Source organism: Colius striatus, chromosome 5, assembly GCF_028858725.1.
Source record: "Colius striatus isolate bColStr4 chromosome 5, bColStr4.1.hap1, whole genome shotgun sequence".
NCBI classification, from domain to species: Eukaryota; Metazoa; Chordata; class Aves; order Coliiformes; family Coliidae; genus Colius; species Colius striatus.
The window spans coordinates 52,315,167-52,891,882 of NC_084763.1; the positions used below are offsets into that span (position 1 = coordinate 52,315,167).

Genomic DNA, 576,716 nt, shown 5'->3' on the forward strand with positions numbered 1-576,716 from the left:
ATATTCCTACAAAGCCATGAAGGTCATCCACAATAGTTAATTGATGGAAGGATTGGCAAACTTTGCTAACATGTGTAAGATCTTACAACTAAACTAGTTATTTCAAAAGTACTTTGGAATAAGCCCAAATAACTCACGAGGAGGAGGGGGGACTTTCTGTTCTGGAATTTCAAGGCTTTGATTATCAGAGCTTTCAGTGCATGATACAGCCTGTGCTGCATGTCGTGGGCAAATGGCAGAAAATGTCTTTTTGTCTTTATTCTGACTAACTTTTAACTCTCTTAATACACTTGTCACTTTTCGATTCCTTGCAGTTTATTGCACAGGTGTAGCCAGACAATATTTTTATCTGTAAAATACACATGATAGTATAGACATTCCCCACAGGGAAGATGGTTGCAGAGCTATTCTGTTAAAATTAGATGACGTGATAGGGATTCAGCTTCTTAATTACTCACCTAATGATGTCTCTAGTATTAATCTAAGCTTGCACTTTGCACAGCTGCTTAGGGTTTAGTGTGAATGTGGTACTCAAGGTTTGCTGCTCAACTTCCATGGACACATTTGTCACAGTGGACAGCATGCTCCCTCCCTGGCTGCTTTTCTGTGCACGCCCTCAACCCGTGTACAGCCTCTGCACAGGCTGCCAAACTCTTGTGCTGCTTTTATAATACAGATGCATGTGGGTTGTTGGTAGGTAATTTCTCAGTAACATCCCTCAGGACATAAAATGAAAGCTTCCAGTGAACAAAATCAGCAAGATCTAAAAACCTCCTCCACTTCTGCTGCTCCAACAAACTGTTCAACAGCTGAAGTGTTACTTGGTTAGGCTTTCCTCTCTTTCTTCCTAAGAGTTCTGGACATGCTGAGATGTGACTTTCCAGTAAGTATACTACATTTTAAATACTAAGCAATGGTATTGTGGAATTACTCCTGCAGTCCCCTGCAGCACTGTTCTTTAGCTGACAGTCTGGGTCATCTTCATACAGCTACATAGCAGAGGTTTACGAGGCTCTGCTGCTACCTGTGGGCATCCTCCTCATCCCAATCTCTGAAGGCAAGAGCATCCCCAGGCTGTATAACTGGTGATATTTCCCTCCTGCCTCTCTGCATCGGTAAGGGTGATTACCATTGCTCTTTGTGGAGTTTGCTACAGGGCACACTGTGTTTGACAGGCATTGGCTGACTTCAGTAAGCAGCTGAAGCACCTTGTCTTGGTAGAAGCATGTATACAACAATACATAGGAAAAGAGTATCTTTTCTGTTAAAATGTTTTCTCTCACTTGAAGAAAACCTGAAGGCAGTGATGATATTCCAGGTAGGAGATCCAGATGGCTTTTCATGCAAGCACTACTGCAATAGAAATGCTTAAATTCAAAATTCTTGGAAACGGTATTTTTCTATGTCAACTACATAACCTAAATGCACAACTTGAATCTCCAGCTCCCTCCCCTGTACTTACCTCTGCTTTTCCCATGTAATACTAGTTAGCAGGCCTGTGCATCAAGTGGGATTGTTTCATTCTGACCGTCTCAGACCTTATCTTTATCCAGCTCTGTGTGTGCTGTCTGCTTGGTTTCTTTATACCCTCATGTATTTAATAGTTGGGGGGGGGGGAAGTAAAACAGATAGCAGTGAACTTTAAGGAGAAATCTGCCTCATCTCCTGCTCTCTGCCCTGATTTCTCTGTCAGGTATTGTTTCTGGAAGTCATCATATCCTTTACAGTGCAATACTTAGCAAAGAGCAGAGGCTGCATAGACAGAGCAGTCTGCTGTCTTTAATCAGGGCAGTGATGCTGGTTTACTCCTGCATGAGACTGATCTATATTCATTCTACAAGGCAGTGTGCATGAACAGGCATCTTCAAGTGGGAAAGGCAACTTGTGTGAGATGGAAATCGCTAACAATAGCTTTACTAAAGCTGTTAGAACACAGGGATGGAGAGGACTTGACGAAACAGTTTCGGTGTGTCCAAGAGCAGTTCAACTGTGGATAAACATTGGTGAAAAGTGGGGTAGTCTTTTCCAGGGAGAACAGTTCCATGACTTCTCTGTGCTATCCCTTCCCACACCTTGCTAGCTGTATCATTAGAAAGATTTTTTTTCCTAATACCTTACCTGACTCTACATTACTGCAGTTTAAGCCCATTAATATTTGTTCTATCTACAGTGGACCTTGAGAACAGTTTATTCTCTTCCTCTTTCAGTTTCTCTTAATGTGATCCTATCTCTGTGTACTGAACAGTGTAAATATTAGCTTTTGCACATACTAAATTGAATATTCCCTTTCCTTATTTAACAAAATAGTCAGAATGGTTAAAGTGAGGCAGAATGGCCTATTTTTTGTAAAGCCTCATTAAAAAAAATTATTTCAAGTGGTGCTTCTTGATTGCCAGTCACACTATAAATTTCTGTCTTGATAATTTCCTAGCCATTTACCATCTAATTAAAAAAAAAAGTCATAATTGCTGGTTTTTTACAGAATGCAGTTTCAAAGTAAGCACATAGCTGCTGCTTAGCTGTAACTAACTGCAATCAGACACTGCTTTTCTCTCTTCCCAAAGTAAACAATATCTTGATCTTAGCTTTCCTAATAGTATTCCTTTTTCACAGCTTCTAGTCTTGTCTCTGTCAGTGATAGTGACATAAAATAATTATTTAGTCATAAGAATTAAGATACAAAACATACTTGTCTGGGTTGGCATAAATTCATTCTTACCCAGCGCTCTGAATATTTGCAGGTGTTTTTGTTACTGCCCAATATGCTTTGAGTTTAGAAAGAGCTCCTACCTTGTTCCCACTCAGTCTGATTCATTCATAGTGACTCAGCTTATTTAGCGTTGTGTATCCTATTGGAAGAAGTGGAGCTTCTGAGAACCTTGTGTTTTGAAGAGGTGTGGGACTTGCACACAAGCCTGGAAGGTGAGTTAACCCATTAAGTTTCTCCACTTCTGCTGTTTCACTTTGCTTTTGCAGAGGAAACCCAAGGCCAGGGCACTTTCTTTTATGTTTTATGTATTTTGAATTGTATACATAAAAATATCTTGCTACAAGAAGATGTCAGTCACTGTGATGTCTCCAGCACATTTGGTGTACCAAGGCAGGCAGGAGGGCTAGCTGCAGTTACTGGGCTGACAACAATTCTAGTTTGCCTTCCACCATCTGAGGATAACAGGGTTGTATCTGATTCTGGTTAAGAGAAAGTCCCATGTTTCCGAGATGTGCCTGCTAATCCCAGCAGCTCGAATCCAAGTGATGCATAACAATCCTTTCTGCCCAAGTAGATCTGATTAATTAGTGCCTACTTTCATAGGGCACATAATGCTAAATTGAACTTTAAACTCTGGGTCAGGGCCCTATCTCCCTTCATGCTGTGTAATTGTGTAACAAAAACAAAGTATTTTCTGCCTTGAAAGGCTTTACTCCAGTATTTTCACTTTGTTCAGTAGCCAGTCTTAGATAGAAGACTGGTTTGTACATCAGCTGCACCAAAGACTTCATATTTGGGATGGGAGGCTGTTAAAATATCAAGCTGTACTGTGGAATTTATGATCATCTCTTTGTGGGGTACAATAGGAAGAATCTGCTTTTACTTAAGCATAATGAGGAGCATGCCAGCAGTTAATACTGCTCTGCTGCTTCAGTGGTAGCAAAGCTCCACATGCAAGAGAAAATAATAGTTTGATCTCATTACCTTGTAAAGTGCTCTAGAGTAGAACTTTCCAAGCTGTGTTCCACATGCCTCAAGCTGCAGCATCCCTGCACTGGGCTGCTCTTTCACACCAGGGTGCAGGAGAGTGGGGTGGCACTGGGTCTGTTGGAAGAGGAGAGACTGGGTATACTTTTGTAGCCTGGAAACTGGACCCAGCTGTGCAGTGATGCTTTTGGGAGGCCCAGTCTGGAGCGAGAAAAATGTCCATTCTGTACAAGCTAGGAAGCTGCAGGAATTGTGGTGTTTGAACTGCATGCTGGATTTAAATAATGTCCTTAAAAAGTCCCAAGTCACTCCTCCCTGAATTTCCTGTCAGTCACCAGCCTGACACAACTGAAATGTAGCTCCCTTCTTGCCCTCTTAGTTTTGCTCTGAGGCGACCAAAGTGTATAATGGAGCTGAGAGGGCTCCTGGGGCTGCTGACCAGTGGAGCTCCCACAGCATTAGCAAGTACAAGAAAGTAGATGGCTTCTCCCTGTTATTTAAATGTTTTCTAAACTGTTTCTCATACATTATGTAGCCTGCTGATCTCCCACACCACTCTCAGCTTTGGGCACACACCCCACAACCACACTTCAGGAAAATGCGCATGTGGCTTTATTGTCTCTGTGTGTATCCCTCTGTTCTCCACCCTGTTGTTGACAGGTAGACATGTCTTACTTGCCACCAAATCTTCTCAGACAGTACAGAGAAGATATTGAGAGCATACTCTACAATATCCCTGAGCAAGGCATGTTTGCTACATGTTCCTGGGTTTGGCATTAACGGTTCTAGGGTCAGGGAGGACAGTCCCATATGGATTTCTTTTAAGCAGAGAAAAATCTCAGACCATAAAGATTATGATGCAGAAGGAAAGGCATAAAATACTGTGTTGACAACACCATAAAAGCATTTTATAATAGCCCTCTCTCACCTGAAGTAATGTGAAAGGTGCTATGGTGTAAGATTAGACAAAGAGCAAAGTGGAGAGGAGAACTGGTCAGCCTATAGGGCAGAATGATAGCACCCCATTAAAAACAATCTCCACACCATCTTTAAAAGCAATGCAATAAAAGCTTCAAGGAAATATCCATGCAAAACATAATTCAACCCCTGGGCTCACATCATACCGTAGTATGTTAATACAGAAAAGACTGAGTAGGAGGATGGCCACGTGGAACATTTTCATCATCAAAAACAAGCCTGCTCTGTGACCCAAACCAGTCTCTGGAAACACTGTTTATTTGGACAGGGTTTTCTTCTGACACACCCAGAAACATTTCCTCATACATTATGTATCCTGCTGATCTCCTGCCTTCTTAATACAGTCTCTTCATCAGACACGCTCTCCACAAACACACCTTTTGGCTTCATTCAGAATGCTAAATTGTCTGGCCTGAAACAGTTGTTTTCACATTTACATTAGGGCAAGTGGGAGGGAGGGCTAATCCAGGAAGAAACAAGCTTTTCAGATGAGAAGATGGATGTTAAAAGACTTGTTGTTCTCTTAAGGTCCACTATGAAGCAGCCTCTGCCTTCTCGAGGTTTGGTTAGGACCTTCAATCCAATCTTTAGGTTATGAAACAGAGCTCTAACTGGTGCTGGAGAAGGTGCATCAGCTGTCTCACCAGCCCACCAGATGCAACCACTGCTGCAGTGAAAAGCTGGCTACAGCTATGTCCTAGAAGTTACCCAGTCTGGCATGTATGTGTTGCAGTCGTAGGCTCGTGCCTTGAACGTGTGGGAGATTAGACTACACGTGTTTTAAACACAAAATGCTCGCTTAAAATGGATTTCTGTATTTGCAAGCCTGAGAACTGTTGGCCTGTACATTCCTTCACTGATGAGCAGGGTTCATTGTCCACATCCTCTCCAAAGACACAATGCCTTGCATTACCACTGAGCAACTGCACATTTATTAGCAAGATTACTGAGACAGCATTCGTTGGATTCCTGCCAAATGTGGCTTCAAAGAAGGAGGTAACAAAGGTACAGAGCTGTTGTTACTAATCAAACTCCCTCATACACTGAAAATCAAAAGAAGCTGTTTCAAAAAAGGTGAGAAACAAAGCAGGTTGCACCCTAATAACAATGAGTATACATCCTAATTTAGAGCAAGAGGGTGGAGAATATTACAGAGTGAACCATGGCCATCCATAGATGCCCAGAAGGTGAAGGCTGAGGATGATCTTCAAACATAGCAAAGCTTTAAAAATCACACTCATCAGTTTAAATTAACCCATGCTTTATAGGCAGCCAATGTAAGGAATGAAACTTGAACATAATATGATCGTGGTAACTCAAGTCAGAGAGTAAATGAATTGCTGCACTCTACACAAGCTGTGAGTAAAACAGAAACCCTGGTCAGAGAGAATTGCACTTGCTGAGCTTCATGGGCATCAGGGCTCTTGCAATGCAGCCATAGCCCAAATAAAGACAGGGGCTGCGCTCTAGAGCAGAACCTTACAAGCAGCTCTGAGATGTCTGGGAGGAAGGAGTGGTCAAAAGGAAAGCCAATGTACTTAAGCTGTTATGATGTTTCCAAACATATGTTCTCTCATTACGTGGGGCAACTGAAAAAGAGAGTCTGCACAGTTGTAGAGCTTGACAGCTCCTAGAAAATGTAACTTCACAGTCAGACGCAACCAGAGGGCTACATTTCACAGCTCATCCTGAAAAATGAAAAGTGGAAAAGTCCAGATAGTCCAAATAAGCCACCCAGGGATCACACACACACATACTTCTGGATGTTTTCTAGATTTTGTGTTTTAAGGGGATTTTGGGTTCAGCCTTACATCAATACAGATACTGCCACAAAGGCACAGCCAGGAAATTAGTTTTAGATGTTAACAAGCAAACTGTTTAACTCTCATTGTTGCTTTTTTGCTAAACAAACTGATTTTAAACAGACCTCCCATATAGCTTAATGTTGTGCATAAGCAAGCTGCTCACAATAAGTGCTTTAGCTCCTTAATTATTCCACAACTTGCAGCGTTACCTTTGCAAACTGATTCACAGCCTAAAGTGCACTGCTCTGGTTTTTAATCACTGTAGCAGAAAATGGCCTCACCTGCTTCCCTTGCAATGCCATCTCTACAGTCACAGTCAGATTTGGCTTTAACTGTGACTTTCCTATAGCAAAGATTTAGAGTGTTAACAAGTAAGTTGTACTGTTCCTAAAGTCCACTCTGTGAAACACAAGCCATTCCTTCAAACCCTTATTCCCATTCAACATATCAAAAGAAAGCAAGAGGCATTCGAAATATCTTGTAACTTACAAATACCTGAAGTTAGAAATCAAAATTTGACCCAAAGCCTGGGAAAGGCTCCATTTAAATACAATAGGTATTGAACCAGGTTCTTCAAGCATAACCTTTTCATCATCAGTGAGTCACACAAATCGGTTGCTGTGAAATTAAAAGGTAGTGGTTTGAACTCTCACCACAGATGTGGATATACCATGGTAAAAGTATTTTTGTTGTTAGCCCATATTCCAGTATTTATTTAGACTGCTTACTGAAGTACATTCTGCTTTGTACCAGCCTATGAAGTATGACTGTACCTGTACTTGTACTAAAAGCTTTACAGCATAACTGCAGCTGTAAAAAGAGAGTGTCAAACTTCTCATCAAAAAAGTGTCAAACTTCTCACTAAAAGAGAGTGTCAAACTACTTCTGTTTGGACAGACCTTCTTCTGAGCAATGTCTTCAGTCCCATGTGTCTAATGCTCCCATAGTACTTAACAGCCAGCTCAAACATCTCATCAACTGTCAAATGAATTCCCACAGACCAGATGAGTGCAGAACAAATCGAGCTCCAGCACACACACAGAGTACGTGCTGGCTCTCCTGCAGCATAATTGGTACCGTATAGCTGCTCTGTGCAGCAGCATAACTCTATCCTAACCAAGGGAAGGGAAGGGAAGCTCATACTGTCTGTGTTAGACCTTCTCAACTCCAGGAGAAGACAGAGGATTAAGTACATGATTTAAAACACAAGCGTGAACATTTCAACTTTGAATTGGCTGTAGTAAAATGATGCACTTTGTCTTGGGTTCCTCTGAAACGTTCCTTGAGTAAGACATGGCAGAAGCTTGGCTTACCATTAGACATAAAAGTTTTAATATCATGAAAATATGGGAATAACACTTCTTTCACAAATGTATATAATATAAAACCATTTTGCTCAAAGGCTTTTCAATACTATTCATTTTTAGTTGAGAAAGAAATACCACAAAATCAACTCAAAAGACAAAACTGGGGGGCAAAAAAAAAAAGAAAAAGGCATTGGAGAGCAGACCCCAGTTCTAACAATGTCCATGTCAGTTTGCATCACTGATGAACCTGTTCCTTTGATAAGTATCTCATCTGTAACGTAGGCCTGCATCAATGCGTTCTTCCTACATGTTCCAATAGGAAGAGCCTGCCCAGGTGTTGTGCTGTGCATGGTAAGGATGGAAAGGGTGTCAGCAGAATGATAATGACACATTTATGAAGATAAGAGGGAACAAGAGTCTCGACTATTCTAAGCATCAAACTTTTTACTCACCAAATTGCATCAGGGAAATGAATGAAGTATGTGGGAGGTGAGCAGAAGAGACATGAAGGGTGACAGCTGTTAATGTACTTGGACAACACACACCAATGGATGTTGTTAAAGAGCAGAATGGTGTCAATTCCCATTTTTGCAGCTATGGCACACCCCTTTATTCACACAACACATGATACACAATTATCCTGCAGAGGTCACAGAAGTCAGCTCTCCCTTTCATCTCATTCACAGCAATTAGAAGAATATGCCAGAGTTTACCAGGATGGATTTTTTTTAACTTTTTACGGCAGTTAAGGGACCGATTCTTGACTCCAGAAGCTCACAGCATGCTATCACGTCCTCAGGGAGAAAGCAGAGTCTGCCAACAGAAAGAAATAGGCAGCTCTTCTGGAAATAAAGTGGAAAAAAAATTAGAGATTCCTTTGGGGCAGGTGCCAAGGAAATGTTATTAAAGATGGCCTTGGAAGTCACAGTCATTCTAGAGAGAAACAGTAAGAGAAAAGGGATGGTAGTGGCCTGACTTGAATTTAAGGCAACTATTTCATTATCTACAGCCTGCTGTTTGCAGGGCAGAAGCACCAACTGTGCTGGTCCTGGGACAGCTACCAAAGATTGTGCCCAAAAGGTCTATTCACAGCAACAGTATTAACTGTCAGTGCATGTTTCCCTATGTGATTACCTTCCTTCTGCCCTCTTGCTTTTGTTTGGGCTTTAACCTTGTAAGTAGTGCCAATCTTCAGTGTTTTGTTAGAAGCTCATCCTCAAATCCCCTCCTGTCCTCTTCCAGGCAGCTTTCCCTAGCTGCTTCTCCGAGATGCCCTTATGCAAAATGCATATTCTATGATTCTATGATAATGAGGTTCTGGTATAAGCCACTGGAGGACTGCATGGGATACAAGTATTTCTTTGACATATAAGTTGTAGCATAATATTCAAAACCATAGATACACACATACAGAAAATTTAGTTCTATAAAGCTAACAATTTATTTTCAAGCTTCTTTTTTCTGTCACTACCCTTGACTGTAAAACAGAGCCCCTGAATGAAAACACGTTGCATCAGATGCTCCTGTGCCATTTTAGGCTATCACCTCATCAAGAGAGAAATTCTCTTAAAAATAGCCTCCAGACTCAAGACTAGGCAGCAAAATTATTCCAAGTGAGATTAAAAGAAAATAAATAATAGTAATTCTCCAGCTGATTTGTCAAAACAGGCAAAGCACATGTACAGTGAGGCAGCAGCATGCTTTGCTTTCATGAGGTGAACCAATCTGGACTCACACCTGTGGCAGTTCCCCCCCAAATGCTGCCTCTCTGGGAACTCCGTGTTCTCTACTCCATCACCGTCTCATATACAACTTATAGGAAGATAATGCAAAGCCACAGTGAAGAAAATCCATACCTTTTTTTTTCTGACCTTATACAGCCATCTAATCTCTCTACAGGAGTTTAGTACAAGGCAATTTTCACTTTACAGAATAATAAACCTACAAGACAAAGCCTGGAGTCTGCCCGATTGCCAGAAGGCACTGACTTGCTCTGCAACAATCTGCACTGAGGTGCCCAGTCCCAGGTCTCCCCAACCATGTCCCCTTTTCCAGCTACTTGTTCAGAAATGCAGCTCATTTCTGAAATTCTTGTCCAGATCAACTGGGGCAATGGCTTTAAACTACAACAGAGTACATTTAGATTAGATATAACAAAGAAATCTTTTACAGTGAGGGTGATGAGGCACTGGAACAGGTTGCTTAAAGAGGTTGTGGATGCCCTATGCCTGGAAGCTTTGAAAGCCAGGTTGGATGAGGCTTTGAGCAACCTGGTCTAGTGGAAGGTGTTCCTGCCTATGGAGGGAGGCATTGCACTAATGTTCTTCAAAGGTCCCTTCCAACCCAAGCTATCCAGTGATTCTGACTGTACATGCACACACCGTATGGCAGACACTGCCTGGAAGCTTCAGATTTGCCATTAAGAGACTGCATGGCTGATTCACACATTCACAGGAAGCCCAAAACACTCCTTGGATGCCAAATTTCTCACACACTTGCAGTGAATCCAACAGTTCCCAGGCTGATTGCACATGCTATGCACTGCAAAAGCATGGCAACTTCTGTCTGGGAAGTACCCTGCACACAGCAAGTGGCTGTGGTAGCCTTCACCTGGCAGCTAAAATGAAACACATCATGGCAGCTGCATTGCTGATGGTGTTGGGCCTGGGAGACACAAGGAGACTAAGCCATGTGCTTAGACATGAAGCAAAGAAAAATACCTCTCCACATAATTCTCTACATGCCGTGCAGGATCATGCATTAACCAAAATCACTTTTCATTAGTGGTTGCAGCTTGACTTCAGGCAGCAACCCTTGAGTTAAAGTCCAGCATCCTGCATCATGCTTCTGTCAGTATTTCTAGCTGCCTTCCTAAGGGAAAAGAATCTCCCTGGCTGGCATAAAACTATTGATATTATATACAATTGTTTAACTGTAACTGTTTCTTCCTCTTGCTTACCAAGAATTATATCCTATCGTTAATAAACATTAACCTCAGGATTTTTATGTTAATATAATCCCTCATCCTATTAATACATTTCATTGTAACTAATGGAAAAGGCACATCAGCAGCCAATTGAAGTTTTGCTCAGATTTATGATTATCCCCACAAGAAGTTTACCATATGAGATTAATCTTCCTCAATTAATAAAACTACCTCTCAGCTTTCCTTTCCACTTCTGCCATTACACACAATCTGGTTTTGAAAGTGCACTCTTCAGACTGTCGTGATAAATTGAGCATGTTAGCAAAGCAGCTGATGATTTTGATCTAAAAGAAACACATGCAATTAAAGCAAAAGGTTTCTTTGCACAGCAGAGACCGAAATTCCCTAACACCTGGAAGAATGTAAAAGCTCTCAACCATTAGGCTACAGAGTCTCAACAATTGCTAAAAATTACATAGATACTCAATACTGTGCCACATTTCTAAAGCTTCAGTGCACTAATCTATGAAACATGCTCTTCCCCTAATTTGTTTATTTTAGGCAGTATATGCACTAAATTGTTTTGGAAAAGGTATGCTTCAACATAACCTAGCACGTGCAACAGCAAGGAGATTTTGAAACCATCTGGCAATTAGATTTCTTAAAGCCTTTGTTTTGTGAAAACAGATCAAAACTGGTTTAAAAGCTGAACTATGAACTAGGGTTATACTGCTTGTCCTGTAAGGAAATAGTTTGCAATCTCCATCATCCAAAGAAATACCTTTCGACTACCACCGTGTTTAATTTTTTTCTTACCCCCTCAAAATTTCTATTATTGGGGAAAAACAGAATACAGAGACAAAAATATTTCCATTGACTGCCAGAAGTCTTTTATTAAACTCGAGAGGCAAAGAAAACACATAACACCTGGAATTCTGATGGTAAGAGGAAACTGGAATTATTTTTATCTCTTTCCCCTCTACACCTTCACTACATTTCTTCAGCCGCTCGTTAAGTCATATGTCAACTTGGGAAGATTCTCTTTTCCTCCAAACTCCCTCAAACAATGCATTAATTCTGTAGCTCATTTCTGCAGCACAGGATTTTTTTCTCTCACATTTAACCTTCTTAGAGAAGGATTTCACCTTTTTGCCCAAAGTACTACGTTCACACGCACCTCCCCCCCTTTTTTCTTAAATTCATCATTAAAATGGTATTCTGTGCTTCAACCAGGTTAATCTGAAGTGTGCACCACAGACATTACCTCATCTGTGCAGCACATGCAGTTCAGTACATGCAATCTCCCTTAAGTGACGATCTCTTCAAGACTGCAAATTATCATTTCCCTATCAGAAACATGAAAGCATTTTTCACATTATGGAGAGAACGATGGCACATAAAGGTGCCATCAAAAGTCGCATTATCTTTAAAAGACAATGAATGCAAGGTTAAAAAATAACCCAACAAATCCACATGTTCTTGTTCTCTTGGAGTCAACAACAGTGTCATTTAGTTTTATAAAGAAATCACAAAGTTTTTTGGTATATGTGCACTTTCTTTTTCTTCTGTAAAACGTTAAAGGCTGCAGACTTGGCTCTGTGTCCTAGCTAATAGATATTCCATTACACCCAAAGGGATACCAACTTCAAAAATTCTGCAACTTATGCACATAACAGTTGTTCAAACTTAGCTGCTTGATCCAATACTAAAACAGTCAAACCTGCACTAAAGAACTATTTTTAGTGCTTCGTGTTTTGGCATAAATTATTTATGACCCAGGATAGCTGGAAAATTATTTCCACAACCAGCTTCTTTTCTTCTTTATTTTTGTCATTTCTCCTCTAAGTGCTGAAACTCACCATAACCCATATGTACACTCCTTTATATGTGTTCTGCTACTGATATTCAGTTCACTTTTGTTACTGTATTGAATTTGTAGCTGCATAAATTGCACGTATTTCAGTTTGCTAATTTTGAAGCATTTAAGGCTCAGTCCTATTCATGTTGGTAAAATTCTCCTGGATTCCCAAAAAGAACAAAACAAGGCATTCTGAAATGAGCTGGTCTAGCTTGCCTAAACCTGAAGCTATTATGTTACATATGTTATTTTAAAGGAAGCTTCATAAAGTGTACATGTTCTTTTCTGTCTTTGAGAAATCAAAAAACTGATGCATTTGCAACACTTGCACATGATTTTGTTATCTAGAAAACAGACATGGACTAAATAAAAATATCTCTAAACCCACATATATAATACTTCAAAATCTCCTGATCTAACCAAACAGTTTGCATTTAGAGTCCACTAACATCTCCACTAACGCCACAGTTGCATCTGGATCATTACATTTAATAGCCCTCGAAGGACCTACCCCTCCCTGAACCCTTTAATACCTTTGGCCTCCACAAGTGTTGCATGTATTCTTACACTTTTCTCTCACTGCAGTCCTAGGAGTTTGAATTAGCTGTATTGGCAGAAACCTCCAGGAGGTTTGAATAGTGTGTTTGGAGGATTAAAACAGTCAATACTCCAGAGCAGAATAAAATGTCCCTCTAACACAAAAACAAAAGCAAGCACTACCCAAAAACAAGAAGTAATTTTTGTCTTTACACTAAGAAATCTTTTTGGTCACTTTAAATATAAATTGGAAAAGAAGTCTGGAGAAAAAAGAAAATCTCTGTACCTTCCCATCTCACTGATTCTACCCTTTTCCTCTGATTATTCACAGCAAACTCCAAAGACAACAAAGAACTGACCTTAAGGCTGATCTCCATCACGTCTTCTATGTTGCTTTTAAGTTCGACTGGATCTAGACAGCATATAATATACAGCACCAAAGCTCAAAGAAAGGGAGAAATTTCTACATTAAACACAGATAATGCCTATATTACTTATTAGGAGACATAAACTACATCTTTGATAAAAGATAATTGACGTGGTATTTCCAGGACTGTGCATTGACAAAGAGAAGGGTGCAAAACAGAGAATTGTAATAAAATGTAACTCAGAAGGGAGACTGACGAAGTATGTAAGCCTTAGCATTCATTAAATCTCACATTTCACCAAGGACAAAGAGGGAGAGCAAGTACAGGGCTGTGGGGACATTGAGGAAACAGCCTTCCCAACAAATACCCGGGAATTGCAATAACAGCCCACTACTTCATTTCCAATGTAAAACTGCTCCCGAACTCTGTATTCCTCAGCCCAAGAGAAGCTGAATAACACAACAATTTTCTGCCAAGGCTGTTCAGATGTACAGATACAGTCTGCATGAACCCAGCAAACAGGCACAAGCACAACAGAAACATGCAGGTAACCGTAACCAAGAGTTTTGTTAAGACACAAATCCTGCAGAGTATAAAATATTTATCATCGCCACAGGTGGTGGAACAGTTTGTTGTGCAGATGCTCACCAGTCTGTCTATTAAATCTATAAAAGGAGCAGGTTTACCAGCTTTACCTGAACTCAGATCAGTGACTGAAACTTAAAACCTTTAGGTAGCAAAGAGTGCCCAGACTCCCTTCTCTTTGGGTGACTGTCCTTTGCCAAACTATTCTTAACAGAGACAACTATTTCTGGACACTGACATTGCCAGAATATTGGTAAGAACTGAAAGAGATCTAAAACTCACGGCTGTGAATGTGCAATTGGAGCTGGTGTCAAAGCAATTCAGCTGTCTGTCCTTCTTACAGAGCCTTGAACTCTCACAGTGCATAGGCCCATGCCCAGAGCAAGCCCAGGTATGCTGGGGAATACTTCGGGGCACCTACTCAAAAGCAGAAAGGCCAGATCTAATTGCAAAGACCCAGGACTACTAAATCAACCAACAACCAGATCTCCAGACCAGACTCAAGTCTCCAGATGCTCTTCCTCTTTTCATTTCCTCTCTGAATTGTTCTCTAACATCTGTGTTTCCTTTTAAATACCACGTTACCATTCTAAATGCATTTGTAAAATATGTTAGTTTATACCAGGGTAGAGTTCCAGTGGATATATACAGGGGTTATGTGTAAGTATATACTGAAAGTATGGCAGTACAAATGCCCAGAAGGCAGTGTCTCCTGTTTATGGTCTCTCCAGGCAGCATCTCCTAGGTCCTACACATGCTCATCTCTGGTGAAAGTTTGCCTCAGTTGTTGCTGTTTCTTGTGTCCCCACTCTGAGCTGTAACGCAGCCTGGAGAGCAACACGGCTGCTGAGGAAAGGAGATGTTTAAAAGCTTGCTCTTGAATTACACAGTCTCTTTCAAATCAAGTCCCCTCACCTTTAAATTCATTTTCAGAGTCAGTGAGTTTTCAATTGCATGTGTACACAGTGCTGAGCCCTTAGAAAGCAGAATCAAGCAGAAAGACAACAATCAGGAGCCGTCTCAGCTAAAAGTTTTTAAACCTAATCTGAGATACAAAAAGTCCCAGAGAAACGGCACAAAAGCCTGCTGCTCCTGCCTATAGCAATATCTGCTCCTACTCCCACCTCATTAATTGCTACTTTTCCTGATTATAGAAACAGCTTTTTCTGCCTCTGAAATGTATGGCATCGTGCCATTTGCATATGCAAACTGACATACGAACAATGAACCAGTTGCAGAGTTCCTTAGAGAGCAACAATGTAGAGGATTTACGACATGTATATGGCAACAGGGAGGCAGTGGAGTATGGGGAGGTGGACATACAAAACAGCTCGTGATGTTCTTGGTATTGTTTTTTTTCTGATAAATAGTCTTTCAGGCAGTTTCTTGAAATATTTAACACATTAGTGGATTACTGACATTGGATTTGGGAGAAGAACTAGAGATCTACGTGACTTTGCTTTGCCCCCAGACACACACTTGTCCATCAGATTTTAATACATGATCTCTGATTACATAATCACACTCTGCTCTACCACAAGATCTCTATGTTATTCAAGGCAGAGAAGACAGCATTAGTTTAACAACCAGAAGCCTAACATTTTGTTTTCTTCCTGTTATTCAAGTTATCATCTGAGACTTTATTTTTACATGCTATTTAAAATCTACTATCTAAAAAGAATCACTCATTTCTATAAGGACATACATATCAAATGCTTCACTCCTTTTTTATAATTTCCTCCTAGGTTAGATGAGAGACACCATTTTTACTTCTGTTTTACATACCATGAACTGAACTACAGATAGATTAGGGGAAAAAAAACAAATAGTAATCTGAGATGGCAGCAGTCTGCTTTTCCAAAGCACTGGGTGTTCTGTCAGACTTCCTAGATTCAAAGCACAGCTCTCATCATGTCAGTTCCACCTTTAAGTGGCTATCATTCCTAGAAATCTTTTTTTCACAAACATGAAAAGACTGATTGCCTAGAGAAGATTTGTCTTACATAATCTGACCAGGAAAACGTAGAGCCCTGTAGCAATGGCAACGACAGGCTACAATTTTCCAGAACATCATTCAGTTGACTTAATCATGAAATAATGGTTATACCATCTCGGTGACAAATGAAGACATTTTATCCAAGGCAAACCCAAAAAAGAGCAGAAATTATATCACATGAACTGATGCTGAACCACAAGGCTCACCATCGAGGCTGACATCCTTAGTCCCACCACAAACACATCTGCCACTTGTGATGAGAAAGCAACTGGCAGCAGGAGTAGGTTGTTACATCTGCATGGGCCAGCACTGGAGGGGAACACAAGATACAATGATTGGAAAAGAAGGGTGAGATTTAGGAACCCTAGGTCCTGTCTCTGCTTCAAGCAAGAGCGTGATTCAATGAGCACAGACTTCCAGTCTTTCTCCTTGAGCTTGCCCCCTTTCTGCCCCATCCTCCACAGAATGTTTCAGGCCCACTCTCAGCCTTTGGTCCCAGCACAAACTTATCACCCTAAACTCTGCTTGGACAATACCATTTCCCTGGGCAGTACCAGAAAATGCCAAATTGTTCCTCCTTAATTTAAACTACAGAAATTCAACTCAGAAGATGTGGACTATTTTGTCTGATGCCAGTGGACAGATGAGTAGAACACAGAAGACATCTGCACCAGTACAGTGTTGTTGGATCCCTCCCAGGTGTCTGACTTGGAACCACACAATAGGTAAAGCTTCCTTACATGAAGATTATAAGGCATATATAGATCAAAAACCACCTTACTGAAGAATATAAAAATGTAATATGTAGTTTAATGAGAAAATATCTCTGGAACTCCGAGTGAAATTCCTGGGAGTAGTTTTATCTTTTTATCTGTTTGTTGAGAGTCTATACGATGCTGTAAGAGCTTGGTCAGTAGAGCTTTTACATGGCACTAAAACCAAGAGCTTCAGAAAGTAATGAAGGGAATATGTTACTCTATGAGCCCTGCTAAATGGTCACAGCCCTAGAGGATATTTGAGAACAGACAAATGGAAATCAGAAACACAGGTGATGCTGGAAGGACAGAAGACTACTTTGAAAATCGGTTTCTCAGAGGGAAGCCAGAGAGCCCATTCAAATAACCACTACAACACAAGCTTGTGGCATTAGGTGCAAATGGAAATATTGAGTGAAAGGAATTGATTTTGCTACAGTGCAATTCACTCCCAAGAGCGCTCCTATATGCAGCCCTGATGCCCACTTCTCTCGTCTTCCTTACAGACAGTTGTACAGAAGTGATTCAAGTTTGAAAAACATGTTGTAAAAGTGTAAGCCAAGGAACAACTGCATAACCAGGTTGGGCTGCATAACTGTCGTCCTCTCTGACCCTGGAGCTGGTTTTCAACTCAATTCCTTTATAGACACTGGCTGGGCCCATAAGTTTTGGAGCTTCCCACAGAGACAGCTATTAATTTTCTCAAGTTTTGCATTTAAGTTTTCCACCACTGAGTACAGGAGTCATAAATGAAGGATTTCCTCATGCACACAGATGTAATAATTTGGCTTCTGATCTTAGGAAAAGCTACAGATGTCATTTTTAACTTCATTTCCTAAAGAAACCAAGACACATAGGCACCATGTGTCTCTGTATGCATATGACCCAGTAATAGTCTAAATTTTATGTCCAGCTTTAATCACATTTGACAGAGGAGTACAGATTGCTTTGAGCTACAAAGTTCCTACATATTTGCATGGGAACATGAGTTTGAGTAGAAAGAGGGACTTGGTAAGCACCCTGCACAAAGAAAAGTGGTAGCACAATCTCTCAGGGTGCTAAATGAGACACCACATGAGTATCCTCTTCACAGCAAAGTTTCTCTCAGAGCTCACAAATCTCTAGAAAGTGCTGGAAGGGGAATAGGCAGATTAACAGCATTACTTGTTTTGGCTCTCCTCAGGAGTAGCAGAGCTTGGCTTCAGCTACAAAGGTAATGAGAGGCCAGAAATGAAGGGAGGGGAAGACAGCCAACCCGCAGGGCTCTGCCTAGCACGGCTGCCCAAGCTTTTCCAGGGACACAGCTGGACAGACTGGGGCAAGGTGTTGCTGCCAAGCCATTGTGTAGATACCATAGGGAGTGTTCATCTACCCCTACACACTGAGCTACACTTGCAGGAATTGCCAGCCTGTACCTTCCCTGCTCAGTACCCTTTCATCACAGACACCTGCCTCGTTGGAAAACAGATTAGATTAATAGATTATAAGAAACTCCATCTATTAAAAGTTCTTGACAGATTCTTCTTCATTTGACTCATTGACTACTTAAAAACACAGTCACCTAAATGTAAATGAAACCTCTACCAACTGAAATGTATCCTTCTGTGGTAAAATATATATAGAAGTGCTAGATACATAGAAAAATCCCCTAATCTGCAGAGAAAAATGGCACCAAACAGAAACAAAATGAGGAAGATTGCTTTGTCTCAAAATTTTTGTTGGAATTCTAACTACAAGAACTTCTATTAAGGCAGTAATAGTGCTTCCTGGCAGCTCTGGAAACACTATTTGCCCTGTCACTCTCTTTTCTTCCTTATTCCCAAGGACAAACATTAAGCTTTACAAAAGAGCAAGTGATCCTTATATAACATTGTTACTGTTTTACTCTTGTTAACTTCCACTTTCATCAACATAATTTGAAAACAATCTGTATTTCTGTTCTGATGTCTTCAGACAAATATTAGAGGTGAAAGGTTTACAAAAATCTAACCCTATCACAAGTGAAAAAGCAAGTGCTCAAGTACCATCGAACTGCTTATTCACCCAGCTGTACTTCACAGAGATGACACACCTGAGAAACAAATGTTCCTAGGGTTAGCTAATCAGTTCTAAGACCACAAAAACAGTTTCCTTGCACATATGTATTTAATATCAGAGGATGATTTTCTATAAATAAAACAAATGTTTTTGCTTAGACAGTTATAATATTTTCAGCTGGAGAAGTCTTTTATCTACAGGCAAAACCTTTTGGTTTTTAATTGTGGAGAAATCATTACTAAAGCTATGAACTTTAGCACTAGTATAATCTGACAGGATTTCTAAAACAGACCGATGTCACAGCAAGTACATATTCCTTTAAATATTTTAAGTGGAAAAAGCCTCCAGAGGAATAAGTAGGACAAACATGTTTATGATTATTCAGCACTGCAGACTGCTGAACTGGTGATGTCAGCTGTACAAGGCATTTCTGCAGGGAAAAAAAATAAAAACAAGCCAAAAAAACCCCAATACCATTTGAATGACCATATCTATGTCACCACATTGAGAGCAAATGCCTCATCCTGCTGGCCCAGAATAGGCGAGGAGGATCTGCTCCTCACAGATGTAAGAAAAACACACCAAAAGCAACATTGAATATATTCAGCTTCCAAATAAATACATTTCAAAGTTTTATGTATCAGCAGAAAGTATTCTGTTCACAATATGGTTTTATATTCAGTGCTTTTTTTAACATTTTGAAAAGGTGAAATTAACCTGTTCTCTCAAATTGCCGGTGCTGGATGTTTAGCAAACCCACCTGCATCGCGTCCCTTTTGGTGAGGGCAGAAGCGAATGTTGTGTTACAAGAGGACAGAGGCTGTGTCCCTGATGTGACCTGGGGCTTCTTTACCAGGCCTTGCTGTCACTTAGCATGGGAGCCATGGAGCTGCCTCTCAGTTCAGCATGGCCTTGGCTGCTGTTGGGAGGGCTCTGTGCTGGCTTGGCGCATGGAGGGCTGCTCTGGCTGGCCACTGCCTCCAGGGCCACTGTGGCCTGGAGCTGTTAGCCCACCTAAGAGAGCCTTATATCAGCACAGAAATAGACTTTTCAGAGAAAAGTTTCCTCTGGAAGCTTAACCTCACTCCTTCTCCTCACCTCTACCAAGCAGGCCAGCCACACCTGCATGCCATTTCCATCTCGTCAGACCAGCTCCAGAGCCAGCCCTCCTGCTGCTCTGCCTGCCTGTCTAGGGCAAAGCTCAAATTGAGGGTAAGGGCAATTATACTTGCATGGCAGAGCATTTTAACCAAATTTACTAACAAATAGAATCTGAAAATTCACAGATGGTATGTTTCTGGAGGTGTAAGTAGCATTCCAAATCATTTTCCCACACACAACTGAAAGCAAGTTCACAGTAATTCCATAATATTAATATTGCAAACAATGTTATGAACACTACTGCAAACCATGTACAAAGCTAATAAAATATGCAGCAGGTGATCCTTCTTCAAAGTGATTGAAAACTAGTGATAGCACAAGACTTACTGACTATACCTATTCCTAAAAGATTGACATTTAATTGAAAACTTCCCCTTTAAACAAACTATGGTTTCTGTAACATAAATAAAACACTTCTCTGGCTCAAGCCCAGGCAGCATGTTGACCCATTTACACAATCAGAGTTTCCTCTTCATAGGTGGTAATTATGACATCTGTGTTTGCTTCTAAAACTGGAATTTAAAATGCAGTTTAGTTTACTCAAAACAGGGACAGTATCTGCGGGCTCAAGGAAACAGCTTTCTGTAAGGCTCACCAAGTCCATACTGACCTTGGCTGAATTTAAAGAGGCAAAAGAATGGAAAATATTTTTCCCCATGTGAAATCCTGACTCTCATGGAGCCAGGGAAAAAATTCTCATTGACTTCAATAGGGACAGAATAGTACCATCTTTGCCCCCATACCCACCTTCAGCAAGTAAAATTTTGGAGGAGGGGAGTAACAGGCTCTGCATTGAAAAATATTACAGAATGTAATATTATGTTCAGTTCTACAGAACAGCTAACATGCCTGGTGACTTTCAAACAACCTTTCAGTTTTTAAGCAGTTTAGCTGCTCAAGACAACAGCAAAGATTAAAACAAGAGGCATCTAGTTCTTCTCTCCCATGTAGTTGCTTTAAGATGGGGTCTGCTCTTGCCATGTTCCAGTGTACAGTCTCCAGCCTCTCACTGTACCAATAGTTTCAGTGTGGGACTTTCTCTGGCCTTCTCACCTTCCTAGCTTGTTTTGTTAGAAATACTACACTTTTTGCACTACATCATTACGAGGCAAGGTGGCATTATTCTCTTAGTTGTATATCCAAGAGCTTGGAAGACAAAATTTGAAGCTGAGCTGTTAGATCTCTGCAATGGTTTTCACTAAGGGAGTAACAAGGGCTGTCTGCTCCCTTAAGACCAGCAGGACAAGGGCTACATCGTCACCGGGGTGGGGACCGACAGCAGTAGGCTGGGCTGATGTGGGCTTCTGGCCCATGGACAGCATGGGGAGGCCAAAGTGAGGCCGGGCAGGGATATTTAGACCCGTTGGTGCCTTCAGGTTTGGATTTCCCAACTGGAAACACTGGGAGATGAGTCTTCTGATATCATCATCTTGTGTAGTATTTCACACATTCACGGCATAGTTCCCAACAACTTAAATCAAAGCTTTTCCCAAGTCAGACCCCCTTCAGCTCAGGGCTAAACTGCTCTCTGAGGACCAGAATTAAGAGCACAAAATGGCCAACTCAGAAGTTTGTTACAGGGACCAGCCCAGACGAGTGCTGCAGCAGAGGCAAAGCCATGATCCCAGCCCCACTTGCAGGGTTTTCCCTCCCACACTGCCCATTCCCACTGCCCACACCACCACACAGCCCACATGAGGGAAGGACAGTGACTGAAACACAATCTGGACTCTCTTGCAGGCCATGAGGTATCTTCTGCATTAAAAGAGAAAAAGTGATGTAAAAAATCTCAAAATCAAAATGGAACAACAGCCTTTTACATTAAGGCCACATTAACTTGTAGGGAAAAGTTTCATCCTGTCATGTCCTAATTTCTGAGTGCTTGATTTTGTACTTAATCTTTTGATGGTATTTTGCTGTGTGAATTTTGTTGTGTACTCAGGAAAAAAAAAAGAGATCTCCCCCTGTGAACACTAAGCATCATGAAAAATAAACTTTCCATTGGTTATAATTCTATCTGTCCTCCACTTCATCATCTGGCTTGGGACATCAGAAGCTGCAGGTGAGTCCTGTGTGACTTATGGTGATGAAGTTAGAGTGTAGGAGTGTACTGAAGGAAGGGAGGTGCGCCATTTCTTGGTAGAATTCAGAGTTATTAGACCTGGGGAGGGGAAGGAATAAAAAATAGCCATAACAATTCTTCAGTCTATGTCACAGCCACACAGTCTGCAAGTGCAGCACAGCAGGCAGCAGAAGGGTAGGGAACGAATAAACTGGAGATAAGAGGGGAAAAGGTCCCTGTCCCTGTGCAGCCTTACCACCAGATGTGAGAGCACAACCGGAGCAAGCAGCGTCTCCTCCCTGGCTAACAACACGGTGGGCTCATGTACTTAGTGCTGTGACAGATCACTTCCTGAGCACTAATTTACAAACTTGTGGTTTTAAGCAGTTTTCTGAAAGCTTGACACCATGTTTCCTTATAAAATGTTAGTTCTGGCCCTTTCAGCCTGGAAGGCAGCACACTGAAGACTTCACAAACAGCAGCACTAGCAGCCCACATGCAACTGGACAAGCTCTAGCACCAGACATAAAGGCTGCTTATGTATTTGGTATGAGAATTGCTGCATGAAGTACATAAATCTCACACAGAACAGGCTCCCTCCATTCTGGCAGGTCCTCAGGACAGACTATGGGCTCACTTCTTATTTGTTCTCTTGCTGACTCAACAAACCTGATATTCCTTTCTGCATAGCACCCCAGCTTCATCCAGAAGGATGCACACCCTTCAGCAGGAGTAGTGCTCTCGGCTACCCTCAGCCTGGGGAAAAAGACAAGGCTTATCTCCTGAGCCAGAGGAAGGTTCTGGAGCCCAGGTGCTGGTTCCTTGGCTCCAGGTGGCAGGGAGTAACACTCTGCCTGCTCCCCAGACAGAATGTTGAGGAAAGAAGAAGGAGTACAAAACCTTTTTTGCACACCTTGGTACTGCACTCTCTGCGAGCCTCACCTGCGGCTCAGCCACACAGTTCCAGGCGATGGGCACAGACCGGCGTTTGGGCAGCACACGTCGGCTCTAGCAGCACTGATAGAAGCCGGCCCCTGTTCCACACCCGGCAACCCGCTCTGCTCCTCCGGCCGTCGGACACAGCTGGGGCGGGCGGCAGCGTGCGGGGCGGGACCGGGAGACGCGGAAAGGCCCCTCCGCCCCCGGCACCGCGCTCGGTTGGAGTCGGGATAGGGGGGCGGGGAGCAGTTCAGCGAGGGGAGGTTGCCCAGCGCCTGCGGGGACGGCAGACCGGTGGCCAAATGTCTCCAGGGACGCTGCGGACGCCGGTGCGGAGCGGCCGGAGAGCCGCGGCCGCTCATCGGCTCGGCTGCGGGACCGGCCGTCCCCATGCAGCCCCTGCGGAGCGTGTCGCTTCCAGCCGAGCCCTTCGCCGGGAGTCGGCACGGGGGGGCTGGTCTTTCCCGGGGGTGGGCTTTCCCGAGCAGCACGGCACAGCATATGGTTTACATGTTGCACTGCTGCATACAAGGACTAACATCCAGCTCAGGGATACACTTGACGTTAAATGAAAAAAAAAAAAAAACAACCAAAGAAAAGCCCTAATTACAATAATTTAGAGGTGCCTGGATGACAGCAGGCTCAATTTTTGGTTGAATTTACAATTAAGGGAAGATAATTATGCCTCGCGCTAGCGCAGAGTATTAATATTTATGGTACGAGCCAGAGGCTTCTCTGCCTGGGAGGATGCGGCAGAGCAAGGGTTGAAGCCCGGCGGTATTGGGGAAGGGAAAGTTTGGAGCCCCATAAAGCACGAAGACCGTGGCTGCCTCCACCGTGCTGATGGAATCCAGACCTCGCCAGAGCAGGCAAAGATTTATACAGATCCTTTTTTATATATTTATATCGCCCGAGATATGGATACTTCCTCTATAAAGCTTTTAGCATTCAGCAGGCACTTCCTTCACCTACTTCGTTTTCACTCCCGACTATCGATCCCGGGGGCTTTCCATGCCTCATTAACAGATTGGTGACTAAATGAGTAGAATTAATTTTTAAAACCCTTTAATTTACTTTATTAATTACACACATGCGCCCTTGACTACCCTGTGTGTCCGGCTCCCTCGGCACGCAACGTGTCGGGAAAACAGTCACATTTGGGTGGGAAGGGGATGAAATAGGGAAAGAAAGGGGTTTCAAACCTCCCCAACGCGTGTCCTCTCTCCCAGCGCCGGGGCTTCCCATAGCCGGGGCATCACCCGCCAGCGGCTTTTAAAGGCAATTTCCCATTCATCGAGCGACGCCTTCGCCGGTGCCCGGCTCAGCACAACAAAGGCGAGAGACCGGGGCGGGGGCGGGGGCACTTCCCCGGCAATTTCGGACCCTTGAATTCGGACAGAGAAGAACGAAGACGCTTTGCAAATTAGCGCGCACACCCCCGAAATCTCACACACCCCCACCCCCGTTCCTGCAAGCGGGCGGCTCCGGGAGCGCGCAGGCAAGCCGCGGGGAAAGCCGCCCCTTCGCTCCCCTCCGCTCCCTCCGGGGCCGGGCAGTGCCCGGGAGCCGCAGCCCGGCGCGGAGCGGTGCGGTGGCGGCAGAGCGGCGGCCCCGGAGCGGCGGCGCCGGTCCCATGGCAACCGGGAGGCCGAGCCCCGCGCCGCGGCCGCGTCGCCCCCGCCGGGAGCGCTCCGTGGGGCCGCGCGGGACCCACGCGGGACGCATCCGCGGTGGGGCCGTGTCTCTCGGTGCCGGACAAGCGCTGCTGGCGCGGCGGTGCTCCCGCTGTCCCGATGAGCTCCCGGGGAGGGAACGCGTCTCCGCCGGTGCCCGGTGTCCTAACGGCGGGCACGGGCACGGGCACAAGCGGCGGCTCCTTAGCGTACACCTACGAGATGGATAAGTAAATGACTCCAGACGTGGATGCTCCCCCGTATTCATAGATGTCAAAATCGCGTTGCCGCTGGGAAAGGCTCATCTGTCTTTCTCTATGACAACCCCCACCAATTGAAGGAGAAGATTGGGAGTCAGCAGCCGTAATTTGTTTGGTTTTTCCCTCTCTGAGGACTTCCACTGTCTCGCAGTACAGCGAGATTCAAACAGTTAAATTCTCAGCCCTCCGTTCACATGCAAGCAAATTAAAGAAAAACACCTTTATTTATTCGCACTTATCCTTTAAAGAAATCATTTTAAAATCCTGGCTGATTTCGTGACCATGTTGAAATATTATCTGCATTTCATTTTCATAAACTAGAAATCAGACAGTGTAAAGGGAAGTACAGCTATGAACAGTTACATCACCGACAATGAAAGTCAGAGGCATGTTATACCAGTCACCATCGGCTTTATACAGCTTGTATCCTTTTGTATGCCTTGTCGTTTACTGAATAAACTGCTCTTTTCAACGAAGGGGGGAAAATATAAATGCAGATCAGTTTTGAGGGGTTTGGAAGATGAGTATATATATTTGTATACATTTCTACACACATACCCCCACACCCCTCCCCATGCAAATATATTGTCTTGCTAGCAGAGCTGGCTGTGCCATTCAAACAGTTGATGCCAATAGAATGATTTATTAATGGAGTTCGCACGACGTTTCCCTGCACTGCCTGCAGAAAGGCATCCCAACATCATTGTAAACTCATCAGCGCTGCATGGCGAAAAACAATAGGGTGCTGAAACTGCAACTCGATGGAAGAGAGGAACGTAGGTGGAGAGTCTTAAAGTATCCTCCAGTGAGGACAAATCCTGCCCCCCAGATTTCCAGATGATGAAACACTTCAGCCCGAAGGACTAACAAGAGACCTCTGCAGCTTTTAAGCCTAATGCTGAGAATCTATGGGATTTAAATGATTCACTGACTTTGTACCTGTCTTCCTACACACAATTTAGGATGAATTTTTATCCATGGCTAATCCTATTGACTTCAAAGGGAATGCCTGCATGAGTGAAGTGGTCAACGTTTATTAAAGATGTGAGGTCTTATATATGTTTTTAAAAAATTAAGCAGTTTTGCCATTTAGTTTCTAAGGTTTATGCTGCTTTGATTCTGTTTCTCAGGAAGACCAATTTTAAATTTCTCTGTAATCTGAGTATCTCTTCATGAGATTTTTGGACAACAGTCAAGCAGAAAGACTTCATATTGTTCAGAATCCACTTAAAAGTGAAATAATGGTACAACCAAGTCTGGACTCAGAGAGGCTCATGGACAAAACATATGGTTTTTGGTTTGGCTTGTAAAAGCACGCCCTAATTGTGGTGAAAACAGCACGGTCAAATTTTAGTTAGTGCAATAATGTTTGAAATAATGGAAAGAGAAGATGTATAAACTTGTTCTTGTCTGCTTTTCCTTTTCACTGCTAATTTCAAGAAAATCTCTAATTCAGCCTCTACTTATCAAAATGTTTCTCAAGACAATTTCTTTTACAGTAATGGAGATTCCTGTTCCTGGTAGTTGGGTTGAGTCTTTGATGTCTCTTCTCTTCTGTTAAGTTCAATGTTTCCTGGTCTTCCAAGATCCTCAGATGTTAGCCGTTTTGTTTATTATTGGTGTCTGATTGCAATGTCATTCTCATCTCCCTCAGCCAGCCTCCTTTTTCTAAAATAACTATGAATTCCAGAGCTGTCAGCTTGGTCCAACCAAACAGCAACCAACTCTGTGAGTGGTTGTTCACTGACAAAGAATAGTTTCCAGGCTTGCCTATAGGTAGATAGACTGTGCAGCAATGTAACATCCTTTAGAATAATACCCTTGAAACTGACCATTCCTAAGTGCAAGAGACAAAAAGCTGTGCTGTTACTTTAAAATGCAAATAAAGTGTACAAAATTACAGGTTAAAAAAAAGAAAGAGAAAGAGAAAAAAAGCAGCTTCTCCAGAGGAACATCTTTCACCATCTATGGATTATCATTTTTTTAAGACAAGTGAGCAAGAAGATAAATCAAGCTGCAGAGTTTATCTGATGAATGCTGTCTTCGTATGAGGTCCTGTTTGGTCTTTATCTCTTAAGCAGAGAGTGACTTCAATTGCAGTTAATATAAAGATTTATTAACTTGAGAAGTAAATATTGACCAAGGTGAAGCCAAGGTCAATGTTTACCTAGAGGACTAATAAATCTTTGCATTAACCTAAATATGGAAGCTGGTTGGCCATATTTTGCTCTCAAATCAGTATCAACCCTAAATTAGCCCAAGTAAGATCAAGTTATTTGCACCATATGTGTTCAGTATTCAGACTTTTGTAACATACATTCTGCATGGATTTGTCAGAAATAGAAAGATTAGGCTTTTATTCAAAGGATAACTGATTATTCCTTCATGTATGAAAATCTAAAGAGTATCAGCAGATGGCTGGAATAATTTTCTGCTTGAAGGTGAACGGTGTTTTAAGTGAATATAGGTGCAAGTGAAGGTTTTGTTTTTCACTCTGAATGGTAAATATTATATATTATCATAGAGATAAAAGGATATTGATTTGACGTGACCGATTTCAAGAAATCACAGCTTTTCACCCTCTTATTTATGGCAATACTAGTGCCAGCCCCTTCAGAACGTGAGAGCTGCCTGTTCTAGGTAAACCAGCTCAAATGTTCACCAAATCTGCCAGCCTGCCTTTCTACAGTGCTTCTTGAAATAATTTCCATGCTACAGAGGTTGAGTGGTTTTTGTCTTTACAACATTTAATTTCTAATCCACACAGCTGTGCTGTTTTATTGGCCCTCGTAGATTTAGCTGTTTAGCTTATTTCCTAAGCATTACCGGGCCTTTAACTTGTAAAAATGCCAAGAAATCACCAATCATTTGGACCTACCTCAAATTATTCTAGTATACCCTAGTTTCTATGTGCCTTAGAAGAGTATAGCCTTTATAAACCTCTCAGGATGCTTCATGAATTTTGACAGAATTAGTATAAATGCTTTTCTCTTTTGTTATCTCTTTAATAGATTTTTTTTTTCCCCTGGCTTCTCTGTCTCAGTTGTCTAGTTGAAATGCTGCTTTCTCTATTCTCAGGAACAAAGAAATGACTTCTGTTTAACTTAATCAAATACTCTGGTCTCTTTCTGATAGAAAGAATAGTGGTCAATTTACCTCCAGCACTATTAAGTCCCCAACAGTTTTCCTGTGTTTGATTTCTGTATGTGCTTTCAGTAAAGCCTTTATTTCCCTACCCATTTTCCTTTGTCTCCCTCTCTTTAAGAAGACTGACACAAAAGAATATCTTACCCATAACATATTTTTGTTGCAAAATTTAGTACCCTTTCATTAATTTACTTCTTGACATTTATTTGCAATTAAATGAATTCTACCTCCTGCACGCATAAGGTTTCAGTAAATGAAAGCGTTGCTGCTCCAAGTACCAGATCTTTCTATCTTTGCTTTGCTTAGCCTTTGTGCAGCAGAAATCCTGTTGGCTGTAATGGAAAAGCAAAATATTACTGACTTTAACAGTCTTGCCTGTGTGAGAAATGAGTCTCGAGTTTTGTCTGTTAGTAAAGGTGTTCTGGATCATATTTCACAATCTGACTTTCATACTCTCTCTGCTAACATTAGGTTTCTAGGCTCAATTTTTTAGTTGCACTTCCCATTCATCACACAGAATAACTGATCCTAGAAAATGAATCTGTGTTGGATGAAACAATAAAACAAGCATCCAGTCTCTGCTGCTCACTTTTCTCATGCAAGTGGACCCCTCGAAATCAATAGAATCATTCAGGGGAGTCAGAGAAGCAAGAGCTAACTCAAAACAGGTACTCCGTGCTGCTCAGAAACAAAATGCTTCTGTCTTCTCTGCCTGTATGAAATATAGGTGCCTCAGGTTGTATGAAAATTATGAAAGGAAACTAATTTTCTAAAGAATTGTGTGAAAAAGTCTGTTTAAACGCTGATGTCTGGCTTTCGCATGCAAAGAACAGGGTTTAGCAGATAAGCAAAAATGCCATGATCAGGAAATGTTAAGTGACTTATTTTTAAAGAGCTGCACACCGTGAGTAATGCACAGTTAAAGCTTTTCTGCCTTGTTTGGAATAGCAAATGCAACCTCTAAATTGCTCCTTTTTTAAATGGTTAAGTGTTAAGGCAGAAGGCTGGGAACGTCTGAGAATGATACTACAAAACAGTTCTGCTGTTTAATTAATTTGCTTTCACTCTGTTTGCATTCCTTTTGTATCCACTCTTATCAAATGTGCTTCAGAGGGACAAAATATTGACCAGTTTTCCCGAGGCCATCACAAATAGAGTCATTTTTAATCAAAAGTGAAAAAATATTCACAGAAAGGGAATCTGGAATTTACTGCAATGCGTGGTGGAAACTCAGGTTTCCTGGGCTGTGTTTCAGGGAAAGAAACATTCCTTGGGGTCCAGTCAAAATACTTCAGATGTCTACAGACTCATCAGAAACGTCTTGTGAAGAAACTGTACACTAAGGTTTACTTGCTTATATATTTTAATATAACAAATGTAATATTTCTTGATGTGTTTTCACAGATAACATCCAAATAGGAAAAGAGACTCATTTTCTTCATATAATTGATGGAGCAGAAATTATGGGGTTAATTAAATACAAGTTGTGCTACATACCACGTTTCTGTGGCAATGAAAACCTGGTCAGTCTGATGATCTTTTTTTGTCTTAAGACTTGAATCTGCAGTTATTTTCAAATAGTTCTTTTAACTGTAGACTCTTTCCATCAGTAAAGCTCTACATGTGTTTAGGCAGCTCTAGTTTTACTGTATTAATCATGCTGATCTAAACATTTACAAATTGCCTTCTAATTTCTACTATATCATGCTAATTAGAATCTTTACAAATACTACTGTGAAGTCAAAAGCCTGGCTAAAAGATCAATTAAAACCTTAAGTTATGTTACTGCCAATAAGTGGTCATTAAGGGCATGTGAGGGCAACCAGCGTTTTTGTAGAATCGGTTTCTTAGGGGTTGGTCTCTAAAGCAGCTGGTTTGGTTTTGTGTTTTCCTTCTTTAAGTTATTTATGAAATACTGAGGCAACTGTAAGGACAATAAAGATACTTTTAGATATCAACAGTGCATTATGAATGTAGAGTTAAGCTTTTGAACACTAAGTTTTATTATTGACAGTGCAGGAAAAATCCCTGATCTGTGAAATGAGAAGCATTGCAATAATATTGGTGGTTTAGGAGAATGATCACTATGTTTTAACAGAGAAAAGAGGAATGAGCAGCTTCCTCTAGTGTGATCATTCTCCTGCAACACAAGAAAGGAATTTCTTCAATTATAATCAAGGAACAGAGCACAATTTTTTCAACACGTTACGATTCCTATTTATTGAGAGGATATGACTAATTTTCAGTATGTGCTATAAAAATATGGAGTTTTTAAGTCTGTTCAATGTGGGTTTTTTCCCTTTACTATGCCATGCATAGCTGAAATTGAAGTAACTTTTTCTGATGAATTTGTGCTTTTCTGCGTGACCTGCAAACTGCAGTATTTGCGCAAAAAGAAATATTACTGCTAAAAACTCTGTTCAAGAAGAACACTTCCAAATGGAAATAGTTAATTAAACAAACCTCAGAGTAGGTGAAAACTGCTAATTTCACTCACCTCCTTATTCCAGTATCACATTGCCACCCTAATTAATTTAATCTTTGCTGAAAATGAAGTATAAACTCTTGTTTGGGAAGTAATAATCACAGCATGTAACAGGCTGAAATACTGTTCTTAGTCAACCCCAGCTGTTTAGCTTGAGGTACTTTGTGGTGTTGAAAAAGCATTTAAATTATACAGCAGCAGTGGACTTTTAGTGGAATATCTGTTTCCACTCAGTAGAAACTTTTCTGTTGAATCTCAGTATGAAAGAGAGAAAAGGACGGGCTCTCACCTTCTTCTTTGTCAGACTTCCACGTGGAGTGGGTAAAAGTTATAAAGCCCAACAATGTAAGGAAAAATTAGCACCCTTCCTGCACATGCAATAAACTAGATTCTGAACACAATTTCTTTTGAAAGCTAAACCACAGAATAAACAGGAGTTAATGGTAGGTTTATGTCCAACAAAATGACTGGGCAATCCAGCATGTCTTCTGATACCCTCGGTGGTACAGCACAGAATAGCTTTTCTTGTTTCCTTTCTCTGAAACTATTTTCATTCCAGCTGAAGAAGTACAGAGTTAATGGAATGGAAAATTCAGGCAACCTCATGCTCCTGATTTATGTATGACAGGAGAAACGGTTCCTGTAGATTTCTGTGATAAGACGCTTTCCTTTTATTACAATCAAATTCTTTGCAGTTTGTTTGCTCTTTGCGGGGGCAGATGTTACTCATCAGAAGTTAGACAGGGCACAAGTGCTTTAGAGCTGCTACAGGGTTCTGCTGGCATAGGTATGTAGGTCATAGTGGCTAATCCCCTAATACAGATGAAGTTTTACCAATCTAATTTTCTCCTACTTTTTTTTAACCAGTACAGTCAGTGGCAAGCTGTGTGGCACACGGTCACAGCCATAGTGCTTTGCCAGCAAGTTATACCGCTCTCCTCATTTTTGTAGCATCTTCCTAGTATAGGCATGACAAAAATATCTCCCCTAGCACTGCCAACGTAAGTGCAAGCAGCTCGAACAGGTATAAGTCAGGCATCGCACAGAGCTATTTGTACATTCAAACCCTGACCTGCAGTGTGTTATTTGCAGCCCTCCACCACGTATCTACATTTGACCCTTCAATGTCAACAGAAATGTCTGACTACCAGAACCTAGTTGCCATCTCCTTTCATTATCACAGGATTTTCTTGGGCCTGCTTCTATTCTTCATATTCACAATGCTAAGCTTCCATATTAATTAAATGTCAACATTCACTAGTCTGAGACTATGTCATCCAATAAATACCTGCCTGAAGCCAACTACACAAAGGGTGGAACTTGCATGATTTTTAATACAAATTATTTGTTCACAATGTTTGATCAAATTAATCAGTGGTAGAATAAATGGGAACTGAAACCACAGCTGAGAGGGATTTGAAAAAAAATATTAATGCTGCTGTTGTAACTCATCTCTCCACTTTGCCTCCGATAGCCTTCCTTTTGGGGGTCTTAACCTTCCTCTGGGCCAGAGCTGGGTTGCTTCCCTGTATGCACAGCTAAACAGTTAAAGCAATAAGGAAGCTTCACACAAACATGGTCTTATTTAGAGTCAGTGGAGGGGTTTTTTCCTCTTCCAGGTCTCACTTTCAGTTCACTTATTTTTTTTATCAGTAGAAAAGAAAAACAAAAAAGAAAATAATCCTGATGGGAAACTTAACAACACACAGCCCTTTTCTCTCACTTGGTTTGACAATTTTAGCCCCTGGCTGTAACCCATGAAGCTCCCACGGGCAGATATTAACATCCGAATTCCCGAGACAAGGAAGCTGAGTCACAGGAGGGGAGGGGGGAGCTGCCTGACCTCCCAAGACTGCGCAGAGAGGCCTACTTCCAGGGAAGCCCTGCACTTAGGCTGCCTTTAATCTGCAGAGATAAAAAGCACCTTTTGGCAGGTCAGAAATAGCGCTCGCTTGGCACAGCCCCGCTGGGAGCCTCAGGCCCGTCTCTCCCGCCGCCCGGGAGCTGCCAGCACTTTCTCGCCGCGTGGCGGGTCAGATTCTGCTCTCCTGCAGCCGGGAGCTAATGGCTCAGGGATGGCTTTGGAGCAGCAGAAATGATATTTTCCACAACGGTGCTGCAGATGGAGCTCCAAGCAGCTGTCAAAAGCGCGGGGACTTCCACTTCCTCAGAACTCGAGGCAGATTTAAGCCGGTGACCTACAAGCAGAGGGCTCTGTAGCATTTCCCCCAGCCTCTGTGCAATCCAGCCCACTGCCAGCACGTTTTAATCTCGGCAGCCCCATTTAGGTTGTCACAGCGATGGTGAGCCAAGGGTGTGCTGCAGTGCTGGAGGTCTTAGCTTCTTGTCAGGCCCTTTGGGATTTCTAACCCTCCACATGCTAGATGCTTTCATTTCCATGGGATTTGCAGCCCCAGACAGCGCCTGCTGCCCCAGCAGCGCCCCAAAGCGTGAGGTGAACAAGGTCCTCCATGTGTGGGACCCTGCAGCATTCACAGCCCTGAACCTCCTCCTTATCTGAAGTGGGAGAAACTTGTTTAATTGCTTGTTAAGGACGACTCAGCCTTGAGGGAGAACTGTATGTACTTCAGTGCTCTACATGAATCTAACACCTCCCTTGCTCCTCTGCACCATCACCATCCTGCCTTACAGCAGGCTTCTGCCTGCTGCTGTTCTCCCAACTTGGGTGAAGGTGGGAGGGTGGCAGAATCTCATAAACGGTGGTTCAAAAGCCCTTGGAAAGGACCTGGGATCTCAAAACAAAATGCTGGCACTGACAGCACTGCACCATTTTAATTACAATTCCATGATATCTGTATCACAAAACCTGGCAATTTTAATGACAAAGTACTGCAACGCCACAGAATATTTTTAGAACTAATAAAACCTCTGCAGAATATTTCCCTGGAATGTATTAAGATCCAATTGCTGCATTCATTAGTAATATCAAATAGCATGTGGAGGATGATTATTTGGAGAAAATGCATTCAATGTAAATTGATTTTGTATTATCAGGAATAATGTGGAGAGAGGCTTTTCCAGCATCTTCAGGCTTGAGCCATTCCACTGCCTGCTGCAGTTTATGCCCTAATCTTGGGAGATTTACATAGCATTTTAATTTTCAGTCCTGCCTGCATTTGCCAGCTGAGGGATTCTTATTAGACTTTACATTAATTCTAAATTCACACCATAACAATAACAAAACATCCAGTACTGACAAAAGCAAGAGGCCAAGCATGACTCAATTAATATATCACGTATCACTATTAATCACCTCTGCCTGTCCATCTACATTCCCGCGGCAGTGCCCCTCTCTGCAGGGACAGCACCAGTGAGTAAAGCCAGCTCTCATCCCTTCACTTTCCCCTCCTCCTGCTGCCTTCCTGAGGGAGGACAAGGAGCCAGGGAGAGCGGGAAAAAGCCTCTGCAGGAAGGAGCCTTGGTGGGAAGCAGCTGCTCATACTGGCCACCAACCTGAGAGCTCAGCCTGTGGTGGCCAGCAGCCTTGTGCTGGTGGCTGTGGCCTCCTCAGGTTTGTGGAAGAGCTCGGCTGGTTGTCAAAACTTAACACTTGGCATGATTATTAGCAGCAATTTTACATAAAAATAAGGCAGGACCAATGACAAAGAACAAAAGCAGACCAGTAATAACCACTCTCCAGAAACTCCCCTGGTAAGCCAAGCAAAAAGGGCAAGGCTACGGTACAATATGCCACCAGCCAGCCATCGGGTTAGTAGGAGGCTGATGAGGGACAGGCAGTGACAAAGGAGACACTGGAAGCTGAGGCAAGAGGCCTGGCCCTGGCTATGACCTCCCCAGTCCCTGCCATGCTCTGTGGTGCAGCAAGTGAGCTGATGTGAAGAAACACGGTGAGCTTTGGGGGGAGGGTCTCATAGGGCTCCATCTCTGGGTAGCTGCTGCCAAGCTGGAAAACGGGGCGGTGAGCTGGGGGCCATTCCCCTTGAAAGCAGCTGACACACTGACAAGCCCAAAATCTGCTGGCTGCATGGCCTCACCTGATCCCAGCTGTCGTGAGGGCCAAGTTTGACGCCAACCACTTGGCTCGGTCTCTCCCCTCTTCTGTGCTTTGTGCAATTAGTGGCATTTGTTCAAGGTGGGAACAAATTACTGGATCAGGCCAACAGCAGCCCTATGCCCACACAGACTGCAGGGATCCTACTGCAAGAGAAAGCTCTTGTGCAGTGACAGAGGGTAGGACTGATGCATGTCTGCTGAAATGATGCAAAAATGCAGCCCCACATGCTGCAAACTTGCCCCAATGTGATGTTGAAGGTCATAATATGAGGCTGGAATTGCAGTGCCTGTCCTTGAATGATCTTACTGCTGTCCTGCATCTGTCTAGCCAAAGGCAGGTTCCTTCACCCAACAAATGATTCAAATATAATCCAGGGAGCTTCTCTTGAAAGAAGATTTGACAAGGTCTCAACTTTTGATACAAATGGACAGGACCATGTGTGCAGGAAGCGATGTTGTCTTCTGCATCCCTCTCTTTTTCCAGATAAGTCCTATATGTGTCAGCGTTACCCAGAGCCTATAGCACAGAGACAGCAGTCAACAGAAACCACAGACAGCTTGGTTCAAAGGACAGCAAGGAAAACCACGCGACGTTTACAGTAAGCATACGTATTTGATCTGGCCGTGCTAGCTGCTCACAAAGTGCTCCCAGCCCAGTGCCTACGGGCTCCACTTCATCTGAATAAAAACACTTTGGGTAGCCATGGAGGAAAAGAAACAACTTGCAAGAAGGACGTGCTAGTTTCACAGGAGTAATCACTCATCTGAAACTGGTTTAAAAAAAAATGTCCCTGTAGCCTATCATCAGACTTCAGCTTGACTAATTTGTGACTGGTTATCTCTTTGTTAACAGTACGTTGAATCAAATTTGGGGAAAAGCGGCTAGTTAATGAATCAGGCAGTGACATCAGCTCGGAGACAAAGCTCGGCATATTCTTTAACTTGGGACTGATATTTGTTGCAAAGAAAGAACATTTTTGCTGAAAACATTCTGAGCCAGGCAGACTCAGAAGTGTTTGCAACAGAACCGGGCTTGGCTGCTTCTCTGGGTTACTGCTGTGCCACAGCTTTCCTCTACCGAAACAGCGACACGAGGTGACACGTTGGGCACGTTAATAGTAAAAGAAATTCTTTTTCTCTCCGTTCTCATTGCTGAAACTGCTGGGAGAGGCATTTCCGATTTCCTTCTTCAGTAGCAGCTCTGGCCATCATGTAGTTTATCTGACCTTTGGCTACGCCGCACCATGAAATCAGACACCGCCAGGAGGGGGGCCAGAACAAAGCCTGCAGAGATTAATAAGAGCATTATTTGCGATGTGGCACAGGGCCATGAGTCACCGTGCAGCCAGGCTGCTGCACCTTCTGGCAACAGGAACAGCCCAAGTTCTGCATCAAGCATTCTGCTTTTAAAAGAGAAAAAAACCCAAAACAAACCAAAACCCCAAACAATATTAGAATCTTCACTTCTGTTCTTTTACATAAAATCCCGGTCAAATGAACGAATGGGAGAAGGAGGAAGAAAACCACTCCACTGGAGTGGAAATAAAACATTAAACATGAAATTAACGTGTGACTTTCGTTCAAAATAGCCTATTGTTTGGGGCTTCAGGGGTTTAACCAATAAAGAAACAATTTCTTCTTGTTCAGCCTGTTGTTAATGTTGGTGTGGTGCTTTCATTAGGATAAAAATTTGCTGACATCCCCCTCTAGCACCTCCCACCCTCACAGCCACAGCATGCCAGGGTGCAAATGCAGGGTTCCACGGCAAACACAACTTCGTCTTTCGATGTCATCATGTGCAAATGTCTGGTCTTGGAGAACATGAGGTTCTGTACAGGTCCAGTTCAAGGAGCTTGAGGTTAAAGAAATACATGTAATTATTGCTATTACTGTTCTACACCAAGCCCAGATAATAAGAGGAATTAGATTTTTTTTATCTTCAGCTACATTTGACTGTAAGGTTAGAGATCAACAACACCTTGATTAGGAATGAACTAAGAGATTCAAACTGAATCAAGATGATGTGAACCACAGCAAATCAAACATGAACAATATGAGTTGTGCTTCGTGTTAACGAGCACCCTGACTGTACCAAGTACCAGCAGGAAAGCCAAGCTGGGGAATTGTCTGGGTGAGGAGCAGAAGGGACAGTCTCCCTGGAGACAGAGCAGCCTCTCACAGGGAGGAGGCCGTGGACTGGACTTCCTACACACAAGTGGTAGAAGTGTCCTTCTTACCAGCCTGGATCTTTACAGAGGTTTTCAACTGTCCAGGCATCTGCTGGAAGGGCAACAGAACATTGAGCAGCCAGTCCAGGAGCTTCTTACACTGCGCTAAAGATCATTTCATCATGTGAATGCTGGAGGAGACAGCTGGGGATTACACTCTACTTGCCAGTGGTGAATGTGGTCATATTATCAGCCTGGGCTTATCTTCTGTCACCATAGCTGAATTCAGTATCTAGAAGGCTGCTGGGAAAGTAAGCTACAAAGTTATGACTCTGGATTTCTGAAGAAACTTCAGTTTACTGAGGGATTTGCTGAGTAAAATCCCCTGGGATGCAACCATGAAGTGGAAATCTGTCCAAACCTGAATGGTTTTTAAAGAGATCTTAATGAGAGCTCAGGAAAAAAATGATCCTGTTGTACAGGAAGATGGAATTTTGTCAGACCTGATTGGCATCAGGAGCATCTTTCTGATGAAACCAGATGAAAAAAGCATACAAGAGATGGACACAAGGGCTGGCAACCATTTCCTGAGAGAACTGGCCACTGCGATTGTGAGACTGCTGTTCTACTGTCTGTGACAACTGCTGGGAAAAGCCTAACGCTTCATCTTTCTTTACAAAGGCAAGAAAGGAGACTGGGGAACTATCTGTTGATCAATGGCATCTCAGTCACTCTTGGGATCCGCTTCCAAAGTCATGAAGGATAAGGAGGTATCTGAGAAGAGTTAGTATGGATTCACTGATGGCAAGCTGAACTTGACCAACTTGTCTGCTTTCTAAGATGAAATCACTGAATGTGTGAAGGAAAGTGCTGTATGTAATCAACTCTGACATCAGTAGGGCTTTCACACCATCTCATCGCATCGCCATGTGGAAGCTCAGAGGGTGTGGGCTAGAAAGACAGGCTGTAAGAGGGGCTGAAAACTGGTAGATCATGTCTGGCAGGTCACCAGCCACCAGAGGTGCACGCAAGGGATCAGTACTGAGATCCACATTGTTCAGTATCTTCAGCAGTAGCCTTGATGGTGACACCTTGATGATCAGATTTGTTGATGACATAAACTGTCTGGACTGACAGACAGTAAAGCTTCAGTGCAGTGGCTTGTTTATAAACTTGAGATCTGGGCCAGCAGACACTTTGTGGGGTTCAACAAGGAACGCTTACAGGCGTTCAGCACCTTGCTGAGGAGTCATCCTGGTGAAAGAGAGATGGGGATTACAGAGGGCACGAGGCCAAACATGAGTCACGAGCATGCTCTCATCTGAACAGGACATGACACATCCAAGGCTACATTATGAAGGCGGTAGCCATAAAACTGGGGGAAGATATTCTATCTCCTCCTATTCAGCTGTGCACCCAATCTTTGGGTCTGGCAGTTCAACAAGAGCATGGATAAACTGGAAAGGGTCCAGTGGAGGGTTACTGAGATGACCAGAGGCCTGAAGTGATGTGAGAGGGGCTGAGAGATCTGTGCTGATCAAGGGGAGGGTAAGGGCTGCTGAAACAGCTGCCCACATCTCTTTGAAGGGTGGTTATGCAGACCAAACTTATCGACTTAGTGCTAGAGGCTGTAACAGGGGCCAGTGGTGACAAGCTGAGGTCTGGACATGAGAAGACATGTTCACCAGGAGGGCAGCATAACCCTGAAACAGATTGTCCAGAGACGCTATGGAACTTCTGCTCTTGGAGCTGCATCGCATTTTAGGTGGACCATGGCTGATGTCATCCAGCATTGGTGACAACCCCACTTCAAGCAGGGTGTTAGACTAGATGAACTCAAGGCCCCTTGATTCTATGGTTAACTAACTGAAAAAATAATTGTATGAAATGATAACAAAACGTGATTATAAATAAGACTACATGGATATCTTTCCAATTTGCAAGAACCAGCTGGCTGAATATGCAACAGTTTTGGGAATTTTTTTTTTTTTTTGCACTGCACAGTGATTCCTGAGTAAAGTTTTTAAACCTCTGAGATCCGGGGAACAGTAAATAACAAGAAGGAAAGGTTGTAACTCAGAGTCAACTTGATCATTTGCGTGGGCATTTCCAATGCAGCCAAAAGCAAGCTCAGGCACTTACAAGGATGAAAGATTTACAGCAGAAGAGATGCCATGCTGATGAGCAGAGGTTAAGGAAAGAGACTTGAGAACACAGTAGATGGATTTGAATCTGCAGAGCATATTGCTGTCACAAAAAGATCTAATACACAAAGATTGGTGCTCTCCAACACGGATGAAAGGAAATGCCAAGTATGACGCAGTAGGTTACATCACCTCTGACACTGGCCCTCGTGGGCTGTTCTGCTGGCCACCTCCTGAGCAGAATACAAATGAACAGGAGACAGTCCTAGAGGGTACAAAACATCTCACGGTGAGGGACTGAAATACATCAGCTTTTCAAAGGTGAACACAATGGAGATTTCCACACTGGTTCCAAGACAGACGGCATAGGGGCAAAATTTAGCTTTGCTACCTCCTGGTTGAAAATAAAAGAGCTTTCACCGGCCCTTCATTGTGTTTTCCTCCACTTGCTACACACAGGCAGAGCCAGCAAGCCATGCAAGCCTGTGCCAAGCCCTGTAAGACCCCGCTCCTGCCTCTTCCCCAGCACTAGGGTTTTGTCTCCACAGATCTGGTTTGCCACTTCCAGCAATTTTCTGCCTGGAGCATCTGCCTGTTCTACCCTCACCCAACACAGGCTTCAGTCTCTGCATATTTAGACAAGGAACACAGATTCAGCATCTTTTAAAGCTTTCCCAGAGATTGGAAGTTGGAGCTAGATGGGTTGAAACAGGAAGCAAGCCGCAGTTATGTACACAACGTGTATATGAACTAAATAATAGTCGTTAACTATCAAAATAAATTACTGGTGACTGGCGAGCAAATGCTATTAAATTGAGTGTATGTTTGTCCCAAAAGCTGGTGTTTTCTGCAGCTATTAGGCTTGAAACATGACTTATCCCTGGGTTAGCTAGGCGGGAGGTCAGCTAGATGATCCTGCTGAGTCTTTCCGGCCTTAAATTCTGCGGCTCTGTGGAAATTATGTGTCAGAGGGTTTTTCTCATCGTAGCCAGACTGAGAGCTTGAAATCCACATGGTTACTGACAACTCCCAACTGTCAGTAAAGCTGTTTCACAGAAAGTGTTACATGACTGATGTCTCTACAACTGCACTTTTCCAAACAGATGGGAGGGGGAAAAAAAAAAGGCACTGGTCTCTGGTCTCAAATCAAATTAGTCTTGATGGATTACGCAAAAGAAATTTAACACATGCTCCACATTTTGAGAAACTTCTAAATATAACATCTCCATTGAAAACAAAGTGTATGACGGTGCTGAAAATATGTAAATACACAGTTATAAAACTACCTTCACATTCCAGAATGAGGACCACCATAAAGGGCTGGGAAAATGACATTTTCTCGATGCAGGAGACCCATGTCAGGGTTGCCACACCTTGTTTAACCTCAGAGATAAGCTCATTTTTGAAAGCTCACTGTTTGACTTGTAGAGGTTTGTCTCTACAGAACACAGGGCAAAGATAAAAGTGTTCCCATTGTAACTGATGGTGTCATTGCATTTAGAAATAAGAAATCTGTGCCATTGTGGGAAAAAAATAAAATAACCCACAAGGGAAAATGTGATATTTAAATTCTATTGCAGCTGGAAACATACTGTAATAATGAATTAACCGGTGAGTCTTGGGCTACACCCTGATTTTCTTTCATTATAATTAGGCAGGGTGCAATTTTATTTTACCAGAGCAGTTATACTGGTAAAACATTTACTGCCTGTGCAATTTTACTCACATAAAGGTATGATGCTTTAGTATATGTTATACCACCACTGCTTCAGGAAAGAGATACAGCAACGTAACAACAGCACACTAGTACACCTACATATCTACCAAGCAGTTGTACCGGTTCAAATGGAGCTGTGTAGTTAAGGGAACATACTGTATATGTTCACATTAGTACTTGGGAAGTTAGAGAGCAATATTCTGAAGATGTAAGTCTTCTACAACTACTCCTAGGAATCGGTAATAGTAGAAAAAGCAGTCTCAGAGACAGAATTAGCACAATAAAAAGGCAGAACTGAGTTTTGCACAAACAAAAAAGAGAGGGGTTTTTTTCTGAATAATGTCAAATTACACAGGTAAAATAGAAGTATAGCAGGCAGCCTCTGTGTAACAGGAGTCATTTTCTCAAGCAAATTACATTTTAATTCATTTATAGACACTCTGGTGCTCCAAGTGATAAAAAGCAAATTGCATCTCTAGGTTCTTTATTCCGGGTAGATCCTGTTTTGAAAAAAGAATAATGACAGCTCCCTAATTATGACTTTTAAGCTAATTTTTAAAATAAGAAAAAGAATCTCCCATGTAATTATCATATCCTTTCAGAACTGCAGCAAAAATTTGGACTGTCACCTCCTACCTGGTACAGGGCCAGAGAGTTTGCTTTGGTAAGACTGTGGCAGGCAGAAGAGGCATAAAAACCATTGCAACAGCAGACGTTAAGAACATTAGCACAGGGGACAATTTTGTTCCAGTTGTCAGTGAACACATATAAGATCATCTTACTTGGCTCAGTAAAGAGCCGTGTGTGTCTGTGTGAGGGGCAGAACATCCGTTTCTCCATGAGAAACCCAGCACACCACTACACAAAAAGGCACTTATCCTCTTTGCAACAATAGTTAGAACTGTAACTGAGGGTACTGAAAAGAATATTAACCAGTGCTTAAGCAGGGCTTTTTTTTTTGTCTTCAATGTATTTACAGGCTTTAATTTTACTTCAGCCCTGGTTCATGCCAGCTTGCAGCAGCAGCAGCCAGATGGGGCTCGCTGCCCCACCAGGCACCCACACGTCTTTGCAGGGACGTTGATTATGGTGGGAGGTGCTGCCTGAGAAAGGATCTTGTTCAGGCATGTGCTGAGTCAATGTATTTCTCTGGCAGCTCGTACTGGCAGAACAATTATAGTGGCCAAAGTGTTATTTATAACTGTCCTCCCGCAACAGGATTCTGGAGGAAGGATGTTGGTACGAACACTGCTACTCCGTGTACACACATGCACACACACACACAGCAGCTGCATCTCTAATGAATGCAGAATACTGTTCTGACATAAGTCCTGGGTTTGTTTTTTTTCCAAGGAGGTCACTTGGATGGGGGGGAAAAAGGACACAGCTCCAACCACAGTCAGTCTGCACCTCATCCAAAAGCCTAGAGGCCTCCCCACAAATTGCCATAACTTCTTCATGAACTCATCAGAACTGACAGCATGGGTAAGCCTCTGACCATGCAAACAAACCCAAACACTAATGTGGCTTCACTCTGGCATGCCTTAGGCTCACCTCCTCTCAGAATGAAGCCACCATACAGCTTCTGAAGCCCATGTGAAGGTGGGGAAAAAAGAAACTTATCCTCAAAATACTCAAGGGGTAATCACCCCACGGGAAAGCTGACCCCATAGGGCACAGCTGAGCCTCACTCCCTGCGGGCTGCAGGCTCTCTCCTTGCTCACGTGGAACAAGTCACAAAGTCAGATCATTGCTTAAGAGATTTAACCAGTAACCTACCACAGGTGAAGAATGACCTTCATAGTATTCTTACTTTTTGTACTCTAGGACATGGATGAACCAGGCAGAAAAACGAACTGATGTGAAAATGCAACGGCAAATGCCTAATTTGCAAAGCATAGTCGTATGCACGGGGCCTCCACGCAGCAGCATGCCTTCCTTATTGTACTGGCTGCAGGCAGGTTGGTGAGGAACAGAAGCAGTCCTTAGGCACTCAAGAATGTGTGCCTGCTAGCTTATTTTCTTTGTTTTGCAGTTTCAAATGCAAGCCTGCCTGTCTGCTGTGAGAAGGCTCTGCAGCGGAGGAGACCTTGCATCCCACACTGAGGTTTTGTAGGTTTTCCCCTCCTGGCATTTCCCTGTACAGGGGAGAAATGTGCATTTTGCTCTTTGTGTACAGAAAATATAAAGAAAATGGGAAAGAAGGAGGAGGCTGTTCACTAACTCTCTCTGCAAGCCAACAGAACGGTAAAGGAAGACCGAATGCAAAATCTCCGTGAGAGAGAAAACAAAGCCTGTCTCTCTTCCATCTTGAATCTCAGGGTCCTGCCAGGCAGGCAAGATGCTTCACACATTTAAAGGTGCAAAGCACGTAATAGGAGCTACATCACAGGAGAAAGAAATACATCTGCATGTATGTCAGAGGAGGTAGGGCTGGAAACAAACAAACTAAATAGATCACAACCCTTTCTCCACTATTTTTCTTTGCTATGCAGATCTGTGTGTTACCACCTACCACAACAGCAGAAGGAGGTGTTGCAAAAGGGAAGCAGGCAACTGATTCCTGAATCTGGATTTAAAAACTCTGTCGTGCAGCACAGAAATTAGACTACAGAAGTAATCTTTTGTACTGATGGGGCTGAATGAAGAGGCTTTCATTCATGATTATTCCATGTTTATTTCAGCTATACACACCCTGGTTTGCTTTGGGGGGGTTCAGAGGAGCTGGCAAGATTCGTAACACCACTGTGTCAGTTTGACAGCTGGTTTTCATTCCAGACAATATAAGGGATATACAGAAGCTATCAAAGTGCCAATATCAAAGAAACAGCAGCGATGTTGCCCTTCACAATTATTTCTATTCAAAGTCTCATGTGCTTTGTTACATTTTCATTTTTTAAAAACAGAGGGAAAGGGAAAAAAATCCTTCCTAGTGGCACTAAAATTAGTAATGCCAAGAATAGATACCAAAATCATCTTCTTTCCCATTTATTTTGCTCAGATGTGAATGACACCGCATCAAGCACAGCAAAGGAGTATATTAGCCTCATGCTGCTGGAAAAACAAGCGTGTGACTTTGCTGAAATGTCAAGTTTCCACCATGTATTTGATAATCGATTGTGTGCTCGGTTTCTTGCATCCGTCGTAGCAGCTCACTGAAGATATGCCCTGCATTCGCCAACAAACCAGCCTGCCCTTTGGACTGAACCATTCCAGCCAGCTGTGGCTTTATCATTAGCCCTCTGAGGTGTGGCCTGGCCTATCAGATGGTTGTGTACTTAAAAAATAGTTAATACTTTCTTAACAACAGACTCCTTCACCTGATTGATCTTTTCCCTCCTTTCTTACCCTGGGATCTTCCATCATGTACTCTTCCCGTAAAGATTTTTGGCTACCGTAACAGGTGAAAGGTCACACCTGGGCATCATCCGTCACAGCGGCGCTTGCTCCGCACCGCGTTTGCATGGGAGCTTGTTTGTTTTGCAGGCTGCAGCGAGCAGGTAGCAACAACTCCAGCCAGAAGGGTTGCACACTGTCAGTGCAGGTCCCCAGATGACTTCTATCATAATTTTCAGGCTCTGCATGTCACAAAATGCCCTGACATTAAGCTGCAGTCTGTTTCAAATTATACCAAATGCCCACACATAAATCTCACTGGGAGCGTTCCTCCTCAGACACAGGCTGTGACAAGCTCAGGGTGCAGAGAGCTACTAAACTAGATATGATTGCTATATCCTAGTTATCATTTAAAGGAAAGAAAAAATACTTAAGAGTACCTTCCTTCAACTCCCTCACAAGAAACTGAGACTGGAAAGCATCAGTGACCACACATATCTCTGAAAACTCTGGAGAGAAACCAGCTTCTAGAATTCTTTTCCCTTCAGCTGCAGCTTTTGTGCAACCTGCTTGTCTTCAGAATCTTACACTGGTAGTTGAAAGAGCCATGCTGTCAGCTGCCCAGTTGTAGACACACACTGGCTGCAGGCTAGAAAATAAACATAGGATCAGTACCCAAGGGATGGGTGCAGAGAGAGAGCCAGAGGAGGAGCAGAAGGAGCCTGTACCCACGAGAAGTAACCTGCCTAAAGATCCCCCAGTTGCTGCCTGCTTTTCTCCCCCTGCCTTGCTCCTGCCTCACGTGGTGTGGGATGCCACATTGTGTGGGAAAGGCAAACTGAAAAGCAGTGCAGAAGGATGACAGCAACATACCACAGGGAAGGCCAAAAGTAGCAGTGGGGCACAGAGAAGCTCCTAGCTTGATGAAGGTATAAAGCACCATAAGAAGATGAGATAGGAAAATGGACAAATTATTTTGTGGTGAAAACAGCTGGATGAGCATCTCTGGGGACCGAGAAAAATCAGAAACAGAATGGAGAGATCATCATCATCTGTGCATGCTTGTAACGATGACAGATATGACGGCTCACCCAAGCCAATCGTTCCCATCCTTCTGTGGCATTTTTTCTTCCTGGAACCAAGCTGCTCAGCGGTCATTTTGAGCCCAACAAAAAATGAACACCTTTTACTGCTGCTGCCTGTGTTTTTATTTACTGTTCTTTTCTTTCTTTTTCTTTTGTATTTTCCTTTTGCCCATTTTGGTGATGACCAGCAAAGAGCATTACCTACAAAACTGCACTGTCTATCAGTGGGCAGAAGAAAAGGCTTTGCTGCCTTCCAGCCTCTTTCCCAAGCTGGATCCTCTCAGAGTCTCCTTACAGGCGTTTATCCATCATCAGATGTCATGTAAGAAATAGTTACATTTAATACTTGGGAAAAAAAACCTTTGTGTTGTGGTGTTTCTCTAGCCCAAAGGGTCTGTATTTGGCTATATTCTTCTTAGCCTGTGCTTATTTACTCTATTAAATCTTAATCTATATGGTTTCAGTGTAGTTACAGTCTCTTTTCCCCCCATTTACACCAATAAACTGCCAATGCAGATATTACCATCACACCATAGGGGATATCCCACCAACTGACAATTATATATCAATAGCAATGTGAGACCTATGATAGAAATTGTATTATCACCTAATCTGTATACATCTTCTCTGTATTTTGGAGATCACAGTGTGAGAAGCCATGTAAAATGCCTTCTCCCTATAGGGAGAAGGGCAGGAAAGAATAACTGGCACCTGAGTACTCACTTCAGAAGTTGAGCAAATGTGTTTTGAAGTTTAAAAACGAGTTACTGCCAGTCCTCTGGATGGTGGTTTCTTCTCCTGAGTAAAGCTGCACTCTGTCTCTGACTCCTGCCCATGCTCCCTTCTCAGCCTCAGGCTGCATGGGACAGGACATAACCCAGCACAGCAAGCACCAGGCTGTCAGAGGGCTGGCAAGCTGCCATTGCAATCCCAGCTGCTAAAAGGACTTTAGAAAGGGCCATGCAATTGCAGACCAGGAAGCTTGCCACCCATCCTTGTTAATGCCAGTAGGGTCTAAAAAAAATCAAGTCACCGTAGATAGGGATACACATGGTCTCTGGGGAACAGGGCAGCACGGCTTCTGCAGAGAGAAACCTTGTTCATCAACCCACTGCCGTCCTTGGAGCCTATCAATAAAGACAGAGAAAGTGAGTCTAGCAGACACATAACAGTCTGATTTTGAAAAAGCTTTTGATGAGGTTCCACATCAAGGTTATCAGAGGACTAACTTGCCACAGGATGGGAGGAAAGACTCTTACAGACAAAAAATTGGAGCAAAAGATAAGGCTTAACAGTCACTTTGCAGAGTGGAGAATAGGCATCAGCCAAGTCCTCTCACTGTGAGGTTGATGCTGTGACTGGCTTTACTCAACATTTTCAGTGAGTACCTGAAGAGAGAAGGGCACAGTGAAGTTCTCAGATCTGTGTGTGACACTAAGCTCTTTCAGGCAAGTAACTGTAGAAGGACTTCATATAACTGAGTGATTGGGCAATGGGTCCATAAGCAGATACTAGAAGAGTTAGGTGGTGACGAGCCTCTAACATCCAAATTCAACAGTGGAGGATGCTGAGGAAGTACAGAGAGGATGGGCCACAGGACATCACCAGGCTCACCTGCCCTCTGGAGGTAGCACTGCCTCCTGCCACTGTTGGAGACACACTCAGGGCTGTCTTATCACATCATTTGTGTGACAGAGCAGTTAATGTCTTACTTTCTTAAATGTGCTTCTGCACACCATCCCAAGATGCTTCTTACTTTATAAGTGCAGACTCTAATGGAGTGAATTCCCAGTCTGGCACTAAGTTTGAGATGTAAAATCCCATGGAGTTCAATTGCTTCAGTTCCCAAAGCCAGTACTGCCTGCCCTCCACATCTTCCTAGGAGCTGACCTGCTGGCGAGCTGACCTGCTAAGCATGCTAAATATAAAACCCTTCAAGGACCACAAGACAGCTAAAGAGAGAAGGAAACAGGCTTTGCAGATGTGCTTTCATACATGTGCACTCTCTCACTTCCTCCTTCTCCATTATCAGCCCTTGAAGAGTAAAGGTCCATGCAAAAAAGAAACAGTTGACTGGAAATCCCTGCTTTCACTTCCACACTTTTCCTTGCATTTCTCTGGGGTTTGGAGAGCATCCTTTCAAAGTCCAGGATCACTCACCCATCCTCTTCAGTATGCTGATGCAGACATGTCCACCCCTGTGCTGAAGAAAGGCCCTGGTCCTTTTAAAGGCTGGGTTTGCTTATGCTGGTTCCTGCCTCATCCTCTACAGATGGAGCAAGTGACTGGTAGAAGTCAGTTGCTCAATCTGCCAACTCCACAGCCACACTTCTGGTAGCCAAAAGCGGCTTGATTCAGTTCCAAAGCACAGTCTGCCCTGGACCATGACAGGGATATCTTAATCCATGCAGAAGGTCACTGTCAGAAATACTGTCGCTGAGAGGAGGCCGAGCCCCTGCTGCCTCGCAGCACTCACGCTGCCCGGAACACAATCAAGGGCTGGGGAGGAACTGAAATCAAGCAAGCATGATTTAGCAGCTTATGTAGTCTGCTAGCCCTCTGGGCTATGTGGCTTTAGCAGTGACAGGTAAAGGCTAAATTCTCTGTCTCTCACCGCTCCTCCCTCTTCCCTGTTTTTTTCAGTTATATCCTGAAGCCTTTCCTGCATTACACCCCCTTTTCCAACACCCAGATGCACGATCTCAGAGGTCCTGAGGTCACTTTACTGAGGAAGGACTGATGGGCCCAGCCTGGTGAAAGACCTCTGCTACCACTTAGAGGATCTGCATCCCCATTCCCCCTCCCCCAGCCTCTTCACCACCACCCACACAGCAATCCATCAGCATCACCCATGGAGCATCTGGGGGCAACATGTAATTAGGAATGATGCTCTCTGCCATTTATAGACATACTAGTGCAAAGGAAAGCTGGTGCAAGTAATACCCACCATCAGACATACCTTATATTGTGCATCAAACACTAATGGGGAAAAGGAATGGAAAAGTGAAGGAAAGATACGCAGAAGGAGGAAGGCAGTAGTGTACTCCACACTGCTTTAAAACAAAGGAGTCAGTAAATACATGCTCAGAGTGGTCACAATGCAGTTGTTTGATAAAACAGTTTACTTCAAGCAATAAATGAATTATGTAAAGTAAGAACACCCTATCTTACTGGATAAACAGAGCTGCATTTGCTCTGTGATCCCTTCACTGGGATACAATCCAGCAGATACTGTGCAGGCACCCACACACTACATTGCCTATGCACAGGACATCACAGGGCACATGGTGTTTTCCTTCCCTCTACAAGATTTTCACTGCAAGAGATCATCTTTGAGATTTTCTTCAAAGCTGATACTGTACATCTAATCTCAAGCATGCCTGCTCCTCATTTTGGGAATACTTCCTTTCAATTATTTCCTATTTTTAATCTCCACCTTCATTCTTTTAAAGGATTTTAATAAATTAGTTGTGCTTTTCATGACACTGTAAGCATTTAATATTCAAGCCTGTGTGCTTGCTTTCCAGGCATACCTCAGCCTATTGTCACAGCAAAAAAAGCAGCTGTTTGTGAGATGCTGTAACAATTCTGCCAAGACTCGGTAACAAGCCTTGGAAAAACCAAGGTCAGACAAAAGGAGAGTGAACCCCAAGCAATGTGTGGAGTGGTAATTTAGAAGGCTGAAGGAGATGTGAAGAGTATTAGCCAAATAAACAAAAACACAGGACAAATTATTAAAGTGCATCACAACCTGTAATCAAGGAACAGATAAGAGTACCTGAGGTCTGGAAGGCATCAGAAGGAACTAAAGGAGAGATTCTCACCTTTCTGCCACAAAGTTATACAGGATGTATGTGCATCAGAGAACTTGAATTACAGCAAATGAAATAACTAAAAAGCTAGAAATGAGAGCAACAAAATGAAGGAAATGGAGAAGAAAGTAACTGAACTATTTTATTCATCAGGAGAAAGAGAAGGAAGGAAACTGACCATCTGCCCACTCAGGGCAAAACCACGTGGCAACAGAAGAGAGCAACGGCCCCAGTGCTGCGCTTTTGGGACTATGGAAGATGCTCTTCTAATGAGTTTTTCAACTGCATTCAAAGCCAGATCCAATCTCTCCATTCCTTTGTTCTTTCACTCGGTTTGCAAATCTGCAGCAGTGGAACTGATGGCAGTTAAACGGGATGGAATTTATATAAGGCTTAGAAATTGTACTTGCTGACTATGATTTCCCTGCAGATCTGCTTCAAATTACAGTGCACTTGTGAGAAGTTGCAGACTTATGTCATCTAACCATTCCACCAGTCCAAAGCACATCACGGGAGCTGCGCTGCCATCATCTGACCACCATATTCCTGGGCCCAGGAACCTTCCTTCAGTGCAGAGTCACCCTAAAATCAAAACAAGGCTTCGCCTGGCTGAGGGTTTTCAGGACCAGCTCCCCAGACAAGCAGGATGGCCTGTCTGTAGTACCAGGTAACCAGCATCCACATCTTTTACATATTCTTCACGTGTCTGTCACCCCAGGAGCCCAACACATCACTACATTTAATTCATCTGCAACAGACAGGAATGAACACTCGGATGACATTTTATTGGCTTACTGGTGATTTTTCCCAAATTACCTTTTAGTTTTGTGGATTTTTGTGTTCTTTCACTAGCTGTTGCTAGGGGTTTTCACACTATGATCCTGACAGGCAACTCAGCTGTGTAAGGGTAGTCCTTTGGACTACTCAGGTTGAGGGGAAGGGAGAGGTATATCTCTTCCAGATTCAAATAACTTTCATTAAGATCACAGAAAATTACTCATGGTCTCCAAGGAGCAGGAAAGATCCAGATTTAACATTGCTTTTGTAGTTCTGTGGTTTTCCTTTAGGTGTGCAATGAGGTAGCTCGCTCTCCTTTCACACAAAAGGAATCCAGCTGAGAGCACATTTTATTATAACCCCAGATGATGTTGAAGAGGATGAAAAACTCATCTTTCTCGGGTGGTCAGAGAATAAGTCTCAGTAAACTGGTGTTATTTCCTGTCTCATCTGAATTCTGCAGAGTATCTCCAATTCTGTATAAAACCATTTCAAAGATGTTTTTTAAAAAATAACCACACAAAATTCAAAAAGGAGAGAGGAAAGCCCAGGACTTTTTCACCTTTTCAATATACTTTTCAGTCTCTTAAGAACAGTCATTTAGGTCTCAGAGAGAAAGCCAAGTTTCTAGCCTTGCTGTTAGAACAGGTAATGTATCATAGGTAGAGCTGTAGCTTCTGAAATGGTAACTTCTTAAAGCACTGTCATCAAAATGGTGCATTTTCTCCACTTTAACCAAGAGAACTACCCCAAGAAAACGAGGTAAGGTCAGCTACACATTGATCATATCAGTAAACAGACACCATGCTTGGTGCTCGTAGCAGTTTTCAACCTGAAAGCACTGAAGAACAACACCCCTGGGATAACCTGAGAAGGTGGAAGCCCTCCCTGAGTCAGACCCAGACAGGCCAGGTTGGTGTACTACTGCCCAAGGGATGGAGGAAGGAAGAGGGATGTACAGTTACTCTCAGCTCTGTGGGTACATGCTGTACTCTGCCTTTCCTGAGGCAGGGTGGGGTCTGAACCCATACGGTTAAGGACAGGCTGAGTTCAGCTCCATCTCTCCAGTGGGATGGCATACAAGCAACACAGGCACAAGGTGTGCTCTCCCTGAACCCTGCCCAGCTTCCCACTGACAAATTGCCTGGTCTCTGGTGTGCCTCAAGGCCCTGCAGTCTTCAGAGACAAGTTGGTGTAGGATTTGCTTTAGAGTGACCGAAAGCAAGAATGTTTCATGTTGTTAAAGTGCTTGTAAAATGGCTGGAGTCATCCCCCTTTCCAAACACATCTGTAGGAACCCTGACACACAAGCAGCACTTTCACTGTGTCATCAATTGATGCAGCCACCTGGCCCCAAAGCAGGAGGCCAAGACAAGCTCCACAACCAAACTCAGAGATGGCTCCAGTAAGGAGGTATTACTCATAAGACAGAGAACAGAAAGCTTCCTTAGATGTTAATTTCCCAAAGCAGGTAATAGCAGTGTGCTGATGACTCTTCTAATCTCCTGCTCTATCTCACTCCCAGCACAGCTAGGGACTCAGCTTCCCAACATAAAGCATGAGCTCTTCCCCAAAAAAACCCCTCAGAAATATTTTCTTGCCATTACCTCATTTGAAGTACCCCTGGGGAATCAAAAAAAAAGACAGTCATTTATGGCTTCTGCTTTGTTTCCAGAAAGAAGCAAATCTGTTCAGAGCACAAAGGAGTACAGGTGCTGCAGATCCAGTGCCTGAACCTCAGTGTAATGGAAATCAGGTGGGTGCTGCTGACCTTAATGGAAATTAGTACCATAAAACTGGCATCAGTAAGCAAAGACAGAAGTCATTATGAGTACATTTTGGTTGACTGTGAATGTGTATGTAAGTGGGAGGGGTTACAAGAAGATCAGAGCAGACTACAAACAGGAGCTGCTCTTCCCAAATTTTTATACATTGCCTGAGTCATAAAAAATTAACTTTGCCCAACTGGGTAAACTCCCTTCCCTCTTTGTTCATATTCATTCTAGTATATCCATCATTTTTGATCCTCTACTGATGTCCGTTGTTGGGGCTTTTCTGTGACTTAAGAACCTGAAATTATGTTATATATCTTTGTAGTTCATTGAACTAACCAGCATTTATTTTAATTTAGTAAAGAAACATTTGGTTGGGTGTGACCAAATAAATACTGTGTCTAAACCAGCAGAAATATGCTTTGCACACAGCTATAAACCTGTCTGAGAACTCTAATGATATTGCAAGTCAATGAAGCTTCAGTGTTCTCATTAACACGATTCCATCAGACCTTTATGTTGCATATTATTAACAATAGATTGTAGTACAATTTATAGCACTGGAAGGCAACAGAGGCTGAATCTTGGTAGCAATCCAACCTTTGATAATGACTTTAACACTGATCCAATATTGAAAGGAGAACATCAGAGGCCATCAGACCTAAGTATACACAGGACAACAGGGATAAAACATAGCACTAGCCTGTACTGGTGAAAACAAAACTTTCTTGAGAGCAAAGGGCACAGACCTGGTCACAAGATTACCAAGACTTTTGTTGCTGCTTTGGACACAAAACAATCAAAAACACTCTCTTTAAATAAAAGGCATAAACACATTTCCCCTCTCTCAAAACTTAATTTTTGTTATAAAAGGAAGAAAATACAGACCAGCTCATGTGGGCACCTACTCTCCAACTTCATTTGGAGGTAGAAACTAGTATCAACAAGTATATTTTCAGGAATAAAAAGTGAGCCTTCAAAATCTCTGTGGAAATCTGTTAAGATGATGACAGTAGTACCCTCACATTGTTTCTCTCCATAGTTTGCTGATGCATGACAGGGAACACAACCAGGTTCTGCTACAGAGATTGGATCACAGCCCCCAGCACTCAGCTGAGCACTCAGGGAGCCTGGCAGTCAGGCCTCTGGGTAGGAGGCAACACAAACAACTACCAAATGTGTTTAACTTAAGAAAGAATAACTTCTCTTGAAGCAGCACGATGCCATTTCCTGGTTTAAACTGCATTTTCATCATCAAAGTATGCTTCAGTATTGCTTACATGTATCTTCTAATTCAATCTTTTGTGCAGTATCAAGAAATAGAGTACAGCAGTAATAAGATAATTAGTATTTTCACTAGCTAAATTATAGAGCTGCCTGCAGAACACAGCAGAGTAGCATCAATATTAACAGTTTAGTATTATACAAAAATGACATCAATAGTTTTAGTGTAGTCATGAGAAACATTGTAATTTCCACTTTCTCCAAGATCCCTTCAAATTGTCAGACGAGGAAACTCCAAAAATCCACTGGCTCTTAGTTCAACTAAAATCCAACATCTCAAAAGATTTTGTTGGTAAATTTTTGTAGATCCTGAACAATATTCCTTTCTGAATGCAGTACTAGGGCCGAAGAACTTAAGTTCTGCTGCACTGACCTCATACAAATTTATTTTTCCCAGAACTTCTGCAAGTTAACAAAGGAGTATAACAGATGCCCGACACTGGAGACAATGATACACAAAGATTTGTAATAATTATCCACAAAAGCAATCCTATGTCAGTGCAAGAAGTGGAACCACTGGCTTTGCAATCTAGGGCTATTCTCTATTTCCTTTCTAACCTGGTCATGTGGTGCAATGTAAGACTCCTTAACCAAGGTACTAGGCAGCAAGCAGCCATTAAGGAAGATACTGAGACTAGCATGCTTTCACAAATTGCTCACCTGAAGGGACAATAGCCAGCCACCCCTACATGCCCAGAAATCAGAAGACTTTCATTTACACCAGAGGCTGAAAGCTATCCCATGGCACTCTCCATGCCTAAAAACTTCCTTTTGGCCAAGCTAATTTACCACTCCTTAGACCAAATCGAGAACACTGAGAATCTACCCACACCCTCCACTTTGTAATGACAGTAACTATGCTTTACTTGACAAAATGAGATCCATTTCTTCCTTCACCAGTTCCATTCAGCTTCTTGAACATTTTGTTCATTTGTTTGTTAAGATGCAGATCTCCAGCAGATTGATCACTTCAGATGAGACAAAGCAATCCCTTGGTAAATCCCTCTGGAAATGCAGAACATATTACATGCACAAGAGTCGAACTCCTTGAATTTCCCCTTTTCAGATCCTCTTGGTTTCCAGTCATTCAGATAAAGAATGGAGCTTTTGTAGGCCAGTTAATCCATCCACTGAATGAAATATGGTAAAGTTTTACACATCCACATGTTCTTTCAAGACTCTGGTTTACATCTGTAGATGTAATAATAGCTGTAGTAATGTAGATGAAAATCGTGGGTCAGGCCTCAGAGAAGATCTTTGAAGACTTGGGCTGAAAAGTCCCAAAGCTGCAGTCAAAGCAACTGGGAAAACGATTTAAGGGCTGTCTCCGCTTACACTTATTTCTGCCAAAGCACTAGCTTAATTTTCTTTGTGTTCCTTAAAAAGCCACCTCTGTGAGAGTGACTCTCTAGTTGAAATGCTTTTATGTCCTCAGCTCAGAAGTAGGCACTGTTGAGTGGTAAGCAGAGACAAATATCCAAAGGTGGTGTGAGGCTTAAGCTCATTTGCCTGCTCATCTTTTCAAGAATCACAGTCACAAACTTGCATGAAAACAGCATTTACACAATGAATTAAAATGCAAAGCTACAGTTTATTCTATGAAATTGAGACAAATGCTACACACTTGAAGCCTGCCAGAGAAGCAATTAGAAGCATTAATATATTTGTAGATGATGACTTAAGCCAAATGAAAGATGGAATAGAAACACTGTATATCAGAGCTTGTGAAACACTAGAGGAAAAAGCAACTCTTGCTCCAGCAATGTGAGTCTGAAATAGCAATAATTCTGCTATATAGGGCTAGATGTGCCTTGTGCAGACATGTACCTCCAGGGAAGCCTCCAGCCACAGAGTACGTACAACACAGAGAAGCTGCCTGCCAGCAAAAGAGGGTCTCAAGGTACATGAGAGAGGACTTTGCATTGCCACAGCCTCAAGGGATGTGGCACCATCCAGCAGAGTCATGCAACAAGAGGCCAAAGAGCCACTGTCCAGTACAGAACGGTCTAGTTGCTGTAAAGATGCATTTATGCTAGGTCTGATGTAGATTGTGCTCTGCACAATCAGATCGCTTTGAAGGTTTGCCTTGTGCAATCATTTCCTTTGTCGGGAATCAGAAAAAGACTGTGAAAAGACTGTGAACAAATTGTTTAGGCATTGAAATTTAACCCTGTGGAATCCTTACAGTGTAGCACAGTGTGACACAGCAGGAGCACATTTGTCAGGGGACTGAAGCCGCTTTGCTCTCTCCGCACAAAACATATACATTAGCATTGTGTGGTGTGGGTGTGCTCCCAGGCACGGGATGCAGCCATGGGCACACAGCTCTGTGCCTACCCTGCCTCCCAGCTCCACTGCAACTGCATTCAGCCCTCCACCACTTCTGAGCAAAACAAAGGCTTCAGATCCTTCAAGGCTGTCTTGGAAGCCCTTCCACTAATTACTTGTTTTTTATCATCTAGAAATTGTACAAGATTTTATTTATAAATATCCATGAAGCATCTGAGAAAAAACAAGGGTATTGCAACAATCTTTTTAATAGGCCTAATGTTTTCCCACTAGTGTCCTAGCACTAATAATGTCAGAACATAAACACCAAAACAAAAAGGCAGTTGGCAGAAGCCAGTCATTTCCAAGACTTTTTCACTCTGATGTGGGCTAAGGAAAGAACGCAGCTGGTGTGGTTTCTATACCAGCATTCATGACATCAACTGTTTCCAGCCCAGTTAGGCTCCATACAGCAAGGTACCATGTGTCCTCTGCTCCTTCTGAAGAGCAGAGTCTGAGAGCACAGAGCACCTTGCCACAGGAGCACAGCCCTCTGTAGCATTAACACAAGAGAGCTCATCAACATTTTTGTGAACTGTTGAAAAATATGCTGACAAGAATAAAAGAAAATAAGTTACTTGGATTTTGGCAGAGAAAAGCCACTCTAAATTATTTCCAACTGCAGTAAGTCTTTGCTCCTGTTTTATGAGCAATAGAAGAGACTATCCCTGTTTTATAAACTCATTCAGTTAATGTGTTTAAGAAAGCAGACAAGCTTCTCTCCTGCGGGGGTTTTCAAATATTGTCTTGCCTTGTGGCTGCCGGTATTTCAACATCCCGTTCCAGAAACACTGTTTATTACCCTTTGGGAACCAAAAACAAGCACACCCAACAAAACTGCTGCATATGAGGAAAAGAAAAATGGTTATAAGAACAAAAAATGGTAAATCACAAGTACATATTAGGGAATACTAAGGGGTTTTATGCTGCTCCCTGCTGCTACAGTACACCAGAGGAGTAAGTGGAATGCAAAAATCTTTTCACCATGCTTAAGAAGGCAAAAGTATTTCTAGGATGTTCTACAGACAGGCAAGAGCTCATACCTTCAGTAAACTCAAATTCAACTGTGGTCTGTCACTTCAATACTAAGTTCCAAGTGTGTTTCAACTCAATTTTGCAGCAATTTCAACTCTTACAGAAAAGTACCGAACGGCCTTAGTCTTATCGCTCAAACCAGTGGGACTTGAGCATCCTTAGGTTTCCCCTGAATGTGCTCAGAAGTTTGCTAACTGTTCCTGTAACCAAGCAATTCTCCTGTCTTCTGAAAGGCACTAATTTGCCGCTGACACAAATGGAGACAAACCTTCCAAGCTCCTTCCCTTTGTGCTCATGGAAGTTCTAAGTTCACTCCATCCTATCCAGAGAAACAATGTATACAACAAAGCATATTGCTCCTTCCTTCCACAGTGAATCCTGCCTTAACTAGGAGGACTTTTGCAGAAGATGTATTATCTACCAGGCCAGGACCACCACACAATCACATCATGCAGAATTCTGCCCTTTTATCATCATCAAATCAAATTATTTCTTTATTTAGCAGCTACTAACAGGTTTGGAAATGCAAAATCGCCTAATTTTACTTTCTGAAAGGTAGCAGTAGGAGTTCTTGGTGGAGAATACATTCCGTAATTAGAAAAAGCACAGGGGCCAGCTTTTTCCCCCTCATCAAGCTTGGGAAGCTCTAAACAATATGCAAAGGCGAAAGGGGAAAATGGTTACAGTACTGAGAAGGCTAAAATTTGAATGAGATAATAACAAACCCTTCTTGTGGAAGGAAAAGGAAATGACTGATTCTAAAAAAGCTTCTGTGATAAATCATCACCCCTGCATGAAATTCCATTAATAGATGCTGCAATATTGGTAGTAATGTTAAAGAAAAACAAAAAGTAACAAAAACTTAGCAACAAACAGGCTTATAATGAACAAAATACAGCTTGCTGGAATTGCTTTTTTCAGGAGTTCAGACAGTAGAAGGAGATTTCAGAATCAAGAGTTTCAACAGCTGTATTTGTATTACAGTCATAAAGGTGTAAATGTGAAATACAGCTCTAATAAAAAACTGAAGTTTATAAAGCTGGCTGGTAACTTTCCACCCTTTCCAGAAGTACTTCAGAATATCCAGGGGAATAATATCTGAAAGAGAAACATTTTGGTTGTGCATTAGATTGCAGGACATCTTCTGTGCTAAGTAATTAAACACTATTCATATTTTATTGTTCAGGAAAAAAAAAATCTTAGCATCCAACACTGGTCAAAGAATTGTACAGTTATTCCCCTACCATGTTTTAGGAGCCTGCTTTTGAACTTCTGTGGTCATTTATACTTGGAAGTCAGGCTTTCAACAATATGTTTAGCTTCTATTAGGGCATGTAGGTAAGTGGCTAGTTTTTAGGACAGGTTCAGCAGCCACAAGGATTGTCTTTACTGAGAAATGTAGATGTTAACTTCTTTTGAAATTATGGCCTTTAATAAAAAAGCATGAGTTTACACAGAACCACAGGCTGCCAGATGACAATAGTCTACTGCTGTTCATCAAACATAAGCACACACCCCAAAGCTAATGTGAAGTCTACATCAATGTGAGACATTGATTCTGGAACAAAAAAATTTATCACAATGACCTTCTGTCTCTATTGCCAACTCAAGGCCAGAGATTATCCAATAGGTTTTCATTAGAGTAGGACTCTATGGTGCCATTATTGTCCTGCTGTCATTCAGTTGGTTTTCCACAATGGACCAACTACATGCTTCCAATCTGCAAGCACCACCAAAGCCGCATTTAGTTCTTGTTTTCCAGGTTAGGAGTATCTGAAATTTATTACTGTGCTATTATAAAAGATGTATAAAAACATCCATCTTAGTACATTTCTGGCTCTGCAGGCATGTAAATTGCAATCTCTGAGCCCTGGAAGCTTTAACTACAGAGAGAGAGGAACGCACTTCCCCTAATGCATGCCTAAATTGTATTCAAGTAGAAATCCACAATGTTTTCACACTGAAGGAAGATCCATTTACCTTGTTGATTTTCATTTTCTGGATGATTTCTGCATAATGTAACTCTTTTTAAAACTTATATTAGTTCTCTGATTGTAAAGCTAACTTTTCAATGCATTATTCTATTCAGTCTGCAGTCTAAAATAACAGATCTCCAGGACAAACCCAGAGCTGGAGTCTATTATAGCAGCTGTGCCTCGGGCAGCACAACCAACATCAGGCAGTAGCACAAAGAAGCGAGCAGGAGATGCTCGAAGGGGCCCTTTTCTTTATGACATCACAGCCCACATAAGTAATCTTGTTTCATTTACAGAGGGGAAAAAAGATGGCTGTCACAAACATTAATTGTATCCAGAAAAGCATAAGCAAATGTCCTCTTCCCCTCTGAAGTATTAGCTGCAGAATAAAGTTTATTGTTTTGCTTTATCCATTTGACAGTCACTGGCTCTTCCTTGTGGAGACAAACGGGGCTTCGTTTTGCCTGACTTAGCTCATAGCTACTATTAGCTGAAGAACTCTGTTGCTATAATTAAAATTGATGATGCAGATTCTCAGAGCCTGTAGAGGGAGTGCACGAGTACAACATCCTTTTGATGTGTTGATGGAGTGAAGGACTGGTAAATGGATATCTAGAATCCAGGAGGGCATTTCTCTCATTATTACAATTTAGGATGGTGACATTTTGACTGTAAGCTATTTAATAGTGTTTCTGTATTCATTAAGGGCAAAGTTCAACTTGGTGCAGACAGCTGGTGTATGGTCCTTTTATGTAACACTTAAGCCTCATGATGAGGCTGGGGGAGGAAGGGCAGCTGTGGGCAGAGCAACTGTGCAGGAGAGCTTCTGGACCCTCTGTACATCAGAGAAAGTTTCAAAGGAGCCTCTGAATACACCAGTTCAGACGGGCTCAAGGATGCAACCAAAGATTCACCAATACCTGTATTTTGGAGTCTGAGTAATCCATAAATAAGTTAGCAAGACAAACTAAACGTCCCATAGACATTCATTATTATGAGAGAGGTTATGCTGAAGACTCTGAGTCTGGGTGGGTAGCACAGGACTGACTTGACTTCCCAGTTTCCTGCAATGAGGCTGAATATTTGGGCTTTGTTTACAGACAAGGAAATGTTATTCTAAAAACAATCAGAAAAGAGAAACTCTTCAAAAGTATGTGTCTGGTGGTTGTGTTACCACTGGGGTGGTTAACCAAGTGTTATACCGTTTTATTAAAAGCAAAATTCATGTCATTTTCCCTACCTTACTATTTCCTCTGGATAGCAATTGTTAATAGTGTTGATATATTCCTGAAGAAGTGACCCAGGTTCTGCTTTTATTTCTTGAACCTTTTTAAGTCCACCAGTTGTTACAAACAGACGACGTGCTTTACTGTCATGTGGTAACACCTACACATAGAAAAGGACATTTAAAACTAAACAAATCTTTTAAAGGCATCTCTATGCTACTAGGCTCAAACATTGCTTATCTGTTTTTAATTCAGAGGACAGATAAAATGGAACATCAGAGATAAAACATCTGTAATGACTACTGTATTTTAACATCCAGTTGTACAGAAAAAAATCCTAACCCAGCCCTTTATGGTTGTAACATAATTTAACACATACTTTACTATATAATATGTATACAAATAATGAATTGAATATTTATCTTTACATAAATAATATTTCTTGAGTTACTCCTATGGAGACAATAAGACTGTGGAGATTAAGTAGATAATAAAACTAGAGCACTAACATGAAATAACAACAGCATCTGTTCCACTTAAACCAAGTTATTCAGGTCTTTTATGTCAATTCCCACAGTTTAACTGTAGAGCGGAATTTTATATCATTATAATGATCTAGTATAGATTAGTGAATGAAAACAATACTGAGAATTGTTGCAAGTGAACAATGCAGCCTTGAAGCATTACATGCTACTATTAAACTCCTAGATATTAAAATCCTACAACACACTGTGTAGCCATGGAAGCCTTTTACAAAACACACACACAAAGCAAAAATGTGAAGTTTCTGCAGCCAAAGGGGACGAGAAGCAGAAATGATCAGACAATACATTCTGGGCTCCCTGAGTGATGCCAATATGCAGCTCTGTCCAGAGGAGGGAGGTGGGGGCTGGGCCAGGAGAAGGAGAATGACAGCATGTAGTCCATAGGCCCACAGGGCTGCAATAATATTAAAAAAAACAGGAGGGGGAGGGAGGAGGCAGAGAATTGAAGACGTCAGCTGCCTCTACCACTAAAGCAGACAGGTTTAAAACCAACTCTCAGAGTTTGATACTATGCGAGCGAAAGCATTTTGTAAGGCTTCACACAGGTCAGGCAAATCAAGCCATAAATTTGACTATGTCTCTGTAAAATGAGGCTATAAGGAGGAAGGGATTGCCTAAAAGCATGAAGGAAAAGAAGGATGAGATTTCTGCCATGCGTATAGGCAAATAGGCTTCACATCACTGTCCTTCTAGGCTGTACAAAATCAACAGACAGGTGAAGAAAAAAGAGGGGCACAGAGACTTCTCTCTAGTATATGCTCCATAGAAGTGTCAAGAACAACTGTGATCATTTTGCTGTGAAATTGTAGAGAAGGCCATTTCCAACTGTCTCCCATAACTGCTGAGGATAAATCAGCCAAGAGACAGGATAGGGCCCTTTTCCTGCCTTCCTCCTCCACACTGTGACCCCCAGGCTGAATAAGACAGCAGAAAATTCTCTCAGAAGAGGTCCTAAAGACAGACAGCACCTCTGAGACACAGTTCTTTCCCTCAGTCTAACTGAGACAGCACAGAACTGCAGAGACTCTGAAAATGGTAATGCTATAATCACACAGTCCATCACCAAGAACGGATAGCATCCCTCTCTAAAGCACAGCTCGGAAATAAGGCTTTTACTGTGCTATAAATAAGCCCACAGAACTTACACACCGCAGCTCTAAGAATAGGAAATTCCCAAGCTAAGGTACAGGAGAGAAAAATGGTTTTACTGCAGAGAACTTAATTTTAAATGTATACTTCAGAAGAGGAAATGCTAGAGAAGCACAATTTGTTTGATACAATGTAGGAGAAGAAAAATCAAATCAAATCAAAACATCATCTGATATGAAAAGCACTTCAACGGCAAATAACATTCAAATCTATAAACTGGGTAGCCAATTACTACACACTCAGCTCATTAATAGCTCCAGTCAGCACACAGAAGCAAAAGGCACTGGATTCTGTGCAAGTCTCTAATCTTCGTACAGACTTAGCAAGAAGATAGGACAAACTTAAGTGTGGCAATGTAATCAGGAATCTTCCAGAACTGAGTATTGAGGGTCTTTTACTTGGTCATTTCTAGAAAGAACATCTCATCAAGAGATGCTGGTAACTCCAGCTAACAGATTGCACTGCAGAATGTTGCACGAAAGAGACAGTGTGTAGTTGCACAGCATTCCCAACAGCTGGTGAACCTTGCACACACTGGAAATCTCCTCATTAGTTAGCAATTGTTTAAGAAATTTGAAAAATTTTTACTAAATCATGTGGCCTTTTACATCCTGTGCTCAGATCAAGAGTGTAACTAACAACAAACAGCTTAAAATTTTGAGAGGGATGAGAAACAATTTGGGATTTTTACACTTAGTTCATTGAGACAGAAAATTAATGATGGTAAAAGTGGTGAAGCCTTTATACTCCAGATTATTGTAAAATACCTGACTTAAGTCACTCATGTACAGACAGCTTGTACTTTATCCAAAACAGATGTGACTGGGATTTATGTGATACGTTGGCTCAGCAAAAATATTTGCACGTGAGTTAATATTCCACTTAATCTCAAGAGCCAAAGAAGACAAAAAACAACTTGATTATAAGCAACTGTTTTCTCAGTCTTAGCATGAATTATAGCAGATTTCAGATGAAACAGTATCCAGCTTGATCGCACAAAAGAATGGGATGTTCCAAACCGTTTCTGCAGGGGCTGCTTGAGGATCCTGAGAAAACAACTGAGATCTTTAGAGAGACTTCACCTTTGGAAAGATAGCTTCCTTGCTAAATGGAAAACAATCAATGTATTACTCACCTAGAAGAGCCTTTTCTTACCTTACTAAACTGCCCAATAATGTGTTTCATAATATTGGTAGGAGCATCATGCAGCAACGGTTCAAGTGCTGGAAGATATGTGCATTTCTGAAGGATGCTCTTCAAGGCTTTTTTAGTCTATTGAAATGCAAAACAAAATTTCTCTAGTAAGACATCAATGAAAACAAAAAAGAATTCATGTTATATATCACTGAAGTCTGATCAAAAAAGCAAATGGATCGGAATTGTCAAGGAGTATCGTCTCAATAAAAACTATGATATCTATCAGGTCACTTAATGAAGAATCAATTTTCTACTTCGAATGCTTAAACCTCAAAACCTACAGTGCATTGTATTCTTATTATGTTACCTACGGTCAAAGTAATGGCAACTTTCCTCTGACTAAAATGGAAGCAGGAGTAGATCATTTAAGTAAATTGAAGTACTGTAATATAAGAAAGCTAAATCAAAACACATTTTAAAAGAATGTATTTTAGAAGTGGCTTACTAGGACAGTCTGCTGGTTTGGGACAGCAAAGTGCACTACTGTCCAGGCAGAGAGGGAAAGAGAGTGATATCCTTGTACATCAGTGCTTAGTTTCTGAAAACAGACTCAATGTTGACTGCTACAAGCAGTAATTACATCCTTGGGTAGGGTTATAGTTACAGATAATTTGGACTTGACATTTCAGTTGCCATTGAAAATGACTATGCAAAAGTTCTTTTACAGATATGGAATGTCACACTTCAATGAAATGTACAGAACCATAGTAGAACATAGGAACCCATGCCCTCTCATATGACATTCCTCAGTTGGTTCACCTACTGTTGCTCAAAAACACACTTCACAAAACTGCAACTCTATTAATTCCCAAACAAGGAAGACCCCTGAATGTTTTCAAGAGCAAGGCTTTGAGTATTTGTTACAGTTTTATTATAATAATAATGTAAGCAAGTATACTACAAGGACAATAATATTTTATACATGAGCTTATACTTAAAAAAAAAGAGTAGGTAACTAGAAATTAGTCACTCACAATGAATTACAGTATTTATGTGTGTATACAACTGATCTAAATTGGGAAGAAAACGAGGAACTAGACTGCTGTGCCTGCATCATGTGATTTAGTATGCAGCATATGCACACCCATTAGAACCAGCCAGTCTTAATAAATGACACACAGTCTTTAGGCAGCCTACACCCACGACATCTGTGACTCAATGAACATTAATAAAAGCACATACCGCTTAGTAGTTTTTAAGCAGTTATACCTGTTGATTACAATAAATATCTCTCTCATACTGCAGACACTACAAGTATACTTGCTTTCAGCTGAAGATCTTCTGAACTGTGTGTGTCCATATACAGAGAAAGCAGTGTGGGCAGCACATTTGCTACCGCGACAGCACGTGCATGAGCAGGAGTGTGTCTTCCGACCTGTCCCAAGGCCCAAGCAGCTGCTGCCTTGATATGATCTTCCTGTTCTTCTATCAAGCAGGCACACAATGGTGGTATTCCCTGTAGCATTAATCAAAAGCACAACCTTTACAAATCTATACCAGGGAAAAATGACTTGAAAATTACACAGATTGTTACAAAATGTTTCTCTGTTTACACTCTTCCTCCAAAATAAGCTGTAAGAGAATGCATGCTACTGGTGTCATATTTATGCAACATCATGACAAGCAAGAATTTTTAATAAATCTTAATAAATCTAGTTAAACAAAGAGTGAAACAAATGTAATATTCCAAGTCAAAAGACAGTTTGAGCTAACACATAAATTTAAGAGATAAAAGGAATACATGACACAAATCAGGCTCTACTAAGAGTAAAGGTTTCAGTTTTGCCAGACTGAAAATATTTTGAGTGTTTATGAATCTATGAAAGCAGTTTGAGACCAGAAGGGCTCAATTATTGAGTCTTTGGGGGTTTTTTTATCCAAAGCACTAGATTTCAACTCATCAACTTCTTCTTAAGTCCAGTAGTTCATGTTTGAATCATTCAGTCTGTTCCAGAAAGGTTTCAACTTCTGAATTGAAGATATCAAGAGATGGAGAATACTTCACACTCATTCATCTGTTACTAAAGCTCTTCTGGTTCAGGGTCTATCTTTATCACTTCTCCATAGGACCATGGAGCTACTTAGTAGCTGGTATTTCATACCAGGATGCTTCAGTAGGAATCACTTCATGCTACTTTGGAGAAAGAAAGGATACTAAACCACTAAATAGAAAAAACCTTTTTCTCCATGCCATGTCTTATTTTTCACTCTTTTCTGCATACTCTTCAGATGTTTTCAAGATCTGTTTCAAATAGAGACAACAGAACTATATGCACTAGTACTATGGATACATTAACTTTTTTTTCCCCAATAATGCCTTACTTCACATTCTTTAATATCACAAAGGAATTAATTATGGTGGGGGGTTTTTTGGGGGGTTAGCACTGCACTGCAGCAGACCACCATAATTAAGTGGTTGTAAAGTATGACTCCAAAAACCGTTTTTCAAAATTCATCCTTTCCAGGATACAGAACTGCAGAATGGAGCTATCACTCCATATCATGACATCCTAGATGTGTAACTGCATTGTGGTTATGTCACAGTGCACTTCTTTCAAATGACGCCAGTTTACCAAGCCCTGTCCTCAGCACTGTGTAGCACTCCACAAGCTTAGTTTTCTTTGAAGCAATTTCTTTTTTAATGCATTTTGGGTTTATTTGGTTTTTTTTTCTTGATCATTCATTAAAATATTCAATTTCTGAAGTGTCTGCACGGATTCCTACAAAATCTCTCACTGTACTCCCATTATGGCAGCAATCATTATCACTCTTCAAAAATTCCTCTCTTAGGTGCTTCCTCATTAACTTAATTCTGGAGTCATCCCACTTATCATAGAATGGTAGGGGTTGGAAGGGACCTTTAGAGATCATCTAGTCCGATTCCCCTTCAGAAGCAGGGTCACCTAGATCAGGTTGCATAGGAACATGTCCAGGTGGGTCTTGAAGACCTCCAAGGACGGAGCTTCCACAACCCCTCTGGGCAGCCTGTGCCAGGGCTCCCTCACCTCAATAGTGAAATAGTTTTTTCTTATATTTAAGTGGAACTTTTTGTGTTCCCTCCTGACATCCACCCTTTAGATATTTATAAATGTTAATAAGATCTCCCCTCAATCTCCTCTTCTCCAGACTAAACAGCCCCAGTTCCCGCAGCCTTTCCTCATATGAAAGATGTTCCACTTAAAGTCAAGCATTCAACAGCAAGAACATATTTGCTTTGAGGTAGCCCTGAAAGTGGAGAGACAGGGACACATTCAGAGAACAAGGGTTTCAAGAGAGAGGGCAAGGAAAAAATGTCTATTTCTTTAGTTTTCAAACACAGAAGAGCATTTATGACTACTCCTATCTTCCCTGCATACTTATCAATGTTATGTTGTAGTAATTTCAATTTCTCAATTTGCATTCCTACTAGAAGATATTTCTACTCCTCCATTTTTATTGTTTCCACTCATACAGTGTATTGTAAATTACTGACACAGTGTGAAGATAGGCCAACAACGCTCAGTGAATTGACTTCTTTCCTCTTGCCACTAGTTAGCATTAGTCACATGAATATTATGTCAGGCACTAATTTCACCTATTGCAAATACTGCAAATTCTCTGCCTTCTCTATCATTGTGCAGCAGAATTTATTTCAACCTGAAAATGTATGGCTTATCTCATTTGAAAAGCCACTTGCACAACTGAATCCAACCACACTACGTTAGAAGCTGAAGTCTTTTCAAGATGCCTGTTGCAAGACTACTCTTAGTAGTACCAGCAGAGCCATGCTAGTGACATGCACATCATTAAACGCTCTTGTTTCAAAAAGGAGTTTCATGTAGCGATAAATATTCATTTTAAGAGGAAACAGACCATAGATACTCAACAGCTTATTTTCTGTACACATGCAATCGCAGCACCATACGAAAAACCATGTACTATAATACAAATGCATGCTCACAAACAAATACAGGGCATTTTATAAAAGGTTCAACTTCATAAAGACACACTTTGACCAGGTTACCACATCATTTCAGCCGTCACAAGTGGCAATATTAAGAGAAAGTGCATTTGTCGACAGCAATTATATAATTGTGTCACAAAGTACATTCTCTGCCTATGTTAATTTGTATCTCTTTTTTGGAATACCACTGAAGAATTATAGGAAGACAACAAAGAGATTACTAACCTTGGAGACAATCACTGCCATTGACAGGTTCTCCGAATGAGCTGCTACATAACCAAGCATCATGATGCCAGGCAGTCTGACAGTCCCTCTGCAGCTGCCAATACAATCAATCACAGCAGCAACTCCACCTGCATTTACTATAAGCTGTGAAAGCTGAAAAGATAAACAAAAGAGATTAGATATTGTGAAGTATCAGTAGCACAAGTACAACATTAGAGAAGTTTCTAAATGTGTTGCTCCTGATTTACAAAATAAAGCTGGAATGAGAATGATGTATCATACAGACTGTTGGGTACTAAGTACAGTATAAAGTTCTCAGGAATTATGCTATTTGGCTACTCTTGTTTCTGATTGACTTCAGGGCATGCAAGACTCTGAATTCTTGATGCTGTACTGCAGAGAATTACATATTCTCAGCTCCCTTAGTGGACACAAAATAAATGTGCAAATGACAGCCTAATGCACAGATGCCTTTGGAGATGTAGCTACTGAGCCAGATACCCTTCCATATTAGTGCCCACTCATTCCCAAGCCAACATTTGTATGTTGTGTGCAGGGAGAGAGGGACAGGCTCACTCCTCTCACCTGCATTCTAGATAATTTCTGCGGCATAAAAGCCTTTGTGGATCCCTCTATTGAGGCGTGAAGCCAAAGGCAACTGTCACAGATGTGCAAAACCCACTTGGACTACACCATTCTGCTATGTTAAAGTACTCTGAGGAAGGTGTCCAGGGAACACACTGGATGGGCAATGCAGTTCGCTCTGCAATGCCAAACTATATAGCCTTGTTTATAAATGAGAATTAAGCTATGCAATATGTTTCTCTCCAAAAGGTGTGGTTTGTCACATCCCTTGAGGGACAGTAATAAAGTATGTATGAAATCAACAAAGCACAGAAATTACAATCATTTCATCTTGTGACTATTTGCTTCTGTCTTGTTAGATAGATCCTATTTTTCTTCCAAAGATTCCAAAGCAAAAGAATCATGTTGTTAAAAGTCAAAATTAAATGAAAAAAACTGGGGCAATGTGAGTTTCAAGTCCAGTCGACTCCTATACATATGAAATCTACCTTTGCTTTAAAGTCTTTAAGAGGGGATTGATTTATTCACAAAACAACTAGATGCAATTTCAATTTATTTAGAACAAACCGTTCACACAACTGTCAACTACAGCCAGCAACAACTGAGTCCTACATCTGGGCACAGTCACAGGCATTTGGATGCAGAGAGCTCCTGCACAGACACACTTTCCAGTGCTGTGACCCTCGAGCCTTGCTGTTAAGTGTCCCAGATCCTAACTTCACATGAATTTTACTGTATATGGAGACGAGATGAGGTCCAAAAGCCACAACACTCACGTGACTGATGAAGCCAGCTCCTCTACAAGTATCATCTGGCAGTCTATCTCTGCTGCAACATGTGTTACTTGAAAAATGTTGCTCAGAGATGGACAGAGATCACTTTCCCTCTGAAGCTGAATGTGGTTAGTGCCTTCCCACTGGAAGTCACCAAGATAAGTCCTACAGCTTCCTTTGGAGAGCTGCTAGAATTGCCAGTTCCCTATGCACGGAGGATCCTGTGACAACAGTTCTGACTTTACCTGTGGTCTTGTGAGTTTGGGCTCTGGTTTCCAACTCTGGTGCTCCCCCCTTTGATAATGATAATTTTTTTCCCCTTTTTTAAGAAAGTGAAGTTTCACTGCTCATGAGGTGCAGAGAGAAAGCAGGAAACATGACACAACTACAACCTTTAATCACCAGCAGCTTAGAGCCTAGCAGGCTGAAGAAACAGCACAATAGTCATGTTTCAAAGATTCTCAATTGTTAAGCTAGCATCATGATTTTGAAATGACCACACTCAGTGTGTTCCACAAACATATTGCTTGTATTTTATTCCAGAGTCAAATTTAGAGGCTTTTAAATAACTCTATGATCTGACAGACTAACATAGTTAACAATTATTTGGTTTTCCTATTTACTTTGTATTGACTTAGCCAAACATCCCCATCTTCCTGTATCAATTATTGGCAAAAACTTTGCAAATACCAAGACTCAAGTTACAAATTCAGCTAATAAAAGAAACTACCATCAGTTTAATGACAAATAAGAGAATTTTTGACCTCATTATCATTGGAAAAATGATAATAAAAATGAGATCCCAGCACCCAGATGCTGTGTTTATAAAAGACACACAGCATCTATTATTCTTACAGGACGATCTTGTCATTTATTAGCTGGCATCACGACTTCTGTAAGGCTTTTCTCATGATATTTTTAATATCTAGGACTGATATTATTGCCAGCCTAAAACTCCCACTCTGTGCAGATATCTTATGGAACGAAGTAGCTAGGTATACGTTATATGATTCCCAGTTTCCTAACCAAATTCATATTCAATACACATCTCCTCACATCAGCAAGCATTTCCATATTTTCCCAATGAAGGTGCCGAGCGGCTATTTGCCCTCCCTTTCCAAAAGCAAATGACAGAATAATCCTGTATTTTATTTAAAGTGCAAAAATCTAACAATATGACCTTGCATTTGCATTCTCAAGGCTTTACCTCAGGCGTGTGCTTTGCTATCTCTCTAATTAAAGTTGCGCCATTTTTCTTGACATATTCATCTGAGTCCTTTAGGCATGTCAGCATAGCTGGGAAAATCTCTGCTTCAACCACCAGCTCTGCAAGATCCACCGAATGCTTTGCTATTTGGCTTAGAGCTGAAAGCACCTGACGCTAGGAAATAAAAATTGTTATCAAATCAATAGTATACAAACATCCCACAACACACACTCCTCCTGCACACAAAAATCTATTGCATCGAGGAAAACAAAGTAGGATAGGGAAAACAATCACAGCTATTTTACAATTCACTGAGTCAATTCATGCACGAGTATAATGGCAAAGAACATTCACTGGTTCCTGAATAAAAGTTTCTCCCTTGTTTTATCCCATTCGAGCTTGTTGTATATTAAAAAAGAAAACAGATATATACCATTTAAAACTGTAATCTAAAATGTAGTGAAATCTACAGAAAGTATCTTTACTTGCACAAGTTTCATCTTTTGGACCCTATATTTAAGAAAATTCGTTTGAAGTGGTATTTTTATGTTGTCTTCTGTTTCTGTTTGATTAAGACAGAAAAATTATACTAAGCAACAATTCATTAAGAAAATTTGTTTTGTCAATTAAACTCTAGTGATTAAACCTTCAACAACAGCTATTCACATCATATCACACATTCTAAAATACAATAATACATTTAATATTAACTGGTTTATATCTTAAGTATGCAAAACCTTTTTTGTAACTGAATTGCACAATTTTTTTCTGTTAAATTATCTGTTGCATTCTCCATATACCATATAACTAAAAAAGAACTCACAAAAAAACCCATACTATTCACTTTAAAGATTAGTTCAGCTGTTTCTCATAGAGCAGTAGTTTTTATCCAGTAGCTAAATCTGTCCATATGCTCAGAACATTTTGTCACTAACTATGTAGTTACATTTTTCTAATGCCCGAAACAAGAGTTTCCTAGATAAATATGCACATCACCGTCTTTGATTCAATATCAAGCCATGACTGGTATAACAGAGATTTCTAAAAATAATTGTTAAATGTACCTTCAGTTTAGCATCAGGGTTCAGGATCATCTGAGCTAAGTGAGCAATAGCTCCTGCATCCACTACTGTCTGTGCTAACTCTGGAGAATGCTTTGAAATATCACTGAGAGTTGAGGCAGCAATCCTTTTCAAAGCAATTTCTGGCTCCTGGATACAGAGCACTAGAAGAGGAACAGCGCCTGCATCCACCACAGCTTGTGACAGTTCTGTAGGTCCAAGGAAAGTAATTAAGTGAGTATGGGTGACTGACCCTTGTGCAAGCCATTTTTCACCCTGACAGATACAGCAAAGGAAAAAGGGGAGGGTGTAGTTCACTGTCTCGACATCTGCATTTCAAATCAGCCCTCCTGGTTTCATAAACCGTGTGGACCAATCCACAACTGAAAAGAATGCAGGTCAATAGATGGACCCCCATTTACATGCACACATTTGAGGTAGATTAGGCTGAAATGGTTTGTTATTCTGTTTTCTTTTTCTTTTTTTAAAGTAAGCAGATGTCAGCTGTTTAAACCCTGGCTATTCTACACTGATCAATAGGAAAGCATTTTATGCATGGCTAACAACAACACAGAAAGCCAAAGTACCAAAATTTTACCAACCACCTAATTAGAGTGCATTTTACCCTCTTTAAATGATAAGCAGATATTAGCATAGATCAAATGCCAAAACCAGAAATACAAAAAAAACTATACATAAAAGATTTCTCTTACATAAAAGATTGGGAAAATAGAACTTGCTGATCAAAACTCTGCTTTGCTACCATACATAGGAAAAGACAGAATTTATATTTTAATGGCACAAAAATGTTATCATGCAGAATTAGACAAAAGAGAAATATCATCAGTGGGAAATGGTGTGTCTGAGATTAGCACAATATCCTTAACTAACTGCACCTTGAAAAAAAAATAAATCTGAGCATATGATTAGCTGACACAGACAAAAATTACACTATTAGAAATTCATTAGCTCTCTCCGAGTATGCAGCATTAATCACAGTCCTAAAAGAAGAATTATTGGATATCTGAAGCAAAATTTGTACTACAACCAATCTGTAATATTTTAAAATAGTGTTGAAAAAGTGGTAAAAATCATGGCAGATTCAATAATCTATTAGGTTCTTAGTTCAGTTTTGTTACACCTTATTATGCATATCCATTATTATCTTTAACATTTATCTTGACTTACAATACCATGGCAACATATGGCTGTTGTATTTCAAGACTCTAACTTAGCTTTTGATTTATAGTCCATCCATAAAGAGATTTTCATACTAAGACAAATATAGCATACTTCATTAAATATACATAGACTAATACAGTTTTTCATGAAATCTGTAAGTCATATCATCATTACATTGCTAATATCCAAATAATGCTCCTGACCAGATTTGTTTTCAATTAGTGAGTTATGGTCACACACTCCCAATACATGTGATAAGTCAGATATTTACACTGTATGTTATTTTATGATACAGTATTAAAGAAAGTATAAATATAACCTCATGAAATTATAGCAAATAATGGAGTAAATTTTAAACTAATAAAACATTAATCCTTGAAGTTTCATTTTGCAAATAACTGGTTGACTGAAAATGTCCAAATACCCACAAATCATAAGATTTCAACAAAACCCAAATGCTCTATCTTCGGTTTTACAAACCTGAAATGAAATGCATCTGAAAATGAACCTGAAAACTAGCTAATCAATATAATTGGAATAAGCTACATCCAGCTTTTCCTGGAAAAAATAAACCCAAACATACTTCATTTCTTCAAATGGTATTTTGCTGCTGTACACTGACCAAGTGGAATACATCATGAACTACTGACCAACAGTCCAGATGAATCCATCAAACTGCCTCATAAGCAACTTCAGAGCGACCAATTCTATTGCCTACAATCTTCCAGGAAATGCTAAGATCAGGAAAATCATGTCAAGAGAGACAGGATCCCAATAGAAGAATGGGTTTCTTTGATGTCTTATGAGCTGAAATCATGGAGTACAAGTAGGGAGAGAAAGATGCAATTCTTCAAGGTAACTGCTATGCCTAAGCATGCAAAAATAACCATAAAAGGTATTTTAAAAGAGTAAACTAGATCTGATTCAATTTAGATCAGCTCTTGCTGTTAGAAGTCTGATATCCTTTAAATACTGACGGTTACTGTTGGTCATGGTTAATTAAACGGTTGTTCTTCCAGTGGTGTTTATAAGGTTCATGGTTAATAACGTACCCCATGGAGGGCTTGACCATGTGTCAAAAGACAGAGAGCAGTAAACAGACTGTCAGAAAAACATGGAAGCTGAGGCAGGGATAAAAGAAAATATAGATATTCCCATCACATTCACCTACATTCCCCTGCAAACTCAGCCCAAAACTACAATCCTAAGTATTAATGATTCTATGATAACTGTAAATCTTTCTTCTCAAAAAGAGGCTGAATTAACTTAATTCAGATTATACACCAAAGGATCCATGAAACTTTGCCATTCCATTACAAAACACAGAGGCAAAAAAAAAGAAAAAAAAGAAAGCTGAGGAAGAGTTAAAGAAGAAAATGCAGCTATCAAGAAGATTCAAAAAACAAACAAACAAACAGATATTCAATAAAGACATTAAAAGAGCTGCAACAAATTACAGATAAGACAAGACCAGTAGCTGAAGAGGAAGAAGAAGGCAGCTAAAAACTAATTTATGGACTCATTTAATTCCACAGAAAGTTATGAAAACCCTGGGCTTGGAACTTCAGTTTGGGGCACACCTCAAGGAACTTGTCCAACCACAAGATGATAAAGTAGGACTTTTCCCTGCATGAGTGAAACTGTGAAATGTTACTCCATATATGCTCAGAGACAAGAGAACTAAGACTCAGAAGGCACCACAAATTACAGAACAATACAGAACAATATGAGGAAGATTTTAGCAAATGGAGATACTGCAGCCATGAAGACAGACTAACACGGAGGTAGAAAAAGACTGGTAAAGATTTTGGAGCTTAAGATGCCACCAGTTTAACCAATAGTTGTACTAGACTTGTATTGATTTTGTTAATACAAAAGTACTCATCAGGGACTAAGAAACTAATTCTGAGTAAATTGAGGCCTAGTCAAGATTTTGTGATCAGAAAGAGTAGAAAAGGAATGAAGAGGAGTCAATAAGATCCTGACTACATAGCCACTGAAATCAATAGGAAATCTTACAAGATTGATCTAAACCAGTTTAATGTGTTTAAAAAAAAATATCCATACTAACATTAACATGTTGGCAAAAATAGCATGGATAAGGAGAAAAGATGAAGGTGAGAATGCTGATGTTCAGTAAGTCCACAGAGAAGGAAAACCAGCTCTGAACAAATGCCATATTCACATCGTGAAGCAGGAGCAAAACATTCCCTGCTTGGAAGCAAATCCACGTTTCAGTTCAGAACAGAGCTCTCAAACACTCTCTGCTGTGGTGGCAGGTGTATTCACAGTAAATAACAGGTTTTGACCAGACAACTACCAGTACAGTATTTTTCCAAGAACTATGTGATCATAGAAAGGCCACATAGGAAAACCCTAACCTCTACAAGTAGTCCAAAGGCTGCACTTACAGGTTTATGCAGACCACTACAAACACAGTGCTAAAGATTCCATTAGAACCAGCGGGAAAACCTTTCATCGGGAGAAGGATGGAGGTCATTAATTACAGGGCATGCTTAGGTCCTAGAATAAGACAAAGTTACTGCAAGACTCAGGTCACTGAAGAACTGAGCAATCTGGTCTAACCTTGTAGCTGACCCTGCTTTGAGCAGGAAGCTGGACTAGAAACCTCCTGAGGTCCCTTCCAAGCTGAGCATCCTATGATCCTAAGAGTACCACTGTATGACAGAAAATGCCTCCGCTCTCAGCAATGTGCTTGAGTACAAATAGTGTTGTTTCTTTCTGTTTGCCTACCAATTTACAGTATGCTGAAGCAGGTAAGAGACCATTAATAAATCACACCTTTTATGTAGGCAAAGCAAATGGAAAGGTAAGTTATTTGCATATATCAAACATAAGAAAGCTGCATTTTAAAAGTTACTGTATATGGTGTAAGTTAAAATTTACAAAATACTTTTCATGGACCCAGTGGTATTTTGCTGGCATTTGAAACACTTTTCAAACACAAGTAGGAGAAATAAAGAACAGCAAAATTAGAGCACACTGATCTGTATACTTTGGAGTAAGATCAGCATCTGAAATTCAGCTTAAAGGGACCTTCAAAACAGAGCAAAACTGCTAGAGCTGTTCTCAAAATTTAGAATATGACCTGGAAAGGTTTCTAGTGTCTTGAAATCTCGGGAGCTATCTGTCTTGACCTAAAATCTCAAAGGTCTTCTAGTGACATCTGTTCACAGAACAACTGCATTTTAAGAGATGGTTGTATGAAGACAGTAGGGAACTTGCTAACCAGAGAATGCTTTCATCACAAGAAACAAACAAACAAACAAAGTTCTCTTGATGTCTCAAAATGATGGAAGTCTTCTTGTGGGATGGAATTTATGATTAAAAGCAGGGACTCTCCCATTGCAAACATTTACTGCCAAATGCTGAGAACCTTCACTTGCATTCAGGGAGACAAAGGTTCACATCCTGCCTAGAGAGATCAGGACTTTAATCTGTCTCCCACATACATCTCAGACATATGCCCTAATTAATGAAATTTTCTTGCTGGAGCAAATAAGCCTCCCTACCCTCTACTCCCCCATCTTTTCAGAAGAGGAAAAAAAATCTTGTCTTAAGCTTGTCCCAATTTGGAACTGAAACAATGTTTGAAACTGAAAAACCTTTGATGCGTGGGGAAAACCATTTCACACTCAACTCTATCTTTAGAGTTTAAGCTGCAATATGTGTCCACAGTGACAGAAAATCATAACTGCCACATTTTGTTAACACAAGCATGTGAGTCTAATCCAGAGTTTCTTGAACAGTAAACACCAGATGTTGACAAGAACAGGTCCATCTATCTTTGCATCCCATCTCCAACAATATCCTGTTGTAAAGGCATGCTTGTAGGAGTGTAAGAAACAGCATGCACTGAGTGATCTTTCTTCAGTATAACTCCTCTACTTTCAGTCATCATTTTAGAGATTTCCTGTGACTGTGTTAGAGAGGAAGATAAATCCCCCAAATTAGCTGTAGCTGGGCAAAGGAAGAACATTTTTTTTTTCTTTTGCTTTGTTTGGAGGTTGGGGTTTTTTTAAATGATTATATCTTGTGATTCATCTACGTCCTGATGCCTGCAGCTTGGTATCACACAGAATTTCAACCTAATTTCTGAAAATGCTGTTCTGATTGCTGGCATAAATTGGCATGAGACATGAACCCATTCACTGTCACTTAATAAATAATTCATAACCGTGGAATAAAAATTTGCACAAGGAGTTTGTTGTTTTCAATACCCCCACATCACCTCCATCTTCGCAGACAATGCCACCAAAGAGTGAACTGGATCACCCTAAAGATCACCAACATTCATGCAGTGAATAGCATGAAGGACGACTGACCTGAGTCAATATTGATTTACTGATACAACAAAACTACAGAAATGTTTATATTGAGAGTAACATAGACACACACTTACACTACACACACTTGTACAAACACACGCTTTCAAATGACACTTAAATAAATATCTTGCAGATGGAAGCAACTATTATTTTCCACCAAGGGTGGGATTCAGACCCAGTAACCAAAAGATAGAAGAACTTTACCACAGAGGTGCCCCAAGAATGAATTTGTTCCCCAGAAAATGCAGTCTGTTAGGAAGGTGCTGACAGCTTTGGAGTATGTCCTGTGGAGTTAACCCCCTCTCTAAGTAGGAAGGGGAAATCCCTCATGTCTTCTGCAGTCCAACACTCCATATCAATTAAAACAAAAAAAAAGAAGAAAATAATTTCTAAATGCAGTAATTTTAGAGACAAAACCAAACAGAAATGCATGGGTTAACGTTATGATCCTAGAATAAATTTAACAATATGAACACAAGTAATTTCTCCCACTCTTTCCAGCCAGCAGTTTCTTCCTTCGATTCTCTGATTCACGGCTCTAAACTTTTACTTGAACTGTATAAATAGCTGGTAAAAGAATTATGAACCACGTGGATCAGCTTTTAAATAAGAACATGACACTACCAGAGAGTTATACAAGTGCCTGCAAAGAACTGCTCCATATCAGATTCCTAGGATCTATTCCTGACTCTCAGAGAAGAGTGTAGTCTGCTGGCTAATGATAATACAGTCAGTGCAATGAACTTGACACATTTATCCTGTAGGCACTGCTGTAAGCTGCAACAAACTTGGTTCTGCCTAGGTTTGTCCTTATTTATTCTTATAAAATAAGAACAAAGCAAAAGCAACTTAGTTCCAAAGTAACAGTTAAACAATAAATACAAATTCTGAAATTTCTTCATGAAGGAATAAAGCAAGAGTGTCACTTTCTGGCCACAGGTTCAATGCCTTTCCTCTTACAGCACCTCTCATAACTGAGTACTGTTAATGTCAGATATGACAGTTTCCCACAAAAGGTACAGCACTGTCAGATTGGTATAGTTAAGAGTAGATTTTTATTCCAGTAGAGAAGAAAAGGCATCTTATTTTATTTATGAACATTACAATACTGTTTATGATAACTCACATATCATTAAGCTGAAAGATAACACATGTGAAACCTGTTACCTGCATTGTGGCGGGCAATGTACTCAAGTGCCCAAGATGCTGCTTCTTTTACTCCAGGGTCAAAATCCTCCAAGCAAGTCACAAGCATTTCCAGTGCTCCACACTGAACTACTGCCTGAGCTAGCTCTGGAGAATGTTTACCAACTGCTCTTAACACAAATGCAGCTGCTTTCTTGTAGAAACGCTGTACAAATCAGAAAAACAATTTTTAAAAAGCTTTTACTAACGTTAAGAAGTTCAAGTCATAATACAGTACAAATAGGCATAAATTAGATGTTTTTAGTAGCAAAAATATCTCATACAGATACAAATCAGTACCACCAGACATCACACAAATAATGAACCTACAGTCCTTCTTTGAGACCTAATGATCTAAAATTTGCAGTAAGTGCATAAACAAACAGAAAAAATGAGAGGGCTAAGAGGATATGGGGAAAAGATAATAGTCTAGATAAGTCTGTTTATTTAAGTGAGTAGTGAACGATAAGAGCTGCAAAAACAATAGCTCTTAACATATTTAACCAGATCACACAGGTTATGCAGGGCAAGCTCCAAAAATAATTCTACCCATCTGTGACGCTCGCTTACAAGGTTTCACAAGGCCTGATGTATATACCTTCACCACATGTCTGAGAAAACATGGTTTACATTTACAAACAGGTAATGTAGACACAGAGAATTAGATCCAACAAAAAGGTTTATGATCCGAATCCTGAAATAAATACTGCCTAAGCCCCAGTACTGAATGGCCCTTGGATTTGACAAGGCAGACAACAATTCTACTCCTGCATGTGTCCAGAAACAACTCACTTTCAACAGGACTGTGCACCTTGACACCTCTGTCCAGTTCAAGCAAAATCCAAGCATTTGTCTCAGTTCTACCAGTTTCCTTCAGTGCTGGACCAACTACATGTTTTGAGCATATATAACACACATGATGGGGTTCCACATAAACTGCAGTGGTGGTTGTAGCTTCTTCTAAAAGCATAGTTAAAATCTCCCCCCTAAAGTCACATTTCAGTCTTTTCCTGCAGTTTCAGAACTATCGTTGGGATGTGGAAGCTGAAGATTCATCTTCTCTCTTGCATCAACAGATTCAAAATCCAGAGCCCAGTTAAAGTACTCTGGCCAGAGATAACTAGTCTGTTAGTTCCCCTCCTTTGTGACTCCACTGTGCAGCAATGAGTGCAAGATTCATCTGGAACACAAGTATAATCTACTGCTATGTCCATGTGCCCAGTGTATGCTCTCCAGCCTGGCAGTTGACAAATCATCCCTGTGGAGAAGCTCCAGAGGGCTCTCTCCCTGTGTGTCAGCTGGCTTTAACCTCATTCCAAGATGCTTGATTGTCCCCTGCTCTGCTCAGGCCCTTTAACAGCGCTTCGTTCCTACTGTCAAGGCAATCAAAACTCAAGCAATGCGAAGACCACATCCCTTTTGGATCAAGTCCAGAGAAACAAAGAACCACGTGAGTGCTTTTGTGCATGCTGTAAAGTGCCCAAACATCTTCAAAAGTCTGATCTGAATCACTAAGGTATGGCAACAGAGAAGTATTGTGCAGTGGCTCCACAGGAAGTAAAATGGAACTGGGTCTGCTCCCTGGCCCTGAAGTGACACATCCACCCACCAAAACTCCTCTTTCCTCAAAGCACAGTGGCCTCATCTATACAACTGGAAACTGTCCCTGCCTTGTGCTAGCCCCTAAATTATGTCCAGGCATTGCCAAGTAGTTTTATGGTTGACACTGCCTAAAGCCACAGAGAGCACATTAACGTTTAAAGAGCACAGACATCTTCCAGTGCTCAACACATGCCCTGACTCTCCGTAGTTTACCAGCATTGATATAATTCCTAATGCCAAAAATTCAGTCTTCTAAATTAAGGCCTACAAGAAGGTATACTAAATGTAATTTACAAGCAAAGCAATAAACATTATTTAGGGGGAGCAGAAGTTAAGGGCAACAGTACAGACAAATGGTCAAATCCCTAGCTAATGTAAGTTACCATAAGTTTGGCTAAACTCAATGGAGCTGCAGTTGTTTACACCAGTCTATGTCTGTGTAAATATGCCATTTCTGTTAAGTACTTATGCTCCTGACAAAGAAAAAAACACTTCTTTGGTTTTATTATTCAAAAGTCATTTATTTACAAACAGATTGTATTCACAGGCAGTCAGACACACTGTAAAACTGTATTTTGCTCAGTTTAATTGACTGAACATTGATCTAGGATGTGACCCTGTAACTGTTCTCCATAAATCAGTAGAATCGGTATTTATTGTGTGCTCAAAGAATCTGCTCCTTGAATATAGATGTTGATACACAAAGACCGAGTGGAATGGAAACGTATCTGCGGGCTGGTTTTTGCCTATGGGAAGTAACAAACTGCATGCATTGCTAAACTCTGCATGAACTGGATAATGAGTTTCCTTCACTTGCCCTCAGTCACTAAGGCATAGTAGGCTTTCCATGACCTCACACTAATCTTGCTGCTGCCCCAAGTGAATCTGAATTACAGCCATCTCGATGTAATGACAGCACAAGCAGTAACATGGAAGAGATAAATCAGTGTACTCAAGCTAATTTAGTGAGGGCTTTGAGTTGTACCAGGGGGCTAGTTTCCAAACCAAAAGAGAGGATAAAGAGTTTTGTTCCACTTCTTCCCTTAAAAATAGAAACAAAATAACCAAAATGGTTATAAACTTGTTATGAAAACCTTAACTTTCTTTCCTTACTATACCAGTATCTTGACATCAAGCTTTTTCTTCAGAATTTTCTAAGATTAACTGTACAGGTAATGACCTATGTGCACACAAAATATGCAATGAGTACTTACATTTTTGTTTTCCTGTAAAGACTGCAAAAGAAATTATAGAGTTTTACAAATTGAATTTCCATCAAAATCTTACTTCTCCTAAATCTAATAAATCAAAACTACAATCCAACTATGGCTGTGATATCAGTGCACTTAACTCTCAGCTGTCTCTTTTTCCAGTTATTAGGAAACTTATTTGAAAGTATTTCTCTTAATCTAGGTTAGGATCACTGGGAAAAAATCAAAGCTGGAATATACACAAAACCTGAAGAAAAAATAGCAAGAAGGAAGAAAGAGAAACCACCGGATTTATTTGCACTGCAATTGTGACTACACTTTGGTTGGTTGGTTTTGAGAAATATGAAGATGAAAACCTTTTGGTGTATTTTCCTGTGCCAGTGGAAATATCTGTGCCAGATATTTCTCATGCTACAGATTTCCAAAAGGCCATATCTGGAGATAATAAATATTTCATTATAGAAGTTCAGGTTTCTATATGTACTTTACAAGAGTTTGGGATTAATGAGAAATAGTAGTCAATTATCACTACAGCTTTCAAACTGTCTCATTTTTAAAGAGGGAGCTTTTACAAAGCTTCACTCCACATTTTAAAAGCATTAACAGTGCCATGAATCTATTTCCCATAGTGTACTAAAATGTAGGATGGTATTTTAAAGTCAAGCTTATTTGAAGTCAAACTTAGGCACACAGTACACACTGATCTCTCAGGGGTTCAAACATACATGCTGTCTCCGACCTCAGTACATTTATCGCTATATTAGAATAACAGCAGAGAGCTGATGCAGAAAGACTTCCCTTTCCCCGTGCAATAGTTAAAAAAATGATTACTTAAGAAAACAAAGATGCCTTACATTCTGCTCAGACAATGAACACACGAGCTGTGGAAGAATGTCTCCCTTCACGACTGCCTCTGCCAGGTCATCGTTATAATTGGCAAGTCTCCCAAGAGCCAAAGCAGCAGTCTGTTGAATAGCTGGGACGACATCCAGCAAAAGGGGTCTCAGCAAAGTTATTACACCTGAGTTATATCAGGAAGAGAAAAGCACATTTGGTAAGCAGAAATGTTTCTAAACATTTGCCTTTTCATAAAAACCTCATAAATTACTCTTCCAGGTAATAAGTTGTAGGAAATTCAGGTGTTCCACTGAAATGAAGTCAGCACTTGTATAGCACTGCTGATGCATAGCAATGTTTCTGACCATTTTTCATAGGTACAAAACACTTCTGAAGCATACCCAAAAAAGCGCCATATGTAGAAATAAGCTATATTCAGACATCTATAAAACATATGTCAAATACATACTCAAGAAAATAAGGTATATTCAAACACATATAACATGCATGTATTAAAGTATGCACAAAAACCTCCATCTGGAGGTCTTGGTGAGCTGATATTGACATGTCACTCATTCAGCATGCCAGCAGAACATCTATGTTGAATACACTTCATCCATTATAAGCAATGATTGATTTGGGGACCAATATCCATAATATATTACACTTCAGATAGAAGTGTTGAAGATTTTCTTACCATGTTATTATTTATTACGTGTTTCCACTGATGAGTACCAATTAAAAATGAAAGAATATGAAAGTCTATTCTCTAAGGCAGTCTTGCAACACATACTTGAAACTACAGGTGAGGTAAGAACTTGTGACATGAATCATTAGCAGTTACAGACTAAGAAAGTCCTTCAGTCAGACAAACATCTGGTTAAAAATAGGAAGAGTAAACTTTCCATTCTTGCAACAGCAGGGAGGAGGTCAGAGTGCAGTTCTGCAGGCCTCCGTACTGGAACATGTGCCATTCAGTACTCCTCTATGATCTGGAACAGCATGAACAGTGAGGTGAGACTTTGCTGGTGACTCATAAGGTATTACCAGTAGGAGAAACTATAAGGAACTAGAGACTGAATGACTGGATAACAAAATGGCAAGTGAAATTGAGCACAAACAGGGAAGCCAATCCCAACCTCACATATGCAGTGATGGACCCCAAGCAGATCACTACTACCCAAGAGAAAGATCTTCATGTTACAACAGACAGTTTCATGGAGATACCAGTTCCTTGCTCAGTAGCAAAGAAGAAACTTTACCCACAGAGTGCTTGGGATTATTTGGAAAGGAACAGAGACCAAAGCAGAGACCACCACAATGCTACTGTATAAGTTTATCCTACATTTAATACGCTCTCCTACACTACAACTGAAAAAGGTTTGGTGAAAGGCAATGAGCATGATCAAAGATGATCACTCAGCATCCAGAAGCTCTTCCTACAGTTAAACTAAGGCTCTTCAATAGGAATACAAATGAGAACCACATAGTTAAAAAATATATATTATTTGTAAAGTCTGGAAAGGGAAAATTACTTGTACTGCAATTCTTTGAAAGTGCTGTCCCTGTAACCATCCAGCTACATGAATTAATAGTGCTGGGCTTCATACCTCAGCCAGAAAGCAATGCTCTCTGAAGATGCAGAAGTGCTACAACAAAACTCCAAACACCCGGAGCTTCACTCGGAAATCTACCTATCATCTCAGTTCTTTCCACTACAGTTTTTTGCTAATAAAGTTAAAGATTTAGCTGGGTAACTATGGAAGGAAGCAAGTCTTCCCTTCTCAAGGGCTTGTACAGTTCCAAGCAGTGAACAAAGCTCTTTTGCTGCTACAGTCCCACAGCAGTGGGATCACTGCCTAATGACAGAAGATGCCCAGGTGTTGTACAGGAACACTGTAATCAGGTGTTGAACAGGAATACTGTGACCAGGAAAAGCTGAGGGTCTTAGAAAAGCAATAGTCGAAAGGGATGGAGGATATAACAAGCTATAGCCATAGCATACTTCTATATAGAAAGGCATTCTGAAAAGGAAAAAGTTGAGCAGCAGCAAAATTCTCACAGAGAACATAAACATGAGTTGAGGCCAACCCCATATATTATCTATAGTGAGCTATCTTCTACCAAGTCATCTGCACTCTCTATGGGAAGGCATTTTCCTGACCTTCCCTCTAACATCAATTGCATGCTCAATTCCTGAATTGAGCTGCTGAAATTCCTAAGGGAACCTCACACTGTTCTGACTCCTTTTACATTGAAGGTATTTCAGTAAAGCAGGAAAACTTGGAGTAGTACTTGTATTTACTATACAGTAAATACATTTGAGCCCTTAACCTGAGATAATATAAAAATTAGATACTTCATAAAAAGAGGGAAATAAGAAAAAAATAGTTTTACAGATAGAAAAAAGACTGTCTAACAACAGTTGGGGGAGGGGGAAAGAAATACTTCACTGTGCAGTGTCCTGACCCTAGAAAAGCTAAGAGCCTGACAGGTGGGACATTCAGTCAGGACGTGGCAGACAGTTCAATTCTGGTGACAGTCTCAAACTCCAACAAAAATTAAACAAGACTAGAATCACTTTACCCAGGAAGAACCCATGAGCTAGACCCAGACCATGTGACATGTTTCTGGCCTGCATGACATATGTAGACACCACAAAATGTAAAACCACATTTAAGAAAGTTTACATACATATGTGCTTTGAGCTGTCCCAAATATGAGATTTATATTACCTGTATTTTCAAGATTAGCTGATACAGATTTCACTTTAAAATAGGCTAAAAAGCCTTGAGCCTGAAAATGCTTCCAAGCAGCACACCTCCCTGTGACCAATACTATTCATGTCATGATAATATAAACCATGTAAAGCCCAGTGATGAGATTTAAGTATCATCACAAAATGTTCTACTGACAATTATGTCAGCTGATTAAACTGAAGGTGAAGAAAGAGATGAGAAGTAAAATGGGAGTTATGTTTGAAGAAGGGACACAAGATGCTAAAACAGGATTGAAAAAAACACTGAATGGATGGAAAAGATTCAGAAATAATAGAAACTGTGCTCATCCTTGAGACTGTATTCTCCCAGAGCAATGTCTGAAGGTGAGAAGAGACAGTGAACAAATAATTATCATGACAAGACCTTTGGAGGAACAAGAAAAAAAGAAAAATCAATTCTTGTTGATGTACAAGCCTTATATTGACATCAAATTGAGAACTGGGAGAAGTGTATAGGCCTAGATTATGTCTGTACATTGAACATTTGATGAATTAAAATCTTCTACCTCTACTTCTCACCTTCTTTAAAACTGGTTTCTTTCTCTGCATCAAAATGCTATCCATCACCTCTGACTACTCTGCAAGACCAACTCTTCGAGTTTTCACCATAGTCACAATTTTTACATCTTCAGCAAAGTAGTTTTCATTTCTTTAGAGCACTTAGAAAGAAATAAACAAATCATTCTGAAAATGTGAAAACAGCTACATCAGGATTATAGGGTCTCCACTAAAACACCTATGGGAAAACCAAGATGTCCATCTTTCCTTCTGTGACTTTGAAGATAACGTTGGAAAGGACAGATAGGCCTGACACAAGAAGAGGCTTTCCTGTCCTCGACCCAGCCCAGCTCTCCCAGAGGCAGCTGTATGTGGTGAACTCCTCTGTTTGATCCCTTTCTTACTTTTGACTGTCTTGTCTACAGCAAAGTTTAACCATCTTCTTCAAACAGGTCCAAGCCAGGACTCAGCATTCTGAATGAAACTCAAATTTAGAGCATGAAAAGAGGTAAGAACCTTCCAACAACCTCTTCCATTCACTCAAGTGAAGAGGGCCATGTAGAGCAGGTAGTAGCAGTGCCTGGCTGCCAAAAACTTTAGGAGAAGTCTTTGGTCTTCTTCTAAGTAAGTGTTGTGACAAAAATAGGAAGTTTATTAACTCTAATTCAAAGGCAGCAACACAGAAAGTGAACTACAAAATAAGGCATTTAGACCACTGGACTAGATTTGTTTTGGAAGAGTTCCCACTAGCAACTCAGAAACAGGGTAACAGAGAATTACTGCCAAATATTCTCTCTTGCATCACGGAACCTTGACTGACCTTGGACAAGGAACGATTCCCCTTTCTGTCCTCAGTTTGCCACTCAGATTTGTTTCAAAGAATGACACACTTAAGAAGCTGAATCACTCTTAACACACACTTCTCAAGTGGAGCTGTTGTGTACAGGCCTGATGCATTTTCTTTTAGCAAGTAAGTGCTGGCTGCTGCCTATCTGGAGAAACAGAAGGGGAAAAAAAAGCCACCAAGAAACAAACAACCACTCAGGGCAGCAGCAAGTTCCAAGTTTTGTTGTTCCAAGTTTCTGTAGCCAAACAGTCCCTATTCTGGAGATAGCTGTCTTTGGTCATTTTGATTTCTTGAGAAAAACACACCTAGAAGTCATGCAGAATCCCTCAATTCTCCTCCCATCAAACTCCTGTGAAACTTGACTACTCATAAGTCAGAAAAGCATCCCTCTGCATCTGAACTTGTCTCTATTTCTGCACCTGAAGGTGACCACTCCTACCCTATTCTCCTTCCTAAAAACCAAAATTTATTTCCATTTAAAGAATGGAAATGTGGAAAAAAAGTCATTCTATACCAATGTTGTCTCTGGACACGCTTATCATGAAGATGCTATCCTTTCAATTTATGCTTTGTCATCTCATTTTGATGTGCTATCTGTTAGAATAAGAATATTCACCCGGTAATCATAAGCACTCAAACATTCATCATATCACCTTGAATTTTCAGGGCTCCTGATGTCAAATTCGGCTAATTAAACACGGAAATAAAATGGACATTTATTCTGCTTCAACCCAACTCCCCATCTTCAACTACCCTTTCCCTACAAGCAGCATGGCAGCAAGTTTAAAATAGGAGACTTCAAACAAATTTCCCAGAAGAACAGTAAGAGGGACAACTTTCACGGCCACTCATCTTGACGCAGTCTTTTCCAGAGACAATGTGGTATGCATGTCTCAAGTGCATACTCCTCAAGTGTAACTCAGCCCTAGAAAGGACTCCTCACTGCAACGGTTCCACACACAACACAACTCCAGTCCTTCAAATATCAAAGGAAACTGGTAACAGAGACTCTGATTAATCAAGTAATTCATACAGAAATTAGGAGATGGTGTGGGATGTAATGCACATTCAGTTTGACAGTGGGGCTGGAGATTTCTGAAGAACTAAGAACCAATAAGTTTCTCCTCCCTAAAAACCGATCTGTCTGATCATTTCCCAGAGCCTGTCTCTGCATTAATGGAGCAGAACTAATCCGACTCCAAGAGGACTGAGTTTCTGAAAATGCCTCTCATGGGGCTAGTTAGTGGTCACCACACAATCCATCACGGACACACCAGAACCGGTGTAGTCACCAGGAGCTGCTTCTTTTAAATGGACACTTGTTAAGGTGAAGCTGAAGTTCCTAACAAATTCTGGCTTTGAAATTTTACTTACAAATCTCCTCCAAACAGGCCAGGAGGCTGGGAAGAAAGGCAATCTTGGAACAGCTGAGCTTTCACTTGAGTGAGTTACAAAAAAAAAAAGCCATCCCTCCACCTTTATCATAAAATCATAGAATCATAAAAAGGCAGGGGTTGGAAGGGACCTTTAGAGATCATCTAGTCCAACCTCCCTGCAGAAGCAGGTCAATAATTTTCTCCTTCTCTGTCATCTCTCTGTTACTGTCCTTAACATACAGCCACCTTCTTCGCTTCATCAAGCACTACCACATTGTCAAGCCTCACTCTCCTCACTCCTCACTCCTCACAACAACTCCAAAGATTACCTTTCATGTCATACTTCTCTCTCATTTCTTCTCCCACTAAAGCTCAGCAAACTTTTTAACTTAAAAATAATTTAGAAAAAAAAAACAAAAAAGCATTCTTCATGACAAAAGGTGCATAAAGCCAAGTGTTGAAACTGGCTATGTGGGGACACTGGACTCTTGCAAGGTCCAGACAGGACAAGAACAGAGCTGCTTTAAGGGAGCAGCTCTTTTTCCACACAGAAAACCCAGTTACTCTAGATGATCTTGCTCTGGCAAGGGGTTGGACTAGATGGTCTTTCCAGGTCCCTTCCAACCCTTAAGATTCTGTGATACTGTGACAGCCATCCTCCCTACATACTCTATGCTCCCTGAAGGCTTTCTGGGAGCCTTGTGGTATCAGAGCACATTCTTTAATACTATTTAAAATGTCAAACTGCATCCTGAAATCGCTTCCCAGAGTCTGATCTTCTTTACGCAGAGCCAAGTGTCAAACTGTCCCATTCCAAATAGGTACATTTAAAAATACATACACTAGGAACAGAAGTTGAGAAAGCCATAGGCAGAAAGACTCAACAGAATTTGATGAGGCAAATAAATTTGAAGAGCTTTTTCTCAAAAATAAAGACTCCTAAAACCACTCCAAAGATTTGGAAACATGGCTTTTAAGACCTATCACCAGTGGAATAGCTCTGGAGATGGGAGAGAACCAACAGTCCTGACATCATCCTTTACCTACACAAAAACAGACCATGAAGTAGGGGAAAACCTGACATACCCAAAGGGTTTGTGATGGAGCTCTAGTCTAACAGAGGAACCCTGCCTCAAAGCTATAGTCTATTGCCAAACACAAATTGTGAGGAACAGGCAGAGGAGAAAAAGCCCAGAGGTAAAACAGGAGGAAGAGACTAAGTCTTAGAGTACAGCTTGTATGCTGGAGAATAAGGCCTCAGAAGTAGCTTGACAGCTGGCAGAATGGAAAAGAGACCTGGGCTCAGGGTTGTTGGGTTAATATAGTGGAAGGACAGCTGGAAGATATTCACTGTGAAAGAGTCTTCCTTTACACTGACACTTTGGAACTTCCCTGGAACCCTGCAGATAGGCCAGCAAGTAGGTAAGGCAGAGGAACAGCAGTTTAAGCCCATGATGATAAAAATACCCTGGCAGCAGTGAGAAGGCAACCCAGCTGTGCAGGGTCCCAGCACACAGAGCCCCATGGCAACTAGACCATACAGCTTTGAATTCCTTTCCATGTTCCAGATTCAGCTTTCCCTCTGACTACCAAAGCCCTTATGCTTAAGAATGTGACTAGCCCCAAGAAAGGAATCAAAGAGCTGATCTTGTGATATCTTCAAAGTCAAAGGCTAAGTTGCAGGACTAAACTGTTTTTTAACCCCAATGATATCCTTAAATAACTTGCAAATTAAAAGCAACCATCCCATCACCACAAAACAAATAAAACTTTAATTCACACTATGGGAGAATATAAAAATGAATATAGAGTGCTGCAATTCACAAGGCAGATGAAGAAAGAAGAAATAGGTTGTCAGAGACAAGTGCTCTTAGAAACATACTGGAACCAGTTCAGAATTTCTCCTAAATTTTCTAAAAGACAGAAAACTGCCTAAATCTCTGCCCACAAAAGAGAGATCAAATTCATCTGCTGTTATCATTGAAAATAGACTGTTTCTAGGATTTAAAATTTTAGAAGGCTCAGGAGGCATGGGGCTCAATAACTCATTCCAGTACCAAATTTCATGAGCTGTAGCTGCCAAATAAATAGACTTTGAAAGAGTATGTTTACAAAGTAGCTTCTCCCATCAGTCAGCAACCCACCAGAAACAAGATTCTGTGAAGAAATTCTCTGTCATTGTTCCAAGTATATATCTACTAAACAGAAAAAGTTTAGAAGTTTGAGAGATTTTTTTTTTTACAAGTATTCATTAATTAAACATTCAAGACCCAAATTCTGCTGTTATTATCCATGGTAGTACTTAATGATAAGGGGCAACCTTACCAAAGTCAGTCACAGAGTCGGAAAACACACAGGAATGAGTTCTGACAAAGGAATTTCTCAGTATGATCATTCCTTGCCTTCCCTGCCACCAGAAAGCTGATGAGCTCCCAGGCACTAAACCCCTGGGTTATTTCTGAACACCAGAGAGTTAGCGCTGCTTTAATGTCCAAGGCCAGATTCCAGTTCCCTGGTTACAGCCAGTTTGAGCATTTCTGCTCAGTAGGAAAGACTGAGATACAGAAGCTTCAGAAGAGAGGTGACCTGGCAAAAGGTGAGCTTCCTTTTGGCTCTCTCTGACTACCTCTCCAGTTTGCCAGTTCCCACCAGTTCTCCTTACAAATCATATAAAAGAGTCTCCACAATAATGGTACCTTAAAGTTTCTCAACAGCCAAGCCAGCGTAAGAAACTCTCACCTGCAATCCTGCCCACTTGTTCCCCTCCATGTTGCAGTCTAGTTTGCAACAATACTGCTGCTTGTACCTGGTTTAATAGCATAGAAGCAGGACTAATAGCATAGTAAGGAATTATTTTCTAACACAATTCCATCTTTTATGATGATAGCATAGTGTCCTGAGACACCTCCACAAAAAACAAGGTCTCAAACTACTATTTATTCCCCTCATAATTTCTAAGTATTTCTCAAAAGGACTTGCAAAAGTGGGACCAAATCTTTTATTCCTTTCACTGCTGCCAGTCTGAATTTTGGATATTCCAGCAATTTAAGCCAAGGCAAATTTTAAGGGCTCAATTTTGTTCAAAATCAAGTCACTGTAATCTTGCTTTCTGCTTGATCCAGAAAAAGACTAAACCCTGACAGCCTCTGATCTCCAACCAAAAGGACCGGATCAGCAAGGTGCCCCTTACTCCTAAAGCTAATGGAAAATGACTGCAGGCAAAGACTTTCCACATCTTAAAACAAAGATCTCCTTAAGGGATAGATAATGTTCTTTAACAGATTAAGAAATGAGCCCCCAACCTTTTGATATATGGATTTCTACAGAGATCCATATATAGACAGACATCTTTCTTTCTCAAATCATTGCTTCAGAGCCCGCTAAATCAAAACCATAAAGGGTGCGTCAGCAGTCTGCTAGACAGCTATGTCTCAAAATATTTGCATTAAGTGCTTTAAAAAAGGACCAAATCACATTTTATTTGGTGGAAGGTTTTAAAAATCACTCAATCGCATTTCATTTAGGAGGAGGTTTTAAAACTTGTATCTACCACATCCAGAAAAGTTTAACAGCTATCATTTTAATCATGTAACTGTGAATTAGTTTTAAAGCCACAGGTTGGGGAAGATGGTAAAATATTTGTGGGCCTCAATCATTCTAATTGTAATAGGAAACACTTTATTTGTAGACATTCTCCTCTTTTATAGCATTTGAAAAACTAAAGCCTACAGAAATGCAGCTTAGTACCAGAATGAGCCAGGAAGGATGCACACAAATGCACTTTTCTACATTACTACCCCAGAGCCTGATCACTAACCTTCATACCAACACTAGCTGTGTGCAGAAGAAATTTTCAGGCCTCCAAAGCAATCATTCCTTCTGCACAAGCAAAAAAAATCAGTCCTGAGCTAAAGCTACCAACCAGATTACATCAAATAATGATTTTTAAGGAGAAATACAATATAATTAAAGTTAGCCTGGCACTTTGCTTTCTTAAAATAGAAATTTTCTGTGTTTTTAAAGATGCTGAACTCCAAGGAGGGTGCCAAAACGGGATCTCTCTCCAAGGAAGAAGCTAAAACCAGAAGTGCAAACGGATGCAAAGGAACTTCTTCCTACAAATAAAACATAAATTATTCCTATGGCCAAGATGTCCCTTTGGTAAACAGAGATCATTTGTATAAACTAACACAGAGGCATTAACTCACTGAAAAATGGAAAGGAAACAAAAAAAAAATCAAGAGGCCCAGCAAGGTAATACAAAAGGCCTGTTGTCAATGTGTCCCTCCCATAATCAAAGCAAATGTTTCTTTAACAGGAATTTAAGTGACCCATGTTCAATAAAACCATTTTCATAAACAGTTGTGAATACAACAACAGAAACTTGGAATTATTCTACGTGATTGGTTTTCTTGTTTGTTTGTTTGATCCCACTGTATCTCAGAAAAGACCAATAGCTTTAGTAGATTTGGGAAACAAGTATTAAAAACAAAATCAAGACAAACCAAAACATAATCAATTCATGAATACCATATGGTAAACCAACTACCAATTTACAGCACTTTTTCAAACTGTCTTTAAGGTAATCAATTACTGAGCACTGTCTTTTTTTCCCCTCTTTTAAGCTCAGGAACTCGGGCTGGGCTGAGCGGGGCTGCCAGATGCCAGCAGCACAACAGCTGGTAGAAGGCTCCCGCAGCTCCTGTTTCTAAAAATGCTCAATTTGGTTCACGACATCCCACGACAGCAATATAACAAAACCGACTCCCTCCTAAATTGAGCAAACCTGCTGGAAAAGCAGCATTTAGGAACAACTTGTAAAGCCAGGATAAAAATAGCTACTTCTGATGTAGGCTTTCCTTGGCAAGTCAGCGCTGGCTTCGCCGGGAATTCCGTTTCCTATGCTTCACAAAAAGCTGTATCGGAAACATGAGGAACTAAACGAAGAGTTATACTAAGAATTTTTCCCTGAAATAGAAATAAGCAAGGAGACGGCAGACTGAAACATCTGCCTCAAAACAAACACCGAAACACCCCTGCAGACAAGCCGGGCGGCCCACGCAACGCAGCCGACGACCGTCATTCACTTTCCCAGCGCGCCGCGGGGAACTCGGCAGCCCGTTCTCGCACCGCAGGTCCGGGGACCGGGCCAAACCCTACGGGGGAAAAAGTCCTCGGAAACTCATCGGACAACCGGGAAGGCACGAAAAACGAGCGCGGCGCCGCGCTGCCCCGCGAGACTGCGGCCCCCGCCGCGCTCCCGCTTCCCCGCCGTCAGCCGCCAAGCGCGGCGGCGCCGGGGCGCGGAAGCCGCCGCGGCCGCGCAGGACCTGCTCCGGCGGGAAGGCGGCGGGCGCGTACCTGCGTTTTGGAGAGTCTCGATGTTCTGCGGCCGGGCAGCAAGATCGGCCACTGCCTGAGCGAACTGCGTCCGTGCGCGCTGGTACTGTTCGAAAACTGCGGGCGACAGCGCCGGGGCACCGGGTTAGCGTCCGCCGCTCCAGTGCCAACGCCAGTGCCAACGCCAGTCCCGGCCCCTGGCGCCCCGGCCCCGTCCCCGGCCTACCTTGGAGGACCGGCCTGTAGCTCATGGCGACGAGCTGCGCACCCGCGCAGGGCCGCACTGTGTACCCGTCGCCCTGGTAACCAGGCGGAAGCCGCGCCGCGAGGGGGCGGGGCCACGCCAACGCTGCCCGTGGCGTCAGCGCGGCCGCGCAGCCCCGACTCCCGCTCCGCAGCCCCCGGCCCCGCGCGGGTGCGGAGGCGATGCAGCCCAGGCGGGCTGCACCGGGCTGGCGGCGTGTCCTACACGCCTGCGAAATGTCTCGGTGGCATAGCTACACGGGTATAGGAACCTGGAGATGCGCGGGGGCGAGAGAGCTTGATGCCGCTGTACCACACTTAGAGACAGCGGCGCCCAGATGCCTCTGCGGTTCTCTGTGAACACCGAGTTACATGAGAACGTACGCAGGCAGCTGTATGTGCTCACCTCCACACAGCCGATTTTCTCGGGAGGGACGGGGACGGCCTCAGTGCAGGGACTCGTCCGGGCCGCAGTGGTGGCTGGTCTCTCACCACTGCCCGTGCTGCCCTTTCGCGTCCCAGCTCGGCCGTGGGGACTGGCGGTGGGGTGGCTGTTGGCCGGGCCGGGGCCTGCCCGCCCCTCCCGCGGGACGGCGGCGGGACGGAGCTTCCCGAGGCGGGCGAGAGCCTCCTCTCTGCCCCGCCGCCCCGCGCAGGCAGCCGCTCCTCGGGCCCCGGCGCTGCGCGCTCCGCCACTGCCTCGTCCCGCGCCGATGCTGCGGAACTTGCCCAGGGCCCAGTGAGCAGGGAGGGACGGCCAAGTCCTAGGAGCAGCACCCGGCAGCTCCTCCGGGGTCCTTCTGCTCGACTCCCGCTCCCTGGAGAGGGAGAAATAAAAAGTAAAAAAGAACACCAGCGGCAGCCTCAGCGGTGCCGGCGCTGCCCCCGCGCCCCGTTGCTCCTTTATTCCTCAGGGAGAGGGGTTCTTTGGTTTTGTTTTTTTCTTCCTTTACCACCTCGGGGATCTCCGCTGTCTCCTCACACCGCCGCGCCGGCCCACGCCACGGGCTTTCGCGCCTCACAGGGAATAAACTCGCCCTGCGCAGGGCCGCAGAGCCCCCGCCCTCCTACGGCCGCGGAGCGCGGCAGCGCCTGGGCCGTGCAGGCAGCGCGGGTGCGCAGGGGTGAGACCTTGAGTTACAGCCACCGTGCCTGCCAGGAGCCACGCGGGTTGTGTCACGGGAGAAACGCCGTGCCCGCCGGAGGGAAAGCATTTGCTCTCTCCATCCACTCGCGCAGAAACGATGCTAATTAAGCCCCTGCGCATCCACCCGCACAGAGGGGGAGCTATCCGCACCACTTGGATGTGAGGGTAGTTGCTCTCTCCATGCGGGGCAGAGCAGCACAGGAAGGGACACTGGGGAGTATGGCACCCCTCTGAGTCTGCCAGGCGCGGGTACAAGTGAAGCCGGTGCACTATAAGAGTATTTTTTTTACTTTTTTTTCCAACCGTGCATCATTGTAGTAGGTACGCTAGATACTGCCTCTCACTTTCCCCATCTTGGTGTCTCTGTCTTTAAGGACTATTTACGAATAATTCTGTTCACAACCAGTCGGCCAAGGCACGGTTGCATCTATGAGAAAGCACAGCCTTGGACGTCTGTATAGCAACTAATGCGAACGATGGGACGGCGAAATGGCATCAAGGTTATGAGGATATGAATGGAAATAGACTGTACATCTTCTCCAGGATCTTTTAAGGGTGATTCCCAAGACACGGGGTATTTGTGAACGAAGTTACTAGTTAGCTCTGCTATCGATCAAGCTGCTCCAAGAGAAATTGTGATCCACAACAGAAAATCAGAGTTACCACTCAATAAAAAAATGCCCCTTTCTGCAGCCACCCTCTAATGCAGTGTCTCCTGGATTTCATAGGCTGGTATTTTGTTTTGCAAAGCTGTAAATGTACAAAATCAGATGACTGACACCACCCAAACAGATTATTTTATAGGTAGTATAAACTTTTGTCTCATATCTCGAAGTTGAAAGTCTGAAGTTACTTCAGCCACATTTTAAAACTTTGGAAAAGCATAAGAAATGTGATTTTAACAAATCACCTTTGGGTTTGCTCAGCTAAGAAGAAGTGGGCTAACGTAAAGACTATCATGGTCTAAAATGAGCCACGTGTTTTCAGGGGTATTTAATACTAGAAAAATCTCTCTTTAAGCAAACAAAGCAAGCGATATAGTGCTCTTTTCAAATAAATGAGACCAATTTAATCAGATTGGTGAGAAGGTCGTTGACCACAGAAAATATTAGGGAAAATTATCACCATGTGTAATTGAGAAGGGAACAGCTGTTGAACACATTTCTTTATACTTATTTCTGTTCTTAAGTTAAATGCAAAAAAATAAACAAACGGTGATTAATTACTTCCAGAGATGTTGGTTTGGGTTTTTTTAAGAAAAAAAGAAGCAGATGTGTCGATTGCAGATAAATTGATTTATCTGTCTCATTAAGGTTAATGTTTGGATAAGCTAAACAACAAAACGCACCCTGAGTAGCTCCAAAACTTGCTGTGACATTTCGTTTCTTGATATTGAGAGTCTGCTCACATGGTTAATAATAATAACGAGGAATAAACACCATGCAAATGCGGTCTGCGTAAATGTCACCGGTTTTCGCAAAAAGTACTGAAGACGGAAAATCATTTATGGAAATGACGTAGCTGTGAGACTTCATTGCCCTGCTGATGGGGTGCTCATTAGGAAACCTGTATCCTTAGGCGGGTCGTGTTCGTAACGACTGCGTTACTGCACACGTCATCTTAAAAAGTGAACTATAGACCAGGGGGATACGCAACAGATATCCAAATGAATAAAGTGTATCCACTTTCTGATAGGTGTTCTTTAATCCCAGCCTTTGATTCACTCGGAAATATGCCCGTAGTGGGGCGGTTTAGAATCACTTTTCCCAAGTCGGTTATGTACGACGTTGCTCCTGGAGGGATTTTTTGGAGGGATTGAGGGATACCGCGGAGGCTTCCCACAGGTTTCCACTCTGTCTCGTCTTCGCGAGTGCAAAGCCAACAGGTGGCTCAGCCCCAGCATGAGAGCAGCCGGGTCCTCCGCTAGTCCCCCTACCTGGGAGGGGGCTGAGGACCGCGGCCAGAGCTGGGTTCGCTGCCCCCCGACGGCTCACGCCCGTGGTACCGCGGCTGGCCGAACCGCGGCTGCTCCTATACTACTTGAAACTGCGCGATACTCATTGAAAGGTGAGCTCTCCTTGCGACTTGATGTGGTGGCTTTCACCTGGGACAGCCCACTGGGACACTAGGCCAGCCGGACCGGAGCCAGAGCCGCCTCCCGGCCGACCCCTGGCCATCCCCCGCGCCCTTCTGCAAGGCGCTGCTCTGCCCGATCTGCCTCTGGAGAGTCTTTGGCTCTTCCAACATGCCTGGCAAATTATTCAAGGCTTTGAGCAGATATTTACAGGTTTGAAGGAGTCCAGTTTGTAATACCTTGCTCGCACGAATGAACGTGTTTGGTGAGAAGAGTAACGCGCAAACTCCTCCCCTTGCTCGCGCCGATAAAAGTTGAAAGCGCTGAGCTTCTGAAAGCGGAAGGTTAAGCGTGGAAAGGGCAGTGGGAGTGAGTGAGATATTGGGGAACTGAAGAGCTCTTTCTTCACTGAGTGAGGGATCTCCAACTTTGTGAACAGCCCCTACTAAAATAAAATGTGTGAATCTTTGAGTAGTATGGGGTTTTTTTCAAAGTTAAGCTGGGCTTCGCCATTATCTGATTTTAGCAAAATCTATGTCAAAGGGACCATAGCAGTGGAAAGTCCCCTCTCTTTTTTCCCTGAGCTTTGTCTCGGAGCTCCAGCTACTCACGCTATTCTAGGGTCCCCTCTGCGGGTTTTCAGTGGTGAGTTTAGTTTACGATACCTTTCTGTAGAGTAAATTAGTTCCGTGAGGGGAAGACAGAAACGTCCAGGCACTAGAAAGAGGACTTCATTTTCTCCACCCAAGAGGACGACGCTGGCATCTGAACGGACATTTGTAACCAGAAACATATTAAACGGTATAGATTTGGCTAGTGGAGGTTAGCGCCTAGCCATTGCACTGGTCAAAGACAGGGCAAAAAATTAGAAGGGATAAATAAGCTGGCAAAGGGCAAACTATTTCAGGCTGACTTGCAGGATGAGACCAGGAAACATTAGCTGGCAGGGCTGAGTTTCTTTTATCACGTGCGTTTGGTTACACCTCTGGTTTCCTGCAGAACCGTCAGCGCTTGACAGTGCCATCAAAAAAAATAGACAAATATTTTTAGGACGTTCCAAAACTGAAAGCTGGAGCTTAATTTATTCTGGGGACTTGAAAGGAACGAGGTCTTCCTTTGTGTCTGTTGCTCCGGGGGAGGGTGTGTGTTGGCTTGGCGCTGAACGCTGCCCGCATCTACATATGTAAACCCAGCAGTTCTTCTCCCCCCTCCCATGCCGGTAGGATTGCGGGCGCTGGCAACTCACAACAATGCTGCCAGACAATGCGAAATACGCGGAGCCTGCGCGGCTGCGGCGAGCCGAAGAGGGAGGAGGGGGCTGGCCAGTATTTAGCTCTATCTGGAAGGAGTAAACGTGCGCGGTGCCCGGCGGAGCCCGCCGCCCGCCCCATCATTGTCCCCGGCTGCTGTGCTTAGAGAGGTGGGGACACGCAGCAGCCAGACGACGATATCCTGGTCTGCAGAAGAAGGTGTAACGAGAGGCACCGACAGCAGCAAAGGCTGCAAATCTCTGTCGTGTGGTTGCTATTAGCAACAAATCAGCTGAACAGCCTGCAAACCCCGAGCACCTAGGGCGGAGGTGGCAAGGAAAACGCCGGGGCTGGAGAGGCTGAGGCCAGTGGGTGCTTTCCCGAAGGGACAACACATGCAGCCCCGGGCTGTCTCCCCGGTGGGCGGCCGAGGAGGGGCAGGGAGAGGATAGACGCTGCTGCCACCGCCCAGCACTGCACTCCAGTAGAGGGGAAAGGCAACCCAGTTAAAAGAGACAAAATGGCAGCTCCAGCCTTATAGGCATCCCTCTCGGCGCTGAGTCCCTGCTTCTTTTCTTGCCGGTCCCTCTACTGCCAGCAACTCAGTGCCTGGGATCTGTCTTTGCTCGCCCACCTGCCCCGGACCAGCGTCCCAGCCCGAGAAGCAGCAGCGCGGTGTCCCCAGGGTCTCCAGCAGCAGACCTTCGCCCTCCGCAACCAGTCCATTTAACCTGGAAAATTCCCATCCTCCCGGATGGAACACGTCCGGACCGGCTGCATCGAAGCACCCAGTGCCCATACAGAACCGAGGCTCCGCGCCCGGCGCAGCCCAGTCCTGCCGGGGACCCGCGGAGTCTGCACACAGGCTCCGTGCCCCGCGCAGCGACAGCTGCCTCGCAGGGACATCATTCAAGCAGCATCCTTGCACCTTGGCCTCACCAGCGCCTTCCCTTGCTACACCCTTTTCGAGTTGCTTTTCGGGGTTTTGGGGTTTTTTTTAATTTCTTCTCTTTTTTTGTTTGAGTTTTGGATTGGATGTTTGCGTACTTTTTCCCTTACATTTTCCATTTAAGGTTTTTGAGATTGTGTCTGTGGGGCCGTTGCGGAGGGGTGGTTGGTTGAATATTTTTGCGTGCATCAGCCCATTTCGGAGGCCTTGAACAGCCACAGAATCTTTGGCACGATGTTGTCTCACAGAATAGAAAATGCCTCATCGAGGAGGCAACTCGAGAGCATGCACATGCAGAAGGAGGAGTAAGAAATGCGTGTTCGGGAGCTCTGTGCTCGGTGGGGTATATCCTCTTGGCCTCGGCCTCCTCCACCGGGGATGTGAGAGATACCGGCGGCGCGAAGCCCAGTGGCGGGCGCGGAGATGGAAGGGATGCTGGCTGCCTCTGCAATCAGAAAAGTGCTTCCCTGCCACTGGGGAGATTTCACCCGGCCGCTCCCTGGGGAGCACCAAACCCCCACTGCCGCCAACACTGTTGAGAGCATCGGAGCGGGGAAAGCATCTAGCTCTTTGTCTTTCTAGACGAGGTGCGATATTCAGCTGCGTGCCATGAAAATACAGGCGCCAAATGGCTACTGTGGCCGCCTCTCCTCTCTGAGGGAGGTCGAGGCACACCGGATCCCCGCCTTGCCCTGCGAGACTGGGTCCCTCCGTCAGGGCGGACGGGAACAAGGGACCGTAGCACTCCGCAGCCGGCTGGGAGATGACAGAAAGACACATTCCGGTGCCCTCTTCCCTGCGCGCAAGTCCCCAAATTTACAAACTCGCTGGACCACTCTAAGGGCAAGAAGAGGAGGCAGCGGGGGCGCCGGCCGGTGTCGGGGCTGCGGATGCAGTGCCTTCCGGCTGAGCCGCATCCCCACGCCCGGCACGGCACGGGACAGCGCATCTCGCCGCGGCCGCCCGCGCCGGCGGGGCTGACCGGGCAGCGCGGGGCGGCGGTGCGGAGCGGCGGTGTGCGGAGCAGCGCGAGGCAGCGCGGAGCGGAGCGCCCCGGGGGTCCCCGCGCGCCGCCCCCCGCACGCCCCGTTCGAATCTGGCGGCGCGCGGAGGAAGTTCCGCGGGCGCGAGGCGGGAGAGCTGCGCAGGCGCAAGATGGCCTCTGCCCGGGCGGCGGCGAGGGGGGCGCGGAGCTGGCCCGGCCCTCCCGGCGGCGGGGCGGCCGGCGGCGGCGGCGGTCGGGCCTTGTCCGCGGCACCGGCGGGACCGAGCGCCGCACCTCCGCGCCCTCCCGGGGCGAAGCGCAGTGGTACCTCCACTCCCGCTGGCCTTCCGCGGCTCGGGGCAGGCGGCGACCGCGCGCCCCGGCGACGGGGCGGCCGTGGAGCCCGCGGATTCCTCGCACCGCCGAGGCAGGGCCGCCGCTGGTACCGGCGCTCCCGATCTGTCCACGGCTGACTCTGCCCGCTGCTCCGCGGCAGCGGCCGGAGATGGGAGTCCCTCTCCCTGCACGGCCCCGGCAGTGAAAATCTCCATTTGCCGTGGGAATTGCGTGTCCGTCGTGCTTTATCCATTACCGACTTCCCCCCCCCTTCTACAAGCTTATCACTGTTAAATGAATAGAAACATCATCCTATCCCTAAAGACGGTGAGACCGAAAGTTGCCCCAGTGCCCACTGAGCTTCAACAGTTTTTGTGTTGTTCTGGTGGGACTCTTCTCTTAGTCGTGGGGAAAAGGAGTGAATGAGCCAGAGCTGGAAAAATAAAAAACAACCAACCTCCACACTGCCAGAGTCCTTGGAATTCGTGAATTACTAAAGTACTAAAGCAACCCTGGCTGGCAGCTCTCGGAGCGGGACAACGACTTCGTCCGCAGGCAAGCGGAGTCCCGCAGCCCTTCGGACGGGAGAAGGGGTTCTGCTGAAGGCGTCTTCTCGGCAGGAGACAGGCAGGCTACATGAAAAAGAAACTGTTTGTAGTAAAATAAAGGAAATCCGTTTCAAGTACCCAGAGTAGAAGCAAGAACGTTAAAAATTAACAGCGGAAACAGGAAACACTTATCTGAGTAAACATTGTCTCAGAATTTCACCGCATTAAAATCCGGAGGGCGCAAGGTGCTCGCCGGGGCTGCGGCCACCCGCTCCCGCACCGGTACCTGGCTGCGGGGCCGCTGCCGCCGCCCACCTCGAGCCGGAGCTGGAAACCGGAGCCAGGCACGGCGAGACAACCCGATCCTCGTGAACCGGTTTGGTGGCAAAGATCGGAATTGCAGGAGTTCCTGCGTGGTGAGAGATGAACAGTCCAGAAGTGATGTTTGAAAGGCAGGAGCGCGGGGCGAAGGGACGGGCGACGAATAGGCACGGGAGTGGCGGAGGCGGCTTCGCCCCGGTACTGGCCTTGGGAGGGCTTTCTTTGGCACTTTGAAAATCCTCAACGAAACAAGTGAAAGCTGTTGGGCGGGGAAGGCGGCGAGCGGTACAGCCCTCGGCTGCCGCGGGGGAAAACAGCGACAGCATCTCTCCGGCTGGAAGGATGCCGCCGTTTGCTTTGCCTCCGCCGGCGGCTTTCAGTGTCTGCTTCACTATCAGAAAATCAGAGAACATCGGCCTTGAGCGGAACTCCCCATAGCTCCCCCGGTGCTGCCGGGGCCCCCGGCGGCAGCCGCCCCGCGCTCTCCGCTGCTCTCCGCGGGACGCCGCCTGTTTGCGGGAGCTCCTCGGCAGTGGCCGCCTGTCGGCATCAGCCTCTGGAGGGGCGGTGGCGTGGGCTGATCTGAGCCATGCTCGGTGCGAAGGGACGAGCCGCTCGGCTTAGCAACCTCCTCAGTCCCCCTTCTCTCTCTTTCTGAATAATTCTTCCTACCTTTGCCCTGTTTCTGCCCGCGGAGCCCTCGACGCTCCCTCTGCCTCGCCATCCCCGGGGCTGGACCGTTACCGACGATCCCCCGTTCCGGTCAAGCACAGAAGCGCTGCTTGAAGCTGCGGGCGGCTGAACCAGGGCGGACAGTTCGGTGGGACGAAAGGAGAAAACCACCATTTTCCAGCGGGCACTGACCGCCTCTGCGGATCAGAAGCCTTTGATCAGATTGCTTGTTGAACAAGCACAGCAGACTTCACCTTCGTCCCTCGATTTATATAAATGCAACGTCGGATAATGGAAATATTCATCTTGCATATACCAAGCCGAGATTTATTTCCGAGTAGGGAGGATTAATGTACACTTGTAAGGAAACCCGTTCGCTGTGTATCTGTAAAGGAAAACGTTGTGAAACCGGGAGGCTGACACGGCCGCTTCGCAAGAAGATCAAGATGCTATCTTTGATCATCTTCTCGGTTATGCTTAGCAATATATATGCATCGTGGTGCCATCTGCCCAAGGCCAGCAGCAAAACAAAAGTTTCACATGGCAGCACAAACATCCGCATCGGCTTCTGTAGCTCAGCTAGAGCGCTACTGAAAACGTTTGTTCTTTTTCAGACGGGAGATGTCAATTTGGGAGATGTCGCAAGCGCTGTAAGAGCTTCAATAAACCTCTAAGAGAGTCATCCAGCTCCCGTTTCATTGCCTTATGCTTCATGGACACTCTACAAAGACCGATAACTGTTTCGGTTTGATGCTAAAAGCTGTGATTATCAGTTACTTCCAGTATAAAATAAGTGCAATTTGATCAGCGTGCTAACGTACGAGCCTCTGTTGCCGGTTCAGAGCTAGTCTTTAGGTGAATTAATGCAACCAGTACAGTGTAAGTAACTGTTATAGGTGAGGGACACTCGCCAAGATAGACTGTCGGTCGCAGGGAGAGATAGCTTTACATTCAATTGCATTTAGTCCTACTGAAGTTTTATAAACAACCCGGAGCAGCACAGGCGGCACTGGGCACTTGCCCTCACAGAGATCCCGACGCTCGTCCCTTCCCAGCCTGCACAGTTTAAGGTGGGCTCAGCGAGTCAGGAGGTAAAACCTGTGCCTGACCGGGATGTGCGAATACACCATTTGCTTGTTCTCCAGAATAATCCGAGGTCAAATAAAGAGCAGCAAATGTTTTCGAGGCAGGCGACCAAAACTAATCATGGCGATTTCTAGACTTTTTGTGTGTGTGTGTGATTTTAGAACTCTACTGTTCTGCTCACTGAAATCTTTTGTACACCCAGAAAGACTTCAAATGAGAACAAGATGTTTGTCCTTTAACACATTATCAACAGAGGTAATTTGCTATTTTTCAATGAATTATCCCTTTTATTTGTTTATTTCTTTGATCAGCTATAAATGAAAGTTATTCGTGTATATAAAACTGAAGTTTTTACTGTTGAAATTGAACTGTACATGTTTACTACAGGAAAAAATATCAACTCTTGTTTAACAAGACATTATACATCAATAAGCAATAACCTTGTGGAGGATTTGCAATCACCTGGTCTATAAAAACAAGCAGGACAAATAACAGCAATTTATATGCAAAAGTAATGATTTAATGACTATAAGCAAGACAAAGCAATAAGAATTGTGCTTCTTTTGCAGACTGGAGACAATGAAATGTTTAACTACAATTTTCCCGTACAAACATGAAACAATATCCATATAGAATAAACACCCTCACAAATGTATAACTGATGGGTGATGAACACACACAAAGTTCGACCAAAGCAAAGCACAAACTGAAAAGTGTTCTGGGCTGTTCATATGGTGGAAAAGTTCCTTCTACTGAAAAGAATAATACCTTTAGAAGCCTCTAATAAAATGCACCTATTTGCAAGGCCATTAAGGAGGAGGCAATCTCCACAATTTATTGGAAATATTAAAGTACCTGTTAAATTTTAATGAAGTTAGTACTGTACCATATACATATATATTAAAAGAAATTTAGATAAAATACCTTCATCCAGCGACTTGCTGGTTCCTTAAAATTTATACCAAATAGTTTATGGCTTCTATAATGATTCCGTGTGCTTTTAAAAACACAGTCCCACCACACTAAATAACAAAAAAAAAAGTTAAATCAAACAGGTCAAAGACTTCCGTGTTCCTTAAATTTTTTTGACTTTTTCTCTTTTCTTCACTGCATCACTTCAACACTTGGTAAAGTAAAAATATATTGCTTGGGAAAACAAACAAACAAACAAAAAAAAAGATAAAGACGGTAAAATCCTTTTAAGATTGCCAATTGCCTCCAGGTAATTAGAGACTTGAGTGTGCTTTCCCAATACTGTAGTTCTCACACGCAAGGTGTTTCTGGCAGTATGAGCAAAGCTCAAACAGGCGGCATCTGCAAGGGTCGAACCAGTTTAGAAATTTAACAACCATATCATGAGTGCATGAAACACAATATTTTCTTTATAGTATTTATAAATATATCATACAATACTGTTTCCTGTTATGTCATATACCAATATGGCATTGTACAATAAGCATAATGCCATCTGATTCTTACAAAAGCGAATCATTTAAACAAGTCAGTAAATAAAACGGTAATACCCGCTTTTAGGCATACAGATTGTAAAACTGAAGTTTACTTTTGATCGGTTCTGCGCAGCAACAGAGAAGTAAAAGATGCAACATAAGAATCAAAATGGCTAATACGCAAAAAATTGTTATTCACAGTGACATGGCTACATATATGCATTATTCTATGCATATTCTTTTCGTTTTGTTGGATTTCAAGATGAAAAAGCACTTGCTTTCTACAGATTCACAAAACAGCATAAGAACAATAACAATTGAAGAGAATGCAATGGAGGAGTTAGTCTGGATTAACAAACTACTTCCCGGGATTTGACTTCTGGAGAGACCAGATGATAGAGACTGAAACAGCTCTGGATCACTCAGAGCAGGTGAAGGTGTAACTTTTGTTTGCTTCCCAGTCCTCTGAAAACAATTTACATTTCAATCTTGCGTTTCCATTAACGTCCATCCTGAATGTCACCTAGTCCACCTTTTATAGCCAAGTTCAGTGTCACTACAAAAGAAAGCAATTTGGACGATAGTCACATGGATTAGCATCTATAAAGCTGTAATGGCATGGAAAGATCTATATAAAGGAGGGGCAGGGGGGTCGGTAGCCTAGTTGGCACATCAACCAGATGAAGTGGCTGAGGAGCCATTTATTGATGTTTTCCGTGCTCTGTTGGTAAAGGAGGACTGGTGGTTACTGCTGGGGCTGCTGCTGGTGCCGTTCATGGTGCTGGAGATGTGAGGAAACTGAGGGTGAGGAGACTGGACCGGTGTGCTGGGGCTGGGCAAACAGGAGGAGGTGGAGGGGATGCCTCCCGCTGGGCTGCTCGCCTTGTCGCTCCCTGAGTCACTTTCCAGCTCCCCGCTATTATTCAAGCCTTCCCTCTGGTGACTGATCTTCATCCTCTTGCAAGTAGGTCTGACACGGTATTTCAGGGGAAGAGGCCCGTTCTGCAAGGCAAAGGGGAAACTCCGGTAAGCACCCTCTCCAGGTCACGACCTGCATCGCAGGGGAAGGTGCACAGACCACACTCACCCGTCTCCAGGTATAGATGTAGGCAATGTCCATTAGGGTGTAGTAGTCCTTCAGGGGCTCCTCTTCATACATCACATCAATCTGTTTAAGATACAAATATGCTTGCGTTAAGGAGCAGCCAGGCAGTTACCCCATGGTTTACCTTTGCTCTGAGGTGAAAGTAGCCCTGCTGCTATAACCATCGGAAGATTGGAAAAAACGCTATGCTGAAAGCAGCAGAGGACAGGCAGTTTTCATGTCTATCAGATATGTTTTAAAGGAACACTTTCTTGATGGCTTGATATTTACAGCACTCAAAAATTACCATGTCACCAAACTCTCCCAGTAGATGTTTTTTAAATAGTGTTCATAATCCCATCAATGAACTGCGTACACCAGAAATACTTTTAATTACCACTTGCTGGAACTGGCTGGAATGAGAAATTAAGTGCCAACCAGCATTGGCAGGCTTAGAATAACAAGACTAATTAAAATAATTAATTAATTAATTAAAATTTACTCTTTCCCAGCAAATACCTGGAAAGTGTTAGGTATATCCATTTTACTCCGCAGGAACTTTCTTAGGTGCATCACTGTCATTGCTGCTGGGCAGCGCAAATATCTTTTGTCATTCACCTGATGGCATAAGAAAGAAAATCAGTTTGCTGAGAGCAAGCAATTAACTCCCACCAAAGCCCTACTCTAACATTTTATGTTAAGTTTTTCTTTTTAAAAAAAATAGGAAATATAACTATTGCTGCTGCTTTACAAGGAACAACAGAAATATGTGGTCAATAATAGTTCCCGAAGAAGTAATTAAAAATGCAACTATAATTGTATATATATGACATTTATTTTTATAATTAATTAATGATAGCAGAATCTGACCAAAAAAAATCAGATTGTGCTTTAAATGCAATACTGTAGGTATATTTTAATATTAAAAATCATTTACATATACAGCTGTATGAAGATGTGTGACAGCTTCTGTACCTACCACCACGGCAGGAGGCGTGCCTCTTGTTCTAGGTACACGTAACTACGTACCTTTTTTCAGCTACAAACCTTCCCTAAAGATGTTTGTGGCATTATGCTTTATCTAGAGTAAGGAAAAGTTATTTACCTCTTCCTTTGATTTTTCTTTCTCCTTATTTCCTTTTCGTTCCAGTCTGAGAAAAGAAATTATACAATTATAACACGTCAGAAAAAAATAGCTGCTATTAGACAGGTAAACATTAAATATTTCCAATCTGGAACTTGCCTATTCTGGTCAAAGAATTCAATGGATAAGCTTATTATCTCGTCGTCTGTTATAATTCTTTTGTCTTCATCAGCCACTTCTCCCCTGTCTTCATTAGAGCCATTGGCAGCTGCACAGAAATTTCCACAATCATTTACATTTTGAAATTCAAATCAGGAAGAATGGCAATTCTCAGTAACAAGATTAAAAAAAAATCATCTCCATAGTAAGTTTCTGAATTAAAAGTACCTAAGTGTTAAAAGCAATAAACTTTTTTTATGTTGAATTTACTTATTAAAATCCTGTCACAGTAGCACATCATTCCTAAGTTAAATAAGTAAAGCATCTAGGTTGATGCCACACTTAGCAAAGTTGTGAACGAGAAGTTTTTACCATCAGCCGACGGATGAGCAGCATAAAAATCCCTTCTTCTTTTCATTTCATCTAGATGGAAAAGCACATATTTTTCTTTTAGTACATACTCTGTAACTCCTGGTATTGATATAGGACAGCAGTTCTGGTTTTGGTTTTCTACTCTTCAAGGAAATCCCACGGTTTAATTACTTACTTTTGAAAAGGCCTGGTACTAGCTTGTATACAATATCTTGGAGAGTTTTATCTGACCTGAAAAAAGAACAACCACAAAACACAAAATTAAGCAGGTGAAGCAGTATCACAATCCAAGCAGTGGCTTCCCATTTATAATCTTTCACAACAATGAGTCATCTCTGAAAGAGAGGGAGGCTACTCGTAAAAAGTTAACTCGCAAGACCCTGAAATCAAACTAGCACTGGTCCAAATATTCCAATAAACCAAAACTCATTTGTGCTACCACAATGAAAAAGAACTCCCTCAGACTGAAGGAAGGCCTTCAAAATTACATGCCCTCCCTAGAAAACATGGAGAGCAAAGCTTAACACTGACAAGCACAAATATTCCAGAAAGGAGAAGCATGCTTTAAAGGCTTTTTGCCTCTTAGTTTGCAAAGTTTCAGCAAGAGTTTTCATGACCAAGAGCTCTGGATGGAGTGAAGCATTCCTGGAAGTGGAGGCAAAAAACTGTCAGGATGGTACATGTGAGGGAAGAGGCATTGCATCAGTGGTTGGTGTATGCAAAAAAACCACCAAACCCCAATCCCTAACCCCCAAAAAACAGATCCACAAAAACTTTGTCTCACATTCAGAGAAATGTTCATTTTCAATCAATGAGCAATCTCCAAAGACAGAGCATACAGATGAGTTGGCTTGTAAACTGACAAACCCTTTCAGATTTAAATCGCGGACGAAGAGATAACATCGACGGGACTACTGCTGGTCTCCCCATGTAAAGTAAAAGAGATGCAGGGTGTGCAACGCGCCTTTCTCCTACCTTATATTCAAAAGTGGTCGAGTTTTGTGAACTTGGACATCACAGATAGGACAATACTTGCTGGTCTCCAAGTAACGCACGATACAGGTCTTACAGACTGTAAAGTCAAACACGAAAACCCTTTAGTGTCAGTCGGAGGTGATGCTCACAGATATGCATAGATAAAGGTGCGATTTTCTAAACTATGCAAGCTAGAGCAAATCGTCCATTGTCAGCAGTGTGCTGCTTAAGCTAAACAAATACCCAAATAAGCTGCAATTACCATGAAAAGGAGACGCTTAGAGTACATATATTATTACTTTAACAAAGACCGCAGGACCATCGTCAGAAGAAGTGCACGGCGGCCGGGCCACCTATTTCCCAGCCGGCCAGGGAGGCGGAGGGACGGCGGTCCCCAGCACCTCAGGGGGTCGGGGCTTGTGAGGGGGGTTGGTCTCTGTTTTTCCCGGGATGTCGGGAAAGGTGAGAAGCGGTGTGGAACAACGCGGAGCGCCCGGTCGTACTTACAGGAGTGGAGGCACTCTATGATGGTTGTTGCATCAATGAAGTACCCGCCGCAGAGCACGCACATGAGATGGGGGTTTAGCTCGGTTATTTTGATTCTGGTTGTTCGATGCATTTTGGCGTGGCGAGGGGCGGCTCTGAAAGACACACACACACAGAGGACCGATCAGCGGAGACGAGCGCAGCGACGTCCCAGGTGCCGAAATCCGGCGCGTCCCCTTCCCCCGTGCAGTCGCATCCCCCGGCGCAGGGGCAGCTCAAGCGCGGGAGGCGGCGGCGCGGGGCCCGGCGGCGGGCGAGGGCCGGTCCCGAGGCCGGCGGAGCGTCTCGCCGCCACGCACCGCCCCGGGCCGGCCTGGGCGCAGCCCCGCGGAGGCGCGGTCGTTCCGCGGCACCCACCGCGCCGCTCCCCGGCGGGCGACGGGCTCTCCCCGCGGCGCGGCGCGGCACCGGCCGGCTCGGGCTCCCCGGGCGGTTCGGCGGCGAGGCGGGGGGGGAGCTCGGGGCGGGGGGGGACGCCGGCCGGGCACCGGGCTGCCGGCGAGCAGCACAAAGGGGAACCAGCGCCTCCCGGTGCGGCTGCCCTGGCATTTCCGGAGAGCGGGGAGGGGCGGCGGGGGGAGGGACGGGTGGGGGGGACACGCACCTCGGAGCGGGGCCGGCCCGCGAGGGGGGTCCGGGCGGCTGCTGCTGCTGCTCGGTGCCGATCCGGATCTGCTCCGCTCTCCGAGGGGGTTGCTATAGCAACTTACACTTACACTTGGCATCCTGCCACCGCTGGGAACACACGAGAGCCGGGAGGGGGGGCGGCCAGGGAGGGAGGGGGGGGCGGGCCGGGCCGAGCCGAGCCGGGCCAGGGGGTGGGACGCGGGGCCCGGGGGCTGGCGGAGGGGGTGGAGGAGCCGAGGAGCCCGCGAGGGTCTGGGAGCCTGGTTGCGAGGGGAGGGGGAGGAAGGCGGGAGGAGGGGGCGCGGGCGGGGTCGGGGTGCCGCAGCCCGAAGGGTGCCGGGGCGGGGTGCGGGGCAGCACGGGCGGCGGCCCTGGGCGCGGTGCTGAGCCGAGCTTTGGGGTCTCGGCCCGGCGGAGGAGAGCGCCAGAGGCTCCTCCCGAGCCTCGGCCATTTCGGATCCTCTCAGGGGCCTCTCTCCACGTCGACTCGGTACGAGGAGCTGGTCTGAGATCTCTCTTCTCCCCCTCCGCTCCCTCCCTCCCTCCCTCCGCCGAGCCGCGCTGCCGAGGACCGAGCCCCCCGCACCACCGGCGGGGTACCGAGTACCAACTCCCGCGCTGCCGACATGCCCTCTCCCCTCTTATCCGCTTTCCTCCTTTCTCTCCTTCCTTCCCTTCTCCCCTCCACCTCCTCAACTCTTTCTCTCCCCCCTCCCCGCTTCTTCGCCTCTCGTTTGAAAAGCCTCCCGTGGACGAAGCGAGCGCGGTGCAAAGTTTTGCAAGAGGTGGAAAGAGAATTGCAGCACCAGGGTAAGGTGTTTGTACGGGAGAAAACTAGTCTCCGGGTTCTTAAACAACCCCCCTTTTCAGCAATAAAAGCATACTAGCCGGGGGGGACGGGCGGGGGGGAAATCGACTTTAAACGGCACATTAGTGACAACATGCGAAGGACCATGTGACCAAATCATTTCTAAAGCTAAATCAACACCTTGTCATCACAATGAAGCGACAAGAGTGAAAAACAAATGTCATTTTCACAGTCAGAAACCCGTAAACCTCCGTCGGATGCACTGATACCAACGTTAGATGCACACGTACTATTTAAAATGAGAAGGGATAAGAGGTAAAGTGAAAAGTACACGGGGGGGGGGGGAGGGGCGAACGACGGCGACACGATGACATCTTCAGCCATGTCAATTGCAGAATAAATTATTTTCTGTCAACCAGATCCTGAAAAATGTAACGTAACAACGTTGCTCCAATGCAAGCCATTCATTTCCCCCTGTCAGGATACCCAGCATACCAGCTCCTACCCTTGGTCCCCACTCTTCCTCAGGCAGAGCTTGAGAGCCGCTTCTCCCTGCAGCACCGTGAGAGCTGCAGAAGTCTCGAGACGAGAGGCTCTCCTCAGCCACTCGCAAAGTTCGGTGGTAGGCAGCGGGAGAAAAAAAAAGCCCACCAATCTTTCTAAAAGCTTTGAATTTCGGCCAAACTGCCCAGGGGTACAATATTCCTCAAACAGTGAGCACAGCGCCAACGAGCGACCCCAGCCAGGAAACTTCTCCTGCTCCTGCAGGAGAACCCTTGAGTGAGCAGCAGATAAAACTCCCCAGCATCAAGCCGCAGCCGGCCAGCACACCAAAAAGCAACATGCGAGAAGCATCAAGCCAGACGAGGTCCACAAAGCTGTTCCTAGCCTCCTGCGGGAAAAGGAGACCCCCGCTGCATTGTACTGCCGTTTAAATGTCGCTTCCAGGGTCCCTGACCCTCCGCTTCTTACTTTTAAACCGATACCGAGGACTTGCTTTTCCCAGAAAAGCCAGAGCCGGGGCTTCTGCGCTCCTTTCTGAAGACCTCAGCGCCCGAAGCCGGCGACTCTGAGGTCCCTTTAGGTACTTAACCATGGTCAGACTGCTTTCCCGGTTCTGTGGTTTATTTGTTCAGGTCACTAGCTTATAATTCATAAATATCTGAACCAAAAACCTCAGCAGCGGCCGAGGTCATGCAAGGCGGCCGACCGAGAATTCCTTCCCAGCCCTGCCAGGCTGGAACAAACCTTTGAGGACATTAACACGTTTATTTCACGCAGGCGTAGCCCCTTCCTAAATGGAGGAGGATTAAATTCAACCGTGAAACCCGTTTTGTCGAAGCAACCCCTAAACGCGGATTATTTATTGCCCAAACTTAGAGCATTTTCAACGTGCTATGAGCTATCTTTGAAACCAGTGGTTTTCTCCAGCGAGCTGAACCGGGCGCCTCATTTCTCCCCAAAAGACACCTGTACAAACACACGCACACGCGTGTCTGTGCCCGCGGGTATTTAAGACGAACGCAACACGTTTTACTACAGCAGCCTGAGCCTCGGTATCTTGGTACGAGGGAGACTCTTTCAGTTTTTTCCCTGCTCGTGCTGATAGCACGGCGAATACCAGCACTTCACACAGTCAATACACACAGCCTCTTAACCGGGACAATATATATTTACACATTGACACACGGAACAACCAAACGTAAAATATACGGAGATAATACTCACTAGAAGTAAACACTGCCAGACAGCTGATTATTTAGAGGCCTTAAACAGATCATGTCAAAATAAAGAAAAACAGAAGTGCGTTCTCCTGCTAGGAATCAGCTACATTATTAAAAATCTATAAAGGCAATAAGCTATCAAACCTTGCTGGACAGGTCTCTAGCAGAAGATACATACAGAAAAACCAGAAGCATCTCCCGAGTAAGTCTGTGTACTTTGCACCCATCGCCTCTCTGAAAACTCTCTCATCAGGAATAAAGCAGCCGTCACTCTACATCTTCACCCATTATCAGTCACAGCCACTTTTACTATCGAGCCTGTTATTACTCTTTCGCTTAAGAATGGCCACATATGTTTTAAAGAAGAGACGATGCTTCTTTCTGAGAAGGCACACAGAGCTCAAATACCCCTGCCCAGCTCGCCGCAGCGGGGAAAGACCTGAATATTGGCAACAGAGTGCTAAAGGACGCCAATCCCTCAAATCGCCTCCCTGGAAAGAGGTGAAGGACATCATTTTTCTACTTTAAAAAATACACTAAAATGTTCATTTTGTACTATCTGAGAGATCAGGTAGGTCAAGCCTCCGTGTCTCTGGCAAACTGCAACACAAGTCTGTCTCAGTTTCCAGGGCGCACTGCACAGAGTCACTCAAAGTAGTTTTACTGGACTGTATTTCCAGAATCTCCCTGGTCTTGGCGACAGCCCCATAAAACAAGTTGCTCTGACCACTACAGACTATGCAAAAAAAATCCCACCAAACCAACCCAATCCAAAAACCAACCCAAACCTTTTAACGCCCAGCGTGCAAATGGACTCACATACTCATGTTTTCCTCCACGTTTCTGAAGAGTGGAGGAGCGAATCAAAGTTTGTAGAGGCTGAAAAGTTACTATCTCACTTTTATAGAAATGCTTTTTTTTTTTTTTGCTTATTTTTACCTGATTATTTGCATATTATTTGCAGTAAACAGAGAGAAGCATCCAGCATTATATATTGTCAAGGCCATAAAATTACAAAAACGCACACCAGCAACTTTCCAGTGCTGCCCATAGCAGCACGAGGAGCCCACTCGTGACACCTTTTAAGATCTGACAAAGGATTTCATGTAAATTTACCCTTCCTGAGTTCAGGAGAAAGAAAAAACCCAAAACAACTAAAATTAAAAAAACCCGACCAACCAACAAACCCCAAAACCACAATCAGAGAAAAGAAATTCAAAAAGCCCCCCCCCCCTCCCCGCGTCCCACAGACACATCACCTTTGCTCCAAAGGCTCCAGCAAACCGCACGCCCCAGCTTCCCAAGACGGCAGCCAAACTGCTATCCTCACCCCCCCAAAAAAGTTCTTTCTCGGTGTTGGCCACCCCTTTCCTCTCCCAGCAGGCGCAAACCCCCCAACTTTAACATTTAGAGCAGAAATGTGAGAGAAGACATTGGGAACAACTGGCAACCGCCATCTTACAACCCATCCAGTTTCACACAAGTACTTGTCCAACTTAAGTTAATAACATTTTCTGCTGGGCGCCCCGGCGCCTAACAACCCCTCCAGGAGGATCGCTACCCCCCGCTGGCTCTATCTCTATAAAATGGGTGCGTTATCTGACATTTTAACCTCCCCCAGACACATTTCTTTCGGGGAGGACCGAAATCATTTGACCCAGGCAGCTCCAGATTTCACGAACGTCCCTGTTTAATCAAAATCTGCCTTTAAACAAAGGGCGCTCAGGCCGGGCTGGCAGCAGGGTCTGGAAATATAAATATTCTCCTCGGGGGCCATGTGCACAGAAAGGTTTTAGGGGGCGTCTGGAGAAAGAAAGGAACTAAAATTTGCAAATGTGGGTGCGTAACGCGAGCGAGTGCACAGGCTGCTGCTGCTGCTGCGTGTCTATATGTGTGTGTGTGTGGCTGGAGCAGCCTGTCAGCGCTTTTCCCATACGGAGAGCTCGGGGGACACCTAGGCTCCCCTTTGCAGCCCCCAAACCGGACGAAAACCGACGCCGAGCCCCCTTAGCCCCCCGCCCTTGGTAAGGCGACACCTCGCTTCATACGTACCCGGAAAACGGAGCCGGTGGGTGATGATCGGAGCGGCCAAAAAAGACAATGAAAGTTAAAAGTCGTTCAGCAGAAAATGAATGTGAGCCAAGCGGCCATCTTGAAATGAACTGCAGACGCTGTCAATTGCAATAAGCTTATTGCCGCCGCCGCCGCTGCGCTCCGCTCATTTTAGTTACAAAACACCCGGGTTTTCTCCGCTCGTCCACCGGCCCTTCTCGCTCCCTCGCTCTCCCGCCGAGTTCGCCGCCCGGGCGGCTCAGGCGCTGGGAGCGCAAAGTCTCCCCGGTCCGGATGGGTCCTCTCTCCACCAGCCCATTGTCTCTCCCTCTGCCCCCCGCTCCGCCTCGCGGCCTCGCTCGCGTTCCTTTTATTATTATTATTATTATTACGAGTATTATTGTTGTTGTTATTTCATAGTTGGTGGCGGGGACCCGGGGAGGGAAGGAGGGCGGGCGGGCGGGCGGGCGGGAGGAGGGCGGAGGAGGGAAGAATGCAACGCTGAAGGCACACAGTGGAAACTGACACCGTCCCCAAAATGGCTCGGAGTTCGCCCGCCCCGCCAGCGTCACGTGGGGCGCCTCATTCCTTAAGGGCGGCCTGGGAATTAGCGGCGCTGCCGCCGGGGCCCGGCAGCCTCCCCGTGACCCAATCCCGCAACCCGGCCGCCTCCTCCCCCTCCGCCCCCCCCCCCCCGCGCTCCCTCCCTCCCCTCCCCCGCCCGCCGCCCCCCTCCCCTCCCCCCCGGCCCTGCACACGCTCGCCCGCGCGCCGCCGATGCCTCCTTTTCCTCGCCGCGCCGCCCGCGCGCCCGCCCCGACCCCCGGCCCCGCTCCCGCTCCGCGGCTCCCGCCCGCCTCCCCCCGCCCGCCACAGCCCGATGCCGCCCTGCCTCCTTCCCCGCGCTCCCTCCGCCCGCCCCGCCGCTCCCCGCTTTCCGCCCGCGCTCCGCGCCTTCTCCGCCCCTGCTTCCCCTCCGAGCCGCCGACCGGCCTCCGTGCCTCCGCTCCCACCCGCGAGGTGCGTCCCCCCGCCTTTGCCCGGCGCTGCCCTCGCCATCCTCGCACGGCCGCCGGCCCCACGCGCCTCCCGCGCCCCTTCCTCCGCAGCCCTCGCCTCCCTCCGCGCACTTGTTGCGCGCTCCGCGGCATCCGCGGCCCCCGGCACCCACGGGCCGCCCGGTACGCCCCGTCCCACCACGGGGTGAGAGCCCCCGCGGGGGACCGCGCCACGGCCTCGCGCCCCCGCCGCCTCGTGCGCGCTGCCCGCCGCCCGCAGGCGGCCCCGCTGGGGGCGTCGGGGCGACGCGTCCCCTCGGAACCGCGCCGAGGCTCTCCCGCCCGCAGCGGCGACCCCCGGGCTCGGCTCGCCCCGGCGTCCCCCGAGCGGCAGGGACAGCGGGCGGCGCGGACACCCGCGGAGGGGACTAGGAGCGCCGGGCTCGGCCGAAGCGGACGAAAGGGAAGCGGGAAACTCCCGGCAGACGAGATGTCGCCCGCGATCCGGGTGCGGAGGAGCGAGGCGACAAGAACCCAGCTCCGCCGCCGCGCTTCCTCCGCGGGGCTGCTCTCCCCCGCCGGCAGGTGCGGACGGGCTCCGCGGCGACGAGCGGCTTCGCAGCAGCCAGCGGGGCCGCGGCGGCTCAGGGAGCGGCGGGCCGCGGCCCCGGCGACGGGCGCGGAGCAGCCCCGCGCAGGGGATGGTCGCCGTCGAGCCGGAGCCGACACTCGGCTCCGCGCAGCTCCGCGGACTGCCGGCGAGGTGTGTCGGCTCCATGTTAATCGCAAATTAAATGGGAGTACCTCTCGGCTCCCGCTCCGGGACCAACCTTTGCTCTTAGAGAAGATACAAGAAATAACAAAGCGCAGTGGCGGTTCAGCAAAGGCGCCGCAGCCGCGGCACGGGAGGAAGGGATTTTCGGCTCAGCGCTGACCAACGTTTAGCGTCTTACATTTAGGTACAGCCAATTCACGCATAGAAATTGCGGAAGAGGAGCGAATAAACTTTATTAGATCCCAGGGAAAAATAATCAGTGACTATTCTAAAAATACACAAAATAAACGAGAAGGAATGCTTTAGAGACACCACATTTTAGCAAATATTTAACAAGAGATAAGTAAAAAAAAATCGACACGAGCAAGGAAGACCAACTGTGGTCCTACAAAAATTATTTTACTTAATTAATATCCAAAGACTATTTAAAAAAAGAAAAAAAAAAGAAGAGACTAGTTTGCATCAAGAGATGAAAGACATTTGTCATTTAGAAGATGCTCTTCGGAATGAGATCCCTTCATCTCAGCAGGCTGACACTTTCCTTCAATCACATCTGACTTGCTCTTTCTAGACTTTTTGCAGCATCTTTTAGTTTTCCAACTAAATCCTAAGAGATGAAACAGCGTCTCAGAATAAACGTAATTTTTAAAAGGTCAGCTAGGAGAACGTAGTATTATTTTTATACGGGGAGGCAAGGGAAACCAGCACCTCACACCACAAAGAAATGTTGCAACTGATGAACAATGCCAGCAAGTAATCAGATAGCTCCCTATTTTACAACGTAGTAAGAAAAGTGGGAACTGAAGGAAAACACCTTTTCACATATATTATCTACTAAGATCAGTGTTCTTAACACATGGATTTTATCAGTACCATTACAATGGCCAAGGCTGACATTTGGTCTAGGCTTTGAATATACATTTCCAAAATACTGAAAATATTTTGAGTGCAATTTTGTCCTAGGACCATTCTCCAGGCAAAGGATGTGAGACTTAACCAAGTCAGCAAACCAATCAAAAAGCACTCATTAGTTAGAAAAGGATGACTTTTGAGATACACTTTAAAAAAGCAGAGGTGTGAAGCTGAAGTTTTAATATCTTGCTTTTCCTCTTCCCCAACCCCTCTTCCCAGTTCTCCAGAGTTTGGTCACTTCCAAGCATTACAATACCTCTATTGTTCAGTTACACATTTAAATCGCTAAACAAAGATCAACGTTTGTTTCAGTACATTTCTTATGTGTCATTAACACCACTGAAGAGCCTCCACTTCTGTTCCCTATTTTTAATCGTAACACATTTAAATCATGGAACCAACTTCTTCACTCATTTCTTTAAAGCACGGGAAATCAGAGTTTCAGAAAAATGATGTATTTCCTCATATATATATTACAGTTATGAAATCAGGCAAAACATTTATGCACCTATGTAAAACACTCCCCATGCAACTAAAATCAGTCACTTTGCCACTTCATCTGAGAAGACAGGAAAACTACACTCAGATATTTTTTATAGAAGATTCTCCCATATCCTCCCAGTGGATATTACCAATGGATAGGGGTTTTTTTATGTACCCTCAGATATTGTTATTTTTTAAATAACAATATATGTGACATTATTTTGATTGGCAAGTTGTTAAAAACAGTTACGTCCACAAGTGGAACCAAGCGTAGAAACCACGATGAAGGAAAGAAGTACCTGTAATTGCTCCATCGTACAACTAAATGTAACATCTGGGTGTGATCCTGAATCACAGCTCTGGAGAACAAAAAAAACAACCAACAGTGCCTGTTTTATTAAAAAAAACAAACCCAAAAACCTGAAATTGCACTTTTTCCTCTAAGGGTGCTGGGAGTGTACAGTACCTCTACATTTAAGGTCACCAAGTAGGAAGGCTGGTAAGTTTTGTGAAGTTGATTGCTCTAAATTAAAGAGCATAGAGAAAAAAAAAAGTCAAGTCTCAGCACTGGAACAGGCTAAAGAAATACCTTAATGTGTTAAAATTACCTTGATTTGATATTCCAAGCGCCAAGCCACATCAGTTATATGGAGAGGAGATCTGCCTATGCTGAAAGACACAACAGTTACAAGTTCCCTACACTAAACACATCATTCTCTCAAGTTATTCATCAATAAAGAACTTTTTACCCATCCTTGAACAGTTGTTCAAAAGTTAAAAAAAGTTTCTTAAGAGAAGAATTCCAAGAGGAAGGAGAGAAGTTTCAACAGCTTTTTTTCCTAAAGTTTGCTAAAAATGTACAATGTCTTTTAAGTTTTTTTTCAGTTGTGGTTTGTTTGTTTTAAATACAACAATATTTCTTACTTTAATCACTTAGAGAAAGTACAGGTGCTTTCCAGGACAATTTCAAAGTAGCTGTAATTGAAACTATATATCTGTGCTGACTGACCTACCTTCCCAATAGGATTTCCAAGGCATCCTTGTTTTTCTGGAGGAAAAAAAACCACAACACAACAAAACAAATTGTCTAGATTCAATAAATTCCTATGAGACAAAGGAAATATAAATATGTTAAAATTGTTTCCAAAACCTGATATTCGGTGCAGAACTGCTCTATTCTCTCTTTGTCCAGTTTACAGTCCTCAAGACACGTGCTACAGGGGAAAAAGAACTTGTTAGTTTTCTGTTAGCATCAACTCAGCAGAACAGTTTAATGTACCGACCGCTAGAGAAATGGGGTGGCTTCAAAGTGTTAGTACCTTATAGCAGATATGTCGGCTTGCTGCTTCCCTGCCTCCAGAATACACGTCACAGCTGCGGCATGGCAATGTTTTAATACCGTTGGGTCAATATCTTTCAGGTCTGGATCGTCTAAAATAAATGAATCACTGATGACAAACCTCTTTGCCAAATCCTACGGTATCAAAAGCTGCTGCTTGTCTCTTGAATGGAATCTTTCCCCCATAAAACCCCATTCAAAATGGATCACTTTTTGGTGTTTTAAGAGCGAAAGGACAGAGAAAGGAGGCAAGGTGTGAGAAGAGGGGATGAAGCACGGGCTGAGGCACAGCGTACCAGGCGGGGCTGTCCAGGGACGCGCGCCCTGCCGACCCTCCAGCTCCTGCCCGTTTAAAATAAGGAGAGGGGGAGGGGGGAAGGGGAAAAAAAAAGCAAAAAAATAGGAAAACCTCAATTTCCTCTTTAAGCCCTGAGCGCGCTTCGCCAACGGCGGGGAGCGGAGCCGTAGCCAGCGGCGGGGCGGGGGACCGGGGCTACCCGCCGGCACCGGCGGCAGTGTCATTAACACCACAGAATTAATTGCGCGGCCGTATCTTCTCACGCCGGCGTCGCTTATAGGAAGCGTCCACGCGCGACCACACGGTCGCGGAGGAGCGCCCGGGGAAAACCGCCTCTTGCCCCGCTACACGGCCACGGACGCGCGGGGACCTCGTTGCGGGCCGCTCCCCCCCACCTCGGTATTTTTGCCGGGTTTAATGAAACTTTAATGAAGCGTGCGCGCACTGGCGATGTCACCCCGCGCAGCGGCACCCTGGAGCCGTCCACGGACGACGCGCCGGGTGGGAGCCGCCCCGTGTCTTTGCGGAGGGGGTGGGGTGGGGATCTCGCCGTCCAACGCAACACAGACTCGCGTGTATACGCGATGAGGTGGACCCCCGTTTGCGCGGAGCGACGCGGCCCGCACTGCCTCTCAGCCCACCTCACGCCACGCCACCGCTCCCCCCCACACCCCCACGGCCCTCCGCCTTACCCAGCCCGGCTTGCGGGTGCTCGAGGAGGCTGCGGAATGCGGCGCGAAGGAGAGCGGCGTAGGAGCGGCGCGGGAAGCGGTGGGGGTCCCCCAGCAGCCGCCACCCACCCCGCGCGTACGCCGACAGCTCCATTGTGGGCGCCGTGACCTTCGACACGCGCCCACGTGACGCGCGCGCAGCTGATCGCCGCGCCGAGGCGGAGCCGCCGCCGTGGGGCGGGTGGCGCGCGCGGGGGGGGCGGGGGGAGGCGCCGGTCGCGGAGGGCTCGGGCTCGGGCTCGGGCTCGGGCTCGGGCTCGGGCTCGGGCTCGGGCTCGGGCTCGGAGCCATCGGCGCCTCCTCCAGTAGTCCCTCGCGTGTCTTTTGCACGCGTGGCAGAAACGCGGACCTCACCCCCCCACCCCACCCCGTCCCGTGTCCCTGGGGTTTGAAGCGATGCCATCCCCAACCGAATTTGGGGAAGGATGCGGCGCCTGGCGCGGCGAGGGTTTCTTAGGGCGTGTTGTGCACGTCAGTGCTTTTATTTCTTCGTAAATTAAATCCCTCTTGCGCTTGTATCTCCACGCGCCTTTGAAGTGTGTATATTGGTGTGGAGCTTTAAAGTCCACAAATTCGAGCTATACGTTTCTGCAGACCCGCTGCCTGCTAACTTAAAACATGAGGAATACAGACTTACCCCTTTCCCCAGCTTTTTTTTTAACTTCTGAAACGTCTACCTGAGCGAGATACGTGCATATCGTGGGCTTGGACAGGGATTTTTTAATCACAATCGCCCTCCCACCTCCTGTCATTACAGATCTGTGTATCAAACCACATTAAATTCCCTCCCCCCTCTGGTTACGGCCGTCCGAAATGCAAGCTTAGACTCACAGTAATTTATTAACTAAGATTGCTGTAGCATTTTGGGAAAGCATTTTGCAGATTTTGACGTACATAAATTAGTGATGGGTAGACAATACAGCCTTTGCTGGTGATTCACCAAAAGACGTACAAATGCTGTCTAAAAACACCTCTGTGTTAAGCTAATAAACCCCTGAGACATTAACATCTTGTGTTAGCAACTTATTTTTTACAGGCTGAAGCAATGCTGTAGTACTCCCCAAAATTTAAAAGTTAATATTTTACAACTAAATAATGAAATGACATGTGTTTATGTCTCAGCTAAGGACAGAAATTTGGACTGAACTCATAAAACATCAGTAAAGGCCTTACTATGCCACATGAATTATGATGCACACAACCTTTGGAGTTTGGTTATGCAAAATGCTTCAGACATGACTTTTTTCCTTGTGTGTGCCTATTCTGAATGGGCAAGAATGGCTTGTTTTATTGGATATGAACAGTCCTTAAAGGGAAATTCAATACTGAAGACTACTCAGCCTAAAAGAAATGAGTAAAAGCTAAAGGCCTTATATAACGTCAGAAAGATTGTCCTTTTTTTTTTTCCCTGCTACAGATACGTATCAACAACACAAAGTGCAAAACCACATGATGTGGCAAATTACTGCCAAGTATCTCAAATAATAGTGAAACAGAGCAGAGTGTTTTCCCCTCCAAATTTTTTATGTTACTTGTCTTAAATAGTGCTGTTAATAAAAGCAGATTAGATAGCAGATTAGATAGATATTTAAAATATACTTTAGTATAATATAGCATATGTACACAATATGAGATAATATTCCAGAGTAACTTAATTTGAAATAGTGAGTGTAGCCTGTTCTTTCTGTCACCTGCTGACCTGTGCCACAAGCCATTTGCTGGTTGATGGTGCTGTCAGAGGGGCTGCGCTTGGTACTAGGAAAGAGCGTTGAGCAGGCACGTTTCATTCCATCTGAACTGCTCATAGTAACTGATTGGCAGCTGATTTTATCAAAAAGCTGTTAGGAATTTTGCATCTGGATCCATAGCTCTCACTAATTACAGTCCACCATGTGAGAGCTTGATCTGACTTTGGAGGCCAGTTCAAGTTTTGCAGCAGTAAGAACAGAGTAACCTTTATCACGTCTCACCGTGTCACATTTGATGTTTATTTAAATCACAACGTGTTTGAGCTCATCACTAGGTTTTTTGGTGTGGTTTTAGGTTTTTTGTGATATTAATACAGTTCTTTTATGCAAAGCCAGCTGCCCACTTGGCACCACATGCGTCTCCTTCAGCATGGATGCAGAGCACGGGCAGTCGGATTGTTCTGCCTTCTCAGTTTCCCAGTGCCCTGGGTTGTCCTGTCACTGTATTGTAAAAACATGGCATTGGTATAGCTAGATCTCAATTATTCCTGAGTTAAGGTCAAAAGGAAAAATCATACTGGCTACAGGATGAGGCCCTTAACACACTATATATTAGGCCTCATGGTTGTGTGATAAAGGAATGCTTAGAGTTTTAGTGTGAGAGCCGAAGGATTGTCACTGACCTGACACTTTGGCATAACAATTAATACCACCAAATTGACACACTCAGCTTTAGAGCTTTAAAGTCCTGACTGACAGAAATACTGGTAATTTTTGTTTTGCCAGAAACGGGAAAGGCAGGTGGGATGACAAAATAAGGCTTTCTCTGTCTTTCGGTATGGTTGTCAAATAGACACAATACCTAAGAAAAGACAGCATAAAATGGAGGAGAAGAAAACCCATAAAATGGAGGAGAGGACAAAGCTCTGAGCTGTAGAATTGCAAAGGTAAAGAAACCAAGGCTAGAAAAAAGAATAGTCAGCCCCAAAAGTTAGAAATGTTCACATATGACATGGTGGCACGGTACACAAAATTACTCTTCAACATCCCCTCATTGTTTATAGCATATTGAAATCTATAAATTAAACTCTGGCTTTAAAGGCAAAACAACTGCTGAAAATTCATTACAAGATTATGTAGTACATGTAAGTTTAACTAGTTTTCATCATAAAATTTATCTTTTTAATTCCCCTACCCAACCTCTCAGCCTGACTTTTTTTTTTCTTTCTTTTTCCTTCCAAAGAGAAAATGAGATGAATTCAGACTGTCAGGTTGCTATCCAATTTTACTACTTGTGCATAGTGTACACACATTTTAAACCCCTGTTCGTTGCACTTTCCAAGAGGAAGCTCATCCACATATCGAATAAAGAAAGGATGAGGGGAATGTGCTAACACTTGAATATTAATTAATCAGAGAAACAAACTACCTCAGCCCATGCTGACTTGTATTTTTTACAGCTTGCTCTTTGTTAATCAAAACAAAATAATGCAACTCATCAAAATGAAGGGGAATCACTTAGCATGTCCAGAGGACTAATTCATAAAATTTAAGAGTTGGCATAAATATTTCTGAAAAGTCTATTACCCTTTTTTTTTCCCCATTGTGTTGCTCTTCACAGAGTTAAAAGGTAGTAATTTAAGATGATATTCTAGTGCCAATTTTCTGCAAAATTATTACTGACTTCCAAGGGTTTCTTTCACACCCAAATGGAATGCTCCTAGAAATTTTCTTCTAAGGCAGTATCTAGTCTTCTTTATTATAAAATAGATTTGACCAAATAAAAAGTCTGAAGCAGATAAAACCAGTAAAGAATATGTAGCTATTGTCTAAAAAAATATATTTCTTACTGGATTAATATCTGAAGAGAAACTGTTGTATTGATGTATCAGCCACTGACACGATCATAGGGTCAAAGAAAAGGAGTTTTCATACCCTGAAATACCCAGCAAAATGTCTGTCATGTCACAGACACAAAAGTGCAACGTGGTAAATAAAATACTGCCTTGAACCAAGTAATTATGTGGATTATTTATTTATTGCAATTGCTGTAGACGGTCTTTATAGCTGTGAAATATATCTGGTGAAAGTGCAGCATTTCTCACATATTTTAAAAAATATTTTATACTTTCAGGATTTTTTGCTATATATTAAATTCAACAAACACAGTGTTTGGCTGCAGACTTACTTCACTTGCTCACAAGTAGTTTTGATTAACAGTTAAGGAAATTAGCTTTTGAATTACATATGTGAAAGCACTTGATTTATTTCAACAAAGTAAAACTATAATACATTTTTGATCAGGTATTTAATATTTTTTATTTAAGCTGAGAAACATTTTAGTATTTTTTAAATTGTGGCATGAATTTATTAAAAAAGAACTTATCAATTTACCTTTTAATTAGCTTTATTCTGTCTTAGTTTTAATTTCTATTTGTTAAAACTTCTGATTTTCTTGTCTTAGATGAAAAGAGACATATTATTAGTCTAAAAAAAATTAAAATGCTTAAAGCCTTTCACATTGAAATGACACACTTTTAAGCTATTAATATTTCAGTCCTTATTTAAGTACTCAGGAATAAAGGCATCCAGAGAAGTATCACTTGTCTAAAATATCATTCCTCTGATCTCTAACGATTCAGGAAAATCTTACATATTAGAAAAGTTCCTTTTCCCCCTTATTTTACTAAGTAATGTATCAAATCAAAACTCTAAAAAAAATGATTTCATTTATATTGTATTGTCTCTTGTCAAATAAATATCACAGAGAGAATCTATACATCTATACATTTAAGATCACTCAAAAAAATGAGTAATAAAAGGATGTAAGGGTTTAGGCATGTAAGCAAGCATCACTATGGTGTACTAGATAGACATCACATCCTCCAGGATAGTAGATTTATATTTTTGTGTGTTTTAATGTATTTTAAAGTCCTTCTAATTAAATCAAAGTTCCTCATTTTCTGAGTTTCCAACCATTCTCTTTCTCTCTCACAGAAATAAAGCTATGTAGTTTGTAATACGTTTACTCTTTCTTAAGATAAAGAGTATTAATTTAGTGCCTTTGACTAAATTTGTGGAGATTTACAAATGAGGCCTACAGAAAAGATGCTGCCTTTAATGTCACGTGGAGAAATACAAAGATTCCTGCTGCTTTAGTGGAACTGCTACTGTAATTCCATATCTAGTCCTATGTCTCAGATGAACACGGTTTGTCATATTCACAAAAATGCTAGGAAATGTTTTTAGTGATTATATTGATAGTCTTTCTTTGTAACTAACATTCACTGCTAGAAGCTTTTAAATGGATATTTTTTTGCTACTTTTCATATGACCTGACATCATTTACAGATACTTCCAAGTTGTACCTACTGTTTGTATTCCTCGCTCAGTGCTCTGATGCAGATGTCAGACATAGTACTCAAAGTTCTTTACACTTAGCTTTATTCTTTAGATTTATTTGGAGATATCTAATCTGTATATGCCTTTAAACAATAAATCAAACACATTTGAAATTTGACAATGTTTTAAGTAATCCTTTTTCCATGTTTATACACTCAATGGCAAGATTGCAGCCTTGCTGTTGGAAGCCTGTAAGGAGGATAGATATTAGGCTCCATTGTCAAAAAGCATTCACAGTCTGTTACATTAGTGCTAGAGATGTGTATAGAAGAGTAATTATTATAAGCTGACATCCAGAAAATGTAAGTAAAAATAGATAAACCTCAAAGGAAAATGAGGCTGCATGGTTTAGGTACTATTTGCCTCCAGATGTTTAATGTCAGGACACTAAAGTGTTATTTATCATAGCACCTAATTGGTAAAATAATTTTCAATTTATGTAACAAACAGAAAATGTGTTTTTCTTAACTCTGCACTTAGTTAGCTTCTTATCACAGTAGATAACTGCAGAACTACAAACAATGAGTTATCAGTAATCCAGTATTTAAAGAGAGACATGGTATAACATTTTAAATTCTCTTTATACATCTCAGCAGTACCAAGCAGCAGAAGTTTCTAAATCTGCTAACACAATATCCATTTTTCATTTAAAAAAAATCAGTTGGAACAGATATTACAGTAGGAACAAGCACTACGTTGCATTTTTTTGCTAGAATTAATCCTGCTGTTTCATGAAAGCGTTTGATTCTGGTTATAAAGCAAGGCTTGCATGCCAAAAAGATTGATGCCTTAAAAGAAGCTTTGATAAATAAAATCCTGCAGACCTTGGCATTCACAGTTCCCTTTTGGCACTAGTGAAGAATGGCTGAGTAATAGTTAGGAAAAGGACTTATCAAGGATGGTTTATTGCGTCTAAAGATATTAGGGCTAGATCTGCAGCTAGTGTAAATTAGCATATCTGCCTTCAAACTACTTATATTGCTTTGTGTCAGCAGAGAAGCTGGCCCATATCCATTATCTAGAGGGAATATCAACTACTACAAAGCATACTTATCTAACCAAAAGCAAACGTAGTGTGCGTAGCTCATTGATGTTCCTTGTAACATTCATGTTAACCTTTATAACGTGATAAAAATCTGGCACTGTTATGTATGGTTGCAAATGATCTTGCTTTGATAACATCAACAATTATAAATTAACGTTTATCACTTTTAATACTGCTCCAAATTACATTGATAAAAGCTTAACTTGATATTGATGAGAGGACTAGTAATTTAGGACCTTGCTGTTGCTCTAATTAACTTTTCTGGGAGCAGAATTAGGCCTATTCTCTGAAAGCCTATCAAAGCAGTATAGAGTTTGGATTTTTTAAATATAGCATATTTTTTTGTATTCCCTTTTGGTGAACATATTTCCTATCTAGTGACAACCACATTTTACAGAGCCATGAAGTTTAGACTCCTGGCTTTTACATATGAATGAGCATGTTAAACCCAGTAAAATCACCGAGTGAAGTTCAGATGCAGGCATCTGCAGACTCCAAGTTAAAAGTTTTAGTAGAAGAGACTGTCCCATTCCACATTTATTTGGCACAATTAACAAAAGAGGATGTTTAGGAATTATCAGAATTTTGAGCAGTATACACTGGATATAAGCAGTATCTCAGTTAGTGGTTGAAATGCTGCAACCATCAGACACGTTCAGCAGCCGTTCCAGCAAATCACTCAGAAAAAAACTTGCAGGCAAATCAGGGCATTGAAGTACATGGAATTTACACGTGGTGAATAGTCTGCATTGTTTAAATGACATCAAGCTTCTTTCAACTGGTAGAGATAATTTTGGCAGAGGAATACAGTTGTGGTTTCTGCCCATTTTTAAAAGGCAAACTACATGATGGTCAATTTGAGAAAACAAAGAGGAGTGCTTTGGTGACTCTAAATTTGACAACACCACTGAAAACACTGAATGTCCATGTACTGTCTGTTTCATGCAAGATTTATTTGTTGTGAGAGAAAACCCTGATGGTTGGTTAGTGAATTAGGTCAATAAGCAGTAGGATAGTGATAGGGGAGATTCTATTGCTCTTGGGGATTTAGGCTTCCTAGCACGACATTTAAATCAATAGGAATCATCAGCTACCCTAATCTGCCCATACCAAATATCATTGAGCCTGAGGTGGTGGAGAAAAATTGCAAGAGACCTTGGGAAATTACCATTTCTTTTTTTTTTTTTCCTGCGATATGTGTTGTGTAGATGCTTATAGAAATATTTCTTCTACTTTTACTATATGTGTGACTTTATAAAAAATACAATGTGTTTCTAAATGTAATGCTAATTATCATCATGATCACTCCTTACCAGTGCACTCATATAACTCTTCAACTATTCTTGCAAATGACTCAGTAAATTGTTGAAATATATACAGAAAGAGGCACAAGACAAGAAATTCACATTGCAATACAAAAGAAATGTCAAGGCCCTGGCTAGCAACTGTTACTATTAGTTAACACAATGCAATGTTGATATAGTTAAAACAACGACAGAAAGACAGAATCAAAATTACAAAGCCATGTAAAAGCAATATGAAGAAGTGTAAGAAGTCTATATTTCGTAGATAAAGTGAACACTTTTTCTTCAGTAACAATTCAAATGACTGATGAAACAAACCCAGAATTAAATAAGGGCATCGGTGAAATGCAAGGATAAATCTACATTATTTTCACATCCTATATTTTCACAGAGTACACAGGAATTTAAAGAGAATGAGTGCTGTCATAGAAGAACTTGCAATGCTGGGAAACAATCTTCTTCTAAAAGAAAGTTTATTTTCTTGATCTATTAGAGCAGGCAAATGTAATTTAATGTCGGTCAATTTGCTGTGTTAAGGAGTGAATAGTATCTGCCATACAGGTGATAATAATTTTAGACAATATATTCTAAACGGTTTGTCACTGAAAAAAACTTACCTCCTCTTGTGTTAGAAAACACAAGCAAACCCGTTCTTTGTTTCAATTGTTATGTTTAGTAAAAGGATCTTTTTAGACAACAGACTTTTTCTTAAGACCACCATTGGACATAAGCATTAGATATATCCCCTCATCTTCACTATATGCTCACACATGAACATGTTAACCTTGGAGAGTTATGTCAGCTTGTAACACATCCGCTGATGCCATCATTTCTGATTTTGTCAGCCAGGAAGCCTGCTTGCAGCACCTAGATGGGATGCGTATTTGTTCACTCAAATGTTGTTGCCATTAGACCATTTTTACAGCGACAGAGTTCCATTGAGGCTAATTAAGAACTATTGGTGTGGAGAGTGAACAACTAATTTCAAAATTTGATCCATCATTTCTTGGCGATCCAACCCCACGCCCATCTGTTCACATGGCAAACAGCCCACTTGCAAGTTAGCTGGACCTTTTCCCTAAGAAATGAGTGACAGGCAAGAACAGTTTAGTTACTCTGTGAAACAATGGAAACATTTTATTTCTTCTTCAGGAAGTGTGGCCCACTATCTAGGAGAGGTGGACAGCATTTGCCTCCATTCACTTCATTGGGTTTTTTTTACATGTCCATTGTTAGAAACGGTTGAGTAAAGGAGGAAGGAAAATCAGGGGCTTACTGGTTGCTGCCAAAAAGCCAGGTTGTATTGGAACAGGTGCTTTGAAAAACTGTGAAAGCCAGCTGAAAGGTGTCAAAATGTGCATAACATGAACCAACAGTTCACAGACATTTTGTGTGAATTTGGTCTCGTAGCAGGAAAGTTCAGAAGGAACTTAGGAAGAGCCAGCCAGATTAATAGGCATGCTCCTGTCTGCTCAGTCATGGTGTGCATGATGCTGTCGTGCAGGATGAAAGACAACGAGGGAAAAAAGTTTCCTCTTATTACATATATATCCTTCATTATCTTTCAATTGTCAAATCAGGGAAAAAAATATATAATCTGTTCCTAAAACACATTAAGCTGATCATGTAGCCTAAAAAGAAAAGTAGATCAATTGAAAGTCCATAAGCTCTATTGGGGTGATTAACCACAGAGTGCGTGCAGGTAAAAGAAAGAATGCATGATCCTTTTTATAGTACCGGTCAAACTAATGCCTGTGAGCCACACTTGTCCCTTGACCTTGTTAAATGTGGCCCACGTGTTGGAGGGAGTACAAGCAACTTTTCCGACACATTCCCTTCCCACATGTTTTTCCTGCAGTGTGCTACTGTAGATAGTTCTAAAACACGTGGGAATACAAGTGGCTTCTCCATGTGTATTTAAAACCTAACAGAGCTACATCAGTCAAAACCACATGGGAACAGAAAAGGAGCATCAGGAAAAGAAAATGCTTTTCTGCTATTTGTGCTCATGTTCTTCATGTGCTCAGGGAACACATGGGAGAGCAAGAGCAAGACAAAAAAGACAAGGGAGAGAAAAAGAAAGGAAGAGGAAGAAAGCAGCAGACAGAAGCAAAGAAAAGGGAACAAAGCAGGAAGACAGTGAAAAGAAAAAAGGAGATAAGTGAGAAAGGAGAAGGTATTGCAAGGAAAGGACAGGAATTGACAGAGAAAAAAACCCATAGATAATATAATTTTACTGCTTGAAGGGATAAAACCAAATAAGCCTGATTGTGCTTTTCATTTAGGCTTTGTAGCTTGTGTGTATGTTTAGTTTTAACAAACGTAGGAAGAGGCATCTTTTGCATGTTCCCCGATGTCATCCCTCCTTTTGTTTTGTTTCCAGATACTGCATCTTTGTTTCTGCTTCGGCTTTCTGTCTCATTCCGTCTCTTGCTTTCCCCTCCCCTTTTCCTCTGCTCTGCCTCTCACAGGCAATGAATGAGATGTAGCATATCATTGTATTAGCAGAGCCAGTTTTTTTCCCCAACTTGCCTTAAAAATGGAATGCCAGTGAGTATATTGTTAGTCTTTCAGACTTCCCCCCTCCCCCCCAACCCGAGAAGACTTCGTTGAGACAGCCTGAAGTCATCAACATAAACCTAAGTGAGCATATGGATGAAATGTGACTTTTGTTCCATGCTAGTCATGGGATATGGTCATAGTCTTGATTTCAAGGAGCTTTACAAGGAGGCAGTGCTGAGAAAGTTTTGGCTGTAGTTGGTGAAGTCCAAGAGGAAGAAATAAACAATCTCCCATCTTCCTCTCTCACACTTAAGGTCACATGTCTGCATGCACAGCCTCTCTTCTGGGCTTCCCTGGTGCGGCGCTTTCTGTGCACACCACTTGCCCTGTGTGCTGTCGTTGGGAAAGGCAGCTTTGTATATTGCACACTTACAGGAATACCCAGATATTATGTTATCTAATATTACACTTTTGATGTTACTGGGATTGGAAGAAAATTTACAGAGCTTTGAACCCATTTTTTGTTGTATTATCATTCGATAGACCTTGTTCATCTCAGGATTTATTCCTTGATTGGGGGATGGAAATAATACTGAGTGTTGGCATTGTGTTTAGATGTCTCATTTTTATGTCTAAAAGCAAAAGAAGATTCTTAAAACATGTTTATACTCTGGTTTTGCTGCTGCTTTCTTTTGGTTCTAAGTCTTCTACTCTATTTTTCTTTTTCACGTTGCTGACTTTATTTTTGTACACCAGGATCTCAAGGTTTCCAAGCCAGGAGCTCAGGAGGATGAACAGCTTTCAGGAAATGGTCAACAGCTCTCAGGGTGCAATTCTAAAGGTCATTTGTTATCACATCTGTTCCTGTCAAGGCATCCTCTCTGAGGTGAAGCCTGTCTGAGAGCCTGGAAACCTTGGGAGGTTCTGTGGTAGGATTTTCTCTCCTCTGCTGTGTGATGAGACTGAAGAGAGTGCGTTCATCTGTGGAGTTCTCCCAGTGTCAGGGAAAAATGTCAGAAACCTTTTTCCTCTGCCCTATTTCACTGTATCTTCATTTCACAGCCACTGACTTAGCTCTAAAGTGCAAAAAAAAATCCCCAAACCCCAGTAAACTTTTAGATTGGTCAGATTTCTCCTGTATCTCTTGAGGCAGGCTAAAACTGGAGACCCTCATTTGGCAGAAAGTCCAAGATTTCATGAATGTGTCTATGAAGAACAGGAGTCAGGGGAGAAAAGAAGAATGTTGGATGACTTGTCAATTTGGCTGGTGTTGGAACTTCCCAATTCTGAAAGCTGTTCATGCCACAGAAGTCAAAGAGATGATAAGGTGGGGAGAGTCATGCTGCTCAGGCTTGGAGGCAGAGTCCTGCTTTGTGCTTCCCACCATCTATCCACAGCACTAGGATCACTGTGCCACATTCTATCAGAAGAATGACATAAGGATTTTGCATGGAGAAATTAAGTCAAAGGTACACACATTACATCAGTAATGTAATTCAATTGTTTCAGTTGGTATATTATCATGATATTACAGTCCTCTGTAAAAAAGTAAAATAAAACTCAAAAAAAGATAATTTAAGACTATCCTGTGCTAGACCCAAAAGACTGTTGTCTAGTCCAGTTTTCATATAGTCTTTGAGTATAGAAAAATACCAGATTCACTTAAAAAGAGTTCCTATATCAAGTAGATAATATGTGCTTTAAAATATAACCACATACCAGAGTACTTGTTCACTTAATCTATTATTTACAGAAAAATGTATTAGACTAATATTATGGGCCAAAGTATCTCCTAGCACAAGCCCTGTTGGGATCTATGTAGCTGTGTCAAATACACCAATGAATAACAGGTTTATATTTTTCTATATTTAACGGATAGACTACTTAAATTAACTAAACTATGGCACGCCTCTGCTCATGTTTTGGAAAAGAAATTGTTTATGTAATTTAAAGAAAGTGAAGATATAGTAGCTGAAACTATAAACCATTTCTAAGCAGAAATAATTTCAGACAAATTCTTTACATGCTCTAAGATTTCAGCTCATTTTTAACATCTATATTGCTCTGTGATGGCAAAAAAAAAGGAATTTTAAGTGCTATTTTGTGGCAGAGGCTTTTGTACTGTCTACAAAGAAGAGGTGTTGCAGAACTGTTCCACATTGTATTTTACACGGCAGACAGAGGGCAAAAAATGGTGAATTCCGCATCTGTCACTATTCTACATCTGTCACTATTCTACATCTGTCACTCAAGGAAAATGCCCCTTTCCCTTTTTGGAAAAGTTGGCTAAGGATGATGGGATATGGCTGATAACAATAATCCATATTTAGGCAACCAGAAGATTGTGACAACATTAGGCAGAGTAAGGGAATGTGGACTTAAAATCAAAACATCTGTTATGGTAACTTTCATTTACCCTGTTATTCCTAGATGTTGCAGTGTCATAACTTAGATTCCTGCATTGTCTTGCCATAAAAATATACGTTTAGCCCTGGAACTCAGCACTAACTTTAAAATCATTTGCTTTAAACTTCATGTCATAAAATTAATATTACCGAAGCCCAGCAGTTCATCTCTAGACATTAATAGAACAAGTAAGTGATCATCTACTAGATAGATTGCAAAATGTGTTGTATTTTATCCCTGATTATGAGAATAATTTGATTTGCCTCAGCATAGCTATTAAATAGTTACATTGATTGTAGTGGTATGAAGGATTTCACCATTAATAGCTTTATGAGGGAGATTCAAAATATAAACAGATTTAATGGCTATTCTTAACCAGAGTATCTGAATATAAACCCTTCCTCCCTACACCCCATGCTCATCAGCTTGCCATGGAATCCTCTTTCAAAATAGAGTCTTCTTTGATGCTTCATATCACAACACATTGCTGTACTGCAGCACTATAGCAATGAGGGCGTGGCTGCAATGAACAAAAAGAGGTGCAGTAAGTGACGAGCCTCATCCTGTTACATGACAGATCTCAGTCGGAAGATTTCATACTGTTAATTTCAGGGAGGATCAGTCCTATCACTCCTGCTAGGAAATGTCGGTATTGATTCTGATTCTGTATACCAATCACCCTTCTAATTCTGAGCAAGACCCAGAGCTGTCGTGTAGCTTGAATGTAGGAGCGTACGCAGGGTCTGCCAAATCGCATTGCTTGTCCTCTGTTCGCTCACTGTGGCTGCTAGAATAACTTATTATGATACTGGACTTCCAAAGAATATATTAACTTCCTGACTCTCTATAGTAATACCATACAGCTGGTTCAAATAAACATTCCAAGCCAGTGCATTTTTCATCTTGAAAAAAACAGCAATCCCAAAGAAGTTTTGTATTTATTCAGTGCTTACTGTCATTGCCTTTGACACTGAGCACAAAATTAATAGTTAAAAAAACTGGAGTTACTCTCTAGGCCTTTGCATTGATTCTCTTTTTGTTCTTAATTTATTTTGTTGAACATTGCAGTCAAAAAGAAAAGAAAAACTGCTCATGGCATTAATTTTCTTGAGTTATTGCTCTGTTCTGTCTCACTAAAACGCTGTTGTTGTTTTCTGTACTTTGAATAAAATGTAACTGGGTTTATCTGAAGCAGAATCCATATAAGGATTCAAATTGCTCTTGACTTTACCTTCCTGTTCTGAAATTTCATTGACATTGATACAAAAACATGACTGTATACCAAAGTTATCCACATTGAACTTTCCCGTGCTATTGAAAATATATGACTTTGTTTCTGCAATGATTTAATTGTCAGTTGATTTATTAATATTGCTTCTATCAACAAAAAAGCTGCTGAATCATTATAAGTGAGAACCTCAGGCAAAATCACCGTGTAAATAATGTGTATTTTGGCTGTGTAAGGGCTGAAGATTTGGTCATATTTGATTGGGCTGTTTTTGTAGCTGTATTATTATAGGTGCACCGAGTTTTGGCTTCAGAAAATGTACACACGATTAAATAAAGACAGATTTTACTCCAAATACCACTCGTCAGTAACATACTAATTCCCACCAGAGACGATGAGATGTATCACAGCACAAGGATCTTCCATTTCTATTTCATAATGCCATTTATTAAGTAATTTTCTAATGAGAATTTCTAGATGTGCCAGGTTTCTGAGCTGAAGTCTTGTACTCTAAGCTGTAATTATGGGAAAACTTATGTAAGGAATTATTTAAATTATGGAAAATACTGTGCATGTCCATACTTCTCTGAGTCTTGCTTTAATTCTTTTAGGCAAATTATGAAGGAAGAAATTTTTCTTCCTTCTTATTTCCAATAAGCTGTGGAACAATCAGAGTTAGTCAAATATACATGGTGCCTGTTTCTATGGGGTTTTCAAAAGCTGGACGCTAGTTTTGATGTCTTATCCAACTGCGAGGGTTGTAAATGGGAATGTGTCCCTGATTTCAATGGGAGCAGGAGGAGGTGATAGTTTTTCATTGTTACATCATACACGTGAAAGGCGATTGTGTATGCAAGGCATACAGTGATGTCAGATCCACATTCTATATGTTTTGTTACAGTCCGTGAATAACTGGACCACATGGATATAAATCTGTCTTTGATTGAGATAGATTATTCTGGTGTCCCGTTAGAAGATTATTTTACATAAACAGAGTTATCATTGACAAGTACAGAATCATTCTGATTTGTAGTGCTTCCTGAAAAAACACACACATCTGTGAAAAACGCTAACCTACGGCTCAAGTTAAGGGTTAGATGCAGATTCTTTTGGTCTGCCTTTGCATTGAGGAAAACTGTTTTGCCTGTTACAGGTTCAAATAGTCATGGAAATTTGCTTTTATCAGAGATCTATTCTTCATAATTTACAGACAAGGTAAATCAATCCATAGTTTTACGACTGGAAGTGAGGGAGTATTGTAAAACTGCAGTATTAGGCAAAGTACACAAGATCATTCTGAACCCCCAAATGCTATATTAAGGTCACACACGTTTTAAATTAGGAGACTCTGTTCTCACTCATAAATGTCTCAAAGTTTCAACTTCTGATCTGAAACTTTTGCTGGTTGAATATTGTAACAGTAGCCACTGGAATTAGTAGATACTGACCCTTGTGCCACATGACAGGGCATATATAACTGTTTGTGACCCTGACCAGGTTCATGTGACTGGGGTGAACAAATTAACTTTAATCTCTTACTAGAGTTCCTGCATGCTAAAATTTTGTTGTAAAGGTGACTTTTTTTTTTTAAAGAAATGAGTCTATCAATATAAAATACACTTATGCAGAGAATAGTATTAGTTTTAAAACACTTTGTCCCCATTCGCATGACATATATCACGTTGTTCATAAGCATGAGGAAAACAAAAGATAGCTCAGTCTCACTGCCTTCAAATTTGTGATTGCTACTAGTGAGTGCCTGAACATTTCTCTTGTCTGTTTTCAGCATAGATTTTTAAAAATCATTTGGGGCATTGTTTCTCTGTTGTTTTTCTTCTGTTGTTATTATCTGCAAGACATGTAACATGACAAGCATGGAGCATCTATTTATGTGGAATGTTCAAGGAAATGGAGAGTTATAAATATGTATGTCTGATGATAATATGTAACTATGACAAATATATTCCTGCCTATATTTTTTGGAAGTGTCCATACACAGCTATGGCTTATCAAAACAAATAGTAAAATTATCATGTTAAAAATGTACTAGTTGCATAAATACTCAAAAATCAAACAATGTGTTCTTAGTCCCAGGTAGAAAAGCTCCTCTTTGAAATATTTGGAGACAGATGTTCCTGTGTCTCCCTATCCCTCAAGATCCATTTTCTGCAAAGCTCTTTTAAATGTGAGAGAGGATAGAGTTTCGCAACAGTTTATTGCTAGATTTACAATGCTGGCGACAAAGTCGTTTTCAAAAAATGGGATAGACTTCTCCCAGGAATTGATCTCTGGTCGGGTTAATGGATTATATGGTCCAGACTGTGACTGTGACTAGCCCTTACACAGTAATGCTGCTGCGGTCAGCATGTGAGGTCTGGTCTTGTAGGAAACTTCTTCTGGGAGCCCAGCACTTCTACCCTCTGGGTAACCTCTGCAACAGAGCAAGAATAAGACAGGGTCACGCTTACACCTCCACATTGATACAAAAAGCAGGAAGAACAGTCACTGCCTTCTTAAAGCTGCTGTAAACCAGCAATGTCCCAATGTTGGTTTGACTAGAGAAAGATTGTTCTTTTTGCAATTAGTCATAACTTGTATTGTTTGAAGCAACCATCATCAAGACTCCTGGTCAGCACACAGAATGTTGATAATTTGCCTGTGTATTTTTATATTATTGATTAGGTGTTGTAATGTTCTTTATTGTGTCTTATGTATTAGCTGAAATCAGCAGGATGCAAAATTGACACTTCAGATTTCATTTTTAATTATTTTAGCATTTCAAACTGTTTTAAATAATTTCCAGGAGACTCATGTGACAGCAAAAGGCAAAAATAATGGCTGAAATGGTTTGGTGCATTAAACTGGGTGAGGTTTTTTGTCCCTGCTGAGTACAGTAAGATTGCTGTGTCCCAGAGTCTTCATCATAACACGTAACTGGTTTGTGAAACCTTCTTGTTGTGGGCAGCTTGGTTTTGCTGCTAGCAACATCGGTGGCAAAATCCTTTTGTTTTAGTCTTTGTCAGAAGGAGGATTAGGCTGCCCATTGCCTGCAGTGTGGCAATTCTGTGGCTTCTCATCACTGCTGCAGGTATATGGGGATTTGCATCCAGGGCTGCTCTACAGTGCTAAAACTAAAGCAGCACAGAGTAAGAGGAAAGCATGTAATAACTTTACAAATTCACTTTTGAAATGTAAACCCTTTATAAAAGGTTGCAAGATAGCAGCTATTAATTTTGGCCTGTCTTTTTGGTTAGTAACTGCTTTTGAAGTGGCTCTAGCCTTAGATCAGGGTAACTTCAATACGCATTACTTAGCAATGGCTATGTTTTGCTCACATAAATGAATACATTTCTTTAAGAACGAAACAAAGAGATGGTACTGCACAGATGTAGAGCATGTACGTGCATACATACATGCACAGGGTACTTCCTTCCACATTGTGAGCTGCTGGTTTTGGGCTTGTGGCAGCCCAACTCACTGTGCCTCTTGGAATCTCCAAGAAGAGGAATCTCCAAGGCAATTGCCATTTGCCCAGTGCAGCAGCCTGAGGCTCACCTGCCTGCTGGGGACTCTGGTAGAGGAAGGGGCCTGCTGCAGGAGGCCACTGCTTGCATGTGGGGCAGATGAAGAGGCAGGTGAGGAGGGGTCTGCCCTGCTCCCCTGGAGGACCTTGAGGCAAAGAAGACACTGCCATAGGGTGGCTGAGAGGCGGAAGGGTGGAGGCTGAGGTTGCTGTTCTCAGGTGGAGGCCGTATTTTGAGGAAAGAAGTGGGACAGAACAGCCATTGCTGCTGGAGAGCAACCGATCCTGAGGCAGGAGGTGGGTGGAAGGCCGCGATGGAACAGGGGGGTAACATGGCACCTGTGGAGAGGAGTGGGAAGGAGCACTGCTGCTGTGGGGGGCCTTGGGGGGCTGCCAGGGTGGACTGAGGGCAAGGCTCCCTGGAAAGCAGTAAGGTGTGGGAGCTGGTGGGCCTGGGTGGGCCGGAGTGGGCCATTTCCCCCAGGGGAGGCCAGTGATGGAGGCTGTCAGAGTATGTTCCCAGGTGGGGAGGTCGCTGCCGCCATGTCAGGACTGGCAGCTCTGTGTGTGGGGCTCAGGCGTACGTGGGGTTCATCTATATACCTTTTTATTAGCAAAACGAGGAAGTCTGGGAAATTCAAACCCTTTGCCATCCCTCCAGCTTTCTACAGGTAATTACTTTAAAAACAATTACACAAGAAGTTACCTCAGGCAAATCATATAAAATTAAGAGTACAGTACCGTATTGTCAAATTTCACATCAATAGGAAGTTTTAAAATCCACAGACTTCTGGAGTTCTGGTGGTTCAGTGTTTGTTCACGATATATATCGGGGGAAAATGTACAGTAGATAGTCTCATGCAGAAATAAACGTGACTGAATTCTGTTTGCTTTCAAATGATTGCATTTATTTACATCAGTTTAACCTTCATTTAAGGTGTCATGCATATCTCAGCTAGTATAAAGCTTGTAAAAAAACAAGCTTCTGTGGGAATTGAGTAAGCATTTTGTTTTGCTTGCAATTAATGGATTCTTACCTAAAGCAGAAGTTATAAGTAAAAATAAACTAACGGTGAGTGGTAGTTTGCTACTGTCATTCAAATAGTGGACAGTTGGGTAATTACAGACCATCAAAGAACTACTGCACTGCTGATTATTATCTTTTAAGGATTTAACAGGCTTTCATCATTCAAAAGAAACTTGCATTGAAGTCTTTAAATATATGCTATTAATAAAATAAACCTATTAAGTGTCGTGATAGCTGGTATTTACAGCTCACCCAGGAGAAAAAGTCATCTTTCCTTTGTTGCTTTGTGTGGTACAGAATGCCACATTGTGAGATTGGTAGCCAAATCTCATTTATTAAGCACATGTACCTGCATGTGTACTGACAGCTTACTTCTGAAAACTTGTAAGTAGTTTAGCTAAGATGAGAAGCTTTGGAGCAGATTTGAACTCTACTTCTGGATAAAGTTACTAGAGTCTTTTTGAGCGTTTGTAAGGCCAGACCCTGAAAATGTCAGAAAATCCATGTGCAAACCTTTGAACTGAAAAGAAAAAGTACTAGTGAGGAAGATGCTAGCAATAGTTGCATCTGCTCTGATCTAGAAACGTGTGTAATTTCTAACACATTTTTACATGTATACTTATTCCATTCCAAAACTCCATTTTGTTATTTAAAAATCCTTATGAATAATATCTTGATACATATTTACAGAATCTAATGTTCAAAATGGAAAAAGTCACTAACCACAGAAGTGTTTTTCACAGTTGTGATTCTCCATTTGTTTAATATTAACATGAAGAAAGCATAAATTTCCATGCTAATTTTAGTTGAAATCTGGATGTAGGATGGAAATGATGTGTTATATATCCCACTTTCCCACAGAGGTAAACCTGTATTTAATACATCCTAGGCTATGGTCTTTGTATTGAGTAGTATGAACATTTGAACCATAAAAAATGAGAAATGTGTTTAAGTACACAGTGGTGCTGGAGGTGAAAACTTTTTGTCTCGTGGGAGGAGTGGGTACATACAGTGTAGAGCTGATTGTGATATGTTTCTATCAGAAGTGCTCTTGGAGCTTGTCAGGAGTCTGGATTCAACACTGCTGTGTTCATCTGCCTATAAACCCTGTGCAGTTAACAAACATGTTGCCTCCAGTAAGGATGCATCCACTGCCTAAGCTGATCTCTATAGTTCATCTACCCATTTTTCTTGTGTTGATATCGGAATGAAAGAATCGGTCTTGCATCTCTCATTCAGAATATGAGATTTGATTATTCATCTGAGTAAGAATTCCATGATAGGGATCATAAACCTTTGTAAATAGAACACTGAAATTGTAAATAATATAAACCAAATGCTATTTGTTTTCTGTTATTGTATTCTTCAGTCACTTTCATTGAGCCAAAGTCTAATAATCATTAAGGCACGTAAAAAATATAAAGATATATGGTTTACAGAAAAGGTCAGTTGCAGTCCACAGTTATTTTTAATTCATCAAATTGTTTTCAGCAGACATATCTGTATGTAGCATAATCTCTTGCCCATTTTCAGCAAAACATCCCGATATTCATCATAGATGAAAACAGAGCTGGAGGAAGAGGAAATGAACAATTTTCCAATTTATGTAATTTAAGAGAAACATGGTGGGGGTCTTTAATGGCCATTGGCTGTATGAAATACAAATTATCTGTACCTACCAAGCTGCACAAGCCTGCTGAAGATGGCAGAAATGCTGCTTTTAAAGAGTTCTGTAGTCTTGGGAGACTAGTTTTCTTATAAATCAGTTTGTGTGTCATTGAATCAGACATCCTTATTTGTAAAAGACCATAAATACATTTTTTGTTACTAATATCACAATTGAACATGTTTCAGCTTCATAGTTTTGGCATAATATTTTAACAAGCTCTAAACAATTACTAAGTTAAAAACAAAGGATAGAATTTCAGGGAATGATCTGGTTTGAGGTTACTTGTCAGTTTAATTGAGAACGCACCAATTTTAACCATTAAATTGTCTTTATTATCTTATTTTTTAAAAAACAAAAGAAAAAATTGACCATTTCCAGGTGCATTGACAGATTTATGCACACCTCTTTTGAGGTTTTTTTGCATAGTGGTGTTGGGTTTTTTTCTTGTAATAAACTGCAAAGAAGAAACAGGTTAAACCTTTGAGAATCTGGAAGTACCAATTGCCTGAATACATAAGGAAAGAAATTGTTAAAGTGCTCTGAGTGTTAGCAGACTTTTTTAAAGCTAGTTAATGTTGTAATGATGAGACTAGGAATGGTTTATAAGTCTGAAAAATATACTGTGCTTAATCACATGTTTATATATTTTATATTTACACATAGGTAGTTACTTGTGGAAATTGAGCAAATGTAGAGTGTATTAACATAAAATGTGAAAAAAAGTGAAAAAGCTAATGGTACTGCAATTACTGCTTGGCTGCATGAAAAACTGACAATGCTGGATTGTGTTCTTTTGAAAAATACATACTTCTAATGTGTTGTAATGCAGGATGATTAGGAGTCTCTTCAGTAGCAATTGGGATATGTTGCAGTGTGTATTAATATACCATTTTTTTCTTAGAGTTTCATATTTATAGATGATGTTCATCTGGAGGCAGTAAACAATTGCAAGACAAACTTGAGGAAATCTAGAAAGGCTTTTATGTAACAAAGGAAAAGTGAGAAAGGAGAAAGGAAAAGGAACAGTTTTAATCCTTTCAGGCCTAGAGGGTTTCTGGTCAGGGGAAATAAGATTTTACATGTTGTCTAGCTGCTCTTGGACTTACTGTTCAAACCCTACATTGCAGCCTCAAGGAGAAGGTGGAGGACTTCGGTGTTGTCAATATGCCGCTGTGCACAGCCTGCATTTCCCGTTCCTGAGAGGATTATGCTGTGTGTGATTGTCAGTGTTCTGTGTAGCAGTAGAGGTGTCTGAATGGAAGATCCATTCCCCCAGGGTTGTCACATCTCAGTAAGCGTTCTGGTCATTTGAGTCAGGGACATTTTGACCAAAATGTATTAAATTTCAGAGATGTGATCTCTTCTGTTCTCGTGTGTTAAGTACTGCATGGGATTCTTTATTTGGGGGCAAGTTGTTTGCATTTTATTCAGTTACCAAATTGCATGTGTGTGGAAAGGGGGAGGGAGATTCAGCCTGTGTATGTCTCTGAAACAATTTATAACATGGTTAATAGTAATAACAATGGTTAATAACAAAGTTTATTTGAAGTTCCTTCTGACAAGGACAATGGCAAAACAGGATTGTGGCTCCTTGTAACACCCTTGCCCTGTCTTACCTTTTATGGACCAGCTTAAATATATAAAATGTCCGAACAACAGTCTTTGTACACTGTGGTCATACTTTAGACATGTATCATGCTTTTATTTTACCTTTGATTTCTTTGGCACATGGTGCTATAGGGAATTAAGATAAAGTGCAGTCATCTGTCCAGTTTCCTTCCTTTAGCCATATTGCATATTAAACTCCCAGGCCACATAGTGTTCTGCAGGAGATTACCCAAGAAATAATAAATCCTTGGTAAGAGCCATCAAAGCATCATTGCCAGTTTGTAGCTGCTAAAAAGACCCGCACATCTCTCTCACTGTCACTGCATTATTGATTAACTTGAGAAATACTGAAGCTGTATTGATTGCAAATATTTAGGGATGAAAAAGGAAACATTGTCCTCGAAGGTATTTGCAGTCCTCTTGTCTCTGTTAAAGGGATCTTTCTTCTCTTGTCTTTCTCTGTCTGTCTTCTGCCTATTATAGGCTGCAGGCTGATGTGTTCATCCGAGAGTGCTGGCAAGATGGGCAAGTGGCTGCCTCACCGGCTGCTGGGGCCAGTAGTCACCAAAAACCTGAAAGAGGGCAAGTGAAGGACAATTCTAAGATAAAGATTGCTTGATTGGTTCTGCACACAGATGCATTTTGACAGAAATTATAGGAAGCAAACCCCATTTTCCATTTGGCTCTGTCTTTGAACTAATTTGTTTTTAAAATGATTTTGATGATCCAGGCAATCTAGGCCATGGGGTCTGAAACAGTCCTGCCTAAGACAGCACATAACTGGCTGATATTCTAGTCCCATTAGACAGCATAGCTGATGGAATCCTAGCACATTCCATCTCCGATATTCATGGGTTCTCCTAATCCAGTTACAGGAATACCCTGTGCAGCCAGGCTAAAATATAAGACCTGAGAAAAAATTTAGCTCGTTGATTCATTTGGCTGAAGTCTGAAAGGGGACTTTGCAAATGAAGAACAGTAAAATACACAACAAAACAATTCCCTGGAAATCAATCAAATCACTTCTCATTGTCTCTTCTCCAAGAAGTCTCAGCTTAGCTACGTTGGCACATGCAGGTGGTTTCTGCCTGATTGGGGTACAGTTAGTTCTGTGCCTGGTACTTAGGCTGAAATCATTAACATGTGTCCTGCGTGTTACCTGAATGAAAGGCGAGTTCACGGGTTATTATTGCCCATTTTTTCTCTTTGCTCCTGCACTTCCCTGTTTCGATTACAAATCCCCCTCCAGGCACAAAGCAAGCTGGACACCTACAGTGCAGCTAAAGAGTTATTTGTTCCCTAGGTGGACACTAATGAATGACTGCAGTGCTGCCCTGAGTGAGGGGGTCCCCACTATTAAAAGTTTAATAGAAAGATCTGAGAAGCTGGGAGCCAAGAGGAGGAGGAGGGGACGGGGAGCTAGGAGTAACTCACTAAGTGCCTTCTCTGTTCCTTTGCGGTAGAGGAGATTATACTGTCTGCTAGGATAGGAGCAACTGGAGAGAGGTCAGTTCCCTTTGCCTTCTCCTTTTTCCTTCATTCTCACCGCCAGCTGTTGAAACTGCAAAAATATGTTGGTTCCTTTCCACTGTAAAATCTCTGAAAGCAGGAGGAATATGGCCTGTCTGAAAAATAAGTTAATTCAGTCATCCTTTCACTTTTCTGGGTTTTTTATCCTTTTGTTTTCTGCCCACTCCTCTTTGTTCTCTTTTTTATTTTCTCCCTAAGCTGTCTATCTTCTCTTTGCTCTCCATACTCTACCTGTCTTCCTCTACCTCATGCTTTTAAACACTTGGCATCAGGATACATATATTTGATTTAGGAGCTGGAAGGTTTTTGTTTGGGTTTTTTTTAATGTTCTTTTCAATTATTCTTTAACTATTTCAGCACCCACATGAATGCCTGTCTATGCTAAGTGACCATAAAGTTTCATAGAACAGTACAAATACTTTGTGCCTTATTTCAACTGAGCTAAGTGTAAACCTCTAAAAGTTTTATCTCTCCCACTTAATTTTAGGAGAGTGAGATCTAGTTTTAGTTTTGCTTTTATTTTTTGATCTAGGCTCCACTACTGTAGCATCTGTCCATGTCTGAGACCATATGAAGAAAAGAGATTGGTTACAATAGAGATATGTATCCTTTAGTTTCTCTCTGGTGTGTATTGCCAAGAATATTCTGAATATCTCTTACATAACCCTTATAAGGAATATGATAAATCTCTTGTATAGAATCCCTATTGGAACTCCAAGAAAGAGGTTTTTATTGCACGTTCAGGTCATCAACATATTTGGTATACTGGGGTCCTGCAGGATGCTGCTCACCTCGCAAGGGACAGTCAGGGAACAGCAATGGAAGGAACTTCCCTGCACCAGAGATGTTTGAGAGAGTTAGCATTCTGCTGGAGCTAACTGTAGCCATAGGAATTCGAGTTTGTTTTCATGGTGAGATATGCTAACTTCCCTCTATTTTGGCAATAGAGTTCTAGGATAGAGACCTCTGCTAATCTTCTGATATCTGGTGATAAATGTAGCTGGAGGAACTAAAATATAATGTCTGCTTCACGGCTCATTGGAGTACCTGTGTCATCTTTCACACAGAGCTCTTCTGGAAGGGAATGCAAAAACACTTCAAGCCTGTTAAGGCATCTTGAAAGGAGCACCAATGCCTGAATTTGATGCCTGATCTCTTGGAAACAATCCGACTAAGAAGTCTTCCATAAGCGATGTTTCCCATACAACATGTCAGCACAGGTTTCTTAAGATTTCTGACTGTCCAAAAGTGTCATATTCCTGTTTGGAAATATCTGGAGTGGATTCACAAAGCTTACCTGTGTTTTCCTTTCTCATTGCCTTGCCTTCAAACCTTAGTGTTCTGGCTGAATTATAGCACTTGGGCAGATCTAAAGCTGACTAGTGTGACCACCTGCAAAATAACTTTTAGAACTGAGGTAGATGTTTTGTGGTGAGACTAATTCAGGGAAACGTGTTTTTCTGAGCATTGCAAGGATACAAAGGTTGTATTTTTCTAGTTTTTAACAATCAGTGTTTTCAGTCTGCTCTAAAATTTGTCTTTTTTTTGTTTCTTGAACATAACCTTTCTAAAAAAACACTTTTCTACCATGACAGTACATTTGGTTGTACTTGAAGTCAACACATGCTCTCATATTGCTCTGAATACAGTTGCTATCCTGAACCGAGGCCTGTGTTTAAAACATAAATCTGAATCCTGGACCTTCAGAAAATGCTAAAAGAGGTTGCTGCTTCTGAAAACACAGGCTGGCAATTCTGCTGCTTTCCTGTGTGTTCCGGAGAGACAACGTCAAAGCTCATTTGCATAAGACTCACTCTTATTTTCATGATATTCGCTATTATTTTAGGAAGTCTTAAGCATTCTTAGTAGGTACAGTATAAAAAACCTGCAAGGACGGGAAATGTCTCCCTTTCTTACTGTGAAAATAATAACTGCTTGAGAGAATTAAGTGCTATGTGAGGAGCAACATTACTCTCCTTAATGTTCTGCTCACTTCTTATGCTAGTAAAATTTTCTCCTTTTCACTTTTCTGAAGCACTATCTGAAGATTGTTTTTGGTTGCTTTGGGTTTTTTGTATGGAAACTATTAAACTGACTGTCATAATGATTGTACTCTTTTCAGTGGTCACTCATAGCAGATAGATTGCAGAGAATTGCAATGCAAAATTCCCCTCATGGGATATCAGATGAGATCTGAAAATCAGTATTGAATGTAGTCCTCCAGGTTTAGTTTGGGTTTGGGTTTTTTTTTTGTTTCTACAGCTGCAGACTATATTCCAAATTACTGATAATGGCTGTTCTAGAACTTTGTTGCAAGTCAAAACAACTCCTTGTCTCTCCTGAATATAAGTGCAACTATACACGTTGTGATCTGGAACCAGCCTATGTCATTTCCTTTGGGTGAACATCATTACGGAGACTGGGAGAACAGCTGAATTGTAGGTTACTCAACAGCCTACAGTTAAGAACACTGGCCTCTCATCTGGCCTTCTCTGTGACTTGCATTATAAGAGAAGCCAGAGTTAAGTGAACTGGAGAGATCAGTAAAATACTATTGTTCAGTCTTGTTCTTTGCTTTTAAGGTATGTTCATCCTACTTTCAGGGGTGTCCTTTCAATTGTAACAGTTTTTTTGCTTTCCTAACAGACCTAAGAATAGAAGTTTTTAGTTAAAGTCTTTAAAAGAGTACAAGAAGCCACCTTTGTATCAGAAAACCAGTAAATCTATATAAAAACAACTGATTAAAACCCCCTCCAAATGCATTGTATTTGAAGAATGAGAAAAACAAAAGTCTTGCAACTGATCAATTAAAATTGTTTATACCTTCCAGCCTATTGAATCCTTCTTCAGCAATAATACCTTCCATGGTTTCACGCTTGCAGCTCCATAAGCAAAAAAAATTGCCATGGAAATCTAATTCTCTGCTTTCAATAATTTTAATAGCACTGTTGAATTATATCAGTTGTCCATTTATTTTAATGTCCTGATTCTGGTAAGGACTAGAGTCATATGTTTCAGAGGAAAACACAAGAAAGCTTTGGTAAGCTGTGCACTCACAGACTTTGGTTACAAAGTAAGCAATCAGAAATATGTTTGGGCAGACACTGAGTAGCTGGTCTGAAATTTTTCATGACTATGAATTTTTGTAGTTTGGGCTGAGTTGTAACTCAAGAGCTGACAAATAGCTTACCAAAAATGACACATAGAATAATAAATAATGCTTGTTGGAAGGTAAACTGTGTGTGAGAAATTGTAGAAGCAGAGTAGTTAATGAGTAATTCCGCTGTGTAAGTGGGGAGATTATTTTGTTTCTGTTATATCCTACTGAATTGATTTTAGGAACAGTTCTGAGTGAATTACTACTAATTTTTCTGAACAGAAGATGTATATATGGTATGTTTCTAAAACTCATAAACAATACCCTGTATTAACTCTGACATTCAAGAACCAAAGCCTGTATCTGAAGAAGGTCACAGATGTCATAGCAATGAACATGTGAGCTCAAAATAACAGTAAAATAATGTTATTAAATTAGGAAACATTAAAATATTTAAATTATTTTATATTAAATATAATTATATTTTCATGGATTCCTATGCAACAGCTTTATATACATTTATGATTTTATAAAAACATAAACCAAAATAGAATTCATTACCAGTGAATCCAATAATGGTATTTAATAATATACAGTAGATACTGAAAAAAACCTCCTGATAAGGTGCACAAGAAACAGTGGAAGAGAGCTGTCCTGAAACAAAGAACAAAACACTGATAGGGAGGACGATTCATGTGAAGTAGCAGCCCTTTCTGGTGTCTGAATACCTTAAACAGCACTTGGCCTCTTCCTTTCTGCTGAAGGTACAGTTAGAAGCCTTCTCTAAGGGTAGGTAGTTAATCTTTTCCACTTAGGGAGCAGTGACAGGTAATGTTGCTCTCTGGTATGATCTCTTGCTGTTTAGTGCTTCAACAGTCAGAGAAAGCCCTCCATGTTCAGATCTGTTGTGGGTTTCAAGCTGAAGAGGTCACATTTGCTGTTATGTATGATCCTTTAATTTTTTTTTACTTTGTAAGACTTTCAATGAAAGAGTCCAAGTTTAAGTGGGGAAGAATGCTGAGAAGAAAGGTGCCAAGTGACTCCATAACCTCACCTGCAGCATCCTCACTGGCGCGTTGCACCGAATATCCCATTACCTTGGATATCTAATGACCAATCCTGTGTTCCTCTCAGACCCTCAAAGTTAGAGCTTGTGCTCAGTATCAGCAAACCAAAGTCTCTTTTAGATCTGTCCTCTAGACATAGTCAAGTTTACATTCATTAAAATTAATGTTAACATTTATGTGTATAAAGTACAATTTTTCAGGGCCCCAAATCCATGTCCAAGCATTCATCCACTGGTCTATGGGTTAGGCCTTTGTTCAGACTGAAATCTGCAAACTGATTTTTCTGACCCTGAGAATAGCACAGGCCTGGGTAGGAAAGCACGATGCTCCAGAAGCAATCTTTAAAATAAGTATTTATTACTGTTGAGGGCTTGAATATCTTGTCTTTCTCCTCTATGTTTTAAAAGACGGTCAATAAGGTACCAACAACACACAATAAAACAATGGAGCAGTACCTTGACATTTTATGTACTTCTTTGACACTTATGTACTTCTTTTCAAAGTATTGGAAAGACTGAGCTTTGGGCAGCAAACAGAAGTTACTGACTGGGCTAAGGAAGGAAGTCTTGTAGTGTTGCAGAACAAGGTGTTGTCCAAAACGTGAGAGCCGGGGTAACATGCTCTTGCTCTAGCTCCTGCTGGTGAAGACTCTTTGGTTTCAGGAGTGAGGTGGGACTTCTTGGTCTTGAGTGGGCAGAGTAGGAGGTAACCAGTGTCTGCTTGGAAAGGAGTCAGCTCTCATCCTTGTGTAGGTGGGTGTCATGTGCCTGTAAGTCCAAAGGCCTTCAGTGGACAGAGAGTTATCAGGCAGAGCTTCATGGAGCCACAGGGAGAAAATGAAGCAACCGATACTGTAAGATGTCGAAGAGATGAAAACAGTGTCAGTCTGCAAAAGAAAAGGGGAAAGCTTTTGCTCAGATGTGGGTATGGAAACTTTGTATTTGTGGACCCAACGGTATAGATTTACTGTAACGGGAACATTAGCTTTCTACACTGCTGTTTTCAGTCACCTCTAAAGGTAAATACAATTGAGGTACATACATGCAGAGGGATGCTGCCTGTTTTAAACAGCCCAATTCTTCCCCACAGTCATTTAAAATTATATTTTAAACACATTATTAGAAGTATTTGCAAAGATATTTGGGAATTACGTTTTTGCTTACATGTGTAATAGGTGAACTAGCTGCAGACAAGAAGGTATTTTCACTCTGGCATGTGAATTATCCCCCAGAAGGAAGAAGCTGCTGTGAACAATGATTTGGGGAATTAGTCTTTCATATTGTCTAGAAGAAGGAAAGCAATGTTTTTCATAATTTTCTTAGACTTTGAGCATTTCTCAAGCCTCCTTATCTAGGAGCCGGGTTTTGCATACACAATCAGAATGAGCGACGGCTCGCTGGTTGCCAGAGCTCACAGCAGCTGACTGGAGGTGGCGGGAAAGCCCCAGCGTGGGTGTCTCTGTGGCGCAATCGGTTAGCGCGTTCGGCTGTTAACCGAAAGGTTGGTGGTTCGAGCCCACCCAGGGACGGCATTCCCCTTTTGGCCCGCCTGCCTGCCCCGCAGCCGCCTGTCGTTTTGTGCGCGCCGGGGGAGGATGTGCGATTACCGCTGGCGGCCGTGCAGGCGCCGCGTGCTTCTGGGCAGGGGGGCCCGCGGCGGGGAGCGCGGCGCGGCGGCAGCTCCCGCCGGGGCAGCGAACGGTTCCGCCGCTCCAGGCGACTGCGGGGCGAGACGGATCCCGGCCTGCGCCGCCCGTCCCCGTGAGCCGCGGGGTCGCGTACCTCCCGGCCATCCCGAGGCTTCATCCCGTCCACGCCGCAGCGGCTCCCGGTCGCTGCTGCCGGCAGCCGAGAGGGCCTGGGGCGGGCAGCGGGGCTGCGGCGGGCGGCTCCTTCCGAAGGCTGCCCAGAGGCTCTGCGAGGTTTTCCGCGCTGGAAGGTGTAAAGGCAAAGATTTTATTAGAGCCGCATCATGGTGATTAGTGATGATGCCGAGATGAGGGGTTGCTTCAGGAAGCGCTGCGTTTACGGCGCTCCGGTACTCGCGCTATCGCCATCGGATAACGCGGGTCGGAGCCGAGGCTCTGGGGTGTTTGCGGGTTGTTACAGTGACCGCTGTGTGCGGCTATGTCCGCTGTAGCCAGCGCTCACGGGTGCAGGGGCGAACACGCATAGGCGGCGATCCCGTCCCTCCCCGGTGGAGGAAAGCAGCCGGGCTTCCCAGCCTTCGCACATCGCCGGGAAGAGACGACGCCGGGCGCTCTGGCAAGCGGAGAGCCGGCCGCGGGGCGGCCCGGACCGTGGCTCCCTCCCCCCGTGCCCGCCCGGTCCCCTGTGGGTCCCTCTCCCGCCCGGAGCGGGAGGTGTTTCCAGGCCCGTTTTCTACTGCCAGCCAACGCCGCCGCTCCGGGCTCGCCCTGCCCGCCCGGAGCCGCTTTGCATACATGAATGTTAACAGCAATTACGTTGGGAGCTTCGCCTAAACGTATCAATTAGAAGTTGGCACCTTCGCCGCGTCTGAGCCCGTGAGCTGGTTCCAATGAGCGTTCCGGCCGTGTGAAGCACGGCTGCCTTCCAGACCCACCTCTGCCAACTCTGCGAGGATCTATTTACAGTTTATAGAAAACAGAATTCGTGTGACAAATGCCCCCTTCCCCAGTGAAGCTGTATTCCACAGATGTTTTTCAACTCGCTTGTTTTGAACAAGGGATACAGCCCTCTTAAAGGTCAGGCTATGCCACGGATCTACCGCTGATGACAAGATACGGCCCTCACTGGCTACCACCCCGGTGAACAGCCCTGTATTTAGAAACACCAAAGTCATAGACCCTAACTCGTTGCTGTGCTGTAGTTGCAGCAATCCGCTGGCATTTTTTTCCCCCATCACCCCTATCCTTGACATTTCAGTAAAACCTTTTGGAAAAGGGGGCAGCCGTGTGCTTGGCGTCAGCGTAGGTGAGGTCGCTGCGGGACCCACGGATGAGCCTTCGCCAACACTTCACCCATACATATTTCCTACGGATGAGGAAAGATCTCTTAACTGCAGCCATTCAGATAAATGCCCTTCTTGCTATTTCCGTGTTGGCGGCGGGGTGGATGCAGCCCGGTGGCAATGCACTTGCTGCAGCCAGCGGAGCCTCACGACGGATAGAAATGTTCAAACCTGCATTTGTCCGTGCCTGGATTGCCTCGATAGCAAGCAGACATCAAGAGCTTACAGGAATCAACGACAACAAATTGATCCTGTCAGTATAAGGCATCAACGGCTGGGATGGCAGTTAACAATTTAGGAGCTAAAATGTACCAAACCAATGCTTTAGGAGGATGGACAAGCGGCTCAGCTCCCGTAGAGCAACTCTTGCTTTACTTAGCAAGTCCCAGATGCGTTTTATGGAGGTGATTATTGCTGACCACGCGGTTTCCTAGCGCTCTTGCCAGTTGTTGCACGTTGGTGTGCAATGTCCGCCACTAAACCTGTGAAAGGAGACGGGGCAGTGAGGCACAGGCGCTCCGTACCCGGAGCCGCGGACGGGGCTGCGCTGGCCGCGCACCGTGGGCTCGGTGACACTGAGCGACGCTGCGGCCGTGCGTGAAAAACTCGTTTTGTGGAAGTGGAAAGCTCGCGCATGGAAATGCCTCATCCCATCTGCTCACTAACTAATTACAATTAAGGTCGTGGAAAACGGGAAACCTGATCCATTTTTGGGGAGGAGGTAGATTCTTCTTTCTATGAAGTACAATTTTTTTAGAGGTCAGGGAAGCTTTCAGTTCTCAGCCATGAAAAAAAAAAGCTTCTAGCTGTGTAATGTACCCAGAGCAACCACCCGACCCTTACGTTAATCCCTTTATCTATATGCAGTTTAGAGTAAACCATGTTTTAAGTACAAGAAGGGGCGGCATCATCCAATACTTTAAAGAAAAAGGCTAGACACAATCGAAGCGACTTCTTAACAGATACCAGGTTAAATTCCAGCCTGAATATTTCTAACCAATATTCCCACCAATTTCTAACGGCGCTGGGGAAGAGCCGCCGTCGCAATGTCCAAGAGAACCCAGACCCAGCGGGCTTAGGTCAGACAACCAACACGGCGTTTCTGCGCCCGACGCCACCAGCGCCTGCAGAAATCCCAATCACCCGCACCGGGCCGCGGCTCTTTGTTCCCGCGGCGGTGGGATGGGGACGCGGGGCTGCGGGCAGCCAGCGGGGTCGGGCCGGGCGGCTGCCGTTACAGCTGGGGACAGCGGGCACAGCTCTGGCCCGGTATCCTCCCGTGGGCTGCGCCGGGGGCTTCGCACCTCGCCCCTGCCCGGCCGGCTGGAGGGCTCGCGGGAGCCCGGAGCCTCCGTGGGTGCGGGGCCCCTCCCCGCTGCGTCCGCCGGAGCAATGGGGGAGGGGAGCGCACGGCTGCCCGTAGTGCGGCGCCCCTGGCCCGAGCCGACCCCGGCCTTTACTCCGGGGACACACACGCACACACGCGGGGACAAAAGAATATTCTGCTCCGGCCACGGGGAACCCCAAGGGCGAGGTCGGCCGTGCGTGGAAGCTGCGGGGGGCGGAATCCGTGCCGCCCCCTCCGCGGGGCTTTCCGCGCCCTCTGCCAGCGGGCGGGGCGGTGGCGCCCCGGGGCCGCGCCGAGCTGGGACCCCCCCGCAGCCGCTCCCCCCGCCCCGCCCCGCCCCGCAGCTGCTCGGTAGCGGCCCAGTAGGGGCTGGCGCGGGAGCCCAGGTGCGGGACGCGGGGCCCCGCCGCCCCCGCGTTGCCTACAGCCCGGCCCGCCCCCCGCCCCCGGCGGCGCAGGGCCGGGCCGCCTGCCGGGGGTGTCCCGCCGCGGGGGCCGCCCGCTCCGCCGCCGGCTGCGCCCGCAGAGCCGCGGCACGGGAGAGGCATCCAGCCGAAACGGCGGGCGGAGGGCCGCGGCGGTGTCCGGGCTGCAAATGGGGCAGTTTTGAAGCAGCCCCCTTTGAACTTTCGCCGATATTTAGGAACTCGGGAGGCAAATCAGATGGGGAATAAAATATTCGTAGTCTTAATAAAGGCGAGGACCCGGAATACTTGAAACGTGAAAAACTGTAGAGCTCGCAGAAAGGGTGCAGAAAACAGCCATCTTGAATATTTTAATCTCTGGCAAGTGTTTCTTTGGAACAAAATGGATGTTGGAGGGAAACAGCATAGTTAACATTACTGTAGCCTTCCATTTCTAACACCATCCCTCTCGCAGAATTCAGCTGGCACGGAGCAATGAAACTGGAAGGAACGCCACAGCCTTTCATCTCCGTACAATGGCAATAAATAATCATCATCTGAATACTGTGGTCTGGAAATTTAGTACCTCTCTAAGTGATGGTGCTTTTTTTACCCACGATTTATATTGATTTGCTTGCATCGATGGAAGTCACATGCAATGCTGCAAAAAACACTTCCAGAGCTCATGCAACATAAACAAACAATTGATTTGTATTCACCCCGAACATATTTGTAAATAGCTTTTATTTTTAAGGATACTGTACGATGTTTCTCTCGCCGTAGTCAAAGGAGGTATTCCTACCGATTACCTTGGAAATTAGATCAGGCCCCGAGTTCAGAGTTTGTTGTGTATTCATGATATGAACCAATTATTCTAAGGATTCATTGTTTGGCCATAAAAATCACTCTAGGCTGAAATTAGGCTCAGAAAGTCCCCAGGATTTTTTGCACTTTTACTAAAATGGATTAACAGCTGTCTTTATTTTTTCTTTCCTTTTTTTTTTTTTTTTCCCCTTTCCTTAAACTGATGATGGGGAAAACAAAATACCACATCCTGATTTCAGATGCTTTTTGTTTTCACATAGCTGCAAAATAGCTTTCCGTTTTTCACTAAGAATTGTAAGTCTATTAGTGATGGTTGGGCCTTCCCAAATTTAAAAAATAAATTTTCCTCTATTTTTTGAAAAAAAAAAAAAAAAAAAGAACAACCGACTGAGAGGGGGGAGGAGGTAGTGAGAGCAGAGACAATAAGTCAGTGGTTTAGCTACACAGGCTCAGAAAGGCTCCTTCCCTGGGATTATTTATTTATTTCCTCGTTGCTGTTTGCTTACTTTGGATCTACTCCTTCGCAGATAAGCGCCGCAGAAACAACGTGCTTAAAAACCCAAAGGCAGCTAATAAAAATAATGCAGGGATGGCTAGAGAGCATTGTCTGGAGATTAAAGAAATGGATTGCAGGGCTGAGCTGCTTGATTTTATTTACATACTGATTCTTTAATGTCAATTTGGGCAACCTTTCTAATCCTAACTGCTGAGAATAAGGTTCCTGTTGAGAACTGTATTGTTCTTATTGAAGTTTCTAATTTTTCAAGGAAATTTTGAGGTACTGCATATGCAATTCCTGATTATTTCAGTGTCTTGCTACAGCTTTACTTTCTGCATCTGAACATTTTCCCTTTAATTTCTCAGTGCCATACTTTCCCCCATGGATTGATACATTAAAATATATTTAGTGTCAGTTTCATTGGCATCCTGATGTTTGTACAGCATTTCTCAAGACTGTTTGGATCAAAAGGCACTATGAAGTCAAGCAGCTTCTATGTCATTTTTTACAATTGGAGCACGTAGGAATCTCAAAAGAATAGTATTTGTGAAAAGCAGAGTGAGCAAAATTGCTAAAATGCAAATGACAAGCTCCATCAGAGGCTAAAATTACAAACTTGTGTTTGTGAGGGAAAAAAAATGCATAGGCTAGAAACAATAGCCTAGAAAAGCAGGCACTGGCTTCTTAATGCGCAGGTCTGATTCTAAAAATGAAAGTAACACTCAGCTGAAATTGTTAGTGTTATCTAAGAAACAGGAAGATCTCAACTACATTGAATAATAGTGGGAATTTGGAGGCTCCTGTAGGGCCCAGGAGAGGAAAGCCGTATCAAATTTGTTGAAAGCTTAAGGAACTGCATTTAAATGTCACGAAACTCCAATTTATGTGGGAAAGGTATGTAGGGTTCCAGGGAGGAAACAGGGTGTGGAGAAGGACTGAAGAGCTATACCTCTATATTTTATCTGTCAGAGGTGAAGGACAAAGAAAGTTAGAAGGACTAAATAGAATAAATCAATTAATTTAACTTGTCTGCTTGCCAAAGCAGGTAAGTTAAAAAAAAATCTTTTAAATGATATTTAAAATACTCATTTTGCCTGACAGAAATGCATATACAGGAAGGGAAACAACACTATATTTTTCCTGTAAATAATAAAGCTTTTATTCATAAAGTTCATTTTCCCTAATGCATTACCTAAAGCATTGTTACATGAGAGGGGCTCAGATCTTTTTTTTTTTCCCATGAAGTGTTATATTCCTTTATCATCATCATAGCTTTGGTGACAAAACCTGAAAGCTAGACTGCACCTTAACAGGGAAACAGGCAGGGAAAGATGTGGGAATCCTTCTATCCATGCCTTCCAGAAGGACAAGAAATGTCTAGAAGCTTCCAAGTAACTGAGGCCAAAGGGACTGGTGATTTTATATTTTACTCTGAATGGACAGGGTATTCTGGTTGTTTTGTTTTCTTGTTGGGTCACTGCCACACCAGGCTCTGCAAACAACTGTGAAGTGTTTATTAGAGTAGCGCATATATTGGTAAGGAATAATTGGTTTAACAAGAAGAGTGCTGTTTGTAAGTGTATCTGTTTAAAAACCAGTTAAATCCGTTGCACTGTTTAAAAGATGATTGTAAAGTGGTGCAGTAAAATGGCAGAAAAACTGGAGTGATTGGTTTTGTCTTCTTTGATTTTCACAGATTCCCTGAAACGTTCCTGCTTTTCTCAGATGATGTGTTTTTCAGATCACTTTTCTAAACACTTTGTCTCCTATACCTTGGTAGAGGATAGGCAATGATAGGTAGCTGCTAGTCAAGATTCAGATCTTTGGTTTTATTTGAGGACATTTAACTGACATTGTTTCTGTCTTAGGTGATATATATATATATTCTGAGACTCAAAAATTACCTTCACAGTTACTCTTCATAGTTTGCTTCGCCCCAGCAGAGTCAAAGTGTTACAGAAAAGCCCTGAACCATTACACACACAGTGCTTGGTACTGTTGGGCCTCACAGGGTTGCCCTCCCTGAGGTACTTCCAGTATAAATGAGAGATAAACCTCATAATTAATGATGTGCAAAGTTCTGAGTTTAGACAAACATTTGCAAAATTGTTTTATTCATTTGCCTTTAGTGTTTAGTAATGGATTCTGTGTTTGACTGAGTCTAAGTTAAAACGAAGAAAGAAAGGGGAAAAAAAGTACTTTTCCTCTCTGGTTTTTGTTTGGGCAGTGCAGGTCTCCTCAAGCTGAGGTGGAGCTTCCCCAGAGCAGGAGCTGCAGTGACTGTCCTTGACTTCTCTACTATGAACAGTTCACTCCTAACTTGTAACTTGTTCCGTTGTGTCATATTGTTCAGAGTTTAAAACCCAAGGATTCTGGATGTCTGACAGAAGTATTTCCCTTTTTTCAGTCCTAAGATCCAGCTCTTTTGCTCCTGTCACACTTAAAATCACAGATATGCTTGCTGGAAAGGTAATAATTAGGAGTTTAATGTGGAAGGAAGATAAGATTAGCTGCAGTAAAGATTTATTATTAGAAAATGAATAGCCTCATTTTCAAGATTTAAGAGACTTGTACAAATTATCTGCTGGACCTTTTTTTTCCTTTTTTTTTTAGTTTCCAGTTCACATTAGTGCTGAAAGAATCGTTTGGGGCCTATTACCCAGCTTTTGGAAAGTTTTCTTGTCGTGGAAAAAATTGTAAGGGATTTGGAAATGAGGACTCATCTGGCTAGTAGATGTTCATAAAAATCTTAATGACTTCAGCAGCCTGAGGCTGTTGAGGCTGGGCTTGGATAGAAACTACTGGACTGGCTTACTAGAGGACTCCCTCCCTGATGATAAGGGAAGAGTGAAAGCAGGCTTTGAAATCTTTAAGTATAACTGTGGCTGGGCTGACACTGACTCTTTTAAAAATGATTCTATATTATAAACTGCATTAAAAGAAAAAAAAAAAAAGACTAACTCTAATGCATAGGACAGTTTGGGAGCTTGTGCATAAAACTGTTGGGGTTTTCCTGCAAAAGGCACTTTACAGTTTTCTGCTTGCCATTTTCCTGCTCTAGTTTACAGCTTTTTCTAAAGAGTATATTCCTCTGAACCCAGAGTGTTTTCAATTTAGTTTGTGTTGCTTTGGAGAGCTTTTTAAGCTAAAATCACAATTTATTTGACTTAAAATGATGACATTGCTATATACAGAAAAGCTGCTTTACAGCGTTTCTAGAGGCTTTTACATACTTCAGTAATTTTACTGTTACTCAGACATCTGTGTGCTTTTAACCCAAAGGCAATGCTGTTGATCTCAAGGGTGACTTGGCTTTGGGGGAAATATGCAAGGGAGAAATCTAATTTATGGTCAGTTTGACAGTTGCTTTGAAAAGTGGAATGATACAAAAATAATATTAATTCATTAACACCCCCTCCCCCTTCATAATCAGTTCTAGACTGGTCTGTGTAATATTCTCAGGGCATGATATTGCATTTGGGCCGGTGGGTGCTGTTGGCAATTGGGGATTATCTCTGAAATCCATGCTGATTTTCATTGAACGTATTTAAATCTGCTTCTCTGTAAGACAATGTAGGGGATGTTGTCTTAGTCTCGTGGGGCTGAATGGGTTGGCCCTGAAGGTGAAGAGTACTGTGATGATCCTGCTGGGGAAAAAAAGGTTTGCTACAGAAAACCTCGGCAAATTGTCATTCTCACCAGGAAAAATTCTTTTGTCACTGAGCCGTGAGGCTGCAGTATGGTGCAGCAGGCTGCTACTCTACCAGCCTCTGGGGCATGCCTCTCCTAACATGCTGAAATCCCAGTACTGAGGTGGAGTATCAGCACAGCTACGGAGCTGTGTGTGCCCAAGGAAGACCTGCAAGGTGAGCTGCTGTGACATGAAGTGACGTTATGGCATCGATGAGACCACCGAAGCAGGACGTACTTTGTTACCCTTACCTTTTGGGAGGTACAGGGCTGATGAATGTGCCACTGAAAAAGACTTTTCTTTATGATTGAATCTCATTGAATCCTATTACCCCTCTCTGCCTTTGCTAGGATTCCTCTTGATAGACAAGCAGGTTTCAACTGTGCTATTACTGACCCAGAGGAGCAACAGATTTTTGCAACAGTACAGTGGTCACTCAGACATCTATATGGGATTATTTCCTGGGTTTAGTATTTTGGATGCTCTGCTGATTTAGTTAGTCATTCAAAGTGTTCTCCTCAGTCTTTCTGGAGTATAGACCTAGGTGACCTCTGAGTTTAGAAAGGTCTGCCAGTGTCTTTGAGGGCGTACACAGCAATGTGACAGGGTAAGTATACATGAGCAGACAGCAGCTGGGCTCTGGAGGCTGCTGTGGCTCTCCCAGAGACTCCCAGCAGCTGCTGAAGCTCCAGCCCCACCAGCCCCAGGCAGTCACAGCTCTTAGGGACAAAACTTGTCCATCCTCAAGTCCTGGACTGAGGAGTCCAAAGAAGAACGAAACCAATTTGAAGCTGTTCACCCATGGGTATATGAAAGCAAATCCCTCTCTCTTCCCTGTGATCCCGTCTCCTTCCTCCACTGTGTGTTTGGAGCAGTTTTCCTGGCCATGGGTCAGGTGCTGCATCCCTCCCTTCTCCCTGCCTCCCTGCTGCTCCTGTAGCTGGCTGTGCCACTGGCTTTGCTCCTCTGGAGCAGCAGTTCCTGTTGGGCAGCGACACGAGCGCTGTCTGCACAAGATGAATTTTCTCGCTTGCTTTCTCTGTCCTTCTCCATTTCCCCTTGGTCTCTCTGCTGGCTTTTTTTTTTTTGCTTCTGAGATCACTCACTCCCTTTGGTGTTGTTCTCCCCCACCCCCCATTTCTCTCTTCCCCCCTTTCCTTTCTTTCTTTCATTTTTCTCTTTTCTTGTATTCTCCCTTCACTTATTTTTCTCTCCATTATCTTTCCTGTCCTCCTCTGCATTCTTTCAATCGCAGCAGGGCTCGCGCATACAAATTGACCCCCTCCCAGCCAGTAATGTGATCGAAGCTCTTTGTGGCTCCTACTATCTCTATGGTAACTATCAGGGGGGTCTTGAGAGTGGTGGTAGACCCAATGCACTGGCCCACATACTGTTGTTCTTGCCAGCATTACGTGCTGACCACATGGGCCTGACTGCTCATTTACAACTACTTCTTATTTTAAGAAAATACAAATGCCTAAAAGTGTTTAAATGGGGAAAATGGACCACACGCTTGAGTACAAATAGTTATTGGGTTCTCAGGGGTTTGGAAAATGATTTTGGTGTTCAGAGCTGCGTTACTTGGCAGATCCGTTGTTGTTTTCTAACCATTGTGGAGTGGTGTGTTGGCTGTTTCGTGTATTCTGGACAAGAGTTGCACTGTAATAATTAGTGTCTGCATTGCAAGGGTAGGCAGGCCATGCAGTGGTGATTGTAACTACCACTCCAGGCTTAGAAAGTATGGAAGAGGGGTTTGCATTCTGAACTCTTGCTTTCCCCTGTGCTAGCCTGCCTACTGCAAACCTCCAGGCAACTGCTGCAATGCAGATATTAAGATTGTAGGCAAGTGTTGAGTCAAACATTTATCTGCTTGGCCACATCTGAGATTTGTGCAAGCATAAAACTGATCCGATCTGATGGAAGGAACCATTGCAAAACCTGTGGTGAGGGAAGAAATGGACATGATCCCCTTGGACTGCCAGGCTTTCCTCAGAGAGCTGATGATGACAGTGGGAATGTAGGCAACCAAGAGACTTACAGAAATCTGTTTCTGACCATATAACACCAGGTCCTTTTGCTCCAGAGAGAAGAAACTTTTGACTAATTGAAATTAGTAGTAGAAAATTAAATTCATTCAAATACTTGTGGTAATTATTATTTATGCGGTGCATTCGTTATTAATAATGTAATTCCTGCCAGGACTGTACTCCAAATACTGTGCTGTACTGTTAAATTCTTCAAAACCACCGGGATTTTTGGTTGGATTATTTTTTTTTTCCAAAAAAGGTGTTTCAATTTGTAATATATGTTAATTCCATTAGTAGCATCACTTTATAAGCAGGAAGAATTAAGATCTTGGACAAAACTTTGCAACATTTACCTGTCTTTTTAAAATAAATTCATTTCTCACATAGCTTTGTGGGAACATAGGAAAAAAGTCAACTAGTCTTATTATAGCCTGAAATACCTGTGTATTCCCACATCACTTAGGATGTGCAATGTCCATCCCTTAACTACACTTTACCAGCCTTTCTGCTACATGAAAATGCATGTGAAACCAGCACCATCCTATTTGAATCTCTACAACTCTCAAACATTTTGCTCCTTGAAAAGAATAAACTCTAGGAGGTGATTATTAGATTTTTCAGTTGGCTGCATAATCTATATTCACAGCTTTCTTAATCGTTTAGTCCACTTAACTGTATATCGATTGTGAGTTTTATATCTACCTGCTTGTGGGTAAATCAGCATCTATGAACTGCTCTTTTGGGTGAAATGCAGTCAGCGGTGAAATGGTTAACGCTGTGGGCATTTAAGTGGTCATAATTAACAGTCCATTAAGATGAATGGAGAAAGTTCGCACTTAGCGATGCTATTGTTTAATTCTATCTGTTTACAGACTCAAGAGGACAACAGAGCGGGAGCTTGACATTGCCCAGGGTTTGCACTAGTGAAATTAGGAATCACGTTTGGAAATAAATTATAACCATAGATTCAAAGGGGAAAAAAGAGCAAAAATCCTTTGGGAAACACATTTCCTGCTTTGGGGGATTTCTGTTGTCCCAGTTCACTCTCCTCAATAAGTAGGTTTGATGCTAACTAGCGTTTTAATTTCCACTGAACAAGTCCAGCAAAACAAAGCCCTCACTATACTTAATGCCCTCCCGATTTCACAACGATTGATATAAGCAATGGATTTGGCAGACGGTTATTAATAAGGATACAGGAGGAACTCAGCTCTGCTAACCTGGAAAGGTTCTCCTGGGTCTGATGGGTGGCTGGTCTCTTGCAGTCTTTAACAGTTTGTATCAAATCCCACTGTTAACAACATCAATGTTGAGCATTAAAAATATGAAACAAGACACAAACCCAACATATCTGTGTAGAAGACCTTTGCTGTAAAAACCCTCGGGTTTATTTGCCTTTGGCATCCCCAAGACTTGACAAAAATCAGCTTTCAACCTTTTCTCCAGTGAGGCTGGAAATTTAATTTGCTAAAACGAAGATGATTCTTTTAATATCTGTTTATTCCAAGCTCTGAAGCTTTAGTGAGAAAATACCAAGACCACAGCTATACCAAGACTTGCAAAAAAGTCCTGGGTGTTGCTAACAGTACGCTGCTGGAGAATGCAGCTTTTGCAGTGAATCTGAAGTCAGAGCTCTGGGGAGAGTGGGGACGGGCCCAGGCAGAGAATTCACTCTTTGAACAAGAACATTTTCAGCCAAAGTGCAGTAGTGAAACTGCTACAGAAGCCTATCATTTTGAAGTAATATGCAGTTCTTTTTAAAAGGTCTCCAGTTTATTGGTACAATTTTTTCCTTGTAAATGGTTGTGGGTGTAATTAATTATAGGCAATAAATTGTAAGTGCATTTCATAGCTCCTGTACATCTGTCTGTATGACAGCGCTCAGAAATGTGGTCATTAAACATACTGAAGGGCAATAGAAGAAGCAGTTATCTTCATGAGATTTTATTCTCTATTTTGGAATCAGAGCACCTCAAAACAATATGTCAAATACCAACATTTCTATGAAAGTATTTTAATTATAAATTTGAACATAAATTAGCGATAACTTTTTATAGATGGTTTTGGTCGTAAAGGTCAGGAATGTTTGCTGTAAGATAACCTCAAAATACAGAATTATGTCACCTGTTGTCATTAGCAATAACATATCTGTGAATGAACGTGGTTTTGCACATCATCTACAGTTCATATTTCTTGTGCTTCTTAATGTAACTTTGACATTTAAAAGCACGATGCTTTTTTAAAACAAATGATGTTTTGATAAGGACTCTTGATGTTAATTTTAGCAACCATGTGCTTGGTCAAATTTAAATTAGGCCATAATACCTTACACTTATTAGAAATGCACCTGCAAAATGATCCCTGGAAGTAGGGTGTAGAAAATCTCCTTTTAGCGTACTTTCCTGGGAAATCAGATTTATAGAAAATTAAATGGTGTAATTTAAAAATAAAGTATTTTAAATTACTTCAGCAACTTGAGTCCTGTATGCCTCTGATTAAAAAAAATGCTAGCACTTTGAAAACAATGAAACAGGAAAAAAATTAGTCTGAATTAATAGGAAACAATACTTTATGCTGCATATCCCATTAAAGCTGTTGGTAATTAAAAAAAGGTAAGAATTTATTTCTTTGGTTAAAAATAAAATCCAAAATAATATAGGAGAAAGACTCAGAGTCTAAAGCTGTATTTGAAGAATGGTAGAATTCCTATTCATTAATCAGGAATTAAACCAGTTTTAAAAGGTTTTTGCATTCTTCTTTATGTCTTTGGGCCACTATCTTTATCAGCCTTAAGCAGTGACCTCTAGCAGATGCTAATTAAAGATGGAATTGTTACTGAAAACGTGAAGCCTCAAGTCCAGATCCAGATCATAGATGAGCCGCGGGTCCTGAACACACTTCTGCTCACTTTCCACGTCCTGAAAGCTCTTTGGGTGCTTTAGGAAAGGCTTTGTGCAAGAGCAAACTCTTCTAGGTCAGTGTTTAGGGCAATGATTAGGTTACTCTCCTGGGAAGCTGGTATGAATCCCCTGAGGCTGGCATTGTCATCTGAACTCACCTCTTCCTACTGATATTGCCATGGCTGGACTCTGGCAAAAAAAGATGAGGAACTCTGAAAATTTTAGGGTTATTTCATGAGGGGCACCTCATCCGAGTTTTCTTGACTGGAAATAGCTGTATTTTGTGGTAAATTCAGTGCAGCTGATACCTGGGCAGCAACATGCCTGCTGGAGCAAACTCAAGGTTGGGATATGCCCCAGCCTTTGGTTCAGCCCTCATCACCGAGTGACAGCAGTGCTGGCTGTTCTCAGAACACAAAGTGGATATACCAGGATTTCAGGGTTAAAATGCCATCAGCTGCTTCCCTTCAGGGCTCTGTGAAATGAGGAGAGGGTTTGGGAGCTCTGTGCTTAGAAGGAGGCAGTAGTGTCTTCCCAGGCCTTCATTCGGAGCCTGTGGATGTTGTCCACTTTCCAAAACCTTTGCAGCATGTGTGAGCCGTGCCAAGACCCCAGGCTACTTCTCTTTCCATATGTGATAGCTGAAGTGAGGAAGTGATTGATCTTGATTATTCAGTCTGTTGTGTAGGCGGGTAGACACTTAAGGGAGCTTGCTGATCTTTGTGTGCTATTTAAGATTTGTTTCCCACACTATTGGTTTCAGTAATGTATAACCTTTGTGCAGGGGCATCTTGGTCAGCAGCTTGAGGACAATGTGAATTTTCTCTTTTAAAAAAAAGGCACATTTTACCTCTCCATTTACTTGATACTCAGTTCTTTGGTGATTCTTGATTTGTGCCACTGCTTTCATTCAGCTTTAATTGCAACTGCTGCCAGTTTGACCAGCAAGCTCTATATGCTTTTGGCTTCTCCTTGATTTGTGTCGTAACTGGCCACAAATCCTTTGCCTTTCCTAGAACATAAGCCATTGGTTTCCAAGGATTAGGAGTTGGTTGATTGCAGCATGTTCAGTTAATGTCCCTCCTAAGAAGTAAAACTGTAATGTTGCTTTGTTCCAGCTTTAAAGAACCTGCCACGGTGATACTAGCCTTTAAATGATGATGTTGACATGTCAGTGAGGAAAGTGGCCATGCCTGAGGTCATGAGTGTCACTGATGCAGAAAGCAACTGTCTTTGAAAGTCAGCTGCTGAGAGGAGATGGGCAACTGCTGTGCTAGGAACACATCACACAGGAGAGACACCTGAGGAAGCAGTGCTTCTCCTGGAGACCGTGGGCACTGAACTGGCCAGTGTGCTGTGGGAAGGGCAGAAGGAATGTGTGTTAAATGACCACTGGCTTTTCTTGTAATCTTTAACACTAGGTTAAAAGGGTTGCAGTCAGATTCCATTGACCAGACACATCTGACTTTGTAATTTAAAACAATGGGATTTTACTGAATTCCTTGGGTAGCTGTCCCACAAGCCTTTAAACACAGTGCCTAAGCTCAAGAAAAAACTAGTATGACTATTGATAAATTTTGGAACATGTTCAGAAAGTGACTATTTATGAGAATGGCATAATGTATTTATTCTGAATGCAATTTCCTTCACGTATCTTTTTTTAAACTCAGGTTAAACTTCCCTCCTTTATCAGTCTCTTGTGTTTAGCCCTGCACACTTCTTCAAGTGAGAGGAAGAAGGAGAACTTGTGAGTCTCATCCTTCTGTAGGACTCAGATTTATTGAAGCCAGAGAGTTATATGGCACAGGGCCGTGGATCTTGATCTATGTAAAAAATGCAGTGAGATTTCTGATCGCTGTGGATTTTATGTATATGCTGCTGTATACACAGTTAGGTTTGCTCAGCGTTGATGTGATTTTTATCAAGCTAATACTTCTGGTTTATTAATGTGTGGTGCAGGTTTGCCTGAAAGAAACAGAGTATTTTTTGCAGAACGTGGACAACAACTATGGAAAAACCAGGTGGCTGTTAGGGTGTGCTGTTGAGGAAAGAAAACCACCAGAATGCAAGTGCTTTGGGAGAGGAGGCATTTCCTCCCATGTGTGTGATGACTGACAGCGATCTCTGATCCCGAGTGCTTGGGTGTGGCCTGGGAAATGTCATCCTAGCTTTTGTTAAAGGCAGGACTGTGCTTTGGCCTCTGAGTTAGGTGCTCATCAGCGTCTGCACTCCCTATGTGTGATTTCCTACCAGCAGCAGCAGGTGATGCTGATGCTGATATCTTCAAGAGATTTCAGAGTGTTGGGTTTTTTAAAGAATTATACTAATATTTAATAACAATTTGGAGATACTAGGAACCAACATGTTCTCTGTATGTCAGATATGAAAATTCCAACCCTTAAGTTTACTGTGTGCTACCTACGAAAGCTTTTCTAAAAGTCAGTTTAAGGCACTGAAATGGTTCTAAATGTATAAATGGGTTTTGGTAATATCTATTGTTCTGATAAATGAATCACTGCCTGCTTTCAATACCAGGCAGACAATGGGATTCACCTGAAGGTTTTTCATTTTACTGGATATAAATTAAAATCTCACAGGCTGATACAAGGGGGATTACACTCTAATTTTAGGTTAAATGCCCATTATTTTTTTTGCAAAGGGTAGCCCATAGCTTATGTGGTACCTGCTGCCTGTCTCTGGGACATACCAGCACGTTATGCAGTTGATTATTTCTGGTTTTGAAGGATGAATTCATTTGTCTAGGGCTAGCACTGATTTTTTTTCCAAATGTTTTTGAAATCCTCAGTGTTCTTGTCATAGAATAAAGGAAAGAATAAAATCAATAATTGGTCCCTGCTGAGCAGGAGTTTAATTTTAACTGAGATTTCCTTGCTTCCATGCTCAAGGTAAGAGCCATAAGAGATGCTGTTTGGGAGCCAGAGAAATGGATATTGTTGAGAAGACTGTGCTCTAAAGTTAAGAGAAGCCTATCTTGAGACTCAAGATAGGCAGTTTTTCATATGACAACTTACTCCTTTTTCTTGGTAGAGATAGTGGTTTTTAAAGAAAACCATGAATAATGACTTCTTATCTTGTTGACAAAAAAATAAAGAATGATGATTTAGTGTCATACATTTTTTTCTACATTCATTCTGAACAGAGGAGGAAGGATAGCTTCAAACTTTGCAGCATATCTAGGTTGTGTAACTTTTGGATTTGTAGAGTGTAACCATATGTGAAAGATTGGCCATTTGAAATATCTGATGACTGTGAACGTATCACCCACTCTGCAGGATTTACTGATGGGGTATTTGGAACTCTTTCTAAAACTCTTGCTATGGAAATTTTTGAGGAGTTGATGCCATAGTATTTACTAGCTGTATGATTTGGCACAGGGTTCTCTGCTGGCAGCGCCACAGGACCGGTCCCACCTTCGAATGTTGTGATCCACGTTAGGCCTCGGTGTTTGAAAGTTGTTTGTCTTTACTGGCAGATGCTGGAGGAAGATCAGAGCTGCAATTAACCTATTTACAGTTAAAGCTTATGCATGACTTAGAAAAAAAACCCCAAACTTTAAAACAAACAAGGTTTAGAAGTTATAGAACAAATGACTGAATAGAGCAAATATGGGTTTAATTAACTTTAAAATTGGTTGCAAATGTTTTCAAAAACTTTTAACGTTATGGGTTGGGAAGTTGCTATTTTGGAAGCTCTCGGCAAGTATCATGGCTCTCTGGGGAGTATGTGAGTGGTGGAAAGTCCCCGCTGGCGTGAGTGATGGAACCAGGTCCCCTCCAGAAGCAATGATGCCACTGGCAGGAAGCAGCTGAGCCCAGGACTATGGCTGCTGCGTGTCTGCACAGAGGAGTCCAGCTTGATGGGCCTGAGTGTGTTTTAGCTCCTATTGCTGCTTCTGCTGTTGAACAAATTCAAATCATTTGGTGTTTCCTCACTGAGAAATGCTTCCTTGTGCAGTTGCCTCAGGGCCCAAAATAACATTAGTGACCTCAATGTGGAGCATCCTCCTGCACATCATTGAACAAAGTGCATTTGACCATTAACCTAGAGGAACTGCCTCATACAAATGAGGTAGTTGCCTTCCTAGGCGAGCCCATTATGCTCAGAGACCAGAAGAAAGTGCAGGAGATGGGGTGTTGGCTTTCAAACACTGCCATTGCAGACTTTTGGCAAAATCTTTTCCAAGGGGCTGATTTTAAGAACTGATCCCCAGTTACTAGCTGTGACTGAAAGGGATGACACAGGAAAAGACAGAGCGTTGGTATTTCCAGAGCAGGTAGTATTTCAGATTTTATTCATTTATTATAGAGAAGCATCCAAAGCACTCAGCTAATCCTCAGTGCTTAAATAGCACAGACTGACATATAATGAGTAGAAATATGGTATATATTCCCCAATTTAGGCTGCAAATCTAACTTCTGATCCTTTGCCATGTAACAATGACCAGTATAATATATGGGTTTGTGGCACAAGCCTATGCAAACTAAGGTATTTCTTGAGGAGCTGACTGGTTTAAGAAATTCTGTTACTAACTGGGGAACATAATTAAGTGTTCATTTCTTTCAAAGCTTTAGCCCTTATAGAGAAAAAAAAGCACACACTGTAAAAAGAAAACCCATAAGAGCTAGGCTTTGAAAAATGTTTTAATAATGAAGCTAAGCAAATAATTAAAGAAATAATTGATTCAGTATATGTAAATAATGTAATAACTGCAATCTCAGTTCACAAAAGGGATACATATTTCAATACTTTTAATTTCTCTTTTTAATTGTTATCTGACAGATTAAAACATGTGATACTTGTCTTGAGTAGGAGCTGTAGTAGCAATAATAAGCCCTGCTGCAGTTCTGTGGTGAGATGAGCGTACGGGCGTATCATGGGAGATTTTTACATGTGTAGATTTAGAATCTTTCTCGCGTACGAATTTTTTGCACATGGTTTGTTGAGCACTACTTAGTCCTGAAGGTGTGTGTCACAGTTTGCTGTTGAAGTCAGCAAGCTTTTCCTCATTCATTGTCAGTGAGGATAAGTTGATGTCTCATTGAGTCTCAGCGATCCTGACCCCCTGGTACTGAGAGTTGCTAAAGTGATTTACCTGTCATTAGCACACTCAGGGAACTCACTCCTTGCATCCATGATGATCTTCAAGCAGATACCATTTTTTATTATGGAGGTGACCGTGTAACCTTTTAAAACTATCACTTTGTGCCCAATGTACAGACCCTGGGGGGAAGAAGCTGCACCATGGTTGCTGCTCTGCTGTCTGTGCTGAGGTCTGTGGATGAGTAACTCATGGTCATCGTTGTTGTTTCTCACAGCCTTCTGGTGAAGTAGCAAAGTTATTTCAGTTTTACAAGTGACAACAGAGGCACAGAGTCTCTGCAGTCCAGATCCTCAAAGGCATTGAAATAACTAGTTTCTGTATAGGCATAAAGAGGGACTTGAATCCTGGTCTGCCAGATCCCATGAAGGCTGCTGAAATGCTGGAGTGGGTTGGCAGCTGCAAAGGGTCACATAGTCACAGACACAAAGTTTGGATGGGACACTACAAACCCTCCCTGCTGACCTGGAAGGAAGCAGCCTCCGAGCTACTCTGGGCAGGGCAGGACAGCGGGGCTGCTGGATGGCCCGTGCTGGTCACGGGTACCCATCACCTCTCTGATTCGGGTGGTGCAGATCCTTCCCACCATTCCTTTACAAAAGGAGGAAAATATTTGTTTCAGGGCACAAGACTGAAGTCTCAAAGGCTACATGAGTGCTGTTAGGATTCAGTAATTTTACTGTTAAGGAATGAAGTGCTGAAGGGGAAAATTTCCTTGTAAAGTCAGGAGCTACAGTTCAGAAAACTTTCACTGGCCTAACAGAGTAAAACCATTTACAGAGTAAGCAATAACTTTAATGGAGCAGTTAATTAGTTCTGCTCTTTTCAGACAGGATCATTAGAACGTAATGAGAATTAATAATTTCATAAAGCATGGAAATATATTGCCCTAAGGAAAATACAGTAACAGACATTTCACAAATAGCTATTTTAAATGAATGTGGTGACATTTTCTCATATTTTCAGATAATCTATAACATTTTTGTGTAGTAACTCTAGGTAAGGTATACATTTGGCTCACATTACAAAGGTTGCTACTGTTTTAAGACACAGAGTCTCCATTGTGAATAGGAATATAAACCTAATTACAGTGATGTAAATGTGATTCTTTATCACTGTTGACTCTTTCCTTGAACATTTTAAAGACAGAGTTACACCAGCAACACCTAGAAGCACCACTGAAGAGCAGCAGAATTTCTTCTGCCCTGTGCTATAATATTCTCGTGTCAGATCTATCCCAGTGAGTAAAACAAGCACATTACCTGTTTGAGAATAAGATGTCATAAAAGAAGCATAGGAAGTTTTTATAAAATATGTTTGGAGCTATTTTAGTTATCATCTGACAACATAATAAGCAATGTAACGAGCAAAACACAAGCATTCCATGTAAGGGTTTGTTTGGTGGGTTTCTTTTAGTCTAGAATTTTATGTAAATGGTTAGCTGCAGGTTTTGTGTCTAAACTACTATTCATTGTACAAAAGGAAACCATTTCTCATTTCCAGATTTGGGTCTGGTTTAAATTGGCCTGACTTCCACTGACCTTCATGAGGTTATACTAATGTACGTGAGTGGAAGATAGGGCCCAGACACTCTAATGAAGTCTTTGCAAGTCCTAGAAGAGAGAGGTGGAAATTCCTTCCAGTTTGAGTGCCCAAAGCTATTCTATATGTGATAACTGGCAATGATTCTTCTGAACAGAGGTTTTCCTTTGATGCTTGAATATATAGAAGACATGCTTTATTATCTTGATTGCAAATTAAAATAGTTGATGGATATGTCTGAAAAATATGATGAATACTATGAACTGGCTTTCTAAATGTGGTCTGGACTCACAGGCTAAACAAACATAGCATAAAATAGAGGCAGGTGAAAAAGTGTTGATCCTGACCACCCATTCTTGTCATATGGTGCAGCACAAGTCCAACGCAGTTAAATCAGAATAAAGAGAGTGCAACGGGGAAGGGATTCAGACTTGCATAGTTTCTAATCATTGCTGGAAGAATTATAGCCTGGATTAATCATGTCAGATTGAAGAAGGGCCAAAACAGAGCTCCCCTGCCACTGAGGCTGAGCTGTGGTACCCTATCATTAAAGAACTGTGGGGAGATCTGAATTCCTCTTTCTGTAGCAATACCTAGCCAAAGCACGGAAAGATCCAACTATTCAGCTTTTCATGATGGTCCAATCATTTCATTTTTTTAAAACTGCAGAGCAGTAAAATGAGCCATTCTGACTTGCTGGCTCTTCTGAGCAAAAAAAATAGCAGGAGAAAGCCCTGGCTGAAACTTCAAGCACATAGTACATCTCCCATCACAGAAATGAAAGAAAATTACCCACCAGATTTATTTTTTTTTCAGAAGACTACATGAGAAATGTGATCATTACAGATTTTCACCAGTCAGATGAAAAACTGCTAGCAATAGCCATGTATTAGAAAAAGGATATATATATAGGTTGAAAACGCTGCAGGAGTTGAGTAATTAGAGTGAGCATTCCGAGTACTGGCCACACAAATATGCAACAAATGTATTCTCCTTCTCTCAACATTTTAAAATAAACTTTCACATTATTTAGAAGATTTTCCCCCTCATCCTCTTTTTCATCTTTCAAGCATGATGATTTCTGTCACTGTGACAATTGTTATGTACTGCAGCAGCACTGAGGCACTAGTAACTGCAGATTGAGAGCTACTCCTTCCATGTGACAAAAGGACAATCTCTTGCAGAAAGCTGGCAAACACAGGAATACAAGAGAGGGGAGAGGTGGGAACTACACAGCAGAGAAGATGTTGCAATGGCTCTGCTTACTATATGTGCAACTGTGAAAGGTGAGGTTTGCCAACTACTCAGTAATTGTTGAGTGGGGAGTTGAACAGACACATGATGTGTCAGCATGTAAAAATCCCTGTGGCCTGATGCTAGCTGTGGTATAGCAAGCAGCACGGGCAGCCAGAGACCTGCCCAGTCCTCCTGCTGCTTTCTCTCCTCTGGATCATATGCTGGGGGTTGCCCAGGTTCAGCTGTGATGGTCTTTTTCCATTCCTTTGGACTCCCTAGCAAGAGGGAAGGTGAAGGAAGAAGGAGAGATAACTTCTGGTACTTGATTTCTACCTGCTTTGGAGGGTCTGGTGCCATTCCCCATGGGAGGATGGGCAGTGGAAAGCTCTCCATGCCTGCTGCCTGCCCCGGCAGACACAGATAGCCACCAGCCTTACACCACTCCTCCTGGCTGCCGCTGCTCAGAAGACTGACAGGGATATTCCTTTTCAAGTCTGTCTTACACTGGTCTCCATCTTCACAGGGGTCAGGGCTGTGAGGAACCATTATTTTTTCACTCACATAATGGGTCTTTCCTCACACTAATGTGTAAAGAAAACGTGTGTAGATAATGGCTTTTCTTTCTGGTCTAAGCCAGACCTTTTATGTTATTTTAATGTTGGTTTAGGTTTTAATGAGAGAGCAATCAACATCAGCAGTTGTACACTTGATCGTCTAGCATGTGATCTAAAACCCAGCTACTTGATCTCATAACATGATTAGTATCTTATTGCTGTATTTTGTTCAATATTGATGCCAAAGTTTTCTTTTCAGCATTTGCAAAGCCTTTTAGTCAATTAACAGTAAAATAAAAAGCTTTCAGTGTGGTGAGAGCTGCTGTAAATTATACTTACTTTGCAGTTTATTACCATATGTTTGAAATGTTTGTATGTTTGTATTACACCTAAAAACTTAATTAAAAGGACATTAAAGCTGCAAATGGTAGTATTCTGAAATTAGGAAATGATGGAAGTGTGTTTTCCTGTGCGGCTTTAAAACTCTTCAGGGAAATCAGAAACTGCGTGTTTGCTGTCTGGACTCTGTACATGGTGCATGAGGAGAGGCAGGTGCCCTTAAATGGGATGTAAACAAACCTGTGTGATGATCTGGGAGCCACGTATACCCATAAATTGGGAGTGTGAGAGACAGGGCTCCATCTGGAACTGGAGCTCTCTCCAGAAGTGAAGAACCTGACTGAGGCCGAGAACTCCACAGTTCTGTACCACAGAGAGATTTCTATTTTCTTCATGGAGAGTGTAACATCCTGGCTGCTACAAGGCTGCTTGTGTATTGTACATATGATCACAGCTGGGTAAGTGGCAGAATTGTTGGAGGAGCAGATGCTGTGCTCCTCAGGCATCATCTCCACTGCTAGGTGCAGAGGTGTGCTCTTGGCCACTTTCTGTGGCTCAGTGGATCTTCAGTTCTTTGCTGAACTTCATCACACCTTCAAAATGAAAGGGTTAAATGCCCCTAAACAGATTTGCTCCACGGATAGGAGCTATGCTGTTTGAGCTGCCTTCAGTCTAGGAAAAGTAGCCTAAGTCTGCTGTTCCTGTGCAAGTCCTCAATCAGGAAACAATTTTATAGAAGGGATTACTGCTGCTCGCTGCAGGGGCATCATAAAACCGGCGATCCCTGCTCCACCTCTGGAAAGGGAGGCTGGAGGTGGAGAAAAGAGTTTCAGGCTATGCATCCCAAATGGGCACAGGTACTCACTGCAGCCCCGTGGGAAGCAAGCAGCCAACACAAGCAGCGAGATGAAGAACTGCTCATATCCTCAGTGTGCTTCTCTAGCAGAGGGCTAAGGACTGTTTGCTCTTTAATGGAAGCTCTCATTCTTTTGCACGTTTCAAGAGAGGCTCAGAAGGTGCGCACAAAGCACAAAAACCCTGCTCTGATCTGACCTTCACTGTTCTCCCTTTCTTTTGTTCAGGTGAATTTTCAAATTTGTATATCCTGAAGCTTTTCCACTGTCTCATTCCAGATCCAAGTTTGAACTCTAGGGGGTACCTCTTATGTCAATGCAAAGAAAACTTCACAGTGAGCAAATTTCCCACTGTTCCACCCCATAATGCTATACTGGTAGCTTTTCCTCTTGCAGTGGGTTCCTTCAAAAACTTTGCCTGGTGTCCTGGCTAGAAACTATTGGACCTGATTAAAGTTTGTGGGGCTGGGATCTATTTCAGTAACAGAGGATTATGGCACCACTTTAAAATGCTGTTTTCATGAGCACATAAATTCCATTTAGCAGCATTTTTGTCAAACTGCTACCTTATGTGATATTCCCTACATGATGGTATATGATAGAAGCCTAAAATGTATACTTCAATGTGTTTCAGCCTCAGCTTCTGGCTGAGTTCTTCAGCTGGTGTGGATTCATGCAGCTCCCTTGGCTTTAGAGGAGATGTGAGGATTTACACCCACTAAAGAGAGAGCCCCTCTTTCTAATGTCATTTCCTTGGGTCTTTTTTAATGTGGTGTTTTTCTGTAATTGCATTTTTCATTTTTTAGTAAGAATCTTAAATGTTTTCCAGTAAGCACTAAAAATCCACTTGTGTCTTTGGCATCAAATATAACAATAGAACTTGGTTTTACATCTCTCTGTGGTACAATATAGAGGCATTGCCAAAAGCTATCCACTATCATTACAAACATGGGAATGGAAGACATATATAAACACAGAAGTGTAACCTCTTTCCCCAATAAGAGTTTATAATAGCAACAGTGAACTTGACCCAGTGCATTTCCTGTAGGGATAAGGTGACCTGCAGGGGTTAATGGCCCGTGGCTTTGCCTTGGGCTATCATCTCACCCAGCCAGTGATTAATCCTGGAGAAATGCCCTTTGCTCCCATCATTATCCCTTAAATGGAGCCTTTAGAATTCAAAATGATTTTGGAATGGAATTTACCACTACCCTGCACTCCATTCATTGCAAGGAATTCTACTGTAACTGCATGTCACACTTGCATAAATAACCTTCAGAGCAAAAAGAAACAGAGAAAAGGAATACAACTCCAGTGCAGGCTAGCACTGCAGGTTATATTCCAACAGCAGGGCAATGCAGCAGCAGGAGGGTACAACCTCTGCAAGCAAGGGAAGGTAATCAGAAAGTCCTGAAGTATTTGCCGTGTTTGCAGGCACTAACTGAACCATATTTTCAGGCAGCAATGTATTATAGTTTTGTTTGTTTACTTAGCTGGTTCCCAGGCCTATTCTTCAGAAACTAGGTTCTCTGCATAAACTCAGGACAGCAAGGTCCCTGCTCTAGAAGCTGAAGGGCTGTCCAAGTACTGGGTTGTTCCCTTGGACAGGCTGAGTGCAGCAGTAACTGTGAATCTCAGGGTAGAGTTCTGCATCAAACCCAGAAAGCTCCAGCTCATCTGCTGCACTTGCAAATAGTATCTGCTAGAGGAGCAACTCAGGTACTTGCAGAGCATATTGTTTATATTTTATTCCTGAGAAGGCAGTTAAATCTGCTGTGGTATGGCAATCTGCACACTCAGTCAGTTCTCTGCTCCACTCATAGACTATCTGATGTAGGTTTTACACCTGGCTATATTAAGATAAACATTCCTAGTATAGAAAGCTGTAGCAGCAATTAAATCTACTCACTGTTTTTTATCTTTTAATAGACACAAGTTTTCTCATATACTGTTTCAATCAAGGAATGTTCTAACTAGGAAGTTATTAAAGATTAGTGCTGGACAACCAGTTTAATGTAACTTTGCCATTAATACACAGGTGGCTAAAGTCTGCAATGCCATTCTTGCAGGCTCCCAGGCCACCTGCACTGATGATATCCCCACCTCATCAGGGACCATTCCTAGTGGACTAAGTCATTTTGCATGTGGACCCATGTCACCTGTGGCATATGCTGAGTCTGATGGCAGTAGTCAGTTGGTGTGTGGTTGTATTTGGATCCTAGTCAGGGCCATTTTTATTCAGTAGCATCTTGTATGCTATTTTTTTACTTTATTGTGGATCAGCCTCAGGCAAGGCAACCTATAGTGTCTGCAGAGTGGAAATGTTCTCCAGCTGGTTCAGGATTATCAAAAACAGTGTATGAGATGCTCTCCAGTAAGCTGCTTGCCATTCCTCTGGTGTGTAAACAGCATCCAGCTGAGGGAAACAGGGTTGTCCAGCTCTGGAAGCCAAGCCTGGCTCCTGAACACTGTACCTGTGTGGTGCTTGTCTGCCAGAAGCTGCCTGACTGCTATACAGAACATTTCATAAACAGGGATGGTCATGGTCCTCTCTTTTACTCTTCCAATGAGTGTATCCAAATTAAGACATTCATGGAAACTGTGCCAGCATTCCCTTCAGGCGGTGCCAGGAGTGGCTCCTGGTAAATACGGTGTGGTCCTTCTCTGAACCCTTATCTGATTTGCTTGCCACTGATCTCAGATCCATGGAATGAGAACTTGGTGGATCTGTGGCTGAGTGTACAGTGCAGGTCAGCATTGGAGAAACATATATGCTGAACAGCTTTACCATTTGAAGCCTAGTCCTTTATCAAAGAATCACAGAATCTACAGGATTGGAAGGGACTTCAAAAGATCATCTGGTCCAACCCCTGGTAGAGCAGAACCACCTAGAGTAGGTCATACAGGAAATTGTCCAAGTGAGTTTTTGAGCATCTTCAGAGAAGGAGACTCCACAACCCATCTGGACAGCCTGTTCCAGTGCTCCCCCACCCTTACAGTGAAGAAATTCTTCTTTGTGTTTCTTTGGAACCTCTTCTGTTCCAGCTTGTACCCATTGTCACTTGTGCTATCACTGGACATCGAGCACAGCCTGGTTCCATCCACCTCACACTTTCTCGGTTTTGCTATCAGAATGCTGTGGGAGATGGTGTCAAATGCTTTATTGAGATAAAGATAAACCGCATCCACTGCACTACCACCATCTATCCACCTTGTCATGTCTTCATAAAAGGCTGTCAGGTTGGTCAAACATGACTTTAATTTTAATTTCATTTTTAAAATTAACTCCAGTTCCTGTCCTCCTGCAGCAGCCAGAAGAAGCCATTCTGCTACACTCTAACTCCCTGTGCCTACTGGGCCACCTGGCAACAGGCCCCCAGAGAGAAGTGCAGTTCCTAGGTTTGGGGATCAGCACTCCACGGTCCTTTGCTGCCTAGTTCCTGCTCTCCACCGTGCCAGTAGTTCCTTCTCTCCACTGTGCCAGTCAGACTTGACATAAGGACAGATAATCTTAATGTGGTTCTTGGATTTGCTAGCTTGCTTTCTTGATAAAACTCTCAATAACTTCTCTTGTACCTCACCATTCCTTTGTGGTATCTTGATTAAATTCTAAAATGTCTGGAGGATGTGTCACATTGAAAGATGCAAGACTTCTTGGGATACTGTTGGAGAACTTTATCAACTGGAGGGTGCAATGTGGATCCCAGAGCTGCCTCTGTCTGACTCACTCCTTCACATTTTGAAATATTTCCCCCACGATTTCTTTACTTTTTTTCATATTCCAAAATCAAGCTAAAGCCCTGAATGTGTTTTTGTAACCTGCCTGTTAGGTCAGGATTAATTGCAGACAAAGGCTTACCATTCATCTTTTAAAGTAACATAGAAAAGGGGGAAAAAAAAGTGAGGACTCTATTTTTTTTCCTGTGATTTCTGATGTGGTGGTTTAGCCCTGGCTGGGTGCCAGATACCCACCAAGTTGTTCTATCACTCCCCCTCCTAAACTGGACAGGAGAGAGAGAGAAATAGACCGAGAGTTTTGTGAGTCGAGATAAGGACGGGGAGATCGCTCAGCAATTAGCGTCACAGGCAAAACAGACTCAGCTTGGGGAGAAAAGGTTTGATTTATTAATGAACAATCAAAACAGAGTAGGGAAAATGAGAAGTAAAACTGAATCTTAAAATACCTCCCCCTCCTCCCCACTGGCAGCACAGGGAATGGGGGATGGGGGTGGCGGTCAGTTCATTACAGATGGACTTTGCCGCTGCTGCTTCTCAGGGAGAGGCCTCCTCACACTTCCCCTGCTACAGTGTGGGGTCCCTCCCACGGGAGACGGTCCTTCATGAACTTCTCCAGCATGGATCCTTCCCATGGGATACAGTTCTTTACAAACTGCTCCAGCATGGGGCCTGCCACAGGGGCAGCTCCTCACACCCTGCCCCAGCATGGGTCATCCACGGGAAGACAGTCCTTCAGGTACCAACTGCTCCAGCCTGAGTCCCTCACAGGGTCACAAGTCCTGACAGCAAACCCACTCTGTTCTGTGCTCCTCTAACCGTGGGTTCCATGGTCCTGCCAGAAAGTTGCTCCATTGTGGGCTTCCCATGGAGTCACAGCCTCCTTCAGGCATCCACTCGCTCTGGCGTGGGCTCCTCCACAGGCTGCGAGTGGGTCTCTACTCCCGGGTGGCCTCCATGGACTGCAGGGGCACAGCTGCCTCACCATGGGCTGCACCACAGGTCGCAGGGCAATCTCTCTTCCAGTGCCTGCGCACTTCTTACCTGTCCTCCATTGACCTTGGTGTCTGCAGAGATGTTCTCACATTCTCACTCCCTTCTGCTGATGCTACATTTTAGCAACTGCACAGCAACTTTTTCCCCTTCTCCAATCCATTACTCACATAGGTGTTCCCTCGATCACTAATTGGCTCAGCCTTGGTCAGCGGCAGGTCCATCTTAGAGCCAATTGGCACTGGTCCTGTCAGATACAGGGGAAGATTCTGGCAGCTCTTTTTTAAAGAAGCCACCCCTGTAGCCCCCCTGCTACGAAAACATGGCCCAGGCAAAACCACTACACCTGAAAAAGGCATTAACTGTGTTTGTGGGGTTTGTTTTTTTATAACAAGTAAGATTTATCATCCTGTTTATTTTTATCAAAATTGTAAACATTATAAAATGATGTTGTTTAATTATCAATACTTACATAACTCCAATGCCAGCACTGTTGTTGTGACATCCGTCATCTGTCCTGTTTTGCTGGAGAAAGGAAGTCTCGTCCCCACATTAGGACTGGGAGAGGCAGTCTGGGATGGGACCAGTGCTAATTTGGGGTCATAAAATTGAAATTGTGTCATATTGTTTCCTTAAAGACAATGAAATTTCAGATTGGTTTCATGTCCTCTTTTCTTCTGCTATCTTAGCAGCTAAAGAAATTAAACCAAGCATATGCCTGAAAATAATTTGTTCTGAATTCTGTAAACTCTCCCAGCTGTTTTAATTTGAGCATCAGCTTTAGAGTGGTGTTTCATTGTGTGTGCAGAGAGAATCAGGTATCATGGAACCTGAATGAGATATCTACATTTTATGACAGTATAATTAATGGTAAGAATTTGATGGGGCTCCTTGAATAACACAACAGAAGGGAGTTTGGTTTACAGCACCTTGCCCTTGTCTGTAGGGCTAGTGTTGCAGATTGTTTTCTCACAGGTTGGCTTCTGCCAGTAAGAAGATTGTTAATGCCCACCTTCATCACTGTCTGTGTCTAAAAATCCCAGTTTAATACCTATATAGGATGCCATGTACTTCTCAAGATGCAACTTAAAGAACTTAAATGTGGAAAAGATGTTCTTAATAATGTGTGGATGAGGCCATTGTTTGATAATACATGGGCTGGGACAGAGGGCTAGTCCCAAGCATGTTAATCTGTAAAGGGGACAAAGCCAGTGGCTTGTTCCACAACACTTCTCTGCTGAGACACTGAAGGGTCCAGGACTCATCTAAAATTCCTTTTATTCTGTAAATTAGTTTTCTTTTATTTAAAACAAGGGCAGGGGAAGGGAAGAAAAGAAAAAAACCCCTTCTTAAAACTTTTGCAGTATGATTATTGATTTTTTTAAACAGGACATTGTCACTAGACAGCTCCAGAAGCTGGAATTCATGAAACGTCCAGAAGGGATGGCACACGGATGGCTGTGGACTTCAGACACTTCTGCTGTCTCCTCTTGTCTCTACTCACAAAGAACTTAAACACAAAATATTATTCAGGGGAAAATAAAATAGAAACCATAGTTGGTCTGAATAATGTTTCGCTCTTTCACTTCCAACACTGTAGCTGATCATCACGACCTTTCCTTTTCTTAAGGGGAGGTATTTTAGGACACACATTGTCTTTACTGGCACAACCAGATTGGCTGCTTTCTAAATCACCTGGTAGGCACTTTTTCCAGTGGCAAAGTCCCTGTGCCTGTTCCCTGGTGCTGAGGTCCTTTTGTACCATAGAAGGGGCCAGGAACACACAGTGAAGCTGTGCACCAGCGATCTCTTCAGGGCACCTGCATAGGTAGTGACCATGTGTATTCCCCAGACAACTTTTCCAACAGAAGAAGAGTAAATGATCTTCTGGAGTATTTCTCGTTTGGAGAGATTTGAGTGCAGCTGTCAAGTAAGGGCAGCAGAGCCAGTATTGTTCCACAGAGACTTGTGGCATCATGGCCATGATGCAGCCATTTATCATCAGCCTCTGTCATTCCCAAACTGGGGCCTCTCACATGATAACGCAGAGCGCTGCTGCTCCTTTACTGACTTGGTCCCTGGTTAATCAGTTTGTTCAGGTTTTGAATGCTGTATTCAAGCATATTTTTAACAATGAAAAGCTCTCTGTGCTAAAAGAAAGGTCCTACGTATTTGAGTCACATTCTTTTCTTTCCAATCGTTTCAGGTTTTGTGTCGCTTGATTTGTACTAGCTGTGGCTCATTATGAGAAGTATTTGTCAGTGTGGACACCAAGGCACGCACAGCCCTACATGTGAAATTTAATTATGGGCATGGGAATTTCCTGTCCGTTCCCTTGAAATATTGGTGCTTAAAACTTGATAGAGTGAAGGTTTTGCAAATTGAAAGGGAGAACCATGAAGGGAGATAGACAGACAGGAATAGACAGAGGGGTCCAGAGATGTCTGATGTCTGGGGACTGAAGAAAAAAGCCAGGTTCCCTTAGGAGCAGTGAATGACCTTGGAGCTATTGGAACAGACTAAAAAGAAGACACCCTGAAGGCACAGAGGGATACAGGGCGGAGTCTGATGACAAACACTGAGGGATGGATCCTTGAATTGGACCGAGAGAGAAAAAAAGGGCTTGTAGGGGAGAAGGAAGCAAGGTTAGAGCTGGAGGTAGTCTTCTGGCCAAGGAAGCTTTAAATCAGAGGTTGTGAGCACAGGGTGCACTTGCTGATATTGCAGTGCAAGGTACACTGAAAAGCTATGGGATAAAATTAGCATAATTTTTATTTCATAGATTTGCTGTGCCTCTCCTGTCTCATTAGAGAGGTTTGAGCAAGCGGCAGCTGCATGGCAAAGGCTGAGCCCTGGTCACAAGGGCACAGCTTGACAAGAGACAAGGACTTTGCCTCCTGTCCTCGGAACCTCCCAGTAATGCAGTTTATGTGTCTCTGGTTGAGGGGAGAGTTATACACAGAGGGAGATCTTTCCTTACAGGTGGGTAAGGTATATCTTCATTATCACTTGGGAATTTTGTTAGGAGGGGACTATATTAAGCATTTCTAAAGTATTCAGAGACTCTGACTGCAGAATCCAATCATGCTACAGAACTTTGCTTCATCTTTTGAACTCTCATTTAGGAAAAAAACCCCTGTAGTTTGTAGTTCCTTTGCCCAATTTGGATTATGGCCCGTGAGCACCGTTTACTCTCCATGCCCTCTGTAACCTGCCTATCACAAACCACATGTCTCTCTGTCTCCTCCTAGGCATCACAGCCCTGACTCTTATCTCCACACTTGCTGCTGTGGGGTTCCCCCAATGGCAGAGCATCAGCCCTACCATGAGCATCATTACATACAGGGACAGGGCAGAAACAATTGTTCTTGGAGAGAAAGTGGTGGTACCAGGCAGCACTTGTTTCTGCTACAGTATCACAAGCAGCTCCAGCACTGTAATAGAAAGAATTGAGGCTCATGAGGGGGTTGAGGCTCCCTTAATTATCACCCTCTTTCTCATTGCTCTAAATCCATTCCTGGTACAGATTCAAGAAGGACTTGAGGAGTGCTGATGGCTAACACTGGCATGTTAATCAGAGAAGCCTGAGGTATAGATGCAAACTCCTCAGCTATTTTTTGTTGCCTACCAGTGTGGTACCTATGACAGTTACTCACTGTCTGCCTTGCACTGATGAACATTCAACAGATTTTAACCAAGCTTTGTTATGGTACTGTTGACCCTCATGGTGCAGCTGCAGAGAGCTGAATGTTACCTCCATGCTCCTGGGAGGGAAATTGTCAAAACACTATCAGACAGCAGAGAGCTGCTGCATTGTCTCCCTGAGTCTGCAGATGGTATGAAAATACAGACCTTTCATTTCAGCAGAATGCCAAAATCTGAAACTTAATTATGGCAACTGCATTTGCATTAACTATTTCCACACATGAGCATTTTAGTAAAATATTAAAACCATGAGCTTTTACTGGCCTGTCACTTATCTCTGTCATGATAATGACCTCCAATTCAAAAGATAACTTCCAGCTTCCACCCTTTAACTCCTGATGCTGTTTTCAGTTGCCAGTACACATTGGTGTGTTGGTAACTGAAAGTATAGATACATATGTTTAATTTAATGTTGAGAAAACATGGAGCTTTCCTGAATTCATTATATTGCTTATTTTCCTGTTTAGGATGGTGGAAGTTCTTGCTCCTGTGGCTTAGACTATGGAGAAGAAATGCCAGTCAGTGGCAATTCTTTCTGAGGGTATACCCTGGAGTACTTCTGTACTCAGTTACATGGCTAGAGCTACAGCTGAGGAGCTTGTCAGTGCCACCCTAGTGATGGTCATTGAATTATTGCACAAAGAACACGAATAACTGAATATTCATTCTGCTATGGGGACAATTATGCACCTTTACAATTTAAGATGCCGTTGAATTTTGGCTAAAACACAGAAACATAATGACATTTAGAATCAGAGATAACTCTCTTCAAAGTTAAGATTGTGTATTCATTTCATTAACTCCCTTGTTTTCTTACTTTATCTACAGCCAAATTTAAGAACCTTACAGAAGCCTAAGCATTGTTTATGGAGAAAGTAGGATGTGAAATGTTTGCAATAGGAGGTGTTAGTGTATCCCTCTGAAGGATAGAAATAAATTCATTCAATTGCATGGAATATTTGTCTGGTTCTTTTCAGTGCTATCTGCCACTGGACAGTAGGATAAAAATATAAACCCAGACATATACTTGAAAGCTAACAGCCTTATTTGCAACTTATTTTAAGTTAACACTACCACTATAGTCTCCATTTTTTTTTTGCTGGAGTTGTATCATCTCCTGATGTACAGATAATGTCACAGTCCCAAAGTAATATCTTTCTGTTTATAACACACTGAAAAAACAATTGTTAGGAAATGGAAACTTCAGAAAAGCCTAATCCCTGAGATCAAGTAATGCCAGTACCTTGTTTACCATATCTTTTTAGAATTCAAGAGGCAAAGGTATATTTCATATTTATAGCAAGTTATGAAAGCATCGCTACCAGCTTAGAACTCTCCCATTTTTAAGGGGAGTGAGAAGGGCACCCCACAAGAGAGAGAAACTGGGAAAGAAGACTCTATGGAAGAGGATGTCAGGCTGAAGTAGAGGAGGGAAGAGCAGCTCACTGTAGACTGCAGTAGCTAGTAGAGTGGGGATGGGGTCAGAGGAGAGAGAAGAAGAGACTGGAAAGCATAAAATGGCGTCAATTGTCCAAGGATAATGCTGGGGTAAAATATATAACTGTTAGTGAGAATCTGACAGATTTACAAGCATCAGACCAAACCGACTCACTTCCTCTCAGCTGTGAGTATATAAAGCATTCTGCTCTAACTGAAGGAAATAAAAAATGAATGGTTTGCACATAAAGAGCTAAATTTTATTTTGATTCAACATATGTCCTTTGCCACCTCAGAGAAATAAAGATCTGAAGAGCGTAGGTACGCAAAAAATGTTGGCCAAGTTGTGCATCTTTAGTATTTCCCAGTTCTTCCACAAGTACAACTCTCTCACAGCAGGTCTGACTGCTGTCAGCTGCACTGGTTGCAGAATTCCACCACTGACAGACAGCAAAACACAGATCATTTATGAGTCTCTTTTGCTTCTTTATGGAGCATGGCACTTAGAGAAAGTCAAGTCGTCTTGTTGATATTCATTCAATTAGAAAACAGTTTCCAGGGAACATGCTTAGCTTGTGAATTTTTGGAGTTAGGACTTTTGGAGTTGTTTTGGAGTTGTTTTGTTCTGTGTTAGTGCCAGGTGTCCATGGTCTTTAAACAGGAGTTCTGATTGCATTAATAATAAATAATCTTTAAAGACTGTAGTAATTCTTGATTTGGAGGTGACAAGGAGGTGCAGAAAGTAAGGCAGTCATTTATTAAAATCCAGCTGAGAGTGCTTAGCCTTTTCAGTGCTGAGAGCCAAATGTCAGCTGAGGGGCACCTCTGTCAGTCAGTCTCCGGAGCTTCATCAGAGAAGGGTTTTCCTCCGACACAGGTGGGCCAACAGTTTACAGAGTTAGTGTCTGGGCATGTGGAAGTGCTTGGGAGGTAGTATGCTGGCTGACACAGTCCTGGCAGCCAGCTCTGACTCATGAGCTGCTGCTTTGATCTGGCCTGTTCATTGCACTCACCATAGTCGCTCCATTTTTTTCAAACATGTTGATAAATTTCTCGTTTTCCTCTGTATTTGCATAACTCACATAATCGCTATGAAGTGACTGGGGAGTTCTCTGTAAGTATTCCTTAATCCGTGCTTGGGAGTTGTGTCATCTTGATTAGGTGTGATTGTGTAGGGTCTTGCAGTTAAGGTTTTGTTTCTGTTCCTTGGCTGAATGAGAACTGAGACACTTGAGGCAGAAGTGTAGATGCCAGCAGCACTGCCTTCCTGCCCTCTCCATCAGGGTAAATGCCTCATTTTCAGGTAAAGTCTTCTAAAATCAATCTTCAATATACAAGCTTTAAGTATAACCAAGGCAATGGGATATTAATTACGAGTCAGTATGAATGAAAATCTGTCAGTCACATACTGTAGGCAACCACTTATTAAAGAAATGCCCAAATACATATCACTCAATGGTCTGTTTGCTCTTGTGTAAGAATATGTCCACATTTGGGCTACAGGCTTGAGATTAGCACACAGAAGACATGCAATAGGGTCAAGCAGTACATGAGTGCATACAAATGATATTACATTGTAAAAATTATTCTTCTCTTTGAACTGATCACTTAAAAAAATAAAGGGACAGGAATTTGTAAGGAAATCAGATTTTACAGTCTGCAAATTGTGTACAGTTTGGAAATACAGTAGTAAACTGTAAGGCTTTTTAAATGATGACATAATGAAGAGCAAAAATCCAAGCAAGAAGAAGGGACCCTTATAAAGAGGAACACGTAATTCATAATGCATTCTAAGGTGTGTATGTAAAACTGAGAATTAGCCTGAACCACACACAAGATTCCAAGACAGAAAGACCAAGCTACCTTTACCCTGAATCTATAGAAAAAAAACATTAGCAATCCCTTTATCTACTCGTGGAAACATATCACACTAATTTGCTCTGCTCTGCTCCATCTCTTAAACCACAAGTTTTGGTTTAAAGTTGCTGCAGTTGCTCTCAGAAGCCTATATGGCAGTGATTATCCTCTTTTTTTTGGAGTTATGCTCTGACAGGTTGTACCAACAAGCATGAGACTTCAGGGGAGTGCCTGCCCAAGGACACTGTTCCCGTGTCTCAAGGACGTGAGGCCGTGAACTTCACAGCTGTCAGAAGTAAAAGCATGCCTTGGCTCCCCAGCCAACTGCTTGCAGTCTTACTCCCATCTCATGTGAATATGAAGAACTATAATCATGCCTGTTTATCACCAAAGGAAGGAAAGAAAAAAGCCCTTACTTGTGGTCAAAGGGAGAAATTGAGCAACACATTTTGGCTTTTAATAAGACAAGATCTCAAAAAAGTTACTTGTGTACTTGACCCAAGTGGTTAACCAAAAATCAGCCTCATAAGAGTATTTTGTTGTAATATAAAATTGCTGATGGAATCACTTAATTCTTTGATGCTGCTGTGATTCTTTCCAAAGGCCATGCACAGATAGACCCAATCCCTGAACACAGCACACATGTGACAGTGAGAAATGATAGGGGGTTTTTTTTGTAGTTCTAAATCCTTTACTAGCCCTTTCTATTCTCTGTAAAAAGGGAATTCCTTTAACATAAAAGTCACTTTTACGCAGTCGCTAAGCCTGCTGTGCAGTTCATTTTCCTACTGCATATGTTTGACATCTGTAAGAAATATTGTTGTACATGGTTTGAATATACAGTCCACCGCTCAAGCCACGCAGAAAATCTGGAGGAGATGGCAGAAGCTCAAGATATCTGAACAGAACTTTTACTGTTAGAGAGATACATGGGGTTTCAACCAGAATGATCCTGATTACCTAAAAATGAAAAAAAAAGAAAGTGTTTCTACCTTAAACATCTAATGGTGGGCTCATTCACTGCATTACAGAGAAGCAGCAGTAAGGCTGATTGGCAAATGTTTCAGCAGTGCAATTGCAGTCTCTCAAATGTTTAAGTCTGAGAAAAAATCTGAGATTTCTTCCTGTGCTGCCATGCCTTAGGAGCAGTAGGAAATCATTGATTCAGGTTTTTGTCAGTAACTTTCCCATCTTCTAGTTTAAAGCAAATGAATCAGTTGTTTGGTTCTTTTAATATGCACCAGAAATTCAATCTGTTAAGTTTGTACTAATCTTTTATTTAGGCAAACAATCTATATCTAAATTTTATCCTTTATTGGGAAAAACACCTCCTTATTTTTTTATAATGATAAGACAAAGATAAGATAAAACAATTAAAAATGTACAGAGACAATATAAAAGCAGACAGGGCTACTGCACAGCTCTGCATACATCAACTCTCTGAGTAGGATTCCCTGGCCTGGCCTCAGAGCAGATTACAGCTGCAGTATTAAAGGACAGTTCCCAAGGGTCTTTCCTCCCACATAAATTAGCTGGAAACTAGTGGTGGGGGTGAAGACAGAGGTGGGTATTGGCTGTGTCGAGAGATCTGATCTGCTTTTATCTGGATGGAGTAGGTAAAGAATTGCTTAAGGATTTAAATTCAAGGACACCGTTCTGTAAGGTACTGGATCCTCTCAATACTTGTGTATCTCAACATTTTGTGAAGGAACTGAGAATCTGGAAGAACACCTTGAAACACAGACAGTTGCACTGACAGTTAACTCAGAGCTGACACAGTGCCCTGATCCCGGCTTGATGGCCCCAGGGCAGAGAGAACCCAAGAAGTCTCTGGTCAAGAGACTCACTCACAGGCTGAACACAACCCCAGAGTAGATCTCAGCTTTTGCAGCCAAGGGCTTGGCTCACCCTGCCCACCCTGGCACTGGGCACTGGTTACATCCTATCCTCGGTCTCGATGCCTACCTGCCAGGCCTGCCTTGCCCTCAGTATCTCACTGCTAAGTCCACCAGCTGGTGGATTACATCTCTCCTGTGGTTTTCTATCTCTTTTCCAGAGCTTGTCTCTGGGAGTTGTCTTGGAAGACCTTTTCCTTTCTGAAAAGTTCTTAGCAGGATAATTTTTCTACATGATCAAAACCACACAATCTTGTTGTTGTGACAGATCTTGTGTTTAAAGGTCATCTGGCCAGTGCAAATATAAAATGAAACCCCCGAAGTTTTTCTTCTAAGTGGCCCAGGACCCAAAAAAGTCATCTGGTAGTACAAGACATATATTCCACATTGTAAGGATTTAATGGAGATCAGGTATTACACCCCATCTTCTGATGGATCACCATTTAAAGAGACTCCTGGCAGAGTTCTGCCTTCTCTAGTTAATGCACAGCAGTTTCAGAAATGCTTTCAAACTAGTGAGAGTGACAAAGGCGATACAAAAGTGCATTGACTGCTAAGCCCAGGTTTGTTCCTGACAAAGTATTGCATGGATACAACCAGAGTAAACTAAGCCAACTTGAAATGATAGTTTGCAGGCACCTGATCTTTTCCATTTGGCTCAGTGAGCCTAAGCCTGAACACAGCTGCAGTTACTAAATTGCCACAGATGTAGCCAGAATGACTGTATTCTGCAGGAAGTGAGTGGAATCACTGTTATCAGCACTGCTTTTTTCCCCACTTTTCTGCTCTGACCCTCCCCATCTCAATTCTCTTCTGTGGGATGGGGAAGGGGAAGCACAGGAATGGAGAGCAAAACAGCATAGGTGCCCTGTATTCTTAAGCCTCTTATTTTTCACATGAGGTGCTTATATTTACAGGTGAAATGTATTGATTCCTCTGCTTTGGGAAAAGGTAACCAACAAAAGAGGCTGTTAATTACAAAGAGGTAGTTCTACAGGGTGTACTTTGCAGGATGTAGGTGAGAACTGTCCTTTCTCAAGTGATCCCTGGTTCCATTAATTACAGACTTTAATCTAATAATGTCCTGTGGAGCATCAGTCAGAGATGGAGTCAGAGTCTTCCCCAGACCACGAAGAAGTGGTTCTGTTAAGCACGACAGCCTGTCCCAGGGGTTGTGTGGAGATTGATCTGGGAGGTGAGTCACATATGCTAGTCAGACTAGCAACTCTATTTTAGCACAGAGAATAAAAGAGTAAAGAGAGAGGGAGGAAGAGAGAGAGGATGAGGAGGAGAAAAAGGGAAATGTGGCAAGGAAGCATTAATCAGGTTGACATCTGCCCTCCTGCAGTGGGCTGTGCTCTCCAGAGTCAGTTTGCTAGCATCTGTGAAATCATGTTATATCTTTTGGTTAATTTTTAAAGTAGGTTCTAATTGCTTACAATACTTTCAATAGATCAGAAAGTAGTGGTGGTGTGTTAAACACTCTGGAAAGGGTAAGCAAATTAAAATGAAACGGCTGTTCCCAGCCTCCTAAGAAGATGGCTCAGACTGTAGCATGACAGACACTGCTATTCACTGGTGTGGGTCCAGTGTTTGTGTCGCAGCCTTACATTAGAGTTTGGCCTAAAAGTGAAAAAGCCCTGTTATTTGAATTTCATTGGGAAATGTGGAGTCATAATTCAGGTTTGAGAGGTTTTTAATTAGTAAAAGGTTAGGGCAGGAAATCCAGCATAGCTGTTTCTGCTAAATCCAGCCAGGACTTGGAAAGTGGATGTTCAGCAGCTGGGTGCTTACAGCAACCTTCATCCTTTGAGTGAGGGTGATGAGCACCCTCCAGCCCTCCTGGCTTCCCTGAGAACAAGCATGTAGTCTCTCCTAGCATTAATGCTGTATGACAGTTTAAACTTACAGCTCAAGAGGGTTAGTTCCTGATTGTGACCCTGGACTACGTTACAGCTGTTGACAGGACATCGTATTCAGAGAAGCTTGATGCCAGATGAGATCTAGAGCCATTCTATTTCCCACCAGTAGTTCCATCAGTGTAAAACCACCTTGGGGAAAATCAGAATTGAGCCCAATGTAGTAAAGCTTTCTAGACAGTGTAAAGAGATCATAAGTCTTACTCAAGCTACTTGAGATGTGGAAGTTTTATTCTGGACTTGGTGTCTGTCTGCTTTGGGTGCTGAAGCTGTCTTAAAAATCACCTAAGGGTTCCCTCACGTGAGTACCTCTTGCCAAATGCTTTTCTACCTCTTGATGAACTGCAAATTAACACTTGAAACTGCTGCAGCACAAAGTTTAGCAGTTTGGGAAGTGGTATCTCAGTGTTTTACTACTATCATACTACCAACTGTTTCGACCTTTATCTATACCAGGACTGAAGGGGGGGAAAATAATTTAGAGCAAATATTGTGATTTAGGATTTTCGATGATTTATTCATCCACCAAAAGAAGTTTGAGGACAACCAAAGTTATTTGCAAGCACAAGCTGAATTTGGCAAATAGCTTTAGATTAAAAAAAAAAAGAAAGAGGAAAAAAAGAGAAAACAAGTGACAAAAAAAATCAAAATAGTCCGATGTGGCATTTCCTAAAGCTTTTTCAGACTAGATTCATAGGCATACCTGAGTGCAGCTCACGTAATTGAGGAAGAGGTGGTCTGTTGCAGGGTGACAAACTACTTTCAAGCTGAAGCCTGTGTCTAAGCTGTTTCTCTGATATACTAGATCAGGTCAAATTCTTCATCTGGTCAAATAAGGACAGTTCTCGTCCCTTTTGGAGATACAAGAGGACAAACAAAACAAAGCCTTTTGTTAGATTTGGTTTTAATTCATTAAAAAAAATGCTTCAGGTTAAGTCATGACAGTTTTTTCCAAAGTCAGACAACAGTGATTTACATCTCTGTGCTCAGAGCAGTGTTTCTGAGCAGCTCCTTGGAGCCGAACCGAGCGCACGCACAGCCAGCCTCAGTAAGCGGTACGTCCCTTGGTATGATGGACCATGAGCGTGGATGAGGGAATTAATGTATAGTCTTGTTCTTGATTTGGAATTATGGTAAACATTTATCTACTAATGCAAATTGGATTCAGTTTATGAAGATTGATTTTCATATAATTTGACCTTGTCTAATAAGTCTTCTTGATCAGATGAATTACAGGGTCTTTGCAGTGATTTATTTTTGCTTATGCATAAAGTACTGTGTGCTTGTTCATTTATTATGCTTAGCACATAGACTTAGGAAGACTATATTATTTGCAAATTAAGTTTTGTATGTTCATGTTTTAACACAGACCTCTCTTCAGCTGCTTGACTTCCTATGGCTCTGTCCTCCAACACGAGGAAAACAGAAAACAAATGACTTTGCTTTCTGAAGTCTGTATGTTAACTAATAACCCCAGAACTGTCACTCATCTGTGCATGCTCATGCTATGATAGAAGAAAAAGGCTAAGCAATATGATATTACTTTAAGCATTTTATCTTAACCTGTGTCCACAAATACGGACGTGAATTAACTATAATTATAGTGTTATTGTGTCACTACAGGGAGAATTAGCTGTGATTTGATTCTTATCCTTACTCTGTAACGATAACTTCAAGGTATTTTGGTTTCTATTACTCCCTACATTAACTCCATCCCAAATCCAGAGATTCTTGTAAGGCTGGATCCAAAGTTGCTGACATCAGGGGAAAGATTCTTTCATTTTAAGAGCCTGTTTATCAGACTCTTGATGCCAACAGTGTCTTAAGTTCTTGAATGTACTTTAAACCATAATTACATATGAAGAGAACTGTGTGAGGGGAAGGTGAAATTGCAATCTCTCATATTTTTGTCTTACATTTCAGTTGGAGTAACCCCCACAGTTCTTTCTCCCCCCATCTTTGCTTACATTTGAAACTTAAAAATACTCATAAAAGAAATCATATACTCATTTAATTAACTGCCCTTTTTAGAACATTTATGATTATAGTAAATTTGTTTCAACGTTGACTTCTTCATCGTCTCCCTAGACACCTCTTTGCATCTATTTCAACAAATTGCAGCCTATTTATCATTATTAATTGTTTACAGCCTTTCAAGCCATCCATGATTTATCTCAAATTATTTAATATAGACCTCTCATTTTTTAAAATATGAAGCAGAATTATGTCATTTAGCCAATTATCCAAGCAAATAGGGAGTGTGGTTATTCTGCTCACTGGAAAAGAGTTGTGTTTTGTCAGCTATATGGTTGGACAATAGATACAGCCTCTATAAAACTCAGCTAGTTATGTGTGTATATCCTTACAAGGAGATATATATATATATATATATATATATAAAAATGTATATATCCTTCCAAATAAGTAACTATAAAAACTTGTAATGTGATTTCTATATATATACCCACAGACATACATTTATATTAGAGTTAAGATGTTTTGGGATTCTCCACCTGTAGGGCCATGTTTGTAAGGCTGTGATTCTGAAAATATTTAAGCATGTTACAGCGTGGAATTACAGTGGTGTCAGTTAGAATTAATGTACCTGAAAAGATGCACTTTGAGTGAGTTTAAGCAGCAGAACTTGAAGGCAAACCAATTCTAAATCAGCTTTGCATAGTTCCTCTATTAATGATAGAGTGAAGATTAGAATGGAGGCTATCTCTTATTGACTTAGCAGAGACAGAAGCAAGCATTGAGTCCTATAAGGAAAGTATTTTTCTCTTTTATGGTGATAAAGTTCTAACTTTTAGCCCTTCAACTACTCCTACTTTGAGACTGAAACTTATAATACTAGCAGAAAAATACCCACACTTAAGAGGAAAAATTTCCCTAGAAGGTTGATGAAAAGTAAATATCAGGTGTTTGAAATGCTCAGATGTTTAGAAACTTAGAATTTGCTGAAGGAAAGGGAATTTGTACTCAAAGAACAGGCAATGTATTAAAAATGCATGGAAAAAAATCCATAGGATGCATTATGGAACCATGTGATAAAATCAATTTCACAGTGAATCATGCAGCTCTGCAGCTGAGTGTTGATTAACTCATGATTCAGCTGAGAGTCTGGGAATATTTAATTTTTTTTAAAAACTCTTAAATTCATATGATTACAGCGGGAATTCCAACTTTAATTAAATTGAAGTAAGTCCCTGCCTGCAGAACAACACTACCAGCCATGTTCATGTATGCTCTAAAGACTTAGAAATCAAAAGACAAATAAAAGCAACCTTTAAATTTTTGTTTGTATCGACTTTTATTGCTAATAGATTGTAAATAAGCTTTATTTGGTTCGTCTGGAGACTGCTTTATTCAAAGTGAGCAACAACCTACAATACTGAGCTAAAGAGGGGAATACAGTGAAACGAGACAACCTACAAAGCATTCTGTTTAATTTAACACAGGATTGTAGATTGGGACAAGCTCTATCTTGGTAAACTAAAGCATTAGCAATAAAGGTTAATGAGGTAAGAGCAAAAACGTAATATACCTTAATGCCCATGAAAAGATTCACACAACTGCTGTGTGTTTCCGACTAATAAAATACAATCGACATGCATTACCAGCTGTGTGTAAAAAAACCTCAAGAAATGAAAGACCAGCAGACAAATCGTCTTTTTTCCCTTGTTATTTTTGCATAATGTATTCTCTGACTATACTAAAGAAAGAGAAGGTTTTTTTTCCCAAGAATTACCACAGATTTACTCCTTTTGAAACTTTGGAGTATCTCTTCAGCGTTCACTCTGGTGCTTTCTGGGGACCATACAGGTATATAACACATATACAGACAATGACAGCATTCCTGAGGTTGCAAAATCAAGTACCTCAAAATTAGCAAGTGCTGTAATTGAGGTTTTGTGTAACTCCAGTCTTTTATGAGCTTGTATCTAATCTCTCACTAGCATGGCTAGTAAATCTTAGCAGTTGCACCTAATATTGAAGATTAGTCCATTTAAAACCTAAGGAAACATTATCTGTCCAAAACTTTTTTTCTCCAACCAATATAGTTCGATTTCCTAAAACCTGTGACTGCAAATCTCACAAGTATTCCTGATACAGTCTTTAATCAGTGATGTTTTACTGAACATACATGTGTAGTACTTAGTCACAGGCTAAAGCCAACTAGTCTCTAAATCCTGTCTCTCCTGATTTCCACTCCCCATTTAATCATCACTCTCATCTTCTGAGTTTCTTGTCTGTTCAGTCTCTGTTTCACCAGTCACTGTTTTTCTCTGCTCTGAGTCAAGTGGTTGTTTCTTCCTATGCCTTGTTTGAAAGCGATGCAAGGCACTATAAACACAGACATGACATGCTACTTGTTCTTGATACCTGTCCAGAGCGATTAATGCTGGGGAAGTACAACTTCACCTGCCTATTTTTGGTTGGAAAAAGTATACTGAGATGCACCAGTGACAGCAGATGCAATGTACAGTCACACAGGAGTCCAGAAGCAAAGGAGAATACTTTGTGGTATGGTGAGTGGATGGTGCATGCATTCTGTAGTCAGACCAGAGCTACAAGCAGATGGAGCATAGTCTGTTTGAAAAGTTAATGTTTGGGTTTAGGAGATCTGTTCAATTCCTAAATCTTGAGTTTCACAAAAGTCAAACATACACAAAGTCTTAAACAAATTTGCCCTAAGAAGGTCTTCCTGCCCTGCTTGTTCCCCCTGTTTCTCGATCCCCAGACATACCAAGGCATGAATTCACTTTTTCCCTGGGTTGGGCTAATACAAATGCTTGCATGATCATACTATTAGCTGGCTCATGGAAATTATCTGGTTCACGACTGCCATGGGGTGTATTCACAGCTTTTTGCAACATAGTTAACTCAGGTTTCAACACTGAAGCTGCTTGTGCTGGGTTGTGTCAATTCAAGTGTCAGTGGCTGGGGTGCAACATTTCATTGGGGGTGCTGTCTACACCAGTACTAAAAGAACTGTTTATTTATTTTGGGGGATACATCCCATGATCCTCAACCCTGTAGCATACTCATATAATCTGTAAAAATTTTCCTAAGGAATTGCTCTTTTTGGATGGACGAGGAAGGTGGTAGAGAGGCACAGAAGATTGTACAGTGGAGTGGTTTTGCCATGACATCATAATTACAGGATAGTTACATTAGCAATTGGTGAGTTTTATCATTTTTAAGCTAGTATCTCTTGCTGATCATGGGTCAGCCAATATAAACTACAAATAATTTCATATTTGATTTAAGTTTGCTTTGCATGTGCATTGCATTCAAATCAGGGCAATGTTCTAAAATGTCTGCTTATTCTTGTGTTTTTTGAACATCTCCCATCCTTTCTGTTTTAGTCTTCCTGCCCCTTTTTAACTGCTGTCCCTCACTGCTTGGCTCAGTGCCAGAGTGGTGGTTATAGCAGGATCTGGAGACAGCAAATAGGGGAAGAGAACATGAGAACGTTTCAATACCCTCTGATCTCTTTCTTCTAGAATAATTTCCCTTCTCAAACTGCCCTTGTTCTGGATCTGAACTGAGCAATACTTGCAAGTTATCACTGTACACTTAACTGTGTAATGACAACAAAACCACTGAAAACTAGGTCTAAACTTGTTTGTTAGAAGAGATGAAGCACCAGGGGGTTTAGTGGAGCTGCTCTTGCTGACACAAGGAACGAATCTGGAAAAAAAAGTGAAGTTTAGTTTTGACATTTGGTGCTTTCATTAGTATTTACATTTATTTAGCACTATGGACCTCTGTCTGGATTTCAAGAGCAGATCATGAGACTATATCTCTGCAATCCCATCAGGCAATAGGATTGTTGTGCTTTCTCCAACAAGATTATAAGCTCTCATTTGCTTTCAGCAGAAGATTTACCAAGCATCTATTCATATCATAATGGATTATTGACATAACACAGCAGACTGTTATGAAGTATTCCACTATGTGTAATTAGACAGTATTTAATCTGCATAATAAAAATCCATATGAACAGTTGCTGTCATTTATGCTTAAAAGCTGCTCATCTAAATGAAGTATCTAGCTTGCCCCATAGATTTAGGAATGGAAAGCAGCACGGTGAAAGAAATGTTATCTAAATTTCAGATTGATAAAAAGGTGCTTTTACTCAGCAATCCAGATGTGGGCAGCCTGATTCCACAACCCCCTCCCTGCTTCCCCCAAAGCCATATAGAATTGAATAGCATCTTTCAACTTCCATCTTGGATTATGTTTTTACAGCCATTTGATAAGTCTTTATGCTCCCATTCCTCATCTCTTTGGTAGGATGCCAAGGCAGCATACAAGGACTCTGCTCAGGGTCTGGGGAGGAAGGGTGAGGTAGATTCTCTGCACTAGGAGGGGCATGTGACTTTTTTTTAACACTCCATCCACCCAATGCTCCCACATCTGCATAACGGGCAAAAGGGCAAGCTGGCATGTCTACATCATGTAAGACTCACTAAGGAATGTAAATGAGAGCTTAACTGGGAATATGAGTGGTTCATAGAGTATCACTGGGTGCTCTGTAATGGGAGAATTTTAAGATTAAAAAAGTGAGGGAAGAAAAGCTCTAACTGATAATGCAGCCTGATAATGCTGAGTGGGAAACCAGTAAGTAGGAGAAATATTTTATCCTATAGTCTACTAGAGCTTGCTTCATGAAGAATCTTACTAGATCAAAATTGGCAAACAAAACAATGCTAGCAAGAAAAAACAGCTCAATATATTTAATAAGCTATTAATAATTTTTAAAACTTGCTTTAATAGATATTTTAATGATTTTTTTTTTTACTAAGGAACCTCCTTGAGATCAAAATTAGCCAAAGCTGAAGGATGTTAACGAAAGGTTCTGTTCAGCCACTGCCTCTGCTTGTTATGCTATGGTGAAAATCCATCTATAACTTGCCTGAAAACAGACAAATGTAATGGAAAAAAAAAACCAAACCAAACTCAGAGGTAAAAACCTCAGCTATAATTTTCACATCATCCTTTTACAGTCAGAATACAATACAGCCATTTTGTGGTATCATAAAGAGTTGTTAGTTGTTCTGCTGGTGATTTAAAGCCCTAAAATTGTCAGAATGGTGTAGAATACTGTAATGCACAGAAGAAAACTACACTGCATAAATTCCATAATACCTTTTCATTTTGGCATCAAAATAATAAACTCAATTACTTGAGAAAAGGAATGTGTCGGGAGTACACTGGGCTTGTCATCGCATTCACAAACTGGTGTGTGTATTGAATTATGCAGAAGTGTAGCTCACAAAGGATTGAAAAAATTGTACTGACACATGAAGGTACAGCAACATTCAGGTAAGCAAGTCCTATAAAGCAAATTTTAACCACCTAGTGCAGAACTCTTACGTTTTTTATCTAGAAATTAATATCAAATGAATAGGTAGTAAGTTAATCTGCAATTGGTCCCAATTCTGGTATTTAACCTTTGAATATTTGTCTTCATATCTTGAACAACGTTCCTTAAATATAGCTTCTACTCTTCAAGACATGTTCCTATGCCACCTGATCTAGGTTGACCTGCTTCTGCAGGGGGGTTGGACTAGATGATCTCTAAAGGTTCCTTCCAACCCCTACCATTCTATGATTCTATGTGAATTTAGACATCCAGCTTGATCAATTGCAGGCTCCTCCAGATCACAAGAAAAAGCAAACACGTTTGTGGTTCTCAGATGAAGAGATAGGATTTTCAATTGTATTGTATTTTAAACAAAATAATGTTAATTTTAGTGCATGAAACGCTTGGGGCTATCTTAGAAGAGTCCCAAGATGTGTTATCAACCCAGATAGTATATAGAATTTTCAAGAAACACAACTCTGAATATCTCAGTTTAAAAAAAGGCAAATGAGATAAGAAATATGTTGAAAGAAATTCTAAATTCCTTCATCAGAAGGAAAGAGATAAAAATAATGACACTCAGTAGCTAAAATATACAATCTGTGGAAATCTTAACGAAGCCTAATGACTCATATGAGCTGTATTGTTAAATTTACTATCTCCGTTTTACAGCTCAAAAAAAAAAAAGGAAATATGAAAGCCAACACTAACGTTTTCATCTTTTGGGTGTATTAAATTTTGCAACTTAATCCCTGTTCTTATGAGCTAGTGAAACAGAGAGCTGAGTTCTTATTGCAAGTAAAAATTAAACTACCACATAAAGAGGGCAGAAAATTGTGAGGGAGAAAACTCACATTCTGTCAGGCAGCTAATGATTAGTGACCCTAACAGGGGTTGTTTGCAAGCAAGATGCTGAAAGCTTTAAAAGGCCAGCCACCCATATGTCTTTCCCCTCTGAAATAAGAATGTGTATTTCAACAGCTCTCAGTCAATGCCAGTTTGGTCTTCTCCATCATATGGAGCCTTCACTGAATTCTTGTAGAGCAAGCAGGCTTCCATTGGGCTTTACTTTGTATGTTGTTCTGTGTTTAGTCTTTTCCTTATGTTAGCTGATGATCTTTTGGCTTCTTTATGGTCTCTTCTGCTTTGGAATTTGTAAATACGAGATCTTACTCATTTCCCTCCTTCTTTTCTGTCAGAAACTGTGGCTATCTCCTCCCCTTCTGCACTCTATGTGTGACAAAGACCATCTCTATGAGACAACACTGCCCTTTGAGCCCCTACTTTGCTGTTGTGTATTTTTATATCTTTTTAAACCATAGTGATTCTACTATATTTATAAAAAACTTGCATTTCCACTGTTTTTAGAGGTGGTTACATAAGCAGGTAGCCCTACTGATTTCTGTTAGATATTTCAGGAGATGATGATCTCAGTTTCAAGAATTCTGCTTTGTAATTTCGTTGAGCTAAACACAGTTCACAGCTCCAAGGATATTTTTTTTTAGAACCACCTTTTAACAGTTTTCTACAATTTTCTAATCCATCAGGATTACAATGTGAAAATTCTGTGCTCAATATTTTGGTCTCCAGCATCATGTTCTAGTCTTTCCAGCTTCTGCAGTGGGTTGGAGTAGATGATCTCTAAAGGTCCCTTCCAACCCCTACCATTCTATGACTCTATTTCTCTTTTTTTATTTTGGTATACTTTACCAGTACTTTATGATCTTGTTGTATCTATGTTTTTTGTCAATTTGCTGTGATTTTGGCTTTCTCTTTTGAGTACCTATCAACATATCTCTTTAAACTGCCATGTAATGATGAGGAAGCAAAATTATCCATGTGTGAGGTGTACAAACCCAACCCCATCCTCATTCCAGGCATTTAGTGTTGAAGGATTTTGTGGCCCTATCTTGGTAGCCTATCTGATTTGGTGCAAGACTCCAGATCCTTGTTTAATGTTCTGTATCTATATAATTACTCATAAAAATAGCTTCTCTATAGAATGCATATACACCTATATAGATATGTACATGTATGTATGCATAATACAGATGTAAAGAATATGAAGTATATCTATTTTTTATTCCATATCAATATACATATATCTAGAGGCAGACTTAGCTCAGGTTTTCAGCTTCTTTTTGGCCAAACTTCACCAGTTGTTACCTGCTTCCTTTACTTGGCATAGACTGATGGATTTTCCCCTGGGGAACCTGTTTTTCTACTTTTAAAGGCTGCTGTTTTCTTAACTGCCCTAAGGAAGTACACATCCCTGGCAAGATGATCAAAGTTGGATTCAAGTCCTGGACTTGTGGGGATCACTGATGATATTTCTGGGAATGCAAAAGAGGAAATCAGAGGGTTCCACAAAGCAAAACTGCCTGGAGAACAAGCTGTCTAGTTGACAGCTCTTGGATCGATTTGTGTTTCTACAACCAGAAACAAGCTTTTGACAAAAAGACTGATGGCTCTTAAGATCTTAAGATGTGGTTTGGTCAGATAGAGGTTTACAAAGGTTGGCTCTTCCCCTTTAGTTCAGGCCACATTTTCTGAGACCTCCTGGTTTGGAACAGTAACTCATGAGACTCTCCAGAACAGATGTGACTCTAGCATTTCTGAGATTCACAGCGGTACTCACTTTGTTCCTTCCAGACTCATAGAGAGATCCTTGTAGGCAACATTGACTCGCTCTTCAAATAGCTTCTATTTGTGTCCTAGGGTTTACCAGCTTTCTTTGTATCATTAAGCATTTTGGCTGTTGACAGCATTTACCTTTATAATTTTAGCACTTCTTTATGCATAAAGTCCTGCAGAAGCAAATTCAGAGGATTCAACTCATGAGCTCTTCCTCATCTTCCCTGGGAGCCAAGCAGGCTGTCCTGCCTTTTCTTAAACATTTCTGAAATATTCCATAAGCAAAAAGCACAAGGCAAAGATCATGGACTCCTTAGACACTGACTTGTGCTTTTGAAACAAGACAGAGTAAGTGAAGGAGCTTTTTTTCAGTGAGTTCTGCTTCCATGGTGTTCTTCAAGACACAAGAACAGACCAAAATCTCTCACTAATCTTTATGATTAGGAAGCTGTGTTATGACATTACTCCTCCACCCTAACATGGTCAGAGGAATTTTGTGTGGACTTAGATGTTGGTCCTTGTATAGACCAAACCCCTTTGATCCATTGTTAATTTAAAAGTCTTGCTCTGATTAATAAAGGATACCTTATGTCCCATTTATCCTGGTTGATGATACCTTGATAAACAACAGCAAAGGTTTCAGCAGGCACAAGCAGCAAGTGTGCTGATGTATGATGGTGATTTGAGCAGATTGTTTGAAATGCCCCTGGAAGCTATAACCACACTCAGTCAACAAGTGGAGGTTCACTGAATGTTTTTGAAATCCCCCAGTTTCTTTTCATCAGGGGCTTGCTCCTTGTTGCCTTGTAAACTTGTCTTTGTATCTTTGGTAGGACACTTTTCCAAATCTTGATCCATTTTTCATTTCTAAGTGAAATCACCCTTGCAGCTGTTTTAGTCAGGAGACTAAAAGGAGATGGTAGCCTTTATAAACAGGCTTCTGTTTACTACTTCTTCTGGAGTTTATCCTTTATACTTATCCTAAATGCCTTTCTAAGTAGTGTCGGAATTCTCTCTTAGTTGGGAGAGTCACTTTCTATCAGCCATTCCTAAGCTACATACTTTCAGGACTGAGCTGTCTGGCATACCTTTGATATTGCATCTCTTACACCAAGACAAAAATTTTCTGGCTAAATGAGCTTGGATATAGTTACATTGACAGTATGAATGATATTCAACAACATACCTCAAAGAAAAAGACTTACCTTTCCTATGTTACATCTCTGTTCAATTATCCATGTTGTTATATTCTGCTTTCTCTTTATATTTTTACTTTCTGGACTTGTGCTTTTGTTCAGTATTTTCTTTATCATCTAGGATCTGACATTCCCAGTCCTAAAAAAGATACAGTGCTTCATTTTTGAAACAGTTGCAAACATTAACTTTCCTAAGTTTTGTCTTGCCTTGGCTTGCAGTTCACATTCACCTCAGCACAACTCCTATGAGGCAAGCTTTTCTTGTTTATATTCAACACAATTAGATTTTCATTTCAAAAGTCTTGCTGTAACTTCAAATATAATATTACTTGTGGGCTGTGTCCAACTATAAATAGTAAGTAGTCTTTTCATATTCAAAATGATAATCTAGTCTTGCATGTAGCAGTCTTGCAAAATTTCTGCTGTGTTATGTTCTTTCTTGCTCTTCTTTGTTTATCTTCAGCTCTTGTCTGCAGATTTTTGTTGTAGAATTGTTTTATTTCTTACAAACATAAAAGATTTGCCTGAAGGCTGCTTTGGTCTCTATATATTTGAAACATTTGTGCACTCTTTTATGTGACTTCTTGCAAATCCACTCTGATTTTTTTTCTGTGGACTTCTCCATGGAGTCTTCAATTTTGTTTTGCAATTGGATCTCTTTATGAATCCACAGATAAATACAAATAAGGCATCATATATCTCCCTTTTGAATTTTTTTTATAGGAAACCAATACCTCTCCAACTTTACCTTCATGTAACTGAAGAATACTCTTGATTTCTTTTGTGCTGTGTACCAGCTGTCTTGTTCTTTCTCACCTGCACTATTTATCTCATCTGGTACATATGGCCTGCAGTATTTTTTAGGCCACTTTTTTGTCTTATCAGGAACAGAAAAAAAGTCTTGCCCCACTTTGCTTGAATTTTCTATGTATTTCTGAAAAGTTAGAGACATTGTGTAGTTGTTACTGGTTCCTCTAAGAGAGGCTTTACTTGCTATCTTTTCTTCTACTTGTGTATCTACTCTGATGCTGGTACTACATTGTTTTCTGAGGTGGCAGTGAACCAGATTTCCAAATCAGAATTTAGAAGTACAATAAATCATTATTTTAACTAAACAGAAACTAATGGTGGGGAGAAATTTGCGTGTTTTACTTCATCAGATGGATAGCACTGAGTGTAGCAAGAACTGCTTCAAACCAGAATGCTTCTTAAAGTGCCTTTTACCATGAGTGTTATTTAATGTTCATAGGTGTTATGTACTATAAAACTGTCTCTAAAGTTAAAAGAGGAAGGAATGAAATGTTATATTTACACACCACATTTAAAAGACCAAAGTTAAAAACTGGCCTGTAATCCCTTACCATTTAGAAGCTTTTACATTCAGTTCAGTTATTCAATGTTGTTTTCTATGGAGATATTCCAGAAAACTGCTTTCAGTTCTGGAATGACCAATCTCCTTCTAATTGACTAAAACTTGGCAAGGCTCTGATCTAAAAGAAGCACAAAGAGTACAGGTACAATACTTTGCTATGGAAAAAGATTTAATTGAATACTGTATTTCTAAAAACATTGTAGCTCAGAAACTACCATTTTGTTTCACTTATTGTTCACGAAAGAAGGCAAAATGTAACCAGAAAACAATAAGATCCAATTTGCTCATTCCTCAGCTGCAAAATCTTTTTTTTCCCAAATAAATCTTTATGCTGCTTCTCTCTCCTTCTAACAAATGTTTTGGTGACTTGCTGGTGAAAATGAAAACAGAAAGACAATAGTTTGTGAAGAGTCTTTTCACTTGGGAAATATTACTTTATAGTAACTGTAGCATAATCTGTCATAACTCCAAATATAACAGAGAAGTACAAAAAGAAAGCAACAATGGTAAGTGCCTCCCTGGGTATTTCATGGTAGTTACAGCTCTCTGGCTGAGAGAGCTGATGGCTAAAGGCTATTTAGACCTTTAAACTGACCAGTTTGATTTCTCTCCTTTCAGGTCAAGATCACTGTATTAACAGGCATGTAGGTTGATGGTGTAGCCAAGATTTTTGGGTATTAGGTGTAGTTTCAGGGGACAGCCTTCAAGAATATGGGTAAAAGAGTGACAGAATCAACCATGATAACCAAGCTGTATTTAAATGATAGCCAGAAGAGATTGTGACCACCACTTACATTTTATCTGGGCTATTTTGTACAGTTCTTTATATGGAGGAGATGGAGTGTCTAGTTATACTGTTGCAAAATGTTCACTGTCTATGCTTTTCCATTAATATATTTTTAATATTTTTTAGTGTAAATTATCATTATTTTCAGCAGTGAGCCATGGAGTGAATCTTTTAGAAAGCTGACTACAGCAGTATTTAACATTTTCTATAGAGACACGGCAATTCTAACTCTGGAGAGACCTATTGCTGCACCCATGTCTCTTTCCAGATCAGTTTCATTTTCAATATTCCTATACTGTAAAAATACTCCAGAGGTGACAGGATATTTTGCAAAGACAGGAAGTACCACAGTTATGGAAGTGCCATTTTGGTGAATTTTAGTCCTGTGCCCAATGGGAACAGGAAAACTCATGTGGAGAGTGCAGGCACAGCCTGCTACTGGGCCTGAAGATGAGGCACAGCTGTGGCAAGTTAGCCTGCTTTTAATTGGAGAAAGGTCTAGGTTACATCATTTAATACTCCTGGGAAACCAGACAACACTGGCAGTGACATGTGTACCCAAGGGATAAGCAAAAACCATTCAAAATCAAAACAGAGACCAAAACCCCACAGTTAATCTTTTCAGTGGAAAACCTCATTATTTTTTACCTCTGGTGTTTGAATGTACTGTATTTGTCAATGTAAATCTTCAGCAAAAGACTAGGACAGGATTGTTCCTGTACCTGCCATGGGGTACAGCATCCGGAGGGCTCTTAGAATGGTAGAGATTGTTCTAGTCTAGAGATCATCCAGTCCAACCCCCCTGCTCAAGCAGGTCCACCTAGACCAGGTCACACAGGGACACGGCCAGCCAGATTTTTAAGACCTCCAGAGGAGGAGATTCCACACCCTCCCTGGGCAGCTTGTGGCAGGGCTCCCTCACCCTTACAGTTAAGAAGTTCTTCCTTAAGTGGAACTTTTTGTGTTCCAGCTTATGTCCATTGCTCCTTGTCCTGTCACTGCAGACAACAGAAAAATGTGTTGCCCCATCCTCTGGATATACACCTTTTAAATACTTGTAAGTGTGAATTAGGTCCCCCTTCAGTCTTCTCTTTTCTAGGCTAAATAGCCCCAGTTCCCACAGCCTTTCCTCATTAGAAAGATGTTCCAGCCCCCTGATCATCTTGGTAGCCCTCCACTGGACTCTCTTGCTTTGGAAGGTTACCAAACACTCGCTCCCAAGCTGTGTGGCCTAAATATTTGTTTTATTTTTCTCCCAGAAAAGCCAGAAGGAGTAGCTGTTGGCATGTATCATAAGGGCACAAGAGGGACCCCAGCTTTGGGTGCTGCTCTGCATGTGGATGTGCCAACAGAGACCAAGTTTGCCCAGGTTTGTTCTCCACAGCCAAGGCTGAGGCTGGCATGAGTGCTGGGCTGAGTGAGCAGCTGGGGGAATGCAGAGGGCCTGGAGTGATTGGGGAATGGGAGGGAGAAGAGGCTGTGCAAAGCAGCAGGGAAAGTGCCAGGAAGGGGGAGCGTGGCAGTAGGAGCTCCTGGTGGCCTGTAAAGCTGACGATTTGCATGCTACCAGGAGCTCCCCACACCACCCAGCACAAGGAAGAGCAGGAATCACACTTTTCATCAGCTAGAGCTGAAAGACACTCCTTGTAATACAAAGCATCTAGCATGAAAGATCTATGTCCTGTATGATTGTCATATGGGATACAAACTCTTCTGTACGTTGACAGTAATTAGCCTCAGGACTACAGCTCATTTGGGCATGCTCAGTTTGTCTGCTTCACCTGTTATCTGTATGCTGTGCTGTGCATGCACTGAAGTGTGCATGTGCAATGCAGTTAACTGGGACCATCCTGGCTTTATACTTAGGGTTTCTAGGCCTATATTTGATAGGACTGCAATCACTGATGGCTGGTGGCACATAAATTATCTGTCACTGACATGCGAGTTTGTGGGAGGGCAGCCTGCACCCAGCAGGAGATACTGCAGAGAGAATTCCTTCTGCCCTTTCCTCTAACATACTCCAAGAATAAATCACCTACTCAGCTCTAAATGGTGCTTAAGTGATATAATGGAGTCCTTTCCTGGCCTGTAGACAGAGATAAGAGCACTTTGATCTAGTACTGATTAAAACTCTGTTAGTCTGATGTTTGTTTACTATTTTAAAATAAATATTTTACCACAAAAATAAAGTTGAAAAATGGAATTTGGCTTTAAAAGCAAATCTGGTATAAATGGAATAAAGACAAGAGAGCTCTTCTTCAACATCTTCTACATCCTAAAGGCATGCAATGGACTTTGACATCAAATTCCTTAATATTTGCATAATACAAGAAAATTTGTGAGCTTGTATTATAGGTCAAAAAGTAAATTAATATAAACAAATATTCAAGCCTCCACAACACAAGTAAAATAAGTTAGTGGATCTACAGTTTAACTATCACATCCATTAGCACAGATATTAAAGGTGGTTGCTTTTCCCAGTTTTCACAGTTTAGATTTTGAGAGGATCGTCATGCTATTGACAAGCCAATAAATACACTCTTTTTTTGTCTTGTAACTTTCTAATGGCTGAACGTGCTGAAAGGTATGGCTCGTTAGTGCAAGTCACATAGAAGTGGATCTCAATAATACCACTGTGTAAGTTCCAACTCTGCTCTGCAAGCTACCTTCTCAGCCTGCCAGTGACCAGGAGTATGTATCAGGAGCATTCACTAAGTGATTTCTTCCTGTACATTCCACATGGATGAGAAGTCAATATTTATACCTCACACTTGATAGAATTCATTAAATATATTTTGCTAAATAACACTCTATATTACATATTCCTTGTCTAATATTTGCCCACTGAAGAAGTATTTATTAAGTGAGTTGAATGCCTGGTTAAGGAGAATTAAATGAGTACAACATATTTAATATTTATTTGGTAGCACAACAGAGTAGACACAGGGGAGGTGAGAGAGAATGCAAATACAGGAGGAAGAAAAACTGATTAAAGGGCAGAAGCAGGACATGAAATATTTCTTTGTGACTACAGTGATTCTGAAAACAGAGATCAGTAAGACAAAGTCAGATATTTGGCTTTTAGAATTTAAAAGTGAAATATTTTAAATGACTGTAAAAAGTTAAATATTTTAAGGACTGTAAATGACTATTCAGAGCAGACATGCTTTGTCTAAAAAGATATTGCTTCAGGAGGTGATGCACTTCTCTAAGGTTTGGACCATTTGTAGCTGTTGTGTTTAGGTCACCTTTTATTTTCAGTCACAGGTTCTTAGCATGAGAAATCTTTATTTTTATTTCTCTGTTGTTTCAGTGTGTGATGTAGTAAGTGAAACTCACACCACAGCAAAATCTAATAACAACAAAATCCCATAGTGTTGAGAGCTGTTAAAGCTCTGTTAAAGACTGCTTCCTGGAGATGTTAGTTACAGAGAAATTGCACTGGCTAATAGAATTTTGTGAGAAATTATGTTGCAGAATTTTTGGGGGAAAAAAAGCGCTTTGGAGAGTAATTTGATTCTCTGAAAATAACATTTTATACTTGTAATGAAAGTAAAATGTCTTGCTCTAGTTTTTGAAATATATTCCCTGAGAGCAAATGGACATCACAGCTGTAGAGGAAGAGGATGGATTTTGGCCATTTATGTTATGATTTGAACAAAACTCAAATATAATCTACCAACAGCAAGATGCTGTGATATGTTTCACAGAATCATAGAATGGTAGTGGTTGGAAGGGATCTCTAAAGATCATCTAGAAGTTCCCTGTCTCTCTTGAGCTGAGGAGCCCAGAACTGGACATGGGACTCCAGATGAGGCCTCACCAGGGCAGAGGAGAGGGGAAGCAGAACCTCCCTTGACCTGCTGGCCACACTCTTCTTGATGCATCCCAGGATGCCATTGGCCTTCTTGGCCACGAGGGCACTTTGCTGGCTCATGGTTAGTTTATTATCAATCAGGACTCCCAGGTCTCTCTCTGCAGAGCTGCTCCCCAGCAGGTCACCTCCAGCCTGTACTGGTGCATGGGGTTGTTTCTCTGGAGGTGCAGGACTCTGCATTTGCCCGTCTTTTTGGTAAATACAATCAGGGAATAATCCCACCTTATTCCCTTTTATTGATTTCTAGCTACATACTTTTTCTGCTGTGTGTGTGTAAATGGGATTATCCAATTCAGACTTGACTTCCTGGGAATTCCTTTATGGTATCTGCATAGACTTGAATTCCTCTGGCATCAATAGGTTTCTTTTTCCAATCACAATTAAATGCACTGTCTTATTTCATATGGAATTTGAAGGGTTTTTACAGCATCTTTCTTAGAAAAGCACACGTACACATACCTCATGTTGACGGTCTTCATATGTTTAGTTCTGCTGGTTTTGCAGTATATAACCACAGACTGACAACTCTGTTAATGCAAGCATGAAATGCAAAAACTATATAACTTGAAATTTAACTTTTTGAAGAAAACATTTTAAACATCCTGAGCACATTTCAGAGTATTATCCTCAATTTTGAACTGGACAGCAATTCACCACAACTCCCCCCTCTCCCAACCCTATGATACAGAAACTTCAGTCTTGAGTAAATATTATGGCTTACACTCATCTCTCAGAGCTTTCAAGTCACTTTCTGAATGGAGTCAATCATTTAATTGAAATGATAGCCCACAAACCAATGATTAATTCCTACATACATTTGCTGTAACATGTTCTTCCATTGTACTATTCACACATTGTGCTTCTGGTTGCACAGTCTCTCTGGGCATGGTCACAATGTATTTTATTTTATTATGATATATTTTTTATTTTCATTTTGCCTGACTCTTTATCTCTTCTCCAACATTTCGTGGTGCTAGTATCTTCCTTTCTTGGGAGAGTACTTTAGCAAATGTCACAAACATACATACTTACCATCTTAATAAGTTGGAGATGAGTGTTACGTACTGACAAATGGAATTGTATCATCTTCATAGCAATAAGAAAATACTCTGATGATATTTAAACTTAATTTTTTCATTTTAAAAATCAAAGTATTTTAAAAATTATTCCTAACATCTACAAAGACGGACCAAGCAGGAACAGAACAGCACTGAAATCATTGTGCAGGGAATTCAAATCAGCTGAAATATGATGATTCTGTGATTCCATGAAAAGTGTTAGGATACTGGTTACACTACTAAATGACTAGTTACCTTATTTTGTGCCTAGATGGTTCGTGTTTTTCTTGTACAAGACACAGCCTGGTGTGGGCCTGACAGAGACGTGGTAAAACCACGCACACAAAGAGGGCTGAAGCAGCTCTTATGTAGCAGCCATCTTGTGACACCTCTTCCTGGTCCTCCAGTTTGCTCTCCTAGCTATTGCCTAAATGGTAGAGCAGTCAAAGCTGGTAAAAATGGTAAAGATGTCTCTCAGATTATCAGTTCTGTAAACTTTAAAAAAAATGTTTTTTTCAGTCACATCTGCAATTGCCATGAAGTAGAAAAGGACCTTGGAAGGGTCATGCCTTTATGAAACGAATATAACATGTTCTCTCTGGAGAAATAGTTCTTTGCCCCCTGGTGGTGAATTAATTTGGAAAAATATTACACTTTTAGGAAAATTTACTGGAAATTAAAATGAGATACTAATTGCTTCATTGAATAAAAGTAAAAGTAACCTGCTAAGCAATACTTAATATGTCAAACATCATTAAGCAAAATCCTGTTATGAACGAGCTCCATCCAACCTTGATAGTTGCTGCAGAACAGAATAAAAGGAATCAGCCTCACTGTTTGAAAACTGTATGAGGCTTTCAATGTTTCTATAACATGCTGCTTATTTTGATTTTTCTGGTGCATTAACACAAATGTCTTGAGAACGTAGCATAGTCTTGAGAATCCCTGGTTTCCAGTGTTATTACCTTATGGACCATGGGAATTACATTCCTCTGCACAGCAACTTTAGATATGCCCTTCTCTAGAGATCAGTAATGTCATCTGTACAGCGAGATCTCTCATTCTGGGAAACTAGAATAACATTCCATGGATGGAAATTTTAAGAGCTGTACATGTTTCTAGAAGTTGTTTAGAGGTTTTCAGCTTGCATATTGTTGAACATCTCCATATGTGAATAGAGTTACCAGGATGTCGTTCATGGAACAGTAATAACGAAATTGACATTGCAAGTCAACCATGTGCAGTTTAAGCCACAGATCATTTTGAAAGGTGGCAAGAATACATTGTTTAAAAAGATGGCAGAACCCTTCCAAACATTGATTTTATTTTGTCTTTTAATCCTTGTAGCCCCTGAACTTCTGCCTGGGACAGTGCTTCCTCACCTTGATTTTCTTCAGGAAAAGACATATCTAAACATAATGACAGACTATTGTCATGTCATGCAACAAAACATTATGCATCTGTGCTGCAAAAAGACCATTTATAATGATGAAATCCTTCACAAGTTAGCTTTATACTACTTGTTACTTTGAAGATGAACCTTCTTTTCTTATCGCACAGTCTGTGAGTCATCTGGTATGGTGTTAATACAGCTTCAGGTAGTTTTCCAGCTTTGCAAAATTGCATCATAGGGTATGGCATACTCAGGAGGCAGAGATTGTTTGGGTCTTGGCACTCATGATGTAACACGAGCAAAAAAGAAAAACAAATGTAGCTGAAAGAGAGGACTGAGCTGCTTGGGCCAGGCACGAATTAGCTGTTTCCTAAATCATATTCTTTCATGTCTGATGGACCATAATAGCTTTCTGGTTTTAGCTCTGTTGCTTTTGCTGCTTATTCCATTCCCACATTTTCTTTACTTCCTTCTACTTATGTCTAGTCTAAGGTAACAGCTGGTCTACGCAAATGGCATATTGCTTACAAATCAGTGGGCAGGGTTGCTATAAAGTGATCCTGCTCCCCCTTCTTTTCCCACTGCCACGCTGGATGTTACCTTCCCTCTGTCTCCACTGCATTTGTCTGTGTGGCTACACTCTAAACTGCATCTGCAAAACGATCTGGCTTTAAAAAACACCACCACAATCTCTTAAAAAGGCAATAACCAGACTGCTTGCCAATCGGGACGGAGCACCACAGGATCCCCTGACCAAGCTTGCTGCCGCCTCGCTCGCAGCTTTTGCAGGAGAACCCTCTCTTCCGGTGCAAGTCCTCCAATGTTCCTGCCAGCTGCGAAACAGAATTCCTCCCTCTGCTCTGCTTAGCCTCACAGCTCGGGGAACAGCTTGCTTTCAGCTCTCTGGGTGCAGTTATACAAAGGGTTTTATTTCCAATGAGAAAGCCAGTTTAAGCCCAGCAGTTTCCTGCCTGCTCTGCCCTCTTGTTCTTGCTCCTTCATCACAGTTCGCTCTCCACTTGATTGTGCGAATGCAGCTGTTAGTGGGTTGTGTTCTAAATTGGATCACAGAGATAACTTCTGTGTGCATAAGGCTTATGTGTGTATGTGTATGTATGCAAGTATAAACAGCATTGTATTCTTTTTCTGTTTTTTTTTAAAAAGGATCATTTCAGTGATTTGATTTATAACGTGGCCCACAAGGAATCGAATTAGCACAGTCGAGGAGCCAGCAAACAGTGGCACAGAGGTAGGAACAAGCTGCTGAGCTGGGGGCAGGGTGCAGGAAACTCTTAAAGCAGCTTTGTAACATGGGTTTGTTACTGTATAAACCGTGTAGAGCACCTAAATTAAACAGCCAGAACAGAAAGCTGGAATGGACTGCAGAGTAGTCAGGCTCGTCATTACTGGAGATAAGGCTTTATCTTTAGGAAGAAAAGGGGTGGTCTCTTAATAAGCTCTTTCCTCTAGGTGTCTGCTGTTCATTTGAGACATCGAAATCACAGGCTGTTTAGCTATTCAGAATATGATTGTGTGAATCCTACTGGGCTTATGAAGCATGTTGGTCTTTCAGTGCTAGTAAAAACGCTAATAATAACTGGTTCATGCCTCCGGCCTTGGGTGCTACTGTCAATTAGCATCAGAACAGAGATTTATTTAAACAAATTATTTCTGTAGATGCTTTCCCTTATGGCTTGCAAAGAAGAGCTTCACGACAGAGCATATCTGATTCAGTGATACCTGCCTGTGTGTGCAAACAAATGGCAGAGAAAGAAAATGCCATCCTTGCCTTCATAGCTCTCCACATTCTTAAAGGAGCTGCCGAGCTGTGGAGACTACATACAGAATTATAAGTCTTTCTCTGACCTGTAAGCCTTTTAAATGTCTTGTCTGAGTCACGGGAAAAAAATACTAATACCTCCTAACATGAGTAGTTTTAGACCAAAGTGACAAAGCTGTGTGTCACACTCTCCCTTCTCCTCCACTCAGCTTGCCACACTGAGCTTTAAACTGTCGTCACTGGTCACCCAAATCGCCAGTCATTATGCGTGTCACTGGACATTTCTCATGAGTGTCGTGGCAGGCTCGTGGTGAAGGCAAGCATTGCTGAATTTGATTGCATTTGTTTTGTGCTAGGGCTTTCTCTGAGAGCAGACTTTTAATTTAACTGATACATTTTATGGATTAATTGAAGTGCTGAAGAAGCGGGAAGGACTCGAACGACTCACCAAGAAAAAATAACTCATGACTTTACAGAGGAAAACAGAAGAATGAGAAGATAATAACTGTCATTATTAGCCTGGTGCTTATAGCATTTTAATAGCCTTTTCTTCACAAAATTTCAGTATTTACTCTTGGGAACACAGAATGATTCTAACGGAAACATTTAAACTAATCTCCCAGTCTAGACTTTAAATACAAATCCTTTTTACAAACGTTACATGCAGTATCAGGTCTTCTCTTCTAATGGTTTAAGAAGCAGAATAAAAACAAGTATTCAGATTTCCCACATTGTTAAAACTGATTGGAATCATTTAAGTATTCTGTCTTGAAAGTAACATATCTCTTAAATATGCATGTTAAATAATCATAATCCCATTCTCGTTAGTGCATTTTTAATCTTATTATTCTTTCTAAAGACACATTTCTCTTGACTGAAAGAAACTAATAATTTATCTGAAGACAGAATTCTGAGATTGTTTTTTGCAAAGTAAGTTATCATCTGCTGTTGTTCTCAAAAGGACCAAAGCCACAAGCTACTTGTAATTAGTGGCCAGTATTTGCACAGCTTTTACAAGTCTCAGTGGAATAGATCACCTGTTTTTAAAAGGTTTTGGAAGGCTCTTGTAAGAAGTCTGAGCAAGAGGAGCCAGAGATGGATTTGGAAAGGGATCATTCTTCATAAGAAATTCTGAATTATGAAAAATAAGATCAAAATAACAAATGCTTCTCTTGGAAGCTGATCATTGTATCAGATCAACTTAAGAGGCTTAGAATGGAATGAAGCAAGATGAAGTAGATATGGAAAATGCAGAATGGGTCAGAAGGGAAGGAGAATTTGGAAATTAAGGGGACTTGAGTATTGCTGACCTCACATTCTAAAAAACCTTTTAGCCTGCTTTTAAAATAATACTACCTTATTGAACTCTTCATTTGCCCCTAGTTTCTGGGGATACATTGCATCTTTAAACTTTGTTCTACAATCTTATGAGTAGGCAACTTTTAAAATCCAAAGCTAGTATTTTTGTGCAGTAAATTTTGAGGTTTGAAAGCCAGAATGTAGATACACACGGCAACAAGAAGAATTTATGCTATGAATACTGGTGTGCAAACCAACAGATTAAGAAAATAAGGTCGAGGGAAGAAACTGATCTCTACGAGGTTCAGTTACTCCAGCAAAACAAAGCAACTGATAAATTAACTAGCCCATGACTTTCTCTGTACTTTCTCATTCTTTAGAAGACACTTTTTTTGGCTCTGTGATCAAGTGGGATGAGCATTTTTTAAGATTATCAGAATGAACAATTAAACACTCCTGTTTGAGAAGGGGGAATTAAAAAGATTTCACATCAGATACTGTTGGTTAAGTTGTTATTTCCTGGCAAATGGGTTTAGGTGTCTTTTCAGAAAACAGAGCCGGAGGCAGAATCATGATCCTAGTAGCCCAGTGGGCATGCATATGGGATATGGAAACACGAGTTTAAATATCAACCTAATTAATATTTAAAGAGTTCGTACAAAAGGGAATGGTTTCAATACAAGAGAACACCTAGGACCACTCTATACTTTATGAGTTGGAAAATTGATAATGGTTATGTTAGTTCAAGTCTATACTCTGAATTAAGCAGAGCATATATAAAACCACATCTTAGCTATTCCCATAGAGTATCCAAGGCAGTGCAGTGATTTTGTAAATGCTGCTTAGCTGCTCCTGGGTGAAATCAGGTGCACACAAGATTGGCATTGGGGCTGCTTTTTTTTTTTCTTTAATTGGAAAAACTATTTTCTGAACTTGATTCAGTTCATGGATGAGTGAAACTGTCTTTTCTTAAAGAGAAGATTCTCATAGTGAGTTATCTTCCAGGGAGAGGAAACAGATGGGCTGTTCCAAGGAGCCTGACCGTAGCGGAGAAAAGTGATTTAGCGCTGGTAATTTGTATTGCTAAGCTATTAAGTCTCCATCTAATTTCTCATCTAGCGTACACGTTTAACGTTAATTTAAGCAAGGAAAGAACGAAAGGTCCAAGGGAAACAGCTTAAAAACCGCGTTCATATTGACAAAACGCTGGAGTGATCTCAGGGTGAAACAGGTTACAACAATCAAACCCAGCCGTAAGGAATTAATAACCGCCGCATTCTAAAGTGAAGCCGGTGCGTGCGGGCTCCAGGCCAGCGGCGCTGCGGGAGCTGCTGTGTGCCACCGGCCCTTCCCGCCGCCGCTCCCCTCCGGCGGGCACCACACAGGAGGGACGGGTGACCCCGAGGGCGCGCCTGGTACCGGGTGCTGAGGCGGCGGCCGCCCCTCGGGACCCTGCTCCCCGCCTGAGCGAACGCTGCTCGGGGCGGGAGCCGCACGGCCCGCTCCCGTCCCCCGGGCCGGGGGGCGTGTGTGGCATTGCCCTCAGGGGTTACCGCGGGTGACAGAGGCCTCGGGAAGGGCGAGGGCGCTCTGCGGCGCCGGGCGGCCCGGCCGGGCGCGCGGGGGAGGCGGCGGCAGGAAGCGGCCGGGCGGGGGAAGGGCCGCCAGGCGGCGCGGGGCGGGGCGGGCGCGCGAACGCCGCCGGTCGCGCGGACAGAGCTCGCGCCAGGGCCTCCCGCGCCCGCCCCGCTGCCCGCGGGCCCCGCCGTCACCCGCCCCTCCGCAGCGCCTCCACTGCGCCAGCGCCGGCCGTTGCCGGGGTACCCGACGTCACGGGCTGCGCGGGCGGCCATTGGTCAGGCGGAGGGGGGGGACCCCACCCCCCGGCCCGGTGGGACTCGCTGCCGGCGGGGCCGGGCCTGTCTCCTTCCAGCTCAGTGCGTAGCTGCAGCCGGGGCGTGCGCGGCTGCAGCGGAGCCTCCCCGGCCACGTCCTCGCCGCCGCTGCCGGGGTCATGGGCCGCCCGCGGCCCGCGCCGCGTCTCCGGCTGCTGCCGCTCCTGGTGCTGCTGCTTCTGCTGGCGCCCCACGCTCGCGCCTGGGACAGCGGCGACCTGGAGCTCTTCGACCTGGTGGAGGAGGTGCCGCGGAACTTCTACGAGTTCCTGGGGGTGCAGCAGGTGAGTTGAGAGACCGATCCCCTCCTCCCGCTCGCCGTCCTCCCGTCGTGGGCCCCGAGGCGCGCCTCGCCGCCCCCTGCCCCAGTCCCTTCCTGCGGGCACGGGTCTCGCCTGTCACGCCGTCCCTGCCTCTGCCGAACATGGCTGGCAGTTTCCAAACCCCCTGCGCGGCCGCCGCCCGGCTGCTCCCCACAGCAGTGCCCCTCGCCTTCGCCCCGCCGGCCCTTGCCTTCTCGCCTGGCGCTGTCATCCGCCTCTTGCCCTGGCACGCGTGGCTGCCCGGCTCTGCCGCTGCAGTCTGGGCCTCCCCTCGTGCCCCGTCTCTCGAGGCTCGGGGCAAGGCTCCTGTCCCTTCTCCAGACTCTTTCTTTCTTCTGCAGGAGCTCTGCTCTCTTTCAAGTACTATTCTGTTTTTTTATCCTTCTGACCTCAGCATAAGTCAGCTGTCCCACTGTACCTTCGTGCGTTCCTACCGCCTGTTGCTCTTCTAAATATCTCATTTTCTTCAAATGTACCTATAGCTAGATAAAAGTGTGTCAGGGGCTTCTCGCACATCCTGTACATGTCCTTGGTATGGCTGTTTCTCATCTTTCACTGATTCTGCATAGCTGCTTGTTCCTTATCTGCTTAAGATTGTGCATCAACATGCATTGCACCTCCTGTTTTCTCTCACGCATGCCATGTGGTAGACCTTTTGCTATGGTAACGGCTTGTAGATTGTTGTATTTGTTTACCTGCTGTCTATGTTGGTTATTGTACATGGTTTTCATCTATTAACATTTAAGATTACCTTAAAGCATTTATTATGCACCTTTGGCTAATTTTCATGCATATGTGGGCAAAATGGGAACCCATTCTCCCAACACTTATCCCGTGTTTCTTGGGGTGTGTTTTAGAAGTGTTTGCTGGTTTTGCTGCCACTTGATGTCTTCTATTTGTACCACTTGTCCTGGCCTCCACTTGATGGCTTTCCTCATCTCTAGATGCTGTGTTCTCTGTGTGTGTGTGAGATCTTGCCTGAGCACTCTCTCTGTGCATCTTTGCGATCTTCTCGTCTCTTTCTTTCAGTGTTCCTCACCTCAGTAATTAAGTATGCAATTCTTTATAATCAGTTACTTTACTCAGAGTCCTCAACAGACATTTTATTCTTTGTCTCCTGACACTACATTCTGGTGAGTGATCTTGCTGTTTGAGTGGCTCCCCTGTTATCCTGAAGTTTATTTCCTGATGTAGTTTGTGTAGTTTTGGAGAATAGTAGCTGTATTCGCAGGTGTATTTCATTAGGGCCTACAAAGAGAGGGGAGATGTCTGTAATGTGCAAGGACCCTGTTTTGGAAACTATCAGCTGTGGTTGTTAATAATATTTGGGAGCTTCTGTATCACTTTAATCTCTCTCTTCTGCTTTAAGCTTCTTGTGTCAAATACTCTGGAATACCATCATGCATACAACATAACAAACACTGCTACTAAGCTTCACATTCATGAGTTTCAAAATCTAAGTTTTAATTCCTCAAAAGCAATTTCAGTGTTGGGATACAAAATTTTGTTTGTTTCAATCAGTGATGTTCAGATCTGATCGGCAACTCTTTGTTAATATTTTTCACAGTCCTTTTTTCTAGGGCTGAATCTGTACCTCACACAGTATGTTTAGCAAAATATGATGTTACTTTTAGCAAGGACATATTCCACTAGTTCCCACCCCTACTCTGCTTCTAGTGTTAAGGGACAACTTGAATCACTTGTAACACACGAGCAGGGAAAAGTTGGTGGAAGTGCAACACAAATTGAACAGTTTTGTTAGTTGTAAGTATATGCTCGATACTTATAATGTTGTTATAACCAAGACTTGAAGTGTAGACGGTGTTGGATACTTTGTGCATGCAGGAGAATATACCTGTGAGTACAGTAATATACAATTACAATGTATTACAATATGTAATGTAAATGTATTACAATGTTTATTACAATCAACAAATACAGCACTGAAGTTGAGCATCAGCAGAAGTTTGTAAACACTGGAAAGTAGTGTTTAGGTTTTGAGGTTCTTCCACATTGTATCCTTTGTTCCTGCTCCTTGCTTCTCCAGCTCTGACCTGTACCTGAAGCTCCAAACAAGATACTGTAGCAGGGTTCTGACTTGCAGTAACTCCCTAAGTAGCTGCAGCTGTTTAAGTTACCCTGTGAAGGGTAATTGGTCAAGGGCACTGCACAAATGCCAGGTGTGCTCTATCCTACTTCAACTATCCTAACACAAAGCAGCCTTTTACCATAATGTCTCTTCATGCTATTTGCATCTTTCCTCAGGCTTTCTGCTATTTTTTGAAAAAGCTCTGTGTTTTAATGGAGCTTACTGGTTGATTTGTGTGTCACTATTGTGTTAGTTCAGATGCCTTTGACTGGAATGCTGTGATTAATTTGTAGTTCTGATCCTAGTGGCTTTATTCCCTGTGCTTAGGTGTTTTTCTTGGCATTTCAGCACAGGAGGGATAGAATATGTGTGCTTCTCTCTTATGGAGAATGTAATTTCTGCGTCTGAGGTACAGGTCCTCAGCAATGTTTGTTAACATCAAGGCTGCCAGATTTTTTTTCCTGAATGTATCTTGTGTTTTGGAAAAATATAGGAAATTACTCCAGTGCTTCATTAAAGCATTAAAGCAGCTTAGATTTTGATGGGAGAACTGTGGTAGTGGCGGCTTGTTGAACCTCATACCCAATGTCAGAAGCTGATGTTGACCTTAACTGAGAAGGTGCTGTGGAAAGTCCTGTAGTGCTCTAGAATACTTTGAAGCCTCTGGCTGCTGGATTTTTTTCCCGAGATTGGAGAGAAATGATGCTTTGGTGGTGGTTGTTCTTTTGTTGTGTGTCTTTGGTTGTGGGAGTAACCATTTTGCATCTTGTCTTTTTAGGGGCTCTTGGCATTGTCAGGTAACTGTCCTGTGGCACTGTCAGGGTGTTAGGTTTCAAGCTGCTGTAGGGTTTTCCAAAATTTGTGACAGAGAGGGGATGATTTAATGGAATGGATTTTGGTTGTGAATAGGGAATGACAGAAGAGTGAGATTGTGACTGTCTTGGCTGCTAGAACAACTGTCCTTAGTGCTTGACTTCAGGGAGAACTTAACTGAGCATTTATAAATGCTTACAGAATGGTTGAGGTTGCAAGGGACCTCTGGAGGTCATCTTGTTGAACCCCGGAGTGTTAGGACTAGCACCTAGATATCTGGGGTTTTTTTATACAAAGACACAATCTATCAATTTGTTAATCTGTTATATATGCTATGTTACCATTAGATCTAAGTTTTGCAATGTTATGTCATTATTATTGCTTTTCTGAACAATTTGAGAATTACTCTACCTTCCTGTTCCTTTAGTGATTCTTAAATTGCAGATGTGATGAACTTGAATGGCTCATCTAAAACATTGCTGTTCTCACAAAGTTTGACCTAGCAGAATGTGGAGGTAAGGTAACCTTTGGCTTGAGAAAAGCTTCAATTTCCGTGTCCTTCGTGGTTACTGAAGAAAGTACTTGACAGATCAGATGTAATAATAATTTCAGTGGTCACTTCAGTATAGCCGTTTTCAAACTGACAAGGGGATTGGGACCAAGTAGTACTCTTCTAAAAGCTCAGATGAGGCATCAGAATTAAATCAGAGGCTATGCAAACTCAGTATAAAATTGAGAACATCTAAATGCCAGCTTTTTGGAAAAGTTCCAGGAAGATCTGGGGAACTACAAGCTTGTATGATGGACAAACAAACAGATCAAGTTAATTATGTTATCTCTTAGTTTTCAATAACTGATACCTGCATAAATATGAAATGGTCTTGAGGAATCAACTTGGCATCAGGTGAACCTGTGGATCTCTGTGACAAAAGATGCTTTTGATTATAACTGTTTATATGACTTTAAGGGAATTACCTGCTCCTGTACACTTCTTGACATGCAGCAAGGAATGCATTACAGGCCTCTGAATATCTCTTGGAACTTTGCGATATGATTCTTGGATATGAGCAATCTGATCAATAATTTTTTAGGGAATGTTGTTTGTGAAAAGGTGTTAAAATGTATGAGCTGTGTTGCTAGAATTGGCCTGTGCAGAGCAGTATATGTTGGATCAGTTAGGACCAAGGGATTTCTGAATAAGGCTTTGGCTTCTTCTGGTAATCAAGTAAGCGAAGAGGTTTGTATTTAAAGTTCTGCCAAGCTTGTGTATGAAAGAAAACACAAAGTTTCTCTGAGTGCCCTTTGAGGTAGTACAAGAGGCCTTGGGAGCTCAGGTTCCAGAGGGAGAGCTAACACATGGGTGGGGCTTGCGGGTCAACATTGTGGATAAACATATAACTTCTGAAAAATGTTGAGAGGGATGCTTTCTTCAGTACTGGTTTATGCCTTCCTTGTGGCACTTGAGATTTGTTTTGAACCAGATCTAATCCATTCATGTGGCTTTAGAGAATTAAGAGCATCGTATCCATGTAATTGTTAAATGATGGGTTTGCTAGATGATGCTGCAGTACAAAGTCAGAACTACATGTACAGAACCTGATTTTGGTTCCAGAGCCTCTGAGACACTGCTATGTTAGTGACTTCAAGAAAGTGCAAGACATGAAAACCAAGGAGTCAGATTTCTTTGGCTGCAGAAAGCCACAAGCCCTCTAGATGAGCTCAGTATGTTGGGCTAATGAACTCCTTTCAAGGACACTGGAACAGGGGAGCTGTGTGTACCATGGCAGGCGGGAGAGACTGAGAGGATTGCCTCTGTAGAACAGAATGGTTGATGCTGAGGGGTTGGTGTCTGTGTAGTTTGCATTTCAGGGATGGGGTTTTTCTAGTGCTTGAGCCAATTCCAGGCTGACTGCATGGACTCAATGCTCATTTGTATTGAAGTGTACTATTTGTGCTCCTGGTTTTACATCTTACAGTTAAAGTCTATCCAAAAGGAATTCAGTTCATCCACTCCAGGACTGCTTCAGTGGGTATAGTAAAGAACATTGCTTTACATGTAAACTCCTGATTTACAGTAAAAATATTGAGGTAGCTTCACCTTTAAGACTATAATTTATAGTAAATGCCTGATGCTGAATTTTAACTCCTGTCATCGTCCTGTGAGGACCTTAGTAAGAATCATCCCCATGACAAATTGTGTGGCTTTCATAATATTGCACACCATTATGGGAAACTTAAGAGAATTCTCTGGTTTTTTATGTAGTCTTGTTTTATGCAAATGTATTGACTGATGACATGCAGTGTGTACATCACTGCAGTTCTAGAGCTGTGAATTCATGTTATACAAGTTCATGCACATAAATTGGTAACCTATTTTTTATAAAGAATGGCAATCTCTGAAGCCATCAGTGTTACCTTGTCTGGCACTGCTCTAGTTCTGGTGTTGAGTGGGTCACTGGTCCCCTCAAGTTGGAAGAAGCATGTGAGGGAGAGCTGCATCTATTCAAGGAATGTTCTCAAGTTCCCAGCAAGAATAGCTTACCTTTACCCATGTACATCTTCTGTCTTCCCTGGCAGGCAAGGTGCACATAAGGATGACAGGAGGGGGAAATAAGGAGGGTAGCTCAGAAACTCAGCAGTTTTTTCTTCCCAGTGGCAATCTGGATCACACTCCAGAGACTTATTTTGGTTGCTCTTCTAATGCTTAAGGCTGTTCCTCTCTCTGCTGCATTTTGAGGTTAACATATGTGGGTGCTGTGTTACAAAATTGTAGAGGGTGAATTATCTGCAAATGTTTAGACAAAATGAGATCTAGGTTGGTAATACTGCTTCAGTCTTCCAAGTTTTGTAAGTACTTGATCTAGTAAGATCAAGCTTCACACACATGCAATTATGGCATTACTTTTTCAGATAACTGTGTCAAAACTATGAGCTGTAAGCTTTTCTTCCTTTTTGTAAGATTTTTATCTGTGTGACAACTAGGATACTCCCTGTGACCTTTCAAATTCTTGTGCTGTGAAAATGACATGAAGCCATGTAGCAGCTTGGTATCTCAATTACTTCAAGGAATCAAAGTTCTTGGGATGGTGATTAAACATCATGTCTAATGGTCTGTCAAGAATGTTTTCTACTTGTTCAAAATATATTTTAAGCAAGTCTAGTACTTTCGGAAGGCATTAGATTTTAAAGCACTGTCAATTGCAACATTAGAGTTTTTAGTTGGAAAGGTGAAATACATTTAGACTTTCTTGTTCCAAATTGTTAAATATAGTTAACAACTAGGTGACCTTTATTTGGATGGCAAAACTATACATTTCTTTTAAGTGAGAGATGAGAGGAGGTTCTTCAAAATTGTTTTTAACAGTTCTTCTACTGTTCTGACAGTTACAGCCAAAAAAGAGCCCCCCAAATATAATATCAACACTGAGACAGTAATAGACTCATTGTGCTGCTTTAAACAAAAATGGCATTAGAAAATTCAGATTTGTTTCTAGGGGCTTTAGCTGTAATCTTGGTTCATTCCATAAAAGTAGTTGTATGTTTTTTCTTAGTATATTATTGAGACATAAGTCTCCATCCCTTCATGGGTTTAAACTTCCTATTTGAGTATGTTGCTTCTAAGTTATACATAGAAGTGAGATTTACAGCAGCTCTGGAAACTACTTGTCATAGAAAATGTAAATTATTAAAATAGTGTGAAGTCATTGTTTATGCTTTTGGATCCAAGTGAACAAAGTTGTTCTGAACTACAGAGTAATTTAATTGCTCACAAGAGTCACCATAGAGAAGCAGTTGTCATAACTGCTCAGATTTGTAACTGAGGATGTTGCAGGATATGGGTTTTCATGTTTATATTTTGGTTTTGCCTTTTTTACTAGTGCTGAACTTCCAGGTAAGATGCTGTCATTTTAGAAGTGCCTTGACATGCATCAGATATGTGTAATGTTCCCTGGTGTTTTTGTTCATAGCTGCTGCATTTTTAAATGATCAAGACATCTAGACTTGTGAAATGTGTATTGTCCATAAAATATGTTTTCTATATTGTTTCCTATTAAATTTCTATTTGGATGTTGTCCAAGGAAATCAGGGTTGGTTTGGTTTTTTTTTTTTTTGTTTCACTGTTGACTTCTCTCTTGAAGACACAAAAGTGTTTCAGAATCTATCATTATAAGTAGTTTTAAAGACATTTGCTGTTAACTTTTCCTGGTGATTCATTCATACAATACTTTCCTGGTTTCTTTCAGGTTATATTTTTCTTCTTTCTTGCTGTAGAAGGATATATAACAGTAGGAAACAACTATGTTATTTCCTAAAAGTTCTATGACCTAGAATTCATTGAAGGGAGAAACCAGTTTCTTGGTGAGGACTGGTAGGTAACCTTTAAAGGTGGCCTCTGGTACTCACATAAGGCTATATGTTTTATGATTGTTTCAGATTTCATTATCTTTGCTGAAGTTCTCATGTATATTATTCTATGATTCCATGTGCCAATGTTGGCATCTAAAACAGCTCCATAATTAATCTAACATACAGTTTTGTGAATGACTTCCCAGTGGGCTTTTTACTGCTTGATTGCTGTGGATTTTAGTCATTGTGTTTGTAAAGTTGTGTAAAGAAAAATTTGAGACAACCTTAATTTCATTCCGTTGAATGGTAAACCTTGTATGCTCCTTCTAGAGTCATTTTGCAATTAAGATTAACACCATTTTCTAATCAGATCTAGAGCAAATGATAGCTTTAAGGGAGGTATCTATGGTGCTATTTTAAGTACTTGGTAAAATTAAAAAAAGAAAATTCAGCATATAAAATGTTCCTTAATTGGGTTGGTGCTCCTTGTGTTCTCAGCAGAGCCAGTAACAAAGAGCCTGTGGTGCTGTTACACAGCTGAGCCAGTAAGAATGAGTGTAAGTGATAACAAAGGAGTTTTCATCTATAAGAATAGGTCTGATATTAAAATGAATAAAAGGAGGAAATTAATGTATATCTGAAATGTTTCGGTTTTGCACAGCATCCTACTGTGCTAACGAAATTCACGTGGCATATGAAACCCTGTGGATTTGCTTTTGATTTGCTTGTTAGTGTTTGTGCTTTTGCTTAGCCATATTGCTGTGCCTATAAGGTTTGCTTTTCTCAATTTTGTGTTCCTAAACAGTAGTGTTTGTGGTTTTTATCCTGCATCTAAAATTGTTGTTTTTCCCTAAATAATGAGGAGGTCTGGGGTTTCTGGATTTCTTTTGCTTCTTGTTTGTTTGCCTATTAGCCTTGTTTGTATGTTGCTAGCTCTGTATAAAAGTGATTTGTAAACAGTTATGTGTCAGTGTGTTGTATATTACAGTTATGTGAACAACAACATAGTTTGAAAATAACACTTAAAAACAGGACTGTGTGTTACTGGGCTCTCATCTGATGGATTGCTTAAGTGTAAATTTCTTGAATGACCCAGCTCACAGGCCTTACAAACCGTTCTTCGTGTCAAGCAGTGGAATGAGAAAAAAAAATCATAAGCAGTCCCTCATCTCTACTGGATCTGAAATTCTCCTTTCTCCATGTTAGTTTGGAAAACTTGCAGAAAAAAATCAGAAGATGGGTAGGAGCTGCAAACCTTCTCTGCCTAAAGAAGAAAAGGAAAAACTAGGGGAGCCTTGCATTTTTACTGTAATCCTAAAATGCTTGTATCTCCAACACTGTAAAGAGCTTTTGCTTGTTCAAAGCAGCATTCAGTGCTGAGGAAGGGCATGAGGAAGCCTTATTACACCGATTTGGGATGAAGAGCTGCTCCTCTATGGGACAATAATTGGTTTTACCTACCTCTAAAAATATTGCAACAGAACAATGTCTTATAACATTTCAAACCGATTTAAACTAGCGTTTATATTTAATCACCATTTCATAGTCAGTGATTCCTATAGTGTTCTTCGTGGGATATGAATGTTTGATGGGAGAGTAGAAGAGCAATATGTCATTTAAGTTTGTGACAGTTTGCAATCATATTAGTAATTGTTTTACTGGATACTGTTTAACAGTGGCTACTACAATGTTACAGTAGGAAAAAGTCTATAAAATTTCATCCCTATGGGAGGCTCTTCCCATTTCCTATTAGGAAGTCTGTAACATTTCAATAGAAAGGAAATATTACTCAATTCAAGCACTTCCTTCAGTTAATTAAAAATTTGAAATAAACTTGTTTTCCACCCTGAGTCTACCTATCTGTTGAACAGAAAGTATTTCTTCTGCCAGTTTGTAACCTGTGTGGTTTGTGCATTTTCCTGTATTCCTGTTCCAGTAGCTTTTCAACATTAGAAACAAAGTAGTGAATTCAAATGTTGGACTGATCTATTGAAAATAGTATTTCAGTAGTTGAAATACAGATTGAGGGTATCAGCCAGTGAATTGTCTCTTGCCACTTAGAGTAGTGAAAGAACAAACCTCTTTTGTCCATCAGTTATGTACTCTACTTATAAATCAGATATAACTGACTTGCATGCATGTTTAGTTATATATTGCAGAGATCCCATGCTGAAGTGCACCGGTAGCCCACTTAGTAAATCTTTTTGGTCTTTGTGTTTTCTGGTTGTGCAACACTTGGTGCTTAACCAGAGCTGTGTCAATTTTGAAAAATAAAGTGAAAAAAAAAAATTCCAATCCTCTGTTGGACCGAGAGACACTAACCAACTAATTTTGTCAGTCATGATGGTTTATTCCTTTTACACTTACCCTTCTTACCTACGAATGAATGTACCATCAGGTTGTTTTATCTCTCCTTCACCTAAAATGGACAGGGGAGAAATAAATATAACAAAGGGTGTGTAAGTCAAGATAAAGACAGGGAGCTCACTCAGCCATCACAGTCACAGGCACAACAGACTCAAGCTGGTGAGGACTGGGAGTAAAACTGAATCTTAAAACACATCCCCCACCCTCTTTCCTTTCTGGTTCTCTACCTCCTCTCCCTCAGCAGCACATGGGGAAGGGGGTTAGGGTCAGGTCATCAGAGATGGTCTTTGCCACTGCTTCCTCTCAGGAGGAGGCCTCCTCACGCTTCCCACTGCTACAGTGTGGGGTCTGTCCCATGGGAGACAGGCTCTCACAAACTTCTCCAACATGCGTCCTTTCCATGGGCTATGGTTCTTCATGAACTGCTGTAATGTGGGTTTTATCCACAGGGTGCAATTCTTCATGATCTACCCCAGTGTGAGTCTCAGCCACAAGGAAACAGTCCTTCACTAATGAACTGCTCTGCTCCAGTGTAGATCCCCCATGGGTTCACAGGTCCTGCCAGAAACTTGCGCCAGTGTGGGCTTTGTGTAGGGTCACAGTCTCCCTCAGGCATCCACCTGCTCTGATGGGGGATCCTTCCCCGTGGCTGCAGGGGCAGGGTCTGCCTCAGCAAAGGCAGCTTAACAGGTCACAGAGGAATCTCCTTTCTAGTGCCTGGGCACCTCCTGTGCCTCCTTCTCCACTGACCTTGGTGTCTGCAGAGATGTTCTCACATTCTTCCTCCCTTCTGCTGCTGCAGTTTTAGCATCTGTGCAGTGACTTCTTCACCTGTGCAAATACATTAATTACAGAGGTGTTACCTCCATTGCTCATTGGCTCAGCCTTGGTCAGTTTTGAGTCCATCTTAGAGTTGACTGGCAGTGGCCCTATCAGCTACAGGGAAAGATTCTAGCAGCTCTTTGCTTAAAGAAGCCACTCCTGTAGCCCCTCTGTCACCAAAATCTGACCACATGAACCTCTTAATTTTTTGGTAGAGGTGAAGACCACTGGTTAGTGAACTTAGATTTGAGGACAGTAGTGCAGGTAGATCAGTACCTTGTTGTTTTCCACAGCCCTATGATTCCTTCATTGAAAATCACTTTCTGTCCATATAGTTAGATATTCTTTTTGTCACTGGAGATACCTGCTTCTGTTTTCTTTTAATTTTGTTCTCTTTTCCTCAGTGATGTCATACAGTATAGCTTCTGAAGAGGATTTGTTTTTTTGAACAGACATGTATCAGTTACAAATAATGTGATTTTTTTTTTCCAATTATTTTTTTAATGTTATTTGCAATTGAGAATAGTAAACACCTTTGCATTGCCTTGACTGTAAATGTTTAATAGTAGTCTAGTAGTGAGTCTCAAACAAGGGATCCTGGTGTCTGTCAGGTCCTGTGCGTGGAGAGTGCACCTCTGCATGTCATCCACAAACTCCTTGGGTACCTTCAGGGAGTGCTGGATGCTGCCAATGTGCTTTGGCTGGTTTCCACCCTGGTTAATTATTTATATACTTCTGTATAACCCTTGCACTTCCTAACTAAAAATAATAAAGCCAGTTACAACAGCTGGTGTTACTTGGGGAGAGCATGTGAACCTAGCCATGTTTTGCTGTCTATTTGCCCGTCATACCTCTCAGCCTCCACAGTTTTCCATCAGTAATGTTAAGGTGCATTGTTGGTGATTATCTTTCAACTGGTGCTATACAGTAGGTTTGGAGAACTGTTAGCAGTGTGTCTTGGATTGCTTAATGATTTGTATTCGCCAGCTCCAAGCTCTGCTCAGTGTAGGCATGGTTTAATTTAAGATGACAGTCTTACCTATGCTGAATCTTGTCTCACTTGGTTTGGCATTCCCTTGCTAGTGTCTGGTATCTACCCAAAATGTATAGTGTCACCTATGAACTTTGAGATTTTTCTACTCCTCAGGTTGTCATTCAAAGTGCTGAATAAAGCCAGTCTCAGCATCAATCTCACCAGCAGGAGACCTTTCAGCTGCCTATTCTCTGCTCTGAAAACTGGACCATGAAACCTTGCTTTTTGTATCCTGTTCATTAATTTTCTATTTGTAAGAATCTTTCCTCCCATCCTATGGCAAGTTAATTTCTTTGGTAACCTTTGGTGTAGAACCTTGTCCAAAGGTTTTTTCAAAATGAGACTGTACTATGTCTGCCAGACCTCCTCCCTCTATCCTTATTGGTGCATTCCAAGGCCTCAAGTGGGTTCATGAGGCAGGGACTTCTCTGTACAGAAGTCATGTAACATCTCTTCCATCAGACCACATTTATCCGTTTACTGTGGCTTTATTTTTATAGCCCCTACTGCCTTTAGTAAGGATGGATGATAGACTTTCTGGTTTGTAATTCTCAAGATCTCTCCTGTTGTGTTTGGGGATTTTGTGTGTGAATGGGAATCCAGACTGCCAAGACCCCTGTGACAGTTCTGTGGAGTATTGGGTCACCTTTCTCACCTGTAGATCTGCAGCTTTGTATCTAAATTTCATTCATCAGTCTCAGCTGAAGGCTATGGTCCTGGTGGCTTCTTAGCATCTGTCTGGAGTAATATCTTTCTATATTTATTTCAAGTTGAATTAGCTTCTGTTGACTTGTCTACTACAACAAATGTGTTGGTGTGGGAACGTCTCCAATGTCTGAATGTCTCCATCTCAAACGGGAAAGATTTGTTACATAAATTATTAAATTGCATGTCTGTAGCTTTATTCGTGAATGAAACATTTTATAGTTTTATCATCAAGCAGTCTGTAGCTAATTGGTTTTAATTACATTTAAAAAAATAAAAGGGTTTGAAACATCAAATAAATTGTCACTGTAGTTTGGACAAATGCAAAAGTCTGTAGCTGTACATTCCATGAATTCTACTGGAACTGGCACAAAATCCACCATGCTGCTGTTGTAGTTATTGATCATAAGAAGGAAGAATAACTGCTGTTACACAGTTGTCTTTTTCTGCTGATAAATGTATACGATTAAGCACATTTTTAGAAGCTCAGGTCTTTAACAGATATCTGGAATGAGTTCAGTAACATATGATCTGCTTCTAGTCAATTTGCTTTAGTAACTAGCATTAACTCTTAAAATCTGAGTCTTGGACAATAGTTCTCTTTTTACAAGGTAAAATGGAAGTCTTGGGTTTGTGTTCCTACTGGAGTTAAGCAGAGTTGGTTTGTAGTTTCCCCTCACCTTTTAACTTATGGTTCCTTTATCCCATAGTAATTCTTTTAATTTATTAATTCCCCAGCAAGGTTTTTGCTGTGATGTACTTAATCTTATTGTTTCCAAAACAAGAAACTTACCTAACTCTAGTTATCCTAATTTTGATGGTATTTGTTAATAGCAATGTCTTTGCTTATTCCTGTTGATTTAAAGAAGATTTCAATACTGTTTCAGTTACAAAAATCACTGTGAAAATTTCAATGTCTATATTTTCTATTGAATGTTAACATTGTAAGGAGGAAGAAATGCCCTCACTTCTAGAAGTTTTTAAAAGATAGAAACTTGCCAAAATAAATTTTGCAGCAGGGAACCTGTTTGAAATGCAGAAACTTTTAAGTGAACATATTAAAGTTAAAAGTTGTGTTGAATTAAATGCATTGAATTCCAAGGTTTTACTACAGTTCTTTAGTGTACAATCAATTTTCTGTTTCTGCTTAAATAGAGTTGATCTATTTATTGTGCAGGGACCTGATAAACTCATACTTCTAGGTAATACCTAAAGTAATTAAACCCTATCTCTAATCTTACTCATTGCTTCCATGCTGTGCATGTGCTTTGACTAATCTCAAGAGATGTGACTTTAAGGTAGACTTGGTTCTTTGCTAATACCTACATATGGGAAGTGATGTACTGAGAAATCAAGCCTGAGAACCTAAAGAAACAGTAACTAGGAAAAAAAAAAGCTGGGTAGTGAAAGACTTAATAAGGCTGCATTTTCTAGGAAGTCCAGTTTTGTAGGTATGATATAACTCAAGTGCAGAGTTTAGATGGACAGTGTCATAGAAGAGATATTGGTGGTATTTCCTGTTTTAAGCTACCTTAACAGTTGAACCTCAGATTGTCTCATGTAAGTTCCAGTTTCCAACAATGGATCGAAAAATAGAGACACAAGTAAACATCATTTAAGTTGCAACTGATTTTTATCATACTTCTTGCACAAAAAAATCAAGATAAAGCCAAAACCATCATATTTAATTCTATCAGTCTCTGAAGATGTACATTTGACTAGACCATATTTCAATCTAAAATGTTTAGATAATATAACATTCTCCCTATGAAAAGTACAGACACAAATACACTTGAAGTAAAATTAATACTCTAACAATAGAGAACTTTAATCTTGATAATACACAATCTGATTCAAACCATGATGTTTTAAAGTTCCCAGTACATTCATTTACATGCACTTTGTAGTATTTGAAGTCTACAGAATAAATTGGGACACTATTTTTTGGTTTAAAAGTGTTCTTCAATAGATTGCTGTTTTACATTGCAGATTGTTGACTACTCTTGTAAATATAGTTATAAAAACACCGCTTAACACTGAATACAGAGATACATATTTTCTTTCTAAGATATAATTTTGTCTTTTATGTGTTTGGCTTCCTCAAAATTAAGATTTTAAACAAAAATAAAAAAAATTAAAAGGTATTTAGAGAGCATGATATCTTAAACTTCTGACTGAAAGAAAGCAGGAGGCTGTAAAATGTTTCTTCACTTCTGGAATATATAAGATGTGTTCCCATAGCTTCTGTGCTCTTTTCTAACAGATTAACTCAAAGACACTGTCATCGCATTAACGGTATCCCATTATTATCAAGGTATTGGTTATCCTGTCTGCTGTCATGAGATATGAGTGCCTTACATGACAGCTGGTTAGACGTGATCAGATTGATACTATGGCCAGGAAAGACAGTAGTGGACTAGGATGGTTTCTGAAATTGATTTCTCAGTCAAGAGAGAATTGTATCTTGATCAGATATTCAATATTTTGCAGTTTAGCTAAGACAAATATACAGAGTATTTCCCATTCCAGCTGCAAGAGTAGTACTTGCTATTAGCTTAAAACCCAATACCCCCCACCCCCAACTTGCACAACGGTTGCTTGTGGAGTCCCAGACTGTTTATCTACAAACCTTAAAGAAGTACATACATTGCACTCATTTCCATTCTTCATTTGACCATCAGATTCACAGAATTTTCTTATCATTGTTGACAATTGCCAAACAAGCTCAAGCTCTTATGTATTAAATTTTTAAGGTAAATATTGAGTTGGTGACTTTAGCAAGAATTACTGCATGTGCTCTGGTATAAATGTTCTGAAATTGTTTTTTGTTTCAAGTATCAGTAATCTGGAAAATGTACTGTAGTAGCTACTGTAGCTCAAAGAAAGGAGCTAATCTTCAAAAGAATCATTACTGATCTTTTGATGACATTTGAAGTTTCACCTTGCCTATTATTCTGTCCTTGGATTTCTGTTTAGGTTAGACTTTGGTAGTTTTATTTGAATGAAGTATGAAAGTCTACCTTATTTTCTGACAAAGCCAGGTCCAGACAGTGTTTCAGATGACTTGATCTAATTTGTAGCTCATACCCTTCCTTCTAGAGTCTCAGTGATATTCCCTTCTTGACAAAGGAGGGCAAAGTCAAGTTTCCCTCCATCTTTGACTAGAGAATACCACTTCTGACTAGAATAAACAGCCCAAAAAAGAAAGCAGATTCTTCCCATATACTTCCTCCATATTTTTAGTTGCTCTTCATTATCTCCCTTACCCAGGAAAGATGCAAACAAACTCTCAAAATGAGTGACCTGTGCTGATTTTTTTTTCTCTTCTCTATAATGTCTTCATTCCTCTCTAGACTTCAGAGCAGATCTCTTTAGACATGTGTACCAGATTAGTAGTTGGCAACAGGTTTCCAGTTTTCACTAGCCATTAGCTCACTGGGTGTCATGGAACCTTTTTTTTTCCCCTCCCAAACTAAATCCCTGATTTTAAACTGTAAATCCTAGACTAAAGATAGAGAATGGCAGTTACCTAAATGACTTCTTGTCCTTTGCCATGCATAAAGATTTGTTTGTTACCAAGATGGCATTGTTGCTGGGACTGCTCAGGCTTCTGGTTTGATAAGGGCAATATCCAGGTTCTCTGGTGGCCACTGCTGAGAATTGCTGAGCTGACTGTGATGCTTGAGTATTGTTAGGGCTTTGTAAATACATCTTAGGAACTTTCTTCAGTGTGGTTCATGGTGATTGTCCATGCAAACCTCTGGAGCTAATAATTATTCTCTCTTCTTTGGTGACACTTTTTATGGCTTTTGTTCTAGATTTTTCTTTTTCTGTTCTAACTCTCAGAGGAATGAACAGTCTGCCAGTCTTCTCTGTCCTGCTCAAATACATTCTGCACTTTGTCTTCTGATTCCCCTTTTTTCCTTTTTTGTTCACTCATTTAAGAACTGTAGTCATCAATCAGGGATACTATACAGGGATATTTATAACTTTTAAAGCATCCTTACTCTAGTTATTTCTTTTCATCAGTGTATTTGATACATCCATTTGAGAGATCTGCAGTCAACTTGAACTACATGTAGTTACGTTTGAGAAGAAAAACTATATAGAGATTGTTTTGGGTGGGGTTTTTTTGGTACTTTTAAATCTCCAATGTCTTCTACTTCTGTTTATCACTCTTGATCTTGGAGATTATCTTTCCCTTTATTGTGTGGTTTGTTTGTTTTAAAACATATTCCCGCTGCCATCAAATTTTACTGTGGCTTTCACTGCTCATCATAAATTCAGCCCTTTCAGCTCCGGAGCTAAAGTGATTGTATGCACCCTGGTTAACTTTCAGTTACTTCAGGAACACCCTTTTCGTCTAATCCCTATGCTTTCTGTAACTGAAATGTCTGTCTAAAATTTGGTTTAGTTTTTGAATTGGACCTTGAGATTGATTTGCCAAGCAATGGGCAGTTTTGGATTTTTTCCCCTTTGCTTGTTCACAGATTTTATGCCCTTTCTGTTTGGTGCTTGGTTTCCTCTCGCTTTCCTCATTTCTGAAGATCAATTTTTCAAACTTCTACATGTCAATATCAGTCCTATTCTTTCTTTTTTAGCATTGCAGGAGAAATAGTTGTCTTAAGTTTCATAATAGATGCTCTTATTATTTGTGGCTTTCTCCAATCATTCTAGAAGAAATATTTGATGTGGTATTGATTTCAGTAAGTAGGTGTTATATCAGTGATTATTGTAAAGGAGGATTTTTCACAATTTGAGAATTACTGTTCTAGGAATGAAGTGTCTTTGAATGAGAAGGCTGGGTTCCAGGGCCAAGCAAACACAGAAGTCAGATCTTTCAGACTGACCTTTTCCAGCTGGAAAGTTTGACTGTCTGGAGATTGCTTTTGCAATGGCAGAATTTTAGCGAACTGCTTTGCGTGAGCCTGCTTTGCTGCAGGAGAGCTCACTCTGCTTTGTTATGTGCACGTAAGTGTCCACTCAGTACTTAGCACAGATTTAATCTGTGGACTGGTAGACACAGGATTTAATAGAAGGAGTTCAATCATTCTTTCTCTGCCAATGAAGTACTGTGTAAAATCTCAGGTATAGAGATTTTTTTTCCTATTCATTTTAGTGTGATATTTCTTTTCCTGTTTTTAAATTTGTGTGACAGAAGTTAATTTCTTAACATTGATTTCATTTGCAACAACAAGAAGTCTTTGTACTTTTTCATCTGCCATAGACAAAATACCCAATTAGAATAACTGCTGAAGAGAAAGTATAATGAAGTAAGATTGTGTGCATGGAAGAGCAGATAGCAGTAGCCAGTTTCACTGTATGTATGCAGGAGGCTTATTTTGGAGGTGTTTCTAGTCATGGTGAAGACCTTGGGGGATTTCTGTAATTCAAAGCATTGTATGTGGGAGTAATGGGCCACGGTGGGAGTAGTTCCACCTTAAGTCACTCAAGGGGTTGAAATTGAAGTAATCAAGGTCTTGGAGCCTGGCTTCATTCTGCTCTTACTTTATTGGTTCTTTTTCCTATTTGTTTGATCTAGACAATCCTCCCTAGTTTTTTTGGTGCGTTGTGTGCTTGTCACTATACGTTATGTAGGTCACTTTTGATTGTAGAGCATTAAGACTTCTCATAACATAACAAATGTCCACAGTTGATTACAGCTGTGGAGCACAAAGGGACAGACTGACATAGATGCACACTTGCTACATTAGACACTGCTGAAGAGATGAGCTGCTGTTTCACCCTTTTTTTTGAGATACTGCCACTAGGCAATACTGAGGAGACATTTGTGCTCTTCCTTCTAATTATGTTAGACATTTCCTTCTAATTGCCAAATTCAGTATTTTTGAAGTGTAAAGTACTACAGATATTATTGCTTAAAAATTATGATGATGCTTTTTTGTTCAAAATGGAATGTTGGGGAATACAGATGTAGATTTTTCTTTTGTGCAATTTTAATTGAGAATGAACCCTACAAAAAGAGATTTGAAGCCATTTCTGAATTTATTGGATGAGGCTTTGTAGGACTCTGGAGTAGATACACCAGAACTTCAATGAAAAGAACCATAAAGATTTTCAATATTGAGTAGTTATAATTGTCTCTATAGTATACTGATTATTTAATCTGATTATTGAGTTTTTACATTTTTAAGTTCAGTTTTGGTTTCTTACCACTTGATGGCAGTGAAGGAGCTAGTGTTGCCAGGCAAAGGTTCAGGGCAAGAACCCATTATGAATAACAAAAGAAGAGGTACAAAGGAAGCCTCTGACATTTAATATTGTTCACATTTCTAGGTGATATTACATATACCACAAATGACAGTAGAGGAGGAAAAGCCTCTAGATGGAGCTTTAGTACTTCCAATGGTGGAGAGATTTTTTTTTTTTTTACTCAAGTGGTTTGCTCCTATTTATACTAATTATTTTAAACAACTTTCCCATTTAGGAATGGAATGATACCAGACATAATCAATAAGTAATATCAGGGCTTCTGCTATTATAGACATACTGTATGTCTTGAAGAGCATGCAATTCTGACATTTTTTCTCACATCTTCTGTTCAAATCCTCCAGCCTCTCAACATTCTTAGGAATCCTCAGGTATTGTTAGACATGTCAGCATAATTATTGAAGCTTTTTTTTAAAAGGAAAAAAGGATTTTACTGTTAAACCACAAGGAGAAACCTGAAAAATACTGCTAAAATTGGTAATTGCCCTGCAGTATTTACTGCTTACTGGTCCAGTTCCAGTGAAGAAGTATTTGTTTTAACGTTAAATATTACAATGCACGGATGTGTGTGTGAGGCATTTTATTAGTGAAGGTTCTTTTGCACTTCCTACACCCATGTACACCTCTTGCCAAGCTGGTATGGGGAAATGAACCATATAATGGCCCTGCTATAGTAATTGGCTCCACATGGGTGGACTCCAGTGCATAGACAAAACCTTATTTGAAGTAATTGGTGCTTTGTGTAGGTACAAGGGTCTGTACATGCAGATTTATTTTGGATCCTGGGTCAAACCTTGGCATTAGTAAAGGTTTCAATTTCATGCAGTGTCTTTGACATGTAAGTGATTTTGAATGAGTATCAAAAACATGCATACATATGACAGCGAGTTACTCGATTGAACTGGTTTGTAAAAAAATACAGTTAATATTTTGCAGTTATATTTTTTTAATTGAATACTAAATAAAGATTTTGACTTGTTTAGTGAATGTACAGCATGTTAGTAATTGTAGAAAATATTTAAAAGGCAAATTATAAGTTCACATAATTATGAAACATCTTAATCATTAGCAGCATTGTTGTAGTTCTGTAATAGGCACTACTGTGTAAACTCAGTGTTGAAAATAAATGAAAATTTAACCAGACTTATCAAATACTTACTTTGGTTTCAGATGCCATTAGTTTTAAAAAGCATTCCTATTTTTAAAATGCATTTAAGCATGCTATTTGTAGTATTAGCTATAGCATCTGTCAGCCTAATTGATGAATTACTGTTGTTGGTTTAATATACTGTCAGCTAGAGCATACCCATTGGGAAAAATACAAGTTTATCTTATCAAATGAGTATCAAATACATATTCTGTCTAGTGGTAAAAAGAAAGGGTTAAAGATAGAGTTGAGGAATAGTGCAGTATTTAGAGTCCTCGTTTCAGCCAGTGGAGCCTCATTTGCCAGAAATCCTGTTGTGAGACTGTAACATTTCTTCATCTATAGCACAAGTTCATAATGTGGCATAAAACTGTTGAAACCGGTTTCTTGTCAATACTATTTTGAGCAAGATTTGTTAGAAAACAATGATTTTTTTCTTCATTGCGTGATGTGCATTGGCTGCATTTATTTTAATGTCAGTGGAAAATCTTAGCTCCTGTGGTGCAGTAGAATTTTAAAAGAACCTACTGCAAGCTTTTCCAGTTGCTACTGTTCAATTGAAGGGAATTTGAAATTTGAAAGGTAAAAAGAAAATTCTCAGCATTTGAAACATGAGATCAATTTGGTTTAGGAATTTAGTATTAACCTTGCTCTGTTTGCTTGGCAGGCTGAACAACATAATTGCCAAAAATCAGATTTGTGGAAAAGAAATTATATTCTTCTAGGTGATTGTCAAGAATTTTAGCAAATGCAACTTAAAAAAAAAAAAAAGTTTGATTTGGGGTTTTCTTCCATCCTTTTTTTCTATCTTTCCCCTCACCCAAAATGTAAACTTTTCTAGCTAATGGGCAATTTATTAATTTAGGGATTTATGTTATAAGACTGCATACAATTCTTAATCTTCTGTTCAATAAATAATTTTTTATAAAAAGGAATGAAAAAGTTTGTGGATACAATGAAACTCTTGCACTTCTTGGAAGGTAACTAGTTTGTACTAAATAATTTCTATATCAATCAGTACAGTAATAGCAATTCCCCAAAACACTGTGTTATTTTTATTTCTCCTTATCTGGTAAAGAGTTGCAGATAATAGTAAACATCTCAATTTCTAGGTTTGATCTCCATTACAGTCAGCAAATTCATATTGATCTTTTAAAAATTCTTTTTTCTTTTAGTATGCTAATGCTTGGGTTCATTTTTGTGCTGAAATTGTCTCTTAGTTATGTCTTTACATTAAATTTATCATTAAAACTTTGAGTTTCTTTGTTGGCATGCAAAAACCTTGATAGCATTTTTATTTATCCTTGACTTCTGAGCAAATCTCAATTACTTCCTGCTTGCACTGAAGGAACAAGTGAATTTTTGGAGAGGGCATAAAATGGCACAAATTTAGCAAGCAATATGTGGAGTAAATTTCCTTGAATATTCCTGGATTCACTACTGATGAGTATTTTGATAGAAGAAATAATTCTGTACCTGCAGGCGATACTTTGTCATTTACAATTAAAAGTGCCCTGCTAGAACTGAGGACTCGATACTGTTGTGGAGTTCATTTTTACCTTGGTTTACCTTTTAATAGTGATGGAAGACATTCGCTAGTTAAAAATGCTGCATTAATGAAAATAATCAGAAGTCTCTCTTTTGTGGAAAGAGTCTCCAAACAACCTTGTTTTACTTCTATTATAATCATAGATTTGTAGGAAAAAAAGCTGATAAAACTGCTTATCTAAAAGTGCATAATGTTTAGCATTTCATTGGATGTTTAGTGAGAGCAGAATAAATATTAAGAATTTTTAATTGTTCATAAAATTAAGTCTTTGTGGTTTTGATTTATTTTGTCATAAGAGAGCTTTTCAGAATTAGAATTTCTTTGTGTTGCAACTCATTAATGCAGTGAGCAGCAAGTTTTTTGTTTGTGGGCCCTTACTTGATATTCACCTAAATTTCAGATGCAATTAAAAGTTTCTGGGCATTCATTCAGTAAAGAAAGCAAAAACATTCTTCTGCTTTGTTGTTTTATCCCTAAGCTTTTTAACTTATTATGTCTGATTTTATTTGTACCTCCCGTTAAATAATAATGATAACTAGAACAAATATTCATGACTTACAGTCTTTTTTTTAAAAAAAAGTCTTTTCACTTTTTTTTTTGGTACAAATATAAATATGGAAATTAATTATAGTTGTATCTTGGTAGACTGTATCCCAGTTTCCTTTTGTGGTTTCCTCATTTTTGAAAATTACTTCTCTCGTCTAGATCCCTGCTTGAGCTTATCTAATATTGTTAGTTGAAAGGAGGTGCATGGTATTGAAGACTTTTAAAACATTTTGTTGGAGTCTTTCAGGTGAAGAACATAAAGTATTTATGCATATAAATTATAACCTATGTGTTACGTGTAAAGTGTGTCTAAATTAAGATTATGGAAATTTTTCTTGTTTCAATTTTTCAAGTAACACTTGCTATGCACAAAAACCTTTACAAACAAGACTCTTTCATGCAATTCTAGATCAATATAAACAGAAATTTCTTCTTGGGTAAGATTAACGGTTCTCTATATGTAAAGTCTTGCTTCCAATGGTGCCTGTCATTTTCCAGTTCATGGATATTTAAGTCTGACTCTATAAATATTACTGAATTAAAGCTTAGCGTGCCTGTCAGTTTATTTGGGAGCACAATTCTACCACTGTTTAGGCAGCAGTCGTATTTGAGTCCCATGTAAATACATGTATGAATCCTAGAATTCCTGGAAACTTGTGGAGTTGGAATTTTAATCTTTAAAACAATGTTGTTTTAATTGCATGCAAATTTTGATTGTCCCACATGGGAATAGTATAGTTCTATATTTTAAGTTACTGTTTTATTCTTATGTAGTGCAGGAAAACTACATCAAATATAAAATGCATGAAATATTGTTTAAAAAATATGAATACAACTACTTAGATTCTTGGAGTATTTTTGAGAAAAGGTTTGGATTATTTGTGTTTATTCAGCTTGATGGAGTTTGTCTTTGATGGTATATAAGGCTTTTTTAATTCTCAGTTTTACATTAAACGTGGTGAAAAAATGAGACAGAGGTGATACAAAACTGTTCCAAGTATGTCTTGTATTGATAAATGCTAACAATGCCATTCACATAAGCAAAACAGTTGTGGATTATTTATAACTTCTCAAAATGTGCCTCACAAATTACATTTCAACAAGATGCCAAGTAATTTGGATCAAAAGTGGTTGCAGTCATTTGTGGCCTGACAGTAGACATCTCCATTTGTGCTTCTAGAGTAACCTCATGAGAAGTTCTGCTGAATTATTAAGGAAGAACTTTGTTGTACTCTAACAGAATTGGCAATTTAAAACACTTAGCCAGTTTCTCATGTGGCTTCTATTTTTAGAATCTCATTACTTTCATTATACTTATGAGATTTTGCAAGGTACTGGGTGTTACATTTTTTTGTCTTAGATGATAAAAATATATAAGCCTTGCAGAAAGTGCTTGATAAATACTTGTAGGTCTTTTGAGGCAAAAAGTACACTTTCCTGTAGGAGAATATCAGCTGCCTGGGCACTGTGTTTTAGAACTGTTCTACATCTGGACTCATCTGCTTGTAATATGTGCAGTCTCCTTCTCCTTCCTAACTGATGCACTCACTTTACTGATTTCTCTCTGCCCTTCTAAAATGATGTAGCATATGTTGGGTTTCAGTTTTGTGCAAATGCCAGTCTACTACTGTGTATCTCTCCAAAACTGTACACTTTTGTTGTTTTAAAGAATAATCTTTTTTTGTTTTATTTATGTTAAGATTGTAATTTGAAGTAGGCAAGCTGATAACTAGCCAGATCATTCTGCAATTTAATGGAGTGTTAGAATCAAAATGAATCTTCAGAGAGCTGAGGTTTATTTGAAGGGGAGGGGGGAAGCAGTGCTTGTGAGTGATTATTATAGAGCAGCTCTGCATTGTTTATGCAAGTATTATTTCCTTTTTGAAGCTACTTGTTTATCTTTTAGTACAACAGCCATGTACCTTAATATCACCTTTAAAGACCAGTAACAGATTTTTGTGAGTGAGTACTGTAAAATTAGGGAATGTCAGTTTTCAGAATGTCTCAAATCTTAATTTAGTTTCTTTGTGCCTGTTCATTGTGATGATTTTTAATTCACTACATTATATTCTACAGGGTCTTCACTTATTCAGGCTCAGGGAGAGATCTAGCCCCAGTGCAGCTTCAGGCTTATGTATTGAAAAGGACTGTTGTCTGTAAAAAACTGTTTAACCTGTAGATATTGAGGCTATGTAGAGAGTGGGGGAGAGGATTGTACGGGGAAAAAAATGGTTTCATGGGTAAGCTAGTCAGACGAAAAGTGCCCTTGAGGATTGGATTCTGTTCCTCTCTCTGCCACAGAATTCCTATGTGATGCTAGGCAAGTCGTTTAAACGAAACTTTTCCCAAGTGGTGACTAATTGATTTGAGTGCTCTGCAATTCTGGTTGCATAATTTGAGATACTAGGGGCTTATATGCAGAAATGCTGAGGGTTTGCAGCTGCAGCTGAAGTCGATTAAAGTCTGTGCCCTGAATGTATGGAATGTTGTTTAATAGCGAGCATTTGGAAAAATTAGATCTGAGATAAAATTAGCGCCTGAGATTACCGAAGATTTTACCTTAATCTGTGCCTCATTTTGCAGTCTATAAAAAAGGAAAGTAATGCAGGCTTGTCTCTTAAGCTATTACAGTGGCGAAGAATATTATTGATGAACTCTGATACCATTGTGATGGGCTTCAAAACAAATAACCATAGCTCCCAAATGTGTTTGAACAGCATGCAGCTAAGAACAGATGAGGCCACACATGAACAAATGTGTGAAGAAAAGTACCGAATAGCTGCTCACTGGGTAAGCAGGCATCTTCTGTGTGTTGCATGAAGAGTGGCAGGAGTAATGACTACAGATTGTAGTTTTTTTTCAGGGAACCACTGACTTCTTCCCAAGTCTTTTTTACCTGTTCAAAATGCTCATTGTCTGTAGCATGTATTAACATCATCACAGTTCTCTTATCCCTTTCTAAATGGTAGCTGTATATTTTAGATGTAATTAAATCTTACCTTTTAACAGTTTCATGATTTGTTAAACAAAGCTTCACTTGCTACTTTAAAAAATAAAAAAGGTACCATCCTCTTTCTTGATTCAAAGAACAAAAATAGAACTTGACAAAAGCTTTTATCCTTTTGGTCTGTTTGCCAACAGTGTGCTCTTTGTCGACATTGCCACAGGGTATACAGCTTCCACTGCTGGCATCCGCCTAAAGTTGGCTCAGAGTTTGTGTGGGATTAATTGGAAGAGGGGAGCTCAACAAGGAAAAGAACTAATTTTAGTCCCCTTCTTCCTTTCTTCCTGATTGCTCAGTTCCTTCACCCTACAGTACATATTTCTTTTATTTTGTTCAGCGGTACTTAGTGTGACAGGTTTTTTGGTACGTTCGTTTGTTTATTTAGGCCACTGCTGTTTTATGTTTGTGTGGTTTGGGGTTTTGGTTGGGGGTTTTCTTCCCCTTTTAAAAAAGACAAGTTATGAGAGAAGAAACTGCATCTGATGGAATCCTTTTCATTTCTTGGATTTGATTCCATGGCCGGGGTTATGTGACAGAAGGAAATGCAGCTTTGACCTATTATTGGTGCTTGTAGGATTGCCAGTAACAAAACACTTTTTTCCATGTAGTAGCTTTCAGACTTGCAGTTTGAGTCCTCTCTACCTGTGTCAAAAGTTACCTGCAAAATATATTCTCGCTTGTCTGTTGATCTTTCTTTTAGTCTTGAATTTATAGCTCAAAAACTTGGGGAAAACCCACATTAATATTTATTTTTGCTTTATTCAAATCCTGTGATCACAAAACTTTTTCTGTAGCTTTTGCATTTGAAATATTATACATTGTCAGTGTTTCTACTTGAAGCAGTAGGACCACAGTTTTATCTTCTGACTTTCTCTGTTATCTTTGATGCTGATAATCCTGTAATCCCATGTTGAGAGGCAAGTAAATGAATTGGTAAATAGCCACTGTCTTCTGCAGTCAGTTGGCTGAAACAGATTTCTGGTAGCATAGTTAATGGGATGTAACCTGTGGCAAGTTTTTATTGCTGCTCACTCAACTGCTGATTCTTCTTTTTCACAGGCATAGAAAGAGGCATACTTTTCCCTTTTAGTTTGGTCTTTTCTCCTTTTTCAGTATTTGTCTTGCTACCAGCTCTGCACACCCAACTTTGTAGATCCTGCAGTTGGCTATTGCTCTCTGGCCTGCACTGTACTGTTGCTTACAGACTGATGAACTATTCCTAAAATTCATGTGTCAGAAGAAAATTCTTCTTATATGTTACTTCTGCTGTTGTGACTTTGAGAGTAGGTCTTGATGGGTGGATGAGAGATGTCAGGAGGCGAATACTCTCCATACAACTGCTGCCTTTTAATATCAGTGGCTGAAAAGCTGACCTTACATTTGCCCTGCTACTTATTTTTCTCTCATGGGCAGGGGGCATTTCCCAATGTGTTTCAGTTGTGACTTTGGAGGGAATATTGAGTAAGAGTTATTATTTTGTTTCTCTCAGCCTTCTGATGGTGGTGACAGGCTATTTAACTTCCCAGCAAAAGCAAAAAAAAAGCTTGTTTTTTCTGAATTATTTTTATGTCTGTATAAAGAGAGAAGCTGCCACATACGTGTGTTTGATACCCACCGCCTTTTGTAGTGCTGAGGTTGTTGGGTACTGCACTCACCTAACTGGAGAACGTTTAAAGCAGATCAGAAGTGTTTACTTCATGCTTATCTTCTCAGTTTTCCTTCTTGTGCAGACCTGCCCTCTGTCTCTTCTAGACTTGTCTGGGTTTTCAGAGGATCTGGTTTAGCTGTAGCCTTGCTGTGGGTATTGCTGTGAGAGCAGAAGCTGGGCATGTGTTGTGCCTGTAACAATTGTTGCCCAGGCTGCTTCAGTAGGGGAATGCCCCCTTGTGAGGATGTTCTAGTTTAGGTTGAGTCTGTCTTCTGCTCTTCTTGCAGGCCAAGAGGGAGGCAGTTTATAGATCAGTATGCATTACTCTCCTACTTCCCTGATGCAAACAATGCCTCCAAAGTGATACTGGAAGAGAAAAGCAGTAACTGCTAATGGGGAATGGCTTTATGAAAAGCAGGGAAGTGATCTTTCTGCCTGTCAGTTGGGCCTGTGTGGTTCAGTTCAAACATTTTTATTTGAAAAACATAAGAGGGCAATTCAGGGCCACAGTGTGTAACAGTATCTGCCCACAGCTGCCATAAATCTTGAGAGGTAATTATCTTCCTTAAGGATTATTTGGCTCATTCTCACTAGAAATAATGTCAGATAAGCATTTTGAGTGACCATAATACCAAATTTCCAGAGAACATTGCTGGGGAATGGGAAAGACTGTCTTCAAGTCAGTTCCATCACAAGCCATTGCATGTATGTGACTTTTTTTAATATGAGCATGATTTTTAAAATTTGATTTTATTTAGCTTTCAGTTGATTTTACATTTTCTGTGTGAATTTTAATTGTTGGTTCTTAATGCTAAACTTGATTTCTTTATCAAGGTACCTTTCAATATCAGCTGGCTAATTTATGGCTCATACAGACTGACATGTTTTGTGAATATTCTTTCAGGATGTTTGTGTCCCCTGCCTTCTGCCCTGGCCCTTTATCAGATTTGACATGTTTTATGCCATCAAGCTGTGAGTTGAGATGGTCAGGCAATGCTCATGCTTTAAGCTTGCTTTGTTAGGAGCATGATAACTTTTAGTAAAGTGGTGAGCTATTGCAGTAGGTAATCTGTTATGCCTACTGGAGTTAAACAGAGATTTTTGTTAAGTTTTAGGCCGAGATGTGTCTTACGCTCAGAAATTTTGCTGGCACTGGCATCTGCACTACAGAGTGATGGAGGGCATTCCTATATTCTTTCAAGGAGGCTATGTACTAACTCAGCAGTGAATTACTATATAGGTAGTGGCATGTTACAACCTCCCTGGGGTCTTCTGAGTCCCGAGGTAGTAATAGCTCATTAAAATGGTAGTTAATGAGTATAAAGGGATCATTATGCGACTCTTCTATGTGATGGGGTAGAGCTAAATCCTAACTAGTTCAGTAGAAAGTATTCTAAATAAGGAAGGAAGGAATTTCTTAAATGCTGCTGGTAGTTCTTTATAAACTTAGCTATTTAAAGCAATACATTTGAAAAAAACCCATAGAAATAATTTTTTAATAAATGAATACAGTTTTATAGATGTATTTTAGGGCATTCAGAGGTATTAGTTTCCTATATAACCTCAAAGTTGCCTTAACATAGTCTGCAATGAGCATCTTTGTTAAAAAGATTCAGTGTTTTGCCTCTTCTGTTCAGTTAGGTTTAAAATAAAAGAAAATAATTTTTTCCCCTGCTAACTTAGGTTTGGTTGTTTGATGGTTTTGTTTTGTGGTAGTTATTTAGTGGGAGTTTTGTTGTGAGGTTTTTTTTAACATCTGCAGATTTCTTGACACCTTTTGCTCTATATGCCAAAAATAAGTGATGGAACAATTTCTCCTTGAGGGAGGAGGAGACTAATGTTCCCCTAATAAGGTTTTATTCACAGAAAACATAACCACCTCATGCATGAGATCTTTTTCTATGCCTTTCATTTAACTGTGGTTATTTTCTGGAGAAAGATATTACATATTTATCTGAACTGAAAAGTATGGATTTTGTAGCAGTGACTTGAAAACCTTGATTTCAGCAAATGCTTCATGTCTTCTTCAGACTCTGGAAGGACAAACAAGTGCAAGACTGTAGACTCAGGTACACTTAGATCTTGAAGCTCAAATTCAGTGGATGGGATTATTTTTAAGTGTCCTTAAACTGAGAAAAATAACACTGCTCCTACGAAATGAGGCCTTTTCAAATATTGCAGTATGGTATGGAAGCTAGGTAAACAATAGGAAAAGTAAGGTGGAAGCAAATATAAACCAAACTAAATGAATATGTTTATAAATATATTATAATCATATGAACATATAAATATATGATTTTTGAGAGATACTTCTGCATTCTGTCATAAAGAAATGACAATTGTTGTGCATGAATACGGTTTAGTACAGCTTCCCTACTGTATCCTCATTTTGGTGTGATTGTTGCAGGAATTAAGTATGTATTTACAATTGACCAAATACAGAACATTTTTAAAGGAACAGTTTATTTTTTGAAAACTTCTGATGATATTTGTACAAATTTCTGCTTGCTTTTCTTGTTCAGTTTATTCCTTATTTTCATCTGACATTCTCAAGGAACCCTGTTATCTTTCAAGGGTAAAGCTGCTAACGGATGGAGAAAGTATTCTAAACTCAAATCATGTGGGTGATTTAGTAGCGATTATCTGCTCCAGGGTGACTTTCTTAGTAGTTCAGAGTGGTAGTAGCAGTAGTAGTAACTGTGTAGTAGGAAAAGTAAGCTTAATACCTAGTGGTCCAAGTCTTGGAGCAGGGCTTCACGGGACATCAAATTCCTAGCAAGATGTGTTTCATGCTGCCTCATGGTACTTGCCACTCCTTTTGAAGCCCTTTTAGGTTTTGTGAAAATCTCATTGACTCTTTCTTTTCCAGCACGAGCATCTGTCATCTTCAGTGTGATGAGAGTACTGTCTTTCAGCCAGGACCTTTGAAACTACATAAACAGATGCAGTAAATCCAGTTGGGATATTTTCACAGTAATTATTAATTTGATCATCAAAAGGATACTTAAATTCTAAAATATAGCTATGTTAGTGATCTGCTATACCCTGCTGTGACAGAACTGGTTAAATCTAAGTCATGCCTGATAAATGTATGCAAGACCTGCTTGTAAAGGAGATTTCAACAGTCTCTTCCAGTGATACTTCCAGGAAGTTTTCCTGGTACCTTAGTGGAATCTTCCTCTGCTGTTATCTGTTACTGTTTAGCACTGATTGATGAGACAAAGCAATTACTTATTTTTTCTTTACAGTTACCTTTTACATATTTGAAGACGTTTTTTCCTTGTGTCAGTTGACTTTTCTTCAGGCATAAGTCACTCTTGTTCTTTAAGTTTCTCTGAACAAGATACTATTTTTTTTTTCCTCCCAGACCTCTTATTATTCACATTTATCTTCCAGAGAGGTTTATGTCTTTCTTTAACCACGTTATTTGAACTGGATGCAGCAATTTGCTGAGGTCTTAAAATTGCTGCATGAAATGGCACAGTTGCTCGTTGCCGTACTGCTCGTATCACAGTGGGTTGTGCTGCAGAGAAAGGCAACATCATGCTACTGACTCATGCTCAGCTTGTGATTCACAGATCATTTCTGCCTAGCTGCTTTTTTCTGCCCTGTGTGTGTGTACTTGATGAATTCTGTCCAGATGTAGACCATTAGTCTTTCACTTAGGAGATAATGTCATTTTTTTTTAAGAGCAATTCTCTAATTTGTCTGTATCTTTTAAATTTCTAGCTCTCTTTGACAACATCTCTGTAAGTTTTCCTAGGTTAGTGTTAACTTCCAGTTTAACAGTGATTCTGTAATTCAATTTGCTGGTTAAAATACTGAGCGCCAGACAGACCTCATAAAATCCTATTTGATACACCTTTTCATTTTTGGCAGTTAGATTATTTAACTATTCAAGGTATGATTTCTTTCGTACCTGGAAGAGACTCTTCATGATACTCATGTTTTTGTCATTTGTTGGAAAAACGTTCCGCATTAAAAACGTTACTTATATGGTAACTGCTGGGGAAGTATGCTTTGTTTACACTTTGTTTTTATATTAGAGTGTGTGTGTATGAAAATATATCTGATGGATGTGTGGGGGTGTATAGGCATATAAATTAGTGTCCTTCATTGCTGATGGGACTGAGTTGCTAATAAATAGTTAATGTTTATTCAGAAAGTTGATGCCTGTGGGGATTATTCACCATGTAAATGTTGTGTTGATACATACCGTAATGGATCAATTTTTGAGAACTTCTGTGTTGGAGATAATTGTGTTCTGTTGGCTTCTTGAATGGTTTTATAATATTTTATTTTTAGCCATACATCCTATATCTTATCTCTAATACAGCCTTTCCTCATTTTTAAGACATCAGAAGGGAGGATGATAAATACCTTTTCAAAAATAGGAAAACTTTTAGAGCTTACAAGTAAGTTAAAGATACAGTCACAAAAAAAAAGGACTGCAACAGTTCAGGTGACATGGGAATTCAGTAATTCAGCCCAAGCATTTGGGAGGGAAATAGGTTGGTTTGTTTTGTTTTGTTTCATTTTTAATTTATTTTTATCTTTGTTTATTTTAAGACCTAAGGCTATGGTCATTAGAAATCTTCCCCCTGCCCAGTTACATTTAGGTTGAGATCTGAGAGGCAGTTATTTAAAAAGACAGGCTAGGAAGAGAAGGTAAAGGCCTAGTGTGGATGTAGGCTTTCTGATTCTAATTTCCTTTAATTCTTTATCCTCTGGAAATAAGCTGAAAGTATACTAAAGCTGAACTGTAGCAAGAAAACTTACATAAATGATCAAATAACAGTATATATGAGGCATTACTTGTAGAGAGGGTTGAAACATGTCAGATCCAACACTCCAAAATCTTCGCTGCCATATACTCTACAGTGGTGAGTGTGGACTGCATTCAGCTGCCCTTGGTATAGTGTCACCTCTTGTAAATCAGCTGGCTGTGCTGTATCTAGGGGCAGAGCCACTGAGCAAGCACCGCACCGTAGGAGACATTGCATTTTGCTTTCCTTGCCAACCTGGACTGTAAAAGCAGTGGTCTTTCTTTGTAGCAATTTAGTTCCTGTGAATATGCTGTAGGATATGGAAATTTGGAGGTAATATTTTTATCTGAGAGCTGTATACTGGAAATCTCTGATGCTGTAGGCAGATTTTCAAGAGAATTCTCCAGAAACAACTTCCTTTATCCTGAAAGGGAATACACACAGGTACATCTACAACTACCTATAATTTAGAAAAATATAGAGCACACATAAATTATGTAAACAATACATGTAATATAGAAAATGGAATTAAAATAAGTAATAATATTCCTGGGAAAACGTGTGAGATAAATAAAGGATACCTACTAATTCTTTCCTTTTGAACTACCAGAATGAAAAACTAAATGGAAATAAATTATAGCAGTAGGCAGGAATAGCTTGAATAAGGTCCTCAGTTGTTGTTTGATAACTTTTCTCCATTTGTGATTTGAAATATAATACTGAAAATGCTGATGGCTGGTGAGTGTTCTGTGTATCTCAGAGACAAAGCTCATGTTAGATCATACTTTAGGATTACACATGACAGTGTTCTCTTGGGCAATCTATTTTTTCCTAAATAATCAGTTTCTGAAAATACAAGTAAAAAAGGTAAATGGCTAAAATAGTTTCAACAGGAGAAAAGAATTACATATAAATACTGTTGTTCAAATTGGTCAAGACGTCCTAAGCCCATGTAATTGTGCACATGTGCTGAGGAGAACACTTTTTTTGGTTTCTCAAGCATGAGGCAGCAGAATTTTCATTCATTTGGTACGCTAGGCTGAAAACAAAATGTTCCTTCATTTGACACACTCTCTTGGAAACAAACATGCCAGTGAAGGGATTGTGCCAGTTATCAGAAGCTCGCAGGAATACATTGTGCTGGTTTGTATTCATTTTCATTTCATGAATTGCTTTAAAATTTAGCAACATAAAAAAGCATTAAGATACCTTTTTAGAATTATTTTTAGTTCCTGTGTATTTCCCTGCTGTGCTGTTATTCAGTTTAAATCAACGGAATGCTGTGAGACACATGGCTCGGTTTGCAGCAGAGCAGATCTCTCATCCTGCCTGGATATACTTGGAGCATTCATCTGCAGAGAAGCAGCGAATTTGAGTTTAACTCATTTTACATCCTTGATAAAGATGAGTGTCTTAGAAAGAAGTTCAATAAAAATAAAGAGTAAATTGAACAAAGGTTATGCAGCAAGAAATTTTAGGCAGAACTCAGCCAGCATCTGTTAACTATAAAAGCTCACAGATGATGCTTGGTCTTCTGGGAGAAACTTGCTTTTCTTTGCTAGAGTTATACTCTTCAGGATTGCCAGCAGGTCCTTCCCGCTTCTGGAATTCGCTACAAGACTTTATTTCCTTCATAGATGTTTTTCCAAGTACAAATTTGGCAAACTTAGGTATACTTCATGGAACTAATCATGTCATAGGAGTTTAAATTAGGACCAGGTTGCAGTGGATGCATGTGAAGCAAATATGGGAGAGGTTCTTGTAATAGAGTTTGATGTAGGCAAAGATTCACCTATTTCCTTGTGCTATTACTGCTGTCAGATGAGCAACCACATTAGGTATGTGTATGCCTGCTTTATGTAGCTTTTGCTTTTCCTCCAGATGTTACTGAGCAATTTTTGTGTGTACAAACAGCGTCCAGGTGTGATTTTAAAATTATTTTTAATGATTCCATAATAGAAAATTTTGACACTTTTCCCAAAAGGTGTTTGAGGAGACAGGGATACCTGTGATGGTGCACAGAAGATAGGTATTGCAACACTTAAGGCTCTTGGTATTGATGGTGGGAAATTTTTTGTTTGTTTCTAAGAGAGATCTGTTTACTTTTTGTTTGCCTATTTCATGGGGTTTTGTAATGGAAAAGGTACACAGTCTAGACAAATTCAAGCCATTAACTTACACAGTTTTGGCAAAAAGCTTCCAAAGCCAGAATGACCTTTAAGCAGATATGCTGAACCAGTGAGAGTCTGTTTGGAAGATGAATCACTGCTCTATGGTTTCCACTGTAAGAATTACCTAGAGAAGGGTTGTGGAGCAATAGTGACTGTTCTTCTGTCCCCATATGAGAATGAAACGCTCAGGAGGAGTCACACTGCATTCCTTGATGTTGCTCAAGGAATGAAGACTGTGGATATTTAATTCTCAGACTACAGTCATTTGTGTTTGATCTCTGACACTTATGGATATTAATTTTCTGTGGACTTCACATGAAAACAGCAGGTAGAAAGTGCAATGTTGCCACTGTTAGACAGACAGCTGTATCTTCTGTCCAGTTATCTGCTCCTGCTTGTTTTGTGAATTTTTGTGGGACAGCCTGTCCATGCTACAGTTTCAAATCATGGAAGGAAAATATGTGATTGTGAATTTATAAAGCTTATTTTTTGTTTCTTTTTCTGTACCATTCTGCTTCAACTTTTATGCTTAATGATTACCAAACAGAAAATAGTGACTTGGACCCCTTCTACACAAAAATTCTGAATCGAATACTTCATTGAAGAAACCATTTACATTTGAATTGCTCTTGAATAAAAAAATAGACAAAGCCCAAACACAAGAGTTATGTGTTTGATTTATCATTTGGAAAGGCTGAAAAAGGCCTCATGTATGCCTGCCTGCCCTGAGATTATTTACAGGTATAAGGTTCAAATTTGAAATACAGTCAGCTAGTTCTCTATATGGTTGTCACATATGGAAAATTCTACAGTTATTCAGCAGCATATCAATTAAACAGTTATACTGATGTCACTCTCTTTTCACCTGTTAACAAGTGCTTGGACAAACTGTAAGTGAACAGAAATGTGATTTCTATCTGCATATTTGGTCCTGTGGACCACACACCTTCCTATTGCTAATCAAGATAATGCCACCTATTTGAAGACATTGGCAGGCATATTTAAAACCTAAGATGAATTGAGTACATTTACTGCGTTAGAAGCAGTTGCTAAATTGTAAGCAACCTAAGTCTTGTTGTGTAACTGCATTGCACTCCAGGGAACAATTTAGGTTTTGAATTGTATATGTTGGTAAGTGAAAACTATGTAGACATTGATTATTTTTTTTCCCCTTGACCTAATCACTGTTTGCCTATGGCAATATCTGATATGTTATGTGTTCACCAAGAATTGTCTTGGGACCACAACGAGGTTTTTTTTAGCTTCATTAGTAATCGTAGTTACATTAGGAATAGAAGATGATGGAGTAATATATTTGTGCTCTACTACACTGTTTTTTCTGTATATCGCAAAGGTGGAAGTGAACTCTGTAGGTGGGAGTCCAAACTTGTATAGGCAAAGAAGGAGACCAAATTTGAATCTTGGTGCATTTTCAGCAAGAATTTAGTTTTTAAAAAGTGGAAGGCAAATGCTTAGGTTTTTTTTTTAATAATGTTTTGTGAAAAATTCCTCATATGTTTGTAGTCTCATGAATTTTCTTTGTAATGCTAGAGAATATGAACATGATTCTGAGTAAAGTAAAATTTAATAATGTGGTTTTCATTGTCTGAACCAAGCTGACACAAGTAAACAGTGCAAATAGTGAGAAGAATGTTTTTTTCTTCCTAGGAATCACCCTTTAGATAAAAATTTAGAAATCCAATGGAGTACCAAGACATGTATTTAAATTTTAACATGGTGTTGATTGGGGGTTGGACTAGATGATCTCTAAAGGTCCCTTCCAACCCCTACCATTCTATGATTCCTTCAAATGGTAATATTATGTGCCAATATACTTGTGGTAGTGGAAGGGATTATATGAAAAAGTATAAAGTATAAAAGATAGTACTTGTGACCTCTAGCTAGAGGTCATGTAACTAGACACATGGCACTGTTCAAGAAAGTGTTAACAATTAAAAAAATCCCATAAGAATGTGTACGTGTTTACATGTATAAGAGGCCAAACTCTGACATTTCTTGGTATTTCTGAGAACTAATTCTAGCACAAACCACCTTTTCCTCCATTGACTTATCTACTGTGAGCATTTTTTCCAGTTATGCAGCTGACATGATCAGTTTGTATTTCAGCTTAAAGAATTCATTTTGCATTGTCTTTTAATACAAGTGCTTGTATTCTGCTTTGTTTTTCAAGATATACATGATGGAGTACTGCATTTTTTCCTCTTGAACAGCAGTGACTCATACAAAAGTAGGCTTAGATGCTACATGTGGAAGTGATTGCTGTTGTTGCAGTGCGTGTGGTTCTCAGCTTGTAAGATCTGTTAACTGGAAACGGGTGTGTAAAGAGATGTTCAACCCTCAAATATGAATGGGACAGTATCACTTTGAAAAGTTGGCTATCAAGAAATAGTGATGCGTTTGGTGTTCATATCTCCATAACTGAGACAGTGTGGCAGGGACATTTGCCTTAATTGGTGGCAAAACTGACCAACCTTATGAGGAAAGACTGAGGGAGCTGGGACTCTTCAGCTTGGAGAAGACTGAGGGGTGACCTCATTAATGTTTACAAATACATAAAGGGTGGGTGTCAGGAGGATGGAGCCAGGCTGTTCTCAATGATAGCCAATGACAGGACAAGGGGCAATGGGTATAAGCTGGAACATAAGAGGTTCCAAAGAAATATGAGGAAGAATTTCTTTACTGTAAGGGTGATGGAACACTGGAAGGGACTGCCCAGATGGGTTGTGGAGTCTCCTTCTCTGGAGACATTAAAAACCCACCTGAACAAGTTCCAGTGTGACCTACTGTAGGTGGTCCTGCTCTGGCAGCGGAGTTGGACTAGATGATCTTTCGAGGTCCCTTCCAACTCTTTGAGATTCCGTGCTTCTGTGAACCTGAAGCACAATGTTGGAGAAATCAATGATTGTGCTAGCTGTCTGTAGCATTTCCAGCTCCTTTTGCTGTTAGCTGATATGCTGCTACAGATTTTATTTTTCTCTTCAGAATTATGAACAAAGCCATCCAACACATCTTCTGAGCTTTTTCTTTCAAGCAACCAAAATCTTAGTGTGGTCGTGGCCTTTTCTCTCTAATCGTTGGACTTCTGCCCCAATATATAAAATAATACCTCAGTCTATAGAAAACACTGACTCTTCACTCACGGGTTTGTTGCTCAGCCTTTGTAGAAATGTTACTGAAAGTGACCAACACAGTCAGCTATGAATGAAAGTCTTTTGGAGCAGCTGACTTCAATATGGTAGATGCGTCTGTATTAGTTTGAAAATAATCATTCTTTGTAGCTTATTTAGAGTCATATACTGCTAGTAAGTTCTGTAGTGAGGAGAGGCTTTTCTCAAAAACTTCTGTTCAGGGCAGTCCTAGAGAATCTGGAACCTTGCCTGAAAATGCTTAACATTACCCATAGGTAGCATTAATTAGCAAAATGTTTGGAACATGCAAGATTTTCCTGTGTTGTATTTGGCAGTACTGTGAAGAACCGGTTACCCGGCAGACTTATTGTTGCTTTAGAAATTTATATGGACCAGTTGTAATGAAATTATTTACAGCAACATCCCCTATTTAATTACTTATTGGTATTATTGTCCCCTTTTCAAGCTTTTAGAGGCTTAATTACAATTCGCTGCTATGCTCATAAAGATCACTTTCATGGTTTAGCTAGAAACATGGCCAGTAAATGATTTCCTGATCTTTATTTTCTGTAGTAGTGTTGAAATATTATATTTTGTTTTGAAGACAAGCCCATGTTGTTTCTGAAGTGGCTGACTGGGTGGGTAGATGAGGGAAAACAGAACAACCTCAGAATTATTTCTGGTAACTATGATGAACAATCTGGTTTTGTAAACTTAAAAATTTTTGTTTCACTTCTCAAGGTGAAGCAACATAAATATTTAAGTGACTTTATTCTTTCAGAGTTGACTGAAAGATCTCTTGCTTTGCTTTAGCATGAAACAGATAAACTCCCTTTTTTCCTGGTGTTTTGCACAAATTATTGTGCTGCTCCCAAATAAAACTGAAGTTTAAATTGTTTAGATATAGCTGAAAACACTGTAACTTGTTTTGCTTGTTTGTTGTTTGAAGTAATTAGAATAATACTGTGTGGCAACTTCTTAATTTGCTGTTATCAAGTTTTTAACTGTTCAGCAGGAGTGTTCCAAAAATAATACCAAATGTGTAGTAGAGGAGGAGTAAGATGTGCTTTATCCCACATACATGATCTGGAAGTATGAATTTCTTGAGGTTATCGTGGTTTCAATCCGTAATTTTTAAAAGATTTGTTTACATTTTTGCATTTATATAATATAATTCTTATTATGTCAGCATGTCAAGAATTTAATGTTTGTGTATACTTAAAACAGATATTTAGCCATGTCTCTTCCTTCCCCTTAACCAAGAGTTAAAAATAAACCTGTAAAACAATGGCAATATGAGGAAATTCACTGGCAGTAATCAAGCTGGAAGGTAATCAGAGGAATCAGCTTTGATGTGACCATGTCTTAGAAGTAGTTGTTGGAAAACTTAAAAATGAGAAAATAATAAGAGGACTTTTCAGAAAAAGTCTTCCCTGTGAATAATAAAAGCACCTTGCTTTGGCAGACAAGAGACCATGGAAACTTTGGTCTTGCATTAGAGGATAATATCAGCTTCCTTAAAATATTGTTTCAAAGCTGAATTTTCTCAAATTTTGAGATTTTCCCCTTCCCCTCCATTGGTATTTTTCTTTAATATTCACTACTGGCCCAAACTTTTATACAGCATTATTATAGCCTCATGTTATAAAAATGAAATTTTAAAATTGAAAATAATAGTTTGTAATAAAAGGCCTGTCAGACTAATTACAGTATTGCATTAATTATTGTCTTATTTCAGCTCTGTTCCTCTCACAGCTAATTCAGATCTTGCTTTTGGGCTCTTTTTAATCCCTATTGACACTGTAATTTTGAGAAAATATACAGGGGAACATTATATTTAAAAACAGGAAATAAAAATTGTCAGATAAACAGATAATTTCTAAAATAGTATCATGGATGTATTAGTAACAGAATGCAAGTAGTTCTGTTTAAATGTGATGCATTGTGAATCTTCTGATGAGTGTAACACTTTATATGCTAGATAATACAACTCTTGAAACCTTCCATTTCTGAATGTCATTATAGTAGGTATTAAATAGTCATTAATTCAGATTTGTGCATCATGCAGCTAAGTTAGTAAATCGTTAATGCATTTTACATTGCGTATTTTTTTCCTCAAACAATATGTGCAATTCTTGTAAATATTAAAGGGTAGATTGATGTCAGTGTTACAGTGTAGCTTCAAGACTGCCATTTGAAGCTACTTTAGAAAAATACAATTCTTTAGATACACTGAAGTTGAATAGAAGTCCTATTAATGTTGGATTACACGTAAATAAGGGAAGAGTTCATAGCAAGTTGTGAGTTTGGGAAACTGAGCGTGATAATTTGCTGAAATGATGTCTGTCTTGAAAATGTGCAGATGCAATAATTTTCAGTTTTTATTTGAACTTTTAAAGGGTGAAGAAGATGCCAGGGTTAGTTTTTTAAGCAAGAAAATGTTTAGAAGTTGTGGCAAATATCATACTAGTAGATGTACGGTAATAAAGGAAGTTAAAATGAAAGATGAATTGCACTGAATGAATGTTCAGGCATTTAGGCTAGGCTAGTTTCATGGTTTGGTTGTCAGACATGTCAAATTATGTTGCCTTAGTTTCTCCACTTGCTTTGGTGTCATAACATCATAACAAAGTTCTTGGAATTAATTTCTGACAGTTTCTTTTGTTTTCCTTTCTCAGGATGCTTCCTCTGCAGACATTCGGAAAGCGTATCGAAAACTGTCGTTAATTTTACACCCAGACAAGAATAAAGATGAAAATGCAGAAACACAGTTTAGGCAAGTAAGTGCAATGTGGGGGATTAAAAGTTTTAGGGAAAATAGAATCAGATATTTTTATCTTTTGAAATGACTAAATTGAACAATGAATTAACATTTTTCCTGATGTAGCTCGATTAAAACCAAATATGCTTCTATTTTTAAAGTTGTTAAATAACTCAGGTTTATTATTTATGTGTATATTAAAAAATATGTGAATAGAATACTTAGACTTACACTCTTAAAAGGAAAATATATTTTTCGCTATAGCTAAGACTGTCTGTAAATGTTTCTTTGAAAAAAAATAGGGAAAATCTTTTATCACTTCTCAGTGCCATCATATGTCGGCATAATTTAATTAAAATAGTTATTTTTTATTATATATTTACACCTTTTGAATATTTTCAGAGTGAAACCGTGAGACTTTTAATTTGCTTTGCCTTTAAAAAATGTGTCTCTGATGTCAAAATACAGGCTACTTAATTTCAGTAAGACGTTTAGGGTGAAAAATGATACCTTTTATTTTTAATGTGTAACTAAGACAAGATTCAAGTTTGAAAGATCTGAGGAGAGGGAAAAAAAAATCTCTCCTAGAAGTTGCTTGTTTGCATATCTGATGATACTCTGTATACGAAGTTCATTATTTCCTTTGTATACTGAGTTTGCTTCTCAGTTGTAGGGAACAGTGAAAACTAGCAAATGTCATTAGTTGTCAGGTGTAAAATATGATACTGTATATATTCAAACTTTATAAACTCAATCCTAAAGTAAACTGTTTTGTTTGTTCTTTTTCTACTTTTTCTGATTTAGTTGGTGGCCATCTATGAGGTTTTAAAGGATGAAGAAAGGAGGCAGAGGTGAGTTAATTTGCACAACTTCTTAAATAAAGGATTCATGCCAGTGGTATGTATTTTTGTGCAATATACTGGTTGCCCTTGAAAACTAGTATTTGAAAGAACTTTAAAAGCTAGCTGTTATTTGGAGTAAATTCTTTAACAAAACAATTAGATCACTTTTTGTTGAGTTGTGTCAATTATCATTGCTTGGCTTATTAAAGCTGTGGTTGATAATATAGGCTACTGTTTCAACCATCAGTCATAACTCACTGTATCAATAAAGGTTTGTTGCATGATATCTAGGGATTATTTCCAGTGTATGTCATCTTTAATATTGGTTTCTGGTGCTTAGTTCATTGTTTTTTCTTTGAGACGTAATAGCTATAATACTGTAAACTTTTTATATAGGTAGCTTTTAAAATTTTCTGTTTTAAGTGAATGACTAAAGTAATTATCAAAAAACTGAGACACTGAAAAATTTTTGCTTTTGGATTGGAGTTTAGTAAATCACCTTTTGGACTACAAATGTTTAAACAGGGCTTCATGAGATCTCTTGAAGATTTTTTGGCTTTCTAGATGTTTTGGCAGGAGTCCAGGTTTTATAGTACAGATTATCTGCTTTTTGATAGTCCTCTGTTGAAGTGTCATGAAAATGTACTTTGTGGAAGTCCTTTTGGAAATTTGGAGGTTTTTATTTCACATCTCACAGGAGAAAAAGTTTTAAATGTTAAGTGCTTTAATGTTAAATGAGTTATTGCCAAAATTTTCCCACCTTTTTGTTTATAACGTTGCTTACATAGGCTTTGTGATATTGCCTCTCTGGAACTTAGTTCCAGCATGGAACTTCCAGGAGTTTCCTTGTGACTGTCATAACAGCTTTATGCATGGAGCTGTGATACAGTAGCTTGTAAAAGTCATTTTAAGCCTTGTATACATTATGAATGTGACCCAACTGACCCAACTTGTTTGTGAGAATATTAATTAGTGGGGCATGGTAATTACAAATGAGAACTTAAAGCAGCAGTAGATTGTTTTAGCTTAGGTGGATTTCATGATTAGTAGTTTATTTTGTACATAGATAAAGTTGTCTTTTTTCAATGTGAATGTATAGTTGATACTGTTTCTATAGTTCATTAAATGTCAATATAGTGTGTCAAATAGTGTTTACCTTCAGAGAATAGTCTGGAAATAATGTGCAGAGTTTAGAAATAACATGTAGATTAGCAGAGCTATATGATCTCATTGCTTTGAGAAAACCTTTATTGATCATTTTTATTACACAGTCTAATGATAAACTCTCAGTTGAGCTTGCAAATGGAGATTGGTCTGTGCTGTTTCCTATAAGGTATTGTTGTAGTGTGTCTTTAAAACAAGTCTTAGCTAAGTGTGATAGGAACTGCTTCTCTTGTAATGCTGTTTCTGTTGTAACTCCTGAAACTATACAGCAAGGGGGAGCATTGTTGCTTTTTGGGAGCTTCCTGATGAAGATGTTGATATTTGGCTATGCATTGAATGAGGTGATGGACCTAGTGGAAGAGGCTCAAAGTTTACCATCATACCCATGCCCTGGAGAGAAGTTACGATGCAATTTTTGTCTCTCAGGGCTTACCAACAGAGTTTTATACTGATTCCAGCTTATTTGGGTCTGCTTAACAAGACTTTCTGCTACATTTTTCTTTTTCCTTTTTCATTTTTTCCTTCCTCCTTGGCAGTATGCTGTACAGTATGTTTCTGAAGTAACTCAAAGACCTGATGGGGTGAGGTGAAAATGAATTGATGAGGAATTTTGTCAGTTTAGCTGGGGAATCTCTTCACAACTGGACGCCTGAATGTTTTGGGGCATGGCATTACATGACTTTGAGAAGAGTGAGCTGCAGGCTTCCGCTTCTATGTGATGAAGTCAGCCATACCCACCTCTTACTGTTCATATGAAAAAGTGGTGTAATTCAGCATTGATCCTGGTGTGTGTACAGAGAGTGGAATGAGTAAAGTAAGGAATAAGGTCCTGCACTGTATGAATGACTTAACTCATTTTGAAACAACAAGACTGTGTCTAGTTACATCCTTTCTCCATGTCTTGGTGAATGTGAGAGGTGTAGTTTGTGCAAATGTACAGAATCAGAGTTCTAAAATGTCAGATCTGTGGCCAGCTATATGTAACTGTTTTTATAAAACCTTTGCATTTTCATATTTATCATAGATTATTATAGTTCCTCTACTGACAATTATAATACAGGGCTTTATAAATAAAATGTGGTTTGTTTTTTTTTGAGAAAGTGATATAGTTGCTTTGAAATATACTGATAGTAGTACTACAAATATAATAATATTACCATGTTAGTACTTTTCTCATACACACTTAGATTCATAATAAAAACATTCTAATATTTAACATTAAACATACATGCAGTATTGTTTAATATAGCAGTGTTTAACATTAAATTAAACATTCATGCAGCAGAACATATTTTATATTTTGTATACACCCTGCAGAGTGTGTGAGATTTGACAGAAAAGTTGATCTTTAGGATAGATAAAGATAGGTGCATTTCTTTTAAGGGCATTTATTGGTAAATCAACTTGACAATGATAAATCTTATTAGTCTTTGACTATTTTTAATTTATGAAAAACTAGATCATTTTATGCACTTCAATTAATTGTAATTGGGCAAGAATCTCAGATTTTAATTTCATTGTTTGTTACCATTTTTAAAGAGATTTTTTTACCTGCCAGGCCTATCCTTTGTAACAATGGGCTTGATTATAGGGAGCATTTGCAGAGGAATCAAGGTACACTTGTTTAGTATAAGGAAGGTGTTTATCTTGGCTCTCATTATAACTAAATGTCTGTATTCATAGGTATAAATTGTTCTAGCTGATGCTGCACTGGATGTCTCTGACAGCTTGAGGGGGAAAAAAGCCCCCTAAAATAAAAAACGCCAGTGCAGTCTTGTAGTTCAAAGCAGATCTCATTAATTCGAGGTTATAGTATATAAACTATATCACATCTCTGAAATTATTTGAAATACAAAATGCAGTGGCTCTCTTAAAGGGAAAAGTAAATTATAATTACATTAAAATAGATTAGACTGTAATTAGCTACTACAGTTAATGGGTTTTTTCTTCCAATGTAATTGATTCCACAAAGAGCTCTAAAAATTTTTTTTTACTGCTTTCTATGTACATATGTCTGAGGAAAACGTACTGCACAAGTCTTTTTCTTTTTCAGCTTGCTTTTTTTCCTTACATGGAGTAGCAATTAATACAGTAGGTTGCCAAAAGAAGGATGCTTTGTAATTAAATTTTGAACGTAGTTCTTAATGCACATAGATTAACTATCTTTCATAGTTATTATAGATTCCTATAAATAAATTGTTTAATGAGAAACTTGCTTTTAATTAAACCACATCCTATGTTTGGAAATCAAAATTTAAAACTTATGGGAAGCGTCTGAGTTTAGTTGGATCATTTTCCGGTTGAAAACCTAAAAATCATTGATATCTTTATTTTTCAAATACGGAGCTTAATTACTATTGAAAGCAGTGATTTATCTTTTAACAGTATATATTCTAAAAAGTGGGTTATAATAGAAGCTATCTTCCCTTAAAATGGCCAGTCGTGTGAGCCATAATGCTCATTGATAGTAAAATCAATAGAGCATTGATTCTGAGACTTAATCCTTGGAGACTGTTGTTCAGAACAGCGGACATAGCCTAGTAAATACAGAGTGCTGTTTAAAGTGTTTAATGCAAGAGACTCTGCTGTCTTAATTTATTTTTTCTTAACAGATAATTTATAACACAACGTGGTCACCAAACGTTAGTTTGCAATCTTGTTTTACATATTACTATATTGTTACCATTAGCATGTTATGGACATTATTTAATCAGTGGCCACGTTTTCAGTATATCAATTAAGGCTTGTGCCGTAGTGTCTATGAAAGGCAAATGCTTAATAAATGTATAGTAGTACTAAAAAAATTCTTGCTTGATTCTACATGTGTTTCTCTGAAGATCACAAAGGAACAATATCTTTTGTGAAATCTTGTCATCAACCTAATTTGTTTAAAAATGACTTTGTTTCTGAAGTATTTTGGCTTATATTCTAACAATAAAATGCTTGGCAAATGCATGTTTATTTTTTACATGCTAAAACTTCTTTAACAAAAAGTTCAGTAGAAGTTGTAGTTTTGAAATAATACCCTAAGCAGTTTTTCTAAACAGAGTTTGTGTTAAGGCATCGTTAGATAATTCATTCTGACTTACTGGGAAAGGAAAAAATTACTCAAATTTTACAATAACAGATATTACTCTGAGCATTCACATAATTGTCACTGAAGATGGAATTTTGTAATATGAGTTTTACTTTTGGTAGCATTCAGGACACTGCAGAATCCTGGCTTGTTAAACCTTTTGCATAGAAATAACGATGCCAAGTTGGAACAAATGTTTTCTCAGAAGTCAGCTTTTCTAGATGCACTGAACTGGAGTATATTTTAAAACTGAAAATCATTGCCTCTTTTTGTGCTTAAAAAAATGGATTTGCTCATGGAATTTTTTTTTTGTTAGTACATCTCCGAGGTATCAATTTAATAACTATCAAAGTAGCTAGTGCAGTTGTTGCATTTAAATTGATTTACATGTCAAGACTGGCAGCTTAGCAGCTGCGCTATTATTCCTGGATCGGTCAATTTACTTGAGAAAAACCTACTACTGAGTTCTACTGACCTGCATGACAATATAGGCCCTATTTCTATTCCTGTAATTAGGCCTGCGACTAACTCAGAATATTTTTAATTAAAATATTTTGGTCAATGTGTTGCACCAAATTAGGCCTTTCAGTGCAGATTTAATTCTGGAAATGGTGTGATTAGAATACGTAATGAGGGGTGTTCAATTTAAGATTAACAGGTTGTGCGTCTTGAACATACAGGTTTTTGAGTTTACTGGAGAGATTTTTGTTGGAAACTTTGCTCCAAAAAGTTAACAAATAGTAAAATTTGTTTTGCATGTCTGTGGTTGATTTTTAAAATGATAATAACGTACTGTAAATAAAAGACCCCAGACACAGGAAGATATTTTCAAGACATTTGTGCAAAGAAAAACTGACAAACTGTAATAAAATGATTTCTGTGTGGCTGGTAATGTTAGTAAAATTAAACAGTTTTGAAATAGATTGATTTTGGAGACAGCTTTTCAAACAGAAAATCAAAATCATCTAACTGTGGTGAACTTTGTTTTCTAACATCGAAATCAAGCTTTGAACTTAAATTCATCTCTGACACAGAATGGATGTTAAGTCTGGCAGCATTTTTACCTAATGGTTGTCAGTGTTTCTAAAGGACAAAAAACCACAAAGGTACCTCTCTCCTCACTTTGACACTTGTGATTTTAATTTGTAAAAGAAAAAAAAGGTTTTTAGTGTTTGAGACTTTTGTTCTTTGCTACATATTTAAGAGTTTGTGGATGTTGTTTACTTCTATATTGAAGACCTGCCTGCTGATTACTAGGCAGGTAGAACCCATCTACAGTTCTAGAAGTCCGTTATTTCAGAAGTGAGTGAACTGGGATGGGTGCAGTTGTTTTGTGGATTTTTTTGTTGTTGTGTTGTGGGTTTGTTGTGGTTGGTTTGTTTGTTTTTTCTCAGAAGACTAGATACATTTCCCCAGCGTTTGGTTCTGGATTCTGTTTGTTTCCACATGCAAGCAGCTGACAAAGCAAGGCAGTGCTTTATTTTTTTAAAAATAAATTACTAAATGATCTTTTGTGTATTATTCAAGCTGTCCATGGATTATCATTTGTTTTGTTTTATAATTGGATGGTTTGGCTTATTTCATTTTTAGCTCTCCATGAAAGCCTGTTATATTTGCTACTGTAGGTATGATGATATTCTGATCAATGGACTACCAGATTGGCGACAGCCTGTATTCTACTACAGGCGGGTGAGAAAAATGAGCAATGCTGAGCTGGCATTACTCTTGTTCATTATTCTCACAGTGGGTCATTATGCTGTGGTTTGGTCAATCTACCTGGAAAAACAGCTGGTAAGTATTGGTAATAAATCAAACTTACTTCAATTATTAGTATTGAATTTCCTGCAGAAGTTTTCATGTTACAGGGATCTCTCCCATTTCCCCTGTTTTGAATTTTGATTTTTCATACATTAAAAGGATTAGAGTTCAAATGGTGATAATTGCAGAATGAGATACGCAACGTATCAGAAATAGTAATCTAAAAACTACTTATCTAGAATTGGTAATAAATAGCAAGAGATAGTCCTGTGATTTTTAACTGGAGGGAAGAAGAGAAATAAAAACTCTTCCATCACCCATTGATGCAGGATCATATGTTACTGTAGTCATGTCTATGTTTTTTCTAAATACCATTTAAAAATAGTCAGGTTTTATTCATTTAAAACTAATACTTGCTTTGCCTTTGTTCTTACCTAAATGCTTTTGTTTTATTTGGGTTTTTGTTAACAGGATAGGCATTGGTAAGCAGTATAAACCACATTTTTCTTTGATATTTTACTTTTTGTCATATACAAATCTATTGCACTTAGTAGACTAGAAAAAAAAACCGTAAGCATAACTCGAAATATATTCATACATTAGCATCTATTTACTTTTTTTTTTATTTTGCACTGCATTATTGAAGTTGATGAATGAGAAAGGAGGCAAGTTGAATGCTTTCTTCTCTTAGAAAACTTTGATTGCTATGGAGATACACATGAGTGACAGAACTGGACTTCATGTGTGTTTAAAGACTGGATACCATGGCAACAGTTATTGTTAAGATAGATCATTTTACTTAATCATGTAGGACCCCTAGATACATTTGCATAAACGCTACTCTACTGTTTACCCTTCACAGAAGAGTCCCAGTAACATTTGTGGTTTACATGTTAATGATAACCTGTAACCGTAGTTCTTTCTACACCAAGGATGAACTACTTAGCAGAAAAAAGAGGGAGAAGAAGAAAAAAACAGGCAGCAGGAGTACAGATGAAGCCAAACTTGCTACTCTAGACAAAAACGAAAGGTGGGAAGGACCTCTCTTGTTTTCCACATTTTAAAACGTTTTATCATCTACCGGTTTAGTTCTGTCATTTGCTTCTTGCTTCTTTGAAATGGTATTGGAAAAATGACTGTATTTGTACTAACAGCCATTGTTGATATAAAATGTGCCAGTGTAGATGTGTTTTCAGGTTTTGAAATAAGTGTAGTGTTTATCCAGCAGATCAACAATAATGGAAAGATTAAATCTGAGTTAATGGTATCTGGCTTATAGAAGGATATTATTTCTACAAGTTGATTTTAGAAGATTTTACAACTTTTTCTGTCTTTGAAGATTCTTGTCTTTCATTACAGTTAACAAATTTAAATTTATTTAAGCTTTAGTTTATTACCATACCAAGCAAGGAGTTTTTATGGGGGTTTTAATGCTTGTCTGATTTAATGCTTTTAATCTGATTAACTTAAAAACAAGCATGTTGGTAAATGCTTCTAGCACCATTGTTTGTTAAGACACACATAGAGAAATAGTGACTTTCAGGACACTCCAGAAGATACCACCATTTCTTGTATTGATTCATAGAAAGAAATAAAAGGTTTAAATAGTTCACACAGCAGGGGCATGAACTGGATCAATGCAGGATGGAGATCAGAGACCATTCTGCCTGTCGTCTTTCCTGATGACATCAGTGAGTAATGCTTCAGTGAACTTCAAATGACATTAATTTTTAAGTTATTGTTTTGTTTATGCTACAATCTTTATATCTGGTTGTCAGCACTTGTGACACTTGGTTGAGCCTTGATGTTTTTTCACTTTTGGTTTGTTTGGTTTTTTTTTACTGAAATGTCTACAAATTTATTTCTTGAAGAAAAGAGATGAAAATACAGCAATTATTAGAAGTTTTCTGCTATTTCTTTTGAATGAAATATTCAAACTGTCTTTAATATTATGTAGTTAACTATTTTTGTAAGAGTTGAGAAGTGCTAATCATCTTAAAGAATAATGGGGAAGTTCTGACTTTGTGTGGCAGTAATGGAAAACTTACCACTTTATTTGACTGCAGAGTACTGGACAAACCCCGATGGCATGACTTACTTCCATGTAAGCTGGGAATATGGTTCTGTCTCACTGTGAAAGCCTTACCCCAGCTATTCCAGGTAATAGTAATGACTTTAAATTCTATTAACTTTATTTTTCTTGATGGTGTTATGCATAATCAGAAATGTAGCACTTGTTCTTAAATTTTTTTGACTCAAGCACATACCATATAGATAGATAGACAGATGGGTAGATAGTTGAAAATTACTTTTTGGAGGCAAATTAGATAGCAACTTAATCACAATATAAATAAATTTTAAATCAATATTAATCTGAATGTGCTAAGGAATTCATCATCAGTTCCTGTTAGGTAAAGCTACAAGAATAAATTATTGGAGAGGGGTGATAAGTATACATCTAGTTAAGAATAGCAATGTCTTCTAAGCAATTTGTTAACAAATTATTTTTATCTCAAATAGGCAAATTCTGTGTTTTCATAGCAAATCTTAATATGTCATTTGAATTTGAGAGAATAGTAAAATTACATTTTCTGATTCAGTGAGGTTTTTTTTAATTCTTGGATAAAGGTATAAATTGATACCTGAAATTACTAAGGTAAACTAACAAAGCTATGGTTGTAATTTATAAACATAAACATGGCAGACTTGCCCATAGTTTTGGTTTTTACTGTAACACCACAAACCAAAATTTAACTGATACTCATTCAGTGTAAATATTGTCAGATCAGTTATTACTTTTTTAGTATCCCATGTTTTTTCATTTCTCTTGAATACACCCATTTGTTTTTAATACCCTTGTCAATGCTAATGAACATGGATCAGGGAATGCAAGGTGGATTTTACTCTGGTTTACAGAAATATTGAATATTAATTTTTCAGTATAAATGGCATTAATGCTCAATTTATGTCTGTGTTCAAGCTGTAAAAAAGCATATAATTCATAATTTCTAATAAGTTAACAATAGGCTTGTAAAACTTACAAATGCAGTAAAGTTTGCTCTTTCAATATCCAGTTTTGTAGTTTTTAACTTTTCCCACAATAAGATCCAAAAGTTATCATCTCGTCCTCTTTTAAAGGTTTCATCAAAACTCTGGCTATTTTACTAAAGAAACTTTTTTTTTTTTAAAGCAAAATGGTGATGCTTAATTAAATCAACCGTTGTGTCCAAATTAAGCTTTGATGTTCATCCCTCACTGAGGCAAGTCAGTTGGAAAAGAATTTTCGGCAGTTGCTGTTACTGCGTTTTGGAAACTTTCTTCATAATTAAGCAGTCTCTTTTTTGCCTTAACTGCAAAACATACAAAATATTGCAGAACATACTAAGGTTCATGAAGAATTTTAAATTAGGACTTCTTCTAATCTTTCTAAGCTGTCATTTTCTTATTTTTATTGTTTTGAGACAGTCTGCTAAGAAGGCAGTATAACAGGTTTCAGGTTTGCTGTTCAAAAAGCATCTCCTATGTCTGGCAGAAAAGACGAATACAACAAAAGTGCCTTGCACTTTGTAGGTATGTAGCCAATATGTCTTGCTGTGGATTTTAAAGCCATTAAATTAATGGTAGTGGACAAAAAGATATCCAATAACTCACGGAAAATTGGAGACCAGCAAGCAGTGATTTGATGGCAGGGGAAGCATGTAAGGGAATTCAGAGCAGGAAGGCGTCTGAGTGAGAAGGAAGAGAAGAGATGAGTTTGTAGAGTAAATTGCCCCATATGTAAATTACAGTACTGCTAACTCCAGAGTTTGTTTTGTTGTTGTTTAACTTCCATAATTGGCAGGCCATCTTAAAGTGCAATAAAATATAAGTAAACTTTGATATTAAGATTATTCAGGACTTGAGGTAACTGAAATTACTGTAACGTATTAGATAATAGAGTGTAATACTCCTGAAGAGCTTAAGAGCATCAGTGATATCTCATGTTAGAGAGATTTTCTGAAATGATAGTGCCACAGATACCATGTATGTTGTAGCTAGCTAGACAGAGAAACCTCTGAGTCTTTTTGAGTTGTATTTAAGGTTCTAGCAAGTTCTGCTTTCATTGCAGTTACCAACATATAGAAAAAAAAAAGTAGCTGTGTTTAGATGATTATACCTTGGTACAGAGATCCTGTTTTGAACATAAGCACTTTTTTCTTCAATAATGTGCTATTATAGGCCTGATATTTCAGAGTATTTCAAGCTTTTAGTATAAATGACTAGGAATGGAATGACTAGGGCAGCTTATCTAGAAGATAACTCCTACAGATACCAGGTAGTGTTATTTGTGCTAGTTACACATGTAAATTATTTAATAAGTGGCTGACATAAGGATGACTGCTACAGATTTTAGTTGTTTATTGAGTTAGTCTAAATTACTTCTTCAGTCATTCAAGAGCCAGCAAATTATTTTCAGAGTTGGCTTTTATTCATCTGCAGTTAATGCAATTGTATACTAACTTCTAAAAATGCATCCATGATTAGATGAACCTTGTTTGAGACAGAAAAGGGTAAGAGTTAGCAATACTTTAATGTTGCTTCTACCACTGAGTTTTTCAAAGCCCTGTCAGTAAAATAGAACAACTGCTTCCTCAAATTAAGGAAACAAACCCGCCTGACTGTGTACAGCAGGTCTTCCTCAAAGGAAGTTAATGTGAATGTGAATCCTCTGGCTGAGGATTCAGGTTGCTGAGCTTCTGCCCATGCCTGGCTCTCATTTATCCAATTGAGTGTCTTTCTCCTACATCCCCTCCTCCTTCAAAATGTCAGATTTCAGAAGGAGGCACTTAAAATAATTAAGGTGGGCCTTTACTGAAGAAAAATGCTTTGTTTGCATGCCCTTGTGATGGCCTATGCCATTTTATCATAGTCTGCGTTTTATGTCAAGAAACTGGAAGAAAAATGGGTGGGAGGAGGATGAGAGAAACTAAAAAACGATTGTGTTTTTTAAACTGTTGACAGTTTTATTTTGAGAGAGACTACATATGTTTTTTAAATCCACACATTTAGTTTAGTTAAATTTAGGGGTGAAAACAGCATCTTTAAGCTTGTTTGAAGAAATGAAGGGAAAAGAATATGTAAAATGTATCATAAATCAGGTATCTGTGGTGTGAAAGAAACATTAGGTGGAGTATAAATTACATTGACTGTTAACCAAGTTTAATTCTTATAATGTAGGCTCAAGAAAAAGATAAGAAAAGAATGCAAATTGTTTCTAATGTTATTTATCATTTCTTCTTTCATGAGATGAAAAGGAAATGAATGAAGTGATTTTTCATGAGAAATGAAAATACCTGGAAGAAGACTACATAAATATTTTTTAAAAAAGGACAAAATTGAACTGTTTATAAGATCTGAAAAGAAATAAACCAGCTAATTCGGTTAAATTGTGAATGCAATACACAAGAGACATCTTTGTTAAGTTTACTTTTGTTTTGTGGGAGAACAGTCAGATGTAAATTGCAGTTTATTCCTGGAACAGCTGACTAGATCTTTTTCTTCAGATGCACAGACATACAACTTGAGAAAAACAGTCTTTCTTTAAAATATTCTTTGGTATTGTTTACAAAATATTTCCTTCAGGAAATAGAAGATTGGAATGTTCATTAGTGTTCCTGTCAACTAGTTTTCCTACACCTTGATGTGGAGAAGCTTAGCAATGAATATCTTTATTGTTACACCAACATCATTAATGCCAGTCAGCGCTAGAAAACACTTTTTATAAGTTAAAAGATAAGCCTGCTGTTGTCCTGAGTATAATGAAGCAAAATACATTTTTGTTTCAGATAGAAATTAATTTTTAAGAAAATTAAGTTTCCTTTTGTCTTCTATCTACAGTAGTGTAGGTGTAGCACATGCACCCGAGCAGTGAACTGGTGATAGCTCACCAGTAGGGAGAAGGCTGTTGAAGCTCAATACATAGTTGCACTCGGTTATAACCTAGTGAGATTATCAACGAGCTTTCAATTACAGTTGAAACTTTTGTTTAGAAAGCCCTTTGTGTAGCACAAAGTGAATTAAACCAAAAAAACACTAGTGATTTTTATGTAGGCTACCAGATGGTAATTACTGTAGCTGATTTAGTAGCCTGGAATAGATTCAAACTAGTGACCCAGAGGTGTTTAATTTCTTGGCATTTTTTTCCTCAGGTTTTCCTTTAATCCGTGATTACATTTCAACACCTGTTTAGATATGGTTCAGCTTTGGCCTTAAATGGATTGGCAATGTGTCATTAAACTCAAGAGGCTTTGCCAGCAGGGCATCTCCCAGGGCATCTCCTTATGTTAGCTTTTATGCAAGATTTGATTCAGTCAGCAAACATTTATGTTGTTTGTTTTTGTCTTCATATATAACTTTATATAAAATCATTGTGTGAGACTGAAAATTTATTGCATTTAATAACACATACCCTAAAACAGAGGTTCAAGTCAGTAAGGTTAAACATCTCCTTAATTCCCAGCTTTACAGGCTTTTGACATGTTCCAACGTACTGTACAACACCAATATTGATATAAGTTTTGGAGAGCAAGCAATTGCAGGATATGTGGCACGAGTGATTGCCCATTTGTTCTGTTTCTTGCTATTTCGCAGCTGTTGGGAGAACCAAAGTGGGGATGAAGCTCTTGACCCTGAGGTCAATTAGAAGCTTAGAAGCAGGTCAGAGGAGAGTGGATGGTAAAACAAGTATTCTGGGTGTATGCAAGTGAGCAAAATAATTTAGGTCTAACAAGGTGTACTGTCTGAGGCTTTGGAGACAAAATGTGCTTCACTGCATAGAAAAATTTTAAGTAAGTGTAAGAGACTAAAGAAATTTGTCTTTAGTTGCTGATTGTTCTGTGGCAGACAATTTTGTTCTGCTCCTTCAAATCACTTACAGTATGTCTGCATATCTCAGCACACATATTAGAGAAGTGTAGCTCCAACAGTAGCCTGTTGGGTACAAGGTGATAGTTAATTAATGGGACTGTTCTGTTGTAGTATGAGGCTTCACAGAGTGTGAATGAGTCTCACAGAGGCCTTGCAGTGTTGGCCTCAGTTTCGCCTTCTGGCTGCCTTTCTCTGTATGTGGAATATTCAGCAGATACTGCAGTAGAACAGCCTACTGCTGGTCACTTGATGCATTTAAGGCTTAGGAAGTACAACTGCCCACAGGTTATACACAGCTGAAGAGCCTGGCCACAGATGGTGTTATTACAAGGTCAAAGCATAATTTTTTATTATAAAGCAGAAAAGTAATGCAATTTCTATTTATTTACTAGTTTGCCTTTGAGTAAACATGTAAAATGCCAAAAAGAAATCATAATGTTTAACTTTTTTACATTGTTTCTTACCATAACATGTTGATATTAGTTGTTGATAAACCTATCAAAAGAGTGGGTTTTCCTGTGGTGTAATGGCTGGCATTTTTATTGCATAGAAATAGCAAATTGAATATACTGAGTTTAAGTATGCTTCTGGGAAAGTTCCCAGTTGACTCTAAGTTCTGGGGTGATGCATTTTCTTTGTATCAGTCCCTCACCCAGAGAACTAAACTGTCAAGTTGATTCTATGACAAAAACTGTAATGAAGATTCATATGTAGCCAATACAGCATGTTGTTTCCAGTATTTACCTTATTTCTCCTAATCTCTATGGAGGTAGTTCAGAAAGCCAGGAAGTTAAGCAGAGTTCCAGAATAAGTACATTTTGAATAAGTACTGTATGTGGTGATTTTAAAGCAACAAACAAAACACTAAAAAGCCCCACCAAAAAAACCCCAAAGTCAACCAAAACCCCAAGCAAACAAAGAAAGAAACACTTAGAACTCCAGTATCATGAACTTCTGTATTTGTGCATAACTCAAGTACAAGCTTTGTCTTGGCAGTCTCAAATTTATTGATACTGATATGAAAAGGAACTGAAGAATTTTTCAGTGTTCCTTGTTCTTATTTGTCATTCAGATATTGAAAAGAGTGTTAAGTGTCTATTTTTCTTCCACAACACTGAATTTTTTGCTTAAATGTGAGGTTAGTCACAAACTTCCTATACATGGCAGTTGAACTATAATTTCGAAATACTAATAGCAGAATTTCACCTTTCTAATACACTTTTTTCCATTCTATTGCCTTTTGCAAAGCGCATATTTGAAATCATAGTCTAATAAACCAGCATGTATTAGCCCTCTTCATTGTTCTTTTTACTTGCCATGCGTGTATTACTGCTTCGATGGTGCAGCAATGTATTTGTGTTCTTCTCAAACTCCTGCAAATAAGAAGGAAATATTTCTGATTGGGTAAGCTGAAGTTTTTAATTAGAACAGGTCCAAGGTTTGTGTTTGTCTCTTTCCTCTGTCCCTTTTCACCCCCAGAAGGACAAAATAATTGCTTTTCTTATATTTGTTACCTATTGAAGATATTGAAGTATACATCAGGTATAAAATTTTGATTTTTAAACATATTTTGAGCTGATTGGGGAAGGATGCTCTAAAAGAAAAATGGTTACTAAATCCTGGGGAAGGATAATTAGATTGGAAGAGACTATATCTATATTGCCAGTGTTTTAGGGCCCTAAAATGTTTTTATTGAGGCAAAATGACTGCTTAAATTCATCATTTTGGAAAATTAAATACATGTAACATAAACATATTTTTAAATACTCTTAGTTCCAAAACTGAATATGCTTGAAAAGAAACATTTCTGTTTAGACTGATAATATTGAAAACTAACAAGGAGTAAATGGAAATGTGCTTATTTACATTAAGGCAGACGTTTTCTTCAAAAAACTTCCTATTTTAAACTGTTTCCTAGTGTTTTTTTCATTTTGACTTACAAAGTCTAATACCCATTTAGTTCATGTCCGTGGTTAAAATTTTTACTCAGGTATTTTACAACCTGTAGAGCCATTTCTTATGCTTTTGTGGGAAAGGAATTGATTTTCAAATCTTCAGAATCCATTTTGATTAATTTTTTTCTTGTTTTTTTCTTCATATGTATACATTTTTATGTCTGCTTCAAAATGTGCAATCTCCCCTTTTTTTTGTGGTTGTGGTATCAGCCATAATAAACTGTGAATATTAAGATTAAAGACTAATGTTGCCTTTGTTACCTGCATATCACTTCATTTGCAGTGATAATCTATTTTATATCTATAAAGCAACAGTACTACTAAATTTCATTTATGTGCTCCTGACTAGTTTTCTTTGTTGTTCAGCTATTGTGTCTCATTTTCATCTGAGCCACATTTCCAATTGTTCTGTGATTGACATGCTGGAGAGATTGACAGTTACCCCCTAGTGCCTGCTGTCTGGAGATCCCACAAGCAATAATGGATTTTACACCAGAATTTAGCATCAAATATTGGCTTTCAGTGACAAATGGGTTAAATTTAAATGCCAGTTAATTGTAGCCATTTTGAAGTCATAGCCTCAAACAAAAGCATTTTTTGGATATCAGTGTTTCTGAGGTCTGTGTATGTCACACACTCCAAATGTCTAAAACTTACAGAAGAGGCTAACGGTTACATTTATGGCTGTTTCTTGATGATGCAAATAGTCCAGATCTGGAGAGTACAAGCAAAGTTTCAGTATGTGGTAGGGAATTAATAGTTCAGGAAACTTTAAAGGGAACCAATGCTGATATTAATTTTGTAATTATAATGTTCTAACATAGAAACTAAATGTTTCCTCAAACCCTTGATATCTATTGTTAATCATATTCCTCTTGTACTTACGGAGTTATTTTGGCCCCAGTTCTACTAAAATCACCAAAACCCCTCTCTTCCCTGACCCCAAACCCAAAACTGTGTGAAATGCTCTTAACTTTTTGCTTCTGAAACATTAACAGATATGCAAACTCCTTAATATGTCTTCTATGGACAGTAATCTCCTACATAAACCTGGCAGAGAAATGTAACTTCCCACTTCCTGTACCCAAATGAAAAGCCAAATAAGTATAAGAAAAGGTATTTTGGAAGGAGATGAAACCTTACTGATCTTTTGTGGGAATGTCAGAGTTGTTCTTCAGGCATGTGCTGACTTGTATCAGTGAGATGTTTCCAAAATATTACCAAGTTTTGCTCAGAGCATGATCATGATTCTGCCCTGCATATTCCCACCTCCCTCAAGTATCTTAGATGGGGTAGATGCCAACATAACACAGAGAACAACTGTTGTGTGTTTTTGGATGACCTCTACCATTAGAGACAGCAGTAATGACTTGAACTCTGATTTTATTTTCAACAAGTTATTAGGATGTCTTTTCTCACTTCTAATGAGACCAGGTTTTGTTTTGTTCAAATGTATGGGATCATAGCTGCAATTACACAAATATTTACTGATGTTTTACAATATATTCTACATTAAAATTTAAATCATGCTCTTGAAACATATAAAGTGGGAGTGTTAATGTAATAACAAGAATCAAAGTTTATTTTTGGCTATAAAGAACTAAAATTACATGTATCTAGTTCTATAATTATTTTTTATTTACTACAGTATTTTTGCATGTTTGGAAGTGATAATAATTTGTCTGTCTGTTTCAACATTTCTGTTAGATTCCTTGCTTTTGAATGAGCATAGAAATCTCGTAAACTGGTAGATAAGAGTAAGAAAACTCTCCATGCTACCTCAGCAATCTGGTGGTTGGAAAAGTCTTAGTGAAATGTACACTTAATAATTCATCAGATTTTGGAAATGAACTTGCGACAGGACTTCTGGTTTTATGCATAAAGTTGCCAAATAGATTTCAGATTAGAATTTAATCATTGGAGAAGAAAAAAAAGGTATTTTATTAAGTTTTTCAACACTTTAATAGCAATATGGAAGTTGAAAAAAAGAAAAGAGAACAAGTTGAATTTCAGAGCATGAAGAGTTCACACTAAGATGATGGCTGTGTAGCAATTGCCTTGGTTTGTCCCTGCACACATTACCCTTAATTAAAACTTTTATTTTTTCCTTGAACTTCCAGATTGCTGATGTGAGCACAATGGGTACGTGGCCTCTTACAAAACTGTAGGGAGTGATCAGAAACATTTTTCTAACCATTTTGCTTCTCAGGTTGTCAATGAGCATCATAGTCTATATCAATGCTATTACATTTGAACCTTTATTACGCAAAAATTCTGCATTCTAAACAAATATTTTCTATACTGAAAAATTGCTGTAACTCAGGGAAACAAATCTATCTTAAATTTTTGCAAGATTGAGAACTTAAAACAGAGCCATTGCAATAACTTGTTTGTATAAGGATGCTAATTCCATTGCAACATTTTCTTAAAGGATGCCAGACAATTATATGTAGAATATAAAGAAACAAAAATGAAGGCGAAGGAAGATGCCCTGGCTAAGGCTGAACTTGAAACACTTCAGAGTGAGTTTTTACTACTGTCTTAATAACAAAAGATGTAATATGTTATACCTACTACTCAGGATGTGCATGAAGGTACATTTTTATAATCTTCTAAACTAAGTGCTCTATTTCTGTACTGCTGTTCCATTTAAACGAGGTTTGAATTTTGTGACTGATTTTGCAATATGCTGCTTGTTTGTTGCTGTAGAAGCATGAAACTTGGGTGACATTTTGTAGCAACAAAAGCATACATAGGAGGAGGAAAACTCAAATGTATAGATCTTGATATATATCTTAGGTGACCTCTTGCATTTGGAGTATTCTTGTGTTTTCTTTGTAACTATTTAAAACCATAAACGTTTAATAATTCTGCTGTGTATATTGAGTTGATTTTTGTGATAGCAATTGAACAGAATTTGAATTTCCACAAGTATGGATGCAGACTTCAGAGATGAATTCATGTTATTGTTGAAAGAAATGCCTTAAAGTCTTTACAGTCTTATAAACCAGAGAAGGCAATTACCATTTCCCTTAATAAAGTATTCAGGGTAATTATAGGTGACTTTTCCTTTATTCAGTTAGTTGCTTTTGACAACCTACCCTCTTCTCCAGACAATCTTACAAGTTTTTTTGTCTGTGTTTGTGTGTGCATGCTTGCTTTATTTATTGTACTTAAGTGCATGCTTTTTAAGTTCTTTTACTCTGACAAGTGCATTGAGTGCCCTATAATAACTTACTAGCTTTGAGTGTGCATAAGCCTTTAGGGACTTAAAATATAGCTGCATTATTTATATTTACAAAATAGCTTAATTTTGTAAGTTTAGCAAAGAGATCCAGTTTCAGGCATAATTCCTAACTTATCTGTAGCTGAATCTATTTTGGGATAAATGGATAACATTCAGCACCTCAGTGAGCATCATGGACTCAGGCCAAATCTAGCAAAATAGTGCATTTAATACTTGTTAAGGAGGCCTGCCATTATGTTTGAGATCCCTATCACAAAATGGGCCTTTGAAAAGGGTCTTGACTTGGGTTATTAAAAACTTGTTAAATTATTTGATAGTAATATATTGCCATTGTTGAAAATAGATGGCACACATTCTTCACTGAACCTGTGAACTACTGTTTTAAAAGGACTAGTTTTTGAAAAGTGCAGGTAAACGTGTGCATGTTCCTGTGTTTCACTGAAAGACCCCATGAACTTTTCAGTATTTCTCCTCTGCTAGGTGTTATGAGAGTCATTTTTTTTGTTGCCATGTAAGAGAGGTGGGTTTGGCACTCTTCTCCCTCTAGAATCCCCTGTGACTTCTCACAGGAGCACCACTCCATCCTTTGTCATGATGCTGAGTGTGTGGCTTGGCCTGTGACCCCCATGTCTGCCAGATGACCCACCTGTGTGAGCAGGAGCCAGTCCTCACCAGTCTCACTGGTTTGGCACCCTGCCTTCCCTCAGTAGGCTTGCTGGCGGGGAGCAAGAGGAAGGATTGAGAATCACCACCTGTAACTAGCAAAGTGTGAAATTTGGAATGGAATTCATTTGATTAGCCACAGCAGTGCTATCAATGGGCAGCAGAATGAGCTGTCAGTTACTTTTTCTAAGAAGTAAGACTCTGAAGAGAAGGAAAAAGAGATTCACCCGTGTTACTGCAGGCAAAAATAAGAGTTACATAATTTTTAACTGAAGTTTGCATGCAAGGTGTCTGTTAAACTTGTGTAAACTTCCTTATGTGCTTCTGCATTGTCACTTCATGTTTTGCATAAAAAGGTTGTCAATTGCCAAATGTGCATCTTGTTTGCCCCATTTCTTCCTAGTTTTAAAGACCAGCCCTGGAACATGGTTCATGATAACAGTTCCATCTATCTAATTTAGTAAATGTATCTCACACAGATTAGCAAAAGCTGTTTTACAGTGCTTGGTTTTTGTAACCTAATTGCTGGTTTTCACCCATATCTATCTGCTGTTTCGCTGAGATTCTGCAGTGTTATGCAGACACCTTCATCTAAGACCAGGGAAGGCTACTGGAGAGGAAAAACATTGTTTGCAAAGTAGGAAAGAGAAGACAGTATTGAGATGGCATTAAAGTCCTGGATTTGTTAAGAAGCGTGAAAAAATAATTTCTTGTTAAATCAGTATTAAGCACAATTTTGATATATTTTTCTGGCACTTTTGCAGTGTTTGTTATCACTTCTCAGTCCATTCAAAACTGTCACTACTACCTTCATGAAATATTGCAACTTTACCACTTTACCTTACAAAAATATGTCAACTTACAATATAGACCTTATGTTTCTAGGAAGCGTGGTTTTGTATGGAGTTATAGAGAACTGAGTGGTTTATGGACAGAAATGGGAATTGTTTGCCTTACATTTTCAGATGCTCTTTCCACATTTAGGTAACAGAACACAAAATTTATTTCAAAATGAAAGTGCTTTAATAAACTTTTAACTTCTCCTATAGTGTCACAGGTGCATACAATTCCTGCATCAGGGAGTGATTCTGTAACAACAGATAGCCCTGCTCTTCATAGTCATGGGAGGTAAAATAGAGGATGTATTAACTGCACTGAGTAGTCATTAAACTGAGAAGGCTTAGGTATACAGTGTCAGGTCAGACAACTCTGCCAGCTTTTAAACTTAAATTGCAAGTTTTGAGTAATTATCAAGACAAATTCTAGCAGCTCTACTGGTCCTTTCATGGAGTGCTTCTTTCAACCACTTCCATTTTCCATGGAAATGCATCTGGGTTTTCTTTTTTCACAAGTAGCTGTGATAGTTACCTTAGTTTCTGTTGTTCTTATGTTTATTTTCCCCTGACTTTCAGTATAAAGACTTAATTATATTTTTTAATAAATAGCACCTGCTAGACATTGCAGGTGAACTCTTCACTGTCATCCCATTTACCACATGTATTTGCATTGTAAATCCAGAATTCTTACCCTGATGTACAAGGCATCTGGAACAATCCATGGCAAGAAAATATTTCATTTCTGGTTATAATCCTTGTTGAATAGTACATACATGTTGAGTAGTATAATTTTGTGAGGCTTTTCCTTAGCCCAATCATTCAAGCTTTAACTGAAATAGAATGTTACTAGCCCTATGGCTGCATGACTAGTCTTTTTTCTGTATTGAGGTTTTATGATGGTATCTGTAGTGTGTATCTCTGTATAGGACGTCATAGTAAGATAGGTCTTTACCTGAGTATATGATCGGAAACACCCAGAGCGGTAGTGAAACTTTAATGCATTTGATCAAGTTTGGTTAGATTTGGTGGCTCTCCCATTCCAGACAGCTTGGAATACACCATGTTGCTTGGGTAGCTTTTTATGCTGTTCCATGAAACTGAAGGATCACAGGATCATTTAGTATAATGTGTTTATTTCAGACCCTTACAGTCAAAACTCAATAAAATATGCTGATTCTCATTACTTGGTTGAAATGTACTAGTGATGCACTTCAGCTTTTAGTGTCTTGTTATGCATGATACAGTATTCATGAGAAAACCTTGAGATACCTTCTGTTCTTAATGGTTTGGTCACACAATTTTCATGTTATGTAGTTGTATCTTAATTTCAGTATGGATTGCTCTAGATTTAGCATTCCATTTTTCATTATTAACTTTTTTTCTATGCTTCGAAAAGAGAAGCTTTATTTCTTTTCAGATTTTCCTTATGTAAAGCATTTCTTTAGTCCTTCATTTCTGTAGCTCTTCTGTATGCTATTTAGTTTTCCAGTGTAAGCAAGGTATTAGACCCTGAGTTTGTATACAGTGTTCTAACACTTGTCATCTTCTGACTACAAAATCATGTTTCTTCTATTATTGCTGTTCTGTCTAGAGAATCACAGTTTATTTTACTTTTTATTGCTCTGACAGCCTGTTTCAGATCTCTTGTCCACCATAACTATTAATTCTTACATCAAAGGTTCCTTGTACACAGTCCCTCCTAAGTATAGATATGGCATAAGGTCTTTAACTGTGCAGTTTTCAAAAATGCTTTTGATTTGATTGATACACTTCTTCCCATACTTTCCTCTTCACTGTGAATTATTTTGACCAAATTGATGTAACCTAGCACTGTACTGCAGGTGACTTTACTTCTAAATAATTAACAAATATCTGTAATAATGTGTTGCATATTAATCCCTGCCAAAATGCAGTGTTTGCATGCCTTGCTCAGTAGTGATTTGCTGCCAGGCAAGTTCTGAGAAAATTAATTCATATCATGCATGCTTTTTTGTTCCATGTGAATGTTCTGGTCACTTAATTGTTACCTCTGAAGCCTAATTATGGCAAACTAAGTATCATACATTTCACTAATTGTTTTGGCAGACCTGCTGAAATGATTTTGAATGTGCGAGCTTCTGTGCTTTTTCCAGTTGTTTCAACTAGGCTATATCACACCTCTCCCTACAAAACTTCCTTCAGGATTCATGGAAAACATTCCACTAACATACAGTATTATGAATCTCATTGGAAGGAGGCATGCATGTTTCATTATCTGTTTGTTGAAAGGTAAATTACATCTCAAGTATTGGAGGCTTATTTCTAACCCTTTCATATTATGAGTATGAAGCGTTTTGGGTGAATTGGAAGTTTTGTGAAGGGTAGAAACTCGGAGAAAAAGGTGAAAGACATAAAAATCTACAGCTTATGAGAAGTTTTTCATAGCTGAGGGTGCATTCATTGCTGTTTTCAGTTGGTTTGCTCAAAAATAAACTAGCCTCTAGGTCTCAGTTCAGCAGAATACTATATGAATACTGGTCATGTATTCATATAATCTCATTGTAAAGAAATGTATATGTGTTTAAACCTATGAGTGTTTACCCCATATTTGCATTGATGTTGAATATAGTTTGCTCATTTTTTTCAATAGACTATCAAAACCTTAGTACATTTTTTTCCTCAGGCTTCTGTGTCTGTTGTATTCTAATTGTTTTGCCGTATGTGCAAGTGAGATTTTTTTTGTCATATTTTAAACACATTTTAATACATAGGTAAGTGAACAATGTGGAAAAGGAGATCTCAGTGGAATATTCTACTGACTTGCCATAAAGATGTTCTGGCTGTGGTCATATTTCTTACTTGTCAATGCATAAGAGACCAGTCAGTCTGTTCATTTTTTCTCTATGATTTTCAAGACATCACTGTCCTTTTTTACCATTTTTTCCTGTTCATGCTAAAGTTAAAACTGGAAAGCTTTGCAAAGAGAGGAAGTTCCACCTTTGTGTCGTACTTCCTTTGCAGAAGTTCAATGCATGATTTTGATTTGTTTCTTTCTATGTGAAGCAGTGATTTTTTTTGTTTATGTGTGAAAAAAGGCTCAGAATTCTTTACATCAACTAGTAGGTAAAATCAGTATATGCTTTTCTGAAAACTTTAAAATCACAGCTCTGATACTTATTGTTATGGAAAAAGCACCACTTTTATTACATGGCACTTGATCGAAAGTGCTAGCTGATTCCTTATCTTCTAAAAATGACAGCTTATACATCTTAAAGCAAATAACCATTAGCCAGATACTATTAATTCTGCCACTGATAAAATTGATGTAGTAACAAGGTAGAAGGATGTCGTGGTTTGGCCCAGCTAGCACAACAGCACCACGACAGTTTCTCGCTCGATGCTCCCATTCACCCCTACCCTCATTAAGATGGTGGAGGACCCAGCGAAATGGGAGTAAAAAGATAAGCAAGATTGTTGTGGATTGAGACAAGGGCAGGGAGGGCTCACTGCCAATTATGGTTCTGGGCAAAACAGACTCTAGTACTCAACTTAGAGAGGAAAGTAGGAAAGTTTATTCTACAAGAAACAGAACAGAATAAAAGCAAAAAGGGAGTAGGATGATGAGAAAATTACAGCCAGCACTTTAAGATCTCCCTCCCCCATCCCTCCTTTCTTCCCGGGCCCAGCTCACTGCTCCCGATATCTCTACCTCCTCCCCCCGCAACAGCTCAGGGGGGCAGGGAGTGGGGGATGTGGTCAGTCTCTCACAGATGGGCTTTGCTGCTTCTGTCTTCTCAGATGAGGATGACTCCTGGCATTCTTCCCCTGCTCCAACACGGGGTTCCTCCCCCGGAACACAGTCCTTAACAAACTTCTCTGGTGTGGGTTGTTCCCAACAGCTGTGGCTTCTGCCGATAGAGGTTCCCTCACACGGGACAGAGTCCTTGGTGAATATCTCTGACGTGGATTCTTCACCGCGGTTGCAGTTTCTGCAGTTGCAAGGTCCCTCTCTCGGGACAAGGCCTCTTCTGGGCCTAAGTTTAATGAGCTGCTTTGTCGTGGGTTCCTCCCCACAGTTGCAGCTGTGGATATTGGGTCCCTTCCTCGGGACAGGGCCTGCTCCGGCCATAGTGATAAAGGGCCCCTCCTTCGGGACAAGGCCTCCTCTGGCCAAAATCACTGTCCCTGGCTCAGGGCCTTCAATGAAGTGAATCGCTGCCCCTGGTCCGGGGTCAGCTTTAGCAAAATGAGTCTCTCCCCCTGATGCGGGCTCATTATCAAAATGAGTCTCTCCCGCTGATGTGGGGTCTTTAAAGAAATGAAAATAAATCTCAGCTTCACCAGTTCTCTCCATAGAATGCAGGGGAGTCTCTGCTACAGCACACCTCCTCCCTTTCATCACTGACCTTGGAGTCCGCATGGTTGTTTCTCTCACCATTCCTACTCCTTGAACCACCACCAGCCAGAAGAAGAGAAGAAGGGGCAGAAGCAAGAAAGAAGATGGAGGAAGACACCTCCCCTTCCGGCTTCTTCTTAAAAAGTGATCGTGGAGGCGTCTAATTGGCTCAGCCCCAGAAGTGAGCCTTTTCTGAGCTGGGGAGAGTTGTGAGCAACTTCTTGCAGGAGCCATCTTTGCAGCCCCTTCCCCCATACCAGAAAAGGCTGTCATGTCAAACCATGACAAAGGACCAGTGAGGAAGGTCAGAGTATCTGATTATGTGCAAGTAATTAATCAAACTTCAAAAAGCAGATCATGGTACCATAAATGAGTGAAATGTATAACCAGTACAGGAATAGTATGGGAGGCCTTTAGAAACATAAAGTATGGTACTTTGAGAGTTAGCTAAGTGTTAACTATTAAAGTCTAGGCACCTCAGTAATGGGTACCCTCATGCCAAGGCGGCCAATGGCATCCTGGGGTGTATTAGAAGGGCTGTGGGCAGTAGGTCAAGAGAGGTTCTCCTCCCCCACTACTCTGCCCTCATGAGACTACATCTGGAATATCGCGTCCCGTTCTGGGCCCCTCAGTTCAAGAAGGACAGGGAGCTGCTGGAGAGTTCAGCACAGGGCCACAAAGATGATGAAGTGGAGCATCTCCCATATGATGAAGGGCTGAGGGAGCTGGTGCTCTTTAGCTTAGAGAAGACCAAGAGATGACCTCATTAATGTTTATAAATATGTAAAAGGTGGATGTCAGGAGGATGGATCCAGGTTCTTCTCAATGATGTCCAATGATAGGACAAGGGGCAGTGGGTGCAAGCTGGAAGGTAAGAGGTTCCAGAGAAACACAAGGAAAAATTTCCTCACTGTGAGGGCGACAGGATGCTGGAACAGGTTGCCCAGATGGGTTGTGGAGTCTCCTTCTCTGGAGACATTCAAAACCCACCTGGATGAATTCCCAAGTGACCTACTCTAGGTGTTCCTGCTCTGGCAGGAAGGCTGGACTTAGGGACCTCAAAAGATCATCTTCCAACCCTTATGATTCTGTGATTCTGTGGTATGTTAATATGCTGTTCAATGTAGGGGACAAATTAAATCTTTTTTTTTAATCCAAATTGATAAATACACAGTCAAATGTAATCTTCTGGTAAAGAGCTTGATAGTTCTAAAGGTGGAAAATACTCTTAGAAAATTAGTATCTTTTCAATATGAATTCAGCAAATGATAAAACATATTTTCTTCTTCCATAGGAGGACTAGAAAAGTAAAAGTCATTAAGTCATGTAAAATAGTGATCATTTTACATTAAAGCAGTAGATACCAAACCATTTCCATGACGCTTATGGTCTTGCATTATCCGCTCGCTTTCTGCCATGACCTGTTTTTTTTTTTCTAGTTAAACTAGAAAAAATACTACACTGCAGTTTGGCAATTAAAATACATAATGTTCCCAGAAAACAGTAGAGAGTAAGCTATTGATTTACCCTATTGAGCTTGAAGTCAGGCTCTGCTTTCATCAAGACTGTTTCTCTCTACTACACCAGTAACACTGGGCATAGTTAAGACCTGCTGGATGTTGGTGCCTACAGGGCTTAGTGATCCGATTGGGTCTCTGGTGAACAGCGAACAGGCTGTCACAAAACTGGGAGGAACCTCTGAAATCTTTCCCTGCATGTTTTTCCTGCATTTCAATTAAGTTTATACACATCAATATTTGAGATGGGAGGAGAGTTGCATTTTAAAGGATGATTCTTTTGTAGTGGATGGTCACGTAGTCTAAACTTCCCACCATTAGAGGATGACATGGAGTATTACGAGAATACTGTTGTTTCAAAGCTCAGTCACAGCTGCAGTTGCCTCTGTGGTCAGCATCATCAAATGCCTCTTGCTTTAGGTTGTGGTGGTGGCAGCAGTGCCAGCTTCCTGCCTGGCTGTCAAACTTTAACAGATGTAGGATTCATCTATCTAGGCATCATCTACTGTTTGGAAAACCTGTTTCTTATTCTCTTCAGGGGAAAGCAGCAGTTGAGGTCAAATGTGCCTTTTGGGTTGCCAGTTGAATTGCTGATAACAAAAGATAACATGAGAGAAAGATATTTTTTTCCTAGGTATCTGCTGTGAACTTCTGTTGTTTGGGTGAAATTGTTTCAGTGTTCTCTTGTTTTCTTCATCTCCACCTGAAAGAACAATGCTTGTCTGCCATAAATTGAGACATCATATTTTTTGAGGTAATGATGTACAGTAACTTCTGAACTTCCCCTGTTTTAAAGTCCTTTATGATACTTTTCAAGCACTTTCATATGCTTTCCAGTTCTAAAAAGTAGCTTTTGAAAATGCTGTGGTGAAACCATTCTCAATGGTTTATTGGGAGCCCATGTCAAAGCTACCGTGACTTCAGTTCTATGTATTTTAATTCAATGTGACAGCCATTGTGGTGTGCAAGGGATACTCTGAAGTCCTTCATCTTTATATACGCATGAGAGACAGTAGAGAGAAGTTTTTCAATTCTGGTTGAGTGAGTGCCAATTTGAGGTTGTACAGATATCTTCTCTAGATGAGATCTCTTGTTCCTTTGATAGCAAACAGCAGGATATCTAATCTATGTTAGGTCTTCCTCCATCACTTTTAACTGCCTGAAGAAAGCCTAGATGTTGTCTTTAATACCTCGTTTTAAAGTGGGGTGCAGTATCTTCTGGAAATAGTTACAGAATTCCTTCTAAAACTACAGAGGGAGCCTAGATGGCCTATTTGCAGGCTGGGCTCTGCATTTTTAAATGTACATTAGATGCATTCAGACTTTTAAAATTATTTGCATGTTTTGAGAGGGGAAATTGGCAAATGTAGCTAATGTGGCTCCAGATGCAGGAAAATCCAACTCTCTTGCTATGTTTGCACTTTGAAGTAATTCCAAGTGAACAAATGCAGTGTGATTGATTATTCTGCAGGACTGAAGTACAGTAGTAGAAATTGTCATGTAAGATAACATCCTAGATGGGGTTTTTTTTGCCAGTATATGTGTTTGCAGGAAATAGCTGATGAAGCCATTGTTACTTATTCTTGCAAACCTTCACTCCAGAAGCTATTACATATGGCAACTTCATTATCTTTATTATCTTTAATAACTTCTGAACAATGAGAGACATACCAGTTAACATTTGGGGTTTTGTGTGTAATTTCATTATATTTACTATGCATTTCTATTAGAAGTACAAGTTTTTACTTGTTATTTCATTTATTAAGACACAATTACTGCCAAAATTAAAGATTTTTCACAAAAAACGAGTCTCTGAAAAATGTACATGCAAAAGTTTGAAAGACCAGTAGTCATTCAGTTAGCTTTCAACATCTGTATAAATTTGCTGTTCTTTTTGGCCTTCTGAAATGTGCCATGGACAATCTCGCTCCATTTATTGTTTCCTTAAATATTTGGTTCCTAGGAGTTTGTCTAGCCTGTAGGGGCTTTTCACTCTGCTGTTCCTCCATATACACTGTTAGGAAAAGGAATTGCGCATCAGGGTTTTTAGGGAATAGTCCTTCTGTGTCTTTAGGACGTGTTTTAAGAAAGTTGTCATGAAAAACAGACATTTGTCTTCTGATGCTCAGAAAACTATTAGGGCATGATTGCAAAGGCAGATAGGCTGATCTAATGGCCCACTGCTGCTAAGAAGTGTGGATCTCCTTTTCCTTGCCCAACACCTTTAAACAACTTGGATTTTTTTTGTTCTTGCTTGAGTGTAAAGGAATAATTTTCTACTAAATTAGTGCATTGGTTTGCTGAGTGACTGGATGACTATGGAAGCACAAACAGAAGAGAGAGAAGCACATCAGCACTCAGCATAGAGTGTAAAAGTGGATGCAGATTAGAACTTTCCTCTTTTGGCTGCAGACAGAAATTAGATGAGCTCTTTCAGTTTAGCTGATCAGCTAAAGTTAGATCAGCTCTTTCAGTGTCTTTAGGAGCATCCAATTATTGTGAATACAGCATATTTTTAAAACAATGAGGGGAAACCAAAGAGCCCCACTTGGCACACCTGAGGTTTCTGGATGCTTTCTGAATGTTCAGACGTCTTTTTCTGATCATTATCCTCCTGTCTTTCCTAAAGTTCTGTCAATTTTCAATCAATGTTAAATCTTTCTGTAGCAATCATCTTCTATAGTAGGTGTGTTTTCAGTTGCTGGGGTTTTTGTCGCTCTTTTCTGATCCCTAAGTTTGTTGCTCTCATTTAATACCATTTGGAAGACTGAGCACAAAATGGTGATTAGTTTGAGAAACTAGGTCCAACATTTAAATCTTGCTCAATGTTTAAGTGCTAGAACAGAGCTATTTGTAGTTACAGAAGTCTGAGAGCAGAAAAGCTATCTATTCACTCGAGCTTTTGCTCAGCACAGCTGACCATGAAGTAATATAACATTGTCTAAAACTCACCTTTCTACCTTTGCCAGTTTCTTTGAAGCCAGATGGACGTGAGAAGGCTTTTAACTGCTTCCTATGCTTCTGCCTGTACTAACCTCAATTGCCAGGTGATGTAGCAGTAGCGAGCTAACTGATTTTTGAGGGGCTTCACACTTGGTCCTTTAAGGCATAGTTCAGATAGAAGAGAGGCTGAGTGGGTGCACTGATATCTACTTTTCATGAAAAACTATTATGTAAACCTCTGAATTCTCTTTTTGAGAAAGAAATTAAAGCCACTTCCTTGGTGGAAATTTTAATACTAGCAGTAAGAGTTGAGGAGCTAAGCCTGCTTCTGAATTATGCTTCTCTGTGGTATTGGTAGCAATACTTTTTCTTCTTTTTTTTCTTTTGTATAGAGGAGAAGAAAACAAAAGTCAAGAAATCAAAATCAGAATTCCCTGTATACACAGTTGTGGAGTCAAGTGCATATATACCATCATATGATCATGGAGCTTCAATTGAAGAGATTGAAGAACAGATGGATGATTGGTTGGAAGGCAGGAACAGAGCACAAAAAAAGAAGGTATGTTCCAAATCTTCCCATTTCTTACATACTTTAAATGTTGATTCATTTGCTTCTTAAGAAAATGCAATATTATATGTTTACTACCACCACACTATTTGTATAGTGTTGAAATCTATAGAAATATTAATTGTTAGGCAGAGACATAATGGAAAATATTATATTGATGTTCAGTGTAATTTGTGTAATGATACTGGAAATGTTGGTATAATAGGATGTCATTGATTAAAATATATGAAAGCTCTCTATGGTTTCTAATATAAATAGTATTCTTGTTCACTAGAAATTAGTAGAACATAATGCTGTCAAGTTATATGACGTTTGATTCTTGCTCTTAATTGTGGTTAATAACGTGTTGCTTGCTAGAATAGATTCTTCTCTATTTAAAAAAAAACAGAAGCACGGGGAAAAGAAAGAAGAAACCTTCACTTCTTAATATTCAGGTGTAGTATCTCATGATTATGTAATGGCTTATGTGTTTTGTGCGTTTCATCTGGCATGGAAAAGTCCTAACAATTCGACTTAGGCCTATTGTTAAGATTCTTTCTACTTATAAGTAAGTGGCAGTTAGTGTAATGATCTTCTGGTAAATTGTATTAAAAACATCCTGGTTTGAAAGTTTATAGTTTTCATCTTAGAACTGAGATACACAGGTGACAGAAGAAATGTTATAAATTGATCTCCTGAATTGAACATCTGCCTTGCTGGGAAGACTTGAGATGAGAAGACTGGTGTGTTTGGGACCGGCGTTAGGGCAACTCGACTTCAGCATTAAAATAGTGAAAGAAGTTCCTGCTGTCATTAGTTTGATTCTTCTGAGCTGTGTGTTTCATAGAATCATAGAATGGTAGGGGTTGGAAGGGACCTTTAGAGACCATCTAGTCCAACCCCCCTGCAGAAGCAGGTTCACCTAGATCAGGTCACATAGGAACATGTCCAGTATTTGCTTACACATTAGTTGTTTTCAGGCCTGTGGAAAATACTCCCTCCCATTTTTAGCCAGATTTAATTTTTTTAAAAACTAAAATAATTTGAATTTTGCATAACCTCTTTAATCATCAGCTGCTTCTGGATTCTTCAGCTTCTTGACTTCCCAGTTGTCAATTTTTTCTTGCTGTTACTTTTGTCTTTTTGTAGTATTTACTGCATCTATATTGTTTACCTTTATATTTCTGTAACAAATCTGTTATGCAGATATGCTTAGCTTTTGACTTCTGTCCAAGGGATTTATATTCTAAAGCATTTTGGGAAAGTAAGGTACTTAATTCTCTAGATGAGTTGCCTGGGAGCAGAAAGAGAGTATCTACAGTTGTTGCTTTGTTTATCTTAACTGAAGAAGTGCCTGTGGATTGGATTTCTGTTAGTTGCATCTCACTGAACCAACTTTGCTTACCATATTGTGTGGGTCAATGATTAAAGATGTATGTTTGTTTATAGTAATTTGGGCTATTGCGTGCTTGGCTATCCGGATCCCTAAGTTCACCTTCCCCTCTGATGGACATTGTGCCTTTCTTTGGATTTCCATGCAAATTAAGGAACTAAGACTGGGCCTGTTCCATCTCTAATTTTTACCTCTTGCACAGAGTACATAGAAGTTGTGTCTTCAGAGACACTGTTAAGGAAACAAGTTGTAAGTACATCCTTTCAGAAACAGGAGTTGCAGAAATTAAAATATATCAAAGAACTGTTATTAAAAGATTAGTAACTTAGATTTCTATGCTTATACCTGGAGGGTTAAGTATTACATTTCATCACTTCAATCAATGAGTTTATTTTATGAACAGACTGTTGCAAATGACGTTAACATTTTAGGGACTAGCAGGCAATATGCAGGTCTGGATAAAGTGCCTGGCCTGAGCAAACTATGATGAGATGTGCTTCCTTTCCTTGGCAGCTGATATGTTACCATAATGTAACATTGACATTTAATACAGTAGTGGAGAGAAATAGATTTGTAAATGGTACCAAGAAGTGGAGAGTATATGTTACTGACTCAATAGTAATTGAACAGAAGAAAAGGATAAATGGGGATCTCTTTAATATTTACAAATATCTAAATGGTGGATGTCAGGAGGTTGGGGCATCACTTTTTTCTGTTGTATCTAGTGACAGGACAAGAGGTAATGGGATGAAGCTGGAACACAAAAAGTTGCATTTAAACATAAGAACAAACCATTTCACTGTTGAGGTGAGGGAGCCCTGGCACAGGCTGCCCAGGGAGGGTGTGGGGTCTCCTTCCTTGGAGATCTTCAAGACCTGCCTGGACACGTTCCTATGCAACCTGATCTAGGTGAACCTAGGAGGGTTGGACTAGATGATCTCTAAAGGTCTCTTCCAACTCCTACCATTCTATGATCCTATGATAAATGTTGATGTAAAGAAACAGATCAAGAGGAGTTGGGCAGAGAGGCTGGAATTAAGATTAATCATGATCTGGAGATAATTTTGGAAGAAAATGAAAAATTTGCTTCAGTGTTTATTGAAGGTGATCATAACAGTAAAGGTTAATGAAAATTGCTTGGAAGTGAGAATTACCAACTCTAATAGGGAGGTAAAGTTTTAATCTCAAATTTAGAAATCTTTGTAGACTAGTCCTTACCCCAGAATTAATTTCACAAAATCACAGAACCACACAATGGTAGGAGTTGTAAGGGACCATTAGAGATCTTTTAGTAGAGTAGACTTTATCCTTTTTAAGAAAGAAAAAGATATATGCAACTGCCACTCTAGTAAGTGACCTCTAACTATTAGCAGCAGTGTAAAAGTACATGGAAAATAATACAAAATGCAATTTGGAGTACCTGTGTGTGTTTTGGATGGGTCTACTAATTTTTATTGATAGTTGCTTAGAAACATTAGGGGGTTTTCTGTCTGGTGTCTGAACATGATATGGAAACTATTAATGTACTGTTAATTACTGTTTCCGTAGGGTTTAAGTATTGAAACAGATAAGGAGCATGCTATAGAGAAGGAAACAACTTCTTTCTTAGGCAAGGTAAAATGGTCTATCAAGAAATGTAGAAAGAGGAGTGTTTTCTGATTTATCCTTTCCCAACCCTCCCCCAGCCCCTCAAGGTCACATGGCTGTCTGAAAACATAGTGTGGAAATTATTATTCTGTATTAGTTTGAGAATACACTAAGTTTACGTCCACAAGGGACTTGTCATGTCGTTACTCTCTACTTAGAACAGAATACCAAAAGAAAGTGAGCTATTGGAAGATATTCAGATAATATTCAGTATAACAGAGCTGAGAGATAATATTTCTGCATTGCTCTCCAGCAGTGATCCATCCACCTTTAGGACTTCTTATATAGTTTTGATCATTGCACTTTTCAGAAAGAAAAATCAACAGGAAGACTATATCAGCAATAAAAAGATGCAATTTTAGACCAGAAGGGGGAAGCTGTTGAGGAATAACTGGATGCATTGTTTTTCCAGTCCATTCCAGGCTCCTAAAGTAAAATTATAATAATTTGTTATTACTTACTACCTTTAATAAATTCAGAAATAAAGAAATATTTAATTTAATTTGCAACCAGAATGTTTAAATTCAGATTTGAGAACACATGTAGGGGTAGGCACGTAACTAGGGTATGTTACTTAGACCATTTTTGAAAGCTTTCTTTGACTATCTATTCAGCTCCTAAACTCCATCTTTTGAAAACAGTGTAAGCAGACTCAGTTGTATTTTAGAGCATGGAAATTAACTGATGAGACCCTTGAGGCATTATTTTTTTCCATATATGAAATCATATACTTGCTTAGCACTAAATTGCATATTCATATAGCACTGTTTACACTGTTAATGCAAACTGCGTATGACTCCGAAGCTGAGAATTACTGAAAGCTCATTCTCATGCTGGTAACACAGCTCTGCAAAGCAAGCAAGTTTATTTCCAAAATTATTTTGTCACTGAGTATTTTTACTCTCAGGTTAGGCCTTCCTTCAGGTTGTTGAGATAAATTTAATTTACTTAGGTCAAGCTTCTGATTTTTTTTTCTTTATCTGTCACCAAAAATTGCCTGGAGAATTTCTGTGAGTGTTTGTTAGGAATTAAAGGAGATTTAGAGGAAATGTTACCGTAGGCCTCTTCTAGGTTGCATTATTTTGTGGCCTGCACATGTTGTTAAGCCACTATTGCATTACTTTGTAGCCATTTTATTCTTTACTTTCAGGTGTAGTGGTTTTGCCTGGGCCAGGTTTTGGTAGTGGGGGGTGGCTTCTTTAAACAAAGATGTGCCAGAAGCTTCCCCTGTATCTGACAGGGCCAATTCTAAGATGGATCCTGCAGATGACCCAGGCCTGGCCAATTTGTGACTGAGGTAACACCTCTGTGAATAACGTATTGGAGAAGAGGAAGAAGTTGCTGTGCAAACTACATCAGCAACAGGGAGTGAGAGTGTGAGAACATCTCTTCAGAAACCAAGGTCAGTGGAGAAGGAGGGCAAGGAGGATGCTTAGGCCTTGAAAGAAAGACTCTCCTGTGACCTGTGGTGAGGACCACGGTGAGGCAGCTGTGCCCCTGCAGTCCATGGAGGCCACTGGAGAGCAGTGACCCACTCACAACCCGTGCAAGAGCCCATGCCAGAGCGAGTGGATGCCTGCAGGAGGCTGTGACTCCATGGCAAGCTCACCCTGGAGAAAGTTCCTGGCAGAACCTGGTAGCCCGTGGGGAGAGAGGAGCCCACGCCAGAGCGGGTTTGCTGTCAGGACTTGTGATCCTGTGAGGGACTCGGGCTGGAGCAGTTGGTACCTGAAGGACTGTTCTCCTGGTGGGTGACCCGTGCTGGGGGGTCAGGGTGTGAGGAGCTGCCCTCGTGGCAGGCCCCATGCTGGAGCAGTCTGTGAAGAATTGTAGCCCATGGGAAGGACCCGCGCTGGAGAAATTCATGAAGGACCGTCTTCTATGGGAGAGACCCCACAGTGTAGCAGTGGGAAGTGTGAGGAGGCCTCCCCCTGAGAAGATGCAGCGGCAAAGTCCATCTGTAATGAACTGACCACAACCACCATCCGCTGCGCTGCTGAGGGGGAAGGAAGGAGAGTCCTGGGAGGAGGGAGGGGTGGGGGGAGGTGTTTTAAGATTTGATTTTATTTCTCATCGCCCTGCTCTGATAGTTTATTAAGAAATCAAACTTTTTTCTCCCCAAGTTGAGTCTGTTTTGCCCCTGACACCAATTCCTATTGATCTCCCTGTCCTTATCGCGACTCACAAACCTCTGGTTATATTTTTCTCTCCCCTGTCCAGATTAGGAGGGGGAGTGATAGACTGATTTGGTGGGCACCTGGCACCCAGTCAGGGCTACACCACCACACTTTCCTATTAGGCAACCTAATATGTGGAGCTGGAAGAGGAATGAGCAACTTATTAGAGGACATGTTTTGTTACATCTAATCTCATTCTGTCCTTTCTACAAATATTCATGCAAGGATATATGTATTTATTGTTTCTGGAATCATTCTATTGATGAATCATTGCCAAGTAATTTCTCTCCCAGTAGGCTTTCTTTCATATTCTTTGTTCTGATTTGATTTTACATGATTTGTAACACACGTTATTTTCATGAGAGTTTATTGTTTATCTGAATAATGTTGTTGTTGCATAAAAATCTTGGCCCATGAGAAATCAGTGGGAGATTTATCGTTGTCTTCAGTGTGACCAGGATTATAATTCTTTTTGGTTTACAGATTCATCATTTTCTCCCAGCTGGAATCTCCTCTTTGTTCCATATTACTATTTGACTCATTCATCTCTGAAGGTAGAGTTCCAAGTTCTACCTCAACAAGGGGTGAATACTTCTGACTTTTTGATATTTGCTTGCTCTGTAAAGGGGAGATAAAGGTGGAGAGAGTCAGTGCCTGATCCCTTCCAGCTGGACCAGATGTATGGATAGAAAATCATGTTTCTCATTATTTTTAGTTTTTTGTGTTATCCTGCAGCACTTCTTGACATTTGGGTAGTTTTGATATTGCAAGAGCACCTGGCTTGGTTTTACTAAAGCAAGAGCAGTAAAAACTATTTTTGTGCACAGAGCTTTACAAGCTTAGATAACCTGGATTTCCTGCATATGCTTCACTTTACTTTTTACCCTTTAATTAGGATTATTAGAAATACCATGAAACAAAAGTATACATAAACATTTGCACAATCGATTGGGAGATGCTGGAAATAGAGTAGTTACCATTTTTTTCCAGTTGTTGAACTATAGCCTGTGGTCATCTTGTTCTGAACTCTTCTGTGTTTTTCCCAGCCTGAGTCATCAAAGCACTGTGTTTCGTGGATGCAATATTGATAACTGAGTGAGCTTTTTAATCATGAATGTTTTATTTGAAAGCTGGCTGTGGAACAATATAAACTAACTTTAAATGTACAGAGGAGATCTCTCTGCTTTATAACATTGGAAGGCTATACAAATGCTAAATTATTATTTTGTTAGTTTAAAAAGTGTAGTTTTGACAATTAAATCTTAGTCATTTTATAGTCTTGCACATTTCATAATTGCCAGCTAGCCTGCCACCTGCTCTCTTCTGCCTTGAATCTTCCCACATCTGTGCTGCTTTGAAATCTGAGTATGCTTCTTCTTTAGTAGCAAATAACATGGTGCTTGTTCTCATTGGATGTCATATGACAGATTACCTGAATACAGTTTCCAGGCTTTAAAAAAATGTTAATTCCTTAAGCAAGCGGTTTGTATCTTAGCAGGATTAAAGTGCTGTGTAAACCAGCTGTTTTAATAAATTGGCCTTGGAGGGGCAGGGTTATTTTGTTTTAGTATGCTACCTGAGATCATCTAATTTTGAAACAGTTTTCTTTTTCTAACCAGTGAAATAAATACAGTCTCTTCAATGTGTGTATTATATGTCTCTCTTATTCCTGGGACAGGTACAAGTAAGCAACTACCAATGTGAGGTTCCTAATGGTATCTGGCTAGTGTACTTTGACACAGAGTTTGCTATACCTCAAGAAAGTAAATCACTCTCTGTGCCCATTGAATTTCAGGCTCTATATTGCGACTGCCAGCGACCATATGTGTTAGTGTCAGTTATGAAGCTATTCACTAGGAGCTAGTCTAAGCTCTTAATACATTTTAACCTAAGCTCCAAACTCTCATCAAATTGTGATGACTTTGAGTCACTATTGATCTGGCCCATATTGAATTTAGTAACCCTGAGGTGTAAATCTCAGTCTTCTATTACCAAGCTCTTCTGCAACGTAGTGTTACCAAAAAGATACTTAATTAAAAAAGAACAAAACAAACCACGCAAAAATCTGCATTAGAGTAGTACTGAAAGTGTTAAGTCAGAAAGATTGTTAGAAGACTCCAGGCTTTTCTGTGGTTCATTATGCTTTGTGTCACTGCAAAGTGGTGAATTCAGCCCAAGTAGAATATTGGAGTTTGCATTTTCGAATAACTGTACAGTTTGTCTTACAGATAACACCTACAGTTATCATATTTACATTACAGTTATTAGTGTTAATGAAAATGCTACTTTCTCCTATACACATACTGTTAAAAAGAGATGTTTAAGTCTACCTGTATAATATACTCAAGCTCTTGCCTGAGATCAGTGAAGACTTACAGAACAATGTGTACATATTTCTTCTGTGTAGCAGAATGATATTGATAAAACATTGCTGATGGCAGGTGGGACAATGTGGAGAAGGCACCCTTTTGTTACATACTGCATGTGCAAAGTAGGGAGCAAAATATGCTTTACCAAAACAGTAGACAGACTCCTTGGCTGTTCCAAAAGGTTTGTGTAATATTTTTTGTCCCACACATACGTGTTAGTGATTCTTTTCCTCTCTCTCTTCCACCTTGCTAGCTGTCATGTCACTTAACATAATGAACAAAACTAGAAAAAACTTGGAATTTTTCAAATATCATACTTAACAGCCAATGTTTCTGTGGGGTTTATAGAGGCTTGTAATCTTTTTGTTTATGTGAAAATTGAACCAGAGCACACTATTTCTAGCAAATTAGTGGGTCAAGTTCTAGACAACTGGCGTGTTTTTTATTGGTTTAGAGTAGATTTGTGTACTCACAGAATCATCTTTCCTTAAATGTAGACAATGACCTTCTTTTCAGTCTTTTATCTTAAATATTTATTTAAGCCTCTATGGAATATCTTTCAGGAGAGACTAAATGTGATTTTTTTAACAAAAAAATTAATTATTAAGTTTTCCTTGGAGACAATGACCCACATCTTTAAATCTAGACTAAGACTTCTCTGCTTTTGAGCTGTGAATATGAAATCATTGGGGTCAGAAATCTAATTTCATCTGCCATATTAAGCATGCAATGTTTTTAAGCCTCAGCTTTTCTGAAGGTAAAATAGTTATAGGATAATAACGATACATTCTTTAGCTAACATCTCAGGTTGGTGTTTTCAATGTTATCAAAGAACAACAAATTGTATTTGTAAATACAAAGTGAAGAAAATAAGTTGTAGCAATGGATTCAGAGAAAATAATTGTTGTGACTGGGCCAAATGTCAGAAGTAAGAACTAAGAAGTTTTGCCTAAAATAGGTCAGGAAAATATAAAGACTGTGGATAAACACTAACTGAAGAATTGCTGTGTAAGAATGTGGAATTTATGTATTTCTTTTTCTGCCTTTCTCTCTTTGACCAATTAGCTAGGTTGGATAGGTTAACAAAGCATTGGAAACTTTCTTTATTCTTTTATTTATATAAAGTAATGGTGTATTTATAAAATGCATAATTCAGTAATGCTCTGCTCTCAGATTTGCCATGCTCAGGCTGGCTAGAACTAGTTCGAGTGGAGAGATGTTGTAATCTATGCAAGCAGGAAAGTCATGCTATGAGCCCTTAAGGAGAATATTAAAAAGCATCTAAGTGATATAGAGAAATTATTGATATGAGAGCCAGGGGAAAAGTTTTTTGGAAACAGTGTGTTTCACAGCACAACCAAAATTCAGTGTAGATTGCAAGGGAAACAAGCAGAGAAAATACGTATTTCCCTAAGTACATTTCCTAAAGATAATAACAAAATGTTGTATAAATGCTTATACACCAGTTTAAAGAAACCTCAGCTATTCATATGTATAGAATTAAGGGCATACAGTTGACAAGTGCCTGATATTTCCTGATCTTGATTGAATTTTTAAACTTTCTATCTAATTAAATATAGTTGCATAGGTGCATATTTTGCACGGACAAGAAGAGTAATACACAGCTTTCAATACCATGCTATAGATGCTGTGGTGGCAAGTTCTAGCTTTCAGTTGTTTTTCAACTGAATCTGTATTCCAGAAGAAGTGATTGCTGTGACTTCCTGTCATTCAATCTGACTAGTTTTACAGCTATGTTTTCCATATGTAGTCCTCATTTTTTTGGGTCTGTCAGTTGGAAACTACTCAAGAGCTCAAGTTAATTGTACAAAGTGTTAATCTGCGTGGACAAACACAGAATTTTCAAAATGCAACTGTGTCTGCATCAGGCAGCACTACAGCCTCAGTTTAGACACCTGCCTGAGTCCAAACTAGGGCTATATAGCTTCAGTTATATTAACTTTTGGAACTTGGATTAGACTTCTTAATTTACCTCAAGTCTTGAGTCCTTCCTCTCAGCCTGGGACAGATGTAGAAAAACATCTGGTGAGGCAGCTCCAATTTAGCCCAGTTGGGACCAGGAGGTAGTGGAAATCCTGATCTTCCTTGGCAATGCTCCCTCCTTGTCACCTCACAAAACAACGTCACTCCTGTCTCAACTGCAAAAGGAAGAGCAGAGAAACAGAAGAAAGGGATTCTAGTTGCACATCTAAGGAGTAGAAGCTGAAGGAAGGTATGAAAGCTGGTTAATCACTACGACCTTGCCCCATGTTCTCCTGTCCATCCAACAGAAGGGAGAGAGTGCAGTCCAGCATTGACACAGTATATTCTCAGAATTTTACCAATAAATGAAAGGCAGGGATGATGCATATCCCTGAAATGGGATTTTCACAGGATCTACAACTTAGGGAGCAGAAAGAATTTGCAGTTTATGGCACTGGCTGCTGTAGTTGCAATTCACTGCTGCTCTTTTCAGTGTTTCAACATAAATTTGAGAAGTGCAGACAGTTGCAAAATACTTTGGGTTATTTTTGGTATAAATTTAGCTGTCATTAAATTGAAGAATTAAGTTGGCTCCAAATAAATCTAGTTTTAATTTATAAATGTAAATAAATATTGATGTTTCTATATATTATTTTGCAGACAAACCAATTTAAATCTGGTTAGATTCAATATCTACATTTCTTTCACAATGTACAGTGCTGCTGCTTTCCTTTTCTTCCACTATAGTGAGTCTTGGTCAATTTATTTATAGAAATTTCCAAGAAATTATAATGTAGGGTAAGGTCCAGCAGCTAAAAATAAACTGAACATTGTGAGATACATTTGACTTTTCTTTTCCCAGTAAAGATAAATATGTAATCCTGCCTTGCCAAGGAATGATTTAATACTACTGATATAAGCATTTTGCCACTTAGGAATTTTGAGAGACTCTTAATGTAGTTATTAGGTATTTTCTGTGTAGTTTTTAACAGGCAGGATGCAGGCTTGATAAGATCACCTTTAGTCTTCAGACCTTCAGTTCGGCCCATTTGAGAATGCAATTGCATTTCATTTAAACAAGTAGGGGTTAAATTGAAGTTGTGCTGGGTTTATGTGGCAAGGTTTTGGTAGCAGGGAGGCTACAGGGGTGGTTTCTGTGAGAAGCTGCCAGAAGCTTCCCCTGTGTCTGATGGAGCCAATGCCAGATGGCTCCAAGACAAACCCACTACTGGCCAAGACCAAGCCCCTCAGCAATGGTGGTACCACCTCTCTGGTAACATATTTAAGGAGGCAAGGGGGAAACCTCTGCAATTGCAGCCAGAGAAAGGAGAGACAATATGTGAGAGCAACAACTCTGCAGGCACCAATGTCAGTGAAGGAGGAGGGGCAGGTTGTGTTTCAGGTGCCACAGCCGATATTCCCCTGGTGCAGCCCCTGGTGAGGCAGGCCCTGCCTCTGCAGCCCATGGATGTGGATCTCTGCTTCACCCACACTACAGCAGATGAATGCCTGAAGAAAGCTGTGACCCTGTGAGAAGCCTGCACTGGAGCAGGCTCCTGGCAGCCCATGGAGAGAGGAGCCTGTGCTAGAATAAATTTGCTGTCAATACTTGTGCCTCCGTGGAGCAGTTATTTCCTGACAGACCGCACCTCATGGGAAAGACTCATGCTGCAGTAGCTCATGGAGCACTGTCTCCCATGGGAGGAACCCCACTGGAGCAGGGGAAGAGTATGAGGAGGAGTCCCCCTGTAGAAGAAGGAGAGTCCATTTTGCTGGTGATGGTAATTGCTGAGTGATGTCCTTGTCTTGACACACAAACCTTTTGTTATATTTTCTCTTCTCTGTCCAGCTGAAGAAGGGACTGATAGAGCAGCTTCAGTAGGCACCTGGAATCCAGACAGGACCAAATCACCACATAAGTGCACCTTATTGTGATGCAAATTATTTAGCGAACCATTCATTATAAAATGCTACTATGTTACTTATCCAAACACGCAAAAGAGGAGAGCACTCTTAGTGATGGCACAATGTGAGAAATAGTATGTTGCAGGTGAGATTGGCTTGTCATATTGGTGATGGTGGTGTATAGCATCAGATTTTTTACATACACCTCTTTAGGGAACATCAGGCTTCTGACCATCCAAAGTTCTCGCACTGGTGTTCTCTTTTTAATCAGGAGATAAACAACGTGCCTGAATTCATCATTTTGTTAAAACATACAAATACAGAAAACACAATACTTCAATTTTTACCATATACTAGGTAATAACTTACAATTCACATTGGAAATGGGATCATTACAGCTCTGTAAAGAAACAGTCAACAATCTAGGTAGTAAGATAGTAACTTCTAGCGTGTGTGTGTGTGTTTGAGGTTTTTCTAACTGTGCTGATGTTGACAGGATGTTTACCAGTACCATCGGTATTTTGATGCTTTGGACTTTGTTTTTAATTGTCTTTGTTTGGAAGACTTGCTCAGTCATGGGAGAGGGCATGCAGGAAGAGCGAGGCTGCCATTAATGGTACATTTACAAGTGGTGCAAAATATGGGACGAAAAAGCTGTGCATGTGAGAAAAGCAAAAGCTAACTTTGACTGTTAATTAGCCCAGACTTTGTGGTTATGTTTGGGAAATTGACAGGGAGATTCAATGATTATATGTTAAGCAATTTCAGTAATGTTGCCTTTATTTTTAGTTACACATGTACTATTTCACGATAATTAACAACTTTGATATTTGGGTTTCTTTTTGAAGTGCAATTTTAAGGCTGCCATCAGAGATTTGCATTCTGATCTCCCCTCACCCCCTTTTGTTATTACTTGACCATTTGTTCTATTGGAAAATAGAAGTGAAAATTGAGTTTATTGGGTTGTATTTATGACATGTTCCAAGTAACCTCTTTAGGGTCCTAAATGTGTAGTGTTTGTGATTCCTGCAGGTATATTCTGATGAGACAGTGGATTTATTTTTTCTTCTTTCCTTTTTTCCTCTCTTGATAGCTAAACTTCACAGCAGCCTTGAGCCATGTTGAAACATGTTAGGTTGTAGGCAAGATACCATTCTCGATTTTTGTCCTGTACCAAAGAGAACTTGTGTTTCAAGTTTTGCTATTCTATATAGTAGAATTTTGCCATCTTTGGACATCTTGTCCTTTTGGAGAAAAGTGCTGAATTTTTCCTTTAGGGTTTAACATGCTAATAGACCTAACTTGATGAGCCATACTTAGTATAGAAGAAATATTTGAATGGCACTGGTGGAGAGAATTGCTCTGTAATTGTGTGATGTTTGTGCATTTTGGGATTGCAGAATACCTCCTGCATTGGAGTTTAACAGTAAGAGATCAGAATATTCAGGTTGTTCTAGGGAGCAACTGATTCCTGACAGAGAATGATAGCTTTGCTAGTGAAAGAATGTAGTTGTGTTTGATGTGGAAGGAAGAATGTTATTTAGATATTAACTGTGGTGCTGAAATACTTATGATTGAGACAATTGAAAGTACATTACAAAGGAAGGCAAGGGACAACCTGCTGTCACTTATTTTGGATAAGTGGTTTAAGGTGAATGAGGGTAGGAGAAACAGGTTGCCAGCAAGAGACCAAGGTAAAAAAAACCAAACCAAACAAATTCAAAAGTTACTGAGATAAGATTTTTATCTTATGATAAAATGTGCTAGGAAGCAAGAAAGAAAAGCTGGAGAGAGAACAGAAGAGTACAGCAAGTAGTAATGTCTTGTTCTGTATGATACAGTCTGTGAGATGGAGGATGGTTTAGTGTATATGACTTTTCAAAATACCTAGAACATGCCATGTTATACTGAGGTAGTTTAAAGAAGAGTATGCAGACCAATATATAACAGCTCAATGCTGTTAAATATTTGACACTTGCTGAGTATTTAATGAGACAAATAATAACTTTGGAGGGAAAACCAATCCTTACTAATAACAACTAATCATATGCTTTACTTTATCTGCATGCCTTTGTGCTCATCTTCTCAAGTGAATTTAACAGCATGAACAAAGATTTTTAACATATCAAGTAATCATCAAAAAAGTTGCCACCTGCAGTCTGTTGAGGACTCTTTACCCTCACACTCAATTCATTGAAGTTCATGGAAGTTAGAAAATTCTTTTCATGAAGATTTTGTTGACCTATGTACTCCAGAAGATTTGCAACTTGATATTCTCTGTCAAACTGAAATAATTTTCAAACTGCATTTGAAAATCCAGACAGTGGTGTTTTGAGAGAGAATTAAACAGAAAATGTGTATTTCATTTCTTTGGGAATTTATCTCCACATTAATGTATCACAGGCCAAAACTAATTACTTATTCAACATGTGTTTTATTTGATCTGCATGCCTGAGTGTCCTACAATCAAATTTACTGAAGAGCTTCTCACTTTTTTCTGCATTAAAACAATTGCCTCGAAGCAGCTAACAATTAAAAAATAAATGAGTTAACACTTTGTGCTAAGTGCTACCATTTAAGTTGTAATATGCAATTAAAAACTACATTTTAATTTCTGTTCAATTACATTGACTGAAATAGTAATTTTAGTGTTATATTTATGAACCATTTAATTGTGACATTTTTCCCGTGGCTTCTGTGATGGAAAAGTAGATTTGATTTTGAGAACGTGGCAAGAAATAACCTTTTCTCCCCCATGGTTTGCTTTAATAACAAAACAGAAAAAGACAAAATTAGGCGGATTTTGTGTAAATATGACAGAACAATTTAATTTCAAGAGCCATCAAAATGTCATAATTTGAATTCTTTTTCATGGTTTTGAAAACTATCTGCTTCATAGGAGGAATATTCAGGTTGCCTTATGGTAATGTTGGTAGGTATTTCAGCATTCCTGCATGTATTTGGTCTTGTTAATGGCTATAGGTTGAACAGCTTCATATTGAGTCTAGATCAAGGCCTGGTAGATGCTGAAGTTTGAAAAAATTAAATTGCAGAGCAGGGAACTTTTTCACATGTGTATCCCTAGATGCTTTACTCCTTTTTGGCTTTAGCACCTTGTTTAAAAAGAAAATGGTATTGTGAGTTTGATGTAGTTAACTTTTGTGTTAATACCAGAGGCAGCTTGCTATGGAACAAGCTCCATATTAAAATTGCTTAGGATTTTCTCTTTCTCTCTCTCTTCTTTCCAGGTCCTCTTAGTGTGGTGAGAATCACTTTGAAATATTCTTTAACTTCCAGCCTAAACTCACTGTGAATTAATATGTGTGTGCTCATGTCACAGTTCTGTGATGTGTTAGTCTGTTATGTTCATGTAACTGGGTGCAGGGGTGTGAACAGGATCAGAAAACCATTCTGGATTAAAGAAAACAAAAACTGGCCTAAAGACCACGTATGGTTTGGGGGTTTTTCTAAGATCTGTTGATCTTTGCCAAGAACCAGTATTTTAAAACGACTTTTTTTTCTGGTGTTCAGTTCTGTTTCATGACATTTTATATCTTAGGGCTGGAGTGAACCTTATGGCATGTAGCTGTGTTTCCTTCTGTTAATGACCTGTGCTTTGATTAGGTGCTCAATATACCTCATTTTTGTGAGGGCACAGCAGCTTCACTGCCAAGGAGGGTGGTTCTTCTCTTTTAGACTTGGTGGATAAGTCATCCCAGAACAGCGTTTCAATTCCTGTCCCAACCTCATGACTCAGTGTCTTCCATACAGCAATGTCAACATGACTGGTGGATCTGCTTAAAAAAGTATACTGTAAGAAAAAAACCCTGGGATTTCCAAAGCCTGTTGTGAGTGGCCTAGGAGGAGAAGGATGGCAATTAATAACATGCTGAGTATGTATTGAGGGATGTACTAGAACTGTAGCTCGTGAAATGTCATCCCTTGCACCATAGGAAGGTTGACTTCTGAAAAGAACGCTTGAAATGGAACAGCAGATTATAGGAGGTTGTACAGCATGGAGCTGTGGGATTTTGGATGCATTTCTGCACTGACTTTAATAGACAGCTCTTTTTTTCCCTCTCAAGCCATGCAGAATTTTAAAAAGTGTAACTTGGAAAAACTTTTTATCTCTTAATGATTTTTTAACTTGTAAATTACTTACACCTTCACCCAATTTTAACTGTTTTAAGAGGGTTTTGTGGTTCAGGATACAGGAATGAGAACAAATGTATGTCCCTCAGAACATCAGGAAACACTATTTTACTGTGAGAGTCACAGAGCATTGGCAAAGGTTGCCAAGGGAGGTTGTGGAGTCTCCCTCCTTGGAGGCAGATATTCAAAAGCTCTCTGGTCATGGTCCTCAGCAGCTGGCTTTAGATGACCCTGCTTGTGTAAAGTGTTGGGCCAGACTCTCTCACTTTCTCTCCTCAACAAAACTGGAGGAGAAAATAGGATGAAAAAGCTCACAGGTTAAGGTAGAGGCATGAAGATCAAGTAATCATTTACTATCACAGAAAATAGTTTCTTGCCAGTTAAAATAGAGTTTGATGGCGAGAAACAAAGAAAAAACCTGAAACACATTCCTCTGACTCCCTTTGAAACTGAAGGCTCAACTTCACTCCTTTCCCAATTCTTCTACCTCTTCCCTGCTCTCAGTGCACAGATGGGGTATGGGGAGTTTGGTTAGTTTTAACAATTCCTCCCTGCCATTCCTTCTTTCTCACACATTTACCTGCTCTAGCATGGGACCTCCACAGTCTGCAGTCCTTCAGGATAAACCTGCTCTAGTGTGGATCCTCCATGGGTTCCTTCAGGGCATATCCTGTGGGGTCCAGTATGGTCTCCTCCACAGGCTGGGGAATCCCTGCTCTGGTGCCTGGACCACCTCCTGCACCTCCTTCTCTGACCTTGGTGTCTGCAGGGCTGTTTCTCATAGTTTCCCTCACTCTGCTGTGCAGCAATTTGCTCTTTCCTAAACATATTTCCCCAGAGGTGCCACCAGCTTGACAGACGGGCTGAGCTGTGTCCTGCAGTGGATCTGTTGGAGCTGGCAGGAGATGGCCATGCCCCTCACCTCCTTCCAGAGGGGCCATTCTGCTACCAAAACCTTGCCCATAGATACCTGATAAATAATTCTCACTTTTCCTATTGTATTTATAGAGAGTTTTACCATGACATACTGAAATGTTTTCATTCTTTCTACTTCCTCTGTTTTTCCACGTGATGATGTAGCTTTAACCAGATATTTGTTCATATCAATAGCCAGTCATTAACAAGTCACTCTTTTAGAGCAACTTCAGCTCTACTGACAAGAAAATATTTTTATTAGAGATTTTTTTAGGTGTTCTTGTACTGTAAAACCTGAAAATTGCTGCTTAGCATTGCTTTTCCTCTACAGATTCTTTATGAACAACCAGAGCACTTTCAGAAAAAAACTATTAAAACCACTCCTGGTTCTGAATTCTCAAAGCAGGGAAAAATAATGAGTAGAGAAGGGGAGGAAAGATCAGCTCCAAAGGGCTTTGTGCAGTTTGGGGATTTACAAGGAAAAAAGTTGGAAAATAGACATAAAATCTGTAGAAATTACTCAAAGGTTGGAAATGGTATCTATGGATACTTGGAGAGTGACCTTTTAACTTAGCAGATGCCTTCATAGCAGAGAATACTTGTTATTAAAGGGCCGCTCAGTCTGAGAGGAAGACATAGAAAAGCCAATAGCTAGAAGTGAAAGCCAGAGATGTTGGAATCAATCTAGTGTAATAGCAATCATCTTGTGAGTATATAGTTCATCCAATGCTTCATTTTTAAGTCAGTTTGCCACCTTTTCTGTCAGATGACTGATTACTGTCTTTTGAGTATCTGCAACTTTCTGAATATAGTCATAACTTGTCTTACTGCTTCGTGTAGCTGGTACTTAACTTGATTTGTGTTTACTTCTCATCCTTCTCTCCCACTTTTTGTCTATCTGCTAGAACACAATTTTTTCAGTGCTGAGATTTGGCTTTTTATAAAGTCTAGCAAGAGCCTGTCAGCACCACGTAACACTGCTAAAGGTGGCGGCTGGAGAATCTGTTGTTCACTCAGGCTTCCTACGAAGGTTAAATAAGCAATATATATATGTAGGTACATATAGATGCAAGGTTAGGAATGAGAAAGCTGAATAATAATTCCATTTCGACCTGCATTACCTGTGAAATGTATTTGTAAGAGATTTGGATGATTCTGAATATATAGCAACTGGTTTTGGTTTCCCAAAAACATGGGGGAGCTTGCCACATTATTATACAATTAAGGACATGCATTTTGGTTTCTTATGTACTCTCAAAAGTTTAGTCTCAAAGTAAACTTTGGGTTTTTTAGATATTTAAAAAATAGTCTATGAACATGCAGGTAGGATGGGTTAACAGACTGCTTAAAGTGTTTTAAAAAACCCTCAAATTTTTGAGCAATCAATATGGTAGCCAGTGTAAGAAACTCATTTTACTGGAATTAAGCCATTTGTATCTCAGACTAAAATGTGAAGATAGCTGCTTAATTGGAGGGAAAGAGGCTCCAGAAAGAAAAGGAAAGGCTTACACAAAAGAGAATAAGATTTGCAAGTCAAGTGCAAATCCTGAATAAGCCAAGCCCAAGAACAAAACCTTTTTTTCCAACAAAATAGTTGAAGGAATGCTGCCAAGGATTGTGTTAAAGTAGTGGATGATCAAAATATAGAGTGGTTTCAAGAAGATGCTAGGGCTAAAAATGCTTTTGAGACGTGTTTGCTACAAAGAATCATAGAATGGTTGGGGTTGGAAGGGACCTTTAGAGATCATCTAGTCCAACCTCACTGCTAAAGCAGGTCCCACCTAGATCAGGTTACACAGGAACGTGTCCAGGCGGGTTCTGAAAACTATCAGAGTAGGAGCCTCCACACCTCCACACCCTCCCTGGGCAGTCTGTGCCGGGGCTCCCTCACCTGAACAGTAAAATAGTTTTTCCTTATGTTTAAATGGAATTTTTTGTGTTTCAGCTTCTTGCCATTAGCCCCTGTCTTGTCAATAGATACAACAGAAAAAAGGGATTTCCCAACCTCCTGATATATCCACCATTTAGATATCTGTAAATATTGAGATCCTCCCTCAGTCTTGTCTTCTCTAGACAAAGGAGTTGGGAGTTTTGGACATCATGTGTTGAAGGCAAGTGAGGAAGAAGTGTTTTGGATTGAAGCATTTATCTGAAGTTCAGAAATAAAAACTTGCTTGTTCTTCACCATTAGTTGACCTAAAAAGAACTCTAATATTAAAAGCATTTCATACTGCTTTGAAGATATTAGCAATTACTTCAGTGAGCCTTGAAATAAGGGATGGAAATAGGATACCAATCTTTGAGCTTGATTGAGGGTTGTGGAAAGTACAGACTAGTTAGCATGAGTTCCATCCTGGGTAGTTTTTCTGAAATGATGAATGATATTGTTAGATGCACCAATTGTAAAATAATAGTCAAAAGTCAGTTAGGAAAAGTTATACTTTATTATTAGAGTTTTACAGTGTATGTGAATTTTATAAAGCTTTTGACAGGTTCTGTCAGCAAGACTTCATACAGAGACAAAGTAATGGTAAGATGAAAGCAAAGATCTTTAATGCTTAGTTAAAGAACAGGAAATATACATTCTTATTGCAAAATGTCACTAGAGGAGTTTCACATATATCTGCAAGGATCTGCCCCGTACTGGAAACGGTCTATAGTGTGGTGAATTGCAAGGGGTGATATTATTCAGGGCAGCACTAGCTGAAATGTCTATGAAATCCCCATTCTGAAACAGGCAAATCTCTCCTGAAGAGTCCTTTCTACTTGCCTTCCTCTTAGTGTCTGCATATGGTTGTTTTTTACAGAGCAGAGTGGGACTGGGAAGGACAAATGATAAACACAATCTTTCTTGTTATCACAAAGTATGTGGTATAGTTTTCTGCAGCTGCACTGTCTGAACACAGATGAGCTAACTGGCCTACCTTGACCATTGCTCTGAAACAGTTTAGATGTCTTTGTTTTCGTTGGCTCACTTTATAAAAACAGTACTAGTAGAAGCTGGTTTTGAGTAAGAGCTTTGAAGGACCAGAGGGTTATATGAACATAGAGCTTTGAATATGACTTCAGATCATTAATACCATTTAGCAGATCTTTAGAGCTTCACAAGAGATCTCTAGAACTGTAGCAGATCCTTAGTGTTCAGCAACAGCTCGATCACAATGCCAGATGTGTATTTGACTTGATAAAGACTAACTTCAGACTTCCTATAGGTAAAGCTAGAAATTTTAAGAATATAGAAGACTGTTGGAAGAAAAATAGGACATTATAAGCAAGAAATTAAATCAGGAAAACTTCTACATTCTGTTCTTACAGTTGCTGGATAGAAACACCACCTTTGTGTAGGTTAAATGTGTCCTGATTTGCAAAACTGTCTGGGATTTTACTAGGACCCCTGTTCTACAAACATTTGTACAGGTATTTTAAAATAGATGCTCCCTCATGGTTCGTTTGCATGACCATGGATTACATATGCTCAAATTGGTGAATCACCAGAATTAGAATGAAGCATAGCACAAAGTCCCAGCCAGAGTGCAAACATTAGGCAACTTCCATGTAGCAGTGATTTTATTTGAATCTACTGTATATTGATGACAGGAAGAAACAATCTAAAGCTGAAAGGTAATCTAAAAAAATCCAATGATCTCATTTGTCTAGTCAATAACTACAAAAGTTTCTTTATAAACTCTCAAATACTAGTCACATCCCAATTTATAACTCTGTATCCTTCTATTGATATACTTATTCATGTTAACATGTCTAAACAAGTCAGGCTGTTTTCTTAAAAAGTAATTGTGACCTGATCTAGGTGGAGCTGCTTCTGCAGGGGGGTTGGACTAGATGATCTCTAAAGGTCCTATCCAACCCCTATCATTCTATGATTCTAATTTCTTGTCTAAAAATTTGCTTTTAATGTAATTGAAAATAGAGTTGCTCATACTTTAAAGAAATCCTAGCAGTGTAAAAAAAGTAAATGCTGCAAGAGGTGGTCTGGAATCACTAAGTGCAGATGCACATGCAAGAGTGATGATAATCAATAAACCACATTCATGTTTATTTTCTATAAACATGCAGAGTGGTTTGGGTGAACTAATCCTTCAATATTGCTGGCTGTGTATGATAAACCATGTTAAGGGATGATGATGATTATTATTATTGGAATGCTGTGAATTTTTTGTATCTTTAAAGACTGTAGGCCACAACTCTGTACTTTAATTTTTGTATTCAGTGGAGGGAGTTAATCCCACAATGGGGCTTTTTTGATGCAAAATCTGAATGCTTATGTAGTAACAACAGCTGTTCCCTCACCATGTGGTATCTTCCATTGCTGTACTTGCAGAGATGAATTTTGGCCCAATGTTTCAGTAATATTGGACACACATGGGTTTAGGTGACAAAGCAGTACATTTATGCATTCATTTGACTCTCACAGTTACAGTTGGCTGTAGATTAGAACAGGGAGAACACATTCACACCATGACCACCCTTGTAGCTGCTTGTAGTAGTTGGATCACAGTAGGCACTGTTGCATCTCAAGACACAATTAACTGTTGCTGAAGAGCTGCAAAATCACAAAAGCTCTTGTACAGTTTCAGCGGTTGAGAGTGGATTTTCTAAAAGCTTTTTCAAGGATTTTCCAAATGTTTTAGATCTTCACATTCTGAATTATTGTCAGCTTGAAATAAGATCAACAAGTTGACATTTTGATGTAGCTAGTGTGAATTAGCTATATCATTAGCCACAGCCCTACAGAATGGATGTAGTTTGGTCTGTTGTTTAGAAAGAGAACTCCTCTGAGTTCTTTAACATTTACAAGTGGTTAGTAAAGTTGGGAGAGCACAAGAAAATCAAAGCTTATGGAAAAAGAATACTTACCAGAAAGCTTCTGATGTGCGTACATCGCTGAAAAGATGATCTTGATTTTTAGGTGTCATTGCTTAGATATGCTTTGGATTTGGTCAGAGAAAATAGCTATGATTTTGCTCAAAAAAAACCCAAAACCAAAACAAACGAGCAAAAAAACAACCAAAAAGAAACCAGCAAAAAATCCTCCAAAAAGTTTTAGTTAAAATGGAGTAGGAAATGACTGTAGTTTGTATATTAAAGCTGATATTGAGGTATGAAATTTGACTCATTCTTTTGAACAAAAAGCTTTTTCTTTTTTTTTTTTAACCAAAAATCTTAGAAGAATTTGGTATTTAAATTACAGTGATGGAAATTTTTACGTGTAGAACATTAAGTACCCCAGATTTGCCCTTCTAAAAATCCCTGAGCAGTGGTTTAGTATAAAGTGCATGTTTGGAGTATAGTATAATAAATATATGGTGTATATTAACTTGTTTAATCCAATAAACATAACCAAGTTGTGCAGTGTGGAGATTTTCTATGCGTTTACCATTTCTTCTGTAGGCCAGAGTGTAATTGTATGATAATGCACGTGATGTACATGTGAGATCTCTCACATACACATGGGGTTATTTAAGCGTCCGGCGTTTGGATCGTAGAGGATTCATTTTATATTGTATTAAAAACTACCCGAATATGAATGTCTGAGGCTTTCAGCGTTGAATAAAGGACTACATGGATCCAAACCAGGACGATTGATGAAATCCTTGCTACTATTGGCTATTATTTACTGTCTTTTAAGTGGCAGGTTGTATTTATGCCAATTTATCTGCTTCAGGGAACACTCTTGATAGCAGAACAAAGTGAATAAAAGTAGTTTGCTTTGCAAATGAATGCAAATGGTGGAGCCTTTCCAGAAGCCCTTTAACGGGAGCAATGCACTTTGATTATGAGTGAAGCTGCCATTTGGACATGGTGAAAAGAGCACGCTTGAACCATTGATTGGGGGAGACAGTAAAAAGTCAGGAAGGGCCCCGTTAAGCTTGCGGTGAGGCAGGCGGATGTCAGTGTGGTTAGAGCACAGTGGGAGAATGACAGGCAGGATTAGTGTCAGGGAGAAGCTTTGCTGTAGTTGTGGAGATGGTCCCTGGGGTCACTCACCTCTGACTGTTGTTCTGTGCTGATGGCTCTGTAATGCAAACTGCTTGATATGTGCCTGTTCATTATCGGAAATGGTGATTAGAAGAGGTATGTCATAAAGAATTCCTTAAAAAGGAATAAAATGGCAAACTAGTGGGAGTAACAAAGATTGGGCTCTGTGGTCCTTGCCAAAGATGCTGCAAGCGTCGAAGACGGTGACTGCGTCTCGCCCTCCGAGGCAAGCGCGACTTGGTGCCGTCAGCGGCTGTAATTGTGTGCTCCCTGCTTTGTTCACTTTGGTTTGGCCGTTAGGAAGACAGTTATTTTTAACAGACTGTCGTATGGAGTTTTAGAGCAAAACATTTGTATATCCTTTGCTTTTTGGGTGCTAGGAGCATCCGGTTTGGTTTTGTGGCGTAACGGCAGGGTTTTGGGGGAAGGAAGGAGTGTTCTTTAATAGACCTAATCGAATATTAGAGTCAACAGATTTCACCCCAGAAGGATAAAACATAAGATGATTACAGGGATAAAGAAACCTGAAATGACTGTTCTGTCTTATTTGGAGGCTTTAAAAAAATGTAATATGAGGATATTTTCTTTGCTGAAAAAAATCCTACATGTGCAAGAAATAAATGTCTAAAACTGTTTTATTCTTTGATAGAAGTATTGCTGCTTTTTATCTTTAACATATTTGATAGTGATATGAACATTTTGTAAATGTAGATAGATGTTGATAAATGTTGATATTGCATTTATTAGTATCTTTAATAGACAAAAAGCATTTTTTTGAGTGTTAAATGTTTACTCTTGGTCTGTTGTTTCTGTGCATTTTGGGGGAACAGCAAAGAGAGACGGTACCCAGATCCATGAAGCTATTACACTTTGATTTTTTCACATTAATTAATTCATTTTAAGCTCTTTTTTTTTCAGTACATTACCTCATAAAAATATATCCAGTATTGCAGTGTAATGAATGTTTTACAAATGTTTTACAGGCACCTGAGTGGACAGAGGAGGACCTCAGCCAGCTGACAAGAAGTATGGTTAAGTTCCCAGGGGGGACCCCAGGTCGATGGGAAAAGATTGCTCACGAATTGGGTCGATCAGTGGCAGATGTGAGTTCACTCAGATTTGCATTGTATAGAGAGTGACAAACCAGAACAAGACAGGCAGTGTAGAAGGCAGACATATATGGGGGCCGACATTGTCTTTTGAGAGAGGCTACAATCCTTTTAGGACCTGGAAGTGAACCATTAACTAACTATGCAAGAAGCAGATGTCAGCCAGTCTCTCCCTCCACAATTAACAGCTGTAACTGATCAGCTGGATGGGGGATTCTGGTCCTCACAGGCTCAAGCTACTGTAACCCAATCACAGAAAAACAATGCATTTCAGGTTTTCCAGCAACCTCCTCTCCCTGCAAGCATATCTTTGTGTGACTTGCTTAAAGATTACATTGCTCTTTCAAGCCAGTCCTTAAAAAATGTAGATGAGCTAATGGTGTTTAGACAGGTGGTTTCCATTAATTAAACTGAAATATCTTTACAGACTTCTAAACGAGTTATACATATGATACTATTTTAGTCCCTTTTTCTACATGATAGCATGGCTCATAGTGATATTGTGTAAAATGATTAATATCCTTGTTAATTCATATTTTATAGTATTGTGCCAGATATCAAAGAAAGCTTGTACTTAGGGATTTTAAGTGTTATGATCTTAAAACCCTCAGGGGCTAGGCTATAAAAGACTTTTCTTTTTCAAGCAATAGATCACTAGAACATGATGTAGTGTCTGCTGAGGACCATTTGAAAGCCCTTTCAGCTGACCCCATTTTATAGGCTCTGGAGGGGTTAATGAGAATAATGTTTAAATCTGTTGATGTACATTTTGAGATTAGACTTTCTTTATTATATTTCAGGAATTATCTTAAATAATGGGAAACAGCCTCTGGCTAGAGTGAAACACAACCCCCTCTGGGCAATTTGTGTAATACTTCAGTGTTGTTTTTTACAGAAAGATATTTTTAGAAGTTGTTTTTAAAGATTTAATGCATCTATACAGTTCTGTTACTCACATATACTAGAAAATGAGCAATTTGCATTCCGACAGTTTCTGAACAACACATTTGCAAATAAGTGGATGTGAGCAAGAAGTTACTAGTTTGCTATGCAAATGAAATTAAGTGGGTTTTTTGTTTATTCAGATTAGTGTTGTTTATTATACTCCTCAAAGTAGTCATATTACTGGAGTGACTCTTTTAAAAACATGCCATGTTTTACTAAGCAGATATGAAGAGCAAAAATATTTCACATGGCTTGGTAGTATGCAGTGTGGATGGGGAAGATCTTTTGAGATTGCTTTGGAAAAACTGATTAATTTGCTTGATACTGAAAATACAGGCATGCTGGATACTTCTAGTTATACTAACACTAGCTTAAGATTGCCTTTTGCACCCACTTTCTGCTTTATTCTTTGACCCAGATGTAAAAACATTATTAAGAAGCCTTTGCATAATATATTTGGCCACTGGCATATAACCAGTACTGGGGAAAAAACCCCAAACAAAGCTCACTTCCTTCTTCCATTAGGTTAGAAGTCTTGAACAACATGCACTTCTTTTCAGTGAATTCAAAAGAGAAATGGAAAGAAAGGTGTATTTCTAAGAGCTGTCATTTTCTTGTTTGAAAAAAGGAATTTTCAGGGATTTGATTTGTGGAGAAAGGTCTGAGTGTAACCCTTTTTACTTCCAGTGACCTCCAACTATATGATTAATGTAAGTGTTCTCCACAGAAGTTTGTACTCCTCTAAAAAATTCCAACTGGTGATAATGCTAGATCAGCTTTCCTGACACAAACTACTTATTAGAGTTTCTACTACTTCTATCATCACATTGTACAGAGTTGCAGCAATTGGGTTTTAAGAGGAAACACTTAAACAAAAGCTTCCTGGAAACTTCTCTGGATCTCAAACGGTTACTGGGGCAGTATGAGAAATGCTGAAATTGGGAACTACTTCAGATATGTGTTCTGCTATTGAACAAGATGTACAACTTATCCTTTTCATTTGTTGAAGGTGACACAGAATAACATCTAAATGTACAGCAAGGATTCTTACTTACCTTGGGCATCACCATAGCTGAGTAAGAAATGTTACGCTAAAGCTGCAGGAAAAACTGGTAGGTTTGTGCACAGAAAAAGAGGTGTTTGCACACTCAGGCAGCATTGCCTACCCAAACAACTGAGCCCTGTTTCCACTGGGAGAGTTGTAGTAAATAAGTTTTGGTGTATGAGGTGCTGTTTTGAAATAGCTCGTGTAGCAGAGTTTCAGATAATTTAACATCAGGCAAGTCAGAGAGAGTTGGAAGTGTGCACATGGACTAAATCTTTCAGAAGAAAAAACATTCAAGGGCAAATTTGGATTTGTTTTTCTGATGTTTTCATCAGCACCAGAAACACCTTTTAAAAACCTGAGACCGCTTTCTCCTTTTTTCTCCTTCCATGAAGTATCGAGAGCACTAAGGCTTGGTTTTCCTTTCACAGTTAGAGAACTATAGCAGGAAAGATTGACAAGGTGTGTCTGTTTCCGTGCCTTCAAACCCTTTTAAATAGTAGATTAACTAAATAGGTGTTAATAAAAACAGTTCAAAGTAATCATTCAAAGTGATCTCTCCATTGTTGTTTCTATCTCAAAGCTTTCTTCTTCAGGAAAAAAAAAGGTTAGAAAAGTATTTCAATGCTCACTGAAAAATAAGGTGAAACCATTGATGTATAGCCGAAGAGCATCAGTGAAATTCACTTCCTCTGACCACCCCAAAGAAATTCTATATTAAATTGCCTTAAACTCCTTCCTTTTTAGAAAAAAAAGCCAAATCCTACATCAAATTATATTTGTTTCCACTGGCAGGTTTCAAGCAGGATGAAGTGGCGTGAGGAGAGCCACTTCCTATCTTTTGTGAGCTTTTCAGCTTCATGGTGTTGTTTTAACTTAGTTTTGTGGGTTTATTTGTTTTGGAGGGTGTTTTTTACATAATTCTGAATTTTCCTCCTCTCATTATGTTAATGAGTTTTGGAATAGTATGAAGAAAAGTTTTTAATGCTTGAAGCTTTAATACTGCTTTTTCACATACAAAGAAGGCCCAAAAAGCTTGTGTGTCTTGAGAGAGACAGACCAGAGAGATTTGTTCAGCTTGGAAAATTCCTCCTTGATTTTGCCAACGTGACTTTTCTACTGCAGAATCTGGTGAGCACATGTAAATTTTACAAAGCTACCAGGAACTGAAAGTATATTGGAAGATAAGCAGAATTCAAGAAGATCAGGACAAAATGGAACAATAAGATGGAAAAAAATAGGGTGAAGTTAAAGAGACACTGTATGCAAGGACACACAGCAAGGTGGTGTTCAGGTCTACAAATAAAAGAGGCCAAACAACTGGGTAGGGGTAGCTCTTAAAAAGCAGGAGGAGGAATGTGGGGATTAGCAGAGATAATGAGCTAGATACAAGTCAACAAATAGTGCATTATGAAGGCAGTGAGCAACTTACTGAGAATATACAAACAGGAGGATGGTAAACCTGCACCTACATCCTTAGTGTGTCTCTGGTTTTCAGTGTTGCCCTTATACAAGTGATTCAATTTATAAAAGAGCCCAGATGGGAATAAAGAGAATAATAGGTCTCTAAAGTGTGACCTACAAGGAAAGATTGTGAAGGAATTCTTGTTGTTGAATTCACTGAAAGAAAATAGAACTGAGGATGGAAGTTTTCAACCACATAAAAAGAAAACTGTAAAGAGGGAAGGGGCTTGTGCTCTGAATTAGTTTTATAGGGCAAGAAGTAATTACCTCAAATTTTATTACAGGCTGCAGAGTTAGACAAAGAATTCCAGTGGAGATGATAAAGCTGTAGAATAAGCTGCTGTGGAGTCCATATTTGCAGGCCTTTAAAAACAAGTTACACAAACATCTGCAAGAAACAACATCAGTGTAGTGATTCTGCCTGAGGTTAGGTCCTTCTCTTCATATGGTCTATGATTAGGCTAGCAAGTGCAAGCTATCTAGGAGGAAAGGGGAAGGAAACAAAACCTTCCCTACAATTGGAAGCATGTGTGAACTCATTTTTAAAAATGTAAAATTAAAGCCAGATAGTCACCATGGTGGGTTGGTAATCACTGTGCATACCTGAGCCTGACTGTTCCTAAAGTCAGTAATCCCTAACAAAGTGTTCTTTCAGAGATTTCTCTTTTCTGCTACTATTCACATTGGGGTTTTGTAGACATTCAAGTTTGTCAACTGTTATTTCCCAAAATACTGCACAAATAAGGATTACTATAAAGCCCTTTGTATGGGTATGTCTGCCAGATTACCCATCCAAACAGGTCCATGCACACAATGTGATGCAGGCCACTGGGAAAGTGCCAGCCAAACTCCACTATAAGCAGCTATGTCAGTGCTGTAGTGCTCTTACTCAGCTATACTCTTTCTGTTTATGCTGCCTCATGTGATACCAGGATAAATACCTTTGCAACGTATTGCTGTGCTTCTCAGCTCAGAGCTAGGCTAAGCTTGCAACCCCGGTGCAGGCGGTACTGTAAGAAGGTTTATTGCTTTAACTTTAGCCATGTTAAATATAGAATATGTTTACCTTGTCTGCCTTCAGGAAGACATCTTTTAACAGCCAATGAATAATCAACCCGAAATAGATGACGTTAAGCTGTGCTCATTTTATCAGTGTGCTTAATTATTTAAATTGCTAATTGTCATTTTAATATGTGCATACTGGGAATTTAGAAATCTTTTCCCATAAAGATGATTTTCCACTGGCTTAGGATAATGAAGTCTTATTGCTTTCACAACTGAAAGCTTCTATAGCTTTTTAAGTCATTTTTATTGCAATTGGCCAGTGTTATAAATTAGATTTTCAAGTATTTTGATTATGAAAAGGAAATGGAGTTCAGTTAACTCTAATCAGTATTCCTGCCTGCTGACCTGGTTACCTGTACCACTGCTCTCTGTCATCCTCTGAACATCTGTTCTTTGACCCATTTTCCTTGCTGAATTTGTTGCTCCAGGGTTAGTTCTCATTCCTGTCCTTCAGTACTTAAGGAAATAATCGACCTTTTAAAACAAGATAAAAAAGTTATGTTTGAATTTCCTAAGCACTGTGAACACCCTGGAACACAGTATAAATACTGAATGGAATAGAGTTTCAAGACTACTATTTCTGCAAAAGTGATATTGTTTGATTTGACAAATGCTAAGCTTTGTGAAGATTGATAATAATGATTGTCAGCTGAATGCAAAACTGAGAAAAAGCACTTAGATGTGAAATTATAGAAGTATATTGTACTTGACAATACCTACCTTTAGAGATAAAAAGTTTTTTAAAAAATATTTGCTGAAAGGCATAAATTAATTTCAGTAACTACAAAGGACCTTCAAATTGTAAAAATAACAGAGGAAGTAAAAGCTGTCTGGCATGCCAAACAGACTTTAATGTGATTATTAGGTACAGGTTTTTTAAATTAAAGGCAAAGAGATCTCAGATTTCATACTCGTGAAGTAATATCATTCACTTGTCTTACAGGATTTAAACTCGTTCTGTTTGCTCCTGCAGTCACTAATCTCATGCATTTGTGTTGCTAAAACAGACCGATTGGGATTTGCTGCCTGTATAGAAAAACACTAAGGTAGGCTGCAAAACAATAGACAGGTGGATATATTTGAGCAGACAGTCTGAACTACCATGAAACCCGAAAGTGTAAGGTTTGGGGAGGGGGTACTTACTTTGTGGTACTTGCTGTATGTCCAAGCAACAGTTCCAGCCTTTAAATCTGACTGTGTGAGCTGATACTCTGAACTTTATATGCCATTCTAAACCAGATTTCTTATTTTTGACAAATGTGAGCTCATTACCTTGCCAGCAAGAAAACATCTATATGAGAAATGATCCATATGTAAAAGTTCATGAATTCATTAGGGGGTTTTGCCTCTGGAGATTGTTTACCTAAATCTGGTTTACATTTCATTTTGTAGACTGTGTTTCTGTTAACTCAGTTACTGTGCTCTCCAGTCCTGGATATTCTGAAACAGTCCCCCTTAGCAGCTTGCATATATTTATGCAATCAGTAGTTCTTCTGGTTGCTTATTGAAGTATAGAGACCTGGATCGAGGTCCAAAAGAGGTTATGAATATCTAAATGACTATCTAAGATAGGATTTAAATGGTATGTAGGTCATGTAGATCCCTCAGTCTGAGAGTGAAATCTTCCAAACACCTGTCTAATCCCACAGACACACCAGAATGTCTCTGTTGATTGTCAGAGGGGAGGAAAAGGTGGTTGCTGTTTAAAATTCCCTCATTGTATGAAGGGTTTTTTTCTGTGCAGTCCTACAATTGCTTCTATGGTTTTTGCAGAATTGGGCAGCACAATGTAGCTTACACTCAAATGCAAAATGGGTTGATAAATCATGACCAGAACATTCTTTTCACTTAAAGGAGAAGGTTTTTTACAAAAGACAGTGGGACAACAGCTTTTAATTCAAGTAGATGGCTTGTGGGTGGTCAAGCCAATGATGATGCAACTTTTTAGAGTAGCTTGAAATAACATGTCCCATGTACATCCCAGTGAGCTGGGTTTGAATTCTGTTGCAGAATTCCAATCTTCTGACTCTCAGAAAGGGTAAAACATTTTGGATCAACAGTCAAGAAAAATGTCTGAGCAGTTGTTGCGATGAGCATTTGAGCCAAACTCCTCTCTTACATATAAGCCCATAATACTGAGCTAAAGATGCTCAAACATGGATTTTAACTGGGGATTTAAAAAAAGAGCATAGCATGAAGTCTCCAACATCATGGCAATTCTAGTTGTCAAGTTCTCTCTCTTTCTGTGGCCTGAAAAAAATGAGAAGCAATTCTTCTGCTGTTTTAAAGTAACTATTTGGGCACTTAAACTGTAGAGAAGCTGGTGTTCTACATCTGGTGATTTAGGCCAAGTTTGGCTTTTTTGTAAGTCACATCTTCAACTGCCTCATAATTAAACTCACCACTGTTTGGGGGATTTCTGTCCATCTGCTTTGGGAAAGTTCAGAATCACACACTGCTATCCATATCCATAAGAAAACTGTACTGTTGCTGGCTGCAGCTGATTGGTAAAAACAAATTCCCTTAAATTCATAACATATTCCTTAGTTCTTTCAAGAATAGAAGCACATTGTCCTTAAAATACTCATTTGCTACATTATCCACTGTGTAAATTACATGGATTTAATGCTAAAGACTTACATACCTTGGGAAAGCCAATAGCAATATACTAAGCAGTGGTGCATCTTCTGTTGTGAAGTACTTTCTTTCAAGAGATATAGTAAATTGCAAATTAGGATACCTCTAAAAATGGAGAGTGGTTTGACTTGATACTTCAGTATTTGAAGTTTCACAGATCTGTAAGAAGTGGAAGACGATTTTAGCAAGTTTTTAGGGATGTAAGGGAAGGCAGCTTCTAAAGCAACAAAGTTTGAGTCTGTTACATGAAAATAAAGGAATGGATCATTACTGTTGTCTGACTTGGGTCAAACAGTTCCTGATATAATTGTGGTTGCTAGGAAAAAAGCCATTTAGGTCTAGATTGAAAGAAATCTCAGTGCAATGGGTAATATTTTGGTTGTAAGGGAATAACTTCAAATTTGGCACTTTATTCTGTGCTGCTCTGGAAGGTTAGATCTGCAAAAGCCTACTACTTTGACAAAGCAAGGAAGGTATTAAAATGCTGAGAAACTGTGGTGTCTTTAGTAAGTTTTTAGGGAGCTTCTGCTCAGGAAGGTGCTAAGAAGGTTATAAACATATAGAAGCTAAGCGACATGGGTTATTTCTTCCTCTGCAAACCCCAAGTTATTTTCTCAGAATGCTATCAGAAGCAAAGAGATTTGTACTTCAGTAATTATCTGGTGCAGTCCTGATTAAAACACCGTCCTGTTCAGAGAAGGAAGGTAGATTGTTGCCTGCAGAAGATTGCCAGGAGGCAGCAAGATGGTGAGGGCTTCAAAGCCCCATTGGCACAGGCCCTGCAAAGCTGTGCTGGTCATGGTGCTGGAGGGCTCAGCTGCAGTGATGGGCTGGTGCCTGCTGCTGTGGGAATGGGGAATGAGTTTCTCTCTGTTTAGTATCAGTAGGGGCACTGTACCTAACTTTACAGGGTTTTTCCTCAAGGTCTGTCACAGTTCTGTGGGGGTTTTTGTGCCTGCCTTCCCTGTGGTATGAAAAGTAGCCTCTCATTCATGTGACAGCAAAATTTGGTTTTGCCTGTGCTGCTGAGAGTTTTTTAAGCTGACTCTGGAGAATTGTGATACCTTTTTTTCCTATATATCTCTGAAGCATTGATTGTCCCCTTTGAAAGAGGTTTCAGGTGTCCAAGGTAAGAAAAGCTTTAAGATGTGGATGGTCATGGTGAGGAATGTTTTTTACTGCTAGGTGTCTTGGTGAGTAGCAGCTAGTCTTGTGATCTGGACTAATTGTCAGCAGTACAGGAGGAAACCAGCTCTGCCTGGCTTTCATTGCATAAAATCATCCCACTAATCCCACTTGCTTTCAATGAAATCTTTCTGTGGCTGAAGAGCTATTGAAACTGAATTCAGACGAGAGTTCTCAGAACCAAACTGTTCCTGGGGCTTTTTTTCTGTAGGTCCTATAGTAAGATGGTTTGACTTCTACTTCAGATGTTTGATTGTTTACATCCAACGTTTTCTTTTTGTCATCTGTCTCTGTCTAAGAAAATCTGTTTCACTGTGCATATGATTCCCTGACTTTCTTTGTGACTTCTGTTATTGCTGCTGGATTACAGGGCTGCCCTAGGTTATTTCACATAGACACACCAACGTTTAAAGTTGATTCCTGTAAAATAATGCAGCGTGTCTGTTCAGCGGTACAAATACTTACAGGAATATGAGATCTGCCCTCTTCTGTTCTAAATCAATTTCACAGTCTTGATCCTTATTATTTAAGGTGTCCCCAGACCCAGGACTTCTTAAGGGCCGGCTAATACTCTGGTGAAAGCTGTTGTCAATAACAGCAGGCTGTCAGAACAACTTTTCACAGCCATGATAAAACTCATAATTTAATATGCATGAAAACTGTAATTTCAAAACATTATGCAGGAACAATCAGCAATAATAACTAGGAGAGTAATTCTGCAACTGCTTCGTACTTTGAATAACAGTATTTCCAAGTATGTTATCTGTTACTTAATGAAAAAGTAATAATATAAGCAAGTTGTAAGAAATTGAGTAGAGAAAGCAGTGGAGCAAGTTACATTGCATAACTTAGCCATTTATTCATTTTAAATCACTGTGAAGAACTAGCTAATAGGTAACACTGCTCACTCCTGGAGAGGAAATTTAAGTTGATATTAAGAATGTCAGAAGGAATGTAAGAACTGGCAACATAAGACTCTGCAAATGTGAGTGGCAAGAGCAACGATTCAATCAGACTGAAATACAATTTCCTATGTTACATAGATTGGATTCCTAATACTCCTTAGTAGTTTAATACTGACATGTTATGATTCTTGCCCTATGTCAGCATCTTAAGTCTAAGTAAGTGATATCTGAGCTCCTAAGTGAAAAGAGCTGGCGTAAATGTGAACTGTACATGGCACCTAGACAAGGACTTGTGAAATCATCTATATGAAGAAGAAAGTTGACACCCTCTAGCCCCCAAAACAGACAATCTTCTTGTGTAACCTGTAAATTATGATAGCAAAGCTCTGAGAAGCTTGATGAGTTGTCAAACTTCTGTCAACTGAAGGTGCTTGTTCAGCGTTTGAAATTGTAGATTTTCAGTATCTAAACCATACACAGACTTGTTGTTTCCAGCTTACCTGGTGAATATCCAGATTGAAAGTCCATGGACAGATATAATGCCTTCAGAAGAGAAAGTACTGAAAGTATTAGATATGATAAATGAAATAACTTACTACAGGTGCTACATTTGGATTCACCAGTTACTACAGCTGAAGTTACCCAAAATAAGGTAACCAATGGCAAGCCTGGTACTGCCGAAATTTTGCATGTAGGGGGAAATGTAAATTATAGAATCCTAGAACTGTTTGTGTTCGAAAAGACTTTTAAGATCATCAAGTCCAACCATTAACCCAGCACTACCATGTCCACCACAAAACCACATCCCTAAGTGCCATGTCTACTTGTCTTTTAATACCTCCAGGGATAGTGAGTGTGCCACCTCCCTGGGCAGCCTGTGGCAGTGCTTGATAACCCAGAGCTTTGATTATGAAATCTTTCATAATATCCAATATAAACCTGCCCTGGAACAACAGGCTGTTTTCTCTTGTCCTATCACTTGTTACTTAGGAGGAGACACCAATCCCCACCTCGCTATAGCCTCCTTTCAGGTAGTTGTAGAGAGTGAGCACGTCTCTCCCCAGCCTTCTCTTCTCCAGACCAAACAGCCACAGTTCTTTCAGCCACTCCTCATCAGATTTATTCTCCAGACCTTTCATCAGCTTTGTTGCCAATCTGTCTCTGGACACACTTCAGCACCTCAATGTCCCTCTTCTAGTGAGGAGGCCCAAAACTGATGAAATAACTCCAGGTGCTATGTGGTGCGTCTGTTTCTTTGAGTACTACACTTTAAGATGCTTTGGTGTGGTACTTGAATTTTGGACTGTAGATCATTTGATATAACATATATGCTAAGTGTTTAAAAGGACCTCAGTTTTAAATGAAGCTTTTCTTCTTTGTTATTTATAGTGGGATCTAGGAATTTGGGATGAGGAAGCTCTTCATTCTGGGTGGGGAGAAAGCCTGTTTCTCTCCTTGAGTGAAAATGCAAATGCTAAATGTGGTGGTAACTTTTCTCAGGACACAGGTTTTGGTATACATGGAGGCTGAAGCAGGCAGCTCTCCATCCTTTGGATACTGAACAATAAGCTTTTCTTCCTGATATGCCAGGGCTTTTGAGGTGTCTTTGCTGATCTTCAGCAGTTAAACTGTTACATTTAATTTGGGGACAGAGTGCCCGTCCATTAATGTGCTGCTTCAACTGGACCTATGAGAGTGATCTTCTTTTGTTCAATATTGAAAAACTAAGACGTGGAAGATAACTCATGTTTCCTGTTATCCTTTTGCTTTTTCACACTCTCCTTGTATTTCTAGGTTGGAGAATTAGGGTTTAGTGATGAAAGTAAGTAAAATCTGAATCTCATCTGTGGTGTATTATGGTGATACAGATAGAAATGTGTAGCATTGCTTATGTGATGAAAAGGCAAAGTCTAGAGTTACTTTTTCACAATTTGGGGTCAACAAATGAACAAAGGCAGCAGAAGAATATCAGCCTCACTGTATTTAACATCTGTCCAGTGCTGGTATTTTGCACTGTGCTACTAATGATTCTTCAATAGCCCAAATAATGGAATTTTAATAGTCTTTTTGTTGTTGTTTTCCTGCAGGTTACCATGAAAGCCAAACAGCTGAAGGATTCTGTTACATATACACCAGGTGTGTGCTACTGAAGCCTCACTGATGCTTATAAAAAGCACTGCATTTGGATTACAGCTCTGCACATGCAGCACATTTGGTATCTTTTGGGGGATGCTTCACAGAGGGAATTTTTTAACCCTTGCCTTACATTGAGCAAAGAGAAGGTCTGCTGGGTATTCTGATGGAATTTCCCTTTAGCTGCATTCTGCTAGGCTTTCTGATTCAGTTTATTGTGGTTTTGTTCATTTGTTCAGGCTGCTTTATCATGTTTGTTTATATCAGAGTGGCAGTGTAGTAGTACTTCACACACTTCATTGCTTCGTAACAAATGCCTTGATTTCTCAATAAGCATTTCCCTTAAAACTCTTAATCCAGAAGGATTCTCTGCACTCTTCCAAGTGCCTTTTATTTACAGGCAATTCCCTGCTTTTTTGTGCTTTGTTTTATTCTTCTAGAAGTGTAACAACACTATTTCTAACAGGTATCGTTAGGCTCTCAGAGCTTAAAACACTGGCCCAGAATTCCAAGAACGTCAAAGTCAACGTGAATTTGCCAGACCACATAATCACCCAGCGAGAAAGGGAGGAGGAAGAGGAGGAGGAGGGGAACTATGATCGTATCCCAGAACAGATGGATGTCCAAATAGATCAAAAGGAGACCACTGCAGGTGAAACTAGACAACGCAAACGAAAAAACGTCAAAGCGCCTGAAGTGACTCTACCGGCAACCAAAGAAGCAGCAGAAGAGAAGGGCAGAGGAAGACGCCAGAAGGATTTCGACAACACCGAGCAGCAGGAAGAGAGTGATGATGAGAGCAGAAAAAGAGAGAAAAGCCGTGCCCTAGAAGAACTGTGGACTCAAAATCAACAGAAACTTCTTGAAATGGCCTTGCAGCAGTATCCAAAGGGAACATCAGATCGCTGGGATAAAATAGCAAAATGCGTTCCTGGAAAAAGCAAGGTAGGCCTAGTGTTGTTTAACTGTGGCATAACTGGAGAGGAAACATTTTCTGCCAATTTATGATTACCTTAATAACTGAGGCTCCATGCAGAACTTAGCCCATCAGTCCAGACATAATCGACCTGAAGAGCATTACTGTTGTATTTCTCGTTTTTAGTGAGACTGTATTTTCACTGAATTCAGTTTGTTTGATCTGTTACAGAAGATATCCTTTGCCTTTCAGGGCTTCAGTTGCAGGACCAATTACATTCTAAAGTAAATTTTGATTCAATATTAGTAACCAAATGTTGGTAAGCTGTTTTGCTTACACTTTTACAATACCTTTCTGAACCCACCCCAATGAAACAAACAGAACAATCCATCTGCAAGTGTTAAATGCTCAATCATCTCTTTATAAGAATCATCATTCTAAAATAGCATTTGTTGTCATTCATCTACTCTGGTCTCTGCTAGATTTCACAGAAGGGTAGGGATTGGAAGGGCCTTTTAGAGATCATGCAGTCCAACCCCCTGCTAAAGCAGGTTGATGTAGATCAGGTCACTCAGGAACACATGTTCAGGCAGGTTTGGAAAACCTTCAGAGAAGGAGCCTCCACACCGTCCCTGGGCAGCCTGTGCCAGGGCTCCCTCTCCTCAAGTGGAAATTCCTGTGTTCCACCTGGTGCCTGTTATCCCTTGTCCTTTCACAGAGACTCACCTCATCTTCTTGACACCTTTTCTTTTACGTATTTATAAGTGTTGATAAGGTCGCATCTCAGTCTTCTCCAAGCTAAAGAGCCCCAGGTCCCACAGCCTTTCCGCATGAGAGATATGCTCCAGTCCCCTCATCATCATGGTAGCCCTCCACTGGACTCTGTCCAGAAGTTCTTGAGCTGAGGAGCCCAGAACTGGACACAGGACTCCAGGTGAGGCCTCACCAGGGCAGAGGAGAGGAGGAGCAGAACCTGCCTTGACCTGCTGCCCACACTCTTCTTGATGCATCCCAGGATGCCATTGGCCTCCTTGGCCACGAGGGCACATTGCTGACTCATAGTTAATTTGCTGCCAACCAGCACTCCCAGGTTTCTCTCCATAGAGCTACTTTCCAGCAGGTCACCCCCAGCTTGTCCTGGTGCATGGGGTTGTTCCTCCCCAAGTGCAGGACTCTGCACTTGTTGAACCTCATGAGATTCCTCTCTGCCCAACTCTCAATCCGGTTGAGATCCCGCTGAATGGCAGCACAGCCTCTGGGGAATCAGCCAGTCCTCCCAGTTTGGTGTCATCAGGGAACTTGCTGAGGGTACACTCTGTCCCCTCATACAGGTTGTTGATGAAGATGTTGAACAAGACTGGCCCCAGGACCGATCCCTGTGGAACTCCACTGGCCACAGGCCTCCAACTCGATTCTGTGCCATTCATCACCACTCTCTGGGCTCTCATTCAGCCAGTTCTTAATCCACCTCACTGCCCACTCATCCAACCCACACTGCCTGAGCTTTCTGAGGATGTTGTGGGAGACAGCATCAGAGGCCCTGCTGATGTCACGATAAATGACACCCACTGCTTTTCCCTCATCTAGCCACCCAGTCAAGCCATCATAGAAAGCCACCAGGTGCTTAAGAAGGATTTCTCCTTGGTGAATCCATGTTGTCATAAGAGTTGTGATAGCTTAGTTTGCTTGCTTCAGTCATTTTATGCTGCAGAAAACCCTTTTATTTGTGCCAAATGCAGTGTGAGAAAGCAGGAAACGTGGGTGGGGATTTGAGTGTTTCACTGTCTCCAAAGCTGTTCAACAGAGTCTGGTGTCAGTGAGTGCTCTGATAGTGACCATAAAGGCTTATCTTAACTTCTCTGCAGTGTGGCTAATACCAGAATAACTGTTCCAAAAGAGATATTACAATACATCTGTTCAGTAATTACTTTTATGGTCGTTTTTAGGAAGTATTGCACAACTGTTTGTGTTTCTGTGCTCTTTAAAGAGAGCTTATCCATTAAGAAATGTAAATTGCAAGTTCATTTTCCTAATCCATTCTTCACTAGGTGTAGATTCTCCTTCTGAAATTCACTGTGTGACTTAACCCAAACCCACAAATCAAAAAAAAATCCCCCAAAAACTAAAACAAACCCAGAAAACCCTCCACACAACCCCCAGAACCTGGCTCTTCTTTTAGAATGAGGTAGCCATGTAGATTTAAAGCAATACTAAACCACCAAACCTCACTAACACATTTGTTTTTCCTTTTAGGAGGAGTGTATAGCAAGATACAAGTTGCTTGTTGAACTGATACAAAAGAAAAAAATGGCTAAAAGCTGAATGTTGTGAGCAGAAGAGACATAGCTCATCTTTGTGAAAATGGGGTTTTAACTCTGTGCAGGAAACTGCATTTTTGTACCTCAGTATTTCTATACATCATGTGCCTTAGTAAAAAAAAAGCTATTAATAAATCTTACAGCATCTTATGCATTTGTGTGTGCAAGAATGAAAGTGCATTTTGTGTTGGAGAGCTGCTTCTGCAGATGTACAGTAAGAAAAGCTTAAAAATGAGTGGACCTTGAGGAGAAGCCCCACTGAGAGTTGCATGGTGGAACTGGTACAGCCAATGAATGTACAGAATATAAAGAATTTGTGTTTGTTTTGAAAGAGAGAATTGATCTGAAAGTGTTAAAGAAGGAGAAGAGTAATGGAACTCTGCACTCAAATGTGGTAACGTTGAAATGGGTCAATTAGAAACTCAGAGCCTCAATTAGAAACTAATATCCATCAGAGGTGTACTTCATGACCAGGTTTTAAGTACAGAGTAAGATACAAAAGCTGACATGAATGGGGTAAGACTTCTCATATTGGGGGGTAAACCCTAAATTCAATCTAGTTTAAATGATTTTTATGTAGAGTAGTTAATAAGGATGATTCTTCTGTGCTGGTGTGTTTTTCATGAAGCATATCGCAGGCTGTCGGTTGGATCCGTAAATCAGAGCCAAGATCATTTTGCAGGATACATTAAGGACTTGCATTTTTTTAAAGCATTATTTATCACTCAAATTCTTGTCTCAGATTACCAGGATTCTGACAAGTTTTTGAGCTGTAATTCTAAAGTAAAATGAAAACTCTGAGGATCGTGGATCTGAACTCATAATCGGAACCTGATGCCTGAAAATCTCTTCTAACTTCCTGCCATCTACATTCTTGATTTTCCCCAGTAACTCTTTGCCAATTGTGTTGTTTCTGACACATCAGCATTTTTCAAAATATCACCCCATTCCCACAGAACTTTAAGGGAGAAGCAGTTGGGGTAAATAAGTGTTCTACATGTGTTCCTTTACCAATTGGAAGTTGAGGTTTATTGGTCATATATCAAAAAAATCAATCTTAGCTGGCAGAAATAATGATATTATGGAAACTTCACTAGACAGAACATAATGCATCTGAATTTTGTTTCACAGAGAACTCACAGGTTAACTGCACTGGAAACTAAACATATTTGGAAGGTGTACAGTGAGCTGGATGTGCTAACTGATCAAACAGCAATTCTGTGCTGCTAACGTGCCTATGAAGGAAGAGTCTTAAGTGAGATCAAGTGAGGTATTTGCAAGAGCTATCAGATGAACTTTAAAAAGGTATTAGTCATCCAAAGCACTCAAAGGTCGATGATTGTAGCTGGAAAGCAAGGTAAATGAAATGGCTATGAAGAAAAGCTGCTAAAATGGTTGGGTGAGTTGGTGCAAATTAACTCAGTGGACCGGCGATGGGGCCAGGGTAGAAGAACTTGAGCGAATGGAGATGTATTGCTCATGAAAAAAAAAAACAGGGGTATTTGGAATATTTCTGTTGTTTCAAAAGCAGCAAGCAAGAAAAGGGAGAGTGTAGCCTGTGAGGATACAAGAGTCACCCTTCCTTTCCACTCTAGATTTACAAGACTTCCCTGGAATGGTAGATCACATTTTGAGGAGTATGTAGACCATTCAGAGGAGAGCAAAGAGAAGGATCCAGAGTCTGTAAAGCCTGATTTGCTAGGAAGGAATTGTTAGTATTTGTTCTACATGAGAGAAATCTTCATGTATGTAATCTTCCCTGCTGCAATGAATGCAGAACTGTTCCATGTCTGTTGGGGATATGAAGACTAGTAACGGGGCTTGGTTTGGAACAAGAGTGTAGTTGGATATTGGGGGGGAAAAAAGCCAGTGGCAAATATAAGAAGGACCAAGGAGGACCTTGGCATCTTTGTCATTGGAAGCCTTTAAAAAAATGCCATGTGTGGGAGCACCTGCTGAGGACTTGCCTGTATCATCATTACTCTGTGTGGCAGTAATTCCATGCTGCCTGCCCAACACTCTGGCATCGCTCCACCCTGCGCTTCCTGGGCAGAGGAGGAAGGACTGGCACCTCTTACGGGTAAGGAACTTTTTGTTTGTTTGCAAGAGCGGTCACAGTGAGAAACTTCAAAGCAGTGCTCCTGACAAAGAGAGTTTATCTGAAGGAGGGGCCAAGATTGCTTGTGCCATTCTGTGCCACGCCTCAGGTTGCTGTGCTTGTCAGCGTGGTGACAGGGGTGGCTCACGCCTGGCTGGAACACAAATGATGGGTGGCATCCTTGTTGCTCGAAGAATCCAGCTGCCAGAGGCAAGAAATGCACTGGCCTCTTGGGCAGTGGAAGTACCCAGGTGTGAGTGGTGGCAGGCCCAGGTGTGGAGAGGCAGGTTTTACACTGCAGTGCTGGGTCAGTGGGCACAGGAAGGGTGTTTCACAGGGAGCAGTCTGTCAGGGGAGGTCTCACGATGAGAAATGCTCGTCAAGGCTCAGTATCTGTGGCTCTAATCTCTGCAACCACATACTCACGAGATCCCAGACTCAGGGGGATCCTTCATGATGTGGTGAAAACTTTGTCCAGGCTCCATCCAGTCTTCACATTTGGTTCCTTGAGAGCCAAAGGAGTTGGCCCAGCCTAAGCTTTAGAGTTAATGTTTGGCTGTGGGGTGAAAGGTGGCATGAGTAAGAGTCAAATATCTTCAGGGTATCTCAGGGTCCTCTCCTGGGATTGCTACATGGTCTTTTGATATTTTGGCAGTGGATCAAGTGTTTTAGTGACTGAGGTCAGATGTGATGTGCACTAGAGAAGCAGTAAACCATAGCCAGGCTTTGTCTTCCCATGGTTCTGGTATCCACTGCCACAGGTTGTTGTTCTTAAGGTTTTCTCCCCAAGAAAACTGAGACCACTGTGGGCTTGGGATTTAAGTAACTTCTTTCATTTCAGCACAGAATTGAGTCAAGTTCATGACTGTGCCTGTTAGCAAAATATCGTTTCCTGGGCAGTTGTGAACTGCAGCTCCAAGTGCCCTTTGCATTATAACTCTGTGTGAAAAGCTTTCCATTGTCGGGAGTCAACGCTGTAGCTTCCATACTGTGACTTGCACCTGTATGAGTAAGATCGGAGTCCCTTCTGAGCATCTTTGCATGTCCCTGTTGGAGGATGGGCAAAACGCTATGGAAAGGGGCAGTTTGGACAGAGGAGGGGGAGGGCATTGCCATACAATGCTGAGGATACAACCCACGGGCCAAAATCCTGACCTGACAAGCACACACAAGTGAATGAACAGAGTATGACTGAGATGCTGTAAAGGTTAAGAGTGCTCTCATTTAGGTTAGTGGTGTTGTAGAAGAAAGACTAACGGATGTTGTTCTGCAGTGGCCTGTAGATCTCCATCTTTGGACTGTGTTAGTCACAGGTTTACAGTTGTTGGTGTATGAACACATCAGGGAAAGTTTTTCAGTGTGGCCTCTTTATGAGATGAGAAGATCTGAAAACAACAGAAAAACTGACTGTTTTGACTTTAGAACTCCTTTAGGCAGAACCAGGCACTGGAAAATCAAGCCAGTTACGTGTCTCCCACTGACACTGCTGAAAGAGTAGCTGCTGCTAACACAGCCTGAATGGCTACAGTCAATAAAACCAGAGGTTGAGAGGTTGTAGACTGTCCAGAATTTGTTGACTGCTGTAAGCCTTAAGGCGTGGTGGCATTTTGTCACTAAAGCTGGATTGTGGTGGGAAAAAAAAGCCGGCAGAAAAGTCAAAAGCCTGTGACCATGAAACTCTTGAACATGCAGCAGGCTGAGCCCATGCTGCTGAGTGCAGCGTGGTGCCCACACACCCCAGGGCACTGCTGACCAGGGCCCGTGTGCCAGCCACAGCGTGGGTCCCCTGGGCTGCAGGGGCACGCACAGGGCCACCACTGTCAGCCCCATCTTAAGTGGTGAACTCAGCCACAGGCATCATCTGTGATGTCAAGATCTGCAAAATTATTGAAACAAGGTTGGGTTTTACTGTATCTGGCCTTCACGTGAACTTGGCTTTGATGTGGTCTCTTTTGTTAAAGGGCCATTGAATTGGATTGTTGTTTGGATGTCAGAGCTGTCCTGGTAATTACTCCCCTGCTGTTGATTGTTGGTCCATCAGAACTGTATGTCCTGTATAAATATCCATTGCTATCTGGGACTTCTGGCACCAGCCTCTAACACGCTGAGAGTTGTAGAATGTCCTGAATTTGATAGTTTCACTACTGTTACCAAGTTTGCCTCTCTCATGCTTCTCTACATCTTACCAGGAGTTGTACAGCAGAATTTAAGCAGTCCCTCTCCCATACAAGACAGACACCAAGCAAAGCAGGACTTACCATGGCCACTGGTTTCTGCGGTGTCCCTGCCGGCGTCCCCACGGGCACGTGCTGCCTGTGCTCCCTCAGCACTGACTGACTCAGTCAATGTCTGGCAGAGCCCCAGCGCTGCTGGAACCTCATTGTAGAGCTCACCTAGACCGTGTAGGTTTGAGCAGCAGAGACACCTGGTCTTCCTCACCAAACGGCATAAAAGTCATCAGCCACCCATAGAACGTAGAGAGGAGTTGTTTGTAGCCCTGCTGGCCAAGGAGCCATCCTGGCCGTGAGAGGGGGAGGGCTGGTGATGCCCCTGCCTGGGTCAGGTGCTGTTTCACATTCCCCTGCTGTCAGGTCTGCGCTTGCTCATTTTCCTGTCTCCTTTCAGGACTCCAGATTTCCCCATTTGCAAAGAAAGCAAAAATACTCTGTCCTCAGGACCTGAGCAGATGGAACAAGGTACAAGCAGCACAGGCCTGTGGCCACATCACCTTCCTGCTGCAGCTTCCAAAAGCCAGTGTGAGCATGAGGCAAGTCACCAGGCAGCCCTAATGCACCCCTTGTCTGCCAAACCCTGTGCTGCCACAAACCTCTTGAAGTGATGGCACAGGAACAGGCACATTCCTCCTTGCTCCCTGGGAAATAAAAGACCAGGAGTTGAGCTGTGCATTTACCAATACCTCCATGGACAATGAGCAACATGCCTGGAAAAAATGGGAGCTGGTTTTATAGAAAATGCAGTACAAAAATGACAGCACCAACCAAAGGCCTCAGTCACCTCCACACAAGCACAGCCTCTCCTGTCCCATCTCTGCAGAGCTCCCACCACATTATTTCCCAGGGAGCTGAAGCAGTAAGAGCAGCAGCTCACTGTGCCTCCTGCTGCACAGGAATGTCCCTCTGAGGGAAGAAAGCAAAAAACCTCTGAATCGGGCATGGGGCCACAACTGGACAGATACCTGCAGTAAGCAGAGTTGTCCCTGACAGTACTGTAGCTGCATCAGTGGCTCCTGAAAGCAAAAGCTTACACGAGAAACATTGTGTTCTAATGAATTTTAGTGGCCATGTAGATGTGAAATCCTCCCTGTCAGGGGAGGGCAACAGAAGTACCCCGTTCCTCTAGGAGACTCAAGTGCCCACAAGCAGTATATACAACTATAAACATTATTAAAGTTTATTAACAAAAGCTTTGTACATATCTTTTCATACACTTGGAATTTTACATCTAGTCAAAATAACAGCACGTTTCCATCTTACCTTTTGTACAAATTGTTACAGAATAGCCACCAGTGGGTCGCTTAAGTAAAATAAACCACTGATTTACTTTTGTAAAGTATCTACAAAAGTGATTTGTGACAGTTTTAAAAAATTCCCCAGAACATATAAAAATAAATTATTTTTACTTTTTCAATTAAATCTACTAATTAGAAATATTACAAATCAAAATATCAATGTTTTCTTATGAATTCTTCACAATACAAAACAGAGATTCACAAAACTTTATGTACAGAAATGAGGTAAGAACTGTGCAATGTTTAACTAAGAAACATATTGCAGAATTAACATATTCTTCCAAGTAAGTACACAGTGGAGGTCTAATTACAGCTGGGTCTTTTCCTCTAATAATTCCCACTTTGTACTGATTAGTGGTCATCGCTCCCATTTGAACTCCCCTTCACCACACTGCATAGACTCGTGTCATGAAGTCAGCTACTGTCCAAAGTGGTGAAACACAAGTTCACCTGTTTTAACCACTGGTAAATTTTAGTGGGAAGTATCAACTCACTTTTTTTTTTGGTAATTTATTAGTGAAAAGTGACCCAGGTAACAATCTGCCTGAGCTATCTGCAGTGGTATAAACATCTCTAGTAAAGGCAGAACAACAACAAGGCTGCTGGTGCAACACAGAATCTTCCCGCTGCTAACAAGGACACGTCTAGTGCATGATCAGCTGTTTGCAGCCATTTCAACAAAATGGAGGTAGCAACAGGCACTTGGTTCAGGCCAAACACTACATGTACCTCTTCCAGTGTGGCCTTCTCATCTGGTAAGAAAACTTTGTCACCAGAACCAAAATGGTTCCTTTATAAAACCTCAGAACTCTAAAACCTACACCAAAAGTAATAAAACTTTGGATTCCATACTGTAATTCTTACTCAGCAAAAACTCCCACTATATAACAACAGAATTTAAAGGAATAAAAAAGTCATGAGTCAGGTTGAAAAACAGCTGTGTAAAAAAGAGAGGCGGAAGCGCGAGTCCAGGCCGCTGTGACCAGCGTCTCTACCGGAGCTACTCAACTGCAGCAGGGCCCGACTGCTGCTGGGGCTTTGCAAACTACTGCCCTCACACCTAAGTAACCCAGCACTGCAGGCAGCTTACCAGCCTTTAAATCTGTGAGATTAGGAGTGAAGAGTCAAGGATATGCTCTCCTCTGGTAGAATTTGTACTTAGTACCACCTTACTGACAAAAGAATTCTGGTCTGCAGAGTTTTACCTACTTCACAGTCTGAAACATTAAATAGTACATCCATTTTAGTGCAACAAGAAAGCAAATGGAAGCCTACCAAAAATATCCTTATGAAAACTTATTAACCTTTTGCTGTGCAGTAAGAGTTCCTTGTTGCATTTCTTCAATCTGCAGGAAGGAAAACTGCAGTTTGCAGGCCCATGAAGTGCTATCACAGCAGGACACGCAGTTCTCAAGTATCATTCAAACGTCAACTCTTCTCTGACGCAACTGGTCCAGTTTTATCATTGAGCCTCTGTGTAAGAGAAAATACTTCTAAAAATCAGATTATAAAATACAGAGTTAAATAAAACTGAACTCATACAAATGACAGAGCAGGTGAGGTGCACTGACTGAAGCTGTCTGAACAGTAACTTTGGCATCGTAAACAACAATCACGTATCGTAGAATAAAAAGAGGGAAAGGAAAGAGTAATTAAAAGTGTAGTCCTATACTGAGGGAACTCCTAAAGGCATAAGCAACACCAATTTCACTTCTACCTCCATCCCAACAAGACTAGTGCTACCTGAATGTTGGTCTCTCCTGAGAACCCACTAGATGGTGGGTTTCCATTTTGCCCTGTCGTGATTATCTTTCTTCCATAAATCGCTGCAAGGACACTTCCTGCAAGTATTGAACAGGACTGAGCAAAAAAAAAATCTCATCTTGCTTAGTTGGGCCTTCAGAAATGCTTGAAAACCTGTTCCATCTGGAAATGAGATTAAAACATTCAAATTTTTGGAACAGAGAGAATTGGTTACAAATGTAGTTTGGGTTAAAGTAGTTCAACAAGCCAATGCAATCTCTCTCAATTCTAAGAACCTTTAAAAAATAAAGCTATTTCAAAAGAAATAGATTTCTAAGGGGATTGTTCAAAAGATGTTCTAAGATTTGCTGGAACTGTTTACAGCTACCTCTTGTAAGAACAAAACCTAAAACTGGAACAGCGTATTTGTAAAATACCCTGGTGCAGCCTGGTCATGCTGTCCAAACCCAGCAATAGCCATTTCAAAACCTTCAAACTCAAATCACGCATAGAATAGTTCGTTCTGATAAAAAGTAAATACAAGGTCTCAATTCCATTTACTACCCCTCTTCAGAAAATGAGGGGACAGAAACTGTAAATGTACCAGAACAAATTGTGACCATTTCCCAATGAAGGCAAAGCACTGAGCACATCCCTGTGATCAAGTGCTTCTGCTCTGACAGCACCTGACCAAGGAACCAACCTGCTCTTACAGAGCCCTGCAGTTTGCAATACGGTCACAGCACAACAAAGGACCAAACTGGAAAGTGATAATGACCATGCACGAAGCTTAATAAAAGTAAACACTCATAATTTTTAATTGAAGGGAGCAGTTTGGTTGTAAAGCACCACAAAAACTCAGCTGCTCACATCCTTCCCCACCTCTGTCCCTCTAGAGCCAATACTTAGCCCCGACCTCCCACCTGCTGTGGTAGACAAGGTTCCTTTTTTTCACTACGATTGCCACTTGATACCTTCTCCAGGGAACACTAGAACTTCATCTTCCTGCTCTACTCATCCTTTGTTTCTACAAGTTCCACATGCTCCTTCCCTTCGTCCTCTTTTTATCTTAGTTGTGTGGCTCTTAGAGAATGAAGTCTGTTCTGACTCCTTGAAGAAGGAACTTCTGTCTTGGGGATCAAGGTCACCAGCAAATGCTGAAGACAGTGGAACATCTTTGCCAGAATGTCTTGTTTTTTTACCTGTCTAGGAGTGGGCTTATTACTCTTAGCAAGCAAAGGAGTCACTTGTCTTCCCCATGTACAGGGTCATCTTTCCACATTGGAACCAAGAGACACAGAGATAACCCCTTCTCCTAATGCATGCCCGAGGCCTGGCCAGGACAAACTCTTCAAGGGGATAAAAAGAATTATCTACAAAACAGTGGAAACAAAGCTTGGGCAAAGCTGAGGGGGACCAGGACTGCAGTTGGAATTACAAGAGGAAGGCAAGGGCTGCTGGATTGGTGTCCTGATCCAGGGAAACGCAAGTCTGCAGCAGACAGGTTAGGTGTGCTTACAAGTTCAGAGTTAAACTCCCTGAGTGCAGCCTGAGGCTCAAGAAAATTAAAGATGATAAGAAAAAAATCTACCAAGCATCATTGAGCTGTAAATACAGGCACACAACTTGCTGCTTATCTTTTGGTGACCCCATCAGGTACTTATGGAAATGAGGTGAGAAATATACTTACTGTCACCTTCTGAGCTGCGTTATCTCCATGAATTGTAAGGAAGGGGTTGGTAGTAGCTGCGTTCAGTGGCGAGGCCTGTGTGCCTGAAAGTAAGTTGTTTATGGGTATCTGTGCTCCTCCAGTAATCTGCAATTGCTGTACTTCAGACTGATGGTGTTGGTGGTGGTGGTGTTGTTGCTGTACTAATTGATACAATAGGGCCTGATGCTGCTCCTTGAGTAATATGAGGAAAAAACCAATTAGTTACTGAAAAAACCCAGCCCCTCCCTGGCTTCCTGCTTATCTAAATCTTCACTGCAACCCTTAACCTAATCCCAGCTAATTTAGGTTACACTCAGGAGGTTCCACAAGACTGTTGGAAAGGGAAGACAGTGCCTATAATATTTCCTGAAACCAGCAGTTCAGCAGAAGATCAGCTAAGCCTGCTGGCTTCACCAGGAGAAAAACACCCAGGAAGCGTATCAAACCGTGTTCGTCAAAGTACTAAAACCACATCATTAACAATACTAACAGTTACACTGGTTACCTCATGGTCTGTGTGAATACTGCAGTGCAGAGCAAAGACAGCACATGAGGTGATACCCACAAATCTTTTGCTAGAGTCCTAATGGAATCAGAGACCAGCTTAGGATATTTTTAGTATCCAAACATGTTCCCAAACTGCTGCCCACAGCTGATGCTGAGAGACACAAGACACCGTGTCCACTTGGGACAAAAGACACTAGGGACCAATTCTTCTAGCAATACACACAGCCTAAAAATACCCTGTGATTTAGCATGACTATCACCCAAACAGGTTGAAGCAATGGAAAAACTAAAAGATTATCAAACCCTGTAATATCAAGTTAAACACCTGTGCAGTATTTACATGAAACTGAGGAGTTTATCTGTGCTTTAATATACAACAGAGGAATATATAATCATTAACTGAAAAACTTACTGATGTGAGTTGCTGAGTACTTAGTAACTGCTGAAATTGCTGGTGCTGTTGATGCAGTAGAAGTTGTCTCTGTTGGTCAGGAAGCAGTCCTAGTCCCGAGGCACTGTAGGGTTTGACAGGGTAATACTGCAGTTTATATCGAAGTATGGGAACTTTTAACCTCAGCTTTCCATTGAAACAAAAGGTGTATAGAGACAGTTCCCACTGAGGATTTTGACTGCATACTGTCAAATATTAAATACTCTATCCTAGAGGCAATTTTTGCTACGTACCTAGATATTACCACCACACCCCCAGCCTCACTTATGCTGAGCAACAGCAACATCTCACCTGTAACATTGTCTACTACATTCACACTATTTTAAACTCATAAAATAATTACCATTTCTACCTTTTTTCAAATACTTTATATAGACAAAACAGATTTTATCAGACAGCTCTTGGCAACATTTAATACTTAGTTAACAAGCATTTACTTTGTCTTGCTTTCCTTCTAATTCTCATCTTCTGCTACATTCACATCTATCACCATTGCCTATACCTTATCAGTAATTTAGCAAACACATTCAGCCTTGAAATGGGCCAACTGATGCTGCCGTGGAATGAAGCACAAGCTGCCTTTGCACTTTCTGCTACTTAGCTCCCAAGCCCTATTTTCATGCCTACATGATTTTTTCTGCAGCTATTTAGGAAACTGGGCAGGGAACTGATCCAGCTAACAACTGGTCTGGAAATAAAGGGTTTCTTCAGCTATGCCAGTTCACTGCAAGACCAACAGCATGAACAAGGGCGGTTTTGGAACAGAAGACCATGAGGACAGCTGGATTAACTCTTTCAGTACCAGTGTGAGCTTTTACTAGTTTAAAACACCCACTGAATTATTAAGGTGTCATTTCACGATAGCTTTACCCTGCTATTGAAAGGTTAAGTATTTCCCTTTCAGCTGTACATTTTTGTCCCCTCCCCTTGCACTAGCTCTTGCACAATGAGCTGCATCTCATGGGAACAGAGCTGAAACCTAAGCCAATACAAAACACACCAAAAGACTATCTGTTAATGTAGATGAAGTTTCTGTGTGAAAGCAAGAAGGTGGGTGTAGGACGACCAACAGGACAACAGGACTGCTAGTTGTGATCGGTAGGAAGGAATTAACTTAAATCAGCCACAAATCCATGCAGTTAATCACGGAATCTTAAAGGCTGGAAAGGACTTTGGAAGATCATCCAGTCCAAGCCCCCTGCCAGAGCAGCACCTCCAAGCTGCGATGATGTAGCTCTTCAGGATGTAATACTTACGTTGCCTTTCTACAGTAGGTAGCATACCTTAGCCTGATCACTTTGACATGCATTTGTATTAACCAGCCACTATGGAAATACCCAAAGCATCACCCTTCCCTCCTGCTGGGACAATGCAAGCAACACATAAACTGTGTTTCAGATTTCACTGGATGGCTTCAATGCTATAGGAAACGTGCTGGGCTGCACTTACATTTGCTACAGGGGAATGGGAAGGTGATGGGGCCAGGTGGGATCCATGCGAGAGTGCTGAGGGAGCTGGTGGAAGTGCTCACCAAGCCACTTATCATCTACCAGTAGTCATGGCTCACTGGGGAGGTCCCAGTGGGCTGGAGGTTGGGAAATGTGGTATCCATCTATAAGAAGGGCCAGAAGAAGGATTCTGGGAACTCCAGGCCTGTCAGCCTGACCTCGGTGCTGGGGAAGGTTATGGATTGAGTGCCATCACGTGACACGTACAGGACCACCAGGCAATCAGGCCTCATCTGGAAGGCTTTATGAAGGGCAAGTCCTGCTTGACTAAACTAAGTTCCTTCTAGGACAGGGTGACCCTCTTAGTGCCCGAGAGAAAGGCTGTGGATGTAGTCTCCCTGGACTTTAGTAAAGCCTTTGACACTTTCCCACAGCATACTCCTGGAGAAACCGGCTGCTTATGCGTTCAGTTCTGGTCTTCTCACTACAAGAAGGACACTGAGGTGCTGGAGCATGTCAAGAGATGGGCAACAAAGATGGTGAAAGGTCTGGAGCACAAGTCTGGTGAGAAGCAGATGAGTGAGCTGGGGCTGTTTAGTCAGGAGGAGACTGAGGGGAGATATTGTCACTCTCTACAACTACCTGAAAGGAGGTTGTAGTGAGGTGGGAGTCAGTCTCTTCTCCCAAGTATCAAGAAAAAAGGAAACAGCCTCAAGTTGCACCAGGGGAGGTTTAGATTGGAGATTGGGAAGAACTTTTTCCCTGAGAGGGTTGTTAAGACACTCGAACAGGCTGCCCAAGGAGGTGGTGGAGTCACCATCCCAGGAGGTTTTTAAGACAAACAGATGTGGTGCTAAAGGACATGGTTTACTGAGACTTGGCACTGTTAAGGTTTACTTTCTAGATTCTAAGTTATCATCATCTACTTCACAACATTCATTACTGTCATATCTACCACTCTCCTGGTTCTCAAACCTTTGCCAAGAAGTCAATTCTACTGACCCTGTCCTGTGCAAGCCCTTTTCCCTCTGATTATTCTTGCTGTACTGTTTTTTCCCTTGTATTATATCCAGTTCTGAAACTGCATAACCAGAACTGCACATTACATTCCAGGCATGCACACCCCAGGGATTCGATGCAACAGAACCCAAAATGGGTAACACCATTCCATTTATCCCCCAGCAACTGCTAGCAATGTGTGTTTGATTGTTGACTTCATCTATTCAAGGAAACTCCCAGAATTTCCTGCAGAGCTCCAACAGCAAAACAGCACTCAGGCCTAGCCTAAGCTAGAAATGTGCAGGTGTTTGACTCTCAAACAGTGACACTCACTAATCAACTGAAATTGCTTCGGCCAGCTTTGAAATCCATTGTATCAAAAATATTTGTGACAACTGCAAAAAGAAAATACCTTCAGTTTGCTAAAATTACCAGTATTTCCTCCTCTTTTTACCTCACTTTTTCTGTATCCTTCTATACTGGGAGGAATCTTCACTGCTTTTTCATTCTTTTATCCCATTCTTTTTCCCTCTATCACGTTTTACCTTTGCACTTTTTTTCTGCTGTTGTTCTCCCTTCTCTTTATCTGCTCAGCCTTTCTCTCTTGCTTTGCATTGGCACTTGAAAGAAAATACCCTCAGCCCGCAGCTGAGATCTAAGTGTCTAGAAACAAAACCTAACTGCAGAAGACAAAACGCTGCAGCACCAGAGCTTCTCAGAAGAGGCAGTTCAGTGGATTTCACCACAGAGCTTTCTCTAAAGCTTGGAATGTAAATTTAATCCTTTTTAGCTTCTCATTAAAAGGTATGTGATCAGTCTGAAACTCTCCATCCTGCAGTGTTCTCTGGTTGCAAGAACGTGAAGAAACAATCCTATCTTTTTCCTCAAATCACTTCATCTCTCAGTTGCCAGCAATTTGTATTAAGCCATCTTTTTTCCCAGAAAAAGGACAGAGTATTTTTTTCTCTGCTGAATAAATGTAGGTTCTTTTACCTACTATTTCAAACACTCTCACACAGCAGCGTGCAAATCGGTGTTTTCTCACCTCCCTACATCTCACAGTTCAAGAGCTCACATGAATAAGGACAATGTACATAAAGGACTCTTCCTTGGTTAATAATCTAGCTATTTCTCACATGAAACTGTGCAAACAGATTCTGAAGCTTGGGAAGTTACTGTAAGCAGCAACTTACAGGAACATCTGGAAAGTCTTTTAAATATAAACCAATAAACAACAGTTAGAAACCAGGGCTGAGTGCTCATGTGGCTTTCCATCATCTTGCGAGCACTGATTTAAACCACCTCCAAACTCACCCCGCCACCAATCGATGCAGCTGGGTTCAGAGAGCTCACAATGGCATGGCAGCAAACCTGCCTGCCCGTGCCTGTCACCATTCCCACTCACACAGCTCAAACAGCAGGAATTTAACATTAAAAAGAGTCAGTGGCCACTGAAACAGCACTGAACTCAAGAGTGGCCAGAACAAATGGTGACCTGTATCGTTTCAGAACCAATAATCTCAACCAGTTTAATTTCTTTGGTTGGTTGGTATTTTTGTTGGGTTTTTTACCCCTTCATTCCAAATCATCCTGGAGCCTCTTTAAAGCTTAGTTCCAGTAACAGAAAAGTTTTCTCCTGTTCTGTATAAACACATTCATGATGGAAGCAGCAGGAATGAGGAATGTACATTACAGAAATCATATTAGCACTAATTAGCATTAGTCCTTGCCCAGACTCAACTTTCCTCTAAATATACAACTAGAAACACTGAAAGCTCACCAAAACAAATAGGGGTAATCGTGAAATATTTCAAAAGGATGAGAGCCCAGCAAATCATCTGGATGAGCTCAAAAAAACAGTGAATTGAGTGAAAAGTGGACTTTTAATATAAACATTAATTTTCAATTAGTATTCTCGAGGAAGCAGTGCAGAAAGAGATCATGCAAGAGTAGAAAGAGAGAAACAGAAATGCTGGCAGAGTTGTGTATCATAAGCTTGTTGTAGAAGAAATAAGGAATCACTGAGGTACTCCAGATTATGCCAACAGTTAGAATGAGAGTTTAAGAACAGGATACTAGCTGCAGTATTCTGTGTGAACTGTGGTAGTCTACTACTAGGCTACACATTCAAGAGTTACAGCAGTTAAAGTGGGTATTTGAAAAAAAGAAACTAAAGAACTTCTGCAGTATAAACAGTCAGAAATAAATCATCTGGGTATTAAGAAAAATCATATCAGAAAAACACAGCATGACCAGTATGTTTTGGCATTACCTGAAAGTGGAAAGCATTAGACAACTAGACAAAAATCAATGATGTTAACTACTGTTTCTCACTCTTCCTCACACTTTTGGGGAGAGTTACAGGAAACGCCTGTGTTTTCAGCAGACCTCTGATACTCAGGAAAGCAGGTAACTTCTCATTAACAAAATGTCTTTTGTTTAATCTATGAAATGTTACATTCATATATGATATAAACTTTCATAGTATATTTTTCATATAACTTCCTCAGCAAACATAATAGCACATCAAAACAAGATGACACCCTTGACAGTGTCAGGTTTAATGAACCTACGGAAGCAACACCACACAGTGATTATACTACATGACTATTCAGGAGCTGCTCAACCAAGAGCAAAGAAACTGGAAAAAGCAGCCACAAAACTAGGATCTCTTGCATCATTCCAATCACATAGGCCTTTTTTTGGTGGGCAATCAACCATAATCTCCAAAAATAAACTCTGCTTAAAGACAAGTAATCCACTCCCTATCTGCAGGCGTTTCTGCTCCTTCCAAGCAAAGGACAACACATGAGTGGGGGGAAGGGTTGCTGGGAGAATGAGTTAGCCCAGGCTATGCTCTATCCCAAATACTTCCAGACCAAGCAGTCCCTTCCCCTTCCTGGAAAGCAGCTATCTCCTTTTGTTACCCATTTGCCTTGCAGCTCAAGCAGCAGCAGTTTATGCTGCTGAGGATACCTGGCTTTGGGGAAGAGCTGTTACAAATACTCCAGCATGGATCTATTTATCCATTTAAAAATCTATAGGAACATCACTTGAAAAACTACTGTTGTTGTCTTTGGACTCCGATGCAGAGAACTCCAAACACCATGCTACTGTATTACTACCCTGGTTAGTTATGCCTATTACATCTTTAATTATGTGAGCACATACTGTTCGTGTTCTCCCCCTCCCCCCTCTTACTGCAACAAATGGTAGCTCTTCCAGGGCTCCTTTAATCCTGAAAGAACAATTGGCAGGACAAGGAATATTGTTTTCTGAACTAAAAAGAAGAGCTGAAGCACATTTACATAATTACATTTGTTTGGGAATGTGACTTGATTAAAAACCAGGAATAAATGGACACTAGGATTCCCAAAAGCTAAAGAGAAAGCATCTTTTCTTTATTTGTGTTTCCATTAAATGCCTTCTTTCTTTCATTCGCATATCAAGAGCAGAACCTAGTCTGACAATTACAGACTAAAGAAGAAACAGTATCTTTTGAGTAAGACAGTTAAAAATATAGCTAAAATAAAGAACAACAGGCACTATTGGGAAAAAGGTAAAAGCAGCAAATTCTTACCTGTTATTTAACGTGGTTGGCAGAGGATGCGTTGCATTGGGTGGCACGGTTGCATGAGTGAGAGGAGAAGGGTTCTGTGATATTGTTGCTGGGGTCTGAATTACCCCATTTAAAGCCCCTACAATTCCATTGATTGCCAGCTGGCTGGCTGGCAGCGCTCCAATTATTCCACCCACAGCAGGCACTGCAGGAATGGTGGAGGTTACAGTCTGCATACCACTAGCTAGTGCCCCCACTGTCACACCATTGACCTGTTGAACTCCCGTGACTCCTGAGCCGGGCTGAGCTGGACTCTGCCCAGCAGGTGGTGGAGTGGAAAGAGCTGATGAACTGCTGGTGCTTTGTCCGCTGGAGGTTATCTCCTGGTGTAAAAACAAACAACAAAACCTCCTCAGCTGCATAAAATTTCACCTCACGGCACAATGCGAGGACGAGGATGAGTTAACTTGGAACAAGTTGAGAAGCAAGAAATAAAAATTACCTGATTTAATACAGGAAGAGAATTGTCCGGTAAAAAACTGTTTCCCAGATGAGGGCTTTTACTGCTGTTCAAGGAATCAGTGCTAGGTGCTAAAGTAATTATTTCAAAAAACACACAGTGGTTACATTTCTGCAACGTGTGAAAAGATTCAGAATAATCATTTCAAAACAGCGTCAAAGGTAAACACAGAAAATGGAAAGCCAACCTTAAAATCATTGCTGAGGAGTAAAATGCTACCTAAATAACTGCTGAATCAACAGAGCCAAACAGATGTGCTCCAGGCTGAAGCAAAAAACAAACTGCACTGAAACAAGTAGTAACGGTTCAAACAAATCTTCCAACTGACTTTTCAACATTTAAACACATCAACAAATACTCAGGCTATACTCATCCTACACGTGTGTACGTGTCTCCCGTCAACAGCACACGTGGATGAAACACCCGCTCGGACCGCTTTGAGGCTTGCCTGCCGCTTACCCGCTTGTACTGGGAAGGCATGTACTTGATGGGAAGGGCTGGGATTTGAAGTTATTGTTGGAAAGGGCACAGAAAGCTGGGCATTGAGGAGCTGAAGCCGCTCCTTCTTAGCGGTCAGATTCTTGATCTGTTCTTCTAACCGTCTATTTTCAACCTGAAGTTGGTGTAACGATTTCAGCATCCCTAAAACTGCAGTAAAAATGAGTTAGCCTTCACAAACACATTCCGTTTTTTAACTTCAGTATTACAATTTCAGACTAGTTTTAAGTCAGATGTGAAAACAATTTACTGAGAGCTACGTTACAGAAATTTGACTTTAAGTGGAAGGTTTGGGATGGATTTTGTGTAATTTAAAGTGCTGGCAAATGTAGCACGTGATAGTGATTTTGTGATATATCTGAACTGTGGCTTGAAAACAGATAAAGTTGCATCATTGGGACTGGCATTCACGTGAAGCAAACAGCAGTACATAACTTATCCCCAAACCAGAACACGGAAGTAGAAGTGTTTTAGTAGCACGTGTTAATCGAACAGTTGAGGGAGGGAATAAATCTATTTTGGCCGCGATATTAGAAACTTTGAACATTATCAAAGCAGCAAAGGTTTGACAAATAGGCACCCAACTGACATCACGGCCAAGCAACCCCGAGCAGGCCTGCGCAGGGGAGGCTTCTGCGCCTTCCCGCCGCCCCCGGCGGCGGCGCGTTCCCGCGGGCGGCGCGGCCCGGCAGGGGGCGCTGTCTGAGCACCGCGCGCGGCGCGGCGCGCTCCCGAGCGCGGGCTCCCGGCGGCTGCGGGAGCGGCCCCGGCGCTGCAAACCCACGCACATGGACCTCGCGCTTTTTTGATTTAAATTCTAAACTGTATTTGTTTAACATGACCTCTGGGCCTGCTACAGACATAAGTCTACTGGTATAGGCACATCTGGTCATTTCCCAAGGATTTAGCTTTTATCCCTCCTCTTCAAGAGCATACAAAGGGACCCTCAGTGAGCCCAAATGAGATGCAATAAGACTTAGCTAAACCTGTCCTCCAGCTATCATGTTTAAAGGATTATCCCTGCATGAATTTCCTCACAATTAGCATTTTTGTCAGGATACCATTCATAAAAATACCAACTAGATACCACTATACCAATAATAATACGTTCAGTAAGTTGTAACACACCCCCTAACTTGCTATTAAAAAAATAATTAATCATCGTGTTTGATACTGAAATATTTCTGACAACGGAGATTCCATGATCTCCTCATCACTTATGCTTTTAACGTATCCATTCTTGGGACTATTCCACTCTATTAACTTGAGAAAATACTGATTTGCTTGCTTTGAGAATTTAAATAGAAATGTAGAATATGATAAAAACAGGAAAGCCCTGTAGGACACCTGCCTAATATCTGTAAATAGGTCTTTTAAAACAGCAACAGAAGCCGGCACAATATAACATACAATACAACACAACGCAGTATGAAGCAAACTGGGGAACTGTGCTATACTATTTACAGAAGTGGATCTAAAGCCTAGAATTTCTTTCCAAACTCTGCAACCAACCAGCTGGATCAGCAAGTCACTTCCTCTTACATGACACAGTTTCCACATCCATAAAAACACAGATAATTATAGAGAACTCTTTTGTAATCTGCTGAAGCCATGTGCTGCGTTAAGAACGATGTCCCAGTTATACACTACAGATATACTTCTATGCACAGCAGAAAATAAGTTCTTAAAAAATTCTTAGACAAGCACTGAGTGGCAGTTCTGCATAACATAGTTAACAAAAACAGTAATAAACAGACTGTGAGTACTTACTGTCACTAGGGGTGCCTTGCTCTAATAAAAACTGTTGTCCTTCACTCCATTGCCTCTCCAGAAGCTGTTCAATGCTGGCTGCTACTGGCGGCAGATTTTCCCCACAACTGTTCCCTGATTGATCATAGTGAATCTGCAAGCTGCTTACAGGGGATCTGTTGAAAATAGAGCAATTTATTGTTTAAAGGACGGAAGAAAATGCATTAGTAAAAGGCTATTGAAGTTTCCTACCTTATGCCAGCCCTTAGCACCTACATGTCTTACACTTCCAAGACTAAGTTAATTCATCAAAATCACTAAGAACTCCTGCTTCTCACTGCCAAGGCTTCAATAAAAGAAAGATGGGATTTTTCACAGTGTGAGAGTTTGCATTGAGAAAGTACATAACTTGTTCTCTCAGAGAGAGTCACATAATATCTGACAAACAGCACGCTATTGAATTATACACCACATACTTCTACAGCAGGAAACCATTGTACACAGATACACAGAACACCTGTCTCTAGAAATAGTGAATAAAATCTTCAAATCTTTCCCAGAGAAAATGGGGAAAATAAAAACAAGTTATTAAAATCAGCACAGTAATGATGCTTTCAAATAGAAAGGCCACATGTAATTCCACTGCCTGATTTGTTTTAAAAAGAATCATGCAAAACCAGATTTTTGAGGGACTACATGAAAATATTACTTCACAAGGGATGCAATGAAAGTTAGTTATCTCTGCCTGACCTGTGCATACTTAACAGGCTTCATTTTTTACTCATAATCACACATATTTCAAAGAATAATCCCTTTGCCACATGGCTTATCCAGGGAAAAAACTAAATATCCAGCAGAGAGTCACTGAGAAAGCTGCTACCCCCAAGCCCTATGAGAAGGCTTCTTTTGCATTGGATGGGACAAAAATTAACCTTTACATGAGCAAAAGCAGATGCTCAACATATTCCTGACTCAGGATTCCAGCCTCATGTATGCATGGTCCCATTCCTCATAATGGACCAACACCAAAGCCCATTAAAAGTTGGTTGTTGTTTTTGTTAGGGGTCTTGGTGGGGGTTTATTTTGTTCCCTAATGAACTCCAGTGAGCTCAGATTCGGGTTCTTATATATTAGTTATTACTGTAAGTAATAGCTATTAGTACCATCACAGGATCACACTGTACTTGCTCTACACATAAGGCAAACTTACTAACAAGACCACTATAGTCCCAGTACAGAACAACAGAGTTCAGGAAATCGGTGTGTTAATTATGATTAGTGTAATAAGCAGTGGTCACAGCACATTAGCTACCTAATGACTGTCAAGCATTTTGTAGGCACCAGAGAAAACCGATTTTTACGAGAAAAGGTTTTAAGTAGGTGACTTAAGAGCTCTGTAAGTATTTGTAAATAATTCCTCTCTTGCATACAGGATGAAAGAAGAAAAACACTTGTTAAAACAAAAAGCTCTGATGAATGAGTAACCAAGGCAGTGTTTTTTAACACAGATGACAACTCAACAGCATTTAACAGTTCAGCACACGACATGGCAAAAACAGCCTTAAAACTAGTTGTTTACATGACGTGCTGAACTGATAGGAAGGAAGGTTTATGTGGAAACATTATGAACAGAGGTATCACATCACACTTTAAAAAAAGAAATCAAGCAAAAAAGAAACCAACAACAAAACCAGAAAACAAATACAAAAAGCCACCACACAACCTCCCCCACAAGTTTCTCCACACATGCTTCGAAAGGGCGTGTAACTCTACTCTTAACAGATCGCGCCATTTGACTTATAAATCACCAACAAAGCTCTTGTTGAGCTTAGGACTGCTTCCTATCAATTTCACAAAGGTAGAAACAAAGCAACACATGACTGTAAAACCTCTGCAAATTCTTCACCAGAAGCCTGTACAGGAAGGGTGAAAAATAATCTAGAATGCCATGTATCACAATATAGTCAATCCATCCTATTCCTGCTGAACCCCTATCTCACTCATAAGACACAATACAGTTCCTGCATACTGGAGTTGAATCCTTATTCCAAATAGTATCTTACTGTACTTTCCAATAGAATTATAAATGTGCACAGGCCTGATGCCGTCACTGAGATGGGAATCCCTCATATTGCAACTGTTCTTTGTTTAAGTTTGGGGTATAGTTATTCCTACTCCTACAGCAGCAATTGTGAGCAAAACTGCATTTAAGTATAGGCATACATATGTATTTTAATGCAAGTATTGCATAACACATTTTTAAATCTAAGGTTAAGTATGGGGTTAAAAAAGTTTAAGTGCTGCCTTGGGAAAAGCAGCAATTCCTTTGCAAAACGGAAACAGCTCACATATACCAGGTACATTTCTATTTCTCCTATATATTAAAATTTTAAAGATGACAGCTTAAACATCAAACACTGGTTATATAGGGATACAAAGATACAACAATATGAATTTCAAATGACCGTATAGCTCATGAGTCACATATGTCTTCGCTGAAGAGCTGCAATCGGCTGTGTCATCAACAGCAAATAATTGTTTCTGCAAGTGTTTTTATTTTAAGCAGCTATTTGAAAATTACATGGTTCTTTCAAAGAAGTGTGTTATTTATGTATCTCATAAGCTTCAAAGGGAATTGAGTCAGAATTTGCAGCAAAATCATTTTAATAGGTAAAGCAGGTAACATTCAGAGTTGCAGTTGCCAGATAGCAGATTTTTGAAGTTAGCTTTTTATTCAATACAAACCATATTTTAAGTAATTAGAGCTGCATCTTTATTTATGTAGAAAAAGGTAGGGAGTTACCTACACAGTTTAGAAATGTTGACATATGTGAGAACTTTCTTATCACACAAACCAGAGGTGAAATTTGCTGACTACTAAACTTCATTGAATGCATAAGTTTTCTAAATTTTTTCATGCTAGGTATTTCAGACAAAAAGGTTTTCCATCCTTCTATTCTCGAACTACAGCAGTGATTTTCCCCCCTCCCTTCACCCTGCCCTTTGTTGGCTCGTTATTTAACAACTCTACTGGCAAGCAAAAGCTATCTGTGCTGTGCAAAGTGCTACAGCTTCCATATGCTGAAGGAAACTCTGTGATTATGGACTGAGATGGCTTTTGTATCATACAACTTTACTTTGCCAACAAAATCAGATGAAATTTGACCATATTGTAAGTACTGAGGTGTATATAACCTGAACACACACTCTGTAGAAGCATCCTGTTTAAGAAGTTTAGCTTCCCAAATAAAAGACTAAAGACTGCCTGAACACAACTATGTGAATCCTACAAAGACCAGGTCTTTGCATGTAAATTAAGAAGGCACTAAAACTTGTAAATACTATATCATATATGCTTAAGAGGACTATTTAATACATAATCAAAGTTCTGGAATTTCCCAATTGTTGAGCATTGTTTTAGAAACAACACATATTGAAAAGCTTAAAAGCCAGTTCATGACTAGGTAATAACACCTAGTGGTATAATGGGTATTTTCACCCCATTTGACAAGGAGTCTTTTGATTAATTAAGGAATATAATACAGGATCATCAACAAAAGGCATGTACATTAAATTACCTAATTTGGAGATATTATTTTAAATTACTATAATAAACACATGCTGTAACAGCATTTTTACAATGCTGCTACCTGTGCAACTATCATTTTCCAGCTATCCTAAAATGGTTGCCAAGATAAAATCCCTGTGGTTAGTTCCCAAATTAAAAAAAAATACAGTAATAACACTATAAAATCTAATTTATCTGGAAAATGTATGTTCAAAATAAAGCCCTTTCAAAACAAAGGTTCACTTAAACTGCATGCAAAATATTACTGAAGTATTTCAAGCATAATATTGACATTTTAACAGCAAACACTTTAAAGGAAAATAATGTGATACAATTCCAGCAGAATTCTTATCTCAAACTTCTGTAGCAGAGGTGAATTGCAGATGAACAAGAAAACCAAGATAAAGTACTTTTTTTTTTCCCCCACAGAGAATTGTTACATCTTTTGAAGTCGTGAGAGAAAGCGAAGAAAATATTCATCTGAAATTTCAACTGCTCTTTAACTGCTCAGATCATCTTACTCCTGTGACTGCTGAAGGGTTTAAGTGTATGGGATGTTGAATTTTTGCAAATACAACCAAAAATATATCTAGGGTAACAAATCTGAGGAGGAAAGTAGTACATGTGGATTAAATGATAGATAAATCCCCACTAAAGCAAGTCACCGTTTCCTCAAAGAAGTCCTTCCTTTTTATACTTAATTTTAGTTGATATAAAAGTGAATTTCAACATATTTTTAGCTATCTGGATATATTAGAGGGTTTTTTTAGATGTATATATCAATATAAAAATAAATGTACATATATATGTGCATATATATATACATACAGATATATATATAAGCTTTTAAACACTCAAGTATTACTAGGAAAAGATAGTGCAGTTTCTGAGTCTTAAAACATTTCCTGTGCCTGCACTCTCCAATGTAAATAATGCTTACCGTGGTGAGAGACTTCCTCTGGGTGAACCTCCTCTGCCAACAAGGCTGCGGCTATTATCTCCGAGATCTTGATCTGCAGTGTAAATATTTCACAGCTGATAAATCGACTCTTCTTAGATAAGAGTTTTAAAACTGACGTAGATATTTTTAAAATACCTTGACTCTCAGCTTCTATCTGTAGTTACTGCTGAAGGGTGAATACGTAACTAGTTTAAGATTGCTGAACTGTAGCATGTAAGGTGTTGTCCTTACACATTTCTGAGGCTGTACCAGGCCATGGATTATGTTCACTTCTTTCATTCCTTTCAGTTTTACAGCACAGAAGCGTGGTTTGCATTTGCAGTACCCTCCCCTCAGCCACTTTTAATTTGTACGGTGAAAGTAATGAATCACAGCTGTGGACAGCTAATCTGTATGCTTATCACAGCAAATCCCGATGCTCTGTATTTTTTTAACACTTTGCATCCCAAAACAACTCATAAAATATAGAACGTATTAAACTTACTGCTGCCCCCTAACAAGCACACATTATTCTGCAAATTTACTGAAAACTTTATGAAAGCGTGTAATTCACTAATTCCTATTTATAAGCAGAAGCGTAGGAAAGTCCCTTGCTAAAAAGGTAGTAAAACAAACAAAAAAGGCCTCATTAAATATACAAAAACGTTTTGCTTGGAAGGACTCAAAAGGGTTATTTTCCCTATGGCCTCTCAATAAAATAACCCTATCTGCCCCCTTCAAGGTTGCCCTCCCCCTATTCTGAGTCAAGCGACCTCCGACCCCTTGGAGGGCAAAGACGTGACTGATCCATTCTTGGTAAAGTGCTAAACTCATTCCCTTCCCCCAAACAGGCATGACTACTACGACATGTCAACAAATCCTTACGGAGGGAATGAAACAAAGCAAAGCCAGCGGCTCATTAAAACTGTAGAGGAGCACACGGTACAAAATGCCAATCAGTAAATATTCACAAGATTATTAAACGCTGCCGAAGTTCTCTAACGGGATTCTCTTTCACACGAAGTTGTATGTAATGCAATTTCATGAATTATGCAAATAAAGGTTTAAACTATTCACGACAAAACCCAGAGCTGTGCAAAGAGCTCCAAACTGAACACATCAATCACAGAAGTCACAGGAGACATTGTTGCATTCCTGCCTGCTGATGGCTCTGCTTAAACATTTACATTTCAGACACTGAAAAAAACGAGGAAGAGAAGGCTCGCTGTTCTGCAGGACAACTAAGAAATTACTTCCAACATGTAACAACTTTATACAGAGAACTTCAGAACGAAATGCTGAGAAAGAGTTCAAAATTAAAATTCAACAGTATTTTCTTTCGGTCCTTAAGGATGTAAAAGCTGCCCCTTAGTCAGCAGCAGCAGCAAGCTTACCTGCTTGGCTGTTCTCAGACTGAGCTATAAGTGCTGCCATTGCTGAATTGGGATTCAGCCTATTGCCGTACATGTGGGATGGAGGCAGACTGAGAGAAGATCCAGGTAGGGTGTTTGCCTGCAAGAAACCAATTACAACTTGAATCTTTTTTTAAAAAAAATAAAGGGTGAGAAACGCTACGTATGTTTTAAAGAAGTCTTCCTAATGCACAATTAATCTTTTTTGAGTGGATTTTGTATTTAAAAGAAAAAACACTATTTTCCATTTGCAAGTACAAAAATAGAATTGTATTACTTTGAAAATATATCAGGTTTTAAAGTGTGTTTTATTCGTTGTTGGCAAGATCTGTTAATGAAAGAAAAAAAATCCAACCTTCTAATAAAAAACATACTGCAGTAAATATTAATAATACCTAAATTGCATTTTTAAACCACCAGTGTAGCAGGATGGGTAGACTTGCTTGCAATCCTGAAGTATGCACTCAATGTTAGGACTTAGTAGCATGGCGACCATGTGGTTATCCTACTAATTATTTAATCTTATTAAACCATTTACAAAATAAGGGCAGGTAGACAACAGATGTCTCACAAATGCTTGGGTTCCTTACATCACAAGCCGGCTGTGGAGGTCAAAAGGTCCAACTTTCAGCTCTACAGTTTAACTACACAGAGCCATATTTCCTTTGCTCGACTCCATCATTAGTAAAACCTGCACACTATTTTGTTACTTCCTATTTTGATAGACTTGGAAGCCTGGTGTTTTTTTGTTTTGTTTTGTTTTTATTTTAAAGAACACAAACAGCCATTACAAGTATGTTTTCTATACAATAGGGGGCTCACCGAATCACAGCTTTGCCCTGACCCCATATAAGGAACTGTATTTTTGGCAGTTGGCCAGCTCTACTTATTGAAGAGCTCCCAAAGTTTGTGTTCATTCATGTTGCTAACCACAATTCTGAAGGTCTCTGCTGGGACTTGTGCCAAACAAGCGAAAATGAACCCTTAAACAGATGAAGCTAAGGAGGCTGGCCAAAATCTTGCATAATCCAACGCAATAAAAATACCTTCTTCCTTGGCTGCTTATGCTTTTTCCCTTTCGAAGAAAAGATTTGTGTCAAATGCTGAGTTGCAGAGACAGGCAATCAAAGGAAAAAAGGCACGGCTGCTTATTAAAAAGGCATTTTCCTATGTGATAAAAAATTTGTTTCAGAACAAAGAAAATATGGGGGGGGAATGTTTCAAAGATACACAACCTGTGTGATCACTGGTCTTAAAAGGAATCTTTTAAGAAAAAGTAAACAACCTTTACAAAGGAAACTTAAAAAAAAAGAGAGAAGGTGAACAGTAAGGAACTCAATTTGTGGGACATTTTGACACGTATAACTGCACACCAGAGACAGGGGAAACATACTGGTTATTACAACAAAATATTACAGAGTATAAACTATGTCTCTGGAAAGAATCACACACTACCATTAAGTTTTGGCTTTCAGCCAACATATTAAACTTGATGAATGGACTTTTATGAATTCTCACAACTGTTTTCAATGATGCTTTATTTACTATGTACTGGTGAGAAATTGTGCCTGATACATTCTTCTACTGTCACAAAGTCAGAACAAAACACATGTAATTACTTAGAATGATCAGGTATTTTTCGCTTTTTAGTTTAAAGGTATGTGTAAGATTGCTAGACACAGAACCACAGTTTCACTTCAATTGTATGTTACTTCCTTTTTGTAAAAAAATTATATTAGAACCTATTTAAAATTAATCTGAATTAGTTGTAAGCCTTTAAAATATTGCAGGCACTTCCACCTAGCCATGTATAACAGCTTCCAGAAATACAGTACATGTTAGTATTGCAACGCTGATGAAGGCAGCAAGACTGCACAGCTTCTTTAATAAACACCTATAGCACTATTTCAGCTCTACTATTATAATTCACTAACAACCTTCAGAAACAATGTACTTTTTTGTGAAATCCTTTTGTGAAACCTTACAGAATGGATTATTATACAACTATTATTTGCTTCCAGATCATCTATGAGACATGACTAACAAAATAAAAATATCTACTTAAATAAATTGGTTAAGGTTATGAAGTCCACTAGTATAGTTTGGGGAAGTTTTGGGGTGTTTTTTTCAGCTACAAACACCAGGTCTTATTTCTGTTAAGTTTTAGAATACTCCAATATTTCTCTTAATTCTAGTAAGTGCAGGCTCACTTTTCACACAAAAATCTGATATACTTACTCTCTGTCTCTGTAATTCACTGCAAGGCTGCTTAAAACCATGCAACAACAACTAGATATTAATTTATGGTGGCAGAGCAGCTATAATCAGCAAAGAGAATACGTGTTTATTTCAATGAAACATGCCGAAATAGCTTTAAGAACTTTCTGAAAGTATCCAAGTATCTTGAAAGGAGTTGCTAAAGTCTGTTGAGTAACCATCACATCACAAAACAAAAGACATCAAAGGAATTAAACAATGTTTGCTAAGTGGGTTGATGTAAAAGATCAAAAGACTTAGTGTGATTTAAACAATACCTAAGAACTTGAGTTTTTTCACAAGTGGTGGTTCACCCTAAACTTAAACTCTGTTTATACTAAAATAATAGTAAAGGTGTCCTACAGTAAGTTGGAACTACACAAGTTCTAGTGCCATCATGTAGCCTATGCAACTCAAAATGTCACATGAATAAATTGTTCAAGCTGGAGGTAAATAAAAAAATTTTTAAATACTTTTGTTTTTAAATGGCAATGCAAAATGACAACAGTAACCATTTGTGAAGCTTTATTATGTATGTGACGACTTTATCTGACAAGAAAGTAGAGGAGATGGAGGAGTGCTACATTATTTAAAGGTGAAACAGGAGCTTCATGTTTCACTCAGAGTTGAAACAAGCTGTAGCAAGCATTTATTAAAAATGCACAATCATCCTGTCAATACACATTAAGGTCACAGGATTGAAATGTGTTCTAAAATGCAGAACTTTTAAAGCTGTAGTATTCTTTCCATTTCAATTGATTCTATTTAAAGAATCAACACAATACATGACCAAAAAGTAGAATCTAATAAAATAAAGAGTCTGCTAAGTATTTCTTTTGAATAGGCAGCAAATTTTCCTGAAAAGATTTTGGCAGAGGGATTTAAGCCCATCTAGAGTTATATAACACACTGCTTTCATTTATGGCATGTTAAATAAATCAGTAAAGCAACAAGCGGCAGAGCAGCACAGAAGGAAGACACACTATAATTCACTGAATGCTCGAATGCAATAAGAGTAAATGATTGATATTTGATTGATGCTTAAAGGCACTTCCTCTACTGCAAGAAAGTGCAAGTATATTCTTCTAATTAAAGAATGAGATTTACAACTTAACTAAGTATCTTCTGAAGTACTGAAAACTCTTTGATTTTTGTTTGCATCATTCCAAAATGGTATTTTACTGTAACACTAGTTGCCAACTATTTGGTTAAATAACTGGACATTTACTTAAATTTCCAGGGAAAAGAGTTTCTTAATTTCAAAAGTTGTATGTTCTTAAAGCAAGAAAAAAAAAAACAAAAGAGAAAAAATGAGGCTACACTTAGCTCTATGTGATTAGATTAGGTCTCCAAAATTTGAGAACCTTTGAGCGTGCCCATTCCCCTGTTCCTTTCAAGTTTTGTGCTATGAAATATTTTCTGATAACAGGCCTCATTTCTGTCTCAGCTCCACACCAGTAAGGTTTTAATACTCAGCGTGTGATGAGAGATGAAACCAAGTGTGAACAACTTTCGGGTCCCATGAGTAGGCTGACTGTTGAAGCTGTCAGGTTCAATTGCATCATTCCCCATTATTCAATGCCCCAAACTGCTCCCTAATTGTTAGGGGCTTAACATATTCAAAACCATTGTTTAGGCTAATGCTGAAATGCCTACAGTTGAGTTTCCATAAAGAAAGGGGAGGGATTTAATTGTAGTTAAACCATTACTGAACTCTCTTCCTTTCATGATAGGACAACAAGGATGGCCGGAACAACCAATTCCAAGGCGGCTTCTTAATCAGTTTATGTCCAACCAATATTCCCTCTTCCTCTCTGCTTTAAAAATAGTCACTGCTCTATTGTAGCTTTGTGTTGCATTATGATGATGCTTTACAATTAGTGACAGATCACCAAATTACCTATTTTAATAAAACTACCCTTGTTCCTATTAACACCAATAAAAAGAAATCAAGAGCACTAGGTATCACCAACAACTACTTCTCACAGCCTGCTACTACTGAAAACAGTGTAAAAAAATAGCTGCAGGTGAAGTTTAAAGCTAAATTTTCTGCGAGCTATTCTGCTGCACTTCTGAGATGTTACTAATGTCATCCATGCATGCAATTGTCTAGTTTCATGAAATAGGAAATTCAAGCACTAGACCAAATATTAACATCAGCTTACTTCATTTAGAAGTTAAGCTGATGTATTTTGGTCAATGGCAAGCAACATCTGAACAACGTTACTATTGAAAATAACACCAAAATTACAACTTGCACTGCAATGAAATGAGCTTAGCTATTCAGACATAACAATGCTATGTACACAATGGTAATCACAATTTGATTTCTAAAAAATTATATATAAATTGTTTTTTTTCTTGAGAAGTGTAAAGAGCTGTCTATCAAGTGATAGCAGTAAAAGCAACCTGGTCTTATCTTTCCCAGGTGATTTTGATCCCTAGAATTCTCAAGGCCAGTTACACTATAGGGAGCACGAAACAGCTGGCTTTTCTTGGGTATTCAGTGCAGTGGGAAGAATGTGCTATTGCTTCCTTTTATTCTATCAGTCCTGGTACCATCTTTATCTTCATTTGGGAGATATAGTGGAAACACTGCTACATGACATCGCTCTGAATCCCGTTAGCTGTTCATCTGGGATCACAACACACAGCCACAGAAGAGCACTCCAACTGCACTAAATTGCAGGAATATAATCAAATTTTTAGGAAGCACAAGAGGAAGTTCTGCCCCATCAACAGCTTTTCATGTATCACTTGCTGCAAGTCTTGAATATTTTCGCTACCAGTATGGATTTTGCTTAGAAATATTACCTACATCTTGTTTGCAATTAAAATAATTCAAAATTCCTTTTGCTTTTCCTATAGGCCAAGAACTATAGATGGAACTGAAAATCCTTAATAAAATATTGTTTCCACATTTCTTCTGAAAATCATCACTTAAGTTTTCAAAACAATTAGCACAACACAAAATGATATTACAATGCAGCATGACAAACACCGTTTATGTATTTTCACTAAACTGGTCCTTTCATTTCATAGAATCATAAAATGGTTTTAGATTTTCATTTTGGTTTTTCCTTGTTGGAAGTTGAACACCACTAATTTTCAAGCAAATTGTATGAACTTCTTGACTAAACCAGCCTACAGCACTATTGAAGACTGAAAGCAGAACATGTACTTACTACAACTAACCTCACCTGCTACCCTAAATACATCGCAATGTCAAACAACCCCAAATATATACTGTAGGATTTTACTTATTAATTCTATGAAAGCAATAGTGGGATTGAAAAAGATCACCCATTCCATACTGCCACCATGACCATCCATGAGCTTTGAAGTCCTTAAAGTTTGGGGCTTTTATCAAACCGATAATCAAGATGCAATTTTACAATAAACCTTTTCAGTAACTGGTTGAAATAAAAGAATTAACTGAAAAGCTTAATTAGGAGACTGGGAAAGTTCAAATTAAATCATAAAAATGGTTTGTGATATCTTAGAAGGAAAAAACAGCAACTTTTTCAATCAAAAAGGGCATTAATCACAGATGTACAAACCATTATAATTCATACCTGTCAGGAAAACTGTATAGATGACAGTAAAACCATCCCATGGATACATTATTCACATCATTAGTACTTTTTATGTTACCAACAAAAACAAATACTTTGAACTTCTAGCTGTAATGAAGATCTTGCTTATGAACAAGCAAATAATCAAACACCATCTTTAAGAATCAATTGTTTTGATTAAATGTACAAATATATCCTTCAATTAAATGAAACCATCTAACCTTCAAACAGCAGCACTCAAATATTTTCTAAGAAGGGCATGAATGAATGTAACTGGGAAACACAGTGGGATTTGAAAGGCAAAACGAAAAATTAATGGCACACCTACAGAAACTAATTTATATCTCTGACCAGTGTACAACAAGGGCACATCAAGTCGTTAAAAACCACATGGGTAGAAGGTCTATCATCCAATAATGTGAAAAGGCTCTCTCAACTCCACTACCAGTTTACTCTTCCATGTTAACTAACCTGGACAGTACATGGAATTTTAACCAATGAAAATCTATTTATTTATAAACTAGACACAAAAAAATTACTAGACAGTGCCTCATTAAGAACTCTTTTTTGGTTGGGTTTTTTTTGTTCATTTGGTTGTATTTTTAAAGAACAGGGCTTTACAGAGATAAGTCCTTGGGATTGCGCCACCTCCCCCACAAATCTAACGGAAAATAGATACATATTATTTTGACAAATCCTTTTTACCTCAAGTTTGTTCCTCCATCCTTTCCATCTACCTCTGTCCTCACAGCACTTAACCTGTATGTGCTCTACATAGACAATGGAAGCAATATCCTACCCATGAGTCTGTTTTCTTTAAGAACATTAACCTATATATTGTGAATCACACTTTCACTCTCATACTGACTAGCAGAAAGAATGCCTTGATTAGGAAACATACCCAGTGTACTCATACAGTACTTTTTTTCCTTTCACAAAAGAAGCCAGACACGGATAACATGGCAAAAAATGAATCTGAGAGAAAAGTAACTACTTGCAACATCATCTTTACTTTCAAAAATCATAATATTTAGAAATCAGCCACTTATACACAACCACTCCTATTTATTTAGAATGTTAAAATGTCAATAGTCTTTGCTATTTAAGTGATGAAATAAATACCCACAGTAGTAGAATTGCTGCTGTATAAAAACGCTTGCAAGACTCTTAACATTTTGTACAAGGCCTATAAGGACATTGCTTCAAGAATGAACTTTGCAGCTTGTAACAAAGTACGCATCATGTAAACCTGAAATCCTTTTCAAGTCAAACCTTAACTTTTGGTTTCATCTAAATACTTTCTATTTACTCTTTCCATTTAATACAGACTAGAAAATTTCACATTTTTCACATTCAACACCATTACTATTGTCTCAGGCAGCTAAATTGAAGAAGTGCTACACTCAGTTCAACAAAGAGGTCAATGTGCCTCAGTTGCCTGGAGACTGATGGTTGCTACAGCAGCACCAGATAAGCCAAGCTAAATAAGCTTCAGCGAGAAGGCAGAAAACATTTATTGCTAGACCGAAACATTGATGCAGTTGTCTCAGCATGCAGCACTGTGCAACATCATGCAACTAAGTGTCTTTCAGACTACCTGTATACTGCATAAGTCTACAGGAAGTCAGTCGTACCAAAGCAAAAGGAAAATACAAAAAGTAAAGATTTTAATTGGGATAAATACTAGATTCCTTGCAACTATGATTCCTTTGTTCCTTCTAGTTGAGTCACATGTTAGAAGGAATTTTCCCTCTGGCTGTAAATTCTTCCTCCTTGCTACTTCCCTCTACCCCCACCCCAAAAATCCTGTTAGACTGAATGAGAAGAAAATTTGATTTTTACCCGTTTTACCTAGAAGTAACAAGCAATTAAATCAGTTTTTAAGTGACAAACACAATTTAGATGGAAAAACCTTTATTAGCACTGTTTCTTCGCATTTTTCCTTTTGCATTTTTCATTTTGCAATACTTTTAAGTGACTGTGACACAAATATGGTTTACAGGTTTTGGAAAGCATGTCACTATTTTCTATTTACACCTTGCACCATAATACCAAAACCCTCTCTTGTCTACAACACACTGAAGGATGCATTAGGACAATTTCTAAATCTACCAGCATGACATTTTTCCTGTGGCAATGATTCCCAAGGATGAACAACATATTCTATTGAAAATTACTTCTTTTTGTTCTGGATGTGCTGGCTTTTCCTTTTGTATCTTAAGTTCTAAGGAGAACAGAGTAATTTCAGTATCCAAACAGCCTGTGACCCAGATTGATATTTCACCTTTGACCCAGTGGGCAGGATCTCTTTTGAGAGATGTTACCATCAAGAGGCGTTTTCATAGTGATCTAGGTTGACCTGCTTCTACAGAGGGGTTGGATTAGATGATCTCTAAAGGTCCCTTCTAATCCTACCATTCTATGATTCTATTCTATGATAAAACATGTTATTTGGTTTTCATGTATCCATCATTTCTATGGATTAGAGAATTCTAGTATCACAGACAGTACATTATTTCTCCTTTTTTTGGAAGCATGCTGCTTAAACCATGCAATATCATGATCTCCAGATGTTTTATTATTCTCCTTTTAATTACCACTCCTATTAAAGGTAACACAAATCTTCTTTAAGAAGAGAAATGAAGAAAATACAACCAAACTGATCACAAATTGCTACTTTTATGTTAGATCTTTAAAAAAAACCCCACCAAAACAACATGCCACACACCATATGGCAATGTATAAACTGCACTCAAAATGAAATAACAGAACTTACAAAACACTTGTTTATCTGCAGGAAAGATCAAAACTTTAGATTGAATAAGACTGGTATGATTTGATATTATGATCACCAGAAGAGTATATTTGGGAGAAATTCAGCAACACATTAACATATTGTGATAAGCGCTGTCTGTGCTTTACATAAATGATTGGTTCCTAAGGGATGAGAGTTTTCACACCACAAGGCACCCATCCACTACTAGCTTTGCAGGTAAGCAGTAGATTCTGCACTTCATCAGTGCTATTCTGGCATTCAACATATCAATTATTTCTATAGTGAGAAATGAACTTTAGGAAGTGGCCTGAAAAAAAATATTAAAAGAACGCAGGGGTCTTCCTAAGTTATGGAAATCACCTCTAATTACATGGCTAATGTAATTCACCATAATGAGGATAAGTTCTTTTGCATTTCAAGAAAGGATTATTGCTTAAATAAATTTGTTTCAAAGTCTATAGTTTTAAGTCCAATGGTGCTTGCAAGAGTATTACACTAAATTCTTACCTTCAGCCATTACATGTGGTTGTGATGTGTAACTTCGTGAAGAAGAAAGCTCACATCTAACAATCTAGTGCATAGTACTTCAAGTCTGAAATTGCCACATCTGTCACATCCCTGTGTCCTCGAATTGAGGGCAATTTGTCCCTTTCTGTGTGTATTCATTCTACTCCCCAAAGAACAGTTCTTTAAACCCTGACAGCTAATATACCTGGCATTTTCTAAAGTACCCACAGAGAGAAGATGGCCCAGAAACTTCCCTTTAACTGACTTACTCTTTCTCCTACCCAGCTCTAGCAAACTGCAGATGCTTAACCTGAAACATTCCTCCCCTTCTCTTGTTTCCTTTGAGCTTAATATTCCATTTTCTTGGGGGGGAGGGGGCAGGAAACAGGATATATTTCTCTGACCAAGACTAGGAAACAGAAGTGGATGTAAGGGTATCTTCCATGGCAACACTCAAATTAAGAGTATGACATCCATAATTTGAAGCTACAACTGCAAACTCAGCAGCACTATTAGTCAGATGTGTGTATTTTACTGTCCTATGAAAATGTACAAATTTCCTTTCTGAAGACTTGCAAAAAACCTCTTAACTTGAATCTTCAACAAAGACTACTTGATGAAGATACACTATTAAATTTCCTCCTAATAATTCCACCTCTGTTTTGGAAAGTCTAAGTAGGATTGCCCCCCAAAGTGCTCTTAACTTCTCTGTTGACAGGGACAAGAATCGAATTCTTTTTTTCATGTATTTCTACTTATTGTCACCGAAATAACTTAAACTATTACAAGAAAAAAACTCACTAAAATAGGAAGCAAAAAATAGTGTGAATTAATAAGGTGGAAAAGGAGCAGAGGACTACAGACATCCAAAATTAGTGACCAGACTCATTCTGAAAGTAAGAAAGTAAAAACCACAAGACAGAAGCATCTGGAACATCAGAAGTCCTACATTTAGAATCTGAAAACATGTCATGATTTCTGAGCTTTCAACATGTACCTATTGTTAACAAATAAAATATATGGGAAAAAAATAAGCCTTATCTCCCTCCAAAAGCTGGATAACCACCACTAGATGAATGTCAAAGAAAACCTTGCTGTCTTTCTACTGCTTCTAAAAGGAGTACAGCCAAAGAAACTTCAGAAGGGAATAGTGTAAGCAATTAAAGCAAACTTTATTTACTTAGAATTGCAACCAAACAGGAGAGCCTACCTTCCCAATCATCACATCTCCACCATGAAGGCAATACTTCATTACACTGTGTTTCAGTGGACCTATCATGCCATTACAAATAAATTCTGGACTAAAAAGAGTAACAAAGAGCAACTACTAAGTCACCCCATTTCTGTGCAAGCTATAAGGACTGCCATTTGAGGTACTTCATGTCCTTTTCCTTCTCTTTATTAGCTGCTTCTGTGGCAAAGGAAACACAGTGCATGAAGTAAGAGATGGAAATGTGGGCAGAAAAGAAAACAGAAACTGCAGAGGAAGCAAAACAGCTTTAAAAAGGAAGAAGAATCCACTGAAACCATTTTTCTCTTTGCCCTAGGAAACAGAAAACAATATTTTGGACTGTATCTGTAAACCAGGTTAGTGGTTGCCTGAAATTGCCTTACAGATGTGCTTATTGCAGTCACTGAGAGCACAAATACCATCACATGGGACAAAAAAATCCAAGAGAGTCATCTACAAAGTCACGATTTGATCATATTCAATTTCCAGAATAAGAATAAATCCTGAAAGTTTGAGTGAACTGAGATTACTATAATGTAAACATCATACATTACCAAATAATACAATACCAGCACCAAAGAGTCAATGAACTACAAATGTTTAAAATAAAAGGCTGTATATCTTAAAGAAACCACTACATGCCATTTCCACTCCCACTAAAAACACTAATAAAATGACACAAGGTACTTAAATGCATTTTTTTTTTTCTTAAAAGGAATACAGTCTGAGAGATGGCTTTAATAATCAATGACTGGAAGAAAAAAATAGTCAAAAGCCTTACTTCAATTTCTTCAATCTCATCCTGTATTTGGAATGTAGAGATCCCAGAAATAAATTGCCATGGAGCACTAGTAGGGTAATTTCACTCATTTAAGGCATCCAAAAGAATAGACAGCTCTACCATTTCAATCTCAACCTCAATCAAAGTAGCAAACAATTCATAATAAAACACTAGATATATCAAGTAATTTTTTTAAGTAACTTTTTAATCTAGCAACCACCATTTCCTGATGAGCAGAAAACAAATCAAGCTGTACAATATAAAAAGATACTGAGGCACTTAGGTTACGACTTCTTTTATGAATCAAGAATAACTTATCAGAAAGAGCAGTACAGCAAACTGTTAGAGCTGACAACCATTTTTGCTACAATTATGAAACACAAAGAAATCTTTGAGATAAAAACTGACCATAGGACCTCAGAGTAGTGCAGCTTGTGACTTGGCCTAGCAGGGAAAAATTAAGATAATACTCAAAATCCAAATGCAAAAAAGTTATTTTTCCCAACAACAGAGCACACATTAATGTTTATGGAAAAGTTATAAGACACACTTCCAAGAGTTTTGGATATAGTAATTCACTGTTACATGCAAAACAGGCCCTACCAATACACACATCAAGAGGATCCATTCACAGAAAACCAGGAGCAAATATTTGTGTGGCCCGTACTTTCTCACTTGTATCCTATTTCTTTTACATTCTTGCAATTGTTTAATGCATTGTTGTGCTAATAAAAGCATCACTGAATTAATCAGTATAATCTATCTGAGGCTATGCCCATGACACAACAAATAAGAGGAATGAGACACACACACATTAAAAAAAAAGTGCTTTACCAGTAAGTGGAATTTTTAGTATACCACTGATTCCCACCTGGTGAGGAACACCAGCATTTAATTCAGTTATGGCACAGTATGGAACACAAGCTAATAATCTCTTCTGGATTTATTAGATTGTAACAAAAATTATGCATGGCATGAGAGAGAAGAAAATGAGACACAAAATAAAAGATTATTGCAACAAGGCCCATACTGTGTTTTTGTCTTAACAAACACACCACAGTATGAGAACCATCATACTAGACAATAGAATTAATGAATCAAAAACCAGGTTTTTCAATACTTTAAAATCAGTGTTATTTAGTCACTGAAGGAAAAAGCTACATTTTGGAGTTATAACCACTGAAGTTTTGTACGGACATATCAGTTATTGAAAAATAAACACAAGGCACAGTAGTATTACCCAATTTTCTCACTTCAGGACACTTGCTTTTAATTATTTGCAAGTTTTCTTAATACTATGAACAAGATTTTCTGTATTAGACATCTATCATAATCTCCTAATCAAGTTCAATGTTGAGAGTAATTCTAAAAAAAATGGTGTTGTCAAAACCTGCTCTTTAGAATTTTTAAGAGCTTTGCTTTTAAAAAAAAATGAAAAAACTCCAACAACAACTGATAAATGTATGTTGTCTCCAAAATCATAATTACAAATACCCAGCAGAGATCTAAGAAAACAAGAGGGACACTGAGGTGCTGGAGCAAGTCCAGAGACACGAAACAAAGCTGGTGAAGGGTCTAGAGAACAAGCGTGATGAGGAGCAGCTGAGAGAGCTGGGGATGTTTAGCCTAGAGAAGAGGAGGCTGATTACTCTCCATAGCTACCTGAAGGTGAGATGCAGTGAGGTGGAGGTCCATCTCTTCTCTACTAACAAATGATAGGACACCAGGAAACGAGTTTAAGTTGCACCAGGGGAGGTTTACATTGGACATTAGGAAGAATTTTTTCACTGAGAGAGTTGTTAAGCATTGGAACAGCCTGCCCAGGGAGGTGGTGGAGTCGCCATTCCTACAGATATTCAAAAGATGCGTAGATGAGGTACTGAGGCACATGGTTTGGTTTAGCGACAGGTTTGGCAGTGTGAGGTGAGTGGTGGGACTCGATCTTAAAGGTCTTTTCCAACTGTAACTATTCTTATGATTTTTATGATGAAGCTATTCCAATTTTTAATACTATTTCAATTGCACATCTGCCATCTTCATCAAATAGCTGAGCAACTAAAGTTTGGTCATACTTGCTCTCTTAACTAACAGTTCATATATAAAATGTTTTTTAACTATTACTTTCTAACTGCTATAGAGGCACAAGCTTATTAGCTTACAACCACTGTATGTACACCAAGAACACTGGTTGATTTTCTTTTAATTAGTATTCCACACAAAAAATATATTAGCACACTGTTATTTGAAGACTTGCCTGGTCAAGAGGTGGGTAAACACTGTGAATACATGCACAAGAGTTCAGTAAACAGATACAGAACTTTGATGAAGAACTGAGTAGGTAAACCCCAACCCTTTAAAGTATAATCAGTCATTTATGACAACTACATGAAAAAAAAACCGTTCTCTTGAATTGAAGAACAACTACATGGTAAAATAGATTCTCCTGGCTGAGTCTCTTCAAACAATAGTAAGGACCTCATGAACTGACACTGAAGGGGAGTCCAGGAAACATTTTCAGTCAGGGGATCCTGCATGTTATTTTCAAGCCTTGAAAGTTGGGAAAAGTATCTAATCTGCCTGGGCAATGAGGCAAGCAGCACCAATCCTAAACTTCAACCACAACATGAAAGCACTTAATATTTTAAAACTCACAACAGACATCAATCTTCTTTTTCCTCCATGCTAGGAAGTAGTCTTGTAAACTCATTTTCTCCATGAATAAGGACGAATTGTGTCCATGGACCTTAAAACCAACTGACTACCTCTTGCCACTACAGCTTCTTTGTAGAAAGTTCATCTCAAAACTGATAAATCAGCAAAGTGAAAAACCCAGAAAGTTGACAGTTAAAGCAATCTAGCCTAAAGTGGAAATTTGATGCCAGACAAAAAGGAAAAGTGTCAGTCTAACTGTAAACTATGAAGACAGGGAGTACAGAAGGGAAAAAAGATTGGGACAATAAACATAGGTGCCTTGTTTGTAGACCATAACTTAAGAGACATGACATGCTACACAGACACATCATGCTACACAGCTTATCTGAGGGATGATGTTTGGTTGAAATATCGATGCCTGTATAATAGCTCAGATGATGGAAGGACCAAGTTAAATTTCAGGCATTGACATCATTGAGACAAAAAAACCCATCCTGAAAGACTAAGCCTTTATGAATTTCCAAGTGGCAGACTCTAGTTACCAAAGCGTAGTCCAGGAATCACTGAAGCAGCATACGACATTGTTAATTCTCCATGCAAACACAGCAAGTCCCTTTTAAGGCTGTCAACCAAAACTTTTCAGCATTTGCTCCTCCCTTTATAGTTCAAAACCAAAAGACTCTTTAAATGGTAGAACAAGATCCTGACAAGTAAGTGTACAATCACTTGAAAACACGTTAGGTACTGAGCACCTGACTCCTCTGAGGGAGTAAAAAAACCACAAACCAACCCAACCCATCTCCCAAAAGCCAAAGCCAAAGGAAGTACAAGAATTTTAAGCACTTAACCTATGGAGGGCTCTCTAGTTCAGCTAAACACTAAGAGAAAGTGCATCTCCTAGGCTATACTACTTTCTTGTGACAACATGAAGAAAAAAATACTAAGTATTTCTGTTCTGACTTGCTAAAAATGGGCTCTGTCTCAATGCTTTTTGAATTTGTTTATTCTCTGACAGTTTAATAGAAAGAAGTGATGGTGCACAGTTCTTGTTTATTCAACTTGCCCATGTAATTTGTGATTTTACAGACCTTTGACTTATCACATCTCAGTGCCTTTTTTTCAGGCCAAGAGTCCCACCCTATTTACTTATTCCTTATAAACATGCTACTTGTCATCATTATTCACTACCATAGCTCTTGTTGTACCTCTTTTGCTAGCTACTGTAGCGTATCTATCTTGAATAGAAACTGCCTTTTACCATTAATTTCATTTGCCTTCTTACCACCTTGTCAACACAGGCTGGTGAAGTCTTTTAGCAGTTTGCAACAACTGATCTTCATAGCTAGTACAGGGCTGTGTTTTGGATTTGTGCTGGAAACAAGTGTTGAACAAGGGGTTGCTTTAGTTACTGCTAACCAGAACTTGTACAGCACCAAGGTCTTTTCTGCTTCTCACCTCACCTCATCAGCAAGTGGGCTGGGGGAGCACAAGCATGACCAGGACAGCTGACCTAAAGTCACTAAAAGGCTATTCTAGGCCACAGAACGTTATGCCCAGTATATAAACTGGGGGAAGCTGGCAGGGAGGAGCAAATCACTGCTTGGGCATCAGTCAGCATGGGGTGAGCAACTGCACTGAGTATCATCTGGGGGTTTTTTGTGGTTTGGGGTTTTTCTCCCCTTGGGTTTTCTTTCTCTATTCCTTGCCATCACTATAGTTATATATTATTTTGTTTCATTTTACTTATTAAACTAAAGAAATCCCATAGACACACTGGCATAACACAAGCCTTAGTTCTTTAGGAAATCAGCCCAGAAGAATTATGTAAGAATGTGAATTGTCACCTATAACAATGAAGTATTATTTGATATTTAAGTGTATGTTGTGTTGGTCTCCACATAGTATTTCTGCTATACATGTACTATACACACGTGTTCATGTATATACACACACTTAACTATGTAGGTATTAAGCTTGATTTTAACTCTTTACGTTTATAATCACCATCTTAAGTCACTGTAGACTCTAGAAATGAAAGCTGATTGCTTATACCTAAGCACAAAAAAAGGCATATTTGAAACATTCATTGTCTCACTACAAAACAAAAATCAGAAATGCAAGTACAAAAACACCATGTCAATTACAGTTTTCCTTCACATTTATCACGTGAAGTGGTGGCTCTCTACAGCTACAACTTTGTACTCTATTGCCTTGACACATACAATCTTGCCCAGCTTAAATTCACACAAAATACTGCAACAAAGATACTTTTTCTGGTTCGTTACTTTGCATATGTCACCCTTCTGCACTCCTCCAGTGCCTCCCTTATCCTTTCACCATCAAACATAAACTACGTATCCTCATTTGTATGACTTTTCCAATACAAAACTATAGCACAGATGTCAACTTGCATTTGCTATCAAGATGTTAGTCTTGACCACATCTTTGCCAAGGCTAGTCTTAGCTGTCCACTTGCCAAATCTCCCAATAAACCCTTCTGTTGTTTAACTGATACCAGCAATTTTGCATGAAGCATGCAAAACCTTGCGTATTTTCTTCTTTTTAAATCTTTTCTGAAAACATTGTTCTGATTAACATGTTGGTTAGAGCATTGATGAACTGTGATCAGCATTTATGCTGTTAGTCGTAATACAGTCACTATTATTACTACACACTTCCACAGACCATTTCTTTAAATCTATGATCTCTACAAAAGATGGGACTGTGTAATATGATGTGGAACTTCTAACCACTACAACATGTTCACAACAAATACAATTTTTATTAACTTATTTTGCAAACAAACTACTGTTTCTTTTCACATTGAAAATAAGCAGGTCAAGAATATGGTTTGCTATCTTAAACTCTTGTGATAGTTTACCTGAGTTGCAGCAACAACAGTAGTTATAGAAGGCGCAGTTGAAGGTGATAGAGCTCCCACTTGCTGCAAGTGGCCTGAAGCCTGCTGAGGTAAATGAGAACTGGAAACGGGAGTGCTAGATCCTGAGCCAGATACTGCATTTGGAAATGATACTGCTACATCATTGTTGCTAAAAATACCTGAAAAAAATTACAAAAAAAATGATTACATGCATCTCTCTCTCTCCCCCTCCCTCTGTTTTCTAGTAACCATGTAAATATGCAGTAGAAATTACTCAAGACAAACAAGATCACTTAATACATAATGCAGAAAGCTCCTCTGTAGAAATTCTAACCATGCTGATCGATAAAAGTGCTCTCAGCATTTGACATTCTACAGATCAGGGAACACAGATTGATTCAGATCTAAGTTTTTGTAAAACATGTGTGATAAATCAAATATTTATGTGCATTACAAACTGCTCAGATATTAACAGTAGCAGAACTTATGGCTAAAACGCCTGCCTTCAACTAAGTCTGCTGTAAGAGTTTGTTCATTCAATGAATTACTGTAAAAATTAAGTAAATAATGAAGTATTGAGCTAGAGAACTGACATCACAATACAAACGGAAAGATACTTTTTGAAGTAAAATGTTTCTAAACAACATATATTTATTAAAAACTGCAATTTTGGTAACTAAGAATTGCTTATGTATTTTCAGAAAAACATTGACAGCAAGTCTGAGGACAAAGTACTCAAGATTTGCTGGTAGAACTGGTGGTATTTAATTTATCCACAAACTAAAAACTCCATCCGTGATCTACAAACGCTTGACTAACATTTCTGCTACAACCGCCAACAAGTAAATGACTAAACATGTTAACATTAGTCAGACTTGTACGTTAGCAATTTAAATAGGAAGAGTTCATACCCCTCTGTGAAGCCATTACTTCCGTTCATCTACATGCAGGGTAAAGTTCATTATATAGGTTGGGAAAAAACCCTACTGACCAGAAGCCCAGGACAAGAAGTAGTACCTGTCTATGAAACTGTTAGGCTCCACGTGCATTAGATAAGTGAGCTGTCAGCTGGCCAAGGAATATCAAGCATGGTAGCACTGAACTGCAGTTAGAGGAAGAGTGCCACAGGGAGTAAACAGAAGTAGAATGAACATGGTTAGATCAAAAAAAACAACAGAATTGAAATGCCAGTTAGAAGGCAAAGGGTGGAGCTTGTTTGTCACTCATACAAATAATGAAGAAGGCAGTGACAATAAGAAGATACGCCATGTTAAACCATCACTCGCCACCCAGCAATCCCTCTGAGCACAGGCAGTCAAGGGAGACTAACATCAACCAAACCCAGACATAATACGCAAATGCTGATGCATCTTAAATTCCCTGCCTCTAGTAACTGTCAAGAAAAAGGGAAGAGAAAACCAGCCAGACCCAGCAGAGAAAGAAGATAGGAAAAAATAGCTGAAGACACATTCTGACAACACTTCTTTTCCTGCCTAAGGTTAGTGACTTCTTGTCATCTTCTCCCCAGTCTCTTCATCATAGTGCAATTCCATATCTGCTCTGCTTTTGTACTGACCTTAGTATCTTTTTCCAGTCAGCACACCTTCCTGGATCATTTTCCCCTCACCATCCCAAAAATCTACAGTTATGGCATTACTACCAATTAAGATCCTTAAAGTGTTCACTTTGTTATGACTCTTCCCCAGTTATTTCCTGCCTCATCTAACTCAACAGAAAATATAGATCCTGCTCTGGGTTTGCCTCTAAAAACTACCAATATGAACATGATTAACAAATACCCTTGGCTACAGAGTCTGCTCTTACACGTGATATAATTACAACGACAAAAACTTAAATATAGTCCAGCCCTCAAAAGAGGTTGTTTTAAATCTGCTTTCAGTCAAAGTCTTCAAATTAGTAGAAAGTATGAGACTTTTGACCCTTGGTATTTTTAATGCTTTATAACAATGAAATGCATCGAAATTGCTGAAAAATGAGAGATTCTCATGCAATTCTCTGGTGAATCAATGATAATGAGTGGAGAAAACAATTTTTTTTTTGTGAGAGCCAAACAATAAAAAATAAAGATATTTTGCCAGAAAGGTAAAAAAATCCACAATTTTTTAAAGTTATTGTGGATTTTTTTCTTATTTTTAAAAAATCTTACATATTTAATAATGTAGAGCTTCTGCTGCTTCTATTTTAATAATAAGGTTTATTCTTCCTCTTAAAAATAAAATTCTGGAATACAAGCAGGCAGTTATAAAATCACGGTCCTATAACTATTTCAAAAAAAGAAGCAGTACACAACTTTGCCAGTGGAATGAGGTCATCTATTATTTGTTGCTAGTAGTAGTACTATCAAAAACACTCACTATTCGTTGTTGTTTCAAACTGTAGGATAAATATGACCTATCTGCACACTCTGTTTGAGCTAAGTATTTCCATTCAGCAATACTGTATTTAATACATAAGTACATGCACTTTCTGGAACTAGTCATGCAACCAAGACATTACTCCATGCAAGCATTCAAATAAGAACTGTGCTAAATATACAAACAAATCCTTGATTCTTACACCGTTTCCAAAATAGCTACAAACTATGTGCATATCATATATGAAAGTCAAGAAAGTACATATTTTAAATGTGTCAAATATATCAAGTTGTCCTTTTGGGAGAGATAAATCACTTTCTGGATCAGGCAGGAACAATAACAAAAGTCTTAACAAATCACTATAAATCACATTAATGATTAAAACAAACAAACCACCTTGAAGTCCTTCCCATATTACAAAAGAGCCAAATAGCTATGGCTTGTGATGAACAGTATTGTGTAATTTGCCAGAGGCATAAACAGCATGGCTGAACACAGTCTTCAGCATGTTAAATGGAACACTGTTCCTCAACTGCAGGTGGAAATGGACATGTAATACTGTTCAGGTAAAGTTCTGGCTGTGCTTAACACTGGTACCACAGCTGCAGAACATGGTTTCAGGTTCTGACAGATAAAATGTACATATAGCCTGCATTGCTGGAGTGAAAGGCTTAACAAAAAGGCAACAGGAGAAAAGCATCTCTGGACAACAAATAACTGCTTAAGCACAGAGAGCTAGTACTTTAGAACATAGGAACCCTGTGTTCTTTTTACTAACAATCAGTGATGAAATACATAACCAAGGAAATAAAGGAACCAAATAGCATCAAGTCAGAACTAGCTGCACAGCAACATACACCAAGTGGCACACAGAACAATTTTAGTGATTTTATTCAAAATCTAAAACGATAAGTAGTTCCATGAGCATAAGAATTAATAAAATGGATTCAATTCTGACTTTCAACAGCATTGCATCTCAGAGATGACAACAACACACTAAGCTTTCCCAACACAATTACTGTATCTAGCTACAAAATCCTCAGTTCTTTTTATTCTCTAGTATTACAGCTCCCTACATTACTCAACTCCCTTCCTTTCCTTCCTATGCTGGTAACTGCCTAGTTCAGCATGAGATATAATCAAGCAGTGATCACTCCTGTAGACATATACTGTTCATCCCTATTACAGGAACTTATATATTTTATACACCTTTATCAAGCTTGCTCAAAATCAGACAATAGGGTTAAACCTTATTGTGGGCCAAAATCAAGAGACAGAATATGCAGACTGCTTCTTTGGGAAGATGGGAAAATATTATCCCTTCCATAAAGCTGTATTTTTTTATTGAAGTCCGTAACTTGAAACAACTGTGAAAAGAGGAAGTTCTTTGAGGTATTTGCCACAGGCTGTTGATCCCAGCATTTTGCCAAAACTCAAGGAGTAAGCAGAATATGGTCAGTGACGGCTTTTTTTAAATGTAACCTTGCAACCCCACAGAAGTTGCACAGAACGACAGAACATTCCTACATGGGGCAGAGAGTCAAGGACAACAACTTCAGAGGGATTCACAAAATTCACATAGATAAAAGGAAATTTTGTGTTGTAAGAACAGGAACTTCTTTACAAAAACTGAACCTACATACATGTTTTCAACACTTTCACTTCCTGTGGTGATCTCCACAAGTCTCCCCTAAAACCTACAACTTTCTATACAGAGCAATACTTTTTATGCCTTTGAATGAAGCAGTCCATTAATTAGTAACTAAAACTATAGGAATGTTAACAGTGAAAGAAATCTCCTACTATTTGCTATTTTGTCATTTGGACAAGAATTAAATTGAATCTAACACTAAACACAAGCAAATAAAAACATGTTATTGATACAGTTGTCTAAAAAGAGAAGTAAGTTGTGGTTGAAAGTTCTGAGCTAACAACAGTATTTCAATTCAATTAATTTCTGATATAAGGAAACTATAGCCTTGATGCTAAGGTCAACCTGCTTCCTTCATGAAGAAACCTGAAATCTAAGAATTAAATAACCAAGCTGTTTTCCTGCTGCTGATGAACAAAGTAGTACAGTTTACTTTCAGGTAGATTTCTACAAGATTCTGCAGTAAGTTCTAAAAGTGCAGAGAAACGATAGCTACTGATTTTCAGCCCGATAACAAGCCAGCATTTTCCTCCATTTAAGTGATTGGGGTCTTTTTTTGATGGAGGCCTAGCATTCTCTGTCACAGGATGAACAGTCAATGCCCTCCTTTCATAATGAGCATCCAGTCTTCTCTCCATGATGAGGTGTAAGGAAAAAGGCTCACAGACTCAAAAGTACGCAAAGAATACACAACGCTGAGGGTGGAGGGGAGGAGGTAAGATAACAAAACACACGTACACATATTTTTAGAACACTATTCTAGTTTCATATGTATTCACAGAAGGCAGACTGCCATACTTACTCCTTTTGAAAATGCTCTATAGATCAGATTTAAAGATGAAAATATTTGACAAGAATCTTCACACAACCGAAGAACACAATTTGGCATGGCAATGTCACATATATGATGAACCAGTGATCTAAAAGGCCATATCATCCTCACATACAGCAAAGACCTGAAGCCTGCTATCAAACTCCATTAAAATTAAACCCAAATCCTTAACAGCTCAGCCAGTAAAAGATGTTTAATCAATCTCTTCTGCCCATTCCCATTCTTACGTTCATGATCCTGACTGTATAGCTACCTACAGTCATTTAGAAATGTGTTCACTAACAAGGCTGAGGGTGAAGGACCAGAAATGATCCACATAGCTACCAATATGGTCTGCTCCTCTAGTCAGATAATCTCACCTACTACAGAGAACAACTTTATTTTATATGTGATCCTACACTCATGAATGACCACATCATCAGAGTTAGAGAATGACAGAATAGTCAGGGTTGGAAGGGACCTCTACAGATGATCTAGTCCAATCCCCTGCTCAAGCAGGTCCGCCTAGACCAGGTCACACAGAAACACGTCCAGGAAATCTCCAGAGAAGGAGAGACCACACATAGTCAGCCTGTACCAGGGGTCCCATACCCTTACAGTACAGTAGTTTTAACTTCTGTTTAAACCAAATTTTTTGTGTTCTAGCTTTTGTCTCTTCAATAAACTCTAGCAACGAGGAACATATATACCAGCTAATTAACCTGAAACAACACATATAAAGTGCTTAAACCAACTCAGTCCTCAATTAAGACTTTAATTTCCACAGGTAGGCTTTTAAGTGTAAGATTTCAAAACTGCTTAAATCACTATCAGAAAGGTGACAGCTTCCTTGCACAGTGTATGCCTGCTCCTATTTTGAGTTACTCCAAGATGGCAGAGGTAACAATCCTCCACTGCAAAAGAGCTTAAATTGACATTTTTCATAGCCCAGCTGAATTGAATTTGCTCTATATAAGGTCTGAACATGACACAAGGAGAAAAGTGAATGGCACACTGGACTAGGAACACAGAGAGAACTGCACTGTTTTTTTCTAGACCATTATATCCACCTACAAAAATGACCAATAGCAGCTGCAGAAGGGAAAGCACAAGAAAAGGACAAGCATGAAGTAATACTTCCCTCAAATATTCTCCCAGCTTCTAAAAATCCATCACATAGCGATTTTGAGTCTTGTTAGCCTCAAATTCATATCCAACCCTGACCCAAGTAATTTCTTCCAATCCTTTCTGAACAGTTGTAACTTTTCATACCATGTCCTTCATACCATACCGAGTTACACCTCAGCTAAACCCTACATTCTTTTGAGGTGGGGTGGAAGACAGGGAAAACACAGATACATGCTTCTTTTTATTTGTTTCCTCCAGATGTTCTAATTTCCCACAACAGACCTTTGAGATGCTTTGTAACTGCCTAAGATTCACATACGTAATTAATTCAGCTTTTTGAAACAAAACACATTCAGGCTTTCATGCTTATTCTAGTCTGACTCAAGAAGCTTTGAAGTACTCTTCTAGAATAAAAGCAAAAAGATAAAGAGCTCCATGATCGTATCTGAAACAGAAAGAGCTGTAGTTCAAGTGTGTGATAGCACAGAAAGATCTTTGCAAGAAGAAAAAGTTAGGTAGATATAGAAGAAAAATTTCTAAATAAAGAAATATTTAGATGCTCACTTTTGTCGTGGTGAACCCAGATATGCAAGTCTCATTACTTTAACATGGCATACTAGAACTGAAGCAGTTTTAGAGTCACTAAATAAGTATTCCCAAGTTGAAGCATGACACTTGTGACCTAAGTTTCTTAATCATTTCCAGGGAGAACTTAATGTGTTTGCTTAAGATATCTGAAAACCTACCACAGCTTCAAACCATTCTGACATCAATCTCTCTCAATGCTTAAATATTGAGTCGCTGGAAGCACTAGATTTCTCTTCACTCTTAACATAATATAGTCTTTTATAGGAGTTTCTACTTCAAAAGCTCTCTCTTTTGGATTCCAGTGATGTGAAGTTGGTGTCCTTGAAGGCATGCTGCAGGATGCTTGATTGAAACAGACTTTTCAAAAAGCAGGCCATTAGAGAAGCTAACGAATAACAATGACAATTCTGTTGTGATTAGATATTTCTGGTGGTGGGGAACAGCTGTTGTCTCAACTACTGTAAGACTACACATAGCTGTCACTAGCAAGAACTAAAGCTTTAAAGCAGTATTCTAGAAACTCACGGATGGGTAGTTATATCTAAGGTTGTAATATTTGACAGCTGAACAATAACACTCCATTATTCAATACTCTGAAAAAATGTGCATAAAGGAACTATTTCAGGATGACTTTGTAATTTGCCTTCCTCTCGTTCTTTTTTTTTTTCAATTTATATGCTTTAGCTGCGTACTACTGTCCCTGTGCTTCAATACAGACAGATGCCTTTTTACCAACACTGAAAAAGTCTGCCCTAGCTGTGCTAGATTCCAAAATTTTAACTCATTCATGCTCAGTACAGATTTGGTGTAGTTTAGGTTACCCAGTTAAAAAAAGCCTACTGTATCTACTAAATTTTTCCTGCATTGATGCAGAGTTCAGGGCTACACAACTGAAAGGTTTCTTTGGAAGCATGCTGTTTTCTAAATCCATTCACAGTGCTAGGACTGGCATGCTGGGTTTCACTCTCTCTCCTTACTGCAACCCAAGACAGAACAGAGACCTGAAACAGGAACAGGAATAAGAAATAAAAGACAGAAGACAGATGAGTGAGAACAGAAGTAGCCATAGAAGACTACAACTAACCACTGCAATTTACAGCTAGCCCTAATAGAAAATAATAACATTCAGGCCATCAGTTCTTACAGTCTTTTTTTTTTCTAAAGTATGCACTAAAATCCTCAACAGATATGTATGTCTGTAGCCTTTCCTGCTTTCAAGTGGTAGGCCCATAAAAATGATGCAGAAGTAATGGGACTTCAAGGTCAAGTAAAAAACATTTGACTATAAAGACCAGAGAAAGACTGAGAACAAAGCAGAAACTTATTACACAATGAACAGTGGTGAAAATTCCATCTCTCAACTGCAATTTCTCAGGTTTTTTAAGAAGCATGAAAAATACAAGAAGTTGACCATCAAACTGAGAAAAAGAGCACCTAAGTGTTTGTCACGGGATTGTGTGGAGCCGATTCTGGTAATGGAGAAGGGGCTGTAATGGTGCCTCTTGTGAGAAGTTGCTCAAAATCTTTCCCTGCACTACCTCTGATCCACTTCTGGGGCTGAGCCAATTGGGTACCTCCACAATCACCTTTTAAGAAAAGAAGCCCGAGAAGGAGAGTTGTTCTTTCTGGGAGGTGGTGGAAGTAGTTGGATGAGAGAGAAGAGACAATACAGACCTCAAGGTCAATGACAGAAGAGGAGGAGGTGTGCTGGAGCTGAAAGCCCCTTGCATCCTGTGGTGAGACAGCAGCTATCTCCTTGAAACCCATGTAGCCTAACAGTGGAGCTGAGATCTGCCAGCAGCTCATGGAGGACCCTCAGACAGGGCTGACCGTGTGCAGAGAAGGCCATGACTTTGTAGGAGGGCAGCAATGGAGCAGAATATGCCTGCAGTTCTGTTGGCCATATAGGAGACCCACACTAGATGAGTCTGTGAGGAGCTGCAGCCCTTGGGAAGGACTCATGCCAGAAAGTTCATTAAAGACTGTATCCCATGGGAGTGACCTCATGTTGGGGCAGGAGAAGGATGTGAGGAGTTCCCCTCCTCTGAGAAGAAAGAAGCATCAGAGATCATCTGTGAGGGGCTGACCACATGCCTCATTCCCTGTCTCCCTGCACCGCTGACAGGGGAGGTATCAGGAGCAGGGAGCTGAGCCCAGGAAGAAGGGAGAGGTGGGGGAAGAATAGCTTAAAGTATTAGTTGTATTTTTCTCATCATCCTGCTCTGGTTTTGCTTTCTATTCTATTTCTAGTTGGAAGTAGATTAAACTGTTCTTATTTTCTTCCCTAATTTGAGTATTTGAGTCTGTCTGCCCAGAACCATAAATATCAAGCGAGCCTTCCTTGCCCTCCTCTCCAGTCACAAAGCCCTTGGTTATCTCTTCTTATCTCACTGGGGCCTCTGCCAGTGGGAGGGAGTGAGTGAACAGTTGTGTGGTGCACTGTTGTCAGGCCTTAAATCGCAGTGTACCACTTCAGCCTTGTAGTGTCTTGACTTCTTTCTAAAGACAGGTATCTCTATGGAAAGATACATCTTGTATGACTCTTTTCTAGTCCTCTTTTTCAAACAATCCCTTTCAATCCCTTTCAGGACTTTAGCTAACACCTTTCCTCCTTTACACTTGGTCAGCACCAGATTAAGCTCACAGGTCATAATCACCTTTATACCAGCGTAACTATCAAACAAACATCTCTGCTCCAAATTTTTATTTGTCTCCACTCAAACCAAAACTCTGAGTTCTTTCTTTTTGCCACTTCCTTGCCGATGTGCAGACAAGCTTCAACTCAGTGCAATGAAAAAACAAGTTCCTGATACATGGTCCCCACCCCAGCATTGTCTGACTCACAGTCTGAACAGGTTGTTGTGGTAAACAATCTTCCTATATTTAAATATTTATCTCACTGTGTTTTCATCCTATACACACAGTAAAATCTTTCCTTGCTTTTCTTATTAACATGTCTACCTACCCTCATTGATTTGATTTCACCCATATATGTGCTTCTGACAAAACAAGAATACATAAAAAAAGATTAGATGATAAATCCTGCCCAATCACTGTTCTAAAACAATTATGTAGGTACATTATGCTGCCCCATAATAATGAGTCATACAAAGGATTATTATTGCTCAACAAGAAAGTGTACAGTGTTAAGTAACCACTTTCCCCTATGCCCTTCCAACTTCTATGCGGGAGTTAGGAATACACAATTAGGTTTGTTTAAGAAGTGCAATGTGGAAAGAAATCATCACAAATGGAGTTCCATCAATTTCTGTTCTGCACTGTTGTGAACCTGTACCTCTTCAACATTAAACAGCAAAAAAGCTCTGCTTATAAAACAGCAGAAACTCACCAAGTCCAAATTCAGCACACTTTGTCAGATACCCTTCAGATGTTTTTTTTTTGTTCAGAAAAATGGTGAGCTTGCTTTCCTTCATCTCAAAGCTGGTTCAGAGCACTGTATACCTGGGAGAGTGAGAGGGAAACCCTATATCAAAAGGAAAAAAGCTAAACCTATTTTACTAAAGCAAAGCAAATCTAGAGAAATGTAAATATTTCTCACCACATGTAGACTATGAAATACAAATTTAATGTAATATTAATTTTTATTATTGAGAGAGCCATCACTACAGACATCTGTCTAACAGATGTAATTAGTGGCCCTGACAGTGTGAAAAGCAAAGTCCTATAAAACCTTTAATGACTGTTAGCTTAAAATGCAAATAACTTCACCATGCAAAGTTTACACATTTAAATTCTCTCTCATATACTGATCTCCAAGTCAATACAATTTGCAATGCATACAGCACTGCTCTTCCAATATACAGGTACAGAACTAAGAAAATCATTCTATTTGGCTAATACCAATGGATAAAAAATTAGAAAATTAACAGATGACCTGACACCAATTAAATATCAAATTGAGAAATAAACTTGATCACCTTCAAAGCTAGCCTCATAAGAGGGTTTTAAACTGTAAATATTCCCTCCTAAATCCTTCAGTAACTTGTGAATATAGCTGTGAGTGTTTCCTAAAAATTAACAAAAGCCTTGAAAAAGTAAACCAAGTTCTAATTTTATAAGATACATTTTGTTTCCACTGACTATGAGTGAATACAAAACTAGACGTACAAAGCCAATAATGAATAACTAAAGGCAAAGGGCAATTAGATACAGTAAAGATTCAATATTGCTCCCTCTGAAATTGATAGTACTGTTACCACAAATGGGCAGCATCGGGCTGTCAGAACAAAGAAAGGACAAAATAAGGCTACCTTCACATGCATTACTTGTAGTAATTTAAGTAGTCAGGCAGGTAAGTGGGAGAATGCCTGAGGTAGACATCACTATAACACACCTATGAATGGAGCACAGAAGAACAACTAGAAACGCTATTCACAAAATTAAAGAAAAGAATCTCAGAACTGGAATAAAACTGTTATCATTTTACTGCACACATACAAAAAGATCATAAGAAGAGAACTGAGGAACTATTGACCTATCAGGCTCCTGCAGACAATCTACAAAGTTTTCACTCAAGTACTGAACAATTGACTCACTGCAGACCTGTATTTCACCCAATCCATAGAATATGCAGACCTTCAATCAGGCTTTTCCACAAAAGGCTACCCTTTGTGATAAATGAACCTCTGAAAAAGATTCTAATATAACTTACCATTATGTATGGTATTCATCAACTTCGAGAAAGCTTTTGAGTTAGGAAAAAAAGGGCTTCATGTTAAGATCATGTTTAACAGACTCACAAAAGGATATATGTATAGACAGGAATTTCAGTGAACAATAATGTACCTGAATACATCTTTCTTGTAATAGAGCTCTGATCATTTACAGTAGCTCAAATCGTGAAATGGATTTATTTCTATCTACTGTAATTTCTTACTTGTATTTCTTTTATCAGTGTTTGCTAGCTTTTAAATGTTGAGTGTTAGAACAACATTCCAACACACGCCAATTAGCTGCATCCTACAGCTACTATTACAAAGAAAAATTCAAATACTTTCCAGCAACAGTCTTCCCAACAATACATTAATTTTAACTAAATTGTTCACAACAAATTTATAAACTTCAAATTGAAGCTGTCTTGCTCACTTTAATCACAAGGTATCTTTTTTTTTCTTCACTGATAGATTCACTCAAGCAATCAAGAAGTTCAACAGAAAACAGTTGTGTCTGCTGGACTTCAGACAGCTCAACTGAAGAACAACTCAAATGTGCAGAAAGAACATCTAACTAGCAGTGCACCAAAGGAGATGTTCACATTAATTACTTTTTCTTCAAGGGTTGGGTTTTTAGAAGATGACCTCACGACTACAAAATTATTATAGTTTCAATTTATTGGCTTACTTTTTCACACTACTAATGAAAAAAAGCCCTCAGCTTACATGTTTGGTGTGACAAGATGATCAAATGAATGATTTTGCAAGCAAGAGTGTGGCGAACACCTGTGTCATACTTCCATGGGTGAATTTTCTACCTCTATCAGCCTCTGAGGTTTGACTGTAATAACTGTTCATATTCCAACATGGTGATGGTCTTTTATGCTTTATTTTTCTCTTCTTTATTCTCCCTGCAACTGGCAGCTACTAAAGACTGCTGTCATAAGCCATTTTTTAACTGCCAGGCTCTTCTGAACATCAGAATACCAACAAAATGAATTCACAACAAAGACAATTTAAACTTTTGTCACTGATACTAGAATATTACAAAACTAATTTAGAAGTCATTAAAAAAATAATCCTTCTCTTTTACCTACTGCCTATACTTGACTAACTAGTCAAACTTTTAAAATCTAGAACATTTTAAAGCATTACAGACCAAGTCTGTACTGTAAAAAAGCAAATATTAAAGCTTTTAAATTTTTGTGGTAGGAAAAAACCCCCTCAATATACACATCCTAGATGATTCTTGACAAAAGTGCATTAATCTCATAAAAATGAAACTGAAAATTTCAATTAACATTTTTTGACAGTTTTCAGATAACTACCAACGATGTCCAAAAATACACTTACAATCAAACCTATTGCTTTACAAGACCAAAATAAATCACTGAAAAGTACAGATGGCTGGAATCATATACATTATACTTTTGGGACAAATTCTGCCTCAGGTGCAGGACACACATGCAACTGCTGTCTTGAGAGCAAAATCGTTTTGCCCACACTTACTGTACACTTACTCTCCACAGCCTGCATTTGATTCTACCAGTTCGTTCCAGTTACGCTCAATTTTGGTGCACAACAAACAGCAGCCATTTTGAGCCACCACTGTTTCTGAGATTAAGGAAAGCCCCTTGCAAATTTAAGGAACCACTGGGTAGTGTTTGGGGGTGCCTGGGGTGGGGCTGGTGTGGAAGTTTTTAACAAGCTCAGGCCTAGATCACCTGAAGCTAGGTTTTGATTCTTCAAAATTGTACCATACAAGAGCTACCGCTAATCCAAACCATCACATGCTTTGTATTCCCAAAGCATCACTCAGAGCTTTCAGAAAGTTTTAAAGCTGAATACACTAGATATGCCTCAGTGAAGTATTTACTACTACAAGATACACACTTCATAGATAAATGAAATAGAGAAGCAGTTAAGGAGATGACAAAACAATCTGGTAGTTTGTAACATGGGGTTAAAACAAGGAATTGTCTGGCAATTCAAGAACACACATAAAAACAAAGTAGGAGAAACAAACTGCAGTAAGCCCTTTCAACTGGAGCTACCAAAAGCGAGGGGAAAAAAGTCTTTTTAACATTCACAGCATACACTATCCTTAAGAGAACAGTGCCAATTCTAGGACACATGAATTACACTTTAATAGTCTGCTACTGTGCTTAGCAGAACGAATTTTTCACAATAAGCATGTGCTACAATGGAATAAATATATGAAAAAAAAACGGATTCACACCTTTGATTCTTACTTTGAAAGTCTCTTTTTTGGAATCCTTAAGATTCCCAATAGGAAGTAAAAAGACTGCCATGCAATGATCAAAAAAGACAAATACAGTCTTATGAATTATCAAAAGAGAACAGAGGACAAAACAAAAAGCATAATAATGCGACTTTAAAAATTTATGTTCCACCTATATTTCAAATACTACTTGCACTTCTCAAAAAAGGATATAGTGGCACTAAAACAGGGTAAGGATATAGTATGAATGGCAAAAAAAAAAAGTACTAAGATATCCACATCTAAAAAAGATAATGAGAGAAGTGACAAATTTATCAATTATGAATACTGTAAAGGCGCTGAATATTTCTAATGACTATTCACTGTTTTTAGAGGAGTGTCACAACATGATCAGCAACAGTTGCAAACAAAGCACATCCTTTTACAATGCATAAAATGAAACTCACTTCTCACGTTTCATACATTAACAGCAGAAATGGTTTCAAAAATTATTAGACAAATCAATGGAAGAGACCCATTCATGGAAGAGCACAATGGCTACAGATATACAACCTTGAGATGAGATGCAAGGAATCCTAGCAAGAAAATGTCCCGTTTAACCTAATTCCTTTGAAACAAACTGTTTTAACACAGACCTCATCCAGTTACATGATGAAGGGCCATCATGTGACTGATGGAGCTAATTCTAGGCTCCTCCCAAGACTCAACACAGAACAGAAGGAGAACTGTTCCCCTACCACTACTCCCTTCCACACCCAATAAATTAGTAGAAGGCAGATGAAAAAAGGTGGTTTATTCTGGAAGGAAAAAAGACCTACTGTCTGGGTTCCTCATGTAACTGCCTCTATTGGCAGCTACCTCTTTCCTGACTGAAGTACTCTCCTAACCACTTAGTTTTCTTCTACAATGTACAGCCAAGCTATTGAACTCCAACATCCTAAGTGTCAAGAAAGGTGATGGATTGTGAAATGTAATCATATATGCTATAAAAGATGGACTTCATTGTTTTCCTTTATTTTCTATCTCTGTTGCCTTACAAACTTGCCTCTCACACTTGGCTGAATCCTTCTTCTCTTCATCTAATCCTTATTGCTTAATTTAAAACACGACAATTATTCTCCCTTAAAATCAATGCTGCTCAGGAAAACTTTGAAGCTTCCAGATCATTTATTTCATTTTGTTTCAAAGTATCTCAGAATGGATTGCATATTAAAACCTTCAATTGAGTCACTGTCCTTTTACTGTTCATTACCTGTTTTTAAGAGAATTGTTTATGCATACAAAAACTGAAGTTACATTCTGAGCTTACTACTTACTATGCCCCCAGCAGAAAAACAGCCTAGTAACTTTGGCTCTTGAAATGATGCTATTTGTTATAAGCAACCACTAAACCCTTCAGATAAGGCATTAGTCCATGACAGTGATCACACTTTAAAACAAAACAAACACACACACACACAAAACAACATCACACCTGCATCTGAGATTCTGAAATGAAAAGTAACTACACTGACAGCTTATGAGCTGCTTTCGCATTTGTTTGGGAAGATGGGGAAATGGGGGGGTTTTGTAGTTTCTTTGTAAATTTACTTGGAACCTATAGTCATTCTTATCAGGAAATCCCTCTCATAAATGTTCAAAACAAATAAGCAATGGGAAATAGATACAAAATCAAGTCAAGTACAAAGGATCTGAAAAAGCCCCAGACGTGTTCATACTCTTCTGCGCTGTTTTCAGCTTCTATGCATCTCTTTCTCAAGTTTCTAGAACTACACTGGTATGAAGACCATAAATGATCCCTCTTTTGGACAAAAGTTTCTATTTTTTTAAAGTTGCCTGGTCTAATGAGAACCCTCTTCAGAATTTTTTTACCACTACACGTAATCCAGTGTGATATTTCTGATATTTTACACAGTGAAAAGGCACTGGGATATATGGTCATTTAGCGGAGCTAAGATACATCTTTACACCTGGACACACACTGGATTCCACAGTTTCCATTTATTCTAAACTGTTCTTAAATAAAAAAGCTATTGAAATTTTTTACTTTACTTGTAAAGCTTATTCAGTTGGTTCCTTCCATTTTAACTAGAGCTAAGCAGTTAAGACAGTCAACAAGCACAGCATATGAAGCTGCCTGGGAACCACCTGACAAATCCTGGTGTGGGACCAAGCAACACATGCAGTACCACACCATAGCACAGGCTATCTAGAGCTTCAGAAAGCTACTCTTCTTAGTCCTATCACATCCATGCAACCTGTTTAAGAAAGTAAAATAAATTACTTAAATACAGAAGTCTAGGGAAATATGGATACTTGTTTAAAGAGAGTATATTTTATGGATACTATAATTCCCCTTTATCAACACAAATCCACTCTAAGTCTGGATCTGTTCCCAAGAACTTCTTTCAGTGAAAAGCTCAACTATTTTAAGGTAACTAGTCTTTCTTATACTACTACATGTGTTAGTATTTCTATTTAAATTTTTTGTTTTCAAAACTTTACAGGGTAATCTCACAAATTATTATAATAATCAACAACAGCTCTAGACATCAGACATCTGTATAAGAAATTAGTCATCGCAGTTGTAATCCTGGACAAACTTTCTGTCAGTTTAACTTCTGGTACTGTGGCTTCCACATCAAATAAAAGGAAAATTTAAATGTAAAGTACATTTCCTTCTGATTTTAAAAACCTGTCTGTAGTGCTATCACCTCTGACTAACAACAAAAAAACAAACAAAAAAGAATTTTACCAGATGAACTTGATGGTTTTCAAAGGAATAAAAATGCTGTATATACTATCAACACATACTCGTCACTTTTCAGCTATATTTGGTTTCTGGAAGACATGAAAGTCTATAAGATCTGAAAAGTACAATTTTTAAGAAGGGGTAAAAAGAACCTACTGCTCCTTTTCTAGTCAGGCCTCTTCTTTGCCAGCTCCTCTCACGCACTTTTTTTATGTTCCCTTGCCACCTTTAACAGACTTTATAGAGTTAAAAGACTGATTGCTATCTCACATTTAACTTAGAATGCCATACTCTAGTAAATTGACTCCAGATGCTGGAAAATGTTCACACTCAAAAATATGTATATTTGAATTTAGAAATCTATATATACTAAATATATATACTAAATATATATACTAAATCTTTTTAAACACAGCTCTGCACTGGTAGTCCAAATATAACTGATTATTCACCTTTATTCATTTTCTTTTCAGCTCTTCCCTGTAAGGCCATCCTTATCCTGCAAGTATTTATCCATCTTTCTTAGACTTTCTTTAGCTCCACCAACACAAGTCTTAGTTTGTATTGCTTACCAAGAGATCCATTTTACCCTGACTTCACATCCTTTTTTTTTTTTTAACTGTAGAATTTTCCAATAAATAAGATCAGTAACTGATACACAGGGAAACCAACATAACTTCAAAGGAAGCACTTTCATAATCCTCTGATTAAAATTGATACTTTTCCAATAACTATATTTCATGCAAAGGTTTTCTGACTTCCTGTCATTATGGGTCTTTATTTGCAATGTCATACTGTATCAGTTGAAATGTAGACATTTAGTACATTTTTACTAAAAATAATCACCATTAACCATAACATTTTTACATCTCTTAACATCTTTTATCAGACACAATTACATCATTTTAACTACCCCCTGGTCTCCTACAACTCCGCAAGTTTCAAAGACATGCTGAAATTTAGCACTGACAGGCTAAAAACACAAAAATGTGAGGTACTCATCACAAAGAATCGTCAATTTATTACTTCTGGATGTAGCTGCTGGGTAACACTTGTTTTACTGAAGAACATTGATAGGGGATCTTTTTCATGATAATCCCATTTTCAAAAGCTTCTACTACCTCATGCAAATTTTTCCCCAATTAATTTATTAATATCTCCAAGTCTTCTACACCAACAATCATCCACATTAACGTTTTTCTATCGTATCAAACTATTTCTGTTGAAATGGAGAATAACAGTGTCTGCATTTTAATTTTGCCTTGTGTGTTTTCTACACCGTTAGCCTAGTCCTAAAAAGTCAGTAACTTCTATTATTATCAATTTGATCTCTCTATTCTGTCCCTCTGGAATACAAACTGGCTTTCTAATACAGCAAGTCATCTTTCTTCGCTTCAGCTTCTGGGGCACCTAGCAGATAAAAGTAATAGCACAAATTGTTTCATCTTTTTTTTTTTTCTAGACTCTGTCTCCCAATAGATTTAGCCAGTAAGTCAAAGGCTACAGGAGTTCAAACATAACATCATAACAATTTAACATAATCTCTTCGGGATTCGATATCTCAATGAAAAATGGTTTCAAGTTACTCATATACTTGGAAGTGCAGAGTTGTCTTACATCATCATTAGGTCAACAAGATTAATAGCAAGATCACAGAATCATTCTGGATGGAAAAAACCTTTAAAATCATACAGTCCAACCACTAACCAACACTGCCAAGCTCACCACTAAACCATGTCCCTCACCACATCATCTACATGTCTTTTGAATATCTCCAGGGATGGTGACTCCATCATCTCCCTGGGCAGTCAGTGCCAGTGTCTAACAATCTTCTCAGGGAAAAAGCTCTTCCTAACATCCAATCTAAACCTCCCCTGTCACAACTTGAGGTCCTTTCCTCTTGTATTATCACTTGTTAATTGGGAGAAGAGATCAACATCTCTCACTACAGTCTCTTTTCAGGTAGTTTAAAGATAAGGTCTTCCCTCAGCCTCCTCTTCTCCAGACTAAACAGTCCCAGCTCCCTCAGCCACTCCTCATCAGACTTATACTCCAGACCCTTCACCAGCTCCAATGCCCATCTCTGGACATGCTCCAGCACCTCCATGTCTTTCTTGTAGGGAGAGGCCCAGAACTGAACACAGTATTCAATGTGTTGACTCACCAGTGCCAAGAAGAGGGGTACAATCATCTCCTTGGTCCTGCTGGTCACGCTATTTCTGATACAAGCCAAGAAGCTATTGGTCTTCTTGGCCACCTGGGTACACTGCTAGCTCATGTTGATCCAGCTGTTGATTAATACCCTTAGATCTTTTTCTGCTGAACAGTGTTCCAGCCACATATCCCCAGGTCTGTAGTGTTGCATGAGGTTGTTATCATTTCATTGCACAGGACCATAACATTTGGGAGAGACTTCATCAGTGTTTGAATCAGATGAGAAAGGAGAATAAAATATATGGTCTAAGCTTAATCATTTAGTAAACACCTACGTCAAGCTGAATTTTGACTGTGTGAGACATAAGATCAATCCAGAGAGGCACATGCTTAAAAATCATTAACTGTTTCTACATCAGAGTTTGAAATATTGCTATATTGAAGTGCAATGCTGGGTTTGGAAAGGTCTTTTATTCCAAAAAACTGTCTAGTGTTACAAACCAGTGCATACTGAAGACTGGTCAAGGATAGAATATATATGATGTAGAGATAAAAATGCAGGAAGACAAATTATAAGGTTGCCTCAACTGTGACAAAGGAGTTCCAGAAGATGGGCACAGAAAGGGTGCTGAAAGAATGGTATAACCATTTCTAAGCCAAATTTGAAATTTAACCTTCCCCAGTCTTCTTAGGGAAAAAAATAATTGCTTCATAAGTCTTGCAGGGTTTACAGTACTCATAAGGGCATTAAATCAATTATGGAAAAACTAAAATATTGAAGCAAATGATCCCATGAAGTCCCCTGCAACTGAAACTGATACTATAAAATTTGTCATACACTTGAAATCAAGACTGGAACTGGGGAAGACCAAGAAGTATCGCTGTATTCTTGAAGCACTGTAATTCTTCCAGCAGCAAGTGGCCATGCAGAACTCCAAGAAAACTATACACAAACTTTATCTACCACAAAACAAAAATTTCTCTTTACTTCTGAAACCTGATTGCTTTGCATTTACCTTGCTGCATTTTTCCATGAAAGTCAGAAGGTACTGTGCATCACTTTTTTTTTTTAATTTTCCTATTACTGTGGGACACCAGGGAAGTTTCTTCACACCCTGAAATGTACTCGAAAGAAAGAGCCTGCACAAACTGCTTGTCAAGAAAATACAGAATGTATGGAAAATATTTATCACAGTTGTATTTTTTTTCCTTCCTTTTTAGTTTCTGCTCTACTGCTGAAGAGTAAGTATAGTAAAAGAAACGTGTGATCTTAGAATCTAATGCTAGCAGAGATAAGCACTGGGACAAGACTCTACTCATCTCTTAGTACCCCTGGATGAAGGTTTTCTGTTTGTTAATCACCACTGTTGTGAACAGCAGAAAAATTAAAATCTTCAGCAGCAGGGATCACTGCTTTACAATACCTGAGACTAGAAATCTTTAAGAATTATACCCTAAAAGGATGCTGAGAATGAACTTAATCCTGGGAATACAACTAGTGTGACTTAAAAAGCAAAACAGCTCTGTAACATTGTAGCATTCAGATAAAACTCTCTCTCACTGAAAAATTTGGATCTTAAAATCACTCCAAAGACCAATCTGACTTTGGAGGAATCAGTATCAGCTTTATGTAACTCTCACTGACAACTCATGTTGTTGTAGACAATAAACTGAGAGTGCTTGTGAATTTCCAGCAGAAAGTTAAGTATGACTTGTAAATAAGCTGCTATTGGCTAAAGAAGCACTTTTTAAAACCAAAAAGAAAACCAGCAACAGACTGGAAAAATATTAATATAAAAATCCTTTATCACTCTATCAACTAAACTTTCTTCTTAATTATTTTCTATTCCTTTGAGTACACTGTTAAAATAACCCATACAGTCTTTCCTATTAGATTATAAATACATTTCAGAAAAAACGTTAAGAGTATTAAGAGTGAACATTTAAGTGCTCAAAATTGTGAGCCCATCAAATCAGTTGCATGGCAACTGTAATAAAACCTATGTGTATGCATGGTAACACCTTTTAATTAGATAGTCTTACTATTCATGGTATATCTCTGTTCTTATTAAGTAAGAAAACAGAACTTCTATGGACTGGAGAAGTTTGGAGAGGGTAAATATTTTCACAAAATGAGCTGAATGTACTTAATCTGAATAAAAATTTTATGGAAGATATTTAACTAAGTACAAAAAGCACATGATGAATCTGCATTATCTTTTAAAATAAGCTTTCCTTCACATTTCACCCAATTTGAACATTAACTGTGAACACGATTATCATACATCTGAGAAGTACTGAATTTTTATGGACCTCAACAAGTACTCTTAAGAAAATGGAAAAAGAATGGTAGCTTAAGATAGTTGCAATTAAGAAGGTTATTTAAAAAAAAAATGAGGATAATCTTGAAGAAGTGCTTTAAAGGCTTTATTTAGTATGGTGGCTTTGTTTAGTATGGTCTAACTCATTCCTGGTTCTGCTTCTTTCAAGTAATAAGGCAATTCCAAGTAAATCATTAAAACCTTTTGGCTTGATTTCCTTTGCTTCTCTCAAAGTATTTACATGTATGAAATCTTACTTGAGGTTTTCGGTCAAAATCTTTAGATTCCCTTGTTGGATTTTGTTATTGGACAATAAAGAGACATTTCAAAGAGAAACACCAGCATGTCATACCTGAGAAAATGTGTGTTTCTGATAATATTCATATGCCCTTCCTCATTGTAACAAAGTTGTAAATGGACTGCTAAACCCAGAGAATGCATATGATGAAGTGAGGAAAGCAGCACTACAACCATAAGAAAAAGGGAAAATCAGGGAAAATAATACATTAAAACAATATGGTCAGATTCTAGCATAAGTTTATGGCCAAATATAGAGCTCATGCTCAAAGCCAAAGACATCCCAACTGATTTGTTTCTTCAGGTTTTCTGGTTTTTGTTGGGGTGGTTTAGTTGTTTGCTTGTCTTTCATTCATATTGTTTGACACCTTAAGAAAATATCACTCTTTTAGAGGACAAGACTAACACTAGCTAGCAAGAATCTAAGTATTGTTAACAGAGGTGAATTATAGGCCAAATATCATAATAAAGGTAATGAAATCTACCTGGCATTTCCATCCATGTATTTCTTTTTTTACAAAGGGAGTTTAACATTATCATTGGTATTTTATACATAGAAGAATGAGATGTAAAAGACGACAAAGGAAGCAAAGATGGACCTGGTCAGGAAATGTCTGTTCTAGGGGCTGAAAAGACCAGAATATTCAAAGACAAATAGAAGGGGGGAAACAAGGGTCATTTACTTCAAACCAACTTCTTGTACTTCCATCTGTTACCCCAACAACAATACATAAACCACCTCAAAGGGATTATAAAGGAATCATAGAATGGTAGGGGTTGGAAGGGACCTTTAGAGAATAAGGAAGTTCATACTAAAATAATCAGAACACTAATCTAAATCTGTTGCATGATCTCTGTTCGTAACAGATATGAGGTTAACATGTTTTTAAAATTGCATTTTATAAAAAGAGATGAACAGTGAACTAAGAAGTTGTGTCACACACACACACACATTTCTCCCCAATTGATTCAATGCAGGAATCATTTTTTTAATATAGTTGCCACTGCTATTACTATTATTACTCACAAGAAAAATCACCATTTGCCTATATCTAGCAAAGATTTAAACCAACAAGGTTTTGAGATCAAGTTTTTAAGTACCACCTTGCTGTGAAACAAAAGTTTTTATTTCTTGAAGTAAGTATATTTTTAAAGTATCTCTTGCTTATATAGTGAAAATCTACAACATAAAAGCACAAACCCCTGCCCACAACTAAACTTTCAAGTTCTCATTTCTGTTTTTTTTTTTTTTTTTTAAAAAAAAGGAAAATTAAGCAAAAAATCCACTAGGAACAACAAAAAGAACAAAATTCCAAAGTTAAAAAAAACATGTATCAAATACTTTGCTATTTTTTTATCCAAACACAAAAGCCTCAAAAAGAAATTTCAAAGCAACAAAGACTTTGGCAGATACAGTATTCTGCAAGGTCATTCCACACACAGGTTTACTGGGAACAGAAAGCCCCTCATAGCCCCTGATGCACATAACATTTAAAACAGAGGAAGAACAAACCAACCAATTTCAATTGCTAAAAAAGCACACAAGAATATGAAAATGCCATCCAGCTGCACAGGAGTCCAGATTCACAAGATCCTTTTACGTGTTCTAACTGATAATTCTCCATACAGTCATTTTGATTTTTAGTTAGTCTAAACTGGTGAAAAGAATAACTGACATACACAGCACTGGTAAAAAAAATAATTGCATGAAATACACAGCATAGGTGACATGCTTAACTACTGATTTTTTTTCTTTGTAACAGAACATACAGACAATATAGTGTGTATAAACTATCACTTCTCTTAGAGAAACTTGTCACATGTTTCTAAGGAACCTATTTTCATGCAACTTATCTTTCCCCCTCAGAACTTATATCTATGTAGCATATAGGTCAATACACAGGTCAATCTACTAGAGCCACCAACAGCACAGTGGCACCTAAACACGAGTAACAAAACTTACTCTTCCAACAGTGACATTCTAATTTTTTGATTCTTTTTTTTACCAAGGTACTTTAAGTGATTCTTTGCTCTTGAAAAGCATACTCAGTATTAAGGCTAAAATAATAAAGGCACATTTTGAGGTAAGGAAACAAATCAAATAAATGCCTACCTGAACCCACTGGAGATGAGCCAACACTAAGACTTTGTAAACTTCCATTCCTGAGCAAAGTTGGAGATTTTTGAAGACCGGAGCTTGTCACACTTCCTGCAGCAGATGCCACAGATGAAGTTGGGGAAGCAGAAGAAACTGATAGATGGGAAATACTTTCTTGACTTTTATTTCCTTTGGGTCTACCAGGCCCATGTTTACTTTGCTTATTTCCTTTACGTTTCTTCTCTGTTACAGTTTCTTCTTCTATTCCAGAAGTTTGAGCTCGTTTGTATGCTGTAGAAGTAAGGCTTGAATTACCTATGTCTCCAGGTGAGCTGTCAAAGTTTTTAGATTGGGAAACAGCTGATGATGAAGGGAGACCAATTAAGGAAGTGAAACAACTGACACTCCCCTCTTGACTCCCAGCCTCTCCTTTATGTACATCTTTGGTTGATGAAGCCTGTTGAGAATGTGTGAAACTGTCACTTCGCAGATCTGTATCTGTAAAACTCAAGAAGTCCTGGGGAGACTGAACAGAACTTCCAGAAGATGACTTTATGCTCCCAGGAGTGCCCAAAAAGCTTCCTAAAACAAAAGAAAGAAAAAGAGTACAATATTTTTTTCCTGTAGTTGATGAAAATTGATGAGAAATATTAATATTTTAGAATATAAAATTTTGAAGGGCAGGACCTTTATGAAGTTACCAAGAGCTAAAGAATTTAAGATCATTCATTGCTTCTCCTGCTGATCTTCACTCTGCTGGATCTGATTCCCAGATTCCTACCTGAGATTCAGATTTCAATTTGGGGCACAAACAAAGTGAAAATGAATGAAATTATATCAACTTTGCTGATTAGGCAGCTTTGATATCCCTTGTGTTCTGAAGCCACAATAAATACCTGCTGCAAGTCAAGGCAGGTTTCCTTAAACATATGCATATATAAAAAGAAGGCTGATAGAAAAGTGGTATGATGGCATCTACACTATTCCTGCAATCTTCCTTACCATTGTACCTAAATCAAGGGTCTGACACAAGTCAAGGGAACAGTAATTGCACTTAATTTACTCTGGCTGAGGTGTTCCACGAGAGGACAGGAGAGGTTTGCGAGAAAAGTTTATTAAAATGGCATTTTAAGACTTCTTTAGCACCACCAGAGAACTATAAAGATTTTCTCTGTAATATTTCGAATGGAGTTATTTCATCCCTGTGTTAATCTATGCAAGGCAGAAAAACAGAGCACACCTGTTTTCACTGAAATTCAGGAATTTCGTAAGAGTAGGTGACTGTATGTACTGTTTTGTAGAACTCAGACTGATGATAACTATCTTGTCAAGAAAATACTCCTAAACAGAACATTAACTACAAAAAGGGTCCTCTAAAAATTAGTGTTTTATCACCAGTACTCCACTGAATGTTATTAAGAATTCCATTTAAATGCAGTTTGCATTAATACAGAAATTTAAAAACCATTGAAACACTGTTGGTTTATATTTAAACTAAGTTATAACAACTTCATTTAATGCAGCTTTACAGAAAATACATGCACATAGCAAATATTGATTTTGCCATCTGCAGTGAGCAAGATTTTTCTTCAAATGCAGGATTCCTGAAGGCAATTTCCAAAGTTTCGAGAATTTAAACATAAAAACACTTCCCTTTTTTTTTTTCCCCAAGTAAAAGAGGCTGAAATATTTAAAGGATTCTAGACAAATTTTTAAATATTCCTTGAACAAATAAATTCAAAGGAAGAATAATATCTATTGCTTTGGACAAATCAAAAAAGATAGTCCCATGGAAGTAAAGTTACAGAAAGCAATTACTTTATAGACGGCCCAGTCTGCTGTGTTTAAAAATAACATGTTTCGTTAGTTAAGTAATAGGTAATAGACATGCTTTTAATCTTCCTTCAACTCTGACAATGCCACATTAAAATTTGCTTTTCAGAAATACCAAAAGTGCGTTTAGTGGGCTTTGGCACGTTCAAAACATCAACTTTCTTGCACTATGTACGGTAAATAAACATAAATAAACTGTACCTATTTGTCATGTAATCATCTTCTGCTTATGTATTTCAGTGACCAAAAAAAGAAGTTTAAAAGGTCTTTCACTTTGAAAAAAAGGTTATATTTTTTATGTCTGCATCTTCAAAAATTATTTAGGGGCCACTATATCCTACACATTAGTTAATTCAGATTCATTATAACACGTACCAAAAACATTAGTATTATTCCCTTTCAGTGCTAAGACAGGCCCTTACACTCAAATTCATATACTAAAATTTTACCCTAGACTAACATTACAGCACATAAAGAAACTAATCGTTTTAGCAGATAAATAGAATACCTTAACAATCTGAACAAAGGCATCAGTTTTGTCCTTAAAATATGCACAACCTTTTTCGTTATGACAATGAACAGTTCTTCCCTGAAAAAAGTTCATTTTTCCCCAAACAACATTCTATTATTAAGGATAAAGGATGAACTACTTTTCAAGTTTTAAATATGTAAGATTTCTAATGCATATCAAAGCAAAAGTCATGTTACAGCCTAACAACGAATACCTTGCTGAAAAGGGCTAGCTGCAGTCACAGTTGTTCCTGGATTTCTTCCAGCACCAGGCTTTCTTCCCCTCTGACCTGAGCTGTGACCTGCAGATTTCTTCCCCTTGCTCTCTGACCCTCTAGCCTCTGAAGAATCTTTTCCACTTGAAACGTGTGTAGAAACTTCTTGGAAATTTGCATTTGTAAATCGAGCTGTGGTGTCTTCCAACCGCTTCAAGGAGCCTGCCATGGAATTGTTGCTAGTGCTTGTGTATGTCTAGCATTTTGATAAGAGGGAAGAAATAAGAGAAGAGAAACAAGTCACACAAATAAACCTGTCACAAAAGAACCATTTAAAATAACCCGTTCTTTCTCATAAATTTAGAAGTGATCAAATACTGAGGTAACTGGTAACAGCAGGAGTTTACAGAAATTGAATTGTTCTGTTTTTCAGCAAACAATTATAGTGTATAAAACTTCATTTTGGGAAAAAAAAAGCATTAAAATGTCAGGTTTAGTCAAAATTTTAATTTCACTGAGGTCAATGGATTAATCTCAAATCTATGGCTACACAATCTTTACATTCTATTTAAATACGATACTGTTAATTTACTGGTTAAAATTAAGAATGTGAAATCAGAAATGAGACTTTAAACGCTTTTCTGAAAAGACAATTTTTTGCAGCTTGTTTTGTCAAACTAGAAACATGTTCCATCAGCAGCAGAATTGAAGAAGGCTTCAGAACCTAAGAAACTGAATTTTAAAGACTTCTTAGTCTCAACGCCGAACCAAAAATCAACTTGAACAAGCCCAACTGCCCTTTATATCTTCACTTCCCATAATCACAGTGGGATCTCCCCTGCTATCTGAACTGTTCCATTCAGCAGCTCCTTGAGTATCGTCATGAAGATGCATGAGATCTAGGTGCCAAGATACAAGTAGGAATGACTAGATACCTACTACAAACCTGCTGCTGGACAGGAAGGAAAAAGTGTAACACACTCTTGAGCTCCCAATGTAAATTTATTCCTCAATCCCCATGCATCCCCAAGAATTCTGGACCTTCTTCTGCACCCATGAACTTATTACAGGGCTTTCAATTACTTTAATCTTTAGGCCCTTTATTCTTCCATTAAATTTTGTCAAATTTGTTCATATTGGTGAACAATAATCAAACTAGGTTCATAGAAAGCAATTAGGTGAGCAGGGAAACTGTGAACAACATTGGGAAACCATCAAATTAGGAAACCACCAAATTAGGAAAAAGGAAATTATATTGTTATTTATATTCAAATCAGCTAGTAGAATAGCTTTCTGACTGTATAGAGCTTCTCCAACAAAACATATGGATCAAACCTACAAGACACTCATTTGTTCTAAACTAGCTTAGCTTGCTTTTTCAGATCTTTATAGAAGAAGAGTTTAAAATAGTATTTAACTGTACCTTGGTTAAAGACCACGTCAACATAGCACAAAATTGAGCATGCACACATCTTCCCTTCCCCAATGGGATGCTTGCTAAATTTAGGCCTATAGTACAGTATTTTTCCATCTTGACAAACAGGTTTGTATAGTTGGCATATAGTTTTCCATATTTTTACTATAACAGATGAAGATATTTACACAGAACTTATTGTCTATTGCAAATGGCAGAGATAACTAAACATGAAAGCTTTCAGGAAGACTGAAATTTCTACTTCCATACTGCCCTTGATGAATTATTATTAATTGCAAAAAAATATCTATATTACAGATTCCCCTGATGCTCTCACCCAACTCCATTCCTTGGTTTATCTGGAAGGGCTTGACTATTTCTTGAATGTTAATCCTGTTCTCAAAAAAATCAATCAATATTTTCCAGTGAAATTACCAAGCTAAGTTTGTGCCCCAGAAGTGAAAAATTTGTTACTACACTAATCAAAAAATAATTAATTTTTCTTTTATTTTCAACCTTTTCAAACTTAACTGCTCCAGACTAAGCAGTATTTGCTGAGCCATTACAGAGAATGCTCAAAAATGCCTTTCTCATGGCATACAGCATTTGGACTGGAACTTCAGTAAAATTTCTTTGAATTGATGAAATTTTAGAATTAAATTTATATTTAATTCAATATATAATTTAGAATTAAATTCTTTTGCACAAGAAACAGGCATGCTAAGTGTATTAACTCATATAATGTAAATTCACAGTTTATTCTGCAGCCTTTCATTAATCTACCTTGAGAAATCACTCATCCAGATAAAAACACGCTTTAAGGTATCACCTGCATAAATGGTCATTATCAATTTATCACAAAGGATTTAAGTTCTACAAAAGAGAAAAACAAAACTCATTTCAAATTCTAGTTCCCCACACAGGAACAATATGGTAGCAGAAGCGATTATATACCATGATAAAATAATGCATTCACTGCAAAGCCAGACTGTTGTGAAAAAGACATCAAGTCCAAATAATTCTGACAACTGTATATAAAAGGACACACAAAAGTAACATATTAATAAAATATGCTGAATCAACTATTTATGTCAGAAGAAAACAAAGCTTGTTTTACGAAGTTATATCTTATAAAAGCAAATACAGGGAAATGGTGCCAAAAAGACTTGGGAAAAAAAACACTAAAAGAAGATAACTGAAGGAACTATCCACAAACAAGTCACTTTCAAATATCCAGTAGATACTTTGTAAAAAAACATATACATGTTAAAAGAAAACCAAAACAACTTAAAAAAACCCCACAACAGATGATTCAAGATGTTAAAAAAAAGAAAACTAAAAGGACACGTATTGATATTGAAATTCCTCAATGAATACTTCCAGTTTCGTTTAATTCCATTAAAATTTAGGTTCTAGAATTACAGTTTCTGTTCTCTGTAGTATTTGCTCTAGGTCTACATTGCTACTAACTATAGGAGTTGTAACTTTTTTCTTTTTTTTTTTTTAAATGTTACCTATTTAATGATTTCTAAGATCATGAAGAGGTGAGATTTAGATATTCAAAAGAATATTATCATATTTTAAATGTTCATATGGTATGGCAAACAACTCAGAGATACTGTCACTCTTTACTCGGAATAAAAAAAACAGGCTTCTACACTTGTAAACTTTGTAATTAGGAAAAGTCTAGGGAGGACAAAGCAATTAGAAAAAAGTTTTGCAGAATAAGGGAATCCAACTGTGTCTTCAGCATTATCACACATTCTAACATAAAGGATTCAAAACTAAACAACATTTCAATATACTTTAACTTCTACACAAATACACAGTAATACCATTTTTTTAAAAACCTATAGTGATTATTAGATCAAAGTACAAAAGGAGTATAATTAAGATCATGCATAGCACAAAACCTGAACAGAAATTGTAGGGAGTTTACAAGCTGTTTCAATTTTACGAGTTTTCTCAAATTCAAGGCGAATATGCTCAGGACAAATTGAGAAAATGAAATAACAAATGACATGGACCAGTCAATACTATTCAAAGTTCTACAACTTCATTTCAATAAAAACTGTCACACTCACTGACTGCAATGTCTAATTGCTCTTAAATCAAAACAGTGAAGCGGCAAATTGACTTTCAGAAAACCACTGACTAGTAAGTCTCAGGAATAATGTGATGTTAACAGGTACACTTCCTCTGGTTAATCATCTTGCTATTGAGAATAAAGAATATCCAAAGCATACTAAAAATCTAACTTCCTTGGTGGTGACTCTTGAAGTTGATACCACTAGTCAAGGGAATACTTCCAGAGACTAGAGAAAGTTGGTATTTCAAAGGTTTTACCCTGTCCTGAAAAGGTTTTGGTGTACCACATACAATATTAAACAAAAGTGTCTATTTGTATCTCGGCAAACAAACTACGTACAGTTAACATAAGCTTCAGTATCTTTGCTAAAAAAAAACCCCATCAATGCTCTACATACTGATGGCTAATTAATTCAAACCATGACTTCCTGACTCAGATGTCAAACATTCCCACGTGAATGGGACAAATGTTTTCTGCTCTGTAATGCTATCATTACTGTCATTTTTTGGGCGCACAGAGCAAAAGAGATTGTAGTAGAGTACAAGGAGAACAGTCATTGTTTGACCCTCTGTGCTGTCTCTTGAGTTAGGTATTTGATAGCACATTAAGACTACAAAACCTACTAAAGCAGACTGCCAAAAAGGCAATGTAATGTTACTAGTACATGAATCATGAGCTGTAATTTCATAAGTACCAGCTTAAATTCTTAAAGGTTCAGTGATAGCTCAGCCCACACAAGTGAATTTCAAAGGAAAGATTTTCTAAAACTTCTCAAATTCTTAAACATAAGTCAATGAAATAAAACTTAATGGAGTATCAGTGGCACCTGACTGGGGTCACCAAATCACTCACTATTCAATTACAAAACTCTAAGCCTTTCTCCATATGATAAACCTCAATGTATCTTAGGATTTTACCTCGTAGGAAAAAATACCAAGTGTGCTTGATAATTATAGCATCTATGTCATTATAAAGCTCATGTATCCACAGTGGTATGATTATGTCACGAAATGTCAACATAATTAATTGAAGTGGAAGAAGAGGAAAAACACATTGACTTACTTTCTCTGTAGTTACAGTAAGAGATGGAACCAAGGATGGTGACGACTCCGACTGCTTCTTATATTTTTGCTTGTGTTTATCTTTCTCTTTATATTTCTAGAATTTATAAAAGAGAATAGAACCTAAGTTCAGCTTAATCTTTAACATAACCCATTTTACACGGCATCTTGCATTATCAAAATTTAAGAGATACAGTAAAAATGTCCTGGGCTACTTTAACGGAATCAACATTAATGTTTTGAATTTTTTTTAAGATATTTTTATAAAAGCAAATCAACTGTTTATATTTGCTTTCAAACTACACAAACTTAAATTCTTCGATTATAGTCAGCATTTACGAATCCACTGTTGTGAATATTATTCATCTTCCCAATAATCAACTAATCAAGAAAAGAAAGGGATTAAGAACACTCTCATCAAGCACCAGAATGGGATCTAATACATACATACTATATTCAGATATCATCAAGTATCAGCTTTCTATTTCAGTCACAATGGAAGAAATATCAGAAACCTATTTTATGGAATCAGGGTCAGAGAGTAAGAGGATGGGTTCCCAAATTCAGTAATATGGTAGAATCTTTTAATTGGCAATATAGTCACAAAACTGAAAGAAAAACACATTTTTATCTCTATGCTTATTAACTATAAATACCAGCTGACTTACTTGGAGATCACCCTGTCTCTAACCAGCCCTAAATCCATTTAACTAAACTTATAATCTAATTTTGCCAGGAAAGAAATAAGAGTTTAGGCAAGAAAATGAATAAAGTATCAAACTTATTTTCTCCAAAATACCATCTAAAAATGTACTTGCTAGAACACAATATGTAACGTCTTTTGACTCTTGGACACTTCTTACAATCTAAAAGATGAGTCAGAACTCAAGGCCAGTGGGGATTTCTAGGTTTGTTTTTTCATACACTGAATTGAACTTGTGGGGTTTTTTTTTTTTTTTGTCCCCAATTAGTTGCTTGGATAGAAATAGAGTCTTCCTCTTCATAACAAAGTGTTCAGGCATCATAATTACAACAATATACACCACAAGGCAGGATTTCACAGTTGATTAAAGCCTAATATAAGTACGTTGAAGGATTTTTAGATCAAGAAGGCTAGTTTTGTTTTATTTGAGGGGTTTTTTGGGAGGGAAAATCATTTGTTTGGGTCTTTTAGATCTGGAAAACACACATTTGAAAGAAAATAAAAGAAAACAGAGAGGAGGCACTACACAGTCTTTTCAACAATTTCTTAAATATAGCAATCCCAAAAGTGCTACCTGTACTGACATAAAACAAACAAGGATCAAGAGAAAACAGAAGCATCTATACCAAGATCGCCATGTTATCCATCAAATCTGTTGATCTAAAAGCCTTTCATCAATGCAAGTTACACAGCTTACTATATCATCAGTGTTTAACAGTTTAACCTCAGTCAGCAGCAAACACCACACAGCCATCCGCTCACCACCCGCCTCCCCCCACTGCAATGGGATGGGGAGGAGAATCAGGAAAAAAGTAAAACTTATGGGTTAAGAACAGTTTAATACCTAAAAAGAAATCAAATATTGTAATAATAATCATAATACCAAAATGTGTAACTATCATTTCAATGAAAATTAATATAACAAAGAGAAAAATAAAACCCCAAGGGAGAGAAAGATCAAGCGATGCTCACCACCCACTGACCGATGCTCAAGCAATGATTTGCCCCTCCCAGCCAGCTCCCTCAGTTTATATACTGGGCATGACGTTCTGAGGTATGGAAGAGCCCTTTGGCTAGTTCAGGTCAGCTGTCCTGGCCATGCTCCCTCCCGGCTCCCTCCAGCACCCCAGCCCACTCACTGCCAGGGCAGGGTGAGAAGTAGAAACTGGCCTTGAAGCTGTGCAATCCCCGCTCAGCAATAACCAAAACATTCCTCTGTTATCAATGCTGTTTTCAGCACAAATGCAAAACATTGCCCTGTTTCGGCTACTAGGAAGAACATTAACTCTCTCCTAGCTAAAAGCAGTGAAACGTGTACAGGTAAAGGTGAGTAACATTTTCATTTAACCCCAAACAAGCCCCAAGAAGGAAGTTACAAAATGGAAATCTAAGCCATTGCCTGAGCTTCTTCATCTTTCATCATTTTACTGGGAAATTCAAATAACTGTGAAGAATTTTTAATTCTCACTTTGGACACAGGAGACAATGCCTTTAATACACTTTACACAGAATCACGGAATCTTAAGAATTGGAAGGGACCTCGAAATATCACCTAGTCCAATTCCCCCTGCCAGAGCAGGACCACCTAGAGTAGGTCACACAGGAACTCATTCAGGTGGGTTTAGAATGTCTCCAGAGAAGGAGACTCCACAACCCATCTGGACAGTCCCTTCCAGTGCTCCATCACCCTCACAGTGAAGAAATCCTTCTCTGTGTTTCTTTGGAACCTCTTATGTTCCAGCTTGCACCCACTGCCACTTGTTCTATCATCGGCCATCACTGAGAATAGCCTGGCTTCATTCTCCTGATACTCATCCATTATGTATTTGGAAACATTAATGAGGTCACCTCTCAGTCTCCTCCAAGCTAAAGAGCCCCAGCTCCCTTAGCCTTTCATCGTTGAGATGGTCCAGTCCCTTCATCATCTTGGTGGCCCTGTGCTGAATTCTCTCCAGCAGCTCCATGTCCTGGAACCGAGGGGCCCAGAACTGGACACAATATTCCAGATGTAGTCTCACAAGGGCGGAATAAAAGGGGGGGAGAACCTCTCCTGACCTACTGCCCACAGCCCTTCTAATACACCCTGGATGCCACTAGCCTTCTTGGCCACGAGGGCACATTGCTGGCTCATGCTCATCCTGCTGCCCCCCAAGACCCCCAGGTCCCTTTCCCCTGTGCTACTCTCTAAGAGTTCATTCCCCAACTTGTACTGGTACATGGGATTATTCTTTCCCAGATGTAAGACTCTACACTTGCCCTTGTTGAATTTCATTAGATTTCTCTCTGCCCAACCCTTCAGCCTGTCCAGGTCTCGTTGAATGGCATCACCGCCGCTGGTGTGTCAGTCACTCCCCCCAGCTTAGTATATTGTCAGTAAACTTGCTGACAGTATCCTCTGTTAACTTCACAGTACCATGTGCAAATAATAGGAAACAATCAAATTAATATTTTTCACAATCTCTTCTGTTGACTTTCTAATGATCCTCTACTTCCAGTGTTAATTTTGTCTGAAAGGCAAACAAACATAGAATTCTGATCAAATGAAGAGTGAGGTGGACTTCAAATTATTCTGTAATGTACTGAAATCACTTTGATAGCAGTCTTAACAGAAAAGGATGTGTCAAGAGGCAAGAAAGAGGGATACAAGAATAGGTAGAAGGGAGCAGGCAAAACCAACTATAAGTCTGGAAAGAACATGCTTTAAATTCTGAAAAGTAAAGCAACAGCTATCACAGCAAATTCCCTTCCCATATCTAAAACAACACAAAGCTTGTCAGGACAGCTTACCAAGGTTACAGCTTACCACTCAAGGCCACTGGAAGGGTAACTCTACCAGAAGGCTTTTGCAGACAAGACATCATGCACAGCAGGTCTGCTCTAACTCTACATTGCCTCTTCCTTTTAGGTTGTGCCTCCTCTAACAATTCCTACTCTTTTTTTTTTCTTTTCCTTCTGTTTTTCATTCCTAAGGAAAGTTCAGAAGTCCTACTTCTGAATGGGAATATACTGCAGATGCAAATAACATCAAAAAAGTGGAGAACATTTCATTGCAAGAAAACCTTTGAAAGGAATGTTCAGGTTTTACACTGGTAAGAATAAAAATTTTGGCAACAACCTGCTGAGCTGAAGAGACTTAGCTCACGCAAAGTGACTCCTCAGAGTCACACCCTCTTCCCACCAAGAAGATGTATACAAATGCATAAAAAGTTCTGAAATATTCACTTTTGGATCAAGAACAGAGGAACATGAATTTCCATATCCACTTTTGGATCAAGAACAGAGGAACATGAATTTCCATAATATTTAACAAATATGGCAGCTCTCAATCAAGTCTATCTCAAAAGATGCACAACTAGCCTCCTCCCTACTGCCAGAAAAAAAACAGTTGTCCCTTCATGAACAACTCACTGCATGCTTCACTTCTGTAAGACCTCCTCTGTTGAGCTACACCTCTTAAAAAAACCCCATAATCACAGCAGCTCACTAAGATAAATATTCATTCAAAAAACACATGGAAACCCATTACTTTAGGGAAGGTAATGATATCAAATGTGTAACCTTTTCCAAGCTTTACTGTAAAGAAAAAGGCAAAACTTACTCTTAACAAGAATTTAAAATAATATTGTTTTCAAGTGAAAGCCAGGAGAGCCCTGAAGGCAGACAGAACCCGTGTGTCCCATTTATATACTTGATACTTGTATTTTTTAAAGATTCATAGGCATGAGTACAGATGTCCCAAACACCTGCATTTCAAGATAGTTGTAGAGTTGATAGATGCAGCGCTATGTTCTGTAAGGACAGGATTTAGCAGAAGAAACATTCCAAAGAATATGTTAAAAATACAGAGTAGACCACAAAATTGACACAAGAAAGTTCAACCTTGGTTCACAATAAATAGCTCAAAAAAACAGATTCAGGTAGCTCCTGAAACCTTTCTTACAGTAAGAAAAATAAGGTATGACTGTCCTGAAGCCACTGGGTAAGCAGCTGTAACATTATTCATCCTACAACTTTATGAGCCCTGATTTATGGTGTAGCTAAATACCAATACAAAATACCCAGACTTCATACATCATGATTTCCACAGTACTTCATTTCATTAAACTACATTCTGAAGTTTGGTATTTAACAGTTCAGTGTTACAAAGGAAAACAGTTCACTGTTACAAAGGAAAAAAAATAGTTTCCTGACCCCTCTCTCACCTTTCCCACACTGCTTCGCTTGTCAGATCTTCTCTGTGCCAATTCAAACCACTAAAACAGCAGCAACAAAAATAAAACTGGATAGTTTTCTGCTGTTTTAGTGTGCTAGGTTAGGTCAGTGAAGCACCACAAGAGATGGACAGTAATAAGGACAAGAGGTAGATAAAGAATGGAGGAGCAAGAGCTCACATACTCAGGAAACAGGAGACTAACTTCTATTTTGGAAGAATTCAAACACATGAATGCTATCAGCAAGGACCAGTGCTAAGCCCTTCAGACAAAACTGCTTGGGTTGACCTTGAAGTATTCCATTCCTATCCTCTGTATTACAAAAACTGTTAACCTCCCTTACTATTGATTGTTACAAGTTTTAAAACCTTAACAGTATTTTCAGATCTATTTTCCTTAGTGATTCTTTTAAGCAAAATCATCTACATGTCTAAATCATTAATTTTTCAGTCACTGTTTTTGATTCCCTCAAAAAACTCCAACATATCAGAACATCCTCTTAGCACAGAGTACTCAGACTGCTTCTGTCATGTATGGATTTTCTGCACTGTCTTTCCATCACTGAAGCTTGTAAATCCAGAGCTGTCACCATTACAACTAACATTTAATAGAAAGCTGCACATAGTTCTTGCTAATCCCCAATACAAGACTTGCTTGACCTCTTTTTTGTGACTAGTAGCTATTAGTAATAAACCCATAACAATTCCAGAATGAAAGATGTCCATGGTTCACAAGTTTCGAATTCAAATTCTAATTTATCTTGTTTTGACAAGAACACCACTATCTCAGACATTCATCTACCTATCATTTTATATGGTATAAACTACAGTAGGAAAATTAAATGCAGTAGCAGCATTGCTGCAGTCAGAGTAATAAAAGGATATAGGCATGAGATAGTTTATAGGGAGGGGCTGTACAGTACTGCCAGCATTATTCAAACAAATAGATACTCGGCTCTAAGCACAAAACTTATTCTTAAATACTAATCCTTGATACAATTACTTAAAAGATTCCAAAGCCTCATTTAAATACAGCAATAATGGTCAGAATTTTAACCATCAATAGTAAAAAGACTCAAGAATCATTGATAAAAAGGCTCACCAAAGCTTCTTAGGTGCAAGACTAACACACAACAACTCTCTTAATATTTTAGTATTAATTACTTAGTTTAATATTAATGCTGATGCTCACTGCTAAACACTCTAAACACTTCAGTAGCACTTTATGACTTCAAAAATACTGCAAAATCAACTACATCAAGGCAACTATTTATTACTATGCTTACCTTTATTTATTCCTACAAAATTTCAAGTTTTAAAACTTTAAAATATGTATTATATTACATGCTGTGAAATACTCCATTGTCTGCAAGGTAACTTAAAGATACTCCATCAATATATGTGAAGAAATAGGCAAACAGAAGGGTAAGCAAAAGGAACGCCTCATTTTCCTGCCTAAGTCAGCTTAACAGTGCAGTTACCTTTAATTACATATGGTCTACCTGCACACAGAACATTTTACCTGGTGAACAGCACACACATACAACTTAATGAAAAGTATCCAAGACCACCTTCTAAAAACTGTTACACACTCAAATCAAGTACTAATAATCTGGCATTAACCTAGGATATAAAGCAAAGAAAAAATATCTTTAAGTACCTTTTGGTTCTACATCTCTCAAGAGTTACAGCTACAGAATTGGAATGTAGCAAGATATATTGCTCACATAAAAATCAAGCAGTAGCCTTAATGATCTATTTCTAATGTTCAGGTGTCATCTAGTTTTCAAATTAAGACAAGGAAAAATCCACAAGCAACAAATGTTCACATTTCTTTGAAGTTCAGCTTACATTTTACCCCAGTTATTCAAATTACTCTTCTCTGTCTTATAACATGGCTGACTACAAACATTGAGGAGTTAAGTAAATGATGCTACAATACACTGAACTTGTAGAAAGATCAAAACCGTTATTGGACAAAGTCTTTTCATATTGTGAAGATGTTGGAGAAACTGAACTAATGTCTAATATCACTAATAAGTAATAAAATAAATAAGAGTAACATCTAATAATACCTCAAGTCTATCATAGCAATTTTTCAATGAAACAGAAAAGTGTTTTGGTTAATCCCAGCAGACTTAGCAGGACATACAGAATAACAATGTCATGTTTCATTAAAAAAAACACAACTCTTTTGATGAGCACACTAAGAACTTACAATGGTAGAGATCTGCTCAAAATTCTGATTCTCCCAGGGTTTCTCTAGAGACACCTATAGATGCCACAGTGACGCAGTAACTCCATGAAAGAAAGAACCAAACTTTTTCAGAGGAATGTTTGAGGATTTTGTCACTCATGGAATTTCAGTTTTATAGTCCACAGAGACAACAATCACTGTTACTAATCACTATTACTTTGTGCACAGGCTCTGCTGGGGCCAGGTTTTGAGTTTGTTTCCTTTCACAAAGCGAAAAGCAAAAAACTCAAATGTGTACTTTGAGGAGAAAAAAGACAGCTGCAACTAATGTAGGCTTAGAGTACTTTTTAGGTGTATCTGCAGTGCTCTCTCTGTCATTTTGGTTTCACAATAATTAACTAATCCCAGGTGTCAAGCTTAATACTGTTATGAAGTCTTTGTTGTGCTAAGGGGTACTAAAGGCAATATTATTTTTTCTGTAATTTATGTAGTGTGTTACTGTAAGGTTAGAAAAATATGAGCCAGTGAAATCAGTAATTTCATGATAAGCATGATAATTGTCAGAAGTTCCTACTTTTCTTCTTAAATTAAAACCATCTTATCTGCTTATATAGTTCCTTCTGATGTCCACAAGAGATCATTTTGCTGCATCATCGGTAACACCTGATGCCACTTTCAGTAGATTACACTTAGTTGATTATCAGGCAGACACAGAATACAGCTGAAGTTAATACAGAACTTTAGAAGGCAACAAATCAAACAAAATGTCACCTTTGCTCTTAACTGTGCAGACATTAAAGGTATTTATTACTGAATATACATACAGTATCTTTCTAATGAAACTTTATTTACACATTCACCAAACTTACAGCTACAGTGGAACATGCTAAACATCACACACTGCTTCAAACTCTTCTCAGATGTGCACGCTTCCCCCCTCAAAATCAGAGAAGGTGTAACAGTTGTTTAAGAACAGGACAAGCAGCACAAAGATGCCCATAATGAATTCCTTTTAGACAGTACCTCGGTGTTTAGAATACTTGTCTTGGCTCCTGCATTTTAGGTTCTCCTCTGACACCTTTGAACTTCCGTAATAGTGTCCTGGAGCTACTCATCATTATTTTGTTCTTTTTGTCTCTTCAATCACCACTTGTCACACATTTACAGTCTTCACTCACAAAGGCCATTTTTGTTTAATTTGCATTATATGAGCCATCATAGCAAAGACTTTTAAATTTCCCCTTCCTGCTCAGGCCAGACCAAAGCACTTCTAGTAGAAATCTGTGTAATTCAGCAGTAATACAGTAGCTGGTGTGTAGTTAATTCACATTTTTAAGAAGCATTATAATGCTTATATATAAAAATACATAAAACTAGCATATAGTTCTAGTAAGCTTGCCTGACTTTCACTGAAGTGGCAAGAAACATTTCTTTTACACAAAGGCCAATCCCAGACATGTTTAGTTCCTTCTTTAATCCCTTCCAAAGATAAGGCTACCAGGAACATTACCAAAGTGACCTACTCTTCCACAGCCTCACGGTGACCTAATTTTTTTCCCCAAAAGGCTTGAGGTAAACATCTAGACCCTGAAAAAAGAGATATTCTAACGGGAAGTAAAGCAACATGCTACTAACTCCTATTTGTAAGACACACAGCCTCTTCTCTAATAATTTCTAAATAATATCTCTTCCATAGACATTAACAAAACTTAGTGCAGCACTAATCAGAATATAGCTAAGCTATTTATTCTGTAGCTTCAAATTCCTCAGTAAAATTGAATTATATCAAAGGTTTGTTGTTTTTTTTTGAAATTATTATACAGTTACATATTTGCTATCTATTTTAGACACACAGTGCCCAGAAAAGGCTAAATACCTATTATGAAGGAAACCACATGCTTTCAATTCAGCCCGTTTACAAAAATGACAGACCAACTTCTTTTTGCAGAACAATGTTTTATAAGCAAATTGATAGCAATAAAATGAGCAATAAAAATTGTTACAACACTCAACTCATGACTTCTCTGTGGCTAAAGGGAAAGCTTTAAGGATGCCTAAGCATCATTATCCAAATTTCCAAAGAACAAAGTAGAAACTAGAGTGCTCTCCCTGGAGGGGAGGACCAGACACCATTGTATCTGGGAAGAAAGATATTTACTGTAATATGACAGTAATCTAGATTCCAAATGGATTTACAGAAGACCAAAATAAGGAAAGTCACCCTAAAAAAAAAAAATCACTCTCCTTCTCAAAGATCCACTATATATTTTACACATTTTATCAAATAAGACATCACATGGAGAAGGTAATCAATGTCACAAAGAAAATGAGCCTCTATACCACATACAGTTCACTCACTGAAGATTAGGACTTTGCAAAAGACAGGTTGTTCTTTAACTATCATGTGTAAGATTAAAAACACTGAACAAAAAAATCAGTAGCCATGAAAACAGCTTCAGGAAACTGCAACTTTTTTCACCACGTGGTGGTTTTAGCTAGAACAGAATTTTGTTATTATATATCATATAAAGATAGCTCAACTTGATAAGTGAACATGCTATAATGTGCCACAAAATCAACTGAATGTCAAATAATAGGCTCATGCTTCAAATTATATTGCTTCACTTGCTGTTACAGATGATGAGATCTTCTGGATTACCATGTTTCAGTTCATGACAGAAGAAACTTTAATATCCTATTTCTAGCAAACTTCAAATCACAGAAAAAGGCCAGGACTTGGAAAGCCAAGCCACAACATTAACTTAATAGCAGATCCACATCAAAACACTTCCAGAGCAGAAGCAGCTGAGCAGCTAGCAGAAAAAATAGCTGATACATTGGCTGAATACACTGTGCTAAGAAAGTGCTGCACTGCTCAGACATACAAAACTGAAACTGAGGCTCACATTCTATTACGATTTAACCCCACATAGCCCTTCGGCTAGTTCAGGCAAGCTGTTCTGGCCTTGCTCCCTCACAGTTTCTTGTCCACCTGCTTGCCAGCAGAGCATGAAAAACTGAAAAATCCTTTTGTCCCAGACAAAACATGCTCACACCTCATAATTTCTTCAAATTCAGCTTTGAGGTTTTGTCTTTGTGAAACAAAATCCATGCATGTATTTTAAGAAAATATGAACTGAAAGATGACAGTGGTGAAAAACTAAGAAATAAACATGGCAAATGTTGGCAAGGTTTTCCCTTGCAGGTAATTCTGTAGTCTATAACTCAATACAGTGTTTTTCTATCAATGTGTTAATAAGAAAACAAGATCTGCAAAAAATCTATACTTTTATTATTTTAGTCTTAAATTTAGATTTGGAGGTACAACCACATTGCAATGCACAATCTCTTCTACATTACCAGATGAAGATAGAACTATTCACCTACACCATTAACCAGATCTAAAGACACCTTTTTATAAGTATCTCCAAAACCAATGGAGATCAACATCCATCCATAGTGAAATAGGGATTAAAAACCAAATCAAGTATCAAGGAGAGTAATGGTCTGAATAACATTTATTATTAAATTTCCTGTCACTATAAATTTAGCTCCTTCATATAATACACATTTGATCAATACATTCATTATTTTCATTGTTTATGTAATGATTTTGAATAATGCAAAACTAAGTCTATCCACACGTGCAGAAAAGTCTATTAAGTTAGTTGTACAAGATGCATGCAGGTAAGCAACATCTTTGGGTGTATTCTTAGAGGGCTAAAAAAGAGCCAAAGCAAATTTGCATTACCATGCCACTGTCTGTTACCAGTCTGTGTTGAATTTAGATTATAAACTCCCCACAGACAACTATTACTTTAACAGCACTAAAAACATAAAATACTACTAATAATCAAAATTTACATCTTTTTAAAAATATTGTGAGTTAAATTGCTACAAGAATATAGTAACAACAGAAATTAACAGTCAAATTACATTCTTTGTACCCTCCCAGGAAGATTACCAGATGAATGACAAGGTATTCTGCCATCACAGTGGGCTTGACCACCAGTACAAGAAAAACGTATCAACAAGAGACGTCACGTCTTTGATAAGAAGAAACAGATGTAACAGGTTGAAACATAAAAAATCAGATGCAGCTTTTTATCAGCATGCTTTGCTAAAATGTCTACACCTGCTTTTCTTTCTCATCTAGTCGCAAAGGCTACACAAAAATATCTATAATGTAAAACTAAAGCAAAAGACGCTACATGGAAATAGTCTTCCCAACGGTTACGTTTCCGTGTGTATCTCAAAACTGATGATAAACAGGAGCAGTAAGGTGTGTGTACAAATGAACCTGAGGTGCTTCCTCATTGGATCCTAATACCTCTAGTTTATCACCCGTGTTATTTTTCAGTGCTTCAGGAACAAGGTTTCCTCCACACTTTTTAGCAAAAACTAATTTTATCAAAGAGTGCTACTATTAAGCAGATGTGCCACATATTAGCAACGACAAATCCACTTACTTTTTTCTCCTTCTCATGATGTTTATCCTGAGAGTGAGAGGAAGAATCACTTAAACTTTGATCATATGACCTATTAGATCCCCGTTTGCTCTTTTTCTAAAAAGAGAAAACATATTTATGGATAGAGAAAAGGAACCATTTGAATAAATAAAAAGTATATAGCATTTAAAATGAAAAGATACCCTACTGTTTGAAGAAAAAATAAACATCAGTTATGGAAAAACTGACAAATTATGAAATAAACTAAGACTACCCAATGTATACTAGGAAAAAAAACCTATGAATTTTACATCTCCCACAAGTTTGCAAGAGGTGCACTCCACAAAGAAATGAGATACGTCACTTTTTAAAGGTTAAAAGATGCTAAACACATTTCAAATTTTTGTACATAAAACAAAAAATATGCTATTCAAATGAATATCACATGAAGTCACAGTGCTAGCAATGCCACATGCTTGAAATGCACTGTGAGGTGGCTGTTTTATAGCTTTGTGATTTATTATTCAAGTGACCTGTCTGCCATATTTTCATTAAAATGGTCTAAATGATACTGAAAGTTATGTAAATGCATACATGACCAAGCAGCTGGCATAATTGCCTGTATTTCTGTAATGTTTGAGCCTCATCTGGGACTAGCAAATGTTTTATGCTAGGCCAAAATGTTTGCTATTTTGTCATAACTGAGGTAGCGCTATAAAGACACTTCAAGTCAGTGCTTTGCCAATCAAAATTGTCACTGGTATAGTAGATACACTCTACCCACCATCTTCAGAAGTATGAAACACCTGTGTTTATCAGGTATCAACAGTCACAGTAACACTAAAGAAACATTAAACACTTAAATAATCTTGCTAGCCTTTACTGTTCTAATCGCTATAGTTTGGTAATAGAAAGCTAACCTGTCAAATACAGAGTTACGACTTTGTCATTAAACTTGCTTTTTAAATAAACATGTATATTCTTTATCATGGCAGCACTGGAACATTCAAAACAAATGCATAAGAATCTAAGAGCTTGCCTTCACTGCTAGGTAACAGATTGTTTTTGTTCTTTTTGTAAACTTATCTCAAAACAATTTTTAAAAAACCCTTAGCTTAGCAAGGGCCTAGAAAGCCTTGACATCTTCATTATGAAGCAAATTCAGCAATATTTCCAAGAACACAGAGCTAGCTTCATCAAGCTTATCTTCTAGAAAGGTAGAATGCTTCATTGGCCCTGTGTTTTTACCTCATTGACAACCTATTCAAAGGTCACCCAAGTATTCACCTTTTTTAGCAGTGAAAACAAGTAATTATCAAGTTTAATTATACTTACAGCAGTATCTGAACATATATATATTATAAATCTTCTTAATACAATATCCATAAACAATATTTTTAGATACCAGTAAGTCCTTCAAGTCCACACACTCACACATGTACACAGAAATACATATCTGGAACTGTCAAACTGATAAGAAGTGATAGGAAAGACTCCAGAGGTCTGATCCAAAACCTATTGGGGTAACAGAAATTTCCACCTTCTTTACTTGCTTGTTTGTTTTTTAAAATTTACATCTCAAGAAAATTCCTTGAGATTGGAATCCCTTGAGCAGGGAATGCCCACTGGCTACAGAGTGAGATATAGAACAAAAGGAAAATTGCTTTTTTTTTAAAAAAAGGAAACAGAAGCAGAAAGAAATGAAGGGCTTCTTTATTCTCTAATATACAGGAAAACCAGTAGTATTTTCCAGATTATTACAAAATGGATTGAATTCCAAGAAGCCAACTAATGAAATAGTAAAAGAAAACATTACAGGGACTTTATGAAAAAAACCACTAAATGTGCATGGTATTTCTGGCAAAGGGGGAAAACCCACACATCTAAAAAGTAACCACTTATAAAAACACTTTCAGCTAGTACTTCTGTAGCTGTGATTAAAATATTGTTTTAATGAAATAGGATGTATTTTCTGAGTTACATAAAAATATTATTTCTAATGTTAATAGCAATTCAGAATGAAAAAACAAGTCAGTGACATTTATGTACAGAATTTAACAAATACATACCAGTTTACTAAAATGGTATTTACAGTAGCCACAGTATTGGACATTGTCTGCACCATTGCCCTCTTCTTCACAAAGAAGCCCTGCAAACTGTGCACTAAAAAGAAACAAAACAACATCCAGGAAAAGCAATTTTATGACAGCTTGTACCAAAACATCGCAACAGATAACAGAGAAATATATCTGCATTTAATAGGAGACACTTTACCACAAGTGACTTCTGATGGCATCTAAGCACATATGTAACCTTTGTAGTCCAGGGAAGAACCATGCATGGCGTATACTTTGGCCTGCTGCCTTTTTCATAGTCTTTATGCCACTCACACAACCTTACAACTTTAAAATCTACATTCCTTATTGAGCTATTCCCACAAATAAATAAACCAAGCCATTTACAACAATTCTTAGCTCAAATTCAAGCCAACAACTATCTACGGAAAGAATAGTTTTTAACAAAATCATACTGTAGATCCAAAGATGACATTTTTCTGAAGCTGCACACATCCTTCTCTGCATTGCCAGGAAAAATTACCACTTTTGAGGTTTTTTTAATACATTTTCAATAACATAGAAATGAAACCATATTTATTGGTTTAAAGGACTGTAGCAGGTTAATTTCTTTTAAAAAGAACAAGATTTCTAAGTTTCTTTGCCTGAGCTAATTATTACCTTATTCTACTACATTATTTCATAACAAATGTGCTTTTCACCATTTTTAATGCTGATTCATTTTCTTTATCAAAAGCAACACTGAAAAACCAAATATTCCGTTTCATTTTCCACATCATGTTCACTAGCATAATAACACACGGTTGTAGTCAAAATTATGAAGCAGAGTATTTAAACGAAAGAACAATATATAAGACAGCTTACTTTCATTGCTTTTTAAAATCACCTTCACCTTGGGCAATCCAGAAACACTGCTTCCTAACTACAAGCACACCTACAACAGGTGCTGTAAACATTTAAGAGGATCTCTTTATGTAAAGATTTATCATTCTAAGCTTGCCATACAAAACCAGATGGACTCTTCTCTTCCTTGAGACATTGATACAACTCACCATCGATCTCCGCCTTTCATAGTTTTCACATTTTTCTTTCATTTTTCAAATATTTCAGAAGTCTCTCAATATCCTGAGTCACAGCACTCTCTGGCTACGGAACATTTTATACCTGGGTTTTTAAGAATTTTTTAAAAATCTAAAAATTGGCAAGATAAATATTTCAATTTTGAATCTAATTCTCATGTTCTTTATAACTTTCACTGAAAATGGGGTTTTGGAAAAAAGATAAAAGATGAAAACGTCTCTTGTACATATCCAAGTGTTTGAAAGAAAAGAAACCTTTTAATATAAACACTTTTTAACATTTTTAAGTAACCTCTTTACATGGTATGCACACTTTGAGGAACACAATCCGTTTCCACTATGAAAAGAAACTTGACATTGGTCACATCCAATGGAAAATTAGATGCTTATGAAAGAGTAAAACCTGCCAGCTAGTCAAGCAATTAAAAGAAAAGAGTTGCCAAGAAATCACCATCTAAACTACAGAATTACATCCTTTAAGATCTGCACAACACATTCAAAGTATCACTTGATTTGACTGAAGAAAATACATTAAAGTAATATATGTAGGTGTGCAAATATAATTTCCCTGATTGAGATGGTCACAGGGAAGTGTACTGGGGTCCTCCTGAAAAGGTGGGTAAATCCACAGATTATGTATCTAGACAGTATGTGTAAATCTGGTATTTGTTGCAAAATAGCTTCTGCTGCATTGGGGGAAAAAAAACCCAAAACACAACAAGTAATGCCTGTCAATTTTGGGGTGGAACTCCTTTTGCCTTCTTTTACCTGTTGACATGTGTTTTAATCTAATTATCCAACTTTTTTTCAAAGCCCATAAAGTGAGACAAGCATGTCCTGAACATAAGAAAACCCAAATGAATCAGACGTTGGGGGACAGTTGATTTTCTCCAACTGTTATATGTGAAACCTAAGTGAATAGTTCAGAGTAGATGTGTACCATTTAGATAAAAACAGTGAGGTGAATTACTCCCAAATGTTTGGAAATCTATACCAGAAAGGGTGAGTATAGTGCATTGTTATGTATAGCTTAATAATTCTTCCCACTGTTTTTCCAAATGTAAACATCAAATCAGTTAGCAGGTAAACAATGACTTCACATTCTCATATTCTTTAAACTATCATCTAAGAAAAATAACATAAGACCAAAAAAAAATCCCTCTAAACCACTTATTCACAGGAGCACACAGCATTTAATACAACCCATGGGAGTATTATTAAAACAGCTCTTGCAGCTCACAGCAATGTCTATGTTGCTAGTGCCATATTGTTAGCAAACTCTTATTGTAATAAAGTTAGATTTCTACACAAACCACTCTACTGTATTTCTTTACTCAGAGTTCATTCTGAGTTATTCAGTTACTTTATATTAAGAGTTTTTCATTGCATTGTAGGCATTGATTCTGGAACATCAGAGATGTTAAATAACAAAATACACTTACCATGTTACGTGAAAAGCTTGTCGACATCCATGTTTATTACATGTCATGCAAGCACCAGTGGCTGCTTTACTTTCTCTGCCTTGTTCATCACAAATATAGCAAGTCTATCAAAGAGAAAATACTTAACATGACAAGAAGAATACGAATAAAATCTGTGTTTATTTATTAAGGAGACTCTAGCATGAGAACTATTGGATTTTGCAGCTACACTTATGTAATTCTAATGATGTTTGTTTGCAAAAGGAGACTGTCTGGTAGACACTTGGGATCTGTGTAACACGTCAATGCTAAAGCAGTACAAACACTAATTTACTTAAATTCTATAGTGCAATTCAACTAGCCAAACAGTTAAACACCCGAAGGTTAATAACATTATGCTTCAAGTTTTTTCCCTGCTTTTAAGTTTGTGTTTATGTCCTTTTAGGTCACAATCATTTTCACATCCACTCAACATCACCTTTATCAGTGGCATTCAGAAACATCAAATTTTAGTGAGTGTTTAATGGTATCAAACATCATATGTGCTTATGTCCATAAAATTACATATAGAAAAACTTCCCATCTGAAACTTATCTGTACAATTGGTGTAAAGAATTTTCAGAAATCTCATAACATGCTTCAGTACTCATATGATGCTTAGTTACCTTTAATCAGATATTGTGTTTAATGGAAAAGAACCTTCTGTAAACAAAGTTTAAATTAGTATATCAAACCCATTTCAACCTTAAAAACAAGAAAAAATGAAAATAACCAGTCTAGTACCTGAAAAGTTCTTCATAGCATTTCTGTCCATGTGTTTGTTTCACTAGGATACTATGGCAATTTATAATATTTTCAAAAATATTCTCAGTAAAATGAAAAAAGACAAAAAGAATCCCAAATATTTCTCATTATTCAATACTTTTCTTTTTTCCTATTTCTTTTTTAACACAAGGCCAATAAACATGAATACATATGGTACAGAGGCTCACTGTTACACTACAATGTCTCATCAGAATTTGAAGTAGAAACATCAGGCAAAACTCCATCTCTCTCTTTTTTTTACTATCCTTATTACTGAAATGTCATTTAGCAAGATTCTATCACATCACATTTATGTGTAAAATTTAACAATTTAAGAACAGATTCTTAATGAAAGTATCCTCTGGAATTGGGGAAGTCAAGTAGCTGGTTTTAAGTGAGAGAGAACTTTACTGAGGTAATAAATATCAATGACACACAGCTACCTCTGTAAAAATCCCACAAGATCTTAGATGAGAAAAGAGAAACTTTTCTCCTCTCTCCCCGCCTCCCCCAAAAAAATGTCTATATTTATATTGATTTATTGCAATTGTAGCGCAAATTTCCTTTGGTGAGGCAGAGAATGAGCAGAATAATAAATAAAAAGAACATTGGTCATGGGTAGTAAAAATATAGTATAAGAAAAACAGACCAAGATACTACTGAAATAAAAAATTAAATGGATATAATGCAAAACCAGTATTACTCAGAAAGCCATGAAAATGAGTGAAAGTCTGAGATCAGAATAGTCTTTTACAGAGGTATTTAGAACAACATTTAACACAAAACATCAGCTAACTAAAGTGGTTTTGTTAACATCAGATACTCTAGGGTTGGTGAGTCATTCTTGTACCATTTCCAGAAAACTTTTAGAAAGCATTAAATCAAATTGCTAATATATCCTAAAATCATACCCTATATCCTAACATTTGAAATGTCAGAAAGAGGATAATCTTATTTAATTTTTTGCCTTGCTCCCTTTGTACATGGAGGTAGTGTGTACAGATAATTCAGATGTTTCACAAGGTCTCAGACTGAGTGCTCTTTAGCTTTCCATATCATGACCTTATACATTTAGATTTTAGCAATAAACAAGGTCATGATCTATCAACCTCACCTGAGGAACTACATTACATAACTTCGTAAGTAAGGTACCTCTATTAACAGAGAGTATGTGATATGCACATTACATTTAGTAGGCCATTCTGTGTAGGCCTTGTTTTTCAATACTATATTTAGGGTCTGTGTTTCAAGACCCCTTAAACTAACTTACAGTAAAATAACTTAAAAATTAGTAACAAACAAATAGCTACCTTACAGACAGGTTTAGACACAAGGTGGACTGCTTACCCAATTTAACAAGCACAATCACATTCTCTCCTTTGTACAATAGCCATGAGAAGTTTAAAATTTGGTTCCTAACCTTCCAAATGAAACGGGGACAAAGAAGGTTCATCTTTCCACTCCAATATGGAGAGTAAATTCTCTCTAAAGCTGAGCTCTACCTTCTCTTAGACACACAAACAATTCCAGAAGCCTGACAACCTTTCTCTTTCACAAAGCAGAAAAATGAAGACTTCTGTGCATTTGCAAACCCATGCAATTGCCGCATCACCTCTGAAATCTCTGGAATGGAAAGTGTAAAGCTCTGTGTCTCATCACCTACAGCAGCACTGCTCTTCAGAGCTCTTAAGGGAAGAGAGTACTGACAAGTTCTCCCAAACTTATTGGAAAATTAACAAAACATTACATAAAGCTTTTGTCTCAGAAAGGATATTTTACTGAAAAAAATGAACAAATATCCTAAAGTTTCTTCAATGGCAAAAACACACATTTTGCAAAGCTGCCTTTATGTTTCTGACAATATTTTTCCTTCAAAGATTCAAAACATAAACCTTCTTTGCAAAAGCAAAGAGAAAAGGAAAGACGAGGCGAGAAAAACCTTGTAAAATAAAAAGTAATCATTTACTCATAGCAGCTACCCAAGAGCGTTCCCTGCTTACAGAATCAAACCTAGGAGCTGTACATAAATTTCTCACTATTGCCAAATCAGTATTGAGATAAGTCTAACAGCTGCCTTTGCTACCAGACAAATCAAGAAACATCAAGTGCACTAATTTTTTAAACAGTTCTTAAAAAAAGGTTCCAAAAAGTAGTAATTATATTCAATTACCACATACTTTCAAATGAACCTGAAAGAGACATGAAAAGCTCACATAAAATAAACAGATATTATCCATGTATACCCATCCAAGGAATAACAAACCTCTACTAAACAGGAAAAGCAACTACTAGCCCATTTCTTTTTGGAAGCATCTGTTTTCCTGTTAGTTAACCTACCAATCAAGACATTCAGTGGTCTCATTCTGTGATGTGATACTTTTCATCCTAGAAGCAGGTAAACTTAAGAGAAATAGCAGAAAATGTCTTTATATTGACAGGTCTCATGCTTTAGTGTCTGCTGTGTTTCTTCTCACATTTAAGACTACTGTACTTTGTAACATTGCATATCTCACAGTGTTCAACAAAAAATCAAGTGCACAGAAAAAATGTGTAAATAAGTACAATTTCCTGGCAAAATTCGAATGATGCTTGTCTTTACTTTAAAGACTGTAGTATAAATTCTCTCATGATAATTTTCATTGGCCTACTTTCCCCAAATCCATATGTTACCATTCTGTATGTATCCATTTGCACACACAGAATTATTTAGGGCTTCACAGGAAATAAAATCTTTCTTATAATCATTCTATTTCAACCTGAGTTGACAGATAGAATGAAATTAGCACTAAGCCTCTCTAGAAAGAAAAATAACTCTAGTCAGTTTTTCCTAATTATGTTTACACTCACATTTGCAACAAATGTTTTAAGAACTCTACTTCTCAGAAAAGTTTTTCTTTCCCATTTCATCCCAAATCCATAAAGTCAGATTTAAATCTTTTGCAAAGCTTCTGATCTAAAAAAAAAAAGTCTAATTGAAATAAACACAAGTAGTATTCAGTAGCATGGGAGGTAGGGGATGAAATTATTGCAGGCTACATGAAAAGAGAATTAGTAGTTGTATTGGTGTGGGTAGTATTGCTCTTAAACTAGTAAACTTGGGAACTGATGGCAATTTAGCCACTGCAGTACCAAAGTCACCAGTGGCTACAGATTTATTAAAGAATCTGGCAGAGTCCTCTGTCAGCGATTGCCTCTTAAATTCTGCGCCATTAGAACTAGACTGCAGTTGGCAGTGAAGTTAGATTGGTTCCAGGAGGTTTGCTGCAGCAAGTGCACTATAGACATTTCTCTGATTCCCCTGAAATTCACAACTGTTGTCTGCCTGAACCAAATAGATCAAATATAGACAGCAAAAGCTGAGTTCTGTATCAGGAGAGAACAAAAATAATTATCATTTGAAGGCTAGAGGTCTGCCCACAAACCTTGAAATTTCTGATATAGGTTCATTATATCTTACAAGATACTGTAGCGGTCTGTATGATAGTAGCTTTAAGCAGACTGCTAGCATGGAAAATCATCCCAAACAACATCTGCCATAACCAGAGCTACACAAGACCAAGACCTCCATCTACATAATCTGTATGGCACTAGTGTATTAGGGGAATAGTATATTAGGGAAACATCACTACCAATTAAAAAAAAAATCAAAAACCCACATATTATGACTACTACTCGAAAAATATCACAGAGACAACGTGAAGAAGATTGGTTTCTCTGTACGCAGAATACAGGAGATGATGCACACATCCCTCTTTTACCTCAGTATCCACAAACCACCATAACAACGTAAAAGAAAGAAACTAAAGGTAAAAAGAATAAAAGAAAATTATGTAATAATACTAATCAGAAATTCAGACAGTTTGCTGTCTACAGAAAGGAAAAGACAAAGAAGGATACAGTTGAGTCTAATGAAGAGGTAGTACAAAGTAAGAAAAATATAATTAGCACTATAGAACATTAATAAGCTATTTTTACACTGCTTTGCCTTTTTTTTTAACAGAAAGTCTCGCCACACTTTATAAAACATTCCATCTCACCAACACTTTTTTAGGAGCAGTTCTTCAGAAGCAAATAATCCCACTAAAGTTAATAGTGTTTATAAAGGCAAGCTTTCGCCTTAATATATTAACATAGCTTTTTGTCCTAAAAGAAATGTTTATGAACATGTTTATGTTCATATCAATACTTAAAACAGTAGGACTTAGCGGTAAGTAATAAAAACATTTCAAATAAGCTGTAATAATATTTTAACCTATGGGAAATATTTCACATTCCTTTCAAAATAAATTGTTATTCAAAGATCACGATCTTTTTAATTAACAAAACAGTCTCTAATCTGCAAAAGAATGAGACATGGCAGAAAACTTACAGCTTAATTTACAGCTTTAATGTAGCTTCCATGAATTTATCATAAAGTCATTGCAGAAAACATTCAGCATTACTGCATACATTTATGAATTGTCAATAAAGTGCACGCTAACAAGGGTAGCTTTAGATTATTAAAATTAAATAAATACATTAGACAGATTAAAATACACATAATTATACCTTATTATAACGATCATGAGGAACAGACTGCAACACGATAGGTTCCATTGTAGAAACATTTGCAAACTGCACCTCGGGAATGTACAGAGCACAAACCACATGAGCCCAACCTACAAAAAGTTATAATTGGATTTAATTTTAATGTTTTCTAGAAGCTCAAAGGACATTTCAGTTATAATGTAAAGAATCTTTCACAACAATTTTTTCCACAGACTATTTTAACTGTTTATATATATTGCAGATATAAGTTACTTAAGTTATGATCACATTTCACTTCATATTATTCAAAGTTTAGATGAGCTGTAATATATTTTTATTCAGTAGAGAATGTAATTAATATTCCATGAAATCCAAATGCTAATGATTTACACAAACAGAGACACATAAATGGAAAAACAGGTAATTTCTGTCCATTTCTTGGGTTAACATAGTTATCATGTACAAAGCTAAGCAAATTGCTGCAAAAGAGGAATATCATCTGAACAGACAACTATTCATGCAAGCATTGCTATCATAGAAGACTCCAGCGATTTTTTTTTATTTAAAGCTATTGTAATTTTACATACTCCCTAATTCTTTCTATAGAAAGAAATCTCAACACACATTCCTTCTATCTCTTCTTTTCCTTCTTTAAAGGTGACCAACTCATTTTTTTTTCATAAGAACATCAATTCCTATATCCTGTCCTGTTCTAATGCATTAACTTGGAGTCATCAGTAAATGCTTAGTTACTTACCATACTGTGCTTTAACAAGATTTCAAGAAGTAAACATTTCTAACTGTCTGACATTTGGCTGGATAGAGGAAGGGGAAAATACCGATTCAGAAAGAAACCTACTAATTTTAAGTGTTTTTTCAATACTAAGATCCTGAATGTTTTTCAGTTTGTTTCAAAGGAGGACAGTTTGCCATAACTGTAAATTCAGCAGAAGCTGCTACATAGCTAACCCAATATACTAATATACTGATACCAATACGAGGATTACAAGAGTACTATCACATAGTACAGAGCTACCTCATCTGAAAGCGAATTTTGCGTGGCTAATCATTTAGCATGAATTCTGTTCTTTCCCAAGAGAAGAAATAAAGTCTTTTGGCGCAAGACCTTCATTACACCTTAAAAATAATTGTGCTTTCCTCCTGCTCAGGCTTACTTGTATGCAAATATTAAGGACATAAAATGACAGACTTGCGTAACTAGATGATCTACTTGACTATTAATTAGGTAAACAAAGTACATTATCATTGTGCAAATGCATTCTATAATGAAAAAACCCACCTTACCAGCAAAAAAAGCTCTCACACAAAACACACCATACTTCCTCACTGCAGACCTTTTAGAGGTTTGTTTTCATCTTGTTTTTTTCTTTTTAACTAGTCCACTGAATTTAAAGATTCTTCACCCAACTATATGTTAACTCTTAGTTAAATGTCAAGTTGTACTTACTTACAGTGGTATTGTTGAGACTCTGGAATGGCATTTAGTATTTGGAATGGCATATGTACTTTTTTTCTTTTCTTAAATCACAATCTTTTCTGGTGGCTTCAAATCAATTGGTGTCCTCCCTCCCCATTTACTATTTTAGTAGTTCTAATTTGTATAGAAAATGGAGAGCGCACACACACAACTGTTACAGCCAATATAATATGTAATTTTCCCATATTCAATCTGCAATTAAATACAGTATCTGTGCAGCTTCACTGTTAGTCACAAATAGTTTGTAGAATTCTTCCATGTAGAAAGAGCATAAGACTAATAAAATAGTACGAAAAAGAAAGTATAAACTGCCAACTTGATCTGCTTTTAAAATGTTTCCAACAGACTATTGTAAAATTACCATTAACAGACAGATTGAAAAAAAGCTATAAAAACCACAGTCTTTTTTTGTTCTCTCCTCTACTTGAAATATCTTCAGGGAATAAGTGTTTATAAGGATTTTCCTAAGATTTGCAAATTGCCCTAAGCTAGAGTCATCTTACTGAAGACAGATAAGAATAAATGTTAACATAGTGTTAATGGTGAGTATTTACCTTTAAATATCCTCTCAAAAAATTAACCCAAATAGAAAAACCATTCATCTAAACAAAGTCATTAAATCAGTAGAAAAAGTAACACTGAAATTTTGAAAAAAAAACCTTCTTCAGTTAGTTAAACAAACAGGTGGCAAAAGCTTTTATTTTAAATGTAATTAAGTCTGTACTCCAGTTACACTTATTCATAATGAAAAAATATTATGTAAATATACAAAATATACCAGAGACATTAAAAAAAATCACTTACTAAACCAAATGAAATTTAGGTTAAGTAAAGAATTTTCACTACAAGAAACCAGTTTCAGAAGTAACTTTACCTGAATATTACTCTGTCACTATAAAAAAAAAAATTAAACAATATAACCAGAAACCTACAGGCTCAATACAGTCTGATTTCAAAAATATAAAACACACATCCAGGATAGCTGTGGGCCATAGTACACATCTTTCATGAAAACAAAACCAGTATCTATATAATGAAACAAATTAAGTACCACAGTACTAATGCACTTTCTAACAAGGAGTCAGTGTCAAAGGAACGGAGGACAAGAGATCTTCTCCATTGCTTTCCATCTGAAGCCTTTAAATTTCAGGTAAACTGACCTTGCTGAAAAATCAAAACTTGTACAATAAAAAATTAACTATAGGGGAGGTTGCAACACCCTTATGTTACCAGCCTCAAATGCTGACATGCAGAAGAATAACAACCCCAGCACCATCTTCCACTAATGCTCAGACCCTATACAAAACTGCTTAAATGTTCCTTGGTCCAAAGAGTCTTTTGTCTTTGTCTTTCTTTTGTCCAACAGATAAAATATCAGGAAAGAAATGTAAAATTATCGGAGAACACCACTCAGCTCACCTAGGAAAATCACAAGGCAGAGACTCAGCAGCTCTCCTTGGAGAAATAATAAAGAATATATTTTTCCATAACAAGTGCAGTTAAGGACTAGTTGTTTAAATGTGCTGTGGAATCTCCAGTCTTTGGAGAATTCATGGTCTGTATACTCCTCCACATTTTCAACTTAAGAGAGCCCAAGAAGATTCAGTTTAGTCATATAATGACCAGGTAGTAGCCAAGAAAAGGAAGCAAACAACCATCACCTTTTTCTTAAGCATCAAAAGACTAGTCACTGGTGCTCCACAGAGTAAGCAAGGAAGTATGGACACCTACAGTCAAAGTCTCTCTTGTCTCACTGATGGAAGAAAGGCAGACTTTACTTTTAATGTTCTCCACAACTCAGAGTACTCTTGACTATATAACTCAGCAAGAAAACGTCTCCCCTGTCCTTTGCTGACACTTCTTTCTTTGACAGCTCCTCTCAGGCAGAGCACAGAGCTCAACAGAATTCCAACAGAAGAAAGTACTATTGCTATGTTCAGAGTTGAGTACTTTTGTCTGCTGTTTCTTACTGGATGTCAACCACCTACTTTGTCTGAAGAGATAACGAAACACCCTAAAGAGACATCACATCCATCCAAACTACACACACAGCTGAGGAAAGAAGAAAGCATTTATAAGGATTTATGATATTTAAGACTACATTAAAAAATACTTTTCAATTAACTACATCTAAGCCTTAAAGATTATGCTGTAAACTACCTACTCAATTCACTTACTACATTATTCTTGGCTAACTATCAGCTTCATCAGCAAGTATACACTTTTTTTTTTCCAAAGAAAGACACACTATTAAATCCAGTACTTTTGAGTTCTCCCAATATTTAAGCATGAAAATATTGCTGTACACCCACGTTTTAGAGGGCTTTTTTCAACTCCATATTTATATTCAGTAACTTTTTAAAACATTCTCATTAGTTTCTATTGGAAATGAAATTATTTTACCACCATTCCTCTTCACCAAAAACACCACACAGAACTAAAAATAGGTTAACAACAGGATTCTTAATTGTTCTCCAAACTTAGCCAGGAACTCATGCCATTTCTCAGATTACTTCTCTTCCAAATGAGTTTATTAAAACCATCTGTATAAACCGTTACTATTTAAATCAATGATAAAATTCCATTCACTTTGGTTGTGCATGGTTTGCAGCACAGATCTGGACACAGATTTATTACACCTTTTAATTTTACTTATAAAATTTACAGTAGTTGCTAACAAACTCTTATTATTCCCGTTGAATTGCTTAAAACTCAGTTTACTTTTGTTTTCACCTCCCTTTCAGGATAGCTTTAACTGGAAAGGAGCAAGCCATATATGTTTTTACAAATGCAGTTAATGGCATCTTGCAAAATGTTCCTTAAATTTTCCCTACTCTCAGATTTTTGTATTATTATTATTTGATTTATTACTTTTCCATCTTTAAAAAGGTCACTATTTCACACATGTGCTTTCTTATTAATAATATTTTAGTAGAGGACAATGTCTGGCTTGCTTACTTTAAAATATACTTAAGCTTTAGCTTAAAGTAAAAAAAAAATAAGAGAAGTATTATAAGGATTCAAATTAGTTATTGAGTTTGCTTGCTTCCTGTGCATTCTTATCAGGACTGCTTTCTCTGAAACAGCTGAAGAAAAAATACAGGGAGCTACCATGGGCTGGCAGATTCACTGCTTCTTGCTTTAGCGATCCTATATTCTACAACAATCAATGCCTTCATCCAGAAATTGTAAAATGTCATCAAGTTTTGGTTATCATTTATTAAAAATAACTTAAGTGGTGACAGATACATTAAATTAAAGATATTTACTTCAATTTTTTGGGGGAAATCTGCTTATCTTTTTAAAAAATTTAAAATACACCATACATTTTTACCCCTTACTCCTAAACCAGATGAAATTATTATTCTAGTATAGAAAAACCTTTCTTTGTTGAAATATTAGTTTCTCATTAGGGTTGCTCTAGGTTGTAATTTTAAGGATACATCTCAATCCATCTGAACTGTGGGCTGCCACTAAAAGGTAAGGTCTCACCTTACTCTTTACTTCCAACCAAACATCACTGCACTCTCCCTGTAGTATAAGTTTGAGATGTAGCAGGGCAGAGAAGATTTTTTTCACCTGATTTTTTGTGGGAAAATAAAAGTTTACTTTCCAGTAAGATCAGTAAATAAGTTGATGCAATGCACATTGAGGTCATACGATTACCACACACAAAACCACCAATGCAGAAACACTCACAGGAAAACCACAGTCCACTCCTTTCAGCAGAGGTCAATAGCTGTCCTAGATTACATGAAATTGCACCCTCAGTTTCCACAACTATCACTTCTGTTGATTGACCCTAAGACTCAGCTCTGGTCACTCTGAAAGGAGAATCCAGTAAACATTTACATAAGACTGTTACTATCTCCCAGAGAGTAAGACTTAGTACTGTTTTAGACCTTTAGGTAAGTGTATCTTCATTAAGGCATTCTGTACACTTCTGGTTTGACCCTGACCTTTCTTCCTTGTAAAGACAACACAATTTGCAGAAATCTGTCAACTTAAATTCCTTTTCTTACTCTAGTTAAAACAGTTTCAGAGTTTGCTATAGTTAATACAGTATTATTTACTATATTGTTTGATCCATTCTTTTCAAAGATGGGTAAAAAGATGGTGCTCACACACTAACCACTACAGTTCTGACCACAGCAGCTGGTAGTCAACCTTATCACTGATAAACAGAATGAAGGGACAATTTCCATAAAACAAAAACAACAACACCTATTTGCGAAGAAAAGGCTTTACCCTACAAAGACCTACTACAGAATTTCACCAGTCTCCACTTATCAATGTTTGTTTCTTAACTAAAGAATTGGTACATAAGAAAAATTCACTTTAGGTCATCATTCAGCAACGCAACAAATAATTCATTTTTGAAACGGCTACAAATGATACTCCACTGGTCCACCAAGTAAGCTAATAGCTTTTATAATTTTATCTGGCATGCTATGGCATTAATGATTCTCCTCCTCCTCTCTCTTTTATACAATAAAAGGAATGTTATAAATATTTATCTAATGTTCTAAAAACACTTCCCTAGTTATACATTATGCTTACTAGCAATATCTATAATGGATATACGCTATAGATTACATAGTAATATGTAATTTTTATATTACTATTTTTAATTGTTTGTCAATTTTTACTGCCTTTCCCACTTTAAGCAAAAAAACTACGTATCTGCACAGAATGACTAGAACTATGCACATACATCTTGCAAAGCACATACACCTGAATGTGTACAAAGTCATTATACCATCCACATTAATACCAAGAAAATTCATCAGAACAGTAAACCTGACAATGAGAGCTGCTGACTCTAATAACAACTAAAGTAATAGGAAAATCTAACATATAATGTTTTCATGGACTTGGGAGGTGCTGAAGCTCTTCTTGGGAAGAGGGCCTGGAGGATGACATAAAACCATCACATTGTTAGCTGGCCTTTTCCCAAGCAGCTGCATGAAAGAAGTCTTGGTGAAAAGTCACACAAAGAATGCTGTTACACAGCATTCTTGATCATCATCCAGAGGAATCAGATTTCAAAGTAACAACTTGTAGAGCAAAATCAAGCCTTTTAGGCTTACAGAAAATTGTAGTCAAAGATTACTGTAAGAAAACTATTTAAATCGGAGATGCTCAACATTAGACATAATTTGCTTACAGACTGCACACTCAATATTGGAAGGTAAAGGGACTGGGATTCAAAAGACTACAATCAGTTCAAATGATCATGATTTTATTTTGTCCTCAGAGTGTCAAAACCCAAAGGAAATGACTGCAACACTAAAGGAAACATTACTGAATTGAAAAAGCCCAAAACTGCCAACAGCCAACAGTTCTCAAGTATCTTCAAACAAATGCTCACTTGTTGATTTTCTTTTTCAAAAACATGTGTTTATATTTTGTCCAACTACTAGTCCACATAGAGTATAAAGCTAAAAAAAAAAAGCTGATCTCTCTTTCAGTGGTCTCTCACATATAAGATAGCAAGCCAATAGGCAAAGTAAATATCAGGCTTTTCTCCTTTTAAAACAACTTTTATATTCAGTCATGTATTTAAAACCACCGTGGTGCCCTAAATGAACATGAACACTGAACTTAGCAAGGAATTCTGTCAACAAATATATTCAAAGAGAAAAGTTCCTTTTTCAACTCAATCCTACTTTTCTATTTTTAGTACCAATAAAAAATAAATAAACAAAACAAAGAGATAGTAAATGACCTAACAGAATTTATAGATCTGCAGTCTCTGAACACTGAAAAAGTCCTAATGTTTATGTAAAAACAAATTCCACAAAGACCACATAGAGGGAAGACTATTTTTGTTCACAAAGCTTTGCCACAGCTGTAAGACAGTCATAGCTACTAGGCAAATAAAATATTAAAACATATTCAAAGCTGATTTCTAAAACTTCTCATCATCAGCTTGATCGTAACCATGCAACATCCCATTGCTCTTAACTAATGAATTAAATCAAATGTGCAACTATTAGTAAGCCTTAGCACGCTGAACCCTCTGACAGATAAGCCACATCATGGATGTTAGTCCAAACTACACTCTGCTAAATACAAATGCATTGTTTCCAAGATCTAGGTAAGTGCAGGAGCAGAACAATCATTTTTCACACAGCATGAAGAGACTGGACAAACACGTGTAACCAGACATTGGCTCCTTCTTTTCAGAGTCGGTTCAGGTCTCTGACAATGGAAAAGCACAGGTGGGACACTGAAGCAGACTAGGACACATTCTGCTCAAATTCGGACAGAATGATCTTTCTGGGCTCACTATCAGTTCTGATCATAATGATAGCAGCTACTAGCATCAAGCTAAGAAAGGCAAGCATCTGTGTACTCTTCAGTGTATCAAAAATGTTACGAACAACAAAAAACGCTATTTCCACTTGGAGCTTCACTTGAACTCCATTAGTCCTTCTAGATCCAGACACAGCAACTTCACGCGGAACCATATGTATGAATTTCCAACACCAACTGGGATGCTTCCACAACACTGACTAGAAACCACTTGTTTAGTACAGTTACTATTAAGTAGGATAACTGAACTTCCCCTGTCCTGCTCCAGCACAGGTTATCCCAACCAGGCATTAATTATAGCTGTAAAAATAGTTAATGCCTCAAAAAGGCAAACGACCCATGTCTTCTGTTTTCTGAGCAAATGCAGAAAATAGTGCACTCAATTTTAAGAATATTCTTCAGTGTTACTAAAATCAATACTTCTGTTCCAATTTCAGTATCTGTCCCAGTTTCAAGGTACTGTGAATGTTTAGGCTAGTGAAAATATTCTGTAATTAATAAGAAAAAATTGTACTGAAAACAGTGAGCCATAAATACATTAGCAGTCTATGTTAGCGAACAATAAATCATACTGTAAACATTTTGCAGTCTAGAGATGCCACGGTATCACATACAGTACATTGGCTTCCCTAAAATTGCACATTCAGGTATGGTGAAGATTACATCATCATTTGTAAAACATATAGACAAGGGGAAAGGAAATGGTCAGTTTTCTCTACAAGGAATGCTTAATCAGTCTGGGCTCTCTCATCCTGAAAAGGAGACAAAAGAGGAATATGACAGAGGCCTATAAGAAGCATTGAAAAGGTCAACACAGAGTAACTGCACTTTGTCACTTTGTATCACTTAGCAAGTGCCAAGCAGCATCAAACCAGTCTGTGAGGTAACAGGTTCAAAGCAAAATCAGCATGCTGCTTTGACACACTGTATGGATCAACTGCAAATTGTCTCACCATACAACATTACAGACACTAAAGTTTTATATAGAAGTGCACACATTAATAGTGTGATGGACTCCTCTTCCATTAAACACAAAAATACCATCTCTGGTTCAAGAAGTCCTAAACTATAAATATTTGGAGGCTGGGAAAGTATTCTGAGAAGGCATCCAAGAACTCTCCCAAGAACATAATTCACACTGATAAAGACAGTAGGCTAAATTTTGTTTGGCCTCTATGATATGCTCCTCTCCTCTTACTATCTCAGGCTGGTATTTTCAAGTTCTGTATAAGATCCATGATAGTACTGCTCCAAGAATGCTGTATTGACAGTATAACTGAAAACTATAATTCCCTATTTGCTAGATGCTAGTGGAAAATCCAACATAGAATCAAAGAATGGTAGGGTTGGAAGGGATTTTTAGAGATCATCTAGTCCAACCCATCTAGCTACAACAGAATAAAGGGATGTCCCAACCTCCTGACACCCACCTTTTAGATACTTGTAAATGTTAATAAAATCCCCCCTCAGTCTCCTACAGACTAAGCACTCCCAGTTCCCACAGTCTTTTCTCATATGAAAGATGTTCCCTGATCATCTTGGTGGCCCTGCGCTGGACTCTCTCCAGAAGTTCTGTGTCCCTTTTGAGCTGAGGAGCCCAGAACAGGACACAGTACTCACAAGCACGACTAAGGTACAGTAGATGTCTTCAACTGGAAACATAAAACCTAAAAAGCAAATCTATATAAGTGCTGATGTCCAGAAAATCAGCAAAGTAGTAACAGGAGAGGGAAAAGGAGGAAGAATCCATACAAAGGAACCAAATCTCATGGCACTTGGGGGTGAGTGAAGCAAAAAAACCCCAAATTACTATTTTCTAGTTAGTCGGTAATACTTTAAAATGACACAAGTTTGATAATCAGGCTATTTTGTCACAAATATCTTACAGTGCCATAAAGGCAAGATAACACTATTATATAAAAGCTATGAAATTAGGCTGCTTTCAGCTACAGTTGTATAAATTACTTAAGACAGTTAATGTACAGGCTGCTGCTAAAAGAATAGACCTGGCCATTCCCCCTATTAGCATTTGCATGGTCACCTGGGTCAGGGAATGGATTTATTTTACCTGAAAATGAAAAAAAAATATAGATATATAAGTTTTATATGCTAGTACAATCAAAAAGGAGGGAACAACGCATAGCAAAGACCCTCTTTGTAGTAACAGCACATCAGTGCAGGTAAGGAAATTCATGAAACCCAATAGTAAAGGCTCAGTAGATCAAAAATCTTAAGATTCCTGACATAAAATACAGTATCTTCAACACCCAAACAAAACACATCTCTTCACATTATAAAAAAGCAATTATTAGAAGACTGTTAGAAAAAGACTAGAATTAAAAAAAAAAAATATCTACAAGAGCAGCAGATCACGTACGAGCCAAGCTGTCTGCATCTTCCAAACAACAATTGCATTAGTCCTCTAGCTACAAAATGAAGTTACTTGTTGCCAGAAGGCAGAAAGCAGCATAACTTTCTATCACTGACCTAAAATCAATAATTTCTTCACTTGTTCTGAAAAGCTAATGCACTTCAACTATTTCTATACTTAAACAAAGACTTTGTAATCACGAATTTCTAAAGCTGGATCCCAACAAGGTTTTATCAGAAATGGCTGGTTCAAAGTCTTCAGGAATCCTTGCATCTTATATAATTTTAAACTGGCAAGCCCACTACATGACCTTCAATAATACCTCCTTTAAGACTGAAACTCTTCTGGCACAATCCATTGTTGGGTAATTTTTTGAAAGGAAAGATTCAGATTAAGAATGTAGCTTTCTGAAATGCAAAACCAGTCGGAGTTCATTTTTTCCAAGCTTCACATGCTTCTGTAAAGGACACTTGGTCCACCAGGTAGAATTTGCTGTATTCAACACCATGTTTCCAGAAGATGAAATACAAATTCTTAAGCCCTCTCTGCTATGAAATTTTCACTATGAAGCTTTCACTATTGAAAATGGTTGGCCAGGAAAATCAGAGTAGCAACAAGATTGTTCATACAGTGTAATATCTTTGCTATGTAAATGATTTTAATAGTTATTTATTTATTTATTCAGGAAAGAATTCATAACTACACTTAAGACAGCTATGAAAGATAACTAATAGGATGGTCAGATCTTTGATGCTCACTGCCAAAATACATTCTCTTAAGTTATGTAAAGAAAAGGTTTTTAAATCACTATACAGAATAGCAAGGCATTCCAAAATAATACTTTAAGTATAAAAGTATACAACACTTCAGCTACTTCATACGTCACAAATTTTACTGTATATTTTGAGAGGTATGAGGCATTTTTGTTTCTTATTTCCAAAAAAACCCACCCTACCTTTTCTGAACAAATTAATTCAACACTGCCACATATCAACATGTCTGAGAGGAAGGATAGTCTTAAGGCTAAAGTATTGGGCTGGAATTTACAACACTGACAACACAGACTCAATACAACCTCCCAACGCTCACAAATGACACTAAGTTCACTAATGTGTTTGAGATAAGAAGACACTAGAATGGTGAACTCTGGACAGTATACGCTACGTTGCAGTCCAAGCATAGATGAGTGAAAGGGTGCATCAGTCTGATTCAAAGCAGGCTCTGTGTTCCTGCAACTCAACTGCAACAGAAATAGCAAAGCTGCATCAACACTAAGCTAAAATACAAATTAGTTAAGATTATTACATATACAGCACAGAATCTTCAGAATGCCATTTACATAGACTGTCCAAATGAAATGCAGAATTCTGATCATACTTTCTCCTCTCACAAGAGAAAGGGCTCAGTATCAAAATGACCAGACTATTTACAGATAGACAATGGACAGGAATTCAGAAGTATCTAATAGAGAGAAGATGGAATTGCAGAAGTGATTGAAAAGTTAATTGACATTTTTCACTCATGTCACCTAGCTATTAGCTTAAACATAATCAAGGCAGGCTATCCAGAGGAGACCTTCTCTAGCAGTTCTACTCAACAGGAGCGAACTGATGATAACCTGAATGATGAAATTAGAAAGATGAAAGGGACAGGTAATCACTGCTGCAACTTTTCAGCTCTAGCTTCTTTGTTACAGAACCTATTAGTAAATTAGGCATGAAAGCTATCCTTTGAAAATACACTGGTGAGTTCAGTCTGGGCTACAGACATAAAAATTCTACTTTCTTCCATGAATGGTGTGCTTTCAACAGCTTTCTATAAATGTTCAAATTCCAAGTAAATGCACATAAAATTTATTCTTTAACCCATTAAAATCTTATATTAAAATGTGATTTCTCCATCACTGTAACTTTTTTTCCTAAAAATAAAGTTAAGAATAATTATTTATGTTCTTAACCTACATTCAGCCTACATTAGACAAATAAAGGTTACCATAAAATAGTTCTCTCTTTGCAAACCAGACAGTTTTAATTTATATTTAGGATCCCTATATTTATTTTTAACAGATTTATTTCCTTCATACAAAACAAGAGAGTTCACAGAAAATAAGAATAAAACTTACCCCCATTATCTGTTCTCTTTAAAGCACCATCCTTATGAGGGCATAATTCACATCTCTAGGGAAAAAAAGCAAAAATAAAATAAAATAATGAAATGATCATAGGAGCATTGAAAAAGAAAGCACACACATCTAAACTGTAGCTGACGTTAAGGAAGTAACTGTTTTTTAAAAGCTAACGGGTATGTTTTCTCTTAAACTACACTTGAATGCTAATGTTAGTTTATCACAAACGAAGTTTTCTCCTCCAGACCTTGAAATTATGGTATATATTAAAGCTACTCACAGCTCTACCATCGAATTTTTATTCCTGCATTCCACACCCTGGAATTAAGGAGACAAGCCTTCAAACATTACAGCATGCGGTTAGACTTATTTGATAAGAAATTTGGGCACAGTCCAAAGACTCCCTACCCCATTCCCTTCTTCTAGGATGTCAGAGTTCACCAAGGAAGTCAATCACAAAGACATGCCATGGCTATCATCAGCATATGTGCACATCCTATGGCTGACTTCAGTCTCTGCTGACTCTCACTCACCCTAAGAGACCAAAACCAATCTCACTTTCTGTTTCAGAAAAAGAAGGTCATAATTTGACTCATCCTTCAAATTCTCCAAGACTCCATGTCTGGAAACACACAGTTTGACATCATATTCATCTGACATAAACCAGAATCAGAATAATACAATCTTTCTACTATCTCTGCCTCTATCAAGTTCCCAATATCAAGTTTATCTCTAAGTGTCCTAGAGCAAGCATGAATCAAATCCAAATCTGTTCAGAGATGAGAAATGGAACAGGTTTGATGCACATTCCACTTCAACTGGTCAAATGACACATGAAGGATCACCATTATAGGAGACAGGAATCCTAGGAATCTCCTTATTAAAACCATTATGTATTCACAAATTAGGGACAACTCAAGCTTTTGAAGAAACTTAAGATCAGTCTGATCATCAGATGTAAACTCAACACCACGTCCTTCAAAAAGAGGGGGACATCCAGCATCAGTACAGATCTTCTCTGTGTGCCCTGAACAATACTGTTTGCCATTACCAACTAACTGGCAAGTCAGCACATAAAAGGGCCTATGACCCTGGAGTGCTTCATTGTCCAAACTTACTCATGGAATGAGAAATTCCCTTCTTGAAAATCATATGGCTGAAGTATATCTTGAGGACTATCTATTTCTCCTTATCTGTAAGAAAAGTTATATTAACAGCCAAGAGGCTTTCATAAAGAGTAGAACAGAGAAGCTACATTATTTTTGCTCAGTGCACTGGTATAGACAGCTGCACACAGGAAAAACCACCTTCAATACTGTTGCTTTTTGTCTGTTGCTCCATTTGTCCTTCCCATCAAAACAATCATTTATTGAAGGGTAGCTTTATGTCTATGGTAAAATTTAGAGATAAAAATGTTTGAATCAACTTCTAAGCTGTCTGCAAACTGGAAGCAACACACCTTTTTCTTTCTTTCTTTCCAAGTTAAGATTATAAGGACTTCCTTGACAATGAAATGAACAAATGAGTTCAAACAAAGATGTCTGAAAGACGAACACAGATTATTTTAAACAAAAGTCTAGAGTGCTGGTTTTGGTTGAGATAGAGTTACTTTTCTTTGCAGTAGCTGGTATGGGGCTGTGTTTTGGATTGGTGCTGGAAACAGTGTTGAGAATACTACAATGTTTGAGTTACTGCTGAGCAGGGCTTTCACGGTGTCAAGGCCTTTTCTGCTTCTTACTGCCCTGACAAGGGCTGGGAGTGCACAAGACGCTGGAAAGAGACACAGGGGACTGTGAGGACTGGGTTAAGGATCAGTTGAGCAGTCCGGATGTATATAAATCCACGGTCCTCGATAGGATGCACCCGCAGGTGCTGAGGGAGCTGGTGGAAGTCATTTCTAAACCACTCCCCCTCATCTTCAGTAAGCTGTGGAGAATAGGAAAGGTGCCTCAGGACTGGAGGAGAGCAAATGTCATTCCAGTCTTCAAAAAGAGCAAGAAGTAGCAACCGGCTAACTACAGACCAGTCAGCCTCACCTCTATCCCTGGAAAGGTGATGGAACAACTTATCCTGGGAGTTGTCTCCAGGCATTTAAAGGACAAGAGGGTCATTGGGAGCAGTCAACATAATTTTACCAAAGGGAAGTCATGTTTGACCAATCTAATAGCCTTTTATGAAGATGTAACCAGGTGGACAGATAGTGGTAGTGCAGTGGATGTGGTTTATCTTTATTTCAGTAAAGCATTTGATACCATCTCCCACAGCATCCTTGCAGCAAAACTGATAAAGTGTGGGCTGGATGATCAGGTAGTGAGGTGGGCTGTTAACTGGTTGAAAGGAAGAAGGTAGAGTTGTGATCAATGGGGCAGGGAGGCCTATATCTAGTGGAGTCCCTCAGGGGTTGGTGCTGGGACCGGTACTGTTCAATATATTCATTAATTACCTTAATGAGGGAACAGAGGGCACTGTCAGCAAGTTTGCTGATGATATCAAACTGGAGGGAGTGGCTGACACACCAGAGGCTGTGCTGCCATTCAACAAGACCTGGACAGGCTGAAGGGTTGGGTGGAGAGAAATCTAATGAAATTCAATAAGGGCAAGTGTAGAGTCTTGCATCTGGTTGTCCTCGTGGTCAAGAAGGCCAATGGCATCCTAGGGTATACTAGAAGGGCTGTGGTTAGTAGGTCAAGAGAGTTCCTCCTCCTCCTCTACTCTGCCCCCCATGAGACAGCATCTGAAATACCGTGTCCAGTTCTGGGCCCCTCAGTTCCAGAAGAACAGGGACCTGCTGGACAGAGTTAAGCACAGTGTCACCAAGATGATGGAGTGGAACATCTCCCTTATGATGAAAGGCTGAGGCAGCTGAGGCCCTTTAGCTTGGAGAAGAGAAGACTGTGGGGTGATCTCATGTCAGGAGGATGGAGCCAGGCTGTTCTCAATAATGTCCAATGACAGAACAAGGGGCAGTGGGTAGAAGCTGGAACAAAAGAGGTTCCAAAGAAATAAAAGGATCAATTTCTTCCCTGTTCAGGTGAGGGAGCACTGGAACAGGCTGCCCAGATGGGCTGTGGAGTCTCCTTCTCTGGAGACATTCCAAACCCACCTGGACGAGTTCCTGTGTGACCTACTCTAGGAGGTCCTGCTCTAGCAGGGGGGTTGGACTGGATGAGCTTTCGAGGTCACTTCCAGTCCTTGAGATTCTGTGATTCTGTGACACAGGCAGGACAGTTGACCCCAAGTGACTCATATGGTGTCATGGTCAGCATACAAAGCTGGGGGAGGTAGAATGAAGGGGGAAATATTGGGAGTGACAGCATTTGTCTTCCCCAGTAACTGTTCTGTGTGACGGAGCCCTGCTGTCATGAAGACGGCCGAGTATCCACCTGCCCATGGGAAGTGGGGAATGAATTCCTTGTTTTGCTTTGCTTGTGTGCATGGCTTTTGCTTTACTTATTAAGCTGTCCTTATCTCTATACACAAGATACCTCACTCCTCCTATTCTCTCCCTCATCCCACCAAGGTGGAGTGAACAACTGGCTGTGCCAGCTAGAGTTAAACCACAACACCTACACATGCACTACGTATGTGAGCTGTATCTTAACACTCCAGCTCTCCAAACACTAAACACTAGGTGCTGAGAGACACTGAGTAGTAGAAAGTTCATTTCAGTGAATTCCCCATACACTGAACCACATTCTCAAAGCGAGAAGTCTGGTATACATCGACGGTGACAGTGCACTAAAGTCTGTTGCCAGTCCAGCTTTGAGCTGGCAGCTTAAGGCCAGTGAGAAAAGATGACATATCTACTGCCAAGACAAGGAAAGTTGTTAACAGTCTACCTTGCCCCACCTCTGCAAGCCTGTGGAAGTTTGACATGCACTTTCACTAGCTGAAAAACCAGTTTAGGAGGTTCTCCCTTTCACTCCTCCCTTATTAGTATCTCACTCCACCACTCCCTCCACTGCTGACCCAATTATCTGTAGGGTTGCCCCTTAAACCAGATCAATGAAATAAAGTGAAATGAACTTTTTCTTTTTAACATTTTTAATTCAGTTCTTATCACTGATGCAATTTAAGTACAATCTCAGTAAAACTGAAGGCGGGGAGCCATTGCACTGCAGCACTAGTAATTAAAAGAACTAGCAAACTTCCTGAGCAAACTTCACCACAAAATGCAAAAAATTAAAATAATCACAGGACACTAAGCAGCAAGGAACTGAACCAGTCCTTTATGCAGAAGAGTTAAGCAAGCTCCATTGAGTCCAATAAGAGCTCAGTTTCAAATAGTTTCTTTTTGTCTTGCACCTCTAATAGGACTCAGGTCCATTAGGTCTTCCCTCATTACTCTTCTGCAGTCCTCGCTGCAACCAGTCAGAGAAGATACAAAACAGAAAACTGAAGAGAGAGCTTTGACGTGAGGAAAAAAACTTAAGTGTACTGAGTTCTGCAGAGTATCCTCTTGTTGGTAGGGAGCCCTATGCCTGCACTCAGCTCTCATGGAGCTGGAGCTGGGCAACTGTGACAACACAGAGCACTTTTGCTGCCATGAATTCTGGCTACAATCTGCAATACATTAGCACCATAGTAAGCTCACAGACCACAGGGCAACTTTTTCCAGTTCACTCTCTGGGTTATGAACCTAAATCCTTCCCAGCCTCCACACTCTTGAAATTCTCATCCATTTTTCCCCTCCCAAATTCCAACTTGCACCAGATAGTAACACTAGTAGCTCTGCCAGGTGGCAACTGTGTTCCTAATCCTTTGAGACAATAACTAGTAGAGACTTTTTCTTTTTTTTTTAAATTTTAAATTAACACTTTATTATAGCAGTTTTAAAATCTTACAGCAATATAGCATTCCACAAAAAGTGACAGTTTCAGCTGAGAATTTGGCAGAAAAAAAGGACAGAAAAAAACCCAGGTACTTTCAAAATGCTTCAGTGCATGTTGTTACAAAGGAGTCTGCAGGAGAAAGGCAAAGAGATAGTTGGGTGTATAGGTATCTCAGAAGTCCAGTTACTTGTAATGTCTTATTTGAATGTTTTTCTCCATGCAGTGTCTCCTCCTTCCAGTTTACTTACGGATGGAGCTTGGAGTTTAAGCAAACAGCAACAGTTCAATCTCTATACTAAATGACACATCACATACAACTTGTACAGTGGAATAAAGCTTTGATCCCTGCACCACAGTATAAGGAATAATCTGACCGTTTGTAGGGGTGGGAAGATGGTCCCAAATAGTCGAGCATACAGACCATTCCAGGGCTCTCTTCTCCAGCTGCGTCAGTCTTAGCTCTGGCAAAATATTTCTGACACAGATTTATTGCCTGAATGTTCAAAAACATTGTGGGGAACTACTAAACAAGCTGGGGCAGGGGCCACATGTGATGCCCACAAGATATCACAGCACAAATAGGACAAGTAGCTAGGACTGATCAACAGTTCAGGTAAATACCATTAGGTTAGACAGTGGAAGTAAGAACACTGAAGAGGCTGATTGTAACTCAAGAGAATAACCACATCCTTTGGTATGCTGAGAGGCCTTTGTCCTATAGTAGTGAGAAGCACCAGTATACGTAGTGCTGTAGGCAGAGCCAGTTGAATTAGACTTGGGGTGAAAAAGACACAAATACCGGCTGAAGAAAGACTGAAGTTGTAGCTAGTGACTTTGTCCCATCCCTTCCTGTCATCATAGAGTGTAACATGGGCGTCTAATTTTTGTAGCTCTTTAGGGGTACAGACTAAGTTCATGGCCCTAGCTTCTGTCCAAGTAGTATTCAGGTCAACTACCAGTAGGAACTGCGTTGGACTCTGAGGTCTCCTGTAGAGGACTAAAGTGAAACCACAAGTCGTGCAGCTGGAACAGTCTGACAGTGTGACTCGCACAACTCCCTTCCGAGCTAAACAAACAGTAAGTTAATTAAGTGAAAGAAGACTGATTGTGTAACCTTAGCATCCACACAAATTGAGATTGTCTCGGTCTGATAAAAAACTCACTGCCTCCTGAGGGGCCAATCTTTAAAATCACATAAAGTAGACAAAAAGCATTGGAAGCCCATGCAGAAGGTGAAACAATATTTTCTTTCACTATTAAAAAAAATTCAGAAATTACCAAAAAGAACAGTAAAGTACAATAAAATCAATAATAAAGAGGCATCCACTTAAGATATCCAGCAGAAAAAAACCCCTCCAAGACTTGAAGATCAAAATTTAAAAACTGAAGAAGAAACTAAATAAATCCATGTTCCTATACTGAATTAGTTACAGTCCAATTTGGTTCCACTGCATTGTGGCGCAGTTTTCTCATTCTGTTTTAAATAAATGTCTTTACATTTTATTGAGGACTAACGGCTACCTTAACCAGTAGCAAATAATATTAGACAAATCTAATTACTTGAGTCTTTCTGGTGAACCTAACTTTACCAATTTTTCAATTGGAAACAGAGGAAAGGAATAGAGAAATTGATATAATCCAACAGACTACTTTATGTTGAAATGAAGATAAAGAGACATGTAGCAGATGAAAAAGCTAAAAAAATAGGAACAAGACTATACAAGTAGGAGAGGAGGAAACATTACTATTAGGAAGATAGAACTGTTCTTCCCTCAGGGTTCTGTAAACTTGGAGCAACTTTTACAAAACGTCATTTGCAGACATTCATTATATGCTGTCTCTCTTGTTACGTGTAAACAGAGGTCAGAGAATTCTTTTGCAAGTTATTTACTGAATTCTAGTCCAAGCTGGGTCCATGGAACCATTCACCTGCGTAACAACTGTCAACCAAGTAAAGTCCTGCAGGACTGAATTCCCAGCATTGCAATGAGGCAATAAACTGTGTGTCTCAATATGACCTGTTAACCTAAATAACACAAGAAGATCTACAACACATTAAACAGAGCAGTTTCTAAAAGTTAGCTGAGAAATCAGGCTGCAATTCCAGATGACTTTATTTCAAGTTCACTTTAAGCTAACACAATTGAGCACTGCTGCCAAAAGATCACTGGCCATCCCCTGCTGGGTACTTTCTACTGCCTGTGTTGGCTCTGGGAAGAGCATTCATTTGAACATATGGAAATCCTAATCTGCAAGCTAAAAATAAAATACTTTTTTTTTTCCAGCCAGATCACTTCTTTGAACACTCCATAAGGCCATAGGAACAACAGTGCCAGACAGAACACAACAGAAAGCAGGGCAAGGACACTACCATCCTGTTCAGAAGGTGGCATCATCAGCTATAGGCGAGCAAAGAATTCCAACAGAGGCACTTACACAAGAAAGTGTGAAAAAAACACATGAACAAGAACAAAAAAAGCCCACAAAAAAACCTCACCACACACAATCAAAACATCATGCCACACACACTCTCCACCAGAAAACAAAAATCAAACCAAAAACCAAAAAGAAAGCCCACACACCATATCTGGAACCAACCAATTTCATTTCAGTAATAATACAGATATATTTCTTGACCAGACTCAGACATATCTACCAGGTCAATTTTGATTTGGTATTTCCTTGACATTCGCATATTCCAAATTTTTAACAAGCATCAGCCATATACACAAACTATTTAGTTTCCAAGCATATTTTCCTTCCCAAGCTGTACTTTACCCAGTATAACACCCATGCTTCCAGAATAGGGTTGGGGTGTTTTACTATTCAAAGTACATTTTGATCACAGAATTACTGCTTCCTATTGCTTGACAACAGGGGGGAAAAAAAAGGAAAAACAGTATTTCACTGAAAGGAACAACATTACAAATAACAAAATAACAAACTAGCAAGTTACACAAAATCAGCATTACAGTTCTTGAAATCTGACTCTCAATCTCTTTCAATCCTTTCAGCAACAGGAGCTACATTCTGACAGACAAAACGTTTTATTCTGCTGCTCCTGTTAATCATTAATCAAACAGTATTGGTTAAATCCATTTGGCTTTGTTGTAACTTTTAGTTCACATTTTAGTGAAATAAACCCTCCACACACTCCATCAAATTCTTATGACTTCCTTAAAATTAATCTAGGAGGAGAGAGTCAGTTGCCAAGCAGAAGTAATTTTATTGTTTTATGTATGAATTTGGTTCCAAATGCATCTATTTTACAGCATGCCATGCTACTGGGCATTTATATATATTAAAATGCAGTAACTCAACATACTCGCCCAAAACACATGGGCAGATTTACAAAGGTAATAAGCACAGCAGCTGATGAGAAGGTTAGTTTCTAATCAATGGCTTTCCAACCAGCAGTCTCTGAAGCTGTGGAAGCCTGGAGCAAAGCTGGCTGCGTCCAGGTATTCATTTCCCAAGTTCTGTGGTAACCTTCAACCACTTTCACCAGTATTCCATACCATTTTGTCTCACCCTTGGTTGTTAGTAGAAGAAAACATACAGAAGCCACCTCTCATACTGTTTAATTTCTAAGATGACCTTTCCCAAATCTATAGACTTTGAATATGTGAGACACTTATACACTACTACCAGATAATACAAAGTATCTCAAAATGGGTTAAAAATGGATTAGAAGGGTGAAGAGGTCCATATAAGTAGTTAATTCAGTTAATGTCAAACAATTTCATGCTGGCAGGGACATATGCATTGCTCCCAAAACAATAATTCTGAAAAAAAACACAGGTATCTACAACATCTCTGGATATAAAGCTGATCACAAATCATATCTAGAGTTTCAGCTATGCCACTGCTGCACATACATCATCCTACATGCATGTAACCAGTTGATGGTTTTGATTCATTTTCTGATGAAAAAATATCTTCCAAGCTCTAAACATTTTTGCTATTCACTTCCCTTCTCTCCCAAAGGGTGTGACATTACTGTTTCATCTTCTCAAAAGGAAAGAGTCTTTCTTGCATTTTCCTCAACTTCCATTCTACATCCTTCTTCCCTCTACTGTTTTGTCCCCTTTCTTTTGAAAAAAAGAAGTGTAAAAAAACCCCACACATACATTGGAATGGAAACCATGGAAGTAAAAAACCCTGTTTTCCCTCTGAGAAACCTGGAAAACAAGTAGGCCATTTTAGGATTAGGTTGGGTCAGGTTCAAGTAAATACGGTACTGCACAGCCCATGTAACCATAGTTCCTTCTTTTACTGAGACACCATATTCTAAAGAGACTTACATAAAAGTGTGCTAATTACATCACACGCAACTAGATTACATCTAAACCGAACTCAAACACTAGGTAACCAGAGGGTATCTACAGAAGAACAAAAACCTTCGAGCCTACAAAGACACAATTTCTGCAAGAGTATAAAACCATAAGAAAAAAAACCCCAAAGATATCTGTAGAGTGGTGCAAGCTAGTACACTGGAAATTTAGATCTTGGCATACATTCTATCAATTGATGAGAATTCACAGGCAGTTAGTGCAAAAACAGACCCAGTTAACAGGATGTGTACCAGACTGACCATGTCTACATCTGCTGGCAATAACTTACCCAGCCCTCAGAACCCAGTGACATCTCATTTTTCCATTCACCCCTTCAAACTGTCTACTGTGAAGCAAAACTGATACTGCTGACATATAAAGACTAACCAGAGAAGACCATCCTCTCAGCCCCTGAAGCCTCCAAAAAGTCCAGTAAAACATAGAACCATTTCCAGATGCTGCTGAAATTACTGAACCTCTACTCACACCAAACTTAGGCTATCTCTTCACATCAAATCCTTTTACTCTAATTTACTATCCACTTTTTTTTTCTTATAAATAAGTACTTTTAAAATTCCCATTAGAGTTTATTTCTGACTTTCTACACCCATGCCTTATAATACTTGCCAAAGTCAAAACTTTGTTTTTCATTTGTTCAGTACTGCAAAAAAAGAATCACACAACCCCTTTTCCAAAAGCTTCTCTAGGGATACGTGGCCCAGCCAATGATGGTACTGCTATATACAAATCAAATCCACATTTTCTTACTTATTGATTTCTAAACTACAGCTGGATAGCAACATAAAATACTGCAGGTTGAGAATACTGGTAAAGACCTTACTTGTAAACCTACAAAATACCCACCTTCAATATTTTACTGTAAATGGCTCTCTAAATGATAGCTTGCAACCATGCAAGCAATTGAAGCCAAAGTCAACAAGTAGCTAACTAACTACATAATTTTTCAGTTGAGATATCTGAAGAGAAGTAAACTTCAGTTAAAGTGTTTCCAACCTGTGAGTCACATCAGACTCCAGTATTCACAAGCCACAATGAAGAACCAACAGGAATCAAAATATCTTCTGCCACATTCAAGAATCCCCAACTGGCTGACACCACTAATAGAGCAAGCAAACGCATATTGTCAGTACTTCTCTTTGAAAGTGCTATGTTCTGCAACTTGACAACTTAAGAAATTAAGTCATCTCCATCTTCAAATAATCACTTCTTGATGCTGACAAATTTGCCAAATCTATGCCCCATCTCTATTCAGTCATCTGTCTCAGGAGAAGGAGAACTTTTTTTTAAAGCAGACAGTTGACAGGCAAAAGAAAAACAGACTGACTACCTGAAGCATTTCAGGTTTTATACCTGGATAAATTAAAGACACTCGACCTGGGTCTCTTCATCAAGGCATCAAATAAAAATATATGCAGATTCAGTTAACCCTGTCAAAAATATCTACTACAGATAATAAATTTACACACTATGACAAGAAAATTAGAGACACTCAACACGCAAATCAGTATTCTTCCAAGACCAACCAGCCAGTACGTACTACTACAAGAAAGACAACGTAGAGTACAAGGTAACATAGTGATGACACATAGCATGTATCAAGATCTGCCTGCTCCAACTTCAGAAGTCCAAAGCCATGAACCTCCCACTATATATTTAAGACTAGTAAGCCTTGCAAGATGTTGTGGGAATCCAAATTATAAACAAAAAGTTTTAAGAGTCACGTATCGACCTTTAACAGAAACCATCAGAAGGCTATGAGAAATACCTGGCACATTTAGCTGGGTTTCCAACTAAACACTCAAGGTTTTGTTAGTGGATTGAAAGAATGCTACTGACCCAATTTCAAGCTAGCTGAAAACAACACAGCATGCAATGGTTCATTTCAGTGTCCTACCGCAACAACGTACCACAGCTGTACGCTAAAAATTCGTAAGTATAAAACACTAGTGTGCATTTTAAGTAAGGCTCCCTGCAGTTGAGAAGCTCCTTCCTTGCTTCAGACTTCTACAGCCAGTGATTTAACAGTCTAGTAATGAAACAGTCATAAAACATATCTGCATAAGAATTAAGCAATTTCTGTAACAAAAAAAACCCTTTTTCCTTTAGCCTCACCTTGGTTAGTAATTTTGTAGCAGAACTTTTACAGCATTTGCTAAACTATTTGCTATATTGACACCTACGTAAAAACTTTTTTGATCAAGTAGTACTTGAGCGATCATACACTGTATGTTGAAGCCTGAATATTGTAATTATGAATTACTGCACAAATAAAGTGTACATTTAGGTAAACTGCAGCTAATCAAAACTGGCAAAAAAACCCCAGACCTTTTCTGCTGTAAGGAAGCACTTCAAGTGAGTTTATGAACTCAGCTGTGTATCTAAAAATCAAGTATCGAGTGTGCTTGCAAGCAAGGAAAAATGCAGCACACAGAAACAAGCATGAAGACAGCACAATCAGAAATAGCACTGATACACTCACTTTGATATGCACAGCACACAATACAGTCCATAAGGCTGAGTTCACCAGTTGGAGTGGAACATGCACAGAAACTACACTGTACTTTGGCAGCACCTTCTGCCGCCCCTACTCCTAACTTTGATGACCAGACACTATGCAATCCTAAGAAATTCTGTCATCTTCTGAGCTGCAGTACAACACAGTTATGGGCTCTGTATGCATTATATACACCAAAAAAAAGTCTCAACAGGAAAAAATATTTCCTCCTGCACAGCAAAAACCACTCACCCATCAACCGACAAGAAACATACCACTCAACAGCATTTCAGAATAAATATTTCACCTTTCTAACTTCACAATTAGAGCAGAAATTTCCCACAATCATTCCGTTCCACTCCTCTGTCTAGCTCTGTTTAGTCCATGTTTTGCCTGTTACCTGTCCCAATTACTATCCTTATCTCAGATTCACGTTGTGCACCAAAAAAAAAAAAGACTGGTGTGCTGAAGCTGGCTGGCTGCCAGGTGCTCACCAAAACCGCTCTATCGCTCCCCTCTTCAGTTCAACACAGGAGAGAAAATATAACAAAAGGCTTGTGGTTCAAAATCAGAGCACGGAGATCACTCGGTGCCATGGACAAAAACAACTTGACTTTGGGAAATTAGTTGAATCTATTACCAATCAAATCAGAGCAGGATAACGAGAAAAACCCTAACACTTAAAACTCCTTCCTTTTATTCCTCCGTTCTTCCCAGGCTTAACTTTAGTCCCAATCTTCTCTACCTCCTCTGAGCTCAGCAGTGCAGAGGGATGCAGAATGGGGGTTGCAGTCCATTCATCAAACATTGTCTCTGCCACTCCTTCCACCACACAGGAAAGGGCTCCTCATACACTTCCCCTGCTCCAGCCTGAGGTCCCTCCCACTCCTCCAGAACTTCTCAAATGTGAGTCTTTCCCACAAGGCCACCGCTCATGAACTGCTCCAGCTTGAGTCCTTTCCACCGGGTGCAGTTCAAGAAAACACTGCTCCAGCATAGGTCCCCATGGAGTCACAGGTCATGACAGCAAACCTGATACAGTGTGGGCTCCTCTCCTTCCACAGGGCCACCAGGTCCTGCCAGAAGCCTGCTCCAGTATGGACTTCCCAGGTAATTACAGCTTCCTTCAGCCATCCACCTACTCCAGCATGGGGTCCTCCCCACGCTGCAGGTGAATCTCTGCTCCACTGTGGACCTCCATGGTCTGCAGAGGCAGGGCCTGCCTCACCATGGGCTGCACCAAGGGAATCAGTACTCCAACACCTGCACCACAACCTGTCCCTCCTTCTTCACTGACCCTGGTGTCTGCAGAGTTGTTGCTCTCACATATTCTCACTCCTCTCTCTGGCTGCAGATGCAGTTTGGTTATTTTCCTTCCCCGCCTCCTCTTCAGTATATCACAGTCACTACCACTCCCACTAATAGTCTCAGCTTTAGCTAGCGGCAGGTTCGTCTTGGAGCCAGCTGGCACTGGTTCTGTCAAGTATAGAAGATTCTAGCAGCTTCTCACAAAAGCCACCCCTGTAACCTTCCTGCTACCAAAACCTTGCCACACAAATCCAATACAATATGCTGTGCCTTAGTATCTTCAGGCAGACTTTTTATTCCAGTTACCCAGCTACAAACATTCACCACCTTCCAAACTGCACAGCCATTCATAAAAAAGAAGATTGTGTTTTTAGGGATTGTGCTGTTGATTTGTTGGGGTTTTTCTGGAGGGGAAAAGCAGGAGGCTATTGTTCATAAGTAGCAGTTTCTCATATTTATTTTAAAAAAAAAAAACTACTAGCAATTTTTATTTTACACTTTTCCTTCTCTTACTTAGTAGTTTATCATTCTACTGCTACATAAAAGCCATACAAATAAAAGCACATCAGTCAATTTTTCTGTATTACGCTCAAAACTAAAGTAATTTTTCTGCTACTTGTTACAGTATTCTTAAAATTAGCTGTAATAATGTTATTGGCCTTTAAAGAGAATTATGGATACACATTAAAAAACATTCATTTCAAAGATTTCTTAAAGAATTATTATCTTCAAAGAGAACACATCGCATATTAGTCCTGAATGATTTGGTGGCCAGTATTTCAAATTGGAGGGAAAAAAAAGAACAGCAACTTTCCTTCTTCTAAAACTAAGTTGAGTGACTCTATTGTGACTCTATTTATCAATGCTCATTCTAGTTTACAGACACACGTTTAATAACCATACCAAAACCGATTTTAAACACAGGCACAGAGATTCCACTCCCCTGGTGACAGCCTGTTGATCTACAGCCCTCTCTAATCATAAACTTATTTGCGTCTTGAAAGTCAACATTCCTGTTTCCTCCTCCTCCTTTGCCTCCTTCTATTTAGGCAAAGGACGAGTAATACTACACCTATGGTTATTTTTTAGTACATAAAGGCTGGGAGTGCCATGTTAAACTATGGATATGTCATACAACTTGTACAACCAACTCTACAATAACAAACCTGTAGATAGATGCATGTGATGAAAGATTTGTTTAAAAAGGGAACTTGGAGAGGAAAACTACAACTATTGTAAAGGTTTTCTTAAAAACAATAAAAATCTCAGGTGCTCCAATTGTGGGTCATCTGTGCAGCAGATACAGGAACAGCTCAGGTCTGGCAGGATTACTAGCAGAAACCTATCACTTTCATAGTACAATGTACCTGAGCTGGCTTTAGAGATAAACACTATAGTTGTGTTTCTACAGCTCTGAATCTTTAAGTACTAAACAATCTAAACTGACTGTGCTGTGACAGTCTGTCTTTTCACCAAGTTCCAAGAAACACGTGTGGAAGTACAGAGACTCCAGTTACACTAGACTCAGCTGAGATCCACATGAATATCATCTCGAATCTTATCTGGCTAGCTCCATGGGGAGTCACAGCCTCCACAACACATTTCCCAGGACTAAAATCCAGGTGGTTTATTAGACCAGCTGTAGTGTCATGTAAACGTGTCGATTCAGTTCAGGGCCAATACTGCATTCTACTTCATAAGCCACTCCATCAAAAAAACATAACACAAAAATGTCAAGTGAAAAAGCCCTACTTTTACGACATTAAGAGTAATTTGCACTAAGACCAAACTGATTCTTCTAGAGTCGATGACAGGCTTATAATGTATATATTCCAGATCTATGGTATATTAATTCACTTGCAGTGCTGTAAGCAATCTGACCTCACATGTACAAGCTGAGCTGTGCTTGAGGTAGTAAACCTTCCTGGAATTCCTAATACTGAAGTTCAATACTAAGATTTCCTGGCTTCATAGAATCAAATTGTATTGACAAGGACCAGCATCTACACATAGTTAATAAGCTAACCGTGCAAATGCTGAATGCCTCTGTGCTGCCTGGTATCTCTATCACATAGATCATTCCAGCTCCTTCACAATAAGCTACTGCTTTCACTGACAAGCACTATGTACTAGCTTTTCAGCACCATACATAAGGAAGGGAACACAGTAGACATCAGCATATAACAGCTCAAAGTATATGAGAAACCAACCACTCTAACCTGCTGTTAAACAAAGTTCTCTGGTGACCCACCTACCCGAGTTATATGCTCTTAAGTTAGTGTATTTCTTTCAGTTATTAAAGCAAGACTAACTTTAGTAGAAGTAATTAATACTGGTCTCTTATCAGAATGGATGTATTTGCCCAGTAACTGCATCTCAGAAAAAAAAGCACACACATAAAAAAATAAACCACACAACACAGACAAGGAAAAATATGCCTGAAGTACAAGACCCAGGTCTCTTTAAAGACTGAAAATAAGCAAGGTGAAGCATGTTCAATGTTAGACAGATAATTTAATTCCCATTTTGTTTCTGAACAAAGAGACAAACGGAAAAACTAAGCTCCAGTCTCTTACAGTGATGATCAGGAAGCTTTTGCAAGCAAGTGCATTAAAACCTCTGCATCTGATAAACTAGTTACAATAAAGTTCTAGTTTTCATACTGAAGTCAGAACTTCAGTTTCTGAATGTTAAGGGCTTCTCCAAGACACCTCCGAGACAGCCACCACACTTCTAACTCAGTAATATTCAAGTAGTTGTTAAAACTTTATCTGTTACCAATCTCTTCTACCTCATATGCAATTAATTTAACTTGAAAACCACTTAAGCCTGCACTATATTACTAGAGGCAAAGATTTTCTTTTTTCAAAACACAATCAGTATCAAATCGTGGAACTGTACCATAACAGACCATTTTAGGTGGAAACAAGAATAAAACACACTAGGCACAGGATTCAGTTAAGTTCATCACTATTTCTTCTTAATCTCTAACAGTGAAGAACAGCAGTGTAACACCAGACAAAGCTATTCTTTTTGGTAAACTCAAGAAATTATCGGAACATGGTGAGATATTGTTTATAACTTCATAAAGTTCTTCATTCTTTGGGTCAGAAGCAGACAGAAATAACTACATCCTAAAACTTGATGAAAATTCCTTGTTATGCACCAGAAAAATCCTCTTTCTAGCTACCTCTTTCCCCTCCTCTGTGTTTTTAATTTTGCTGTAACCCTGTATATATATCAAACTCAGCAACATTTAAAAACGCTGCTCTTAAAAACTTTACTTTGGTGACAGTCTTCCCAGGGAACATAAGAAACAGCCTTTCTTTAGAAAGGGTGGCAGGTTTGATTTTCTGTTGACAAATAGTTGCAGAGCACACTGAAATCAATCCGTTCCTGCTCCCACCAACAGGTTTGCTTTGGAAAGAATACTGAAGTCTGTGTTACTAGGGCATTATGAAAACATTTCCAGCAAGTGAGTGAAAGTACAGGAATAAAATGCTTCAATCCTGTGCCAAAAATTAATACATTAAGTCATTTTATCATTTCTAAGTGCTTTATACTAAAAAGCAAATAGGTACAGCAAAGAGCTCGCGTAAACACTCTGCTGGTCACTGACAGTAACTGAAAACTTTGTCTCAGTCTCTTCACTTGTTTTTACACATGAAAATTTGAAACAGTTTACACACTGCCCTAAGATGCTGTACCATCTTCTTTTCCTATTTTTATATGAAAAATGTTTTCAGAGGCAAAGCAACAGCTTAGTCCTTCTAAATGCTCTCACTTTATCTTTTGCTGGAAAACAAACTAAAAAGTACCAATTAATAAGAAATGTGATTGTCTTTTTCTAGAAATACCCAATATTATACAGCTTGATCTAATAACACACAAATCTGACCAAAAAAACCCTCACATAATCAATGAATTAAAAAAAAGGATTATCTGAATTCTCAGAATTTACTTAAAAAGAAAAGGAAAATAATTCTTCAATAAGAAGTATCACATTCCAGCTAAGCACTAGATTCTAAATTTAAGAACACTACTTATTGGTTAAGTGTTCCTAGACTGAAGCTTTCAACTTCCAATCTCATGTTCCTGTAAAAGAAAACTGAACGTAGATGTTATTTTTTCCCCATACCTAACTAAGTAAGTGTTCAACTGAAAAAACTTACACAAAACCTGCACCATACAAAAGAAGAAAATAATCTTTTAAAAGGTTGGCAGGTGAAAAAAAAGAATCTTTAAAAAATAAAGCCAAATTGAAAATAAAAATGAAGAAAAACTAAAACAAAACACAGCCTCACACACAGAAATCAGCAGAATACTCTTTTTTTCTTACGTGGAAATATGAATCTTTTTGAATAGCATCTAGATGGAATGATGACAGAAAGCTAAGCTATTTTCTACTATTATTGGTAGAGTTGGATAAATATTATCCACACAAGCATTTTAACTAGCATTACTTAATAAACAAAGCACATACCACTCTGGCTGCTCTTTCCTGAGATTCACACTTCCTGCAAAACCAAGGTCCAGTGGGTACTTGAACAATTCCATAGCAAGCTGTTTTGAACAAGACAAAATATTTCAGACAAGTAGCACTACAGTACTACTAATATGAATGTTATAAAGAAAACCTCAGTATCTCACATCATTTTAATAAGTCAAATTGACATTTATACATTGCACATGAAATCCTGTCACAGTGGTACTAGAAATTAAGTACAAGCTTCCACTTGATAATTTATGCAAAATTTGTTAAATAAATTTGTAAAATGAAAAGAAAAATGTCTGCTTTAAAAGTAACATAACCATTCAAAAGCAGCAGTCTTTCACATGTGACCTGTGTTGCTGTTTATTTACCAGCAAAACAGGTAGAACACTTCACAATATCAAACATCCATCATTTACCGTCAAGTTTTTCTAAACAGAAAACTAGAAGCAACTAACAAGTCTGAGATTATTATAAGGTATTCATACACTTTGCTACTACCAAGTTCTCTTACTCCTTATAAGGAAAATAACTGGTCTTAAATCAGAAATTGGTAATGAACTGAACTAAGAAGCAAAGCTTGCTTTTTTTTTTCCCACTGTAACTTCATTTAGAGTTGTAAATACAAACTAAACTAAGCATCAGGGCTAGGATTAGTTGCAACTGAAGTCAAGGCTACAATATAAATCTTTATGAAACAGCTTCTGAAACACGCAGATTTCTCTGCAAGACTGTCATCTGTATCTTTATAGTACATTAAAAGATTAGTTTTATAAGAAATTCCACAGAAAGACAGCTTAGTAATTTAGCAATGCTGTACACGTTTGAAACATACAGATCAGGAAACTTTATGAACTACAAGAATGAAAATGCAAGAAAATAAGTGCTGTGAGTACATTCTAATATCTGTATCGGTTTAACAGCTAATAAAAACAAAAAGACAAACATTTTCCTCAAAAAGACAATTAGTCCTGAATCCAAAATATTTTTAATACAATTCACAACAATTACATTATTTAAATTAAAAAACAGGTTTAAATGTGTAACTAGAAATATATATACATGAAAAATTAATAGTTCAGAGGAAAGATGAGACTGAATTAGTATCTTCTAGTATAGTTACACCATTATTGGATTTGTGCTACCCTGAAGAAGACAAAAAAGAGGTAATGCAGCAGTAGAACTGCATCTGGCTAATTCGCCTTTCCCTCTACAATCTATGTTTTACACATATATGTGGTTATACTGTCAGACTGTCAAATACATTATCCAAGTACTGGCAGGCAAAACTATCTTGATAAGTCCATTCCACTGTACAATAAAATTCTTGACCACAAGAAGAAAACATCTTGTTTTCGTTGCAACTATAGTGACTACAGATGAGGAGGACTTTGAATTCCTCTTCAGAAATTAAGACGGTGACTTTAAATGTACAATCACAGATTTAGATTAGCAAGAGACAGTGCAGAATAAGAAACTAATTAAAGAATGCAACTCAGAGGCAGGCAACTAGATCCAAGAGCAATGCGAGCTGGACAAAGATCAATATTGAGGTGAAGTACTTTTGTATCTGCAAATATAACAAAGTACACCTAGAGTCTGACAGAGCCCACCAGAGGTTTGTTAATACACTGTGATATTGTTATGGAGCTCTTTGGTTTATACCTCCACTACTGTGCAAAGCATCTCTAAACATATGAAAAGATTCTGTCCTACACAATTTATGCCAATGACTTAACACTTAAAAACAGGACTTAACTGAACTAAAACTAATTACAATTACAAAAACTGCAGTTAATAAAGTCCCATGGGTAATACCGCTGTCTGAATTTCAAGTAAGGACTATTACTTCTACTACAGAAAAGTTACAAATACAAGAAGAGGGGACATACTTCCTTCACCACCTTCATTCACATGATATATCAAATCCAAAACATAAAATACCAATCATACAGTATATAAAAACATATAGTTCTTAATACCTCTACAACAGCATCCGGATTTAGAAGCAGCACTTTGCACACTTCCTGACAGATTCAAATTCAGATTTGGACCTGACCTTAAAAAAAAGTTCAGACCAAAGTCACCCAATTCTCTGTATCAGGAATCCTTTCTAAACCAGACTATTGTCATTCCCACTATTTCAGCTCCAACCGCTGCTATCATCAAATTCTTCTACTGAAAATATCCACAAGGCTCTAGATGCAAAGGAAGATGCCCAAGACAACACAAAAATAATAGCTGTTTCAGATGCAACTTCATGGTTTAATGTTCTTTTTCATGATCCTAAGATTCTACGAAAGCAGAGCTAATTTACTGGTTAACATTATGTGGTTCTTAAGACAATGGAAAACTTATTCAAAACAAACTAGTTTCACCAGTCCTGTCAGCTCCCCTCTGCATTCAATCCAACATTAATAACTGAATTCTCTTGGAGATCTCCTTATAATTATTACCATTTCTCATTATTCTTTGTCAGTTTACAAGGAAGCATATACCTGAAACACACAGTTACTAAACCATCTTCAATACGATTTAAGACCAAGTATGAGCCACACATTAGTGGTATTTTCACACGCACTGGGCACTCAGACTAACTGGATTTCGGATTTTGTCTCTTCCAATTTGTCCATCACCTAGGAGGAGTCAAAGAGCCAGCCACGGAGTTCTTATAACTTAGCCTTTATTTTTGCTACCACGAAGCAAAAGTCACCGTAAGTTCCTCTCTTACAACATAAGCAGCAGAACTGTCTCTTCCTCTGCTCTCCTGAGAAGGTTCAATCCACTGTCAGAAATAAAACAATCACACACACAGGGAACATGCCAGCTCCTGAGCTGAGTGGGAAACCAACCAACCAGCCTCCTCTAATCCAAACAAATCCAGCATCAGCCATTCCAACTAGCACCCTCCCCCTGCACAACCACAACAGGAAGTCTCTTCATCTACCAGGAAACATCAGCCAAATGACATTCAAGGAAAGGCAGGCAGAGGAAGAGATCACATGATAGCTAAGTCTGTCCTACACAGGGCTCTCTTCCAATCCTAAATCCTCCTCATCTCCTGGCTGTCCCTCAAATTTTTCTAACTTGGGAAAGCCTCAGACAACATGATTGAGTATAGGAAGAAAGAAACACAGACAAAATTGCCATAACAGAGATTAGTAAGAAGTTCTGCAAAGAAGTAAAGGAGCTTTAGGTAGCCTTTGCACTGCTGTAGTTGCTGAGGTTGTTACCAGGGTGCCAAGGCAGACTGGGAAGCATGGGCACAGAAAAGGTACAAGAAGAAGAAAGGGGAAAAAACTGAAATGGAAAGTGGGGTTATTTCTATATCATGGCTATGAGAAAGAAAGACATAATATTTAAAGTCTCACAGGAGAGGAAAGTCAGAAAGACCGGAAGGCTACAGGATGACAGGACAGGTCTGACCAGAAAGCACGTGGCCCTAGAAACAGGTAAATGGGCTTCACAGGTGATAAAAACGAGCTGGGAGGAAGGAGGAAAACAGTCGTGAGGGGGTGGGGAGGGGAGGCGGGGATGGGGTAGTAGGCCCAAGGGAAAAGGGCAGGGAGCACCAAGAAGGAAGTCGCGAGGCTTGCGGCTGGAGCGGGTGAGCTGGCACTCGCTACCTACTCACCTTGATGCACTGCGACATTGCAGCCGTGCCCGTCGCAGTAGACAAGCGGGTTCTCGGCCCAGCCCCTCTCGTCGGAGCACACGCAGCAGCCGCCGATCATCTCCTTCATGCTACTGGAGAACTCGCCCTCCAGTGACACAGGCAGCAGCAACGGCTCGCTAGAGACCATCTAAGGGTTAAAAACACCGTCGTCAACTGCACGGACGCGCACACACGCTTTACCCCCGCCTGCCCCCTCCCGCGGCGGTGTCTCCCCTCAGTCACTCAGCCGCCGCCGCCGCCACCGCCGCCAAGGCAGTGATTTAGGGCCCATGACCGCCGGCTGAGAGCCTCTTCTCGCCCCCGCCCGACCGAGAGGCCGGGGCCGCAGCAGTCACGCCGGCAGGCAGGGGCGGCCCGGCAAGGCAGGGGCGGCCGGGCGCTGAGGAAGACGCCGCGCAGCAGGCAGGCAGGCGCAGGCAGGAGCGCGCGGCCGCCGCGCAGGCGCACTGCGCGCACCCGCGGGGAAGGCCTGGGCCCGGGCCTCCTCGCGATGGTTCACGAGCCGCCCATGGAACGTGAGCCGCGGCTGAGCGCGCGCCCCCCCCGCCCCCCTCCCAACGGCTCCAACCGCCGCGCCGAGAGAGCGTGCGCGAGCCAGCGCGCGGCGCGGCGCCCCGCCAGGGCCGCCAGGACCGCCCGCCCCTCGCCTCGCCTCGCCCGCGCGCGGGCCCGACCCGCCCGCGCTGCCCGGCACCTGACGGCCCCCCGCGGCCTGTGGGCCACGCCGGCACCCACCTCGGCGTGCTGCCACTCGCCGTCGCCCGGACGAGCCATCGCGCCTCCCCTCGCCGGCCTCACCCTAACGCGCTGGAACCGCTCGGCAGCGCCGGGGGAACGGCCCGTGCGAAGCCGCCTCCCTTCCCAGCCCGGGCTTATTGCTGCCCCCCTCCCCTCGGCGCGTGGGGAGGGGGGGCGGGGGAGGTGGCAGACATGCGCCCCGCTCCCACCCGCGATGTCACTCTGCTCATGCCCCCTTCAGGAAGGCTGGAGGACTCGCCCCATTCCCGCCCTCCTCCCCCCCCCCCCCCCCCGCAGACATCATTTTTACTATCTTGTTTATTTTCCCCCTGATGTGCCTGCAGGACTAATGCATTCCCGCTCCCAACTTTTATTATCCTGTTTATATCCCCCCGGTGTGCCTGCAGGACTAATGCATTCTCGCTATTACGCCACTTCCTTGCCCTCACCGCAACTTTTACTATTTTGTTTATTTTCCCTTCGATGGGGCTGCAAAACTAATGCATTATTAATCCTGCTCTTTCTTCTCCCCCCCAAAACTCATCCTGTGGAAGCAGCGCTGCGTCGCTATTGCTGCAACAGCAGTGAAAGTGATGCTGAATAGAAGATACAATGAATAGAGACAGGGAGGCCACAGGCACACCAAACCAAACCTGTTCTTCAACACAGCTGCTCTCTACTTTTACTTAGAGGTGGATTGAGAAGTTGGCATTTTTGGTGGGTAGTTTGGTTTCAGGGGTTTTTTTTTAGTAAAATAATCCTGTTTTCAATTTTAAAGGGAGGAGGAGAGAAAACCTAAGAGAAAGCTGAGGTGGTCAGAAGAGAGGAAAATCTCAGGCTATTCAATTCTCCATTGTAAGCAGGTATGCCTGTAGCAGAAGGAACTAATTGTGGTGATTGTTAGCAGCACAGAGGAATTAACTGCAGCCTTGCAAAATTCTGCTCACTCGCTTGCCCCAGGGCCAGCATTTATTTATTTATTTATTTGGGTGTTGGGCAAGGAAGATACAATTGATTTATCTTCATTATCATGCTAAAAGGCAGAGAGGCACAATTTGCACATGGGCTGTATTTTTCATGATGATTTTGCAAGGCCAGCTTAGTTGATACAAATCAGTACTGAATTATGTACATTCCTGGACCCGTTGCTACCTAGACCTATAGATGTGCAGGTGATATTTTATACCTTGATAGCTAATAAAGCATCTGCACTTGTGTACGGGAGCATGACGAACAGCTACGTGAAAGGGAGAGGTGGGATGTGCACAACTCTCTACTCCCTTGAGACATCTGAGTCTGCAGTTTGTATGCAGGATATCTTAGGTCAAGCTCTCTCCTCTCCCTGAAAGTTTTAAGTGAAATTATTTAGATAGAGGGAGAAAGAAGGGCAGGCAAAAAAAGGAACGATGAAGGTAGCTTCCTAGATGAAGGGCCCAGCCAAACACGTGATTAACACAGCCATTTGAGACACATTCTAAACATTTCCCTGTAAATGTATGTTCCGATGTCCTTGAGAGTTTAGGAATTCTTAAGGCACATGTGAAAAATGGAGGCGAGGGGCTCAGCTGTAGTATGTTTTACTTGGCGTAAAATCATTCCAAGATTGCTCTCGAAGAAACCCACCCCACACCCAAATGTCCTGTCTCAATGCTGAATAACACAAATTTGAACATAAAACTATTTATGTTGTAAAACATACTTACAACAGTATTTTTGCTACTTTTAAAGCTTGTAAAAATACCCAGAAAACTGCAGATGCAATTACTTTGTAAAGAAAAAAAAAAGCAATTGATATACATCAATGTTGGGAAAAAAACACCCACAAATTATTTGAAACTGATAGAAACAGTGTCCCAGCCCTTCTTCATACTTGTTAAGAAAATTACTGCTAATTTGAAAAGTATCCTGAATGATTCTGTTAACCCTGAACAAACAAACAAACAAAAAGATATATCAAATATGTCTTTTATTTCCCTGACATTTAAATTAAAATAAATATCCTCTTAAAATGGAAATAGATTAAATAAATAGCATTTCATTTGTTGGATGAATTTCAAATGTATACATTTAGTAAAACTTTTAACAAACCACTGTAAATTTATCTTACAGCTCTTTTCTATTTTTTTTCATTCATTCATTGAAAAGGTCTCCCTGCGATTTCTTCTCTGAAAAGCAACTAGTACAATTCCTGGCTCTGTCTTTTTTTTTAATGTTAGCTATTTTAAGGCTCTATTTTTTTTTAGTTTGATAAGGAAGCATCACTAAATAAAAAATTAATCACTTTGCAACAATTTGATTAAAGCTGCACCATGGCAACAGGACTATATTCATAAAAACCTTTCTGTATTAGTTTTCAGATAAAAATATTTTAATCTCACACAACGTAACACACCAGCTCAGTATTGAACCACCTGAAATTTTGCTTTGGTCAAAATTCAGTCAAGCCTAATAGCTTCAATTATTTAATGAAGCTTTTGTTGTCTTTTTATGGATTTCTGTTGAATTCTTTCTATAGAAAGAATGTACAGGGATTGAAAGAAACTCCATGACTACCACCTCAAGGTACTGTCTAATATTTGATGGAAAAATTTAGATAACCTCTTGATAGTTCTGTAAAACAATCATTTAGAGAAGACCTTTGAAATGCAAAACAGGGAAAGAAATGCATTACCACTAAATAAATACTGCAAACACTAAGCCTATAACAGCCTCAGAATCAGAACATAAAATCTTGTAGCATATATGTTCTTATGATTGTAGTATTTAATAAGCACTGACATGACACAGAAGGCCAATTTTCTTTTTTTTAAAAAAATAAGCTTGTCCTCCTTATAGTGATATATAAGAGATTAAAATAATTAGAGGGGAATATAATTCAGTGAGTAAGAATGAATAATTTCATTGTTAATCTAAATGCAAGGAGAAAATCCAATTCTCTTTCAAAGAATCTACAAAACCTAGGAGCTGAACAAGTTAGATTATAAGAAACATATAAGAAGCTTATATGTTTTCAGGGTTTGGAGTAGGTTTTTTTTAGATACTTTTCCAAATAGAATGAATGCTTAAGTGAAAGAAAAAGTACCCTCTCCAAATGCAAATTGATTTTAAAAGTTTAAGGAATTCCTCAAGAAAATGTTAACATACATTAGTGCATCGCTCTTTATCTTCATTAACAAAAATAAAGAGCTATTCACCTTAAATTTTTACTACAAATTAATCAGCTCCAACAATACTGCTAAGATTTTGGAATGCTTGCTTTAAATTTCACTAATTTGGGGTGTTTTTTTCTAAAAATGTGCAAAATCATTGTAAATTTTATGAATAAAACAAAGCATTGAGGAAGAAAAAGTATTTCATTTACAAAACCGCATTACCAGTTGGATATTAGCATCAGAGGAATCTTCCAGGAATAACACAAAAGGCATAGACTTTACATAAAATGCATAGTATATTGGAAAACACAAACTGACACTGGGACTTGGAGCTGGATAATGGGGAAATTCAATTCTTCCTAGAAAGTAAATTTCTCATAGCAATTTTTACTCCATTTTCAGAATGATTCTTTGTGGAGAAAGCTTTGATCTTTACGTAGGTGCAAAAGCTAAAATGCTGCAGCTAAACAGGCACAACAGGAAAGAGGAAAATGGCAATAACTTAGTGATACTCAATAAGCAGCAGAATACATCTCCTGATTATCCATTTAAAATACATTGTCTGCCTTTTGTTTACGTGGGTTTAAATCATTAACAGTCTTCATTGAAATACATTTTAATCATGGGCATTTGCTGCATTTCTGGGAAGGCAGCAGCAAAATGGTCACTTTACACAAAATAAAATGCAACTCTTATGTGTTGACCTTTGCACACAGCATGTTTTAAATGGCCCTCTGCCTCAGATCCAACAAATTATTTCTATTTATGTTCAGTTATGAAGGATATGCCACATCTATGTAACCAGTATTAAATATGTTAATGCATCTTTCCATGCTTACTCTTAAAATTGTATCGAGAAAGAGTAGTTTTCTTTCTCCTCCAGTTCTTTAATACACTGATCAAATCTGTGTTTAACATCTGTCCAAATGCAACACACTGAATAATGAAAAAGTTCCAACGTTTAACATGTAGTCACTTCTTGATGGGGAGTTTGCGTGCTACATATTTACAGGGTAGGCAAGAACAGGTAGCAGCAGCAAAGGCAACATCAGTGCATCTCCTGGACACCCTGCCTCTTCCATGGTTGTGCTATTTGCTTTTCCACCAATGTAATTACAAATTTTTTTTATTCTTTAGATTGCAAAGAAAGGGGGATGTAATTCCACCAAATACTGTATTCATTTTAATTGTATTATCACCTTTGGAGACTTTGGTAAATTTGACTTAACTAGCAGCAATGGATAAAATTGATGGTTTTCAAGTACTGCCTCTGTTACTAATGTTAGCATTTAAATGTTAATTTCAGCCTGAGGTTTACAGTAAACATGAAACAAGGAATTTTCTTTGAATGAACAATCACAAACCAAAATTCTAAATAAAGGAATCCTAGCACAGGATGTTTTTAAACCCAGTGATTATTTCCTTTTAAAGGTTTAACATTCTTTAAGCTATAGAAGTTTAAAATGTAAATGTGACAGTTAATTCATAATTCTCTATATCAAAAAGGCATTTAAACGTAAACCACATTTTTATGAGTCAAGCCAAAGTAATGATAATTCTAGTGTGATACAAAGGAACCTGAAATAAACTTCTCACAAACCATATTGAATATCAATGCTGTATTAAGCCCTGAAAAAATGGGTTGATAAACTCTGGAATTTAAATTATATGTGACTTAAACGTAACACAGGGCTTTTCTTCAAAGAGGAATCCTTCATTTCAAAGTTTGGATTTTTATGAGATATGTATTAATTAATTGGATTTTTATTAAATACATTTACACAGCATAATTCCAAAACCAAGCCTCAGATTACTTTTCTCCTCTAGGAACACCTCGATGTAGGATTTGCTAAATTAACGTTCCATATAAATGAATAGCGCTTTTTTTTTCATGTTTGTTGTGTTACAATCAGCAGCGTGATACTGTGTTGTGTCACAGGTCACATGGACTTGATTTCAATTTAGGAATGGTATCTGTACCACATATTAAACACGAGAAACGCCATGTTGAATTTCCCATCGAATATCTTAAATACAGACCTATTTTAGATGGATTGGTATAAACAAAACGCATATATCTAACATAGGCGTGGGAAAGGAAAAGCTGGTTTGTTGTATGCTAAAGCAAATTGGAGTAAATCAACCGAATCGTGGGCAACACTACTCTGCTTTTCCCAGTACCATTTGGACAAAACAATGTTACTTTTTTATTTAAAGTGTTTTCTTCTCAACAAGGGGCCACCACTTCCCAATCTCAAAAACACGCCCCAGAATATGTTAATTAATTGTATTGTGTCTCTGAAAGAAAGAGGTTGCCAAATGCAATAAAAAAAAAGTCTTTGGATCAGTGAGCTCTTTTCCCACTACTGCTACAGTCTCCTTTCAATTCCACATACATATATACATCCATACATTTCCTCTAAGTAAGATTTTGACCATTAGAAATTGTTTTAAGAGCAAAAGTCTAACTTGAGCACATCGAGTTTCTCTGGGAAGCTTAACATTCCTGGCGAATTAAGTGCACAAGCCTCGGATCACTTTTTGTCAATCTTACTCTGCTACTTCAGAGTCGGGAATGTGGGTAATTTTTATATAGTGGTACTTCCCAATTAAAAGTAACAACAGTGCTCCTTTGTGAAAAAAAAAAAAAAAACCAAAACCCAAACCTTCATATATGAAATATGTCAACACATTCCACACAAATACAAAATAAAGAGCAATGAGGAATGGCAACAAACGGTCTCTCCCTGACTTCTTTTTTAAATTTTCCCTCTCAATAAGATAGTTTTTAAATAGTGATACATTGTTTCAGTAAATACAAGAGCATTAAATGTCGACTTCGATGAAGCTTTCTAAACTTGCAGTTACATTTCAAAAATTGCAAAGCAGCAATCAAGAGCAAATGCATCTCCGGAATATTCAAATGGGGGAAGTAAAACAAAACAGTTGTTTTTTTCTTTCCTCGATCTTAAAGTTAATGCCTTTAAATATTATCAGGGTGGTGTCTCCTATTAAATATTGCTTGCATCTTCAGCTTTCGAATAACGCAGATGCTTTTTACCATTTAAATGAATCGACCTTTTATTTGGAAGAGTCCCACTAAAGCCTGCAAGTTTACAAAGAATGAAAGAGAAGTCCCAAACTGTATTATCTTAAACAATGACTGCAAGCATGCAGCTTCCCAACTGTACGTGCGGGAAGGAAAGTCACTTCGAAATTATTTTCAGCTAGGTGATATCCATAAACAACATTCTTTAGCTTCTTTCACTTGCTGCTCCCAATCTATGCTATACGGTAATTTCTTGCAGAAATATTTAACTAAAAAAAAAAAAAAAAGTAAAATAACCTAGACATCACTTCAAATCTTTTAAACTAAATTCTCACGCACTCAAGATATAACTTGCTAAAAATAATCACAGTTTTCCTATAAAGGATTTTCTTAAAATAACTAGTTCTCTCGAAATTCTTTCCTCCTCACAAATATGAGCCCATCCCCTTTTTAATTTAATCTTTCAGGAACAATGTGCAAAGACATTTTTTCCCCTAGAAGATCAAGGGCACTTGTTGGAAATTTTTTTGAACATCAACTTAGTCAGTTTTTTCCCTGAGTAAATACACGATAAAGTTCAGGTCTGAAATAACGTACCAAAACATTTTAATTTCAAATTATTTTCTGGGGGAGGGGGAGAGAAGAAACAAACAGTTTTCCTATAAACTAAATCTTTTAAAAAACTCAAACGAACATAAAACAATCACTTTGGGGGTGGGGGGAAATCCAGACATCATGGTGCTTCAATGAAAAACAGGGTAAGATTAATCTTCATTTTTATAAACAGACCATTAAGACGAGTTCCTTCCAAAATTCTCTTTGGCTACATTTATTCCAAATCCATTGGTTCGGAGCAGTTTCTCCCGGTTTCTTTAAGCATTCTTCTAAAATACACCCACAAACAGATGTTACTTCACATACAAAACCACTGCGGCAGTGGGTTTTTTTTACCTTTCAAGTAACACGTGAGCTACAGCCTCACAGGAGCTCCCTCAGTGGATGGCACTTCTAAAGACTCCTCTCTACTTATTGACCCGTTTTCTTGTCGGTTCCCCCCTCCCCCGAGCTGGTGCCTGCGAACGCAGCAGCTCGCGAGGGGCCCGGCGGCAGCGGGGCGAGTGGGAGCCGCTCGGCGGGAGCTCTTCGCTCCTTCCCTCGCCCCGTCCAGGCCAGCCCCGCCGGCGGAAAGCGGCGCGAAAAGAGGCGTCCAGGGAACAATGGGGAGCGCCAGGAGGAGAGGGGGCCCCGGCTACGCTTCCTCCGACCCCGCCGCCACCCGGCCCCACTCCTGCCGCTTCCTGCGGCCTCGTACGCCTCTCTGGCGGGGAGCGCGGGCCACCGCCGACGGGCTCCCACCCCGCTCGTTGTCAGGCCGACGAGGCCCCTCCATGTTACCTACGGCAGCCTGCCCGGAGCCCGCCCCGCTGCCGGGAGACCCTCGCTCACCCTTGCCAATCCCCCACGCAAGCCTGCCAGTTCAGCGCCGCGCTGCCGAGGGCGCCCACGGATTTACTCTCTCAGCCGCTCACCCCCAAACTCTCCCGCCCCCGGCGCGAAGCGTGCTGGTGGGCGAGGGGGGCTGCCCGGCTGGCTCGCCGCCAGCCCTGCTCCCGAGCCTATCCCGGGGTCGGCGGTGCGGACAGGCCGGCCTATGGGAGCCCTCACCCCTCCGCCGGCTGCCCCCCGGCCCCTCGCATGCCATGAGCACTACCAGCAGGAGAGGAGGCAGCACTACAGACGCGCCCCGACCCGGGCGCTGCAGTGCGTGCTTCTTCCCTTCAGGGGACGGTGCTGCACACAAAAGACGGCTCAGCATTGTTCTCCTCCCTGACCCCCAAATCCCCTTTTCCCCGCTGCAGAAGCCGCCGGCAGAGAGGGACGTGAAGGACTGGGACGGAGGACAAAGTACGGGGAGAGGCCGACTGCCCGCGGCGCCGGCCGTTTCGCAGGGGTATCTCGGCATCGTTGCCTTTCCCGAAACTCGCCTTCGTATAGTGTGCCTGCTGCCTACCTGCCCGCGGCGGCCTCGCCGAGCCGGCCTGGGCTGCGTGGATGAACCCTCCCTCACCCCGCTGTGCCTGAGCTCCCGCAAGCCGCTGCGAGCCTCGCTGAGCGTGCCCGCGGCCCCAGCGATCCCCAGCGCCGAGCACCAGGCTCCCACCTTCCCTCGTCCCCAGATCGCAATTAGTGGGTCTTTCACGTGTCACTTCGCCTAAAAATCCCGCTGAGGCTGCAAAGGCATCTCTCCGTGTTTCAGTCGCCAGAGCCTCCTTCTCGAGTTTCCACACGGCATCACCTGCCTCACACAGCCGTGGGAGGGAAAAAGGAACCACAGTACCGACACAGGGCATCATCTGGGGGTTTCATCCTCAAATTTGTGAAAGGCTTACTGCTTTTTAACCTTGGTGGACATGGTTTGGAGACCGAGCAATATTTAAACTATACTGCTGCCTACTTCGACACCTGCGATCTGAAGTTCGGCAGAATGGCGTGTGTCTGCCTGCCACGATAAAAATACCACATAGTGGAAAACAAGTCACCAGGATCCAGGGGAAAACTCAAAAGTACGTGAGGAAGAGACCAGGAGCTACCACGTAACGTTGAGGGGAAAAAAAACCACCACGGCTTGATTTAAATAATTGCATAATATTAGGATTTAACTTATAAATGTTTACATTTGTGTGATTTGATTAATGTCACGTTTGATTTCCTTAAAGCCACTGACAAGGCACTTTACAGCACGAGATTAACGTCTACCAGTAATATTCAACAGGCGAATCCTCCTCCCGGTGCCCCATCATCCCCCAACCCCGGGCAGGTCGGCAGGACGAGAACTCCCTCCGCCTCGCAGCCTCCTGCCACGGGGGCCCCACGAGGGCCCGTCCCTCCGCCCCGCTCCCGCTCGTCCCGCGGCTCTGGGCGTCCCCGCCGCGGGTGACAGTCACTGAGGGGATTCCCCGCGGCCGCCCTCCCCCTGGCACCCCGCCATCCTCTCCCGGGTTACGCCAGCCTTTCGCTGCGCCTCACGGGCTCTCCCGCCCCGCCGCCCGTTCAAACGCGGCCGGCCCCGCCTCAGCGCCTTCCCCCCGCCCCCGCCGGGCCGTTACCGCGGCCGCCGCCACAGGGACACCCGCCCCCCCCCCCCCCCCCGCCCCGAGAGCTGCCGTTCCCGGGGCGCGGGGAGAAGGGAGGGCGGGCAGCAGGGGACACGAGCGCGGCCGGCGCGGGGAATTGTGGGTAGGAAAGTGGTCGGGCGGCAAAGGAAGCGGCGGGCGGGGGGCGGGGTGAAAGGTCAGCGGCCGAGAGCCCCCGCGCCCGCGCCAATGGCGGGCGGCGCCTCGGCGGGCCCGGGCCGGCAGCGGCCCGCGCGTCCCGCACGACCAGCCGGGGCTGTAAACACCAAGTGAGTGTGTCCCGGCGGCGCTCCCGCGGGACGGGCCGAAGCCCGGGGCCGCCCGCCGACCTTTGTAACGGTTCACGGCGAGGCCGCGCGACCGCCGGCCCGCGCCGCGGTGCGTGTTCGCACACAGCCCCTCCCCCCCCCCATTTATTTCATTTGCAAATAATTGCAGATGTTATATTTTTTCCCTCCCCCCCGCCCGCCTCCCTGCTAACCCCCGCTTCCTCTCGCTGCCTCGCCAGTTACCAGGGAGATGGGTCCTTCCCGGCCGCGCGGCCCGCGCCGTCCGCCGCGGTTCGGGAGAGACCCCACGCACAAAGATCCCGGCGCGGGGCGGCCGGCACGGCCCCCATCCCGCTCCCGCCGCCCCCGGCCGCCGCTCGCCGTCGCGGGGACTCGCCGGTGAGTTCAGAGCCATGAAATCGGCAACTTCTGCTCGCAGCGGGTACCGCTGCTGCGGCGGTGGTCTCCGGCGGTGAACGGGGGGTTGTTTAAATCGCTGCAACTTTCTCACCGTCCCTCGTTCCCCCCTCGCCGCCTCACAGCCTCCAAAGGTAAAGTTTCAGCCAATGTCCCCCGGCAACCCCTCACAACGAGACCCAAACCGGAGAGGAAAATGTGCAATGTTCACACGAAGTGGTTCCCTTTGTTCTTTCATTGTTTCTACCCGAAGTGGCAGATACGAGGACAAACACTTACCTTCTCTCCTTTTTGCTCCAAAACACACCAGTTCCCATCAGCTTTAAAATGTGCAGTCCACCTTGGGAGCGACTACAAATGTCGGGAGAGTTTGTATTCCATTCTTTCTCGCCCTCTGCTTGCTTTTTTTTTTTTTAGCGTAAGATTAAGTTGCCGAGCACGTTGTTGCAAGCTGTAGCCCCCCGCCTTAGTGAATGGTCACGTTTAGGACCCTCCAAGTCCATCCTAATTCTGCCAGTAGAATTGAGGGTATTGGAGGTCTAAACTTTCAAAAGGCAAAGGGCCTGCGTCTGTCTGGCAGACATGAAAATGCGCTCAGTTCCGCGCTCCCTACCACCAAATTGATATAAACATTTCAGCCCAGACAACTCAATGAAATATACATTTTAAAGCTTGCATGTAGAAAAACTGTTCTCTAGCTGAGATAAGCTAAAAGCAAACTGACGTGAAGAAAATCTGCCTCAGTGTATTCCACAGCGGGAATCCTTTTTGCCTAGAGTTTAAAACAAACAAATAAATAAGAGCATCGTATAGAAATATTAAACATAATGTTTAACGGGAAACAACTTCCGAGAGGAAAGTGCCACCCAGGGCAGAAGAGACAATCAGAGGTTTTCAAAGTGTTCTTTTCTTGCAAAAATTACTGCTATTCGGGTTTTTTTTTCCCCCATGCGACCAGTGCAGGGGAACCCTTTTTCTGCTTTCTGTGCAGTCTACTCGGTGTTTTGCACCCAGCCACTCGGGCGATTTCCACCACCAACCCCCCCAACCTTACTTTAATCTGATTATGATGAGATTTGCTGATACAATGAATATTTGAAATGATCCTTGTGTCTTAGTGAGCGGGATGCATTTTCAGGCTCCCGTTTCCAAGGCTCCCCGCCGCAGGGGGAAGGGGAGAGGTGGGTAGACCCCGCTCCCGGGGAGAGCAGCTGAGGGCGGGAAGGGGGGTGGGCAGCCACTTTCTCCAGTGCCCAGGGGTGCTGGATTCCTTCAGCCCAACTCCCTCGGCCAGTGGCTGGGGCAGGATCTTCAAGTGCCTTTCCCTCCCCCCGCATCATCACGCCTTTGCCAGTTGACAAATAAACAAATGAGGGGGAAAAAAAAAGGAAGAAGAAAAAAAAAAAGAGGATGCAGGCGACCCAAGTAATTGTGGGACCGGGAGTGCTTATTGTGTCACACCCCCGTCCCCTCCCCCCAGTGTGGCCGTAACAACAAACTGGAAGACCGGTTTATTTCATAGGGCCATATTACAACCAACAAGGTAAATAGAGAGTCGCGGGTGGAGAGAGAGGGAGAGAAGGAAGGAGGGAGGGAGAGGGGGAGAGAGAGGCTTTTCTTTGATAGCGTTTAATTGGAATTGAAACATTCTGGGGCTGTAAACATTCTTTATTTATTCAGCACACATAAGCGGCCATTGTTTTATCACCATCATAATTACGGTGTCCTTTAAACTGACTGATAGCAAAGGAGATAAGGGAATGCGCCTGTAGCTCCAGATCAAATCACCGGCTCTTCCCGCTCCCCGGGTCACCAGGATCCACAGGGTCCTTGGAGATGAGGAGCGCCGGAAGATTGTGGCCTGACCATCCCTTACGTCATGAAAGTGATTTGTACCACATTGCTAATTTGGTGCAATTCATAACCTTCTGATCTACGGTTGCAACTGCTTCTCAGTTTGCAGGGTATGTTTTTCAAGATGTAGTTCCCCTGTGTAGAAATTAAGAGCGATCACCTATGCGCAGGAGAGGATCTTATTTCCCAATGTTTGTTGCTTTACCTTTGTCTAATTAAAAATGCAAACTTTTAAGATCCTTTCAGAACAAAGCCTCACCAAATCCCCTTTACGTCCAAGGATTTGCAAATTTATAAAGGCTGCATTGAATTCAGCGTGGGTCAAGGGGCAAAAAAAGGGTAGAAGGTCACTGCATTTTGATTATGGGTCAGTAAACAACATGGCATGTAGTATGTGTCCAGAAACTCCTGCTAAAAAGTGTTTTAAAACTACCAGGAGTAGCAAACTCAAGAAATAGCCTTAGCCCGTGGTGATTATAAAATTGCACGAAATTCTAGTGTGCAAGTGACGCCCCGGCCCCTACAGAAAAAAGACACAACTTAAAAAGCGTTTAGCAGAGCCTTGCATCGCTGCTTTGTTTACCAAAAAAAATACACCAACCAAAAAACAAACAAAAAAAAAGAAAGAAAAAAAGAAGAACAACAACCCTGCAACTCCTAAGCGTAAGAATGTTTGACAGATTATGAGGGTTTTTTTCTTTGAATCACACTGATGGTTGGCATTTCTTTGTCCTACACATTTAGGAGATTTAGTTATACGTTCTGATTTCTTGTCATATTAGAATTTACGGCAAAATTAAGGTACTACAGTCACATTTGGCTGACTTTAAAATAGCAGAAGGATCCTATTATACTGTACTTTGACCCTATTATATTTACGTTACTGGATGTTTTGTGATAGCCTCTAGCTGCTTTCTATCTGTGTCCTCATGGAGCAAAATACGCCCAGCAACATCTAAAAGCAGGGTATAGGGTTAGAAAACAAGTCCTCATTTGACATATATATATTTCTGCCCAGCGTCATGAAAGGAAAAGCTTTATTTAATGCTTGTCAATACCTGAAGACACGGTCCGGCACTTTACAAATAATAATAAATAACAATAATACTCCAATAATGTGGCAATCCCAGTGTGAAAATGCACATGACCTCTTAGATTTTCCCAAAGATTTTCAAAAGAATTCTCGCCGTTAGTCCAGCCGGCGGTGGACATCGCTGTTGCATTTCCCAACGAAACGTGTAAAAGACACTAAATGGTGTGTGCGTTACTTCATTGCAGAAGGAAGAGGTCAGGCTGAATTGCACTGGTATTTAAACGTAATCATACTAGGAAAATAAATCAAAACATAATGTAAAAAAAAAAAGAGTATTTTAAATTTTACACACATTTTCTTTCTGGAATTATGTGGTTAAGCACTTCCCCATGAGCACACATATTTGAACACGAAGTTTACAAAAATGAAACTATATGCTTTCCAATAAATGGGAATAGGTCTGCAGCGAGGTATTATGAATACGATTTTGCTCTTTCTTTTCTAATGAGGTTTATCCTTCGGCCAGACAGCTTCAAGACTGAAATACTACTGACTATAGAGCGTAGATCGCAGATTGCACGCTACTCAACGTGAAAAGGAGCACGTTTGATTGATAGTCTGTGTGTGTGTGTGTGTGTGTGTGTGTATGTGCACCCATACACACAACTCTCTGTAGTTGCATGTGTATATGTATTGGCAAAACCGGTCATCTCTGGGCATCCTTATCTTAGGAAATGGGATACAAACATCCATCCCTTTAATCATGTTCATCTTTGATCACCAGCAAGGGTGACACAGTCTACAAAATTAACAAAGAAACTCTCTTGCTTTTGAGAAATAGCTAGATATACATCTGGGTCTGCACACACACGCACGACGTCCACGCGGACACACGGGCGTACAAACACCCTGGCTCCCAGAAAATGGATTATTGCATAACTTTTTATGCGATTGATACCAGACATCTTTAATTTTTCATTTTCATTCTTTTTGGCCAGCTTTTGCATTAACAATCTAAGCCATAAATGTTGGTGGCTATTGATCGCAGTCCCTTGTGTGCGTGCAAATCCATTTTCAAGTCCCCTGCCTTTAATGTGCGTGTGCGTGTGCAAGGGGCCTTTGCCGGCTCTTTACCAGGCTCTTTCCCCCCCCCCATCCAGCTCGAAGACGACCCCGGATACACAACGTGTGCTGATGGCCCAGGGAAAGCACGCACACACACACGCGCGCACACACACACACACACAAAACAAACGATGGAGAAGTAGAGAAGCAGAGGTCTCCGTGTGAGATGCGGAGAAAGCTCTGCAGCCGAAAGTGTGTGTGAGTATCGGGTGGGGGTGTGCAGGCTGAGGGCGCCTGACATTTCCCAAGGCTCCCGGTGGGTTTCTCCCTGCCGACATTTGGCTCTGCCTCGACCCCGGCGCTCATAGCCACACCTTTCGGGGAACTGGGGTTTAACGGAGAGCCGCCACGAGTTTTAAACGTTGGGTAGCGCCGGCATTAAACCACACAAATAATGCCTTTTTTAAATAGCTGCCGAATCCCGCTGCTGGGCTGTCACCGGCAGTACGTGGGTGCGGGTGCCCGTGGCTCCCTTCGTGCGAATGCACGCGTGGATTTACACGAGAATCCGACCCAGCTGAGCTACCTGGCAAAGAAAGGACTTTTCAGCCCATCGGGGGTTTTTGGTAACGTCTTCTGGACGGCTTTCTCGGAGTTCACTGTTCCTTCACTGTTGACTCCATAGCCTTAACCTTATAGCAGGGGGAGGAGAGCCGTGGGGAGGGGGTGGGGGTGTTGGCAGCATATAAGTACATCAGGAGGAATTTTTAAACGACCTTATTGTCTCTGGCTCTAGAAAGACTCCGATGATTTCTTTTTAGCGCCAGCAGCTGTTTTCTCTCGAAACTTTGCTCCCAGCCTCGGTACGGCGCAGGGTGCCTCTCGGACGGGCGAGGGCGGCCGGCGAGGCTGGGGATCCAGCTGCGAGGCGAGGGACGGCGGACTTCGCGGATGATCTTCGCAGTGCCGAGGCATTGTTCACTGCTGCCTGTCGGTTACGTTTAAAGGCTGAGATATCTCGAGATCCACTCAGTCATCCTTTTTCCAATTCGAGGCACAAAATGTAAAGTGCCCTAGCTCTGCTCTCCCGGATGGGAATGCTCTCCCCCGGTTGCAAAGGGAAGAACTAGGCACCGCGATTCGCACACACAGGGATTAAGTTGAACAGCGGCGATTACATCTGCGCCGAGAGCAACAGTAGTCCGGGGCTGACTTCTCAAACCTCAGCCCTCCGAGTTGGAGGCTCCCTTCAGCAGACTTCCTCCAGTCCCGGATGCACTTCTCCAAATTCCCAGTTCTCTCTAGAATTCCTGCGAAATTGGGGGCTCGCCTGTATTTCGCCTTGGTGTGCAAAGCTGCGTTTTTACAGCGTGACTATGCGCTTTATGTTAGCTGTACCTGACGGGGTAACACGAACTCCACGCACCATATTGTCAATAGGCGGAGTGGATATTGACGTTTGGGACCGGAGATTTTTGTAATTTCTTTTTTTCCCCTGTCGCTTTTTGAGGTTTTTAATTTTTTTTTTTTGGCTTTTTATTTTTGTGGCCAAGTCTCAGAAATGTGAGCTATCTCATTAATCTGGAGGACATGCCTTATTCTGGATGTGCAGCAGTACATGAAAGTGCTGGTGCTTGTATCCAGCGCAACCCTGGGTGCGCGGCAGAGATTGGTGATTTTTTTTTTCGCAGCGCCTAACGTGCAAAGCGCCGGCAGCATCACTTGAACGTGACACGGGAGAGGCGGGCAGCTATCGCAACATTTGCGAGATCGCCGTTCCTGACACTCGAATCATTGAACGTTCCGAAGAAGAGGTTAAACCTTCATGCTGCTTCTCCAAATTGATTTTAAGGGCCTGCTCTAAATGGAACATCAAAAAGCCGCGGCGGGGCTACCCCGAGCGGAACACGCAAACTGCCAGCCAGAAGCATCCTAGCCCCTCGCAATCGCGTACGGTGTGTGCGCCAGCACTTTTTTTTTGTTATTAGGTAAAGGCTCCTGGAAGCACCTTGGATATTTTACATTCTCCTTTCTCTGCTGGAAGCAATCAGCACGTAGGAATCCTGACGTGGGCTCTGGGACCAGAGGACATTCCAGCTCGTGATCCAGCAGGGTTAATCGTGAAAAGTGTGTACATTTCTGGCTTATCTATGCTTTGTTATGGGTCTGACGTGAGCCCGCGTCCTCCTCCTCCCCCCCTCCCGCAATATTACAGGCAGAATTTCAGTTAAAAGTGTTACAGTATCACGGTGCGGGAACCCGTGATATTCAGGCAGCAAAATAACCTTAGTCCCCCGGCTGTAAAAAAAAAAAAGCTAATTAAGCAGAAGAGGAAAATCAAGAGAAACTCGAAAATGTAAGTATTCCCTCTCGTTAACAACCGAGCATTTAACTTTGGAGCCTCAGAAAGGGAAATACCAGGCTGTTCTGCACGTTTTCGCTAAGCTTCATTTTCCACACAATGCAGAATAAAAGGCTAGTTCAAAGCGGCCACGTTACCGAAGGATTTTCCATCGCTATGATCAGACTTATGTCCTTTAAATTCACGGCATGCACAAAAGAGCAACGTTTGTCCAAAACGGGCTAAAAATATATGAAACGATGAGGGGGAAAAGCGTACAAATCCTTCCTCGGAAGCTAGCGACGAGGAAGTCTGAGAGGTCTGAGTGTGTTTGAGCTCGGATTGTTTAATAGAAAGATTTATATACTAACTGTATTATTTACTTTGGGAGGGGAGGTGGCAGTATAAGGGTATGCTAATTAGTGGGAGATTTTTTGGGGGAAGGGGTGGAATATCAATTTTTATTGCATCACCTGTCAGGAGTGTCCAATCAGCGTTGGCTTTAGGGGAATTAATTGATGAAGGTGTCTCCGGACGAGCTCACTTCACTCTGTCATTTTATTTGTAGCTAAAGCAGCGGCGGGAATAGCAGCTGCATTTCTTTTCTCTTCCTCCCTTCACATTCCATTATCATAGTTTCCAATGGAAAAGCAGGGAATGAAAGGGAACAGGTACTGATCTTCAGCAGCAACTTAGAGAAACACTTTGGCAAAGCTGATTTTTAAGATTATATATTGATTGTAGCCTCACGGTGGTTTTTTAATTTATTTTTTTTTTAATTTTGTCTAAAGTTTGGCATTTCATTTAACAGGAATAACAGCCTTTGTTATATTTTATTAGCAGGATGCCTTGAGACAAATACAGCATCTGGCTGAGGATTGTGTGTGTGTGGCTTTTTTTTTTTTTTTGCCTTTTTTTTTTCATCTCTCTCTCTCTCTCTGCAAATGCTGGGAATAATTTAATTCACGAAATGGGAGACCTGAAGTCGGGTTTTGAAGAGGTGGATGGCGTGAGGCTCGGCTACCTCATCATTAAAGGAAAGCAAATGTTTGCACTCTCCCAGGTTTTTACAGACCTGCTTAAAAACATCCCGCGAACTACCGTGCACAAGCGAATGGATCATTTAAAAGTAAAAAAGCATCACTGCGACCTGGAGGAGTTGAGGAAACTCAAAGCCATCAACTCCATCGCTTTCCACGCCGCCAAATGCACCCTGATCTCCAGAGAGGACGTGGAAGCCCTTTACACATCCTGCAAAACCGAACGGGTCCTTAAGACGAAACGGAGGAAAATAAGCCGGGCGCTGTCAGCCACCGACCTCCGGCCGGAGCTTGCACCCACCGACCCCTTCTCCGGCTTCTGGAAGGAGAACAAACTTTGGCTGGGTCTCAATGACTCTCCCCGGCCCCTGCTGCCCGTCCGGAGGAAAGCTCTGCGTCCCGGGGACACAGCCTTGCTACCGGCCTCTCATCTACCTCACATTTTTAGTAAATACACTGGCCACAGCTACCCAGAAATCGCTCGGGCGCCTTGCAAACCCCACGTAAACTATGAAACGGCGCCGGTGGCGGGCGGCTGCGCGCCCCTCCGCTCCCGCCGCCCGCCCGCTGCCCGCCCCCCGCCCGCCGCCGCGGCGCGGCCGCGGCTCCCGGCCGCCGGCCCCCCGCCCCTGCCTCTGCCCGCCCGCTGCCGCCGCCGCCGCCACCACGGGGCGGCCGCCGCCGCCGCCGCTGCCGCCGCCGCCGCCGCCGCGCTGGGCCCCTCCGGCGGCGCCCGCCGGGCTCTGGCTGCGGCGCGGCCCTGCCGGCTCCGCGGCGCCCCGCGGCTGCCGCTGCCGCTGCCCCGCGGCTTCGGGCCGCCGCCGCCCGCCTTCGCCGAGAGCGGCAGCAGCGACTCGGAGTCCAGCTGCTGCTCCGGCCGCGCCGCCCACGACTCGGACTGCGGCTCCAGCCTCTCCAGCTCCAGCGAGGCTAGCTCGGAGGAGGACGAGGAGGAGGAAGAGGACGAGGAGGGCAGCGGCGCCACGGACTCCAGCGAGGGCAGCTCGGAGGAGGAGGAGGAAGAGGAGGAGGAAGAGGAGGAGGAGGAGGACAGCACCTCGGACTCCGACTCCAGCTCCGTCTCCAGCCAGGTCTCGGTGCAGAGCATCCGCTTCAGGCGTACCAGCTTCTGCAACCCGCCCGGCGTGGTCCACGCCAACTTCTTGTACCATCTGGCGGCCGCCGCCGCCCCTCGGCCCCCGGCCCAGGTCCCAGCCCCGGTGGAACCCAGCGGTCTGCCCGCCCTCCGCGGTGCTCCCGGCGGAGTCAAGCCGGAGCTGCCGGAGGAGTGGGGCCGCCCCGGCTGGGCTCCCGCCGCCCCGGCGCTGCGCTGCTCCGGCGGCCTGGGGAGCTGCTTCGAGGAGATAAGGGATGATAGGGTATCCGAGCTCACATTCCCACACTCTGAGTTTTCCAATAATGCCAAGAGTACTGACCTAACAATTAACTGTGTTGCAAAGGGGGCCTCTTCACCTAGCCCAAAGACAAACAATGCATTTCCACAACAAAGAATACTCAGAGAGGCAAGGAAATGCCTTCAAGCAACTACTACACACCGTGCAGATAACAATACAATAGCTGCTAGGTTCTTAAATAATGATTCTTCATCATCGGCAGCAAATTCAGAGAAAGATTCCAAAATCCCTCATTGTATAGAATTTGCCACGGATTTGCCCTCTTTACAAACTGATCCTGAGGAGGATGCTGCTTCTCCAGGGGCAGCAGCAGCAGCTGAGCTCCAATGCACTGATACAGGCAATAAGGCATTGCCATTCCTGCACAGCATTAAAATCAAAATAGAGGACAGCAGTGCGAACGACGAGTATGAGCCCGATCTTACAACACATAAGCTAAAGTGTGAGTGCAATGATACTAAGGATGAGTTTTACGGTGTGACTGAGAGTAATAACCAGGACGCTTTATTAACAGCCAAGAAAGATTCTGCATGCACTGAGAAAGAAACCACTTCCTTAAACCCGCTGACTCAGAGTCAGGTCCTCTCATGCACTTTAGGTACTCCAAAACCTGAGGATGGGGAGTATAAATTTGGAGCAAGGGTGAGAAAAAATTACAGGACACTGGTTTTGGGAAAGCGACCTGTACTGCAGACTCCTCCAGTCAAACCAAATTTGAAATCAGCTCGAAGCCCACGTCCTACAGGTAAAATCGAGACACATGAAGGAACACTGGATGATTTTACAGTTAACAATAGACGCAAAAGGGTAGCCAGCAATGTAGCATCAGCAGTGAAAAGGCCATTTAATTTCATGGCAAATTTTCCCTGTCCACCATCACTAATTATTGGCAATGATGGGGATTTGTTGCCAGCTTATTCCTTAAACACCACTAAGGATTCCCAACCACCTCACAAGGCCCATCCTGTATGGAAATGGCAGCTGGGCGGTTCTGCAATACCTCTTCCACCTAGCCACAAATTCAGGAAATTTAATTAATAAAATAGTTTGGAAAATATTTTCTGGAACCACCTTTACCTTTCTTAACGTTTTTTAAACTCTGCAGGATGGTTTTGTACAAGCCCATTAATGCTATACACACTTTTGGAATCCTGTTTTATCACAGTGTGAAGACAGAAACCGGATTGCTATTTTCTGTACCAATACAACAGTGGGTTTCTTTGTTTCTTTAGGGTTTGGGGTTTGGGTTGGGTTTTGGCTGGTTTTTGGTTTTTTTTTTTTTTTTTGGTTCTGTTGCATTTGGGTTTGGTTTAGGTTTGGGTTTTTTTTTTTTTTCCCTCTTGGTTACATTCCACAAAGTACTTCAGGCTAAAGACTCAAGTTAAACTCAGTTATTATGGTAGAGCTGGAACACTTTACTGTTTAAATGCTAATAATGCACCAGTACCTCAATTCAACTGCTGCAAATAAATGTCAAAAGGTTGAATAATAAATATTAGAATGAGCCATTAAATTTATGCACTAGATTTCAAAAATGGAAGTCTAACTGTTAATTCAGTTAAAGTTTGTTAAGTTACATGGTTGCACAGTAAGGGTTCACTATAATTCAATGTGGCAGCAGCCTGCTTTTCGGGAGCTTTGTTTTCGGGTGCAGGGGTGTCTTTTTCGAAGAGCAGTTGCACCTACTCCTTTTGCTCTGGTTTGGAAAGGCTGGGGTCTGCCTGCGACCCCAGTGCTGGGAAACACTGCCTCATCTGAAACCAGTAAATAAATGTGGAATTCTATTTTTGGTAAAAGGGTGTCTTTTTACTTGTACAGCCACTCTTTGCAATTGGGAAGCCTTTTTGTTTCACTCAGAGGTCTTAAATAAGGTTGCTGTTACCCACTAATGTCATACTCCAGTTGTGGTCTGAACATGCCCCTTACAAACTTGCGAAGCAACTAAAATATTTGCCTGGCTAGCAGCACAATTTATGGTCCAGCCCCTCACGCTGGCTGGAGGAAATAGCAAAGCAGTAAATACAACACAGAAAGTGAAACGAGAGGCCGTAAGTGGAAAGAATACACAAAATGAGAAGACCACGTTACTCATTTTTTTTTTTGGCAACAAAACTCAGGCGTTTCAGCCCTGTTACACTGCCCAGTTCTCTCCTCAGCTGTTGAAATTTGTTGTTGTGGGGTTTATTTTGCTATGCCATCCTCTCGATGTGGCAGAAACATTTTTACTGCACGTGACAATCAGAGGCAATTATCTATATTTGCACTTAATATCAAGATAGTCGAATAGGCAGACTTCTAGGGTCTAGCCCTCGGTAAGACATGCTGGTATAATATATTGTGATGATGGAAGCAGTAAATCAAAATTATGGAAATTTGCACTGTTGAAAAACATGCTTTAGCTTTATTTTCAATTAAAAACACTGTTTTAAAAAGAAATCCTGATTCCATACACTTTGAATTATTGCAGAGTTATCCGTGGTTTCCTCTCTGTTTGTAAGTTCACTGTTTTTATTCAGAGGAAATACGCTTCAAGAGGTTAACTGTTTCCCTCCCTCCCCCCCCCCCCCCAACTCCTCGAAAAGAAAAGGAAAGAGAAAAAAAAAGAGAGACAAGCTGGAGGCCGAAGTGGAGGCCACGCTGAGGAGTGGGGAAGGTCTCTCTTGGGGGGGGGAGGCCGGGTACAGCAACTCTGAAAACAGTCTGAAAAAGTTTGCATCTTAAGAAAGGCAGTTATAATTGAGTTGCTGAATCAGCAGAGTTTAGGATGAATAATTGCTGGTTTCTTTCTTTGGATTAGCATTTTATTTATACTAGATCATTCCCAAATTAAATTTTAAGGATTCCACTCATCGATCAACCCTGGGAGAATAATTTATTGTAAATCAGAAAAAAAAAAGGAAAAGGGAAAACAAAGCAACAATGCAATGTTTACTGTGGGACTCAAAGTCAACATTTCTGCTGGCAATCCATTGCCTGGGTTTCAATTTTTTAATTCCTGCCTTTTGTGATGCCCTCTCCCAGCCCCTTGTCTCTCTAAAGATTCCAGGCAGTCACTAACTGATTTCAGCTCTGTTTACTATATCCACACCGTAGTAGGGTTTTTTTTTTCCCCTCTCATTGTAAAAGGCCTGGCCTAAGAATACCTGCAGCCAAATATATTTAGAAAGAGTAAACAATCTCCTTTCAGTGGAGTTGCCCTTCCCCCTGCATGCACACGCACACACATCACTTTAAACTGCCAATTGCAAAAGGTGCAGCGCATACTTAACTGCTCTGCTGAAATTACGATGCTCGTGAAAAATCTGCTTACTGAAGTTGTTCTGAGATGAATGTTTACATTTGTGTGTTTAGAGCTGCACAGATTACAGCCTTATTTCCAGAGAACTGTAAAGACGAACCAACTGTACTGCTCAGGAAAGCCCCTCACCCTGTTCGCGTGCCGCGGCTGCTTGACAAAGGTCTTCTTTTGACCAAAAAAAAAGGAAAAAAGGACAAAAAAACAGAGAGAAAAAGAACCAAATCCAAAAGCTGCAAAGGTGCAATATGCAAACTTGAAACCTAAAATTTCGCCTTGTCAATTAAACAACGTATCACTTTCAAAGTAACTCTGTCCCTTGCCTCTGTTTACTTCCAATTAGAGATATGCTGATTTGGCCAGGAATTGTAAATTACAGAGGTGCCTTTTCAGGTTCCGGAAATAATCCTGGGAGGGGGGGAAAGGGGGAGGAATAAGCATAAATTTATACCAAATAGGGTCTGTAGAGTTGAGGATGTGAAATATGGCGCCCGGCCCTGCCAGCAGCCTGGGAGCTCCAGGCCCAGCACCCACTGACACCCCCACTGTGCAGGCAACCTCAGAAGGACACGAGTTAAACAACCAAATAATTTTCACACGTGGACACCTCAGTTTAGTGAAAGCCACTAACAAGGACACTCGTGTTTTTACTACCGTTGAAAAAATTGGCCAGGTACAATAACTCACTGGTGGGGAAAAAAAACAACAGGGGAAAAAAACCCCACAAGGTATTCTGTCAGATTCTGTTAGTTTGGTAACTGTTTCTGATGGCATTGTGATTATTACTGTATGCAATGTTCGTTATCAATTCAGCCTTAATAATGCAAACTCATATCATTGAGTTACGTAAAAATAATCCATTTTCTCCCATAAAGGTAAGTTCTTGGAATGAGGAATAACAAAAGTTTCTCAAGTGAGCCGCGTTGCCATTTTGTCGCAATGTTTACAGGAGATAAAACTTTAAATGTGTCAGTAATGAATGGCCATCACTTTCAAATGCCTGGTGTGCACAAAAACCAACAGAATTTTCGAGGGGAAAAAGCAATCGAGGGAAGCGTGTGTGCTTTATAGACTGTACTACGTAGGTATTTACCACGAGTCGAGTCCACCAGTAAATTTATTGGGAAGATTTCTGCTGCCATGTGGAAGACAAAAGAAACTTTTGGACTATGTTTAATTCTCTAGAGCGTTAAAAAGGGAACGGGTGTCATGCCTTCAGCCACGAGGTGTATTGCCTTAAAAGATGTAACTTTCTGTTTACAACAATTTAAGAAGTGATTACTCTCTGGCCTACACTTACTTGACTATAGTGGGATAATCTCTTCACTGGTTGTTTATTTAAAATGCCACTACTAGCAATCATGCAAAACAGTGGTATGTTGTATGAAGTTTGCTGTTCGATCAATTCACTCCGTGATTTTTTTTTTTACATGGTCTCTGATTCTTTTTCCTCTGACAGATTTAGTTGCCAATAAATTAACGTTTCTGCAGAAAACGAGAGCAATGCTATCACGTTTGTGTTTGTCACCGTTCACACGTGCGAGTGCTTGAGACAGAGAGGGGAAAAAAAAGTGGCATTTTCGACACATGTCAGTAATCTGCAGGAAAATATTCTACAGACACAGTATGTTAGAGAACACGAGACATGGATAATGTTGTTAATTGCAGGTTTTATGGTTAAGAGGGTTGCTGGAAAGAATATGTAACGGCTCATCCTGGGATCGCTTTGGTCAGCTTGGAAGTATAAAAGGCAGGAGAGCTCCTGAAAAAAATCCAGGCTACCAAAAAAAGGAGGGAGGCCTTGGGATCTACCTTGCTCAAGTCACGCTTGCAGACATTGCCCATCCTCCTGGTATTTAGCCACGGAATTCACGCTTGCTCAGCCCCGAGCTGCGAGCAAGATTCCTGGCTGCAGGGTGGCCGGGGGCTCGCCGGCAAGGGCCGCGGCCTGCCCGAAAAACCTTTTGGCAAGGGACAGCTAACCGGGTTTTAGGCCTTCCACGTTGCATTTTTTCACTGCGCTGATATAATTATTTGCCGTGCCCTAGGCCTCTCTCTCTCCCCCTCTCCCTTTCACTCCGAGGCGGCCTCACAAGCCCCTGCTTTAAAAGGCCCTAGATGTTTTGCATGAAGCGCTCACAATAGGGGTTGAGAGAACTGACAGTTTCAAAAACAAGGCGCCCTGTCCTTTCCAGATGCCGAGGACCCCTCTCCCGCACCATCTCTCGTTTGCTTCTCGCTGCTGGTGGCTTTATCCTTAGCATTGCAAATATAAGGCAACAGCTGTGTTTGTAAACAGGGGGGAAGCCGGCGGGAGCCCCGCCACCGCCGGCCGTGCTCCGCGCGGCGCGATGCCTGCGCCGGCCGCCACTCCGCAGCCTCACCAGCCACCGCCGCGAGATCTGAAAAAAAAAAAGAAGAGGAGAGAAGGAGATTTAAAAAAAAAAAAAAAAAAAAAGAAAAAAAATCCAAAAAAGCGAGTTTCTTCGGGCTGGGTGTCGGGAGGAGCGGTGGCCCTCGAGCGGCGGCTCCGCACCGCGCCGGGGCTGCCCCTGCGCCGCGGGCCCGGGGCACAGCGCGCCTCGGGCCGCCATCTTGCCCGGCGCCACTCAGCCTTTCCCCGGCACCCTGGCCCCGGCGCTCCCGCTCCCGGAGCGGCTCCTCGCGGCCGGGCGGGGCCGGCGCGGCGGCCCCAGGGGCCCCTGGGGGCTCCTGCACTTCAAAGCCTCTTCTCGGCGAGGCCGCGGCTCCCATCTCGCTTCCCCCCGCCTCCGGCTCCCTCCGCTGGGGCGTCCATCTTCCCGGGCTCTCCGGTGGCACGGCCTCGCCGCCTCCAGCCCTGCCCTCTCCGTGTGCGCGGGGCCACCGGTCGCGAAGAGCCGCGGAGGGGGCGGGGGAGAAGTCCGCAGCGGCTCCGCGGGGCCCTCGGGGCAGCTGCTGGGCGAGGGGCCGGCGCGGGCAGCCGCGGGCCGCGGCGAGGAGGCGGCCAGGGAGCCACCGGCGAGGCCCGGCGCCGGGGGAGGCCTGAGGGCTCGGCGGAGGGAGGCCCTGTGCCCGCCGCCCCCGCGGAGCTGGCCCGGACGGGGGACGGGGAGCAGGGTCAGCGCGGGGAGTGCAACAGGGCTGTTTGCTCTTGCGTCTAAAATGCAGTCGGGGCTGTAAAGCGTGTGAAATTACGCACTGGTCTCTTAAAGAGTGGCTAATTTATAGTAAATAGCGAGGGCTTTGTAAATGGCTTTATTATGTTGTTTCTTCTTAATTGTTGAGAAAATCCCCATTGTTGAGTGTGAATGGCTTTATGGGCTAACCCGGTCTCCGGTGCAATCCGGGGGCAGTAAATGGCCGCTCCGCTAATGTGGCCCGTAGCGAAGAGCCGGCCAAAGCAGCGGTGCCCTTTGGGCGGCCAGGCGGGGGTGCCTGGAGGGGCCATGCCGCGTGGGGCCGGGGGTGCGAGGCCGGGCCAGGTTGTGTCGGGCCGGGGGTGCGAGGCCGGGCCGCGGCCGGGGCGTGCGGCGGCCGCGCTAAAATGGACGCCCCACAAGCAGCCCCCGCGCCGGGCGCGCCTGCAGCATCGGCCTCTTGCAGCGGGATAGCCACGGGGACGATCCGCCTGTAGCAACCTGGCAGCCCGCGGAACCTCGGCGCGGCCCTCCGGCGGGCTCGGCCGGCCTCTGCCGGCAAGGGCCGAGCCCGCCGGCCCGGCCGTGGCAGCGCACACGTGCAGGGGCCGCTCCCCGCCTTTGTTAGCGGCCGCGCTGCCCGCCTGCCCCGCAACGCCCCGTCAGCTGCCCGGGGTGCCCCCATCCCGCCGAGAGCTATCTCTTCCCGACCCCGTGGGCCGGGGCCATCCCGGCAGCTACGCGCTCCAGCGCGGCCGCCGACATCCCTCGCCGCCGTTCCCATTCGACAAATAGACAGGACCAAGCACCTCCTGCCCCTGCTCCCCCAGTCCCGGAGGGGCGAGGGATTAGGGATGCCTCGGTAGACTTCCGCAGACTCCCCATCGCGGGCGCCCGGCCGCGGGGGGAGGCACGGCGGGGCTGCCCCGCCGCTGCAACATAAACGCCGTTTCACCGAAACGCCTCCCAAGTGCACGTGCCTGCATATTATAAAATACAAATCGCGATGAAATGTAAATTCCACTTTAGAAACTTATATTGGGTTGTTCTCTTTCCTGAAATCTCCCCCCCTCTGATTTCCCTATTAGGAGAAATCCCCACGGGTTTAAAGCACTTGTTTCATGGATTTCTGCATAGCCCACATCTGTTCGCTTCCCCTCTGCGGCTGGCCCCTTCGGCAACCAGAGGAGGTCGCGGGTCCCCCGGCGGGGCCGAGCCGCGTAGGGGCCGCCGCAGCCCTCCTCCTTGCCCCTCAGAGCACAGAGGTTTTTCCGAACTGCCTTTCAGGATCGGGATTGAATTGCAAACGTGTCGGATGCACTGCTCCCTCTTCCCCAGGACGTAGCCTCGCCGTGCTTTTCCAGGCTGATTAGTAGTGTTGAGGCGGCCAGATAGGGCTGTACAGCCGATTTCCCTCCAAACAGGATGTTTCTATCAACCTGCATTTGGTTTTCCCCAAAGAGCAGCGGAGAGTTTCGCAGGCAAACACGTCCTGGCTAAACCCTCGCCTTCAGCTGCCGCTCGAGTCGCTTCACATCTTTGTATTGTATTTCATTTTGTCATTCCTCTTTCTCTACCTTCCCGGCCGAAAAAACCCACCCCAAAACAGCTAAAAAAAACCCCTAACAAACAAACAGAGCATGGGAAAAGCGGTTGTCTGCGCATCGGCAGCAGCAGCCGGGAGCCGGTCGGTCGGTTCTGACCGGGGACACCCTCCCCAGCCTCCTGCTTTAAGTTCCTCGTTGCTTCCCGAGCAATCCCCCTGCTCTCCCGGGCCACGTCCCGCCTCAGCAGTGGCTGCTCTCCGGGAGCACTGACTTGGATGGGATTTCTAGGGTCTTTATGTGTTGGCGGAGATGCGTGTGAACGAGGCTGCGGGTGTCAAAACTGCCACATAACCTGTGCGAACATATGTTCTATATTTACCTGCAATGCTTTTGTATTCCCGGGATTAAGGGGTAAACTGCCCGAGACAATAGCAAACCCAGAAATATTACCTAGTAAACTGCATGGAAAGGAGAAAAAGAAAAAGCCGTGCTTCTGGCTTTTGGAAACGATGATTTCCATTTTCACGGACGTGACAGTTTGCATAAGGGTAAATAGCGATAACGTGCTATTCCGTGTAGGGCTTTCCAGACCATTTGAAAAACTTTACTGTCTCTGCTGTGGACGTTTGAAGTAGCACATTATAACCAGAAGAAGGATTTTCAGGTTGTTTCCCGCTATGACATAATCGTCCCCGTCAAAATCTGGCGAAGTTTGCCGGAGGGAAAAAGATGTTCATGCTAAATGATGTGGGAGAAGAAAAGAGAGGACGGCGTTTAGTACGTGCTATAAAATAATGTCAGATCTCTCCGGCTGTGATCTCGCAGTCTCTCTTACAATTTAGGGGAGGTTTATAAATGGTTACCTGGGGTTTACAAATTTTGCTAGTAAAATCTCATTAATTCCATTATGATTTCTGTATCCTTCTCCCGTAAAGAGGCCTGTAAAATGCATTCATTCTACACAAGCCCTGCCATTCATCAGGTCCGTGAACATTTGGATTGCCCTATCTAACTACGATAAATAGGAAGGCTCTCCAGATAACCGCCGATATCTCTCGTCCTCCACGCAGGGCACTCGGTGTGTTTGTTCCGTCCCGGAAAATCGAGCTTCTCAGAGAGTCTTGAGAGGGGGTGAACTTTATAAAACACACCGTGTTTGCATTGCTCGTGGGGCGAAAAATGAGGATACCCGGCAGCAATCCCTCATCAAGGGACTTAAAAGAGGCTCCTGCCTTTCCCGAGGCCTCCCTGCCTGCCTCCCTCCTTCCCCCCCCTCCTCTGTAAACACCCGTGCACAGATGCGGCGAGGGTTCCCGGGCAAACCCCGGCCACAGCCCGGCTCTGCCGCCGGCGCCTGCGGTGCCGCGTTTGTTCCTCCCGTTTCTCGCAGGAGACGGATGACACTGGGTTTAGGAGAGAAGTCCAGAGGGTAACTGAGAGTTCAGCGGCCCCCAGTCTCAACGCCATCACAAACTGCAAGATGAATTCTGCTGCGGCTTCGTGTGAGCTGCCCTGGCTTCACGAAACCTGCCAACCCAACCCAGGCAAAGTGTACTCTCCTTTATTCGGTTTAGCAACGTCGATGGCATCTGATAATTTAGAAAGACAAACTACAGAAACATCTGATAGTTTGTGTTAGAATCAAGCACAGTGACAATTGCACAGAGCTGGTTTAAATTTTATTCCAAAGTCTTTACACATCGACATATGGTAAATTTGTCTTCCCCGAGAAAGTTCAGAATCAATAGCGTTAATAGCTTTGCATAGACATGATAGCGATTGACATTTCTGCATCTCTACCAGCCCCAGTTCCTGAAGATAAATACTTGGAGGCTGGAAGGAAAAGGGCTTTCCGCTGAAAAGTCACTGGCTCAGCCCGCGGAGGTGCTCAGAGGTCCTGAGAGGTGCTCGGCCATTTCAGCAGGACTCGCCCTCTCCTCTCTCGGCCGACGGGTGTGAAGAAGTAGCAGAGCCCGAGTTCCTTTTTCATCTTTATTTTGCAATGGCTTTGCTCACCAGTACTTGCAAAGCCCATTCCTAAAAAAGTCCCCAAAGCCAACCGGCGAGGAGAGTTGGGATATGGTAAAGGGCCGGAGCCCGCTTCTCCCTGTTCCCGGCGAGGGTGACGCGTTTTCCATCAGCCTCCCACTCTCAGGGAAGCGGGAAAAGCAGAGCTGCCGAGCCTGCTTCCTAGTTCCCACTGTCTCTTAAGGTACCACAGGGTCTGCCCCTGCTTTCCCCGAAGGATGTCCTGTGACCCCCCAGTCATAGCCAGAAGGTATGTCAAAAACTCGGTTGTGCCGGGACATTTTCTAGAATCGAGGATGTGCTCCCAAAGACGTCATGGAATCGCCTATTTAAAGATATTTTTTTAAGCCCCTCAAAACTCTTACACAGGAGTCGCCTACATTTGCAAATGCTGCTAGTGCAGTAATTTCCCCCCATCATTGACCGACTATTGTTTCTAATTCTCAGGTGTTGCTTTAGGAAGATCGTGAAATCACGTAGAAACTCTAAGCCAATCCGCAGATGTCTATGCACGTCTCTAAGTCAAACAGGTCAAATATTTTTTAAACATGCATTTACTAAGGAAAAAAAAAGGAGGAAAAAAAAAAGGGAAAAAAAAAAAAAAAAAGAAAAGGCATCTAAGCTGGAAACCTGTGGGGGCATAACAAAAGGAAAGAGGCCAGAAAGAAATATCCCACAGTGGATTACAAGGTTATGGGACAGGTCACTATAGGAAAGTTAAACAGAAAAACATAAGAAGGGTAAATTATATAAACCTCACATAATTAAAAAAGTTAGTTCCAACGTTGTAGCTATACCCTCGGATATTTGTTGAGTTTGTTGAACAATTTGTTGCCTGTGAGTTTATTGGGAATTGATTCTGTTGATATGCTTCTATTTGTTTTTTCACATAGTTAGAAAATTGACCGCAGCTTTTAATGAGTGTATATTTAAAGAAGACTATCATTATTTTACACCGCAGACAACTGTATAGAATGAGATATTATAGGAGGGGACACAGTCGGTCAAGAAATAAACCCAGCCTTACAGGGAGAAGACTCTTAGACAATAATATATTAAATATTGCAGCGATCGATTTCAATACTCTGAGTGGACACGGAAATAAAAATTCACCCTCAAGATGAAATGATTAGGAATTCTTTGTTGGGAAGGGAAAAAAAAGAAGCGTTTGATGGTTGATTTTTTTTTACAGATCCTTTTTATTCCGGTTAGAGGAGGGCTGGGTAAGCATCTTTCAGACTCTCAGGTCCCGTTTTGGGATATAACCCTAAAGGTTAGCCGCATCTCAATGGCGTTTCTCCCTGGTAAAAAGATGGGTCTTTGTCCGAAAAGAGCCGGATTAAATATCAAGCCCCGGCTCCGGTGCGCGGGACAGGGACAGCCCCCCCGGCAGCGGCCGGCGGCCAGGCTGCCTCTCGCGGCGGGGATGTGCGCCGGGCCCTTCCCGCACTCCGGGCCGGGCCGGGCCGGCTGGCGGGTCCGGCTCTCGGCTCTGCCGCCAGGGCGGCGGCGGGAGGTGTGTCGGGGCCGGCGGGAGCGCGCCCCGGTGCAGGCGCGGGCTGGGAGCGGCACCGGGCCGCCACCCCGGCAGCCCCTTTGTATCCAGGCCAATTAAACCGGCACACAAAGCTGCGCTCCAGTCACCCTGCGATCTCAACGCTGCTCCCAGCCCTCTCTGCCCTTGCTTCCCCGCATATCCCCCCTTGCCGAGTCCACCTCTTTCCCCAGACGCGGCTTTTCTCGGCTTTAATTAATAATTAAAAGGCAGAAAGAAAATTAAAGAAAGGCAGAAGATGGGCGAGAAGTTTCCGCGCCCCACGGGAGCCCGCCTGGGTGCTGCGAATGGGGGCGAAGGTGGCCGGGCGTCGTGCGGGCTTGCCAGACTGGGGTTGCCCCGCACCCCCTGGGACGCCTCGCACCCTCCTTCTTCTCGTTCTCCTCCTCTTCCTCCTCTCTCGGGGTGCCGGCCTGGCCGCCCTGCACGAAGCTGTTGACGGAGCCGGGCTGAAGCTTGTCAGGACAGCGGCCGAGGACTCGGGTTTGCTCTGCTCCCGCTCAGCTGCAGGGAAGGGGAATTACAGCCCAGCAACTGTGAACCTGTTGACTGCCACATCCCGAGAGAAAGGGCCGGTAGTCTTTTACATTCCCCAACCTATGAAGTTGGGATACCATCGCTGGGCCCCTGGATTCACCTGTCACTGCAATCACTGTCCCCGAGCATTGACAAATATTCACAATAAAGGAGTGAAAGGGTCTCTTAAGGTTCACTGATTTGTGTGTAGAACTTTGGAAAACTGCAAACAAGCGAGAAAAATTGTCCATTCTTGTGAAGGGAAATACAAGTTTGCACTTAACCGTTCCGCGACAAAACCCAAGGACTGGCCACAGAGCCGGTGACACACACTGTAATCTCCATAACAATTTCATTTCCTCTCTTCCCTCTCGCCCTCTTCACTGGTTAGCAAAGAGGAAAATCTAAAGGGTTTAATCCCGAGGAAGGTTCTCCATTTCTTCCCTGCAGTGGGAAAAGGGGATATTGAGAAAAGCCGACAGATCCCGACGGACAAAATGGAGAGGGAAGTGCTCGGGCTCTGAGCCGGGAGAGGCGGGTTGGGAGCATCCAGCCAGGGGACACATGCGAGGCAGAGGGAAATAGAAACTGGTGCTATTAAATTTCCTTTTAAGTGTGCCTTTGGATTAGCAGTACGCGGAATCTAGTAATTAAGGCCCCTCTCTTTAGAGAAAACCTTTGCGGTTTCGTATTCCAGCGTAGGGCGTGATTGCTGCGTGCTCGAGAGAGAAAAAATAAAGGAGCAGTTTTTCCTTTGAGCGCAAGAAAGTTGTTGCCACGTAAGTGGTTTTTGCTAAAGACGACGTTAAATTGTAGGGTATTAGCTGTAATCACCGAGGGATCGGTTTTATAACGTCTCGGGCCTCAGAATCTGCTGTTCCTATCTTGCCTAGACCACGGAAAAGCGCTTCCCGATTAAATTCTGCATTAATAGAACTTGGCAACCGGCAACAAAAACCTTGCTTAAGTGAAATGAAGAGACAAAAGGCACTTTAAATGCTGAGGCTGGGGGCCGGGGAGCTTATGCCACTAATTTTAAATGAAGGCGACGTTCATGCCTTGTAACCAGTGGAGAGCCCGTGCTTACGCTGGGTGAGGGATAGCACTAATTCTCCTCCGTGGGCTGGCGGCGAGACGCTGGGCAGGGCTCGCCACCTCCCCGCATCCTCTCTCGCGTCCCAGGGGCGCACCGTTTGAGCCCGAGACCTGGGAGATCCGCGAAACCTGGACTGCCGGGCGGAGCTGCTTCCACTTAATCTACCACGGCGGTTAAAAAGCAGGAATCTCAGCTCCGCCGGCCGGCAGGAACGCCGGGTGCCCAGCGCGGGCGGGAGGTGGGGTGTCCCCACGCACTTCCCGGGAGAAATATCCGAAACCGGGTAATTCCACGACCTGCTCCGGGGGAGGTCGTTTGACCCCCCTGCTTTGAGACTCGAGTGTCCCTTCTCACTGGGACAGGCGACCTCAGAAGCCCCTCGCTAATACCCACGAGCTCTTTGCTGCGCGGCAGCGGCGTGGGAGGGGAGGGGTGTGTGTGTAGGTGCAGTTCCCACGCGTGTACGCGTCTGGCCCATCCCCGTGGCGGTGGGAAGGGCCACCCCTCCGGCGGGGGGGCTGCGCGGAGCGGGGCCGCAGCCCGTGCCGGGGCCGGCTTCAGGCGCGGAAATAGAAATGTAACATCTCCGCAGACAAATTAATTTTTGACGGATTTATGGCAGGGTTTGCCTTCAGGATATTCATTGGCTCCTCCGAGCTGTAATAAAGCGCGGGTCGCAGCGGCATAAACACGCCGCGTCGGCTCGGCGGAAGCCCCCGGACAGTATCTGCCAGCCAAAGATCAAGACACTTGGTGCATTTTCCACAGATAATGCCCATATTCCGACTGAGTGATCAGAGAACTCCGGTATTGTTAAGTAAAAGGAGAGGAAGGCGAGTGACGTGGGAGTCGAACAATGGCATTTCTGAATCAGTTTGGTTGATTGACATTTGGGGGCTTCATGACCCGAGGGAATAGGACTCATTACCGTGAATACACCAAAACATCAACCGAGATTAGAACTCTGGATCTTTTAAAAATCCTATTTCATTCTAAATTATAGTGGGGAAATACCAATTCTAAGAAAAAAGAAAGAGAGAGGGAAGAAATTACTCCTTTATGCTCCTTTAATTGCTCAAAGCCCCCAAATAGAGGAAGAAATCGCGTTGAGATTTTAGGCAGCATTTAAGAGGAGAAAAATTAACTTTACCAACTAAAAATCTTGCTGCTAACAGAACTCTGAAGACGAGGAAATAGATATTTTTGGGACCCAGAGATCTTGCGCCGAGCTGAGATGGGAATAGGCGCACGATGCACGAATAACTTAATAAGGATATTTGACAGATTGATATGAATATCTAATTAGATATTATGCCATTTCTTTTTGCTACGTGTTTTATATCTCAAATCCTCAGGAAAAGAACAAGTGAGTGTGAAGAGGGAAAAAAATAGAGGAGAAAATAAAAGGCTGAGGAAAAAAAGTGTCCAAGTCAGCTTGGAGAGTCAGGGGAGGCAATAGCGAGGGGTACTGGAAGAGAGGGGTTCTGCTTGGAAGACCGTCTGGCTCTGAACAAAGTCCAGTTCTCGCAAAATTGTGATTATAAAAAATAAGAAAATAAGATACAGTGTCCGGCGGAGAAGGGCAAAACCTTTGAGAGGCAGAGACCGTCCTGCCCTGACTGAGCAGCCCCAGTTGCAGTCAGCGGCCGCCACGATCTGCCCATCTGCAAAATGATCTCCGGATCCTGAAACCGAAAACAGTTTCCCTGGTTCTAGCCCAGGGCCAATGTACTTTAAATATAGTTGTATTTGCTCCTTCCTATCTTTAGAGAAAGAAATGCTCACAGAGTTCCCGATAGAGGTTGAAGCGCTTAACCGGTGCCACCGTGGATGTGGCCGGAGTAGAAGGCTTGCCCTGTTATCAAATTTTCGATCAGTTATCAAAGCTGAGGGTTGCTGGGGAGTCATTGCTTTGCACAATAGAAACAAGGACGGGTTTATTTGTTCGGCGTTCAGAAATACAAATAATTAGGACCCCGGCAATCGTGCCAAATAAATGTAGTGCTTTCAGGTTACAACACAGACACGCGAACAAACCCGATGATTATCTAAATGTCCAATTATACATTTGCTAATACGGCCAACGACTCCAAGCCTCTGATATCCAGATATCATCTTTATACGGAGACATCTTGGTTTTAATTAATGACTGCTTCATTCTCATTATTCTAAAGAAAAATAGGGGTCACGTCACATTAAAATTAAGATGATTTTAATTTATTTAGGCTCTTAAGCAAAAATCAGTCTAATTATATTTGGAACGAGGAGGGAGAGGCAATTTAAGTCGTCGGAGAGTTTGAACAAAGGCACGGCGCCCGGTCACGCACGGTGCGGAGCCGGGGCAGGGAAGGAGCGACCCAGCCGGTGCCATCGGGAGGGACGCGTGGGACACCGCGGCAGGCACTCGCTCACGCCCGAGCCCCGGCCTCGCCCCGCTTACTGCCGGGACCTGGCCGGCAGGAGTGAAACCCGCGACGCTGCCACCCGCCAGTCTATCCCCGGGCACGGCGGGGAGAGACCGCCCGTGGCTGCCGGCAGCGTGCCCAGGGCGCGGGGCTGCGGGGGCAGCGGCGGGGGCGGCGCGGCACACTCCGCTCCGCCGGGAGGTGGCTCCGGCCCGGGCCCCGGCCCCGCACCTGCGCGGGGCCCCCGCGGGGAGCTCCTGGGGGAGGGCAGCGGCCGCGGGGGAACAAAGGCGGCGGCGCGGGGGCGCCCGCTCGGCGGCGGAGGCGGCGGGTACCGGGCGAGGCGAGGCCGCTGCGGAGGGGCCGCCCCGCCGCTGCCGAGGCCGCGGCCCCCGCCCGCCGCTGGCGCCGCCAAACGCGGGCTGGCGGCGCCCCCTTCAGGGCGGCGGCGGCGCGGCAGCGCCCGGGAGGCGGCACCGCCCCTTAAAGGAGCAGCCGCTCTTAAGGTGGACCGGGGGGGAGCGGCTGCGGGCCTCCCGCACCGCAGCTGGGCGCGGGGACTCTGTCACACTCGACGGCGGCCGCCGACCTCGTCCTGGAAACACCGTCGATGCTGCCGCCGTCTCCGCCCTCTAACCCGAGTGCACCTGCCGACGTGATTTGTCGTGCTGCACCAGGTTGATTAGTTGGGGGGCTGCGACGGGGGCATCCTCGAGGAAAGTGCTAGTGCCGAACTAGCCCCTCCGACTGCCGCGGATCTGCTAACGGGGTTCAGCCCTCGGCCTTCGGTACCTTCGGAGTCATAGCGGGAGCCATTCCCCCTCGCTCTCGGGGAATGGACCTATCCTGCCGCCTACACACTGTCCCGGGGAGCGGAGATCGCACCAGCTTCCCCGCCCGTCGAAGTGTGTAGAAGTAGAAGAAAAGGGAAAGGGAGAAAAGGAGGAAAAGGGGAGGAAAAAAAAGAAGTGGCAATCGCTCAAGCGGTTCTGGCCCAGGAGCGAGGTGCGCCGTGCCGGCGAAACCGATACGGCGCGGAGCTCGTGCCAGCCCCGGGTGGCTCTAGCAAGGGGTTCGGATAGCTGCTAGGCCAGATGCTTTCCCACCTCCCCGAGTTCCCCTTGCACACATGGGCACGGGGGCAGCTCCGTTTCGAGGAAGACCGGGCGGGAGCTGCGCGGGATGGGACGTTTCCAGGCAAGCAATTGCCTCTGAGCATCCCTCCCCTGCCCTGCGTCCCTCGAGAGGAGAAAGAGCCGCCGGCGCTGAGCCCCGCCGAGGTGCTGCAGGGACGCGGTGCTCACGGCGGGGGCGGCCGACCCGAGCAGCTCCCAGCACCAGCTCCCCGCCCGTGGCGGCGTCGGGAAGGGGGGACACAGGCGAACTTCACCCGGGACACCCGCATCTGTGCCTCTTCTACCCTCTAAACTGAAGGCGAGGAGGCAGATGCGTGAGCTGCGGAAGTCTCTCGGTTGAGCAAGGTTGCAATTGTTGTTTTGAAAACTCAGGGGCGAATTTGTCCTGTTTCTAGATGAGGAATGGTTTTTTTTTTTGGGGGGGGGAGTGTAGGAGGTTGGAAACTAATAAAGATGAATCTGCATTAGATCTATACCACACAGGCACTTCGAGGTTTCTCCCGTGTTTTTTAAACGGTGATTTGTAAGCGCCGCGTACGAGGCGGCTCTACCGCGCAGTGCAGGGCAGCGCCCGCGCCATCGCAGTGGCTCGCCGGCTCCGAGCCTCCACCAAACCGGCCGAAATAACAACCAAATATTTTCAAAATCAAACCCATTTTCTGCGCCCCCCGTCCCTGTGCAGCAGAGATGAAGGATGGCGGCTGTTGCGGCACTGCGCGGCTTTGCGCGGCTCTGCGCGGAGCGCTCCCCGACCTGCTCCGAAGGCTGTTTTAAGAGAAATAGCCCAGGGAAGCTCTGAAACAGGGTGAGGAAGGAGGGACCGTATCCTCTGCGCATCGCCGCCGGGTTTTTTGTTTTCCGCTTGAAGTTTTATGCGGAGGAGCCAAGAAATTAGCGCTGGATCTCTCCCGGCCAGAGAAGATCCTTGAAATTTGACTCTCTTTCAGGGAAGATCCCTGAAACGTATTTAGCTTGCTAGTAGGCTCTCATGGGCAGTAAGGCTGTGATCTTAGAGAGGCAGACGAAAAATCTGCACCCTGCCATGTTGCAGAAGAGGCGCAAATGCTGGAGGGAGGAAGCGATGTTTCATCCCGAGGTTCATGCACAAGAGAACCCAAAACAGTAAACGGCGATTCATTGACTAATCTAATCTTTGAGGGGAAGGCTGTAAAATCCTGAAGGGGCAGCCTGTGCCATGAGAAAGCAACAGTCCCATAGACTTCAGCGGACCGTGTCACAATAAACCACAATAACTGCGATTAAAGCAGCAGCAGCAAATCTACGACCTTATCTTTCCTTTTTATCTAACGCATCGGAATATTCTGTCTTCCCTTGACAGAGAAGCCCTCATCCAAAACATTTCGTTCTCTTTGCCAGAATGAAACACATTTTCCTCCCCAAAGTAAACACAATGCACGTGACTAAAACACTGGCAGGGCCAACAGCAGGGAATTTAACTTTTAAAGAAACTGATCTCTGCCCATGATTGATGCTGTGTCGCTCTGACAACACAGAGTGTGTAGCTAATTGCCTCTATAAACGAAAAAGATATTGCCCTCATTTTATCAAACACATTCTTTGTCCGGGGCTAAAACAAGTGTCACAGTAAATGAACATGACTGTAGAGATTAATAGTTTCCCAGCAGTGAAATCTGAATAAGAACCCCATGTTGGCAACCAGTGTTTGGTTGGAATTAGGAAGGAGGTTTGCATTAAATTTTCAGGAACAGTTTCCCCTTCAAGGATCCATCTGTGCAGCTGCCATCATCTGGGTGCTGCTGGTCAGGGCAACCCACAGTTCTTGTCACCAGGACCTCAAGGACATCCTGGAGGCCCTTCAGAACCTCTCCGGCTCTTGGAACTTCTCTGGCAGGGCTCTGCCCATGGCTGCCCAGACAAGGCTGGTCTACAGGGCACAGCTCTCCCAGCCACCCTCCACAAGGCATCACAGAGAAGGGACAGTGATAGGTTTCCTTTGGATTTCACTAAAGGATAGGGTGATCCTGTCTTTTTCTTGCAGAGGGGTATTAGGAAGAAAAAGAGAAAGCTTTACAGCAATATTTATTCAAATAGGTACCAGCAAATTATGTGTGAGCACCTAAAAAAACTCCCCATCTTCAGTCAATACCAAAATGGGGCTTCTGGGATCTCTCTAACCATTGCTCACTTATACTTTTACTCCCATCCTTTCCCTTACAAGCCATACCCTCAACTTATATACAGGAAGAACAATGATGACTTGTCACACTCTGAGGTTTTTTTCCAAGGGGTATTGACATTTTGAATGGCACGGAGAACAGACTCTACTCTCCCTTCCTCATGTTTTGGAACCCCAAAGTGTCATACAAGACACTCTAGAAGTGTATCCTTTCTTAAGGAGCTGGATTACAACACAAAAATACCCTCTTGTCTAGAAGGTCTGTTTAACCTAGTGGGGAAAGGTCTAGCCTGAACAAATGGGTGGAAACTGGAGCCAGGCAAATTTATGTGTGAAAGAAAGCACTCATTTGTAGGACACTGCACAGGGAAATGGCTAAGTCACCATTATTCACTGCTTTTAGACCTTTCTGGAAATGATGCCTTTGTAGACACAAGTTACTGAACACAATACTGTGTAAGATCTAATGGCCAATGTGAAATAAAATGTATCCGATCCTCTGGACTTGGTGTTTTTGTAGATTCACAGATTTTAACACTGAAGGTCACAGTTTCTTCTGCTTGGTCCAAACTCAGTTAAGAAGCACGTGAAGATCCCGAAGCACAGGTACGTCCCCCTGAGGCTGCTGTCGAGTAGGTTCTCATTTTTCCTTCAGTTAATCTAGAGTTGTTACTTACAAAGCGCCTCTGGAGAAATGCATCTTTGCATAATTATTTGTGCCTTGGGTTTAAACTCTCAAATCCTTTCCTTTGTCTTTTTTTCTCTTAAGATTTAGCCCCTTACTCCATGGAACAACAAGCGCATTCTTGGTGCTGATATTTTCCCTGCTGAACCTGCCTTACAGATAGCATGAACTGTGCAGTTATGCCTATTAGTCACAGTGCTCGGCCCTGGTGTTAGACTAATTTGGAAAGACTTCCTGCATAGCAAGAAACAGCAGGATTTGATCATAGCCAGAGATCCATTACAACGTGCAGCAAGGCTCTTTAAGGAGTCCTTATCACCTGGGACACTTAAAAACTCACTCCATGAGGCATGGAGTAAAAAACCCACAAAGGAAGATGGATCACTTGGTCCACAAGATCTTTTCCATTGCTGGATTCTGGGACAGTGATTTGATTAAATCGTAATAGTTAAAGAAATCTGACAAAGCAAGGAGGGAATGGACAGTGAATATAGTCTCTTTAGCTGCACTATTTTGCAGAATATTAAAGTAATGTTCCCACATGATGTCCAGGCATCAATCCTGATCTCCCTGGAGTTAGTGGTGACATTTCTATTGCCTTCCGGAAGAAGGCTATTTATCTGAGGGCATCTTGATCAAAATAAACACAAGGAAATAAATTGTACTTGAAAATATTTTGAACTTCCTTTTGCTTGAGTTGAACAATTGCTTTGGTCTTAGGTTATTAAATCTTGACTTTACCCCAAGAGAGGTTGCTGTTGTATTACTCTCCTCTTTCCTTTGCTGCAGGGATAATCAAACATTTCAATAGCTTTCTGTTGACTGTGAGACTATAGTTACTTTTAACCCTTTTTCAGCTTACTCAAGCAAAAATGCTAATGAAAACATCTCCAGACAGCTGGTTGGTCAATCTAAATATCAATTAGACTTAAAAAGAACCCCCAAAAACTATAGTTGATAGTGCTCTATCAACTGTTAAAATGCAGGTATTTTACACAGAGAGAAATGCATTGATGCACTTTGTACTGAAAAAATATTCACCTTGTGAAATTTGAACAGTGGTGCCAGGCAAATAGATTTTGGTGACATTTTCAGTTTTAAAATGTTACCCTAGAGCTCATAGCTCACATCTTGGGCTCTCAGAAACCAGCAACTGACATGTTCTCCCTTTTTAACACAATAAAACACGCTGATCTTTGAATGAGCACTATGGGGAAAAAAACAGCGCATCTCTTCTGGTTTACATTAGACAGCCTTTTTAGTGCCTTATTGTAACCCTTCTTTTCCCCCCAAGAAACATACCCACAATAAGATTCACATCTGTTTACATGAATGTCTAACTCTATTAGCTGCAAAGAGGGACAGCTATAAACTTAAGCAGTTATTCTGTGGTTTTAACTAATGTAACTGTCACTGAATTTTTCCCTTGATTCCCAGGTCAAAAATAAGTAGTACTGAGAAAATTGTGGTTGGTCTTCCAGATGCATTCTAGTAGGATGCTGTAAACAGTAGTGCTCAGAAGCATGCAAGGTATGAGCCCCATTGTGTTATGCAACCTCTTAGGTATTGATAACATGAATGTCTATAGTCCTATTTAATCAGTCAAGCTACAAATAAACACATGCCAACACCAGAAACTCACTGTCTGAGTCTCAGTATAAAACCTTCCCCCTATGAGTAGGTAACTTACTTTCCTCATTCTGCAGTATAACTCACCTGGGTAATTAGGGGCCGTGGTATTTGAATAACGTTTCTAGAGGGTGGAGGAGGCAGGGAAGGGTTAAGGTGTGTCTGTTTCCCAGCCTCTTTCACCGAGAAGGAGCAGTGGTGGCTGTGTTCTGAGGTGAGAGGGGTGCAAAGGGAAAGCCCACTGGCTACGTCGACTGTTTGGTCGGGGGAAAAGCTTAGTTTGGTGTTACTTTGTGTATTAATAAGCCACGCCTTAAGGGAAGGGCCTACAAGAGATTTGGGAGTCTCCCTGCCTCTCCGTAGAGATGCTCCGGAGGGATGCTGAGATCGCTGCGCCTTGGCTCCCGGGGTTTTGCGGGCACAAGGCAAGCAGGGACACGGTCTTGTACCCGTCCTTCGGGAGCCCGAATTGTCTCAACACAACGGTTCCCTCCCCGATTCAGGGACAGCTCCATCCCAGGCCCCCCCCGGGGGATCCAGCTGACCCCCCCTCGGCGGGGCGGCGGGGGGTGAGGGGTCATCGGCTACCCGTGCCCCGGGGACAACCCAGCCCCGGCTTTCGCCTGGCTCTTACAGGAACTCGGTGTCTTCTCGGTGGCGGGTAGGGTTTCGGCAGGACGGGGCCGCCCACGCGTGGGCCGGTCTCGTTTCCTGCGGAAAACCGGGCTGGAAAGGCAGCGGCCGGGTTCGAAGGCCGAGGGGGCTGCGGGGGTCGGAAGCATCTTCTGCGGAGGCCGCTGCGGCGGTTTGACCCACGGCCTTAAAAACACACCAGCGGGGGCTTTCCGTCCCTTCCCCTGGCAGGGCCAGCGCGGGAAGCGTTTCCTAGATGTCTGGTTGGGCTGCTGGTGCAGGTCTCCCCACATCCCCGCGAGCAGATGCCCCCCCGCCTTCCCTGCTCTGCTGTAGTATGCAGACCCAGCCCCCTGCCCCGCCATCCATCCAGTACTGTGAACGCGGTAAATGAGTCAGTAATACTTGTTTTTTGGTACTCCCCACGAGTCAATAAACTCATTTTGGGAAACTAAAGATAATAGAGAAATGTGAGTTACCTACCCACAACCAGATTCTCCTCCGGAGTTTAAGACAGTGAAACATTTAATGGTAAGCCTCAATGAGATAAATATTTCCCTAAAAATAACCTCATTCATGATACAAACCTGATTACTGCTTTATCTCTGTAGCTGTTTATTGACTACCAAATTAAGCCTTGTGGAAAAAAAGCACCCTTAACGAATCCTAATAATATGAGATTGTGCAATTAAAGATTGTCTCACAATGTGTACACAAAAGGGTCTAAATTAAAGCCACACAAGCAGCCATACACCAGCATCCTGACTCTTCCGTATCTTTTTCTGTAGGCTGGATTTTCTAAATGGAAAAGCAATCTCTCTCTGCCACCTCCCCCTGCTGTGGAATTCCCAGGGAGGGCAGTAGCAGCATTCCTCCTTAGCGGGATCTGAAACCTGAACCTTCAGCCAGCCACCACAGTTTGAGTTACAGGACTCACTGCACTGGTCTCATCCAATACAACAGCCTGATTTTGGGTATGGAGAATGGGTTCCTGGGTCATGCTGGGAGTGGTCAGTCGGGCAGGGGCTGCACATTCCTCTGCCCCACACTTGCAACATCACTGCTGGTGCAAGGGGGGGGCTCCTCCTGTACTATCCTTGCCTGGCCTTCAGTTGAGATGTGCATGCCTAGTTACTTCTGGTGTGCCACCACCGTTTTTGTTGAGAATGTGAGTGAAAGGGATATTTGTAGCTTTGTATCTTGGCCAAATGCTAACATAAAGTCATCGGACAGAGCAGAGACTCTTTTCTGGTGCTGCATTTTTCCCCCTGCTAAAATTCAAAGATCTTTTGAAGGCAAATTGAAGGTATTATAAATCCCCTAATAGGTTCCAAAAGTAGTTTATCCCCTAACAGGTTCCAAAAGTAGTTTATAAGGGAAAGTGTTCACAATTAGTAGGGTAGCCACCTACTTGGTACACTCATATCTTAATTGAGTAAATTCTAAGACAGGATTGACAAGGTATTTGCTGTTTTTGTGCTTCACCTTCACTTTAAAATCATTACTACTTCTGTCAGGACAAAGGGCTGATTCTATTATTGTTGTCTATATGTGAAAATTTACTGTTAGATGGGTTATTTTTTTAGAGTAGTACATAGGGAAGACTGTTCCTGTGCTTTCTTTGCATGAGGTCTACTTATTCCTGTCAGATTTCTGCAGGCCACTGCTGATTTTAGTAGAACTGAAATGCTTACTTTGACTTTGCATTGAGCATTATTTTAACAGCAGAAGATGGCATATAAACACCTTTTATCTACTTTCCCTCCTACTGGGCTTGTAACATCAAAGATCATCCCATTCATCTTTGTTTCAAGGCGGGCTGTAAGTTTTCATCTGACAGGGTTGCTGAAAATCAAACTGACTATACTTGATCACAGTGGGATCTGCATGAAAATCCATCTACAAGTTGAGCTGTAATACTTACCTGTCTAGGTCAATTTGAGAACAACAAGAATGATAAGCACATAAAGCTGAAATAGTGTTGTTTCACAGTAGGACCGTTCCACCACCAGTATAGCAGAAAAGGCTGATTTAAGTAAATGTGGAGCTGCATGCAAAGCCACATGATTTTATCCCAGAGGTTATTAGATGCAATTCGTTGGGATAATTTGTCTTTCCACTTGCCCTGGCTTCGTATGCCATATTGCCTGGGGATTATCCCAGCCCAAGGAGGATTAAGGTATGTGAAGGAATGTAGTGGAAGTGTCAATAGAGGTTTCCTGTTGAACTGGGGAAGAGCAAAAGAAATCTATGCATATGCCTCAGTGCTGTGGGAGAAAAAATGCTGGTTTTCAGTGGGGCTCAAATTGTCACTGAAAAGCTTGTGGGGGCAGGGCATGGCTGTAGTCGGCACAAGCTAAAGGTTCAGCTTCAGCCTATTGAGGGCTGAGCCCTGTGGGTCCATGGCTTATTGTTGGTGTAGTTTTGACATTGTTAACCAAAACAGACACAGCAGCAGATCATGTATTTATTTATACCTTGCTGTTCTGTCAGTTAGACAATTTATATGTGGAGAAATGAGAACAATCCTCTCCTTTTTCCAAAAGAAATGGCAGTATGCTGTGATTTTCTGCCACTTCTGTGCAGTCTCATATATCAAATTAACTCCATTAATCAGATAAGTAGGCAAAACACTTTAGGTTTTTTTTCTCCTGAGAGTTAGGCTTGTTTTCAAAAAAAGAAGTTTCTTTTGACTTGAGTACACTGACTCTGCATAGACATGAGTAACCCTAAAGAAGATACCCCTAAGTAGTAAGTCTTGGGTATCGTGTATTTGTTTAGAGATGTAGTCATTACCTGTGTATCCTCCCATAATTTGAGCACGTTTGCCAGATATACGAGTGGTTCTATGTTTATTAGTAGCTGAGCTAGTAGTCATATTACCTTTAACTAAAGCTTTCTGCCTCTTTCTGTTGTGTGGCCATGTTTATAACTCAGCCAAACCTTAACTACCAGGAATGGAGCTTTCCAAAGAAATACTGAGCCTGAGGCAGAACTTGCAATGGAAAAGTTCAACTAAAAGATTTCATATTTCACTAAAAACTAGAGTGAGAAAATTGCTTTGTTTGGCTCCTGTTAACTCCTCCAAAAAAAACACCCTCCCACCCCCCAAACCTTACAGAAAAGCTGTAGTGTTTTCTGTAGCTGGATCATGATCTAGAATTTAGGGGAACAACTGTATTTGGAAAACCACTTCTAGTTGCTCCTGGGGAAACATATGGAGTTTGAGAGAGTCATGGTCTTTAGGGTAGCTACGGTTTAAACATGTTTGCGCTTTTGTTCTCAAATTTCCCAAGGATTTGACCTGACTGGTGCCCTTGTTTCTCCTGCCTTTGGAGCTGCTGTGGTACTGAGCTCTCTAAAGGAGCTGAGGTGGTATCCCATCCCATCCCATCCCATCCCATCCCATCCCATCCCATCCCATCCTTTTGGGTTTGGTGGGCTATGGGGAGAGGGACTGCTTATCCTTTCCATGAAGGAAACTTCCATTAGGAAATGATGTACAAAAATAAGTGAAGGTTGTGAAGTCAAGTGCTCAGGATTTAGGAAATGCCAGAGTGATGTTTCCTGTGCTGTCTTCCCTCTTCGTCCCCCTTCTGTGTAGCCGTTATGACGCAACCTTTGAGTACTCAGACTGTTTTTGCAGCATTTTTATTCTGGTGATAGCAAACAATTAATTGTTTATTTCTTTAGCAGCAATAGGCTGATGGCCCTGCATATTACAGAGTAAAAATGGATTTCTTTTCTTGAGCAAAATGCTTCCTTAAAATCAATTTTTGATGCCATTGAAACCAATGTCCTGTGGCCCCAAAGGTGATAGATATCCATCAATGAATTGGATCTGTCAGAGCTGTTGTCTACCTTCCTTATAGTTTTTTTTTGTTGCTATCTGGTCATTTTTGACCATTCTTAATCCTTCTCTTAATGTTGTAGCAAGATTAGTGTTCAGCAAAACAAAAAACACCAGCTAAAATGGAGCATACAGCCCTAAAGAGGAAGGAAGGATGCCTCTTCCTGCCTAACTGACACTGTGTTCTGCAAGGCGTTACTTATTGCCCTGCTTTCCCCTGCCTGTTTCCTGGAGGAGGTGGAAAGCAAAATGATAAACATCCTCGGCTGAAGCTTGCACAAATCAGGTTACAGAGACAAATTACTTCCCAGATCTTCTTTTTGTACATCCTTGGCAGGTTTTGTTTAACATTAAAAATAAGTATTCTGTGTATTCCTTCTCCATTATTGCCTGCAAATATATAAATTAAACATATCAAAGCAGAACACTCTTACTTGTGTCAGATTCAAGTTGTGCTTTGTTCTAAAAAGACAGAAGTCTAACAGCAGTGATGAAGTTCCTACTTTTGTTCTGTATCACCGTAGATGCGGCCCCTTGGGCTGAACCACAGCGTTACGGATTTCATCATCGTGTCTCAAGCTCCTTGTTCGTGCTTCAGCAGCTCTGCTGTGGCGTATTTTCAGAAGTGTCACACACAAGCAGAAAGCGGTGGTTTCCAGATGGTATCTTTCAGTCCTTGCAATTAATTTGTGTGAACTGCAGATGATTACCCTGTTGATGCTATGTTTGAGCTGGGGTCTCCTTTGATAGATATTTTTTGTGCATAAGAACTAAGCAAGGTCCTCAGGTTGGTCTTGTCCCACAGAGGGAGAGGAAAGGAAGCCTGTGCACACTTGTCCCCTGCAAACAGTGGCTGCATTTTGCTCTTGTTTTCTGTTGAGCTGCAAATGTTTATTTGGCTGCTTTGTGAATCTATCTCCGTGGATGTCTTGTGAGGCTGCACTTGATAAGGAGTTGCTACAGGCTGTTGGGAGCCTGTGTACAGTGAATTCCTTATTGAGTAAATGTAAATGAGAGGATTTGAAGACTTCCACAACAATTGAACTCTCCAGTTCTGCAGCAACCCTCATTTAATCTGTGGGAAACTCATCAAAGAGCACCTACCAGCCTCACCAGTTTTGGATCTCACCAGGAGATTTTCAGGCGTTGCAAACTCCTGCAGATTGAAGGGTGGATCTGAAAACCTGAACAAAACATGACTCAGAAACCGTTCCTTTGTTTTACTCATCAGCTTTTCTTCTTCCTTTGTCTAGATAATTTGTTTCTTAAACGACAAGATGATGCTGTGGGTTCTTATAATGTGCTCAAAGCTTTTGTAGATAGGTGTCTCCTGTGTAGACAGCCTGTGGTTTTGCCAGTATCTCTTTGTTTTGTATGCTTTCTGGTGGTGGTCTGAAACTCTTAGTTTGTCTTCACTGACTTTGTGATCAGACTGCAGTCCTTAAAGGCTACTATTTGTTTCTTGAGGTTTAAACCTTTAAAAGCTTAAAAATTGTTGCCACTCTTAACGTGTCTTGTGAGATATTTGAAGGATTCTTCAGCTCTCAGGAACAACATTTTGAATTGAAATAAAATCCCTTCAGTTCTTTAGTTATAAAAAAACCAACAAACCAAACCTGTAGATCCTCAGTACCTCTATATTGATCATGATTTATTCCAGGTTCAGAAAACACTCTGAAGGACTGGAGCAGTCCAAGTACATGGTTTATTTTCTTGGTCCTATTCTCTCACCATTATCTGAGATAATCCAAATTAAAACTGCTGAAATGTCATGCTCCTAATACTTTATTTATGTGTTTGACCTGCTTATGCATTACATCTCATGTAGTCAATGCATGTTTTTATGTCTCTTTTGGGCTTTTGAGGGTGTACAGGTGGAGTTGTCCAGGGTCAGGCACATTGTCCAGACACGCTGACCTCCAGATTATCACTTAGCTTCACTGTTACCTGATATTCAGGGAATCCAATCTGGGAACTGCCTGCCAGGAACATGCCTTAGTCTAAGTGCAATCTGATGTTGCATTTGATCACATATTGACAAGTTCTCCTTTATTCCTGGAGGATGCACTGGTGCAGCATTACAGCAGCTGTGCTAATTGCTTCCTTTTACTGCTTTCCACCAAGGCTTCTGTTAAGTCATTCTCTAACTTGCCCTGCCCAGGCTGCCTCACCACTTTTCACCTCTGTTGCTGGCAGAGGCTCCGAGATGCTGTCTCCACCATTTGATTTTTCACTAGCTGCACCTCCTGCTCAGCCTTAGAGATGGCTCCCATGCACAGCTCATTACTCAGTCAGCCTTCCTTTCAACATACTGTACACTTCCTCTCAACAGCAATCTTGTTCTTACCCAAGAGCATGGCTTTTACCAGGCTCTGAAAGAGCTGGATTTCTACCATTGCCTGGGGTAGATGCACAGCAATAACCATTTGTGGTGTTTTAATCCTGGCTTTTGTCAAGTGCCCACCAATTCATTCTGTCACTCGACCTCCTAAACTGGACAGTGGAGAAAGAAATATAACAAAGGGCTTGCTAGTTGAGATAAGGACAGGGAGATCACTCAGCCATTATTGTCACAGGCAAAACAGACTCAAGTTGGGGATAATTGGTTTGATTTATTAACAGTTAATCAAAACAGAGTAGGGAAATAAGAGATAAAAACTGAACCTTAAAACACCTCCCCCCATTCCTTTCTTCTTCCCAAGTTTCTACCTCCTCCCCACCAGCAGCACAGGGGGATGGGTAATGGGAGTTACTGTCAGTTCATTACAGATGGTCTTTGCCACAGCTTCTTCTCAGGGGGAGGCCTCCTCACGCTTCCCACTGCTACAGTGTGGAGTCTCTCCCACAGGAGATAGTCCTCCATGAACTTCTCCAATGTGAGTCCTTCCTACAGGCTGCAGTTCTCCACAAACTGCCCCAGCACGGGTCTCATCCACAGGAGAAACAGTCCTTTAGGAATGAACTTCTCTAGTGTGGGTCACAAGTCCTGACAGCAAACCTGGTCCAATGTGGGCTCCTCTATCCATGGGTTCCCAGGTCCTGCAAGGAACATGCTCCAGCGTGGGCTTTCCATGGGCTTACAGTGTTTTTCACCTGCTGTGGTGTGGGGCACTAAACTGCTGGAGACTTGGAAAATGGTCACAGATTTGCTGCCTGTTTTGCTTATGCCAAGATGCAGGAGGATCAGGCTGGTTTCTCTTTCTGAGTGGAGTACAGAGACTCAATAGAGAGTGTCAGGCTGTGGCAGCAGCCGTGCTGCTCCTTGCTTCTCTCTGTTGAGGGGCAGTGGCAGTGGCAAGCTCACATTTGGGCTCTTCTCCTGGCCTAGTTTTGTCCCTTTCCAGTAGCCTCTTGTTGCAGCTGGATCCTTGCTGAGCTGGGCCCCTGGTTTCAGGAGGACAGACTGAGTTGTCTCCTGAAACCAGGGGGGAAAAGTGCGCAGAGCGGGTCACAGCTTGGTGCTCTGCAGGAGGGAGGGAAGCACACTAGACTCTCCTCCATAGCACCCAGGTTGGGAGATGCTGAGCCTCCTCCTCTCAGCCACTCTCTGCCCCTGGTACAGCCCAGGGGAGCTGCTTGTTGCTGCCTGTCTGCTGTCCTTCATCATCTGGCAGTGGCTGACCCTCCTGTTTGTCGCCAGCTATCTCAGAGGGATGCTCTCAAATAGCTCTGGTGGCTGCTAAATTGTCTGAAGCTGATAGAAAGCAGCTGGATGTATATTTCAAACAGAACATTCATTGCATCTGCAAATCTGTAAAAACAAATGCCAAGACAAACCTTCAGCCAGCTGATAGCCCTGTTTTGTGTTTCAAGCCCTTCAGCTCCAGCTCTTCTGGCTCTGACGGGAGGACACTGGCAGCACAGGCGTTGGTATCCTCAGACATAGTCTTTGGCCAGCTTTCCAAAGCCATGTAACATGTCTTTAAAATGCCATTGTGCTTTTTTGTTTGTTTGTTTTGGATGACTCCTCTTCCTGTTTGTGATTAAGAGAATGTGTTCTTTGTCTTTTCAGGGTGAGAAGAAATGCAACCTGTGCATCAGTGGATGACTTAGTGCCACTCCATCCACTGCTGACCTTCTTGAATAGATTGGGAGCATGGCTGCTTGTAGAGTCTGTGTTAGTCCAGGTCATGTCACCGTGTTGAAGTGCATGTACCCAGTCTGCTGATAAACACCAGGGAAAAGGAAGATTTGTCCTTATCTGAGCCACAAAAGCTGTCCAATATTTTTCTCACAGCTCCCAAAATACTTTTCTTCCCTTTGCCTATTTTTCTTCAGCTTTCCCAATGTCTTTTCTTTAATCATCACTTCAAGTCTTTTCAACATGATTTATTCAGTGTCAAAACCCTTTAATTCCTACAGGAGGGTTGTTTCTTTGTTTCATGCCTAATAAACGTGTTATGCTGCAGTAAAGAAATGGGAAATGTGGTCAGAGCCTTGGTTAGCTGCTGAGTGGTGAAGAAGCTTGCAGAAGGAGCAGGGAGAGCAGTGAGTGCAATGATGGGACAGCAAAAGGAGCTGGTAGGGCCTTGCTCTCCCTCTTTCATTGGCATGGTTAACATCTGTGAAGGCATTAGAGGCAAATGCCAGGAAGGAAGAAGAGCTACTTAAGCTACCAGGCAGTGTTGGGTCAAGTGGGGAACAGACTATCAATGAATACATTTTATGTAGAAATTAGGAGAAGGTTTCCCACCATTAGAGGGGCACAGTTTTGGAGACTTGATGGTGCTTCCTGAGTTTATGTGACACAGTGTGCACTGTAATTGGTAACCATGTGAGGGTTTAATGAATTTGAACGGTACCATTGTTCTTGACTTGTAGTTATAATTAAGGAACCATGTTTTCAGCAGTTTGCAAATTTAAGCTGCCTGTTTTGATGTCAGTATACTCTTTTCTTCCTGTTACAACAAAACTGAGGAAGGACAGGTATTTTTATTGTATTTGTCTAGTTTTCTACTCATATATCATGGCAATAAATCTGGCCTAGGACATAAGTATTACAGTACATATTATGCCTTTACAATATTTATTGTAATAATTACTTTGAAACGTGAAGCTGGTATCCAGCATGGATAGGAGGTTTTAAGATGATCTTCCAGAAGTACAGAGCTGGGATTTTGCTGATAGACTGTTGAGAGAGGGAATTCGGAGCCTGTGTAGGCTGAGAGCTCAGTTCCATGCTCCTCTCTTTCTCTTTAAGGTGAGAAGATGTCAGAAGTCTGAAACTGTTTCTGTAGATAGGCTGAGGACAGTTGACCATGAATTATAAGTTGTATGGCGAGAGTCCTGTAACTCCTGCACTGGATCCACTTAAATCCTTGGATATGTTAAGCTAATAAAGTTGCAGGCTGTGGCTGAAATCCATCCCAGAGTCTGTCTTCAATAGCCTCCTTGTAGTGATTAATGATAGCTAGCCCGTTGCTGTTTGCAATGAAGGATTTGCTTCTATCTGTCTGCCTTTGCAGATAGTGAAGTTTCAGATAATGGATTATAGTTCCTGTGGTTCTTTGTTGCCTAGAACACGGCACAGAAATTTTACACCCCTGTAAATTGTTGTCAAGTGCTGCTATTCTGGTTTAGTAGCCCACGTGTTCTTTTTGCATAGCTCTAACTGTAGTTACGGTATCATGTTGGGAGAAGGACTGAGACCCTTGATTCCAAGCAGTATTGCCATATCAGTAGCTCAGACAGCCCTTCCAGTTCTGGGTAGGTGTGTACTGGAATATTTTTATAGATACTGGTAGACCAGGAAATCATAATTAGCATGATTATGACTAATAATTTGCCATTGGTGGCTTGTTTTATCTACCAAAAATCTGTTCTTCATCACTCCTCCCCTTCTTTCTCTTTTTCATTGTGCTTATGCCCATGGTATTAAAAAAAAATATTTCCTTTTAAGTAATGACATGAAAGTTGCTCAAGTATATGTAAAATAAGATGCAGGAGTAGTTAAGCTATCAACTGTTTTTTATGTAAGCACCAATAACCATTCTCTAATTGTATTTCAATAACAGTTTGTGGCTTAAATACCCTGCAGTTCTTGGTAGGGTGAAGAGATAAAAAAGCAAAATGTAATTCAAATGAATAAAAGATTTGATTTCCCAAGACCATGTCTTGGCTGTTGCCAAGGCTCTTGATGCGTTGGGATGTTTTGTTTCTCATGGTCAAACCTCAGGCAAAGTGATGGGCTTGCTGGAGCTCCCTCCTCCCTTCTTCCTGCTAAAGCTCAGAATGTTTTTGAGATTTCTTCAGTGCTTTATGCAATAGCCTCAGGCATCAGTTAGATCTCTCAATTAGAAGCATGGCATAATGTTAAATGTTTTGACTGTCGAAAGCATCCCTGTCATTGATAATATGTCTGTGAGCTCCAACACAAGCGTACACACACTTGCAAATCAGAAGTGTCTTTCCATTTGGTTGGTACCAGTGCATGTAAGTGCTGCAGGTTTTACATGTTCAATCACAGGGCTTTTTGCTGACTTTGTTAGAGAAAATACCACCCATTAGACTCAGGCGAGTGATTAAAAAATGTAACTATGTGGATTCCTGCAAACGGATTTCATCCACTTGACTTCAAGTGTTCAAGACCTACTTATAGTAATTGAGATTTTCTTCACTATGTTTCTAATTTTGAGTCACATTTGTAAATATTTTTTGCGTTGTATCCTTCACTTTGCATGAGTTCAGCATCCCTCCCACCAAAATTAACCTAGATATTTCCTTACTGGGGGAAGGCAGGGAGAGGCAGGAGAGCAATGGGGAAATTCCCATTCATCCGTTCAGCAGCACTGATGGAGCTGAATGAAATCTTTCCACTCATTCAGTTTCTGTGGCCTAATATTCACTGCCTTGTGACTCTTTGGCTTGTACCCACGGCACACTGAATTCCCAGATGGTCCCTGCATTGAAATGCCAGCCAGGCCTGGGACTGTTCTGCTTCCAAGACTAGGCAAAACTGGGTGTATTGAGTCTAGCGTGGCGAAAGGCCAACCTGCACCTAACCATGTAATAATTTACAGATACATACGAATCCTTCATATTCTGGAAGTTATTTTTCATTTGGTGTACATATATATGTGTCCCATTAAACTGAGTAGCAGTTACGTGTGCTCTCCTGGAGGAGAATAACTTCTGTGTTTCCCTTCTTACAAGGCATATGCTGTTACGATATATATTTTTAATTGATTAAGAGGTGGGAACAGTAACAGTGTATCTGATCCAAGTTTTTAGCAAAAGACTCTTTATTGGCCTCCATACTGTAAAACATTATTCTAGGCATGATCCCAAAGGCATTTTTAATCATCAGTTTAGATGAAAAGAATATACATGTCTAAGTGTCCTGGAAGTACTAGTAATTTAAATTACAAGCTTATCTTGTTAACATTTTGTTTGGTGGGCAAAGAGCCACAATTCAGAAATGTTAAACAAAATCCTGGCTTTTTTTTATAGAAATATGTTTCAGGGCTTTGGAAGCTTCTCCCTTCTCAATCTTTTGCCATTTGCATGGTAAGATCTCAAACACTTGTGGGAAATACCGTCCTTGTTACTAGCAGAAGAATGGTCCTTGCACAACGAGTTTGGGGCATCCCAGGTTGTTGTTCAGTGCAGGCCCATATTTATCCATATGATGAGGATCCTGGGACCTATCAACCTGTGTTAGGCATTATATGATCAAAAAATGATGCCTCATATCAAAAGTACGGGGAGAGTAACTTTTCTGGTATTTTTCAAAGTAGCTGTGGCTGGAATTGCAGCTTCAGCTTGTGCTCACAGGTTGTTGGAGGGTTGCCTTGTGCACGTGTACACTATCTGTTTGGGACTGTAGCCCTTACCTAGCACTTATCCTGTTCTCCTGCAGCCAGAATGTGACCTTGGCAGTGCTTCCTTGAAAGGCGCTTTCTTGAATTCCCTCCATCATTGTATTTTTACATTATAAATAATGCTCAAACATTTTAATACTAAAGGCCAATGTAAACATTTATATATATTTAACTAACCCAAATGAGTGTGCATGGTCTACAGGCTCTTTTATTAAAAAAAATCACCTTCCTTTCCTTTGCAAATGATTTATAGTATGAGATTCTGTCATTATTTTCATAAGCTCATACCAAATGAAAGTGTAGCATGGAGTATCTCAGAGCTATTGAAACAGGTGCTCAAAAGCATAAAGTTAGGGAAGTACACAATTGTATGATAACTATTCATAGACCTGCTTTGAAATAAGAATATGCCAGGTAAAAGTTTAGTGTTATGAGCACACACTAGCATGGCCTCTTACTGAGGTCTTCTGATAAGTTTCTACTAAAAGATTCGGTAGTGAATTGTTTATAACTCTGCCATCTGTTATCTGCTTGGACTGAATTTTCCCCTGGTGTGAATCTGGGTTGTGCTATATTAGTTTGGAAAACTTCAGCCAGAATGGTTCATCTGGTAGGGAAAAAAGGCTTCAGCCATTTTTAAATGGTATATTCTTGCTTTGGAAGAGTCTTCTTGATAATGGGCTGGCAAATAAGAGTCTTTTTGTCTTATTCTGAAACCAAAAACCCGGTCAAATGGGGTTTATAAAACAAAGCCATTATGTACAGATGCTCTATGGAGATATTGCAGACTCTGTACTTCTAACCAGAAATCCTATGCGTGGAGGGCCCCTGATAGCTGATGGGTGTGATTAGAGGAGCCTGGATGCCTGTGCCCCAACAGCATGATTGCTGAAAACAGAGTCCACTTCTAAGAATTGATATGAGGCACCAGAAGTGAACATCTGGCCAAAAGCTCTTCCCTGTTTTTTGATAAAGCCAGAGATAGGCATCCAGGAAAAGAGGCACTCCTGGAAGGCAGCTCAGGCTGTGACTCGGTCTGGACTGAAGACCCTGAGAGCTGCTGGGAAGCCAATATCCATTTATTTGATGTGAACTTTGGAATATCCAGACATGCAGAAATAAATCCAAGGAATGATGCAGACTCAGAAGGACAGAAGATAGTCTCTAGCTGAAAACATCTGTAAGGTATTTACTGGAAGTATAGCCATAAAATAGAGTTTGTAGAGTCCTGTAAATCTGGACATCCTTGTAAGGAAGGGTATGTCACAGTCTAGCAACTGGGCAGCAAGTCTTTAGACAGAAAGAGTGGAGAAATCTTTTATTACTGTGATGAGAATAAAAAGCATCAACTTTCATATGGATTCATTCTTGCACACTAGTAAGTCAAAAAAGTTTCACATTTAAAGATAATGACTGTAAATAGGGAATTTGCTGAATGTAGCAAATGACATTGCATGGAACTATTCTTTTAGGAAGATTATTAAGAAGAAATGGTTTCATTTATGCATCATGTTACCTTAGGTTACTTGGCATTTATTTCAAAAGAAGAGTTCACTGCAATACTGTGATTGTCATGTCAGTTGTGCTGGTTCTGCTATGAATGATTGTATCAAACATCGATATGACAATCATGACAAAAAATAGTATCAAATTTAAAGTAAAAAAAGGAAATGTAAAAGAAATGAACTGCTGTCATAAAAATGCCAAATTGTCTTTCCTCAAGCTCATCTGTAAAATTCAGAATTTTCAGTCCAACACTGTCCTTCATCAAGGAAAAATATTGTTTTCACTGACATTATTTGAAATCTTAGATAAAGCATCAGTTCTTAATGACATCAGAGTTTTAATTTTGTGTTACTTTCAGTTCCTTTTTTCTTCTAGGAGACAGAATTTTTTCGTGTTTGTTTTGTTTATATATGTGATATGCATTGGAAAGAAACGAAATCTCATTACAAGATTTTCTTCAGCTATTAGCCTCCCAAACCAGCTGCAGAGTCTGGTTTTTGCCAGTTTTGCAGTAGGGGACTATTTAGATTCCATGTATATTTTTAGTGGTGGAGTAGAAGAACATCTAAAAACAAAGCTCCTCTTTTATCTGCCTTTTGCTTCTTATCCACAACATTTGATTCGTGTCACGGTGAATCGAATCTGCTCCTAGCCAAGAGGTACACAGTCAGTTAGCAGGAATGAAATGGAATGATATTCCTGAAATGTTCCTTTCTTTCTGCTGCAAAAACTAATCCCGTGTGCTCTCATTGTATTTCTAAATAAGTTTGAACCTGGAACTTGTTTCCTTGTAAGCTGGCTATTAGACTCTTTTTCCATTGGCACGAGACAGACAACTTGGTGTGTTCGCCCAGCTCAGGGCCCCATTTATACAGACAAATTTACTGTGCCAAAAGTTACATTAAAGTGTCATACTGCCCTAGTTGTTTTAGAGCAGGATTCTGTAACATGGTAAACCTTCCTACACAAACATTTACCTATGCACAATTTATACTTGTGTGTTTTCACTTTAAAAAAAAAAAGAAAAATACCATTTTTCATTCTTGAAGTGGTGAAGACAACTTTCACATATGTGCTACTGCGTTGCCTTTTCCTGTCTCCAGAGGAAAAAAAGATTGTCTATTATGAAGGCTAAACCTTTCCTTTAGATTTACGATGTTATCTGCCCATCTACTCAGCTGAAAAGGACAAAGAGGCAGGAGTCACACAAATGGACACTACTGGGATTACCAGCCCAGAAAAAAAGATCAAGGAACACATTTTATTTCCCACTAACTGATGATAAACGTAACATAAATTAGCTCTCTTAATGACCCTATCTATACTAACTGTCATATGTGGGTATCTGGTACTCCAGCGTGATTGCAAGGCAGTCTGTGAGCAACCTTTGCAACTTGAGCTTGGAGAAGACTAGAATAATTTCTTCACTATTCAGGTGAGGGAGCACTGGAACAGGCTGCCCAGATGGGTTGTAGAGTCTCCTTCTCCGGGGACATTCCAAACCCACCTGGATGAGTTCCTGTGTGACCTACTCGAGGTGGTCCTGCTCTGGCAGGGGAGTTGGACTGGATGAGCCCTTGAGATTCCTTGATTCTGTAATACACAGTGTTTTGGATATAGAATCATAGAATCACAGAATGGTAGGGGTTGGATGGGACCTTTTCGAGATCATCTAGTCCAACCCCCCTGCAGAAGCAGGTTCACCTAGATCAGGTCGCATAGGAACATGTCCAGGCAGGTCTTGAAGACCTCCAAGGAAGGAGACTCCACAACCCCTCTGGGCAGCCTGTGCCAGGGCTCCCTCACTGAAACACTGAAATAGTTTTTTCTTATGTTTAAGTGGAACTTTTTGTGTTCCAGCTTCATCCCATCACCCCTTGTCCTGTTGCCAACTACTATAGAAAAAAGGGATGTCCCAACCTCCTGACATCCACCCTTTATATATTTATAAATGTTAATAAGATCTCCCCTCAGTCTCCTCCAGACTAAACAGCCCCAGTTCCTGCAGCCTTTCCTCATATGAAAGATGTTCCAGTCCCCTGATCATCTTGGTGGCCCTGTGCTGGCCTCTCTCCAGAAGTTCTGTGTCCCTCTTGAGCTGAGGAGCCCAGAACTGGACACAGGACTCCAGATGAGGCCTCACCAGGGCAGAGTAGAGGGGGAGAGCAGTGTACATGTTGATTTCAAGTATCCCAGTTAGGCAGAGGTAAGTCTTTAGGGCAGGGCTTTAGAATGTTCTTCCTTGGGATGATATGTCTGTGAGTAACTGAGTACGTGCACTGAGGAAGTTGAGGAATTCAAGGACTTCTGTGAGGTATAGTCAGTTCTTTCAGTAGATTTTCCTAACTATCTGGAAGAATTGCTTTCTAATTCATAGATGTGCTTGATTATGTGACAACTTAAAAATTACTCCCTGGAGAAAGTTGATGAAACACTGTTGTTGAGATGTTTATAACAAAAATGGATATGTTTCCTACACATCCAAATGGGACTGGTTCTGGACACACTAAGGCATTGGGAGGCCTGTCTGCCTTTCACTTTCTTTGTCCTGCAAGTCATCACCCAAACTGTGGAAACTGCGACTTTGTGTTTATTTAATAGTAACACATTCTAACACCCTTTAATTGATGTAGTTACATAATGATATTGCTATTACTCCTTTATGGTGTTTTGACTGTATTTTGTGTTGTGTAAAACCCTGGGGAACACCTCTAGTGCCCAGGTGGATTCAGTGTGGTGGTCCTCTGCTGCTGGTCCAGAGCAGTACTGCACAAGTTCTGGCAGGATTCCTGGCTGAAGTGTGGTTGTGTTAGTACCAAGAGGGCTGCCTCTTCCTAGGCAAATGGCTGTCCCGGGTGCAGCACTCATGAGATGTGGCTCTGCTGGTTCAGTGCCTGCATAACTTGGTTGGAGAAAGCTTAAATCTCTGCTCTAGGCTCCACTCTGAGGCACAGAGAGGCCTTGAAAAGCCTTGGGATAATTAAGTTTTACTTTAGAAGTCTTGCCCCGCTGAACTCCATGGCAAAACTGCTGTTGACTTCACAGGGATAAAACCTGTCTCTTATTCTTGCTAGGTTTGGACTAGAAATCTCAGCTTCCACTAAAGCTAATGGAAGTCACATGCACGTTCCAGGAGGAGAGCAGAACTCTTTCATCTCTTGAGTACCATGCTCCTCTGTGGCACTTCCAAGGCTGCATCAGTTATCGCAGGTCCGTTTATTTTAATGATGCAGCAGGAGTGTCCCAACTTCCTATGAAGGTACTTTGTTGTAATTATCTTGTATGTCTAGGGGCACCACAAGGGGTTACATTTATTTTACTGCCAAAGAACTGTTGTTTCAGCTGCAGTTCTATGAAGAAACAATCACATCTCCAGCAGTTTGTTAGATTAATCACAGGTGTGTAATCCCAGCGCATACCCTAGAGGGTATATCCTTTGACCCGTTTCCTTTTTTAAAGGGGAAACTCTGAATTAATATCACTTGCATTGCTTATCACCATTCACATTGGGTTTCTGCAGGATGCTGCGAAAAATAAACCAAAAGCTTCTCTGACCTTTATTTTACTCGTGTATAAGTGAGTACTGTGGTTTAACAAGCCTGAATTGCTCATTGGCAAAATTCCCTGGAAAACTGAAAGTTAATGACAAAAGTTTGAATGCAGAACTGGTTCAGGGAATAACTAAAGCCTGTAGAAGGGAAGAATTTGTCTACTCTTAGCACCTAGCTGTGCTTCAGTGTTTTATCCCAATGGTGTTCAAATAATTAGTCCATCATCTTGTTATTTGTTACTTTGCAGTAGGCAATAGGTAAAGATTTCTGATCCTCAGCAATCTATGTGGTGGTTGCACAGGTTTAAAGGAGGATCACCTTTGATTTTAACAGAGTAATCGTTCCTTCAGGTTAACAGTAACATAAGGATGCACCATTTCCAGATTAATTCAATGCCTTGTGCTACAAACCAGCATCAAGTGAAGGTTAAGGGTCCTTAGAGACAAATCACAAAGTTTTCTGGACTTTTACATTTCACTCATGTAAGCATTTAATGTAGACACAAGTAAATATCTAAGAACTAGACCTTTTAGTAAACTACAGTATGTTTAAAAGCCTCATCTGGGGAAAATTCAATGAGTATATGAGAAAGGATATACATTTACCTTTATTATAAGTTGAATTCTTACAATAAAACAGCCTCAGGAATACAATCTCTGTAGGGGAATGAATTTCTGTACATTAGAAGGAAATATATCTCATGATTCATAGAAACATATGAACTGTTTTACCCAGGAGTGTATTTTTAGAGTAATTTTGGCTGCTTGGTCTTCTGGTTTTGTTTTTGGAAATGAGATTTTTGTTTTACCTGAAGCAGTCAACACGGTGGGTTGGTATCAGTGTCTACCACGGCACTCCAGAGACGTGTGCACACTGTGAGAAAGGGGGATGAAATATCAGGGCTTCAGAATAACTGTATGTGGATATCCAAACTTCCCTGCTGAGCCCTATCCTGAAACAAATTCAGACCTGAGGAAAAAATCATTGCTGAAGGATCGTTCCACAGCAAGACTCATCTCTGCACCGTGCACTATGTGAATCAGAGAATGTGCGTCCATATAGGTATTTAATTATGGTGATGAATGCAAATGATGAATGGCTACTGGCGTGGATTTTGCAAGGGCTTGTGCAGGAATGCAGCTCTTCCCAAGCACAGGGCCCTGTGGACTGCTAGTCTGTGGCAATGCAGATGTGCAGAGTTTGTAAAGCAGAGAGGAAGTTTGGGAAAAACACCATTCTGGAAGGAGTTAACCCTGAATTTTCTTGCTGTCTGTATTCTTCACTCATGCTGTCCAGGAAATCTAGAGTGACTCTTGGATATTTAGGAGCTGGCCTTAATATAAGTCTTTTTTATGCCCTATGTTTAAGTCTCCAGTATTCCTTAAGGATCTGTTCAATGTGCACAGTATATCCTTAGTTCCTCAATTTATCACTAAACACAGAAAAGCAAGCTTGCTATTGTTTTAGCAGAAGTCTCTCTAGGAAAAGAGTGGTCTGGTTGGTCTTGCAGAACAAGGCATAGCTGTAGTTCTTCAAGATATTTATACAAAATGCATCCAATGGGAATTCAGATTCCTTCTGGGATTTCTTTCTTGGATAGAGTATTGTAAATAATAACCTTTAACTGCTATCAATAATCTATTAACTCCTTTGATGGTTCTAGTGAACACAGCTGCGTGACAGGAAATCTTGTTTTGGGAGAATGGATGTACAGAGTCCATCCTGAAAAAGATATTTGTGGGAAGAAGAAAAGGGGTTTAAAAAAACCCCAACCCTTGCTTCAGCTGAGTGGTTGCTTCTCATATTATTATGCTTTTAACAGCATCAACTTCAAAGCCCAATTAACACTTTTATGAACACGATATGACTGGCAAAACATTTTTAAGCTAAAGACAAAGTTGTTTCTTGCTAGTGCAAATTCATACAGAGGCTTTCTCAAAACAGGCACACTTTGAAACTGAACTGAAAACGACAACTTATGATTCTGCAGGAAATTGCAAAAATGACCATTAGCTTTTTTTTGCTGTGAGGTTTTCTTCAGCGTCTCTGGGATTGAGGTAAACGCCTGCTCTGCTTCCTACATCAGGCTGCTCTGTCGCAGTAATAGAAGATCAATTTTTCAGACACTGCTAATTTGTCAAATTTAGCCTGCAATGATCCAAACTATTACCAACCACAGTGTTGCAGGAAGAGCAAAAAACTCTGTTCTTTTCTGTCGAATCATTTCACATCCCGGCATCTGCTTTGAGATTTGTCGAAAGAGTACTAACAGTAGGGAGGAACCATATTGACTTTATAAAAAAGGAATAAACCTCCCACCTCGACTGCTTCCACTGAATGTTCAGTGATGTAAGTTTTAGCAAAGGAATGCATAGGAACTAGGCAAAGCCTTCAGAATTTCTCTGTGCAAGGATAACCTGGATTTGTACTAGACATTCCTTTTGCAAAATCCTGGAAGTACTCTCACTCTGGGTAGGTCTTGGTAGGAGAAAATCATAGCAATTGCCTCCACCAGCCTGTGGAATGAGTTTATTGGTATTTAAAGACAGAAGAAAGTGAATGATCATATATCCTAGTCTGCATTTTATATTGTTGTTGTTGTTATTTGAAATTTAAATTGGGAAACATATGAACGCCTGATTTTACTGAAATCAAAGGGGAAAACTTGCAGTGATTTTAATGATGCTGAGTTTAATCCAAAATCCCTATTCAAAGTGGGTTTTTTTTTAAAAATTAGAACAGTATATACTGAATGCTTCATAGAGGTATGGTACAGAGAAACCTCCTCTCCCCCAGTTTCTTATGTGTTTTAATTCTCACAGGTCCTCTGAATGGGGAGGCAGAACCACTCTGTTTAGAAGGAATTAGATTTTTCAAAACAGGATAAAATGACGAGAAATGTGTGCAAAGACTGGGAGAGATGTGCCTTCTTTACTTATGTACTTATGTATACTTTACATAAAGCCCCAGCAATCTCACTTGAGCCCAATAGATGACTTGTGGAGTACTTACTAACATTAGTACGACTGGTGGACCACAGCCCTAAATCTCTCTCTTCTCCCACAGCTGAAACCCCCTCAGGTGTAAGGAATACTGTTAAGACTGAAAGTTCTGAAATTCCACGAAGCCACCTTCTGATGCTTCCTGCCAGCACCCAGCCTTCACACTGCCAGAACCACCCAGCAGCAGGAGAGGCGGGTTGGTGGGGGCTGCGTCCCAGCGGGGCAGCTGGACTAGCGGCTCACACCCAGCGCCCTGCTTGGAGCATGAGGCACTGGGAGGATGAAGCTGGACACTCCTGGGCTGATTGATGCTGGCTGAAGGCTGGCCCGCCCAGATGCCAGCACCTCCACCACTTTGAAAGATTTCTTTGAACCACATCTGTTTTTTCCAGCAACTGAGGACGCATCAGTGCTAATCCAAGGACTAGTCCTACAGTGTGTGAAGAGGACGGACTTTGATTGCTGACAGGGTTCTGATTCTTTTTTTCTTTTAGAGGGTTTCTTCATCTTAGCTGTCTGCTCCAGCATGTAATGCATAGCAGTTTGAGAATAAAGGCTGTGATTGTTGTGTATTGGAGTGAGTGCTGCTGTATTTTGTAGGTGCTTCTTCAAGAAATGGAGCGTGGAAATGACATAATTCTTGGAACTGAGCAGAGAAAGGGAAGGTAAAGTAAGGGAAAAGAAAGGAAAGGAGGAAAGGAAATATTTATGAAAATGATTTGTCTTTACACCACAACAATGTGTGATTTTATTATTCTCATTTATATCTCAGTGTTGGAGAGCTGCAGCCCAGGAATGTTATTACAAAAACTAAGTGGACTGTGTTGAGATTCCGTGGCCTGATCTTTCAGAGCATCCAGAGAGCAAATCAATTTTTGTGTTCAGAGGCCAACTTGCGTTGAGTTTTCTCAGGGTGGAAGAGTTTGGGAGCACTGTGAGCACCCCAGCCCTGGGGTGTGGGTTCATCTTGACCGAAAAGAGGAACTTACAGTTGGTGACTGTGTGTGAACTCTTTGCTTTAGGCAAGCTCACAAATAAGTCTGTGGCAGGAGCAGGGCTAGATTTGAAAGGCAGTAGTCAACTGTCTTAACCACAGTACCGATTCTCTCTTCTTGCAAGTCCCCAACGGGTCCGAAACTTGTAGATTTACCACCCAGATCGCTGCTGCTGGATGTAACGGAATAACCGATTGCTGCAGCAAGCTCTCACTCTCCTTGCCCTGGGCATGCTGTGCTGTGGTGAGGGCTTCCAGAGCTGCAGGAGAAGCAGCTTGGGGTGCCTTGCCAGAGCCTTTTACTTGGGCTTTGCATTCTTCAGCCTGTCTCACATCTATTTCTTCCTTCCAAATCCCTATTTCAGTGCCAGGTTGCCCATCCTCTTCTCAAGCTCCTCTCTAGGGCTTCTCATCCTAGGTGTCTTGCTCAGCCAAGAAATGGAATAATGAAGAACAGAATTCAAGTGGTTTCCATGCTTATGTCCTTTCCCAGAATAGCAATAGACAAGGCCTGGACACTTAGACAGCTGCCTTCACAAGTTTCCAGTTCCCTACCCAGAAATACAAAGACTCTCCTGAAGTAGTTCTAGGTTTTTGGACCAGTTTTCTCATTCACTTTTGTCTTGGATACAGCTGAGCTGTTTTCCCTCAAGTAAGTCAGGTGGAGCTGCACCTTCTGCATGAAAATTTTACCCTAGAAGTTCAAATGAAAACACAGTCTTATAATAAAAAGTGCCAGGACCACCTTCAGTTCAGGCAGAACAATTGCCTTATCCTGTAACTCCTTTATTCTTTCCATTCCTTCCTACTGTTCCTACCCATTATGATCTGCTGATGAAAAAAGTGTGAGGAATGAGTTCCTGGAGAAAAAAAATGCAAAGTGTTCCAAATAGCTGATTCTGAGAGAACTTTACCTGTAGAACTAATGATGAATTTAAATGAATGTCACATGGAAGAGGTATATAATTAGTGTAATATTCTAGTAGAAAGAATAACCTTAAGACAGAAATTCTTTCAAGTGTTTAAGAGAAGAAGTAAGAAACACTGACAGGTAACAGGCAACCAGCCAGCTAGGGCTAAACCTGACCCAGGTGTGAGAGTGCCTTGCTGGGGAAGCCATTGCACCTGTGGGCAGAGGGCATTGCTTGAGCAGCAGCTCAGAGGAGCCAGCTGCAGGGAAGGGCTGGCCTTTACTATCTAATTCAGATACAGAGCTGCATTATTCCAAGTATGGAAAGTGGATGCACTCCATGTATCACCTTGTTTTTGGGGAGCCCAAGCTAGCCCTTAGCCAAATTTTTTTAATAGTCAGTTTTTATTCAGGCCAGTCTGATCTTGTTCTGGTTATTGCTGTGACTGTTTTTCTTGTTGTTGCTTCTGTTGACTTCTCTTTTGAGCTCAGGCTAAAGGCTTGACTGACAGATAGTAAAGCTGTCACGTTTCAGTGGACAGTGTCCCTGCTGCCATTTTCTTCAGTATTTCCTGCTTGTCTTTTACCTCAGAAGCAGGCTCTGAAGGCTGTTTGTAAGATGCTGCATCTGACAGAGGTGTGGTGTGGGAGCTGGGCTCCCAGGTGCAGCTCAGGGTCTGCAGGTGATATCTGGGACGTGTCAAGTACATCTGTTTTGTCCCAGATACTGTGAAGGGTTAGAGCAGGCAGGAGTAACAGCTTGGGTAAGTACAACTATAAAAGCTTATCACTTGTTGCTGTATCATCCTGTGGACTGGGTTTTTTATGAGAGAAAGTGCTAACTGCTTCTTTATGTTGCTGAAGATGCCTTTTAAAAAATCCTTTGTTTCTTCCTTATTTGCCAGAGAGAGGAATCATGTAAATTAGAGGAGTAGAGAGAAGTAAGATTTTGGCAGCATTTCTTCTAGGAGAGGTAAAGGAGACAGTGTTTAGTTAAGGACTGCTAGGCTTCAGGAAAAACAATCTTTACAGCTAGCTGGAAAACTGCTGCATTCGTGTTAAAGCCGAAGACTGAGGTGGGATCAAACTGCGACTGTTAATTCCCAAGTAGATTTCACAGAAGTGTGGGAAAATGGGTGTTAAATAATGCCTATGTAAAAAACCAAACCAAAACAAATCACTTCTGGTGACACCATACAAACAAAGACTGAGATACATTCTGAGGTAATATTATATTACTGCTCAAGTATGGTATCTAAGCCTCAATGCATTTTTTAAACAAAATATCAGTAATATTTACATTTGTTTTTCCACACTTAAAAAGCAGATCCAGTGTCTATGGCTGTCACCAGAATCCTGAGAAACTGTTTTGGCCAGAGAGCAGCTTTATGAATGTTGAATTTGAGTCCCAAGCTTGCAATATTTCTCCCAAGATTTGTCACGTACTAGTTAAATAAAACTTAGTATTTGTAGTAATGCCTTCTAGCCATTTACAGTAATATTGCTTCTTTCAGTTAATATTTGATGTCTTGTACTGCATATTGTGATTGACTTGTGGCTGAAGAGTGAAATAAGTGGAAATAAAAGATTTCCTAGGGGTGATGGCTGATCAGATGAGAGAGAAAAAACTTACCACCCTTCAGATATTAAGGAAGTATTTGAGGATAGAGCAGTTAAAATTGTAATTAAATATATTTTGATAGCTAAGTGTTGATTCAGTAGTGGTTCAGCTTCAATAAATGGTTGGTTACCTTCCTGGGTTTGCTCTCATTGGAAAAGTCACTGATCTGAATAGTTTTATTAAGTACTTGCCCATCACATCGAGTCATATGTAATCTGATTTTTAGCAATTAAATGTAGTCAAAGTCTATCAGCAGGTAGAGCTGTCAGCCTTATCCCTTTTAGTCACTGCCAAAGCAAATAACAACGGGTCAAAACTTATCCTTTCTGGGCTTTGATTTTCTTTAAGAGAACTTAACAAAAACACAACGTTCACTTGGAGTGATCTCTACAGGGCTGGCAGCTTTCCAAGATTCACTCAGCTCATGCCCTTGGTCCTCTTGTAATAAGCAGTAATGACCATAAAAGTTGTCACAAATACAGAGCTGCCATTCCTTTCTTCAGTGTGGCTGGGAAAGTATATTACCTGCCTTGTCCCTTTTAAAGATTTCTTTCCCCTCGGTCAAATGCAGTAGCCTGAAGCACCTTGAGTCTAGCTGGGATGAACCATGTGGGACCATGCTCCTTGGTCCCTGATCCCTCATTTGTGGATGGATGGCAGTTGATGTGTACCATCAGCTCCTTTGGGTGCAACAGAGTGAAAGCTGCAGTGCTCTGTACCCTTGCAGGCAGGTGGGATCAAGGCTGTGGGGCTGAGGAGAGGTGTCTTCTGCGTTCTGTCAAGAAAAGCCTCTCTAGGTAAAGCTTTGGTAGTCAGTTCAGCTTGTACCTGGTAACAGGGTATGGTAATCCAGCTGTTGAAAAGGGTTTTTCATACAAATGAAAACCATTCATGTACCTGATTAAAGGCAAATCTTTGCCTTTGATGCAGTGTTAAGATGTTTCAGTTTTGCTCCCTTCTCATGGTTTGCCTTTGGTGGTATTCAGACAGAAATCAATGCTCTTTAGTTCATACCCTTGGAGCTCTCACTTCACCTCAGGACTACTCACAAACACAAAACGTAATGCAGACAAAAGCATCTGTAGGACTGAAGCACATGAAACAAGTGTAAAACACTTGTAGGGTTGCAGCCCAATATCACTTCAATATGATGCACTGAAATCACAGAATGAGCTTGTATCATCATAGTCACTATAGTAGTAAAACTTCAGTATTGCAAATCCAGGTGAGGAGCAAACCACTAATTAGTGATTGTATTGAAAATTTCCTGTCATAATTATTTAAAAAAGAGAAAAAAAAGGAATATTTTTTTCCATGTAACCTCCTGTTAATTTTCACACTTGCTCTGGTACAGAAACTCACCTCTCAGTCAGAGCTTTGTATCAGGGTATAATCACCCACCATTGTTTCCAATTCTAACGTAAATTTAAGAAGATAAGAGGAGAAATTAGACAAGTGCTTTCTTTGCCCCTGGAGACTGAGGGTGACACTTCTGAGCTAGAGCTGGTCTCTTCTCAATCCTGGCCCTTGCAGTTCAAGTCTTTCAAAGAGTGAGGGTGTGTCACTGCAGCTGCTGCATCAAACAAAATCAAAGAGATTTGATTAATATAAGCTTAAAAATCAGTGCCATCTTTCCTTCACAAAATACTTCAAACACAGCACGAAATGTCATCTCCCAGATGACGGAGGTTAATCTACTTAATCTCCTCTTCTCCTTGCATCTGAATGCAAACTACTGGAATATACCCAATTACCTCTCACCAGTCAGAATAAATTCCTCGTTCCAACAACTTCAATCAGATTCTAAGAGAAGACTTACAGTCCTTTGGTAATATCATTCTGGCTTCTGAACCCATAAAGCAGAGTAAAAGCAGGATGGACAAAACAGCAACCACAAACTCCTGCTTGTCACCCTGTCCGAGTGAGCAATTCAAAGACCCTAGACTCAAATTTGTCCTTTGATTTTGAACCTCTGAGTTCAATGGATGTGGCAAGGTCTGGAGCCGGCAGGATTTGGCCAATTGTCTGCAGCGACAGTGTGACTATATTACTTCAGACAAGAAATCTCCATGTCACGATCAGATTTATAATCCAGAAATTCCTCAATTTATGCATGAATTTATGCATTGTTTCTGGTGTTGTTACTAGTTGCTTACAGGAGCTTTCTCTAGCCAGTGATTTTTAAGACTGGAGTTAGTGAATATGTACACAGCGAGCTCAAACTTTTTTCTCCACACAATTATAACATTTGCTGGTTTAAATTGCTGATATGATAGAAAGGTAAATTTATTGCCATCTTAGGAAACTTTGTACTGTCATTCCAGTACCACGTGCTCCTTGAGTAATATCTCTGTACAGACTAGCCATTTCTTTTTGTTTCATGTTTCCTGATGTTGTTTTACCCTGTTACCTTTTTTGCCTTCTATATACTGTTTGGAACCAGACATTCAAAACGTTTGAGTATCCAGTGAAACTGCACACATTTTTCTTAGTAGTCTGAAAATGCGGAAGTGTTAACTTTGTCCCCCACTCCCTGTGAAACGTTAAACAACCAGATACATGAGCAGGATTCTACACGTGTTCCAGTTCTTAACGTAGCACAAGACTAGAAATGGAATGTCCAGCTTTAGGTTTGCAGAAAAGAGCAATTCTAAATCCCTTCTGTGAGGTTACATTGCAAAACTATTGTAGTAACATTGAAATGAAACTTCTTTCCCCTCTCTTTGTACTTGCATCATGGATGGAGAACAGTGCAGTTGGTATTCAAGGGTACACAAACAATTCAAGTGTCACGATACGTACATCTTAAAATTCACTTGTCACCTGTTTAAAAACTCACTACAACTTGACAGTCATATGAAGATAATGACTGAAAGTTTTACCTCTTGCAGGATTAATTAACTTGAAGTACATATTGGAATGACAGAAACCAATACATCTAATCATTTAATGTTTCAGTTGGTGGTATTTTTAACGTGATGATTCATATGCTTTTTGAAATGAAATTATTTACCTCAACTTTTCTGTCTATAGAAGATTTTTATGAGTCTGTCTTAAGTGGCTATTTTAGAGGAGAAAATCTAGGCTGTAATTTTCCTCAGTGCTTTCCTGTATTTAAATACCCCCTTGGAACCAGTCAAAGTGAGATTGCTGCCAAATTTCCAGTTGCTACTGAATAAAAACCAAATACAACACATAGTTTCCAGACAGGGCAATATTCTGGTGCATTGGGCAATTATAAATATGCATATGAAGTTTTGGTATTGGGTTAGTCAGATGTGATGATTGAATGGAAATGGAATTGAAGACATTTCAACTTCGGCCCTAAGCATCCTGGTTTCCATGCAGGCACCTCCTGGTGAGCCATGCTGGCAAACAATGAACTCGGAAACAAAAGGACAACTGCTAAAAGAAACTACTACTAAAAGAAACTTTTCACTCCCGCCCATAATCCCGGGGTTTGAGGAAAGTCACACAGAGAGTAGCATAGCTGCATTTGGGCTGAAATGTAAGGGAAAGCAGAGCAGAAACAAATTTGTTCTGATCATACTGTCCTTCAGGAAGGAAGCCAAGTGGGGGTGAAAGTTGGGCTGGGAGCAATGCTGTAGTTCTATCTGCCATGGTCCAAGTGGCTGCACCAAGGGACAGCCCAGTGAAGCATTGGGCATCATCCTGGCGTGGCTGGGGAACCAGGAAAGAGCTGCATATAGACCAGATCAGCTCTGCTCCTTACCTACTTTCCTGGTTGTTGTCTGTGGGATTGGATGGCACCAAGAAAGGCTCACTAAATCCAGCAGTGGCTGAAATGAAAATACAAGTGTTCAGAATCCATACTGTGGCATGATTAGGTTACTTTGGCAAACATTTTTACATCAGGATTTCCTGTATTTCATAACACATCCAACAGTTAATATTGGCCAGATGACAACAACCAAGGAACATAATGAAAGATCAACTCCCAGCATTGTAAAATTATCAGGGAAATGCTTTGAGATGTCATGCAAAACCTTCTGCTGTTTAATGTTATTTGTTTGTAACCTATAAAGAAGAGAGACAAAGGGAGAAAGAGAAATTTGAAGACAAAGCTACCTATGAAGGTTAGCCACAATGAAGGAAAACTGAAGAAGTTGATTGACATTTAAACCAGCTGGGGAAACAAGAAAAATGATGGTGAATTAACCGTTGGTGAATGCAAAGAAGTATAAACTGGATGGAAAGACCCCTGACTATAACAGCTTCATGGTGGTAGACTGAAACACAGACAGAAAAGTAACCAATATTACAATACCTTTACAGAAAAGAGGGTGAGCTCCCTTTGGGAGAACACATACCTTCTGCTCCAAGAGAGTGTTCCAGAATTAGAGCACTTAGAGATGGACAGGATTGAGTTGTCCACATCTAATCACACACTTACCTTATATAGAGGACAAGTATCAGTTGCTTAAGCACAGGCACTGGTGTAATTTTCAATGCAGCAGGAAATCTTCCCTGGTATTCAGTTGCACACCAGGAAGCACACAAATCTCATGCAAGTCCTTTGCCACATATGCCAACTTCATTTGGCAGTCTTGGAAGTACAAAGCAATTCAAAAGGCACTGTGTGCTTTGGTAGATTAATTTATTTTTAAATTATCATCCTGGCTTTTTTTGGATGCTGCTTAGCTCCCAGAAATCCCACTTGTGACTAGACAAATTGTTACCTTATCTGGTGCATGGCTGAAGAAAGTATTTATGGAGAGCTATGAAAAGCAGCTTTTCACTAGTCACTATGTAGTAACTCTTTACCCTGTGTTTGTATGGTCTCTGTTTGCTAAAAGACTATTGAGAGAGTTCATGATCTTGTCCTTATGGCAAGTTTGAACTGCCTGTTTCACTTGACATCTCTAGCAAATAGAGCATCCTCACAGCATAATGTCACGTGTCTGCCCAGCTGGCAGCAATGCAGTGACAAAGAGCATGGAAAGATATCTAGGAAAATTATAGAAACATGCAAGACACTCAGGTTGGGGTGGCTTTTTCTTTCGTTGTTTTTGTTTCTTTGATTTTCTTTTTAATTGTTAGCTGACAGTGGATTTAAGCAGGGCATTGATATAACCACAGTAGTTCACATTCGGGGAGCTATTTTTGCAACTGTGAGGGATGGATTTTCCTTTTTATCCTTAAAAGAGAGCTTAAGTTCTGATTAAATTGCTCGGGGTCACCTGTGGTGCACACGATGTCGCATTAGTAAGTAAGCATTAGTAAGTTAAATATAAGCACTGTTAGCTTTGTCTGGCCCTGCATTCAATCACTTGTTGAGGAATTGCACTGACCAACTTCTTTCTAATCCTTTGTATAGTTCTAGTGAATTAATCTAGTATCCCTGACATCCTCTCTCTTTAATGCAGTTAGTGGTATTCCCATTTTATAGCACAGTAATACCTCAAATGTATTGGGCAGCTTCCAGACATGTAGCTAATCATGCTTGTGTAGCTGGAAAACAGACATCCTAACTGTAGGTATGACCTGACTAAGACAGCATGAGGTGATGAATTGGAGAGAGACAAAGAAATCTAACAATTGTGAAGTTGTCAGATTTCCCAACCTTTCCAAACTTCTTTCTGGAATAAAAAGCCTCCTTAAATTATGACCATCTTCACCTGATTAGGCTCTGAGACACATGCTGTCTGTCCTCTCTTCTTATTCTGGTCTCCTCCACCAGTCACCAGATTAACCATTGTTCTTTGTGCTGGTGTCCTTCTTCAGCACCCAGTTGCCTCATGCTGTCAGGGCTGAACTCAGCCCATCTGTGAGCAGCTGGCCTCCTACCTCAGCGTGACTCCTCTCCTCTTTTATGACTTTGCTGTTAGAAGTCTCCAGGCCTGCTTTTCCCATTCCTGCTGGCTTTCCCAGCCCAAATTGCAGGAACAGACTTGGCTCCATAGAGTGTTCTCACACACTCTGGGAGGGATACTCCCTGTATGATTAGCGAAAGACTGCTGGGATTGAGGACCCGGGGATTACTTAGTTATGGACTGCCTCCTTTTCCCAGTGTAACACATCTTATCTAAAGGTTGTGAGTTGGGATGAGACCACAGTTCTGGCTAGGGTGTTCTCATTATCTGGCTGGCACAAACTCAACATCTACTGGTGCAGTTCTAGACCTAGACCTTGAAAACCCCAAACTTTTCTATTATCATCCAGTGTTTGTAGTCTTGTAGGGTATGAAATTTTTCTTTGATGAGCAGATGGCTCACTCTATCCTCCCTTTTGTTTATTATATCTTGACACCTGGTTCTTTCATTTGTATTTATGGTGAGGTGCTTTTCTTCCCTGTTAAGTGTTCAGAATCCAGATTCCCTTTTTAAAATGTCAGTTTATCCATTCAGAAATATAACTGGGAAAGTTTAATCCTTTAATTATCCTGCTTAATAGTGAGATTTTTCCCATACAGAAAAGCTATGTTCTTTTCTTACATTGTAGTGATTTGCTAGAAGACTAGAACAAGTGACTAGCTGAGCCAAGGGAAAAGATAGCAGTGGGTTTTTTTGTACACATACATTGTCTACAAATGGTTTTAAGTGTGCTTGGATATATCTTGGTATTTTCCAAATCTGTCTATTCCTCCTATATTTGTGTGAAGCAGCAAATCACAGTATGAACATTTGAGTCTCCTGCATGCATCCTCATGCCTCTCATTTTAATGGTCCAGTGACACATTGACCAGTATTTACATGGAAACTAATTTGTTGTCGGTCATGTTATTTGTTTTTCTTTACACTTTACCCTTTATTAGCTCCTGTATTCTGTCTGCTTTCGCTTGTTTTCCTCCTCTGTGCTTCCATTTCCTTTTCACAAAGTAAATAAGTTCCAAATATTAAGCTCCTGCCTGTGGCACCCGCAGTAAAGGTTCATCTGGCCCAATTTAATGTCATACGTCAAGACCAGCTTCAGAGAAAGAATTAGAGGCTGCACAATTTCCTTTCAGTTCCCTATAGAACCTAATCTGACTCATTCCCTGAAGAACAATGAGGTTTATAGCCTCATTTCTTTTTCAATAAAGTTTTTTCTGTCTAATTTGTGAACGATTCCTAATGAGTACATGCAGTAGTCTAAGTGTGTTTCTAAGTTCTCCTGAGCAGTGATTGCACTTGCTCCTGCGAATGAGTTCTGCGAACTAGTTATACATGATATTTTTTCTGAGTAAAGAATAGTTTTCTTTCATCAGATCTATGTTTGTTGCTGTCACTGGCTGTCTCCTTGCTCTTGTACTGAAAGAGTTATGCTTGTTTCCTCTGTACATGTTTCATTTCTCTCCTGTTCCCTCTTTCAGTTAAACAGTCCCAATCTCTGAAAGTTTTCCCCATGTTTCTGTTCCTTTGCCATCTATCTCTAAAGGCATTCCACAGCTCCCGTGTCTTTTCTAAGATAAGCCGACTGGAGGACGTCAGCTCAAGTGCAAATGTTGATCATACAACTATTTGCAGTTCTTTCTATCCACCTCCATAGGTGCTCACACTTGTCCACCATTTTAAGTTAAACACACACAACTACACATCAGAAGTACTTGGGGACAGCCCAAAGGGATATTTATTCTGTTACCCAGTGGTTAGAGCATTATTAGGCACTAATTCCATTTTATCCTGGAAGAAATCTGAATCCAAACAGAAAGTGCACAAGTTGCCCAATACCAGAATCCACATCCACCCACTCCTGGGTGGATTTCTGGACACTGAACTAGTGATCAGTCTTGACTCATGTCCTTATTTGTATCCACACCCATGATTTATTCCTAGATGTGCAGTAGCCCAGTGTTACTCTGAGATGACAATAAGTGTGTGGGCAGCAGTATTTTTGACCAGAACTCAGCACTGTGGTGTGTTATATACCTCCAAACAGGGAGAGAAAGCAAAAAAAATCTCTTTATGTGTGTCTGGGGTGGCACTAACCTAACTACAGGTGGATATGTACACCTGAGCTGGCTGTTAAGACTATTCACTGTGAATGATAAATGGGATGAAGTGACTCCTGTCTCCCGTGCTTGAGTGCAAGAGAACTTGTGAGAGGGAGAGAGGTCTGCAGAGGGAGCCAGGTGAGCAAAGCCAGTGGTGCTCTGGCCACACAAGCCAGTGCAGCTATGGAGTCCTACCAATCCCCCAAAAAGCTTCTTTGTGTGCCTGTGGTATCTCAAGTACCCTGAGCTTACCTCAGGTCGGCAGAGTTTTAAGACAGATGTTTAGGAAGTGTGTGACTTGCACCCAGATTGCACTGTAGGTGCCTGTGTTTGTCTTTGAGACTCACCATAGGGACACGTCTATACCAGCCTGAGGCTGCAAGCAGAGACATCCAGACTCCCTCTGCATGTGTGGTGCCTTGGTGAGCGAGGCAAGCTTGTGAGCATGGCCAGACAGATGCATCACTGCACTTAATTACCTCTGAGAAGTTTATCTGGTACATCTGCCCAGAGAGTATGATCATCTCTATAGAAATGGCTGGGAAACAAACGCCAGTAAATAAGGAGAGATACCCAAGTCATAGAAGGATGGTGGTAAGACAACAAGTAGATATGTGTTTATGCTAGAAGTGACATAAATGTGTTTAATGGTTAGTAGAATCAGCTTTTGGAACAGCCTTTCAAAAGCAATAGGGACAGCTGTTGTTAAAATGAAGCTTGATAATTTATGAGCAGGCACTATAGTCTCCTGGCCTGGACTAGCAAAGGCCTGGACAGATGAACCCACATGGTCACTCTGAGTCCTTTGGCTTCTACTCCTAATAATTCAGGAGGTTTTCCAAATACCTGTAACTATTCAGCCCTGTCAGAATTTCATAATATTCTTCCTTCATTAACCTCCTGTGGCAGCAAGTTATGCTGTTTAATAGGAATGCATTTTACTGCTTTGCGGTATCCCATCGTCCCATCAAATGTTCCTTTATTGTTGTATTTGATGGGTGGACCAGAAATCCCATCTCTGCTGCTCTTCAGAACCTACATCTTTTTATGTTCTCTCTTTTTCATTCTCTTTGTAGAATATTTCTAAAGAAAAATTCTTTGGAAATTTGTGCCCTGTTTTCATGTAAGAGTTTCCTGTACCCTTGATCATTCCTGCTTTAGAGAAAAAACCACTTGTGAGATCAAAAGCAGCATTGCTGAGAAGTGAGTACCCTTGCTGTATTTACATGAATGAAAGGACGATTTCTGGAGTAAATATATATAAGCTATGGCTTATCCTCCTTCAGAATTAGAGAAATGCCAATTGTAGTAGGAGAGGTATAATCTATCGCAAACCAGTGTTTCACAAAACAGCAAAAGTCGGTATTATTTAGGAAAATGACTAAGCCACACACTTTCAAAATAAATTAAAATCACAGAATCTCAAGGGCTGGAAGCAACCTCAAAAGCTCATCCAGTCCAACCCACCTACCAGAGCGAGACCACCTAGAGTAGGTCACACAGGAACTCGTCCAGGTGGGTTTGGAATGTCCCCAGAGAAGGAGACTCCACAACCCATCTGGGCAGCTTGTTCCAGTGCTCCCTCACCTCAACAGGGAAGAAATTCTTCCTTGTATTTCTTTGGAACCTCTTATGTTCCATCTTATAGCCATTGCCCCTTATCCTATCATTGGACATCATTGAGAAGAGCCTGATAAAAGAGTTCCTGCTTGTTGATTTAGATTGCTTATATTTCATTCATCCTGTCAACAGGTCCTGCTGTCCTAAAGGGAAGAAAGCACTGCAGCACTCAATGGCCACTGTAATGATGGGGTGGGCTGTCGGGCTCCCGAGCCAGCAGCTCTGCTGTGTGTGTGACTTGGGACATGTTTCCATTGGCAAGTGAACAAAAATGCAATCCAGTGCTGGATCTGTGTGGCTGTGCAGGAGTTGTGACAGGACCAAGCAGATATTGTTATCAGCATATCCCTATCCTACCTAGATGGCTTCTGGCTCATGGCTTGTATTTGAGAAAGAAGCCATGTGTAGTGTTTTGTCTCCCCAGGCAGATCTATGTTGTCTAAACTGGATGTGAGGATAACTAAGTGTTGGAGCAGCTCCCCCAGACTCCACTGGCCATAACCCTGAGCCACCTGGCCTGTTGGAGTTGTCCTCAGTTTGAGAAGCGCGTTGGAGTAGAGGCATCCCAAGGTGAATACAGCCTGAATTATCACAGCATGAATGATCCCATGACCTCAGTGTCTGGGGAAACTCCTGCAGTTGCTTTCTTACAGCCTGCTCTAGGAGTGCTTGCAGGGTGGAGAAGGCAGTAAAATCATGCCCTTTCCATGTTTCCCTGTACTTCCCTTTGGCCTCCTCCTCTTGGGAAGACACCATGTTACAGAAGTGATTATGCTTCAGGTGAAAACAATGAGAAAAAAAGGAAAATATGACTGGAAATCCTGTGTCTAAGTACTTGTATCTATGTCATAACTTCAGACAATTAGATTTTAAGCATTTCCTTCCTTCACTCTTGAAAGGATGGCAGACAACTCTACATGAGCTACTCATGATATGAGACTGCAGCCATGGCCAGGACATAACAAATACATCCAGTTATAGCCCCCATAGTAACACGGCTTAGGCCTTTGTACAACTGAATGTGCAATGCTAAGGACTGGAATGTGATTATACACTTAGTGTCTGGATAAAGTAATTAACCAGTTGAGAAATGTATGATGGGCATACAATAAAAGGTAATAACTAACACGTGACACAGCATAATGGACATAATCAAATACTTGTAAGGGGAAACCAGGGTCACGATTGAAGCCAGTTCATCATTCAGAGTGGCTCAAGCTGTTGGATGGGTTGGATCCTGCCAGGTACAGCTGGTGTAGCAGTCCCAGTGCTAACCGTCTTCTCTGCTGCTCCAGAAAGGAAGTCTCAGAGTGAAATGTTCAGCTGAGTCTAGTGGCTGGCCTGAAGATGACTGAGCCTAGTGTTTGGGAAAGATGGATACGAAACAACTTCCAGGGAAGCCTGGACCCTGGAGAGCCAACAATCCTCGGAGTGAGAGACAGTCATCATGGGACAGAGTAGCCAAGGGAGGAAACAAGGCTGTAAGTAGCAGGCTATCTGCATATTTGATTTAGCATGCAAGAGTGAATCTTCAAGGCCTCTAAAAGGTGTACATCTGTCTGGGTGTATGGCTCTGAAACTTTGGGAGGGCACGTGGTGACTCTCACCTTTCTTCAGCTCTGCAGGAGGACAGTGAAGCACTGGTTTCATTTGTTTATTCTGCAGTGATGGGGAAAATTTTGCTCCTCTATTTCATCCTTAGGTGTCCTTCATCAGACTGATCTGGAGTTCAGTTTCAGTGCTGAATCATGCTTCACCATATCATGTAAGTGCTATCCTTACATTAACTTTGTAGGGTGATTGAGAACAATATGGCAAATGTGCTTAATGTATTAATAATAATGTATTAAGTTGTGTTTCAGTGTTGACTAGAAACTGTTTTATTACATGACACAGAAACACATGGCACATGACAGTCCTAGCACAAAGGCTAAAATGCTGTGTAAAGCCTTCCTAAGATTGAGTCCTAAAAGTCTCCCCCAAAATTGTCTCTAGCCACTACAGTGTAAAGTATCCTGCATAAGCTATCTTTTTAATAACTTTAATGAAACATATTCAAAGCATAAAGCTGTTAAGGAAGCATATACTTTTAATTTAGGCCTGGGATTGATTTCCATATCAATATGAGGAAAGAGCTAAGTAAAAGGCATGTGACTGCATGAGTGAAATGGCAACAATACTGATATCTTAGCTCACGAGGTCGTTCATCTAAAATCTTCAAACAGTTGGCTCAAAACCAAAAAAGAACACAAGTTTAGGTACAGATGAGTTGTCTGGAAATCTTTGTTGCCTCTAGCACAGACTGTGCAGATAGGAGGAAAAAAAAAAAGATAAAAGAAGAGGTCGAGTAATATTGCTCTTTTAGAGACTGAGACTTTGTGTAGCCAGATTTTCTCCCCAATTGTTTAAGTGTTTTCTCTTGACTTATTAAAGTCAAGTTTTCCATGTGATTAGAAGCATTATTGTAAGGTTTAAGGATACATGGTGTCTTCCAGAAACCCAACATTCATGTAATCTAAACGACTTATGAGAATCTCAGCTTTTTATGTCTGAAGTTCTCTGAGATTATGATTGAGAAGAGCTGGTGACCATAAAAAGAAGATAAGAGGCATAAAACCTGAACATTAACAAAAAGAGTTTCTAATACTAGAATTATTCTACTTTAAACTTCTCCCCCCATGCCTTGTTAGCCTATTTTGCTAACATGTACCATAACATCTCTAACAAGTGAAGACTGAAAGTAGATCTTACCAATGCTTATAAATGCCATAAGAGTGGGTGTCAAGAGGATGGGGCCAGTCTTCCCTCTGTAGCACTCAGTGACAGGACAAGGGGTAACAGCTACAAGCTGTGAACTAAACGTGAGCTAGCAATGTGCCCTTGTGGCCAAGAAGACCAATGGCACACTTTTTTTTCTGTTTTCTCCAGCAATGGGACAAGGGGTAATGGACATAAGCTGGAAAACAAAAAGTTCCGCTTAAACACAAGGAAAAACTTGTTTCCTGTAAGGGCGAGGGAGCCCTGGCACAGGTTGCCCAGGGAGGGTGTGGAGTTTTCTTCTCTGGAAGTTGTCACAGCCCAGCTGGATGTGTTCCCGATGCGTGACCTGATGGAGGTGAATCTGCTTTTGCAGGAGGTTGGATGGTCTCTAGAGGTCCCTTCCAACCCCTACCATTCTGATTCCGTGATAATAATCTACTTTCCTCAACTTAGTATCCTGTAGTTCTGCAGCTCCGTGGAGAAATTCCAATGAGAGCCAAGTAAAAAAGTCACCCTCTAATTAAATAAGTTAACAACATAAACCTGTATTTTTAACCAGCTTCGAGACTGGCAAACTGATGTAAACATACACCGTAGCACCTGTATGAAGTTAAGAAGGAAGCAGAAAGGCGAGAGAGGGACTCTTTAAGCTGTGTGAGTGCAGGCCTAGGCACACGGGGCTGAGCGGGACGTGCCGCTGCCCGCCGTGGCTGGCCCACAAGATGGCGCCAGGCTGCAGCAGAAGCGAGGCCCGGAGCCTGAGAGAGCCGGCGGGCTCCAAGCTCGGGGGAGGGAGGGAAGGTAGCTCTCTGCCCCTGAGACCAGAGTGCAGCTGCTCACATGCACCTTTCAGCCTGTGACTTGACTTAGTTGTCTGACAATCTGTAAAAGCTTTCATACCCCGCGCCCTGAATTACCTAAATTATTTGTTCTGCTGCTGAGGCTGAAGGGAGCAAGAAAAATCTCAGAGATGCTCTGTTACACAAACAGTGCTATCTCTGTGAAGCAGTTGATAATTTATTCTGCTTTCCACCTACATTTACCACCGATATAATTTTTCACTGTAAAAATAATATGCACGCTACTGAATACACAAATGCATCCAGTGCTTCTGAAGCGCTGAAAACTCCTTTCGGTTATATTCAACACCAAGACATCAGGGTATCAGGGTTGGGCGGAGACTGGGCCGTTGTAGTGAACTGATACTTGCATTGTCTGTGTTAATAAAAAAGAGAAAGAAACTGCTAAAATCCAAAAGAAATTAAGATGGCCAATTTTTCTATTTATTAAAAGTCCAGTTTTAAAATTATTTGTCTTGACAATACAAATTTATTGAGTTCTCCTGTGCAATGTGGCTACTCTGTATGACACTGACAGCAAAACTTGCAGTTTTGGGTTAAAGGAAGACATTTCATTACAAGGATGATCTTGTAGAGAGGCCCTGTGCTCCTTACACTCTGTGAGCCGGCTTATGTCTACACCCTTCCCACAATGGTCACCTAAGGCAGTAGAAAAGATATTGGGTTACAGGAAAATCCTTGGCTGAAGCAGCTCCATCAGTCTCCATCCTTCAGTGGCAGTGTTTGTGATTTGTGCAACCACTCATCACTCTTCAACCAACAGTAAGCCACAGCTCTTTTCTGAGAATGCTTCAGAGAGAACTGCAGAACTTACATCAACTAGTGGCAGGATTAGAGCAATTTAAAGGAAAGCTTTCTTCCTGACCTCTACTTCTACAAGACATTGGGTGAAACAAAGTGAAACAGGATTATTTGTTTCACTTAGGAGAGAAAAAAATGTCATAATTAAATGTATATATGAACAAACACCAGGTCTTTTAACTGTAATGCTGTTAAGTTTTTCTTTCCGCATTGCTGGAGGTACGTATTACTCATACTTGCAACAAGTACTCAGTAAGAGAAGATTTGCTTTTGACAGTGAAGAAAGTGGCATAAAAAAGCTTGCACAGGCTCTCTATGCCATGTAGCTTATTTACCAAAAGACTGTGAGAGTCACGGCTATAAAGAATGATCAATAGTTACCACCTACCAATGCCCACTCAGCTAGCCTTTTTTATTCACAAAAAAATGTCTGCCAATTAGTCTGTCTATCATCTTAATCACCTCTCTGAGTAAATCTCTTTTTAAGATTCACATATAATTCCCTCCACATCATTTTACTAGAAACCAAAGGATTTATAAACCTTTCAAAGCTGCAGTCTATGAATTTCCCTGAGCTGTCCCATCATTGACAAGAAAACATCACCAGTGATTATTTCTGCATGTTGCAGCCTGTCACAGTGATTCCAAGAGCCAAATACTCAGAACCAGTTACAAATCTCCTGTGAGTGACTGGCAGCCAAACCTGTCCTAAATAAGTAGTAAAAATGGATGACTTTGGAGCACATTTGTATTACCCATTTTTATAAAAAGGCAAAATTGAGAAGTAGTTGTTGGCAGTGTTCAACATCATCATTTTTTTGGTCATTTTTTTAGTCTTAATCAACTAATGTTGGCTTTGATCAGACTCAGATGCTGACTGTCCTTCTGTTCTGTTCCAAATTGTGCTGGATGTTCTGCTTTAAAGACCACTGCTGTGATCTGAAGAGTAGTAGGTCATAGCTGCCTGAAGGTGCTGCTTGATCAAAGTCAGGAGACTACATGTTTACCTTTCTGTTTTACCCCTGAGTCTGGCTAAGAACATGTACTGGCTTCCACATAAACTCCATATTTGATTTCTTTTCTTCGAAAGGCTTACTATTTATAATGCAACACAATGTTGTAATGAAGTACAATATGGTATGGGATGCATTTGAATATGAAGACATATGCTCTGGGTCAATCGAAGCTTAGAGTTTTTCTGTTTTCTTTTGAATAAGTAGAGTTTCTTTCTTATATATATAATTTTACAGATCACTAAACATGAAGTGTGCACACACAGTTCTTTATGCTAGCTGCAGAAAAGATAGAATGAAGGTGGTATTTGCTTTAGAGAAGTGGCTGAAATACCCTGCAAAAGAGAGGTGTTTATTGTAACTTTTGTTCTTACTTGAAAGAAAGCATATTTTTTGCTTCCAGACTAACAAGCTTTGCATGTTCAAAATATTTAATCCTGATTTATATTTGAGTTGCCACTTTCCCTAGCTATTTATCCTGATCCTCATGAGCTGTCAGGGATGAATCAGTCTGCCAAGAAGCCATCCTCCTGGAGGATATAAGCAAGGTTTTCCTCTGAGCCAAGAGCTCCAGGGTGCATAGGAATGAGGCAGTCTCTGTTCTCCCTTTGCAGACGTATGATGCTCCCTGATGATGCCGAACCGGTGAGAAAAAGTCACAAACTTGCTCCAGAGCCCTGAAATACCTGGCTAGCTTCTTCAGTCTTTTCAACGAGGCCTTTTAAGCTAAGGAAATTGTTAATAGTAATATTTATCCCTTGCAGACATTTTCCTGGGGCGGTCTCTCTCATACTTCTGCTCATTTGATTAGTTTCCATAGTGACACTTATTTGTAGAGTTTAGAGTTGCTCATAGCAGGTTTCTGCAAATGCCAGCCGCATGCGTGTCATATTAATAAGGCAAAGTCAGTCCTACTTCTTTCCCTTTGGTGCTCAGATTTTGTTCTACAGTTTGGAGCATCCCTGGAAAAAAGACAGAGAAGATGGTGTTGGGCTTCTTTAGATTCAAGATCGAGGGGCTTTTAGGTTTTTATTCTGGATGGTATTTTTGACTGTCCTTGTTCCATCTGAATTGCAGAGGCAGCCTCTGAAGGACTGTCTGTCTGCACGAGCTATTATGTAAGCTGGGGAAACCTTCCATTACAGCAAGGCCTTTAGAATGCTGCTTTATTTAAAATGCAGAATTACATGAAAAAGCAATTCACTTGAGTGGTGCCTTGTAGATTGCCTTTTATCCCAGGTTGAAGTAGGAATTTGCTTTTCTTCTAGGGAATTTACCACTATTTTAAAAACAGGAGAATGCTAAAATCAGATATAAACTCGTGTACACACACATCTTACCAGTGTGTTAGTCTGTGGAAGGAATAAACAAATATCTGCACTAAGTGAATAAAGGAGCTTTACACATTGACAAGAGCAATTTCAGAGGTGTGGTAATTTAAAAAAAATGATGATTCTTTGTAGTAATCACAACAAATTCAAAGCAGACTGGGAGAGATAATATGTCATTGCACATGTTTTTCTATGCTTTTCATAAAGAATAAGAAATAGAGAGGAAAGCTAGATTTGACAAGAATTTTGTCACAGTATTAATTCTGAGGTTTGTTGCAGAGACTATGAGGCCTCGTGTTAATTTGACATATTTCCGCAAGACACTGGAAGGTTACTTAAGCCACTGATATTAATGCATAAACATAATGCAACAAACAATTGCAGGAGTTCCTAACAGCATCTGGCCAGAGGAAGGATAAGGAACACCACTCCCAAGAGACCAGAAGTATGATTTTTCTTTTACATAGCAGAGAGAATAAAGAACAGACTCTCTGAAGCCACATTAATTAAATTGGTGTGAATGCAATGTGAGTCCAGCTGGACTCTGGCCCCGGAGCTCACAAGCGAGCTTGAATGTACTGCTGAGGTGGAGTCAGAGGAAAGGCATGTTGTTGAAGGACTCTCCTGACCTACACAAGGATAAGTGCTAACCTCTGTAGCATGTTCCCAGCCTTTAACTCCCAGTAATGTAAAAAAAAAGAGATTTTCAAATTTTATTAAGACAATTTAATAAAAGATTAATAGAAAATAAACATCAAAACCTATTGATTACTTAAAGAAAAGTGAAAAAAAGAGACCAAACCTATTTTCCTCAGAAACATTTTAAGGAAAAAAATTCTAATTATAAAGTGAGAGCTGAAATTGTAAAGTCTATGTCCATCTCAGTTCCGTCCCTGCCATGCTCCTGCACCTCTAAAAAATGTAAATATTCAGTGGAGGCAAAGAAGAAATCCGATTTATAAAACAGTAAACCTCTTGACATCAGTATGGAATAACTTCTAACAGCCTGGCTACTGTGCCCTGTGTCAGATCCAGCATCAGAAGAGTCACACGAAATTGTGAATTCCAGATGATGCAGTTGGCCTTCGGGAACACTGCAAAGAAGAGGAGAAAGGGGTCCTCAAAAGCATCCTGAGCTACTCAACAGGAATAATAGGATCTACTGGGCGTGTTTTTCAGCTGACTCAGTGAGCCAGATGGTGGCTGCAGGTGAAATCTTTCCAAGAAATCAAATTACATTTCCTGTGGATATTAATATGGGTCTAAGAACAGTGCTCTCTCTATTTAGGGTCCCTAATTTCTCCATTTAAAGAATATTTATGAAGTGCTTTGTTTTGTGGAAGCCCTCAGAAGTCTGGGAGGGAGAAAGTCCTGTGACAAGAGAAGTGCATTGTCTTTGCCATACGAGATTCCATTCAGAATTGATTGAAAGATTAAGCCTGACAGAAGGAAATCTTAAGGGTTTTTTTAGCTGCACAGTCACCAAAATAATGTCAGCATGTCAAAAACAATAGGTGAAGATAAAAAATCTTGTCTAAGATGGATTCTGTGCAAGCATGAAACAATTTGGCACTGAGAAGAATAGATAGGCTCTCTGGAAATGGGGAGGGAGAACAAGGGCAAGCTCTTTGGACCCATCCACCCTTCAGATAATGTGTGTGTGTCCAGGCTTGTATCAGGACTAAGGGGTAGTGGCTGTACTAGGGTGGTGGTTGCTGCATGGTAGCTTTGGCAGATGGGTAACATGCCATAGAACTAAACAATGGTTTGCAGTTTGGGAGGTACTTGCTTGAAATTCCAGATGGGGCTCCAAAATAGGTTGTATCTACAGACATTTAGCTCGTTTTACCCATTTGTGCTATTTAAACAGAGGTGTTCATATCCTGAGATGGAGATTATACATTTGTGAGGCACAAAGAAATGTGAGCAGCATAAGAAAGGCCCTGAGGAAACAAGTAGCTCTGCATTAATTGCTGGCATTGAGTGGATCACTGGAAAGAAATGTGCTCTACTAATTAAAAGACAAAGGATAAAAATATCAAATGCCTTTCTCATTATATGAGCATCAGTCAGAGAGATGAGCGGAGGCAGTGAGCAGCAGTGATACACATGTGTAGGCTGATGGTGCCTGTAACCGTCGGTTATGAGTCTGTCCCCGCTCACCTTGGTTTCCTGAGGAAGTGAGACTTATATGTGTGTGCTGTTGGTCTGTCCATCCATCAATATTTCTGTCATTTACCTTCAGTAACTTTTGAACTTTGCTAAATTCAATTAAATTTGTCAGGAAAGCAAGAAATCTCAAAGTTATGAAAATCAGTGTCAGGACAGAAAATAGTCTCAATGGCTGTCCTGGCTTTGGTGAGGGAACTCAAGAGCTACTTTTTCAGTGAAGTTTGCCGTCTAGCCCACCAGCACATGCATTGGCTGGCCAATCAGCATGGATGTGTCTCATACACCAACATGCTGCCTCTTGGCTGGCAGGTACTTTACAGACGTAAGAAAAAGTTGAAAGTAGTGTGTGTGGGACTTTATAGAGTATGAAGGAGACTAGAAAGGACTGCAGAGAGGTCACAGTTATTTCAGTTGGATCTACTGAGGCAAGACACGTGTCTCTGGGAGGCTTGACATCACTAGATCTAGGAATGTTCACTGGTTTCCATTTAGGAGGTGCATCTATATAAAGAATTCAGATTTAGGAGAAGATTTTCTTGTAATTCAAAACTGCAAAGACAACATTATTCTTTTTCAAACTATTTTGATATTCATATCTATTGAATGATTGATGCCTATTGACTGATTCCATAGGCTAAGCCTGCATTGGCTCCACTGCAGTGGAGAGATGATTTAAACACCTCAAGTCTATTATGGTCAAAAACTTGTTCTTGTATGAAAACATTTGCAATTTGCAAATCTGATTCTATCTGTAGATATTTAAAAATATTCATTCATCAGTCTGATCTCATCCAGACTGAAGATAAAATAGAGGCTTCTGCTGACTTCAGGGACAGATGTATACGTTGCATTAGGGTAAAATATACTAAATATAATATCTGACAGTAACTGAAAAGGATTTGTAAAGTCAAACTTGGGGTAGAATTCTCATGGTTGCAGAAGAAATCACAGCTTTAGTAACCTCAGCAGTAAATTTCCAGGAGAGGTAGATAGGCCACAGCTTTTGGTGTACAGGTAATGCTCTTGGTTAGGACCACTTGTGAGAATGGTGATATTTCAGCACTTTTTTTTTTAAAGAAAAGTGTTAAAGGATAAACAGAAACTCATCCAATAATTTTGATAGCATTCATTTATTGTGTGCCACCGATCTTAAAAATAACCCTTAAAAACAGCCCACTACCTGATTTTATTAAAAGTCAAATTCTGCATTGGAACTTAGGAGCAAGTGAAAACTTTTCTGTTCACAAGTCAACTGTTGTAAGAAATATTTTAGAAACAAGTCTCAGGAACAACTGTCTATCGGATAGTCTGTAAACATATTTGTATAAGTAGGTACTGGCTTTACATTTCTTTGTAACATAATTGGTTTGGATAAAACATTTATGTTTGATTTACTGCAATTAGGCACTGCAGAAATGGAAAATGACTTATCTTTCATATGCTTGAGCAATAGGCAAATTTGTTTACCACAAGATGAATTAGTATCCTAAAAACCAGAGTTGATTCTCACAGAATTTAATTGTGCCTTTCATGACAGATCCAGAAATATCAAGGACATTACAGAAGGTTTTGTCTTTGGGGTCATATCTTACCTGTTCCCATCTACCCAATATCACTTGATTCAGTTCTTGAGTCAAGGTTGCTTCTTAGGTGCTACTTGTGTTACAAGCATTTATGCAATGGCATCCTATAATGAACTTCTTCTTCCTTAATAATTAAGCAGGAATTTTCTTGATCACTATGACCTGGATAAAAAAAGCATTCTAATGCATTTTGGCATCCTAAATGCCAGTTTGATAGAGGAATGAGCTGAACCAAATTTAGTGTTTGTCAATGTGCCATTTATCCACATTGCTAGGGACAGGTATTGAAGGTGCTTTATAGACATTAGATAGGTCCCAAAAAAGGTATTCATCCCATAGGTTTGGACCTCCAAGCCTCTTGCCTCCCTCATTAACCCCTGCTGGTTTATAACTTTCTGGAGCAGAAAACAGACCACACTGTCTCTTTTTTGAGCTTGAACTCATCAGCCGATGCAGTGCCTGATGATTTAAGTGCAGTGTGTATGCCAATATCATGCAGAGATGAAAGAGCTGCCTTTGAACTAAACCTGCTGGGGTAGCAAAACTAACTATATTAAATTATCTTTCTCAGAATGCTTTGCAGCTTTGCTTTTCCTGTCTGAATAAGCTTCCCCTGGTGAAATTGCACGATGTTGTGATGAGCACACTGGTTATTATCCTTCTTCACTACCCTAGTTCATCTTGCAGGCCTTGTTTGATACAGAGTTTATACAGTTTCTTCTTCACAAGCAATCTAAAAATCGAGCACCTATTCTAATAATGGCTTCTGTGTATCTTCTGCATCATCAGATCTCATGCCATGACTGGCAATGCTGGGTCTTTTGTTTAGCATGCATTAAAATTTCAGTGTAACATCGTGTAACATTTAAGAATTTTAGCTTACTTTAATGATGTTTATTTCATCTAGGACTCTCTGTAATTTTCCAGGCTGCTGCCACCCTCCAAAGAAAAAGAAATATTAACATTCAAAGTGTTTTGGCTTAAAATCAGAGAAAAAAAATGTGAGTTTATAGCCTCTGGAAGAAGGGGCAGACTACTCACAATGAGTACAGGAATGCTGTTAGATTATGTAGGGAGATAATTAGAAGGTCAAAAGCCCACCTAGAAGTTAAACTGGCTTTAGAGGTAAAGGGTAATAAGAAAAGTTTCTATAAATACGTTAACAATAAATGAAGGACTAGGGAGAGCCTCCATCCTCTATTAGATCCAGAAGGAAATTTGGTATTAAAAGGTGAGGATAAGATTAATTCATTAATTAATCGATTGAACAGTACTGATCCTAGCACCAACCCCTGAGGAACTCCACTAGATATAGGCCTCCAACTAGACCCTGCCCCAAGGATCACAACTCTCTGCCTTCTTCCCTTCAACCAGTTAACAACAACCTGATCATCCAGCCCACACCAAACACCTATGCCTTCAGAGGCTCTGCCTCTGTGTTTTCTTATCTTTTTCTATTGCTATTCATATTTGTTTTCACATAATCTGCTCCCTAAATTCCTCCTCCAAGCCGAGGCCCCTGCAGAGCACCTCTGGCACCCCTGCAATCTTTGGAGAAGAACTGAGGCGTCTTCATTTGAAGCAGGGGTCCAAGCAGCTGGGTCCAGCCACAAGCCCTGAAATCCTGACATCAGCAAAGGGCAAACCTTGCTGACTAGTGAGGTCAAGAAGAGACTTTTCTTGTGCTGTTCATATCATGATTGTTCTGCATGATTCCAGACACCAGAATAAGATATACCTCTAGCTTTCAGTCTAGGAAGAAGATTTTATTGGGGTTTTTTTCCAACAAAAGCTTCTTTAAAAGCCAATTTAGAGCTTGCTGTGGTAGTGTTTATGTCCAGCACAATATCTTACCAAGCCTTAATGAATACCACTGTCTCTCCACATGTTGGCTGCTGGGAATGCTTTACCCAACCCTTAAGTGCACATATACTTGATTTGTGAGGAACAGAAAGAATTTAGGCACTGTACCACTGTCTGGTTGTCTGTAGTTACATGTTTTTGGAGGAGTGTCTGACATTAGGAGCTCTCTCAGCATTAGCAGTGACATTCTGAAAGCCTACAGCTGCTACCAAAAGCAGCTGGCATTAGTTTCAGTCCAGTTACTCCAAAATTGGCACTAACCCTCTCCATCCGACTCTGTGCTGAGCACTCATGAGAGTCCTAGTGAAATTATGTGCCCTTTTGTTCAGGGGCAAATTCAGACCTGAATGGGTTCTCTGGGCCTCCCTGTTGAGGCACTGCATCCATATAGGCTCACATGAAAGAGATGCTGATGGTCAGGAGTGGAAAGAAAACACAAACATGCACATTCACCTGGCTGCAATACAACAGTGTAGCTTCCTTTTGGCTATGTAAGAGCCAGGGAGAAGCTGCAGCACTGTTCATTCAGCACTATGGGAGCTACCAGTGTTGCAGTGAGGTAAGTGACAAAGCCAAGGGCTAAGGTCTTTCCAACCTCTCCATGGAAATCTGTGCTCATATTTCACCCTTCAGAAAAACATAAAATAGTGCAAGTTATGAACATGCAGATTCGGCACAGGCGTGTAAGCATGTGTTATGTAAGCATAACCTAAATGTCACTTACAGAGAAAATACAGAAGACTGACAGATCCACATGAGCATAGCATCCAAATATCTTCAGCCATCTAAGCCCCATCAGGTTTTTTATCAGTCCTCTTAGTGTATAAACACTCATGATTTCATCTTCCTTTCCATTCTTTGGCCATTCATTTTTCTGTCCTGCTTGCTGATGAAGAGTTACTCAGAAGAGATCTTACTCTGTTACAACTTCCCAGTCCTTTTCCATCACCCTTAAAGCTTCTCCTCTGGATTATTGAAATCTACTGAATTTTTCAAATTTACCATCAACTTGACATGCAGCTCAAAAATATGATTCTTGCTGCTCAGCCACTCCTTGTAGTCAACTTCAGCTCACTGTGAAAGTAAGATCTATTCACACTTATAAGACTTGAAAATTCTGCAACACAGCTTCTGTGCAGTATGTGGCAGTTCCTCTTAGCAAATCAGCGATTCCGTTGACATGGAAGCATTCAGTGACACAGAGGTTTTATAAAATCAATCAGGGTTTGCACACTTACATAGACAGATTTCCCAGTGTCAAAAAATCCTGAGAAAAGTGTAATAATTTTTCTTATAGATTTATTCAGAAGATAATGATTTTTAACAGTTATTAGAAGACAGTTTCTATGAGGCAGCCATTTGAATCTCATTGTTTTTTCAAAGACTTCCAATAAGTATGAGAGATCAGGGGAGTGGAAAGTGAGTCTATCTTTGGGCAGTCAATTCAGCATTCTGTTTGGAGCATGTAGTGCAGCAGTTCTGCATCCCTGGAGAAATGTGTTTGCTAGATTGCAAATAATAGGCTGTTAAATTCAAATTCTTGGAATAACAAGTTGGTTCTGCATCCATTATATATATTTGTTTTTCTGTGAAAAAGCCCTTTTCCAAATGTTGTATGTTATTTTCTTAGAACTAATGTAGGTCAATAAAAGGACAGGTTCAGGGTGGGGTTTTTTGCCATAATTTGCCTACACTGGTCTGTAGTGTTTACTGCATTTGAGACAGAGGTATTTCCATATTAGATAAATTGCTCCAATCTCTGCAGTGACTGATGAATCTAATGCTTCTTCCAGGCAGACAAAGGTAAAGGTAAAATATTTTCCTCCCTCACTTTCACCTGAATTTCACCAATGTTTTAATTTATTAAGGAAAAGACCTTTAAATACCACCATAAAATCAAGCAGTAAGTAAAAGATAATGGCCACACATTTTCAACTGAGCAAATATTTAGTGTACTTAAATATATTTGTGCTTCTCAGGTTACTCAGGACATCTTATACAGAGAGCACTCAACATTTTGGGGAGATGTAAATCAATTCATTCAAGCTCCATTATGGACCTTCTATGCAGAATAACACTCTTCTGCTTATATAGAGAGGATACTCAATGAATGTCCTCTTCCATCAGCATTTCCTTGAGGTAAATGCATTCTATTTTCTGTCAAAGAGCAATTCAAAATCTTAACCATCCTCAAGATGTTAAGTAATAGTGTTTTCAGTCATTAAAGTAACAATGTTGGGCAGTAATAAACCTGCACTTTTTAAAGTTGGATGGTGCACAGAAAAAAAACTATGAAATCCTTAATTATATGCAGTAATTTGTTACCTTTAGAAGCTGTTGGAGTACTGTAAACATGAACCATTACAGTTAGAATGGAAAAAAATCAACATGTAAAGTATTTTTTTTCCTCTGGATAAAATGTTTTCAACTTTTCCATGAAGACATGCACTTAATAAACCTTCCAGAAATGTAAATATGCATTTAAAATCACAGATGGAACTTTGCCACTGCCTCCTTACACTAAAAAAATGAAACAAAACAAATATAAGATTGAAAAGAAAACCCTAGCAGCCAGTTAGTCCTCTCTTCAAATAACTGATATCTTCACTGCTTCAGTGACTTGGAAAATAGCAAAGTTATTTAGCTGAACATATGTATGAGTTGTTTACAGACCAGTTGGATTTTAGCCTCTTCTAGTATTTAGATGGAATTTCACTTGCTTTTGTATCAGTAGAGCTAGATATTGATGTCTTCTCAAATAGTCTTTTGAAGAGAAGACAATATTACTGTATATTACTTTCCCTCTGATTCTGTGATACTATGAATCTATACTTACTCACAATCTTCATTCCAACTTAGATATTGTTCTTTGCTGGAGAAATTCCTTTTTCCAATGTCAGAAATGCTCACCGTTAAAGGCCACTGCAAATTTTGCAAGGTAGGATCCTGCTTCTGCCCAGCTTTTTTTTCCTGTGCCCTCAGAGCCTTGTGCTGTTGATGGGGCTCTTTGCTCTCCTCTGGTATGGTCTAGGTCCTCCACTGGCTCACTCGCACCAGAAAAGCCCATGAAATGCAAAGGAGAATCCCTCCTGTGTAAAACTGTGGATGTTCAGACACAGCTAACATGAAGAAACAACATAAATCACTGGGCTGAAAGGTACTTCAAGGACCAACCTCAAGCTCTTGTCTCAGGGCAGGATCAGTGTGATTTCTATCATTCTTGATGCAAATTTCAAACCATAGAATAATTGAGGTTGGAAGGGACCTCAGGAGACCACCTCATTTAGCCCCTTACCTGACATGGGCTAACATGAGCACTGACTAACCTATTTTTTATACCCAGCAAAGATGGAAACTCTATCATCTTTCCCCTCCTCCCAAGACTGTTTATGATGATGCTTTGCTGTCCCCGTTCTTATACATTTTTCTTAACATCTAACTCAGATTTAATCTATATTAAAAAAGTTTATGACTTTTTCTGTCTTGGCCTGAGAACAACCTGTTGACAAGAGAGGAAAAATATTTGTTTGCAGTGCTGTAAGAACAATGAGCTCAACACAATATAGCCCAAAGCTTGCCAGGCTTAGACCCTTCTTAACCTGCTGTAGTCAGCAGGGCTCGTGTGGTGGTTTGACCCTGGCTGGATGCCAGTTGCCCACCACACCACTCTATCAACCCCTCCTCAGCAAGCCAAGGAGGAGAGAAAATAAGATGGAAGCCTCGTGGGTTGAGATAAAAGCAGTTTAATAAAGAAATAGCAAAGCCATGTGTGTAAGAAGCAAAGCAAATAGAGGTGTAACTCTCTGCTTCCCATCAGCAGCGATGGCCAGCTGCTTCCCGAGAAGCAGAGCTGAGGTACATGTAACAGTTGCTGTGGCAAACGCGAATCACGCCTCACACTTCCTGCTCCTCTCCCCGAGTTTATGTTGCTGAGCTGCTGTGGTAGGTATGGAGTATGTCCTTGGTCAGCCTGAGTTAATTGTCCTGGCTATGGCCCCTCCCAAGATCCTGCCCACCCACAGCTACCAGTGAAGGTGAGGGGAAGAAATGTTGGAGGAACAGCCTTGATGCTGCGCGAGCAGTAGCCAAAACATTGGTGTGCAATCAATACACGTTTTTAGCTACCAACAGAAGGCACAGCACTACAAGGGCTGCTGTGGAAAATCACCAGCACCCCAGACCCAGAATAACTGGATATCAACTGAGTTCTTGTTACTATTAGTTCTTATTATTTTGTAATAAATAGATTTTAATTTCACACATACTTTTGTGCTGAAACTTTCTATTATTCTCTATTAACAGCATCCTTGCATATTTTACCTCTGTAAGTTACATTCAATTATTATTTATGGGATTAAGTTGCCTAAAAGAATTGTGTGGATTGTGTTTCAGATGGTTTGGTAGGCTAGCAGAAGGTCTTGACTTACAGTTGGAATAGTTTGAGGGTTAGTTGATAATGGCAAAAAAAGAATAAAGAGAAATTTCACATGACAGTTATTACACGTAATTATGAGGATATACTTGACAAATTTTGGTATAATTTGAAAACCTGACAGCTTGTGGGTTTTCTGATCTATCATTAGTTGAGTGGATTAATTTTACAACTGTAACTCACATGTAGCTGAGTTCTTTCCTTAAGGATTTTTCATCTTTTCATCTTTTCTTTCTAGGATCATGAAGAACTTTTCAGAGCGCTGCAGGTGTTAGAAAAATTATCCCTAGAAAAAGGAGCCTATGTGAGCTGAAAAATATTAAATGCAACAAACTTTCATATTTCTGTAACAGAACTCAGAGCAAACAAGTTTCCTGTGCTTTCCCCCCCCCCCTTTTTCCTTGTCATTATGCTTGCAGATAAATGGTGATGTTATTTTTTCTTCTAAAAATAGGGCTGTGATCTCTTACTGAGTAGGACTGCAGATTATTAAGTAATATGCTGAATCCGTCATACCAGTCACCCTCCCACTGCAGAGGCGTTGAGAAGTTACGAGGGGGAGCACAAAGGCATGAGTTAAAAATATCTTATGGACTAAGTGACTGATTTGATGCTAACACAGTCTTGCTATTAGAGTTGCCCATAGTAGATGCATGAGTTTAGATCCACACAAGTGCAATTTCAGTTTTGCTTGTGAGGAAAGTTTTCTAATAGGATGTAACAATTGATCTGTAGTGCAATGCTGCCTGATTTCATTGGATTTATGGAGAGTAGATGTACTGTAGTTATACAAAGCAGTTGTCCAGAATGGTATTTACACATATTTACAAACATTTACTCAATATTTACCACATCTGGAATACAGGCTGAGCAAAGGAAATCAGCCAACTTCCAATCCCGGAAAGTCTACAAAAGACATCAATCTTTTCCTAACTTCTAAAGAGCTGGGCACAGCTAACATCATGACCCTAGGTATGTGGATTGAGGTAGGCACCATTTCTGAATGACAATTGGTGGGGCATGTATTTCCTACACTAAAGAAGTGTAAATGTCATGTTGACATTTTCCTCCTTATGTATTTTGGTAACATCAAAGTGGGGAAATTTACTACTGTGTTTTGCTTGAAGGTTTTCCCATAGTACAATTTCCAGGGTGTTCCACTGTTTAATAAGCTTTCTGTGAGCATGGAGAATGTGTTTTTACTGAGAGTCTCTTTGAAAGCTGACTCAGAGTGGTTAACACCTATTTATCAGGATTCTATGGATAAACAGTTCTAAAGTTTAGTTCAGAATAACAGTATCTGAAATGGCCCCCAGAAATATGGCCTCTGTTTCATCAAAGAGTTAACTGTGGTGAAAAGAAAGATAATAGCTACGCATAACATTGTCTCAGTAGCTTCCTGTCCACTTGCACCAACTGGTGCTGTGAAAGGAGCTTATGACATTTAAACTTGGTGTATTGTGCCAGCATATAACTAACTACATTGTTTTCTGCCTATGCTGAAACTCTTCTTTAGTGAAATTAGTACATTGTATTTAAACTGTAATCTAGCACAAACAGAAGTTGGTGGGAGTCTTTTAGTTGGTTTCAACGTGTGTTGGATCAAGCCCAAGCAGACTAGCAAACTACATCAACATTTCTCTGGCCTGAAGACTTTCCTCTGGAAGGAGTCTTGAGCTGGTGTCCCCAGATACATTGAACCTCTATATCTACATTGCTGGCCACAGCAGCTCTCCTACAAGCCTTTGCAGAAAAGAAGCCCTTGCTCTCACCTCGCTTATTTGCCTCTGATTTATGACTCTCTCTAAAGAAAGACTGATAGACTCCTATCTGGTATTTGTCTTAGAAGAGAAACTGAAAGTAGAAAATCAGGTTCAGTCTGGCTTGGGTAGCTGCAAGGCTTTCATCCCTCAAGCTCCATTTGTAAGTTGGCCTGTGGTAGACAATAGGGAGATAATTAAGCCAGATGGGAACATGTGTTTAAATGAGGTTGTGGTAGGAGGAAGGAGAGCTAAAAGGATTCCTTCCTGCTTGCCCTAGATGATGCTATCCTGGAAAAGCTGGGGGCTCTGAACTTTGTTTCTCTGTGCTCCCTAGCAGAAAAGAACTTCCAAGGAAAAATGGGATCAGGAGCACCAATGCAGGTGTGAGTCAATGGCCACTGGTGAGTTTATACCTAATTAATATTGTCAGAGCAAGGCTCTGGCTTGGGAGAGCTGGAAAATGGAGAAATATCAGGTGCTGTAGCCATACTGGCTGATTTGGGAAGCTCTCTTTGAAAGACTGAGGTTGTTATTTCAGGGCTGTGGTGCTAATCTCTAATAACAGTCCTCTGCTCTGTGGCAGGAGATGAGGATGCTGCTGGTTGTGTGATGTACTGCCTTATTCAATTGTTGCTGCTAGTACCAGTAGCTCCGTCTGCCTGCTGAGTCACACCAGTAGGAACTCTGAAAACCAAATCCTCTGGAGTTTTCCCTCCTTCCCTTGATGGACCAAGTAGGTCACTCATGATAATGCAAAACATACTCTGCTGCCAAGCCAACACAGACAGTCAGACTCTTTGGTCTGCAGTGTACAGCAGGGAAGGGGTGGACACAGCAAAATAATTTGGGCTTTTACAGTGAAGATTAAATAAATGAAACATTCTGTGTAATACAACTTCATAATAATCCCCTCTGTGGCATGTCCAAAAACTGTACCAAATGTAACTTTAGAAGAATGCTGTTTTCCTTTGTTTATGGTTCAGTAGTCAGAGGAAAATTAACTGCACCTCTGCAGTGTACCAATATTTGTGCTTTGCTTAATGCTCCACATAATTGCCTTTTTGTAAGATAACATTTAAGATAATTCATAGAAAGCTGTCATGGAAAAGTGAGAACTTCATGCTGAAAACCCTCAATTACATGTTAGAAAATTTAATTTATGTGAAACATTGCTCTTCATTTATTTCTTGAGACTAAAGTTAATGTACTGGCTGTAATTCTCAAGTAAGAAGGAAAAGAAGTAGTAGTCCCTTTGTGAAGTTCCTCTTTGTTTTGTGTATACCTTTGTAACCATGTGTAAAATCTCATCCAAGCTGTAAAATTACTGAGCATCTTATTCAAAGTCTGTACAATTCAGATGAATTTTTGGCTGAACAACTACTATGCTTTTATTTCTTCTCTTCCAACTTTTCATTAATGTCCCAGTGCAGAGATTTGATGAAAAGAAAGGCACTTGTACCTTTTTCTTGACAGTGACATTGGGCCTGCTATTCCCTATGTTTATTGCAGAGAGGAAATAAAAGTAACAGGTTCAGATTAAAAAGATTACATGATTTCTATTCATAGCACAATCTTATCAGTTAAAATAGTCAAGGTGCTTTAAAAACTTGCAAAGGATTTATTGTTGTTTTAAAGCAAATAAATTTAATCTAAAATAAACAAAAAGAAGATTAAGTTGTACGTTTCCCTATCCAAGGCTCTGATAACTCCAGATGATAGTTCTGTATTTAGGAAGATGGTTCAAATTAGACTTTAATCTTGGCCCAGTAAAGAAGACTAAGAAAATATGTTCCTAAAGACATTGGTGAGAGGACACTTTGCTTCCAAGTTGTTATCTCTGAGTTTTCAGTGAAAGCAGGCCCCAAATGGTGCCCTTCAGATCATCAGGGATCCGTATGATGGTGAGGGCTGAGTGTCTACCTTGGTCTTTTGTTCCCAACCAGCCTTTGAATACTTTGAAGCTCTGTTGTTAGAAATTCAGGTATAAGGCAGAATGCACAGCCACATCCTTAAAGTGAGCTGAACCCAAAGTGAAAGAGGCTTCTATGAACTTACTGTTTATTTTGGTTTTAGCAGTTTATCTCCAGGTATGTCTAGCAAGGTGATTTTTCCTCAAGCCTGTCTCTTATTCTGTTAGCCTGTTCTCTAAGCTTGAGACCAGGAGCAATGCTGCAGAAGCCAACATAGTTGTTGCTGCTGGGACAAGACCATCACCAATCATTCTTTTGCTGACCTAAGCCAGTAACGTATTTGAGTTGTGTTTCTAAACTTTATTTATTTATACATTATAATTTTAAAAGCTTGTAAGGTTTTATTTAATAGCCTTGGATCTCATAGTCTCTATGTTCAACACAGAAGACTTAAAAAGTAATGTAATTTGGGAAAATGCTAGCATTGAACTGTGAAGTGATTTTACTTTTTACTTTCTGGAAAGGGATTTTGCTACTGTTTCCAGGAATTCCCCTGGAATCCATCCTTCTTTTTAGCAATGCAGCCACACTGCACTGTACACTTTCCTTCTCCTCTCTTGCTTTCTGATGCCTCATGGTAGCTGCAGCTGTTTGGCAGGCTGCAGACTGAGCCATCCAGCTGTGCATGGCATGTGGGGTTAGAGGATGGGAGAGGAGCCATTGTGCAGTGTTGTAAATGACTGTGATAACAGGTCGAGCTGCAGGGGAGGTAGGTTGGGAGCTAAACGTGTGAGACTCTCTCTCAATGTGTGAGATTTGACAGGTCTGCACTGTCAAGGCTATAATTTTAAAATCTTGCTAGGAGGGTTGGAAATCCAGTTTCCTCTGAAGCCCAGAGTCAGGCTTGTTAATGATTCTGTATCTTTATTACAAGAGGCTATTTCTTTTGGCAATGGAGGGAGCATATTCCCTATGATACTTCCAGGCCCTCCACAGAGTAAGCATATTTAGTTACTCTGAACTGGTCACGTAACCTTTTAAAACATGAAATCCAAGAATCCGGTCCAATCACAGCCCAGCCCTTCCTGTATTTCACTATGTTGTTCAGTTTGAAAAAGGAAACCTTATTTTGAAAAGCTTTATAGACCAAGTTCTGTCTACATGAACTGTTTACTTAGGCAGGAAGCTACTTAACTACTATTTATGGAAATAATGGGAAAGTCATTGCATAGACAAGAGTATGAATAATGCCATTGTTGTCCTTTTATTCAAAGCTACCAGAACCCTCTCATTAGGTTTTAAAATTCAGTTTTGAACCCTAATTCTACCTCTAAATTCCTATTTTGTTCTCAGGCTAAACATAGGCCAGCAAACAATCTTCACAATTAACAAGTAATCATAGAATCATAGAATGGTAGGGTTGGAAGGGACCTTTAGAGATGATCTAGTCCAACCCCCCTGCAGAAGAAGGGTCAAATCTTTTAGTTCCATTTCATCTTCATAAGAAAAATGGAGTAGCTTATGCTTTTACTCAACACAGCAAACAAGAAGTGACAGCTATTAAATCAGAATGCACCAATGACATTCTGTCTTCCCAGAGCTGACAGGCCAGCATACAGCCTTTTGCCTGCACTGTGGGGATCAGTTGTCTGTGGTGGTCAAGCTTTGAAAATCTTTTTGGATTGGGATTCAGAAACTAGTTTTGGTTCTTGACACAGGGTAGTAGAGTTGACTGAAGACAGTCTTCTCCTTCAGCTTCCCCAAGTGTTCTGATGATGGCTTTTCATTCCTGTATCAATTACTTGTTTAGGAAAATCAGTTCCTTTATCAAATAAAATAGATAGTTTCCCCCCTAATCCTTATTTCTTCTTACTCCTGCAAAAAAGGATAGGAATCTCTACTTCTAACTAGAAAGGGAAGAAAAACAGAGCTGGTAAAAAACCATTCCAAACACACTGAATGCAATATATATACAAAATTAAAAGGTTTTCTCCATTTATGTGTCTGGAAGATTCACTCGGCTGTAACTGGATGGAAAAATTACAGAGACTGTAATAGAGAGAAGGGAATTAAAAAAGTACTAATAATGTATATTTATGCTAAGCACTGTCACTGAATATGGAAATTTGATTTGGAGGCTTCCAAATCCCAGACTGCTTCTATGCACACACTCTTCTGGGTTCTGCAAGTTCTTCACATTGGTCTGCAAATGAAATGACAGACTGAACGGTTGAACTCAGGCACTGGGAGTGGTGTAGCTCTGCCAGTGAGGAGCCCAGCTCTTGCTCTGCTACGTCTGTACCTGTTTACGTTGCTGAGTCCTCTCAAGCTATACACATGCAAGTTTAACATGTAGGGCACATGGGCACCCCAGCCTCTTCTGTTAGAATATCTTACTGAACCTTAAGTCTGGTTGGTTGGTCCTACATTCCCAAATCACCAAAGACACAATCCATGAAATACTGGATATATGGTTACATAGAGTTGTGCTGATTTGCCTCCATTTTTGGATTTGCCTGCTAAAAACCAAGAGCAAACACTTCAGTGTGAGCTTCCAAATTCTCTAAACACTCTGTGTACTGTTATCCATAGAACTCTCCCTGCTTTGTGCACCTGAATTATGGAGTGTGTATGCTTCACTGATGCCAGCTGCTTTTTCTGAAACACATACATATGCACACAGGTAATAGGATTTGCACCTGAATGAAATTCTCAATCTGTTTTTTGCTCATAAACCAGCTATTCTAGGTTCAAACAAAACCAAATGAGCTAGGTACCAACCTTCTCTTTGGCATAATCCAAGGAATCAGCCCGTTTTTACTAGACTTTATTACAGTTACCTTTTGCCTTCAGTAAAACATTAAGGTAAGTTTTTCACCCCTATAATTTGAAGAAAGATTATCATCCAGGTATCCTGGAAAACCCATTAACAAGGGAAAATCCTGACCCCATGCATAAAGTTACAGAAACCTCCACTGCAGTATTAATACTAAGAAGATAAAAGGCCCTTCTTCTAGACAATTCCATAATCACACTGACTCTTTGTTATTAGTTTTTCTTATACTTGTCAAGCATGTTGCTATTGTGGGATGCAGTGTTCAGTTTGCATGTTCTTTGAGTGAAGAATGGAGATCCTAAGAACAAAAATCACTGCTGGTGATTGACTAACCATTTTTGTTCTAGTATTTCCTTACTCTATTAGATTAATCTGAGTAGCTAAAGATTGAGTAATTCTGAAAACATGTATTGAGATTCCACTGCAGAGTGCTGTTTGGATCATATTACAGAAAATAAGGAATTCTAACTGTTGCTGGTTTTGTTTTGGTTCTGGGAGGAAAACGTTTACTTTCAGTTGTAGCTTTTCTACAGCTGAAGTGGAAAATATACTTCCACTGATCCTTGCATATGAAGAGTATAAATTACTCTTTCACAGTAGAGAATTGAAGAGTCATTTCTCTAACAGCATCTGCAGTAGCTCTAAACAAGGTCACATTAAAATTGCATTGTTCTTATTTGAAATGTAACTATGCAGTTTCTTCTTTTATATGGTTAAATGTAAGCTGAAACGGGAAGGGTCAAAAATTGACTGGCAGCTCCTGTGCTAAACAATATAGGTTTAATGTTTTCCCTTCCTACAGGATTCAGGACAGCCACAGAATTTCACAAAATCTCTTTCAGTATTATTTATCTGTATTGCAGTACTGCTCAGAGGCTTCATCTGCAATTCTCTGTGCAATGCCTTAACCACAAGATCATTCTTCCACTTAAAGAGGATACAACACCTATTATCTGCTGGAGCTTAGATACAAATGTTAGGAGCTGGTTACAGCAGGAAGATAGTTCTTTAAGTGCATTACCTCAGATATGAAGATATGAAAAATCAGCGAAATATACCAAACATTATTTTTTCAACAGTCTTTCAGAGTATAAGAACATAGTGCCATATTTATTCCAGAAAAAATGACTGAATGATGACACTTCAGGTGAGGCATCAGCTGTTACTTGGGGAATCCTGTGTTCAGCTTTTTTTTTCCTCACAAAATGTAATTAAATGAATATATATCTTAATGAAAGAAATCCATATATATATTTTTTTTTTGCTGTGAGAAAGAGAGAGCTTTTATGTATGGTCTGGGAAATGCAGAGTCACCAGCAAGATGGAAGCTTTTGCTCTTGCTGTCCTTAAAAGTTCACTTGATGGCTCCAACAGGTCTTAACGCCAGTCATGGGTGATGGGTTGGTTGTAAGAAGTCTAATTTGTGAGAAAGAGAGCTGAAGAATTTCACAGGAAACCTTTCAGAAGAGCTAGATTTAAAACCAAAATGCCAATGACCATAGAAACAAGCCCCCATGGGTCATATCTTCCAAAACATTGTTGAGTCACTTCCAATAGCAACAACTTTCTAGTTTAACAGTTTCGTGAAACTTTTCTATCTCAAGTAAAATTCAATATCAAAGTGTGAAATCACATATCACCATTATTTCTGCAGCACACATTTACACATTTATCACTCAAGTGAAGCGAAAGGAGCCCTGAAAACCCTCCTCTCAAAAACACAAACATAAAATGCAATTGGTGATGGTATTACCCCATAAAAATGGAAACTTTAGTAATTGCTGTGTTACTTAGTTACAATGTTTCTAATGCTGTAACACTGCTGTCCCAGAAGGTCTTTGTAAGTGTTGCTGACTTGCTCTATTCAGCTAAACACCCACTTTTCAACCATATAGGCTAAATAAACAGCCCTGAAATGCACCAGATAAGTACAAAAGCCTAAAATCTTGGGATACCACTTGGAACTTGCCGATAGTTGGGAATCAATGCTGACTGGATTCACCACATGCTACAGTCCTCATGCTTGTGGTAACAGTTTTTTAACCAGAGCACAAGGTCTCTGCCCTTCTGTGCTTTGTAGCTTTTGGTTTGCACCCTCTTAGAGACACAGAGGAGTTGTTATTTTTGCTTTGCTGGACTTTACCCTTGAATCATTACCTACTCAGGAAACACAAGTGATGAGTAACGTTTTACTGTTTTCTCACAATCTCTGATCAAGTAGATTTTTTTTTCCCACAGTGCTTTGTACAGAGCAAAATAACTTGCTTTTCTACTACAGTAGTACTAGAAAAAAACCCTTGAGGCTGATGAGGAAAGAGCTCTGGATGGTGGAAATGAAGACTAAGATTTGGACTTTTCCCCTTTGTGGAAAAAGCTAATGAAAGTTAGCAAAAAGATCCTGAAGTTATGATAACTAGTGGAATGTTTCACACTTCCAAAACACTCAATTTAAATGCAACTACAGGTATTCCTATTGATTTGACTACTTCATTTTTATTGTTGATATTTTTTTGGTTAATAAAAGTTTTCCCCTCGGGAGATGTCATTGAGACAGAGAGTAATATCCAAATGGTTTTTGTCTGTATGCTGTGGAGAAGGCTTTTAATAACTTGTAACTTTCAGGAATGAAGACTCCATCTCAAGGAATTCATAATACTGTATGCTTCTACTTTTAATGAGCTTCAGAGCCTTTCCACCTGTAAGCCAGCAGTTTGAATCTAAGCTAAGAAAGAATCAAGCCACCTAAGATTTTTTTTTTCCATGTAAGTAACATTCACTGTCCTTTCTCTGAGATTAATTCAGATGGGTCTCCATCCTAGTTCCTACTATAGACTTGCTACTCCTTCATGTATCCTTTGAAGAACAGAGATTGTTTACCTATGTGCTAGGCCTAATTTAACTCAGATGGGATCTTGGATGGATCTGCAAACAACAGCTGTTGCAGAAAACACCGAGCTACCTCGTATTCAGATTTCCTTTACCAACATACTCAAATGGCTAGTATTCAGAGTTCTTTGAATAAAAGCCATTGTTCACTACCAGTCAGACTTTCCAACACAGTGTAAGGTAATCTGTACAGCACAGAGGTAGCAGCTGATGAGACTCACCGCATCAGCACTGCAGGGTACGTATGTACCTATTTCTGTTTCCTTTTAGATTGAGGCCAAACTGGTCTTCAGGTATTTGTGAAAACTTATGATGCTATTTCCCATGATGAACCGTGAGGAAACAGATCTTAAATTCCAATTCAAAGCTAATTTGGTTTACAATCAAAAAAATCTGATTTAATATTTTTGAGAACTGTGAATAACTAGAACTGGCCTTGAAATGGACCAACATGCAGACTGCAGGAATGGAAATGGAGCTGGTCAGCAGTTTCTCTATTTGCTACTGCACTGAGACAGCCTAAGCTGACAATAAGCATTTAGAAGAACGCTGCAAATCTGCTTTTCTGTTGCTTTCAGCACAGCCAGCATCTCAACATTAACAGTTTCATTGAGTGCCAGATGTTTATGTCTAGATGAGGCAGAAGCAGCTCTGCTACTTCCAATACGTAATATTTAAAGCCTGATTAGGTATTTCTCACTTAATCACATGTATTATTAATTTCAGTGAAATTACAGTTTCTCCCCATGCCTTTAAACAGCTAGTGCTTAAAAGTTGGGTTGCTAAGGCAGAATTATAGCCAAGTATTCCAGTATAGCTGACTGCATTCTGATTACTTAATAACACCCAAGTATGTGCAGAATTTGTCCTTGCTGTGCGCCACACAGAGTGCAGCACTGAAAAAACCCTTAGAAAAGGCTGCACTGCATTGGCTTAAGCACTTCCCTCAGTGTGGTTTATATTCTAGGTAGTTAAACAAGTCCACAGCTAAGGAAAAATGCATGAATTCTTTCTGTACCGCTCCCTCAGCACTAATGAGCAAGTAAAAAAATGAATGGCAAAAGCCTGCCGAGGAGGTGAATTTTATCATTGTAGCTGAGACACGACTGCCCCGTGGGATGGCTGGTGTGTCCCGGAGAGACTCAGCCTCGCAAAGGCAGCAACACCGAGCCTGAAAACACCGAGCCGGGTTACACAGCTGGAGGAGCGCACAGCACTTCCTCACCTCGCTAATGGGCGCGGCGGGGCTGCGTGTGAAAGCGGCGTGAGGCTGAGGCCCCGCATCGCCGGCTCCGCCGCCCCGCCTCTCCCGGCAGGTGCCCGCCAGGGCACGGCCAGGCCTCGGGCCTAACTTCGGGGGACGGCCGCGCTCCCCTGCAGCCCCGAAAGCGCTGCGGTTGCCTTGGTCTCTCTTTCTCCCGCAGCCAGCTTCAGGCAGGTGCGCCCGGGAGGCGGCCGCAGCCCGGTGCCCAGCCCCCGCATCTCAGCGCAGCGGCCCGCAGCTCGCCATCTCTCCCCCCTTGGGGCGGCTGCGGCGCGGGGCGCGCGTTCCCGTCCCTCCCTCCCTCCCCTCGCGGCGGGCCGTGCCGGTGGGCTTGGCTTGGCGTGCGGCTGCAGCGCGGGGCTCGGCGTGAGTCACCCCGCCCGCGGCGCAGGGAGCCGAGCGCGCAGGCACAGGGAGGCGGCGGGGGCGGGCGGCGAGCGGGCGGGGGCGACAGGCACCGTCTCCCCGCCCGCCCACTCACACATGTTACCGAGCCGCAGTCAGCTGGAGCGCCGCTTCCTCCCTAGCCGCCGCCGATGACCTCCTCTCCCGCTGGCAGCCGCTGAGGACCCCCGGCGTCCGCGCCAGGGCAGGGGATGGTAGATCGGCCGCCCGGAGCCCTGTCCAGCCCAGCTTCCAGCACAGCAGCCTTGGCCGCCGCCGCCCGCGGGAGCCGCCGCCCGAGAGGAGCCGCAAAATGAACCCCCAGTGCGCCCGCTGTGGCAAAGTGGTCTATCCCACCGAGAAAGTCAACTGCCTGGACAAGGTGCTGGGGCGCGGGCGGGCGGGCTGGCGGGGACAGCACTTCCCGGGCGTGCCCGCCCTGCGCCCCGCTGCCCTCCGCTCCGGGTCGGGCCGGGCCGGCGGGGGAGCGGGGCGAGCCGGCCAAGTGGCAAAGGCAGCGCCTGCGGGGTTTGCTGCTACGCCGGCATCCGCGCGGCACCGGCGGGAGACAGCCGCCGTGTTACCGCGCTGGCGCAGGATGGGGAGCGAGCAGGCGGGCGGGGGCTGCGGCGGGCCGGAGAGCATCTGCCGTGCCCGCAACGGGGGTGACGGCGCCGGGGGCTGGCGGCTGGTACCCGCGGCCCCCGCGCCGGCTCCTTGAGGGATGAAGTTGGCGGTGACTCCCTCCGGGATGTAGTTGTCTGTGCCTCCCCGAGCTGGGGCGGCTTCGGCTGCCCCGTATGCCATGTTCGCGTCGGCGGGTACGGTGGCCGAGGCTTCGGAGTGGTGACAGCTCCTTCTTTGGGGGTGTCCCCGGGTGATGCCGGTTATCGCTGGGAGCGGTCGCTCCGTAAATAACAGCAATAGGGCTGTGACAGATGCGCCAAATTAACGTCCTCGCAAAGCCAAGACGGTAGGAGCTACCGGAGGAAAATACCATATTATGTGTTAAATTTAGGTTCTTGTCAGTGTGCCAAAACGGCAACGGTCGCATAAGTTAGTGATTTTATTCACATAGTATTGGATCTTTAGCAAGTGGTGCCGTTTTTTTTCTTTAATGAGGAAAAACGTTAAACTCCTGCTTCAATTATCTTAACAATAATCTTGGCAAGGTCAGTCCAGAGGTCTTGGCATGCACCTTAGCAGAACATTTACATTTCTGAGTATTTCAGAAGCACCTTTGGTTTCACGTGGACGTAAATATTTTGGTCTAGATTAGAGGGATCTATAATACTTGGCCAAAATATTGACATATAATTATGTTTTTACATTTACCTTACCCTAATGTAGCTTTCAAAGTGTCAGTGTTGTAAATAATTATACTTCAATGTTTCTTTACAGTACTGGCATAAAGGATGTTTCCACTGTGAAGTTTGCAAAATGGCTCTGAACATGAATAACTACAAAGGATATGAAAAGAAACCTTATTGCAATGCGTAAGTATTGTAAATGTCAAGTCTTGCAGAAATGCACATGAAAAGAAAACCTGCCTGTGGATATCGTCAAATAGGTATTGTGCTGTAAAAACTTAATCTAGAGATGCAGCAATGCAGTCTGGAGCAGTTTAGTATCTTTTCAGATGATGTAGTTGACTTGCATTGAAGTGATAGGAGAAAACAGTATTTGATTATGATGTGTTTAGGCAGTGTTTTCATACCTGATCTCAGACTCCTGCTCCCAGAAAGTGTCAGGTCTGGTGCTGACTCTTATTACATTCATTATTGGCCTGCTGGATTACAGTTGCCCATTATGCAGCTCTCCGTTCAGAGTTACGGACCTGATCAGCATTTTGTAATAAGAAAACAAAGTGCTTCTTGGTTGTGTAGTTTGCCAGAGATGGTATTCTGTTGGAGGTCGTGACAGCCTATTTTTAAAACTGTTACATTGTTCACGATTATTAAGCTAGATATTTACAGAAATTATTGTTTCTCATGTGTTGTGCTGTTTTGTATTTTCTTCTCTCTTAGATTTTGATAAAGAAAACAGATTCATTTTGGTTGTAGAGAATAATCACGTTATAGTCCACTTTTAGATTTTGTTGTGTGAATCTTGAAGAGTACTTTGATGTTTGGCTTGCAAATACTGCAGAAGAGCATTTTGATACATGTAGAAAAAAGGTGCTTACTGTTCTTTGTACAATGCTCTGAAGACTTGCTAAGTGCATTTCAGTGTGTTTTAATCTTTAGAAACAATTATAATATACTTTATTAGAGGGATATTTATATAAACAACATTTGGAGTCTAATTTGATCCCATGTTGTATATCTTAAAGATCTTTTCCAATCTAAATGATTCCATGTTTTTAATGTTTTCACCATTACCTATTTAAAACATATGTTTTAAGAGGCAGATTTTTGAAACTATAGGCACTTGTATTTTTTTTTTTTAAAGAAATATTCCTCTATACTCACCTTAAACTATTTGTTTTGTGTTGAGGAAGACAATCTATGTCTGTCCATCATAGAGTAGTTCAGCAGCATATGCTTATTTCTTCCAGGCGAAGACTGAAGGCAGTCAATGCCTATCTGTCTAAAATACGAGTTTTGTTATAAAAACTGCTGTGCTGCCAAACCTGAAACACCTGTTTCAACATGCACAGTTGTACTTAGATTGCTTTATGAACATATGGAGTTACACACATACATTTCTAGCTTGCCTTGAAGTACTCTGCAGCGTATGGGGGTGACATTAGACCTCTTGTGATAAAGTACCAGTCTTAGATGCTGTAAAGAAAGCTCTGTAGGAAGGAAGATGTGTGCTGCAACAGGTGACACACTACAAGTTGAGACTAACCTGGAGGTTATTTGCCCTAGATGAGACTCTACTTGTGATACTGCTTGGGTTGAAGCACAGACTCACATCCTTTCCAGTGATTAAACTCTGATAATACTTTGGTGCCTTTTACCTAAATTTTTGTGGTGAAATTTCAGTGGTGATATTCTGGTTGCTTGATCTTTCCTATGTAATCAGATACTTAATAACTGTTTGTTTACAAAGACTCCTCCATGCTATGCATATTTCACTTCTGTTGTAGGGGAGTGTTTAATCTCTGTAGTTATGCTACAAGGTGTGCCCTTCTATTTACAGATGAGGGGGAGTAAGTGTGATGGCTATGTTATGTGCTGTTTAGGTGCTATTCTTCCTAGTAGTTGCTTTAATGATCTTTTTAATGGTGATCCTTGAAAAAAATAATACCTGTTTTTGAAAATTCCCTCAAACCCAATGTATGAAATGGGAAGAAACAGTGTAAAAGCATGAGAGAATGGATTTCTTCTATTAAAAAAAGAGGAGGAAAAAAAGTATGATATCAAGAATGTGTATTTTGTTCTTAAGTTTCAGTAAACTTTAGTTTATGGGTGGTTTTTGTTTGTTTTTGTTTTTTAAGGGAAACTAAGGGAATCTAAGTAATTTCAAGTGTTCTATGGAGCCAAGAAGGGAAGACCCAAGGTGTGCTTTGTGGTTTCGACAAACTTTAATGTCCTTCAAAGGAGGGAGAAGATGTTTATGCGAAACTGTGTTTTGAAAATACATTTGATTTAAGTTATCATATTTAGACACGGTATTCTTGCATCTCAAAGGTTACTTGTTTGCAAAGCAGGCACCGTGATAGTATTTCAAATTATGCTGTGTCTTATCCAGTGTTCATTAGTGAGAGCCAATCCATTTTTATGTTAAATAGTTCTTGATCAGAAAAATCTGTGAGGTAAAGAAGTCAAATGTACTTACAAACACCTACAAGCACTTGACAAAGAGCAATTAGTTTTAGACTGTTTATTGGGGCTGTCCATCAATGAGTTTAATTTGTAGGTAGAAGTGAAGAAGTATGCACTAACTTGAATGGGAGAACAATACCATGGAGTTGTTTAATATGCTTGGAAGCCATAGTTAGCTTTTTGAAAGGACAAGTTGAAAAGCACTTATCTTCAATAATTTCTGTACGTTTGTTCATTCACAGGTTAGATAATGCACTTGAGTATGTTTTGACCTTTGAACTTAAAATATTCCATTCTTTTTTCAGGTGCTGAAATGAATAATTTTTGTTGCCAGTAGGCAAATATCAGAAGCTACTTTAAGTATAAAACACAATTGTATTTTGTTGTTATCAGAAAAAAGATACTGACTTGTGAATGTTCAAACTAGACTTTTGCTGGAGGAGAGTCAGACGGATTAAAAGGAACTACTGAACCAAGAAAGAATGTTGTAAATTACTTTAATTCCATCACCATTAGAAAAGAGCAGATACATTTGAAAATGCAGGATTCTGCTTTTTTTAAAAGGCTTTTTTTTTTTTTTATTGGGCAGCTTGTCACATTTCCAGTGAAATTGTTGTGTATATTCCTTGTGGTAAGGACATGTTGATAGCAAAAGTAGTAACTGAGCTGCTGATGTAGAAGAACTGGTACAGGTCAGGAAGCTGAATTGCCCAGTATTGTACTTCTGATGCTGCTTTTGCAAGTAGTAGATATGTGAAAGGTTTTGCAACTGGGTTGGAGGGAAAACTTTGTCTGTGTGTGCTTGTGTATAATATGGCTTTGAAAAGAAGGATCTTTGTATCACAGAGTTTCCATGCAGGGCCTCAGTCTATCTTCTTTAAACATTTCAGCTCTCTTGTAGAGAAAAGATTATGCAACTTTGTTCTCTCTTTTTTTATTATTTACATAATTTGTGGGCTGTTTGAGTCAGGATAGTTTATCTCTGCTTGTTTGTGTAGTGCTTAGAATATTGTTCCTTTATTTCAGCTGAGACCTGAGAATAATACAGTATTCTCATGACTTATGGTATTGCGCTTCTCACTTTACTTGCGCTCATATTTCATCTGAAAGGCCTCATACACAACACTTCAAAGGTTATAGATGCTTAGCACATGGACACTGCCAGGGCTGCCTTAGTCTTGTGTTTTATTTGCTGCCTGACTAGATTTGCCACGTTGCCAGAGAACTGCCCGATTTGTGAAATAATGTTGATGAGAGTAAGGGCTCAGACTTGCCGTCCAGTTTTGCAGTTCAGCCAGGTTCTATGCATTGCCTGAAGCATCTGAATGAGCTGTACTTTGCTTTCTCTGAATGTGCATATAGGTAGTAAAAGAAAGGTCAAGACAATTAAAATGCCTTGGGTAATCCAATGATTTGTTAAAACATTAAGTGGCTTTGATGCATGTTTGAACCCCTATTACACTTTAATATTGGCAGATAGAGATTATTAAATACTTATTTGATATATATATATAAATTATAAGAAAAGTAGTAGTAGCTGTTTTTGTTATTATTTTGAAACTCAGAGCTGATACTTCCCAGCTGCAAATAACCAAGATGAAGCAAGCAAATGAATGGCATTTTGGCAACCAACCATCTGTGTACTAGTTCTCAAGCTTGTTAAATGATTGAATCATGTAGGACGATTATATGGGAACTTCTTCTTACGAATATTCATGTAAATACTTTTTTTTTTTTGATAGATTCACTAGACCAAAACACAAGACTACTTTAATGCAAAATGTAGAAGCTGAAATGCATGTTTTTGGAGTGTTCTCTCTGCATTAGTTATACCTGCTGGTACAGACTTCCTGCATGTGTGAATGTGTCCAACGGATGTGTTTTTAAATTTCTAGAAAACCTAATAGCTTAGGCTTCTGCAGACCTCAAATACCCTCTTGGCAAAGGCAAACAGCCTCACTGTTGGAATAAATTGCTCTGAAATATTTAGTATCTAAAATTTTGCTAATCACTTGCACAGAGGGTAGCTTCATTCAAGTTTTTATTTATGACAGTCACCATATGGAATGATTACATAACTTAAAAATTTAAATCTGCTGTCATCAGTCTTAGCGTGGATTATTGACAAGAAGAAAAACTCATCACCACTATTTTTTTCTAGATTTAATTTCTTTTTAACTCATGCCAGTAGGAAATAGATATGCAAATAGAATGGAAGTATTGCAAAGTTAGAAGACTTATACTACAGTTTCAACCCATGAGTGTGGTCAAACTTTGCATTTTAAGATACTACAGGGAAGGGATGAAAAATGTCAAAGTGACTGTATACCAGCTTGGAAATGGTAAGAACATGGTACAGCTTTCTGAACAGTAGATGGTCTGGAGAGTGGAAGCAGTTGCTTGTAGTCAGTGGATGATTGTGGCCATTAAATGGAATCTATTGTCCTGAAAGCTGAACTTGTGGCCAGGAGTTTAGTTTTAGCTGTGAAACATGAGTGTTGGTGTTTATTTTTTCTGTCATAAGACTTCTATAAGGTGACTAGGAGTGTGATAATATTATTCTTCCTAAAAATAGCTAAGCATGATCTTATTTTTCAGTATTGATTTCAACAGCTGATTATGTCTCAGTTTAAATATGGCAGGAAGAAAGAAAACATGTAGCAAGAAAATAAGCAGCAAAAATATTCCTACTGAAATATGATGGAGTTGCTTCTAAGAGCTGCAGTAAAGAGAGTGCACAGAGTAAACAGATCTGTTTTCTAATTCTCAGTCTTCAACTGTTACTAAACAACAACTTCTTTAGTGTAAAAGGATACCACTGGATTGAGGAGGAAGATTGTTTCATGGCATGGTGACCTTACAGCCAACATGTTAAGTGTTGTTCTATTTTTTTCCTCATTTTGGGTTTTTCAACTGTTCCTCATCATTAGTTTTGATCGAAAGTGAGCTATTCTATAGGTAAACTCAAAGTGCTCATTCTTATAAAAGAAACAACCCAGAAACTTGCATATAAACCTTCCTAGAAGACAAATATTTGCACTTTATCATCTTTGTGTATTGATAGCTTTCCTCTTAGGATGTAACATAAAATAAGTGATGCAAATAACACAAACACTAGAAAAAAAGCTGGGAAGGGTCTCAAGTCAGAGCCAAACGCATATATGCCATTTTTGGCTCAGCATTCTGTAAGTATGGACACCAGTATTTGAAAAGAGTTAAAATGTCTCCCTTCAACAATCTTTCCTATAAACAAAGCAGATCTAACTTTTTCTCACAGATACGTTTTCTGGTAATTCTTCTTTCTCTACCTTCACTTTGATGCAAATATGCACCAAAGGGTCCATATATATGTACATATATTCTTTGAATTGCAGTGCCCAGTGGAGCATTACTGGAGCTAGTAGAACAACAAGTGTAAATAAGCAACTCATATATAATTTTATCATAAGTCCCAGTACAGTCTTTGCCCTTTTTTTCTTCATTGTAAATCCCAAACTATTGTTAAGTCATGTTCAGATTATTGTGGGCCACAGTTTTATCTTTCTATGCAGAATTGCAATCTCAGCGGTTGTTATTATCCACTATCTGAACAGTTAATTGTTTTTAGCTAAGCACAGAATCTTCCACTTGGTTCTTATTGAACTAAATCTCCATTTTTTCCTCAGGCTGTTTCTTCAATTTGTCAAGTTCATCTTATATTCTAATTCTGTTCTCTAATGTTCTTACAGCCCCCTCCTATCAACCCTCCCACCATGCAGCCTGTAAGCACATTGCAAATTTAATAAGTGTAATCTTCATTTCATCACCCAGGTTGTTAGCTGAAGGCCTGGAAGGGTTTTGGGAGCAATATGTACCTTCATGGTCTGATGCAGCCTTCCCTTCTGTAGTGAGCAGTGATGAATGAAAGAAAATGCTGTATCTTCTCTGCCTGCTCATGGAATGCTACATCAAGTGATAAATTCTGTGTTAGAAAATAAGCTTGATAAAGAGCATATTCATTGGGGATATTTTTGCAAACTCTGCTTAAATAGGAGGGACAGCTGTGACTAGAGTAAACATACATTCCTGCTGCACAGTGCTGTAGTATCTTACTTGGTTAATTGAGTATTAAATCCAAATTAGTATTGCTGGTATCCAGTAATGCAAAAGAAAGTAGGGCAAGAGGCTGAGCCCTTTTGCTAGAACAATTGAAGGAGCTTCTCAGGCAAAATATATTTGAATCTCTGAAAGGTGTTTGATGCATATCTTTGAGCTCTTTGAAGAAAGCAGATGAGAACTCTTTGTCAGAGTTGCTGAATGCTGTGCATGAGGCAGATGGTAGTTACAAAGGAATTACTAAAGAGTAATCATCACTGACACTCAGATCTTGGGAAGAGTTGGGTTGTGTTTTGATGGCTGGGACTGTCTGAGTAATGGAATACGAAAATATTTCTTGTGTTCCATTTCAGCATGTTGACTTGGCTATGTCCTGGTTTCATATTTGATCAAGACCTGCATGTGACACCTTACCTGCGTGTGCTGGTGGGGATGCAGGGAGAGGGCTGTGAGCAGGTCTCTTAGTTTGCATCATTGCAAGTTCTGGAGAGTACTTTGGAATGGTCTGGTTAGCTGCAGCCAGCCTACTTTCTTGCTGGTGCAAATGGAGTAGAAAAACTGTCCTGAGGGAGATGAGTTGTTACTCGTTTCCTTTCTGAGAAGGTGAATCCTCAAACTGCGCTGAGCCAGTACTGTTATGTCTAGTACCTGATTTGAGCATAGGGCCTATGTTTGGAATTCATGTTCTTTTAATATTCTGCCCATTGGTGTAACTGCTCCAAAGGGTGAGTTACTTTCTAGTATTACTTAGGCTATTGATGGGGTAAATAAATAGAAAATATGCAAAAAAAAAAATTACACATTTTTTTTAAATCCAAGACTTCACTAAACATGATATTCAAAGCTTTTTGCAAGAAGTGCTTATAGAACTCCTTGCCATGTGGCATCCTGATCTGATGCTAATTCATGTCTTGATTCAAGTGAATATGTGTTTTTAACTTGTATGGTCATTGTAGACGGCAGGTAATTTTGCCAAGGAAGAATATGTACATCTCTTCAGAACCTGTAACCATAGAATTTGTTAAGCTTGTATTCTTAGGGGATTGTAGTTACTGTGACACAATGCCATTGCGTGGGATTTTCTTTGTTCCCTAATATCTTTGCTGTTGATGCTCAATGTAATCTTGATTTTTTTCATAACAACTACATTCTATACTCATTCCTAAATATTGATGATTTTTTTTTTTCTGCATTTGTGGTGGTTTAGCCCTGTCTGGATGCCAGGTGCCCACCAAGTTGTAATATCACTCCCCCTCGTAAACTGGACAGGGGAGAAAATATAACACAAAGTTTGTGAGCTGAGATAAAGACAGAAAGATCACTCGGCAATTAGCGTCATGGGCAGAACAGACTCAACTTGGGGAGAAAAGGGGTTTGACTTTATTTATGAACTGTCAGAACAGGGCAAGGATACTAGAAATAAAACCTAATCTTAAAACATCTCCTCCCCACCCCTCCTTTCTCCCAGGACTCTCCTTCCCTCCCTTCCCAGCAGCATGGGGGATGGGGGTTGTGGTCAGTTCATTACAGATGGACTTTGCCACTGCTTCTCCTCAGGGGGAGGCCTCCTCACACTTCCCACTGCTACAGTGTGGAGTCCCTCCCATGTGAGATAGTCCCTCAAGAAATTCTCTATTGTGGGCCCTTCCCATGGGCCACAGTTCTTCACAGACTGCTCCAGCATGGGGCCACCCACAGGGACAGCTCCTCACACCCTGTCCCAATGTGGGTCATCCATGGGAGGACAGTCCTTCAGGTACCGACTGCTCCAGCCTGAGTCCCTCACAGGATCACAAGTCCTGACAGCAAACCTGCTCTGGCATGGGCTCCTGTCTTCCCAAGGGTTCCCAGGTCCTGCAAGGAACTTGTTCTAATGTGGGCTTTCCAGTCACAGCCTCCTTCAGGCATCCACCTGCTCCAGCGTGGGCTCCTCCATGGGCTGTGAGTGAATCTCTGCTCCCTGGTGGCCTCTATGGACTGCAGAGGGACAATCCACTTTACCATGGGCTGCACCACAGGTCACAGGAGAGTCTTTCTTTCAGGGCCTAAGCAACCTACTCCTCCTCCTTCTCCACTGACCTTGGTGTCTGCAGAGATGTTTTCATATTCTCATTCCTTGTTGCTGCTGCCGTTTAGCAACTGCGCAGCAACTTCTTCCCCTTCTCCAATACATTACTCACAGAGGTGTTACCTCAGTCATTAACCAGCCAGACCTGGGTCAGCTGTGGAGTCCACCTTGGAATTGACTTGCACTGGCCCTATCAGCTACAAGGGGAGATCTTTGTTTAAAGAAGCCACCCCTGTAGTTCTCTCACTACCAAAAAATTGGCCCAGGCAAAACCACTACAACATTATATTTACTAAAATATTTAGACAGCAGAGCAATAGATGAAATACTATGATTCCAAATAATTTACTTATTTGCCATGCACAGCTTGAGCATTGGAAGAGGTGATAACCAGTGGTAGCAAGCCTGTGAAATCGTGATGGTATGTATGGTTAACAGCTTGTGATTTAACTGGGGTTTTAAGTGTTCTAAGCCATAGAATTTCCTGTCATGTTTTCTGAAGAGTTTAAGAGAAGTATTTTCACTTGGTTGAATTTTAAGTTCGATATAGCTCTACTGATGTTGTTGCTGCTTACAAGTAACTCTGCTGTCCTCATATATTCTATACACTTTAGAAAGCTTGAAGAAAAAGAAGTGTTATATTCCAGTCTTTCGTGTCACTTTGAAGTTTCAGTTGGTGATGTCAATAGAGAATGACAACATCATGTCGGTCAGCTCGACATCAGGAAGCATACTTTGCTGTTTACATATGTCAGTGGAAGCTTACCATAATTATTCAGACAATGTACAGTCTTGTCTGAGTGGTCAATTAATATTACTTCCATAATTTTGCATATTGTGGGATGCTTATAGAAACCTTGCTATATTTGGAGAATGTAGAGGTTAGGCTGAGGGCAGCATTTGTTTGTGGGATGTTGAGGTTCGTTGAAAAGGAGACAGTAACCAGGACTCACAAGGGAAAAGTTTGTAGTAAGGAAAAGTGAGTGAAATACTTGTTGAATAACTCATCTGTTTGAATATAAATGACACCAACTGGTTCATGCTGTTCCTAGTTATATCATCTTGCACAGCAACTCTTAGAAAAACCAAAAAACTGCAGCTCATTCTTAAGTCTTGATTCTCAGATCAGTAAGCTTCTTCTCTATGTGACTTCCTCTGAAGTTGGACTTGATGTTGTATCAGAGTTGGCCAAGCGCTTGTCCTTTGCTTTCTCTTCATGTTGCCTGTGTCACTTTTATATATACCAGGAGGAAAAGTATAGATGATGAGCAGTGCAGAATTTTTAGTCTCTTGTATTTCCTCTCACATTTGTCTCTCTTGTTCCCCTCCTCCAAATCCTGTTCTTGGTTGCAGTAGAATTGTGTGGTAGTAGCTGATGTCATAACATCTTAATATGAGGAGGGCACATGTATGATCAGTGTCACACTTGAGAGAAGACTATAGCAGCTTAGCTTTAAAAATGAAAAACCAATTGTGATTTGGCCAGCAATCATTTAAGCATATATTATAACAGCTTTTTTAGGAAGTGCATAGTTAAAGAGGATTTCTTAAAACATAGAACTGTATGGAAACTGTGTAAGTTTCCTCCTTGCTTCATCATTTCAAAAACTCACACTGGTGTTTTGTCCCCCCCACCCCTTAGGAGAGCAAGTGTCTGGAGGTAGTCCATCATGTTCTGCCTCTAAATGGCATCATCTTTCACACAGGTGTACTGGTGTAATGCTAATTTGACAAATTTTATAATGAATGTGTGCTGCATTTATTTTAGCTATACTTGAGGTATTGTTTTTGGTATCTGGCAAACTAAACGGTGATAGCTGTTTTTGTTTTGTTCTAGTTTTGCACTGGAAGAATTCAATACTTGTAGTGCAATTCTGTCTGACATCAGAAAACTACAGCAATACTTAGGGAAAGATTAAAAAATATATGCTATTTTTAGACTTAATTTAAATGCATGTGGCTGAGTTTGTGGAGGGAACGAGTGGCAAGATGAAATAAATTTGCCTAAATAAAAAAGCATGGACTGTTACTGCTGAACAATGTAGAGTGGCATACGTTCAACACAGTAGAGTGTTCACTTTTTGCATAGCATTGGTTGTGTGCATCTGCAAGTGCAAGAGGAAAAAAATTTCAGACTGGATTTGCCAGATCATACTAAAAGAAAAAGGGCCAATATGAGAATTTCTAGTAGCATAAGTGCTCAATAGGTGGGTGACCAAGGAGATGATCACCGCTGTTAGAACTGGCAGAATGCTTTGATGTTGCTGTAAGGGAGGTTGCAGTCCATGTTTTAAAGAACCTGTGTGAAAAAATATATGAACCTGTGTGAAAAAATATAAAAAATATATTTTGATCTATTTTGTGTTTGATGCTAATGCATCAAACTGACTGAATGACAAAGCCCAGGGGGTGGTGATCAATGGCACAGAATCAAGTTGGAGGCCTGTGGCCAGTGGAATTCCACGGGGATTGGTTCTGGGACCAGTCTTGCTCAACATCTTCATCAATGACCTGCATGAGGGGACAGAGTGACCCTCAGCACATTTGCTGATGACATCAAACTGGGAGGACTGGCTGATTCACCAGAGGCTGCGCTGCCATTCAGCGGGATCTTGACTGGTTTGAGAGTTGGGCAGAGAGGAACTTCCTGAGGCTCAACAAGGACAAGTGCAGAGTCCTGCATCTTGGAAGGAACAACCCCATGCACCAGTACAGCCTGGGGGTCGAACTGCTGGAGAGCAGCTCTGCAGAGAGAGACCTGGGAGTCCTGATTGATAATAAACTAACCATGAACCAGCAATGTGCCCTTGTGGCCAAGAAAGCCAATGGCATCCTGAGATGCATCAAGAAGAGTGTGGCCAGAAGGTCAAGGGAGATTCTCCTTCCCCTCTACTCTGCCCTGGTGAGGCCTCTTTTGGAGTCCTGCGTCCATTTCTGGGCTCCTCAGGTCAAGAGGGACACACAACTTCTGGAGAGAGTCCAGTGCAGGGTCACCAAGATGATCAGGGGACTGGAACATCTCTCATACGAGGAAAGGCTGTGGGAACTGGGGCTGTTTAGTGTGGAGAAGAGGAGACTGAGGGGAGATCTTATTAACATTTATAAATATCTAAAGGGTGGGTGTCAGGAGGTTGGGGCATCCCTTTTTTCTCTAGTAGCTAGCAACAGGACAAGGGGTAATGGGATGAAGCTGGAACACAAAAAGTTCCACTTAAACATAAGAAAAAACTGTCACTGTTGAGGCGAGGGAGCCCTGGCACAGGCTGCCCAGAAGGGCTGTGGAGTCTCCTTCCTTGGAGGTCTTCAAGACCCGCCTGGACATGTTCCTATGTGACCTGATCTAGGTGGAGCTGCTTGTGCAGGGAGGTTGGACTAGATGATCTCTAGAGGTCCCTTCCCACTCCTACCATTCTATGATTCTATGCGTTTGTGGATGTTAGTATTTGATAGTTAGTAGAGAATTGATATTGATGGGGAGTGAATAATGAGAGGAATGCTTGTTGGAAGAAGCTCTATCTAAAGGAATTTCTTGGATGGTGTATTTGTTAGAAATGTTGACATAACATAGGAAGACCTGAGAGTTAAGTTGTTTATAGGAATTTGTCCGGCCATCAAAAAACAGAGATGAAGTTTGTTACAATAGTTATTAGCACAATTTGTTGAAACACTGTGGCATTAGCACTAAATTTTTAGGCGAAATGGGGAAAAAGAAAACCAGGCTGGAGGACAAAATATCAAAAGATGTATTTAGAAGAACAATATTTTCTGAAATATGTGAAATTGCCATCTCTAGTAAATGAGACTGAGAGATAAATATTATGGCAAACTTAATAGTGATGATGTGTCTGCTTATACAAGGAAAAAAAGAGTATGCATGCCTACAGAGAAAGCAAAAATAGATGGAGAAAATAAGCAATTAATTTATAGAAACATTTGTCAGGCTTTTCAGTTCAGCAACAGCAAACAATATCTGAAGTGGTCGTACTTTTTGAGTCTTTGATTAGGAGCAGGGTATGGTCATGGTGAGTAATCAGGGGGGATATGTCATGAGCTTTTGCCTCCTTTTATCTGAAGATCAGAACAGATTAAGCAGTCATTCTCAGCAGTTTAAATAGTGAATTATAAGGTTCATACTGTGTCAGAAATGTTGGAAATCCATATTAACAAGAATGGGAGGGAGGGAAAAAAAGCTGGAAGATGAAAAAGGAAGAGTAATTCTTATGAAATATTGGGACAATTGGGGAAAAAAAACCCTTCAAACATAACTACTCAGTAACTGTGTGCAAATTGGAGTGAAGATAAAAATGATTCCTCTACTTTTTCCTCACAGCTGTGTGCACACCTACTTTCACATGAACCAATTTTGTTTTAAGTTCTAGACTTGGAAAAAGTGCTATAAGTGCTAAACAAAAATATATTGATGATATGTTTTTCCCATCCTTATTATAGTGAAAAATTATACTGAGCTGTAAAATATATAATTATTTGGAAAAATGTTTGTGAAAAGAACTATATTGGTCATTTCAGTGCATACATTGCTTGCAGTTTTTACTTTGGGTAATTATAGTTAGTAAGATAATTTAATAGTAAATAGTCTTACAGATTTTTTTCCTATCTCAGTGTAACTTGTTAATTTTCCAAAGTTCTTTTTCTGTAGCAAAATAAGGGAGAAGTAGTAAACTGGCATTTTCTTTAAAGAAATAAACAGCACTGGAAGCCTTCATGGTCTTGTTTTCATATCTCCTATAAAGCAACTATACTAAAAAGTCATCTGTTTTAGTCATAGTAAAGTAAGGAGTAGATGGGCAAGAGGTGGGAAAACATCAGCATCCATAGCTCTAGAAATAGTCAAGCAGTTATCAGTTTCCCCAAAGGAATGTTGGCATTATTTTTGAATAGGGGAGGTTTAATCACACCTTTATCATGTGGAAGATGCTAGATTTGTAACCAGTGAGTAATGTTACAAATAGCCATCTGAGCTGGAAAGATTTTCCATATGCTACAACCTTCATGAGGGCTGTACTAAGTAGACCTTCATAAACAATTCTGTTGATGCATAGGAATTACTCACCTGTGTTAGCAATGTAATAAAGACAGATGAAAACCAGAAAATACTTGCTGTTGCCATAATCAGACCTTAGATTAGGAGTATACTGAACACATGAAAAGATGCTGCAGAGTCAGAGTGTTGTTTGTACTTGTCACTATTAAAGTGAAACACTTAAAGAGCACTGTTGTCAATTATTTAGTTTGTGCGTGGAGTGCCTATTGTTGTAGCTGAATACCTTTTACTCAGGGGATGTTAAATCATATAAGACTGATGGGTCAATATATTACAAACTAGTACATGGCTCTGATGGAGGGGCTGGAGTTCTTCATGTCTTGGAACATTGTTTTGAGGATTTACCAGTAAAAGTGAGGACAATTGACTGAAACAACTTTGCCATAAGTGTAGAGTTGTAAAGGAGGATCAACAGAACTAAATACTCAAAAATACCTTGTGAAATGTAGAACAGTGTTAGGGTTTTTTTTTTTTCCAGACACTGCTTTGAAGAGCATCTTTTAAAAATTAAAAGTGCTTTTTAAATGCAAATAGTAAGAACTGTTGCTTGTATCTCCTAACCTTTTCCCATCATAGGAAAACTGTAGTGTTGATGGTGTCTCTGAAAAGTAATTGAAAAAAAATAATTGAAGTATGCAACTACCTACTCTATGTTCTGTTTTCCTAATGGAAGGAATTAAGAAATACAGCCTTTTGTACTTTCTTGAGTGTTCAATTTGTCACCTTTTTCCCAGCGGGAGAGACATGTGCTCGATGGAATATCTTGTTATGTTTGTTATGGTTTTATTTCATTCTTGCTGTAATCGGAGCAGCTTTTATTTGCCTTACAAGAAGATGTACACATCAGGATAGTGGAGAATGTGATGACTTCATATTTTGACTGACATAAAATATTAAGACTCGTAACCATTTCTGTAGGGCAAGAAATATGCGAAGTAACGGGGAGAAAAGCACTTACGGCGTGGTACCACTGGAACAAAGCAGAGGTAGATTAAAGGAGTGGGAAGGTACAGAAATGTGACCAGGAAGGCTAGGTGTGGGCCAAGTTGTCACTACAGGAGAATTCAGAATGGAAAGAGCTCCACACATATTACATGTTCTGTAGTTTGTGCATTATCATATGTCTTTGAAATGTTTTTGGCATAAGAACTTAAAAACCATGAGTGAATAAAGCTGGCAAGTTTCCCCTTTTGCCTCATCCACACAGGTTGTTAAATGATTCTCTGTGCTGTGGTAGCAGAGAGCCTGCCAGGAGTGCATTAAGCATCGTGATTAATGTCTGTCACATGTTCATTCTCTCATCATCTCCACAGCAGTGTATATGCAGTACACTTTGTTTTTCTGTAGATGTAAAAAAGACAAGACTGTTTGCAAAGGTGCATGTACGTGTAAAAGGAGACAATAAGGGAAATGTGTGCTTGGAGCAGGAGTTTGTCATGGCCCTAAGTTCCTGGTAGCTGGACTGAACAAGGAAGAAATTGCTTCTAGGAAGGTTCTACATCCATTGCAAATGATTTCTGCTCTCATTGCAGAGACCTCTTATGAGCCAGCAGTAGTAAAATCACAATCTTCCTCTCTTTAGTTTGGGTTGCCTTTTTAAAATATCTGTTCATGTTCAGGATGAGGTTGGGTAAGTCAAACTTTGAAACTCTGTGGGAAAGCAGCACTGACAGTAGCGGAAAGGTTTCACATGCTTATGGGAACCTTTTTTGCTTAAAGGGCGTTCTGGTCTACAACTGGAGCTTCCTCATATTGCTTAATAAGCCCACTGAACATCTGAATGCTGCAGTGATGGGGACATGCCTCCCAATTGCAGCTGGTTATCAGGAAGGCACTTAAATGTATTTATGACTGGAAAGAAGGCTTTTTTATATACAGTTGTAGAATAGTTTGGGTTTGAAGGGATCTTAAAGATCATCTGGTTCCAACCACTCTGCCATGGACATCTTCCACTAGACCAGGTTGTTCAAAGCCCCATCCAACCTGGCCTTGAACACTTCCAAGGATGGAGCATCCTCAGCATCTCTGGTCAACCTGTTCCCAGTGCCTCATTACCTTCATAATAAAGAATTGCTTCCTTATATCTAATCTAAATCTACTCTCTTTTAGTTTAAAACCATTACCCCTGTCACTACCTGCCTTTGTAAAAAGGCTTTCCCCAGCTTTCTTGTAGCCCCTGTTTAAGTACTGGAAGGCTTCTATAAGGTCTTCCCAGAGCCTTCTTTTCTGCAGGCTGAACAACCCCAACTCTTAGTCTGTCTTCATAGGAGAGGTGCTCCAGCCTCCTGATCATTGTTGTGCCCCTCCCCTAGACGTGCTCCAGCAGGTCTGCATCCTTCTTGTGTTGGAGGCCTGAGAGCTGAACACAGTATAGTATTATAAGTGCAGCAAAAAAAAGTTAACCACTATGTTACAGTATTATTCTTTCACAGTGTCCAAGTGTGGATTTGGTTTTTTCCTTAACATTTTTTTATAATAAATAGTAAAACTAGGATAGCTTTTTGTATAGTTTGCATAGTTCCTAGTTACTTCACCTGAAAAATATACTGGAATTGTTAGATCTTTGCATAATTCATAAAATGGTGGTAATGCCTATAACTGATAAACACAGATGTACAATTTTTCTATATCTAAACTATTTCAACAACTGTAAAACTAACCATAGCTTTTTCCCTTAATATGAACCTGTTCAACTCTCTTTGGCTATGAAACATGAGGTTGTATTTGAGTATCGTTACCTTGGAATTTTAATCTCATTTACACAAGGTCTTGGTTACAGTTGCTTAGTAACATGCTGTGGAAACAGATTTGTTGATTTATGATAATATATCTACAATATCCTTACAATTGAAGATGTTGTAAGTAAAGCAAGTACACAATGTGGGTGTGTATATCAACTGAACGTTTCTAATAATCTCCATGTTCACAGTATATCTTACAGTGAGTGTCTTTGTACAGGTTGATGTTTTATGTAACTCGCTGGACATCTGACACCGTTGTATGTGGTTTGGTGGTAGTTTTGGATAATGCTGATTTGCAATTTGTAGGCATGTCTGGAATCCTGAAGTTTAGCCTCTTTCCACATCCATGGGACTGCAATTCTGAAGTGGCAGTTATTTTGTAAGACTTGCATTGATATCAGGAATTCTTTATGAGGAAAGGCTGCAGGAACTGGGGCTGTTTAATCTGGGGAAGAGTGATGGGGGAATCTCATTAATATTTACAAGTATCTAAATGGTGGGTGTCAGGAGGTTGGGACATCCCTATTTTCTGTTGTATCAAGCAAGAGGACAAGGGGTAATAGGATGAAGCTGGAATACAAAAAGTTCCATTTAAACATAAGAAAAAACTATGTCAGTGTTCAGATGAGGGAGCCCTGGCACAGGCTGCCCAGAGGGGTTGTGGAGTCTCCTTCCTTGGAGGTCTTCAAAACCCACCTGGACATGTTCATGTGCAACGTGATCTAGGTTGACCTACTTCTGCAGGGGGGTTGGGCTAGATGATCTCTAAAGGTCCCTTCCAACCCCTACCATTCTATGATTCTGTGAATATATCAGGAACAAACTGTAAGAGACAGAGAGGCTCATGGTTCATTTTCACATGGTGTTACACTTTCATTCCCAGGAGAGAGAAGTGTGTTAGAAATTAGACATCATGAGGCTTGTAAAACATCTTTTTTTGACAGCTCAAGGAAGTATCTAGAGAAGTGTTGACTGTTGTGTATTGTATGTCTGGAACTAATTGCAGTTACTGTGTTTTAAGATTTCCTAAAATTTTTAAGATCTTTATTTTCTTTGTAAACAAGATTCAAGATTTCTGTTAACTTCTGTGATATAACGCAGAATTCAGAAACTGAGAAATTTCTACCATTAGCATGCTTATTGTATAAAATATCTATGAAAGCAAAAATTAAGCAAGTACCTGTGAGAGATGGAATGTTATTAGAATCCTGGATCTTGTTTTAAACAAAGACTCAACCTCAGGAAAAAAAATTACAAATAATTTTATCAAATGTATAGATAAAAGTAAACATCCTGTATGATAAGGCCTGAATTTAGCACAAGCACAAAAAGCTTGTGCTCTTCAACTCTGAACATTGAAATAACTCTTAGGTCAGATACCTGGATGTTTTGTGCAAGGCCAAACATGTTGATGTTATATGAAATAATAATAGTTTGACCTCTCTGCCTAGTATACTTTCCTCACTTTCTTTGTGGAATTAAGTTCAGGTTTCCATCAGGCTCAAAAAGTGTATGCTTTACAATTCTTTCGTAAAATCGAGTGTTCAGTAAATGGAAACCCTTTCTATAGTCTTTCATTAAAAAAAAAAACAAACTAGCTAAATCAGAGTCAGCAATTTGTCTCCTCTCTGCAAGTTCTGTATTTGTTTTATAACAAAATTTCCTGTGTGTTGTGTCTGTATTTTAATACATCTTTACATATCAAGGAAGAAACTGCAAATTCTTGGACAGAAGATCGACGCTCCTGATACTGTAGGAAATTTTAAATGTATGTAGTAAAGATGTGGTTTTGACTTTCTTGGGGCTGGAAATACTATTAAAATGTAACTTTCTTCTGTTAATTTCAAAGCTCAAGGAAACACGTTGGTGATAATTCTGTAGGCAATTCAAGCAGTATTTTCAGAATACCCCACTTGTTAGTCATGAGATTTTTTTTTATTTACCAGGTCTATCAAGGTGGTAGTTGTCATTAACCATACTTCTTAGCCAGCCCTCCAACACCAGCATATTCCTTTGACCACGTATCTCAGAGTGTGAAGTTGTGGCCCTAGCCTTACAGTGGCTAAATTTACTTCAGAAAGAAAGAGGAAACCACCTTGTGACACCCTACCTATTAGAAGGGCAAGAATCCTTTTCTCTTTTTACTCAGTGGAGTTTCTGTCCACAGCAAAGCATTGTGCTGCCTTTCACACCATAAAATCCATGAAGTGAGTACTCACTTTGTATAGCTTTATGCTTCCCGGATGTGTCAAAACACGGAGACTGCATTCTGCTGCTGCTTCTAGGCATTCGCCTGGGTCTGCTGGGTGACATTCCCTTACAACTTCTGGAAAAACAAGAATAAAGTAGCTATTATCTATATTATACTGGTTTTTTTTTAATGATTGACTAATAAAAGTGTATAATGACTGTTTTGAGGTGCTGTTAAAAAACGTTGCTTTTGTTTCTGTTTAGTGGTTGATGCTAATGAATTGTCCAACTAATGACATGGATCCAGATTTAACAGAACAGTTAGCAGTTGACCCATGTATGACTGTGACTATTTTTCTTGATTAGCAAACTTCTGAAAAAACCTTGAGGCTGAGAGCACAGTGACCTATAATCTGTCACAGTAAGAAAACCCACAGAATTGTTTCCTTTGTAAGAGGGTAAAAGTCTTGATTGAAACCTCTTTTTTCATAAGAATTTAATACTTACACTGTCCCATTAGTTAAAATATCTAGCTATGTAAAAATATCCATTTGATTTATTGTTACTTGTTCTTTTTTCTGAGGGACCCTTGCCTTACTCAAATATTTGTGGAGCTGAATATTCCATAAGATAGACGTTTAATATAAAAATTCTGACCTAGTTGTAAATGTACCCATAATCTCATAAATATTATTCTAACATTATCTTTGGAGTCAAAGGGAAGTTATGAATATGCTTCTTGTTCTGCCTTTATAATTTTATATGCAAGATGTATACTTAAGACTACACATAAATTGGGATTTTCTTTTTTCCTAGAGCAGCTCCTGTATAGTCAGAATGTATAATTTGTAGACATGTAAGTTTTGTTTACTTATAGTAGTTCTTAGCTCTTTGGGATGGCTGGTAGAAATATATCAGCCCTACATTAACATTCTTTGTAAATAAAATACATGGAAAAATATTGAATCTGTTTAGATGCTGAATGTTATGTTGGTCTGACGAAGCATTAAGTGCTAATTTTCATTGTGTCAGTTAATATAGTGATAGGTAAAACCAGAAGGCAACACCTCCCTAACCCCAAGCTTCCTTATTCCTGGGAAGACCCTGTTTACCTAAAACTATATGCTGCCCTTTGTGTTTAGATGTTGCCTTAGGTAATGATGGGAGTGAGCAAGCGCCATACCTGTGATGTTGAGTCTTATTCTAATGCACTGTTGGAGGTGTTCTGAACTGTAGTGAGAGAAAAAAAGATATAGGCTGGAAGGTGATGGGTGTGCTGTGTAAGGAAATTTCTATGGGAATGAGACTCTTTGCTTTTCATGTCTTTATGTTACTTCTTACAAAGAAAAAGAGGCCAAAGACTTGTACTTGGTTTAGGTGGCTCATAGGAGTTAAGACACAAATTTTTGTAGTAAGTGGCACATGTGGAAGTGATGTATCATATCTGAAACTGCTTCAGCTCTCTGGAATGTGTGACCAAGTATGTACCCAATGCAAGTCCATGATAGGGAGCTGTACTCAGCACACACTGATAAGGATATGCGGTAATAGTATCTAGAGGTAGAGAAGTGTCATTTTGTCTGCCCTAAGTGGAAATAAATTAATATTTATGAAGACACTCATAAAAATTAAAAGACAAATCAGTTAAATTATTCTCATTATTCTGTGTATCTTTTTTTAGGAAAATATAGCTAATGCATGCATTTGTTTTAGTGTAACGCATGCATTGAAGAGCTAAAGACTGGAAACCAATCTTAGATCATTTTAGCCCATCTTGCACTGTGGCAGGACTGTTTCCCTAAGTTATGCTGAATAGATGTTTGCCTAATCTGTTCTTAAAATTCAGTTTTCTTAGAGTCCTTGTTCTATTATCTCCTTGTAGTTCCTAGTTTTCCTGAAATTCATCTTAGTTTCTGCAGCTTTATCTTAATTGTTTTTCTTCTTTCTTAACCACTCTGACCATTAGAAATGGCCCGAGATACCAGGAGGATTAAATGTTTCAACAGCAGTCTTTGATAAGCATTCCAATTTATTTAATTTACTATGTAATCAGGGATCAAACTGTCTGGAAAAGGTGAAATGTCAAGATGCTTTCAGTGGCATCTCTGCTTCTAAGGAAGAGAACAGAACTCTGCCAGTATTAATGAATACTCCCATTCTGCAAAGTATGCTTGAGAACTTCAGTAAGAAAATATTTTTTAGTTCTTTAAACTTTCATGACTGCAAATATAATGGCATTTATATTACCTTCAGTATGCAGTTGCCTCTATTTCAGTAATGTAATTTGGCCCACTTGTTTCTGTTATGTGCTGACCGGTATAGGTTGATCAGCAAAGTGCCCAAGGCTGCTCTTAAAGAGTATGAAAAATTTTGATGTTGTTCAGCTTCTGGCTTCACTGCATTTATCAGTTTACATACATATGTATTAAATATTAATATGTGCTAATATATAATGTATGTGTATTAAGCATATTTTCCTCTTCACCCTGGTTTGCCTAGTATGTAGAACAAATGTGCATGTAGTATTTTATGAACTTCCTTCTGTGATTCTATGGTCTGCCATCAGCTGACTGTTTAGTTAATCTCAGGGCAAAACAGAAACATGGATTATCAGGTTTTAACTTTTGGCTTCACCTCTGATCTTTGACTGTACATTTGAACTTGTAAGAGACCCTGGCATATTAAGTACTTAGCCTGGCTTGTTTGTTTATGTATTAGAGAGCTAAGCATACTGACTCTCTGTGGTTTGTGTTCTGGTGACTTAGTGTGCAGTGGGTGCAAGAATGAGAATGTGAGCTCCATCCATAGTTGCCATCTAGTTGGAGGGCCTGAGCTGCTTGAAATTCTGTGGTGTGCACCTTGACTGCTGTCATCACTTCCCAATCCAGTAGTTTCTGCTTATCTACCTCAGGACTTGAACCTTCTCATCTTGCCTACCTGGACCAAGAGGAAAACAATGCCATCTGAAGCAATGAATATGGTCTGAGTCAGGAGTAATGTGTGCTGTTCAGTGAGAAGACACTGCCATCTCTACAGTCATCCTCTTGCCTCTTTTCCAAAATGAAGGCCTGCTGTCCTGGGATTAGTACCCTCATTTATGGTTTTTAGTATAAGCCATCTAGAGTCAGGTTCAAAACAATTACTGGATCTTGGGTATGGCTCTTATACTATGTGTTAGTCTTAATATCCAGGTAGCCAGTTACACCTGAGATCTGAGAAGAACTTGGAGAGGACCTAGAAATCATGCCTGGTTGAGGTAGTCATAGTAGTACCATTTGTTGCTACTATAGTGCAGATCCTGCAGCAGGACCATGCCCTGCTCTCTACCAGTGCATGTGAAACAATTTTGACTTGACTTTGGCTGAGGTTATGTTGCCTTGCACTGAAAGGTTTGCCTAGCGGGGACCTGTACCAGCACTGTGTCCAGTGTCTGAAATACACAGGGTCTGCCCATGCTGTGGAATGGCTTTAATGGGCCTGGGAGAACTAGGTGGAGTCAGAAGGAGGAAGGAAGCCTGATTTAGTGAGCTAATTAAGAATCGATGCTTTTGGTTTTAAAGGTACTTCTCTGTGACCTTGGAAAGTTCTTCAGTTGCAAAATGTTGCTTGTCTTCTAGAGACAGGAATGCCACAGAGGGGGCATGTTAGGAAAGCTTATTTTCATCTTTATTAAAAGGAAGACAATATACTCTCCCCTCTGTCCTCCTACACACCTCCAAAAATGAACAGGACTTTGATCTTCCCCTGACTGAGGTATGCAGGCTTCTTGTTCTCTGCAAACCAGGGCATTGCATCATCAGCATGGAGCAGAGCTTGTCCCAGTCCCTCAAACAGGGTGCTAAAGTGCTGCTTAGCAACATGCGCCTGCCAGAGCCAGTGCTCGCCCCAGCCCAGGGAGGCTGCCAGGGGAGACGAGTTTTCAAAGTGAGATCTTCTTTTAAAATATTTCTTACAGTGTACTGATAGCTGGAAAAGGAGGGCAGCAGGCAGAATGAAAGCAAAGAAACTGTGGAGGTGGAATGAGAATTAAAGGAAGAGTGTCAAGGCTCTGAGTAAGCAAGGATCCAAGGAAAAAGAGCGTAAAATTGGAGAAGGAAAACTGCAGGAAAACTGAAGGTTGTGATTAGAGAAATCAGCAGATACTGAGAACGAGAACTGCAAGAAGAGGGATGTCTTCATCTTCAGAATGAATGTTCAGGGATAAAATCTTACAAAAGTGAAATAATGTTGAAATAGTATGGTACAACAGTGGTGATGGGATTTCTGTATTGTTGCTTTCATTCATCTCTTTTTCAGGATGTATTCAGGAGCAGTTAATTGTATAAATACAATTATACTATTCACAGTGAAATGGCATAGTAGCCCTTATTAGGAGAGAATTAGGAAAAACAAGTTCTGTGTAAGTTTTTATGCTCCTAAACTCACACAGTTATTTCTCTTTGACAGCACTGTATTAGTCTGTATCGTTAGAAGCATGTTCTGCTCTTTTCTGTCTAGACACAAACAAGAGTTTCATTTATCATGAGAATTTTGTGGGTATGATAAAGCAGAGTTGGCAATATTGCCCTTTTCTTTCCAGTTTCTTTAGCAACTACAACTGCCCTTTCCTTCTCTCTTATAGAATCATAGAATTGTTTCTGCTGGAAAGAGTCTTTAAGATCATTGAATCCAGCCTTTGTCCCAGCCCTATCAACCACTAGACCATTTCCCTCAGTGCAACATCCAACCATCTCTTAAACCCCTCCAGGGACAGTGACTCCAGCACCTCCCTGGGCAGCACGTTCCAATGCCTGACAACCCTTTCAGTAAAGAAATTACTCCTCATATCCAGCCTGAACCCCCACTGGTGTAACTTGAGGCCATTCTGGCACTGCTTGAAAACACAGTTTACTCTCTTATCTTTGACATCCTTGCCAATTCCTTGTTTGACAGTGTCTTCTTCGGTCTGCTTTACTCCCTGGAAATTGCACTTGAGACTTGGTAACAACAGTTTTTACCTGTCTATGTTGTAAGGGGTATTTTTGCAGTTGTAGTGGCTGGGCATTTCTGATGACTTCAGATTCATTATTTGCCTATGTGGAAGATGCTTTTTTCCTTCAGACTTCATGATGTTGGTTTTTGTAATCTTTTTTTTTCCCCTGTTCTTCCACATCCCCCATATTTTGACATAGATTTTGCCAACATTTGTGGTATCTTCTACTGTCTTATGTACTACTTTATGTATGGTGTGGGAAACGAGAATTTCTATCAGACCTCTCCTTGTCTAATTTTTTTAACTCATCTGTGCATAGCCTCATCTTGTTCTGTGATTTTTGTACACCAGGTGTGCATAAGGGTTTAATAGGTCATCTTTCCCTCCCTATCTCAGACTTTTTTGACATGATATTCTGCCAATAAAATATAAACGTGGCAAAACCCATCTGCCTCTTTCCCCCAGGCTTTTGTACTTCTGCACTTCCTTGAAGACCACTGGCTTTGTTTTCCTCTCCTATGTAAGCAAAAGTGTGGTATATAACTTTCACACTGCTTCTTTCTCCCTCAGCTTGATACAATTTCCTACTGCATTTCCTACTTATTGCACATCCCATAGTGTTCTCCTTTTTGAAACTGTTGTCTTGGCTTTGGTTTGTCTGTCACATTTTTGTTATTTGAATGTCCATATCGCCATCTATAGTACTTTGCTTTAACCTTTCTACATGTGACCAGGAGCTCCCCTGTTTTGTCCATGATTCTGACTGTACCTACTGGATGATATGTAACTATTAATTCTGTTTTAAATCCCTTCACTTCCCTTCTTGTATTGATTCCATTCTCATTCAAATCCTTCCATTGTGAACAACCATTCAAAGGGACCTTTAAATCCCATCTTTTCTGTTGCGTCTTCACTGAGGCTTACTATAAGAAGTAAAATGTCTCAGAAAACACATAAAGTAAGCAGAAACTAACCTCTCCTAACCTTGAATGAATATATCTTTGCTTTATTCTATCTTCCAACTGCTTTGACCATCATAATGTATTCTTGTGTTGTCTGTATGGATTATAAACACCTGTATCAAGGATTGATTTTTACCTGCAAAATGCTGGCACACTGTGGGTGTTCTGTAAAAAGATGGTGACAGTGATTTAGCAAATTTAGTACACTTTGAAATTTTATTTTAGGGTTTGACAGATTCTTTTTTTTTTCTTGTATTTCATTAGCATTTTCTTCATCTGATAGAATGACTCCTGCATTATACACTTTGCAATGAAAGTATGTGGACTTTAAGCTCTTTTTATTGTTTATATCATTTCTATTCGAACCAGTATTTTCCAATCAGCTTGCTGCTGATAGCAGCTGTCAAGCTTTGCAAGCTGAAGTTTCCTAAATTACATGAAGTGCAATAGCTTTGTTATTGAGCTGAGATGTCCTTGTGTGCTACATAAAATACTATCTAACTTCCAGACTGTATCAAGAAAGGAAGACCTTCACAGTAAGTTCTGCCCATGTGAATGGCTCTCTATGTCAACATGACATTATAAGCAGTGTAATATGGTTGAATACTTGTGTTTGTTTCAGACAAATTAATTGTGAAAAATAAGATATCTGTTTATGGTTTGGGGAGACTGCTGTTGGAGATACTGGGGAAAGGCTGCTTCTACATGAAGGGACAGCATGAAAGGCTAGAATAAAGCCTGAGGAAGACCACAAAGTTCAACTGGTTTGTGAAGTGTGTGGAAGCTAACGAGGTTGACTAGAACAGGAAGGGTGATGCACGTGTTCCTCATAGGTGTTCAAATATGCAGAAGCAAGATGACTGAAGCTAAGAGATGCCTTAAAAAAATAGTGTGGGGAAAAAACAGGTGAAAAACCAGGCAGAAATGGAGTTAGGCTGCAGCAGGGTTGAGAGTGGTTGTTAGGATTGGTTGAACATACACATTTTTTTCTTGAACACATATTAAAGGCAGATACTTTACCTAGCCAGCGATCTTTACGTGTGTGTTGTGACTGTGAGATGTGTGCTCTTAAGAGTTACGAAGGTTTTCACTAATTCCTAAGGCAAAATCAAGGTGTTGATTTCACTTTTCTTTTTATTGGTACAGGTATATCAACTGAATTTCTTTTCAAGTTTTGAATGCTCTCCATGTAGAAGATCCAAGTTCACCTTTAAAATATGCAAGGAATGGAAATTTCCACTGTCAGATTTTCCTTGCAGTGAAATATTTTGCCTCCCACACACTGTAGTAGTATTCTGTTCACAGTCCCACGCAGGGTATGCCTGATCTGTTTCTTCATCTTGTCATGCTCAAACAGGGGCTGAGGTGTATCTTTAGATGTCACTGTAGAAGTACACGTAGACTTGCATCATTTCTGTGGCTCTTTGGACTATCTGTCTTGGAGGAGTAATTGAAGTACTGAGTGTCACTACCAGAACATAACTGTAGAATGGTGGAAAACAGATGTAGTAAGATGAAGTCCTGCAGAATTAATTCTGTGAGTAACTCTGTAAAATGTAGAACCTACTTACTTATAATAAATGGAAGAAAACTCACACCCAGAGGGAGCTGTCACAAAGGTAATCAGAATTTTCCAGCAGTGACTCAAGTAAACCGAGACGCTCAAAGTCTTATGTTTTATAGTTTTATGTTGTACCCCAAGGTAACATCAACTGTTTTAAAGATGGTAGAGAAAGCAGTTATTTCCACGTCAACTATGATAACAAGCATGGGTTTATCTGCAGTGTTTTGGGAACTTCTACATTTGATTTTTACCATTCTCATTCTGAAAGCAATTTTGAATTGGCTCAGAAACTGGGATAACATTTTTGGTTTTGTCTCCTAGTATCCTAGATTACTTACCAGAGCCTGGGGAGAACGCAAAGCAAGTTCAGACTAATGAATGGTTAACTCCACTTTTGAATATGATGTCTGTGTTGTAAGGTTAGATACTGCCTATGCACAGTGGAAGTTCTTGGAAAGCCTTGGCAATTGCTGAGCTGCTGTGAATGGTAAAGGTTTAGAAAATATGTGTATATCTATAGCTGACCTGCTATGAGAAGCTGAAAAGCTGTTGCTCCTGCTGGGTGTCACATACTGCTGGGTATGCAGCATTTGGGACAATAGGATGTATTATTTCAGTAGGGGCAGAGCATTTGTATAAGTTTCTAAGCCACTTTTATTGAAATGGAAACTGAGTTCCTTTGGTTTCATTTTTTTTCTTATAAAAATAGATGAAGACTTTTTTTTTTTTAACCTCATTTTGAATGTTTATGAATTTGAACTCTCCCAACATTTTGTCTGCCACACTCAGAACTTAGTCCTGTGAATCTTTAGAAACAATTCTGTCTGTAATTGTAATCAGCTGCATTGTTGGAAAACTTCTGTTAAGCACTGCTTGCTGCTCCACTGTGAACTGTGGTGACTGCCACAATTCATGACTTGATACTGGCTGGGGATATCAATGAGAAATTGCAAGGGTGGTTTTTTTTTTGACTGAGCTACATTTGACCATCTTCCAGCTACTCTTGTTTTCAACTGATGTCAGCAAAGTATAAGATTTTGAAGGCATGAGTTAATGTTACAGCCTTGGCATTGTGACTAGATGCATGGGCCAGACTGACTGCTGCATTTTGCCTGGAAAAAGTTACAAAATTCTGTCATTCCACATTTAACAAGAGTTATTTACTAAACTGATGGAAACTGTGCATGTTACTTGTAGGGCAAATCCCAATGAGTGTGACTATTCAGGGACAGCAGTGATGAGGTAGCATGGTTGTCTGTTAGTGTGAAAGGAATGTGCCATCACGGTCTCAAGTTTAATAGCTGCAGTTTAAATGTTCTCTCTGTATATTTGGCACAGTTTTAGTATTACCATTTCCAGCTATTTAGCATTGAGCATTGATTTTTGAGATTGTTAGATGCCATAAATTAGAATACTGTCTTTCTTGTTTGAATTGGTTACAGTGGAAATTAAGTCTCTCTACTGAGATGCTTGTTCATTAAGTTAATATAATCTAACAATACATTATCCAAAAGAAGACAAAAATCAAACTAGAGGATTATTTAACAATAAGTGAATCTTTCATGAGTAGACATTTGGAGAGACAGAAGAAAGATAAGTGTACTTCCCTCTCAGATTACTACTACAATGATTTTATGGTGATTTAAAGTATCATGGTCAAATCACTTCTTAACAATCCTTCTGATGAGTTTGAGAGAATTAAAAATCCAAGGAAGTTATAAAATAGTTGGTATCCAGAATAAACTATGCAGAAAAGGTCAGAGAAATTTTGTGTGATTCAGGGTATGAATAATACATTATTTTTCAGAGAATATTTTATGAAGTGATTGTCCTTTGTTATGTTTATGTGTGAGAATTGGGTTTTGTCACCATCAAGAAGAATTCATTTTCCTGTAGCTTTTTCTTAAATGCTAATGTATTGCTATGAAAGATGCCAAAGTGACAGATCTGAAGAATGAAGCCCTCTATTTATCTTCTGAATGGATGGTGTATGAGTAGCAGTGAAGCCTTTCTTGTGTGCTCTTTTGCCAGTGCACCACAATCTTTTTACCATGTCCTGAGCATATTTTTATCGGTGAGAGGTGCTTATTCATTCCATAGTTTGTGTGATGGACTACCAAGGGTATCAATTAGTGACAACTGAACAGTAGCTTTACAGCTTGGATACCTGCCCAGTAGGAACAGAAACTACTGACTCTTTCACATGGGCCATAGGACAAGCATCAGAGTAGTGAATTAGTGTCACTGCAGTTAGGAGCTGTTTGCAGTTGAGTAGAGGGAGGACAGAAAGATCCTGGTTTTACCAGCAAGTGTCTTAATGTGTGGAAAAGGATTCTGGTTTAACTCTCTTGTCTTCACATCACAGAATAATTTTTTACCTATGAAACTGAAACTGCAGTACTATAAATGCTAAAGTAAAGGAAGAAGTAAATAACAGATGAATTAGTTTTTTTGTGAGACTGCTATCTCAGTGCACTACCTCAGTGTCTACTCTATATCAGCTTAGTATGAGTGGTACCAGTGCTTTTAAAAACCTAGGACGAGAAAATAGGATTATCGTGGCTCAAAACTAACCTTTATATGCCAATTTTATTTGCAGTGCTGTGCTTTGTTTGGTTATGGGTACTGAATTTAATTCCTTGGACCTGCAAACATTCAAATAAAAACAAGAAAAAAATGTAGCAGAAAGGAGCATAATAAATTAGAATCTTGTATAAAACATGCATAAGATAAAAGCAACACTTGATTAGTTGTATTGAGCATTCAAGTAATACAGCATTTCTTGTTCTTAACAGTTATTCCTGTGCCTAACACCATATAACATCAGTTATTCTCTAGCAGGTTTGTTATTGAGGCTTGTCCAGGCTTGTCCAGACTTGCACCTTGAGTATGAATTTTCTCCTAATTCCTTCCTATTTCCAGCACCCCTGTTATCAGGACTGTGTTTCAAACACAGGCACAACTCTATCCCCTTGCACTGGTCCTGGTTTATGCAAAACCCTGTGCATGACCTGGGAGAGAAGCTTGCAGGGCCTGTGTTTTACAGGTCTTTGTAGAGTAATTGTATGAGCATACTCAGGAAAGTGAAGTTTAATTAAGGGGTGAATTTGTAACATATTAATTAGATCAGATTAAACTAGGCTACTTTACTTATGAATGAAGATGTCCACATGGGGGTTTAATATGTTTTAAATAATGCATTTTATACTCACATTTGAAGTTGATTTGGCACAGTGTTCACAATTTTTCCTGGACAGATATGCCCCTGAAATTTTAAATAAGAAAAAGATTTGATGCAATTTCTAATAGAGCTTTTTCTTTCCCCACCCTCAGGAAGCAGATCTGCAGACTTTATCTATCAGTGAGTGAAAATAGTAGAAGGAATGGAAGCTAGATATTAAACAGAGTTGGTGTGGCACTCCTTTCTCATGCTGCCAGCAGTTTCCATTACTGACAAGAAGGACATTGAGAACCAGATTCCTGTTCCAAAGCAGGCAGAACTCCTGTATTTCACTGCTTAGGCACTATAGATATCAGTAAATGAGCATTTGTGCTGTCATGCTTTCATACCTAAGCACTGTGTGTTTGTCATTTTTTCCAACCCTTAAGATTCTGTGACTTTGTGGTGCTTCTACCTCTCAAGTAAGAGTCCAAAACATCCCACTGTAAACTCATTCTGACTGTGACCTCTGGCTCCATGAATACTTAAATACTTTATGAAAAGTTTAGTGCCTCTGAGGAAAGAAAGATTAAAGGATTAAGTCCTAGAGTACTTAGTGATGCAACAATTGATGCAAGGTAGTGCCTCAGAATGATTTTGTGGTGAAGAAAATCACAGATCTGAGAAGGGTTTCTTAAACAAAAATATTTGCATTCAATTTGCTCAAATTATATTTAAGAAATTTGCCTCTTATTGACATGAAAAAACAATATTTGCAGCCTTCAGTTTTGGTGAAGAAGGTTTAACTGATTTAGAGTGAAAATAATGTTAATCATAAGACACGGGATGTAGTCCTAACAGAGTTTTTTGGGTTGTTTTCAAAGTGAGAGAGAAGGAACAATTAAAGCACATAAATCTGGAATAAGTGTTATATCATTATACAATGTCTGAATGAGCATGTCTTTGGGAGTTGGGGTTCTTTAGCTTAGAGAGTAGGAGACTGAGGGGTGGTGCCATTAATGTTTACAAATATCTAAAGGGTGGGTGTCAGGAGGATGGAGCCAGGCTGTTCTCAAAGATGTCCAATGACAGGACAAGGGGCAATGAATATAAGCTGGAACATAAGAGGTTCCAAAGAAATACAAGGAAGAATTTCTTCCCTGTTGAGGTGAGGGAGCACTGGAACAAGCTGCCCAGATGGGTTATGGAGTCTCCTTCTCTGGAGACATTCCAAACCCA

At 40.5% G+C, this 576,716-nt stretch overlaps 7 protein-coding genes and 1 non-coding gene across 14 annotated transcripts; 3 read left to right on the forward strand and 5 right to left on the reverse strand.

Annotated features, from left to right (window-relative positions):
- Nucleotides 1-56,973: 56,973 nt before the first annotated feature.
- On the reverse strand, nt 56,974-91,414 carry SPAG6 (sperm associated antigen 6). Of its 2 annotated transcripts, XM_061997216.1 has the most exons (11): nt 91,389-91,414; nt 91,184-91,279; nt 80,340-80,506; nt 76,655-76,838; nt 69,960-70,165; nt 68,896-69,069; nt 66,331-66,483; nt 63,427-63,618; nt 62,121-62,237; nt 59,286-59,431; nt 56,974-57,167 (listed from the first exon to the last, which is right to left on the reverse strand). In XM_061997216.1, the coding sequence occupies exons 1-11, from the start codon at nt 91,411-91,413 to the stop codon at nt 57,101-57,103; spliced, it is 1,527 nt and encodes a 508-aa protein (XP_061853200.1). In that variant the 5' UTR covers nt 91,414; the 3' UTR covers nt 56,974-57,100. The 2 variants fall into 2 exon arrangements, with proteins under 2 accessions (XP_061853200.1, XP_061853201.1); XM_061997217.1 differs by lacking the exon at nt 59,286-59,431 and having other exon boundaries at nt 57,144-57,167.
- Nucleotides 91,415-101,180: 9,766 nt separating this feature from the next.
- Nucleotides 101,181-112,095, reverse strand: BMI1 (BMI1 proto-oncogene, polycomb ring finger). Of its 2 annotated transcripts, none has more exons than XM_061997218.1 (10): nt 111,653-112,095; nt 106,403-106,536; nt 105,896-105,992; nt 105,096-105,151; nt 104,921-104,971; nt 104,549-104,657; nt 104,411-104,456; nt 103,825-103,923; nt 103,309-103,389; nt 101,181-103,223 (listed from the first exon to the last, which is right to left on the reverse strand). In XM_061997218.1, the coding sequence occupies exons 2-10, from the start codon at nt 106,512-106,514 to the stop codon at nt 102,894-102,896; spliced, it is 981 nt and encodes a 326-aa protein (XP_061853202.1). In that variant the 5' UTR covers nt 106,515-106,536; nt 111,653-112,095; the 3' UTR covers nt 101,181-102,893. The 2 variants fall into 2 exon arrangements, with proteins under 2 accessions (XP_061853202.1, XP_061853203.1); XM_061997219.1 differs by lacking the exon at nt 111,653-112,095 and adding an exon at nt 107,046-107,114.
- LOC133625561 (uncharacterized) lies at nt 106,657-107,520 on the reverse strand. The gene has a single exon (XM_061997418.1). The coding sequence runs from the start codon at nt 107,518-107,520 to the stop codon at nt 106,657-106,659; it is 864 nt and encodes a 287-aa protein (XP_061853402.1).
- Nucleotides 112,096-113,638: 1,543 nt separating the features above from the next.
- COMMD3 (COMM domain containing 3) lies at nt 113,639-117,296 on the reverse strand. Its single transcript, XM_061997220.1, has 8 exons — nt 117,150-117,296; nt 116,140-116,251; nt 115,971-116,034; nt 115,834-115,868; nt 115,429-115,489; nt 115,287-115,343; nt 115,120-115,179; nt 113,639-114,032 (listed from the first exon to the last, which is right to left on the reverse strand). The coding sequence occupies exons 1-8, from the start codon at nt 117,280-117,282 to the stop codon at nt 113,973-113,975; spliced, it is 582 nt and encodes a 193-aa protein (XP_061853204.1). The 5' UTR covers nt 117,283-117,296; the 3' UTR covers nt 113,639-113,972.
- Nucleotides 117,297-145,738: 28,442 nt separating this feature from the next.
- TRNAN-GUU (transfer RNA asparagine (anticodon GUU)) lies at nt 145,739-145,812 on the forward strand. Its single transcript has one exon. It is a non-coding gene; the product is annotated as a tRNA-Asn (tRNA).
- Nucleotides 145,813-208,715: 62,903 nt separating this feature from the next.
- On the forward strand, nt 208,716-316,530 carry DNAJC1 (DnaJ heat shock protein family (Hsp40) member C1). Of its 2 annotated transcripts, XM_061997154.1 has the most exons (12): nt 208,716-209,104; nt 248,209-248,310; nt 249,096-249,142; nt 254,999-255,164; nt 256,064-256,161; nt 257,198-257,291; nt 266,424-266,514; nt 277,966-278,132; nt 301,642-301,761; nt 313,101-313,149; nt 313,613-314,091; nt 316,316-316,530. In XM_061997154.1, exons 1-12 carry the CDS (start codon nt 208,940-208,942, stop codon nt 316,382-316,384), a joined length of 1,647 nt encoding a protein of 548 aa, XP_061853138.1. In that variant the 5' UTR covers nt 208,716-208,939; the 3' UTR covers nt 316,385-316,530. The 2 variants fall into 2 exon arrangements, with proteins under 2 accessions (XP_061853138.1, XP_061853139.1); XM_061997155.1 differs by lacking the exons at nt 208,716-209,104; nt 248,209-248,310 and having other exon boundaries at nt 249,100-249,142; nt 254,964-255,164.
- A 5,345-nt stretch (nt 316,531-321,875) lies between these two features.
- MLLT10 (MLLT10 histone lysine methyltransferase DOT1L cofactor) lies at nt 321,876-443,805 on the reverse strand. Of its 3 annotated transcripts, none has more exons than XM_061996316.1 (21): nt 443,652-443,805; nt 442,875-443,043; nt 439,232-439,311; nt 421,757-421,811; nt 409,469-409,578; nt 404,138-404,241; nt 401,611-401,704; nt 399,563-399,658; nt 387,985-388,080; nt 383,420-383,675; nt 380,877-381,443; nt 357,772-357,950; nt 341,095-341,212; nt 339,701-339,773; nt 335,214-335,368; nt 333,405-333,593; nt 332,928-333,016; nt 332,447-332,808; nt 326,381-326,483; nt 325,441-325,653; nt 321,876-323,497 (listed from the first exon to the last, which is right to left on the reverse strand). In XM_061996316.1, the coding sequence occupies exons 1-21, from the start codon at nt 443,688-443,690 to the stop codon at nt 323,429-323,431; spliced, it is 3,216 nt and encodes a 1,071-aa protein (XP_061852300.1). In that variant the 5' UTR covers nt 443,691-443,805; the 3' UTR covers nt 321,876-323,428. The 3 variants fall into 3 exon arrangements, with proteins under 3 accessions (XP_061852300.1, XP_061852301.1, XP_061852302.1); XM_061996317.1 differs by having other exon boundaries at nt 321,876-323,480; nt 443,652-443,804; XM_061996318.1 differs by lacking the exons at nt 409,469-409,578; nt 439,232-439,311; nt 442,875-443,043; nt 443,652-443,805.
- Nucleotides 443,806-460,938: 17,133 nt separating this feature from the next.
- SKIDA1 (SKI/DACH domain containing 1) lies at nt 460,939-463,461 on the forward strand. 2 transcript variants are annotated; one of them, XM_061997323.1, is made up of 2 exons: nt 460,939-461,675; nt 461,772-463,461. In XM_061997323.1, exons 1-2 carry the CDS (start codon nt 460,939-460,941, stop codon nt 463,459-463,461), a joined length of 2,427 nt encoding a protein of 808 aa, XP_061853307.1. The 2 variants fall into 2 exon arrangements, with proteins under 2 accessions (XP_061853307.1, XP_010209002.2); XM_010210700.2 differs by having other exon boundaries at nt 460,939-463,461.
- The last annotated feature ends 113,255 nt before the right edge of the window (nt 463,462-576,716 follow it).

Excerpts from the sequence above, each read along its gene's own strand:
- SPAG6 (XM_061997216.1), bottom strand. The coding sequence starts at position 91,413 with ATGAGCTACAGGCCGGTCCTCCAAG. Across the intron at positions 63,619-66,330 it reads TGGCAGTGATTGTCTCCAAG|GGAATACCACCATTGTGTGC; the intron begins GTTAGTAATCTC and ends TTAATGCTACAG. Across the intron at positions 62,238-63,426 it reads CAGAAGATCTTCAGCTGAAA|ACTAAAAAAGCCTTGAAGAG; the intron begins GCAAGTATACTT and ends GCATTTCAATAG.
- SKIDA1 (XM_010210700.2), top strand. The coding sequence starts at position 460,939 with ATGGGAGACCTGAAGTCGGGTTTTGAAGAGGTGGATGGCGTGAGGCTC.
- DNAJC1 (XM_061997154.1), top strand. The coding sequence starts at position 208,940 with ATGGGCCGCCCGCGGCCCGCGCCGCGTCTCCGGCTGCTGCCGCTCCTG. Across the intron at positions 209,105-248,208 it reads AGTTCCTGGGGGTGCAGCAG|GATGCTTCCTCTGCAGACAT; the intron begins GTGAGTTGAGAG and ends TTCCTTTCTCAG. Across the intron at positions 257,292-266,423 it reads CCTTACCCCAGCTATTCCAG|GATGCCAGACAATTATATGT; the intron begins GTAATAGTAATG and ends ATTTTCTTAAAG.
- MLLT10 (XM_061996316.1), bottom strand. The coding sequence starts at position 443,690 with ATGGCTCGTCCGGGCGACGGCGAGTGGCAGCACGCCGAG. Across the intron at positions 401,705-404,137 it reads CAAGCTTTTCACGTAACATG|TGCACAGTTTGCAGGGCTTC; the intron begins GTAAGTGTATTT and ends GTTTCTTTTTAG. Across the intron at positions 388,081-399,562 it reads ATCATGAGAAGGAGAAAAAA|AAATATAAAGAGAAAGATAA; the intron begins GTAAGTGGATTT and ends TATAAATTCTAG.
- LOC133625561 (XM_061997418.1), bottom strand. The coding sequence starts at position 107,520 with ATGGCCGAGGCTCGGGAGGAGCCTCTGGCGCTCTCCTCCGCCGGGCCG.
- BMI1 (XM_061997218.1), bottom strand. The coding sequence starts at position 106,514 with ATGCATCGAACAACCAGAATCAAAATAACCGAGCTAAACCCCCATCTC. Across the intron at positions 105,152-105,895 it reads CGACCACTTTTGAATATAAG|GTCAGATAAAACTCTCCAAG; the intron begins GTAGGAGAAAGG and ends TTCTTTTTTCAG. Across the intron at positions 104,658-104,920 it reads TGCTCATCCGTCGGCTGATG|CTGCCAATGGCTCTAATGAA; the intron begins GTAAAAACTTCT and ends ATTTCTGTGCAG.
- COMMD3 (XM_061997220.1), bottom strand. The coding sequence starts at position 117,282 with ATGGAGCTGTCGGCGTACGCGCGGGGTGGGTGGCGGCTGCTGGGGGAC. Across the intron at positions 116,252-117,149 it reads GCACCCGCAAGCCGGGCTGG|ACGATCCAGACCTGAAAGAT; the intron begins GTAAGGCGGAGG and ends CATTTATTTTAG. Across the intron at positions 115,490-115,833 it reads TTGGAAATCCTATTGGGAAG|CATAGGCAGATCTCCTCTCC; the intron begins GTAGGTCAGTCA and ends TGTGTCTTTCAG.